The 576716-nt window shown below is 35.6% G+C and overlaps 16 protein-coding genes and 1 long non-coding RNA gene across 30 annotated transcripts; 8 read left to right on the forward strand and 9 right to left on the reverse strand.

Annotated features, from left to right (window-relative positions):
• Positions 1-328: 328 nt before the first annotated feature.
• LOC140742957 (uncharacterized) lies at positions 329-84923 on the forward strand. Its single transcript, XM_073074066.1, has 9 exons — positions 329-524; positions 5423-5495; positions 24383-24430; positions 32776-32849; positions 53375-53580; positions 67907-67934; positions 69559-69643; positions 81743-81919; positions 83068-84923. Exons 2-9 carry the CDS (start codon positions 5456-5458, stop codon positions 83277-83279), a joined length of 870 nt encoding a protein of 289 aa, XP_072930167.1. The 5' UTR covers positions 329-524; positions 5423-5455; the 3' UTR covers positions 83280-84923.
• A 6012-nt stretch (positions 84924-90935) lies between these two features.
• Positions 90936-137359, forward strand: LOC140742956 (uncharacterized). 3 transcript variants are annotated; one of them, XM_073074063.1, is made up of 12 exons: positions 90937-91340; positions 109360-109380; positions 129810-129971; positions 131215-131433; positions 132175-132264; positions 132587-132741; positions 133065-133155; positions 133792-133842; positions 134084-134104; positions 134498-134686; positions 135637-135799; positions 136191-137359. In XM_073074063.1, exons 1-12 carry the CDS (start codon positions 91302-91304, stop codon positions 136352-136354), a joined length of 1365 nt encoding a protein of 454 aa, XP_072930164.1. In that variant the 5' UTR covers positions 90937-91301; the 3' UTR covers positions 136355-137359. The 3 variants fall into 3 exon arrangements, with proteins under 3 accessions (XP_072930166.1, XP_072930164.1, XP_072930165.1); XM_073074065.1 differs by lacking the exon at positions 134084-134104 and having other exon boundaries at positions 90936-91340; XM_073074064.1 differs by lacking the exon at positions 109360-109380 and having other exon boundaries at positions 90938-91340.
• An 8922-nt stretch (positions 137360-146281) lies between these two features.
• Positions 146282-165911, reverse strand: CD98hc (CD98 heavy chain). Of its 4 annotated transcripts, XM_073074070.1 has the most exons (13): positions 156471-156783; positions 156055-156162; positions 155653-155849; positions 154379-154554; positions 152552-152752; positions 151832-152027; positions 151382-151551; positions 150874-151067; positions 150073-150227; positions 148944-149051; positions 148356-148474; positions 147370-147507; positions 146282-146501 (listed from the first exon to the last, which is right to left on the reverse strand). In XM_073074070.1, the coding sequence occupies exons 3-13, from the start codon at positions 155725-155727 to the stop codon at positions 146402-146404; spliced, it is 1632 nt and encodes a 543-aa protein (XP_072930171.1). In that variant the 5' UTR covers positions 155728-155849; positions 156055-156162; positions 156471-156783; the 3' UTR covers positions 146282-146401. The 4 variants fall into 4 exon arrangements, with proteins under 4 accessions (XP_072930171.1, XP_072930169.1, XP_072930168.1 ...); XM_073074068.1 differs by lacking the exons at positions 156055-156162; positions 156471-156783 and adding an exon at positions 165656-165911; XM_073074067.1 differs by lacking the exons at positions 156055-156162; positions 156471-156783 and adding an exon at positions 160133-160295.
• On the reverse strand, positions 163945-164750 carry LOC140742538 (uncharacterized; the record flags this gene model as incomplete). Its single annotated transcript, XM_073073439.1, has 1 exon — positions 163945-164750. A coding segment is annotated over one exon (702 nt), but the record flags the coding sequence as incomplete, so codon positions are not given.
• Positions 165912-166167: 256 nt separating the features above from the next.
• LOC140742960 (actin maturation protease) lies at positions 166168-168532 on the forward strand. Its single transcript, XM_073074071.1, has 2 exons — positions 166168-166954; positions 167742-168532. Exons 1-2 carry the CDS (start codon positions 166464-166466, stop codon positions 168061-168063), a joined length of 813 nt encoding a protein of 270 aa, XP_072930172.1. The 5' UTR covers positions 166168-166463; the 3' UTR covers positions 168064-168532.
• Positions 168533-173501: 4969 nt separating this feature from the next.
• KrT95D (phosphofurin acidic cluster sorting protein KrT95D) lies at positions 173502-328247 on the reverse strand. The gene is made up of 19 exons (XM_073074074.1): positions 327908-328247; positions 196553-196780; positions 193629-193722; positions 190095-190254; positions 189442-189572; positions 187528-187671; positions 183965-184093; positions 183385-183538; positions 181524-181598; positions 179882-180009; positions 179321-179473; positions 178626-178819; positions 177926-178062; positions 177342-177486; positions 176716-176830; positions 175885-176049; positions 175273-175402; positions 174758-174880; positions 173502-174292 (listed from the first exon to the last, which is right to left on the reverse strand). The coding sequence occupies exons 1-19, from the start codon at positions 328015-328017 to the stop codon at positions 174168-174170; spliced, it is 2640 nt and encodes an 879-aa protein (XP_072930175.1). The 5' UTR covers positions 328018-328247; the 3' UTR covers positions 173502-174167.
• Positions 208326-219796, forward strand: LOC140742961 (NADH-quinone oxidoreductase subunit B 2). Its single transcript, XM_073074073.1, has 5 exons — positions 208326-208499; positions 208891-209092; positions 214764-214891; positions 216043-216268; positions 219631-219796. The coding sequence occupies exons 1-5, from the start codon at positions 208456-208458 to the stop codon at positions 219745-219747; spliced, it is 717 nt and encodes a 238-aa protein (XP_072930174.1). The 5' UTR covers positions 208326-208455; the 3' UTR covers positions 219748-219796.
• Positions 328248-329425: 1178 nt separating the features above from the next.
• On the reverse strand, positions 329426-334024 carry GSTz1 (glutathione S-transferase zeta 1). 2 transcript variants are annotated; one of them, XM_073074076.1, is made up of 5 exons: positions 333684-334024; positions 332943-333120; positions 332545-332663; positions 331210-331421; positions 329426-330804 (listed from the first exon to the last, which is right to left on the reverse strand). In XM_073074076.1, the coding sequence occupies exons 1-5, from the start codon at positions 333690-333692 to the stop codon at positions 330678-330680; spliced, it is 645 nt and encodes a 214-aa protein (XP_072930177.1). In that variant the 5' UTR covers positions 333693-334024; the 3' UTR covers positions 329426-330677. The 2 variants fall into 2 exon arrangements, with proteins under 2 accessions (XP_072930177.1, XP_072930176.1); XM_073074075.1 differs by lacking the exon at positions 333684-334024 and adding an exon at positions 333471-333626.
• A 360-nt stretch (positions 334025-334384) lies between these two features.
• Positions 334385-335216, forward strand: LOC140742971 (uncharacterized). Its single transcript, XM_073074091.1, has 2 exons — positions 334385-334620; positions 334996-335216. Exons 1-2 carry the CDS (start codon positions 334507-334509, stop codon positions 335167-335169), a joined length of 288 nt encoding a protein of 95 aa, XP_072930192.1. The 5' UTR covers positions 334385-334506; the 3' UTR covers positions 335170-335216.
• Positions 335217-335740: 524 nt separating this feature from the next.
• LOC140742968 (uncharacterized) lies at positions 335741-360346 on the reverse strand. 4 transcript variants are annotated; one of them, XM_073074080.1, is made up of 12 exons: positions 359928-360333; positions 357172-357261; positions 345438-345632; positions 343967-344053; positions 343311-343423; positions 341435-341571; positions 341133-341294; positions 339154-339355; positions 338917-338962; positions 338372-338845; positions 338018-338130; positions 335741-336227 (listed from the first exon to the last, which is right to left on the reverse strand). In XM_073074080.1, the coding sequence occupies exons 1-12, from the start codon at positions 359994-359996 to the stop codon at positions 336092-336094; spliced, it is 1824 nt and encodes a 607-aa protein (XP_072930181.1). In that variant the 5' UTR covers positions 359997-360333; the 3' UTR covers positions 335741-336091. The 4 variants fall into 4 exon arrangements, with proteins under 4 accessions (XP_072930181.1, XP_072930183.1, XP_072930182.1 ...); XM_073074082.1 differs by lacking the exon at positions 357172-357261 and having other exon boundaries at positions 359928-360346; XM_073074081.1 differs by lacking the exon at positions 343967-344053 and having other exon boundaries at positions 359928-360311.
• A 1646-nt stretch (positions 360347-361992) lies between these two features.
• Rox8 (TIA1 cytotoxic granule associated RNA binding protein Rox8) lies at positions 361993-373426 on the reverse strand. Its single transcript, XM_073074090.1, has 4 exons — positions 372366-373426; positions 371865-371960; positions 367469-367556; positions 361993-364405 (listed from the first exon to the last, which is right to left on the reverse strand). The coding sequence occupies exons 1-4, from the start codon at positions 373227-373229 to the stop codon at positions 364287-364289; spliced, it is 1167 nt and encodes a 388-aa protein (XP_072930191.1). The 5' UTR covers positions 373230-373426; the 3' UTR covers positions 361993-364286.
• An 829-nt stretch (positions 373427-374255) lies between these two features.
• ZnT86D (solute carrier family 30 member 7) lies at positions 374256-379992 on the forward strand. The gene is made up of 3 exons (XM_073074077.1): positions 374256-374739; positions 374897-375114; positions 377915-379992. Exons 1-3 carry the CDS (start codon positions 374550-374552, stop codon positions 378545-378547), a joined length of 1041 nt encoding a protein of 346 aa, XP_072930178.1. The 5' UTR covers positions 374256-374549; the 3' UTR covers positions 378548-379992.
• A 1119-nt stretch (positions 379993-381111) lies between these two features.
• Positions 381112-386076, reverse strand: bai (Transmembrane emp24 domain-containing protein bai). The gene is made up of 5 exons (XM_073074078.1): positions 385756-386076; positions 384640-384760; positions 384286-384356; positions 382986-383112; positions 381112-382003 (listed from the first exon to the last, which is right to left on the reverse strand). The coding sequence occupies exons 1-5, from the start codon at positions 385930-385932 to the stop codon at positions 381882-381884; spliced, it is 618 nt and encodes a 205-aa protein (XP_072930179.1). The 5' UTR covers positions 385933-386076; the 3' UTR covers positions 381112-381881.
• A 605-nt stretch (positions 386077-386681) lies between these two features.
• On the forward strand, positions 386682-434952 carry ERR (estrogen-related receptor). Of its 5 annotated transcripts, XM_073074088.1 has the most exons (9): positions 386682-387010; positions 389186-389285; positions 419235-419369; positions 420560-420802; positions 421431-421652; positions 425557-425742; positions 427442-427600; positions 429070-429242; positions 430657-434952. In XM_073074088.1, exons 3-9 carry the CDS (start codon positions 419241-419243, stop codon positions 430817-430819), a joined length of 1275 nt encoding a protein of 424 aa, XP_072930189.1. In that variant the 5' UTR covers positions 386682-387010; positions 389186-389285; positions 419235-419240; the 3' UTR covers positions 430820-434952. The 5 variants fall into 5 exon arrangements, with proteins under 5 accessions (XP_072930189.1, XP_072930190.1, XP_072930188.1 ...); XM_073074089.1 differs by lacking the exons at positions 386682-387010; positions 389186-389285 and adding an exon at positions 390153-390306; XM_073074087.1 differs by lacking the exons at positions 386682-387010; positions 389186-389285 and adding an exon at positions 393757-393911.
• A 126-nt stretch (positions 434953-435078) lies between these two features.
• Positions 435079-443683, reverse strand: CPSF2 (cleavage and polyadenylation specificity factor subunit 2). Its single transcript, XM_073074079.1, has 14 exons — positions 443384-443683; positions 442686-442951; positions 441899-442040; positions 441445-441548; positions 440864-441051; positions 440271-440494; positions 439717-439866; positions 438991-439189; positions 438531-438621; positions 438034-438220; positions 437137-437227; positions 436707-436821; positions 436014-436195; positions 435079-435572 (listed from the first exon to the last, which is right to left on the reverse strand). Exons 1-14 carry the CDS (start codon positions 443530-443532, stop codon positions 435480-435482), a joined length of 2181 nt encoding a protein of 726 aa, XP_072930180.1. The 5' UTR covers positions 443533-443683; the 3' UTR covers positions 435079-435479.
• Positions 443684-444323: 640 nt separating this feature from the next.
• LOC140742521 (uncharacterized) lies at positions 444324-445413 on the reverse strand. The gene is made up of 3 exons (XR_012102292.1): positions 445285-445413; positions 445039-445132; positions 444324-444775 (listed from the first exon to the last, which is right to left on the reverse strand). It is a non-coding gene; the product is annotated as an uncharacterized LOC140742521 (long non-coding RNA).
• An 82785-nt stretch (positions 445414-528198) lies between these two features.
• On the forward strand, positions 528199-532473 carry LOC140742570 (uncharacterized). The gene is made up of 5 exons (XM_073073474.1): positions 528199-528213; positions 528435-528601; positions 529715-529908; positions 531665-531878; positions 532202-532473. Exons 1-5 carry the CDS (start codon positions 528199-528201, stop codon positions 532404-532406), a joined length of 795 nt encoding a protein of 264 aa, XP_072929575.1. The 3' UTR covers positions 532407-532473.
• The last annotated feature ends 44243 nt before the right edge of the window (positions 532474-576716 follow it).

A 576716-nucleotide genomic window follows, 5' to 3' on the forward strand; every position in this document is an offset into this window, starting at 1 on the left:
TGTTGTATTAAAATGGTGATTGATCATTTAGTTGATTTAGTTACATCCCAAAAATCCAATAAGTGACGCTTTATTTCAGTGCAAACATTTCATTCCAGTAAGAGCAGTAAAGTTTCGAGTTCAAACTATCAATTTGTAAAGCTTTCGAGCCACATAATTCGTAGCCGACCCGTCAGCACTGCATCTTTCATCAGGCAAGTAAATTCCCAACTAGCACATTACTCAAATGGACTCGCACTCACGGTCGCTACTCCTGAAAGGGCTATGGTCCCCTCCGAGTAGTTCCGAAGCGGCGCGAAGCTCACCCGACAGTCGTCGCTCTACCGCCACGGACTGCACACGTTTCACGGAATTTTCCCCGATTTCCACATGTGATAAACTTTTTTTTCAATTTGTGCAGTGGCCGCCGCCGGACCGTGCGTTCAACCGACTTTAAAAGAACTTTAAAACTCGATTAATTATTCATTTAGTTCCGACAATGGGCTCTAACGAGACGTCAGCTAGACGGAGGCTCTAAAGCTCAGGTTAGTAGATGTAGATAGGTTTTCTTTGTATTAGGCAATATTGCCGCGCGCCGAGCACGCGGCCGTTTTGGAGAAAATAGCTTGTTTGTTCCATATAAAAGTATCTTTTTATTACTTATTATGTAACTCTTTTAAGTTTCTAGTTATTTTATTAAATTATTTTAAATTTCGAATATAGTAAACAATTCTTTGGCGAATTGAATTTGACCGGCATAGTTACACATTTGTTTTTATTTTCATTTCATAATTTGTTGATTTTATTGTTTTTTTAATTTATGAATACATTTAATCTAAATAATAGTGTATGTAAAATCATTAGATTTCGGAATATTAGCATAATAATAAGCGTATATTTTTAATATTCGAAATTAGCGTAATGTAGAAGGTAAAATGAGAGTAAATATTAAATAAAAATAAATCAAACGTGTCAATTAGATTCATTATTATAATAAAGAAATATCATTCAATTACTTTAAATGTTTCGATAGATATAAATCAGAAATTTACCACTAAACGTATAAATTGACTCATATTTCAGCGTAGTAAATTGAATGATAGATTTGTCTAAGATAAAGGGCTTCGAAAAATGAGAAGACAGGTAAACGAGCAGACCATTTTTTGTTCGGTATCAGTCCTTCGACCTTTAACCAGGTGTGAAAGGTAGGCAGGCCGCCAACTCAGGCCATCGAACCTATTTGCACTGGCTTTATATATCATATGTGCTAGTGTCTATTAAAAGTTAGTCTAGCTAATAAATTACGGTTTCCCATTCACAGTGTCGCATTCAAAGGAGTTTAGTTTGGGAATATATATCGAATCCTAGCAAGCATTTTACGATGTTATATATATTGCTGAAAGCCCTGTCGGAGTGAGAGGGCTTTTGGCTTTTTTTTTTTACTCTAATACTATACTATATATTTCTTGTAGAACTGAAGTAGCAGACACACATAAATTTCCTGAATAAAGTGCTTTTACTGACGTACTTGATAATATTTCATAACAGATATCACCGCGTCATCCTTGGCAGGGACGAGGCAACTCTTACGCGGTTTCCCATCACCAGTTCTTTCCTGACACCACTATTACAGTTACATTAAGCCGAGGTCCTCTTACAGTAGGTGATATCGTTGGCGAATAATCCGATTAAACCAGGCAGATAGCTCTAGCTGCTAAGACTGATTGGCACCTCTAAATTTTCAAAGTAATGTGCGTATTAGAAATTAATTATCACTAGCTTAACACGGTCAAGGAAAACATCGTGAGGAAACCTGCATACCTGAAAGATTTATATAAAAGTAATTTCAAAGGTATGTGAAGTCTACCAATACGCACTTGGCCAGCGCGGTGGACTACGGCCTAATCCTTCTCATTCTGAGAGGAGACCCGTGCCCAGCAGTAGGACAAACATTGATGACGACAGTTTTATTTCATTTTTAATTTACTATTCTTCCTCTGTTATTTATTAACTTATTTCAAAATTGTTATGTTTGCAATAACTTAAAACACAACTATTGCATAAATATCCATCGAGATTCAAATCTAAGCTCTTAATTTGAACTCTAGGTTAATATCATACAATTTAAACAAGTTCATAATAGTACGGCATACTGACAGTAATATACGTAGGTTAATACTTTACAGGGCTTTTCACGTACGACTAATGAGTTTCGCATGCCGACATGTAGAACACACTTTAATTAAACTGATGCATTGGTGGTCAACCTTTTAGTATATTATATATCCGCAACATTTTCACGTTATTCGAGTATGAAATTTATATGAATGTATTAATTAATATATTATTACTTATGCATGTTTTATGTTTACTATAGAAGGTCACGTATTTAAAGTTATTATTTGAAATAGTTCGAGGGTTGCGGACGCACCACTGCCACACCACACTGCGCGGTGCCCCTTCTGGCTCCGCCCAGGTGAGCTCAACGCTCGCCACACCGTCAGGTGTGCACAGCGGTATGCGACCACACATACCGCCGTCCTTCTACGGGTCGCCGGGCGGGCGGTTTGAGCTACCAATCTTGCCGTCCGCAACCTCGAAAGCCCCCTTTTAGTCGCCTCTTACGACAGGCAGGAGATACCGTAGCCCTATTCTGGTCCCGGAACTACAGGGACAAAGACTTCAGTCCTACCTGGAGTTCATGACAACTAGTTACATGCTAGATTACATCTTCTATATAAAAGAAAAATCTTGCAAGCCCAAAATTACTTCGTTGTGTGAAAATTATTCAGTAATCAAAATTTTAAATTAGACAGTAAGACATGTTTTGCATTTGTAATACGTTGGTAGATGTGCCGTACTGTAGAATATACTACGGCGTAGAATTAACTACGCTCTATTATTAATTGAAATAATTTATATAGACAGACCGTAATAACTTTCTCTTATAAGATTGGAGTAACAAAGGAACGTGTAACCCTCCTACTAAAGGTAGAAGAAGAAGGTAGAACCCTTTTGGTACGTGTCCAGCGGCACAACCGTCACACCTAATTGTACCTAATAACAGCAATGGTAAGGGAGACATACTTTTCCGAGGCGTTCCAGGCGTAGTCTTCAAGGGTAGCGGCGCATCTGTGGCCAACCTTAGGTAGGAATCCAATCTTATCTGGGTTTGATGCTCGTCGATCATGCTCGTCGGTTACTTCTATATTATAAAAAAAATCCTGATGGTAGGTAAGTAAGCGGTCACTGCCCCTCATGGCCACCTGTGACCAACTCCATACAGGTGCTACCAGAAGTCAATCACAGATATAAGATGGTCGCCTCACATGTAAGTCAAAGGTAGCTACACCCTTCCAACTGAAACGTAAAAATTGCCAATTTGGAAGTAGGTGTAGCACTGGTAACTCTCCGATCGCATAATATTAGATCTACCTTTTACCCTCATCTGGGTGTACCACCAATAGGTTTTTTTTTAAATATAGAAGTAGCAGACGAGCATGCAGTCCACCTGATGGTAAGTGGCTACTGCCGCCCATGGACATTTGTAATCAACCCCCGATATGATTAGATATTCCTACCAGAGGTCGGACACAGATGCACCGCTACCCCTGAGAGGACTAAGCTGGAACGCCTCGAAAAAGTATGTCTCCCTTACCACACTTTTCAAACCGGAAAACAGCAGCGCCTAAGACTGCTGTTAATAGGCAGAAATAGGTGTGGCGGTGGTGCCGCCTGAGGCGAACTACAGAGGGCCCTACCACCTTCAAACGTATGGTGGTGGTAAAATATAAGCGCGGTTGAAATTAAACATCTCGTAAAAGATTAAACACAAAATAAATATGCATAAAATGTTGTTAAAAGATATTTATATATTGATAATATAATTTACAGCGAGTAATAAAGGGTAACTTTTGCAGCTATCATCAGAAATATCTAAATTCACTTATTATTATTATAATTATTTTGAAATATAAATATGAGAATTGAAATGTATGGTCACTAATCAAAATCAGAAATAATTATAACTGTGCTTTGCACAACTTATTATTGTCAATATTCATATATTTCAGCAATTAATAAAGTATTTTAAATAAATAGATAATATTTATTAAAACATGAGAAAAGTATTTTCAAGCTAAAATTATAAATAATATCCTTATTCGCCGTTATTGTCATTTGAAAACAGCTCTGACTTACTTTCAAGCTGCCTAAATAACTTCCACTTCTGAATATCTTAATTTAATTGAGGACGTTTATAACTCAATAAATCGTCCCCATTAATAAACGGAATAAATAAATGTTTTTGCTTTTAAACGTTACACTGACGAACGAATCTCATAGAGTTTGTAAGTCCCACTTAAAGCAATTAAAACGGTATATTTTCCTAAAGTAACTTTATGCGTGAAACGGTTTGATTCACGTTTTATTCAGTTAACTTTCATTGAGCGAACGATTCCTGGAAAACTAGAGCCTCATTCAGCGCTCTTGTTTCACTGTGAACGTGCTGTCGATAACTGATGTATTATTCTTTGCTAACAATTTTCATGTAGTTGTAATCTGCCTATTTCTTGCCTTATGAATGCCTAATAACAGCTTCATTTAACGTTCTCTGGGTTAACGTTCCAATTTATTCCAGTTCCAGTTTGTTCATCATTTATTTACATTCCAATTTATTCCTCAAAACTAGCTACGATTTTTTGTCAGACCTCAGATAAAAATATTTAAATACAATCTAAATAATTAATAGTGGCAGTAAAATTGCTAAAGTTGACAATCCACACATAGCTAATTTATTAAAAATATTATGAAATAATAAGACTATAGATACTCCATATCTACGATTACATGTCCATTTGCTACTTTAATTAATATAATAATCAATAAACTACTCAGTGATAACTTGACTAAAATTTTCCGCAATGAAGCATCCTCAAGGTTTCTATGATACTACATACTCGTAGTCAAATATATACGAGTAAAGATGGGCTGATTAGTAGAGAAATGAAACCGACACAAAAAACGGTTTTAGAATTTAATTTTACATTTTTATAATTATAGCTTATTGTCTGTTTGTTTGTGTTTTTGTTTCAGTAAGTATCAGACAGAAACAAAGGCTATGATTTTGATAATTTTAAGAGTTTTATGTTTAATAGCTGACTTAAAATAATTATAATTAAACTTGTTTATCAATAGATTTATTTTGACAAGATGTTTTTCCTTGTAAATTTGTAATAAATGGATGGCCTGTTTTCAGGTTGCAAAAAAAGTTAACGTTTTATTTGGTACAGTGTAAAATATTAGCTATCACAGAAACGAACCTACGAGCATAAGCTAGTGTTTCGTTCATAGGATATGAAATAAAATTGCCTATATTATGAAACGTTAATATTAGTTTTTCATCAAGTAGAGTGTTAGAATAACATCGTATTTTTATTTGCAGGCTCCGAGATCCCTCTCCTGACAACAAAATCACATGATGTTTTCCTTATGCCGACGATACAAAGATGAACACGGTAAGCGATATATTTCATATATTATGTAAGCATGTACTTATTGTAAGTGAATAAGCCAATATCTAAATGGAATATTTCGTGATACATAGTTGATTTTAGTGGTGTGCACTTTACAGTAAGACACTTATTTTTATTGGAACTGTAGCCGTGTTGGCAATAAAATATCAAAATATGTTACTGCTCTATTAAAGATAAAGGTAGGATCTATAGAAATAAATAAAGTTAAAGTGTCTGTTTCTAATGTATTATTGGCTTTTTATTAATTAATAAAATATAAAAGTATACACTGACCTTACACAAAAAAAGAGATTTTTAAAATATTTGTAATTCTAATATTGTGTTACAATAATATTATTTCAAAAGCATGTAGCGCCAATAAAATCGGTAAGGGGAAATTTACCTACACTCAATTGGACAACTTTAATTTTTTTAAACAGAATATTAATATTGCAAATATTTATTTATTAGTAATTGCATAAAACTAATATTTCTATTTTAGTATAATTATATGTGTATTTAAAAGATACACACACAATTTAGATATTCATGCATCGCTTAATTTTTATACCAAAAAGGTGGTAATAGTTGATTTTCATATATTTTTCTTACTTACTCGTATGTAAAAAAAACTATGTACTTTTTAAAGTCATTTTATAATTGTCTGCTTGAAATTATAATTTGTATGAATAATTTTGCAAAAACGTTATATAGTTTTTAACCTCTTAAACTTCTCGAAAAAGATGTTTTTTGCGGGCAACATGTGAAGTAGTCATATGAATTAATATTTTAATTTTCGTCAAATACGAATTCAACGGGGAAATTAAAGCACTAAATATTGACAGCGTGATACACTCTGACCTAAATTAAAATATATTAACCTACTTTTGACTCTAGCAGCTACATTTTGGATAAAATGAAAGCTCAGCGCTGATAGGACTGCGACCGCAACATTTGGGAAATTACTATGAGTAGGTAATTCCTTCATTTGCCGTAATGTAAAATTTTAATGAAATTATTTCGAATATATTCCTAAAAATCTAAAAATGTAAATGTATGTAATGTAAATCTAAATGTAACCTATGACAGTCACATAGATCTCCCCTAAAATTGAAATGGACTAAAGTAACATAGTAAGCTCAGCAAAAGACGTTAGAAACAGACTGAAACAGAAATACTCGTACACATTTTCCGGACACCGACGACCTGTTCCGGAAACAATGTATCATCTCACTTCACACTACCGTACACATGGGGTATATAAGCTTTTTACAGTATAGACATGCTCTTCTTATTTGATTATTTTTAGCTGATCTTTTTGGACCGTATTTATGTATATCTCATTATTTGTCACACCTTGTAGCCTAAACATAGACTCATTTAAATTGTGGATGACATAGGCAATTCTTAAGCACTCCAGTTTTTGTTGTTATATAAATTCTGTAATTGTTATATAGGTATAAAAGTATTAACAAACCAATAAGCGTTTCAATTTCAAAAGTACTCTTTGATCGGGCACATATTCAGGATGGAAACAGTGAGTAGACATAGGGCCGGATTTAGGGAAGCGGGGCTTCCCACCCCGGGCACTGCCCCTGGGGTCTCCATAAGACGGGTGCCACTATAGAAATCAAAACAAAAATATCTAAATTTCAACGGGTCAGCAACTTTACGTTTTTTTAATTTGTTCGCATCATTGCCGACGATACTTGCACAAAATTAATAATTCTTACTTTATTCGTTGAAAAAGAAAATTATTTGTCAGCAAATTATATTAATTTAAAGTCCTGACGGATTATTTTTATTTTAATCTGAAAATAATTAGGGGCCTCCGATTTCGTTTTGCCAGGGCCCCCAAACCAAATCCGGCCCTGGGCTGACATAAACAGATGCGTTGTGTCCGACATCGCAGCCACAACCTCACTGCGTTTGTCACGGGGACGTTCACTAAATCACCACAAACTCTGATTACGAGTACTCTACTATGTTTTAATGCACTATGTGGTAACATGTATGAAATGTATTGTACGGTGCGATTATTTGACGGTTTCAATTATTTTTAAACTGCATAATCTCCGGAATCAACCGAAGCTCAGAAAGCCGCAAAGGAAGCTTCAAAGCCGGCGATGCATTGGCGACTTCTCTGGTGTTGCAAATATCCATAGGCATTTTACTACTTTCCATCAGGTAGTGTGTACTTTAAAGATATTTATTGAACAAACATTTTATCGTTAAATATACATATAAAAACAGAGGGAGGGAGAAAGGTTCTCACCGTTACATAGACATTAAGGAAATGATATTTTTATCAAGAATTTAAGAAATGTTATTATTGTTACTATTGTATAAAATAATACAAATCACTTATGATAAAACGAAACGAACTCAAATTATTATTATCTATAATATTTGAGTCTTTGAGGTGACTTCTGCCTTGCATGCATTTTAAAAATTCAACCAAGGTGACCTGAATATTTAAAACTACATTTGTAATATTCGGCGGCTCGTTCCGCTTCGGTACTTTCCTGGGATTCATCTTAATATTAAATCATTTTGTTCTGAAATCCACAAGCTGGTATCTAATAAGTAAATGAGGTTGCAAGGGCTCCTATATTACAACTAGGGTTGCTACCTTTTTCGAAAAAAAATGTAGATAACTGTTTTAAAATATTGTAAATTTAGAAAACATTGTACATATTTTAGGTTGGTTAGAAAAACATATATCACACATTTTTACAGACGCCAACTCACTCTTATACTCTTGTAAAAAAAAATAATAAAGAAAATAAAATATTTTTTCGCCGATTATTAGTATACAAATACTATAATCTTATAGCATATTAATAATATCTAGTACACGACTAAATACAGTATGGGTCGCAACCCTAATTACATCCGTGAAGCCTTACCTTCAAAGCGGATATTTGAAAGAAGCTTTGATGCCTAAAGCCTGAGCTAATGAGTCCCATTTGCTACTTTTCGCGATGATCCATCATCTTACAGTCTTTTGCCCATTATTTATCAATATTGAACATTTTTTACCTAACCAAGCTTCAAGACAATTTTTATTATTAGAAGTTTTTATTTAACTATCTTTTTAGTTCGTATGTATATTAGGGTTAAATCTTGTAACTAAGTTGTAAATTAGGTAACCCCAATCGATTGAGCTTCAGGTCATCAGTCCACCTGGTCGGGGGGCGTCCTGTACTCCTTTTGCCGAGACGTGGTCACCATTCGAGGACCTTCCTACCCCACCGGTTATCGGTCCTACGAACTAATTGGCCAGCCCATTGCCACTTCAGCTTGCTTATTTTGAGAGCTATTTGAGATGTCGGTAACCTTCGTTCGCCTACGGATTTTCTCATTCCGAACTCTGTCGCGTAGGGAAATACCGAGTATAGCTCACTCCATAGCTTGCTGAGCGACTTTGAGTCTTCGCATAAGGCTCACAGTGAAAGATCACGTCAGGTGGACTGATGACCTGAAGCGGACGGCGGGTAACCGCTCGATGTAGACGGCTCAAGACCGGTCGGAGTGGCGCAGACTAGGGGAGGCCTATGTCCAGCAGTGGACTTTTAAAAGCTGATAGATAGATTGATAGAATCGGTTGAGCAGATACGTGTTTGTTTGGGGAATAATGCATGATGATTATCTTTGTGAAGTCATACTAAATTTATTATGGAGGACATCATAATAAATTTATTTTTTCCAGCTCCCCCGCTGGAAAAAAAAATGGTAGAGCCCTTTATGGTTCGACTCCGGCGGCACCACCGCCATACCTTTTTCTGCCTTATAACAGCAGTGTTTAGCGCTGCTGTGTTCTGGTTTGAAGGGTGTGGTAAGAGAGACATACTTTGCCAAGGCGTTCCAGTTTAGTCCTCAGGAGTAGCGGCGTATCTGTGGCCGACCTCAGGTAGAAATATCTAAACTTATCTGAGGATGATTACAGATGTCCATGGGCGGCAGTAGCCACTTACCGTCAGGTGGACTGCATGCTCGTCTGCTACTCGTATATTATAAAAAAAAAACAGACTGAAACCGGTCATCTGCCATCTTAAGAATCCTCTCATATCTAGAAAGTAATTCTGATTAAAGCAGACAGACGAAGAATTCAAGCAGTCGAATCCTAGGCTATAAAATAAATTATTTGTCCATTTGATAGCCGAAAATCGGGTCCTTTACGACCCTGTTGACCCTGTAATACAAGTTTATTGGAACATAAGTCCTCTCGGCGTTATAACGACAACCGACAAATTATAACTGTAATGTAGACGAATCAAACGTACTCGGACTACATTTTTAATATGATTACCGGTTCAGCTGCGGTGGCGTGTTTACCACCTTGTCACCATAACATGATACAACATGATACACATGATAGCATAGCCAGATTTTTTTTATAATATAGAAGTAGCAGACGAGCATGCAGTCTTACATGATGTTAAGTGGCTACTGCCGCCCATGGACATCTGTAATCAACCCCAGATAGGATTAGATATTCCTACCTGAGGTCGGCCACAGATGTGCCGCTACATCGAGGACTAAGCTGGAACGCCTCGGAAAAGTCTGTCTCCCTTACCACACCCTTCAAACCGGAACACAGCAGCGCCTAACACTGCTGTTATTAGGTAGAAATAGGTGTGGCGGTGCAGCGGTGGTGCCGCCGGAGTTGAACCACAAAGGGTTCACCACCTTCCACCTTCCACCTACCACCTTCAAAAGCCAGATAATTCAATGTTAAATTATATATTGAAGATTAAATCACGCGCAAGAAATTAAAAATCTTATGGCTCCATAATTAACTTAGATCTAAATAAGTGTAGAATCCAGGCAGTAAGCGGAGGACATGGTCTTAATGACAAAAAGATCTCGTCAGAGATAATATGCCCCTTGAACCTGTTATAGAGAACCTTAAAAATGCTCTGCTAATCACTTGAAAGATCAGCTGAGTGGAATTCGGCTAAGTACTTGGGAGGGAGGGTCGGGCGAAGGGGCCATTCATAAAACTGAGCCGGATCGATATGGAGCGTCTCAAATAACGTGCACCGACGGTAATTATACTTTCGGCGCGCATCACACTCATTGCCTCATCAGTACTCCCGCGCTAACAAAAGGACGCTCCGTAAAGAGCAGTGAACGGTGTACGTTTTGTCCGAATTGTATTGGAACGGTTTCGGAGTGTTTTCGCAAACTTAGCGCTTTCGGCATCACACGTCAGCTTGTTAGGGGGCAGGTGGGGAGTGGACGGCCCAATAAAAATAACTTTAAGGAAACCAAAGATATCCGAATCCCATATTCCCGCGCCTCCATGACACCGCCTCGCAATTTGTTTCTTATGATATCCGTGTAGGCTTTTATTGCAGTAACATCCCGGAATACCCTTTCAGGATTGGTAATTTTATGGCGGTTTTATGGTGTGGATTCGAATGGATCTATTTATTCGTATACACTATTGTTTTAAATTGATAATTTTAAAACGTCTACACTTTTCGCAATATATGTTACAATTTATTGTATTATGAATGCTAATGATAATACGCAGAGATAAATACAAAAACATCCATACCCAAAAATTTACTTTATTTCACTGTCCCAAAATAAAACTTGAAACCTTTGCGTGGAAGAGCGGTATGATTACTGAATTCCTCAGATTTCGATTAAGCAACGTATTAAATGAATATTAGATTAGATGAAGTAACAGATGTTCTCCATCTTTCTCCTTGAGAATAAAGTAAAAGAAAATAGAACCGACAGCTGGCCGGTGCCAATTAGTTTCTTTTGAGAGTTACGAGATTAATTTCAATAAAATGTAGTCATGAAAAAGTAGTTGAGGACATCGTTTTATTTTTAAGGTGGTAAGTAGAAGTAAGTAGTTATTGGCGGTAGAAATAATTACTAAGACAAATAACTTGTACAAAATATAATAAAATGTGAAATTTTAATTTCTTTCGCATGTGATAATATCGTCGCTACAACTATTAATTAGTATTTTTAAAAACATTTTTTTTTATTTTTAAGACTTGAAAAGGAATTTGAAATTTGAAAAGCAGTGGATTCGATTGGTTTGGCGTACCAATTTAGTACTCAGGGGTAGCATTTGTAATTGATCTCAGGATACTACTTATGATAAGACAAAAGTTAGTCACTCCCACAATTTAGACGAGTCAAACTATATCTGGTATATTAAGATCCGTTAAGCCGTACTCAATAAACACTACCCTCCACATTCGGATAAAAATGTATAGAAAAAATATGAATTACATATATAATGTGTCTATGAGAAATTACTTTAAACAGTGATGTATCCTATATTAGTATATTTTTGTTGCAGTCGTAAAATAATTTTAGTAAGCTTCAATTACACCTAAACGAACAAAAACAGTAGAAACACAGCAGCGACTGAATCGGGCTTTATGAAGTTCGACAACTGTTTTTATCGTTGCGCAGTTTTTAGGGTTCCCTGTATCTTTGTGTAAAAAATTTCAGTTTTTATTTTATTTTCATTGAAGAGACCATTGAAGTTCTATTCAAATTTCACGTAATTATTTTACTTTACTATAGAAAATCCTTATTATTTCTACATATTGTGGGTATTGGTATCTACCAATTCAGTGAATCTTCACTGAAGACTAGTTAAGACTTATCGTCTACTAAAACTCGAAATAGACTCCGTCTTAAATCAGAGATCATATCCGAAATGGTTTCCTCCTTTAAACTGTATTTTTCTATAGACGATATAGTTAGTTATATATTTTTTTTACAGAACCCGTTATAGATGATTGAAACTCCCTTACTGATTTTTTATCACAGCGTAATTTTTCCTCTTAGTTAGGCATTACTTTATATTTTCGCGTTTCCCTAGTTTGTTTCCTCGGAGGTTGACGGAAGTGAAATATTTCCCTATTTTATTACCGACTTTCGTTCCAACATTATGACGGCGGAATACTGAAAGGGGTTTGCATGTAAATTAATATAAAGCATAATACATTTTTGTGTGGTTAAATATTCAATGCAATTTTCACAAAATTAAACGTCACTCAGGTATATTTTGGTCATATTTTTTCCCTGTAGTTCCGGGACCAGAATAGGGCTACGGTATCACCTGCCTGTCGTAAGAGGCGACTAAAAGAGGGCTTCCGGGGTTGCGGGCGGCTAGAGTGGGAGCTCGAACCACCCAGCCAGCGACCCCGCGAAGGACGACGGTATGTGTGGTCGCGTACCGTCGTACGCACCAGATGGTGTGGCGAGTGTCAAGCTCACATGGGTGGAGCCCGACGGGGCAACGCGGTAAGAGGACTCCAGTTGCGTTCCTTTGGAGAACCCGGAGCCCTCTACGCAGCGCCGAGGACGGCCACCGGGGTGGTTTTAGTTTAGGTTTAAGAATCCCACATAACTCTGAGTCGCTCCCACGGCATCGGGTACCTTTTGAAGATTTCTCCCTCGATAACAAAAAGACAATAATATTTTTTAAATAATAGGTATAGTTTTTTTTAATTGTATTAGTAATAAACAGTACTTAATAAATATTAGTAGAAAGTATGTTCTTTGATAGTAAATGATTATATAATTCTCCGGCCAGTAAATGTTTGATTTCGTAATCTCCTATTTAATCAGCTGAATAGCTACTTAATTTTTAAAACGCCGTTTAATTAATTAATACCCTAAGTTTTGTTTCGTAAATGAATATTTTATCCACTGAATAGTAAGTGCTAGATTTGATTGGTGGATATTTAATCTACAGATACATTTCCTTAGGTAAATAAATATTGAATTCACCGGACGGTAAATGCTTGATTTATTAAATTCCTATTTTACTTCACTGGTCATCATCATCAACAACCCATTACTGTCCCACTGCTGGGCACGTGTCTCCTCTCATAATGAGAAGGATTAGGCCATAGTCCATCGCGCTGGCCGAATGCGTATTGGTAGACTTCACATACCTTTGAGATTTTTTTTTATAAATCTCTCAGGTATGCAGGTTTCCTCACGATGTTTTCCTTCACCGTTTAGCAAGTGATAATTCATTTCTAATACGCACATAACTTTGAAAATCAGAGGTGCGTGCCTGGGATTTGAACCTCGGACCCCTCGATCGAGAGGCCGCGTTTCTTAACCACTAGGCTATCACTGGTCACTAACCGCTTAATTTCGTAATTGGGTATTGTATCCACGTCCCTTTTTTTGTTATCGAGGAAAAATCTTCAAAAAGTACCTGGTGCCGTGGGAGCGATACAGAGTTATGTGGGATTCTTACCGCACTAAAACACCCCCGGTGGCCCTACTCGGCGCTGCGTAGAGGGCTCCGGGATCTCCAAAGGAACGCAACCGGAGTCCTTTTAGCGCGTTGCCCCGTCGGGCTCCGCCCAGGTGAGCTTGACGCTCGCCACACCGTCTGGTGCGTACGACGGTATGCGACCACACATACCGCCGTCCTTCCCGGCGCCGCTGGCCGGGCGGTTCGAGCTCCGACTCTTGCTGCTCGCAACCCCGGAAACCCCGTTATAGTCGCCTCTTACGACAGGCAGGGGATACCGTAGCCCTGTTCTGGTCCCGAAACTACAAGGACATTGTATCCACGACCCAGTAGGCGCTTTGGTATACGAATATTGAATCCCTTAGACAATACGCGCTCGATTTTGGTAAATGCCCATTTACTACACTAGACAGTAACTACTTAATTTGGAAGCGCTTGATTTGGTAAATGAATATTAGATCCTCCTGTACAGTAAGCGCTCGATTTGATTAATGTCTATTTACAAAACTAGTCAGTAACCACTTAATTTGCTAATTGGTTATTGAATCCACGATCCAGTATGCGCTGGATTTGGTAAACAAATATTGAGTTTACCAAATCGAACGCTTTCTGCCCACAGAAAGCGTTCGATTTGACAAATTCCTTATTGCTGAATTGGTCAGTAACAATTTAATTTGGTTATTGGTTATTGTATCCTCGAACCAGTAAGCGCCTGATTTGGCAAACTAATATTGAATTATTTGGGAAGTAACCGATTAATCTGTTAATTGGAAATTGTATTCACTGGACAGTAAGCACTTGATTTGGTAAATGTCCACTTACAAAACTGGTCAGTACCCGTTTAATTTGGTAAATTGAAATTTAGCTACAAGAATCGTTAGCGCTTGATGTGGTAAATGCCTATTTAGTCCACTGCAAAGTCAGCGGTTCTCTCGCCTCGTCTGCAATGAACGCTAATGAAACAAAGGCTTGTTACAAATTCAATTCCGTTTATTGGAGTTCAGGTATCTTTATTAGGTTACAGCTGAACTGTATCACTCCATGCCTAGTGGAACACAACTATCAATCTTCAGAGACGTAATAAATTACACCTCGGAGACAGAACATAATTATGGTAGTTTCATGATTCGACATCAGCATGTCAATTGTGCTGGTTGCTTGCTGGTTCGAAATGTCAGGCATTGTAAGCCAGATGCAGATGATCTGTACTCTGCATATCTGTTTGATATGTATATCACATAAAGCATTCACTTTAACTGTATAGCCTATAAAGCAGTGATTGCTTTTCAAACCCTCTCAATTATTTTTCAAGGTAAATGCATATTAGAAATTAATTCTCCTTTGCTTAAACCGCTAAAGAAAACATCATGAGTAAATCTGCACATCTGAAAATTCTTAAAAAACAAACTTTAAGGGTATGTGGAGTCTATTTCTATATGACCTGAATGACCACTGTTGTAAAAATACTGTTGAAGTCAAAGTTATAAAAATAAGAAATATATAGTAAAACTTGCTATTCAAACACAGATCAAATTTTATCTTTCCAGATGATGGAACCGCCCAGAAGTTTGTAAGAGCACCCGAATAAATACTTTTTCTAAGGTTTTTATCTGTTACCCTAAAAAGGTTACGAATGTTAGCAAAACATTTAAGGGGATAGTTTCAGGCATTTGTCGCACTGTTGGTGAGAAAAGATTGGATTTTCGAAAAACACTAGTGGTTATCTATTTGGCTTTCTAGATAGAAATAATATAACACGTATTTTGTCGATCGTGGTAAACTGAACCCTAAATTAATGAAACAGGGGTTGTAAGTTCGATTAAAAAATCGTATCGGCTTTTTAGTGCATTACTTTTTATATATTGTGGTTTTTTATTTTATTTCAATTTCAACTTATTTACTTTGATATAATTAATTAATAAAATCGATTAAGACCGATTTAAGTAATTAAACTAAGTAAACTAATAACAGAGAACTCGTAGCGAAAATGTCGTGTATCGTTTTTATTGGTAAGACAAGGGCCTGCAGGGTCCGTTTACCGCGACCGTCCTCAGAAGGTGACACAAATCTTTGCACATAAAGTGTAAACAAAAAGTTTTCCACCACTCCCGACTTCTGCGCTCCGGAGATAAGCACGGCTCTCCGTTATAATAACATACGTATAAATTATATTTTTAAGGTTTCATACCTAAAGGGTAATAACGGAACTCTATTACTAAACGCCCTCTGTCCGTCCATCTGTCACAGGACTCTACTATTGAACCGTAATAGATAGACACTTAAAATTTTACAGAGTATGTACCTATAGGGGTGTTTCGGCGTTTTTCGCTTTTTCTATTGAACAGTTCAAATTTTTACACTTATGGCTGTTATGATAATAAGTATTACAAATAAAAAAAAATAATGAAAATTTAGTGATATGGAACGCTTCGTGTGCGAGTTCGACTCGCACTTTGCCAATTATTTTTATAATACGACTTCCTTTCTCTTCCATCTTTGAATATATAAAACAAAGTTGTTTATTTCTGTTTGTATTTCTTAAGAAAGGTTTGAAAGGTGATAGAACCAGTACTACTCACTTATATCTATCGTGAAGCCGTCGTATAGAATTAACACTGCCCCAAATTTCTTTCGTGGAGGGGTCGTATCTTAACCATTAGGCTATGCTTCTTGACTACTACTGGACAATCTTTAAGGCCTCTAAAACTTAACTAACTGTTGTACAAGGGCAAAATCCCATTTCCACTAAGCACAACTATTTTATCGTTATAAGAGTGACAGGAGTACCTAACTTAATAAACGTCAGTGCGCTCGAGGAGGCCGCCACACTAGTAAATTGAATCTAAAAGGAAATATATCACACTGACGACCATGACGGACTATTTATTAGTAAGTATTTGAAGTTGGTTTTGATATTTATGATTTTAAGACAAATGTTAATGATCATGACAAACCGATTTTAGAGGAAGCTTTTGTAGTTTGACTCCGGGGGCACCATTATTTCTGTCTAGTAACAGCTAAGGAAAGCAGTGATAGCCTAGTGGTTAAGAAACTCGGCCTCTTGATCGAGGGGTGCGAGGTCCAAATCCCAGATACGGACCTCTGATTTTTCAAAGTCATGTGCGTATTGGAAATAAACTGTCACTTGCTTAAACGGCGAAGGAAAACATCGTGAGGAAACCTACAAACTGAAACTGAAAAAAAGTTTTCAACGGTACCTATGTAAAGTCTACAAATTCACACTCGGCCAGCGCGGTGGACTATGGCCTAATCCTTCTCATTCTGAGAGGAGACCTGAGTCTCCTCTCAGAATGAGTCAGAAGTGAGACAGTAATGGGTTGATGATAATGATGATCGGCTACGTTCCGCTTTGAAAGGTGTGTTGAGGAACCATACATAACCTCAATGTAATTTTAGCTAGAGTTGATTACAGATGTTCATAGGCAGCAATACCCATTAACCATTAGATATTTCAATTCCATAACGGTTCTACCATTTTGAAAACCACTGAAAATTCTGTTTCTATCTTCACAACCAGAAGACAATTATTCTAAAGAGAGGCCCTAACCACGAAGAGTTCGCATTTTTAAAGGTGAACAACACTTCCCCGAATACAATTCGGTTTGACATTTGACAGAAAACTCAGTCTCTGCCTGTTTTTCCTAGAAACAATAAATAAAACTACTTTTACATAACTCATAGAGGTCTGTCGCAATCGCTCTGTTTACGCTAACTTAGCGAAAAGTTGTCGAAACGTCGCTATAATTGGATTTCGGTTAGCGTCGCCGGGGCGCGAACTCGGCTCTCATGTTCGTACACAAGAGTATAATGCCATGCTTGTTGGGTTCCACATTTAAATTTTTGGGGATCCGTATAAAAACAAAAACACAACCCTTAATCATTTTAAGTTTTGCCTAATGAAATCGAATGAAAACGCTTGTTGCAGGGATCTCAAATATATTTTTGTTATAGTTCACCAATACATATTTTTAAAGTTATTCAAGAAAGAAGACGAAAATTGACTAATATCAATTATTTTTACTTGATTATTTATGAGGTCCGGGGCCTTAAAATATTTAACTCAATGCAGTGAAGTCCCTCGTTTTTGAAAACACATGATTTGTTCTAACAATCTTATACATATACACATCAAGGACGGACGGTGGTTTTGTTCCGGTCCACAACAATGGCTTCGAGTGAAAAATCTCGTTTGAAACGACTTCTAAAAGACCAAAGTTTTCTTTTTCATTCACGTACATTTCCTTTTGTATTGAATACGGTCTCCAGTAAAAGTTATGAAACTTCTAAATATTTTTTTTGGTTAGAAAATATAACAGGGTACGAGATCGTATGTTAATCAATTTATGTTCTACATATTATTGAAGAAATCTTCAATTATATTTTGTACTGGTATTGCCACCCGTGGACATCTTTAATCAACCCCATATGTAGGTGTCTTCCGTTTTGAAGGGTGTGGTAAGGGAGACATACTTTTCCGAGGCGTTCCAGCTTAGTCCTCAGGGGTAGCGGCGCATCTGTGGCCTCAGGTAGGAATATCTATCCTATCTGGGGTTGATTACAGATGTTTATGGGCGGCAGGAGCCACTTACCATCATGTGGACTGCATGCTCGTCTGCTACACTTAAAAAATAAAAAAAAAAAACCAGATAAGATTAGATCCCTACCTGAGGTCGGTACCCCAAAAGGACTAAGCTGGAATGCCTCGGAAAAGTCTCCCTTACCTCAACAATTTTGAAATTCGGCCTTCGGCCTGAGATTTGAATTCCAGGTCAGGAGAACATTTAAATGAAGTAATTAGGGAACCCTCCTGGGAAATGTCGTGTGGAGCTAAGACGAATCTTTTTATGTAACTACATTAATAGCTCGTGTGTGTCGACCCTTATCCTCAAAATAAGTGAAGATCAAAACACGGAAAAGCGTAAAGGCGATTACAATAAATCGCTGTGAAACTCCCGATATCCAACTCCCATTTCAGGAGCCTTATCGAGTCTCGATGGCTTGAGCGACTATATCCGTCACCTTTTATGGATAGCCAAACGAGCAGGATAGCGATTGTGTTTGAAGGTGCAGGGTTATCTTTTTATAAAGTGACATAGGATTTCAAGGATCTAGTGGTTCAGGTGATTTCTGTTCATAGTTTTTGTAAAATGTCGATAGTGGCGATGGTGCCTCTGGTCTCTAACTACACAGTTTTATTATCTTCAAAGTTATCATCTATGTAGTTCTCCAAAATATAAAAAACAGTTCTTCATTAAATGTTCATCCCAGCTATGAACAGTGCTAGATTAGCCCATAAACTTGGGAATCACGTCATGGGGGGTACTGTAAACCGCAAAAAAAATTGCTAGCGTACGAAGGATAGGCCGATTAAATCGTCTTAAGCCTCTGTTTATGAATAAGACAATTGTCTCACACTTATAAATTCAAATTCATGTAGGAACACATGGAAATTGTGAGACAATTATTGAAATCCGTCTTTTCTTACTGTTAGTAGCTATTTATTTCTATATATTTACTTTTTGTTGATAATTTTCTTTAAAGAATAGATTTTACACCGTTTTGATGAACGTAAATATATTATATTTCGAAATGGAAGGTCTCATTTTTGTCGCTTTGTTGTATATCTAAACCAAAGCTTTCAGTTCCTAGTTTCCTTTATATTGGGAACTGGAATGTCCCGAGGGAAGCATTACCGTGCCGACTATATCCATCATCTTCTATTGATATGCAAAGAAGGGAGATGGCCAATTGTGGTCTGACTACGTCAGGCTATTAGTATAGAGATTTGTGATATTGCTTATATGAAAATGAGTACCTGAGCAACCCAAATAAGTTGTTTTATTATCAGGTAGTCCTATTATTAGAATTAGAACCACGCTATCAGTGCGATTAACGTATCAGCGTACCTATGTTACGCTTTTTGGGAGATTGTGTCAAAATAGTAACATGATTGCACAATTGTACAAAAAATAATAACAATTGGTATGTACTAATCATATCATACCTGTCTTTAAATGGATAATAAATAAATATGATTATTTTAATATAAAACTTACGTTACGCTACAGCGTAACCATTTACGTAATAAACAATCCCTTTTCCCCTTTTCCTCTCATGACCGCCTTAAGTGGTTTCACTTTAGAAGTAAATTGGCTGGAGTTAATAAATTAACTTCATTAAATAACAGTACCTGCCCACGGCGATAAGGAAGTCTCGACAAATAAGTTATATAAATTAATTCTCCACTTGAATTCGCAATCTATCAATACGATCGGAGTCTAAGGCAAGACTTTCATAAGTTCCTTTTAGATTTTATCCGACCAAAACCCCACGGACCTCCCGTCCGAGTCAATATACATTAGCATAAAAGCAATATCGGACCCGTTGTCGTCGCCTCCACTGACACCTGACGCCATTTTTATAAAAGTATGCAAGTTACGAAAAAAGGGAAATAAAAATCTAATGGATTTATTGCAAAGCCATGAAATTATCGCACTGGGGGCCCGGAGTTCGAATCCTAGGCATTATTATTATCACTTACTTTTGAAAATATCGTAAGGAAACCTACATGTATCCTTTTTTTTTAATGAGGGGGATACCTTCAAAAGGTACCCGATGACGTGGGAGCGACGTCGAGTTATGTGGGATTTTTACCGCACTAAAACCCGCACGGTGGCCGTCCTCATCGCTTGTTGGAGAACTCCGGGATCTCCGACGGAACACAACCGGAGTCCTCCAAGCGCGATGCCCCGATCGGTCTCTGCCCTGGGAGAGCAGTTTTCGCTCCTCCCAAACCATCTGGTGTTCACGACGGTATGCGACCACACATACCGCCGTCCTTCCCGGGGTCGCTTACGGACGGTTCGAGCTCCCACTCTTGCCGCCCGCAACCCCGGAAGCCATGTATCCTAGAAAATTGTTCTCTCATTTAGGGCGTTTGAAGTTGTAATCTCGATTTTTCGAATTTATATACATCAAAACGTACTATTATTTGTTTTAATGCTGAAGGAGAATATTGTGAAAATGTATGGATAAAATGTATGTATGAAGTCTGCCACTGGACACTTAGCGTGCGATGAAGTAGGTATATTCCGCGCCAAACTGCTAGTCCGCTTTGAAGTTGTTGCGAGTAGGTGAAGTCATACAATTTGCTATGGCGACGCGATTTATTTCTATATTCAGAGCAGACTAGCAGTTTTACGCAGACTATACCTACGGCCTAAACGTTCTTATTTTTTAAATATTTAATATTAAAAGAGTAACCCCACTCATGCTCTATAGAGGAACACTAGTGGATCGAGAGACAAAAATTAATGTATTGACAAATTCAAAATTATGTTACGTACTGCTTTTAAAACTTACCCGACGAGAACTCATTGAATTTACAATAACGTTAAGATAAATGTGTTATTGGAAATCACATCTTCATATTAGTTCCTTTATGGCGTCTGTTTGTCGTGAAAAATATCACAGGTCAGGGGTATTGGTTATTTCTCGTGTCAGGGTTCCTGCAGCCATTACGCTCCTTTACTTTCTAGAACCTTCTGTTACCAGATCAAGGACTGCTTATGTTATTCTCATGGGAAAACTTTGTTAAATGTTTGCGAAATTCTTGTTATGGCCTTCATAGCCTGGCTTGGCTGTTTTCCTCTGGTAATTTGAGTTTTGAAATTCATACTAAAGTTACTCCTTTGTAACTTACTTATTTTATCTGATTTACCAGGATTAGGATTATTGGCTTAATTTGGGTCAGTTCAATAGAGTTTAGTTAGTTGTAGTTAGTGTTTATTTTTTTCTTTGGTATTTGTCTCATAGAAATAGAGTGACGAGCTGTGTTTTGGTTTTAAGCTTAACATAATTAATAACAATTACATAATTGTAATGATCTACTGCTTAAAACCAAAACTAGCCTGGCTCGTAAATATATTTTATTTTATTTATTAGGTATTGTAACTTAATCCATAGTGGTAAAGTACACAGTTTCTGATACGTACAGTTACGAGTTCTTATACATATAACTCGGTTAATAATTAAGGTAAGATCAGAACACGAATTGCATGCAATTGCGTAATACAACAAATATCTAATTCAATTTCTATATATTTTACGGATAGCCAATCTAATTTTCTTCCATAAGATACCCAATGAAATATAAAAAAGGTATTTATTATTATTTTTCCCATAAAAGCAACAATATCCTAACATCTTCATTTTAAGTCTAGATATCAAATATCAGAACTAGTTGTATCCTTTTCATTCGATTCTGTAATTTCAGATTCAGCGCATTCGTTGCCAGTTATAAGAAACTCTTGCGTTTCTCCATCCTGCTTCCTGAAAATTTTAATTTTTCAACCACTTGGTTTCAAAAACGTGTTTCTGTAACCCGTTTTAATGGTTTTATGCAATTAAAGTTAGAGCGCCTACTGCCATTTGTTTTGAAAAATGTCGTTCATTATGAAAGATCGATATTTCTAATAATATAATACATTACTTTAGCTCTTATACCTCACTGCGGAGGGTAATGTTTTGCGAGCGTTACTATTTATGTATGTCTCATTTTTTGACACGCCCTACAGCCCTAGCCCAAATGTTTCGGCCGATTTTAACACATGTGGTGTCTTAGATGTTTTGTTTCAGTTAATTATGTACTAAAAGCAGGATTTGTTTTTATGATATGTAATTATCATTAGTTGATTTTGCTGTTTCTACATATTTAAATTCCGGGTTATAATATTTATAGTATTCAGATATAAATATCAAAGCATCAGGATCCTGTTCGTTCGGTCCTGTAATTATACATTCAACGCACGTACCTCCTGTTTCTGGTGCTAGGTACTTTTGTTACTGATGTAGAAAATAATACGCCTTCAGATCTTTTTATTTTACTGAATGTATTTTATGTATGTATATGACTTTCATTTCGTAACTATAACGATGAAGTAAATTATCGTGAGAAAAACTGCATACTTGAGAGATCTTTAAAAAAACTAAAGTCTACTAATTCACCTTAGCCTGTCTTAAGACTATGACCTAATTCTTCTCATTCTGAATGGAGACCTGTGCCCAGCAGTGGGACATTAATAAGTTGATGATGATAATGAACTGTGCCATTTATATGTATAATCCATTGATGTGCACCTACCCTTAGGTTCTAATTATTATTGCTGTAGGCAGTCATTTAACCTTATTAGAGGTGATTTAAAAAGTCCTATAACCCCCTAACTACTAGAAAGTACTATATGTACTATTATAGGTGTACCATAATTCACCAATTCACATGGGTATAATGTGTTAAGGCCATCCTCATTTGAGGGATCGGATTTATCCCCAGTATTGACATATAAAAAGCCAAAAGCCCAGACTTTACGCGGGATTATAATCCAAGATTATTTAGAAAAACATAATGATTTTTATGCACCATATAATACATTGCGTCTAGACTTATGTAGTAAAGTTCTAAGTGTTAATATCGAATCCATAAGCTGTCTATGAACTACAACTACTTGAAAGTGAAGTCGTAACTTCAATTGAACTGCGATAGTTGAATTCAGTGAAGCGAGTAATGCGCTTCTACGTAAGTCCGCAGTAAAGTGTTGATGTTGCAGTCTGAAGGTAGAATTTACTTTCGATATAATGTCTGATGCTAAAATGATACAAATATTTTCAACCACATTTTTGACATTATATATTTTTGTTGCTGTTCTTGTACATATAAATGTTATAATATAAATAGAAGGCTTTTGAAGGTGGTAGAACCCTTTGTGGTTCGCCTCCGGCGGCACCACCGCCACACCTATTTCTACCTAATAAGAGCAGTGTTAGGCGCTGCTGTGTTCCGGTTTGAAGGTAAGGGAGACATACTTTTCCGAGGCGTTCCAGCTTAGTCCTCAGGGGTAGCGGCGCATCTGTGGCCGACCTCAGGTAGGAATATCTAATCCTATCTGGGGTTGATTACAGATGTCCATGGGCGGCAGTAGCCACTTACAATCAGGTGGACTGCATGCTCGTCTGCTGCTGCTACTCTTATATTATATATCAAAAAATACTAGAATAATTTTATCATTTTTAAATAAAAAAAATCATTGTATTTTTTATACGATGTTTTTAATGCATATGCTCGTGTGTCTCTCATTTGGCGGGCACCATAATCCAAACGGCGTAACAAATTTAAACACAGGTGTCGTTGAATTCGTCAAAATAGAATAGCATTTTACACTTTTAAGCACACTTTTCTAGCTTTACAACATGTTTATAGAGAAGTGGTGTAAGGAACACCAAAACGTACACCTCGGGCCAAAACCCTTTTAATTCCGGAAACCTTTCGCAGTTGTAGGAATATGGTGACCGCGGACGAGTGCTATTATCGTACCTGTGGTCCCGACAAAGGGCGTCCAGGGGAAAATAGTGGGGTATTTTATGGGAGAAATCCGACATATCCTCTCTGCTGCCCCCACTACTGAGAATAACCTACAAGGTTTCCCCACGTAAAAAAATAGGAAAACGTTGAAAAGATTGAATCTAGGTACGAGTATATAAATAGGGAATAAAATAGGGTGTAATACACAAACATTCGGCTACCTGGCATAATGTAATTGGCTCTTGTTTGTTTCAGAACACGGCGGCACACAGATCAAGGGCGGTTACATGCTGCGGTACAAACGTAAGTTGTTTTTATAGAGCTAATAACTTAATAGACTGCTAATAATAGATACCCACTTTCATGATAACCTTCAAACTATTTTTGCCGCTTTCAAACCACTAAATTGCCACTGTTTCTTGTATTCTTCTGACGTTTCATCAGACAAATACATCTGATGTAACGTCGCGCCTGTGAAATTAATTAATTTAATATAAGGTAACGTTGTCGTAGATAATCAACGAAACTTTATCACGGAAAGGTAATTAAATCGTCCTCTAAACTAAAACTAAAAAAAGTTATTACGCCCTATTCGAAATCTACTTGCATTTCATGCAGTTATCTACCGAGGTATTCCCAGAAAGATTTCGTTAAGTTTAAGTATTTAAAATATGAATTTGTCCTTAGGAGTCTATCTGTTACTTCATCCATGGTATCCTCTCATATTTATTGATCGCTTTCCTTTCGGGACGTTGTTATTCGGCCCGTACCTTTATTTGCTTTGTTTGTTTGTAGTCTTATCCTGTATGTATAGTCGAGGAAAACTCACATATTGCTCAATGTGCAGATTTGTAAGGGTTCGATTCCCAGAAGAAACCTACATAATGAAACTTGTGTTCATAGTTTATGTAGTCTTATTGTATGTGGCTCAAGTTTAATATATACTAAGTATTCCTTCTCTTCTCTTTTCTTCCCGTAGAAATCTGCAAGGTGTGATTTGTTTTCAAAATGACTCACTTTAAAAAACAATAGGTACATCCTGTATTATTACGTTATCTGAAGGTATAACTTATAAGGATCAAATTCTGTGAAATTATGATATAAGTATATCAAACTAAAGGAAAACGCTCACTTTAAGAAAATACATTTGTTTTCATATATTATCATACTAAACATTTTTTAAACTTATTATTGTGTAGCCAGGATATTTTAGTCAAGCCACTTGCCAAATATCTCTAACCATACCAACTTTAATACAAAATACGTTTCATCTATTATCTATTAACAGATGGGTGAAGGTCGCCCCTAATTTGTATGTTAGACCATACATTTTCAGTTGGTAAACATGTCCCATACATTACGCATGGAAGCACATGTTTTTCAATAGTGTTTATGTACGGAACCGTCTCTACGCGAGTGTTACTCGTACTTGTCTGATTTTCTTTAACCTATCCAAACAACCTACAATAGGTTTATTAAACTTTTTACAGTAAATTGAATTAAAGTTCACTCGGCTAACTGTAGTTAAATAAATGACAGCGGATAGAAGTTAGGTAGTAACTATTATTTAGTCTCTGACATAAGTTCTAAAGCCGCCTGGAGGGCTAGAGGCTTGCACTTATCTAATAACAAGCTTTCGCCTGCGGCTGTGTCTGCGTGTCAATATATATGTTCGTCTAATCCTATTAAATAGATGTGATTTAGCCATGATATGTATGTTCTAACAGATTATCGAAGTCTTTTAAAAACATGTAAATAGGTACTAAAAAAGGTTTTTAAAAAATTTAGACTATTGTTTTAGTATTCTTTACAGAATCATGCTTTTGTTTGACACCTATAACATGGGGATTGGAACAATAATAATAATTGATCCAGAATATTTGGGCGCAGGCGGTGCTAAGTACACTTGTACGGCGGTATTTTTTGTATGTTCACCAATGATTCCGCGATACCATAAACAATTAAGGTGATTAAGACGGCATGTATGCGGCCAGTACTTCCTAGAAAACCGGAGTATCACGATTTTCTATAAGTAATCTTGAAAATCACTGCGAGACCAAATAGAACAATATTAAGAAATTTCCACTGAAGTAGTAGACAAATAAAGTATTAAATAAAACAAGATTAACGTAAACTTTTTCCAGTTAAAAACATAAAAATATATAGTACACTTGCAACCGTTCGTACAAAAATAAAACTATTTTACATTACTCGTACGTTGCATTTTACCATATAAATATGTAGGCACTAACCTATTTCTATGCTTAGATTTCTAAACCAAAAGCTATCAACTTTTAAAAGCTTTTCTTTTGTTGACAAAGCCTGAACAAATAGTCTAAAGTTAAACCATAGAACACACTTTATTTTATCCACTTGCAAACTTTTCCGAAGTTTTCCATCAGCCGCGTCTTATCTGGGACCAACGCACTCTTTACGACTGTATTTTTGCTCGACTGCCGAGGGTAATGTTTTTCGAACAAATCTATGTATGTATATATGTATTGGCAGTGATAGCCTAGTGGTTAAGAAACTCGGCCTCTCGATCGAGAGGTCCGAGGTTCAAATCCCAGGCACGCACCTCTGATTTTACGAAATTATGTGCGTATTAGAAATTAATTATCACTTGTTAAAACGGTGAAGGAAAACATCGTGAGGAAACCTGCATTACTGAGAGATTTATAACACCAATACGCACACCAATACGCACTTGACCAGCGCGGTGGACTATGGCCTAATCCTTCTCATTCTGAGAGGAGACCCGTGCCCAGCAGTGGGACAGTAATGGGTTGATGATGATGATCATGTATGTTTCTTATATGTCTCACTCTCATCTCACGCGGACTATGGGGGGACGGAAAGAGCAGTCCGCCCTGGGCCCCCGATTCTGGGGGCCCCCAAATACAGTTGCTGACAAAAAGTTGTCAGAACCAAATATCTATAATAATTATATGACACACATGTAATTTTGTAAAATCAAATCACCTTCTTACACTGGGAGCCTCCAATCAACTTTCCGCCCCAGGGCTCCGACGACCTTAGTCCGCCACTGCATCTCACTCTTTGGCATGCACTTTAGCCCAAACGGCTTGACGGATTTGAACATATAGGTGTCGTCGCACTATAGAAGATATATTAGAAAGTGGTCCTTTGTGGTTCGTCTCCGGCGGCACCACCGCCACACCTATTTCTGCCTAATAACAGCAGTGTTAGTCGCTGCTGTGTTCCGGTTCGAAGGGTGTGGTAAGGGAGACAGACTTTTCCGAGACGTTCCAGCTTAGTCCTCAGGGGTATCGGCGCATTTGTGGTGACCTCAGGTAGGAATATTTAATCCTATCTGGGGTTGATTACAGATGTCCATGGGCGGCAGTAGCCACTTACCATCGGGTGGACTGCATGCTCGTCTGCTACTCCTATATTATAAAAAAAAATACATTTGTAAAATTACCCGAGAAAAGTTTTTACTCAAAAACAATAAGCTATCGTAATTGAATAGTGCATAATTTAGCTGTAATCAATCCGATAAATATTTGCACGCCCAGTAAATAAATATACTAGGTTATACACTACAGGTTCATAACACTAGGTTCTACGCACTGCCCGGTCGATTGGTTCTTAAACATTAAAGTGTGAATGTTATAAGATTAATATTGTTATTGTATATGGAAAACCAGTGGAAATAAAAAAAGTAAAAATAGGTCAGAAAATATCGTTTCCAACATTGTTCTTTTTTTAGACTACACAAAATCCATTCTGCCACAATGTTAGCCTTAACTTAAAGAGCAGTTAAGTAGTTAATCAATAAAAAATTGAGTATAATTTTTTTTTCATAAGATTTTGATACCAAATGAGCATGCATACCACCAGATGGTAAGTCGCTACAGCCGCTTGTAGCCATCTGTAAAATCAATCGCAGATGAGATTAGAATCCTACTTGAGGTTAGTCATAGATGCTACCCCTGAGAAGTGAGGACTGAGTTCTGAATCTGCATTAAGCAGAACACAGCGACTGCTGTAATTTAAGGAAAACGAAAATTATTTCAAAAATACGCCGTATCATATATTTTAGTAGCTGTAATAAGAACCTCCTCAAGTGGCCCGTGGTGTGTGTAGTGGTGTACCAAAGTGACTAAATATATAATTTTAGTTGAATAAATTCCGTTAAAGCTAGTAACGAAATCGGATTTCTGTTACGCAAACAGTAAACATTTGCGTTCACTTCCATTTCAGCTGTTTGTCCTGAAAATAAAGAAGTCATTTGAGAAATACATATGTTAACGACCACTTAAATTTCGGGATCGGAGGAGGGAACACCATTAGATTATCCTCTCTTGTCTAGCCCTTAGTCTTCTTGTTCCGGCTGAGGTTTTTAATCTATTCCTATCTGGGGTTGATTACAGGTGTTCCTGGGTGACAGTAGCCCCCTTACCATCATGTGGCTACATGCTCGTCTGCTACTCTCATATTATATAAAAAAAACACAAGATACCATTTACAATACATTTGTTACGTTTGTTATTTGTTACAATGTTAAGGTTTCACAGCTACCCTATGGAGTTCTGGGATTAAAACGTAACCTCAATTACTCTGAAAAATACTCAACCCTCCAATGGACGTCACGTCAAAGTCAATTTAAACGTTTAGGAGATTAGCTAAGTTTAAATATTTTTTACTGATACATAATACACATGAGAAATTACCTTGGTAATTACCTTATTAATTTCAAGTAAATTACCTAATTACTAAATTACTAGGTAAATTACCTTGGTAATTTCAAGTAAATTACCTAATTACTAGGTAAATTAGCTTGGTAATTGCAAGTAAACAGTCTACTTTACTGATATTATTAAAAATACACAAGGTGGATTTTTCAAGTGGGCCTTCTTAGACGAGTCACAAACTATAAGAAATAGCGAAAAATGCTAAAGGAGTAACAAGGATGAATATTGCATTATTATAATTTTTAAATATGTGGTAATTTCTTTCCAGGATTTGACCCTTTAAATTAAAAAAATGACGTTCCATATACCAGTTGCTCTCCCTTAGATGATCATATCAACATATATTTTCAGTTGCGGCTTCCTCTTCTTATGACTTATGTACAATTGACGAAGATCATTAATTTATTTCCCTTTGCCATCAACTCTTTATTCGAACAAAGTACTTGAAAGGAACTTGAAATGATTTAAAGGCTTCAACGTTTTTTATCTTCCTATTAAACATTTATTATGAAATAATCTTTGAAGCTCATTTTTAGGGTACCGTACCCAAAAGGCTTATCTTCCGTAAAATTACGTATAAACTTTTATCTTTATGGTTCCGTACTCAAAGAATAAAAAGGGACTCTGATATTAACACTACACTGTCTATCCGTCCGTCTGTCTGTCTGTCACAGGTTCTATCTATGACGGAAAATTGACATTATCTTTTTGAAAATCTTTTAGGAAATATTGACATTATGTAAATAGGTAACATCTAGAAAATATAGGTAGGTAAGTAGGTAAGTATGTACTAGTATTTATTTTCGAGAGCCTATGTAGAGACATAAATCTTATAATAACTTTTGTAAATAGCAGTAAAAGGTACTTTACCATTAGTACATATACATTAAATATTTATGTACATATAACAGTACATATATATTAAAAAATATAAATCCATTTACATTAATATACTTCAGCTTCGACAAATAATACAACGGCTTAGCAATACAAAACTTATTTTCTTACACTAAGAAGTGGCTCCTGAAACTGCGCGACTGAAAATAATCTTCACGTGAATCGATCATCGGAATAAGAAAGGGTCTCAGTGCCGTAAAACTCCTCAGAGGGCCATCCACACGTCACAGTTGGAGGTTACGACTGGGATATAAACTGTGCGTATTGATGGAGTTCATATCGGATAGATTTAGTAACAGTAGGTGTAGGTATTTTATGTACGAATATTTGGTGTATTTCTCTCAACGTTATTGTATTTTTTTTTTCAATATACATGAGGGATGATTTGTTTATAGAATTCTATGAACACAAAAAAAGGCTCCAAATATCTTTATTAAAGTTACAAACAAAAAATCTTCCAAATGTGATATTTAGGGGAAAAATTGTAATGATGTCTTTTAAACTACACTTGAAGAATTTAAATTTTATTATCTTAACAGTGACCAATGAACCGAAAATCGTAAAACTCTTAATTGTTAGATGTATCCTCCTACACATTTCATGTGAGAAGTACTTTTTTATTTCATTACATTTATACTGCAGCTATAAGTCAAATGTAACTAAAAATAATATACTGCAGTTATAACCCAAGTATAAGTAATGCCGCAGCTAACCCACACGGAGGTTTCTAGATTCACTCTTTATTTCCTAGTGTATTATCGTTAAGAAACACTATTATCATTATCATGACTTACATTATAATAACTGTACAATGTACATACTCGTAAGCTAATACTTAGCTAGTTCACACTTATCGATCTTTATGTGTGTATTACAACGCTGCTTATATTACAATACTGCTCATATTACAACATTGCTTATATCAGAACGTTGCTTATTACAGCTACATTACAAGGAAATGGGCTTATAACAATATTCGCCCGCGTTGTTCATTACTGTGTAAAACCATTTTACCTCCTTTGATGTTGCATCGAACAATATTCTCTTATTACAGAATGGTATTAGGGTATGTCTACACTGGCAGCGTTTCACTTTCATTTACAGTTGTTTAGTGTTGAATTTTACTCAAAAAAGCACTAAAGCATCATCAAGCACTAACTATATTATCGCAGGTAGTAACATACTCTAAGTGTTCTAGGATTGTTATTCACAATAGGAATAAGGGCCCCAGGAAACACACAAGGTTTAGTACCTACCGGCGATTAGGTTAAGCTGTTTTTTGGAAGCTAGATGTAGTGATCAAACGGTACAGCCCATATATATTTGAACGCTGTTCCCAGCCGCTATAGGATGCTCAATGCAGCAACAGAATGCGTAAAACGCGATGCAACATTAATATAAAACGCTAAAACGCGCCTTTTTGATATCCCGATCGAATCGCCAAAACGTGATGCTAAAAGTAGTGAAGTAAATAATTCTTAGGGTCATTTAAGGGCTCAATAGAGGATGAAATCTAATAAAAAAATCAGATTTCCATGAAATTGTGGTCATACTTGGAAAATTTGTTGCATAGAAAATCGTTTGAATCATCTCAATTTCGAGGCATCAAGGAATAATCGATAAACATATTATGTACATAACAAAAAACATACAGCCGAATATTGTACCTCGTCCTTTTTCGACGTCGGATAAAAATGACAAAATAATTACATCGTAATTCTGAGATTAAGGGAAATAGTTCTGTAGCGAGAGTAGAGCCACTAGTGCCTACTTAATAAAGCAGACAATAATAAACGGTTTCTGGGGAAGGGCCTCTTGTGCGTGATTGGGATTACGAAACACAATCCTTACCAGAAATAGGAGATACACGTGTCGGTATCTATTTCTTTAGTAATAATCTACTATTTGTATGTGTTACACATACATTATCTTATCCATTCTCTTATTTTTCTTCTCAATCACTTTATAATAAGGGGTTTTACACACTCAACGTGATAATTATACATCTCGCGGAGTCCTGTCCCAGGGTTCAAATCATCGGATTTTTCGATATGTTCTTATTTAAAGAATGTGTTAAGCGAGTCCAATTTAGTCTTCTGTTGTAACATCTGTGATTAATTTCAGTTGAGTAAGTCACTTATTTCAGTGGGAATGGGCTGGCTGAATTTATATCATAACAAAAATAACCTTCCTTTTCTATCTGGTAACAAACATAGAATGGAAGGTGTTGTAACATAATAAAGTAAAAAAGAATATAATTCTTACAATCTACAGTACACACTTTCATCCGTTATGAAATGGAAGAGCTACACAAAACTTCAAAAGTTGTTCTTCGGCTGTGCATGAAGAGCCAGAGAGCTGGCACTCGACACTCGACACTCAACACTCGACACTCATTGTGGCGCCGGCTGATTGCTTTAGCCTTCGCTTCACGGCAGTCGACTTCACTCAAAATTTTTGTTATATTTTAAATGTAGGTTATCGACCGAGATTCTAGAAGTAAGGCTCAGAAGATTCTCGTTATAATAACAAGAATAGGTACCGAGCTTGAAATTGAAATTTGTGAACTTTTGTAGGGTAGTAGACCTAGTATAGTTTGACTGAGATACCACCGCCACATCCAACCTTAGCATCACTCAGTTCTGAATTCTGGTGAAATTATGGAAATAATTGGTGAGTGTAGTGGATCTTAGTCTTCAGTGACAACGCAAATTGACTTCAGTTAGAACCTCTTTTTTATGGAATTGGTCACAGATGTCAATGAATGGAAGTGACAACTTAATATCAGGTGGATCGCAAGCTCGTTTGCCCATCTTATAAAAAATATTATAAAAAAACAAGTTTAAAACGTACGAGTACATTCGATCCATCATCAGTACATTAATTTATTAGTTCGATTATTTTCTTCTATCCTCCTCCTCCCATGCAACTAAAGCATTATATCATATAATTATGTTATTGTCAAGAAGTTTAACCCACTACGCATAAGTTTCGGCAGATTCCAATGTAATTTACTATTGTTATTGTTCGCAGGAAAATATCTGTGGAACTCCTGGTCCGAGGAGTGGGTGGTTTTGTACGATGATTCCACTATGGCTTGGTTCAAGGTAAGTTTTACTAATATTATAAATCCGAAAGTAACTCTGTCTGTCTGTCTGTCTGGTTGTCTCTTCTTCACGCCTAAACCACTGAACCGATTTTAATGAAATTTTGTACAAAGATAGTCTGAGACCCGAGAAAGGACATAGAATAGTTTTTATCCCGGAAATCCCACGGGAACTAAGGATGGCGATCGAAGGTCGATTAATCGGAGAATCGATCTTTTGGACCAAAAAATCGATTACTTTAATCGATATTAATAAGGATTGAATCGTAAACTTTGCATTTGCTCAAGTGATGATCTTTAGCAAAGTTTATGTCCATGAGCCGAAGACATGAGATGAAGATTTCAGAGTTGGTACGACCAATTTTCCAATGAAGGTACGAATTTTCAGTTTTATGTGTGTTAGTATGTCATATTATTTTCTTTTAAACGCGGGCAAAGCCGCGGGCAAAAACTTGTAGTAACTATAGTTTTTCAAAACGTTCAGTATCATCGTATCAGTAAAGAAACTATGAATACAAATGACTTATTTGGATGTATGAAGGTGGTTCAACCTTGATGTAGAACGGTAACGAATTTATGATATGAGGAAAACATGAGGAAAACACGCTAAACCGTTTCGTGTAGTAAACACATACTGCGTGTATGGAGCCGGAAAACTAAATTTGGCAGACGCCTAGATATGTATAGATATGTATGCCATGTGCCAGATGGTAGTAAAGTAAATTATATCTTCATGTGTTTATAAAACCTACAACCTACAAGTTTTTTTTATAATATAGGAGTAGCAGACGAGCAGCAGTCCACCTGATGGTAAGTGGCTACTGCCGTCCATGGACATCTGTAATCAACCCCAGATAGGATTAGATATCCCTACCTGAGGTCGGCTACAGATGCGCCGCTACCCCTGAGGACTAAGCTGGAACGCCTCGGAAAATATATCTCCCTTACCACACCCTTCAAAACGGAACACAGCAGCGCCTAACACTGCTGTTATTGGGTAGAAATAGGTGTGGCGGTGGTGCCGCCGGAGTCGAACCACAAAGGGTTCTACCACCTTCAAAGTGTGAAATGAAATGAAATGAAGTGAAATAAGTGGTGACACTTCAAATCTTGCTTGGATTTAACGATATTAAACCGTGTGCTTAATATGTATTCAAGTTTAATACATCGTATTTTTTAAGTATACAATAAAACCGCGTCGCGTGAATTTAATGCAAGCGTTGGCGTTTTATTTGCTTCAGTAAATATTATGTATAAAATATTGGAGCAGAGACCACTAATGGCGAGTGTTTAATCCCCCATTCATAAATTGATGTAACGCAGTGATCATAGCACACAAAATTCCGCCAGTGGGCAGTTTCGCTATACAAATTCATTGCAGAGAAAATGAGGTAAAGTTTTACTTAGAATTTGTGGGTTGAATGAAGATTGGTAGTAGTCAAGCAAACATCACGTCTTGCCCTTGCCTGTTCACGTGGAAGGTAGCTGCCGGCACTATATTAGGCTCTCCACAAAGTGGGCGGATAAAACGCACAAGCGCTTGAAACGCTCTGACTTGATGTACAATCGTTTGCTCTCGTTAAATCTATTAGGTAACTGTAAGGTAATTTCCTGCAAATTGACTTTAGTAGAATGAAAGACTGAAAAAAGTACGAAAAGCAATCGAACGTGTTGCTCTTAAATGTTGTAAAATTTTATTAACTTTTTATACGAAATTAATTTCGGCGTTTTTAAACCGCTCGCTCCATAGACAGCCTAAAGTAATTTTCTCAATGAAATTCTCTTGTGAAACTTGGCGTTGCTTGGTTAATTCATATCTAGATCGCCAATAGCAATATCGGAGGAGTCAAAGTTTGTTGAGTTTTAATAAACAGAAGTTATGAGAGCGTAGTTTTGAACTATCTGAAGTTTGTTAGCATACCTACACAATAATAAACAGTTGTTACTCTTTGAGTTTCAAAAAACTTAGACTTATAAAGTAGTTATAACAAGTTAAGTACAAAGTATGTTTATAGTATACAATAGGAGTTTATACTTGCAAATTCCTCAATGGTGGCTAATCTATACTTCTATACTAATATTATAAAGAGGAAAACTTTGTTTGTTTGTTTGTAATGAATAAGCTCAAAAACTATTGGACCGACTTTAAAAATTCTTTCACCATTCGAAAGATCTACGAGTACGAGTAGATAATGTAGATCTACGAGTAACATAGGCTATATTTTACGTGAAACATATTTATTGATAAATAGATTTTTAAGGCAGTACAAAGTTTGCTGGGTTAGCTAGTATGAGATATAATTATAGTAAGATTGAACACTACAGCCATTACTTTTTCCGCGTATTTGTTAAGTTAAGTGAAGTCTACTAATTCGCTCTGGACCAACGCGTTGGCTGTGTCCTAAGCCCCTCTCACTTAGAATCTCTTCTAAGAATCCTGTGCCCAGCTGTGTGACAATAATCGGTTGACGTCAATGCAACGTCAAAACGTATGTGCAAAATATGGAATGAACTTGCTCTTGAGGTATTCCCTGAGCACTATGACATGGGACTCTTCAAGAAGGGTGCAAAAAGAGCTCTTCTTCAAAGCCGGCAATGCATTGGTGACTCCTTTGGTGTTGAAATGTCCATAGGCGACGGTGACTGCTTTCCACCAGGTAGTCAGTCTGCCTTATCGTTAGGTTAGGGTAGATAATACCGAATTTTCATAAATCGTAATTTTCCACTTTTATTTAAAAATAGAAAATGGTCTATCTGACTTACACCCTGTACATGTAACTGTCTGACTTACACCTTGCTAATATGAATTCAGCTCTTATCTACATACGAGTACATGCATTTCGCATTCATATCGGTTGGTGCATCTGATTTCACAATTCTCCTTTACCATGCAAATGAGGACCGAGTGGAGAATTTTTGAGTAGAGCATTAGACGTTCTGGATAATGCATGACGCTTTAAAATGATATGCAGGTAGACTTTGTTCGTATAATGTTTTGTCTGAAATATTCGCGGAGCTATACGGGAGTTTAAGAATTAGTAAGCTACTCGTAAGTCTTTCGGCCTTATCACAGAGTGTTGCAATATTATGGTAGTGCAGTAAAGAAGTAGCAAACTAATATGTAGTCAACCTGACGGTAAGTGGCTACCACCGCCCGTGGAATTCTGTAATTAACCCCAGATAGGATCAGATGTTCCTACCTGAGGTCGGCCACAAATGCGCCGCTACTCCTGAGGACTACGCTGGAACGCCTCGCAAAAGTATGTCTCCCTTACCACATCCTTCAAAACGAAACACAGCAGCGCCTAATACTGCTGTTATGAGGCAGAAATAGGTGTGGCGATGGTGCCACCGGAGTCAAACGACAAAGGTTTTTACCACCTTCACATCGGGAATCGGGGCTCTATAGGGGAATTCTTACTTACTTTTGGACCTTACCACCGAATGTTGCATTATGCTCATGGGTAAAGTGCTTATATCTCGATCCTACTTGCCAAAATAAAAATAGAAAGTTGGTTATATACCTTCTATGTGTCATAACTAGGGTTAAAACTATTCTACTTCTAATAAATACAAAAATATTTCTATAAAAATAATTATAAAATTATATAGTTATAAAGGAAGAATTAAACAAGTTGGGAAACTTGTCAACATATTGCACTAAATGGTATTTCCTCTTATCGGTATTGTACTAAACTTTAGTAAACTAAACTTTCAATGGGATATGAGTTTCTATATGCAGTAAAATTAAGAGCACGTGTCGCATGCTCCACTAGTCTAGTATTTGAAAACAGGCAACTATATTAAACTGTCATTGAGAAACTTTAAAAACATATCAGTTCGATTGGTTTGTAAAATTAAATTGAAGACGCAAATGAAAATGCAATTTATTTAGAATTTTTGATATAATCAAGAGAATAAAGTTAAGATTCAGCGAATATGCAAGACAAATACATATTTCCGTGCGTGGAGCAAATAACTGTATTTGGTGATAAATACTACTTGAGTATGGCTACATGTGTATTGCTATACCTGATGGCTAAGTTCAAGCGCTTCTTTTAAAGGTCTTCCACACTACACCCTCCAAACCAGAACACAGAGTATTATTTCACATTGTTGTTATGAGGCAGAAATAGGTGTGGCAGCGGTGTTTCTAGAGTCGAACCACAAACAGTTCCTTCGACTTTTAAGCCATATTTCAAGCAATTTCCTATGAATTTACTCCCGATACCTTGACCCTTAGTCATGATTAGTTTCGTGATTAACTTCAAAGTTTAATTAAATAAGCATCAATTTATTTCTAATCATAACTTCATAACCGTAATAGTATTTATAATATTGAGATTGATTTATAAAACTAATTTCAATAGGCCAATAAATCAGCTGTCGATCTCAAAACTAAGTTCATAAACGTTATTTAAAAGATTCAAATCAGCTATAATAATTTAGTTGCCAAATCGTGAGACAGGTGTCTTGGAGGCAAAAATCTGATGGCTTCAATAATTGAAAGCAGTGACTCCATTTGTCAATGTCGACTGGAGTGTCACGTTGTCACGAGCCTGCTTATTAATCGCCCTAATCTTTGGATTGGACAGAGATAAGTTTTGGAACTACCGTTGAGCGACTGTAATCGGTGGTAGCTACTTGTTTTATTAGGAATTGCAAAACTATGGTAGATAGTTAATTGTATCAGACGTTACTTTGCGGCAATCCATGCTATTAAGTTAGGATTAAAACTACTTCACAACAATCCGTTACTAATGTATGATGGTATATATTATAAATGCAGTGTACATATTGTATACTAACTTAAAAATATGGTATTTCTATTTGCCTCTAACACAGTACTCCCAGTAGGCAGTACTTTCCGTATTTATTTTATTTTATTTATATATTGCATCTAAAAATAAATTAACAAAAGGGGGAACTTATATATGCCTGATGGCATTTTCTTCTACTCAACGCTGGGTGGATGTAGATAATCTACATTGTAGATTATCTACTGTACATACTACATCAAGTTTACTCTTAAAAAGTATGGCTCCCTTATACGAGTAAGACCTTTCGAATCGGAACACAGCATTGCAGAAATAGATGGGGCTCTACCACCTTAAAATATATACAAAACCCTCGATTAATATTTTATTTTATTTTTATCGAATTATATTTTTTTATAAAAAATATAATTTTGAACATTTTAATTTACACCGCATTAAACTACCACAATATGTATGTGTATGTATTGTATATATTGTATGGATACAACATACAGTTAAATTTAAACAATACTTAGATATACTATGCTGCGACTATATAATAATAATTGTTGTGACCTATTTATCTTATAATAAATTATAAGGCCAGGCCACCTTTTCTAAGTCTCATCATAAAGCATAATAAAATTCCTTTCATTCTTCCTCGGATAGCGGAATAATTCAAGATGAATAGTGCATAGACTCTTTGTCACTTCAGAGAAAGGCTTATCGTTTTCTATTCAAGGGACGTTTTAAAATCCAATAAACGGTTCTGAGAAGGCAAGAGTCGTATCTATAACTTTTATAAGTCTATAATCTACTGCTCGAGGACGCCGAAGGAATCGCTTTATATACACTCCTTTGCAAAAAAAACGGGCGGGTTTGATTTTTTAACATTATTGGTAATAATTTAGTTCTTCAGAGGTTTTAATAGCCAAACTATGTTACTGGCACTTAATAAAGAGTCTGGGTATGAAAAAAAGTTCATTCCAAATTCAAAACTTTTGTTTTTTAAATTATTAATCCCTTTTTCATTTTGTGACACTTTTCGCGGGTTTGCGGTTAAAAGGTTATCAAGCAACTAAAAGTAACTTTTCGTTATTTTTAGTACAACAATTTATGTTTATCGCATAATTCTGCCTTATTGTGACTTAAAACAGATATCTTTGTGTCTATCGTAATGGCAGAAAAAGCAATGAGAGCTAGTAAAATTATAGCGCTGCTGGAAGAGGGGTGTAGCCAATGTTACGTCTCACAGCGGTTAAACGTGAGTCGTTCAACCGTACAAAGAACCTGGACTCGATACCAAGAGACAGGTTCCGTTCAGAGAAGGCAAGGTTCTGGGAGAAAACGTTGCACACAGCCGCGAGACGATCGCTTTTTAGTGACTCAGGCGCTGAGGAACCGCAAATGCAGTTACATAGACCTCAAAAGAAACCTTGAAGAGGTACGAGGAGCACAAGTTAGCCTATGGACTGTGAGGAGAAGACTTTTAGCTGCTGATATACGTAGTCGACGACCAGCGCGGGCCCCCAAGTTACTCCGTGAGCACCGGATTGCGCGGTTGAGGTTCGCTAGAAATTGCCTATCTTGGACACCAGGTAACTGGAGTAGCGTACTCTTCTCCGATGAGGCTCGAATTTGTCTGCATGGTGAGGACCGACGTCGGCGAGTGTTACGAAGACCAGGGGAACGCTATGCCGATGTGTGTTTTGAAGAAATCACCCCTTATGGTGGAGGGTCCGTTATGTTTTGGGCGGGCGTAACTTCCAACTATCGTACCGAGATAGTATTCATAGAAAATGGCTCACTAAATGCGCATAGGTACATAACAGAAATCCTTTCTCAAAATGCACAACCCGCACTGACTGTAATTGGTGAAGATGCCATTTACATGGACGATAATGCTCGGGCCCACCGTTCTGGCGACGTAGATGCTTATATGCAAGAGGTCGGTATTCGTCGTTTGGATTGGCCAGCGCGGAGCCCCGACCTTAACCCCATTGAGCATGTTTGGGACCTCCTAAAAAGGCGAGTACGATCTGTCCAACCACCTCCACAAAACATCAGAGAGCTTAAACGTGTAATCTCGACTGAGTGGGAACACATTCCACAGGACACCATCAAAAGCCTGGTGGGAAGCATGCCAAGACGATTACATGCCGTAATCGCTGCAAGAGGAGGTCATACTCGTTATTAATTTTTATTTTTTAATGTCTCTTTTATTAAAATACCATAAAAATACTCGTAGTCTTAATTTCATTATACCCATAAAAATGTCCATTTTAACACGGCTCTCTGTTTACATTGACTAAAACACCGATACCAGGATAAAAGTGTTAAAAAACTAGATTCTCATTGATAATAAGAAATTTCTAGTCATCCAAGCTAATGACATACTAAAAATATAATAATATTTACCCATAGAAAAGCTAAGGTAAAGTGTGTGTGTAAGGTGCCCGTTTTTTTTGCAAAGGAGTTTATTTTATCAATGGATTTAAGGTTCCACGCAACGTGAAACGTTTCATTTTATTTAATTTGAAAATAAATAAGAAGAACCTATTTTTTATTTACACAAAATAAGGCAAAGGAACCATACTTTTGTATAATATAGGTGCAGCAGACGAGCATGCAGTCCATCTGATGGTAAGTGGCTACTGCCGCCCATGGACATCTGTAATCAACCCCGGATAGGATGTGATATTCCTATCTCAGATCGGCCACAGATACGCTACTTCCCATGAAGACTAAGCTGGAACGACTCGGAAATGTTATGTATGTATGTATGTATGTCTCCCCTACCACACCCTTCAAACCAGAACACAGAAGCTTCTTAACACTACTGTTAATAGGCAGAAATTGGTGTGGTGGTGGTGCCGCCGGAGTCGTACCACAAAGGACTATCCTATCTCTCTTTAACTTATACCTCCTTTTTGTAAATTATAATGTTTTTTGTACAGAACCGAACAAAATACATATAACATTATAGTCAAAAGGCGAATTATAATAGGTAACTAATTTAAAATATTAATATTATTTACCTGCCCTCTTTTTCTACAAATTTGTAATTTTTATATGCCAATTATTTAAAAGACTACGTGTTATATGACAAAGGTTCCTCTTTACCCAAGGCCATATTCTATTTGTATCATCTAGCCACGAGTTGACGGCATCTATCCTTGAGTATAACAGCTCCCCATATCCATATTGCACTCCAATTCATCAGTAGTTTTACGACCACCACCTGACGTAAGCACTTTGCAAATTGTACATAAAACAGACCATAAAATCAGCTTTCATTCTATCTAGGGTTGCTAGACAAACATATCCGGTTAGCTTTAGCTTTGTAACCGTTTCTGGTCAAATATTTGTGTGGCTATCTAACTTTTAGGGATTTTGCTTAGCAGAATATTGTATGAATCGGGGTTCGCAGGTGTGCGATAAGAGAGCTTAAAGTCTTAACGTTAACTAAAGAAGAACGATTTTGAAGGTTCTATTTGTGGTTCGACTCCGGCGTCACCATCATTACACTTATTTCTGCCTAATAACAGCAGTGTTAAACGCTGCTGTGTTCTGTTTCGAAGAGTGTGGTAAGGGAGACATACTTTTCTGAAGCTTTCCAGCTTTGTCCTCAGGTGTAGCACCGCATCGGACTTCGACCGCAGGTAGGAATATCTAATTCAATCTGGGGTTGAATACAGATGTCCTTGGGCGGTAGTAGCCACTTACCATAAGGTGGACTGTATGCTGGTCTCTGCACAAAAAAATATTTTGTATCTGGCCTATCTCACTTTTAGCTTTTTTGCTCCACGGAATATTTTACCAGTAGGCGTTCGCAGGTGCGCGAAATGAGAGCTAAAGTCTGAATGTTAACTAAAGAAGAAAAATTTAATGATTCAGATTCATTATAATATCTTATTTTGTTATCAGCGGTATTAGGCTGCCTTCTGGAACTAAATATCATAGAAACAAAATGCAATATTCGGCTTTTTTATTTAAGACTGGCAACCCTACCATATCACTTAAATTCTCGGTCTTCGTCCACGCAAGGCTCACATGAAACTTCTTTGTCCGTGAAAATGTAGAACGAGGCACTATGCACTTTACTCACACTTAGTGAATGCAATCCCGTAAGAGAATCTCGATATTTGCGGGATTCAGTTATTAGCTAGTAGGTTAAGCAGTAAACGCGCAATGTAACTTACAAAATCGCTCAAAACAGTTCAGTCTGCGCACTGAATAACGGCTACATATTAATTTGCCGGGATTTGAATCCCGTGCGGGATCCCGTTCAGTCCCGGGATCCCAGGATCCCGGTATCAGAATACTACGACGAAACAGCTTCAATATATCTTATTATCAGGAATGCATTTAATATTTGCTAATTTTATTGTAAGTGCGAGAAAAAGCTGTTGCAGTTTTCTCAGGATCTTATGATTACAATCCTTTGTTGCAAGGTGTCTTGATAGTGTTAGACACAGATTCAATTAGCTCTTACAAGTTTGTAAAGGTTGTTAGAAGTGCTCAGAGGATATTCTAGACAATACAGGTAGTTCACTAACAATGGGATTAGCTCACTATATTTATAATGTGAATGAAACTGAATCACTTTTTCTAAACGCGTCAAAAGAAGTTATAAACTATTACCGACCCACTGCTGGACGGATCTCTTCCTAGAGTAGGGGAGGTACTAGTCTACCGCCCTGACCAGTTTCGTTTTGATAGACTTCACAAACCTTTAAGAACTCTTAAGTGTCGTTTAGTCCCGATGTTTTCCTTCAACGTTATAGCAAGTGATAATTAATCTCTAAAACGTGCATAACTTTAGAAATTCGATCCTGGGGCCATCCTCGCCAACTCCAAAAAGAAAAACGTAGTCATAAAAGTAATTTTCAATTCACTTCAATGTCTAAACGAGTTATGGCCGGGTCGCGCATTCGGCAAGATTACGACAAAAACTTATAATAACTTCCGGAACTTCGTCGCAAGTGTTAAGAGGCTGATAAATGGGTAAAGGCCAGTAGTTCCATAGTGCTGACGCGTAGTTATGCGGACTTGACTTACGTAATGAGTACATAATCGGTCCATTTATGATAATGTGTGGTTGGTTTCTTTGGATGTTTGAAATGATTTTGTTGTGTTGTGGATTTGTAGCGGAAATTTAAAGGACTCGTCAATTATTTCCTTCTTTTTAATTTATTAGTAGAATGCAAACGAGTATAAAGTACTCCCTACGATAAACGGCCACTATTTCATTTAATACTGTATGTATATAGAGAGCTGCTGTTTTGGCTAGCTTGCAGCAATAATCCGTTTACTATCCGATGTGGGCCGACGCCAGCGCCAACAACCGAAAAGCATTTCTCTCCGCGGTCTGGTAAATACCAAAAACCTTTAAAAGTTTGCTCATCGGCTAGCTTGCAGCAATAATCCGTTTACTATTCGATGTGGGCCGACGCCAGCGCCAACAACCCAAAAACATTTCTCTTCGCAGTCTGGTAAATACCAAAAACCTTTAAAAGTTTGCCCACCGGCTAGCTTGCAGCAATAATCCGTTTACTATCCGTTGTGGGCCGACGCCAGCGCTAACAATCGGAGACAATTCGTTTACACGGAGCTTCACTCCGTTACCTATTTGGTTTCGTTTTCGTTTTTCGTTTAAACGACGTTTTTGTTTTAGGTTTAAATGTTTTTACGTTTTTAAAATCCGTATTTATAGTTAACATGTTTATTTCAAATTTTAAAAGAAATATTACGTGGAGCATTATTTTTTAATTATATTAAGCATGTTTAAAATATAATTTTTGAACTTTTGATTCTATTTTGTATGCGAAACAAGAACTTTTATCCGAAGAAATCAAAAACATCTAAATATGGAAAATTGATATAACCATATTTTTTACGTTATTACTAATTTACTTAAAATATAATACTACCTAAATAACTTACGTAGATAATAAATTAACAGATACTTTGTAGATATACAAAACGTTTTGTAAATTTTACGATAGAACAATAATTTATGAAATTGATTATACATACGTGAGGACATAAAGTGCAACAGCCCGCCATTACTGGGGTAATGGCGCGTCGAGTTACATTTTATAAGAGAAAGGGTGCCGAAAAAAAACATATTATTCGTAGATGTAACGTGAATTTGCTAAGTAACGCAGCAATAAATCATTTTAATTTTTCATCTTAATAATAAAACGTTATTTTGGATTATAGTAATACGTTAAATTGTGTTTAAGTATATATTTTTAAGGGTGCAAACTGTGTTTTAGTGCGTCTGACGAGGGTGTTGATTGCCCATGGACTTCTATAATCAATCCCAGATTAAATTAATTTCTTACGTGGGTCTCAGGTGTTTTTTCACCCCAGTATACCTTACCTCATGAAACTAGAATAGAACAGCGCTTACCACCGCTGTTATTAGACAGAAATAGGTGTAGCGGTGGTGACGCCGGAGTCGAACCACAAAGGGCTCTACCACCTTCATACTAAACTTAATATCTAAATGTCGCATGCGTTTTCCATGCATTCATAAATTAATACGTTAGTGTTACTTATGATAAGTATGCATCATTTGCGTATTGGCATTGGCATGAACACTGGCTTATGGAAACACCAGCGTCACCGCGAGGGTCCTTAGCCGCACTTGGCTAGCCACAATAACACTCGTGCTAACGAACGGTACACACCCACTAGTTGGGATTATTACGAAAATATCTTTTTATGTGAAGGAAATGGAAAACGGACAGTCCAGGATCCTTATATAGATGGCCACTGCTATGAGTCTGTCGTCAAATAATATGGTAAAATTAAATTTTCTTTGACGCGGACAAAATGTGTTGTTGATACATTAAGTGGTTGTTGAAAATGAAACTGAGACTTTTCAGAATAATATTACATACATCCTTCTAGGCATACATCCTGTCCGGGTTCGATTCTTGCAGTAAGACATCTCCAAATTTTTTTCTTTAATTTTGGCCCTTATCTTGTGTACTCGTCTTTGTGTGCGTCCAACATCATTTTAAGTAACAAAATGTTATATTCGCTTGAACTTCCCTAAGTTATTAAAAAAACAATAAGATGGAAATATAAGTGTCAAAACATTACTCAAATATTTTTTTCTTTCCAAAAACTTGAAAATTTCGGATTTGAAACTCCACGGAAAATATGAAAAATTGTATTTTGCTTCAAAACGGAAATTTTTGATTTTGAAAACAAAAATGTTTTTTAGCACTGCGGGCCGCGGATTGAGTATCTTAGCTGTTCCACAACAAGGTCGCTACATGTTTTGTAAATTGGAACGTCCAATTTTCCTAAAGCTTTCGGAATGGAGCTTTCAAACGCTTTTGTTCTCGTTGGAGCGGTTAAGTACATTACGATACGCCACAGACCAAACGAACTTCAGTTTTGTGATAAAGTAAAAATGAAGTTGAAAATTTAGAATGAAGCTGGTTAAAATCAACTATCACGTTTACCATTAACCTATATAAATGCTTTAAATCTGTATAAAGACATTGAACTATAAATATAAAATTTGAGTAATGGTAACCACCATTTTTACACTTATTTGAAGTGTGAAGCAGTTCTTAAGGTAGCATGCAGCGATGAATACCGACTAACATGGTAAGGCGAACTAGCAATGCATCTGTAATCAGCTATAGCTGATCGTACCTGTATAATACAGCTATAACTGATCCTTTTTTTATAATATAGGAGTAGCAGACGAGCATGCATTCCACCTGATGGTAAGTGGCTACTGCCGCCTAATGACATCTGTAATCAACCCCAGATAGGATTAGATATTCTTACATGAGGTCGGCCACAGATGCGCCGCTACTCCTGAGGACTAAGCTGGAACGCCTCGGAAAAGTATGTCTCCCTTACCACACCCTTCAAACCACAGCACAGCAGCGCTTAACACTGCAGTTAAAAGGCAGAAATAGGTGTGGCGGTGGTGCCGCCGGAGTCGAACCACAAAGGGTTCTACACCTTCAAAATATACCTATATTCATTATGAATTATATTCAAGAATAAATCTAGAATTATAATTAGATGGGATAAATCACACTAAGTACAGTGTGATTTATCCCACAGAAATACATGATCAATGATCATAGAATAAAAAACTTCACAACATCACGATAAAACTTTCGTTTAAATTTTATGGAAATAGTTTTTGACTTCTTTACATTCAAAACAAACATTTATATTATATTTCAGCAAACTTAAAAAATAATATAAGAAATATCCTTGAAATATTAAAAAAAAGAGAATAATATATATCGAAATCAAGCTTAAGATCCTCGAAGGCATCGTGTTTCATACTTTTTCTCACCCTCTAGAGTTTTCAGATGAAATAACAAACTTCCTTCAACTGCCAAATTATAAAATTATTTGTATTATAACTGATAGCCATCCCCGGAGCAAGCGATAGGACCCTTTCCGTCCCTTGGGTGTCGTAAGAGACAACAGCTAACTCTACTCAATAACTAGCTTCAACTCTACCTACTTTTTTAAGTAAATGATACTTGTGTTCGATAACTAAAGAATTATTATGAAAACCTGACTGTTAATAATATACTCGTAATAGCCCATGTCACTCCACAATTTAAATGAATCCAACAACACCTCATATGTCAAAGTTCGTTAAGTCATTTGGTAAATGATGTAATTTGGCATTATATGTGTTGCTACCCTCGAGGACTAAGTTGGAACGTCTCGGTTAAGTATGTCTTCCTTACATACCCTTCAAAGCAAAACATAGTAGCATTTAACACTGATGTTATTAGGCAGAAATAGGCGTGTCAGGAGTGCCTCAATTGTCGAAACTCAAATGGTTCTACACCTTCAGAGACTATATACTCTACTGCACGTCATTGACTTGAAGGACTGACGTAGTCAAATAGATCTCATTATTATTATATATCTATTAACTTTACCATTCATATCTTTGTGAACTTCGCATAACTCTTCCAAGTAAAGATGTACACGAACTCATTAACGAACAGTATTAAAATGAACGTACATATCTCATCCACACGTGTTTCATAATTTGGTCACGTTCTCTTTCAATGTATCCAAGACTAACGCGTGTAAATAATGTTTTATTTTTTTAGCAAGCTCTGCTTGCGGCTTCGTTCGCTGTGTTCAGTACCCTTACCATGACTTTTACGTTATGACAAATATGACTGTTTTGGTATTTGTTTACGTATTTACCCATACAAATTCCAATCAGCGCCCCTAGCGGATTGTATAAGAACTATAGTGTCAGTAACGTAACATTAAATGTCTAAATTGACAAAATAGCGTTTTATGTATTGTCTCTCTTTTTTGCGAACATGTGAGGCAGAAAAAAGACTTGAGCACTTACATACTGTTATGTTTACACAGTGTACTGAATCAAACGGAACAGAATAATGGATTGACTAAACGTAACGTAAAATTGTGGGATGTTTTGAAAACTCATGGTAAGGGTACAGAGTATAAGGTAAATTACACAACGCCATCTATAAAGATTACAGAGCATACCGGTAAACTGAAATTCTCCGATGGAATGTTAGAAATATTTTTTGACTTTAATTTGTTATAAGCTTTGATTAAGTGGGTCAATTAGAATGAAATAAGGACTAAATGTTAAGTCAAGATACCTGAATAGATTATGAATATATTGTTAATACATTGAATTGTAGTATTGGTGTAATTTCACCACACAGTCAAACAGATAGAAAAAAATGTAAATATGATAGAAATTGCTATTATTACTAATTTTATTGTATGTTATCCTAATGGTTGAAACTCGGCCTCTCGATCGAGGAGCGCAAGGTTCAAATTCTTTGATTTTTCGAAGTTATGTTAGAAATTAATTATCACTTGCTTTACGGTAAAAGAAACATCTTTAGGGAACATGCGTGTCAGAATTTCTTAAAAAAAAGTTTTCAAAAGTATGTGAAGTCCACCAATACGCATTTGACCAGCGCATTATGGCCTAATCCTTCTCATTCTGAGAGGAGAACCTTGCTCAGCACGGGGACAATAATGGATTGACAACGACTCATTTCCTGATTCCCTAACTACTTTTTGCTAATATAATATTCGAAGTACAAACACGCGAAGCTTACATTCTTATTATGTATATAGATTCCGCCATTCCGCCATCGCTCATCTGTTCTGTGTCAGAGCCAACCGTTTTTTCGTATTATTGATGACAATTTATTCCGAGCGACCGCCACGTCAAACTTACGTATTCAGCTGGCTACTGTAAATAATTGCGGGTTTATTCCCTAAGTAGCCTTATTGTTGGGAATTCAATGTTATTAATTACTTAGTTATATTTTGAATTTTTCAGCGGCACCACCGCTAAACATATTTCTTCCTAATAACAGTGTTAAGCGCTGCTGGGTTCTAGTTTGTAGGGTGTCATAAAAAACCTACTTTCCGAGGCATTCCTCCTTAGTCCTCAGGAGTAGCAGAGCACTTGCGGCCGACCTTAAGCAGTAATCTAATTTTATCTGAGGTCGATTATAGATGTATAGGCGGCAGTAGCCACTTACCATTAGGTAGGCTGCATGCTCGTCTGTTACTTCTATATTATAAAACAAATACAGTTTAGTGGAAATCTGTATGATGATTACAGAAGCCTGTTTTAGGTTGTCAACTTATTACTGTCCCACTGCTAGTGTCCTCTCAGGAGAATAGGTATAAGTATTTTAGCCATAATCCACCACTTCATCATTAAAGACACATTTATTTTAATTAGATGCCTCGATTTCTATTCTCAGACTCCCGATTGTAAAGAAGCCCGAAGTGACACATCGATACATAGATACATTTATTTTATTTTGCAAGCAGATGTAGCTGTAATTACGAATCCGCCCTAACATCAGATCGCACTATAATTAAGTGAAGCCAAGTGAACTTCGGATTTTCGTGAACAGTTTCCTGAAGACCACCAGACCATGTCCCGGAGGTGAATAAGTTTCTTAATCAAATCGAAACCTATCGCAACTTTGCCGAATGCTATCAGATTATTGAACGGCCTACTGATTATTATCTCGAATCGAAAGATTTATCGACCCTCCGATTGGACCTCTGATTAATTTGTGTAATATGTTTATTGTTTACTGCGCAATGTTTGTCTCTTAACGTAAGCGTGTTTCATATTGGCCTTAACCGCCATAGTTAGGCGTTGGCCTTAAAGAAAATTATGAAGAAGTCATTCGATCCTGCACTGCCACCGTGCCGTGGGTACGCTGACTCCGCACAACCGCTCCGTTTCCATCACATAGTTCCGAACGTGGGAATTCACTCTGGATGCTAACATCGCCGTAGCAAGTCACCATTTTAGGTTAGGTAGTTATAATTTAGTTTAGATTTAATGAAACCGTGTAATATTCGGTTTAAATTAAATATTATATAATAAATCATTTCGGTCTTTCTGTATCCTGGCTACGCAAAACATAACTAGAGCTTAAGCCAGAGTTTCTGTTCAATGGTCAATGGTACTCTGGTGATTCGCTTCGGCCCTATCCGCGAAGGTAGAACCCTTTGTGGTTCGACTTTTGAAGAACCACCACACACCTATTTCTGTTTAATAACAGCTGCGTTAAAAGCTACTTACTTAATTTCTGTTCTAACACAATTTTGTAAAATCTGGTTTACATGCCTGGGATCGAAACCCTGGACAGTCATGAAGCCAAATTTGAGCCCATCAACAATGGTATAATAGAGTACAACCCATGCTTTTCAAATAATTCAATATTGATTTAGGTTTACCTAATATTCAGTAAAATATGTTACAGTCAGATATCGTTATTATTTCTGCGGCATTTCTTCCGTGAATCCACCCAAGTGTCGATGTAGTTGGATGCAACGTGTCTGCGCATAAAATGAAGATCATATCCGCACGTCGCACACCCCGACTGGATTATTACGTTACACTCGATTCTTGTTAAGAAGCTTATTGGTTAGGAGATATGTATGGTAATATTTTGCTCAATTGTCTATTACAAGAATGTCTATCATTTTACTACTCCTGTTATTAATAGTCTCTTTATCTCTTTTTCGTTTGTCAGGGATCGTAGTTTAAAAATTTCTAGTAAGCACAAACTGTTGGATCGATATTTGGTCGGTGAAACACTGGATAGATTGATAATTAATAATTGGCAAAGATTATAAAAGTCTAATGAAATAATTTGGTTATAGAAATTGTATACTTGACTAATAAATGTTATTTTTATTTTATTCACTTTACACTTCGGATCCGTTTCAGAAGTTTCTTACATTACACATCTACTCGTAATTTCAACACATGCACTAAGTATTTACTGCATTAGTACATATAAAATGTAATAATCATAAAAAAATATTTTATCTAGTTCGATACATTTAGACTTGTAAAGCAAAAAAGTAAACGCAGCGCCATTAACTCCAGAACATCTAATTGGAAAACTTTAAAACTGCGAAGTCACTATCATAATACAATATCATGTGAAAATAAAAGTATTTTTCTACTATACATAAAACATTTAAGTTAAATGATCCCTCGTATTTTTAGATTAGTATAAGTTATAATACATTTTCAACCAAATATAGTAAAAAATAATTATAATTCGGTGAAAGTTATAAATTAGGTTATAGTTAGAATCTTTTGTAATATTATCTGGGGTTGATTATGGGGAAGATGTCCATGGGCCAGTAACCATTGCTCATCAGGTGGATTGCATGCTCGATATTATAAAAAAGCTGAAATAAAAAAAATCACATATTGTTTACTCATTTATCAGTAATACAATAAATATACTAATTCATCATGACGTACGACCTAAATAGTATTGATTCCGCATTTCGATCCATCAAACTCATTGTAAATTCACGAAGAACGACGGAAGCAGTTGTAAGCGCGACGCCATTAGCGGTTCTAACTGCAGAACGTATAATTTGAGAATTTTAAAATCATGAAGTAACCACGTAGAGAATGGACAAGTATCGAATACATCAGAGTAAGTTATAGGGAGCCTCGTATTCTCGCCGATTTGTCTATACTAGGCGATTATCTTGTCTTTCAAACGTAATAAATTGATTCTGCAATTTCGCGTTATAAAGTCCATCGTAAAGTTCCCGAAGATCGACCGCGTCAGGTGTAAGCGCAGCGCCATTAGCGGTTCTAACTGCAAAACGTATACTTAATTAAATAACTTTAAAATGGTGAAGCAACCATCAAGAGAATGGACGAGTATTCGTAGCGAGTACCGAATACAACCGAATACGTCATATAGTACCTTATATTCACGCCAATTTGTCTATACTGGGCGATTATCTTATCGTTCAAATGTAATAAATTTAAAAAAAAAACGCTTTCTACTCTCACAGCCCCACACTAGGATTCCCTGTATCGTGGGTGCTATGGACACACACATAGTCAAATACACAAACACCCAGACCCAGAAACAGAAGTCTAAATTAATCATTTAGAAATCTGTCTGGCCGGGAATCGAACTCGGGACCCTCTGCGCGTCAGACCGGCATGGTGACCGCTCCGCCACGCGGGTCGTCATCGTCGAATTGATTCTGCAATTTCGGTTCATCAAGTTCGTTGTAAAGTTCCCGAACATCGACCGCGTCAGGTGTAGCGTGGCGCCATTAGCGGTTCTGCAGTACGTCTAATTGGAGAACTCTAAAACGGTGAAGTCACCATATAGGGAATGGACAAGTATTCGTAGCGAATAACGAATGCACTTGAGTAACTCATTTACATACTCGAGTTCATGCCTATTCGTCTGTACTCGGCGATTATCTATTGTTGCATAAGCGTTCAAACCAAATAAATTGACTCCGCAATTTTGATTCATCAAACTCAATGCATTGCAATCTTTGGATAATATGTTACAGTATCTTAAGTGCCTCCTTACTTTTAAAAATACATGTACAATATAACAATACTCTCATATTACTGCCATTTATTTTTAACTCTAATACAAACAATTTGCCACTTCGTCTAAGCTTTCAAAGCAAATAAATCGATTGCGCAATTTCGGTTCGCAAAGCTCATTGTAAAACTCCCGCGACTCGGCCGCGGCAGATGTAAGCGCGATGTCATTAGCGGCTCCAACTGCAGAACATCTTATTGGAAAACTTTACAACTTTGCAGTCACTGTCTTTTGAAATATCAACTAAAACAATTGAATCTATATTTTTTTGCATCGTACAAATATGTAAACGTAACGCCCGAATACACATTAAAATTTGAATCGCGCTAATAAACCAACACTACGTGGAAAATGGACGAGTATTCGTAACGAGTATGGAATACACACGAATAAATTGTTTACATACCTACTAGTATTTTTGCATATTCATCAGTACTCGACGAGTATTAAAATATTGTAAAGGCTTTCAAAGCAAATAAATCGATTGCTCAATTTCGGTTCGCAAAGCTCATTGTAAAGCTCCCGCAGCTCGACCGCGGCAGGTGTAAGCGCGGTGTCATTAGCGGCTCTAACTGCAGAACATCTTATTGGAAAACTTTTGCAGTGACTGTCTTTTGAAATGTCACCTGAAACACGAACAACTTAAAATTACCATAGTATCCCAAGGGTAAATAGACATCCATAAACTTGAATATTTTGGGATGTTTTCCGAAGTTTGCAATAATCTTGCTTAATTAATATACTTGTTACAATGCAAACAAGCTTGCAGTCCACCTGATGTAAAGTGATCATAGCCGCCCGTAGACACCTGTGTTCAGCTGTATAAAACGGGTTCTTCATGAAGTCTATCACAGATGTGCTGCCACTCCAGAGGTGTAAGATGGTGTCCTCATGATGTATCATGTATGTCAATCACTGAAACGTAGAATTAATTTACGCTAGAAGAAGGTGTAACGATGGTACTCTCCCGTTCAAACCATATAACTCAAGCAACGTTAAAAGATAATTAAATGTGGAATATATAAAATACCTATTACTTATTTAACTAAAAATACTATAATAATATGGATCATCGACCTTAAAGTAGTTGAAAACCAAACGCTTCTAATTATTTCACGTATATTTAATGCAGTCTTAATAAACTGAAATATTTTCCTACAGCTGGTAGCTTTACAAATTTAATAAAATGGCCGTGGCGGCAGGTGTAAGCGAACGTTAAAATTAAAAGCCTTTAAAACTTTGCAGGCACTATCATAACGCACCATCCTCTTAAACAAATGAATATAACGCAGTAATATAATAAAATATATGCTCTTTAGTTTGAAATTATAAGGTATTTAATTTCCTTGTGAATCTTTTAGTAACTTCCAATAGAAAAATCTTTTCATTTCGCAGGCAGGTGAAATTTTAAATAAATACGTATTACTTATGAATATTTTGTAACTTGAAATAATTATAATGTTCACATGTAACCTTCCTTTAAATATAACATATTATATTATAGATTTAAGAGTAATATCGGTATTACGATGGTATGTACATTACCAACATTGGGGATCATTCATCGTGCAGTAGAAGATTATCAATCTGTTAACCAGACTTTATAAAAGTAATAAATCCTGTGTTACAGTCACATTACACTCATTAATATAATTCCAAAAATAGAAAAAATATTTAATAATGACTTTAACTTAATATTCACTCTTGCTTTTAATTATGAATATGAATAAAGGAAGTGTGATTAATTCGTGGATAAAGATGACGATTGTGGAAGAATTTATTACCTTTTTGAAATCCCTTCTGAGCGTTTAAACACCTATTATTCTTTGCCCCAGGACGCGTCCGGCAAATGCATGGCAACACAGAAGCACCTCGTGAAGGAGAGTCCGGAGATGCTGGCGATAGCTACCTGGACGGGCCAGGTGCCGCGGCGACCGCCTCTGCCGCCCGGCGCCAAGCTGTCCCAGCTCATGGCGCTGGGGTCCAGAAGAGACCCTGGTCACGTCGTGTGGATGCTCGCCAAGTCTGATGCGGAGATGAAGTAAGTTAATGTTTAACTTAACGATTAAAATTGGTTAATTCTTCATAAGTATTCGTCCTTTGCGCAACAGCACGTTGCAACCATGAGCAGCATCAATGAGGTAAATCCTAGGTGCGATCATTACTAGTTGAAAACTACTCTTCATGCGTTGATTCAGTAGGTACCGTTGTTACACCTATTTCTGCGTTACAACGCGGGTGCGTGTTCCGTGAACCTTATAAAGCTACTGATTTATTTGAAGAGTGTGATTAGATAAAAACATTTTAGGAGATATTGCAAGTTAGCGCTCAAAGATAAAAAGGCATCTAGGGCGGACCTTAGGTAGGCTAATTACGTAAGGCCATGGGCGGCAGCAACCACATACAATGAAATCGAATGTATCCTTATGGAATATTGTTTGTAGATTTTTAGTAGTCTTATATTTTATTGGAATCTACAAACAAACCCATTACGTCCCATAATAGATAACAAAAACAAATAAATGTATTAGGGGATGAAGGATTCTTATGCGCGAACATCAAATCACTTGGAATGAGAAAGCAAAATATGATAATGGTAGGGATGAGCGTGATACGAAGATTTAGGATTTAGGAAATGTTGGACCAAAACAAACTTTATATAAACATGTTACCTACACCTCTTTCTTCGTCATGCTATAATATTATGAAATATGAAAGGTGGTAGAGGCAGCTCGACCTTGGCGGTACCACCATCAGAGTTACTACAAATAACTGAAGCGATTCTGCTTTTCTGGAAGAAAACATCAGCTAATTTACATGTGAGGCGATAATCTTAGGCGCGGCAACCTCTTACGACATCTACTTCAACTAAATTCTGGCAATAAATAATTTTAATATCATTTAAAAAACCTATCAGTGATCGGCTTAATGTATAACTGTTTTATGTATGAGTTGGTGATAGATTTTGAAGGTGGTAGAACCATTTGTGATTGAACTCCGGCTGCATCACCGCCACACTTATTCCTGCTCCATAACAACAGTGTTAAACATTACTGTGTTCTGGTTTGAAGGGTGTGGTAAGGGAGAAATACTTTTCCGAGGCGTTCCAGCTTAGTCCTTAGGGGTAGCGGCGCATCTGTGGCCGACCTCAGGAAGGAATATCTAATCCTATCTAGGGTTGATTACACATGTCCATGGGCGGCAGTAGCCACTTACCATATGGTGGACTGCATGCTCCTCTGCTACTCCTATATTATAAAAAAACAAGATTTCTAACCATCCTTTCTAGCTATGCTAAGCTTATCTTTTCTAGATATTACATACATTCAAGTACTCATATATGTTTCAACATTGCTTCATCATGGATCAGTGAGGATATAAGAACGGTCACATCGATTGTCGAAAGTTTTTTGAACCATCCAAAGATAAGACAAAGTTTTCCGATTGTTTCTGCTTGAAGTGCCCTCCGGTGCGGAAATCCGGATCAACAATTAGATCGAAGACGAAAAGGTTTATGAAAATTCGCCTCCAGGGGAACAAAATCAAAGAGCCGGTCGCGCCAAGTTACCCTCAGATTTTGGTTGTATATAATGATCTTTTGTTTTTATTATGTATTTTGTTCGACTGGATACCTATTTCTACTGAGAAGCAGTTCTTGCGTTTCGGCGGAAGAGTATGAATACATATGTAGACAATTCTTTTTTATTTTTTTTATAATGTAAGAGTAGCAAACGAGCATGCAGTCCACCTGATGGTAAGTGGCTACTGCCGCCCAGGGACATCTGTAATCAACCCCTGATAGGATAAGATATTCCTACCTGAGGTTGGCCACAGATGCGCCGCTACTCCTGAGGACTAAGCTGAAACGCCTCGCAAAAGTCTGTCTCCCTTACCACACCCTTCAAAGCGAAACACAGCTTCTAACACTGCTGTTATAAGGTAGAAATCGGTGTGTGGGTAGGTAGAAATACACAAACACCCAGACCCAGAATATAAATCCAAATTCATTATTCAGATTATCTGTCTGGCCGGGGATCAAACCTAGAACCCGAACTTCTGCGTATCTGTCTGTCCGATTTGGTGACCACTCCACCACACAGGTCGTCAAATGGATGTCGCTTAAGCCATTGGCGCTGCTGTGCAGACTTTTCCGAGGCATTCCAGCTTAGTCCTCAGGGGTAGCGGCGCATCTGTGGCCGACCTTAGGTAAGAATATCTAATCCTATCTGGGGATGATTACAGATGTCCATGGGTGGCAGTAGCCACTTACCATCAGGTGGACTGCATGCTTGTCTGCTACTTCTATATTATAAAAAAAAAACTTAGTTCTCAGGGAAGTCAACATATGTAAACGGCTTCAGGTGGAACCTGTTCTATAATTAGTTGCATTATTATGTTAACGAAATCTCTGTATAGAAATTACTCGTATTATTCATGACAGTAACGTCACTTTCGGATCATTGATTTCAATTTAATACCCTAATTTTGAAATAATGTCAAGGAGCATCAATCGTTCCTAATTATTACTCAATAGTACTAACTACTACAATGCATAATTATTCGTTCAATTTTCTATAATTTCTGAAACTGATTTTGAAGAAGACTTTTATATATCCTTAACAATTAAGTGTCATATAGCTTTTTCTTATTATATGCAAGTAGTAGCATGAATTCCAGCCTTTTGGCAAGTGGTTACTGCCATTGAGAATACGGGTACACTACGAGCGAGTACCGAATACAGCCGAGTAGATTATTTACATATTCATACTCGCGTCTATTCGTCTGTACTCGGCAAGTAATCTACACATTACATTAAACAACTTGAAGTAAGTTACGTTATACTCGTATAATATACAGAGCCATGGTCCCTATTTATACAGCACAGTGTTCTCAAACAATAGTGTCAATTCTGGAACAGAGTAAACAAAAGAGTCGTTAGTATTCTTTATCTGTTATTTATAGCGAGGCGGATAAAGTTTGATAACGTTACGGAACGCTAGGTGGCGCTTTTGTAACGGCACCCGAAAAAATATAAAACTTTGAGATACAGTGTTTGTATCCGGAGTGTGAGTTATCGCTTTATATACTTTTATACAGACTACTTTTATAAACTTTCTATACTTTGTCATGTGTGAAGTTAATATACGCAGTATATTTATGTATTGGTCGCATTGAGTTGTCTTTTTATTGGAATGCTTCACTTGATTTACTTACGAATGATTTACTTAATTTTTTGCCCAGTACTAGGTAGGTTTCTCTGGCAAATGTATAAGCCTGGTGCTCGTGTCGCTTATTCCAAAAAATCCGAATCGCTGGGCTCAACATCTCTAGCGCGTTTGATTTCGTAGTCTCTAAAAAGTCACTTAAACAGATTCTTCCATCATCACATACCGAGCATGGAGTCTGGCGGCGAAAAATGGTATCTAGCCCAGACCAGAAATGCAGAATCTATCCGGTGCGGTTGAAATCCCGAAATTATAGATACAAATTGACAAAATGTATCTATTTTTGTGCTCTAAAAGTCATTACAAAAGGGTAAATTGTTTTTAGAAGCAATTTTTTGTTGCTAAGACATTATCAAAAAGTCATAGGAGTCGCTGAATTGTTTTTAACGCAAAATATTTTATTTCATTAAGACCATATCAAAAGTGAGTTCTACCGACAAAGCCGCTAAATTTGCAACACTGTCTGATGCACATTCCACCCCAAGATGTGTGTCAGTCGCCAACACATGTCGATGGTTTCAAATCGCTCGTTAAGCCTCCGAGGCTAACGACTGCTCTCCAATAACATCTACAGTATTGACGGCTAAAGCGTCTCCACGAAATACGAAACTTTTCAAAGTATAGGTACATTATATTAGCATAAAACTCAAAAACCTACATTTTGAGTGCCTATATGTTTCTTGTACTATTAGTCAAAATAGCCTTTAGCAAAAATTTATTAACGAAAAGGGTAGAATTTCCACCACGCTGGTTGGTTTTGAGAAATTTATGAAAAAAATTAGTTTTAATCACAATAATTTAATTTCTAAACCTACAAACAATCTTTGACATTGTTTGTAGGTTTGACAATTTTGTATATTTGAGGATACAAAATTTGATTTACGTAAACTGTAAGAAGGGATACCCGCCCACCGGGTAGCCAAAAGATGCTCTTTTCAAATAATATAACCCATGAAGATTACATTATGCTGAAGCAGAGCGTAGCGCATGGCGTTGCAAAAATGTAGGCTTAATTACTTGCTTTAATCATAAACCTATTAAAATTTGCATGTCATTAACGTACACTGGACACGTTGTAATCTTGTCGTTACAACGATTTTACGCTTAATTTACCGTGGAGTTATAAGGTATTGAACAAGGTATACTTATCTATAATTTATTGGAAATTCTATATATTCCGCCGAGGCACCAATAAATATTTCAGTTTCTGTAAATTCTGCGTTTTGGTGGCAGCGGCCATTTCTGTCCTCAGACTGTCCTTTTACTATTAAAGCCTATCATCATTAATTTGTAATACACATTGCTAAACTAGTGACAATTAAGCCTCGCATGTGTGTGACATTGTAAGGCCTAATTTCATGGTATTCGGCTATTTCCCTCAAAAAAAATAAAATCACATGAATACCATCAAACTATTAAGATTATCATGGAAAGTAACGTGCTTCTACATACATATTCTATCATCATCAGTTCTAATATTGCAAAAAGAACAGTTTTTCAGTATCATTCAAACAATCTCAGCCAAGCAACATTACTACTGATATCTCAACTTACTAAGAAATAACTAGAAATAACGTAATATCGAACACAACAGATAACATAACAGTTTTTGTTTGTAACTGTTATCGAAAAAGTTTTCACGCGAGGGAACGCACGATTGGACCGTGTGTAATGCGGCATTCGGATTAGTCAACTAACCTCGTCCATGATTGGTCCCTTGTATTCTCGCTTTATTGACCCTGAAGGACCCGTTCTGGAATATAGCTGACTCAAAAAAAAGTAAATAAATAATGCTTTTACACTTGAGCCTCAAACAAAGATGCTTACACAAAAAGCTCTTACCCGGGATGAATATAAAATTTAATATACTGATATTGATATGTATTGAAGCCGAAACCATTTGGTAACTTTTACTATGAGGATGATGAGAAGGATGACTAGATAATTGTGATGATTATCCTCTACCATTCACGCAAAATGATGGCTGGTCTCTTCTAAATATCGTACTCATAAAACAGGCCAGTCATCAAATACGTTATAATTTCATAAAATAGACCTTAACTTTGCTTAGAGAAAGTCCACATCTATGATCCTCTACAATCCAGCTTCGTTTTGACCACAAGCCACGTAAGGTGTTGCTAATAATTGATCTTTTCAAGAGGAGTCGACGAAACTATGGAAATTAATTAGTAATTTCAAATTCCCGTAAAGATGGTAGCCTGATATCGGAATCTTTAACATTAAGTAATTTATATTCCCAGCATCACTACTAAAATCCACTCCAATAATTCAAAGTATTTAGTCCGAACATGCCTAAAATTGCCAAAAACAGAGCTATTTAACATATTCGAGAAGACAGGGCTCAACGGATCCAAATTAGGGTTGCGGTCAGTCTCGTAAAATGTAACGATTCATCAACTTTTGTACGAGCCCTGTATTATTCAGCGTCATTTCTGAAAGGTCTGAAAGCTATCGCTGTCAAGAGTCGGATCCCTCGTCAGGGATGGGTCTTCCGGAGTTATCTGTTAAGCGTATTCTGTCGGTTTATTGTAAAACGACGGAATCCACTGCTTTACATTTGTGGTTGTTGCGGGCGATCGACCGTTAAATACGTTCACACGTGTAAGAGTTTTTATGCAATGACACAGATTTTTCTACGAAGTTAATTGAATTTATAAAAGAGGAAATATGAATTATAATGAGATAGTTTCTATTGCAATGTCGGACGCTGGGGGAAGCAAGGTGAATAATGGCTTCTGGGATTTTTTTATCAGGCGAATTATATAATTCGTTTTTCTTCTATATATTTCTGCTTTATAATATTGTTAGCAGTTGTTGTACTTTAGTGAAGGTAATGGTAAAGTAGATATTTGCACGAGGCGATGTTTTTTTTCTCAGGCACACCACGCTTCTGTAGCAGACCTCAGGAAGGACAGTTCTATTTATTTATGTATAGTCTGCGCCAAACTGCTAGTCCGCCCTGAACATAGAAGCGAGTCTCGTCGAATAGCAAATTGTAGTAATCGCTGCCCGCTCTCGCCCACGGGTACATAGCTGCGTTAGTATGCCCTTACGTTGCTACGGAACATATGCTTGTAGTTGTGCGCAACTTCAGAGCGGACTAGCAGTTTTGCGCGGACTAAACTACAATTCACGGGGTCGGATGACTTGTCTTTGAGTAGACATGCTCTTTTGTTACTTCTATTACATAAAAAAGTTTCATCGTATTTACGCTTGGTACATTTTTTTATCAATTGCAAATATTTGTAGCAAGTTGTACAGCATAATTGCTTTTACTTCAGGTATAATCCTGTGCAAATATTTGTAGCAACTGTAACAACAAAATGTTTAATGCTCGAAGTAAATTTAATTTGATGCATTAAAGAGCACAGGACGGTCCCGAGCCAGTTGAATTACGGGCATTATCCTTCAACCGTCCGCGTCATTGAAATACGATCTTATCTAATCATCTCGACTAAGCTTCGCCCGCGGTAATGTTGGCTTCGAAGGGAAATAACAAAGTTTGCAGCGTGACAGGAATGACAAAATTATTGCTGCGTTACGTCTCGGACAGCATTGGTGTCGACTCTTAAACTCTTCGCAATTTAATAGGCCCATTTTGACACATGTCATCCTAATGTCATTAATGTTTTAAACTAACTTTTTAGAAGGGAGTTTACGAACACGTGACGGCTAGAGCTTGCGACTTCAAACCATTCGGAAGAAACCATAATCGACTAACTTTCAAATAATCGAATCTTATGGCAGCCACACACGATACAGTATACTTGCGCAAGTATACTGTATCGTGTGTGGCTGCCATTAGAGCTACCAATAATTCATTATTTATCCCTTTTTCATCATAATAACAATAAAATAATCAAGACTTGGTTTATTAGTGAATGAGAAAACGAAAAAAATACAGTTTACGAGCGATGTTTTGTTTAATGTTCTAAATATGATTAAATTTTTAAATTACACTAGTAATTTATTTTCTTCTTTTTTATAAAATATTTAGATGATTTAGAAAAATACTATACAATACGATTTGGGGTTGTAATCGATTTGTATATCACATTCTTAGAGCCTAGCGATGGCATGTGTCAAAATGGGCCTATTAAATTTATATAACAATTTTTTGCTGGTGTGTCTCGAATGGCACTCTTCAATTTTTTTGTGTTGTAGAAAGTGAAAAACCAGGAGACAGACAGCAGCATCTTCATGATAACTTATTCATCTACTGTACTTGCCAATATGCAAAGTCCAGCGAGACGGCGGGCACCATCGCCACACCATTTTCTGCCTAAAAACAACAATTTTTGCTGATGTGTTCAGGGTTTAAGGGTCGACATGCTTGTCCGAGGCGTTCCATCTTAGTCCACATAATAAGCAAAGAGCGTGTGGCCAACCTCAGGCACTTTCTTATTTTGGGGTTGATTATAAAGGCTAGCCACTGAGCATCTGATAGAGTACATGCGCCTTCGCTACTTCATTACTTATTTCAAAAAAATCGGTTACGATAAACTCAAGTGTCATTATGCACGTTTCACACTCTTCCCAATATTATGCTTCAGCTTTTCCGTCATAGAAACACGATCTTATCTCATTATTTATAATAATTGGGTCGTGGAAGAGATGCGGAGTGGCGTGAGTGGGAAGTGGCTGTAATACATCACGCGAAACGCAGATGGTATCTTGTAGGCGGTAATGATATATGGATACCTGATAAGGTTCTTTTAACATTTGCATTAATATCGGAGCTGAACGTTGGTTATTTGGGTACAAACTCTGTAGAGTCAGTTTATTTGATGAGTCAAATCTTTTGAACTGGTAAGCTAAGAGATGGTGAGAAGCGCATTAAATACAAGGTGCATTTCAGTAAAAATATTTTGATTTTTTAGAGAACGTCAAACTTTTCGGAAAAGTATGATTTTCGTGATTTATAAAATCCTCTAAGATTACGTGAAAATATCTCAACAAAATCCGTTTAACTTCCAAGACTAGACTAAATCGTTAAAAATAGCTTAATTTGCAATCACAAAAGAATCAAACTCTTAAAACATTTTAATAATTATTTGAATATATTGTATCCCTTAGAGTATAGTTTCTAAGAAGAGTACTATATTATAGGTGTTCATAGCGTACTAAACATGATCCAAAAATAAAAAAAATATACATAGTTTAACTACTACTAGTACTAATAAGGACTAGATTTTCTTTATTAAATTCGTGCAACTTAAAAGTAAATGATCGTAGGTAATATTTGTGCCGGCTAGCAATTTCTATTGAAGGTCTGTAGCGACTGAAAGATGGTTCCATATCTTTTGAATACCTTATCTGTAGTTAAAGCGTGTCCTCGGGTACTTTTGTCACTCCACTTATGTATTCACGACAAGCGAACTGTATTGAACTTAACAACCTGTTATTTTCCTTTTGTTGAATAAAATATACTCATCGTATTCTTCGTCTTGTTCATATTTCTATTAAAGAAAGTACTGCATGTAAAACTGAAGTATCAAAAATATCTGTAGAAAGTAACTAAAGTTAACTAAAAAGGTTTAACAATCGTTGTCGAGTCAGTAGTGATATCGAGTCAGTAGTCATAACGTATTAACGTAACGTAACTAGTATTGTACTTTAAATATCTAGTATCTTACTTTAAATTTCATGTATATAACTTGCTCTTTGTACAAATAAATACTGATATCAGTAAGCTAAATATACAATAAAAAAAGAGTATTGTATAATCTTTTAATGCGTCTCTTTATTACATATGCAGTGCTCACCTATAATTGTGAGGACACGACCTTTTATTCTCTACTTGTTATCTTTGTGAATTGTTATTGTGTTTTCTGCGTTGGTGAGCCTTAATTAAATAAATAAATAAACAATTATTTATAATTAAACTATCCAATGCTTTGACTACCAAAGGTTGAAATTTGACAATTTCTGTCTTTGGTTTAATAAATTGGATCTTCGGTAGGCAAACATTGGATAGATTGATGTTTAACGGGGGTAAATCACCACAATCGAGTGCGAGTATGCAAATTGAATCTAATTAAATGTATTTATTAGGTATGGCCTAGGGATCAATTATCAAGAATCAAATAACAAAAACATAACAACAAAAATATTTTGGGTTCTTATCAAGATACCAATTCATCTCCGCAGTTTTACGGTGATTAACGTTTTTCCTAAGAGATGGCGCTCCCCTTATTTTGCATCACGCTTTCGAAGTTTTTAAAGCATTTTGCAAAATTTCAGTTTAAACTTAAACAAACATTATGAACAACAAAATACTTTACTCGAAAAATTCTTCAAGAACTGGAATTTTCCTCTAAACAGCACCATAGATAAAGTTCAAAGAGCGTATAAATAGACATCCTAAACGCCACAATGAAGCTCTAAACACAAATATAGCGGCACGTAGCGCGCGTAAAGTATATTTTTCAGGCACTATATCATTGGGCTTTACCTCCGTCAGGCCCGCAGGCTGTTAAGGCGCTGAGCTGAAATAAAATGGCGGTGATTCAGACGACGCGCGGCTGCACGTTCAATATATTATGATAGATACGGCAGGCTGTTGTGCATCGCATTCCGATCTGTCAAGGGTTTTGGGTTCGATTCCCGGTCTGGGTGTAGATTATATCCATTGGTAATCCTGGTGCGATTAAAGATGCTCTGAAGATTCTGATAGATAGATTTAAATACATTGTTATGTTATATGTATAATTAACTGTGATAACAATCATAACCACTATCTTATTTGAGATCGGATATAGAGATGTAAATATGCATAAAATAAACAGCATGTACATTTGATATTTCTTTGACATAGGTAAAATACTAATAATACAGACACACCCTTTAATACTAGATCAGATTGTGCTAACTGGCATCATTACTTAATTATATTAATGTGACAGCGATAAGCCTTCGTATAAACGACAAAGAATTCCTAAAACTATTTACCTTTTCATTTAATCCAACAAGAAGTTAAACAAATTAACAGAACGCGGCGTTTATTACAGTGTGAAGAACCCTCATATTCTACGAGCTTAGCGCAAGGCGTGACGTATAGACCATTTCCACGTACATCGCTAAACATTTTTTACGTTCCGCCGATTCCTTATAGTAATGACTGGTGTGCGCACCCCATATGTCACAATCAACTGCTTAATCCCTACTGGGACATTTGTGGACCCACGACAATATTTTATGAGGATACAACGACGGGGAAAGACTACCCACGACGAAAAAACAAACTGTTTTCTTTTCTTATAAGATTGGAGTAACAAAGAATCCCGTAGGCTATGTTATGGTAAGATGAAAAGTTTACAGTAATAGTGTACAGGTACACACGGGCACTGCCGCCCATAGATAAATGTATTTTTATTTAAACATTGGCTTTATATTAATTATGTATGACTATGTACATGCTTAAGATAACTATTTGAAAACGTTAATTTAGTATATAGTAGAACTGATGGCGGCTTCTGTATCTATGGAGCGCCTTGAAAATCGTGTTTGAAGTTCTTTAGAAAATCGCAAATTAACTTTAAAATGCAATATTATAACACCCATTTATTTGATATTGTAAACTTTCAAGTTATCATGCTAATACAATAATCGACAAATATTTAAATTAATTTTCGAAGACATAATACAATATTTATATTCTTAAATGTCTAGCCGTGTAACTCGTAAATTCCTAATAATATTTGCTCAAAACTGCTCAAAACTTTAAGTAAACAGGTCGCAGACTAATCCATCAAATGCATTCGTGTCGTTTTATTAAAATTACAGAACAGTTCTTTCGCTTTAAACCAAAACATGACTGCATCGTGCAGACGTCTAGATCTCCGTCATTCCATTTTGTTGAGTGGAAAATAGCACGTTGTTTTATTTTATATCTCGCTTATACTTTCTGGTGATCGTTGTGAAATTTTCTCTCCCACAGTATTTTAGTACGAATTGAGTATCATATGCAATTTTCACGGTTTTTCTTGAAGTGGATATACTTTCGGTGTATTCGTATTCATACGGTATTAAGGAAATTGTCATTGTGTACCAAATGTGAACAATGGGACCAATGATGTAATAAGGATTTTTGGAAGGTGGTAAAACCCTTTGTTTCAACTCCGGCGGCACCATCGCCACAACTACGAGAATTTCTGCCTTATAACAGCAGTGTTTAACGCTGCTGTATTCTGATTTGAAGGGAGCCATACTTTTCGGAGTCGTTCCAGCTTAGTCAGACTTTCAGACAGTCAGACTACAGAACTTAGTCTATGGACGGCAATACCCACATACCATCAGGTGGACTGCATACTTGTCTGCTTTTCCTATATTATATAAAAAGATAACTTATGTATCATTGAATAATAACCGTAAGATTTTTTTTTACTTTTATACCGACTGTGGAGGGTAATGTTTTTCGAGCGTATGTATGTTGGTAGGTGTGGAAGGTGGTAGAACCCTTTGTGGTTCGACTCCGGCGGAACCACCGCCGCACCTATTTCTACCTAATAACAGCAGTGTAAAGCTGCTGTGTTCCGTTTGAAGGGTGTGGTAAAGGAGACATAATTTTCCGAGGCGTTCCAGCTTAGTCCTCAGGGGTAGCGGCGCATCTGTGGCCGACCTCAGGTAGGAATATCTAATCCTATCTGGGGTTGATTACAGATGTCCATGGGCGGCAGTAGCCACTTAACATCAGGTGGACTGCATGCTCGTCTGCTACTCCTATATTATATAAATAGAAAAAAAGATCTGTGGTGGTTAACCTTTATTGCTCAAACACAACATATGCAACGAGAAAACATATGAAACAGCGCATGGTTAAACATAAACACGTCTTACAAAGTCTTTGTAAGATACTAGCGGATTATTTTTAGGTCTATTTTGCGCGGACCTATTTTAGTTCAAAAATAACCATTCAGCTAGAAGCAACCCCAACGTAGGGCTGCCAACTGTATTTTTAATTTGACAAGTAGCAAATGATGCAGTACACCTGATGGTAAATGGCAGTTACTATTATAATCAATCCCAGAGCTATGAGTATATGCCTATCATGGCTATGAGTATATAACCGATCATAGACAGGAAAAAATACTGAGGTTGGTCCCACATGTGTTGTTTATGTTGGGTGTGTGGGTCCACGTGTGTTGTTATCTTTTGGGCTAAGTTTGAATATTTTGTATATACTCATATGTTTCCCCCATATTACACCTTTCAAACCAAAACCCAGCACTTAACTGCTATTATTAGACCGAAATACGTATGGAGGAATCTCTGGAATGAAACCAGGAGGGATTCTACCATCTCTGATAATGTTAGTGCATTTTAATGGACCTCGTTTTTCAGTGTTAGTACATTACTAAATGTAGAGCCTATGATTAGCTAGTATTTTAAATTCTGAAAAATACTACAATCATCTCAAAAATGTTGGCAACCCTATCACAAAGTCATATATGTAGTTAATGCATAAACTATACGTACCAAGTTCGTCTAAATCAGTGTAAGTACTTTACTAAAGGTAGAACCTATGATTATCTAGTATTTTAAATTGTGAAAAATACTACAATCATCCCAAAAATGTTGGCAACCCTATCACAAAGTCACATATGTGGGTAATGCATAAATTATACGTACCGAGCTCGTCTAAATCGGCACTTCAGTTTAATATGGGTATTTGGGCTGGGTTAAGATATTTTTGTTTGAAGTGGAACTAATGGGTACCTAGTGATTACATTGCAACCTATGAGCTTATCGAGATTTCATTTTGAAGGTGGATTTTGATAACAGTAAAGTAAGTGGCAAAAAATGAATTTATAAATGAGGTACGCCATATGAAGGGACAGGACGTGAGACGTTAAACGTTTCCTTTTTATAATTTCATAATGGTTTCGGATTGCTGAATAGTTATAATAATTATCATCAAAAATATTTTCTAAGATATTGATGAAAATAAAGAAAAATCTATTATTCCGCCATTTTCAATTTCGCCTCCAATCTTTGAATCAGCTGAGCTTAGTTTTTAAGGCCCTTGGTGCCATTGATCGCTTCCTCGGAAAAAAATAAACATACAGAGCATCGTAATAATTAAACTCATTCATGCAATATATTAATGATATTGAAAGCAAAACAAACGACACCGTTGCACCGTAGGTCCGTTTAAAGTTTGTGTTAACTTTAACAATAACTTGGACAATAGCGATGCAATGTAAGAACTTTTTGTTGACCCAAGCTATTTATCGTTAACGTCATTTGTGTCACTGTCACTGCGATTTTTAGTCGACAATGACAGATATTAAAGTAGAAAAAAAAATAACTTTAACCGACCAAAATCGACGATTAACCTTAAGTGTTAGTTACGTCTTGTTAACCGTGACTAAAATGGTGCAAAATATTACTTAACCGTAGATTTGACGCCTGATTACGTTTATGTTAAAGTTACATGGTGCTACTTTGTACCTTGTACATAATAGTGGAGAAGTAGATCTTTTGTATGACATGGAAACAGCTGGACCCGTTGGGCGGTGAAGTGCCTGGACACGTGACCTAGTTAGCGCAGTCCGTACAGCTTTCGACAATAGGCCATGTAACAATATATTCTTGAATATGAAAAGGGTAAACTTACTTTCATTTACTTGTTTAAATATATAGACAGTATAAATACGAGTACAGAAACGTTTTCTGTGGAATCTGCCTTATTCTGCCGGTATTACGAAAAAACTTACATCTTATAATGAGAGATTAAAATTCTTCACAATAATTAGTCTTGAGAAGCGCAGAGACATCTGTGCTATAAATTTTATGTTCAACATCTTAAAAAATAAAATCGATTTCTCAGAATTATTATCAGAGTTTAGTTTTAGTATTAAGAATAATATAAAAATAGTATCAGATATTAAGAAGTAGGTACGCACTGGGACTTGTGTAGAATATCCACAAATTCAACGTAGTCGTGGCGCGGCTGAAAGTTGGATGGGTAACCGGTGACGGATCATAGAGAGAAATCCGTGGTCACTGTAAAATACTAAAATAATAGTAATTTAGCTATTGTACTTGAAAGTGAAGTGTTATGTTATGGCGTAAACTAATAATTACTAATTAATTTTATTTCTTTTAATGCTACATTAGAGAATGGATGGCAGCTATTTCAAAAACGGTAAGTCATCATCATCATCATCAACCCATTACTGTCCCACTGCTGGGCACGGGTCTCCTCTCAGAATGAGAAGGATTTTGCCATAGTCCACCGCGCTGGCCAAGTGCGTATTGGTAGACTTCACATACCCTTAAGATTTTTTTTTTTTTTTTTTATAAATTTCTTAGGTATGCAGGTTTCCTCACGATGTTTTCCTTCACCGTTTAAGCAAGTGATAATTAATTTCTAATACGCACATTAATTTGAAAATCAGAGGTGCGTGCCCTGGGATTTGAACCTCGGACCCCTCGATCGAGAGGCCGCGTTTCTTAACCACTAGGCTATCACTGCTTTTTAACGGTTTTAAAACGGTAAGTAAATTACACAAATCTTAATTATAAATACTTATTTTTATACCCTGTACACCAAAAATTTAAAATTCTTACATTAACCAGTACACATACATTTTTTAAATTAATATCGTGTCGATTTCTCTTAAGAAAAACAGACAACATTTTAGAAATTTTAGGAACCTTTATGACCATATAACCTTTATCATAGAATACAAGTCTACAAATGAAATATCACTGATGGAGAATAGACCATCAACTCTTACGATAATTATACTGTAACATCAAAACGTACAACATAGCTGTAATAACAGAATGCTTTCTCTTTTCCACAATAAGTTCACCCATGAGGAAATGACGACATTTCTTTGGTACATTTTCTTTACATACATCAAATGAAATTATTAGGTACATCAAAATCAACGGCACGAAATAATGTTTCAGAAAGGCATAAATCGACATCTTTTGTTATATTGAAGCGTAATTATTCCGTATTCAAATGTTAATACAGTACCCTTACCATGAGTTTTTAAAACATCCCACAATTATACGTTACGTTTACTCAATCCATTATTCTGTTCCATTTGCTTCAGTAGACAACAGTACAACAGACAACAGTAGACTGCCTCACATGTTCGCAAAAAGGGAGACAAAACATAAAGCGCAATTTTGACAATTTAGACATTTAATGTTACGTTACTGATACTATAGTTCTGATACAATCCGCTAGTGGCGCTGATTGGAAATTGTATGGGCAAATACGTAAACAAATACCAAAAAAGTCATATTTGTCAAAACATAAAAACTCATGGTAAGGGTACAGGTTTGCGATCTTGCGGCACAGATGGCCCTTATAATTATTATCCATAGACCCTTGATAACCATATACTAGCATTATTCGTTTAGAGAATTCTGTGTGAATGAATGTGTTTTACATTGCCGGCACATCGGCCCGTCAAAAACTCGGTGCCAATCTAGCGGTCAGTCGACCGGACTCAATCTAGTCGGAATATAGGCGGCCGGGATGACGCGTGACGCTGCTCGGATGACGGACGTGTGGTGGACAAGCTGCTATAGTAAATGTATGTACGCTACTTCGGCGCCGTCATTAATTATCGTTATCGGCCCGGTATCGGTGGTCGGTGGACAAACAGCATAACTCGAGGCGTTTTTAGTTCCAATTTCAGCGAAGACTCATCTTGTTATAATAAAACATGAGTCATGTTATATGCTCTTTCGTCATTGTAATAAATTATTATATTTTTAAAAATTAAATATAAATTTCTATTTTCTAGTTGCCGCCGCCGCCACACATAGAGCTGGTGATGTCCATGCCGTACCTTCGCACTGCCTTCAAACGACCTACAGTCAGAGTCCGACGTGAGTATGATACTTGCATTATAATTAAAATAATACATTAGAATAATTTTGTCAAGGAGTTTATTGCATCTTATAAATTATAGATTGTTACTAGCTAACCCGGCAAACGTTGTGTTGCCATATAAATAAAAAAAATGTTAAGAGTGAACAACCCTTATCACATAGGGGTATGAAAAATAGATAGTAGCCAATTCTCAGATCTACTGAATATGCATATAAAAGTTGATGAAAATCGGTAAAGCCGTTTCCGAGGAGTACGGTAACTGACACTGTGACACGAGAATTTTATATATATGACAGATAAATTTTTCACGCCCAGTGTTGTAGAACATGATGTAACATAACATACTCATTATATGTATGTTTAAGATCCTTGTGAAATACTATGTTCTGGCAAATAAATGATTGGATTTGATTTGAGTATATTTTATCAAAATATTGAACTCACTCAGGGATGGTGTGATGAGTTCTCCTTCCCTGGCAGCAGTCTGGCAACAGAATAGGCATGCTTAAACTTTGTCAGAGGCCTTACCAAATTTTTTGTCAGAAAACTTCCTCAAAATGGTACAAGAAGTCTTCAAAAAGGATTGTAGCTACTGCAAATAAAACGTAAGAGTCTAAATACATTTCCCTGATGATTGAATCTCAATTTAATAGAACTTAAAGAAATAACATTCTAATACAATTTGAGACAATGTGCTCGGAAGCCCTTAAACTCTTATTTGATTTCATCACAATCAGACCTCCTCGAGCGCGAAGGGCGAATTAATATATCAGTCAGAATCGTCCAAGATGTTTTATTTTATAAGGGTCTATTCGCAATTCTTATTCAGAGGAACGTAAGATTGAAAGTTGATTGAAATTCAAGTCGATAAGAAATGCAACAGATATAATACGTCAAAGCTGAAAAGGACTTGTTTCAGTGTTGGCGAGTAACTAGTTAATATCTTTTACAATTAGCAGCGATGTAAACGATATGGTCACCAACCTACTCCGCAGTTTTTTTTTATAATACTGAAGAAACGAACTAGCACACAGTCAACCTGATGCTAAGTGGCTTCTGCCGCCCATGAACACCTGTAATCATATTAAGATCTGTAAACATATAAATATGTACTATATTATCACGCTCTATATAATGAGAGAAGATCATCTTGGAAAGGATTAAAATAATGGAGGATAATGCCTCAATGTTTTTCAAAATGTTTGCAATGTCTGTGAGGACGACTTCTTCTTCGTCTCGTGGTCGTCTCGTCTTTGTATAGTAGTCTTATAACCAGCAGTGGGATAATTATAATAACGTTTAATGAAACTATCCATTGAAAGTTAATGTAGTAAAGAATAAATTATTTGTAGCTTATCGCTTAACATTTCATAGTGAGACCGGTCGCTATTTATGAATCCAATTTCGCGTTTCGAATGAGAGGCTCATTTTTTAAATCCCATAAAGCGTAAATAATGATAAGACACGGTACAGATGATTCTGCGATTCTCGACTGTGAAGACGATTTTGGGCTTAAGTAACTGAGATGATTATTAGTTACTTTTGAAAGTAAATGAAATGATTTTTAGTTACATTTGATGCTAAAACACTATATATTTTTTATAATATAGGAGTAGCAGACGATAATGCAGTCCACCTAATGGCGAGTGGCTACTGCCGCCCATGGACATCTATATCAATCTCAGATAAGATTAGACTTCTACCTGAGGTCGGCCACAGGTGCGCAGCTACCCCTGACGACTAAGCTGGAACTCCTCGAAAAAGTATGTCTCCCTTACCACACCCATCAAAACAGAACAAAGCAGCGTGCCGCCAGAGTCGAAACAAAATGGATTCTACCACCTTCTATATGTAGAAGACAAAAGTTAGCGTTCTTAATTTACCGAATGTTATAATTTTTGTCTATAATTTACAATCTAGGTAGATATGTGTATAATATTTTGTATATCAACATAGCAATAGAGAGTAAATAAGCCGCATTTAACTTTCCTCCTATTTCCACGATATTTTCGGTTGTCAGTATATTAAGTAAACAGAATGTTTCCATGAATGAAAATAAAGTAGGTGCCTCTCATCAACCTCACTCAAAAATGTTAGCCTTCGTTACATTCAGTGAAGAACTTGCCCCTTTAATACCGAAAACCTGTGGTGAAACCATTCCGATTTTATCACAAGGAAATTAAGGTCCCTTTTCACATTCGCGCTTTTCAGGGTTCCGAAATCAGAGGGTAAAACGGAACCCTATTATTAAGAGACAGATAGACATGTCTGTCTATCTGCCTGTCACAGAGCTCTATTTTTTAACGTAATATTTAGGCACTTGAAATTTACAGAGTATGTATAATAGTGGCCGCTATAACAACAAATACTAAAAATAAAAAATCTTGCAAATAAATGGGCGTCTCCACTCTTCACACAAAAAGTCGCTATTTTTGACGTTTTTCGCTTTATCTATTGAACCGTAATAGATAGGTACTTCAAATTTTACAATGCATTTACTTTTATCGCTACTATAATAAAAAACCTAAAAATTAAAAAAAATGGTGGCACGGAACACTCTGGTACGAATACGATTCGCCCCTGGCAATTTTTTTCTCCGCGTGACATCACGTTGATTAATGCTCCCTTCTAAATCGACTTGTCGTTGTTCGAAGCGTAAATTCGATTATTCGCGTTTCGACGCGATTTTATAAATGCGCACTGTTTCCTTTTTTTCTCGATAAAACCCGATTACGGCGATTAAACGACCTTATGTTACGACGAGCTTTTGCCCGCGGCTTCGCTCGCGTTACGAAGTAATATTTTCATCCCCTATTTTATCCCCTTGGGGGTAGAATGGTTCAAAATCCTTTCTTAACGGATGCCTACGTCATAACATCTACCTGTAGCATTACCATGAGTTGGCATAGAAACGCCACTATAGAAATGGTAAATAGAAAACTATTGTCATTTTGCTAGTGAGTAACATAACTACTATCGTTACGGTATTTCTTGACAACGTCTGTCAAATTAATGACTCATGGGACCGAATTTGTATGGCAATAGATCATAATGACATTCGCTAGCGATTTGATTTCGATAGGTTTTTTACGTTATGAGTGGCTCACACTACGGAATTTAGTTCTACGAGTAACCACCAGAGGCGCTGTACAATTTTTCATACATTTATTTTATGCAGTCGCTAGCGAGTAATACTTTTGTAAACTCATGGTAGTCCTACTGCATGTCAAATTTCAGCCCGATCCGTATAGTGGTTTGGGCTGTGCGTTAATAGATCACTATGTCAGTCAGTCACCTTTGAGTTTCATATATTTAGATTAATACCTTTACGTTTTCGAAGTGGAAAAACATGTAAAGATATTGGTTGAAGCTTGTAACTCTTTTATTATGTATTCCATAAAACTTATATCTCTTTTATTACAACCCGCTTGTGCTTCGCACAGGCAGAATAGAATAAATGTATATTTCTTTTCGTAGTGGACTATCAGCTTTTTTAAGGAGGTAGAACCCTTTGTGATTAGACTCCATCAGCACCACCGCCACACCTATTTCTGCCTAATAAGAATAACATCAGTATTAAGCGTTGCTGTGTTCTGGTTCGAAGGGTGAGGTAGGGGAGACATACTTTTCCGAGGCGTTTCAGCTTAGTCCTCAGGGGAGTTGCGCATCTGTGGCCGACCTCAGCTAGGAATATCTAATCCTATCTGGGAGTTACCATCAGGTGGACTGCATGATTGTCTACTACTCCTATATTATATAAAAAAGACGTAAAGGCAGAATTATGTTATTCCGACTCGATCATTCGACTTAGCCAATTATTTTAAACGCTTTTACACTCATAGACTCTGTTAGCAACATAACAAGGCGACTCCATTCATGTCGTTAGTCTGACAGGGCACGTGCTCCTGTGTCGGACACATCCAGACATTCCTGACAACGGGATGATATTCATATCTTATTTCTTATTTGTATTCCGTGTAAATAGACTGGTACTTTCAGAGTATATTATGATGTTATTGTAGGGAATAATGTAGGTAAGGTTTGAATGTGATACGTCAGCGTATATTTATAGGTGGTAGAACCGTTTAGGTTCGACTCCGGCGGCACCACCGCCACACCAATTTCTATCTAATAACAGCAGTGTTAGGCGCTGATGTGTTCCGGTTTGAAGGGTGTGGTAAGGGAGACAGACTTCTCCGAGGCGTTCCAGCTTAGTCCTCAGGGGTAGTTGCGCATCTGTGGCCGACCTCAGGAAGAAATATCTAATCCTATCTGGGATTGATTACAGATATCCATGGGCGGCAGTAGCCACTTACTATCAGGTGGACTGCTTGCTCGTCTGCTACTCCTATATTATAAAAAAAAACCCGTAGGTATATGTCGGCTTCAAGATGCAGGGTTCGAATTCTAGGCAGACCTTTTTTACCCGACTGTGGAGGGTAAAAAAAGTGGGCTAAAATATTTTTTAAACATAAATCGAAGTAACGCGTGCGTTTTGTAAGCGGTTCTTATATTTTTCGGAGAAATTATTTATTACCTATTTTAATTATCTAAAATTTCTATATTGTAAAAAAATCAATAGACCCTGATTACATTATTACTCCATGTCTACAGTTATAATTAACATTGTTACATAAAAGCGAGCAGAATTGATATCGTTTTGCGCGAAATGACCAAGTATCGTAAAATTGTACCATACAAATTGGACAATTGCTATGCAATTGGATCTGCTCAAATAATATTTACCGAAATAGAATGGATTAATATGCAACATTAATTGGCATTTAAATACGGTATTCATAAATGGCCATACGTAGTCGGGTCTCGGCATTAATATTTATAAAGTGCGTATGATCTTAACTTAGTTTACATATTAAATGAAAGTTTGTTCGCCGTCGAATTCCGAACCGTCGAACTGGCTGTAACAATTTCTGTCCCATTATTGGACAAAGAATACAGAAGTTGATTGTTTTGAAGGTGGTAGAGCCCTTTGTGGTTCGACTCCGGCGGCACCACCGCCACACTTATTTCTACCTAATAACAGCAGTGTAAGGCCCTGCTGTGTTCCGGTTTGAAGGGTGTGGTAAGGGAGACTGACTTTTCTGAGGCGTTCCAGCTTAGTCCTCAGGGGTAGCGGCGCATATGTGGCCGACCTCAGGTAGGAATATCTAATCTTATCTGGGGTTGATTACAAATGTCCATGGGCGGCAGTAGCTACTTACCATCAGGTGGACTGCATGCTCGTCTGCTACTCCTATATTATAAAAAAAAAGTAGGGCGAGTGGGGAACGGTACCTTAAACGCAGCTTCATTGGGATCGGTGGAAAGAACGTGGATAAGAACTTCGACAAAGTTTAACGACTACTGTCCAATGTATTCCGATTTTAACAAAAATTGTCCAATGTTTGACAACGAGCGTAACATTTATTGTATGTATGAAGAAAATTTTTAACGACTATGCCAAGGATTGACAACAAATTTAACGACTATGCCAATGATTGACAACAAATTTAACGACAATGCCAATGATTGACAACAAATTTAACGACTATGCCAATGATTGACAACAAATTTAACGACTATGCCAATGATTGACAACAAATTTAACGACTACGCCAATGATTGACAACAAATATAACGACTATGCCAATGATTGACAACAAATTTAACGACTTCTGTCCAATGTTTGACAACTTCAACGGAATAAGTATATTTTTTATAATTAACAGTTTATTGTCCTAAAACTTAAAATTTGTCCGACAAGACAAACAAAAAAGGTTCGTCGTTAGCTTGTGATATAATATGCTTAATCTACAAATCACAGAGGGAATTCAAACTTCAGCGTATTAATACCCACATTAATTATGCGAAAACTACCAGTTGGGTCCTGACCAATTACGATTCAAGTTTCCCGATATTTGCTCTGTGGGATAAAGATTAACCATAGAGTTGGAGGAGTCATTAATATTTATAAAGCCGGCGATAAAATGATCCCATCAGAGATTATTTCGCCCGAAGCGTCGATCCCGCGATCCCTTTAGATACGTAAGACCTTCATTTTCATTGAAGAATATACAAGAAAGTTTATTTAAATCGACAAATAAGGAGTATTGAGCTTGTTACGATGAACAGAAATCTATTTTTGTGTAAATGTTTGAAGGTAGAGTTCGAAGAATATTTGTTTTATGAAATTTCGATTTGTCTTTCATATACGATAAAATATTTAAAAACGAACAATTTTTTGAAGGTAGAAAAATCTTTGTAGTTTGATCTTGAATGAATCTTAATTACAGCGGTGTTAAGTGCTTCTTTTTGAAGGGTGCGGTAAGGGATTTTCCTTTATCCGAGGTGTTCCAGCTTAGCCTCCAACTTGGCTTAGATAGGAATCTAATCTAGAGTTGATGACGGCAATGGAGATGGGCAGCGATGTCCCCTTACCCAATGTTGCATTCTAGTTAGATTAGTCCTTAGGGTTAACTAGTTGGCGACCTCAGATAGCACTCTCATCATTTTCAATTGAGACGTGTAAGGGTTATAGTGACTTACACGTGATCTGCATGTACTTTTGTTATTTCACTAAAATATTTACCAGAATAAGAAGATTAGCTATAATTAAAAAATCATCTCTTAATATAATTTAAGCGTACAAAGTACAGGCGCGACGGTCGAAATAAAACAATTTAGCTGTAATTTTCCTAATACGTCCCTTTAATTATAACTTGAGGGATGCGTAATAGACTAAGATGGACGATACAATGTCCGTCTCGTGCCCTTATCTCTGGAGCGAGGACAACAATATTTAACGGGGATGAAATTAGACCCTCCCCCTTTTAGGGGTGGAATTAAGGGTAGTTATTCAACTCTAATAATTTAGAGATCGCTGTGTTTAAAATCTGTAGATTTTTTTTGTTATAATATAAGACTAGCAGACGAGCATGCAGTCCACCTGATGGTAAGTGGCTACTGCCGCCCATGGACATCTGTAATCAACCCAAGATAGGATTAGATATTCCTACCTGAGGTCGGCCACAGATGCGCCGCTACCCCTGAGGACTATTGAAGTAAAAAATGCGTATATAGTTCACAAGTAAGTTACAGCCGTGAATGGACATTGTCAAATTCAAATAGTACTGAATGAATTTTTACTAGAGGTCGGTTATAGATAACAAGAGAACACATACTTTTCCGAGGTATTCCAGCTTAAGCCTCAGGGGTAGTCGCATCTGTGGCCAACTGGTAAGAATAGGGTCGATCATAGATGTCTATGGGTGCCACTAGCCACTTACCATGAGGTGGACTGCAAGCTCGTCTACTAGCCCTTTATTTTATTAAAAATCTGTTAATCTTGTAGTCACCAAATTGCATTTGACCAAATTAGTAAACGTAATTCTGAAGTAAATAATCCAAACCCAAATAAAAGAAGTCAGCAGCAATTTGGCCAAATCCACGCCAGTATACCAACGCATTTAAATGACCTCCAAACGTAAAGTTTACGAGCACGTCGCCAACATATTAAACTTCTATACTATACACAAAGCGAACAAAACAGTCAGTTTGGCCAAACATGCGCCAACACCAACATACCCAACAATACAATTAGCGCCAACGTACACCAACATCCCTTCAATTATAACTTGAAGGATAATAGTTGATGTAGAGATGGACGATACGACGTCCATATTCCCTTATCTACAACAAAGTCGAGTGATATTTAACGGGGAATGAAACTTCCTTCATTTACAAGTACAACGCTTACGCAACAATCGTATTTTAGTACACCAACAGTTGGTATCTTTACTACATATCTTTATCTTTACTATATATTCTTATTTATTTAAAATTGTTATTAAAGGGTTTGTGACAAAAGAAGTACTCCACGGTATTAATTAGACTTATACAAATAAATACGCATGTAATTTAGCGTAATAGATAATAAGATTAGAAAGCTAACAGGAATTATATAAAGCTAAATCGGAAAAAGCGGATAATGTGGTTAAGAAACTTGGCCGCTGGACCGAGGGGTCCGAGGTACTTCTAAAATTTATGTCCTTATTAGAAATTAATAATCACTTTCTTGTGAAAAAAAATATCGTGAGAAATTTGCATACCCGAAATTAAAAACAAATTAAAATCAAAGTTATGTGAAGTATACCACGCACTTGGCTAGCGCGGTCGAATTCTAATCCTTATGAAATCGGAAAATGAGAATCAAAATAGTAAGATTCATTGCGGTTGTCCGTAGCGGTATAACTTGCGTATTTCTTGCGTACCAATTCTGCCGATTTGCAGCCGAGGAGCGCTGCTGTGTTCTGTCATAGTATTAAAGTCCTATACCTGGAACTTAATTGCTATGGATTGCAAAGTCTTTACGATTCATATTTCATTTTATATTACAGATGTTTGTTTGGAATTTGAGCAATTTCAGCTATAAGGAAAACAACTAAATAAAAAATATACTTGTCCAAATCCTTCCAAACTTATAAATATAATATGAAATGTCCATCGCAGTCCCGGGTCTTGACCCTTATCCTTACTATCACTTAGGATGTGTTCAGAAAATCTTACTAAAGTTTATAGAGGGTTAAAGTAATCTGTGCCTCTATACATCTTAACTGAAGTGCTATTAATTACGAATCTAATCCGTTTTGTCCAGTTAAGTGATAAATACAAGCTGAGTCCTTAAGAACCTTTAAGGGCTTTTGTCTCGTTGACCGATGTAAGGACCGTGGGATACATTTACGATTTGCAAACGGATTTCGTATCTTAAGCCTATCATGGAGATTTCTTGTTCGTAAGAACATTGATTTAATATTTTTTTATTGAAAATTTTAAGAAATAAACAGTAATGTCTATGTTATCTTCTTATATATAAAATTCTCGTGTCACAATGTTAGTTACCGTAGTCCTCCGAAACGGCTTACCGATTTTCAGTAGGTCTGAGATTCGGCTACTATCTATTTTTCGTACCCCTAAGTGATAAGTGTTGTTCACCCTTAACATTTTTTTATTTATATGGCAACACAACGTTTGCCGGGTCAGCTAGTAGTCATGTAATATTAAGTATTGCCTATGGAAACAACTTAGTTCACGGGATGCTCAGTGATCACTGGTGCCTATAAACCTTTGATTTCAATTCTAAATAAGATTGGAGTTAGTCTACGAAAGAGCGAGGCACATTGTTGGTTATGATTAATGTCTCTTGTACGTGTTTCTTCCTTTCCACATCCAAATCAGACGTTATGACGCAGAAATACATATTTATTTATTTATTTATTTAAAACATACATACATAGGCTTAAAACTAACATTACAGGTAACCCCAAGTCGTTAGTTCTCATAATTTCAAATTATACAATTAATCCAAAAAACAATTTCACAAATTCAATCAACTATAAAAACAATAATTCAATGTCATAATAACTATTAAATATATTAAATGGGTATCGTAAAAAAAATAGTTTAATTAGTATAGTTTGGACATCTCTGCGATCCACGAAGAACAACCTTGTTTACCTCCAGGCACTTTCATATTACTCTTAAAGGCACCTACGGGAAAGTTGAGCCACCTTCATACTTTAATGCGCTAAGTTAATATGTAAAACTCATTCATCACGGGAACATTAGCCCTACAGTGTATAAAGCGATGTTTTAAGTGATTTTGACGCGACACGACTTACGCATTACAAGTTACAAGTTTGGGGGCGTTTGGAACTGGGAAAAGGCTACGGACCCTTTTTGTGCTCAAATTACCGTCCTCGTCTGTGAAAAATACATTTTTTATAATATAGGAGTAGCAGACGAACATGCAGTCCACCTGATTGTAAGCTACTGCCGCCCGTGGACATCTGTAATCAACCCCAGATAGGATTAGATATTCCTACCTGAGGTCGGCCACAGATGCGCCGCTACCCCTGAGGATTAAGCCGGAACGCCTCGGAAAAGTATGTCTCCCTTACCTACAAAACGGAACACAGCAGCGCCTAACACTGCTGTTATTAGGCAGAAATAGGTGTGGTGGTGGTGCCGCCGGAGTAGAACCACAAAGGGTTCTACCACCTTCAAGTTCACATTAGGTACTGTCACTGCGGGACACGTTTCACTTCTCAGTGTGCAGGTTCAGGCTATAGTCCGGTGCTGGTTAAGTGCGGACAATACATTAATGTCCCACTGCTGGACACGGGTGACATCTCCGGATGAAAGGGGTTCAGGCCATCGTCTACAGCACAAGCCAAGTGCGGATTGGTAGACTTCATACTCCCTTGAGAACCTTCTTTTAACTCTCAGGAACTACTTCACGTTGTTATCCTTTACTGTTTAAGCAAATAATAATTAATTTGTAATATGCACAAAACTTTAAAAAATCACACGTGCTTCGAACCTCGGACTCACCTAACAGGCAGTCGATTTTTGTATAAAATCCCAGCCGGAATAAATCCCAGGTAGTACTTGTTTTTAAGAATTACGGGGTTTTTTATAGTGAAGGAAAACATCATGAGAAAATCTACATGTCTGTGAGGCGTGAGCTCTTCAAAGGGATGATTACTTTATTAGATAACTTATACCTGTAACAACAAGCTCATATGTTACACAATAGACATAATAGAATCTATTATGTTACAATATAAATACTGAAACCATAGAAAATCAATCGTGAGTAACCGCGGTATAGGCAGAGAGCGATATAATTTAGTTACTGCCATGTTGATGTAATTTTGTAATATTATGTAATGTATATTATGTATAAAATATATTGTCATTAGGGGTGGTAGAACTCAGTTGTTCAAATCAGGAGATAGCACCGCTATACCTGTTACTGCCTAATAATGACAGTCTGCTGTAGTCTACCTTTGAAGGGTTTGGCAAAGGGAGGGGCTTGTTGGAGAACTCCGGGATCTCCGACATAACACAACCGGAGCCTTCCAAGCGCGATGCCCCGATCGGGCTTTACACACATACCGCCGTCCTTCCCGGGGTCGCTTCCTGGACCTACTTATCTATGTTAACAACACGATATTTTTATTTGCTACTTTATAGATTTACTTGATATAGTAGGCGTCTACTGTAAAATACAAATTTATTACATAAAAAGATCGCTTACTAAATTTCGTATAAGTAAAAATATACCACCCTTTAAATAAGAATGAATATTCCAAATATTTCCATTTAAATATGCTTATAAAGCAAAATATCGCTCACAATAAAGTTTACTAAGCGATAAAGGGGCTTTGAAAAAATTGTATTGTGTGAGATTCTATTGTGAAGATTATATTAAGGGAAAGATATCTTCTATTACTGTTTCCAAAAATCCAAGGAAAAAGCCACAGCCTCTGACAAGTAATTTGATAGATAATCCATCATGGCGCCCGCGAACAATTACCGCCAAAAGAACGAAGAACAGGCAGCTCAATTAATTATTGGAATAGTTTCTATTCCGTAGAGATGTATGCTATTCATCAAATAAGTCAAGTCACTGTATTATACGCTTGAGAGAACTAGATATACTTATTAAACAGAAGAAGGAATTTATAGTCTAGCGAGTAGACTAGCCGATAGTCTCTTTACCAATTATGATATCGATACCTTAATTCGCAAATCAGCCAACTCCACTTTTTGTCAAAATGTTTTTTTTTATTTATTTTGATAGTAAATGTCGTTGAACGAAATCAAAATAAATAAAAAAACATTTTGACAAAAAGTGGAGTTGGCTGATTTGCGAATTAAGGTATCGATATGTCATAATATTCATACATATAGTATTATTCATTTTCTTTCAAAAAGAGAAGGTTTTAGCCTATAGTCCACTATTTAGGCCTTAAGCCACAGGAGCATTGTTGTCCTCAGGGACACTAACTTAAAACGTCTCATGTATTATCTGCGCTTTACCAAATCTTTTAAATCTGAACACATCAGCGCCTACCACTCTTATTGGAAGATAGGAAATGACGTTGGTGGTGCCGCAGTTGAAAACGAATCCCATAGGGTTGTCCCATTTTATATCAATCCTTTGTCGTGGAAAAAGGAAGATTTTTATCTCCATAAATTTACGACTTTTAGTAAAGCATCTTTTTATAGAATCGTCCCCCTGATTTCAGCAGCAACGTCTTCCGAAATGTACACGAGGAGCGCTCGCAACGCCGTGGGTGCGTTGGACGGGCGCGGGCTGGTGGCTGTAATCAAGCGCCAGGTGCCGCTGGCCGGCCAGCTGGACCACGAGCTCTCGTGGGGCCAGGGCTGGGGCTGGGTCACGCTGCCTAATGGAGTCTGGAGTGGACGTAAGTACATACCTATAAAATTTAAAATGCCCTGCTATTTTATGATGAAGCATGATATTCATTCTCGTGTTAGGGATGAAATAAAGTGACTGTTGACGTTTCCTACACTACACATCAGGACTCCACATTTAAGGAGCCGCTTGCCTGCATCTAATCCTTCTGGGTGCCCTCTCCGCTACGCACGTCATCATTCGCGTACTATATAATACTAAGCGGGCTTCTTTCCAGAATATACGAGTACACTTGAATCGAAAGTCCATCATTGCGGTCCATCAGTGCATTCAGTGCGGGGTTGTAGACCACGCACATTTTTATAAAGTCTATCAATCGAGTGTTCTAAAAATGTTTTCATTTACTGAAAAAGTATTTCAAAGTGAGCAACAAATTGTTTTTATTCTAAATATTTCTAATGTCATACTGATAAGTCCGAAAAAACAGTGACTTTTATTCTGAATTCAGAATGTAATGAAATACCAAAATTTTACCATTGGGCTACATTAAAACTGAAATTTCTGATGAACTAAACAAAGAGTTAATTATCACCCCGTGTGACTCGACTATTTATGCTCAACCGCACCGAAATTTAGGTCGCCATCGAATACAATATTTTTTGATGAAAACATTACAAGGCCGAGTGCCTCAATTAGAGGCTGCGACTACCAAATGAAACAACACGAGCTTTCCAAATTGACGAACACAAGTGGAATAGTTAAAATTGCGGCTAGTTGCGGCTGCACCATTTTATGTACCTATCTGCTGTTATTTTTTTTAGCGGTTAAATTAAAAGTGCTAGTATTATGCTTCTATTAACACAATTAGGAATAACAACATTAAAAAAAATGATTAACTTTCAAGTTGAAGCCTGTTATCGAGATATCCTAACTTATTTTTTTTATTGAAGTAGGAAAGAGTGTCGTGTCTAATGATGGGTTATCACCACAGCTAATCGATATTACTTATATAGTGCAAATAGAATCGGATTTCTATTTGAGATCGTTGAAATATCGTTGCCATCGCGAAGACAAATTTTAAAATCTCATATCAGTGACTTTGCCTTTCTATGTTCTAAGGCAGATATTTCAAGTGTTTTACCTACCGTTTTATGATACCGTATCTCATAATAATTATGTGTTTTATATTCGTTCCAGGTCTAACCTGGTCCCAAGAGGGTGAAGACTTCGCGCTCCATGCGATGCCAATCATGCATCACACTAACGTCTCCCAAGCCTGCTCCATGCTCGACGGTGTGACCGCCTACGAAGCTTCAGCCTACGAGCAGGCTCTCGCAGAGTATGATGATGCAGCCACCACTTCAGATGACTGGGACTTCGGAGTCGACTGTGGAGACTTCATGATGTAGACGTCATGACAATTCGTGTTCAGGTACAATTGTGCCAATCTTTGTGATCGTTCTGAACATTTGGAGTTTGGTACATTGTGATACAGTGGAGGAACAGGACGGACTACGGAAGAAATAATCTGTTGTCTCCTGTTGACACTGATATTTAAAATGTGCAACGGCTGTCGTCAATTACAGAACGGTCATAAAGTTTGACGATATCAATAAGATGATTGATTGTACGTTCAATTGAGCAATTGTTTTTGTATGTATTTCCTAAATGTGATAGCCATGGAAGAGTTTGTCGTAATGTTGATGAGAGTGATGAAGAACGTGATAATGATACTGATATATTTGATAGTAAAGAAGGCACTTCGTCACATGAAGACAAGTTTTTGATACTAAATGGCTTGGAGAAAAATAACGTAGACTCACGTCAATGAGTTAAGGAATAAGGATAGAGCTAAATCTCTGTATCAAATTATATCAAGTATGTTACGAGTATCGATTTGAAGTGATAGCCAATTCTTCCATTGCTATTGCATTTTTACAATCGTTCATTTATTTGCAGTTGAGTCGTATTTGCTCAAGTTAGAAGAGAAACGCTAAAGTGCTGGTCACGATAAATGAACTTATTTATGTGCCAATTATGAGGATTTCTGTGAAGTTTAAGATGAAACGTCTTATGAATTTTATATTTTCACGATATAAGAAATATATGAGAGAGTCAATCGTACCTTTCGAGCCTTAGATACCGAAACCGAGGTTCGAATTTCTTTATAGTTGCATGCTCTATAGTCGTAACTTGTAACTGTGTTTGTTAGACGATGTGTGTAGCCATGAAACACTAGGTTATTATATTATCTACGGCCTACTTTAATCAGTGGGTCACGTTCAATAACTTAGATATAGAATAAGCACTATATAGAGCTGTTCGTGAATCTTTATACTCTGTAACGAAACTGGCGTATTCTCCTTTTTCAAATTGTTTTTCGTCTTATCCTATGCATTCGTAGGTTCAAGAAGCCGACTCGTCGGATTAGTTTCGAATATATATTTAAACACAAGCAGAATTTAATGAACTTTTCGAGTATTTTACGTGACACGAATTCAGGGTAACTTTGCTATGTCTTCGTCAATATTTTCATATTCGACACCTTATGATGTAAAATCGCACAAAAATTTATCTGCATACATTTCTTTTGATCATAGTGTTAAGTGAAACGCGCTTTGTCCCCAAAAACACCAATTACGATGGTATAAATTAATTATATTTACCCAGTACATTGTGACTATTTCGTATTATAGGATAAGCTGAACTTGGTGTTAGTATGTAGTGAATGTGGTCGGTAGAGAATACATTTCCGAAAGTAAACCCTGTAGGTAGTATATTGAGATCTTCTATAAAATAATTCTTATCGCCTAATTAAAATGCAACTTCAGAATTGGGATTCGTACTTTAGGAACAAACTAACAAAAGAAGGATTTTTTTTGGGTTTGTGGAAGTTACAATTCCAATATGGAAAATTACAATATTGGAATTTTGGAAGATGGCAGCAATTACAGTCATATGTTTGTTATCACGTGAATACTAATGTCTCTTGGAGTCCTATACTAACGTTGAAATATAGATTTGCCAGTATGTATAGGTAAACTCTCTTGAGTTATATTGTGCTTATTTTTGAAGCAATAGTCAAGAAATTTATGGTCTTTATCTCTGATGTACTTTTGGAAAAAATTTACATTCCACTCTTAAATGAACCATAAAGTAAAAAATAATTTGGTAAATGAAGAATGTTCAATTATTACGACAGAAGTAAGCATAAAGAAAGTATGCCATAAAACAATTTAAACAAACAATGAATTGGAAAATATAAGAATTATTTTATAAAAGATTGCAGTCCCTAATATGCGCAAGCGTTTTGGCGTAGCATCGGTCGGTATAGAGGCGTGGTATTGTATATTAGTACAATTATTCGGAAATATTATTATGTATATCTAGTTGCTATAAATCTTCCGACCTACCCAAAGACTGCCTAACGTTATATTACCTGATACCTGTGTTGTGTGAGGTCCTAGGCATGGTAAACGCATTTTAGTTACCCTGGCCCCGCGAAGAGCTGCGTTGCAAGAATCTCAACCTTCATTTTGTGACAAATACTCAAAGAGATCTATTCTAAATGTTTCGATTCTGGTAGCATCACCTCTGTATATTACTGTTTTCTAAAGCAGTATAGCGCTTCTATATGTAGAAGCTTGATAAACGAGAGAAAAAGGTATGCGAGGCATAGCCCATAATATTCATGGCTAATTTTACTCCTTCCATTTTATCTAGACAGTAATGCGTTTATGACGAATTGATAAATGCAAAAGTAATAATTGCAATGTATAGTGAATCTGCATATCTAAATATTTGATTTACGATAATTAAAAATTCTGATGAGGATTACTAAATATTTTTTTAGAGACTTTTGTGTCCCTTACAAAATACAGAAAGAGATCCAAACTAAGAACAGATAAATAGGTAATATTGTTAATAAAATATTTTATTGAAATATCTGTCTAAACAAAAGTTCAATCAAATCCACATTACTATGACGATAATGATGTCACAAGTAAAACTCTTTAATAAAAGCATCCGTCGTATTGAGAGTCGAAAACCGTTGTAAAGTCGGTTAAAATAGAATTGAATAATGAATGAATGAATCTTGCAACGTGGCCATAGATGTTGTAGCAATTGTGTAATTACGAGTATACTAGATAATCTAGATGGTCGTTAAGAAAAATTGTAAGCGCATAAACTTTCAGGTGGTTTTGTAAAACGGTGTTCGTTCCCTTGCGTGTTTTGTTCGATTAAATGTTATTAAATGTCAAATATTATCGTCATTGGATAATGAACGAAGTGCAATTTCAATGTGGTTTATACGTATTATGTGTTGTTCGAGCAATATATTGTATAATAAATTTTATTGAATGATAGTGTTTGAAGTGACAAATTTTTGATGTAATATTTTTGTCTCGTTGGTAATATTTCAAATATTTTCTCGTTTTATAGTAAGTAGTAGTTCGAATTTAATTCATTGACGTTGAGATTATGTGTTCTCAATGCTAGCTATATACTTGATTGTAACTATTAAATATTTTAATGCAGCTATAATTTATTTACCAGCCAGTAAGGTTAACTTATTTTGAGTAAATAAGGGCTTAAACTGACATATATACATTAAGTGCCAAGATGAGTACCGGTACATGTATACATCTAAAAATGATTTGTTGAATCTTCGTTAAAAAATATGAGGTTAGAGAAATCATTTTTATTACGAAAAATATTAATTAAATTGGTCGACGGTGGTACGACAATTCAGCAAGCAATCTTATGATCTGAATTTAAGGCTTAAGGAAGGCTCAAATTTACATGAGGCATTCCCACTTAGCCTTAACAAATAGCTACGTATACTTGACTTGCAGACCTATTTTTGTAGGATTGGTTGCTTTTGCAAATGACCATAAAAATCAAGTATTAGCTAGTATTTAGATCCTCAAAGATTTAAGTAATAATAAATGTTAGGTGTGCATTTTGTCAAAAATTCGATTCGATATGAATTTTGTCATACACATAATATTTAGTGTTTTAAGTGTGTGCGTTGTTTCGTGTTTATGTGTTACTTGTGTGATGTCACTTTGAGCAGCAGAGTTTTCATTTTTATATGAATTTGTACCTATAAGATGGTTTATACTAATGTTAGCAATAACGTGGCAAGACGCTGGATTCGTCGAGAGAATGATAGAAACATATTTTTGTAAGGATGCTTGCAAACTTATTTTATGGGAAGTTCACAGTGTTCGTTTTTGTGTATTTTGTAACTTTTCATATTGTATTTAATGTAATTTCGTTCGGAATGTTCAATTGATCCGGATTTTTTGCAATATCGTAAGTATGGTTGTCAACACTGCTTTCATAGTAAACGTCCATCCATCTGTTTTTAGAGGTCTTCGACATGTGTAATTGTATTTACCTCTTAAAATTTTATCTGTACCTACCCTTAGGATCCAGCGATATTTTTTCATATTTATTACTATTAGAGTAATTTTGACGGTAAAATTTGGGAGATATTTTTGATAAATCATCAGTTTCCGTTAAGTAGTGAAGACATTAAAATTATAAGTAGTAAATTTTATATTGTGTTATCGAACGAAATACATACCTAATTAATAGATAAAATAAAATAAGAAAAGCACATTTTACTTGTGTATGAGGAATTTGTTTTATATAATCAACTAGCTGACCCGGCAAACTGTAATAATGTAGCTTTCGATTGGTGAAAGAATTTTTTAAAATCGGTCCAGTAGTTTTTGAGCCTATTTATTACAACCAAACAAACAAACAAAGTTTTCCTCTTTATAATATTAGTGTAGATGAATAAATCAAGCATTGAAATTATCAACAATTGGGTTTTTTAAATTCAAAATGGGTTCTTTACAGAGCACTTTTTGAATGTCAGTACAATTACACAATCATTTTTTTGGTGATTTACACAACTGTGTTTTATTTGTGTGTTCATGTCAAAAATAATTACTTGATGACAGCAGTGTTGACAAGTGTACGTGTAGTGTAATCACTGGTATGTATAACTAATTGTCCCTCCACGGTACAATCTCACGGTACATTAGTGTACCCATTAGTACCGAATGCGATAAGTTTCTGGTACCAGTGATTAGTCAAGTGTAGTAACATAGCGGAAAGATAGTTTAAAATGCACGTACTGCGATTATACGTATATGCGTTTTTTCGACTATAAAAAAGGCGTTCGCAAGAGTTATTTCTTCATGCGTTATTCCTTTGTCGTGATTTCTATAATGTGATAGAGCCTCGTTCATTCTGAATTACGCTGTCTTTACTCAAATTACCTATACAGCATATACTGCACAAACACTTGAAGTGACATTTCCTGAATTCTATTGCAGCCTTTCAACATACGAGTACCTATGTGAATTCGAATTTAATGCAAGAAGCGTAAACACTCAATTCCGATACTTCTACGAAACTTTAGTGTATTCTATGATGGATGTGTCCACAATTTAACATAGAGGAAGATGAGGTACCTATGCTCTATTATTATCAGCTGATGCCGAGAAATTCTTACAATTAATTAATAAGTTTCGTAGCTAAGCCATAACCATTTCTATTGAATACCGGCGGGAGATTGCTTTTCCTGTTTTCCTTCAGCAAAAATTAGTATCTGTTTAAATCAAGAAGAAATTTATTTACAATAGACTTCCATTGAAAAGTTGGGAAAAATTGGAGCATATCTTGGAGTCAAACCATGCCCTCCAGAGGGACTTCCGAAGCTATCGCTATAAAACATTCAGTACTTGTTGCTATTGTATCTACTATTATTCACTTTTAAGTAAAACACGATAAAGAATAACACGTGTCGATGAACTTTCATCGTGACGACTTTGCGACGAAAAAATCGCAGTGCGTATATGAAACGACAAATAAGCGTAAAGTGTAGCTAGGTTTGAGTGTACGTGTATTGAACATGAGTATAGACACGTTCACATTACCAATTATGAATGTTTGTATGTAACTTTTGTAAAATAAACGCCCTGTGGCTATGTGGTTTGTTTTATTTCATTCTCACTTCCTAGATCTAGTAGGAGACTGCCTTCCGACTGCGGTAATGGACTTGCATATGTAGAAGATTTTGAAAATCCTTTTCAACGATTATGCTCGACCTATTTTGTAGTGCGAAGAGCTTTTAGGGGATCAGTAAATAATATGTAATTAATATCAGCCCTTTATTATAACAACATTAGAATACCTACCAAGATACTACATCCCAATAATAGTTATTTTTTACCACGCTTTTATTAGCTTGACCTGTATGTATGTATGTAACGGAATCTTTGAACTCGATTTTTACCCACTTTGATCGGTCCAAACAATTTAAAATTTTGAACAATTATCAAGAACCGATGACAATACACGATTTATTAATTTTATCCCATTCACCTCATCGGCATCGTCAGAAATCAGGATTAACGATTTTCCTTGTGCGTTTTTGTGTGGTTTTTTAGTTTCTAAACAATAATTATTTAATAGTTTAATCGTCACCATAATTCTTTAGACATCAGGTTACATCCGTCCTTAATCGATGTATAATTCCATTAACTGCATTTTTGGATTTGGATAAAAATAATTGTTAGATTTGATGATCCTGGATAAAAATAATTGTTACTTTGGATAATATAGAACTTGATCAATATCGTTGACATCTTCATAGAGTCTTTTGAAAATATCCATCGATAAACAAAAAGTTATGAGATTTTCACTATTATAATGTAGAGTTAAAAGTTTCGGACTTTAAACATCTAATTATCGATAATAAACAAAAATTATATAAGTAGTATCGATAGTGTAGCAAAAATGATCACAGATTATTCAGTAAGGAATCGTTGGAAGACCTATTTGGGTGTGTATACGACGCAATTGTTATGGGTTATTGCCCTGTGATCGTGATAAGTTCACCTTTGGGCACGTGCTGCGGGCTATCGTATGAACTCACAGTTCACACACACATACACACTATCTCCGACAATATACACACAAGGGTGACATACTTTTCCAAGTCCTCTCTTCGTGGTACAAATTCAAGTCTAAAGGTGATAGATCCCTTCGCGATTCAACTCCGTTGACAATGAGGCACCACTGCCACACCTATCACCTCTTAACGAGTGTTAAGTGCTACAGTGTTCTGGCTTGAAGGGTGTGGTAAGGATACTTACAAGAAGCGGTTCAACAATCTTGAGGGACAGCAACACATTTGAGATCGACCACAGATAAGATCGCAATCTTAGTTGTGGAGTTACAAAACATGGCCAAAACACTGACATCGAGTGGACTGCGTGCTCAATTTTTATGGAAGAAGTATATTCTTCCATTCTCCATGCTTAGCAAAATCATACGAAAATATTTGAGGTTTTATTTACTTACTATAAATATTTGTTTTAAACAATAAACAAAACAGCCGTTTATTTATTTTTTAAAAACCAAAACCTGTTATTGCAAACATCGTCCTCTTTTACAAAAAAAAAACTCGTTATTTTAAATTAAGCGAAAGAACTCGTCTCTACAAAGTTGTATTAACTTGTAAACAAGTGTTATTTAACTCCCCACTTACCGGTATTATGTAGAGAATAAAGCCTTATCGCTGTAACCATATAAATGTCAAAACAAGTGTATTATGACACGCAACTTTCGAAGTTTGAAATATGAGCTAGTAGGTTCTTATCAACTAGTTTGAAACCATTTGAACTAGTATCGTCAATGCCCATTATTAATAATCAAAATATTAAGTTTGCTTACCAAAGTTAAGTCTACATTTTTTTAGTAGGCAGAAATTGACAAATTTGTTTTTCATAGCATAATGGCTATACCAAGCTTATCAAGTTATCTTACTAATATTCTCGATGCTACGAAACTAGTACGATACACATTGTTTTGTCTATTTTATGCATTTCTGCTAGTAAGCGAAACCATTGTGCTAAGTAAATACAGGATTAAAATTTTCCTGCCATCCTGCTATGAAATAACCCTTTTGCGGCATTTTTACAGTGATAGGTGCAGCAAGTCGATTACTCAGCGTACAGTCATGCAGGCGAGCGCCCCGCCATCTCGCGGCGGCTTGCGAACACAGCCACAACAGCTGAGTCGCGTGGCGACAGCAGACTTGTTTAATCGCTACAACTTCATTCACAAAGCGCGCGTCGCCGATATATTGCAACTTTCGTGTTTTCGACCCTGTTTTGATTATAATCTCCTTGTTGTCGCGCAAACTGACAAGTTATGAGTTAGAGAACTATTAATGACACATTACGCGTCTGTGTCAAAGTTAGTGACTTATGTGTTTTGGATAAATCGCGCGTAATATTATATCGGTTATTGCCGTTTTTGTAGATTAAATAAATTCGAACGTTCGAAATTTGTTGCATTTATTAAATAAGTCTTCCTGTTAGTGTGTTGTTTGGCTGTGATACAAGATGGAGAAGACTGGTGGCTCCCGGCTTCTGCAGATGCAGGTAAGGATGCTGTGAAGATCGTATATTCAATGTACAATCTCTGACTCATATCGTTCAGAATGAATTATAAAGTCTAACGACGTCTGTGACAAACAGCGAACTTAATGCGATAAGGAAGTTCCATATATAAAGGATTCTACAAACTTAGCTAATGTCATAATGTTATTAAGGATTCTCTCATACTATTTCTCTTTTTTATTGTTTTATAGAAAAAATACTATCAATTATATACTTTTCTTATGAACGGATGTGAATTCCCAAGTAAATACAGATATATTAAAAAGCTAATTTTAATTTCTAAAAAAATACACCATTTTGGGACATAAATATTTTCCTACTGTAATTTGATAAACTACTTTCTTAAGCACATTAGATTTACTATTATGTACCTTATTAATAAAAACTGTATTATTAATTAAAATACAAGAAATTACAACTTATGAAGATGACTCTACTTTTTCGTAATGAAGAATAATAATAATGATTCTTACAAATAGGAAAATTATTTATTTACATAACTAAATTTTAAAAGCTAGAAAACATAAATATCCTATGGTTTTTAAAAATTCAGTCCGTCCGCATCGTCCGCAAAACTACAATTATAATATCTATCGACTCTACGTTTTATTAAATGCTTTCGCGGATACTTTAGTTATTTATAGTACCTAAATAAATGCATTAATTCCATATTACATAGCAGATATAAATACACATAATTATTACATATTTATTTTCCCTACTATACTTGTCTACCTTGAATACAAATGTAGCGCTTACAATTAGGTATATGACGACTATTTTCCTCATTCAAAAACGTCACAGTTTCTGTAAGGTGTTGAATTCAAAACAAGTCATCAATACATTTGAATCAAGTAATTATTCATTGCAAGTAAAATGCACTAAGCGTACTAAGACTAAAAAAGATTAAGACGCCGCACAATATCACCGACCACAGTACAGTTATAATTTACGACTTAACACTTCAATCGCTATGGGGTACAAGATGCAAGATTTATGATCATTTGGTTCATTCATTTATAGCATTTATGTTTTATTCATGTATGAATTATTTTTTATTATTAAAAACATATATATTAATGTGATAATTATTAGAAATAGAAAATATGAATATACGTTGTTTAAACTTTAAGTTGAATAAATTATATAGATATCAATAAAAAATATTAAAATAGTGGAACTATTTGTAGTTTCACTGCCTATATATGTAATGCACATTACATAAGAAGTTAACATTGAAAGGTTTAATAACACTATTATATTATTACTTAATAATATCGGTCACTAAACTGTTGACAAAATCTTCCGTACTTTACAAAATAAGGAACATTTTATGGATATCAACGTCGCTTTTACAGTAATTGAGTACAATTTCACACCCAAACGTAATGCGGTCGCGGATCGCGTCGCCGCACCTTTGTTAATAGAAGACTGACGTCTAGTCTCGCCTGCCATTAGTTCGCCTAATGGCTCTTTATTGTTGTAGAGGTGATTTACAGAAACTAAAATGCTTTTGCAGTGCTATTCATTTTGTAAATGTATATATTTCGAAAATGGGATAATTTAAGGTTATATCCCTTTATGGTTCAACTCCGGCGGCACCACCGCCACTCCTATTTCTGCCTATTAGTAGTAGTGTCAAGCGCTGCTGTGTTCTGCTTTGAAGGGTGTGGTAAGGGAGACATACTTTTCCGAGGCGTTCCAGCTTAGTCCTCAGGAGCAGCGGCGCGTCTGTGACCAACCTCAGGTAAAAAGTTCGAATCCTATCTGGGGATGATTACAGATGTCTATTGGTGTCAGTACCCACTTATCACCAGGTGGACTGCATGCTCGTTTGCTACTCCTATATTATAAAAAGAAAGATAGTCTAATTAGTTAGGTTGTAACTCGGCCCCTCGATCGAGGGGTTCGAGCTTGACACCCCAAGGATCTCTGATTTTCAAATGTGCGTTACGACTTAATTATCGAGGTAATTATCTTAGCTTTAACAGCGAAGAAAAACATCCTAAAGAAATCTACACATCTGAGAGTTCTTTAAAAAATCTCCAAGGTATGTGAATGTGAAAATGAATCGCACATACAGTAATTGCAATCCTGTATTCTTGGCCTTATGCAATCGAATTATTATAACCCAGTCTATTATTATTATGCACATTTCTAACTGAATTTAACCCTGTATTTCCAATTTTCTATATTGGCAATAACCAACTATTACATTATCTACTGAGATATTCATATCTGAGATTTCTATCAGTGACTTCATTGATAAAATGTTTTGCGAATTAGATTGCAAAAGATTACTTTCGTAAGATACCTATATGTATTTACCTACATGTGTTAAAATATCTTAAGAAGTATGAAGAGTCGATTGTTAATATTCAAATAGTAATAAATAGTAAAGTAATATTTTATGGAATTCTTTCTAATTGAGTAAGAATTATTAAACATGGACTAGGATATCTCTCATTCACTACCACTACGCGGGGAATTTTAGGGTCATAAAATTTGATACATAAGAATAGAGAAATTCAATAGTTTTATCATATATATTTTTGTTCGCGAGGGAAAAAAATAATTCATTACGTACGAGGTGCCTCAGGAGGGACCACCGGGTTATATGTAAAGTTTACCAATAGACGCCCAGGTGGCAGTTTTGAGCGCTACGTAAAGAATCCTATCTGATCCGGGATTTCAGGATCGGAGTCCTCAGGGATGCCAGGCACTTCCCTGGGCATTTGCTCACCACACCTTTGGAATTGAGGCTTCCAACCACACATACCGTCGTCCTTTGCAGCGTCGCTGACTAGACCGTTCTGCTCGCGCAACTCTAAAAGCCCTCTTTTTGTCGCCTCGTTCGACACAAAATACCGTAGTTCTATTTTGTTCCTAAAACTGCAGAGAAAAAGTCAATCCATCTACTATTTTAAGCTTAACACAAACATATGGAAGCTGTATATTTATATAATGTTTATAAACTATGCGCCCTTAAAGTATCGCTCGTGCATGTAATTTGCATAACGAACTCCCCGTCCTCACAAAGGCAGAAAGCTAAAAGTACTTGTTTGCCCTCCCTCGTCTCCGCTTCAGCAAGCTCCTCTCGCAATGTAAACAAATATCCTTAGTACTTCACGCTAGGGTTGCCACCTGCACTGCAAAATAAAGTATAAAATTCAGGTTAAGTTACTATAAATTTTTGAAAGAAAATAAGGGAAAAAAGTAGTAGAGTAAATAAAGCTGTTAGTAAATTAAGTTACTCGTTAATATTTAGTTTTCATACACTTTACATTGTAAATATAAGTATTGTACTATTACGTAGGTTATGTAATAGTACTTTACATTATACGGACCCTATAGTACCCAGTTTTATTTTCAGTTCTTTTTTTGTTTTCGGCTTTGTATCGTGAATATAATTAATACACGTATTAAACTAATGTAACCGACAATATTTTCTTTTTATGTTTTCTTATAAAATATCTATCACACAAATTTTGTAAACAATATTTAAATACATAGCTTATTCGAAAAATGTTGGCAACCCTATCCTTAGCACTCTACCGAAATCTCTTACAGCCTTCGAAATTCAGTGCAATTTTCAACGGCACCATATAAAATCCGTATTGGAACTGGAAGCATATTAAACGTGGCATGAATTTTTCATCGATGCAGGACGCTTTAGGAATAATGTAGAAAAATCCGGAATTTCGTAAAATATCCTTAAAAGAGTAAATAACTCATCAAAAGGGAAAAAAATCTTGTTACTGACTTGATGACGTCATAAGTAGGTATAGTCCGCGCCAAACTGCTAGTCCGCTCTAAAGTTGTTGCGAGCAGGTGTAGTCATACAATTTGCTATGGCGACGCGATTCATTTCTATATTCAGAGCGGCTAGCAGTATTACGCGGACTATACCATAAAGTAACGTTTACTTGTTTTATTTTTTTTAAAGTAGGGATGTATGAGATTTGACTGGTCCATTGGTTTTATTAGCAAATTGAAATTAATTAATGTAATTAAGAGATTGGTACATTAGCAAGACATTTTCGCCTTGACTGGGGACAGGAAGACAGAGAACAGAAAAACGGGATTATCCCGCCCGAAGAAAACATATGGTCACATAAACCATATTCCACTCCGTGAATCAACGGCCGCTTTTCAAACTCACCAACTGTTCGCAATTCGAAATTAAGTGAACTTACAATTCAAGTGTCGTCTCTCTCTCGTCTATGACTTTGTTACTGTAAGAGCGGGACGTGATAAGATTACGTTTTGTTCCTTTACGCTTCGAGGAGCGAACCTTGACCTCGGCCGTTTCGAACATTATTATTATACTCAGTCAATGGAACCATCCGAATCCTAACTACGAGATGACGTCACGACTATATTTGACATGACGGAAATGGCTACATTAGTTGGTCATAACATATCAAGTTATACGGGGAGATGATAAAAATAACAAAAATATGATCGGCTTCATTTAAAATTTAAGTTTAACAAAGTTTTCACGGTGCTGGAAGCAGTATGATTCGGCCAGGAAGATACCAACATCACAGTTATTTCTTACGTGAAGCAGTTCTTACATTTCGGTGGATGATGTGGTTGTCAGATGACTTGCATATGAAGCTTACATCTAAATCCTCAACAGTGGCAACATATTTGTCATCAGTTTCAGGATTTAGATCCTAGATACAGATAATAGTATCTGTATGGAGTTTCATATAGATATTCATTGACGAGTGTCCACTTACCGTCAGGTGGACTGTATGCTTGTTTCCATCTTCAATCTTTAAATACGGAACCCTAAAAAGTAGTGACTTAAGTTTTAATTTGAAAATAAACTCTATTGTAATAAAATTCACCTATTTCTATATTAAAACGCCCGTTCCGGTCTGAAAAGTGATTCTGTTCATTGCATAAAGTGTTTTAACTCAGTTCTCGGATAAACCATGACTGACGTCTTAACCACGGTCTTTATAGGAGAAATAATGGCTTAATATTAACAGACAAAAGTATGGTACCCGAAAAATATACTTAATACGTTCTTGAAAGAATGTCTGTACCGGAAAATATCATTAGAATCCTGAAATAGACGCGACATTTTAATTTAGTTCTTGTATTTTGCTTTTTCAGCAGGATTGTGGATTTCAACTCTATGCCAAAATAAAATATACGTTGGAAAGGGAGACATGTATTTCAGAGGAATTCCAACTTGACCTCCCGTAATTATAATTTTATCTGGGGGCCACAGGTGTCATTTACATTCAGGTGGATTGCATAGTCTGCTAGTTCTATATGTATATTATAATATAGGAGTAGCAGACGAGCATGCAGTCCACCTGATGGTAAGTGCCTACTGCCGCCCATGGACATCTGTAATCAACCCCAGATAGGATTAGATATTCTTACCTGAGGTCGGTCACAAATGCGCCGCTACCCCTGAGGACTAAGGTGGAACGCCTCAGAAAAGTCTGTCTCCCTTACGACACCCTTCAAAACGGAACACAGCAGCGCCTAACACTGCTGTTATTAGGTAGAAGTGTGGCGGTAGTGCCGCCGGAGTCGAACCACAAAGGGTTCTACCACCTTTAAAATTATAAAAGAAATAAAGAAGAAATATATTATAAAAGAAAGAAATTTCAAATTTTCATGGATCATTAATGCCATTTCATAATAAAAAGATTGCCAGTCGAAGTGATGAGGTCTCCATGGTGTCATCGTTTCCCACGAAGCGACCCAGTTTAGTCGCTCGATAGCCAAAGAACACATTCGGGTCACGTGCCACGTGTTAATTTGTTTGAAATTCGATTGTCCCACATATGGTAAAAGGTGTTGGTTATGAATGGATTATTTTTATCCATTGTGTGGACATTTACGTAATATTTTCGTGGTGAAAATATGACACTGTATAAGTTTTGTATGGATTGACTCTAGTTTCTTTGTTCAACTTTTGGTCATTCTTCTAGCTGTAAATGCTCCAGTAGAGATGAATTAAAGATAATTATTGAGCATAAAATGTTTTCGAATTCAGAACCTCCTCCTTTGTTTGAAGTCGTTTTAAATTAGAAATTCTGAGGACAATGTAGAGTGTTTACAGGTTGTTTAAATATGCTCTGACATTCTTAGAGCATACTCTATGTCAATAGTAACTGTTTTAGACTATAATATGATATACTAAAATATAACTAGGAATTACTATAAGAACAAAAATCTCGGTTGCTTGAAATATTTTACTGAAAAAGAAGTAATGAAGCTTATGTTACTTTGAAGCAATTTAGACGAAACGAACGACACCTCATATGTTAAAATCTGTCAAGCTTAGAGCGTGCCAAATAATGAGAAATATAAACATATGCTTAAAAAAATACTATTCGTAGTCATGTAAAAACAAAGAAAAGATTATTGTCAATTTAATCTAAAAATAGCAGAACAGAACAGAATACAAAACTAGTTTGTAGGACACAGAAGGCATACACTCAAAACACCCTGACACGATAAGGATATTAGTTTTATGCAATGTATGAGGTGGTGTCACATTTTGCTAGTTTTATGTATTTACAATATTTTGCGTTATTTTTATCGCTACACTTATCAGAGATAATAAATTTGCACAAGTGCGTGACCTCATTGTAAGCTTTATCAGGACTTTCACCGAGTAAACGTACTGATAACAGCAGCAGCTGAAGTAGGTACTTGAAGTTACTATACAAACGCTACAGAATATTAAAATATATACAACTATGTATTATTATTATTGTCATGTTATTGTTTACGTCGTCTCATTCACTTTCTCTTCTGGGTCTGGGTGTTTGTATGCGTCTTTGTGTTTGTTCATGGTACTCACGACAGGCTATGAGTGTAGAAAGTATTATTTATTTGTACAAGACTAAACTGCGTTAGGATTAATAGCAAACTGTCCAAAACGCACATTGCCCAGGGACCAAACACTTGCGCTTTATTTTTCTATTATGTGTGTAGCAAATAGTACATGTTAAGGGAATAAATACTTTTCCTTTTAGTGTAAAGGAACTTTTGCAAATATGCAAAAAAATATACAATACTTATATACACCTAGGATATATAAATTTCACACAAATGTAACATACTTGAGTTACGAGTAGGCTCAGATAAACGCTGGAGATTACAGACACCAGCCAGACTCGTCTTACGTCATCCGACTAATTGCACTTTGTCTGATGTTTTCAAAGTTCCATTTGACGAAGGCTATATTAAAGCTTTTTGGAATATAAAACAATTTGGGAGTGATATCAAACATTGTGGAAACTTTATAAAAATTTGGAGACTTTATAATGCAATCTAACCATGGTTTTCAACGTTGTTGGATCAACCTATTTGGTGGTTCCTTACCATACTAACAAAATCTCCAGTCGATTTATCTTTCCTTTTTCCCTTACGTTAAATATAACAAATGTGTGCTACAACAAATGTGTGTGTGTGTGCAAGTTTGTGCTCAAAGTTTCAAAGTAGAGCGAAATACAATTTAACGAGGTTTAAGCTACCCTCGAAAAGAATCCTTAGAGATGACTGTGACTTAGTTAAGGAGTGATGAAAATGATGTCTCTTGTTCTAAATCAAAACAATGATGATGATTGGCTCTCGTTATGAAAACCAAAATTATTATTTTTTTATTCGAAATAAATAGAATGGCCTTAGAATATCAATACCGTATCCCTACGGGCAAGATTTTTCTCCACCAAACGTCCAGAATTTTTTATAACATAAAAAAATCACTCATACATATGCACTTCAATTCCCACATGATCGATCATTGGATCACTGATCACATCACAATCAATGACGGATTGATCGCATATTAATAATTGATCACAATCATGTTACGCGTACAGTTTTTCATTCCTCAATAAAAATACACTGCGGTATTTACTATCGATCAGGGCAATACCATAAAACCTACAAAGCAATGACGTATCTTCGATTGGACAGCGACACGCGAGGCGCCGGCCGATAATTATTTTAAATAGGCTACTAGGTTTGTACTTTAGTGCAATAAAATCAATTTAACAAACACGAGTCGTGTGTTGAAGTAGCGCGTTGCTCGTCTGCATAGTTTTCGCTGTTTTACATGCTTTTGAAAGTTTTGAATGCATCAATATTGGTACTGTGGTTGATATTAAAATGGGTGGTGTGATTTATGTTAACATTTAAATTGATATTCTTCGTTAGATTAGTATTAAGGTTCATATTGCTGTTTTAAATGTTTTGAACATGTTATATAAGTTAAGGTCTGTGATAATTATATTGTCTTTTGGTTGTTTAGGATGGTAATACTCTTAGATTTAGTTTAATTGAAAATAAATCAAATACAAAAGCCACCTTTGCTTCATCTTTATTAAGCATATTTGAGATTAGGACTTTATTAAAAGTTATTAAAAACTATCTAATTTTTAATAAACAAGTTGTTTAGATCCGCAGTCTCCATTTATGTAAGATGCCTTGAATTGTGTGTTAAAATATTGTATGACAAATTCGGTAAAATACTTTCAAAGAACACGAAAGTGGATATTATATTATCCACTTTCGTGTTCTTTAAAAGCTTGAAGTTTTAAATCATATTTTCGGTAAGTTGCAGCGAGCTTTCAAAAATATAATTCCACGTTAACCAACCGTCGTGAAAGGCAAATTATTTGCAACAAGTTTGCGCGATAAGTGGATGAAAGCACTGCGCCAACGCAAAGCTTTTAGTGCCTACTTTGAAATATTTTAAACTTTAGCATTTTTAAAAAAGAACAGTATGAACCTCTACGTAGAAGGCAAGTCCTTTCTATATTACATAAAGGATTTTTTTACAAAATGTCATGCTTATATACGGGTTAAATGGAATTTTTGTCTGCCACTTAGTCAGTATTAGAGTTTTATTAAGTACCTAGATGATAGCACAATGTAATTCTTTATTCGTTTCTTACATTATATCCTTAGTTTCAAGTCAAAAGCATTGGAGATTATCTTAAGGCATTCGCTTAAACTGGCGTCAGTTTTAGTCGCCCTTATGGGACATATGGGACAGATGTAACACAAATAAATAATCAGCTTAACTTTATAGATTACATCTTAAAGCTATTAAATATGTTACGTATTCTGCTATGCTACATCATACATCATAAACGGACTATAAAACTTAGTTGATGTTCCATAAATGTCGGTGGAAAATGTATGTCTTCCAATTCATTTGTCATGCCACGTCTCACAATTCATGCTCGTAAATAATGCGAGCGCTTAATGACCAATTTTTTGACTCTAAGATATCAAATACAAGGTCCTAGGGACCCTCAATATGGGCATGGACCTCATAATGTCCCCGATAGTGGGCGTAGATCGGGTTGGTGATACCCGATTTAGAATTGCAACTTCGCCCACATTTTCAAGTTTGGCGGACAATTTTGACAATATACACAGATTATATCGCTAAGCTTTATTGCGGATTTTATTCTGTTAAGGTTAAGTACCTTAAAAATATGATGGCAGGCCGTTTAATGTAATGTCTTATTATAAGACCATTTACTTTTATGTTGATAAAACTAATGGATTTATCTAATCAAATTGGAGTGTAACCTAAATACGACTAAGTTTGTTTTCAAATCAGGGCTCTGTCTAGGAGAGTTCCTATCTCCATACTATTCCATTCTTCTAAAATTGGACATTGCGATCCGATGAAATAACTCAGAAAGAAAATCAATATTCAATTTTAACATTTAACTTTTGGTTATAAACATGAGTTTACTATTTGTCGATTAAAACAAAAATGATATGAGTAGTTAAATCTGACACCATGTATCAAACAACAAATCCCTTCAATGTTACTTCCAGTTGTTTTTATATTAGGTTGAAGGTAATTTTGTTATTTTAAAACATACAAGTCATGTGTAAGGAAATTCAGTAAAATTCGAAAAGCCTATCTATTGTATTCCGGGATTGTAAATAAATTTGAACTCCCGACCTCTATACATTCGAAAGTTAATGCTTGTCACTAAGCTAAGCTCTCTGTTTACAAACTTATTTCTCTTATTCATTTACATAAATGAAAGTAATGACTTGGGCCGTCAAGCAACACAGTTTACAAATATTATAGCAATAAGTATTATAGTAACTGGCTTCGTCCTTATTTGGCCGTCAAAGTAATATGAGCCTTCTATTTCGCCAGAATTTATATTTATCTCTTCTTTAAGTGATCCAGTTTGATTAAATTATTTTAGCACTGAAGGCACTTCAATTCTATTTATACTTACTCTTTAATTTTTAAATTAATAATTTAGTGAGTTCCTGTAAACTGCTTTTGGAAAATCACGTGCGCAATTAATGTCAATATTTTTACTTCACTCAATTTGAAACAAATACCGTTACTACTTTTGTTGCTTTAATCCAATATTATATTGAATTAATTAATTATTATTATTATGTACAATTGTTGTGTTATTATTATTATTATGTAACTACACTAACGAATTAGGCTATAAACCTGTAATGTTAGATGTATCTAAGAATTATAAAAATAAATAAATAATAGATGGCGTTGTACTCAATAAAAAGTAATTTTGTATCATGTATGATGTACAGTGCATGTATCTATTTACTTTGCGAATATGTCATGAGTCATATGATCCTCGGAGTACGTTGTAATGTAAGTCGTGAGTGCCATGATGTATTCAAATGCATTGCAGTCTCTGATAGACGATTAGCAAGCTGACGACCGAGTGGCACTCATAATGGCACTTGCATATACTCTGAGAGATAATGAAGCGGAATTTTACGCTATTTAAGGTATATATTATCGTTCATGTTTATGTTTTGTATGGAAGGCTGTGGTAAGACTGTCATCATAAATTAATCCAATTAACCTATGATATGATAATGATAATATGATGAATAAATCTATCTTCCCTACCAAATGTGTCATCTACAAAAGATCGAAAAAAAATTTCTGCTAATTAAAAATTTACAAATTCTAGTCATTGGTATAAAAAGACTAAACTACAACTTATTATTTACTTGGTACATATTTCGTCAAGGATACAGATATAATACGAACACCTACCTACCTACCTACTATATAAGTACACCTATTTCTTACAATATGATTGAACATTTTAGGAAGAAATCCTGTTCTAAGATGAACCCGCTTTACGTCTTTTTTCTTTTTCTATGAACCCAAAGAACACAGAAACAAAGTAAATAAGACATTGTTATGTTAAAACCCAAAATAGAATATACTTGTAATATAACTTCGAAAATGCGTAGTTCTTTTTTCTTTTTTTTTTTATAATATAGGAGTAGCAGACGAGCATGCAGTCCACCTGATGGTAAGTGGCTACTGCCGCCCATGGACATCTGTAATCAACCCCAGATAGAATTAGATATACCTACCTGAGGTCGGCCACAGATGCGCTGCTACCCCTGAGGACTAAGCTGGAATGCCTCGGAAAAGTATGTCTCCCTTACCACACCCTTCAAAACGGAACACAGCAGCGCTTAACACTAATGTTATTAGGCAGAAATAGGTGTGGCGGTGGTGCCGCCGGAGTCGAACCACAAAGGGTTCTACCACGTTTGAATATAATATTCGCGGTCAAAATACTTTTTTTTAAAGTTCATGATCAAAGTAAACTGGTGGCTTAGATTTTAAAACATTATAAAAATAACTTTGTCACTTACTCAATGATTTTATGACGTTACGATTGAATGTAAATATTTTGATTATTATATAAGAGTGTTACGTCATCTCGAACACTGTGATATTCTGTGTAAAGAGAGACCAAGTACATTACAAGTCTTGTGTACTTTATTATGGCAGTAATAGATAGGTAAATAAATTTGTCATGGAAGTAGTGAACAAAAACGTAAGTCATTAGTGACAAATCAGTCATAAGACTTGTGACTATTTATTTTAGTCTTCCCTTTATCAGTTTCTTGCTAGGAACTTCACATAATCCAAAGGATTTCAAGGTGGTAGAACGGACGATGGTCTGACCACGAAGGCACTATCGTCCTAACTTCCTGTCTTATATCAGCAGTGTGAAAGAATTCTTACATAAGAGTTTTCAACTTAGGGGTAGCCGCGCCTACTGTTGAAGTAACTGTCATAAAATAATAACTATTTAACTACAGTATTGTAATGGAGAAAATGTTGGATCTGCTTCTTTCATAATATGAGACGATGAGTTGACTCAAGAAATGTCTATTGCCGATTTGTGTGATCTATAAACCAGTTTTATCTTCGCATACAGTGCTATCCGCGTTAAGTACTACAGTATGTGTAAACGACCTATAGACATGCTCAGACTAAAAAATATAAAGGTAGAGCCTTACGGAACATTACGTTGCAGCCATAGATTAGTAAAGATACTTCGGCGCCTTGAAATTGAATGAAGCCGCAAATGGCTTATTATAGTAAGTTATTTTTTTGAATTCTTGACAAATAAAAACATTTTTAGAGAAAATTTACGAATAAATAACTAATACTGCGTAATTTACATAATAAATAAATAATTTATAATAATAATTTCAAATATTTTAGGGACATTTTAGCACGGAGACGTGGCAAAACTTTTTTACGCAACTATTTCAATTCTCAAAACTGGGCACATTTTCTTGTTAGGAGTGAGTAATCTTTACTAATCTATGGTTGCAGCGTTAAAAGCACCTGGCACCTGAGGCACTTTGAAAGTTACGATATAAAATTATTTAGGACATTTTGTGTTAGATAAGGAAAGTTTTATTCTGAAACGTTTCATATAAATGTAGGTACAACGTATTTCGGCTTTGTACACATCGCAATTAATATGATTTGCATTATAATAATGTTTGGATAAATTGCGTATATTAAACGTACAAGTTGCATTTATTTTGATATGTTTAAACATTTTGTTCGAGCTGTTTATAAATGTGAACATAATTCGTAGCATACCAAAATTTTGACAATTTTGCAAAGCTTTTTAAATAATTTGTTAAAGGGGCCGAGTCTATATTTTTAGTCTGAGTGTATAGCTAATGTGGTATTCCGAGAGGGGTTCTTAACGCAGTGTTTAAACGAATAGTAACAGCGATACTGACTAATTGAGGAATGTGGTGTGATGGCCACTTGAGTCAATAAATTACTTACTGCATTTAACTGTGCAACGTGTAGTAAGAGTTCATGCCGGTTTATTGTGAGAGGCAAGTTTTATTGTTGTGAAATTTGGATTTTTAAACAGTGCAATATTTTTTTTTTGTCTGAGGCAAAAGGGTTGTACTTTTGTGTTTTTTTGGCATGAGCAAGTCATGTAGGCCGGCTTTTCGGATTTTAAAATTTGAGGTGTAGTTAGATTGGTCTTAACCACCAGAATGTCTCCACTCATTTGATATTTTTTTTCACACATTATAAAAATATAGTCTTGTTACGGAAATGAGCTGTCTTAGAGACAAACTAGAAGGTAAGGTAAGGTCAAGGTAGAAACTAGTAACATGGTACGATTTGTCACTTTTTTTATTTATTTTTTAGTAGCAGACGCGCATGCAGCCCACCTGATGGTAAGTGGCTTCTGCCGCCCACGGACATCTGTAATCAACCCCAGATAGGATTAGATATTCCTACCTGAGGTCGGACACAGATGCGCCGCTACAACTGAGGACTAAGCTGGAACGCTTCGGAAAAGTATGTCTCCCTTACCGCACCCTTTAAAACGAACAGCGCTTAACACTGCTGTTATTAGGCAGAAATAGGTGTGGCGGTGATGCCGCCGGAGTCGAACCACAAAGGGTTCTATCACCTTAATTACCATTTACGTAAACAACGCTTAAATGAAGAAACAAATAAGCGTAAAGAAATACACCCCAGTGTACAAATTCTCCACGCTTTACCTCATGATAATTAGAAATTAAATTTAAATTCCCGCGCAAATTAATGATGATGTAACCGTCCCAGTGGCGCCATCTACTTAAGTTCTATTTTAAAACAAACAGCGCCATCTATTAGTAGTTACGAAACATTAAGTGGAAATAGCTCATAATAATTTGGTAACTGCTACGCCCACATTGATTGCTTCTTTGATCTGTTTTGATTGTTGGAACTCAATTGCTATGAAAATAAACTTATTAATCGAAGTACTTAGGGACCACTTGAGTCGATACGAGTGAGTAGACGTTAATACTGAGTGCGTTTTAGTATTACGTAGTGAGTTTTATTATGGAATGACTCAAATTAATGGGATGTAGGTAATCCCGTTAATTAGTTACAAATAATAGTATATCCCCTATCAATTGAATTATGGTTCTATCAATTGAACTCATCAAAATGAGTCATTTTATTTATTTTTATTTACTCTTTATTGACCATGATAAAAACAGTGTGGTGCAAAAGGCGGACTTAATGCTAAATAGCATTTTCTCCCAGTCAACCTTAGGGATGTGCAGAAAAATTAAAGGCGGTACTATACTAAAAATAATAATAATAAATAGGAAATAAAATAAAATGATAAGATAAGAGAAAAAGGAGAACATAAAAAGAAAGAATGAGAGAAAAAAAGAAATGAGATATAAATATATACGAAGTAAATACATTTAAAATAAATTACTACATGAAAATGAAGAAAAATGGTGTAGACACCATATCTAATGATGAACTAAATTACAATACAAGACATTCTTTTGAAAAGTGTATTTGGAGCACATCTTTCTAAGTTCCTCAGGAAGAGCATTCCAAAGCCAAAGGAAGAGAATTCATTTGAGCGAATTCGAGGGTTTACTAGTAGCCATTGAAGTATTCCATTCTTTACTAGACCTATACTTGATGTAGCAAACGAGCACACAGTCCTCATGATGGTAAGTGACTGCAACCGCCCATAGAAATCTGTAATCATCTTCTTAGGGTTAAGTTGGAACGCGTTGTATAAATATGTCGCACTTACACTTACTTACACACCGTTAAAACGAAAAAACAGCAACGCTTAACACTACTGTTGTTTGACAGAAAGAGGCATGAGTGCCGCCGGAGTTGAACCACGGAGGTTTCTACCACCATGTAGGCCTGTAGATTCTACTACAATATGCTAATTGATATACTTGAATCATCTGTTTAGGATGCTGTCACGTTTATCTTTATTTTTTGGTCTTAACTTTGACTGCCGTTAAAGGGGATGTTTACATATAGACGCTCGCGTTATGCATTCATTTGTTAAATTAAAAAAACGAAGCCAGCCAGGGTTCGCAAAGCAAAGGCTTTCATCAACCCTTACCCCTCTGTTACGGCTAGACTGGACCACTAATGAAGGGCATGTATTTTATATAGGTACATGCGCATACTTTTTTCAAAACCGTAGTAAAACATTTTTTGGAACAGAGGTAAGGTTTTCGTGCTCTAAATATAAATTGTCTGTCAAGACTTTTGATACAGAGATTTATATTTCCAATCTATTTTTTTAACATACTTAGTTAGCAATTGGGACTTTATAAAACGGACGAATGGTAGATACTATTTTTAAAACACCTTTTATAAGCAAATGAACAAATAAACGTTCGAACATACAAAAGAACGAACAAAGGAGTTTACAAAAGAATGAACAAGGGGAAGAATGTATGAAGTCGCGGGACAAACTCACAATCAAATACAGTCAGTGTCAAGAGCTAACTATTATGTTATAATTTACTTCATAATATTATGCCTGTTTATATAACAAACATTCTATATTTATATTATTTACAAGGAAAACCATGCTAATTAACAATGATATTGATTATATTTAACATCATTAGAGCAGCGTTTATGTAGGTAAATGTTAACTTCTACGTATGCGTCAGAAACAATAAGATGTATTGTTATAAATGTTGTAATAGTATGTCATTTTATACATGCTTTATATGTTTAGTGGTACTAAAATGATATGATACCTATAAAAGATAGATAAGTATTATCTTGAGATTGAAATGTTATATCACCTGCATTTTTATAATATTAAAGCAGAACAAGAGCAGGCAGTCAACCTTTTGGTTAGTTGCTAGAGCCGCCCATGGAAATCTAAAATCAATCCCAGATAATATTAGATTCCTACCTTTTTACTAACGTTGACTAAGTTGAAATATTTCGGAAAGTACGAGTATATCTCCCTTACCACGCTCTTGAAAACGGAACACAGCATTGCTGTTATTAGGCAGAAAAAGGTGTGGCAGTGGTGCTTCCAGATAGATAGACTGATAGATTCTCTATTGCACATTTCAGTAGATCATAAAAATAATACACAATTATGTAGGTTAATCGTATGCAATAGGCGGCCTTATCGCTAAGCAAGGATCTCTTCCAGACAACCTATGCATGGAAAAGGTAAGGAAGATAGTGAGGAAAGTGGGATGTGTGTGTGAAGTTAGAGGAGAAACATAATATAATTAATATAGTATACCAACAGAAAAAATCGGAAAAAACCAGAGTCGAATCACAGAGGATTGTACTATGTTCACCTGCATATTTTACAGGTGGTAGAACGTTTCGACTCCAGAGCCGGCTCTACACCTAATTTTGTCTCATAAAAGCAGTGTAGCGCTGCAGTTTTGAAAAGTGAAGTAAGGCACACATAACTACTTACTACTTTCAAAATAAACAGGTATTATTAACAATGTCCTACATACAAAAAGGTGTATCCACTCGTAAAACAGTGGAACTCCATTAGGTAATTAGGTAATCGTTCTGGGAACAAAGCGAGACCATTATTTATACGTCACGCCCAAAATACACACCTACCTACAGACATAATTTTCCTTTATTAGAATTTTTGTGTCTATTGTCATCCTCGTTACTCAAAGGAAAAAACTTTTTATATTTTAGAATTTCTTCAGTACTTTAAAGAAACATACAGTCCACGTAGTTACTGGCACTAGTTTACATTTGTAATCGACCCCCAAGAATTGTAATTCTACGTGAAGCGTTGCCCCTAAGGACTAAGTCAGAACGCCTAATGTATGTAAATAACATTTTTTTCTCTCGTTACCTTACTTCAGCATTACAGCAGCAGAACACAGTAGCCCTTTACCTGCTTAAAGGCAGAAATAGAGATGACAGCGGTGACAACAATCGAACCTCAATAATCAACGATAAAACAACATTCAATTTCCTTAAACATAAAACGTTATGAAAGGATGCTTCCAAATCGTATATTCGTGTAACATACCGATAATCCGATAAAGATAGCACGCTGAAGTGATTCAATCCTTCGTTACATATCGAGTTTCAGCATGTATGTAAAGGTAAGCAGCTCGTCTAACATATGCATAAAAAAATCTTGTAAGTAAAATCAAGTATTTAAAGTACACTTTAGGAATAAGATACGAATAAAATAATTATCCCCACCGAATTACTGTTATAGTATTCTAGTATGTACAATGTACATGTGCAATAAATGTGAAGATTTTGCCGCCCCACAAGACGTGCCACGCGGGCGGCAGAAACATTACCTTTTTCGTATAACGTGTATTTCATAACGCTTAATTTCTGTATAGAAAGAATTTTTGATACCAACTTTTAGATACAGTTTTTTGCCGACTTATTCCTAGGAAGGTTGCAAATTCAGCTACGCCCCAGACAGCGCGAATCTTTGCTATGGGTTTAATCTACTGGTTTTATATCAATTCTCAATATGATGCAATTTTCCTGACGTCCTTTTCTTCCACACAGCTTATACGAGTAGATCTGAAATATTTTTGATACCGACTATAAGAAGAAATTATACGGAGTTATGTGAGTATGTCTTACATATGAACAAATCTTTCGTTAAAATAGTTACGTCAACCAAAAACAATGTATAAAAAAAAAACGCTAAAACATTTTTAAATCGCAAGTTTGAAAAGAAACATGTAAAAGCTTTAGCGGTTTAATTATGAATGTGAAATAGCTATAAAACAATATGGATGTTGAAAACAAAGACGTGTAGTGGAAACCCTTTTTTCCAGTAATTAAACCTTTCCCGTTCCCGACTCAACAATTCCTAACCACCCTTTTCTCTTTCCACAGAAAGAAAGAACAAAGCGTATGGTAAGTATTTTATTACTTGCTCGGTATTGATTAGAGAAATTAATGAGTCTATAGAGCTATAGGTTTCATATTTTTACAAAGATAATTTTTTATCACAAACTTCATATCGTATTTTCAAGTAAATAACAAATCAGTCTGATGCATGAGGAATCCTAATCTACTAAACTTAGTCATCAGAATATTGAAGCATCGGTTACAGTCACCTATAAGAACTGGAACTCCTCTTTTATACGGATGATTTAACATCAGTTAAACTGCATGACACTTGATTTATGCAGAAAAAATGCAGTTATTTTATTAAACAGCTCAATCCCTAATACTTCAGTTACATAATATACGAGTAACTCTGGGAGAGACAATAAGAGGTTTGATCTTGACGGGTAAATATTTAACTTGCATTGCATAAGCGAGCTCTGCAGTGGGTCCGAGTTGGAATCCCGCCAGACGAGAGCAGTGCAGCGATACAGCCTTTATTCAATTGCGCCCATTCAATGGGCGAGGGTTTGCTGATGAGGGACGCAGAGTAGACGGGAAATAGAAGTGGCTTTTGATATACATTTTGCGGTTATTTCATAACTTTCACGAATTTAACTATTATTACAGTACGAGGTGTGCTCTGCTGATTCATTAGTTTTTAACATGCGTCTTACGCGTTATCCCTATTTTTCCCTATTTTTCTAAAATAAAAACCTAAGTTACTAATAATAACATTAACTAACTGCCATTGAAAGTCCTAACAAAATCGGTTCAGCCATTTCGGAAATTAACCAGAGCAAACAGATGAAAAAAGCTGTTATTTTGAAATTACAAACAGACACTGCAATTTTATTTATTTCTATCGATTGTTATATAAAGGTGTTAGAAGTAGAACCCTTTGCGGTTTGATGTCGGAAACACAATCAGCATCTATTTCTGGCTCAGTTATAACTGCTGTGTTAGTGCTGCTGTAATCTGGTTTACGAGTACATTCGGTAATTACGAGTATAACAGGTAAACAACGAGATTTTCAGAAGGCAGGAAGAAGAAGAAGAAGGCAGGAAAATCTGTCTGGGGTTGATAAAAGATGTATATGGGCGACTCGGACGTTTCTATTTCATGTCAAGTTCTATGGAGTTGAAAGTCATCGTCCAATTACACAAATTGTATATCGCAAAGGCAATCAAACTTAATTGATGAGCACCAAAATAGATGTTGACCAAAATATATGTTCACCTTTTTAAGACTTTTAGGAGGAAGAAAAGTGCACTTTAACCTATAAAATATAATTAATACTCTTTTCTCCGCTTAAACTATACTCTTGAAAGTTTGTGTACAAAAGGTTTCCTTCATATGAAAGTGCTTTTAAAATTTTTCTGGCTGCTTATGAAGCGAAATAAAATTATGTCCAAAAATCTGACGTAATTGGTTGGTCCTATATGTTTAACACTGAGAGACGCCTCATGCTCAGCGGTGGAACAATTGAAGTCTATAATCAAAATGATTATTAACCGTCAATATAACATTGGCGCCTACATCGATAAAGTTCCCTAACCATATGTTTTGATGAAGCAGACTCATCCGATAGCGCCGCCCGATATCAATTTCAATTAATGCTGCCTCGTTCAGCGGCGTCCGACTGTACCACGTAATTGATTTGTCTTGTTAAACCGATCAGTAATAGTGTTACGTTAATCGTATTGTGTTTACAATGAGTTATGTAGTGAAGAAAACATTGGATGTAGTGGAAATGGTCAACAGTTTTGAAGAAAAGCCTTAGTTGTTTATCTGCGATACATCAGTCACTAGAACTTAGCAGTAATCTATTACCACTGCTTATTAATTCTTTACTAGCTTTTACCCGAGAATCGGCTCGCGGTCAGGGGTCTATCCCTCGGGAACGGTACTTTTTCTGAATAAAAGGTACCCTAAGTTATTTTCTGAACCCCTGACAAAGTGAGTTCAAAATTTCATACATTCGGTTATGTAGTTAAGATGTGCACACAAACTCACATTCACATTTATAATATTGGTTGGGATAATAAGTAATAACGGTGTTATTATAATAGATAATGTCGTGTAATTAGAAGGATGTGGCGAAGTTGACACTTACGTAAGATTCATCTGCAATGCATCACTTATCTCTCTATTAGGGCTAGGTACCTATTTTTTACATCATCAATGTATATACCTACATAATAGCTACTGTCCTTTTCATGTATGTAACAAGGTACTCATGTATGTAACCAAGGATGATGAGGAAGGAAGGATGAGGATGTAATAACCAATCTAAAAGAAACTATCTATTTTCGTGACAGTATCAATTTGGATGTCTGCTATAAACTTCCGTGTTTTAGACGATATCCATAGCATTCGCAATACTCCTAGATGGGACTGTAAAAGGCTATAAATTATTTTGTTTCTATAATGTCTCCATCCTCAATCCTTCAGATTCAACTTATTTACGATACTCCCATTTTCTATACCATTTTGATTAACCACCAACCGCCCAACAACGGCCTTCTAAACAGAGCGACCTACTTCACTTACGGAGATAAATGATATATAACACGGCATTCTATGTAAACAAGGTATTATCTGTGGAGCATTTAACGTGCAATATTCAAATAAAGCGGCCCAGTGGGCGCAAGGACGAATGTGGGCGACGTGCACTATTAGGGAGTTTTAGACGCAGAACAATAACTTTGTTGATGACAATATAATAAGGCTTTGTTTTGATGTGTAGTAACGAGCTATTAGTATTCCAATAGGATGAGGCTTTAGTAATGCCGCCGTATCTGTGACAGTCGCGTATTGTATTGTGGTTTCAAGATTTTGTCTGACAGATAATGCTTACGTTTTCGAATAGCTTGGACGAAATAAGGCGAAAATAAAAATGAATTTCTCAACAAAATGTTCAGTTGCGACAGTATTTTTGAAAATACCAAGCAATTAAGCAGAAATGTATCGTTAGTCATAACTTCATTAAAACTGTGTTCCAAAGTAACTGTTTCAACTGATGATTTACTAATTAAAGGTGATAGAACCTTCGTGGTTCAGGCAACTACTTTAAATTCTATTTCTATTTTATAATAATAGTATCAAACGGGTTGATGATGCTGATGATGGTGAAGGTAATTAGTGATCTTCATCGGCATCTCTACATTTTCACAAAGTATTTTCAATACTTCCAACTTAGTCTTTAAAGCTGTACGACCTCTGTTATGACTACACATGTCCATAGTTGCTACTATCATAAAAATACTTCCAGGACCCTTTTTCATTTAATTTCATAAAAACGTAAATGGTAAATGAACATAATTTAATGTATAATAAAATGTTAGTTTATCCTTGTCACACTACAGTTCCATTTAATCGAAAGGAATGGATGAAAACGAAAGTGTTATTATCGCATTACGCGTCTCACAAGGAAGTGATTATGAGTCAGCCTTCTGATCATTTATGGCCTGAACTTCCAAGTGTGGGTGTTAGTTGCAACCAACCTTAGAACACCGAGCTAAAGTATAATTTGCTTCGAGTTACCAATGAATACGACCACAATGCGTATGATTCTCATATCGTCGAATATAATATGTGATGGACGACTTGAAAGTTAGAAAGTGGGTGATTAATCGTTTTTGATGTCATGTTTTTGACTACGGACTTGAGCTTTAGCGAGACATGAAAAAAACAAAATGGTTGTCACATCTAAACATCTGAGAACTTGCAGAGTCTATGTAACTTCTTTATCTGGTCGCCAATGCCGTTGTCTATGGCAAACAGTAGTTACCAACATCACGTGTACTTTTTTTATACATTCTAAACCTAAAGCAAGTTTTGACATCAAGAAGTTACTTTATTCTATCAGTAACAAACCGAAACTAGTTTATCAGAATAAGGTAGCAATCTTGTTAATCACGTGATGTAATAAATGTAAATTATGCCACTAGTTAAGAAACGTCAGACGGTAGAAAAACTAATCCCAAACCGGGTCAAGTCGCGGTAACGTGGGTAATCCTGAAGGTCGTGTGTTATTCATTATACCGTGACATTGACCGCACGTGGATGGTTACTGGGCAACCGGAAAACAAACAAACATTCACCCCCAGGGGTGGTTTTGGTTCATTCAGCTTTTGTAAACTAGCGTGAAAAGACGTTGAGTTTCTCAAGAGCCTTTCAAGCCGAAAGTTTCGTGATTGGAAAAGTTTGCAGCAAGTTCTAGAAATTTGTTATTTTCTATGCAAATGACTGTGGAATTACCTATAGGATTCTCAAAATACAAACCTGCTTGTTTGCACCAAGTGACGCCATCATTAAAACAACTATAATCTGATCAAACATTTTATTGGCATTAGTGAAATGTGGACATTTGAAAATATTGACAAAATTAAGTAATTGCAAAAAAATATTATCTGATTCTTGAAGAAAATTGCTGAGGGGTGCCCATCAAAATATGCAGACACATAAATTCCATCGTTCTTTGGATCACGTGAACTGGTGGGAGCCCAGCCACTGGAAGAATAATAGACAGTTGTCCTCAATCTCGTTAGAAGATGCTGACCCTTCCGAGATTAGGAATGGATGGCTCACTTTGGGTGCATCTAGAGTAAGTATAGTTTCCTATTTATAGTGTGATAGACCCTAGTTACCCTGGTGGTACCATTTCAAGCCAATATCTTGGGGTAAATTCGTTGGTTTTCCAATAGCATAGGCATAGTAAGGACTATGGCCGAACCCTGGTCATATTGCAAAGGCTTCCTGGGTTTCCCTTATTTTGTGTACCCCTCATTGTGTGTATAAAATGAATCCACGATACAGAGAATATTATTGTGGGAATATGTAGACTATAAAAACTGCTGAATATGTCTAAATCTTTCACTAACAGGTACGCTTTAGAGGTAGCGAATATAAAAATGTGGGAACACCCCGCCCAGTACGATACTTTCATTACGTGATAATCAAATTAAGCTTTTTCGTTATTTCATCGAATGATTCGTCATATGTAAAATAATTGAGTATACCATTACCACGATTAACTGCGACAAATGTATTGATTACAGTCGTGTTAAATGAATACTTCGAAATGTATTATTCAAGTTGTTGACGAAAACTTTAACCTTGATGCTGGTGGCTTTCAAGGAAATTATAATGAAACGACTTTTATATAATAGGTAAGATGACCACAGAATGTCTTTGAAATACTGAAAGCTGAGTATGATTTATGACCGCGCGCTTCAGCTCCAACTTCTAAAGTAAGATTTCTTTACCTCTGACTTGAAATGGAACTTTGAAAGCAATTTATTTTATGAATTCTAGTGTACCCATTGAAATACTTTAGAGAGTTTTTTCGAGTGGACTTTATTTATTTGTAAGACCATCTTTTACATTTGCATTAGCAATAAAGATTTTAATATGAATTTTAAACTTGATGAAATTACTTTCTACCTCTTACAATTTAAATTTAACTACTAATTTTTAACGTATCGCAGACGTATCAAAGTTTTATGTATTAAGAAAGTTTTATCACTAGTTTTCAAGACTACTCTAAAATCAAAATACTGAAGATCAAATTACCTTTATCTGTGATGTTAAAAAAAGATGTGATATTTACTAACCCAGGCAATTCACCATCATTGTAGATTAGGTATCTTAAAGTGATATATTGTTAATAAAATTTACCATAGCAACTAATTTCAAAGTTTTGTTTTGTTTTGTTTTGAATCAAGGACGTTCGGTGTCCACTCTGAAAATAGCTTTATTACTATGGTTAATAACCTTGGTTGGTGAGACCTTGAACTGCCCAATTATATCAGTTGGACACGAACTCAATATTGTACTGGTCTTTCTTTTATTATTATTGAAGTAGCACCTGATGGCAAGTGGCTACTGCCGCCAAGGGACATTCATAATTAGAAATTAAACGAACTTACCTAAGTGAAGTTCCATTTCAATTGTACGAACTGCATAGTCTCGAAATGATAATGTTAACTTGTAGTACACCGCCAGTCGCCAGCCTTGTGTCACGTATATTCAGAGCTAAAAACCTCGAATTCAAATAATTTAAAACAATATCCAACCTACTTATAGCGCCCCCTACTGGTAAATGTCATTAAGTTTAGAGATCCTGGGGTCAAGATGTAAGTTCATTAGCTCGATTATTTTACAACATAGATGATATTATGGGTAATACTTATCGTATATAAGTATGGGTGGGTGGGTTATAATATCATTTCGAGACTATGCAGTTCGTACAATTGAAATGGAACTTCACTTAGGTAAGTTCGTTTAATTTCTAATTGTACTTCACTGCATAGTCTCTTCAATGATAATGTTAACTTGTAGATGTTTAGAGATTTGTAAAATAACGAGCGTATTAAACAAAATACAAAAACATTTAAATCCTACTATTTTTAAAATTCCTAATTTAATATATCTATTTAAATATTAATTACAGTTATCAAGTATACATTTGATGTAACGTCTCTACTACAAAATTGAACTTAGATCTGATCCATTCAGCTATCCTTCTAAGAGGGTCTTAACTGACACTCATATGTTTAGACGTCAGCGTAGCAGCGTGGTAACGCGTGCTCTCTAATGGTATGTATTGTAAAAAATGATATATCAATGCCATCATCTTCCGTGGTTGATAAAATTTAGAAACTGTCGTCTGGAAGGTCACTGTATTATAAGATTACATAAAAGAAATAACTTTATTCTTGCAATTCTCAAGTGTTACTAGGCCTATCTAGGTAATTTTATTAAGGATGTGCTGGACAAATACTATGATTACTATGAAATAATGGTAATACTAGATTGTTTGAACACTGGTTATAGTAAGGTTTAAATTAATGTGGCAATTTAATATACAATATCTTCCGACAAGCAATTTGGTTAATATACAATAATGTTATTATTATGTTTATGTATACTTTTTAGAAGTCTCGACTCAGATGTAGGCGAATCGGTAGTAATAATGGCATTCACGGGCTTACACCAAGTGAACGTCATAATATATATGATATCTATTGTTTTTATATATTACTTATATATATATATATTACTCATTCATTATTATTGTTTTTTTTTTTTCTTTTTACTATATGAGTAATTACAATAACCAAAAAAAGTAAATAGTATTTTTTCTTCATCTCCACTAAATAATATATAATATTTTACACTTAACTCGCTAAAAATATTTATACATCAGATGTAACTATCCCAAGTAATAGCATACTTGGGATATGGAGGATAGAAAACCTAAATATGCATTTTAAGAACAAAAATGATTCTAGATATATATATATCAAAATGAAAAGAATATTGTAACCAGTCTACAGATAGATCTAGTTATTTACACTGTTTAGGCCAAAATATTATAAGCACCAGCATCACGTTTTCATTATTGCGTCTAACATTGCTTGTAGAGCAACAAAATCTTGAGATTCGTGTATAGAAACGAAACGCTCCTCGAGGAAGCGAGTAACATACAGGGTAAAGCGTTGACGAAAAAACAAATGGATCTAGATCTTTTTTTTTTTTTTTTTTTTTTTAAATTCATATGAGACCCAAAATGCAACCCTTCCAAAATGAAAGGTTTATTTATTTATTTATTTTTTTGTTTTTTTTTTTTTTTTTTTAATACTATTTTTTAGGACTGTCTGGACCTACTACCAGATACTACCACAAACTCCCCAACCGTTCAGAGATAATCTTTAACAACAATTATTTTATTAGAAATAAAATGAATATTTCCATTTAAATAGTATAACCTTAGTCATGACATGTAAGTCATACTTCTTGTAGGTTTCCTAGTAAATAAATCTATTTAAAAACCTTCAAAGTGTTAATTCGCAATGTATAATCTTGATTTAGTGATAGCAAATTCATTCTGAAATTATTGAATGTATTAGGGAAATAAAAACATTTTTTGGGTATTCAATAAATCCAATATGTACCTTGATATTACGGTTAAATGTGGGTATTAAACACCATGCTGTTTCTATATGAAATAACTGTGGAGTTGCCTACACGTATTAGGGTTTCACCGTGTTGAAGATGATTATTGAAAAAATATCTTTAAGCACAAGTAACGCTGCATTTAACTTTAAATAGTTGATCGGATTTGTTATTTAAATCAAATAACAAAAATACCGAGAATAATGACCATATGTTACATAACTGATTGTGTCCCGATAATAAAAATAATATGACAACTACCACCTGTAATTATATCTATCTGTAAGAGGGATAGTATTTTGATAAACATTATTAAAATTGTTATATATATATATACCTATCTTTGCATTTATTATAATTTTTATTTTTTAATATTATTATTATATATATTTTTTTATTTTTTTCTTTTTATTTCACCCTTGTGTTGATTTTTAATCTTTTATCTAATGGTAAAGTTTGATTTTTTATTTATTTATTGCTTGTATAATACAATGAACAACCTTAACAGTTGTATTATTTCCAATTATCAAACTATCTTTTAAGTAACCAATAAATCCTAAAGAATGATATAGCTTATTATGTCTATGACCCGTAATTACTAAGTGTCGTTATTGTTCCTTGTCCATTATTATGACATTTCAAATAGGAACTATGTTATATAAATATATAACTGACACACTGTCCCTAGATCTTAATCAGTTATGTATGGTCTTGTATCTTTTAAAAGGTTAGTAAAAACATAAATATAGTGTTCTGCTCAAACCAAAGGAAAGAACTTGAAATGCATAGAATTTCCATTTAACCATAGACATGTAAACACTGTTTAAGGTAATCATGAATTAGTATCCAAATATGCATTCTTGAAAACAATAGTAAGTAGTGAGTGGAATGCCAGGCTTTATTTAAAGCTCAAGATTAAGACCAAGATATTCAATATAAACCAACATCACCATCATCAGGTGTTGGTAAAGTAAAATATTGTAAAAAATTGGTTAAGAGTAAACAATATGTTACCACTGATGTGAGAAGTCTTTCTACACACATACCGAGTATATTTTGAAAAAATCTTCATTCCTTGAGAATAATGAGTTTAAGTGTTTATACAAATAGACTCTTAAAGCTAACCACTTGCAAAGCTTGGGTCAATAGTTATTTGTTACAACTGGTCTTTAAAATTATAATTATAATCGACCACATTATTAACCACTCACCTAAAAATCTGTTGTGATTGAAGATTTATTCCAAAGGAAACTTCGATCAAGCCTTTCTGTGACACAGGTATTTGTGCATGAGGCTTGTTGTAAGTCAGATAATGACCCTATTTGGTATGAGTATCTCAAACTTTTGGATGAAGTTTATCATAGGATGAAGTGTAAATATCTTCGTTATATTTGTTATTATAAAATATTGTACTATATATATATGAATTGAACAATCATTGTTTCTTAAACCATTTTGCCGATCATTTGTTCCAGTACTTGTACTATGAAATTTCTTCTTATTATTTATTATACATAATAAATGACCAGCACCAGTAATAAGATAATTGATAGCAAATTATCTTTATAAAAGCAAATAATTTAAAATTATTAAGAAACAATCATGTCAAATGCTCGAGAGCAGTAAGCATTCGCCTGATGTGGCATGGCTTTTGACTCTTTACAGCTACAATAGTAACTGCGACTTGTGCAACTTTTAAAGTCTAATCATGTGTTATCCGTCCCACAGTTTCCTAGAGGTTCCTAGAGGTCCAGTTCTTCCTTTAAACTATTTTTTCCTTTAGTCTATCTATCACCATCTAGATAGATAGATAGTTCCTTTAGTAAATTACTCTTTAATATGCTGATCTACCTAGATACCAAATTCTTATGAATGGTTAAACCAAATTTAGGTTCTTCTAGAGTATTACAAAAGGATATAAATTGGCATCTCTATATCCTGTATCATGTACATTATTAATCTGAATGATTCTTCAATAAAATGTTCATTCATTAAAATCATTACACCCACTCGATGGTAATAGTTGTGTCTATCTACTGATTATTTATTAGTATTTTGTTATATAGGTTATTTACCCCTATGTGAAGGACATAATACCCTATTAGAATGGGTGAATATCCGTTGTATCCGTCTACTTAATAGTAGTATCTTGTTATAGTTGTTATATAGGTAAATATCCAATATGTAAGGGTCCCTTATTTGAACGGATGAATATCCATTAGGTATATTCTACTCAATAGTAGATTATTTTATGTGAGTAAATACTCAATATAAACAGGTTAGTATCCACGAACAGGGCTAAATAGCACCCTATTTCTTGTAATGTAGGTAAATATCCAATATGTAAGGGTCATAACCTTATTTGAACGGGTGAATACTTATTAGGTATATTCTACTCAATAGTAGATTCTTTTATGTGAGTAAATACTCAGTATAAACGGGTTAGTACCCATGCACGGGGCTAAATAGCACCCTACTTCTATGTTCATAGCTTTATATAAGCGAGATTTATATAAGGATTTAAATAAGCGAGATCACCTAAATAGGTGACAAGCTTAGTTAATGAACATAAGACGTCAAATTCCTTGCTACAGAACAATATGGTAATCTAAAAATCCTTTGCTTGGAAAAAAATATATGTAAAAATTTACCTTGTCATTCCTCATTAATATATAAGATTATCATCTTATCTTTAGTAAATGAAAATAATACATTTTCAATTTGCGACGGCATTCGTAATGGCCGCCTAGTACAAATCTTCAGAATAATTTCGTCAAAATTCCTTATTTTCCATTGTAACTTTTCTGCACAATATATCACACCTACGTCTTTTATAAATTATTAATTGAAATATTTGTTATAAATTAACAATTTTTACTATAAATTACTTATTTTATTTCTTATTTTGAAAAATCATAAATGTACACAGGCTGCACGAAAAACGATAATGACATTTACCAGTAGGGGGCGCTATAAGTAGGTTGGATATTGTTTTAAATTATTTGAATTCGAGGTTTTTAGCTCTGAATATACGTGACACAAGGCTGGCGACTGGCGGTGTACTACAAGTTAACATTATCATTGAAGAGACTATGCAGTGAAGTACAATCAACCTTTTACACTTTCTTACAAGTGCCTTGCCACTCCCTTAGGAATAAGTTGAGATGTCACGGACAGTATCTCTCTGAGTATTGTGGTGAGACCATGCTCTTGAAAGCGGAATACACCAGTGCTTAACATTGCTGTTATTAGGCTGTAATGTGGCGGTGGTGCTTCCGGAGTCGAATCATAAAAGTTTCTAGCATCTTCAAACCATCTGGTTTTAAGTGTAATTATCCTTCAATCAAACAATTGACAGACATTTCAAATAAAAAAGCTCTAAAGCTAAAGCTCTAAGCTAAAACCGTTTTTTTTAAATGTAGATAGAAATTATTTATATCGTGTAAAGGTTACTAAAACTTTGAATATCAATACAATACCGAAAATAAATACTTATAGCTGCTAAATATGTACCTAGCTTTATTTATTTTCCTAGACATCACGTCTAATCTAGCCCACGGCCCACAGATACCATAAACAACGCCACAGATCACGAATACCATAAAGAACATCAACAAAGGTTTTTTGCTCGCTGCTTCGTATTCGCCGCGTGCGACGCCGTGGTGAGTCACGAGGCCATGATGTAACTGGAATGCCTGTTATGTGTGTTCCACTGCCTACAGTAATGAGTAATTTGCTTGATTGTTTTGGCGTGAACACATTCGATTTTAAGCCTTCTTGGTGTGTAAACAGGAATTAAGGGTGGTAGAACTCTTAGTTTAACTTCAGTGATTTCAATAAACTCCTATTTCTGTCTGATAAACAGATTAAGCGCTCCCGTGTTATCTTTTAAGGGTATGTGAAGTCATTTATAAGCCGATGGTGATTTATAAGACTTTTCGATCTAGACCTCAAGCTCTACGCATCTATGCGTTAGACCGACAGGCAACTCTCTGATAGTATTTCAGATCTATCTAGTCTATGAGTATCTATAGTCTATAGATATCTTTTAAAATTTATAAACGGTGTGACGATATCTTACGTCCATGTTGAGTGGTCTATCACTTTTATATCAATTTTACATATTTACGAACTCCTGCGAGAGTTTGTAAATAAGTCCAATTAAGTTCATTCTACAAAACGGTCCCCTGAAAGTCCGATAATTAATATATCAATTAATTATTCAATATCAATTAAATTAAATCAAGTGGACGTATTGGAATCGAATATAAATTCAGATCTCGTTAGTTCGTATCTCAGTAACGATTCATGCATAAATAATGAAACAATGCATGAAATCGTGCTAAGAGAGGGTAGCCAACTGTCAGATAATTTCGAGGACGTCCCATTTTTGAGTAAAATTAGGTCGACTTGATTTGGTCGATTCGGTTATTTCGACATAAGTGGCGACATGCAGATAAACAAAAATATGTTATCTGACTTTATTTTACAGTGTTTAATTAGTTCACCGCCAGATAGTGCATTGCTTCTGGTCAACACTTATCAGATTTTTATAGATATCTATTTAGCGGTCACCCATCCAACACCCGACCGCGCCTGAAGTTGTCTAACTTCATATACAAGCACGGCTTTGTGTACTTATTGAAATAACATGTTTTTATAGGCAAAGCGATAAAAGTGAAAAAGGAATCGAAATTGGGTATAGGATTGACAAAAGCATAAATTATGAAAGAAAAAATAAAACTAAAGTTTGTTGTCTATCTATACTTTCATCATTTCTTACATACTTCTTTGACCATTGTCCGCAATTCCCTAATTCGCAGATTTCGCTATCGCTTTCGCATCGCTTTGAAAATTCACCCAGTATGTGTGTATCAGTCAATCGTAAGGTCGATGACTGTATGAGTCAGCGGTGCACGCATGCCATGTATGGGCATCGTGGCTCGGCTTAGACGCTCTCCTTGAATACCTGTATACGATGCAAATCATCTAATTTATTACGTTGCTGTTGATATGAGAAAACGGGTAAAGTGCGCATTGTCTCTGCATATAGATCGCATATGATCTGCCGACCCGCAGCTCGGTTGCGGTTGCCGCCTCAGCTTAGGATCAGGACCGCGGCACGTTTTCGTGGGGCGGCAAAATTTCATACATGGATGACTGGATGACTTATATTTCGTCGCCCTAGTGCGTAGGCGGCAAGTATGTTATAGCGCCGATTTTCGAGAGCAGACTGCCTTTTTGTTATGTTCTACGGCCCGCGTCTACTTACTATGTACTCCCTACGGTGTAAGACTTTGTTAATAATCTGAAAATTCATAACTGAAAAAGACTGGTCATATGGATGGTACTACATGACGATGACGAAGTCGATGGGCGATTATGTGATGGACACACAAATATGTAGAGTTTCGATTGTTGTTTTGGGTTTGTCTATCCGTATGATTGTGTGCATCGTTGTGTGTCCATGGCGCCCAATATACTTAAATAAAACAATATTGTGTCAATAGATTGCAATTCAAATTGCGGGATGTCTATTTACCTCTACGGAAAAACATACAAAATCTGCCATTTCAGAATACATTTATTATTGAAACAACTCATACATTCATTGCTAAGTATAAAATTATAATTTACGTTCAATTTCACTCCTTATGCAAAGTGAAAGGAAAAGGATTTAAACATTGGCAATGCATTATTTATTTGATAATAATATCGTGGGAGTATAGTGAGGTCTCGTGAGGCGGTGATTTTGAAATTATTTTATAATAGACGCTGAATTTTAAAAGGTCACTTATCAAAAAATAATTGGCTGTCGACATTGCGATATGACAAGATATGATACTCTTATAAGGAGTGGTAGTTTAAGGCAACTTTCTTCTCAGATTTTTGTAAATTTTTTTTATTAGCCAATCCTTGAGAACTTTCTTTTTAAATTCATGTAAATATTTTATTATTCGGGTACCATCACATGTAATCGTTTCATTTTTAAACTAGATGGCGTTGCCTACAATTAAAAACAAATAAATGATGTGTTACGTGCGCACATCACTTCCTTCTCTCGCAAAATATAATGTGTTATGGGCGCGCATCACTGCCAACCCCGACTAAAAATTATGTGTTACAGGCGTGTGTAACTACACACGCCTGTAACACATAATTCTCAAAATATAATGTGTGCGTGTGAGTGTAGTTACACACGCCTGTAACACATAATTTTTAGTTGGAAATTGGAAGTTTCCAACCCCGACTAAAAGTTATATGTTAGGACGCCCGCCACTTCTGTATCATGCTATAAATACACTCTGTTCTATTTTCCCAAACGCTAAAGAAGTATTAGTTAGGTACTTACTTTAAAATATTTCTAAATCGGAAATTCCAAAGAAATTTCTGACGAAATAACCCACCCTAATAGCGCTAGATATGTAGGCATTTGATTATTACTCAATACAACAAATCTGTATGTAAGTAGGAAACTGCAAAATATCAAAGTAACAAGTTATCGTGGGAACGGTTGGGTGGTGTCACGGACGTCTGTCGGGCGGAACGTCGAAAATCGTAAACAAAACTATCTTTTGCAACTAGGATATTGCTTAACGTGAGTATTTATACCTGCTTTACTTGGTAATTAATACAGTAGTTACAATCACACTCTATTTATTGTAATCACAAGCACTTTTGATTTAACCTAGATAGGTTAAATGTTACATTGTACATGCTTAGCAATTCGTCTTAAATGCGTTTTCTTCTTCTTCTTGAAAACATCGTGGAGAAACCTGCATACCTGAGAGATTTATATATAAAAAAAAAAACAAAATCTGACAGGTATGTAAAGTTACCAATACGCCCTTGGCCAGCGCGGTGGACTAGCCTAATCCTTCTCATTCTGAGAGGAAACCCGTGCCCAGTAGTGGAACAATAATGGGTGGTTGAGGAAGCGTCTTCTTCAAAAGTGCGCCATCGATAAAATAATAACAAAAATATAGGACGAACGAAAAGTCTCTTTTTCTACATTCTCCTCTCTAGCCCTGTTTCAATTTGAACCGACCGAATATGATTGGGTCCAAATTATAAAAATAAAGATATACTTCGCTGTTCAATTATCGCGACTAATGATTACTTATAACTATATAATACAATAGAATTGTTTTCATCTTACATTAAAATGTATCAATTATAAACAATTAATCACCACTTTGTCACAAGGCACAAAGCCTTGTACCTAAACAAACAGTGACGTTATTGCTAGACATAATCGCTTAGAATTGAGTATCTCAGTCAACTGCTATAGAATTTCACACAAAAGCAACTTCGTTGTATCCTTAATAACTCGTTTTCACCACAACAACGGCGCTTTGTCTAACATTTCACCACTTAAATTGAAATTCCCGAGCGAAGTTCCCACGAGCGATCGATCGCCCGCGGGCGTCGTTTGACCCACAATCGAGATATTCCCGGATAGGAACATTGAAACTGGTATATAAGTGCTAAAGGCTCGAAACTTCAATTTTAAATTCGCCTCCTTATTTTGCGGAGTTTACCGCTACGTTTGAAAACCTTTACGAATCTTTCGCGTGTTTTAAAATATCATACTTAACAGACAGACAGATTTTATTACAAAGTTCTAAAATCATTTTCGATAAATTCCGATACCGATAGATTCTAGCTACTGTAAATTAATTCCAAAAGCATTTATTTTAATATTGAAATAGCAAACTAGGATACAGTCCACCTGATGATTAGTACCTACTTCCGATGGACATCTGTAATCAGCCCCAGATAAGGTAAGATTCCTGACCTGAGGTCGGTCACAGATGGGCTGCTACCCCTGAGGATGCCTTTGATAATATGTCTCTCTTACCACGCCGTTCAAAGCCAAACTTAACAACGCTTAACATTGCTGTTATAAGGCGGAAATAGAGTGGCGGTGGTGCCTCCGGAGTCAACCCACAGAGGGTTCTTTGACCTTGAAATACAAATGTATGTGTACAGCCTTATTTCCTCGAACAAGTGAAGGATAAACATCCATCCCATTGTTCACGACATTCCACAAAATACCGTTAATACTGCGAAAGTTTGCAGGTTTAACTTGCAAACCGTTGTGTCAATTCAGTTTAATCGACAAGTAGATGTGATTGCAAACGACCTCAGCGTTGCGAATGCTAATTGAGGTAAATTACTTTGCTAAGCAGGGCTTGTCATTAGTCACGATTGTAACATACAAGCGTTTGTTGGGTTCCGTACACAAAAACTTCCAAATGAACCCTATTATAATGTTCCATTGATCGTCACAGACCTTAAAGAACTCTCTTGAACCCATTAGACTATTGAAGTTTTACAGTGTGTTATGGTTGCTATAAAAATAAATACTAAAAATGAGTTTAAAATAAATAAACTACGTTTTTCGGCTTATCTTTTAAACATGATTGGTTGTCTTACATTTCTACGCAAGAAATTATTACAGTGTTAAATATTGTTATATAAAAAGAAAACAAATATTACATTGTTAAATATTTCTCGATAGTACGGAATCATTCTTTTGTGAGTCCGACTCTCACTTTGCAGGTTTTTTTCTGTGCAATGGAATATCAAAGCAGTCCACCGGATGTAAAGTTGTCTCTACCAAACATGGATCTCTGATTATTATGTATCACTGTGTACTTATCATTACTTCGACATAGAAATAACGTGATATTTATCATAAATGCATAATAAACCAAGAAGTAAGTTGGAGCGCATCATGTCCAGGAAGTGAATCAAAAAATCGTTGTGAACTAAGAGTTTTATATTCTGTGATTCGTATAAGAACTAAAAAGTCGAAAGACTATTATCCGATTTAAAAATAAAAAGCTCTCAACTTGGTCATGCTCAGTTACTAGTAAAGAAAAAATCTAACATACTTCAAAAATCGACACATTAAGATTGAAATCGTCACCTCCAACGAACATATATTTCATATCATCAAAAAACAATGATTCCATTGAATAAAACGTGCCGGATATCCTCAAACAACTGGAGATAATCAATCAAAGACTGGGAAGGATCTTTGACGGCTACATCGAAACAAAGCGGCTTTTTCTTGAAGTAACAGTGATAAAGTACGTCCTTGTGGTAACGAGATCTTACGGAAGTGTAGCCAATAGAACAATGAGCGGGCGATTCACAGGTAGTCACCAGACGGCTGTGGGCGCCGACCTCCCGCCCGCGTAAGTATCTAATGGTCATAGGCGAAGCGAGAAAACATAAAACACACACACACATCTCATATCGGACAAATATAATACTTATAATTATTTTTAAGTTTCTCATTCTAAGTGATGTAACAGTCTTATGAGAAATAAAAATTCCTAAACCTATAAGATAGGGAACGTACCCAAAGGGTGGTAGAACCCTTTGTGGTTCGACTCCGGCGGCACCACCGCCACACCTATTTCTACCTAATAACTGCAGTGTTAGGTGCTGCTGTGTTCCGGTTTGAAGGGTGTGGTAAGGGAGAAAGACTTTTCCGAGGCATTCCAGCTTAGTCCTCAGGGGTAGCGGCGCATCTGTGGCCGACCTCAGGTAGGAATATCTAATCCTATCTGGGGTTGATTACAGATGTCCATGGGTGGCAGTAGCCACTTACCATCAGGTGTACTGCATGCTCGTCTGCTACTCTTATATTATAAATATATATATATATATATAGTTTAAAAATATGGTCAATATCACTGTCACAATTTAGAAGAATCCAACGACACCTTATATTGTTAAATCCGTCACTCTATTCAAACAGCGGGGCATGTCAAAAAATAATACATACATACATACTCTCCACATTTTAAAAAACAAATGGACCACTAGAAAATATCAATATAGATACCGTCGCCTGGACATTTGCAACACTATAGATCTTATCATTGCATCATAGACATTATAGGAGAGCTTTATTTACACCGTAAATAAACATAAACTATGTCAAAAACGCTTCCGCTCTTCCCATAAACCATTGGAAAACGTATATCCTGATCGGCGACCAAACTCGCCTTTTATGGAAAGCTGATTCAGTATCGAGAGCGATATGACAAGTATCGATAAATTAATTCGGTTTATAACACGTCCTTGTTACGTTTTATTAGCACACCAATCATTATGTAATACTTGATGTGCAAAATATTGTTTTATAAGCTTTTGGTTTAGTGAAATTGTTTTAAGAAATACAGAACATCAGCGCAATTTCATGACGTGCATCGTAATAAATATAATAGTTTTATTAGAAAGTTTTCGCTAGAAGATAAAAGTATTTTTACTTATTCAATATTCATTATTTTTTTAGGTATTCGTATTTCATCTTTTATGCATTTTTTTATATGTAACCTAACGATAAGGCAGACGGGCTACCTGGTGGAAGGCAGGCACCGTCGCCTATGGACATTTGCAACACCAGAGGAGTCGCCAATGCATCGCGGGCTTTGAAGGAGCTTTATACACCCCTCTTGAAGAACCCCATGTCATGGTCCTGAGGGAATACCTCAGGACTACTCAGGAGGAAGTTCATTCCACATTTTGAACGTACGCGGCAAAAATTAGTGGAGGACCGCCACGGGTCCAGTTGATGTGGATGGAACTTCATCCTTCGGCGAGTGGTGCGATGAAGGAAAGGCGACGTAGGCACCAGATCAAACAGTTCCTCAGAACACTCACCATTGTAAAGCCGGTAGACAACGCATTACACATCCCGGTACACATTTTTACTCTATATAACAAAATTAGAGACGAACTTTTCCGAAACTGGAAGGGCTGGCAGGTGGACCCTCTGCACCCCAAAAGCGACCATCAAAGTGTCGATCCCATATATCAAAAAACATTCTACTTACGCCAATGAAACGCATATCCAATATAACGTATAATCTTTGATCCTGTGCCGCGTGTTATCTTGCAATTAAACAACGTTAATGTGTTTATTTTTTATCAGTGGCCTGTGAACGTGTAATGAACATTTTCCCAAGTATCTATTTAAAGAGATATGTAAAATAAAAAGTATTCAGGTGGTTCCCACGACCGTCTCGGCTGGTGCGCGCCGGAAATAGGGTGGTACAATGTCGCTAAAGATGTTTACAAAATAAACTTAACAGTGTTAGAAGGAATGATGTGCATTTTACAGTATTCAACATGTATTAACATTGTATTGTGAATTATTTTACAGTATTTAACTTACATTTTATTGCAAATTATTTCACAGTGTTCAACCTTATATGATTTGAATGTAAATTAAAAATGTCGTTGCCTATATTTTCTTACTTAAAATTATTTTCGCTTGAAATTATATGGTGGTGGTGATTTATTCGAAATTCTTTAATACATAAATGACATTAAATTACAAGTTTGGATAATTAAGAAAAAAGCATCATATAAAATTGTATTTTATCTACACTAATATTATAATTTATTTTGAAGGTGGTAGAACCCTTTATGGTTCGACTCCGGCGGCACCACCGCCACACCTATTTCTACCTAATAACAGCTGTGCTAGGCGCTGCTGTGTTCCGGTTTGAAGGGTGTGGTAAGGGAGACAGACTTTTCCGAGGCGTTCCAGCTTAGTCCTCAGGGGTAGCGGCACATCTGTGGCCGACCTCAGGTAGGAATATCTAATTCTATCTGGGGTTGATTACGGATGTCCATGGGCGGCAGTAGCCACTTACCATCAGGTGGACTGCATGCTCGTCTGCTACTCTTATATTATAAAAAAAAAAAAATTATAAAGAGAAAAACTTTGTTTGTTTGGTTATAATTAATAGGCTCAAAAACTACTGGACCGATTTTAAAAATTCTTTCACCATTCGAAAGCTACATTATCCACGAGTAACATAGGCCATAGTTTATAAGAAATATATAGGATAGGTAAATAGATTTTGATGCGGTACAAAGTTTTCCGGGACAGCTAGTTATATATAATTTTGTACATAGGTATATTTTGCGTATAATAGACGTTACAGTTTCGTAGCGTGTCTAACAAGAAGTTAATATCGATACGTAAGTATAGTTAATTTTTTTGTGAGCTGTCTAGACAAGATGCAAAGATTATCATGTTCAGTTGGTATTTACTCGTACATGGTTGACAGGACGTTTATTCGTCGTCCTTAGTAATGATCCAAACACTCGTTCATTCCAATTGAAATAAATATATTAGCTGTATGCTTTTAAGTTATAATTGACGCTATAACTTAAAATAATATACTTAGATTTTCTTCGTACCTATTTTGTCATATTTACATCTTAAAGAACTATCGTCACACTTCAGCCAATTTACAGGAAACCATAATTAATAAATTACACACTTAAACCTTCCTAACAAACCAGTCGTTTGTAAAAATCGCATAAAAATCGCATAAAAAACATCCTCTTTATTTTCAGTAATAAATATTAAAATAGAATAAATAAAATCAAAAACAACTCAATAGAATTTGTTAATGAAAACTAAACTTAGCTTAATACTGTATATTTTTCGTTGACAGGCAAAATTTCAACAGAAGCAACTTCAGGAGCGTGAACTGAAGATAGCGTCGTTGTACGAGGCACAGCAGGCGAGGGCGCTGGACCGGGTCCGGCATTCCCCCGGGAACGGAGTGGCGGGCACCCCGCCGCCACAACCCACAGTGCCACATCAGCCAGGAAAGGTATGTTAACCTTGGAACTTTTAAATACTTTTTTTAAGTAGCCCATGGGCTTGTCCACCTAATGATAAGTTGCCACTGCCCCGGGACTTCGGTTTTGTTTTAAGTTGGATGGTCTCTGAACGGATGTGACTACTGACCATTTACTATTAAATATATAAATATTTAATATATGATATTCTTAAATTGTATTAAATAACACTGTGCTGGTCAGGTGAGATGACAATTTTACATCCAGGTTTAAATGAATAGTCTCACGTAATTTGATCTTTATGGGAATAGTACTTTCAAGTCACGAATAACATCTTAAATCTTAACCAGGAACAATGAATCTAGTAAATGTCAGGTAGCATCGACAGGATATTAATTGGACGACCTCGTGAGCTGGCAACTCGCCAGGCAGGTCCAAGAAATGCAGTCACAAACAAGGAACTAATGACTATACGACGTGAATAATGGTCCTAGTTGAAGAAGCTATTAAAGTGAGAGTAGAAACCACACTTTATCAATTCAAAGTAAAATGTAGGTAACGAACTTTGAAAGTGAATAAGTAGTATTGCGGAAATCCATGATATTAAGTGAAGATTAAAACTACTTCGCAACAATCCGCTACAAATATGTATGATGGTATATATTTTAAACCATGCAGTATGTACCACCCTCCCTCCCTCAAAGGATGCGAGCAGATGCAAAATATTAAAAATATACACCACCATACATACCACCACCACCAAAGAAGTAGGTAGTGTTGCGAAGTAGTTTTAATCCTAACTTAATAGCATGGATTTCCGCAAAGTAACGCCTGATACAATTAACTATCTATATAAGTAGTATATCTTTATACTTTTGCTGCACCTTTTTATTCCTAATCGAGTATCAGAAACGTATAAAATTAATTTGAATACAAAAACATATGCCATTCTATCATACTCATGGTAAAGTACCTAACGCCTACCTTTTTTTCCAACACAAAAGTTGCAAAGAAGCTACACTTTACACGATGGTAAGTGGCTATTGCCGCCAATGGACATCTGTAATCAACCCCACACAGTAACAAATTCCTACCAGAGGTCAGCCACAGATGCGCCGCTACCCCTGAGGACTAAGCTGTAATAAGAACAAGTATGTCTCCCTTACCATGCCCTTCAAACCACAACACAACGGCGCTCAGCATTACTATTATTATATTATTATTGATGTACCACCTTTACACAATGTGAAAGAAAACCTTTTTTAAATTTTCCAGGTCCGTCAGATGTTTGAAGAGCGGCGCACCAAAGCGGGTATAGACAAGAGCTACCCGCTTCAGCCAATACACAATACCGAGCGAACACCGCCACGGAAGCCGCTGCCCAATGGATACACTAAGGTCACCAGCACTTCGAATACTAAGGTCACTATGGAGAAGAGAACCGCGATCAAGACTCATTCTACTGTCAGTTCGCATACTGTGAAGAAGCAACAGGTACCTACTTGTGTTAAATGCTTTATTACTGTACAAACAAATTCGTATTTTGCCATGATCAACAGTAGGTAGTCGTTTTTAAGGAGGATTGAATATGTATGAATGCCTCTACGTTCAAACTCTATCTTTAAAAGCAACACAACTCAGATATAACAGAGTGCTATTAGTTGGTTCTTGGTAGTAGACATCTATAACATACAGTGTTTGCTTAATTTCATTTATAAATCCTTTGTCAACTATGCCATGAAGATTATGTCCAGAAAATTTTATTATATACCTTTTTTTATAAATGAATATAAAAAATAGGCACCGTCACCTATTATAGGTATCTACTTATAGACATCATAGATTAGTAAAGATTACTCACTCCTAACAAGAAAATGTACCCAGTTTTGAGAATTGAAATAGTTGCGTAAAAAAGTTTTGCCACGTCTCCGTGCTAAAATGTCCCTAAAATATTTGAAATTATTATTATAAATTATTTAATTATCATGTAAATTACGCAGTATTAGTTATTTATTCGTAAATTTTCTCTAAGAATGTTTTTATTTGTCAAGAATTCAAAAAAAGAACTTACTATAATAAGCCATTTGCGGCTTCATTCAATTTCAAGGCGGCGAAGTATCTTTACTAATCTATGATAGACATTAACAACACCAGGAGAATCGTCAATGCATCGTCGACTTTGAAGGATAGAACTTTTGCACCTTTATAACACTTACTGCTTTTTATACATTTCAGATACAGAAACTAGACAACAGGGTAGAAATTGTGAACGGTTCAGGTGACCTAAACCACAATCATGAGCTCGATTTGAACTCCGTGAAACTCGTAAGTAATTCATTAAGTAGGTACCTATTACGAGTAGATACCTAACTACCTACTCTTGCTCTTAAAATTAAAAGCATTTAATGTTCTGTACAAATGCCCCAAAGTATAGTTATGTAGATCGTCACGTCAATATCGACAATTTGTCGTTCATACATCCATGTATACATCATTTACATCCTATAGATGTGGCTAAACCTGATCCACGTCTAAAGCTAGAAAATAGGTACATGTGCCCTCCCATCATAATCATGAAAAAAGCGACGCTGCTTGCAATCTCGACAATTTCAAAAAATCTTATCACATTTACATAACTTTTTTCCAGCCACAAACCAACGGCGAGCTAACCTCCCCGGACGAAGTGGACAAGGCACACAATAACTACCTTCTGGAGGACGAGACGTTCCCAGAAGCCCTCGCGCCCACGCCCACCCCAAGATCTCCTGAGCCAAAAGTTGAAGCTAAAAGACCACAAAAGAGGTACAATTTTTTTTAAATAAATGTTATGGCTAAGAGTAACTTATGTTTGTATAATTTCCTTTTGAAATGTGCCACCTTTTCATAAAGACTCCTAAAAAAATTTCAATCTACACTTTTGCAATAACTTTTTGCTATCACATTAAAATCTATATGTGTATGACATTCTTTCAGTTTTTTCCAGTTTCAATTTTATTGTAAACGATAGTAGATGTTGAAGTTTTTTTAATCTTATTTTTATTGCTTTTTGGATGATGGACTAAAAAATGGATCAGAGAAATGTAAATCGAAATAACAATGTAATTTTATTATTATTTGATTAACAGGAGCCCAGTAGTCCGACAATCCAAGAGTCCCGTCAAACCAAAACCTCCTCCTGCTGCAACCCCTCCCAGAAGGGCCGTGAGTGAAAATACAGTAAGTACCTACGAACATAGATTAGTAAAGAATACTCACTCATAACAAGAAAATGTACCCAGTTTTGAGAATTGAAATAGTTGCGTAAAAGAGTTTTGCCACGTCTCTGTGAAAAAATGTCCCTAAAATATTTGAAATAATTATTTATTTATTATGTAAATTACGCAGAAATTTCGTAAATTTTCTTCTTCAAGAATTCAAAAAAATAACTTACTAATAAGCCGTCTGTGGCTTCATTCAATTTCAAGGCGGCGAAGTATCTTTACTAATCTATGCCTACGAGTGCATTAATATTATTTTAAAAATCATACATAAATGTGCAGTAGTGATGCATAAAAGTAGTTAAATACCAGTATATCTAAAAGAAGCAATATCAGCATACTACCAGGTAGCAACCACCGCTTAGCCTATTTAAAATCTGGAATAAAATTAAAATAAATATAATCTGTCACAGTAAATGACATTCTAAATTCGAATCTTACGTCATTTCTTTAAAGTCAACATGACTGACTTGATATAAATTTTTTAGTGCAACATTAATTCGATTTAAATTAATAAGTAAACTTTTTATTTAAAATTAATTAAATAAATTGAAAAACTTTATGTAAGACATAAACCAAGTAATGTTTTTATCAGGTGCCAGAGAGTAACAAGCCCCGTGGGGCCATGCAACGAGCGACTAACTCCGTAAGTATTATAGATTAAAATTGTTTGATTAATTAGCATTGTTTTATAATAAATAAAAAACAGTGTGGGAGTATCCACATCGCTAATTTATCTACGATATCTTTTAGAAGATTGCTTTAAACTCAATATCTCTATGTTGTATTTTTTTGGTTGTAATTGTATGTTAAATTGTGTTAATACTGTTGCACGTGTGGTTATTGCGGTTTTCTGTTATGCACCTAATAGGTCTATTTATTTTCAGGTGCCAAAAAGAAACGTAGTGGTGAGTACATTGGGTTATATTGTCTAACATTGAATTAAAAATCTGTCACTGCGCTTTTAAAACATGCACTAAATGTACTTAATAAAATTGTAGTTACACAGCATGATGGCGGGCCTATGAATTAAGGCAAACCGTCTTAAAGTCATTTTTAGATAACTACGATACAACAACTAAAATCTGAATCTGAAATTATCAATCCCCAAAAGTTTAAACATAGCTACGAATTTAAAGAAAGAAGTATGAACGAAACAATGTGTGGCAACAATTGCCACACATTGTTTCGTACTTTCAGAGCAGATTTTATTAAAAGAACAAACTGCCAACTGTAATCATGTTGATCGTTTTATTGTGTGGACATTGATCAAATTTTTATTGGCAACTATATCTTTCCAGCCTTCACGCACGCCGAGCAGCAACAAGCCGCGCACGAGCACTTCGGCGAACGGCAGCGCCGGCGAGGACGCGTGCACGGTGTGCGGCCGGCGGTTCGCGCCCGACCGCCTGCTGAAACACCAGGAGATCTGCAGGAAGGCGCACGCGAAGAAGCGGAAGCCCTTCGACGCTCTTAAACATAGGCTAGCGGTAAGTGCACAAGCAATTTACTGACATAGTATATCAAACATTTTGAAAAACGTTCTCGAAGCTTCCGGAAAGTTCTTTTAGCTAAAAGGCGATGGGATGACTACTCTGTCAGCAGAAAATTCAATAAACTTTACTTTCATAATACAAAATACATACCTACCAACCGCAAAAACTATCACATATGTGTAGTCCGCGCCAAACTCCTAGTCCGCTCTGAAGTTGTTGCGAGCAGGTGTAGTCATACAATTTGCTATGGCGACGCGATTCATTTCTATATTCTGAGCGGACTAGCAGTTTTACGTGAACTATACCTACCTACTTAAAAAAAATCATCTGTCCAAAAATAATATTTATCACTGATTTATTAAAATTATTTAATTTTATATTGCTTTCCTGGAATAGGGTACAGACGCTGAAGTTTATAAGGCAAGATATAACAATTAACAAATTATTGCTTTTTTTTCAAATTTCTCTCGTCGCATGATTAAACTCACTAATTTGCTGGTCACTCAAATATTCAATGAAAACTTTCATGCTTAAAAATATCTCACACAAGACTTTTATTCGTTGTAATCTGTGTCGCATGTTTCACGATAATATTCGAAATTATATAAAATACAATTTATTAAAAATTCTCCAGTACACAGGAAGAAGCTTCGTCATCACGTTTTATCAATGTTTTATTTAACCTAACTTCCGAGAGGGACAACAAAAGCCGATGATAAAAATGACAATATTAATAATAATATACATTCGTTAGAATCACAAAACTTAAACAGATTTAATTACCTACAATTCTTGAACAAAAGTATACATGACAATAACAATCAACTTGTATTGATAATAATTAATCATCATAGTTTTAGTTTACTGATTTTATTGATTGCAGTACCGTCACTATTTACTATATTTTGTTCTAACACTCAACCGTCAACCATATGAATCCCCAGGGCACAGAAGCAGAGCCGTTCATCAGCAAGCTGCGCAAGGGCGTCACCAGCTCGTCCACGAAGGTGTCCAAGGTGAACAACAGTAACTGGCGGCAGAAACACGAGGAGTTCATCCAGGCGATCCGCGCCGCCAAGCAAGTGCAGGCGCATTTGAACGCTGGTGGTAAGTGACACTACCCTATAACCTTTTGGTTCAAATATTTGACATAAAAGGAGAGTTAGTTCCGGTCAAAATCTTCGACCTATTACTGCTTTATACAGTCTAACGCTGTTGTATTTTGATTCGAAGGATTTGGTAAGGATGTGGCTCAACTATTATATATACGAGGCATTCAAAATTAATTGTGCGAAGTAGCCACGCATCTGTGGTCTAGCAAGTATTCATTTCGTAAAAAATAATAACTGTGAAATAGCCAGCCACCTCATTCGATTTAGTGGTCCAAGAGCACCTACACTATATCAAAAGTATCGTATTAGAAGTCGACTTGTTTACTTTGTCTTTAATCACTTTTGTCTATAGGCACGAAATAAAATAAATATTATGAAACTTCCAGGCAAACTCAGTGACCTACCACCACCACCGCCGTCAGAGAACCCGGACTACGTGCAGTGTCCGCACTGCAACCGGCGCTTCAACCAGGCGGCCGCCGAGCGACACATCCCCAAGTGCGCCAACTTCCAGTTCAACAAACCGAAACCGGCGACCAGGAGGCGGTAACCGAACAACCGCGGTCCTCGCGAATGGTTGTAGCGCGTGTGGTTAACATTTGTAATGGTTAAATGCAGCAAAATGTATTGTTATTTACTTAGTATTTTGTGAATATTTTAGATCCTTCACAAATGGTAACACAGCACCCGATATACAAAGTTGCGGTGTTCCAACTACAACTTTTTCATACAAATGTTGACCGGACGCTCGTCGTAATTAGGTGATTTTTGGCTGTAAAACTAATTTAGAACTCGTTTACATCTAAACGTTGTTAAATTCCAAGCTCTCTTCATGAACATAACTTAGTCGTTCCTAGAATTAAATCTTTAAAATGTCTGATGATAAAGAACTATTCGATTTCGCTTCGAACTGGTATTTCGATTCCTTAATACAGCTTGTTTTTACTTACACGCTATTTTATTTAGTTAAGGCCTTCTATGACATAATTTCTCCTAACGTGCTGTAGTAACTACGTTCCAAAATGTGGCGTTACCCAAAAAATATTAAAGGTCCGTTTTCATTAGAGAATTTTCTGATACGAATGTGTTTGGCCGCATTCGTGTATCATTTATTGTGGATGTTTGTTATTTTAATACATGACCTATCGTGTAACTGTGCACACAGTAATGTCACTTCTAACAGAAGACGGAGACGCATAAGAAATAATAGAGCTTCGAACAGATTTTTGTATCATTAAAATCCTATGTTTATTATTCTAGGTTCATAAAACGAACGTATAAGAACCTATAATTTGTGTTAACAAAAATTACTACGTTGGTATCTATAGAATGACATTCCCTAAAGCAACATGCAAATTGACTGTAGGATTAGAATAATAAAATTGTACTTATAATGTTTAATAATATGGACTCTAACCACTTAATTTCGATATAATCGTAATATCTGTAACGTAGAAACAGTCAATATTTGTACAAAAGACGAATTAAGTAAGCTTTCAAATTGTTAACATTCGAAATGTTACTGGATTTGTAAAATTATACTTATTATCTTATATTTTTCGTTGTTTTATTTATTTTTCTTATTATAAGAAGCGTGGGAAAAATAAAATGAACATACATAGGTACAGTCACGAGCATAAATATATGACTATGGGCAGATTAGCAAAAATATCTGACCCAAGAACGAGTTCAGTAATATCTGCCTACAAGAACGCAGCAAAAATATCTGATCCTAACGTTGATCAAATAATTGTGACCACCTTACGAAGCAAAAATATGTGACAATATTAATCTATTCCCTTTTGTTATTCCGGCTCAAAATACAACTCGAACGTCAAGCCGCGTTCTTTTTCTTTTTTATGCTAAATCATAGAATCGTATCAGCCAGTGACTTTATAAATAAGAACTTATTATTATAAAAATAACATCACGAAAAAAATACAAAATAATTATTAAAATAATACTATAATAAAAAGAAATTGAATAGGTTTCTAATAATACACTATCAATCAATTCCTAAACGTTACTCGGCAGCGTTGAATAAAAAGATCTACTACCCACGTTTTAACGATAAAAATATATCAAAGCGACATCATAAAGATGGAACTTATTTCTCCGATAATATTGCTAATTGAAGAACTTGGTATTGCTAATATAAATAAATAAAGTTACATGTATTAATTAACTGTTGCGGTAACTTCTTTTTATATTTTTGTCTTAGTAGAATTTTCGTAACCATTTTAGTTAAATAAAGTATAATCTATATAATATTGTAAAAGTCGTTAGGACATATAATTTCTGTTGTATACAGGGTAAAATAGAAGATTTTCCTATAATTTGTCATTTAATCCCAGAATTTAATCCGTATAAGGGACACTATCCGATAGTAGAATTATATAAGGTGTGTATTTTTTTTTTCAAAATGAACTGGTTCGATCCCCGTATATAGGGATATTTTAAATAATTCGCCAAGTACGAGTCAAACTCGCACATGGAGGCTTCCGTACCACCAGATGTTTACTATTTTATAAAAATAAGTATAATACTTATTTTCCGGTTGTCTTTTAACCCTTTGGGTACGGGTCCTTAAAAACTAAAGATGCAGTATTAGTTTTTATCAATATCGGCCTCGTAACTCCTTTTAGCATTTTTCGCTAATCCTTATAGATTCGGATTTGGAAAATTCACTCTGGTAAAATATATTTATCCTGTCTTTGTCTTTAACCCTGTTTTTTTCTTACTTAAATAAAAAAAATATGAAAAAATATTTATAACGTGTTTTTTGCTCATATTCTTTCTCCGGAAAAATACATTGGCCCCTTTGACCGGTAGGTTGATTGATATTTACATCAAAGATATTTGTAAATTATGTCAGATATTATTGCCCCTTTGACGTCACATGTCATAACACATGTCACAATTATATGATCAACGTTATCATCACATATTTTTGCTGCCTATAATTGTCAGATATTTTTGCTGCGTTCGTGCAGGCATATATTATTGAACTCGTTATTAGGTCACATATTTTTGCTGATCTGCCCATAGTCATATATTTATGCTCGTGACTGTACATCACGCTGTAATCTAATGGTCAAGAGACAACATTTAAAAGTAAATTAAATCGAACGTTAAAAAAGAAATTTACGTGTATGTATTCGATCTTATAAGGCCGTGTCCAACACTAATGCTAAATGTGTAAAAATTCGAGCTATACGATTGTGTAGATTAGACGTTAAAATGAAGAGAAGGTTATATGATATTTTTCGATTTAGCTAGGGGTTTTCTTATTCTGACGATTAGAAAAAGAATGAGAATGTATGAAGATTAATGTATTTTCCTAAAAATTAGCCTTTTCCTTTAGTTTGTGATACATCATTATTTCCCAGAGATTCATGCTAATAAGTGACACTATCAGATAGCATAATAATACAGGCTGTTTTTTTTTAATGACTATTTTTTTCACTAATTCGACGTGTGGTCGGTGTGGTGGTGTGGTAAAAAGAAAATTGGCCGCGCTCGAACATGTCCAGTGATCGATTTTTTAGACTGCAAACCCCCGACATAGAAAATTAATTTATGGTTTAGGATACTCTACATGGTGTAAGGTATCTCCCATATCTTAGTCTGACGCGTTCGAGATACTCCCGAAGAGGGGATCTCTTGGGCTCCCCAACTATAATGGAAGTTACGGGTTAGATTTTGTTCGTTGCGCCGGCTACGGCCGAGAACCCCCGAGAACACCCGAAAAGCGTGAATATGATAACTTTCTTGCCTTGCGATCGGTGTCGGTATTTTGCCCGCTTCAAAGGGTTTCTCGGGCGAGATAACAGAAAGGTATAGTATAGGTAGAGAACGTGGATGCCTTCTCAGTTCTCGCGCATTTTTCTCGGCGAGACTTCTCGCGTAAGTATAGCCGGCTTTATAATTTTTGCAGACTTGTGGAAATATAAATTAATGGTGCGCTTGTGCGGTATAGGGCGTTCGCGATTCGTTTCTTCGGAGCGGACGCGCGGGCAGGGAACATTAAACGTCAGACTTCAGGTGTTTGTCACGCATTTTCCTGTAAAAATGCTTGTAATATCTAGTCATAGATATATTACACTAATAGATTGGCAATTCGAAAGAGTCAGAGGATAGTATACGTGTGTGTTAGAGCGAGATAGACAGGAAAGACCATTCACGTATAGGCTATCAGCCTGTATCAGCCCGATGTTTTTTTTTGGTAAAAACAAATCTCGCTTATTTTTAAAGATTTCTGATTAAAAAGTGTTAAAACAGTGTTTAGTAGAAGTGTTTGATCCCGATTGTGTGTGCTGTACCTGTTTGCAACTCATTCAAGAAAGAAAACCCACAGAAATACTCATTTAACATGTAAGTACTACATGAATTGTTTAGCTATTTAAATGTAATATATTAGGCTTATTACAAAAGTGTTATATACTAAAAGATGGGACTTTTTTTCGAGTTTCATCACATAAACACTAGGAATGCACATAAATACAAATAAAAATATAAATAAATACGTAAATAGTTGCTATTTCTTATCAATTTTTTGGTGTTGCGAACTAACTTTTTATTATTGTTAGTCATAGATTAGGTTAAAGTATTATTTTTGAGTGATTTTATCTATGTAAATTTTAATAACGTCTTGTTTAACTTATTTTTATTTAAGGTTTATCATAGGCCAACAAATTCAATACATATTTATAAAACCATCCATAAACGGCCGTGTAGGGCTACCTTATTCAAACCACACTACATATAATGTAATATTTTTATAATTTTGGATTTTATGCTTTGTTTCAGATCTCCTAAAAATACACAAATATTTATTAATAAAAATATTCATTGAAACTTATTTTATTATCAAAATAAAATATGAAGCATAGGTATAGAATATAAGTAAGGAAAGCTTGCGACATTTTTTAACAAATTAATCAACTTTGGAGTAAAATAAAAATATTAGTTATGAGTAACGTTCGTAGTTTTTTTAACCCCCTTACACCTGTCAAAAGATATGAAAACTCCATAAACTCCATCAATCTATTATACAGGTAACAAGTAACTACTACAATTTGTTTCATATATAAGTATCTGGGCGCATTGATGTTTTTCTTTATTTTATTTATTGCCGGTCATCATCAGTATAATCAATCTTTAGCGATTGCATCCTCTTTAAGTCACTGAGTGAACAAAGTTATGAACAACATTGTTTTGATATCTTTATTTAATCGATATCCATACATTATTAGTAGTAAAACTAGCAATGCACACTTTGGCATTTCACACACGCATAAATAATCAGGTTTTTAGTCTCACTTGACGTTTGATGTTGCCAATCTATCTACGTCAGTAGGATAATATATCTATGTATCTAGTAATTAAAAAACTTACATAAAAATGCTTTATTCTTCATAAATTACAATTTATTAACTGAAAAATACTTTCTTCTATCACAATTCAGGAATTTTTTATTATTAAATTTTATAGTGTAAAAGATTCTCATTCTTATGAACAGCTTTTTTAAATAAACTATTGGGAAACAAGGACAAGGTACTGTGAAATTGATTTTGTCTAATTCTTTGTAAATAAATACCGCTATTTTGCAGTTTACGTGTTCTCTCTTAAAGCAACTACAAAAAATGTCATCCATTTTCTCAACATAATTAACGAAATCATCTGGTGGTACAATTAATAAGCTTTGGTTAGAATCTTTGCTGTATTCTCTGTATTTCAGGTAGTTACTTTCTGAACTAAAGTTATGGCTGGCTTGATTTGGTTTGATGTATGATTTCATAATTTGGCAATTGTTGTGACGCTCTCCGCATTTTTTCAGAAGATAACCACATACATAAAAAAGGGAGTTTGTTTCAGGAACATCCATCTTATCATTATATTCTGAACTCATAATTTGGACGCTGCTCTCTGAGTTGTCATTGCTTGTGCCGGGAGTTTCTAGTTCCTCATCATGTGACGTTTCGTCATTCAGTTCACTCAATGCACTGGTCCGAATAAGGATTTTTTCCAAATTGTCTTCACAATTACCTGCTTTTGGAGGTTTTATAATATTGGAAAAAAATAATTTTTGAAAAGCAGATATAAACTGCGAGCTAGACGGTTCAGATGCCAGACCGTTTTTGCTTCGGATTTGTCCGAAAAATTTCTCTATTACATCTTGATTGAGCCTCCTGGTAGGTAAGAAAGTATACCCTTCTAACTTAAGATTTTCAAATAACATTAAAATAGAAGTTATAGTTATTTGAAACCCATATATAAATTTTACAGATGCAGTGACATTTTTTCCGTTTTTCGGATTGATTAATTTAAGATGTTGAAAAAAAGTTAACATTTCATTAAAGAAAGTTATTTGTGATTCTTTTCCACAAAACGCTCGTCTGTATTCATAACAATCATTAAGATTTGATGAGTTTAATGAATCAAATAAATTGTTCATAATTCTAATGAGTTGAGCAGTGTCTCTCCCAGCTTCTTCAATTTGATTAAAATCTACGTAAGTGGATATACCGGCGGCAACAGAATTACTTAAAAGTTGAGTAGCATAGCGAACTTTCATTTTTTCAAATTTTGTTGGATAGATGTGGCTGTTTGACAATTTATGTGCTAGTTTAAAGGTCTTTTGTTTATCATTCTCATAAAATTTAACGATGTGCTCATATTTAGCTACACGATCCTGGAAATGAAAGTTGTAGGTAATCAAATTGTTTCGAACTAGTTTTATAAGATGGGATGCATCAAAAATATAATATATTTTTCTGTCGTTAATAAAGAAATAAGGCCGTTCGATGGTAACAAATCTATTTTTTGCAGCGTTAAGTAGATCAGACCTCATGTCGGAGACAAATAATCTAATGTTAAGTCCTATCTCAAATAGTTTTTTCAAAAGTTCGTCAATCCATTTAGCTATCTCATCATGGTTTCTACATTCTGAGAGTAATGCAAATCCCACGGGTTGCTGCCAGTTCATAAATATCCCACGAACCATCATAACTAAAGCATTTTTTGCAGGTTCTGGTGACTGTACTCCATCGACCTCATGGAAGCCAATAATTTTATCCTGCTTTAAGTTATAACATAAATTAGCCTTTAAACTCATGGCATCAATGACAACTGAGCAGTTCTTTTCCATTTCATCCATGGCATCAACTTTGATTTTCAAAATTGACATAAGTCTGTCATTCACTTTAGATGTTACTGGTATTCCATGTTTATTTAATGTTCTCGGGCTTGGAAGGCATATAACATTTTGCAGTAACCGATAAGCTTTCGGACTATTATAATATAAATTAAAGTAAAACATTTTGTAGTTTTGGTTATATTTATTTCCAGTGTAATTAAATTTTAAGTGAGTCTGTGCTTTTACCAACACAGCAAGCTCTTTCGTCAGAAATTTGTCACACGATTCATGCAATTTATCTCTTTGATATTTTCCCGCTTCTTTTTCATCTTCGTATACTTTATTTTTTTTTCTACATTGTAAAAGGTCGGATTTTAGTTTTCTTTTCCGTGACGTGTCCAATGAAAGAGATATGGAAGTACGACAAGGTTCACTGGCTGAAAGTACTACTATTTCTTCCGTCTGTGTATAAATTTCAACCAAGTTCGGAGTTTCGGTTGACGTTTCTACATCTTTTTTTTGTAAAAGTGGTAGATGAAGAGATGGTAACGAATTAGTTTTAAGATTTTTGCGATGGGTTCCCGTTACTATATCCATACCATTAAAATGTTCTTCACAAACGGCATAGTTTTGAGGCGGTTTGTTTATTAAATCTTCTCGAGATATCAAACGTAGCCATTGGGAACGTCTGAAAAAGATAACAAATATTAAAAAGATGTTGTTTTGTATAAACAAAAAGTTCAACCTTGTGTTCATTTCTTACAACTGAGAGGAAGGCGAACACAATTATTATTTCAAAATTACAGCTCTATCAGTTTCAACACCTTCAAGAATCATGAAAACGACACCCATGACCATAAAGTTGAAACCTTCATGCAGCGACCATCTTGGATTTACATTTTGACAGCACTATCGGTTTTAACGCCATCAAGAACCATGAAAACGACACCCATGACGAAAAAGTTGACAACTTCATGCAGCCGCCATCTTAGATTTACGTTTTGACAGCACTATTAGTTTCAACACCTTCAAGAACCATGAAAACGACACCCATGGCCAAAAAGTAGACAACTTAATGCAGCGACCATCTTAGATTTACGGTTTGACAGCACTATCGGTTTTAACGCCATCAAGAACCATGAAAACGACACCCATGACGAAAATGTTGACAATTTCATGAAGCCGCCATCTTAGATTTATGTTTTGACAGCACTAACGGTTTCAGCATGCAAAAGCCATGATAAACACATGTAGGCAACTATTTTTTGTCCAAGATAAATAAGAAACAACCTCGAAAATCATACCCATAAAAAATTATAATCTATTGCAGCCGTCATCTTAGTTTAGCATTTTGAATTATGTTCACAAATTTATTTCACGATCACACGAACTTTAATTCGAGTATGTATCTACAAATTATAATAATAATATTATAACAATAAATCATTCTTGCCTTTCAACAGCACCAGGAAGTTTAAAATATGATAACTCCGGTTTTGATGAAGACGAGTTCAAACAGCCGTATACCACGCAAGATGCTCGTGGCATTTTTAAAAGATCACGGAAACAAATAGCAACGTAACCACTCGTTTTGACGCGACACTCACTACTGTAACTGTAGCACTGCGACAACCGCTTAGGGTTCTGGGTTAGGGCGGGGGGGACACACTTCCACACAAAATGACTTTTTGTGCAGAAACTAGCGCCACGTAACGAATTGCTCCAGAAGCTTCAAATTAAAATGGCGACTGAGTGACAATTAACTGTCAAAATTAGAGATGGGTTGTACTAGGTAAATTTGGGACTAGGTATGCCTGTTCCTAGTATTTATAAATACGTGATCCAGAAACCTGTTCCACCTAGTCCCATAAAGTCTCATTAGTTACTACAATTTAATGTGGACTAGGTACTTATTCTTGGACTAGGAAGCTAGTTCGTTCATGCCTTGCATCAATACGTTAGGGCGGTAAGGGTTCCACGCGCACTCACTAGTAATAATGAATTGTAATCTTTCCTTCATACTTTATACAGGCTTAGGACTGTCAACGTTAGATTCATCGAAATAGTAGTTTAATTTATCATTAAAGGTTTCGTGAGCCGGCGCGGCGTCCACCTAAATTACATTTTATAGATTCGGAATAGATACACGACTGAACAATTCGGTATTTTCACATATTTGACATTTCATACTTAATTCGCATCGAGTATCTGTTTGATCCGACAGCGACTAGGTGTAGTTAAAAAGGACAAGTATATTTTTGCAAGCCCATGAGTTCATGTTTTATTAGTTTTTACTCTTATTCGCATTAAAATAAGGTTCAAATTTGAAAGATTTTTATCACCGATAGTTAAGATATAAATGAGTGCGGATTACGTTAGTTTTATTTAAAAGCTACAAAATGAGACGGAATGAGAGGGTGGATCGAATATTTATAAGTTGTAATAAGTACTACCTAGTCCGGTAACATACCTAGTCCCTGAACCTGTACCAGTATATACGCCTCACCTCTACTACCTAGTCCCTGAACCTGTACCTGTATATACGCCTCACCTCTACTACCTAGTCCCTGAACCTGTTCCAGTATATACGCCTCACCTGTACTACCTAGTCCTTGAACCTGTTCCACCTAGTCCCATAAAGTCGACATGATTATTTAAATATCATATTTTAAAAATGAAAATAATATCAAAATGTAACTTTAAAAAAACGTACACGCAATAAAATGTATTGTAAATATAGAAATATTATTTTACCGACATAAGATATTGATTTTTTTCTGTGATGGTAACACTAAGATATTAGAGCTGTACCAATAGATGGCGTTATAGTTATTCAAATTTAATTCGAGAAAATGGCGTCACAAGCCTGCTGACGTCAATTTATATTCGAAAAAAAGAAGATTAATGTATGAGCCCTATTTTCCACGACACTGTTTTTACTGCTGCTGTATTGTACTGCTTATATGAATTTCTTCAAGTGTTACGCAGCAAACGATTGCGATAACCCATCTTGAAAATATATTTTATCATTGCTTATTACGGATACAGAAAACAGGAAAGGAAAAAGTGTGGTCTAAAAAATACTCAAATCGTATATGTGGTGCATAAGGAAACGGCGCCATACCGTAATTATGCTCACCGTCAAAGGTGTTCTTATAACACTAAATGAAGTCTTTCCAAGGTGTATGAATCCAATCAACTGCAGTTTCTTACGGCAAGAAACCTATATGACAACAAACCTGAGGAATCAAGACGCAGGGTATTATTTTTTATATCTTCTCGTGGCCCGTTTTTTCAATTCTCATACAATATTTAGACATGAAAAATAAAAAGCCCAAAAAATGCTCAATTTTTAATATATTGTTCGCGTCTTTTACTGTAAAATTAAATGCAAAACAAATGTATGTCGCGTGTACAATGCGACATAAAGCATATAAAGATTCTTCATTCCGAGATTCTTCAGTTCTCCACTTCCTTCTTGGGCACATATGAGAATATGACCGTGGACCTTGCTGGGACCATCACTTCTTCACTGTTCACCATCTTGTTATTTGTGTACCTGTATAAGGAAAGAAGATCGTCATTAATTCACAGAAACGAGCCAAATGCAAGACATAAATCGATTTTTACTCGATTAGAAGGGTAATATGTTTCGAGCATATGTATTGCATTGTTTGGTATGCTCCGTAGAAAGAACAGCTTGACGGATTTCAAATGAGGTGTCGTTGAATTCGCCCAAATTGTGGGGGTGACAAATTGTGGTTTTTTAATAATATTAAAATAGCAAACGATGCAATTCACTTGATAGTGAGTGGCCATTGCTAGACTTTTATAATCAACATCTGATAAGATTAATGACTGACTGTTACTTGACTGACAAAACGGTGTGGTCTGAAGTAGTTCCAGCTCCACATATACCATTAGGTTAAGTTTAACATTATAAAAATTTTTTTTTTTTTTCAAAAAAGATGTGTGTTATGGAATTTCTTTCGCCGCTTCTTCTCCATAACGAAACACCTTGTGAAGTGGTGGTAATTGTATTGACATTCAAAAAATGCTCTGTAAAGAACCTACTTTGAATAAAAAAAATCGGTTGTCTGTAAAGTCGGTTTACCGACGATAGTTGAACATGACAACGTCATAAGAAAATACTGATGGAATGGTTGCATTTTTCAAAAGAAAATTTTAATTTTATTTGTTTGATAGATATTTTATATGGATAAAAAGGAGGCAAATACGCGGAGGCCGACTGTGCCTCTGTCGCTCGTTCCGCGCTCTCCCTTGCACTTCAAGCCTTAAATGGAACGCCTCAGAGCGAGTAACGCCACATGAGTCATGATTTTTTGGTGCGTGCAGCCGGCTCCATCGAATTATAAGACGTTGTTACGTCTCAAAATAAAAATTTGATTTGATTTGTGGCCACTGACCCCGTTTCGGCGGTGACGCGCGGCGTGGGGTGGAACGCGGTGAGGTCCGCGGGCAGCGCCAGTCCCTGCAGCCGCGCCCGCGCCGCCTCCCACTGCGGGTTGTACACCGCCAGGTAGCCCTTGTTGCCCGCTTTCCATCTGCAATCACACATACATATTAATGAATGCATTGTTAAGTGTAGATATCTCACCGCCTTGTAATTGAAGGAAGCCATTAAATGACCTAAAACTGCTGACAATTCTGTCAGCGATTCAATGGCTGTCATGGTGTAATTTACGCGGAACAATGCTGATATGCGCAGTTAAGACACGAAATCGAAGTAAAGGTGCGGAAAAATATAGTTTCATTCGTAAATGATCTAAAAACTACATTTTTTTTTTAATTTTTCAAACAGGAAAATAGTTTACAGTGACAATTATCAAAAGGTTATATTTTCTTGTTAGGAGCGAGTAATCTTTACTAATCGAAGTTGTTGCGAGCAGGTGTAGTCATACAATTTGCTATGGCGACGCGACTCATTTCTATATTCAGATCGGACTAGCAGTTTGGCGCGTACTTCCTATTTTATAGCTTCGATTGCAAACATTATAGAGATTATGGGGAGGATTCGGTCTTCGAAAGACCTCTCTTTGCCGGAACTTATTATTCAGATGATTTGATAATGATTTTATTATTCAGATTAGGATTTGAAAGTTTGTTGGAGAACTCCGGGATCTCCGACGGAACACAACCGGAGCCCTCCAAGCGCGATGCCCCGATCGGACCCTGAGGGAGCAGTTTTCGCTTCTCCCACACCATGTAGTGTTTACAATGCGACCACACATACCGTCGTCCTTCCCGGGGTCGCTTGCTGAACGGTTCGAGCTCCCACTCTTGCCGCCCGCAACCCCCCTTTTAGTCGCCTCCTACGGCAGGCAGGAGATACCGTGGCCCTATCTATTCTATTCCCGGAACTACAGGGACAGTAACTCGATCCATATCGTACCTGGCACAAGCGAGCATTTGGTCGGTGGAGTTGGCCGCGGGCACGGCCTGCACCGCGTACTCGCCGTGCTGCACGCTCGGGTCGTTGCGCAGGTCCACTAGCTGCGCGAACGTATCCAACTAGAAATAAACAAGATAAGCACAATAAGCCTAAGGATAGAATGCTTGCATACTTGTGAGTATATATTCTTTATACTCGTTGGATGTTTCTGCTAGTAACAAATTTTATCGGTTTACGTCACACGGGATCTGTATCTATCAGTGCGCCAACAACAAAAGTTTAAGCGGTTGAAAGCTCGCGAGTTTGTTTAGAAAAATTAGAAGAAGTTAGAGAAGTGCCATAGGCACGTGTAACGAGCTTCAAATGCGTGGTAGGTCGGCTACAGATACGCCGCTACCCCTGAGGACTCGGAAATGTATGTCTCCCTTACCACACCCTTCAAAACGGAACACAGCAGCGCCTAACACTGCTGTTATTAGGCAGAAATAGGTGTGATAGACTGTTAAAAACAAAATCGCCGCGAGAGAACCACGAAAAGTTCTATCACGTTTAACTTTAGGTGTACTTATATTATAAACAATGCCTCACCTCAGCGTTGCTCCTATTGCGGAATTGATCGATGTCGAGCACGGGCGCGGCCGGCAGCAACAGGGAGAATGACGCCAGCTCCAGATTAACATCATCGTCAGACGTCAGCTGTGAATACATGCATTATCATTATTATAAAAGGTTAAATAAGTTTAAATACGTTGCAGTTTCAGTCAATATTATATCGTTTTTGTTGGGATATAGGTAAATAAACCTAAGAGGTATTTGCTATTTATTTCACATTTAATTATTAGAAAATAATTTTATTCAACGAATGTAACGAACGTAATAGTTTATTCAACGAACGCAATATGCAGCTAGTCCTATATCCAATATTTCCTTTTACAGGCAAAAAATACTAAATTTTGTGCCATTTTGTCATGTAACAGTATAAAACCTTAATATTTAAAAAAAAATGAAAATTATAAAATATTACATCATCTACAGTTATTATGTTCCATTAATCTAATTCGGTTGGCAATATTGCGACTATTTATATAACAGATTTATAACATTCGTCGAATAGAGAATCTTAGTAGAGTACTATAGAGAGGTATAGTCCGCGATGTGTAAGATGAGCTTTGCATTAGTGTGAGTGAACACAAAAATAGTCAGATAAAAAACTTTCAAAAATAAATTTTATCATTTTTAGTTAGGTACATAAGTTGAAGAGGTATTCTTACCATTTTGTTACATTGTACAATTTGACTGTCATGGTGTAATTTACGCGGAACAATGCCGACATGCGCAGCTAATTGGTGCAAAAACACGAAATCGAAAAAAAAGTGCGGCGAAATAACGTTTCATTCGTAAATGCTCTAAAAACTACATTATTTTAATATTTTTCAAACACGAAAATAGATAAGGAACAATTTCAATTGTCAAAACTGGTTACATTTTCTTGTTAGGAGTGTGTAATCTATGCTTATGTATGTTAATAGCATATTAGGAGTGTATGCCTTGTCCCTGTAGTTTCGAGACCAGAATAGGGCTACGGTATCCCCTGCCAGTCGTAGGAGGCGACTAAAAGGGGGCTTCCGGGGTTACGGGCGGCAAGAGTGGGATCTCGAACCGCCCAGCCAGCGGCCCCGGGAAGGACGGCGATATATGCCTGTAAGATTATGCGTACCTGTATCGCGGGCCAGCGGGTGAGACGGCGCGCGAGGTCCGCGGCGGCGGCGGCGGCGTCGCGCACGGCGATAGCGGCGGCGGCGGGCGGCCGCAGCGACGGCGACTCGAACGCCGCGCGGCCCGGCTTCTCCGCCAACATGAACACCGTTTCACCTGGACAAACGAATACAATACAATACAATACAAAAATGCTTTATTGTACACCGACTAATAAATGACAAATATTAACATACATATAATGAAAAGTACAACAGGTGGTCTTATCACGTAAAAGCGATCTCTTCCAGACAACCATAGTTATTGAAAGAAAAATATTTCAGATACAAGAAATACAGAGGGTAACGAACACATATTCTAGTATTTTTTTCTATAGTCGAAATAGGAAAACGCAAAACATTGCGTCTCAGTAAAAATTGTCACGTAAACATGACAGTTATGGTCATCAATATTTGCCTACCCACCAACTTATTGGTTTGGTAGATTGGTTTACCTACAGTACGTTATTTGAAAATGGAGGTAGGAAAACTGACAAATTTGGTTGATAAAATCTTTAAATAATAGAAAATAGTCTTATTTACAAGAATATAATGCACAGAATTGTTGAAACGTGACACGTCTTCAAAATCAGACTGCGTACCTGGATAGTTTAAAAAGCACACCAAACGAACAACTCTAAATAGTCATAACTTATTAACTCCATAGAGACAACATCGTAATACGTAATATAGGTTAAATCTTTAAATAGTAATACATGACGACATAACAGGTCGCCGGTGTGGTTGTGACCCCCCGCACTCACCGGCGCCCGGCGCGCTGCTGGCGTTGTCGACGCGGTGCGCCCAGTGCGCGAACAGGTCGTGCAGCTCCGCGCGGTCGCTGGTGTGGTTGTGCCGCCAGTACGCGTACTGGGTGTGCACGGCGCCCTTCACGTCCGGATTCTCGAGCTCGTTCTCCATCTTCGGGTCCACGAGCAGCTCGCGGCCGTGACGTAGCCTGCCCATAAACGTAAACACGTTACGTAAAGATAGGATAATTGACAAATTGAAGTATGAGAAGTGTTAAATATAAATTTTACAGAAGAGTAGAAAAGTCAGTTAAATTGACAGTTACATAAATTTTAAATAAACCAAGTAATTAACCAGTTCGCAATAACTATTAGAAGCAAAGAATCACAGTCGATCAATAAATTAGAAAACGTTATTTAGTAACTACGTCTATGTAAAAAAAATCAAATTAGAACTCAAAATTGACAGCACATCTAAGATCCACTTCATTCGACCCAAACAGACGATAATAACACAACACACCTGACACCGTACGCGCCCGCCTTCATCCACTTGTCGAGCACGGCGTCGAAACGCTTCACCACATTGGGATTGGACATGTTCAGGTCGGGTCGGTCCGCTCCGAACTGGTGCAGGTAGAATTCACCACGCGTCGGGCTATACGTCCACGCTGGCTCGTCCCGAGTTGACACCTGAATGAAAAATGTTTGTATGTTTATCGATTTTATGTTAGTGTGCACCTAGTGAGCATAAAATTTAATTAGTTATAAGTTTCGGACCATGCATACAAGCGTGATTATGACTATCAACTCGCTGTCAATTTACAGCATCATGTAGACCAAATGCATCTCTTTTATACATTTACCCGAAAACAATAACTTTCTTTTTAAACTGTCCAAAACCGGATATAAGTCACTTGTCTTCAAACTTGACAATTTTAGAACTTTAAAAGAATTCTCATTCCATACGTACCCAGTTATTAGGTTTCTTAGGTTGTGGTTTGTCGCCGCTGGAGCCTGGATCACTGCCGGCCGAGGCCTCAAACCCTGTACCAGGCCTCCAGATGAAGTAGTCGTGGTACTCAGAGTTAGCGTCAGTTGAGTTCTCGCTCAGCTGGAACCACTTATGGGTCTTGTACACGTAGTTCGCCGTTAGGTCCACGATGACCCTTAAAAAATCAAACGATCAAAAATAAAACGAGATTGAGAATCTTTTTTATTCACAAGAATTCACTAGACGCACGTCGCCATTTTGATGCCCACGTCACGTCACAACGATAGTAATCAATTTCAAAATTATCAATAACAAGTTGTTTTTAGCCCTTTTCGATTTTAGTTATAGAATAATTTGAAAATCTTCTCATTTCAACTGTAATTTGTCCCGGCGACAAATCAAATAGCAATAACGGCATAGCAATCTACAAGAATAAAAAAAACCGCTAAACTTTTACTATTCTTATTTATAACGCCAAAGGCACATTTGTTGATTAAGGGACCACCAAAGATTTGTTTCTTTTTTTTTACTAAGACGCTCCATCTTGAATTTTCTCTAGTTGCAACTAAAACACTTATTACCAATTTCAAGAAGCAGGAGATTATTATGTTCAGCTGTATGTATCGTCTAATCCAGATTTTATTCAGACACTATTCCCAATCACTCTTTAAAATTGATATATTTTTAAGAGCCACTCACTTCAAACCATACTCCTTGGCTTTGTCCACAAACTTCTTGAACCTGTCGATCCAGGTGGGGTCGTCGAGCACCGCGTACGCCTCCCTGGTGGTGAACGCGATGATGCCGGCCACCTTCGCCCTCTGCAACTGCGGTAGGTCCACTTCAATTTCGGTGTAGTCCTCCAACGACCCCCCGTCCACCAGGGGTCCCTTTTCGTACCTATTAAAATAGGCGGTGATATTTCTTTTTCTTTTTTGTTTGTATAAAGAACCAAGTGAGTAATAAGGTACTTCATGATTATTAATTACAATCTAGCCTAATTTAAGACTATCGAGTAATTCTACGCTAACTTAAACTGCAATATAATCATATAATGTAGGTGGTGTCCTCTGATACTGCACTTCTTTGTTTTATCACATAAGGGGGTAGACACATTGTTCTTGTGCTCTATAATGTTCACTTATTACTATTTCACTAACAGTACACTGTCATGTCACTAGCTCAGGTGATAATTTAATAACAATATATATCTATAATGTTCATCCTTTCAACAAAAAAAAACGACTGGAGTTAATATTTGTAAATGCTTAACTTGTATGTTTAAAGATCTATTCATGATTAAGATATTGGAAGAGATAAGGGGAGATAGATAATACGACTCGACTCCTCGGGTAGTTCATCCGCTTTCTTGCTTGATTTATATGACGTATAAAAAAATAAAGAGCGAGGTAAAGATAGAAACAGAAAAATATAGATGTAGGATAGAGAAAATAGCAAGATTAGTCCCTGTATTGGAGAGAAAGGGAGATGCGAGAGTGCAGAAGAGTCAATGAGAACGAAAAGGGAAATAGAAAATGGAAAGGGGAATAAATGAAAGGGCGTGTTGAAGTCACAGATAATTAAAAAGTATAGCGTTTTATAAACATTAATTATTATCAATTAATTGACATAGTTTCTTCCCACTGCTTGGTATCGGGTTTCCACCCACCATGAGGGTGTAAACCATAGTCGGGGGGACTATGGTTTACACCCTCACACACACACGAACGTGGTTTGAAGGTGGTAGAACCCTTTGTGGTTCGACTCCGGCGGCACCACCGCCACACCTATTTCTACCTAATAACAGTAGTGTTAGGCGCTGCTGTGTTCCGGTTTGAAGGGTGTGGTAAGGGAGATAGACTTTTCCGAGGCGTTCCACCTTAGTCCTCAGGGGTAGCGGCGCATCTGTGGCCGACCTCAGGTAGGAATATCTAATCCTATCTGGGGTTGATTACAGATGTCCATGGGCGGCAGTTGCCACTTACCATCAGGTGGACTGCATGCTCGTCTGCTACTCTCATATTATAAAAAAAAAAAAAAAAAAAACACACACAGGTCAGCAGGTCCACAGGTCAGATTGGGGAACTTTTTTTTGCACTTATCTTATTACAAATTACACTCAGCAGTGTTAAGCGTTGCTGTGTTCTGATTTGAAGAGTGTGGAGACATACTTTTCCGAGGCGTTCCAGCTTAGTTCTCCGGAGTAGCGGCGCATGTGGGCGATCTCAGATAGGAATACCTAATCCTATCTGGGGTTGATAACGTTGATTGATAATTTTAGTTGTATTGTTCTCTTTGTTATTAATTATTATTTTTTGTTTCTTTAGAATTATGATAAATTCCACTAACATAGGTTATTAAGTACAATGTAAATACTAACAAAATATGGACTATGTCTGAGTTAAATGGAAAAAAAATAAATAAAATTAGAGATTTTCATGAGCGGCAGTAGCCATTTACCATCAGGTGAACTGCATGCTCGACCACTACTCCTATATTATATATAAAAAAAAGAAGAACACTAACCAAGTGCGCGGCGGCGGTGTGACGCACTTCGGCGCTTGCACGATGATCACGATCGCGCCGGCCAGCATGCACAGCCACAGCGCCCAGAACAGTATGAACATGAACCAGCGCAGGCGCACCCAGAACGGATCGTCCGCGTACTTCATCAACTCTTCCTTGGTCAGCCCGGTGAATTGCTGTGGAGATATTTACATGTCATTTTTTATCATTATTCCACATTTAATAGACGTCCCCATAGATTAGTACAGATATCTCACCGCCATGCAATTGAAGGAAGCCACAAATTGCTAACACATACGTAAAATGGCAGACTGTTTTCCCATTACGTCTCCGACTGTCATGGTGTAATTTACGCGGAACAATGCCCACATGTGCATTTAAGTGGAGCAAAACAGCTCAAAATCTAAGAAAAAGTGCGGAGTCATTCGTAAATGCTCTAAAAACTATTTTTTTTTAATATTTTTCAAACACGAAAATAGATGACAGGGACAATTTCAATTGTCAAAACTGGTTACATTTTCCGGTTAGGAGTAAGCAATCTTTACTAATCTATGGACGTCCCACGGTAATCTTCAGAGATAGCAATGCGCCTGTGACGAACAAGCAGAGTTAAAATTCTATTTGTTGCAACAGTGGCTAATTCATGCGTGTTTGTTACTCATAGAAACTATTGATATTTGATAAGTTATCACGTGTGATCAGTTTAACCACTAAATTTAGAATACTTAAACAGTCTTAAAATCCGAGTGGCAGATTATTCTTTCAGCATTAAGTCCACCTTTGTCCTTGTATGTAAAGCCATGTTTTTGTATACAAAGAATTACACACATTATTTACACCGCCGACCACATGCTTACATGATATCCACTTCATCCTCGAGAACAGCCTTCACCCTAAGTACCATCCGCTGATACTTTCCTCTTTTACTTCCTAACGTAACTTTACCGGAACTTTATAAAATGTACACTTGAAGGTGGTAGAACCCTTTGTGGTTCGACTCCGGCGGCACCACCGCCACACCTATTTCTACCTAATAACAGCAGTGTTAGGCGCTGCTGTGTTCCGGTTTGAAGCGTGTGGTAAGGAAGACAGACTTTTCCGAGGCGTTCCAGCTTAGTCCTCAGGGGTAGCGGCGCATCTGTGGCCGACCTCAGGTAGGAATATCTAATCCTATCTGGGGTTAATTACAGATGTCCATGGGCGGCAGTAGCCACTTACCATCAGGTGGACTGCATGCTCGTCTGCTTCTCTTATATTATAAAAAAAAAACTCACCCGTTTATTAGCGTCGAGTTCGATCTTAGCGTCGCCGTTGCGGTGGTCACCCACCACGTACTTCGCGTCGGCCATGTCGACGCGCGTGATGATCTTCGCCTCGTCCTCCTTCGACAGCAGCTTCTCCTCCGCACCGTCCGCTGACACCTTCTCCTTGGACTTGCTGAGGCTCGACTTGGACGTCCGGAACTCCGGGACTGTGTAGTCATTTAAGGATTTGAGAATAAGTTCAAAAGCAAGCGATTAATACACAAATAAATTATCAAAAATCAATTGAAGTATAAATACTCAATTATAGTTAAAATAATTCTTAAAAAAGTTGATCTTAAACGATCAGCTTGGACCAGCCTATATTAAATAAGGTAATTAGTTTTCTAATTATAAAATAATAATAATAATTACCTTTCACATTAAATATGAATTATTTATGACGATCAATAAAATATTGAATTTAAAATATCATCTTTTAAATAACATTTAAAATACGTTTAATTAATACACAGGGCTATACTACAGATGACAAATTACATTATATTTTTGATTAATAAAAGTAAAAGATTATCGAGTTTTCTTACTAGAAAACTGAAATTAAAAATACAATTTGATAATGTGAAACTACTGTTTCACATTATCAAATTTTATTCTTAGAACCCAGTAGTAAAGTTTAGTGCCCAATAAATACTTTTTCCCCATATTAGTGAGTCCCCAATTCGTATTGAACCGCGGTGTAAGGTCCACAGTTCCACTAATAACAGTTTAAAAACCCCACAAATAAAATTCCTACCTTAATATTTATAAACCTTAAATCTGGCGATTACCAATTAACAAACAACTAATATATGCAATATGTGAAAACACTCCAACACTAACTAAAGCTTCATAATTTCCGAAATGACGGTTCCCACTTTTGACTCAAGCCACGACCGCCCTCCAACTGGTGGGACAGTGAACTTGAGTTACGAGTTAAGTTCCTGTTATATAGCAGTTAAATATGTGTACGATTAACAAAAACATGACCCTAACTGGTTACTGATGTAGCGACGTTCCAGGAAATGGGAGTTCGGTATTATTAAATATGGTTTTTGCTTTGGGAAATCGGCAAATAACCGATCTATTTATTATCTACTAGCTGACCCGGCAAACCTTGTAATCTATTTATCAAATATATTTCATATAAAATATAGCCTATGTTACTTGTAGATAATGTAGCTTTCGAATGGTGAAAGAATTTTTAAAATCGGCCCAGTAGGTTTTGAGCCTATTCATTACAACCAAACAAACAAACCAAGTTTTCCTCTTTATAATATTAGCGTAGACAAAAGGTCGAAATTTGACAATTTCTAGTATGGAGAACGTCTGATTAAGATCTCATATAATGTGCCTAAAGATTAGCGAATATTATTATTTATGTTGGGTTAACCGCTTTGTATAAAATTACGTATTCGAAATTTGTTAAATTGTATTTTTAATATTCCTAGTACATTTGAATGTTTTCTCACGTATCTCGAGAGAAATAAACTGCATCATTTCTTTAATCTTAGGTACATCGACCAATGTGTTTATTCAATAAGTTAATCAAACTGAGTGAAATTAGTGAAATAATTATATTTATAGTTCAAGATGATGCTTACAATATTAGAACTGACGCAATATTTCATTTCAATTCATCACATTTCATAAAAACAGTTCGACGATAAATGAAGTATCCCAGCGGTACATCACATTCCAAAGACGCCCCACGGGTAGATACAAGATGATCAATTTTATTTAATGTTGATATGTATCATTTTATTTTATTTACTTGTACACATTGCACACACAGACAATGGCAGGGCAACTTTAAGATCTGAATTTAGTGTAAAGATAGTGCTTATCGCCAAGAAAAAAGGTTCAAGCAGACCTATGTAAAGTAGTCAATATTACATTTTTTATGTTTCATGTCATTTTTATGTTGCCTTAAAAGTAAATTGTTTCGCCAATTACACATATTAACGCGTTAACGTCATGCCTGATGAATGTCTCAAGAGGCGAAATTCTAGTTAAAACAAAAGCGTGCTAAAAATACGCCATAATTTCCGTTTTTAACATTTGAAAGAGGATTTATTAGTGAATCTAAAACGTACTAAGATGTACAAAAATGAAAAATGAAATATTTATACTGAAGTAAAACAAAAATCATTATAATATAATTGCCATCAGTCTGTAAAGTTGATCCACCCTGTATCATCCTGCAGATACTTAATACAAACGGATAATAACATGATGCAATACATCATTCGTCTTACAGGAACACGAAAAGCTTGCTTTATTTTGCTTTCTTTTGCAATTTAAGATCCCAGTTTCGATGCGCACTCCGCCGTTCCGAGAAAGGTGTTATTTTTAATTAGTTTTTTGTTCGCGGCCTACACTCCGTGATTAAAACCCGCTTATCTTCTGATTGAGCAAATAGACTATTATTGCAAGACACTTTCTTGTAATACATCTGTTATATCGATCTTACGTAAATCTACGCCTACGACATTCACTAAATTGTGTCTATATTGACTGTTAAAACAATAAAAAATATGTCGTGATATTATGATATTTCGATATAGTATTTCTTGCTATTAAAAAAATAATATAATAGTTACAATAACCTCTAATCCCAAAACAAATTCAATTAAAATTACATTATATGGCTAGTATATTTTTTGGAATTAGATAATATTTATTAATCATAATAATACAGACGTTATTAATTCATAAATACCAACTTTAAAATTGTATAACGACTAAGAGAGTTGTTAATTGAGGTAATTAACCTATTTCATTCTCATTTATTATTTGTCGTTATTTTTTTGGTTATCGGTACATTTATCGAGGTCGTATCTGCCAGAAATATATCTACATAGAGGTTAGAAATGTCCTAATTCTAGGCAATTAATGATAGTCATTATTATTACTTATACAAAGGGCTAAAAATTTAAGATTTGAGTTTGAGAAGTCGTTATCATCAAAAATAAAAACTTTACCGACAATTAATTAAAGATAAGGGAACAATTTACTTTAATTGGATGAATGAACTAAATTGAATAATGGATCCAAATTTCCTTCACCTAATACAATTAATTTATTAAAAGCGTGTAGTTTTGCGATAGTATAAAACATTGTACTTAACAAAAGATTACCTTTAATATTTGCACAATAGTTATTTTGCGTTTCTTAAGAATTAATACCGAATTTCCATACACCCAATGCCATAGCCACACCTAAATTCGTTGTTTTAACGTTACCTTCAAAAAACAAATAATTAAATATACAACACGGTAGGTACACACTGTCGAAAATAGAACACAAAATTAGCACATCAATAATCATTGACACACGACAACGTATGAAAATTAAAAATATAGGAACTGTTTACCCAAGTAGGTCTACACACTAATAGCAACAGTCATCACGTAAATTGAAATGTAGTGAACTACATATTACGCTATTTTCTGATAAACGCTCTTAGTAATTGACTTTTCATTTTTTTAACACGTGGTCGACAAAGAAAATTAGATCTGATAACAACAAGAGATAACAACCAAGAATATTGTTTTTATTTTGCGAAATGCTTCCGAAAAAAAGCATTTCGCAAAATAAAAACAATATTCTTGGTTGTTATTTTGTGAGAAAAAGACTAATTCTGTTTCTGTTTTTTTTTTTATAATCTTACTTTGTGAACCTACTACTTGTTTAAGGGACAAACTACTATGAAAAATAGATATGATTTTTATAAGTTTTGTCTCTTTTATATAAATTTACTTTGTGGACCTACTTTTAAAGGACAAACTACTATGAAAATAGATTTCTACAAGTTTGTAGTAATTTAAAGAAAGGGTTATTATAATACGAACTTTTGTATGATAATTAATCTAGATCTTTTAAGATCGCTGATCTCCAGAGTAACGGGCAGATTTTTATAGTAATACAAAGACAACCAAGTAAAAGGAAATTTAATAACTTAGTAAATGATTAAGTACAAATCTAAATAGTGATTTGATTAATAATTCAATTAAACTTGTTAAAGCCACACGCATACATATCCACAGACAATAGTTTAAAAAAATAATAACCAGTTTTATAAATAAAAAAATACTTCACATTCCCTTGCACGACAATAACAACTCATTTGACGCAACTTAAGGAATCTTGGGAGACCGGATTAATTGATTGAATATTATTAATACTGATTTTTAATTGCTTACAATTATAAAAGAAACCAATTTAAAATGCGAAATAGAGCACACTGCAACGCACAACATACATACAACACTCAACATTACGTACATAAAACACAACACGGAACCCTAAAAAATATACTAAGATCCCTCGAAAAATAAAACAAAAATGACTAACTATACCCAGTCACACACACAAATAATATGAAAAATCACAAATTTGAAAATAGTCCAATTTATTTATATAAAGGGCCAAATAAAATTATTAAACTTACTTTGCCCCTCGTATGATGGTAATCGGTCACAGAAACGCACAGTATGACTGCCGGCGATTGAATGGCAGCGTACCATCACTGGCGTCACATAAGACTGGATGGATTTCCAATACTTTCCATTAGGAACGATCATAACTTAGGGTTGTGACACGAAAGTATTTTCGAAATACTTTGTATGAACAGAAATGAAAATTACTTTCAAAGGTTGGTTCGATGTACATAATAAAGTATACTGTTCAAAAACGTTAAATGTTTTTTTTTCATAATATACCACATTATATTTCATAGAGTAACTAATGCCGCCCATGTTGAGGTCGCCTACAAATGCGCCGCTACCCCTGAGGCCAATGCTGGAATGCCTCGAATATATATGTCTTATCTTACCCTAAACCTCCCCTTTCAAACCAAAACATAGCAGCGTTTCACACTATTGTTATTAGCCAGAAAGAGGGTTTTACACGTTCAAATGGTAGTTTCTTAAAAAGTTTACAAAGATCAAATTGATACTATCACGTCTTACATAGGCGCAGCTGTCCATTAAAAGTAGTATAACAAAGTAAAATTATAAGAAACAGAATAAGATTTTATGTAATAAAATAACAACTGAAATTTATAACTCCATATTATGCCTGTCATCTACTGGTCTCCCTAGGTCCCTACAACTGGTAAAGGTCCTGTATTCTCAATCATGCTGCTCTATGTAGATTGGTAGAGGTACATCATTAATTAGTCTTCAATCTTAATTACTATCATGATGTTTATTTATTTGTTAGTAATGTAGTGTTAACATAAATACAATGTTTTAAACAATTCAATAGATTTTTAAAAATAAATAAGTCATCATATCCTATAATGTCTACATGCTCTCCTATATTTTTTTGTTTTGTGTGTACTGTGTACAGTGTAAATGTTCAAACAAATAAATAATATATATTTTATATTTATAGATTATTTTATATTTATAGATTAATTTATTTCTTTTAATTTTCTGTAAGTTTAATTATAATTGTAAATATTTTTCAGTTAATAAAAAAGAAATATCCTAATTAAAATTGATAAAATTGGATAAATCGTTTCACTAATGTATGTTATTAAAAGGGTTAATATTACAAAAGTTGTAGTATTATGTATGTAGCCGCCATTCACAACCCCTGCTAAGAAGCCCGTCAATCTAATACATTAGAGAAAAACACACATAAATACAATATAGATAAGAGCCAGCTAGGGAATGAAAGAGCAGCTCTTTATTGACGCTTTTGGCGAGATTACATGGAGAAAATCAACCACGTCTTACTTGTAACTGCTGATAGTTTTGGTAACCTAGGACATATCTAGATAGATAATACTATACAGTAATAGCCCCTTTGTGCGTATTTATATTTTGCATATGTGTACCTTTGAATAAATGGTGTTTAACTAAAGTAATCGACGTGTAACAGTGCTCCTATTAATTAGTGGTCATGGTCACTGCTCATGGACATTTTTACTCAATCCTAGATAGAATTAAATTTTTAGCAGAGTTAGGCCACAAAAGCGTTCAGACTCCCACGGCCTAAGTTCACATCTCGATAAGCGTCTTTATTCTATCGCACCACTCAACCCCAGATTACAGCAGTATTTAATACTCTACTTATTAAGCTAAGCTAAGACTACTATAATACACAACATTACTCCAAGGGTGTACACTGTATACGTAACATAATTATGCATACTTACTTCGCGCACTTGAGTAAACGCCACCCAAAATTAAAAAATAATACATAGCAAGTGATTTATTTGTAAGTATTACGTATGACAAACTTTATTTAGCTGACAAAACTTCACGTTTATCATACGTGATTCTACTATGGCGGCAACATAGACCCATCTATTTCTACCTCATAGCAGAGGTATTAAGTTACTGTCTGGTTTAGACGATGTAGGTACTTATGAGGCGTATTCATTAACGGGTACACTATCCAGGTGTTTTTTAATCTTGTTCATGAAATGACCCACTTGTACTTGAAAACATTTCGTGACCCCATACCCGAAGAGTAGAGGTTTTGTTACTAACTTTTGTTTTGTTACCCATAACAAATCCAAATATATTTTTTATTCGTTGTAATAATTTGATTAGATTCAATTAAAAATAAAGAATCTTTATATTGCTTATTTTACTGAGGCTTCCTGATAACTAGCAACCCCCCTCTCAGGGGCATCGCAAGTTGCGATTCTCGACTTTCTCTTGAGGAACACTGATCTAGTGAAACCATGTGAAGGAAGCCCCCATTTAGATCTCATAGTAAAGTGAGCAGCAAGTTCCATGTCCATACTAAATACTTCATGCATAATTCTTTGATCATTTAGTAGTTCATTCATTCATTTAGTTCTAATAAACGTAAAATATAATACTTTGTTATATGATATCGTGTATCGTATTCCCCACAAATAGAGCGAAACAATAAACATTAATCAGTAAAATTAATTGCAAAATTATAATACAAGGAGATACCAGTATAATACGAAATGTGTGCGTAGGTGTACAAATATGAATTCTGTACCATCAGCATTGGATCATTTATCACTGTATTGTCTCATGTATTGTGTGTACGTGTGTGTGTGTGTGTGCTGACTCATGTTTAATTTTCTCATTTTAGTAGTTCGACTAATAGAAATTATGGTTACAGCGAACGTAAGAAAAAAATTTTTTTTTCGATGTTTTTACAAAATAAAACACTTGTAATGAAGAAGTATCAAAATTATATTTTGTTAGTTATTACTTTTTTGTGCTAGTTCAATTTATGAACGAATACTTTACTATACTTACTTCTGCCTTATAACAGAACTTGGTGTCAAACGCTGCTGTTTTCTTATTTGAAGGATTTGGTAACAGAGATAGACATATGAGGTGTTCCCACTTAATCCTCAGGAGTAGCAAGGTATTTATGGCGGGCTTTAGGAAACCTTATTCTACCTAGGGTGATCAGACGTCCGTAGGTGGCAGTGGCCAATTACTACATAGACGTAAGGTGTATGTAATTCGTACTCGAACACCGTTGACTTTTGTCGCTTTTATTAAGTAGTTTCGAATTTTTCATTTGGCACATTGAATATAATATTATTATAATGGTGTTTTGATATCAAATGCGTTATAAGGTGCGCTGTTTCATAACCACAATAAAATGTAATAAATATAGTTCAAAAAACTAAAAACCACGCTTTTATGATAAAATCAACTAAAAAGTAGAAAAGGATTCTATTTCATTCTTTCATACACGCAGGCTAAGATAAGGATGTATGTTGATCTCTTTCTACTGAAAAACGGAGTTACTCACTGACAAACTTACAAGTGAAGCTAATATAAAGCGTGTAAAAATAGCGCCGTAGACGTGGCTTAAAATAAGTGTATTGTTTTCCGAATAGTATTAACCACCACATTTTAGTGTTTCATATAGTTCATAGAGGAAAACTAGGTACTATGTGCGGAGTAAATTGCCACGCGGGGTTTTCCTTGTAATAATTTTAATAAAGACGCCTATCAGCTTAGAAATAAGTAGTTGTTACGAAATCAAAGACAAACTGATATTTTGTACCTACAATATACGAGATAGATTGAAAAGCTTCTAATTTTATTATTACACAACTTTTATGTACTCATTTGTTGAATTTCTTAAAAATACTATTTTTTATAATGCAACAATAGACACTTAATTTATAAAAACTATAATGTTATAAAACTATATAGTTTTTCTTTACATAACACAGATTTTTTTACAATTTGAGATCACACAAGTTCATATTTATACCTTACACCTATAGGATATAAAAATAACTTTAAACATGTATTATTTGTATTTAATAAAGTTATAAATACTTAAAACTAGTACCAAATTGACAATAAAATTTTAATATCTATCACACAAATTAAAATTAACTTTCAATGACTATGATTTAACTTATCGAGAAACTGTTGGAACAGTCTATTTCGTTCTCTTTGGATGCTGTTTGATTCTTCTACTATACTAATTAGTCTATCTAACTTTCCTTCTACCACCCGTTGTCTATCCCGCATTTCTATTGTTGCTTTTCTAAACTCTGCATTACGTTTCCGTGATAACCGTCTCTTTACTTCCTCGCTCTGCGTTTGTGATGTTTCACCATTCTCCGGAACCTCTTCAAATTTAGTTGAGGCACTTAATAGTAATGCTTTTGCTATGCTATCATTTGTGCTGTCTTGTATCTTTTGTTGTATTTCTGGCTGGTATCCCCCATCAACATTATATATCTCCTCAAAAACATCAAAGTATGGCCACTTGAATGTTGCAGGTCCATCCTTATTCTTCTTTTTTAATAATCGGACATAAGTCATTTTCAGATTTCTGAACTTTTTGTCACAGCTCTCTGCTCCCTTCCCTACCGCAGTGGCTATGTCCAGCCACACATTCTTCTTCTTTATCTTAGGATTCCTAAACTTGTCGATGTTTTGTAAATACAAATTCAACATCAAGCCTGTGCTCTCCCGATCCCAATGATCATCGGAATCATCTATTGCCTCCATAACTTCCGTCTGATTCAACTGGATATATTCACTGTCTGCCTCAAAATACTCAATATCATGAGCTGAAAATAAAACCTCCAGTCATGATTCTCTTAGTCTTCAGCCACATGTCCCCTACATCCACCGCTGTGAGTACACAGATCACAATTGACCAATCTATATAATAGGGATATCGCAGAGACCGCGCGATACAATATAAATTGGTTTAACAATTTCCGGAACAAATCAAATGCATGATAGGAAGATAAGTGTTCTCAGGTCCCAATATAAGAGAAACATCACTCATTGTCATAATTAACCGATTGCTTTTGCGTTATTGTTTAGATGCCTTGCCCTTGAATATACAGGTCACAAACTTATAAAATTATTTATTCATTAACAATTTTAAAAAATGTTCTGATGTAAACGAAGCGAACATTACATCAGTCAGCGAAACTATCACAAAATGGCGCTGACTACTCCGCTGCGATCGTCCAATGAAAGCGCTTTATAACCCGACCGAATTGGAAGAACCGTTTGTCCCTTACAAAGTTATTCAAAATCATAGTACGTTGAAAAAATAGGATTATTAGCAAGTTTTGAATGAAACATAGTAGGATTGTATGAATCTCCAAAAAGATTTACATACAACTTTTTACGTTACGTGCGAGTATCGAACCGTAATAACAATCTTATGAATGTAAATGTACAGAAGTGTATGACCTCAAATTATTATCAGTATCATGTGATTTTTATGTGCCTACTTTTTGTGTAAATTGACTTTTGTTTTAAATGATAAATGTCAAATGATAAGAGTCGCTAAAATCAACAATGAGGCGCTAAGTTATGACGTAGCGTGACGGAATGTGAGCTTTTATCAATAAAGGTTACTTTAGAATGGGACAAAGAAAGTTAAATAATCTGGCTATAAAGCTTGGATACTGACTTTAAATGTACGAAACATTGTTGCAATGTATTTTTAACAGGACAATTAATTAAAGATTTACCTGTATCGGAGTCTGGTATGGGCTTGTAGGAAGCGACATGATCGTCGTCTTTCACTTGCCCACCATCTATGGAGAGATGATTTTTCCGCGGCTCTGCCATGATTGATTACTGTCTAAACCTATTTCGAATCCACGTGCCTAAACTCTCACCTAACCCAACATGTAATTATCTTAGATGGCACAAATATATTTTCCTTATTCACTTCGAGTAACCACCATCTGTCCGTGAATGTCTGAAATTCTTAGAAAGAATTGAATGAACAGATTGAATACTGAATGAAACAGTTGAATTAAGACGAACCAATTGACACGCCCTTATATAACAGATAATAAAGAGGGTATTTAAGCGCCACCTAGACAAAAAAATAATAATTGAGATCTTTTTACTTATTTTAACTTATATAATAACTTTACAACTTTACATCTGCTTCGATATTATACATATTCTACAAACAGAGCTAGATTTTTTTATAATCTAGGGACTTCATTCAATTTCAATAGATCAAAACAGCTGTTTGTCAAATGTCAGGTGTCTACTGTCTACTTCGACTGCAATCTTTCCAGATTCCTCCCACAACAAGTCAGAATATACATTATAAGATTATACTGTTTTAATCCTTTTTGAAGTTGCAGGTATAAAAATAAAATCCTATAGCTAAACTTTACTGAAACTTCGCTCAAAATTGGTGTTTGCTCAAAACTTTAGCAAAACTGATTACGCAAATGAAACTATAAATAACATTTCAACAACATCAGCAGGACTTGACTACAGGACATGAAGAACAATAAAGCGTACTGACCTTTCAAAATGTGCACGTTACCCCCGCCGCCGCCGCCACCGCCCCCTCCTCCTCAGCAGCTAGCCAGCATCAACACTGTCCAGGATACGTACAACGATCTTAACAGTATTTTCACTAAAGATGTGTGCGAGTGGGCATCTCACGAGCTCGCTCTGTGGGGCGCTTGCACGGCGAGGGAGATATGTTTGTATGAACCTCCTTTTCGGTTTAATTATACAAATTTCGAGTCCATATTACAAGTAGGTCCAACGTGTGGACTGGTGGCTCTGTCCATGTTCCTTAGAGGAGAGGTGTCTCCAGATAAATTATTGAATATTAGTAAGTTGGAGGGATATAGCCATAACGGGGAAATGCTAAGTTGTAAAAACATGTTAAAATTGGCGGAAAAGGCAATTAACTTGGTTGAGTTAGAGAATGTCACATGTACACTTAAGAGAGGAGGCCTGTACAAGATGGAAATCATACAGGAACTTTTAGATGGAGCCGTGTTGTTGGTGCCGTATCCTTAAATAATTGTGCATAAAAAATATTTTGTTTTCATTCTTTTGTACTATCAAATAAATTTTTATATTTTATTACATTTTAATATCATTAAAAATTAAAAAAATAATAATAGATTGTCATAAAAAGTAAGATAGTATTTGAGTTATCTGCATTAAACTGAAATGTTAGAGCAATGGTTGTTTGACTAAGGATTTCTTGGACTATAGACTGTACTAAAAGTTCCAGCTAAATAGGGGTGACTGTGTAGCACCCCTCATTCATCATCATCATTAACCCATTACTGTCCCACTGCTGGGCACGGGTCTCCTCTCAGAATGAGAAGGATTAGGCCATAGTCCACCGCACTGGCCAAGTGCGTATTGGTAGACTTCACATACCTTTAAGATTTTTATCTCTCAGCCCACCCCTATTTAGCTGGAACTTTTTGGTAAACCAATTAAGAAAATGGTGTGTATGAGTAAAATATGAGATTGTTTGGTTGTAATTAATAAAACAATATGTAAGACAATACTTATTAAAACATTATTGTCATTAATATGAGCATCGCAGTCCAACACGTAACCTACTAGATGTAACCAATTAGATCATAAATTGGCGAAAAATAATATCAGAATTGAAGAGACCTTTTGAGAACTTAGCTGACAAATATGTCGATAAAACATTAATATATAGAAATGAATATCTAGATATTTCAATCCACTAACTCAGCTTTTCAGAATTTTATTTGAGATATTGCTGAACTATTTTTATCTAATAGAATATAACCTTAGCAATTGAACCAGATATGATGCAGACTGCAATCATTACCCCTGTGAGAAACATGGCCACACTGCACACTGGGCTTTGGTGTCTGGTGTCATCATGGTTGATGATCCCGGAGAAGATTATGCTTCAAAGAAAAATAATGTTTATGTCCTTTGCAGACATGGAAAATCAAGATTTCTATCGTCTTGGCTTCTAGAAGACTTAGATAGGAGTAATAGAAATCTGTGGGAGTTTTCACCCAAGAAAAAGGAAGATGGTCTTCTATATGTTATCCCGGAAGACGGGATTGGGGGAGAGAATGGACTGCGAGACCAGTTTTTGTTATTTAAGGGTTTCTAAGTGTTAAGTGTAACTAAATACATTTATCTTTATATACATTTTGCGAATTTACACAAGGCAATGTGGATTTATCCTATGTTGTATTTATAGTCAATTTTATTCAATGTTGTTAGTTTGTGTAACTATTGAATGTCCAAAGTGTTCTCTACTCTTTTCTATCCAGTGATTTATAAAATACTATTGTATTGTTAATTACTTCTAGTCATAATAAATTTATATTTCATCTGTTAAAATATTTATAAAAAAATAACAATATGTGAGCTATACATATGTATATAAGATTTTCAGATTATTCTGTGGGAGATAGATATAAAGAATATAAAAGGCTATGTCTGAAAGGGCTTTAAATGTGTATTTTATCCTAAATAGTCTACTTACAAGTTCACAAAATCTGTTATGGTGTTCATAAATATGTAGTATATTTAAATATAATCTTGAAGTGGTAAAAAAATAAAAGCATTTACTTTGATGCAAAATTTTATTTGTACAATAAATACAAATCATACTTGCAAATTATGATAAAATAAAAAATCTCATCACTTCACTTAACAATTACAGGGAAATCAAAATTTATTAGACCCGAGTCTATTCCACAAGATATAGAACAAATACACAACTATTCCAATTATTGCACCTTCTCTGCATTAAACATTTGATAAAGAAATTGATTTATAAATTAGGCAAAACAGAAACATAAATGTAATATACCTTTGTACTAATGCATTAAATTAAGATTTTTTTTATTACTACAAGAGTCCATATTGGCCATTGACCAATACAATCCTTCGTTTCAATGGACTGCACTGTTAATTTGTTATCTTGAATATTCAAATAGAAAGTCCCGTGCCGATAGTTTTTATTAGCATTGAGCTAACAGGACTACATTTCGTGTTATCCTCAGAGGATAATGATTTACTTGTTGAGAGCTTTTAGAACAACCAAAATAACAATGTAACAACGGAATGGCCCATAATTTGTGATGAAAAACTTATTGTTCTTTAAGAAAAAGAAAATTGCATTGAATACAGACTTATAGTATATTTTTAACATAGCGAAACTCGCTCAGCATTGGCATTATGACACTACCGAAAATTAGGAAAATTAATAAAAATTGCCAAGTCAGTCAGCAGTTATGAGATCACATTGCATTAAAACATTAATACAAAATTAATAATAAAAATCGAATTACATATCACTATTATTAATATGAAGATTGAAATAATAAATGATATTGACAAAGCGATGAATTAGCGTTTGGACAGACAAATTAAATTAATATGCAATTACATAGAAATAGGAAGTTAATGAAGATATCTTAAAGATTTTGCACGTTATAGTTTGGTAAATTTTACACTTTTGTCTTTTAAAATAATTAATTTAGACAAAATGAAAACAAATATATTTTAACGTAGTGCAAAATTTTCATAGACAATCAAGATCTACATAACAAAACATACATTTTCATGTTACCAGCCACAATGTGGCTTAAAATTGACTCAAATTGGAAATCCGACAAAACGCTAAAACATCGTTTAATCGTGCACAATGCGTACCAGTCGGCTAGGCCTCTAAAGATAATGAAAATCTTGAGCTTCTTCATTGCCATACTAGTCATTATATATGATATATCATTAAGCCGTTATAACCACAGAAAGCAGACAAAGTAGAGGAGAACAGTTTTCCAAATGTGTGGGATCTTTGTAATACGACAAACGGCTATATAAAACAAAATTGTTTCCGACCAATTCTAAAATAAATATTATTTAGACATGGAAATATTACTCAGATATATATTTCGTAATATGTTTACTCATATTCATATTGCATTTGCATGTAGCCCTTCTTGGAAATTCTGTCGTTGTCTCTAGAAATTCTACTGTTGGCTCATGTTATATTGCCACAATATGACTACTTATATTCATATTGCATTCGTATGTAACTTGTTTCATTATTGGCCGTCAGTATATTTATAATATAATGGAATCCTGCCATAATATCATCCCAAATTAATGTCTGAACAGTGATTACAACAGGTTTAACAACACAATGGCACCTTTATGCATACATACACAACATCCATTATTTAATTATAGTTAATAATTATTAAGGACTTATTGTATTACTTGAATGACACACCTCAAATAATACATCTTGAGGATAATATTTTTATCGATTACATATTATAATAATTTAAACGTTGATTATGATATTCTTGTTGGACTTAATTATACGCATATAAATTTATAACTAAAACGGTACATGGAGTACTTTTAATATTTGGATTATACATGTCCTCAAATGAATAGTAAGAAAAAGGAAATTATTTAATTGAATCCCATTATACATTATTTCAAGTCATATACATTCTGAGAAATTACATTAGTAATATTAGTTATATAGAATAACATTAATAACATTATCATAATTCAATATGTATTGGTATTGCCGATCATAACTATGATTATCATTTTAATAATAAGAACATGGAAGATTGTTTGCGATGTAAAAAAATAATTAACAGGCTTTTCACTTGACAAACACAACCGCCACCGCGGTTTACGCGGTTCCACTTATTTATAAGAGTTACCTAACAGGTGGAATAAATCCGACACCCGAATTATCATAATATTGCCGTTGCCGCGACGATCATGAATATTGCCGTAGAGTCTATGGCAATATTTTATCTACGGCGAAGATAATTACATTTTGAACATGACAAAGCGATTGCAGTCTTGTTAAACGGCAACTTGTAAGTTTATGTCGTATATATTTACAAGTAGATCGCTCTTACAATTAAATATGTTATTCAAAATGACAAACTTAAAAGAACTTAAAGCACAGCCAAGAATATATAAAAACTATCAAATTATAAAGAAAGATATTCCACATTACAAAGTTTATAACTTCAACTAAACAATATAGATAGATGTACAAATACTGCAATACATAAAACATTGAATTTTAAAGAATTTTTGTTACTACATATATTTTATACTTTAGTAATTTCGATTATTGATTCAATATTCCACTTCACTTTACAACGTTAAGAGATTTTTCTTTTCTTTCTACTGTCGAAAAAAAATAATGATTAACAATATTTTATTTCAATTGAGATGGGCACATCTCCACGATTAAAGAAATTTCAACTCAAGTTCATTTATTTATAATATCGTTTTCTCTTAAATTGATTAAAATTTGTAAAATTCTTTTATATGTGTCGGTTAACTTTACACAATTTACCAAATTTGGCACTTTGCAATTTACAAATACGGTTCAGCTCAATTGATTCAAATGGTTTTTATTGTTGTCTGATAAATAAGATAGTAAGTAAACACCTACTTACTATATACATACATTAGAAAAGTGATATCGTTGAATTTGGACGATACTATTTGCAGCTAAAATAATAATAAAAATTGTCGTTTCATATTGGCTCGGAATGAAATTCCAATTTTTTTTATCGAATTCAATTCAGTTAACATTTAACTATACATACTTTATTAATAATAATGAATATCTTTTTCATAGTATTTTGTGTACATAACGACCCCAAAATTTTTTAGAATACTCTACTTTTTAGAAATAAACTTCAATAGGCATCAATTTTGAAATAATATGTTTCACAAATGAACTAACGATCAAATATTTTTCTTGTATTGCATATTATATAATAATAATACATAGCATTATAATTGGAAGGAAATAATTTTTCTTTTTTCATAAATTTTAATATTGATATTGAATATTAATGTAATATACCGCCAGGTTTATTAAAGTCCATTATTGATCAAAATTTATCAAAACTGGTGTGTTTACGCGTTTGGACCCCCCTTACTCCCCTCCCTCCCCTTCTATAAAGGCCCAACAGAGAAGTAAGAAAAATTGAGTAGATTTTGATAAACAATTTCGTTTACAAATCATTTGACGAACCAAAAAAAATTACACTGATAGTTATTATAGCGACGAAGACATTTTAAAGATTAGAGATACGTTCAAAGATTTAATAGCTAACACGTTGCGTATTAGGCCTAAAATACTTTACCCGCTCACCGTACCATACTATGAACGTAACCGAGTTGGCGAATACCGTCTAAACATAGATCCATGTAGATATATACAAGCTGGTATTACCAAATTATTTTTGGTTTATTCTCTCATTTCAAGATATCACACGGTGAAGTTGGCGACCTTTACTTCCAAAATAGTTCACTTTCAATTTATTTTCAGAGCGAGCGGGCTCTGAAAACAGAAGAACACTACAAGCAACTACTCGAGTGAAGTAGTTTCATAGAAGCATTTTAGCAGAATTACGTCGAACATTCGTTAAGAACACTGAGATGAATAGACATAAAGGTATATTAGATTACAAGACTGTACCAAAGCTATCTAGTAAAAATCTACGGAGACAAACCATTTGTATACTAAACCGACTCACGCTGCACATATAAAAAAATACAAAAATGTCCCGACGTTGCGTTGTGTTCGCCTTACGATAAAAAAACTGCATTCACGAATCACAGATTAAATAAAAAATAATCGTGCCTTCCGCACCCAGCCGGGTTAGCATGTGAGAAGACGAGATAACACAAACACTCACATTGGCGAATATTCGTCTTATCGCGTTTCATCACGCGAGTGATTTCGCACGATCCTACGCTGATATGTGCCGACAATACTCCATAAAATTCGGTTTATTACTCTACACCGATACATAACCTAAACTACCTACATACATACTGGAAATGTCACGAACCATTATTTCTCGATATATAATGAGTACACGAAATATCTATAATACGTTAACATTAAATACATAACTAACTACTATGAAATGACTATGATGAATAGTTAACGTTGAATATTGAGCCTTTATTATGCGGCTTGAATACACGTTGTTTATACATAGGTCTTCATGAGATGAGTGTGAAGTTGATGGCGATTGTATTCTAAATAGAGGGTAATAGTCAATAATGGAGAGGGTATTCCCATGTCGATAGTAGCGCCACCAATGCCACAGTATTGACGTCGTGTAAAATGACAGTTATCAGACTCAGACCTCATATTCCTTTGGCACATACGACGGAGGCGGCATCTACATTATTTTTAAGCACTCTCCCCATTATCACTATTTTTCTTGTAGTAATCATGCATGAGAGCCAATGCAAGGTTGAAAGCCCGAAAATGGTTGAAAGAAGTGGCAAGGAATATGTTTATTTTTATTTTCATAAACAACAACAATGACGAACTACTGTTTTTAATTTCATAGACAAATATGGTATCCCGTATTTATATAAATCGTTTCACGTCACAGTAATAGTCACACAATATTTTTGATACATTTATAGTTTTCTTCTTTATATAGTGAATGTTTGTTTTTAATTCCACTCCGATATTATTTCATTGATTAGTTAATTGTTAATTTCCATATTCCATATTTCCAAATATCAAATTTGTCAATGAAATTATAAAGTCAGTAACACAAAAATATATTATGTAAAAAATATTACACATGGTTGGCATATTTAAAATTTTATCGTACATTTACTTAGCTCTTTCATATACTCGATGTATGAAAGTTACAACAAACATTACAACGTGGCGCTAGTAGCGTACATGCTTCTAATAATCGAAAAAGGACATACATTCGTTGCCTTATTATCTAACAGTAGTAAGAGCAAAGACAGGCTACAACATCATACTAAACCACCATTCATATTCCACGCCTCATTCGCGACCAAACGTTATATAAAATGTAAAACTAACAAACCGTATACGGAGATAATAATATTGCATACGAATACACTTTGTACTACACGACAACCGCTCGGAACCACTAAAACGAACGAATATTCAAGACACATAACGAAGATCTCACTACGCTCTAATAATAATCATGGCAGCTCGATAGCGTACAAACATACATTACAATAAATATGGGTTTAAGTAAACACTACATACATTCGACTCGAGAACAACGTCAAACGAATAAAAACTGACACTATCGGATTAGAGCCTCGTTTTGCGGGCGTTTCGACGTATCGCATCGCCGGTAGGTGGCGTTGGGGCCAACGGGCCAAGCGAAGCGGGCGAGCGGGGGCGGAGCCCTAGGTCTCCGCGGGCGCGAGCGGCGCGCCGCACGTGGCCACGGGGAAAGTCTTCACGTGTGTCTGCCACTGGGTCGACAGCTGGAAGAACTTCACGCCGTTCCATTCCGTGCCGTCGATGTATACTGTTTGGGAAATTACACGTTATGTAAAAAACATAAATACATTTTGTTGCCAGTAAAATTTATATCCCATTAACATATTTCGGACAGTAATAATATTAAACCTCTCGAATAAAATATAAAAAAATGTACAATAATGCTCAAAGATTACGATTACAATTACAAATGTTTTATTGAATCCTTGAATAGGTATTGGGAAATAAGGTTTTTTAAAATATCTTTTTTCATTCGTTTTTAGCAGTACTTTCAGCTCCGCGTTGAATATTTGAAAATATTTATTTTGAAAAATAACAGCCCGAATGAAGCCAAAATAATCATAAGTCATTATCTTAAATCTTAATGATTAATTTAGATCTATTTTCCAAGTTTCATTTCTTATAATTATAACATACGACACATTGAAGTCTAACATTAGTATAGAATCCATTATTAATGAATTTCATACGAGAAGCGCCCTAGCACACGTACCCTTGAGTGGTGCGTTGTGCGAGCCCTTTGCGGAGCAGATGAGGCGCGCCACGCCCTCCACGCTCTGCGCGCGGCCCGGCTCCGCTTCGCCGCTGCGCTCCTTCTTCTTGCCCAGACGCATTACTGCACACACATGCAGAAATACATAAATAAAAATATACAAAAACACTTTCTTTTTTTATAATATACGAGTAGCAGACGAGCATGCAGTCCACCTATACATTTATATATAGATATATTTTGTACGTTTTCTGTTTCCCTTTTCTTCTTACAGATAAACGTTTTAAGCATTAATATTCGTAAATTTTAAAATTTTAACGTTTTCTGTACCTTCTTCTTTTGTACTCTCTTCTATAAGAGAGTGAATGTACCATACACGATGAAGGAATACAGAGACTGAGACAAAAGCAAGATATACGAGTAGGTGCAAAGGGAAGTACAAAGAGATAGGAGCTTAGAGAATAAAAGAAAAAAAAAACAAAGTGAACAGACAGACAAAGATAAGGTATACTGACTCTTTTGTTTCTTCTCCTTGGTGAGGTAGGTGATGGCGAGGTGGTGGTTGTGGCGCGTGACCAGCAGCGCGCGGAACGACGCCTTCACCGTCACCTTGCCGTCCGCGCCCTCCGCCGACCGCCCCGGCACCTGTACACACACATCATCAAATTGGGCAATCACGAATATATAATATATTTTAATCTCTCGCAATGAATATATCCTCTGAAGTCATTCTGTTCAAGATTTTTCAATTGACAAAAATAAGTAATAGGAATTTTCATTCTAAATAGTCGCACAAATACTGAAATACAAAAATTTTTCAGAAAAGTCGTGGTTCAGTATCTTCTTCTAAATTATCGCAAAAAAATGTTTTTGAAGTAAAAAATGGTCTCAAAATTTATTTTTCTTAAGTCTGCAAGATAAAAATATGTTAAGTATTTTTCGTTATTTCTTCGTGTGATAAAAATAAATATAGTATGCGTATATCTAAGCTAATAATTGTACTTGTACAGCGTGATGAAAAATAGTTCAAATGAAAAATGAAAAGGGTCTTGGTCATAGTCCATCGCGCCGGTTAACTACGAATTTATAGTTGTACAGATATTTTTATAGTGTGAAATTATACAAACCAGCCAGTAGTCGAGCTGCAGCTCGAGCGGCTCCTGCAGCGGCGGCGGCAGGTCCGGCGGCGCGGGCGCCGGCGTCGCGGGCGGCGACGGCCGCGCCGGCGGCGACCCGCCCTCGTCCAGCTCCAGCGACGAAGGTCCGCCCTCGCCGCAACCCACGCGCACCTCCTGTACACAACCACACACGCGCGTTATGTGACGTCAGGCGTCGCGGACGGCAAGTATGTATGCACGTATACGGGAGTAGGAAACATATCATGTGACGTCACACGTCGCGGACGGCACGTATACGTGCACGTACAGGGGAGAGGAGGGACGCGTTATGAGACGTCACACGTCGCGATAGGCACGTGTACTAGGAGATACGGGAGAAGGAGAACATATCATGTGACGTCACACGTGTACATACGGTACATATATCTTCATTCTGCTCGTACATTTGTTGCACGTTAGAATAAGTGCGTTAATAACATCGACGAAGGGAGCTCATATTATGTGACGCCACATATCGCATACGTCACGTACACCCTATGACACGCACGCGTACGTCGGAAAGGGGAATACATACGTTATCTGACGCCACACATTGTGAACATACGGCAGTTAGATTAAGTAGGTAAGTTTATAATATACGTTTTGAATCATTTACTCAATATAGAGGTATAAAAATAACCTTAATAATTATATATTGATGATTTAAAAGCATCCGACACTAACCGGATAGCCGCTAACCAGTACCTCTTTTGGCCATTCTACTTAAAGGCAGCGTAGTTAAATACACTCTGAACTTATTAATATAGACAAAATACACATAATTAGTATAGATGTACTTACAGCGATAAAGGGAACAAACGTCTGACTGGAGTCCTCATCGCCGGACTTCTCTCGGTATGCAACCATCGCTTCGCCGATCGGCACGTTGTGCACCGGTCCGATACTGTTCAAATACCTTACAAACAAAAATAAGACGACTGTAACCTACTAACAAAATAACATAATTGCTTTCTTTCTTTTTCTTAGTTTCTTTTTGTTAGTTTTTGTCAAACTGCTGTGTCAAGCTTTTCGAACTTCGTATCACATAGCACACCGTTCACATATATGTTATGATCCCGAATAGAATTACTAATACCCCTTTACACTCAAACTTCAAAAGGAACCCAGTACGACAATGGATTATGTGGGATTTTCGTCTACAAAAATTTCCTCGATGGCTTTGTTCGGCGCTACGTGAAAAACTTCAGGATCTCCAACAGAACTCACTATTACCTTAGGGTCCTTAGAATAGCCACAAACGACTTGTTATCCCGATGAGATCAACACGAATTGAACACGTCGGCTATATCACATCCTTCTTAGCCCTAAACTAGATAGTAAGCTGTTAATATCTGAATCAGTAATGCTCCTATTAAAAAAACCATCAAAGGTTTCACCAATTTTAATATGAAAGTACGTCCACCAACCTGGCGATCCTCGACGACATCTCAGCGATATCGTTCATGGGCATATCGTTCGCGCGCTCGCACAGCGCCGCCCACGACTCGCTCGCGAACAGCCCCGCGTACGCCGCGTCCGCCGCGGACAGGTACCGGGAGATCGTGCACGGACCTGCGGGTAGAGTTGCTAATATTAATTACGTAAGTAAGAGATTTGGGAGTTGACACACACATTGTATTATAATTGAGTTTAATGAGAGGTTTAATACTACAGTAGGTCAATTTTGTTTTAAGGGTGACACCTATAAAACATAATTTTGAAATTAAAAATTAAATGTATTTATTATATCCCCCTCCTCCTTGTAAACAATTGTTCCTCTTCAAGACTGAACCTATCAGAGTATAAGACAGCCGAAATACCTATTTGAGAAAGGCTGGATGGACTTCGAAAATAGTTAGGTCCGCAAACTTCCCTACCACGAGCGAAGGCGGGCCATCTAAGAATAGGCATCGGTGCACATATTTCTCCCCTCCGGTTAATAATTTTTGTCCTGCTAGAGCGTTAAACTCGTCACCAAAGTGAGTTGAAGCTATAAAAAAGCAAGATCGACCAGTGGGCACGATGTAGAAGCGCAGCGGCGGTGCGTCGTGCGGGCGACGCGCGGCCAGCTCCACGTACGCCCGCAGCGCGCTCGCCGCCGCCGCCTCGCCGCCGCACACGCACACGCGGAATGTACGCCGGCTGCCCCTATATAGAAATGTATATTTTGAAGTGTACGGTGCTTTGTTGGCAAGAAGATTTCATTGTTTATTTATAAATGAATTTACAAAATTTGATTTTTAATGCTAATTTACTTCATTTGATAGATATGTGCGTGACACATGAATGAACTTGCTACAGTATTTTAACGACATGCGTGCAGGTGGCATGCGTGTGAATGAGACATGCGTGAGACAAATTTAATAGATGTGTTCTAACGTAGGTAGTTAATATTTTTTCACACGGATTGGTCTAAATAAATATAAACTTTTTTATTCAAATTATGTACTCATTGAAAATTATTAGCTTAAAATTAACATTATTATGAATTATTATCCAATATACGTATTCATACATAACTTTAAATAATTCGTAATTAGTTATACCCCAATTTTTAACAATTAACAAAAACTTTTAGGAAAAATATTCACAATTTGAAACTGTGCAAGTTTATACCCCCATTGTTAACAATTAAAAGAGTGTTAAGGAACAAAATATTCAAAATATGAAACTATGCAATCAATCAACAAACACAACAACAGTATACTGACTGTTTGGCGGCGCGCGCGAGCAGCGTCTGCAGCAGCGCGCGCAGCGGCGGCTGGTGCGGCGCGTGCGCGAGCAGCGCGGGCACGCCCAGCGCGTGCAGCGCGCGCGCCGCGCCGCCCGCCGCCACGCCCACGCACTCCGGCGCGCCCTCCTCGCCCAGCACCGCCGACACCTGCTCCGCGACCGTGCGGCGCGGCTGCATGGGACAAATGTCTTTGTTAGTTGGGAGCTCGTCGCGTCACATATTTTTAACTCATAAGAACGGCGCACGAATAACTTAAACATCTTTAAAATTTGACGAACGTCACATGTAATCCAAAATGGCAGCATAACTAAAAGGGAAATAAATACGAGGCTGTTTCGAATTAAGTAGCATTTGAAAGCTTATCTGATGTCAGCTACCACGTAAGGCGTGTAAGAAACTAATTAATAACATGTTATATAATGCATTTGATAAATATTTTATATCACATTAAAATTATTATGAAGTAAAACTATTATCATTTAATTTATTATAACAGAAAATACTTCATAACGTTTATATAAAATATTTACTTAATTGTAATAAATAATAATTCAGTGTTAAATTGTAGTATATGGGGTAGCACGTACATTGAAGCTTGGTAAGTTTCCACTATATGAGTTTAACTTACCAAAGATAACAGATAAAGGGAAAATTAAAAGTACGGTAACACACCTCGAGCGTGGTCGGGCTCTGCGCGGGCAGGTCGTGCGCGGAGACGGGCCGCTCTGCGCATATCACGAGCGAGTTCTTCTTGCGCGCCGCCGCCGCCGGCGTTAAGTTGCCGCCGCTCGTTGCGCTTCGGAAGAGACGAGAGCGCTTGTCTTCCTGTTATGTACAATGGGAGTTTCATTATGATCCATGGAGCAGCGCCGAGTTATTGGAGTTGCGTCGAGAAATACGTCGAGCTTCCGTCAGATGCGGAAAAAATAATACTTAAATGTATGAAACAATAATGTAACTGTGCATTTTTTTTAATTTCTCAATAAAATGTATGGCCCTTTAATTTAAAAAATCAGGTACCTACTTTGTTTAATTTTCACACTCCTTCCAAAGCACTAACATTTTATTCTTTGAGAACAATATCTAACAACTACCTTCAACATTCCAATCTAACCAGAAAGAAAATTTAAAAAATCCATTTTCATTCTATTTACCTTATTTCTTAGCAGTACAGTAGTCCATAAGTAGTAGTATTCTTGTAGCATCCGTTTCTAAAATAAGGCAATTATATACCTTGATCTCGTTAGGCGGCGAACTGGACACAGAAGCGCCCGAGACCGGCGCGTCGAGCGTGGCGTCACCATCACTATTCCCCTCGCTGCCGCGCTCGTCGCCCGCCGAGCTGCGCACCGCCTCCGATTCTGCGGGTCACATCGCTCGTATAATTACGACGAGCTCACTTTGGCCAATTACGACGTCACATTGACCAATCGCGAGCTCATATTGACCAATGACGACGCCATATTGGCCAATCGCGAGCTCACATTGACCAATAACGACGTCATATTGGCTAATTACGAGCTCAATTTGTCCAATTATAGTGTCACATTGGCCAAACGTGACAGCAGAAGGTTCATGTCTGTGGATAAGATGCGGACTACGGAGAGGACTACTTTAATGTTTTTCTTATTTAACTATTTTTCCTTATTAAGATTTGTATACTATAAACTCCATAATTAAAAATTAACGGTTAAGTATTCAATTACATATTCATTATTTGTATGTCGTTGTTAACAAACCAAAAACTTGACACAATCAATTTAGGATGTACCTGGAAGAAGTGAAAAGTCAGAAAAACATTGTCATTTCAACAAAACTGTCAAACACGAATACAAATTACTTCACATGCGTATTTAATCTCTTGACACGCTATGACCTTTGGAAAGCGGTAATAATTTATTCAAAATGATTTAAATTATGTATTTCAATATGTTTGTTGTTTATCAGTGTAAAAATCTGATTGGAAAAGGGATTTCAATGACAAAATAAAAAAAAATGAAATAGAATAGAAGAAGTACCGCAGGTAAAAAATAATAGCGTGTTCGAGGGCACAGAAGCGAGAAATAGAAAGTGGAAACAAAACAAAAATACAGACAGACATAAAGCTTGCTAATAGTGTGTAATGTATTGGATAGGATGGTATAATGCAAAAGGTAAACTTGAGGCAAACATTATATCAATGTAGGTTTCTTATTAGATTATGACTATGTAGATTATGTGGTACATTGGTATTAAATGCAATGAATGCAGATATTATAATCAATATAAAGGGTGTATTGAACCTTCTGCATAATATTGTCCATAATCTCTAATTTTACGGCGGACTAGGATCGTGGCGATAGTCAACAGCAAAAAGCAATTAAATGGGTGTACTTATTAGATTCTTGTTTATTTTTTTAATGAATTTATGAACGTTTTAAAAGATTACTTTGCACTTACAACCAAAGTAACCATATGGCTTAAAACAATTTTAGATATGTGGTGTCACTGGATTAGTTTTAATTATGGGAGTAACATAGGATGTATATTTAATCAGTCAGGTTTTTAAATTTTATAATAATGTTATAAAATTTAAAGACCTGACTGATTAAATATAATTTAATCATTATAATGATTAAATATAATTTAATCAGTCAGGTTTTAAATTTTATAATAATGGTATTTTATTTTTTTGTTATAATTGAAACTGAATTTCGACCACAGTGCAAAAACTAGTAAAGAAATGAGTTCCGCGAGACCCAACAAAATCCTACTCACCATAAGGGCGATAACGTTTCACACTAGTAAAGCAACTAAATGCGAGTCCTAGACATTATGACGTCCCCTACGAGAGCTGTTCACAATCGCCACGTGTCCCCCGCGCTCGCTACGTTACCTGTGCGTGCGGTGGCGGCGGCGGCGCGGCGCGCGGCGACCTCGCCCGCGGACGCCAGGCTCGCGTGCCGCGTCACTGCGCATGCGTACGGCACGTTGCTTACGCGCGGCGGGGTGGAGCGTGATGTGCGTGCGTGACGTCACGCGCACACAGTGAGGGCGCGCACGCGTGTGCGTTTGTTACGTGTAAGTATGACCATGCGTAAGTCGTGTGAGTTTATATGTGGGAGGAATAGATTAGTAAAGATTACTCACTCCTAACAAGAAAATGTAACCAGTTTTGACAATTGAAATTGTTACTGTCATCTATTTTCGTGTTTGAAAAATATTTAAAAAAATGTCGTTTTTAGATAATTTACGAATAAAACTATATTTCTCCGCACTTTTTATTCGATTTCATGTTGCTTTTGCACCATTTAACTGCACATATCGGCATTCTGTCCATCATGACATCCATTAAATGGCTGACACATTGTCGGTCGTTTAAGCCATTTGATGGCTTCCTTCCATTACGAGGCGGTGAGATATCTATACTTATCTATGGTGGGAAGTATAAAGTGTAATGAAGTGTTAATGTGTGAGTGAGTGAAATTTTAGTGTGATAGTAAGAGGCGAGTGTAATGAGTGTCGTAGAATAGCATATTTGTGTTACTGTAGGAGTATTAATGTGCCAAATTTTGCCATTTTCTTTGATAATGGTTTAAGAATATGCGGTTAATCACTGTGCAAATGGAATAAATTATTTATGACCAACTTAATATGTACCTAGTTACTTTATAATACTTACTTAATAATAGGCATTACTTTTGTGATAAAATTATATTTCATGAATTATAAAATTAATAGTATTAAATTTATAACTCATTTTTATTAAATTTTATATAACCGCACATTCTTTCACACTTGTAATTAAATACGTATTTTTAAAATATAGTGTATTGTATGTTGGCACGTCTCCACCCCACTCACACATGCACTACACTATGCACATAGCGTTACCAAAACAAAACATAAAAATACATATTATGCAACATTATTATGATGTGTGTAATCTTCATATACTATGCATATTGTTATCGTCATTAACATTACACATTACAAAGAAGTAAGCAAGAATATCTGATTCGCCAAATAAAACAATATTGGTATATAATGAATCCCCATAAAACATCTATATACATACTACTTTTTAATACATCCGGTAAAGCCTAAAATTTTTTTAATCCACTATTCTAATGGTATTCAATCTTAATCTTTAATTCCTAACACAATTATACAAAGTATCACAAGTATACTTTACACTTCGTAGGTCGTAATGTTACTGCTTCTTTTAATATTCTTGCTTACCCCATTGCCCAGCAAAACAAAACTCAAGCCATCACACAATGCACTGTCACTCAAGTGTATCGAGTTCATCTTTATTACTATTTTCATATTAACTATTCGATAGCTACTCGATTAAATACATTATCTAATACTATAATATGCTCTCCTTTTTAATACTACACTAATTTGAATACGTCATTTATTTACTATTTTAATATATTATTCTAAGTTCTCACAAATCTGTTTTTCTTTCTATTTGACATAATATCAATATTCTTAAGATACCAGTAAAGACCATTAAGTCTTACAAAGTTTGTAATAAGTAATAGTATTTTTAAATTTCTACTCATTTTTATTTTAAATTAAACAATTATAACCAGTAAAACTAAATAAAAACAACCTTAGTCTTATTAAAAAGTATTTTATTCTAGATTTATATTTCTAACCTAACCTAACTTCAACCTAACCTCACTCTAAGCAAACCTAACCTAAATTTTACAATTTCCTACGTCCTCCTACTTTAATGTTCTTCATACCATTGGAATGCCGATGATGGTCCTGGTTGGCGAGGCTGCGAGAGCTGCTGAAGAAGGGCCTCAGCGAGGGCTTGGGCGTGGAGCCGATGCTGATTGTGTCCATCTGGTCGGGGCCAGAGTCCTCACCCTCGCCGCATGAGAGCGACTCTAGCTCCTGTAATTTTAATTGTTCATTTTTCCTTAAAAGTTAACTGAATCAATATCAAATAAATAAAAAATACACCATGCTTTGTGACGCTTTCAAATTTAGCAACGCATCCGTGATAATTTTACTTAGAACTCCAATCCTATTTAGAGGTTCATTGCAGATTAGCGGCAGTGAACAATTGCGAACAGATGGGCTGCATGGTTCACTACTTCAGATATTATATTGGTGAAGACTAACATTCCTATCTAAAATTTGCATTCCATATCGAGGATCATTATATTATTTCGCCAATACAAATATACATGCGATGCCTATAGTGGTTATTCAGGACTAAAATCGATCTAGATTCGATTCATCGATTCCACGGTTGAAAAGTAATAATACGTAGGGTAAAGTCGTAAGTTAACGATTCCGCTTCACGTTTAAACATACCTGGAATAGTTCATCGATGTCCCGTTGTGCGTGGTGCGTGTCGCGCGCGGCGCCGCGCTCGGCGAGCTCCTCCTCGGGCACGCGGAACCGCCGCAGCAGCGCCGCGAACTTCTGCTTCAGGTTGCGTTGCTGCAAACAATGTCAACACACGATCATTTATGCTATTATGTTGGTTGTGTCGTTTGATCAAGTCGATATATTATAGGGATGAACATTCATTTATGTTATTAGCCGTTTATGCCGTTTGATCTAAGTCGAAATATTATACAGATGTACAAATTCCTAATGTTGCTAGATATATACATATATACAAACAGCTATAACTAATTAGGTAATCTTCTTTTAGTTAGTGATAGATGGACGGGTCTTCACAATCTACATTTATACAGGATATATCAGTAAAATTTGTAATTTCACAATCTTTGATTAATTTGCTAAATAATGAGTTAACTATCATTAAAAACCTTTAGTAATTTCCGTTAAAAATTATGGTCTATAGTAAATGAAGACAAAACCTCAAGATACATTTGAATCAACTACTAACGACAATTAACCCATTGGAGATATTGTTGGTGAAATGAATGGCATGTATAAAATGTGTGCTAAGCCAAAAAATAACATTAAATCACACTTCAAATATATACAAATACTTATTAGGCATTTGTATTAGATATACGACAGTGATTAACAAATCACTATCGTATATCAAATACAGATGAATATTTATTGGGATAATTTATACAAAGAATACAAGTATGTAGATAATAGATAAGAATAAGCACTTGATAAAAATACTGTAAGTAATTTCAAGATAATTCTCAGCTGATCTTACGAGTACACACATTATTATTGTATTGTATCCACTATCGATTACTTTGATATATTTATGTTATTAGTATCATTTTTTGTACAAGTTCTTCTAGTGGCATTATACAAATTAAAATAGATTTTTAGATATCGAAATTTAGTTGACAGTTAATCGATTAATGAGCTGTATTAGTTGGTACCAAAAACGTTTAAAAAAAAGACAAACAAATGTTAAAGAAACATACTACACAACCATGCATATTATCCACTTTTAGTACAACACCAAAATTGTTACGTAAACTTCATACACAACACATTCACATCACATAATCAAACACGAACATTTCGATGAAAAATACGTAAAATTCGACGTTAAATTGAAACATTCACACACTTTTATGAGTATATACATAAAAGTAATCAACGACAAATCACATTCACTCAACACACACATATAATTTTTATCGATACCTCCATCGGCATTTGGGAGCGACTGACTCGACACGTAACGTTGGCTACGTAGGTAATGCAAAATTGGTGTGGCAGTCGTAAGCACACACGGCAATTTTGGAAATTACTAGATTAATGTATATTATAATAGTACAGTATTATACACTTTTTGTTCAATACATCGATGTATAGTTAGGTGTCTAACGTCTATTATTAATGCAGAATCTATCCAATTTTTTCGTACCAAATATCGAAATTGGGCAATTTTTAATAGGCAGAATTTGTCAAACATCGATCTTTACTAGGCAAAACATATAATAGAATATATAATATATAAGTACCGTACGTAAGTGGTCGAATATGTAATCTTGTTTTGTTTTAGTTGTTTTTATGACTAAATAATAAATATTTACTCATAAATGTTCAGATTCAACAGACTGTCGAAAATCCTATTTTGCTAGGTGTATTCAAACTTTTTAGTTCCCTATATAAATTCTATGAGTACCTTACTATTTACTATGCGCTCTGTTAGATACGAGTACTAATGTTCTAATTCTATTGTATGTGCGTATTATAATTCTGTAATACCTTGTTATATTTTGGTCTTTTCACATAATTTCCTACTTGAAATTAGTGGCTACTACATATTTACATATTTAATCTAATCTTGTCCAGATACGCTACTACAACAAGATACGAAAGTGAAAACACGACCTGACATCATTATCTGCTATCGTGTGGAAAATGCCTAATTTCCCATATATTTTCTACGCTATATTTTGCAAATACAAAATATTTTCCTACATTCTCAAATGAAATGGGTTTTGAATAACTATATACTGATAAATATATTATTATACGTAACTATATGTACCTACTCGTATATAAAATATGCACAAATCCCAAACTATCTCTAAAAGGGTTTTTTAATACATAAAAAATGCTCTTTAATGTTAACCACTAAAAAAAATATTTCGATTTCTGTTCGGAAATAGTACCCAGGCCTCCGAATTATTACGTGACGGGTCGTCAGGTAGGAATTGTTAACGATTGCCGGCGGCGATAGCCAATTAATTACACTTAACTATTTGGTACACAACATAAACATACATATTAGTTCACTAGACAAACAACAAAATATACATTTTAGATAGCCATCATACTAGAACTACAAGAATTGAACTAACAGACAACTACAGTTCAGGAAACTATATATACATAGCTAATGCAAGCAAGCAGTAGGGTAACCATTATCACGCTGTTTGAGAATAGGGACACGTAATATTTTAGAAAATACATACATTAATTAATGTGTGCGAATGTTCGTATTATCTGTAGTCCACTTGTATAACCTAATTATAAAAGTATATATACACTCATAGATTAGTAAAGATTACTCACTCCTAACAAGAAAAAGTGACCAGTTTTGAGAATTGAAATAGTTGCGTAAAAAAGTTTTGCCACTTCTCCGTGTTAAAATGTTCCTAAAATACTTGAAATACTTATTTATTTATTATGTGAATTACGCAGTATTAGTTATTTATTCGTAAATACTTTTTAAAAATGTTTTTATTTATCAAGAATTCAAAAAAATAACTGACAAATCAGCCTTTTTGTGGCTTCATTCAATTTCAAGGCGGTGAAGTAGGTACTACGTCACATTAGAAAAATATTAATGTGAAAATATTTATATGCAGTTAGACAAAGACAGATTAATATTCTCGTCATCTTTTTTTTAACTCGTATTATTTTATTGGTTGACACAACAACTATGATTTTCTGGGCACATACAATTATACAGGGTACAGTATCAACATGCAGTTAAGGATTCAAACAAGACACGTCTCTATTCTCACAACAGCTAGTCCACCACAGCAAACAAGATATTGATATTAACGTTAATAAATTATTTTAAATAAATTTCCAACTGTATATTATCGTCATTGTTAAAATCCTGATGACGCACATTTCCAAGACATTGTCTTTGTAACTTATGGTCATCTATTGTCTTCGAAACATATATTAGCGCACGTAAGGCGTCAGAGATGTTTGTCGCGGTCAGAATGAAAATATTTGGTACAAAAGTTTACTATGTCATTTGGTTTCTCTTTCCCGCCATCTCTACTGTGTGACTTGTAGAGACAAGAGGGAGTTACTAGCAAGTTTTTAAAACTTTCAATTAAAAGTACTTGCTTATTATTTGATGAATTTGTCATTTGTTTATTTGACTATTTTATTACTGTTCTACAAATCAATATCATGTTTGCTGTAAAGGACACGAGGTACACAATCGCGTGCCGGCTCACCGCCAGCTTGCCGCGGCTGCCTTTCCTTTTGGCAGCGGCGTGCTCCAGCTCGCTGTCGCTGTCCCTGTCGTTCGCCTTCGAGTTCATATAGCTCTGTCTCTCTCTCTCGCGCTCCATGAAGCTCAAGTTGCGCGAGCGCGACAGCTGCGTGCAAGCAACGTTCGCATGTTAAGCGGAAGCGACCTACACTTTGTGAACTTCTGATTTGGTCTTCTACTTCTACTATGGCGTTGGTTGGTATGGTGACGTCAAACTTCATGGCCCCTTGAAGGTTATTGTATAACTTTGCTCAAGATATTTGATACATCAATTGGTAAAAGGGAGAACGCGACACGATACGACAAAGGTAATGTTCATCGCTTCTTCGAAATACGCTCGAATGTTCAATGGGGTCATGAAGTTTACCAGGCTTCATATGTATAAAAATACTTATATGAGTTAATCACGACCTGTAAATAACATAATATTAAAGCATGTGTGATATGATGTCTATGAGGTCTTAAGCTTTGCTCGGGATAGGTATATGGACCCGTATGTTTTCGTCGCAGATTTTGAGCTCAACGGGCGTAGATTGTGCGAAAAGTAACATAAATAACAGAGTATTCAAGTTAATTAACTTGATTTTTAAGGTTTAAAGGAGCTATAAGATAATCTTCAAAATAATTTGTTTTAAGTTAACTTTGAATGGACCCAAAAAAAACTGTTTTGGCATACATTTAGTTTTACAAAGTTGAAATTTAGTTCCAAATATTTTTAAATTACTTTTTTGAGGAACACAACAAACATAGTGTTAAATAGCATCTCGTGGTATATCTCTCACATTACAAGAGCTCAAGATCCGTGACTATAATGCTCGCATAAGCATACACTTCTTTAACATGTGGTCATGGGAATGATAAATCTGATGTTTTCTGATAGTAAGCTGATTATGCAATTTGCTAATAAAAACTTCCTTATTATAAAAACATTACAGGATTTAATTAAAAGTAACCTAAAACCACTAAAATATAATAAGCATTTATTATTTTGCTCTCCCCAAAGAGTAATGAATTACAGAAATAGAAAGTGAAATTCAAGAATATAGATAACTAAATGAAACGTCTGAAATAATACAAAAATATTAGAATCACATACACGGAAAGGAAAAATTAAATTATGCTTCTTCGAACAAATTTGGAGTAATTAATTTTGACAAGAGATGGGTCCAATTGTAGGGAAATTGCTAACCGAAATATGTCATTACGGGATTTCTCAACTAGGGGACACGATGTCACACCCTCCCGACACCGTCGTCAAAACAATAATTAGGTATAATTAAATTTGCTTTCGTCGAAGGCATTTATTTTGATAAATTAAGTAACGATTTTAATAAATTAAATATTAAATATTACTTATTTCCAGGTGTACGTAAAAATATAAGGTTCCAAGTAACATTGAAATAATAGAACGAGTACTTATTGGTCATATCATTCTAAATAAAGTAATATATATTATATCCACGAATTTAATCCTACGTATCATTAACGCATGCAACACTACAATAACTTTAAAAAATTACCACGTAATCTACAAGATCGTTTCATATGTATCTACAATACGATAAAGACAAAAAGTGATAAAAAGTTCAAAAACTTAAGCAAAGAGTAACATTAAAACTTATGATAAAATTACGAAAGAGTACGAAATAGTAAGAGAAGAAAAGAAAATAGAAATAGGACTTAGATATTTCTCAGAATGAAGATATGATTCCCAGATGGCTATATGAAAACCGTTCATTCATTCAGTAAAAAAAAATGACCTACAAATGTAACAATTCGATCCCCGAACTATTAGTACATAATTCGTAAGCACAAAAGCGATATTTTATTTTTCCTAATAAACCCCAAATCATACTCCAGAAGGTACCAGACTAACCTTAGTGTAAGAGAGATCCGCCTTGTTGTAGGCCATCTGCCTCGTGCGCCGCCTGGCGCCGTACGTCATCTCGTCGGCTTCCTCCACTGAGCTGAACTCGCCCTCCTCCTCCTCGTCTGAATAGCCTCGCTCTGGAATAGTTCAAGCGATAAGGTATAGTAAGGTAGTTAAAAATATTAGATGAAAAAAATAGGTAGGAGAATTTTGGAGTCACATTTTGGTGGCACCACTGCCATATCTAATTCAGCCTTATAGCTTCAGTATGGAGGGTGTGGACAAGCGGCCAAAACGAAATATAATTTGAAGCGGTCAGCTTAACTCTAGCTATGGACTTTACTTTTACAATCCTTTTTTTATGAAATTGAAATTATGCAATCCACTTTGTACTAACTGGCCACTGTCGCATATATTGGTCTGAAATCATGAATCTCAAATAATATTAAACCTAATTATATACCTAAGAATGGACTCAAATGTGCCGCTTGAGGACGAAGTTGGAAAGCGTCGTAAATGTGTCTTCACTTTACCAAAGCCTTTTACTCCGTTACACCCATCAAACTAGAACCTAGCAGCGCTTAGTGTTCCTGTATTTTGCTTCTACTTCATTATTTGGATATCCGCGTCGTTCTGTAACCATTAAGAAATACACTTACCCGTGATGAGCAGCGTGTTGTTGTTCTTGGTGTCGTGGTCGACAGGCGTGGAGGCGAGCCCCGTGATGGTCAGCTTGGCCACCGGCTGGCCCGCAGCGGCGCCCATCTTGCCGCCCACGCTCGTCAGCTCCAGCTCCATGTCCATCGACCGTTGCAGGACCTGTGCACAAAATATTTACTTGAACCCATATTTTAGCAATGGTGCATAGGAAATCTATGATTAACATATAAGTATATAGTATATAAGTATTTTTTTATAATATAAGAGTAGCAGACGAGCATGATGGTAAGTGACTCCTGCCGCCCATGGACCACTCTGTAATCAACCCCAGATAGGATTAGATATTCCTGAGATCGACTACTAAGCTGGAACGCCAACTACGACCTACTAACGAGAACTTTTGTTATCTTTTTCTTCTTTCTTTTCTAAGCCATTCTAACCTAATCTTATGTAGATATTATGTTACTTTGTTAGTGTATATGTTGGTGTATAGTTATTGTATAATAGATATGCGTGCTAAGATTCTTGCCACATAATTCACAAGCTAGTCGAAATTAAATTTAGAATTATTGAGTTCAATTTTATATATCAATAATTCCCTTAAAATGTAGTTCACAACCACACAAGACCGCACCGTGTAATCGATACAGCACAATTCGCACTGTAACCGAGATGTAACGCGATCTGTTCGGATGTATAGATTACAACTTACACGCACACTGTATCTGTGACATCGGACAAGCGTATCATTGTTACACGCTCAGGAAATCATATGGTACACGTGGTTTACCAAGGCGGTGGTACCTGGTACAAATACTTCTACCTTATAACAGCGGTAAACTGTTACTGTAGGTAATTATTATGTAAGCATACTCTGCGCCCATAGGCTTAGATGTTTTGGGTTTACCAGAGACGTCTAAAGTAAGATTTTTAACTATAACGATGAAACTTTACTGACAAATTCAATTTCTCAAACAGTCAATTGACTGCGTAGTCAAAATATTCTATAGTTTACAGAGTTTAACAAAGCTGCCGAATTACTTATATCACCGCTCATTTTTCATGAAACTTAGTTTTTTCTCCACAAAAATATATCATTACACTCTTCATAGTAGTACTGTTTAGTATTAGCAATAGTAAGTCCATATTAAAAATTATTTCACCTAAGTCCTCAAAAATAGCATAGAATCTACAAACACCAAAGACTATAGAATACTATCATGGTTTAATCTCAAACGTACATTTCAAATGAAGTTATACAAACCATTTCTTTATGACACAAAAAACCCAGTTGACAATTACACAATTTACATATTTGTCGTAATGTGAATGTAAATGGACGTACTAATTACAGTTCACATACACATGATGTGGGTTGGGATGTGAATCATGTAATTAAATATTCAGACTATGCATATTACAATGAATTATTCATCGGATGGAATTTGAAGTCACGCCTTTGTCGTTTTTGTAAAATATGCGAGGACTTTATTAAACTAACCGCTTATAAATAATATCGCAATTTTAGATAAGCAATATGAAGTTTTCCGATCAAAGCAGTTTTTTTCTATATAGAAAACATACGTAGATAGAATAATTATGCCAATAATAAAGAAAACTAGTGGCATAGCATGTAGGGGCACGGATTGGGACGGACGGACGGCTAAGTTTTTATTCGTATTAGATAACGTTTATTCTTCATATGAAAATCTTTGTCACTAAATTTTCGGGCTGCAACGAATTGTAAAGACACTTTTTAGAGACTATGTGGTGGTTATAATATAATTTCGTATTATATAATACTATAATAATACATGAATATTGCATAGGATGAAATAATACGTGTATCGCGACTTATCTGGGGGAAGGCAAAAATTACAGATGTATTTTAGAGACTATACGGTGTCTTTGACACACGATTTTATTCGCCGATAAATTTCTTATTGGCATGACGAATTGAACTCCCGTCCCGAGCAGCACGCACCCACACTACGCCACTGAAGAAATCACAGACACACTGAAGAAATGTATACCAAATGATATTCTGGCCTTTTAAAGCTGTCTTACGTCCAGAACGCCCATATATTGATAATATATAGATACACATTATACTATTGGTACATTATAACAGTTGAACACCTCGTTTCAAATACCTCATCATATACCCGTTATACCATAACACAGTTGCATTTAATATCGCTATTATGAGATAGAAACAATGTAACCACACAGTATTTATTAAGACATTGTTTCAAAGTAGTTTTATCTTAACGTAATACACAGCCTTTTGTTAGACTTAATAACGAACAAGTTTCTCATGCATTTCGTATTAAAAGTTCCGCTGAGCAAGTAATAATGGAGGCATGCGGGATATTGCGAGGGAGCGAATAATCTGTATGCATTTGAGATCACTTTGCTTCACAGTTCAAGAATTATACATTTTTAGCTCCGATGGAAAAAATATGGGTGACACGATGATTTAAGACCGCTTAACTAAGATTTACGGTCCCATTTGTTTTTACAGATTTTGAACGTTGTAGATAGAGGCTGTGGCAGACAAAATCATACTTTCCTTTACAATATTCTAGGCGCGTGTTTGTGCGGCTGTGTTACGGTCAATCAATGCAAATAGGAGGATATTTTGTCTGCTACAATACACGTCTGATACGCTTTATGTCTTTAGAAGTAGATCAACCTGTACATCCCATTTACATCTAGGTAATAATATTATTTACAAACCCTATATAATAATTATATAAGTGTTACCGTTTACATATTAAGCTTACGAGTTTAATTCAAGTATTTTGGAAGTGGTGGTGCTTACAAAGTCGAACCACAAAAGGCACTTTCTAATATCCAACATAATAAAATATTTTTAGCTTTTCTTTATAAAGTTAAAATATAGTACAACAAAAGGGTTTATCGGAACCACACTTAAAACATACCTAAACGTAGAAGATAGCACAAAAGCGCAGATAATCTGTATACATAAACGTCTCGTCAGCGTCTGAGAGCGGTAGATATACGACAAAAGCTTTATTCTCAGAACTCGTTGTAGCTCCAACTACTTAAATATATAGAAAACTACGTGTAACGTGAACAGAGTATGAACATTGAGAGCTACTTTCTTTTAAATAAAAGATGATTGATGAGAATGTAGGATAATGAAAGATAATATTACCTAGTCTGTAAACTTTTAGGAATTAGTAAGTGGGTGGTATTTGACTATGGTTTTGAACTAAAATTAAAAAAAAAAACGGTTCTCATAACTTCATACTTATTTATACCAATTTGGTAATCCGTACTTATAAAAATTTGAGAAAAATAGAACAGTGAATGAGCCGCGTTGTATAGATACAAAGTAATTAACCGACTTCAAAAAAGGAGCTATGTATGTAGTATGTATGTACGTTTGTATACATGTCCGCGATTTTCTCAAAAAATACACATCCAATTTGGATGAGGCTTTGGTTATGAGAATTAGATAATCTAATTGAAAATTGCCAAACATAATGGAATTAAAAAGATCTAACCTGATCCATCCTAATTACACCCTCGGCAAGGGTTTTGTATCCGAGAATGGTACGATTCTTGTACTTCTTGCGCCTCTGCAGCATAATCTGCAACCTGAAAATAAAAAATATACTTATTTGAAAACAATAAAAAGTCGTAACAACACTTACGTAATGGATATATCGATATTTTTACCAGATGACAACAACGTACCCATATGTGCATACAGATAACCATTTAAAGGCGAAATTAGATTGGTATAGGACTCGTAATCTATACCAAGACTGAAGTCCTTCCTGAAATCTGTCACAGACGTCTATCTCCCCTCGAATTACTAAGATAGTACGTCTTGTATAATATAAACGTCAGCCTTATCATACCTATTGAACCAAAACACAGGCGCCCACAACACTGCTAATCAAATAGATTATCATCCTAAACCCTTTACCCAATTGCCTAATCAGGATTCATCTAAAACATAAAAACCGCTGTTCAAGGTAATAAAAATAAAACACAACTTAATTCCAGTCATCCGTCTGTCTAGAATCTAGATCCGTTTTTCATTTACGAGAAGCCTTCCTTGCGGCTTAGCCAAAGCCGGCTAAATCCAACGATATTAGCCGCAGAACCACTGCGGTACCCACTTCAATTCTATACGTTCGCTAGATTCGCTAGAAATGTTCTACATGACTAAATTCTGAGCTGTGGAGCTGAATTTTCAATTTATTAAGTCTACTTCATTCGAATTTATATGAGAGGAATTTAAAAGGATTAGATCCAAAATGAATGTATGTTAGTTCTCATATTTCGCTTAGAATACATAACTTTATCTGATATTAACATTAGCAAAGAAAACATTCAAGTTTTTTCTATATATTAATTTCTATGACAATATCCCTTAAGATATCATCCATCCCATTACTACGCCTCTACTCTACTGTCTACACTTGAATTTAGTACAGAGAGTGTGATGACTATAGTCTGTGACGAAGAGAGACTGTGGCCATAACACACAATACTAAAATTAAAAAAGGTCTTACGGAACCCTCCATAATATGTCCCATAATATGGCAGTTCGATTCGCACTTGGCCAATTTTATTTACTTCAGTTACATCTAAGCAACGCTGGACTGCTATCACTTCATCGGTCACATCGATGCCTTTATTCAAGTACATTGCAACACAAGGCAAGCTTTTACGAATCTGGCCTTTTCGAATTAGCTCCCCACCGAGCTTTAAAAAAGTTTTCTTAAAAACTAGCCCCATAAAACCTATCGCAAGAGGCTAAACGCTTTAGTGGTAGTAAATTAGAGTGAACAACAACTTTACGACGCCCGCACAGGTAAATGTACGTTTTAATGCCGTTAAGAATAATTTATTGTAGTTTTTTTAAATACGTGCCTGTGATAGGGATGTCGCGCGAAAGAAATTAGTGGCACGAAAAAAGAAAGTCGCTTTACATATTTACAGTTTCTGTTCGGCAGCCTATCATTTGCAGTGTAGTCTAACACAGTGATAATCCAGTTAGCCGCTTAGAAATCTACAAGTTCGGATGCTGGCCGCACAAATAAAAGTATCTATCTAATCTGACTACTTATCAGCTTTAGATAAGTCTCATAAATAAAAAATCCTTAACCATACAAACTGCTGTTAAAAGAGTTTAGAGTTGGATTTCTGGCCGCGCTGATAAAAAGTTATATGTCTAGTCTGGGTATTCTAGAGTAAAGCTATGGATAACGTAGCGTAACTTACTACAATATGTCAACCACTGTCATCCAGATGTCTGTAATATACTTGAATTATATTTTTCTAGATTATTTTTATTTCAAGTTGTAACAATTATATTTTCAATAATTTTCTTATTTAGTTATCTTGTTCAGTCGCAACCCTAAGTAGGGTGGTATTTAGTTACTTCATTACCTATATAATTCAACACGGTTCTTTATTTTTCTGGTTTATGTGGCATGTGAGTAATTCCAGCCATTTGATTTTTGTAATTGAGTACCAAAATGGTAAAAATATAATAATAATGAAAAAAATGTGTATTAATTTATACTAGTATTTCTTTTTAATCGACTCCCGAAAGGCAAAGGTTTAGTGGATTCCGCTTGGAACAACACCATTCTACCACATTAACACACTCTAAATAAGAAAATATTAAAAAAGAGATACATAAATACTATATACACGTTCGGTAGGTACTGAAAAAGGCTTTGTACTCTATAAAACGTACTCCTATACCTAAGCCATTACTCCCGGCCTCGACCTTAAAATATCATTACGCCGTTAACATTTGAACCAGATGATTCTATTGGTTACGAGTCGTAAAAATGTGAGTGCGCACATATGTACGTAACGTAATGGACTCCGTAAATATATCGTTGTTTTAGGGCGATTTTTATTGCGAAAATCCATCTTTTTTTAACTGCACATAAAAACAGTAAGAACAGAAGCATTGAACCCATCCATCACAATATAGTTATTATGTAATATCTATTTACATGAAGGAATAAAACGAATGTGCCCATTTGTAATATCTTCAACCTTAAAGCTTTTTACGCGACACCATAAATAAAACCACGACGTTATGATGATAACATACCTTCGAGCACGTTGTACTTTATTTATACTTTATATTATAGAAGTAGCGTTCCGTAAACGAGCGTTCAGTCCATCTGTCCATGTATGTGGTAATTGCTGCCATGGACATCTATAATGAACCCCAGACAGGATTTCAGTTCTACATAAGGTTGCGTAGTTGCGCTGCTACCCCTGAGTACTAAGTTGGAACACCTCATGTGTCTTTTGCTTTACCACATTCTTCACCCTAATACAACAGCGCTTAACACTGTTGTTATAAGGCAGAAATTGATTCGGTAGTGCCTCCACAATCGAACCACCGGCTTCTACCACCTTCAAAATCTCTACACTATCCATAACTCACCTGTTCCCATCGCGCTTCACGAAGTGCGGATACTGCAGCGAGAAGCAGAGGTCCAGCTCCACGTCGAGCGGCGGCACCGCGATGTCGTTGGAGCGGAGCGTGCGCTTGCTGCTGTGCATGCGAGCGGCGAGCGTCACCGCGCCCGCGCCCGCGCCGCCCGCCGCGCCGCCGCCCGCCTCGCCGAGCGCGCCGCACACGCGCAAGTGCGTTATTCGCAGTGTGCATAACCTGCAACAATTATATGGATATTAGAATAAAAGTAATCTTTGCGATATTATATTTCGCCTTAATGGAGCAGTATGGTGGTCTATACTCTATACTCCTGGACTATGTCCTTGCCACCTGGGTATGGTAACCGGTACATCTATTAAAGGCAGATTCAAGTGTGTCTAATAATTATTTTACAAAAGCTTTCTCCACCATATTTTCCGTCACTGTTAAAACATATGATAATTAATTTATAATAGGTATAATAGGTTTACGCACATAACTTACAAATATTTTCAAATACGATACGAGACTTGGATTCGAAAACCGAATCCTCAGATCAAGAGGCCGAATTTCCAACTACTAGCGTGTAATCAATTTATGTAGATGCTTAATTACAAAAATAATTGCAAATTATTTTATGTCCAATTATCATTTTGATTTATTGCTTCATAAGATTTCGCTATAATCTGCCTTAATTGGTTGCAATTATAGCTCTTATGACTCTAATTTATATAACACAAGGTTTCATCATGAGCAACGTTACAAATTTAGAGGAAAAGGCAATTTTTATTTCATACACAATTATTACGTCTAATGATAATAATGCATATTAATATACATTAATATAGGTACAGGCATGAAAGGCAAAAAACGTATTGAAAAATGTAAAAGATAAAAGAATACAAAGAGACTGCAACGAAGCAATTACATGTCTATTATAATATTCAATACCTTGATGTGCTATAATAGATAGTTGAGTTGTATTAATATTGACCCAACAATCTAGGGTAAAAACTTAAAATCGTCGACTTAGTATTCTATTCTACATGAGACTTAAAATAAACGCAGTTCAAACACTAAACATAACGTTGTAATTAAATAAAACAGCAAATAATTCTAACAAATCTTGCCCGAACCAGATAAGCTTAATCATTAAATAAATAATTTATAAGCCAAACTGCAATTTTAATTGGCACTAGTTACTAATAAAATATTTAATTGCGAATCGATTGCGGTTTCTCCAAATCGCGGCCAGTTACCACAGCGTAATCAAATTGCCCATCAGACTAATTGGTTGGCCATTTATTGCTGGATATATACTAATCATTGCAGTGTCAGTTTAATTATTGTTCTGCGGGATGAGTGTTAATGACGTGTCATGATGTGTGATGTGTGGTCGTGTGGTGCATCGGCAACGGTCTGACATGTTGAGGATTTCAGCTTTTCAGGATCGATCCCCGAACAAATTGGCTAAGCGATGAATTGCCAAGTTTGGATGTTCGTGCAATCGTTTTTGTGTACCCATGAGGTCCACTAAAATAACGATAGAGGGTCTTAGGGGGCTGTAAGTGACTTATGTGTAGGAATATTTAACGTATATAGAAAACAGTATACAGAATTAGGAGTGAAACAGTGGGTAAATTGATTTCGATTTTGATGTTCAAAGTTTACGCCACGATTCCGCCAAGAAAAAAAAAACGATAAAGAAAAATAATGCAGATAATTTGTCCAAGATTCCTCAACTCTGTATTACAGGAGATCTTTAAATTGCACTCGCTAAATATAGCCGGCACGGAAACGCAATGGCATTTTTTGCATAAGCATTGTGTGTGACAACCAATAACTTTGTGTGTGAATGTACACTTCCTCGAAAATTAATTTGTCTGACGTCAGAGCTTTATACGAAGCTTTATTCGCTTGCGTTTTTGTCGCGACACGACAAATTCATTTTTCTTTTGGCGAAAATGTGGCGACGACCTGAAGAGTTCATCGTACCGGAACAATTATGTAATCCTTTTTACATCTTTCGCTGATTCGCACTTTTTTGTGCGCGCCGCATAATGAGATAGGTAACGAGATTGTACGAGGCATGCATAGCATAGACGAAGCGTTATGTATGTTCCATGTTTTTTAATAGAACTAGATCTTTCACAAGATATTAGTGTTGCGAGTTTTTTTTCTCCCTAGAAATTTTACACATAAGTCATAATAAAGAAAAACTTCGAATGTATGTTACCGCTATATTGAGGTTACATTTTTTTAGTGTTCGAAAAATGTCTAACTGGATGGATATTCCGAAGAGATGTATTAGAAAAAAAACTTATTGCATACTGTACCTATAGGTAATGTGTATAATACTATATCTGAAGACCTACCTATCTAAGATGTTATATACTGATGACAATAAGTACCATTACCATTATTCAAAAATTATTAGGTGTTAGCCAAACTAAAATTGAAGCAGTTATAAATAATCTTGACAATTGCTTATTATGTTATTGACATCAGATAATTAGATATAATCTATTATCTATATCCTGCACATTAATTAGTGGCTCTTAATTAATAACGTCGGGATCAATAGCGACAAGTAATTAAACAATTACTCTACAGCTATAATGGCGTGTGAAATGGCGTGCGGCCTATAATTATGTAATTTGCACGCAATTATCTGTAATTGTTAATTGGGATTATGTGTACTGAGAGTCCGATAGTATAGAAAATTATGTGAACTACTATACAAGCTTCGATCATACAAAAAATCTTATATATAAAATTCTCGTGTCACAATGTTCGTTACCGTACTCCTCCGAAACAGCTTTACCGATTTTCACTAAATTTTATATGCACTTTCAGTAGGTCTGAGAATCGGCTACTATCTATTTTTCATACCCCTAAGTGATAAGGGTTGTTCACCCTTAACATTTTTTTTATTTTAATGGCAAAGCAACGTTTGCCAGGTCAGCTAGTTATTCTATATAAGCTTTGCCACCTATGTGGAATAATAGTGGCCAAAAAAGTGTTTTATAAGTATTTTTGTATAATGTATATCAGCCATGTCTTCGATTTCGTATTACTGTTATATAGTTAGTTGACCAACGGACAGGTAGCGGTGGCTTTATCATAGGCTTCCGTTTTACCCTTTGGGTACGGAACCTTAAAAAGGCGGATGTATTAGGGTATATTCCTAGCTGTCATAATAACCGCCGGTACGGGAAAGCTATTATTAATAAAGATACTACAGTGCGGATAGTTCATATGTCATAATACAAAAACGTACTATATACATTATTAGACTTAACATTTCACCAATACGTTCACCAACATTAGTCAACAAATAAGTCTTTTTTCCCTAATCCTAAACTCTAAGAGGGAACTCTAATACTATTTTCAGCCTTTAATCCCTCATTTTTAGGTATGGTTAAGGGAATTACCCGTAATCACGCTCCATAACGGTGAATCATGTGTGTAGTCTATACAACCCTCGCTTATCTAGAGTTAAATATAACGTAGAGAGGAAATCCGGTGATTAAAAAACCATATATACGCTAAATGTCTGAAAATGTTAATGCAAATTTGATGTTTAAGACAGATAATTTTAAGAATAAAGACGGTACACAAAATAATGAATAAATACAAATCATTCTGTATTACAGTGGCCACTGTATGCCTGACCCAATTTTTATCGATGATAGGAATTATTATTATATGTCGGATCGCTTATATCGATATTATATATCGGATCGGTTACGGTCTATTTGACAATACCTATTCGCGGTATTCCCGAAGGGCTATGACGTAGGGCCTACCCCAGTTATAGACAATAATATCCAGCAATGTGATATAATAATAATAATAACCCTACCTTGTTGTCTGGTAAAAAAAATCGCTCCCACATAAAAACATAATATACTGGATACCTATAGCTAAGCGTTGATATTGGAGCATTTGATCTTCCTAACAGCTTAACACACAAGCGTGACGTACACGATAAACAATTACAAACAAACATGATCTACGACAATAGTTCGTAGTCAACGCACGTGACGCGCTCTATACGCGGACAATCACACGAACACAATTAAACGTTCAATCACGTGTGTGTGGATGGATGACGAATAGCTAGAAGACGGGTCATTTGGCGAACGTCGTTTGTAATTTACTCTAACAGATGTTTAACCAAGACGTCTGCTAAATGTTATCTAATAGTTTTCAATACAAGTAATATTTATTTACTCAATAAAAAAACTTTCGAAAACAAAAATTTCCCTTTCCTGTCACTACTACGAAACTTGGTTAAAGAAAGCGTGATCAATGTTTTCGTTTTTTTATTAATCATAGATGAAACTAACTGGTAGATTCAGAATTTTGTTACGCATTAAGTTCGCTTTCGTAGTTGTTTCAACATAAATAAATTGATAAAATAACGATAAAGTTAATTCAGTGGCTTAGGTACAGGTGTTAGCGAATTAATAACGCAGTTTCCAGCAATAAATATAAAAACTAACCTACGATGTCGAAAGTATCACTTAATATTTCCTATGTAATATTACAGTAGTTTGAAGGTATTTCTGCCTCATAACAGCAGTGTTAAGCGCTGCTGTGTTCTGGTTTGAAGGGTTCTGGTGGTAAGTGAGACATACTTTTCTAGCGTTCTAGCTTAGTCCCATGGGTAGCGGCACTTCTGTGGCCGGCTCGGGTAGGAATATCTAATCCTATCTGGGGTTGATTACAGATGTCCCTGGGCGGCAGTAGCCAATTATATTATAAAAAAATCAAACCATAATAACCAACCATAAAGTTTATAATTGTTTACGTCAAAAAACTTTTCCGAAATCTAGCATCATGTCTACATTAATTACTGTGTGGCATGGCATAGTTTTAATGAGTGCGTGCCGGGGGAGCGGAGAAAACCGACCGGAACCGGCGTCGCCGTCGGGTAAGGGGGCCACTGTCTGGTCTAGCCTTTATCAAAAACGATAACGCTGAAAATGATACGCTAGTGAACTCATTTGCTTATGGCATACAGCTTTGCAATATGAATTGTTCAATATAATATACACAATACATGGTTATCCGTTTCCCTTTAAAAACCCTGAAAACCATTTTGTTGGTGTTCCGGTAAAGCTATAACGAGAACTCCGTTATCATATTTTTAATTTTAAAATAATCATTACTTTATTAAATTACATATAATTATCACAAAACGGAAAACGTTGGCTGCAAAACAATCTACATAACCCGAAAATAACCATTAATACTTATTGAAGCCGGTTATAAACATATTTTGTAAAAATAGATTTTCCTTTCATACCAAATTCATAGGAACAACGAAATCGCTACACCCCGTATTATGGAAACTATCAATCTAACATTGTGGATATCTGTGATATAAATAAGTGCTTGGGCAATAGAATCTGAAAGGCAACTAATCTTACCGATTTGCAATAGTAAGGCATAAATGAGTTACAGATAAGTATAATCCACTTCTCATTAGGAGTGTATCATTATCCAACGTATAATAAACACGATGTAGCTAAACACAATTATAACAGCAATTTCTATCAGCATTCTCATATCACAGATTCAATTACAGCGGTTTCCTTCACCGAGATACGAGACGTAATAAACTTAGCTAGTAGCTTATCAGTATTAAGCGTTTGCCTCATGAATTGGGCTAGATTGCCTTTCCCATCTTAATCTTATTTGTATGTATCTAGTCCCTCTGACGTTCTACTACTACTTATTACTACTTATACTTGTTTTCGCCGCGACCCGTGAAATAAGTATAGGTAGTGGTGAATACAAAATTCTAGCCAGCTACCGTTTAAAAAAATCAAGGGTGTATCTATCACAGTTCAAGAGCCCTTTGACAGACCTACCAGACAACGGAGGCTTAGTAGTAGGGCTCCGTTTTTACCCTTTAAAAATCATGTTTATCGGACACGTGGATCTCGAGTTATAACTCACAAACTGACAGAGAAACGTTATGTTATATAATATAATAGGTTAGTAAAATACTACCAAGACAATTTGAATTAATGTTTTTTAAATTATATATTACAGTTACGCAATTACACTATTTAATTACGTCACTGTGATAAGTCTTATTCGCTTAATCAATTAATCGCTTAAGCTTTTAGCGCCCTTTTCTACTTTCACCTACTCAGATACACCATAGGATTTCCTTGGATATAGTAAATTGGATCAGGGATGATCACACTTCACGTACCAGTACCAGGGTCCAATCCTCTTTGGATTACGTGTACTATTGATTACATGTATGTACAAGTACATATTCCTTTGTTCTTTGTTTTCGAAGTAAGTATTTTCTGGAAGCTAACACCATTTACTCAACCTATTTTTGCAACAATGTATCGTTACTGTGTCCTGATTCGAAGGGTGTGGGAAGGCATACTTCCTTATATAAGGTGTGGTGATGTACTTCTGCGAATTAATATAAAAGCAAGTGTACCACACCCTACTGTCTGGAACTAAATAGTGTTAGAGACGGAAATAAATATAGCGGCAGTTCTGCTTTATCCTTCTTCAGTTGATTGCATTTTTTAATATAAAGTTATTCATTTACATTATGATGATGGCAGTGATAGCCTAGTGGTTAAGAAACTGGGCCTCTCGATCCAGGGGTCCGAGATTCAAATCCTAGGCACGCACCTCTGATTTTTCAAAGTTATGTGGGTATTAGAAACTAATTATCACTTGCTAATCGGTGAAGGAAAACATCGTGAGGAAACGTGCATACCTGAGAGATTAATAAAAAAAAATCTCGAAGGTATGTGAAGTCTACCAATACGCACTTGGCCAGCGCGGTGGACTATGGCCTAATCCTTCTCATTATGAGAGGAGACCCGTGCCCAGCAGTGAGACAGTAATGGGTTGATGAAGATGATATACATTATAATTAATGTACTGATGTAAAGTCGCACTAAAGTAGATTGAATCTACATGTCCAATTGTTGAAATACAATTACTGATTGGATTCGTTATCAACGGTACATTTACAAACTCCGACTAAACATTTCGTCTAGTGCCTACACAAATATTTATCATTCACCGAAACCTTTTAAGTCAGAAGCTCCCTCTCGATAGAATCACTGCGGAAACTGTTTGTAGTAGTGTCGATAAACTGATGGAATCAGTCATAGGAACAGCAAAATAGAATTTAGTTCGTACATGCATGTAATAAGATGACCTTATTCAATTACAATTTGTGTACATCAAAAAGAAAAAGCAATTAAAATCGAGAGACTTAAGATCTTTCATACAAAAATCCAGAGACCTGGGAATCCTACACAAAGCTCAAAGCAATTTTATTTGATTTATAGAATAATTTAAATCGTATATCGATAATATACTGAAGCCTGAGGCACAATAGCTAAAAATATTAATCAAAATTGAAGCATCAGACGAGTCCAACAAAGTATCACATTAAGAAAATATCATGAAAAGAAGTCGATGGAAAAAAATCCCTCGAGAGCATCTCTGCAAAGTCCCTACGTTTAATTACATTTTATACAATAAAGCAAGCGCTAGGAGGCCGCAATCCCCGACGACATTACGCCATCTCGGAGCATCTTGCTAGCGTATTATCTTTTTTTGTCACGTTTCTTTGCGATAAAGGTGAACGTTATATTAAAGATGAATTCAATTTAGAAGCTCCTCTATATTACGTTTTATCGTCGTTATTTGAACGTTTTCGTATATCTCGTTTATTTAAGTATTCTTTTATGCTTTTTATTATAATTGAGCTTTAAGAATCTGCCAATCCATCCTTAACCTGCTTGGTAGACCGTGGCTTGAATACTTTACATTAAATCAGGAATACATTGGCCAGCAGTGGGCTAAAGTGCAGTTATAATTTTTCGGAAATATTTTGATTAATACAAAAAAGGCTAACATTTTTTAAACACACAAGTATGAAAATGGATGTTATTTAGACAAATTATTAAAATTTTCTATCAACCTAGCCGAGCTTACTGTACTTGTATGCTTTTATAATCGTGAACACGCTTGAATTCCACTTCTGCGTCAAAGATAATTATACACCCGTATGTAATATTCTTTTATATCATTTTCCATATTCTCAGCACATTTCTTTACAATCATTTTACTGGGAAAACGGCACACTATATGTATTATTATCAAGTCCTTATGTAAATTGAACTGAGCGCAGATGTTCGAGATTTCCAACGAAATAGAAATAATGTTCGCGTATTTCTAAAGCTTCCAAATAAAAAGAAAATAGTAAAAAGAATAAACTTCATTGTTGGTTCGAGTTTTATGATAGTCGTTGTGAATTCTGCAGTCTTAGGTCTTCTCTATAGCTTTTTATTATTCCACAGATTTGGGAACTTTCGTGAACAGAGTTCATGGGCAGAGAATATCATTAAGCATTGAAATCATACTTTGCTGAATTAAAGGCGATGCAATTTAAAAGTAACTTTTGTACGTCTCTATAATTAAAGCAACCAAAATAAATAGCTTTCACCTTCCACTGTAATACCTATCCGAATAAATATTAACAAATATAGTAACCAAATCTATCCATTGAAATTAATCAGTCAGTCAAACAGTTTAATTGCGTAGGCAGTTGCAGAAAATCCAAAACATCAAATATTTTCCTCCATTAGAGAATAAACGTTCAGTGATGACTAAAATATTTATCGGGAATGTAATGGATAAGACAGTCAGCACTGACAAACTTATTTTTTTTTTGTTTAATTTTTTTATTTTGTAATGCATATGCTACATGCATATGCATTACAAAATATTATGTTACAGATTATAGAACTCTAGACCCCACGCTAGGATTCCCTGTATCGTGGGGACTAGTCTCTTCCATCGTAATATGAATACTTAAAAAAGAAAGAAAAGATATATATTAAACTATGCATGTTAATGATGTACTAGATAAATATAAAATTAGGAACTTACAGTATCATTAATTATATCAGTGTGTGTTTTATGTGTGTGTGTGTGTGTGTATGTGTGTGTGTGTGTGTGTGTGTGTGTGTGTGTGTGTGTGTGTGTGTGTGTGTGTGTGTGTGTGTGTGTGTGTGTCCGCGCGCGTATATATGTTTGGTTGTGCGTTTTATATGAAGACGTTAAATTCTTTTTTTTTTTTTTTTTTTATAATATAGGAGTAGAAGACGAGCATGCAGTCCACCTGATGAGGTCGGTCACAGATGCGCCGCTACCCCTGAGGACTAAGCTGGAACGCCTCGGAAAAGTCTGTCTCCCTTACCACACCCTTCAAACCGGAACACAGCAGCGCCTAACACTGCTGTTATTAGGTAGAAATAGGTGTGGCGGTGGTGCCGCCGGAGTCGAACCACAAAGGGTTCTACCACCTTCAAAATTCGACAAAAGTCCACATTATCACAAAATATATATTTATACAAGGAAAATGGTCCTAACATGCGTCACTATTTACATTTTCTACAAAAAGTTACACACAGATACACCATAAAAACGTACGTTTACCAGAGCGTGAATAGAATGCATAAAGGGGGATCCCAAATTATAGTGCACGGTTGCAACGAAGGCTGTATTACACTTTATATTGATAGTTACCATGCAATTACAGGCTTTTCCTATGACGTGTGCGGTCTGCGAGACGTGTGTACCTAATGATGATTACTGAGATAGTATCTTTTTGAGTTATGATGATACGGTCTTTTTACTGACTTTATATAACATAGAGAATGTCCTCAATTTGATGTGCATTATTTATGTTTGCAAATATATTTCCATTCTTTCCCTTATCCTTTTTAGATCCCGCACTGGGGATGAGCCTCAACCCACAAAAGGAGTACTTACTAATTAACGTTCAATCCTTGGTAATTAATTAATGGACGAATAGTTCTAAAATTCCGTTAAGGTAGATTGTTCATTATTGCAATTTCAGATGGTTGTTTTACGGTCGGCGTTTAAAATGGACATTCTTCTCTTGGTTACTTCATAACTACCTAACCCGTTAAGATGAGGATTGATAATGGGGAACCCTTTCTAAAAGACCAGGACGTATAGGTACATTACAGCAGACTAAATATCGTCTCTTATTGATAAAAAAAAACAATGTGAGCCGTCACGGGACGCCTGCCAAATGTGAAACATTGACATTATTTTGTACAAGTAATACGCTGAAAAGAACATATTGTGATAGGAACTAAATATGCCATAATGATAAAATAAAATATTACGATTTTTGCGCATGGCGATGCGTCGCCACACCGTACACACTACTGCATATAGACTGTATATATATACCATCGTATAGCATCGCCACGGCATGCGTCGCCACGACAGAAATCGGTTTTACGTGCGGCTATAGATGTTTCACATCAAAAATCAGCTAAAATATAAACACAGAAAAAATTAAACTACATTACATTCATCGCCAATATTAACATCCATATTCATAAAAGCACCGGATTAGGATGCCCAGAACTTCGGACAAAGAACATTCCACACAGAAGATGATTTCCTAGATATAAAGTGAACTTCCCGAAGATAGTTCTTAAATACAAAAATACTCCGAAAAATACTCGTACAACTGTTCAAACTACAAAACATCCCTATCAAAACACCTTTAATGATACAAACTTTAATAATCACCAGTTTGATTGTACCATTACCGTTTACTTTCCTTCCCGTTGAAAACAAGCGAGTTTCGTAAACAAACCATCTGTATTCTGGCCGGGTTTCGAAACGATCAATATTCAGCGACAGAAGATACACTAGTAGACTCTACTTTGTAAGAAAAAGGTTTTATAACAATAAATTCTTAGAATATTCTACTTGCTATAATATTTTACTATTTTTAATAAATTCCAAGGTGGTACCAACATATTTCTGGACACCTGCTCTGAGACAGTCGACTGCGGACGAATATCTTTCTATAAATTGAGGCGACCTGGAGGTACTCATGTAAAATAGCATCACGAACCGGCGATCGACGTGTTTTCCGAAGCACAAAATTTAATGATTTTGTAGCTAGCGCGGTCACCCATTCCGATATTTCTGACTTATCTAATGACAAGCCCTGACCGTGGTCAAAATTGTTGACTTCGTAGATCGTAACCGATGCTATGCGCGTAGCTCTTACGTCGTTCATTTGCTACAAATCAGACTAACTTTGACTTGTAGCTAATGATTCAACATCGGAATTAGCATAACTATCCCGCTCAACTGATATTTACGTTCGTGTCTCAAACAGATTAAAACCGTCATCTTCGCATGATATGCGACCAATAAAACCGTACAGTTGACAATTATTGCACGTTAAAACGACAAAACAATGGATTTTCTTGTAAATGATGAAAGGAAGCGTTATGGGCGCTTTGCGTGATCACCGTGTTTACAAGATTATACTTGTTCTTATGTAGTTTGTTTCAGTAACATTCTTTGCGCGATTTTCTCATAAAGTAAGCAAATTATATTGTAGTCTTTATACGGCCCTAAAGTCTGTATTTTAATTGTCAATATAATAATACAATATTACATGTTTAGTGTATGTACACTACTCAATGACATAAAATATTAATAATGTATGGAATTGATAAGATTTATTGGTTTTTAACATTATGGTTCAGGTTCAGTGTTTATCACCACGAAACAGAGTGTTTAACGCACACAACTTTATGTCAATAATATTTTTGAAGAAACAGATAATTATTTCAATGATTTTCTGAACGACTAATAACTTTTCCCCGAAAACTTATTGAATGAAAATGACATATTACAATTCACATTCCGAGCTAACATCCATTAATCACTTGACAAGTGTCAAACGCACGAATTTAGTAGAAAGGGCGACTAAAATATTTATTTTGATAAATTCGGCTCTTTAATAAAGACTCCGAATACAGGCGGTCACCTTGGAACAAACAATGTTACGAATTATCGGAATTCTGTCCAAAGAGTCTATGTTCAGGTAATATTATTTTCATACTCAATCACAATTGTGTACTTAATAAACGAATATATTTCTGTAGTATTATGTTATAAAGAAACCCTTGTTACTTATGCCTACTTAAATTTCATACACCAACATCGAATAGATATTTGGAATATAGTATAGTATTCAAGTTCTACTTAAGGTCAGTTACTGTTGCGTTTTTACCTTTGACAAGTAAGTAACATCTCGTGTAACTGCTTCTGCTTTACTACATCAGCCTTTCCCCAAGACACATCGCAGCATAAGAGTACTGAGTGAAAGGGTTTAGTGATTACTACAAACTTATACAAATCTCTATACTAAACAGACAGATGTATAATGTCACTGCGTTACTCATGGGACTACCAACTATATTTATACCTTACAGAACTCGGTTCGATTCTTTGACCATCGCCAAACATCTCCCGCCCAGAAGAGCTACTCTCTCTAACCATGTAGTAAGGATGCGAAGCGACAAGGCCGATGTTTGCAGCGAAGTGAGAAGAAAACCAACAGTTCCTCTGCACGGCAACGAGGCATATGAAGTTGGGAAGAAACGACCTTATTCTCCGTTTCATGCCCCTGGCCAGGTAATTACTATGATATAAATATTATACATCGAATAAACGTTTTTATTATTAAATTGTATCTAATTGAATCAAATGATAATAGGCACTAAGGAATGATTTTTAGGCGCTGTGGAAATGAAAGATGATGTACAGTAAAAAAAATGCTCTTAAAACATTTTTCAAATATCTATATTCAGATCTTAATTATGATTTTTCTTAAGAGTTGTATGGTATAATGATAATTCAAGACTAATAAAACTAAGCTTCAGTAATTCACTCTTCAGCTACTAGTTAAAAATTATTAAAGATTTGCTTTAAGACAAGAGGAATATCATAGGACTTAAGTACAGCCAATCATATTATTCAACAATAAAATAAATCTACCATCAATACTAACATTGATCACTGAAGCGGTCATAGGATAACACATTTCATACACGTGCCACATATCCACACGAGCGGCTACAACTAAACCAATAATACTAAGCCGAGACACATTTTATTCCACATCTCGCATTTTTATTCCAATTTGCTCGTGTCATTTCAATAAAATGTTGCAAACATGAGGCTTTTATCCACGAGATACATAAAGGGAATGGTTTAGTATGAGCATAATTCATATTTTTTGCCTCGTTAAATATATATAGCGAATAATTTCCTTGAGAATAAGTTCGCATACAGTATTAATACCTAGTGGTTTCGAATGCCGCCAATCAAAGTTAAAGGTTTGAATGTTGATTTCCCAAAAAAATAGCACTTTCTTTAACAGTGAAGCAATGAGTAACTAGGGGAATCACGATTTTTTTTGTTAACGAAGGGGGAAACCTTCAAAAGCTACCCGGTGCCGTGGGGTTAGGAATGCTCTAACAAGAAGTTCTCAAAAGTGTGTTAAGTCTTATAATCCGCACTTGGAGATTCACTACGTTGCTGACTTGTCGATGGTACAAAAATGAAATAATTCTCCAAAAATCCTACATAAGACCCACCACATCGCCGTTAACATATTTATTCTTAAACACTGTTTTCCTTTTTGTCTACAAAAACCCCGACTAGTTAATACAATTTAGGGGCAACGTTTTACCAAATTTCCAGTCTGATTTTACGTCGAAGTACGTAAACCCCGGCTCCATTACGTTCAAGCACATTACTTACTAAACCAGTTACGTACTAAGCTCTCGTACTATATAGAAGTTCGAGTGTCTATGCTATCTGCGGGCCCGTGTAATCCTGGATTCCGGACTCAATCCGGACGCGCGGCGAACCGGACGAAAACGGGAATTACCGTTCGAGATCTATGTCTGATTGGAAATAAGTTTTCTAAGGATAAGCCGTTCTGGCTCGCAAGAATAGTTTTGATACCGTTGTTACATCGGAACTATCGGAACATCGGTTTTTCTAGTGGAGTGGAGACAGAGATTCCTTTCAGATCTTAATGAATATAACAAATGTTGCCTTTTTAGGAATACATAAGTGTCTTAAAAAAATACGAGTTTTCAAAAGTGCGAGTGGCACTTCTGAAAGTAAAGGTGCCACCGCAAAATAGATATCTATTATTTTTTACTTATAACTTCCCGTTAAAGTATGCCGGATAATCAGACTTAAAAATACCATTCGATTCTCAAAGCGTGGGTGAAATGAATTAAAGGGGTTGAATTTAAAGAACCAATTATATTATTCCTTGTTATTAGTACACACCAGCTCGGCCTAGTTATTATTAAATAAGATATCGGAGTTTCTAAAAAAAAAACTAAGACTACATTGACGCCGACTTTATATACTTGTGTTAGGTAATAACCAATTACCTATCTAATAAGATTGAGAAAAAGTTATTTATTTTGCTATTTACTTGAATAGCAAAGTTGATTGTTGCGGAGATGATTCTAAAGAAAAAAAAGAAAATATAACAATTTGCCGCAAGAAAATAATGTCTTCATTTCATCTATAATGTGCCTCAAAGAAAACTAGACCGGAGATTGGAAATTCGCCCATCCGTTAGACAATACGGCGTCCCCTCGATAGACCTAGAGTTTAGATTTTAGAATTTTATTTTCAAACTAAAATTTTTTATTTAGAATAAGTTTGTAGGTAGTTTTAGTGTTAAGTGGTGTGCTCTGGTTTGAACTATATAGTAAGGTAGAGACGTAACGTTGTTCCAACGTAATCCTCAGGAATTCTCAGGAATATTAATGCATATGTGGCCGTTCGCAATTAGAGTTTTTAATTTTATCTGAGATTAATTACTATATCCTTGGACTATAATGGCCATTTACTATCACGTTTGGAATACTTCAACAAAATGAAAGAAAAAATTCTTATAAATATTATATGGATGGGCTGGATACCTAAACATACATAACGCAATCAACGAAACGAAATTAAAGAAAACCAAGAATCAAACGTAACCCACGCGCTACATACAATTATATAACCTTACCCTAAACCTCACCCTCCGATTATCACGAGAGTAGGTGTATTAGAGGGCGAAAGATAGGGTAAAATCACAAATAAACAAGACTTCCGCCGTCAACCCTATTCGAATCCAATTACGTGAGAATTGGGCGGAATTCCAACATTTCGGCAAAAGCCGTACGAACAAGACGGGGTACGAGATTAGGGTTGCACCCCTCAAGGTCAATCCTTGGGGATGAACAGACAAGTTTGGTTAATCGCTCGGTGATGGCTTCCAACGATAATGAGACAAGGGATAAGAGGAAAACTTGGAATTGGAGTGTCGGAAGTCAATATCGTGCTTAAATACAAATCCAAAACGTGTTTTAGGGGGAAACCTTCAAATATCGTAAGGAAACCTACATGTATCCTTTTTTTTTAATGAGGGGGATACCTTCAAAAGGTACCCGATGACGTGGGAGCGACGCCGGGTTATGTGGGATTTTTACCGCACTAAAACCCCCCCGGTGGCCGTCCTCAATGCTTGTTGGAGAACTCCGGGATCTCCAGTGCGATGCCCAACGGGCTCTACCCTGGGGGAGCAGTTTTCGCTCCTCCCACACCATGTAGTGTTTACGACGGTATGCGACCACACATACCGCCGTCCTTCCCGGGGTCGCTTGCTGGACGGTTCGAGCTCCTACTCTTGCCGTCCGCAACCCCGGAAGCCCCCTTTTAGTCGCCTCCTACGACAGGCAGGGGATACCGTAGCCCTATTCTAGTCCCGGAACTACAGAAACAAAATGTAGTAGATGTCTTATGACAATTTATTACCTATAGAATCCTTGACACTGATCAACTGACATTTAGAAAGTCTTTAATTAATTCAGACTTCCTGTATTTGTTCATATAAATTGCCTTACGATATTTTTCTACTCGTTAAAATTTATAATTATGTAAGCGTAGTAAAAAGCTACGAAACCCATCCATTCCTCTACCTCTAGAGTGAAATAATTTTCTTTTATAACTTGCAATATTGTCTAATGAAGGTATAAACGGTAAAAATAAGTTCAGCAAAAACGGTTTTAAAGACCGAAAAGTATAAAGTAAAATTAAGCGTTGTACGTGTAGACATTATTCATCCTGAAATAGTACATTACAATACGAGGACGAAAAATTTTTTTCGTCCTCGTATTGTAATGCAGGCCGAGCCGCAGGCGAGGACTGCAATCACACGAGTCAGAAAAACATTTTTCGTCCGCGTGTTGTATAAAATTTTATATTACGGGGTCGGAAATTGGGGTTTTGCGCACGCGAAGCGTGCGTAAAACGTCAATTTACGCACGCCGTGATATAAATATATTTTCTGCTTTATTTCACAGGTATCGCAATCTATTATCTTCTTCGCCTTTCAGCTCCTGTGTTACTGGACAGGTAACAATAGAGGAGATTAATTGTGGAGTTTAATCTGTCTACAATGTATAAAGTAAAATTAACTTTGCTAACAAAAGAAAAATCATCCAGCTACGAGGCACTTTAGAACAATTTTATAGAAACGTTTTCTTAACCTTTCGATAAATGTATCGCTATGATTGCGATATAAATATCAACAATTTACGTCTTCTTGTTGCATTTATATGTCAACGATGACGACGGTAGTAACGCCGATTAACATCCCTTGAAATCCTTGTCTTTTTTTTGTCAAACTCAGTATTGGCCAAATTTCATCCAAAAAAGAAGTTTAAGCCAAAGTTGGGTATCGGGTGAAAAACCACTTTCCGTTGGCCACCTTTTTTTTGATTTATCTAAAAAAAGGAAACTTTATACATCTAATTATAACTCAGCTACCATGCCATTAAGGATTAAAAACAAAAGACCCATTATCCGAACCGCTGCACACGACAGAATTTATCTCAGAAAGCACAATTTGTTGGAAAATTCGAATTATTCGTCTCATTGCGGTTTTGATGGAGGTGTTAGGGACGATTTGCCTTTATAATTGTGAATGGGTCCGCCGCCTCCACGACCTTTGTATTTTATTCTATGTCACTCGATTATTACCTTTGAAATATTTGAGGTAATGAAAATTTTCCACCTTTTCCAGTATGTTTGCTGAAATTGCCTTCTCGATATTTATTTAGATTTATGTGTTTGGTTAAAATTTCATCTATATATAGCGTTACACATTTATATTTGAAGAATATATATTTGTTATATTAATAAGCTTAATTGATAATCGATTTAAATCGAGGTACTTCTTATTATGGTATCGATTTGATGCCTTACGTTTTATATTTTAAGCGAGAATTGTTACGTTCATTCAAAAATCTATTTCTGGTCGCCCAATAATGATGCCGCTTCCAAGCAAAATGAGAAGATCACAACACCGGCGCTTGTTATCTACGACCAAGTAAAATTATATCAGGAATCCTAAAGCCACTACTAATGCGTTGCTACTGTTATGGACTAAACTGGAACAATTTAATTAATTCATCATCCTCATGTACTACACTTAATGATATTACAGAGCAAAGATCATTGCTATTGGAGGAAAAATATACAGTTGTATTGTCGATCCACAAAAAAATCTATCAACAGTTGAATTCTTTTAACTTATTCACAACCTGCATCCTATCTCGGCTTAAACAAATACGTAATTCAATCATCCTATCCACCTTCATCAAACTTTCATAAACGCGACGTGGTGGCAATAAATTTTAATACTTAGGACGTTCAAATAGAGGCCGGGCTGAGTTTTTTTCGCTAGGGGATGCAAATTTATTCGGAATGTAATTTGCGACGTTATTAGATACCGGAGACCGACGCTATCTGCGTCTCGGATCGAGTATTTCCACCACACCTACCTCGCTAACTTGATTTAGCACCAACTCTCGGGAATTTCATTTAGATAAAGAATGGCAGCGAAGATTGCTATAAACATGAATAACATAAAAATTGCGACGCATCTGATTAATCTAAGAAGAAGGAATTTATAATCAACTGGAATGAATTATGTATTGTTATTATTTGTCGTTACTTCTTTGCTTACTTTCGGATTTTATTTGAGTTTTTCTACAGAATTTTCCAGATTTACCGACCATTTAACACGTTAAGCATAGGGCTCTTCCACGCGTTCCATACGTTCCAAAACTAGTATAACATACTTGATGTAAAAATATCAGCAAAATATTGGTTGTATTTTTTTTACAATATTATAGTAGAAAGCCGTAGCACGTGAACTACTTCATAGAAATAGATATGGCCGTAGAGGATATTGATTTTTTAACAATATTTCTATTCGCAGACACGAGGAGAATGGGTTGTAGCGCGAGCTGATGACATCCTCAACTGGGGACGGAAAAACTCCCTCTGGCCTCTTACGTTTGGACTCGCGTGCTGTGCCCTTGAGATGATGCACTATGCCGCGCCCAGGTTGGTTTAGTCAACAAAATTGGTATGATGATTTCTCTAAACTTATCTCAATGAGTTTTCTATATAGATAACGTGATATCAGATGATCATGTAATACAACGCAGAGTCAATCGGAAGACAATAAAAATACCAACTATTGTATCTGCATTAACATTTTTCAGAAACAGCACTGGATCTATCTTATAACAAAAACCAAAAGTTAATAAACCCTTAAATAAAAAGCGAAAGCTCTAGCTCTAGCATTACAGCATTACACGCAAAGCCAGCAATCTAGACAGAACACGTCAGCTCCATTCAAAATTAAGAACGGATACGCTTTGTTCGGAGCCAATCGTGAAGGAATGATTGGCACTTTGCGAGCGGCAAAGGTTACACGGCGACATTTGGAATTTATTGTGCAATGGGGTTAGAGATCGGGTGTTTCCACCGGATTACTACCTAATGGAGTTATAAGTCTGTTGATAACAGATCGTTCGTTGAATGCTATGAACGAGATTGTTCAGTGCTTAAAGTTTACGTGATGCACGTTTTAAGATAAAATAAGACTTTTGAAATATTATCAAACGGATAGATAAAAATATCTACATAAGCAGTACATAATAGTACCTAAATAGTGTTGAAAAATGTTAAAAAAAATACTCTTCCAAAAAGTTTTAAATAGTTGTTACCAAATGATTATAACCAATACTGACTGCTCAACTTGTAGTTCAAAGCACGATTACTTACGATAATTCACTACTAAAGGTTACCCATGTTAACATCGATCGTGAACGTTGTTGTATAATGTTTAACATGTCGTAAGCAAAACGCCATCACCACAAATATATCTAAAACACAATTTTAATCCAAACCTTCTATGCAACAACATCCGTCAAACTTTTACTACACGTAGCAAGCAAACACGCAATCCACCTGATCTTCAATCAACTCCAGATTGGATGACATTTCTATCTAAGGTCAGTTACAGACGACAGACCTGAGGACTAAGTTGGAACACCTTGGAAAAGCATATCTTCCTTATCAGATCTTTCAAATCAGAACACATCAGCGCTTAAAACTGCTATTATTAGCCAGAAATAAGTGTGGCGATAGTGATTTCCAAATGGACTTAAAAAAGATCCACAACCTTCAACATGTTTAACATGTTACAGATACGATATGGATCGTTTCGGGATGGTCTTCCGTGGAACACCGCGGCAGACTGACGTGATCATCGTGGCTGGAACTGTCACTAACAAGATGGCGCCCGTCCTTCGCAAGACGTACGACCTGATGCCGGAGCCCAGATGGGTGGTGTCCATGGGCAGCTGCGCCAACGGTGGTGGATATTACCACTACACTTACTCTACTGTTCGAGGTTGTGATAGGATTGTTCCGGTAAATATTTTTATTCAAGAGTCAGTTTCTTGACGTCATACTTACAATCTTGGCTGCCACTCTATACACATCCCATAGTGCACTGGTTTGTCCTCATAGCTGGGGAAAGCCTGGAGTTTTTCCACTTCACTGCATCAATAGGAAATAAACGAATTCACAACTTATTTCGACAGATTTTGTTAAGAAGTTGAGGATAGTAATCTTTTAGAACTACATTGGACGGTTGCAGATTTGTTAGTCACTGAGCAATTTTCGTAACTCCAGCAAATATAATCATCGTTGTCATCGTGGCACAAAACAATGAGATTGCGCTGATTTCCCGCGAAACATGCAATCCGATATCAAAGCACAAATCGACTTGTCATGTAAATTCCACTTTTTACAACATTGTTTTTGTATTTTTATTGTTTCTGTGTTTATGTTTGATGAATAATTTACAAAGTATAAAGCGGTGGTGACGGGTTTATTGGCGTGCCACTTTTTATTTGATATTTTCATGCAAGTATTTTGTTATGTAGCGTATGTTTTAAACGGTTAAGATACGATTGTACATGACAGAAAGTCTCTGCATACTATTTAACATTTTCAACTTAAATGTTTGGCTTCCTGACATATTATTTATATTCTAACGTCAGAGCACACTGTTTCTAGCTTTATTTTTAATTTTACATCCCCGTTACAGCTCCCTAAGGAAAATTAATTTTCAAAGGTCTTTTCCTATCCAAGGTGCTCCGAAGTTAAAGCTTTTACATTGTCTGGTAGTCTGACAGTTAGAGTTTTACGGCCGTCATTTTTAATCAATCTATGTGTTTTGCCTACCAAAGGTAGGTAATTTAATAATACTAGAAATTTACACCTTTCGAGAGGCCAAATTTTGAAACATGGATATATAATATGGATATAAATAATAGCAGCTATTGAGATAAAGTCAGTTTAGTTTAGTTTAGTTCTAGAACAAAAGTAATTCAATCATTCTGAAGAAACTTTATACGCAAAATGTTTCACGTCATTACCTGTAAGTTGATCGCGACGGAGCTAAGATTTCTGTTACCTAAGGGACGTACCTAATAGACCGTGACTTAACACGTGCTTTTATTCCTTAGACGAGTGTTGTAGGAACATAAACCACTCATTCTTTACTATTGTGAATTACTTTATGAATACAACGAACGGAGTTTTAAGGGAATTTAGTTAACTTAAAGCAATTGCTGGTAAGAACAAGCAGAAACAAAACTCATTACCATTGCTTTTAAAATCGCACGAGAGGGCGCCACTGCACTTAATGAGGATACGATAATTGTATGAAAAAACCTTTATTATAATTTGAGATACCCTTCTCCACTAGATCTTTCAAATGCGTAGTAAGACAGATTGTAGGGCACAGTGGTTACCACTAGCCCTATCATACTTAAATTTTTCATATCAATACGTTTAAATTAGAGCGGCAGTAACAACCCAGCTGTTTTTATTACATAAAAACCCTACCCACCTGGTACGGCAAACAAAGACCCAGATTTCGTCTGATTACTGGCACACATTCCACTACCAGCGGCCCAATTCTGGAGATTGCAAGTACAACCCGCCTCCCCCTTTTAGCTTTTCATTTTCATAGCACTTTGTCTTGCTATTATCTGCGCTCACTCGCATGACCGAGTTTCACTCTGAATGTAATCTCGACTGAAGTTCTTGTTGATTCTTTTTTTATAACCAAAGAAAAATACTGTAGGTACCGAACAAACGTCGAAAGATACACAAACCGTTTGAGTATGCAAATTAAATGTTGGATCATTTTTCTCTGAAGTGAAATTAGCTAGTATTTACATGTCTATGTATTTCTGGGGAATAGTGTGGAGGATAACTAATAACATACCATTAACTCCCTTCTCACGTATTCGCTAAATACTCGCTACTACATATTTGCGCACACGCATACTCGTAGTAACATTGGTATATTCAACATGAAGTACAAAAACGCCTCGTTTTAAATCGTCCACGAGAATGACTGGTGTGGTGTTGTAAATTGCCTAACGTCTATTAGGCTAATTAATTAATATTATTCTAATTTATAAACAATATGTGGGAGAATCGTCATTTTATATACAAATATTTCGTTTTTAAAATCACGTGATATTAATTTTATTAATTAGCTTACCTGAATCATGGTATAAAAAAGGGGCGTGCAACTGTCAACAGATCAGAAGTTGTCCAATAGTGGGCATGGCACGGTGGTGCTCTGAACTGTTTGGTATTTTGCTTAGGTGGTATTGTTACTATGGCATTAACACTTATTCATTTAATTCTTTTAACTATATTTTTATCAATATTAGTTAAATTAGTTAAATCGAAGTACCATTGTAGATCTATCTACCGGCGCGCCCACAAATATATTCAATTTTGGCTACTAAAGATCGAAATATGACAATTTCAAGCAGGGTCATGTGTAGGGTCAAAAATGGTTGATTTTGACCTTTAGATAATATAATTCACTACTTTTAGCATACTTTAACAATAGTATATAAAGAAATAATAAACGCCTAAACAGTTTTAAAAGTCCGTAACGTCACTTGAGACTAATTAAAATTCTGGGCTGCCAATTTTTAAGTTCGAGGACAATGCGTGCTACATCATTACATGTGCTATATCATAATTTATAATACAACTGTATAAACAAATATATTCAAATTACTTGAATTAACGATAAGCTGCTCAGTACAACTTGACATTCGTGAATAATTCTGTCTAGTAGCAGATTAATAACAAAGAAACAACAACAACAGACATTCAGACGTATTCATTATTATGTCAAGATGTCAAAATAAACGACTAAAGCCTCGCACTTGATAGAATTTTGATTACCCCAGCCTTTGATATTGAAATAATTCGGAACACAGCTAAGAAAACATTTTCAATTTAATCGTTAGTGAAATTGTACGGGCAATTTCCTTCCACTCTTAATTGGATTTTATTTTCCGGAGGGCTATTTCTTTTTATTTTCGCCTAGTGTTTTTGGTTAACGTCGAGCTGTTTGTTGTGCGAAAACTAAAGCTTCCCAGATTTGCTTTTTGTTTGGTAGCGAAAACAAATTGAGATTTTGCAATGTTTACGCGAATACTCATTTTATTTACCTCAGTTTTTTGAGAAAAATGCAGATCGGCGAATTATTTGACTTATACTGCTACGGAGAATTTCTGTTCTTTGTTAAATTTTCTATTAAAGAACCGTATCTCTCTTTCTAAATACGTATTATGTACTATGTAAATTTATCGTCTAATATTATCTAATAACATACCGTTTTATATGGTTTCTGCTACTTAATACAAAAAAATAATTCTGAATTTAAGATGTTGAACCCATGTCGTCAGGTCGACATATACGTGCCTGGGTGTCCACCGACAGCGGAGGCGCTGCTGTACGGAATGCTGCAGTTGCAGAGGAAGGTGAAGCGCATGCGAGTGGTCCAGGTTTGGTACCGGCATTGACGGATCCATTTTCAAAATACTTAATAAATTTCATTTCAATATAGAATAATGATTTTTATTAACATTATTGCTTTCTATTTTTTATTTATTTAACAAAATCCCGTTTATACATGTATTACTACATACATAGTTTACTTAAGTAATCATTATATAGGTATACTACAATTGTTTATGTATGGGTTTATTCCCATAAATGGAAGTTTACTACGCTGTACTAATGGGAGTTGTTGTAGGACAAGAACAAATGTTTCGGCATTGATAAAAGAAAATTCGTTAACCATTAAACCATCAGATAATTAGATATAACGATCGATAAGGAATAAACTCGGCTTTATAGAATAACAATACAAGTATAAACAGGTGTTATCTGAAGTGAGGGACAAAAGGATATAGAGTGCCCTTTAGGGAACTTTTGGAAAGAGGAGAAAGAGCCGTCCAAACTTTGCGTTTGTAAGCGATGTTGGAAAGCAGACCTTTTTCATTGTTTTAACTTTAAGTGCCACTACGTTACTCAAACTTTTATACTGTCGCGTACAAATCCTTGAAACTCGCAGTTTTAGTTGTTCCCAAATGTCAAGGTGTTTTAAAGTACTATAAATCTGGGAGAGTTAGAATAGATTACTTAAATTGTAGCTAGAATAGTTATAATGTAGGTACTAGGGAATTTTAATCCGTTTTAAAAGCGGGTAAAAGTTATAGTTTGTATAATTTAATTTCTTAAGAAAATTTAGTCAATAAGTTCATAATTAAGTTTGTTTTCATATGTGTATTTTTGGATTTCATTGTTTATTATGTGTTAAAATTTGTTGTTGTTGCTTAAGTTCTTGAAATAAATAATCTATCTATGTATCTATCCATCAAATATAATGTATGTTTATTTTTTTTGTGAAGGCAAATCCAAGAACCTCAAAATTATTTAAGAATTTCTTATTCTTATTAATATAGGTGTTTACAATCATAATAGTATTATAATATTGCAGATTGCAGTGTCACCTAAGTCTTAGCTAAGTTAAAGTGTCAAGTCTCTACCTGATTCAGAATTATCTTAACCCCCGCCAATCCACCTCACATAAAAAAACACATAATGTAGCTGAAATCTAATTGTAAATTGTTCCAGTTTAGATTTTCGGCACCATCGCCGGATGTCGTTTAAACCCGGTCACGTCCAGCCCCGGGGACTGGCCCAGTTTGCACTGTACGTGGGCTTGTGACAAGATTGGAAGTTACACCGAGTAACTTAAGCGAAATATCGCCAATTATTTATAATAACAGTAGATGTTTGTTTCATGTTGTTGTGAACGAGCTTCGTTTTAGATCGAGCTGTAGTCCGTGCTTTCACGTTTAAAGTTTAAATACTATGGAGATTTTATGTATTTTGGCGCGGATCTTTAATTGCTAACTGCTACTAACCCTGTCAAAGTAGGTTCACTCGTTTCGGACATAAGTCAAAACAAACAAGACAGACAGACAGACGGATGTGCAAAAAATCACATGAAACTGGGTTTAAATGTCGGTAAAATAGAAACCGCGTAGCGTGAGTACTCGTGTCATATTACGATATTCCAATTAGCGAAATCTACCACTAAAATATACCTGTCTAGATCGACGGATAACACCTTTATGTGGGTATTCCAGGGGATTCAGTGACATTTGAACATCAAACAGTTATTTGGCAAAATTTATTCTGATATGATTCCGGAGAAACCCTTATAAGATGTGTGGTACGTTAAACCCAATCACGTTCGAAGCCCCTAACCTCTTCGAGTTGCCCCTTCAAAGTTCGAGTTTGCGCTCGTTAGAACCATAGTACCTAGACAAGTTTTAATCGATAATTATAAGTAAGTATTGCCTTAAGGAGTTTTTGTAGATGTAGAGTATGTGGAGTAATATTTTAGGAAAAAATCTTATATGTTATCATCGTTAATAAGAAGCTTGGATATTAACGATATCACATTTTTATAACGTTACATTAAAGTAATAAGTGACGCATTTGATACTACAGTTTAAAAACAGATGCGGGTAGGTGAAGTGGGGACGACACCTTAAAGGCGCTCGAATTAACAGAGAGCGACATTCTGGTCGGAGACTTCAGCAAGAACAGTCGAATAACGGAGATACTTGTGTAGTTATAATACTTCTAATCACTAGTGTGAACTTACTTACGTATAGTTATTATATCGTTACTCTGTACCTTTTATGTGACTATAAGATTACACGCCTTCAAGACCTTCAAGATGACTTTTATTTAATATCAGAAGTGCTCGTGAAGAATCCAGCTCGCAATCATGAACGGCGATTCGTAAGTACGAACATCCTTGACACAGGACTAAAAACCGTGAGTTAAAACATTATTTTGTCATATGTGAGTTCAATCTCGGTAATAAGTAAAAATGAAGGTAGATAAATGTCTTTGATGTAAGGGCAAAGTATTTGAATGGATAGATTGAGACTAGTATGTTGAAAACAAGATATAATTGATTAATATAATTATTGTTACTATTATAATTGGAGGCTCAATTTAAAAATATATATATATAGTACAATTGTGCATACCGATAATTCTTAATTCTGGAACGAATTGTCCTAATTGTTACATAAATTAACTAATAATTAAATGATATGTTAATACCCTCTGAAAACAACTTTAATCTTCTCAAATTACTTGTTAACATTATAAACTGAAGAGTTTACTTCAAAATAAGTTCATTTTCTGTGAGTGTCTAAAAAAAATTTTTTGCAAAGCAGTTCTTGTGGTAACTCTGATCATTTGGCTATAGTCTGTGGTGTGAAAAGTAAATCCTAATTGGTCTAAAGGTACAACTACTTATGAAATATATATAAATACACCAACTTATGAAAATATTTTAAGGGTCTTTATTCTTAAATGTCAGGCTGTATAGATATAGAGAGGCATATATGGGAACCTAATGGTTGTTAATATAGGCTAATGTACGCCATAAATTGCATACAGATTAGACTTGTATTTCTTTTTGATAACTTTTAATGTTGAATCAACTAGATTTACGTATATGCGTTTGTTATTATTGTATGGAAGGGACTATGCGGTAACAACAAGTGCAGTTACAGAGTACAGTATACCTACTTGATATAACTGACACGTTTATTAGGTTGCAAAATTTTGATTATTCATAATTGTACAGAAATATATAATATCTACGTGGTAAATATTTAACTGGCTGCAAATAAGTATCACGACCACCGTATTGAGTGGCTGATTGTACCCACGAGGGAAATGGTCAATGAGTTTAAGGTTTTATGTTTATATGGATATAAATTGGCTTTATTTAAAAATAAACTGGCATTCACATCTACATTGTTCACATTTTCATTTTATAGATCAATGAAAGTTTCCTTTTGATTTCATATACTTGATACGTATTTGTTATGAAAGAAGCAAGGAGTACGTCGCCAAATTTGAGCTTTCCATCAATTCTAGGCGATCTCGCGCAGTACTGTGTACTACTGTGTTTTGACACCCATAAAGTATAAATGCACATCAGTTAATGATCTATAAGAAAACTGAGAAACTTATACGCTGCGGTCTTTGGAATATAATATTTAAAAAAAAAAGAGTCTCCCATTCTACTTCTGACTGACTCACTTATACAGAATATTAGATGTCTATTTTAAATTAATTATGCAACGCTTCGTTTTGTATTAATATTTCATTACATCTCTTAATTTGAAAACTTTAAATTTGAATTTGAAACATTACACGTCCTTTTTGTTTGAAAATTGGGCACTATCAAATACTGGTAAATGAAGTTTTGTACCTTAAACGTTGAGACGCTTAGACTATCGATATTATCAATTATGTGAGCCACTTACGAAATGATAAACGGGATCCACTTTGTATGGGATTCAGAATAAATAATTTTAAATAAAATAATAATAATAATAATAAATTGATGCTTTTATAACTTGCGCTTAGTTCTATTTACAAGTAACAGAAATTAAGTTATTATACGTATTAAGTGAGAAACGGTCACTGAAGTAGACATAAATTTAGATAGTCTCTTGTATACCATATTTAAAATGAGTCTTGCCTGCGACCTTGTTCATGTGGATTCAGAATATAATTTGAATTGCATTTTTAAAACGAGTCTTGCCTGCGACTGTGTTCATGTGGATTCAAAATATAATGTGAATTATACAATGCCGTCTGTCAAGATCACGGAGTACGTTGGTAATTTGGAATGCTCCATTACCTGGTCATATAATGTTTTAAAAAATGTAGGTATACTTTTGATATCAACTTCGTAGTTTCGGTTTTAATGCATTTCCAAACATACAAACCGACAGAAAAAAATCTTTTTCAAATATATTCGATGTAAACACGTGAAGATTTCATTCTTATTATAGGTATATCATAGCCAAATGAATAATAATGTTGTTTAATAATATAATCAAATAAAAGCATAGGTACATTTCGATGGGATTTTCTTATACAATAATTTACTTTTCATATGGATTTCATACGGTTCACAATTGCGTCATGACTAGGTTTTCTCTATAGAAACATCGAGCGTCTCCTTGAGAGTGTTGGTTGTAAATGATAAATATTATATTAATATAATATATACAGATATTACGCACTAATATAATTTTTATTACAAACTATATAAAAGTCAGGTGAAGCCGAGGCGTTTGAAATATATATAATAAGTATGAATTGTTCGGTAATAAGGTGCATCATAAGATAGTTTGACACTGTTTGTTTGGCTGGCTGGTATAAAATCATGATCAACTTTAAAGTACCTTTTTCAGGTCATAGAAATTTTAGGTTGTGATTGATAAGGAGCCACATGTTATGTAAAACAGTTATAGTTTTAAATCTGACGATCCTGATGAGACAAAATTAGAATTGGACAAGATTATTAAAATCATGTCATGTCATAAGTATTCAAAAATTTTAAATTAATCAGACCGTTCAAAGTAGGTAAAAATCGGATTCAAATATTCCGTTACATACATACAGGTCAAGTTAATAAAAGCGTGGCAAAAATAAAAGCATGTTTAAAAAAATATTTTATCAGTTGTAGACACAAATAAGTATAGTTAAATAATGGCCGGTTTCTGAAGTCATTTTTCTTGGTAGGTAGTTTACGAGTATGTATTCAATAACACTATCCGTTTGATAACTACGGAAAAAAAATCCGCTTCCGAGGAACTCAATGTAAGACAAGCTCTGTTTAAACTCCGTTTAGATTAACGAACCATTTTAATGTGTTTATTCTTTCCATAACATAATTTGATATTTTAAAAAAAAAAAAAACGACGTTTACGTAAAGTCTAGCAAATCTTTCTTAGTATAATGCATAACTTTTACAATAAAATAGCCCCCAAACCATATTTCCTTATGGGAATATTAATTTAAAACTTTTGGTGAAATAAAAAAAAAAAGTTAAGTAGTTAAGATTATTGCACAATTGACAAGTATGTCGCTGACGTGAACGCATGGGTCCGTTAAGCTTTGTTAATTAAATTTTGAAATTCATGTAATAGTATGTATTATTATAACCGAATATAAATTCAATTTAATGTATTGAATTTTCTTTCTGACTTTCAAGTGGGTTATGTAGCCCTACTTTGAAAGAAATAATTTGAATTTGTGATAAATAACGAAAAAAAAAAATGGGTTCATACAACTTATTACGTGTTATATTGTGTGAAATTCATGGTTTACCATTATTTAGTCTTTAACTTTAATATAATTCATTTCAAATATAAACGATATATTATTATTTTGATACTGCTTCATCAGTTGATAAAAGACGTACGTTGGAAAGGCAACTATTTGTATAAAATAACATTGTAATAATTAAAAGAAGTACTAAGTAGTAATATAATAATGTTATAATAGTATTTTGAGTCGCACAGATTCATTTAGTGGCCAACTATATATCTATCTATCTATCAGTATAACAGTTATTGAACAGGTTGTTGAGCATTCCGAAATGCACTAATAAGATAAACGTCGTTATTCTGATGCGTAACTTTATCGAATCAATAGTTGTTAGAGATTTAACTATTGGACTTAGAATCCAGGCATAAATAAAGTGGGCAGCTAGATGTTGTCATTACTGTAGGTGTAGGAAACTTTGTGGTTTGATTTTTATTTATCTGGAGTTAAGATGGATTAGTGCAGATGCCTCGAGCAGTGTGATGTTCACGGGTGTCTCTTGGTGATGCATATGGTTGGGTTGACCCAAGGCATCGAGTACCTTGAAGACACTAAGTGAATATTGCATTTTTGGAGTAAATTTGAGTTGAGCACTGGCCGAATGTTATCGTAAACAAGGTACAAAAACTGCGGTGATACATGACTAGAGTGATCCTATATGAACATCACCTAGTTATAACCGTGTTTTTTATTATTTAACAATGGTCTAATGCATTCGCTTCAATACCTGTCGCGCATATGACATTCATGTAAAGAGTCCTTATGAACTATGCCTGCAACAGAAATCCGTGGTGAACACTGTTGGGGCAGATTTATAACCTAGGTAATATACAACTAGTGTGATTCTATATGAACATCACCTAGTTTAAGCCTTGGTTCGGATCAACAGTTCGGGCCTTTTGCATGCGAGTCGGTATTGCAAGAAAATGCGTATAGTTTAAGCCATGTTTTTGATAAACAGTTCGGGCCTCTTACGTGCGAGTCGGTATTACAAGAAAATGTGTAACTCTTCTGGACTTAGGCATTAAACAACTGGTTTTCTTTTGCAGCTCTTGCATCAGACCATACACGATCGAGGACGAACGTGTGAGCAGGACGGCCGAATGTTATCATCGTTAATAAGAAGCTTGGATATTAACGATATCACATTTTTATAACGTTACATTAAAGTAATAAGTGACGCATTTGATACTACAGTTTAAAAACAGATGCGGGTAGGTGAAGTGGGGACGACACCTTAAAGGCGCTCGAATTAACAGAGAGCGACATTCTGGTCGGAGACTTCAGCAAGAACAGTCGAATAACGGAGATACTTGTGTAGTTATAATACTTCTAATCACTAGTGTGAACTTACTTACGTATAGTTATTATATCGTTACTCTGTACCTTTTATGTGACTATAAGATTACACGCCTTCAAGACCTTCAAGATGACTTTTATTTAATATATAGTTTTGTACTTTTATTTAAGACATTGAAATTGCTTCAATAATAGGTACTAACAATCGGTGTCAGGCAAACAATGTTTTTTTTATTCTATTTTATTTGAGAAATCCCCATTCGCACAATAATTGCTACCATATTTTAGATACCTTCGAAGATGGGAGTTACTTTATTTGCATAAATAGAAAATAAAGAGCATCGAGGCGAAGCTTTTGCAATTCAGTTACATTTAGTCTTAGTTAAGGTATTGAGAAATGTAATTAAGTGAGTTTATAATATAATTCTGGTGACAATGAAGCCCATTTAAGAAGTTCTCTTTTGCATAAATCCATAAGCTTTTTCTTATTTCAAACGAAATTGCCCGAAAATTTCTCCAGACGATCGCTTGAATGTTAATTAGAACACATTCAACATTTAAATATTTGATCTTGAACTTATACTTCAAGTTTTAAAAATACTTATTAGGTTTATTTTAAATGATTTCTTTACTGCTCAATTTAACGTAACGTAACGTATTGTATCAGAACTCACTAACTATAATAAGAATTCACAAAATTTCAGTCGACAGAACATATATCTTCATAATTTACATGTAGAATCAGGGAAAATTATCATTACTTTCCCACTGTTGAGCATAAGCTGTTTCCTCTCAGGATTAGAAGGCTTGAAGTCTTGAGGTCATAGATTACCTCGTTCCTCAAGTGTGGATTAGGAATCTTCACATACCTCTGACCAAACTTGGTTGAACTTTCAGGCACTTTCAGACATCTAATCTTACTATATAATTAATTTCTAATACGCACATAAATACGACAGAGTAGTGATGAATGACTTCGATCCGTGTGCGAGTCGTAGCAGATTGTATTTCAATATAGAACGTTACTTCTGCGTAGATATACCTACGCTTACTGCTATAGAACATAGGTATATCCTTACACACATCAAAGTCACGGAACATACGAAGCAAAGCCCCTTGTGCCGGATGTATTAAACCCGATCACGTGCAAATCCTCACGATTGCTCCAGTTTGTACGTTGGGACGTCATTATTGAATCGCCATTTCAATTGAGACAAAGACAATGATGACGAACGGTCTAGCAATATTTGACTGACGGGTCTGAACAAAGGCGGATTAAATGGGAACATTAATTAAACCCCGACACATGGTTCTAAATTGCTAACTTGGAGCGTGCTTCTTTTACACGTTTGAGGAAATTTAGTAATTCAAATCAAATTCATGAAACGGATAATTTTCAACGAAATTTACGTGTTGTGTACACGTACATAATTAAATCTATTGGTTGAGAATAATTAGTACAATTACTCTGAAAGACAAGACCTTCAAGTATGGAGTGATTACGAACTCCAGAATGCGGCTACAATTGTAGAAAGTTGTAATAACAAAATACCAAGTTGTATTACAAAAACCTCAGTCACGTACAAGTACCGAAGCAATTTCCGTTCAAATGGTTCCGATTTGCTATTTAATCCGGTCACTATCGGATTATTGAAACGAATAAGTAACTATAATAATGTACCTATAGTTTACTGTTAAATATTGTAACCCTTATTTCAAAAGATTTTCTGAGCGAAGCCTATGACAGATTTGTTGCTATCTTGAGGAACCAATAGGAATACGCCGCATGGTAAAGCTACCTTTAAACAGAAAATCACGTCACTTTTTTGTAAAGTCTATCATAGATTCCTTGCTACCTTGCTTCCCAAGGATCCAGTTGGATTACACCACATGAGTCTAAGTGAAACTTTAACAAGAATATCCAAACACAATTACTATTGTAAGCCAGTAGTTATTACCTAAACATGAACCTATCCCACGGCGTTACACTCGCTCCGACGGCAAGCATACGAAAGCATAATGTATGTACGATGTGCATACACACGACTGAACGCTTACAAGTTGATCAATGGAACGGGGCTGCGGGAATATTGATTCGCCTGTGTAACATGCTGCGTCACGTCTCCCAGACGTTGCAGACTGTTCTAGAGTAACTGAAACTTTGCTCAGCGAATTTCGCATATATTAAGCGTTCTTGAATAGTTTTGGGCTCAATCTCCACCTAAGTAAACATCAGGGGCACACTTCGGGAGTTCAAACTTTAAATCCCAAGTCTTAAACCTCTAATTAATCCCATTCATTCTACCCTATCGCTGATTTCCCAAAGTTACAATTGCATCTTTATGAATTATCATAAATGTTTTAAACAGAGAAAATATATATAGCTGAATAGTTCTTTATAAAAGTTATCAGAGCCCTATGAAGTTTACCGATTCACACCTGAAACGGTTAACTTGGCAGCCAGGTGGTCTATGACCTAAACCCTTCTCACTCTGAAACGAGAAGGGTTTTGGTCAAAGAACCGTTCCATTATTGGAACGAAGAATCTCACAACGAAATTCGCCGTTCTAATCCAGAGACCTCACATACTCAAATATACGCGTATAGTATGAATGGGCGCGTATGATATGCACACACGTACACGCGAGTAAACTCACAAGTGGATCAATGGAATGGGGTTGACGGAAATATTGATCACGTCCGTAACAACGGACGCTATTTGAATTTAATGCCATAACGCTTCTAGCCGGCTCGTAGGTTTAACGACCTGGGAGTATGGGTTGTACGATGAATTTGTACGATAGTTGAAACATCGAATGGGACTACCAATGAAATGTAGAATTCTCTTAAGGTTTCAACTATAGGTTTCAACTAAAGGTTAGTCTTTGGTTAGAGTTGTACATAATTGTAATACAGAGAGTACCACTGGATAAGCGTACTCCCACACTACCAGACACTACCAGATGCCTAGATAAGATACTCAGGGATAATAACGGATCTGGAACTGTATTCAGATAAGACTTTTCTTGAATTCGGAGTCTATTGTAATCGCCAGTAGTGGAGTTCAGGGATTCATGGGAAGAAATGAACAAATAACCTTACATTAAGTACAAACTAATAGTTTGCTGCTCGCTATCAATTTCAAAAGCAACCTTTAGCCAGGCTTTAATACAAGAACTCTTACCTTACACAATGATTTATACCTGTAGTTCCAAAACATTTTAGCCCAAAATATTTCCAATCGAGTCAAGTTTCGTAAAGCAGTTTGATCCCCTAAATTCATACATAAAGGAGCCGGCTCCAACAATATGATCGTAACTTTTTATGAGTTTCAGCAACGCCCCAAAACGCGGTGTATCAATAAAATACAGCTCCATTAATTTACATCAAGTTACTTATCAGACGTCTGCATTATAGTCTGCTGCTTACAATAAATCGAGCGTCTCAGATGTAATAGCCGTGTTTACGACATAATAATTAAAAGTTTACAATAAATAGTAATTATGTTTGAATAAGTTTTGACGACTACGTTTTAATGAAAGCAATATGAAGCTTAAAGTGTCCACCGAAGGGAAGAAGGACGCAAGAAGTTTATCCTATAGCAGTCACTCATCCAACTCTAAAACTAAATTATCTTCCTAATCTAAATCCTAACCAAACTTTGCATTGCATGGCTATTTAAAACCATTAATGGTGCAAAATTTTCAAATAGTACTAAAGTTGTAGTAATTATAACTGAAATATGAAATTAAAAGCAACAAATATTAGTCTTCACAAATATTGAAAAGTACCTAGGCATAATCAGTACCAATTACGAAAATAATTATTACGAAAAGAGGTATGCAACAAAAATGCGCCGTTTATTAACGTTAAGAAGAACAATGACATCTTGTTCAGTAATTACTGAGTGCAATTACTCTTGTTACCGTGCGAATGGCACTCGATGACGTAATTTGTTCAGACCGATTCCGTTTTATTTTATTTCCCGAGTTTCTGCTCGCAAGGAAACTGTTTTCCTATTTCTAAGAAACTTTCTAAGGATTTTTAAAGAGCAGAATTTCGTAGAAGACACAAATGTTAATTGGCTCTTGTTTATGTACGTTTATACTCAACTGTATGATACCGATACGAACCCTAGTTGTTTTATTAAGGGATATACCATCGCAAGAGATGTTTCTAATGTGAAGCAGTTTTAGCATTTCGGTGGAAGAATGTTAATGTCGGTAGACTTATGGATGAGGCGACAGTCTTCGTCCTTAGGAATAGCAACTCCTGAAGACTATACAGACAAAGACTCCAGTCTACCTGAGGGCGGGCACAGGACCGACCTCAGGTCCTATATATTGAACTCTGATCCTACATGGTGTTTCCGAATGTTCATGGGCGCCAATAGTCATTAAACATCAGGTGAACTGCATGATCATTTGATAAAAACAGATTCATGGCCAGCAGTGACCACTTACATTTAGGTGGTCTACATGCTCATTCGCAATACTAATTAAATAAACTAAGTTAATCAACGGAACCTTAATGTAATCGTAACAAATGATTACGTAGAGCAAAGAACAGCTGTTCTCTCCGCTCTCAACAATCGATGCCGTAATAACGAAGATTACTTTACTTCACACGTTACCGGTTATAATTCCTCTTATTATACAACAAACGACATTGTTATCGATCCGTAACAACTCGTCGTCTCCATAAGATAAAATATTTTTTTCTTGTATCTTGGACTTTTTGAAAATGTTTCGCAACTGGCAACTTTGTACGACGTATTTTTTAATTTATTGGAGTACCTTGATATTGACATTTTAGTTTGAAGTGTTTTTTTTAATAAAAAATGTAATATGTATATCTATCGCCTACTTTTACTTACTCCATATGTGTGAAGCATCGATAAATTTTATGTAGTAAGGTTTACCTGAAAACAAAAAAAAAGATTATTATTAACATATAGATGTGATTATTCATACTTCAAAATGCGAAAAAAAAATTTGAAGTCCTTTTGAAGTAAATACATTATTTTCAGATAAAAGATAATAACGCATTAGACATTCTATGACAAACAGACGCGGCGGTGGACCCTAAAACGGGTAAACCCACATTCGAAAACGATCTTACCGAAACAATACATCCACTATTAAACTAACTAACCAAATCGGAAGTAGAAGCGCCAGGTTACCAATCGACCATCACTGTGAGGTCATAGGACGCTCCACGGACGTCGGTCGCAGTGACTCACCGCGTCACTGTGAATGAAGCCAACGCAACGCATCCGTCAAACGGTTATCTAATTGTTGCGAAATTATAACTTTTACGCCCGTTCAATCCTAATCAATTTTGTGTATCTAAGTTTGAAATTTGACCATTTTTGTTGAAAGTTGTAGCAGTTGTGTAGCAATGTTTTCGACCGTTTAGTTGAAATGTCCTGGCACCGATCTTACCAGGGAGATTTTAGTACGTGATGGTTGAAAAGGAAAGGTCACGTCACTTACACTAGGTACAGTATAGAACAATATACATTGCTTGATATAGGAGTTTGAAAGGTAAGAGAAACGTACTTAATAGATCCGGTCTGTATATAATATGATTTAACTTGAGATACAGCGTCTGTTTATCATAAACTCTGACAATCCAAAGAAGCAATCGACAAACAGAAAATGACAAACAAGCCGAGATTCATTCAGCTTCCACCATTCGCCGTATCAATGTCGATCATTTCCTCCGGGGTCACGGCTACGGCAACAAACGCAGACAGTTTGGCAGACGCGCCGGCACCGGGGTGACTCACTGTGGAAAGTGGGTCGACGCACCGGTGCAATCGCAGGTGGCCACTATGACTTTAGAGATCACAGATAATTGTATGACAAGAAAGTTGTCTTCACAGGCTTCGTAAATTGATCTCATTTCGTATTATGACATTTGAAAAAAAGTCGAGGTTCAACGAAACCTGAAAAGTTAATTATATTTTCTCTATATTTTTTATTCAAGAGAAAATTTGAAATGCCTCTTGTAAGCGTCTTCCTCTGCCATATCCTTCACACCAGAAAATGAAAATTAAATAAATATACTGGTACGAAAGCCAAACCACGAAGTATTTAATAGAAAATGGTAAGTAATAGAATGTAAAGTCACCGCATCTCAATTTATCGCCGACGTATACTGCAGGGTCACGGTTACGGGCAAAAGCACCAGACGCCGTGACTCACCCGACGAGGAAAGTGGAACAGGGGACTCAAGCCTTTATAGGAGTCATTCATCTCTGCATCGGGCGAATCCTTACAAAACGGCTGAGCGAATTAAACTTTCCTCCCAAGGTAAAGAATCCTGTATTTATTTTTTGTCTGAAAATGAATTCATCATAAATCGACTGTCAGTGTAATTTATCATTCATCGACATATTATATCATTCATCATTTATTGTTCGACCAAGTTCCCTGACAGAAAAGTTCAAATGGGACAGACTTTTTCAAATGGGCTTGGCATGTTGACCTTAGGGACACTTAAATGGGGACCATGATGTAACCTGGACCTCTTTTGCACGACTCATGATGCGAAGCATCAGAGAGTGCTTTACGATCGAAAAATTTTTTTCGCTTCATTTTGTCGGCTATTTTTATTATTATAGCCTTGATAGTTCACGGAATCAAGATATTTTGCATACTATTGTCGAGATAATTTAATGGAGATTAATTCCATACTTTTTAAAAATTGATTTACTGCAATAGAATTGGAAAAAAAACACCAAAATAGGTCAAAAAATTTTCCTGTCCGTCATGTGTGAAACCTGAAAACAGTGTAACTTGTGAAAAAATCCATCATTTGAGTTAATTTTTTTTTTTTAAAAAATCTAATCGACGATTGTAGGTCACTGAATGCGAATGATTAATTAATTCAGTGTCGTTTAATTGCAATTAATAAAAAACGAAAACTACAAGACTGTATATCTATAGATATTATGTACATTTATTCCACCAGGGGCGCTTGTGCAGTACCTTCTTCCTACTACAGCTGTTTTTTCGGCAATTAATTTTGAACGACTTAAGTTATTTTTTTTTTTTTTATATATTTCATAATTAAATGAGCATTATGAGTCGTGCACTTTTGGATTTTCCAAACTTTTGGTTTTCGTTGCTATTGTATATTTTGTTTCGCACCTATTGGACCTTAACAAAAGCTATATTATAAGCCTAGCCTAGAAAGCCTAGAAAGTGGAACAGCATATATACTCAAGTCATCGCAGGAAAGTCGCTCATAACTTGATCGGTAGTTACATTTAAATACCAACTTGTTTGACGACACATATTCACCAACCTGCTCTAGACCATGTTTTCTTTTATCTGAAAGTATGGTAACATTTGTAACCGACTTCATCTTATCGACGATAAATCCTGCACATACAAGAAAAGCATAAGACAAGTCGGTAGCATAGTGATTCACTCAGAAAAGTGGAACAGAAAATTCACTTTTGACTTAACTTGAACTTATTTTCAATTTAGCTATGCAACCTTATAATGTGTTTTATTTATATCATCTTAAAGACAGTGAAAGACTTGGCTAAACAGAGATAACCTCTTAATTTACAGAAGTAAATCTATTCATAATTATGTTAATTACTTTGAAATCAGCTTCATAGTGAATCCGATTTTCCCCTACATAATACTACTAAGCACCTCACCGCTACCCATACTGCCCTCAAACGTCTACACAAGTCAGTTCGTTACCGACTGCGGTGGGTGTTTCCAATCTGCGGCGAGCACCCGCCGTGCGTCCTAACCATTACTTAGACTAACAGATACACGCCCATCCAAATAGAATAAAGATAAGCCTAAGTTTAGCTGGTTTACTTCAAGCGACGTATATATTTTGACAGTCTGCAATTTGGGTAAAAGGTATGAGATTGAGTAAAAGGTTTTTATTGTAACATTACTAAAGTTTCAGTGAGTTAAGTGAACCTAATCAATCCATATATATAGGCTTGGAATCCATATATATAGGCTTTTTACATAATCTACATGTTTTTTGGAGATTATGACAACAAATTGCGATATTTAAACATTCCGATTTAGATGATCTAAATGATCGCTGTTGACCAAAAAGTGATGAACTTTAAGAGACCCTTTTATTTTAAACCAGAACGACCCTTAGAGATCAAGTAAATAAGATATAGTAAATAGGTCGAGATCAACTCAATATACGAGTAAAACGAGCTCAAATAATTTACTTCCAACTTGATCGTTAGCCGCAAATCCGAAATTAGGTCGAAGTACCTCCGGGTGGCCCATACATCCGGGATCGGTACACGGGAAAATGTTAGGCCTCGTGTAAATTTCAGGGGAAGCCGTGAAAACCGACGCGCGTAACTCAATTCGCTCGAAAATAATTTCCGCGCCCCGAATTTAATTACGCGCCCGTCGAGCCTCGCGACGTGGGGAATTTTGTTAATTTACCTTAAACATCTGTTTCACACGTCATTTTTCTGGTGGATAAAATTGCGTGCAGCCCACCTGTCATTAAGAGACCACCGTATAATGCTTTGGGTAGCTATAGCAAACTCTAAGTGGAAATACATTATTAACCAGCTACACGACGCTCAGAAACAATTCTGACTGAATTAATTTCGGAAATATTTGATCTAAATTATTGAAGTTTTTTTAATGTAACTATTTCAGAAAACTTGTCTATACAGAAGATTACAAAGCAGTCTACAATGCAAGCATCAATAATGAATATTTAGGTATATAGTGGAGATAATGGTTCCACACATGCTCTTTGCGCAGAGAATATAAGAGTCCAACAACTTTTACATTGATTTATTTATTAATACACTATTGAATGCTATCATATTTATCGAAAGTACTCATCTCTCAATGTTAACTCAAAAGTTAATCACAAATTCCAGAGATAAATATTTCCTGGCATTTCTTAGCTCCTGACGAAAATCACTAGCTGCTCTTATTAAGACAATTAAATAGGATAGTTTGCAAAGTTACAGATAACTAAAACGTGATATATCTATAAACTAAATAAAATGAAATATCTATAGCACGTCAAATATCATTCATACACGACAACGACGTAATCTGCTTTTTGTTCGCACTCCCTTTGTTCCACTTCGAGCGAAATTTATTTTCAACCAGTTTTTTTCGTGGGAGCTTTTGAAAAGCAATAGGGTGCATATTTGTTAATCCGACGCTCGCTGAACTCAGCAATCCGTTACCGACTCTATTCAAAAATCGACAACAGTCCTCATTGGACTGTCCGTCCGAATATACCGTTAGCAAAAAAATGCTAGTAACCTTCTTGGATTGCCCTTTGTTTGAAACAACGCAATATCAAAAAAATTAATGTTTCAAATTATTTTTTTATATAGCCTACATGGTTTTTGCCGATGTTTTCGTATTTGTCAACTTTCATATAAGAATAAAGAATTATGTAACTTTCGTGTTGTTATCCACACTTTTGTTAATTTGTAAATTGGTACTCTATTAACGTTAAAATCTTTTAAAGAACTCTTAAGATTACCTTACGATATTTTCCTTCGCCTTTAAAGCAAATGATACCTCATTAATTTCCAATACGCACATAACTTTGATAAGAGGTCCCCTGGGATCCCTCGGACGTGTAGCATTAAAATATAAAAAAATATTAACACGCCATTACGGACGCGGCAGTTTTAGATTCAATTAGAGCTATTTACACCACACCATACTAAATTTTCACAACACACGACACTGAAAAAGAAAAACAAATAAAAAGAAAACACATGTAAAATACATTTTTGCTGACCGTACAGCCCGAAAAACGGAAAAGCAGAGCGCAGCAACCAATTAGAACTGCGAAATTGCCGCTTGTATACAACGTTCCTCGTATATACACAGTGCTACGTTATAACCGAGCTGAGTTGCAAACTTGGTCCTCCACCCACACTTAAATATGCAATTACACCCTTAGTACCTTTGTAGTTTCGACGTAGTATTTTCTTGCAACAAAGAAGTTACTGTTTTATGTTTAAAATGCCATTATTAGTTTTTCTTGGTGCAATTTTAAAAATTGTTGAACATAAACGCGATGTAATTACGATACGGCAGATTTGTGTTGTAATGATCCTGTACTCAGTGCATTTACACATTAAGCTCAAAAATATGCATCGTTGTACTATTTTTTTTATTATTTCTGTTGCAAGTTTACTTATTTAAAAATGACAAGTGTGTCAGAAGCGGCGGCACCACCGCGACACCTACTCGTATTTCTGCCTAATAACAACAGTGTGCTGTGTTCTGGTTTGATGGGTGTGGTAAGGAAGACATACATTTCCGAGGCGATCCAACTCAGTCCTCAGGGGTAACGGTGCATCTGTGGACGACGTCGTGAAGGAATATAAGCTTATTTGGGATTGAATACAGATATCCATGGGGGTAGTAGCGACTAACTATATGTAGACTGCATGTTCGTCTGTTACTCCTCTATTATAAAAAAAAAAAACATACAAATCTGTCAGGCTCCAGATGACACCAATAGAGGGCATAGATACCTGATAGGCAATTTTACACAACTGACCCTATGTAAGGTTTTGTGGCGGCTGTATATAACCCTTATTATTCCAGCCAACGCACGGCGTTCGGCAACACGTGCCGCTAAGCTGGTCCCACGTCCCGTGTTACCGACGCCCGAAAATTCATTACAAATAACATGTGTATGATATGTTACATGGTAACGTCCTTTAGTTAGCGTTAAATAAGTTTTTAGTTTTAAGGGTTCCACTATGCATATACTGACTATACAGCATGCCAAAAAGTACACAATGCCCGAGACCTACAGAAGATGACAGGAATCTTGGACGACAAAAGCATAAAACTGTTTCGAATAGCGCCAACCACGTACGGTAATGAACCTCTGAAAATTCTTAGAACAATTTATTGTAACTGCTGACTCTATCAAAATATTGAAAAAAATCGCCGAAAAAAAAAAGATCGAAGAGAATAAATAATATTTGTCAAAATTTTCCCAAAGGGCACTATTATTCCGAGGATATTTTACGCGCCTATGCTAAAGAGGGGTCAAGTAACCCATTCGTCAGATATAATATAAGTGAGCAATCCAATTATTTTATACTGAATACGTTCGCTACTTGTAACACCATTTCAATAGACATTCAATTTTCACCTCTCCATAAACCTCATTAGCGGTTTAATTACAGCGTTTCAAGCGACCGGCGGTGTATTGAAGGCGTGTTAAAACGCGCAGTTGGTTTTCATAGCGAATAGCCTAGCTCGACGCACTTGACCCTTTTCCAAAAAGAACTTGGTCCATTAGCGTCGCACACGGAGCAATTAAGCCTGTCATAGGGTTGCCAGCCGCAGTATTAATACAAAGATTTTATTTTTTGCACATAATAGCGAAAATGTTATTATTTATTTCATTAAATAAATATTCTCTAACCGATTCCGTGCGGATGGCACCACAGTTGTGCCACATCCGCACGGAATCGGTTAAACACCTTTTTTAAACATAAATGTTTCTACATGAAGCACGAAGTCAAAAATATATACTTAAACTACTTAAAGTATATAAAAACGTAATTCTTATTTTCTTTCTTTTCTTTGGAACGCCGCATAATAATTTTATAGTTTAATTTTTTCTTATAATATACTCGTATTATATATTTCATTGTTCTATATTTAACTAGCTGACCCGGCAATTGTTGTGTTGCCATAAATAAAAAGTGTTAAGGGTGAACAACCCTTATCACTTAGGGGTATGAAAAATAGATCGTAACCGATTCTCAGACCTACCGAACATGCATATAAAATTTGGTGAGTCTCCTCTCAGAATGAGAAGGATTAGGCCATAGTCCACCGCGCTAGCCAAGTGCGTATTGGTAGACTTCACATACCTTTGAGATTTTTTTTATTAATCTCTGAGGTACGCAGGTTTCCTCACGATGTTTTCCTTCACCGTTTAAGCAAGTGATAATAATATTTTTTTTTTTCAACTAATATTGTGATACGAGAATTTTATATATAAGATATAGTTTATTTCTAAAATATTCTTGCAAAATGTTGGCAACCCTACCTGCGGCGGCTGCGCTTCGCACTGCCCCTTGTGAGCCTAACGTCGCATACCTACATTCGTAGAATCAAGTGTGGCACGCCTTTTTCTAACGCGGCTCTGAAGATTTTCTTTAATGAAAAGTGGTTCAAGAAATCTTGGTTTCACTTTGTGTGTGACTGTATTCGCAGCTAAATTAATGTGCCAAGAGTTTGTGGTCTCACTTATAATTATTTCTCATATGTTTAATTAGAATTTAGTTGTCCGTAGTCACCAATGACACCTTACGCACTTCTGTAACTTATCTGATTATCATTTATCATAATCATAATGTTATTTTATTACGATGATGATAATGATAAATAATGTATGGCCACTTACCATCTGATTAATTGTTTGCTCATTTGCTTTTATACTACATATTATCCTACTTCTAAATTACATAACCGCTTACGACACCACAAAATGTAAGCTACTACAAGCGCACAAAGTAATCCTTATTAATCATGTATTATAATAGTACATTTTACAGCCTCGTGCCTCAAACTGTACAGAATCAAAGCTTTGTACAACAACAACAAAGGCACGGCACGTGTGGCAGCCATCGTTGTTTAATTACGAGAATATTCAGCTCGCACACGACAGAGTTATCGGCAGGTGAAAGGAAAATTAATAGCACTTTCCAGGTATTCGGGTAAAATGTTGGTTAAAGCTTTCAAAGATAAAAGGTTTATGTATGTGTAGGCGTGAATATTATAATGCGAGCGGTTGGGATTTACGAGGCCTGTTTTATTTAATTACAAGTTTTGCTTGTAGGGGTTATGTGTGGATTTTGTGCGAATATAAATAGGTATGTTGTTTTAAGGCATGCGTGATTACATGCAGGCACCTAATGTGTTTGTCTATGCATTATATGAATAATGTCCAAAGTCTGTCAATAACAATTCTGATTTTTTTTTTTCAAATTTAATAGTCCTGCCATTATTATCATTCAATCGAGAAAAGAATCGAAATCCTACTACATAATAATAAATATATTTATTTATTTATAGATGTAGAAAGTTAGTGATACTACCACAGTAAAAGATCACAATCTAAGGCAACGCTATCTACCACAACTTGAGACAATGTCAGTAGGTGGCAACTCACAAGAGATACCTATGTGAATAGGTACTATTTATATTAATTCCAAGGTTTTTATAGAATGTTTCGTACTATCACTCATCCGGCAAACACGTTGTCATTTATAACCGCTGTGTGCGCCGTGACATAGGTCGGAAAAACGATTAACTACAGGTTTTCGTGAGTATGACAAATCGAACCAGCAAACTACCTATTTTTTATACCTACGGGGAATTGTGATGCGTATTAAATGTCATGTTCCCTTGAATTGGTTTTATTCTTTAACACATTTGTTTCCTTTGTATAATGAAAGCACGTTGCTGCTTTCATTACACGACAAGTTTGTAACATAACAGATTTGAAGTGGTAACTGCCGCTCATGGACGAAGACAAAGCTGATAGTCATCATGTCTTTCTTACCCTACACACCCTTCAAACTAGAATTAAGCAGAAAAATACGCGTAAAGTTTTGGCTGGTAAAACTACGAAGTAAAAGCTGGTAAAACTACTGGTCGAACTACGAAGATTTCTCCCATCGTCAAATATACTTTCAAACACTAACCGATTACAATCAATATCAGTAGTATAAATATTTCTGAAGGATAAATTGGGCAATGTATTTTCAATAAATAAACTGAATAAAAATCATACACTTTCTGTATCGAAACTTCAAACAATATAGAGTTGTGGCACACGCAGCTAAATATACCACTAGTGTGGGCAACGCCCGTCGGCGTAACTAGTGTATTCTTAGATTGCGTGAAGATGTAGGGTCACGGTCTAGGACGTAGGCCGGGGGCCGAGACCGAGGGGCATGTCACTAACCGATGTTACGTGAAATTTCATTAATAATGCAAGTTTTGCAAGGTTTAATAATGCAAGTGTCGGAGTATCAACAGCGCTTATGTGTCATACATTTGCAATATGCTTCATACTGTATACACACAGATATTTGAAGGCGTTAGAATTTCTCGAAATTTTGCTTGCAGAGATATCACCTTTTGCATTGTAACATAAAATAAAATAATGTTTTCTACGGTCTATGTTTGTCTAACACCTTATGATTTTCTCGATCGTGGATGGCATGGACGCATGAATACGAGTACAAAACACCCAGATCCAGAGACGAAGGAAAGTCTTACATATTTTCTAGTATGTATGAAGTCTCGTCTCAAAATCTTATTTAATATTCAAAGATAACAACGTATCTGTTAACGATTAAGCAGGCACTTAACGAGCAAGTAGGATTCTTGGTCAATTTGTTACTATAGTCCATAAACGACCGTTACCATTTAAACCGACTTGATAGGTTTTCTACCTATCAAATCTATCAATCAAATAAAAATCGATGTAAACAAAGAAACACCAATTCAAAATACACTGACCAACGAAGCTACACCGCTCTGTCCCAAATTTCATCCGTCGTGTCGTCCATCAAAAGCAACTCGAAACAATCGTAATTAATCATGATACGAAAACCCGGTGAAAATATTATTTTTTCACGGAGTAGATGTCATGAATGATGCAGTGAGTGAACGATACAATGTTGTGCGTACGGCTAATTTAGGTTTAGTGTATTTTTGATTTCAGTTTTGAAAAATTCTGAATAAAAATTCTATTTGGAAGTTAGTATCTCGTTTTTTATTTAATTGTTAGTTCATACGCTGGGGGCGTTTATGATAATTGGTAAAATATAATGGCTTTTAATTGAACACCCAACTGTGCCATTTTAATATCCGAAATGTTATGAAGAATATTTGTTTAATATGTAATATAGGAGTAGCAGACGAGCATGAAGTCCACCTGATGGTAAGTGGCTACTGCCGCCGATGAACATCTCTAATCAACCCCACAAAGGATTAGATAGGAATATCTGATATCTATATGTAGGAATACCTGAGAAAAATAAATAGTAGCCGAATCTCAAACCTACTGGATATACATATAAAATTTTCTGAAAATCGGTAAGGCCGTTTCGGAAGAGTACAGTAACTAACATTGTGGCACGAGAATTTTATATATAAGAACCTTATTTCACGGTCTAAATTGTGAATCTAAACCATTCTCAAGTCCAAGTTAAATAATAATACACGCAAAAATCCCTTTCACGTATTGAAGAAACAAGTAACATGTAGGTTATTATTAAAAAAACTATTTGCGTGGCCATCAATAAAAATCCCTACCGATAATACCAGTAACATTTATATTTATTACTTTATGCAATACACGAATACAAATAACCACTCGTAACATCAATTATAATTCAACACTAATTTACTGCCTAAATAGCACATTAGGTGATGTACCGGGAAATATAAACTGACCATGAAACCATTTCTCGTAATAATTCTTTTAGAACGTTACTAATGAATGAATGAATGAATAATATTGAATGATATGTTTCGAAAGACTTATTTAGATCGCCATCAATCCATTTCAGTCTCGATACTCTCGATGCTGGGCACTGTTCTTCTTTATTACCTTCACAATGCGGGCTAATGCCACTTATTAATATGATAATTAATCTATCCCCTGTTTTTTCATACCAAAGGTCGGCATTTGACAATTTCATACTAGACAATGTTAAATTTTGGTAGGTAGCAATTTAATAACATTCATACCTTAGTAGACTGGCAAACTTCGCATACCACCGAGAACTTTTTAAAGATCTCGCAGAATTGCATTAAAATTCCGTGAATTAGTTGGGATACACGCAAGTGTGTTAATCTTATTGACAGCTCATATAATGGCTACTTAGAACATTTATTTAGATATATGAGTAATATTAATTAAGGAATAAATCTAGCGGTAAGATCACAGCAGCACGAGTCACAAAACTACTTTAGCTATTTCAACTTCAGAGCTATTTCCAAAAGCATCTTTGTGTAGCAACGAAGAGGATAACAAACTTTTCAAGCCTAAACAAGTTCTCGTTACCATAACATCGTTTGTGTGAACTTCGTTTGGCGGTTCCGTCAAAGCCTACAAGCGTTAGCCCGTCTGCGGAAAACGTGAACAGAATCGCGTGACGATGTTTTAATCACGTTCGGGTACACGAGACACACAGCCGAATACAGAACCACCATAGAGCAGAGTTTCAGTAGAAAGGCTTAACACGACACACGCTTTACGCACTGTATCTGCAGTGTTGCCAAATTCCTTAACTGTAATAAAGTACTTTATTGTGAGTAGATATAAATATGACCATTTAGAAATAAATAATGTATGTAGATACGAATAGAATATGATTTTTTTTCTATTGGTGAGCAAGTTGTGGCACCTATATGATGATAGGGACAATTTCACGCGGGGAATAGTTGCCGCAATTATCTACTCTGCAAAAAGCCGCTGGGTATTAAACCACAATATTCTTGGGCACATGTAATGTTTTAGGTTAAGCCTGTAAATTACATGTTATGTTATTAATAAATAAATAAATAAATAACTTGCAATGTTATAAAAATTATATTTCATTTTTTATTAGAATCTGACCTATTTATTTCGATGTGTGAGTTTAATTCCTCAAATCCCACCGCGTGTCATACCGTGTCAATCAAAATTAACTAAGTTGCTTTTAGTGCGGTAGTTTTAGTAATGGGTTTTTACTAACCATTAAGAATCCTTTTTTTATTACAATGCACGATTACATTTTTGTTCGTCCTTAAGCATAAAAAAATCACATAGACTACTTACTTATTAATGGACACTTATTGATTCCAAAATATTGCACGAATTTTACCGGAAAAATAGAGGAAAAGGGTTTAGTACGGAGAGGCGTGTTATCGCGGGCCACATCTACAACTGTCCTGCATTAAATCTATGGAATCTGCTCAAAAAAGATATCACACGAGTGTTTGGAACGTCTCCAAAACATTATTGCTAAGCACGGTTAGATAAGATTTTGGCATGCCCGTCTGTTTGTATTGTCATATGCCGCTGCCAAATAATATCCGCCGCTTATTACAAAGTAGGTACTAAAGTTGTTTGTAAAGCATACGATAGACTAGCGACAGGTAGTTTGTTGTTGACAGAATTGTTGTTTGTTGTGTGCTAATAGGGGCCGAAATTCAATATAGTGATTGTTTTACACCTCGTACTAAAGCTGCCGTATTGTTTGACTTTGTTTGCCATTGCAGTATATTCAATATTACAGAGATAAATACGATAGACGATACATACAAGATAGTGCGCTGACGTTACACTTAAAGCTCTAGCCAACCTTTGTCATATTCGTTGATGTCAATTATATGTTAAAAATTCGTAAAAATCGAAACCTGCTACCAATTTCATTAGAATGTAAATCCTTGAATCTGGATATCAATAGATTGATAGTAGATGCGTTTTTGCTACAGTGATTCCGCTTTGCCACTATTTAAAGCTTAGCAAACCAAATTATATAGCTTCATACTAATGTTAAAATACAGAAATATAGGCAGTCGCAGTCAATAAAGAAACAGTTCTTTAACTCCGTCTTCAAACGAATACAACATACAACAACCAATATGAAAATGTAGAATTAAGTGTAGTATTCGAAAGTTGTCCGTATGCGAGCCGCCTAAACGATATTTTCGCTTCAAATTGTTCCGGCATCACAGCTGTTCCCGACACACTATGTACCTATCCATTACATGACGACAATGTTTTAGTACACTTGCCCACTTTGCTCAGTAAGTGTTCCGTGACGTGATATTTACTATCGCACATAATGGCTCATTTATATTTACAACTAGATAGTTTATTTATATACTCCCTTTATCTTGATTACTCCTAAAAGTTCGAAGGAGGAAATTCTCATGGTCAATTCAGTATTTTTTTTGTGATGCACCAAATAAATAAATTCATGAAAAATTATAAAATTTTTATAAATTCACATTTTCGCCGACACTCCGATACTGTCCCACTGCCGGGCAAAATCTCTTGTAGTAATGAACACGATTAGAGTCATAATCACTAATTTTACATGCTACCACACAGTAAATTTCAAACATATTGTCATTTTTTTATAGATTTCTTAGGCTCTTAGTCTTCCTTACTACTACGACTAGGAAATTTTTTTAACAAAAAATACAACCGACTTCTATGTCACTACAAAGTAGAAAATAATTGAAATAAATGTTGGTTTAGTACATATTTCTGAAGTCGGCGCTCCACCACCTCCTTTTTGAAGTTGGGTAAAAACTTAGTTAAGTCAGTGATAATCAGTTTCTTATACGCAAATATCTTAGAACAAGCAATGGTGCATGAGGTGCATGAACAATACCGAAGTTCAAACCGCTGGGCTTTCACTGCTACATACTTTTCGTATACATAATTGCATGATAGTAACACATTAACATGCTCCGATATAAATAATATTTCGCTTGGCGCACAACCTGCTTCTAATCAGTCAACAACAATTTGTTTTGTCTACACTCTTCTCTTCTGTAAACTACCTATTATGTTTCTTGCCAATTTAGGTGCACTAGTACTAATAAACTATATTTATATTCGAGTTAACACTATAATAAGAGCTGCATCAAATTCTTAGGCGACTTGTTAAGCAAGATAATGTAACGTATGAAGGTAAACACCAAAATGATTAAGTCTATTTCATCATCACCTTGATTACAGTACCATCTTCATTAACACATTAACTGACTACTACTACGCAGGTATCTCCTCTCATAATGTGAAGGATTTAGACCATACTCGCAACACGCTGGCCGAGTGTACATTAGTATACTTATTAAACCCTAAAGCATTATTTAGAAAACTTTGAAGCTTGTAAGATACCGTAAGATGTTTTCCCGCGCTAATAAAGCAAGTTATGATACATTTTAATGTGCAGTTAATTTAGAGAAATTAGACGTGTAGATTTGAAGTTCAGTATAAGCAGCGAAAACTTATATCACTAGGCTGTATAACACAGCTGGTAATGGTAACATTACATCAATCGTACATAAAGTTGTTATTCCTCGACACCTACAACAACAACTAACTTTACAACTATCGACAGGAATAGTTACCGCAACTTCCCGTGGCAATTCAACAGGCAGTTCTACAATCAGATAAACTACATAAATCACGGAAGTTCGTCTAATAAAGCTCAATGATCCAACGAAACTATTTCCACCGACCGCAAATATCTTTAACATCTCAGCGAATTGTATAAATTGTTGGAACATTAGCCGACCGGATGGGAATAGATTCAGATGTGACGTCAGTACCGGGTGGAGAACCAGATCTGTGTTTGTATGGACGTAAGATACAACTGATTATGTGTTTATTTATACATGATGAAATTTCGAAAGGTTGAGTCAGTAGATAAATCTACCACTGGCCCTTAAAAGTTGCTTCGGGCGTTAGAAATAGGGAATAGTATATGCTAGAAAGATAGCGCTGACTTTTAATAAGATTGAATATTCCAGTCTGCTCCAACGATATCCATATGAAACGTAGCATATGAGTGAGTAAATGTACACCAACACGGCAAGAGCGACATTACAGAATGGATGATCGAATTTCAATATTTGCAAACTTTTACTGTACCTTGGTCAAAAGATAATGGCTAGACTTTAAATGGTTAGAACTTAAATTTTAGAACGCTCAAGCGACTAAGTTTCCCTACAATTTTTTTCTTTGCCATATAAAAATATGATAATTAAATAATACTGTCATAATACCGTTTACAAGTAACGTTACATGCGTGTCGAACATGAATTCATCAAACCCGACTAACCGAATCACACAAACATATGTTTTGTATACATTAGCATATATTCATATGTGCATAATAATCTTGTGCAAGAGAAAGTAATCGTAACGTTCCATAACTGGATCAAGTAATTCTATACTTTATTACATTCCTAAAGGGCTTTCAATATATTGTAAATCAATGTCCTCTTCGTAAATATTTGATTCTTTCGATATTATATTTGTACAGATCAAACTGCTAAAAGCTCTTTCCAATGAAATGACAAATTAAATCCTATCCTACATAATTTAAGTAGTTATAGGTATGATAAGGATACATTTCAACAACTGGACACTAATAGGGTATCTTGTTTTGTCTTGTCCGTAAGACTTCCTATTCCCTACCTTTGTCATTCGAATGTTTCCACTGCCAAACGGTGCCTTCATCTGTACTCAACGTCAGACATGCCGAACAATTGCTTACCTGAAAAGGGAAAAAACAAAATTACTCCCCATCCCTTTTTATGTACAAGGTTATTAATATTTCATTTACAATTGTCTCCTTTATCGCAATGTGACAGATTTGTTCCCCCGTCGACGATAAATTGAGTGGCGCGATGCCTCCGGCGGAAAACAGACAAATGATTCGGTAAACAAAGAAATTAATTTCCTCTGGGCATATTGTGTTGGCAATCATAACAAAAACAAAGCAAGTCAAACAACTTGGATGGTTCTAGAAAAGAATGATTGACCTTAAAAGAACACAAATCCTACTAAATGAAATGTAAATAGTATCTTCTTTGCGACACATTTTACTTTAACAATCATTATTTTAGATACTTTCTTTTTACGAACAGTTTACGTTTTTAGTTTATTTTCCATTAAGTAACTTAATATTTAAACAAAAGATATTCTCATAATCCCTTAAAAAAAGAAAAGGTAATCCTGCATTTTCTTTAGTACTTAAAAAAAAGAATTATTAAAACTTTATAAGAACACGAATGCTATCATTAATGCGACAGCGCCAAATAGACCATTTACATCAGATAAACTGCGTTTGTCTGTCAAAGTATCAATTTCATAAAAAGACTGAATTTCAAAAGTAGATTACCAAGTGTAGAAATGTTATTTTGAATACAATTAAACAATATTTAAAGTGAAAATACTAAGATTAACACGAAAAAAATTATAAATAAAATAAATGAGCCAAATCGCTGCCCCGAGGAAGTGTACCCAAGATACTGGCAGCATTACCTCGCTGAATTGACAAACTAATTTACTAAAAAGACTTATATTCTATCTCGGTATATTCCCAAATTCGATCATTTCCATTCGGTGCTCAACTCGTTTGAGGGATTCCCGGTAAAGCGAGCCATTCATCAGTCGTGTCTAATAACGACCTGCATTAATCTTGGAAACTGCGTGGGGTTTCGGATTAGGGTGTCACAGGAAGCCGCACACAAATATACTAACGTTCAAACCCTCGGTAATTAAACGTGACTGATCATTGCTAAGGTACCTAAATATTACATATAATTGTAGGTCTTTAGACAGTTCGAATGAAATCAGCTTTTAGGCACAGATTAATAATGTTTTAGGTTTGATCATTACGTTGTTTCTAATCATTTTAATGTCCACACAATTACTTTATTTGACGACTCGCGTGGCGGAGCGGCCACCATACCGGTCTGACGCGCAAAGGGTCCCGGGTTCGATCCACGACCAGACGGATGTCTAAATGATGAATTTAGATTTGTTTCAGGGTCTGGGTGTTTGTGTATTTATCTATGTGTGTGTCCATGGCACCCACGACACAGGGGATCCTAGTGTGGGCTGTGAGTGTAGAAAGCGTATATTTTATTAAAGCGTTTATTTATGCTTTTAATTTGTATCATTAACGAGAAAAAATCCCGTTTGTCCACATGCCAAAAGTCGTCGTGAACCCTAGATAGGGACCGCCCATAGCTGTACGAGCTTACTAAGAAATGTTAATTAAGAAAAATTAAAAACTTACACAAAATAAAACACAACTTTACGTCAGCTTGCGCTTAGTTAGGGTAGCGCCTAAAATAATCTCAGACAGTAAGTACCATAACTTAGCGTTGGGTGCCTAAATACGACGCTTGTAACTCTTTATTTTTAGGATAACAAAATAGCCCATCTTACTCCTAGTAAAGTAATTTAAAGTTGATATAAATATCCAGACAAAAAGTTAGAAAAGAGGTAAAAAAACTTTGTAAGATTCAAATAGAAAAATGTTTAAGGAAAAAGAATTTTAAAATCACAATATAATACTCAAATTGCCTTTACTTCTAAAGATGTACATTGGTACTTAAGAGCAAAGATTCCTATGGCAGTTAATCAAAGCAATCAGATGCCCAACCGCCCAGACGCATGCGCAGCACTAAGTTATGTGAGAACCTAGTTAACAATTCCCATTAGGTTCTATCAGATTCAATTCCGCGTCAACCGCAGCCAATTTCCTATTCATCAATGTCAAATTGCCGCAAACTGCTCGCCGCACACAATGTTAAGTCGTTTAGCATTAAATTTGCATACATCGCACCCATTACGGTTTTCTATTCGTGCACGAGGCTTATTATTGTTAATGTCAAGGCTGCATCAGATATGGTTTGGTAGACATCGCAAATGTTAAGAATTTCTCCATTCTCATGCTGTGATTTTCCTATGTACTAAACTACTAAACTGTCGCAATTTACAGATACTAAATTGCGACAACTTTCTTAATTAACATATTTTTTAGACAAATTATTAACAGAGAAACATGATTATACCAGTATATGATTGTGATTATCCTTGTAAATTAAAATTATTAACTTTTTTGTTATTTTAATTAATCTTTAAAACTACTAAAAATATTCCCTATTGTTTGCCTTCAAAACAATTATGAAGAAAAAATATAATTAATATTAATTTTATCTTCAAACTTAATTATTTTAATTGACAAAATTGAAAACTAAAACAATTTAAACCATAGCTGATTTAAATCCTTTTCGCAGATAAATTATAAAATATTCTCTATAATTTGAAATAAAAAAAATACAATGTTTGTATTAAAATTATGGGCTGTTCACGTGACATAATATATGTTTACATCCAAACTCGTTATACGGTTTCCACGTGACACACTGAGATGCGTCGTAGCTACCGGTATTGGGATTCAGTGCGTGGGCCACGTATCCTTGATACGTCGATAGCATCGCCTCGGTCGTACTAAGGTCAGACGATATCCTTAATGGTAATTTAAATAATCTCATTAATTGTTAAGATAGGTCTTCCGGTGGAGGAAGTAGACGACACTTGGAATTGCTATTGTCTAGGCCTACGTGTGTTGTAGTTTTCCTTTATCTTGTTTAATACTGGCTATTACGACTCTTTTATGGGCAGCGAGAGTCCTGTCTGAAGTTTATAGTTATAGAATTCTTATAGCGTGACTACTCTGGTTTAAACAGTGTATAAGGTAGAACTTAAACGATATATTTAAACATGTTAGTTTAGGGGTGGCAATGCACTTGTGGCTGAACTCTGAAACATCGGATTCCAATCGTAACAGGTGAGCTCAATTCTCGACGGTTGCCGAATAAAAATAACCGAAAATTATTCGATTGTTATTACACGCTTTTTATTAGCTTCACCTGTATGTTTGTATGTTTGTTTGTATGTTTGTTTGTATGTTTGTAACCGACTTCTTTGGACGCGATTTTGACCCACTTTAAACGGCCAGATTTCGTTCAAACTTTGTAGATTTATTTCACAATTATACTATTTACTGTTCCTTAATTGATTCCTAGATTCATTTAGATTTTCTACTTTTTAGTTAATTTTATCATAAAAGCGTGTTTTTTAGTTTTTTGAACTATATTTATTTTTAGGTAATATGTATACCACATAAAGATTGAACTACGTTATCAGAAATTCTTGCCACAACATTCCTTTTAGATTCAAGTAGTAAGGACAACTTTATTGCTATTATATCACATCTGAAGTTTTTAAAGTATGCTGTCCACCACTCTCAACATACCAATTCGTAAAAGCTTTCAAGTTTCATAAAAAAATATTAAAATTTACATTATAAAATGTAAATACATATTGGATCACAAATGGTTTCCAAACCCATTTATGTAATTTATGGCCAATATGATCGCTCGACACTGTTTGATCGCAATTAATGACAATCATTGATTATGTAACAGATTATCATTAATTGATAATATTGATATAACCTTGTTAGCGTTGCCGGCGCCGAATGCACAGTAGTATATCGCAGTTCTAATTTACATTAATGTGCCATGGTTATACAAACGTATATTAGAAAACCGTAGTTCTTCTGTTTGTTTGTTTATTTGGGCCTTCAAATAACAATTACTGAACCAACTTTAAAGCTTTTGTATCTAAAAGCTTACATTCGTTACAATAACGAAAGCTGGAGTTGTGATAATAAAATCTCAATTTATAAGCATCATATCTAAAAAAAAAGTTAAATACATAGAACAATGATATAGAAAAACACGACATTTATGTATTTTTATAAGTATATATTTACACTGACTCAATAAAATTATTGAGCAATCACAAATGCGTCACATCAAATCGAAATAAATGTTTCCGGGTAGGTAAATCCAATAACTTCTAGTGAACCCACCCTTCAGATTCACCCCCAATCGGTATATATAAAATTCTCGTGTCACAATGTTAGTTACCGTACTCCTCCGAAACGGCTTTACCGATTTGCACCAAATTTTATATGCATATTCAGTAGGTCTGAGAATCGGCTACTATCTATTTTTCATACCCCTAAGTGATAAGGGTTGTTCACCCTTAACATTTTTTTATTTATATGGCAACACAATATTTGCCGGGTCAGCTAATAGTACATGAGATTCATAGGATGAAGTAGTTTATTTATTATTGAAAATTTCTTAGTCGACGTTTCGAGAACTGAGTGAAAATTTTAGAACACGTCGTGTTGTATGACGTCATGGCCTACGGAACTAGAACATAAAAGAACGACGTATACCAATAAGTATTAGCATAATTTGTACGTATACTTTTAAAGTACTACTCGTAATACACTTAATCCGTGCATATCGATTATCGACATACGATTACGGTCTTTAGGAGGACTTTAACGTGTTGTCCTGCTTCCTATTTCCCTTAGCAAAACCTTAACTTAACGCTTAACGCTTTCTACACTCACAACTCCACACTAGGATTCCCTGTGTCGTGCGTGCCATGGACACACACATAAACAAATACACGAACACCCAGACCCAAAAACCGAAATCTAAATTCATCATTTAGATATCTGTCTGGCTGGGGATCGAACCCGGGACTCTTTGCGCGTCAGACCGGTATGGTGACCGCTCCGCCACGCGGGTCGTCAGACTCAGACGTCAGTCAACTACAGAAATATGTTGAAGTAAACACATGTATACAATAAAATAAGTACCTATATATTAGTAAAACCCGAACGTTTGCGTTATTGTATAGGTATACAAAATATACTGTATAGCTGACCATATAACATCTGTCGACAGTTTGCGGCTTACGGCCCGGCGTCCGCTTTCACCGGCGTCGGATATCGCCGAGCCTGTTACTGTTATCGCTCTATTGATACAGCCGGTGCAAATATACGCGATATTCGCGTTGACTATTCTTGCATATTTGCTAAGTATTCATGGACGTTTGAAGTTTTCACGAATGTTTGCATTTTTGCATTTTATTGGTCATGGGTTGTGTACTACGTAAGTATTCATTGATTTATGCAGAAAGCAAATAGGATCAATTTCGCATTAAGAATTCAGATATACACTGAGTGTAACAATTATGTACACCAACCATGCTTATGATCAAAGATTTCAAAGATTTATTCATCATCATATACCTATATACTTATACATACAAGATCAAGTTTTAGGGACACTTTCTCTTTAAGCAATTAGAAATGTGTTAATACGTAGATTACTCTAGTGACCTTCCCCATTAACCTACCCAACATGTTCTTATCGTTACGTTATTTAGAGCAAGTAATAAAACAACAACTTTCTACGTTATTTTGTAACTAACTTTATAGTGTAACAAAGTTGTAATTAAGTCTAGTTAAACGGGTCTAAAGAAAGTTAAAAGCTCGGTGCTAAACTGTTAGCGGATTAGATATATCGAAACAACTAATTAGTAGCTACAATTAAACAGGGTTCCATTAAAATAGTGGCAAATCCAAAAATATTACTAATTACAATGTCCGAAGACATTAATATAATAATTGATAGTTGTTTCATATGGTACACTTCTACTATGCAAGCATTAAAATAAGACAATTTGCTTCGGCTGAGGCGGCAACACCTATCTAAACTGGGTTGTATTACAAGACATCAGACAAGACATCACCGCCACACCTATTTCTGCCTAATAACAGTAGTGTTAAGCGCTGCTGTGTTCTGGTGCGTAAGTTGTGGTAAGGGAGACATACTTTTCCGAGGCGTTTCAGCTTAGTCCTCAGGGGTAGCGGCGCATCTGTGGCCGACCTCAGGTAGGAATATCTAATCCTATCTGGGGTTGATTACAGATGTCCATGGGCGGCAATAGCTACTTAATACTTACCATCTGCCATACTGCATGCTCGTCTGCTACTCCTTTATTATAAAAACACTTACTTTTAGATGCGCTGCATATTTATTTCACAATTAAATAACAATATTTAAGTTCTGATTCATAACAGGACAAGATTGCGTTCAAAGTTCAGACAATAGAATCTTGAAACATGTAACTAAACGTCTACACAATATTCTATATCTGGTTGGAAACCGCGAACCGCAAGTTAAATGTCAACTCACATAGAGTTCTGCAAATGAAACCAACGGAACACACACTAGACAATTAACTTGCTTAAGCTCATACGCTGAATATCAAAGAGACTCGTTATAACTGTGTTTCTGCCTTAAATGTTCATATAATTTAATGTTCAAATGTGTGTGATTTAGACATGAGTGTGTGTGGGTGATAGATATGATGAGTGTGATTTAGATATGAGTGGATTATTATCGTCATTTATTAATAAATCATTAGTCTAACCTACTGATAATGATTTGCCTACTAAGATCTAATAGGCAGAACTTGTCAAATTTTCGATCTTCAGTAGGCGAAACCCGATTAGAACTTTTTTGTTAACAGGCGTGTGTATATAATCATTTTGTTTTCTGTGAAAATCTCACAAAAATCGATCCACCAACAACTTTGATTATTTCGTAGAGATGAACAAAATTTAATTAATCAGTTTTTCTCTCGTTTTACTAAACGCTCGTTTTACTCTAGTTTAACTAAAATAAATAATTCGAAAATATGAGCACATTGAAAATATATGCTTAATAAATAAAATAAATATAAAGTTTTGTTTAACTTCAAAATTACGTGTATTATATTTTTATTAACTTCTTTACAGTTTCTTTATAAAGTACATAAATATAACAATTTAAAATAGTATTGCGTGATTCTGTCAGCTTTAAACGCTGCAGTGACCGAATGGTGCAAATCCAATTTTGTGAATACATAAAAGTGTTTAATAGATTTACAAATCAGACATATAAAACTGCGATCGCAGTGCAACAGACGGCATGAGTGGCAAAATGTATAGCCATAGTATGTTTGGTTCCTGCTTTGATTTAGGTACACGATGTTTAAAAAAATAATATGTTTTTTTTTTATTATTTAATTATCCACTTAAGAATAAAAGAAGAGAAAATTCCTTAGTTATAATTCAAATGGGCCAGTCCGAACCAGTTTTTAAGATCATCTGGAATTTAAGCTTGTTGAAGTATGTTCTGTAAATCCCCATCTAAGGGATGAAAGCTGTTCCCAATGGTGCGATATTCAAATTACAGCAATTGAATAATGATGACAGAATATTCCACCAACACGTAAAACCAGTTAAATTATTCGTCCAACTCGATCAATCTATTCCATGAATCCATTATTTTCATTTAAAAGTAACAGTTAATAACACTCTAGGGGAACCTGCACGTTACATGACTATGACAGTTAATCAACGTCATTGATTAATGAATTATTTATTCTATACAGGTATTAAGTACCTATCTTTGGTCGCGTTCTATCACGCTTGCCCTATGTATTCGAAACTGGGCCATCGATTCATTATGACTCGGTCAAATCTAAATTTACTTCTAATCAATGTAATATTCAAGAACGCTTCTAAAAGACTACACTACACAATTTGTTGAATTTTGAAGATATATTTTGTGGACTTTGTGTTCCTATGTTTGTGTTTATGTTTCGAATCTTAGTAAGAGCATATGTAGATACGTAGGCGTTAATTGTGTAACAGTGACTTACTAGTGATTGAAAATTGGCTTTTCATTTTTCAATCGAGGTTTCGAGGTTTCATCAGCACTTCTGATTTTCGAAAATTATATGCGTACGAATTTATGTATCACTTGTAAAGGAAAACAGCGTAAGAGTCCAAGAGTCTGAGGGTTCTTTAAAAATAAGTTCTCAAATGCGTGTGAAATTTATTAATTTGTATTTTCCTGGCGAGTGCTTAAACACTTAAATTGAACCAATTATACTAAATTTGTAATTAGTTAATCGTATAATACAAATAAGTATGTGTAGTACCATGATTTATTCCAAACGTATTATTTTATACCCAAATTCAATTAATTAAATATTGGCTATAAAATAATCGATATCGTTAATTATACTATTTTGGAGCACAATTTCCTGAACAATTCAAAACAATGCGTCATCAATATCCACAATAAACAACATTTCGGATATTAATTAAGAGTTCTGAACTTATCTGAACTTAATACCGATATGAAAACAATACACACCATTAATACGAGTACGATATTCAGAATTCGGAATTCGTTGAAAATTTTAACTATTGTTCAGATTCTCGAGAAGTAAATAAATACTACAAAAATGTTTGTTATTTTCAGATGTTTATCCTTAATAGTACAATTAATGCAAATGCGAGTTTGTTTATTACACTTTCACACTACATAACTGATTGTCATGAAACCTCTGTCAACGTATGTACACATTGCCAGAGGTTCAGAAAAGGTCACAAGGCACCTTTTAACCCAAAACCAATTACCGTCCCCGATTATACACGAAAGCTTTTATCTGCGACTGAGGCAGCGGGTAAAAGAACTAGCAAGATATAAAAGTATTATACAAAATACCTAATACACATTTTGTATCGTTTTCGAAATTACGAATTACGAACCGCCAAAGAAATTCTTCATATACATCTTTTATACCTGAAATACAGATGATTGATTGAACACTCGATTACAGATGTCCATGGGCGGGAGCAGCCATTTACCATCAGATGGGCTGCAAGCTCTTCTGCTCCTTTTATGTTATATAAAAAAAAATATATTAGAAAAATCGTATCGTTAATAGCGCTGTATCCACCAGAGCTTAAATCAATACCCCGACAAATGAATGCCATCTGATTTCATCTCGCAATAAATCAAGTACAGCACAGTGACAGAGCCATGTATAAAGTTACGATTGTAACGTACACCAGCGGCTGCGGAGAGCAATGGAACAGTATTTAGGTTATCGCGGATACGATTACAAGAGCTGTTGTACTGAGTATCGGTAACAACCAGTACGTTATTGTCATTCGGAACGATTGTCACTTGTCACTACCGATTTGTCATCAGGGGGGCTAGCCAAGTTGACATTATACAATCGCTTGCACTGTAGAAACGCTAAAATGTATGAAATTATCGATGATCACGTGGTCAAAATAGCGATGTACAAAAGTCGTAGCCAAGTTTACCCGATAGAATGGAACGCTAGCGATTCTACTATGCCCGTGTCATTGTTTCCATATAAATGACAACCTTTTGACAATTTTTTGAGCTTTTTGTCAAATGTGTTAGAGAAGCGTATTCTAACCTCGTTATACTGTAAGTTGCCAATATCATCACTGGATAGGTTGGCAATGAACACGCCCTAACCTCTACTCTGTATATTAAAGCCTACCCCGATTGTAGAGAAGAGATCAATGTTCAGCAATGGAGGTAAAAGACATGGTGTAGGTAGAGTATTTAAAATGTTTATAAGATATATTTTAAATAAGAAAATACGAGTAACATTCTGTATCTGTAGTTATCAAACATTTACAACGTTTATCCGTTAGAAGTGATATAGAAGAATCCTTTCAAAGATTTTCAGTTTACAAAACATCTTCCGGTAATACACTCTGAATATCTTTGAACTACAAACTAAACTCGTTCTATTAAAATCCTTAAGCGGAAATGTACGAGTATGTTATACGCAGATTGTTTACATTACTATCTCTGTTTATCTCTGCCCTGCACCACACGGGTGGTGAACGACCGCTCAGTATATTATTATATGTGGACTCTAAACAGACGGATCTATTACTCACAAAATATTATTATGAAATAGAAAGGTACATTGAAACACAAACTAAATTTAGTTTCATGTAAAAGATCAATTGCCTTTCTTCTTCTGAAGCATCAATAGTAAAGTAAGTAAATTGGAGATTAAAAAATATTAAGAACGTGACCGAAATGCTTTATATTAAATTGTTGTTAACATACAAACCAATGCACAACTGGTGGGAAAGTTAACTTGAATCACGTTTTCCATTTTCACTTTTACGCAACTCCTTCAGACTTCAAGGTACGCGTTTAAGAAACACCATGCACGAGTGCCTAATTGGTATGACCATTTCCACGCTTCGGAGATCACTTATCAAATGCGGTCACAGTTATAAGTTATTATTTGGCAAATATTGTATTTAATATGTCGTTTATCTTATTGTCTTGTAGATCTCTTAGTTGATGCGTTATATAAATATCAAATTATTGTAGTATCCACTATCCACCGCCGCCACTACGTTATCTGGAGTCGTTCTGGAGTAGTCGTATATTGCAGGATGATTCGTAATTGCAATGAAGGACCAATGCGCAGTTGCAGGATATTACATGGTTGAAATAAATAGCTGATTGTTACACATTAATCATATCATAAGTTCAACCACAGACGTGATACATGTCTGAGACACTAAGGATTTCATAAATACCTCATAAATGGGCAGGTAGGTACTATTATAAGTTTAGCAATAACGAAGAGTACATAACTAAACCACATCGAAATCCTCATGTAGTAAGAACCTTAGCTACATCGTCGGATTATTCAAATGGAATCTGTAAAATCTCTATAACTACTTACTACTGAGTGCTACTTAAAAGGTTAAACACCTTTAAACATCAGATGTGATTCTGCAAACAAAAGGTTAATTGCCTATCTTCGTACAGGTTGGAGGTTAACTAGCTACATCATTGCCAAAAGTATACTCCTTTAAATTTACACCTACGTCGTCATCAACCCATTATTGTCCCACTGCTGGGCAGGGGTCTCCTCTCAGAATGAGAAGGATTAGGCCATAGTCCACCGCGCTGGCCAAGTGCGTATTGGTAGACTTCACATATCTTTGAGATTTTTTTTTATATAAATCCCTCAGGTATGTACTGCGAAGGTATGTACGGCTTAATACGGCGAAGGAAAACATCGTGAGGAAATCACGATGTTTTCCTTCACCGTTTTAAACAAGTGATACTTAATTTCTAATACGCACATAACTTTGAAAAATCAGAGGTGCATGCCTAGGATTTCAACTTCGGAGCTCTCGTTCGAAAGGCCGAGTTTCTAAACCATTAGGCTATCACTGTTTTTTACACCTACGAGTACCGCTAATATACCACAAAAAACCTAGTATCTGCTTTTTTCTCTCGGATACCTTAAGAATTCGAAAATATAATTCTTTTTTGCAACACGTTACGGAATTCTTCGATTAGATTGTGACGGCACTATCGCCACATCTTTTTAAACACAAAGCTGGTGTGATCTGTTTTGAAGTATTCGTAAGACAGATTCACATTTTGGAGGCAAGATTTTCACATAACATGGACTTGATTAAGAAATATTCGATTAAAGGAGAGTATAGTAAGGACTATGCTTTCCTACACACACAACCATACTTAATTTGCAATGCGCACAATAGTATAGCTATTTAACCAACTTCATTTGTACTACACGACTTTACGTTATAATTACTTTCATCAAAAAAGACAAATATAAAAAAGTTAATCTTAAATTCTAAAGTAAACAATAAAAATATCGAGGTAACCCTCGACGATAACTAATCAATTTCAACGTTTTCAAAGACAAGCACTGACCTATCACGAACACAGATACAATACGTTTTTATCGTAATTAACATGCAAATTGAATAATGTAATTACCGAGAACGGATGTTTTGTAATGCAAATATATATGCCCAGTTATATGATCTTGATGTAATTCTATAATCGTAATAAGTTTAGTAACTGTTTTTTATTTATTTTCTTGCCCATTTATTTGGCTTAGGTAAAATATTTTTTCTGGCGAATAATATCTGCAAATTTTGCTAAATTATTTATGAATATGACGATGACTATATGCAAAACTACTTGTTAAATATAATTATACAATGTGTAAAATTATTATCGAAATACGAGAAGGATATTCCTCAGTTTGTTTGTTGTGTATTATTATAGCATTCGTAATATTTGTGATATTTTAATTTAAAATAATGTTAATTAAACATTTAAAATATATGTGGTACTTTAATTAAAATACAACAGATATTACGAGTACTTAAATTATTTTATGTTATTGTTGTAAATGCGTCGACCCATTACTGTCCGTAAGGCAACCGGTCCAAATGAGGGATTTATGATATATAATAAATGCAAGGGAATGTGGATTTCACAAACTATTGGGATTTTTTTAACTCTTTGGCGTAATCGATTTTAACAACAAAGAAAACAACATAGAAGTAAGCAATTCCATCCTTGACCGTAGTCTGAAACAATTTCGAAGGTGGTAGAACCCTTTGTGGTTGTACCACCTTCGAAAACAGCAGTGTTAGGCGCTGCTGTGTTCCGGTTTGAAGGGTGTGGTAAGGGAGACAGACTTTTCCGAGGCGTTCCAGCTTAGTCCTCAGGGGTTGCTACCCCCCGCACGCACAAAGATGTGCTGCTAGCACATCTGTGGCTGACCTCAGGTAGGAATATCTAATCCTATCTGGGGTTGATTACAGATGTCCACGGGCGGCAGTAGCCACTTACCATCAGGTGGACTGCATGCGCATCTGCTACTCCTATAATATAAAAAAAAAAATCGGCCACACGATATCAGCAACAATGATCACGTGTGTCAAGAGTAATTTGTTTGTAAAGTACACTTATTGCATTGCGATAGGTTATCGCCATTTCTGTCGATAAAACATTAAACCTTTGTTTGTGACTAAAATGGCTGTAATGTGTATCACGTGACAAACATAAGCTCATACTTGGAACACCTATCCGGTTCGATCTGTACTGTAAAAATGACTGCTTTTGTATTTGTTAACGTATTTGCCCATACATTTCCAATCAGCACCCCTAGCAGACTGTTTCTGAACTGATTGTAAATATATGGGAAATACGTAAACAAAAACGAAAACAGTATTTTTGTAAAAAAACGAAAAAGCTCATACTAAGGGTATGGTACTGGTATTAAACAAAGACAAATTTAGATCAAATATTACCAGATTTCCGTAACTACCTATTTCGGACTCACAAAACATAAAAATACTAATAAATTGCAGATATTTTCAAAATATATTAATTAACTATCATTATTTTGACATAGCAATCAAAAGCACGTATATAGGGAGGAACGAGCGTATTTTCTCAGGGTGGTTCATGGACTACAAACAGTATATACTACTTAGAACGCCAGTATGAAAGGCCAAGTCTGACACTTATACTTATTTATGAAATCAATATTAATTTGTATTACCCGCATTGGACAATATAAAAGTGAATAAGCTTTAGGTTGCAACAATTTATTGATGTCATCGACGAATGTGGCGCCCACAAAGCGTTGCGCTATGGAATGCGCATCGGTAATGAGGACCACGTATTACACACTAGCTTTTGACACCAACTTGTGGTATGCAGCACCACCCGTAGATATTTGGCGAAGGTTTCTTGTCGTACGTATTCTTGTCTGGGGTTATCACTTTGGCAAAGGGAGATTTCCCTCTGGGTTAGGTGATCATGTCTAGGGAACGGCCGTACTTCGACAGTCTCAGTTCGGAGCTTGTCTACGGTGTTGAGAAAACAGGCACAGCGTTTCAGAAACATGTGGCGTCTTTTTTTGTTTAGAAGTACAAGTATTTCTGCCTTACAACAGCAATGCTAAGTGCTGCTTTGTATTGACTTGAAGGGTAATACGAAAATTCTTACCCCCTACTGTAAGTTAGTTTTCAAGCAAGCTTAGTTTTCAAGGGCATTTGGAGCTTCAATCGCATTTGGAGTTCATTACAGATGTGTATGGCCGGCAGCTACTTTCTATCAGGTTTTCTGTATTCTGCTTTGCTACATTGAAATATTTTTTTCATTGAAAAATGAATGGATATAGTTGTTGCATGTGGTTTAAAACGCGAGCAAACCGCGGGCGATATGTTAGCGCTAAAATATTGATAAACAAAGCCAACTGCGCGTCAGTGCTCGCAACACAAAGGGATTCTTTTAAGGGCAACGCATCAATATTAATACGATATCGTTGGGAAAGATGATAATACTCATACGCACCATAAGTCCAACTAAGAAAACATCTTTTTACATAGCTTTTTTATTAATAATTTCATATGAGGTTTCTTTTACTTTTACTGGAGAATAGTATAATTCTCTTTATTGGATTGATTAGAGAATCATAGGATCGCCATTTGCTTACTCTACCATATCGTACCGTGGTGCATACTCTACCGCACTGGTCTGTTGTAAATTCATGGATGAAGATACAAAATAATGGCTAACTCGTGTCAGATATTTATATATCACCCGTAGAGCCATCGGAAAAAGATGGACTCCGAATCAATGATAATTGATAAGATAACAACCGAGCACAACGATTTAGTGCTGAAACGCGTATGAAATTTAACCACTACCATAACTCATAACATCGTGAGGAAACCTGCATATCTGAGAGATATATAAAAAAATCTCAAAGGTATGTGAAGTCTACCAATACGCACTTGGCCAGCGCGGTGGACTATGGCCTAATCCTTCTCATTATGAGAGGAGACTCGTGCCCAGCAGTGGGACGTTAATGGGTTGACGATGATGATGACGATGATGATAACTCATTGAACTCTTGACTGCCCAAGCACGCATACAAAAGCATAAACACACACATATCATTACAGACGAAAGAAGCGTTATCAGGCGTACATAAAGATAAACAACATATTTAGACCATAAAGGTATTATGTTACTCGTTCATTATGAACAACACACTTGCAATTAATTATTAACAACAAAGCAAATTGCGCGTTGGCCAGAGACAAAGGGATTCGTTTAAGGGCATCGCCCATCAATATTTATGCTATACCTTCCCAAGGTCGGTACACGCGTGACCCGACTGAGAGGTGGACCTAATTGAATCTAATAGAGCCTTTACCTTTAAGGTATCTTAGGGACGGTTAGCACGAGTTAAGTTTATTCTAGAAACTAATTCAGTTAATTGGGAAAGCTGAGAACGCTAGATTAAATATTTGCAATATAAATCTGTGCGCAGTTAAAAATAAGAGGAATTATCTTTGAAATTTTCGCAGGTCTTTATTCTTCGTGACTTCATCTGCGTGGGATACGGTAACATAACTGTTATTTGCTTCTCAGCTTAATAAAACTAACAATGACTGACAGACAAAGAACAGCTTGTATTAGAGAACATACATATATGATTTTTGTACAGTTCATTACACAACACGAAGTTGGTATCTTAGTAGGTACTCAGCTACCAAGAAAATATTGATGATTTTTTATTCCCTAATGAGGTGGCCAAATGGAGAATGAAATCTTGTTTAATGTACAACCCTACCTACCTTTAGGTGCTCTATTTTACAACATGACAAATACAATGTACTTCAAATTATGGAATAATGAAGGAATATGATTACGATCGACCAAAAACATTATGTCAATTGTAAAGCATGTTTTGTCAAAGTTTAAAAAAAGCCATTAGCAAATGATCTAGATAGAACACGCTCCGTAGATAAACACAATCTCTGCCAAAATATTAATCTGCAAAGAATCACAAAACCAATATTATTCTAATGGAAAGCAAATTAGATATTGATTGAAATTCAATAGCGCTTCTGAAACTGAAACACCGAAGTCTACAAAGAAAGTTTATAAATATTAGAGAGATTGGTTTACATAATATGAATTAATGGCCCTCTTCAACCAACATCGAATAACGGTTAAACATTTTTCGCGTAAAATTTCTTTCTTATCAATACATTGGAGGGATTATAATGAGCAACTGCTAGCTACAATGTTCTTTGGATAATACTAATCCATTAAAACCAATTAAAATATATTTCAGAAAGCTTTATCTGTACATCTGGTATTTCGTGTACTTTACTAGGAGCCATATTAGCTACATATATTACACTTGATATCATGAACGGACGAGTATTAAGCAAGAGCCTCCGAGTAAAATCTCTAAAAAATATGTCCGAATATTTTACTCCAAAAACCTTTGAGCGAACAGTCCGACTGCATAGATAGTCCGAACAGATTTAAAATCCCTTCATCCTTTTTTAAAAACCACTCAACCTTTCACAGATCATTCGAATAAGTGGCACTATCCTAGATAAGGCTGTCATATGAAACGAAGGTCGGCTATGACCTTGACGCGTAAGGTTCCATCTATCACACGAGGGCGTGATAAGTGGAACCTTTTCAAAGCAAGTCGAGCGCGAATTCGACTAATATCAAGATTAATGTCTTCGGTTATTTGGTATTGCCTCTCGGTGTGTCGTTAACTTTGACGGATTAAGGTTAGATGGAACTCAACGACGGTCTTGTCTATTTACTTTGCACTTGTAGAGGAACTTAATCTTTAGAAATGTTCGCCTCTTATAGATAAAATCGATGCGCATTACAGAAGTTTTGAGCAAACGATTCAAACTTAGTCTTCGAATGGAGCGACGCATAGATACGTATATTATACAAGTGCCATCTCCAAATTCTTAAAATAAAGTCAACATAACAAATTCTTACATTTTTTAAATAATGTTTACATACAGTAAGTCTAAAAATCCGAATACATTAGCGCAAATCAAAGATACAATTTTCGTTAAGCCGCAAAAAAAAACCTTACCGAAAAAAAAGATAACTTTGAAATTCTAAAACTTTTAATTAAAATAAACACATTCGTACTCTCCCTTGTTTCGTATCTTTTATCCCTTGGAGCATCGATTATCATGGAATAAAGGTCTGAGGAGACACTCCAGACTGTGTTATCTATTTACTTGAGAGTTACTTTTGTTACAGACGTAATGTTTAGCTCTTATAGATAAAGTCAATGAACGTTGAAAAACTTTTCAGCAAGATAAACACACGGGCAGACCTACTTAGATGAATAAATAATTTGTCAGAGTTAATCTAAGGATAAAGAAAAGGTTTAAGTGAAATACTAATCATTCTTAATCTGAAGACTTATGCTAACATAATAATATTATTTTTTTTATAACAGGAGTAGCAGACGAGCATGCAGTCCACCTAATGGTAAGTGGCTAGTGCCGCCCATGGACATCTGTAATCAACCCCAGATAGAATTAGATATTCCTACCTGAGGTTGGCCACAGATGCGCCGCTACCCCTGAGGACTAGACTGGAACGCCTCGGCAAAGTCTGTCTCCCTTACCACACCCTTCAAAACGGAACACAGCAGCGCCTAACACTGCTGTTATAAGGCAGAAATAGGTGTGGCGGTGATGCCGCCGGAGTCGAACCACAAAGGGTTCTACCACCTTCAAGATATATAAAAATATGTCACAAAAGTGATTCAATAAACCACAAAGAAAGAAGTCCTAAATATATAATTGCATAGCATAATTTTCCAGTTGCAATATGAAGTAAGGTTAAAGAAATTACCTTAAGAGGTATTTTTTTTATTTTCGGCAAACGGCAAACAACTATGCTATTAGCTTTTAGTACTACATTTATAAAATACTTACTAAAGATTATGAGATTATGACTAAAAGTAGTTATCAAAGTATATTGTAAGAACAAATGACAAACACTCAACTTTTGTATCTTATTTATGTTTATCGATACTCGGCACTTGTATCGCTAAATTCGACGGATTCTGATGAGACTCTTATAAAGTTCGGTCTTATCGGATTAGTTCGTATTTACAAAGAAACTTTTTCGATAGGGATAAAATGTCGAGCTCTTACTGATAAACTTGAAGTACGGATAAGATAATTAAACTACTTGCCAAAGTATTCTGGTAAGGAAGTAAGAAGCAAATTACATTAATCGTGGATAATATATTAAAGCTTTTAATTTAGAAAACCGCTTTTGTATTTGCCAGCCGCGAAGAGTTATAATAGACTGGCAAACAAACATCGGCTTGAAACATCGCAGTCGCGAATGTTGCAGTCATTTAGTAAATTAAAAAAGTTGCTGATCCATTGGCGTGATTTAGGGATTCGAAGCGTTACGCCTGGCAATTTAAAAGTCGAATGAGAGCTGCTTCGCATTAAGCTGAATTTATTCCGCACCAAAATGGACCTTGAAATTATGCAAGAAATTATAACAAAAGTTGAAGTTATGCTACAACAGAAAAACTTTTATTCAACATTTTACACAATTTACTGCTGGTTAGCAAAAGAAAAGGTCAAATTAAGAAATACCGTCAGATTTAATTTGATGATAATGATGATTCTTGATATTGTAGTAGACTCAAGTTATTACTATGATTTCGTAAGTCTAAGTCACTGCACTTCACTTGCATCAATAAAGCGGGTGTCTACTCTGAAACCGAAAAAAAGGCTCATATGTCGGAGGACTACAATGGAACCACGCCCTTTAAAGAAGGACATAAATCTAAAATATAAAGTATATATGTTGCAATAAAGGCAATAATTGATTGACATCAGCGGTTGAAGGCATAATAATAGGATTTTAGGACTAGGTTATTATACAGTAAAAACCTAATTACTGGGAAACAAGCAGTTGGAGCGATCACATTTAGAAAGAAGACAGTAAGACAAATAATGTAAGACATAAAGACACAGGTCTGTATACAAGTCGCGCTACTCCCTTCTGATTAGCAGACCCAGACGGATATAGAGACGATATACTTCATGATGAACTTCATGGATACAAGGTCAAAGAATGTAATGTTTTGACGGCACGCCAATCTGCAAAGTCAGGTTGATGATTGCGGGCAAAAAGTGTTCAAGTTTAAAACGTTTGCGAACAATAATAAAATATTGTATTGGAATAATAAAAACCATGTTGATATTCAAATTTATTCTTGAACTTGAAGGGTACAAGGGTGAAACACATTACTCTAACGACACGCACGTGCACAGTGTGAGGGTTAAGTTTACGATTAAATGGAGAAATGATTTACAATTATTTTTTCATTGTAGACGACAATTATTTTAAAATAATTGGATCAGATGGAATCACTGTAACACAAGCAATATTGGCTCCTGACTCTAATGTGAAGACACTTATAGATATTAAGTTTGGAAAAACAGGTCTCTTAATTTGGAGTTGGAGAGAGGACTTTATGGACTGAAGCCATCACATAACTTAAGATAGATTGCATGTCTGATTCTATTTTCCCTACATAAAAATACACACACACGTAATATCTGCAGTTATGCTTGAACTTGAAGAAAGCTAGTACAAAGAATGTAACGTTCTAAAGACACGCACATCTGCAGTGTGGTTTATGTATGTATGAAAAGAAGTGACGTAAGAGAAATTTGCATAGATATGAAAAAGAAATGTCACTTGAATTATTAGCCTCATTATGCAGCTTGTGCTAGCAAATCAACGTGCAGTCGGAACTAAACGGCGTGGAGTCTGAGGAAATCATTATTCAGTCTCTGTTGAAAGTTGAGTTCACACATTCTTCATTACTTGTCAATTCGTATTCGCTTATGTGTCATACGCACCTAATACGACCTAAATAAGGGTGAACACAAACTTCAGCAGATTAACATTTGATTTTCATACCTTATCATACCACCAGAACACCAAATCAAAATACCATGCCTTTCGATACGCCTTAATTGGTGGTTAACTCACTTAAAATATATGAAGTGTGAAATAGAGCAGCTATTTTTATGCTAATCAGATGTATTTTTAGATTTACGAGTAAATGTCGTGTTACTAATTATAACCCGTAATCTAGTCTAGGAATAGCATCGCGTGTTACAACACTAAAGACAACCAAAAATAACCTCGTACGTCCCTAAAATATTAGCAGGTACTTACGTAAGTCTACTTACCGTTATTTTTATGTGGTAATTAATGTTGTTTACGTCCTCCATACCAATTCATTAAACAGTAATCAGTTTATATGAACGCCACTATAAAATTGTTAGTGTTGCTTAACTAAAAATAAATTTTGATATAGAAATGGTGTATTTAAAGTTTTATTCTTAAAAACATTTGTCGTAGTGCATGAAAATATTTGTTTTCCACGGGAAATGATACAGTAACCACTAACACGAAAACAGATAGAATATTAAAAATAAAAATTAACTATTTTTATTTGTAACGATAACAATTTTATGTAACTCTATTAGAGTTTAACACTTTTCAATGATATAAAATAAATTCAGCGAAACGATACAACGCTTCCGCAGAATAAATAAAATCCAGATTTGTATATTCAGTTTGTACCTTAGATTTCGAATATTCGTAACATATTCCACAAATTGTAGGACTTCAACAACAGTCGACTCGGAGCGCTACAATATTCACAGTAAGCTATGAAAACTTAAGCAGATTTTTCCAACAACTTTGAGAATCGTTATAACTTGTTCAACAAAAGAAATGTTGACGGTAAAAACTTTTACAGTTATTATAATAAGACTACTAGAATAGTATTAAAGGATACCAAGTTTGCAGTTTTACATGCCATTTTATTTGTAAAAGAAGTTAAATACTCGTATAACTTACTTTTATACAGAACTCTAAAACGAATTGTTACAATTTGTAACTTATAAAACAATATGTACATATGTCAGCGATGATACAAAGCAATTAACATTTGATGTAGTCGTTAAGGAAGAATACACAGTGAAACAAAAACGACAACTCGAGAAAGAGGCTAAAACAACAGGAGCTGAAGATCAACAAAAGCACGATGCAAGCGAAAAGCAAAGCCTAAGCGACCCATTTGAAACAAAACTGGCACGACGGCAGTTAAGCGCCAAGAACTAATTAAACTGATTATGACGAAGGTAATTCATATCATTTACGCTAATAACAAGTTAATTGTTGCCAACGTTGCGTACATCCGGAGGGAAAGAGTGATAATGAACGAGTATAATAAACTTGACCTCAAAAACAACTGCATTGTCCTTACAACAAAATAGCAATTCATTTCTTGCGGCATTTTCTACCATGGAGTGTATTAAATAAAAGATTTCAAAGACATTTGCACTATCCGCGTAGGACGTAATAAATTCAGTGTAGATCAAAGCCTGTTGAATAATGGAAACGAGGTTCTGGAAAATGTTCATACAGTAGACAGTGGAGGTCGCGTGTCTCTCAATTAGGGTCGGAGGGTAAGAAATAACTTGAGAAAAAGAAGCTAAGCACGTGTATTTGAACATTGTAAATCTTTATGAACTTAGTAATAGTGAACGAGTTTTGTTTAAGTGGCCGTTCTAAATGCTCTAATGCGGCCGTCTCAGATTCGTCGAAATCACCTGCTTTTATTGATCTAACGATCTATTTTCTTCAATCTGTAAATATAGTCTACAACAATTCAATTTTAAACCAACGCAACTCAATTTGCCTATTACTAGATTCCTAACAAGAACGCCAATCTTTGTGATAACAGCCCGCTGGTTCCATTTCACGGTCTTGGCACGTGAATGCGTTGTTTTCGCTTTCGTTTTATTACAAACAAACATTCGTTGTGCTACTAACAAACGTTATGAATGCACGAGAGTGATTATGTGGTCAAGTGCACTCGGCCGGCGTCGTAGACGACGCGGAGAATTTTAATGAGCTTAAAATTGAATATGGGTCATAGCATCGCGACCATTGCTCAGTTTGAGAATCATTCGGCTTTTTCTCTTTGATTGTTTTTTTAGAATAAATTTAGTATATCCTACCGCAGATATCATCAATATTTATAAAATGAATCGACTACCTGTATAAAGTGTATTTAAATGTAAACTTACTGCGAACTGTAAATGAATAAGCAAAGCGTTTTGCAAAAATTTGAAAAAGTAAAAAATCGTTAGCAATCTAAAGTCATTTGATTTGATAAACGTAGTAAACACACATCCAAGCATATAAAATACGCAAGTCAGAACCTAAACCTAAAGTTATATCTAACCCGCGCTATACTGCTAGTCCGCTCTGAAGTTGTTGTTATGGATACAATTGCTATGGCTATGCTATGGCGACGCGACTCATTTCTATATTCAGAGCGGACTAGCAGTTTGGCGCGGACTATACCTAATGTATTGTGTGATATTATACGGGGCATTTTTTGCGTCTACAGTGTAGAATATGCTGACAATGTCGAATGTCAGTTTCCTGACAGTGACGAGTTGTAATAACCGTGAACTTTTCGAGACAATAGTGAATACTGTTATTGTTACCGTATCTAATCTCAACATTACCTATACTTTTACTACCTATATCTATTAGCATTATTACCTTTAGCTACAACAAAAATATATTTCTATTCAGAATATTGCTTATTGCCTAAAGCATCGACCTGGATCTTCCACTACTCCGTTTCTTCGTAGAATTAAAATATACAACAACTTTTCGATATCGAACGCAATAACTACATTTTAATATAAAGGCTCTTTAAACCTATATATACATGTACAGTGGAGAAGGATCAATTTCAAAGCATTTAATCGATATATTTTCCGTGGACCGACCCCGTAACGGCAGGGATCGTATAATTAAGGATCTTATAGGTCTAAAGTTTCCAAGTTTAGTGTAGTCTGCTCTATATTCTGTCTCCGTCTCCACCTCCTTGGGGACCTCATAAACTAATTAAAGAGCTCGAAGTACAATCAGACCAACAATTCGGTTGTTTTGTCGAGTTAGTTATAGTTCCACTGCGGCTGCGGTACTGTATCAATTTCTGACTTCGACACAAATAGTGTAATACTATGCTCTAGATTTAACAATGTTTTACAACGTAAAGATTAACATGAATCCATGTAACTTGAGAAAACTACGAACTATGAGAAAAAGGTTTGACTGCGGCGGCACCACCGCCACACCTATTTCTGCCTCATAACAGTGTTAAACGCTGCTGTGTTCTGGTTTGAATGGTTTGATAAGGGAGACTTACTTTCCCGTTCCAGCTTAGTCTTCAGGGGTAGCGGCGCATTAGTGGCCGATCTCAGCTAGGAATATCTAATCCTATCTGGGGTTGATTACAGATGTCCATGGGCGGCAGTAACCACTGGTAAGTGGTAATCAGGTGGGCTCCTATATTATAAAAAAAACGCTTTACATATTTAGCATAAAAAAACAAAAGTCAAAAAAAAATGGTTGCCTGTAAAGTCGGTTTTACGGGCGAAGATTTTACGTGACAACGTCTTTTTCTCGGTAGAATATTTATTGATATGAATATAATTAAATTGCACAATAGGAACAAGGAATTGAATGAAAATAAGAATTGCACAAATTTTAACTATAGAAATATATTTTGTTTAGTCTCTAGTGCTGCGCGCGCGGCAGACCGATCATAGTTGAGTGGGAGAGAGACGCAAGGCATTCGGCGGGCCTCTCTCTCGTTCGGTGACTCATCGTAACGTTACCGGGCGTTACACTTTTTCATAAGTGACTCCCAGCCGCAACCTAATTTAAGACGTTGTCACGTCAATAACAGAACAGCATGAATAACGTGAGTATTACCCATCAGTCATTCTACATATACCTACTTTCAAAACATTGTACGCCCAAGGAAACTTATTGGAAGTTGAAGACCCATCGAAATATCGTTCGCTTTCGTAACTAATGGGATGTCACATTCTTCAAGAGCGCCGTCAAAGCCAAGTAGACGTTATTTTTCAACATCTGGCAAGAGCTAATGTATTTATGTTACGAGCCAACACCGATATCCATTAGATGTAAAGGCTTTCTCACATTTACGAGTCACGGTACTGGTACCAGTGCTACGAAGTAAGTTTACATGAGTTCATGGAAATCTGAAACCTTCTTTAAATGCGAGCTTACATAATCGATTACAAATGCCTTGCAGATCCTTAGGTAAAAGTTGGCAGTTGCCAGTTGCAGTGGCAATTTACCAGAAATAATGGTACTATTATTTCAGCTACAGTCCATTAATTTGAAATAGGTCATTTTCATGCAAACGACAGATTTTGTATCATTTTAATGGTTTACTGCTGTATGTCATCTATACGAACTATCCGATTTTATGAAGAGCACAAACCTTACTTCATAAGTAATTTATTTATTCAATAATCAATTGACATCACTGGATATGCTACGTATTACTCATCTTGACTCACCTCTCCGTAGACACTTATTATTTTGTATTATGTACTACTACGAGTAGGTACTTATAAGTAAAATTTATTGAAACCTACAATTGTGTATTGCCTAATACATCTGAAATCGGTTAATATACATATCACGGTTCTATGCATGTCCACGTGACTATCATATAGTCCCATTCGATCCTAGTTGCAAATCTCCAGGCCACTCTGGCATTTATCATCCGTTCTTGTAATCCGCTGCCACCGAGATCACGTTCCATTCCACCGAACAGCGCAAACGTGCGCCAAGTAGGGCGTATTGCAAAATTGTAGCTGAATTCTCATAAAATTGCGGTGAAACTAAATTCTAACGAATAGTAAGTATTTGAACTTCGGAATTTTCTGACAAAACGTATAATTCTAGACATTTCGCAGGTTTACATATTTCTACCATTTTACTATCACTAATTCTAGCAGACACTAAAATCACAGAATAATAGGGGTATTTTATTTGTGCTAAAATGTAGCAATCGTACAGATAACGAAAATGGTGATAATTATTCATACAGTTAAGAAGCAAGAAAGTCGAATCTACAATTTAGCGGAGCATCGATCACTGTTTCGACAAGTACTTGTCGAAACTGTAATCGATGGAATCGAATAATGGAACTGAGACTGTACAGTCTACTTAATTTATGATTAACACAACAATGTGTAGTTGTAGTTGTTGCTATTTTATCTAAGCAAATACGTGTTAGTGCTCTTGATGATCTGCGTAACGCAGTGATCATCATAACTGAATTCCGGTCTGACACGTAAAAAGCTTGGGGATCAATCGATATCTAGATCGTTAATGACTTTACATTTCTTTTTCATCATATATCCATAATACTTAAGACACCGGAATGCCTAGTGTGAAGTTATAAACGTAGAAAATATTACACTAAAATAGTAAACGTAGCGTTTATATCGTTGGAATCGTATCTTGGAAAAGTATAAAACGTTCAAAACACTTTGAAATACGGCATAGAAAGTCGCGGCGAAACAAGTAAGGATATAAATATTAAATTCAATATACGAAAGAACGAAGATAAAGGTAAATAAGAGAATGAACAACACTATGAGCTCATGCGAAGTTTTGAGCTTATTCAGAAATTACTATGAAATGGCGCATAACATTTTATTTATAAGTTTGTCATATGACTATTGTCTGTTACTTATAACGTAAAATTGCTTTTTATTGAGCAATGAAAATGTATATAGGTTTATATTATGTTCTTAATAGCATAAACGTGTATCCGGAAATGTGTATGGGCTATTTATAAGCATATAAAACGGAATAAAATAAAATGAAACTTTTATAATAAAGTCCAATGTCATCATTTTAATTTTTTTGATCTTTCAAGCAGTTTAGATGTTAGTCGTTTTTCACAAAGTTAATATGGAAGTTGCATAACTTGCTCGTTAATTTAATTATTCCTGTTTCACATGGTTACCGGAATCCTACACTGGATAGCGCACTATGAATAGAGTCAAGTTTCGTCATAATATGGAAATGCTTGCGATTATATTAGCTTACCTAACAACATTAGCATATGTGTAATGTGTATACCTGATACATATATGCACTTATATTTGTTTTCAAAGATATTCATTCCCCTGCTCATATCTCTATAATTCCCCGCGCAAGTCTAGAAAGTTTTTGGGTAAAGCAAACAAAGAGATCCAGTTTGCAAATTAGATTTAGTCTGAATGAAGCTTACAAATCAGTTTATATCGACACACATAAGACCCTATTTACATCCTACTACAGATATACGAGTACAGTCTAAAAGTGGTAGAACTCTCAGTGATTCGACTCCGGCCGCACCACCGCTACACCTATTGCTGCTTAATAACAGCAGTCTTAAATGCTGCTCTGTTGTGGTTTGAAGGGTGTGATAAGGTAGACATATTTTCTCCAGGCATTCCAGCTTAGTCTTCAGGGATATCGGCGCATCTGTGGTCGACTGTAAATCTATAATCTTGTCTGAGATTGATTACAGATGCCAATGGACGCCAGAAGCCACTGAACATCAGGTGGACTGCATGCTCATTTGCTGCTCTAATACTTAAAAAAAGTCAGTGAATGTGTCGTATCAGATTTCATTCGGACAGATTTCATTTTTTCTATACAATATTTTGACAGGCACGACCCATGTCAGCACGGTCGTGTTACGAAAGATATAGAGACGTTCATACACATCGTATATAACGATATTATTTTATTCTGTCACAGACCGTATCTAATACGTACGATATCTGTAGATATGCTTTAAGGTAGTAGAACCCTTCGTGCTTCGACTCCGGCGGCACCACTGCCGCATTTATTTCTACCTATTAACAGCAATGTTGAGCGCTGCTGCGTTCTAATTTGAATGTTGTGGCAAGGGAGACATACTATTCCGAGGAAGGAATATCTATTAATCAACCCCAGATAGAATTAGTAGGAATATCTAATTCTATCTGGGGTTGATTAAAAATATCCATGGGCGGCAGTGGCTACTTACCATCAGATGGACTGCATGCTCGTCTGTTACTCCTATATTTAAAAAAATATATGATATATGCACCAAAAGCCAAACAATAAGGTACCTACGTTGCAGTTATTAATTAAAGTACCAACCAACTAGCTACATTCCGCCACACGGTACACGCTACAAGTATCATTGCAGGAATAATTTTCACGTTAGGCATCTCGCAAACGAACGCACTAACGAGAAAATAAATCTCGTCCCGCCGTTATTTATATAACTACGGAGTTTTTGTTTTTGCCTCGCTTTCATTTGATGAATGGCACGGATATGAGCGTTTACTATACAACTTGTACGTTGTTAGGGTGAGGCCAGATGAGCTTCATTTAAAAATTGCTACAGACAGACGGCTGTAACACGCCGAGAGATTTTACAGTTTGTATAAAGTTGCATTGGAGCAAAAGGATGAAACCTTTACTTTTTTGACTGAACACAGGTCTCTTGTCAGAGTAAGAGAAGTTTAATCTATAGTTCCTATAGTTCACCTCGCAGGCCAAGTACGAATTAGTATTTTTGCTTAAAAAACTTTTTAAACTACTTTGAAGGTTCCTCACAAAGTTTTATTTTGCCGTTATTGCAATAATTAATGATTAATACGCACACAACTGAAAAATCAGAGGTGGTGCCAGGGGTATAAACTTCAGCTTCCCAATCGAGAATCAGAGTTTCAACAACTAGTATATCACGATATAAAGTGGACTGTATCCCGTTCGATATTCCCGCCTGAAAAAGGATAAGCTTGTACGTTAACACACCACGTACGACACCGACGCCTCTGTGCAACGATGCGACACATCCCCCATGCTCAGGTGGAACCAACTCTAAAAATACCTACAGCGATACTACATATGCATGAGTACACATTATTCATTGCTTACAAGAAACGAACAATACATTATTACCGTTATCTCGCAAAATTACTACAAAACCGATTCCGTTAAGCTGAACGGTTATCTTGAGTTCCTTGATAACATTGTTTTCTCGGTTGTTTGGTAAAATGTTATCGATTGAATTGAGATCTAGAGAAACGGCCTTATCTTATCGCCTGTTATCAATACTATCATTGATTACTAAGAATACAAATATTTTGAATGGTTTTCTTATGTGATTACCTATTTATCAGTTACACAATAATGTATATAAATTATATAATACGTTAATAAACCTATTCCCACGCTTGCATACGAGTTCATAAATATTTTGAGTGTATATTTTGCTATCAACCTGATGATATTATTGTTATCACTTCGTCGTATAATGCGTTCGTGGATATTTCCAGAAAAGATAACATATTCTCAGATTAACGGATTCTTATTTAACGGATACGATTAACGTTAAGTACTGATTAAGAAAAATATATAATCATGTGACTGCAATAAGTACCTACTTACTGATTACCTATTTACTATGGACATGTTGTGCGGGAGTGGTGTACGAGGGGTTCCAACTTAGTTTTCAGGGGTAGTGGCAACATATGTCTATAACCGACCTCTTGTAGGAGTCTAAACCTATTCGGGATTGATTAAAATATCCATCTACGATAATGGTCACTTATTCATCAATTGGACAACATAATCTTACATCCAATTTACAATCTAGTTAAAAATATAATTATATTTCTCCTTAATTATTTAGCACAAAATATTCCTTATCAAGATTCGCAATTTAAATCAGTAAATAATGCAATTTAGAGAAAAGAAAATTATTGAAAACCGGTCGGTATTTTCCACGGCTGTGAATTTGTTCGACCTCAAGTTAATTGGAGTGCCACTAGAAAATATCGTTGAATCGGAGAAAATAATGGCTTCGGGTCTAAGATACCTATTGAGGTTCGAGTTACTTTCTGTAGGTATTTGATTAACAAAACGGAAACTTTACAGACTGAACCAATCAATGTACAATTAAAATGTCTGCCTGTATTTTAGAACTATCAATTTTAATAGGATACCAAAATATTAAGCCTAATTTGTATTTCTATATATTCAAATTTTTAATACAACACCAAAATATTAAGACGATTTTTTTCTTCAGGGAGTTTCCAGACGGTCTTATTTAGTTTCATACAGACGTGCAGTCATTCGACATCATCACCTTTAGACAACTGGAATGAACCCTAACAATTGCAGTTTGTTGCAAAAGGCAATTGCTTCAGGATATTCACAAATACGTTGCAAATTGCTACCCTTGTGGTATTAACCAAGTATATTATCTTTGCCTTCATCAATTTTTGCCTCTCAAAAATCCAAATTTTTATTCCAGCTTCTAACTTTGGTTGGCTAGAATTGCTTATTATTTTATTGTCTTACGTAACGGGCATTAAATTTTCAATGTCAAACCAGAGACCTATTACAAGATAGAATTACGCGTTGCGGTGGTACTGCTGTCGAACAAACTTTATTTTAACTTACATTCATCATTCTCTATACCATAAACGAAATCGTGGTGCCGCATCGGCACGTTTGGCGTTTGGCGCATACTCTAAACATCTATAAACGCTTGATCAAAGCTATGCAAGAATTTGTGACCGCTCGGTAAACGTGCGACCGCGGCATTATGTATTCCTATCCGCACTTCCTTCCCGCACGACAAGCTCTACGCATGGAATGCCTCGTTGACTCACCGTGGCGTCGCGGTGCAATTGGGTTATTTTAAGACCACAAACGCATGTTGACTCATCACTTGCCATTTCTATTAGTTTAACTAATTCTATTATCATCAAGGCTACTTTGAGACCGTTTTCGAATTGTTCCTAACTCCCTAGTTAAAGTAGTAGGGACGTTAACTAGACTAGAATTTTAAATGGACGTTAACGTTCATTTAAAATTTTGCTTATTTAAAATAAATCGATCTTATCCAAGAACGAAAACAATGTTTAATCGATCAGCTCCGATGAATCAACAAATGGTTTGTAAATCCATATAATGAACAACGACCGTTCTTATTATTTCTTAAATGGTGTTGTATTATGAAGTAAACAACACCATTTAAGAAATAATAAGAACTTATTATTTCTTAAATGGTGTTGTATTATGAAGTAAACAACACCATTTAAGAAATAATAAGAACTCTGTTAAAATTCAGCTCTTTTATTTTTCGGAAAAAGTTTCCATATATAATTTTGTTGGATTGTTATGATTTGCTTTTTATACACCAGAGAAAAATTATAGATTTTTAGAAGAAGTAAAATTGTAGGTTTAATGTTAAAAAAACATCGCATTTATCGAAAGATATTTTACGGTATCCAAAAATGTTTGTTCGAAAAATATACATATAAAATGAAGTGTAAATTTTTATCAGTGTCTCAAAATTTTACAATTCACTAAGCCATAATACACTAAGACAATAAAGGAGAATGCAATGGATGAAATGTCCATCAATAATTCCACCAGCTACGAACACACAAACCATTACTCATAAATCAAATTAGCGCACGGCCATCAAACATCGATGCTTATTGTTCTATACATCAATCAATCATAGCGACACATTGACACCACAATCAAACTGTTGTATACATACGTGGTACTACGCAGTTACTTTAATGTAATCTATGTATGCCCCAACAGACGTCGCTGCGTTGTTATGAAGATGTCCGTGTGTATTGAGTAGGATATCATCATGCTTTATCAGCTAGGCATGGGTACAAAATACTTTTTATTGTCTCCCCCAGAAAGAAAAGGCTTTATACCTCCACCAAGTGTGGTGGCCAGTGGGCCAAGTTAATGTGGTGAAACACGTTTCTGAACTTTTTTTCTACAAATCTCTCAGGTAAGTTTCCTTGCGCTGTTTTAAGAGTACTTTACTGTTAAAGCATATTATAGTAAATCCAATGCGCACATAACTTTAAAACCATAGCCTTTAACATGAGCTGGACTTCATACTCGTTTACCACTTCAAAATTATATAAAAAAGAACCACAAAGGATTCCACTCCGGCGGCACTACCGCCACACCTATTTCTGCCTAATAACAGCAGTGTTAAGCGCTACTTTTCCGAGGCGTTCCAGCTTAGTCCTCAGGTGTGGCAACGCATCTGTGGCCGACCTCAAGTAGGAATATCTAATCTTATATGGGATTGATTGCAGATGTCTATGGACGGCAGTAGCCACTTACCACCAGATGGACCGCATGCTCGTTTGCTACTTCAGTATTATATAAAAGTGAACCAACAGAACTACGGACTTTTTAAAATAATAACACCGTATTCTACTTTATATTTTCGGTAATTTAAACGGTAATTAAATCTCTGAGTATACTTCAAAACAACCCCAATTCCGCTCTGTAATAGGCATTTGAGATTAATGTTCAGCGAAATTATTAAGCTCTGTACATACACATAGTAATATTAACGTCTCCAAAGTTTGGCAAATTCAATTAATACAGAAATCTAATTAAAACAGAGGAACCGGCCTTGATTGAAGTAGGCTTTTACGCGATATTGAAAAACTTAATAATGGTTTTGTACTTAACAAGTTTCCATTCCCTGCTCCCACCGCTTACACCCGTGTATAGTATTTCATATATTTACAGATGCGTTCGTGTAACCATTATAAAAAAGTTGCCTATTCTTGTACTTGAAAATTCTTCCAAAATATGTTCTACATTAACATTCGGTATATAAAACTCGTAGATACTACCGTCGTGGAACGATCACCATTATAGCCCTAACATTCACAGGGTACTGCGTCCAAATCATAACTGAGTGACATATATAAATGACACATTTACATGTCTGTCGGACCCTCCATTCCGGGTCTGGTACTGTACATCCTTTATGAGTCCAAAGCACCCACGACATAGAAAATATTAGCGTGTCGATAGGAGAATAAATGGAATTCCAAAAAAGTTATTTTTCCCAGAAAAATAACACAGAATCCATTAAACATTTCGACAAACTCATTACCGATACAGCGAAAACATAATTATGTTACGAGTAGGAGTGCTAACAGTTTCAAGTACAATTAATTAATTAGTTGTAAAAGTAATATTTTATCTTCTGTAGAGGTCGAACGTAGGGATGACAACCTGAGATCGATTAATCGATCTTTTCGTCCAAAAAAAATAATATCATTAATCGATCTCCAGTAATAGATAGATTCAGTGAATCGATATTTCATCCTAAAAAGTCGAATTTGGTTTTTGGAAGTCTTTTTTCGAAGTAGTAGTTGAACACATTTTTTGCTAACGGATACGTATTTTAGTGATTTCAGGGGCAAACATCCAGACGACCTTTTTTTTCTAGCTTGGACAGATCGAGAATCTTTAGGCCTTGATTATTTTATGAATCGAACACACTTAATTCGAATCGATCGGAAAAGATCGCCATCCCTAGTCGAACGTTGGAGTAACGTAGGTCGGGGGAAAGTTAGCGCTCCTGTGAAATATCTTTATTGAAGATACGCCTGATTGCTTGCCGATTTATTGCCGAGGTAAAATCGACGAAAGCTTCAATGACGACCTTTTGACGAAAGTTTATTACGCGAAAAGGGATTTAAGCGAAGTAAATTGGTAGATAAATTTGTGTATTTGGTCAGAAATTGGGCGAATAGACTCGTAAATATAAAATCTTTCTATTTTACAAGCTTTTATTTATTAGAAGTTTTATTCACCTTACCTTGTTCGTACTTATTTATGTGAGGAACAATTTACTGAAAAACTGTATCTGTCATTTACTACTAAATAATTACTTACTTAGATTTACCTATACTCTGCTTCGGCGTTTAGAAAACCTTTTGTTCCATTTGGAGTTGGTAAATAGAAATTACCCCTCAGCATCAGCACGGCGAAATTGCAAAATTCACGAATTGAAACTTTGCTCTTTGCCAAAGCAAAAATAATTAGAAAGTTTTAGCACAAAAACGATAGCAGTCATGCTGTGAACTTGAAAGTGGGTAATACCTATTCTTCCAAGACGCGTTAATTGTCAAAAAGAATCAATGCCACTTGGTAACCGTTAACCCCGCGGTCGTTTACCGCTCGCGCCAGTGTCTGCCGGCACGGTCACATCGCACATCCGTCATCGCCTGATCCTTGAACTTGCAGCCTGAACTTTGAATAGTGATTTGTTAGTCTTATTCATTTATGAGCTTCCGTTTTGGAGACACACATCGTAAGAAAACCTACACTTCTGAGAGTGCTACAAAAAAAGTACTCAACCTCTACCAATACGGATTCTGCAAACGCGGTGGACTATAGCGTACCCTCACTCTGGAAGCAGATCCGTGCCCAGCAGTGGGACATTAATGGGTTGACGACAAACAGTACATAGGTATTATATTTTTGATGTGTGTTACAATTACAATAGGGTGCCTTAGCTCCACACTACAACGAACGGCTGTGCGATTTCTTTGATAAAAGTACGATTAAAATAGAATCGTCACTATTATGTTATACCATGTCAATGTAGTCGTGAAAATAATTTCACTTACCTATAGATTTGATACCTCCTAATACAAATCGTAGTATAAAAATACAATATGAATATTCGCATAAGTAACATATTTCAGAGCAAAACACAATCGGTTTTGGTTTGGTCGGTTGGCTACTAGTGACGGGCGATCGACACTTCAAGGACGGCCGCGAGACGTGTCTGGTTACCGTATAAATTAAATGCGATAGTAACGTGCAAAGCAGATTATGCATGAAAACGTTGTTTTATGAATTGTTGCAACCGGCATGGCGAAAGGACTAATGTACACCGGTGCAAAAACATCTAAATTTACGCAACAGGACGTTAATTCAATTTCTTCCTAGAATACCCGTATTCAAGTCTAAGCATATCAATAATTCTGTAATTCGGTGAGTTTTTTTCAGCAAGAGACAGATACTTTAAACGGAAGATAAAATTACAGTTTAGTGTCACGGACCTATGATACACCTCTTAACGAGTATTAAAAAAATCTCACAATCAAAAGCTACAATTACTATTACTAGCACGTAATAAAATAAAACAACAATTTACATAAACATAAAAATACGCATGGATCAATTGTTTTGCCCTTTACCATCAATAAAAGAACGTAAAATGACTTACATAAATTTACATGTGATTCGTGTGTAAAATTGAACAAATCACGCACCGGCCAGAGCGTTGACATTTGACCTTAAATTAAGAGTGCAGTGTCACATTGATTGATTCGGTACACGGTATGTGGCCACGCCTTTTATCGCTTTTGAATTACAAAAGAAAAAAAGTTAGGCGATGGTTGGTAAAAGTCTCCAAATTACCTATATAATTTATTTATAAGAGTTTCAATGTTCGTTGATGAATTATTTCCGAAATGTATGGAAAATATCGAAGTATGTACGAACTAGCTTTCAGTAGCTGTCAGAAGTGTTATCTATTCTTAAGGAACGGTACTTATTTCGTGATAAAAGATACGCTGTCCTTTTTTGAACACCTGAGAACATGCATACAAAATTTCATAACAATCGATTATGTACTTAAGGCGTGAAAGGCAAACAAATAAATAAACAAACGAATGTACATTCATATTTATAATATTAGTTAGGATCATTTCAAAGAGATTAAACGTTCGAAGATGAACACTGATTTGCGAAATCTAAAAGTTCGAAAAAGTATTATAAACGTACGATCGAAAACTCAACTGACACTATCCAAGTTTGCACTTTCATTTTTACCAGCCCCGTACCAAGTTTCTCTGTTTATCGTGTAAATATCGCCGTCAAAACACACTCAGGATGATTAAATTCGGTAGACGCGGTGTCAGATGATCGCTCGCTTAGCACGATTTAATGGAAATTGCTCCCCTTAATTTTCCAAAAGCGGTTGATAGATGGGGTTCCAGGCTGTCGAGTTTAAGTAATGACTTCGTGTTATATGTAAAGATAGTTAAAGGATGTAGAAAATTATTTGAAAGATCTATTATACAAATTAACGCGGGGCTAAGCGATTGAAATAATATGACATGTAGAGTTACTGGTTCCATTCCCGGTGAAGCAGATTTATTAGTGTAGAATTAAATGTTCTGTTCTACTTTTGATGTTACTATAGGTAGATATGCTTTCTTGTTTGTTCCTGTAATCCACGACACAAGAATCCTTGTAAGGAGGTATGAGTGAACAGAGCTCTACTTTCACTTAAGACACCTAACCTAATAATCATAACACGTTATGTCACATCAAATATGTCACTTTTCATTAGACAAAGCACCAAAAATGCGACTAAATGAGGATAAGTTTCCACGTGACGCGATGACGTAGTAGATTAACAGCGGTGGACGCAATCCGATGTACTTATCGCCAAACCCAGAAGATAGTCTGGCCATTAGCGCTAAAAGCTTTATTGATTCCGCAGACACCCGGAGCGGGCCGTTGGAGAACTAGTCGTTAATTAAAGTTGTCCTTATTAGTTTTACATAAGCCTATAGGTACATCTGGGTAAAAGACTTCCTTAACTCTTTTTGCTTTCTTTTACGTCCTTTAATAATCCTTCGGTGATCCATTTAGTAGGTTATTTATGACGGCTGGAACTTTTTCTCCTAGTTACTACTTCTTAACTCTAATAATCTTCAAATGATAATATGGGAAATATTTAGAGCTCTAATAGAGGACATCGTGATTATACTATGCTACCAACGCCATATATTTAGAAGACCGTTGTAGTAGAACAAAAGAAACATTCAATCCGAATCAACATTGGTCCTATCTGGATGTTAGTATGCTACTGTTTGCAGTGAATTCTTCGCATCAGGTGGACTGAACCACTGCTACTCAATCAAAACATGGACAATAACAGCCCGTCCGGTCATTAGAGTTAAAATCTATATTGATTCCGCGGTCAGTCGACAGTCGACACCCGGAGCGGACGTGGTCACCGGCACGGTGGCACGGCAGGGGGCACGGAAGTATCCATCAGCGTACGAGGGTCCGATGTAATGCGTCACGGTGTCTCTTCAATTGCGAGTAATACTAGCTACTAAGGCGCAAAATTGACGCGAAAACCCCAAAGATCGGACAAGTTGTCTTCTTAATCTTACGAGCGGTATACTACTATCAGTATCCTATCGTGCTTCTTCAGCTTTAGGTTGAAAAACGTTCTAAACAGATCCAATGTTATCGATACGTATGTAAAAATTACTATAATATTCGTTGAAGACACAAATGTATTGGAACCAGTTGCTAATGAAACAACAATTAGAAATTTAGACCTTTCTGCAGCTACCCTGGTCCCTGGGGTTTGTTACAGAGTACGCACGGAATTGGTACTTTCGTTCTAAGTTTAGGAAGTTTAGAATGAAGGATATTAAGCTATAGAAACTAAGATATAGAAACTTGTCTAACAATATTTTAGCAATTGTTTCATCCAATCATAACATTTTTTCACCGGAGACTTCGTTGATGAATGTACAGAAACCCTATTAGGAACAGTTATTAATTTAAACTGTTTTGTGAAAATCGCAAATCCCTAAAACAAAATCTTGCCTTGATGTTTCAAGAAAAGCAGCTACAGCAAAAATATTTTCATCTCAAGCTTGTAATCAAATCAAGCGTGTTTAGCAACATTGTGACGTTTTCTGAATCGATTTACAAACCCATCAACATATTCGTAGTAGGAATAGCTAAGAATAAACTAGAATGAATCACAGTTCAGTTCCCCGAGCGGTAACGACTATTGAATGCGAGTATAACCGTTAGCTTTATAAACCTTACATTAGTTTCAGTTCTCGTGTATTGGCATTCATTATTATGTATTGGCCATTCGCTACTCGCTTTTCGCTGATTTTAGGATGTGTGAAGAAAAATGGATCAATGGAAATGGGTACTGGTAAATTAAATAGAATGTGTAACGATGTATACATGTTAAGAATACATAACAAGATAAAAAGTAACGATAAACTGACATACAAATACAAGTTTGGACATACTTAAAAACTTTATCTCTACTGACTCTTACTGAATCCTGTTGGTTTTCTTTATTAGTAATTATATTTATAATTCACTTCACAATCTATTACGTTATATCATACTTACAGTACTTATAGAATTTAGACTCATTCGTAATAAAAATGGACATACGAATATGGCTGATCTAGTATCGAATTTCTTAGCCGGATGTGTTGGAAGACACTATTACGAGGTCGCAAAACAAACTGAAGGTTTGGCTGGCGCTAACTGACAGAACGTGCCAAATAAATATAAGAGCCCTTGAAGACCACAACTAAATCAACTCATTTAGTTCGACTCCGACTCATTAGTCTAAAAGTTAATACAAAAAATATCATTAACTACAGCTGGACCTTGCCGAAGGCATTTGACGAAACACCTGACCTTTACTTTTCTCTATATTCTAATTTTACATAAACCTTAGGTAGGTACTATACACAGTAGTAGAACATAAAATGGGTTGCAGCTATGAAAGCAAAAAAACGATCTGGCTCTCCACGCAAACTATTTCAAAATCTGAAGTTCTACATAAAAGCGATCCTTTAGACTCATAAGGACTAGTGTCCAAAACGACCACTTCTCAAAAGGTCGACTTTCCAAAACGTCCACATCCCATAAGGCCGACGTCCTAAAATGCCCACTTCCCAAAATGACCACTTTCTTTACTGTAGCGTTCCTTCTAAGGAATAAGAAATAAGAAGACTAAGTGAAAAATATCATCGTATTTACCAAATTGCAAAAATAAAATCTAGGACAATACTAAACTAGCCGACGCGATGCTAAGTGGTCAGTTAATTAGGTAATTGACCAACTGCTCATCATCTATCATGATCTAAAAACCAGTTTATTGTATAATCTGATTGTAAAGTTACTGAACAGATCAGGCGAAGACTACGCTATATTGGGTCATCTTAGGCCAAAATAATCTTTACGACCACGGTATAAGGGCTAGGCGGAGTGTAGGATTACAGGCAATTAGGTTTGTTTTGATAGGGCACACAGCGGGTCGGCGAACCTGTGTAGGCGAAAGTGAATTCCGTCACTTGTTGCTACGTCACTACTTTGCTAAGCTCTACAACTCTAGGGGTGTCAAAAGCAAAAAAAGAATAGTACTAAAAACAAAATTTAATCGACCATGATTTCGAAGTGTTCCAAGTTCATGATAACTCATCGTGCTTATTATAAACCTCACCACACTCTTTAAAAATTTAGTACTTTATTTTTGCGTCAACCGAAAGCCTACGTTTCGAATTAAAACAATGCACAAAGTCAAAAGAACATTCGGTCTCTCGTTATATTAAAAATGAGGAGCAAAACAGATTTAACTTTCAATAATTTTCTCAAGTAATATTTTTTTGAAAAAGCCAGTTAAAATTTATCTGAAGTAGGCAATAATAATAACAGAAAATATTCCGTACACATGTGAACAAAAGTAACGTGTGACAACCCTAGATACGATAAGCGTTGGAAGCGGACCTTGTTTGCACAGCCGCCGTCTGCGGAGTTGTTTTATATTTAAGAAATACGAGCAGCTTATTAGTAGCCCGTAAGAATAAAATTAACTCCAATATCATTATTTACATCTTGCGTATAATATTAATGGCTAAGCCCTATCCTTATTCCTTGTGTCAGTCAGATATTACTTATTTATAAGAGAAGTAAATACAAGTAGTCTAATGAACATAAAAAACGTCATTGGAGTACTTAAATAACAATTTTTTACAATAAAATGTAGGGTTGTGCAAAAATTGAAGTCAATGTTTTGACTAGTTCCGAAATTTTAGAACACATACGTACCGAATGACTTATTCAGATGTTTATTATAAATATTCATAATTGACATCTAAACGATGAAGTCAATTCTAGTTTAGGTTTGCCTACAATATGTTACTTATTCTACTACCGTATCGGAATACAATCTTATGTGAGAACTCACAGCGTTATTTAACACCCACTTGTGCAATACTGAAAGCTTTTAATTCATTAATTACATTCGAACGGCCATGTGCTTAGTGTTAAGTGCAGCACTTAACCCCATCAAAATGTATACCAACACATTCTCAGCAACATAGCATTTAACTTAATGAACGCAAGTGGTTAAAGGTAGAACGCTTCGCGGTACGAATGCGGAAGCACAAATGCCACATCTATTTCTGACTTGAAACACTAGTTTTAGAAGCTTTTGTAGCCTGACTTAAAGAGCGTATTAAGGCACTAACATAAACCGTTCCAACTTAGTCTTTATAGATAACAAGGCATCTGTAATCCTCTTAATCAACCCCAAATGGTATTAGATATTCCTACCTGAGGTCGATTGAGGACTAAGCTGCAACGCCTAAAAAAGTATGTGTCCCTTACCACACCTTTCAAACCAGAACACAGCAGCGCTTAACGCTGCTGTTATGAGGCAGAAATAGGTGTGGCGGTGGTGCCGGAGTGCCGGAGTTGAACCACAAAGGGTTCTACCACCTTCAATTTGAAAATGAAAGGTGCTTAGGTTTTATAACTCGGATCCCCTGAGTGAAAGCCCGAGATTCACCGACAGCTTTTTGCCTAGGTCTCCATGAGCGGCAAAACTACTTACATCAGGTGGATTGCATGCTCGCTCGCTACTTCATAGCTCGTTCGTTAATTAAAATTCAACAGCAAATCCAGTGAGCAAACTTGGTCGCAAATATGAAACCACCGTTACGTTACAGCGCCAAATACAATTAACATTAAACTATGTACGAATATCTACCAACAAACACGAGTCGACGACAATCGCATAATAACGCTCCTCGGGTATAATGCAAATTATTCTGAATAGCAAACAAGTACACAGACCTTAATATCACCTATTATACCGAATTGGTTAAATTTTAATATAAACGGTATTTAGGTAATGTCTTCATTTAACGACGGTTTTACTAGTAAGAAATAAGAGTTTTTGAAGAATTAAGAAAGTTTTATAAGTACTTTTACGTTACGTAAATGTTTCTTTTATGAGTACCGGTAATCTTGAAGTTTATCCATTTATACTCTTGATAACTAACAAACCCATTTTGCGAAAGTTTCTTCCATTAAATAGCGGAAAGTGAAGGAGGTTTAAGTAAGCCGCACATACCTGAAACAAACAAAAGGATTTATTAATATTTGCTATTACTACCTACATACCAATTGATTAACCATTTTTATAGAATTATAAATATAAATTGCTAAATCCACAGAATTGCTTGATATAAATGCATATTATTAATAACAGTGTCCTTTAATGGATAATGGATAATGTGAACTAATTATATGAAAAAAATACGCAGCAACAATTGAACCCGATCCAATCGGTAACACAGCCAATCAATATAAACAATAAACGTTTATAAATACAAATACACAGAGACACCCGATAAGAAAGCACCGGGTATTGTTTACGCTAAACATAAAGACAGGAATACTAAAACGTCCGGGCCATTGAACCAATGCAACCATATCGAGACTAGCCTGCGCGCGCGCATACACTTGTACGACTATTATGTTTACCAGGGATGTAATGAAGCTCCGAAACCATCGGATATACGAATTAAACAATATATATCCGAAACCATGACCGTATCCGATGTAAAAGTTTCGAATAATTTCGGATAAGGGCTGAGTCTAAAGGGTACACTATGAAAAGTTTTCTTCCGAGCAAATCGACGCTGTTCAGTTACTTTACAAATAAAATAAAATCATTACATCATCATTGCATTGTACCAAACATTGTAAATTATTATTAAATAATTTGTCAAATTATACAGGTCTAAATTGGCTCAAAAATTACCAATTTGTATTTTCTTACAAAAATCTCGTATCCGTAATCGAAATACGAAACTATCGGATATTCCGAAACAATTCCATATTCGTAATAGCATATATTTTTTTAATAGATCCGTATCGAGATCCGAAATATCATATCCCTAGCATCCTTAATGTTTACTTTGTTACGCCACGGTTAGTGTAAGCTGTTAGTGTTAACCATGTAACTTAAACCCGATCTATTCTGGTATTGTACAGTGTAACATTTTCTTGGTAGAGATAAATGGTGGTGTGAACGGTAAATTTCGACAACTCTACTATGATTAAACCCAGGTTGTCTCGAAGTTTTCTCGACACAGATTCTCCTCTTAGGTGTAAATTTGTAAGAATTTTATTTGAAACTATATAATTCAAATCCATATACAACTTTTTTTGAACATCAACAAACTACCACTGTTTCGGAAGGTGTTTCGCAAAGGAGAAGAAGCGAAGAAAGAAACGCCACAGTCCACACGTCCAACTTCCATCCAACATCTTTAAATCCATCCAGAAAAAGTTTTATGTATATTTTGAGTCATCATGATTGTTTTTATTCAAAATGATGTTATAACAAAAAGAAACAGGAAAATTATACTATTTTTATACAAGTAAAACAACTCCATTACATAATTAAAACTTCACTATATACTCTACATTATTCCAAATTGCTGTATTTCAAGTATTATTTTCACGATGTACATCTAAATAATGCACCGTATCGCATACCATTATAATAGATAAACAGACCACGTGTTTGTATATAATTGCATATTATTATATCAGGCACAGAGATAACACACAATGTGTCCGTTGTTTATACAAGTGAACTATGTGGAGTATACAGTTTATAATTTATGTTCATATATGAACATTTTAATGTACAAAAATTATTCTTGATATATCTAACTGTGGCACCCCTACTTCACAAATGTTTGCTTAAGTTCTGGTTTAAACGTTAGGGCTCTTTCAATTTAGACGTTTCGTGTCGGACCGCTGCCGCACGTTTAACGTGCCGCTGGTTATAACCCGCTCCATGCCGCTGCAGTACGTTAGCCGTCCGACACCAAACGTGCGTTTGTATGCTAGTGATGTTATAAATTTATTCGACCGCAGTTAAGCCATGGACTCTGACGAAGAAACATTACTGTTAGTGCTCTTGTTGAAAAATATCAAACGGAAACAAAAACGACGCCCCCGTAAAAGAGCATCACCGATGTTTTCGTTAACATGTAATTTTGGTGATTTTCATAATCTTTACCCTAGGTTAAAACAAGATCCAAGCATTTTTTTTAATTATTTAAGAATGTCAAGAACGCAAGAAACTATATTAAGACATACTATATCACCGCACTATTCAATAGGGAAATGAACACTAGGAGTTTGCGACGTTGCCGTCTTGTCGTCGGGCGTTCGCGGTACCGATGCCGCACTGTTGCCGCACCGCTTCGGCACTACAGCGGTCCGACACAAAACGTTTCAATTGAAAGAGCCCTTATACTAAGACATGTTATTATCTAATTTGGTATGCCTTTACCTGATACAAATAGTACACTCATGGCAGCAAATACTTTGTATATAATCGCATTCTCACTCTCATTGTTCTGTACTAAGGTGCAGGTTGGATAGGATAGGATGTCGTCTCCGCTGCCCCCGCAGTTGAGAAACTCACGTAGAGTTTCTCGACGAAAAAACAAGGCTATCACTGTATAGTGGTTGAAAGTGATAGTGAAAAAGAAACACTAAACTCGTAAAAATACACTCTTACTCTAGTATAGTAGACTCTTACACTAGTATATACGATGGCAACTGCACAGTATACAATAAACACGTGCGTGACATTAATCGCTGGAACATAATTCCAAATCACGTGCGGCTAATTGTTTCACATCAAAGCTGAATTAAAACGACATGAAACTCGACACCTGCCAGTGTACACAACATGTTTTGAAGCTATCCATTACAAAATAATGCCAGTGCGTATTAAGTTCCTTCTTATAATCATTCTCCTAGTAAAAGAGGATTTAGCTTATGAACATGCAATAAACTGTTAAGTCTTGAATGCAAACCGTAGAAATGAGCAATTAAAATAAGTTAGTCGAAGAGTTCTAACCAATAAATATTGGTGACCTATTTATTGCATTCTGATAGAACGCTGTATATTAATACAGCGTTGAATATGTTGAGCGTCATAATATGTCTCTTCTATCCAAGTGTGTAATTGACATATCGGATAAATAGAGATGTACTCGATGACCAGGGTTCATCTGATTTTGAAGACATACCCGTGCCTAATAGTCGAAGGTTTTTTTATATATTAATCAGTGTTATTACATAAATCAAGTATATAGAACTTTCCAAGATAACACAATTCGTATAGACAAACGGACATAAATACAAAAACATTTCTGTTCACTTGCCCACAATTAACATGTAAATAAACATATGAGCTGAGAAAGTGGCAGTTATTTACAAATAATCGACGCTTCAACTTTATTTTTATTTGTACCTACTGACAAAGATAAAGTTAATTTATTTATTACAAGTTCAATAATAATGTAAAGTGAGTAAGGTCAGCTTATCGTGGGCAGCGGTCGTGTTAATACACAAATAATGAATTATCAGGCTTCATGTTAGTCAGAAAGGTAAGAAGCAATGTTTATGTATATCGTTACTAATTACAATATTACGAAAGTTTTGTTGATAAGAAAAATAAATTTCGAATACATACATAATTAACCAAAAAATAGAATGGCTTTATTTAATAATTATGTAGATACAAAAAAAGAATGCTATACTACCATAATCATATGGTAACCTACCACAGTTACGGGAAGAGACCGGCGCCGATCAGTGGATATGGTAGCAGGCGAAAAGACTATAGATTTTATAAAAACCAAAAGGAATCATTCGGTATTATGTGATCATTAAAATTAATAACCAAACTAAACAAAAAATGTCCTTCAAAGAAAGCTTGGCCGTAACCTTGGCCTTAGTTAATACTGTCATATGAAACTATATTTATACGAGATTCTATAAATATACTTCTTACCTTATTGCTTTGAATTATTTAACCTTTATTGCAATATTTTAAACTTAATTATCATGATGGAATATTCCCATAAACTTAATATATCATCATCACCTGGTTGACTAATAAAGACTGCCACTAGACATTACAAGTTCAGCCATTTTATGTGTAGTTTTAGGTCTTAACTTAATTTAATATTACACTATTTATATTTAAACAACGTATGATATACACAATTAAGTAATAATGACATCCAGGAATATTAAAGTCATCACAAGACATGACACATACAAATAATATGAAAAGAGACGTCTAAGAAGGCTGCAAAAATCATTATGACACATCAATTATAATGAATATGAATTAATCCGAACTCGAATACCTCATAAAGCACTTGAAACTAATGTGGAGTGTTATACGCGAAAACAAGGCGTTTCGTATTTAATTTGCTACCTACTTCGATTCAATAACATGATACATATTTAGAAGATTAAACATTGTGGCGGATCGAATAGCACCCGCTCGCCCTTCCCGTTAATATTGCAGGCCATAGTTATTAACTCGAGGAGATGGACAGTTAGGTCTTTCCGAGAACTTGGAGGCCTTTATTCAACAGACGAACGTTATAATTAGCGATTATTTGTCGATGATTTGACAATACCCAGGCGTTGGCATTTTGCGAGCTGGTTTAGGTTTATCTACATTTTTTTCTCACTGGCCAGCCATAAAAGCCCGGCACGGAAAATTATAACTCGTTACAGTCACACTTGAAAAATTGGAAACTTCGAAAAAGGCTCAGCCGGCTAAATAAGTCGCGATGAGGAACCTTTACCGATCCGTTCCAATATGGATCAGTTTACAGGTAAATGACATACCCGTTTAAGTTTTAACGACTATTCCTAATGAAAATGTATTCCGTACCCTCCAGTCTCTTATCAGGCAAAGGCAGCGCGACCTTTCTTATCACTAACCCAAATGTTACGTCCCCGTGTAAGTAGGTTCGATTTCCTGATGACGTTAAGATTAACGACCGCGATTGCCTGAATACCTAGTTATATCTTAACTAGACATCATCATAAAGATTTGCTCGCATATTTTCATGCCACATATCTTCCGGGTTCATGAGGCATTATATTTAAGGTCAATTCATTCTATTACTGCGAGCTCTTAAGATATCTGCCATGTGGCAATGCTTGGCACGGATCTCTCGTCACATCGTCATATGTAGGGGAATTTGCTCTAATTTTCCGACATTTAATGATTGCTTCAATATTTCATTAATGTGAACAAAGATTTTTTTCTTCGAAACACTGAAGTAATCTGAGACTTGTTGGTGGAAAGTCTCAGGGGCCACTAGAGGATTGATCCAGATAATGAGTAAGGCATCCTGCGCTAATACAACCAACACGAGGACTTCTAAAGACCAATAAACAGACTAAAATACTAAATCTACGTCAAAAAGTAATACAGACATTTGAACTTTTGCTCTTTAGCAACAGCACTACACTTTAGTATAAACTTGAACGGCTACATAATATTTACGTTACCTGTAATGTGACGTAACATATGTGTTCACGTGCGGGCCGCGAATGGCTAATTGAATAAACTCCATTAATCCCCGCATTATACCTTCCGGCGCACGTTGGTATAAAATATGCAAATTCCGTGCTTTGCTTTAGCCCGGCTCTTGCTATTGCTTTATCTGGCTTATTTATCTTACTAGTTATGGTAGTGACTTCGTCTTTTCGACTTTTGGTTTTATTGTCGGCTTTGGAACTAATGTCGTTCTAAAAGAGTTATCTATAAATTAACTTTAATTTTTCCGTTCATTTTTACTTTAAGTGCAAAGTGCTTTCTTACTTTCTCAATATTAATTCAATCTAATTTTATTGATGAAAAAAAGACTTAGCTCGACCTACCTATAAAGATAAACTATTGACGATACATTTTATTCAAAATTTATTGCGAAGTAAATAATATTTCCACTTAAAATCCACATCCGGAATATAACATAATCTAAGCACAAGTCGTTAGAAACAGACATAAAACTGTGAATGAGAAATCGTTTCCCACACGCAGCTATCTGCAGGCAAATCTAATCGAGCGAAATTATCAATCAGCAAAACTAATGACATTCTAACACGTTGTAATGTTCGTCCACATGCATTACCGCGAAACCGGCTTCGTTGCACTCCTCTCGTGTTCCCACGCCCATAATGGCTACTCGTTGTCGACCGATCTACGCTGGGGACTGCACAGGATGGGCATTAAATGGATCAATATAAACAAGTACGAAACGATGTTAGAGGAGTTTTGAGGATTAAGAAATACATAATATATATATATATATATATATGTTTATGGATGAGGTAAGTGAATTTATGTACTTACTTAGTCTTAAGCGATATCAAAGCATTAATACTAAATATGACACCTATTCGCATTGAAGAGAGAAATCAACAAAGACAAATCTCCAAGTGCGGCGAATTTCACTTGTAACTAAATGAACTTAAGGCGGCTTGGTATCTATATCTTAGAAACTACAAAGAAATTGCCTAGCACAAGAACGCCCGTATAACTTTTCCCACCTAGCAACCATACAAGCTACAATCAGCAGATTCCCAGGCCAATAACTAACTAAACAAAATATAATTTATAACGTTTACGTTATACATTATATTTATTAGTTACATTACGCTATTTAACTACATCCACATGCATTACCGGGAACCGGCTTCGCGTAACATTGCAGATCGCGTTTTCCCACGCTTAGGCACTACTATTAAAGTAATGGGCAGCTTTGTCTGTTGTACTTGAAGACCTAGTAATTTACTCTTTAAAGGGAATACAATGAATGTTTCATTTCAACAATGTAACCGATAGTTCGATACAGTAAACAAAACAGAATAAATATTTACACTCAATTTTATATGTAATTAGGTTTTCAAATGTTGTTTTCGTCTTTTAGTTACGTTACTTAAATATTACTTATCAAAAATAAATATTTTATCATAAAATATGAAATATGAAATGCGATGCGAATTATCTTGCGATAAAATTAAAAATATAAATTTTATAGGTTCTTACAAAAAATCACTATTTAATACTTGTTTCTATCAAAATTTTAAAGTTTGCAACACAGTTTGTTTTAAACATTGCAATACAACAAAGTAACCGTAAAGTAGAAACCGCAGTAAGTGGTATGAACGACTGCACAATAACGGTTAGCGATCCGAGATACTCATATCTGACCCATTGTCATAGTCGCGTGTCGCCAACTGTAGCATTACCATGAGTTGGCATAGAAACGCCACTATAGAAATGGTAAATAGAAAACTATTGTCATTTTGCTAGTGAATAACATAACTACTATCGTTACGGTATTTCTTGACAACGTCTGTCAAATTAATGACTCATGGGACCGAATTTGTATGGCAATAGATCATAATGACATTCGCTAGCGATTTGATTTCGATAGGTTTTTTACGTATCGAGTTACGTCACTACGGATTTTAGTTCTACAAGTAACCACCAGAGGCGCTGTACAATTTTTCATACATTTATTTTACGCAGTCGCTAGCGAGTAATACTTTTGTAAACTCATGGTAGTCCTACTGGAGCAATGAACGGGAAGAATCGTGCAGTCCATTGAGATTACGACAGAGAAAATTAGTCGGGCTTAACATAATAAGCAATTGATATAGATGTATCACATGTAACTGTGTTCAAAATAGGTGATCATGCCTAAGAAGCGGTCTATCGAATCGGATAGACTTTTGGTAATGAGAAGTCCCTTATGGTCTAAGATCCGAAGCTAAATCAAACTGGACCGAGCTGATAATAGAATGAAACTCATTTTATAATGAAATTAGTACATTGGGTAATACATTAAAAATGGGTTTGCTAAAAAAATCCTGGACAGGATAATTTTAATTATTTTTTGAAAAATTAAAATTTAATTGAAAATTAAATTTTGCAACATCAAGATAATAAGAAAATTCTATTCTGAGTGAATGTTAAAAACATACAGAATGTGCAGGCTTTGGGTTGCCTATTATTTACGTGGACGAACTACTGGGTTGTCAGGTATAAACAGGTATTTCGCTGGCAAGTACTTTCAATCATGATGATAATAGATAAAATTTTATATCAGTAGAAGCGCTGTTTTATTGTGAACACGTTGATATAGGGTTGTCTGCAAAATGAAAATTAATTTTTCAAAAAAAAAATTAAAATTATCCTGTCCAGGATTTTTTTAGCAAACCCATTTTTAATGTATTACCCAATGTACTAATTTCGTTATAAAATGAGTTTCATTCTATTATCAGCTCGGTCCAGTTCGACTTAGCTTCTGATCTTCTACTATTATAGGAATATCTTTCATTCGTAACCTTTTTAATCAAATAGATGCTGGCATAAAAAATGGACGAGAAAAATTGTTTTCAGAAGACATTTTATTGACGAAATATCTTTGACTCTATATTTGCATGAAAGGCAAAATCAGCTTAGTTACAATTATCAGGTACAGTATGGACAAAGTGAACAAAAAATCAGTTCCTTAAAATAACTTTATGAAGTACTGTCTTAAATTTCTAAACAAGATCTTCAATTAGGCAAATCACAGTCTATTTGTTACCTGCTGAACAAGATATTAAAGGTGAAAGCTGTCATCTACCGAGTCGATCAAGACGAGTAGGCGGGAGATGAAGTGAAAAGTGTTTGTGCGACGTGCGAAATCGGAAATGATAGGGAATGAGTGGCAAATCGACCGTGGACTGTCGCATGCTTCGGTGAGCAAACTGTATTCTAAATATAAACATCATTACAGATTGTTACTATACTTTTAAGGCAAGTGAAATTTATTTTTCCTAAGCAATGTTCCTATCTCGTAAAACGCAGAAAAGGAATGCAAGTGAAAAGTTTGTATTGCGCGAAATCGGTAATGACAGGGAATCATCTCGGATTGATAAGCTTTCTATAAGCTTCTGTACTGTTTCTATTGACTATTACGTATAAGGTGTAAATGAAGAAAGTAAAATATCTATGACATAATTCCGCTGCATGAGGATATATTGATATAGATCATGAACTTTCTAATGACAGTAGTTACAAAATATATTTTTAATTATTTATTAGGTATGCAGCAAAGTATAAAAAAATACGCTTACCAGATTAAAATATTCATACATTACATTACATTAAAGTAATATAAATGTCACCGTCTTTTACTACAAGACTAAGTACCTCTCCATATATAGAGTTGCATTCAATCATTCGATCATTGTCGTGGCTCAATTCCACGACAGAACTTTCTAACTTGAACATGCACCAAGGGAATCCGAGATACGTTACAAATGGTCCGTTTAGTCACAGTTCGGCTCCTCGCCGGTCGATTAGACGGCGGTCGACCGCGAAAGGAGAAAGTGTCTTGTTGCTTGCCTCTATCGGGAGTAGTCCAGGATGTACGGTAAATGTCAGGAGGAACTGTACTGAATTCTTAATAGGTGATATAATATACGCTATTTACTCTATGCGTAGTGTTATTTTCAGCCCTTTATACCACAACTATCGTCGCTAGAAGAAATTCAAGACGTAATCTGAAAGCGGTAATTTGTTGTACGACAAGTCGAATAATATTGTTAATATTTTCATTAGTTATATTACGACGACCCGTGCGGCGCAGCGGTCGCCATACAGGTCTGACGCGCAGAGGGTCATGGGTTCGATGAATTTAGGTTTCTGTTTCTGGGTGTTTGTGTATTTGTCTCTATGTGTGTCCACAGCAGCCACGATAGAGGGAATCCTAGTGTGAGGCTGTGAGAGTAAAAAGTATTTGTTTTATTTCTATAGCATTATTTTGTCCACACATATAAATAACTTCAGAATAATTCTTTAAGATATATTACAAATGGTCCGTTTTGTTACAGTTCGCTTCGTCGCCGGCCGATTAAGTAGCGGCCGGCTGCAACGGAGAAAGTGACATTTGTCGCTTGACATTATCTTCAGGAGAAATCCAGGATGTCAGTGAAACTAGGCGTCAAGCTAAAGTATACAAATCTGATAATCGATGCTTTGCCAATTTTATATTTCTTATACAACTATTACTGTCATGGCCATTACTAAATTAATATTAAATATATTCAATGTTTTGCCAAGTTAACGTTTCATTTAAATAACAAGTCAATGTTGACTTGTTATTCAGGCGCAATCAATTCCATCTCCCATAATCGCATATATATCTAATACTTTATCTATAATAATGTCTATGCACATTAAAATTTTAACGAGAATCCTTTAAGATAGGTTCCAAATAACCCGTCTCGTCACAGTTCGGTCGCCGGTCGATTGGTCAGCGGCCGAGCGCGACGATGAGTTCGTACAGACTGCTCGACTTTATCAAGCACAACGGAAAAGATTATTATCCATTATTATATCCTCTTTGTTGAATAGCTTAACGAGAATCTTTTATGACAAGTTCCAAATGGCCCGTCTCGTCACAATTCGGTCGCCGGTCGATTGGACGGCGGCCGAGCGCGACGGAGAAAGTGTCGTGCCGACTGCTCGACTTTATCGGGAGAAACGCAGGATGTTGGCCCGGCGCTGCGCCGAATGCTAAGGCGCGGAAACAAAGTACGGAAGTACATTAAACTTGTGCACTGTAAGTTTTATGGCGAAAAGAAAGTAAGGAAATGAACACGAAACTAATGCATTTTATATATACCTTAGCAAAAACAACTAATGGGATATATTTTATTTGAGTACTAACTTCTTATATGCGCCAATGTCTTCAGCCCCGTTTAAATCTACCAATCATATCAGCATTGATCGAGCGTGTCAGAGTGGCTATCGCAGATTAAATTATATTTTCCTATACAATGTGCACTAATGTATCGCATTTATATCAATCGTAGCAGTCGAGAATATATTGTTTAAAAAAAATCATAAGTCTACCCGTAATAAAAAAATATCATATACCAGGCCCGTGTCTTGACGTGTACATGAACCTTTATTCATCTTAACGAACAAATTATTACAGTAGGTAGAAACAAAACAAAGCAAATAAGTTACGGTCACTTAACATTTATTAATAAGTCCGTAAGACTTTCAAGATTATAATAGCTTAAATTACAATTCCAACGTGGCGCCCGCGTAAACTCTCTTTACTTAAAACTAAGACCCTTATTAATATTTAAATGGCATGAATACATTTGAAGTTCGATGACTCAGATGCCACTCGACTTACTTTTGTCCCATTATCAATCGCTACAAAGATAACGTATGTACTTCATTGTGTAATGTCAGAGACCTACATACTGACCGCGTTAGTACACCGCTTGATAAGCTATCGATAGATAGTTCTATTGCTTATATGCTGGTACTGGAAATCTATTTATATTGTTACTAAGAGCTAATCATATGATTTAAAGGTTGAATCCTTACTTTACTTGTGGTGAAACTACAATAAATTGAATTACGTATGGGTATGATTATAAATAATTAAAGGAAATGTCTTCATATTCGTCATTGTTACTTAATGTTCATTCTAGAGATCATAAACAAATAATTATTGAATAATAGCTGTCAAAGAAATTAATAAAATAATATTCCAAACAATTTATGTACAAAATGTACTAAGTAATCTCACTTTATCAAATTCCCTTCAACACACATTATACAAGCCCGAGATGTTTGTCATAAGTGTCATAATAGATCCCTTGGGTGACCAAACAACTTTAGATTTATGCGACGTATCCTTCAAGTACAGACTCATAACACTGTTATGTAAACGGCGTTAATACCATTCGATCTATCGTGTCATCTAAAATTTATCGTATTATTTTCATGAAGTAATAAAATTAGAACATTTTTAAATAAAACTTGAATAGAAATTTCGCCTCTCTATTTTTGTCTTAAATTTATCAATCGTTTTTTTATCCACTAACGTTATATTTTTGATTTTTCTGATTTTTATATATTATCTTAATAATATTTTATTTTTATAGTAAAATCGTAAAATGGTACAAAAATACATATAATTGATAGTGATTGCGTGTCAATTAAAGACAACACAAAGTCCTGGCCCTACATCTTCAAATGACTTTCGTCTCTAGTTAATTGAAAATTCTCTCATACGCACTTCTTACATAATAGTCATAGTTCTTCTTACATATAGTCTCTTCCCCCTTTCTCCTCTATCACTCAAAATTACTCTATAATGTGACCATCAACGCCCGCTCTCCTCCTGTCCGGTCAAGAGGTCGAGTAATATTTGCAACATTCCCGGTTTGTTTGTCCCATAACTGACCCTCCGGGCGACCAAACAGCTAGAGGGTGAGACGATGGCCCTTAGCCCTTCATGTGTATCTTACAGTGTTTACTTTGCTTTATAACTTAAGTGCTCGGGTTACGTTTACTTTAGGGATAAAGTGGCAACACTTATTATTGTATGGTAAAATAAATTTTAAACGATTATTAACGTATTCTATTTTTATATATTATTAGTAACGTTATTCTATTTTTTTAATGCAATTGGAATGGCGAATTAGCATGCAGGCTAATCGTGGTCACTGCCGACCATTGACAATTGTAATTAGCCCCAAATAGTATTAGTCATATGAATTCTGAAGGTGGTAGAACCCTTTGTGGTTCGACTCCGGCGGCACCACCGCCACACCTATTTTCACCTAATAACAGCAGTGTTAGGCGCTGCTGTGTTTCGGTTTGAAGGGTGTGGTAAGGGAGACAGATTTTTCCGAGGCGTTCCAGCTTAGTCCTCAGGGGTAGCGCATCTGTGGCCGACCTTAGGTGGGAATATCTAATCCTATCTGGGGTTGATTACAGATGTCCATAGGCGGCAGTAGCCACTTATCATCAGGTGGACTGCATGCTCGTCTGCTACTCCAATATTATAAAAAAAAAAAAAATATTTGTTTTAATTTTATAAACGATACATAAAAATACAGTTGCACACAATTATTTCCTGGTCAAGAGCAAGACACATAGAGGTAATCCCTCAGGTCTATGACATGGGGCTCTTCAAGGGGGTGTAAATAGAACTCTCCTTCAAAGCTGGCGATGCATTGGCAACTCCTCTGGTGTTGCAAATGTCCATAGGCGACGGTGACTGCTTTCCATCAGGATATTATCAACCAAAACTAACAAAGGTTTATAAATCTATACATTATATTACGAATACGGGTTAGTACCATGCAAATAATCACCTCCCTGCTTGATATAGCCCACGCAGCGTTACAAGCAGACACAGGTGAGATGTTTATATTAAAATCGCCTAACGCAACTGGAGCACTCCGCCGTGTTTATACTGGCGAGCTTTATAAACATACGATGATAAATAATATAATAAGTTTACCCTGTGCCTATAATGTTCTGCTTTGAAGCGGTTAAAATAGGTATTAGGCATGCAGGGAGAAAATTGCTAAATGAAAATTATGTTACTATGTTTTTAAATCCAAAACTTGTTAGTAAAAATAATAGTTAGTGTCTTTCGTAATAATTTATTTACTTTTGACAATATCTGCATGTATCCCAAATATGTATCTGCATGTATCCCAAATGTGAAAGTTACCTAAACAAACGCATTATAGCATCATCATCATCAACCCATTACTCCCACTGCTGGGCACGGGTCTCTTCTCAGAATGAGTAGGATTAGGCCATTTTTTTTATAAATCTCTCACGATGTTTTATTTTTTCTAATTAATTTCTAATACTTGATGATACGGGATTTGAACCTCGGGCCCCACGATCGAGAGGACGAGTTTCTTAACCACTAGGATGTCACGGCCATTTTTAGCATTAGCATATCATTATTATTTTTATATCCGTTACCATTGCTACCTTACTACATCGCAGGGTCAGTTAGAAAATACGAAAGCCACATAATTCAACGTTTCGCAAAAATAAAGAAAGATTAAACTATACTTACAACTTATACTTTTACAACATTAATTAACCACAACATATACGATAAACATAAGCTCCATAATAAGCTCAACGTTACACACATAAGCGCAGCTCTAACAAGATGAAACATAAAGTTCCAAAGCTCGTTTGCAGGCACAGCCCTGCTTCCCACTAAACGTGTATGGTAATGCCTTAAGCACCTTAACGAGGCACTACGAAGTTTTAATTGCACACAACGTGACCGTTAAAGCAGCTTTATGCCCTACGATAAGCGGCGTGGAGCTTAATAAGTTTACAAGGATCGTGGTGTGGACATAGCTAATGAATTTCTGAGATAATCCCACTAGCCGCTGCTCGCTTTCGCTCATCACGCTAAGGAACTTGGTGCTACGAAAGACTACGTAAAATTTAATGATTAGCTAATTTTATAGGGAGGCACGCAGATTTAATGATGTATCCATTCAAATGTATGCCAGGCCGAGAATTGAAGGCAAAAACTGCGTGTCGAGCGATATAGAGAACACTTCGTTATGCAGAGTCCATAGCACGTTTGATAAATAACACAAAGTTTGTCCGGTTTGTCATTGCAGGCCGGATAAACCGCATACAATTTGTCCGGGGCGTCATTGCAGGTCGGATAAATTGCATAGTGTCATGTCACAAATTAAGATTCATCAACGCTTTACGAGTATCTGGTGTCCTCGAATCAGTTCAGCATGATGTATCTCATAAACTGAACAATTTACGATCGAACGCCCACTTGATCGCGACGCTCGATGGCCGTACATAAAATACGCACATCAAATAAACCAGCTTATCTCGTTAATCTATATTGCCGCAGATTTGAGTGAAAGCCTCGTGGAAATCGCCGAATAGTTCGCTATATAGCGTAAGTGAAATGGATTGGTTAATATAGTGATGAATAAATGTAATTGAAGCATTTAGGTATACGAAACAAATATTGAAACTGGTACAATATCAAAGAAATATCAAGAATGGTAATATATCTAGGGTTAATTACTATAGTCATCAATAACCTAAGTTGCATAAAGCTGCTTTGCAACAATCCGTGACAAAATATTCTAATATTTGAAGATTGGATCCCATAAAGTACCAAATATAACAAATATAGGTAGAACCTATAATTAAGTGAAATGGAACCAATATTTGAATTGGATATAGTCGATGTACACAAAGATTAGATATCGGATAAACTAAAAGTAAACGAAACTTCAGAACTTTGTACTCAATACGAAGTCATCGAGAACGCTTTACCAATTTCGCTCGTCCCCTGAGAGCTAAACGCGATCGTGTTTGTGGTTTAGTTGTTCGAATATTCGCAAATATTTGTGTTTCATATGAAATTGACTGTATTTGTATTTATCATAGTTGTACTGTAAATAGACCAGGTATCCAATTACGAATAAGTCACAGTATTATTGGTGGTAACAAATTGAATTATTAAGTAACAGTAATGTAAAAGCATATTATAAGAAAATATCCCACATTAAAATGTATGTTCCGTCAACTTAACAAAACTTGTTGAATAAATGCTTGCAGATTATCTTGAGTTCGCAAAAAACTACAAACTTACAATGTAAACATGCGAATTGTGCAAACACTCTTACATCACAATGTAGGTACATGATTTTATAAATTATTATTTTCAGCGCGGATCTGGTAGAAAGCGAGTCCGTAGCTGGCGTCGTCCATCAAAGGAGACAGGGGAAAGTAGATCCTGCATGCGAGAGATCGATGACGTCATGTCCGAATACCGTTTTAGTTGGCTTACGTCAATGTAAGGATGAAAGTGGAAGCAATGCAAGCAGTTATAGCCTAGCGGCGGAAACAATTCGATTTGGATGCAAGGTTCAAATTCAAGGCACGAACCGCTTAAATACAAAAAAAGGATGTCAAAGGTATGTAAAGGCTACTAATGGGCTAGCACGACGGAACAAACGATCCATCGACGTCCAATTCATTAAGATTTAAATCACACTATGTACAGACATAATGAAAGCTCAATTCATAATTATTAATGATTTTGCAAATGTCATCACTTAGAAACTCGGGTCGAGCGCACGAGCTTCAGACATAATGATCATTGCAAGATTTCACTTTTCTAATGCAATAGTAAAAGTACTTATTTAATACACCGACACTGTGTTTACGGAATAATTTTCAATCAGACTTAAGTTGAAAAGCAATTCCGTACTCATTTCTACAGTAATAAACATAAAAACGGTAAGAGTACTTCTATATTATACAAGTATCACTAAGAAGTGATGAAATACTGTAATTCTGTAGCGGGGGAATTGTTAGACAGCATTTTCTACTCTAGCATAGATTTACTTTATTAAACTCTAACGCTGACTGGCAGACAGATCTAGAAAAAAGAAATTTAATTTAAATAACTTAGATAGGTGGTTTTAAGACTTTAAGATAGAATTTTGAATATTTTCTAAGTAGAAGTTGATAGGTTGTGCAATTGTAGATACATAAATTAAAGGAAACTGTAGCTATAGGCAGCTATAGGTTAACTTTTTTTTTTTTTTTTTATATAATATATGAGTAGCGGACGGGCTTGCAGTCCACCTGATGGTAAGTGGCTACTGCCGCCCATGGACATCTGTAATCAACTCCTGATAGGATTAGATATTCCCACCTGAGGTCGGCCACAGATGCGCCGCTACCCCTGAGGACTAAGCTGGAACGCCTCGGAAAAGTCTGTCTCCCTTACCACACCCTTCAAACCGGAACACAGCAGCGCTTAACACTGCTGTTATTAGGTAGAAATAGGTGTGGCGGTGGTGCCGCCGGAGTCGAACCACAAAGGGTTCTACCACCTTCAAACAACCACTACCAAAACTACCACTTTCAAACTTTACTTGAATTCCATTTAAGAGGCTTTAAAGGAAACCTATTTCTTGTTTAAATCTTGGAGTACCTTATAAAGTTAATAAAATACTAAATAACTTGGCTGAACATAATATAGATTTTAAATTTTTTGCGAAATGTCACTTATAAATTATACCCGTAATAAAATTTCGTCACACAACATACTCGGTACTTTAAAATTATGATTTTTTTCAAATCAAAAGTTGAACCGTCAACTTTAAAACGTAGTACAAAATCCTAACAAATTGAACGAGCACACAGTGGAGCGTGACAAGGGCGCTCTAAGCCGCGCTAATGTTAAAAGTAAATATTTGGCGTACTCAAAGAGATCCGATGCTTATGTAAGCGTGATAACAAGGTTTTGAACTAATTTACGAGTGGCCACCAAAGTCGAAAGGTCAATCACGATAGCGCGGGAATGGTAGGATTGAGAATTGTTCAACTTGCTAACTTTTCTACGCAATTTCATAGTACTATATTTCAAAACTCTTCATTGGTAAAGTGGTATCACTTAAGGCTGAAAATATAGTATTTGTATAGGATAACATTGTAGATATCTATATATCTATGTATATCTACCGAGCCTATTTCGCTTTTAAACAAGATTATTTCAAAGAATTCCATAAATTCCCGAAAAACGATACAAAAGATACAGTCAGAGCAAAAGAACAATTAACCGGTCTGAGTTCTCGCTAAAATTACCAAGAAACAGGAAAATACAACTGATATACTAAAAGTCAAAGGGTGTTACGCAGTTACAACAAACATAAAGGAGGGATACAGCATTTTCACATATGTAGGGAAAACATCAACCTTCACCAAATTACACTGACAATACCTCAAGAGGAATTTCAAATTTACACATCACGACATTGAGGAAATAACGTACTCAAAGTAAGTAACATGCACAATGGGACAATTTAAACTGTTAAATAACATATATTCACCGCGTTTGGACTCGGAATGGCTTGCACGATCACTATGAACTATGTGCACTTTAGAGTAATGGAGGCTATTGTTCGTTTTACAAAACATTTCAACACAGTTCGGGATGTCCAACATGTAATTACCTCGAATAATAACAGTGTTGGGACACATTTGACATCGGTGGCAATGTGAGGTTAATATCGTTGAAATCCATACAAAATTGTTAGACTTCCGTCCGACTCGCACTTAACCGATTTTTTTTAACTTATAGGGAAAGAACACCTCACCAGATATAAAATGAAAATATATTATATTTCACAAAATTAATTTATAATTAAATCTTTGCGGTTTTGCCTTTATAATATGATAAATAATAATGCTATAAAATCTAATTATCTCTAACATAGCAAATAATTAAATAATTTGCATAATTTAATTAGGAAAATTAAATTTAATTAGTCATGGGGAAATACTTAGTTTTTACTACTGTATTTGTATATTTTTTAGTATCTGAAGTTAAGTATTAAAATTAAACTAATGTTCTGTAAAAAATTAAATTACTTGGCAAATAACTTAAACGTATTTTTACGCAATATTTTGTACTTCAGGTAAAAGCTAAACGATACCTAAATCAAACTTAAATCCCCAAAGCTACCTTCATTAATAATTGAGCTCTGGAACTGCTCAACTTAAATCTTTTAAACCCTTAAGCTGTGAACAATGATTTATTACAGAACTTTGCGTAAATACATTAAATTACTTTAATTGACTATAAACGCATGATTGTAACCAGTGATTTAATAGGTTTGTATTAATAACAAGTTTAAGTGAAAATTCTAGAGATTTACCGCAATACCAGTCAGGTATTTCTTATTTCAATATAGGACAGGCGTTCGGGTTTAATTTTAAATTTCCGTAATTTTATATTTCCGCATGAAATAAAAATTATAAAGGTTATTACGTTTAGTCGTTGCAAATGAGGATAAATTACCTAAAAAAATACATTATATATTTGATTTCAAATTTATAATTACCTAAGCTACGCATCGCCATCAGTACCTATACGACTAACCTAACCTACGCGGTAATCGTTACTCATTAGTCATTAGTCATCACACACAAGCACAATCCATAAACATCGTATTAAAATTTAATTAGCGTGTCATAAATCAATAAATGTCCAAACGAAACATTAAAACAACGCGCATTAGTACTAATACGTAAAGAATATATTTGACTATTTGTTCAAACACAAACATTCCATTACGAACGTAGTAAAACTACGGACTATATTACGAAATTGTGGAAAGTGTTTTCGTTGCAAATATAAATAACTAACGAATAAGTCAAACAAGACAAATTTTAGACAATACCAACAAATATTGAGAATAAGATATTTCATGAACTAACAATGCACATACGATCCAAAGACAAACTGGTCCAATTATGACGTAAATTTCAAAAAGTTTAACTCTACTAAAAACAATATTCGATTTACTTCCTAACAATCACAAGATTTGCTAATTTAAATTGTGAACAATATTTATTAGAAACCTACCGATAAACAATCAGAGGAACTAATGACTCAATCGACTCCGTGAATCTTACGTGGATGAGTCGAACAAACGATTGTCTGATTCATCAAGGCAGGGCCGGATTTAGAGGTAGGGAACCCTTGAGTAGCGATGGAGTAGAGGCACTGGGGTGACGAAGAAATTTAGGCCCCAAATTTATTTCCGATTTAGAAAGAACAAGTTTTTTTCGTCAGGTCCTTCAAATAGTTACTGACTACAAATAAAATTATCTTAACACTGTTTGGAAAAATACTGTTGGAATAAAACATTTTATTATAAGTTACTAACCGCTAAGCTAACCTGTCGAAATTTGTATATTTACGTATTTATTACGGGGACCGTACTCTTGTGGAGGGCCCAGGGCAGCAGCCCCGCTCTCCCAACCCTAAATCCGGCCCTGCATCAAGGTGACATCGTATCATAGCGGATATACCACTACACTACACCATTTTAAAGGTAACAAACAATACAATCTTTCGTTGCAGACATATAAGACTCAAACTCGATAGCGCGAGTCTTACGGAAACCGACTCACCGGCTCCACACTGAAATACAATCATGCATTCGTAACACGTAGTCGATGCACTCCAATGCACACTCATTTACGACCATTTCAAGGGACACTTAAAGAACAATATATATTTTATTGCCTTGTATTGAACTGATGACTCAGAGTTGAACGAGCTGAACTCTCTTAATATTGAAATCACAGCTGAAGCAATAAATTTGTATAGTGTACTGTAAAAGCAATGCAATAAATTTAAAGAGTATGTATGTAAGCAGCTGCTAATGATTCACTAGTACTGAAGGAGTTCTCTTTTTTTGCAATATCTTTACACAGTTGATTTTGACGGAAGTTTAACATGAGTAAGAAGTGAATATACAGGGAAAGTCAAAGAATACTTATTATCCCCCAAAATGATTATGGTTCTCGCGTATAAACTGGCAGGCGAAGCAGTGACAGCCCAGTGGTTAAGAAACTCGGCCTCTCGATCGAGGGGTCCGAGGTTCAAATCCCAGGCACGCACGCATCTCTGAATTTTCAAAGTTATGTGCGTATTAGAAATTAATTATCACTTGCTAAACGGTGAAGAAAAACATCGTGAGGAAACCTGCATATCTGAGAGATTTAAAAAAAAAATCTCTAAGGTATGTGCAGTCTACCAATACGCACTTGGCCAGCGCGGTGGACTATGGCCTAATCCTTCTCATTCTGAGAGGAGACCCGTGCCCAGCAGTAGGACAGTAATGGGTTGTTGATAATGTATTAAATTAGAGAATCGTGCACCGCATAGAAATGCCGAGCGGAAGTTCTTAGCACAATAACTTGTAACACCGCGTATAATCTTGGCATCTTAATCGGATGTCACGAAATGCCTTTAGTAACTAACATAGTCTGTAAGATAAATAGCTCCATTGTTTAGTCAAAATAGACAATAGCCCAAATAGACCTCAGCACAACAATGTCGTTGACTTGAACACGGCACAAAACAACTGGAAAGCCGAAACGTTGACATCGATACCCTTGAAGATCTTTAACCCGTGTTGAACTTCTTCTAGGTCAAAATAGGGGTACAATAGGTCGATGGATGCTAGTAGGCCGTCGACCGGAGGTCTTAAACTTTTCTTTAAATACCCGTAGTAGCTTTTAAACCAACTTTTTAGCCTTTCAATTTTTTGTTATATTAATTGCCTACAATCATTTTTTGTGTTTATGTTCTAATGCTGGTGGCTCGCTTCTATTAGCAGTGACTTGGACACTTTACCGTTCATAATAGAATTTATAAAGATTAATGGCTTATTTTTTTTTTCTTTTTGGTTCAATCAGAGATCCTCCGAAAGACATAGATATCTATTTAGATATCCATATAAAATGGTTTAATTTATTAATGCTTTGAAATTTATGAAACACTATACTACCGAATACAACTGCGTAAAATAGTAAGAAATATACACAGGTTCTCAAACTGAGCGTCATATTTATCTGGGTTCATCCTGGTATTAGCCTATTTTAAATTAAAGAATAGTAAGCGCAGCTGAACAGTACTCCGTCTCAAAGAACCTTGACGGATTTGAAAAGCTGATAGCCGATCTTCACTAGTTGGAGAAGCACTACAAAAAGAAGGATAACATAAGGATAAATGCGAAAGACTACATCTCTTCTCCTTCAGAAGCCTAGATATAGGGTACCTAGTAACGTGTTTATCTACTTGTAAACGTAGAGTATCTATTTAACACTGGTAGTTAGGCAGTTAGGGGTCGTCGACCAGCCACAAAAACTGGACCGATCCGTCAGCGTCAGCGGTAACGGTACCGAGATGAGGCGAAACGACGGTTAATTTCACTGATCTAGTTTGCACACGACACTGTACGCCAGCGGTGCTGAAAATTGTACTTAATAACAATAAAAATATTAACGCTTCGCAATCGCCGCGCTATATTATGACGAAGGAAAGGTTCAGAATCAGAACACATATCAATAAAGTTTGTACGTCTGTTTGTGATTGTGAAACTTTTGTAGGGCTCCACTGATTGACGGCATATTCACATAATATTAGTTTTATCGAGATGACTTTTTATGCCTACGCTAAGACACAACAGGTAGCGTTGTAGTAGAATTATTAATTAACCTCAATTATTGTGTTGATAATCTGAAGCAACCTAAATTGGCGGCTTACGTGGACGTTTGTCGAATAACCTTTCATCTTATTTCGGATACGCAGCATCAAATAAATAATGTTGAAAATGCATGCATTTTAGGTCAATATTTTACACCATTAATTTAAATTGGAAATAGTTTGAGAACCACTGGCCTTAACCAATCGCATCCAATTACTTTTGATCGACCATCTACGGTAATAAGCTTCAACGTCATGTGTCGGCCAAGTGATTTAGAACCAGTTTAAAATAAGTGATTTTTGATTATTTGTTAATATGGCTTTATTGTCTCGCGTAGTAGTTAGATGATAACTGCTCAAAAATTTCGTTAAGTACAAATGTACAGGTACCTATTTCAGATGCGCGTGGGTACATGTATTGTTGATATTGCAATCATTGGCACATCATTCTATAGATGATTGATGATTTTTTATGATTTCTACAGATTTTATATAAAAAAACGTACGTGTGACTATTTACCCCTGACGAAGAAGTAAACTCCATGCAGACGAAGTACGAGCTAAGCCTTCCATACAAGTACATTCATACAAGGTTCTCTCTTTTGTGTAATCAACTGAAATATCGCATTGAAATACGATTTACATTTATTTGCACATTATTCTTCAGCTCATAAATGTCAGTTTGGTATTTAAATTCGAAAATCCACTTTCACTTTCACGAAACAAAAAAAGCTTTCGTCCGCGAAAGTCCATGACAAGGCATTTACGACAGATAATGTTCGGTAATTGATGTAACATTGATCGGTTAACTCACAACTAATAGGTACACGTTGTGTAATGATCTGTCAATTTTCGAAAGCCTTTAAAAGTTTTATTACTTTACCATTACAATAAATATTTATAAGACCAAAAATTATTATCTATATTATCCTATCGTGCTTAACCTTCTTATTGTTAACATCAAAACCAACAATCAAATTTAAGCGACTTCGTGCGCAGTCAAGAGCTGGTTAGGTGACCAGTAGTACCTAAATTAACTCATAGGGTTTTCATTGACTATCATTCAGCAGTTAAAAACTCAGAAGGTACTGTACCTTTAATTGGTCCTAAAGGCTCCCCTGGTATTAGGCACAGTTTCTTATATCGGTAACAGCGTTTGGTTGTTTGTAAAACAATATACTGAATCTCGTATCGACCGCAGCTAGTATTGTACATACATGGAAGTATAGCACAATTTCTTGGAAAGCTGTCCAATTTAAAATTCTTGAACGGAGCCGGCGACCGTCCTAGCACCACACTATTTATGTGAATTGGTTCCAGTATTTTATAGTAAATATATTTCTCATTTATTTGTAAAGCTAAGTACAAAATCAATGTCAACAAACACTAGAAATCCCTTATAAACAATACATAAATGTAACGTAACGTAAACTCATATACCATCAAACGCAACGAAACAACTTGTGCAAAACTTGCGTTGCATTTCAAAGATCACAATTTAGTAAATTGTATAGAATGCACCTACTGCAACTACGAACCGAGTGGCTGTTTAAAGCTATCTATAAACAATTCCTTAAGTCCACTGTCACAGCAAATACGTATTGTCCACGTTCAGTACTACATAGGTACAATTTTCAGAAAGTCCTATTTGAAATTCCTGAGAGCAACCGGCGAGCCCGACCCGAGCGGTGTTTATGCAGATTCTGTTCCAATAGGAATCCATCTGTCCAATTGAGCTTTGTGTTAGTATTTCAAATCAAATCAAATGGTATTCAAAAGGACCATCAGGGCGTGGGTGGGTTCGTATAAGGCTTTTTATAACTTTCTTTCGGGTAACGAGTAGTCTATGTCCGTTGCATGTAGTTCATGTATTTTTGTCAATATTTTATCAAAATCAACAGTGCAAACATAATGAGCGAATCTCCTATATTTTGAAATCGTAGATAGACAATTGTTCAAAATAATTTTCAACATGTCAACAAGCTAACACTTTTCTTAAGGCGTTCCCACTACGAACAAGAAACGGTGTAATCTATCTAATATCTATTTTACCAATTTAAGAGTAATGAACATAATGATCAAGCAATATAATGAAGTTTTTGTAATGTCTGCTAAGCATTACAATTTGAAGTTCAAGCAAAAATACAATTTTGTTGAACATGCTACGTCACAGCCTAACATTACAGTTCTAATTATTCAAGTCACGATACGACTTTCAAATAAGAAAAACAACCTAAATCTGACAAGCGCTAGAGCAACCGAAAAAATCGTAAACATGAATATTGAATTTGGACAATTCGTATGACTATGTCGATAAATTATACTGAAGCAAAAGACAGGTACGCTATTCTTTTTCTTTGTTCAAGTCAAAGAGTTGTTGGTTATAATAACTATGGTGGAAATGTTTCAATGCCTGATGCTCTTGTGGTGCGATAGTCACCATACCGGTCTGATACACAGGATTCCAGGGTTGCAGCTACGCAATCAATAAACTGTTGAATTCACGTTTCCGTTCGAGTATTTGTGTGTTCGTCTTTGTGTGTTAATGGCAACCAGGGAATCTTGGATTTTTTTTTCGTAAAACAACTGGTAACCAAGTAAACAGTCGAAAAGTGGTCGCTGCCGCTGATAGGCATGTGTCAACGGATTCGTTGCTATCCCCTGAGGACTAAATTGGAACCCCGAATAAGTATGTCTCTCTTACCGCAGCCTTCAAACAACACAGTAGCGCTTAACACTGACTTAATTTAACTGATATTAAGCAGACAAAGAGATCGAGGTCATGCGTCCGGAATCGAACCACAGAGGATTCATATCAGCGACACATACAACGTTGATAAAATACATACAACATATCTTTCTGTCTATAAACACCAGCAACAAGAGTCTTATCACTTGAAACTAACCTTACAATCTCGAACAAGCTCCTAATGCCTCCATAAATTGACCTGTTTACGATAAAGCTGACCAGATGCAGTGGATGGAACGTGTCTGTAATGAGCTGGGTTTATCGCACCACTCATTGTTACATCTTAGGGCTGTAATAACATATCGCTGTTACCGGCATTAAACGGCGAAAGGTAGAACCATTTTGTAATACACGAATTCGAATCTTAAACAGCAATCTCTGTTTTGAATGGTTATTAACTTATTAGTGAAGTTAGAACAACTGAATATGTGAATATAATGATACTCAACATTCGAGACGCTATCCCCTTTACAGAAAACCGTATACACAGAGTTAAACATGTAATGTCATTAATTCCTCACACACAAGCCTTCACCTCCTCTCTACACTCGGAAGTGTGGCGCCTCGGGAACTTGTAAAGAATACCAATTTGATATTTCACCGAGGATTTAACTTTCGAGGTATATAAATATCTTACAGGTCTTATTTCTGTGCCAATATTGTTTTCATTGAGACTTTCTCCACTACTGGACCACAACATAAAACTGAGTCAGACTGCCCGCCTAACATGCACTCCAAAGCACGGTCGCTCGCTTGATTTAGCTACTAGCGGTCACCCATCCAACAGCCGACCGGAGCTTGTGTTGCTTAACTCTGTAGATCTAAAAAGCCTGCAGGGACGCGATGCAATTGCACGTTTTGAATATCTTTGCTGCCAGATACCGGAGTAAACTTAAAATTGTAAAAAAATCTAGAGCATATCTGATGCGATTATCAAATCTCCAGCCTAAAGTGGGTCAAATCCCATTGGCCTATACGTTTGACGTTATCAGAACTGGGGCAAATACTTATATCGGCTATACGGCAGCCCTGCCTGCATTCAACTGTTATCAGTTTTAGCCGGCTAACAAACTAACAATTATCCGATGCACTTATTAAACAACAGATTTTCTAATATGAACCCTATACTAAGCGAATACTACATTGAGAATGCTTCAAATTCACCATCTATTCATGATATGATCATATAGGAATGCGCTGTACAACACCAATCCCTATTTCAACCAACATAAGGTGGATATGATAGCAGATTGCACAGGTGCATTGCATTTTCGTGGCTAATTAAGCGGTTTTCATTCGAAAATATCTTACGTCCTGATAGAGATCGGCAACTGAATAATAAACAACAGATAACCTCTCCACTACACGTACGAATACTTAGTACCTATTACGATAACATGTTTTTGACTCACTGCAATATAATGTGTTTAACATAATATTATTTCAATAGAATTTATCTCTACAAGGAAGAAAGAGGACTGAATATGTTTCGTTCAAATTAAACATCGATTTTTTTTATAATACAGAGGTAACAAACGGGCCACAAAAGTCCACGATGCCGAGTCTTAATGGTAAATGCCTTAAAAGCTTACTTCAATAGGTATCATTTAAGTTGAGCGCTTTAGATAAATGTAAACTCGATTCCTAACACCTCTAACAACAAAACTGTGCTTAAATTAAATTAAGCACAGTTTGATGTTGATGTTTAATTAATAAAATTAAATGTCATAACAAATCTATTTCGTATATCAAAAATGGCATAATTTCTATTTCCCTCTCGCTCGTTCTCTAACGTGAGAGCAAAAAACATATACAAAAGCTACCATTTTCCACTACATTCTTTATAGAAACAGTTTATAACTGACTAATTAGTGCATGATGAATGCGATAATGGCGAGGTGACGTTCAGAATTAGACGCTAATGAGCCGTCGACTGACGTGAGAATTTTACACATCTTTTTTTGTTGGATTTGCTCTTTTTACTTCACGTGACACTTGCCATTGCCATCTGCCCACACTATCGGAGTTTTGGTTCCTGGTTTCGTACCTGAAAATAATAAAAACATAATTATATTAAATATTACACTTATAAAGAAAAAATAATAGGAACGTATTAAAAAATATATACTATTCAAATATTACTAACTAAATGTAAATGTCAAGTAAGTTTACGAATTCGCTCATTCAGCGCCCACGTGGACCGTGTCGAACTAAAATTTTGCATTATGAGTTTTAAAAACTGAAACAACATTTAATTTTACAAATATAAATAAAATGAATTCATTATTATATTTCAATTCAATTTTTATAGCGTTTTTGTTCCGTTTTTGAAGCTGCGGAATTTTAATTCCGATATGGTCCACGGGAGTGCTGTATGCGGGAATTCATAAACATTAAACGTTTTCGGCGAAACGTTAAAACTCGTACTAAGGGTACAGATAACAGAGAAAGATATTCATAGGCGGCAGTGACCACATAATATCAGGCGAACGCTATGTTAGTTCAATGCAAAAAAACTCTATGACTATTATAGCATTCCTATAAAGGGTCTATTAAGTGTTGCTCCTGTATCCAACGTTCGTGTTCTTCGTTCACGCGAAGCCGCAGACAAAAACTAGTCACGATATAAAAAAAGCTAAATCCAGATCAGGATTATCTAAGAAACCATTTATACTTTATCGAGGCCGTTGCCCAGCTGTTCTCGACGTTATTTACAATAATTGACTACGAAACATCAACAAATTTTAAATATAACATTAATATAAACATAAAACAGAATTTTATACGCAACAAATTAATTACTTAAATTATTACTTAAAACAAGGTTGTTATGTTAGATAGTGTTACTAATTCGCATAATATTATATACCTACTATTATAGGTATCATACGAAATAAAAATATATTACGTTTATTTTTTATCTTTGCTTTAGTTATATACTCAGCATATAACTGTACAATCTACTGTTATTTTTCTTATTTCTTACTGTTATTATGAGTTCTTGTATGCGTGTGTGTGAGTGTACGTGCATACAGTTAAGAGATAAGTTATATCAATTCCGTTACACAATTTGTCATTTTACAATTTATTATTATTTATGTATTTCTTGTCCCACATATGGCATCATTCTCAAATCAGAACTGTCCTATTGCTGGGCAGGAGTATCTTATTTATAGAAAGGAAAATTATTTAGGCCACAGTTCACCACGTTGCCCAAGACCGTGTTGGTAGATTTTGAGACTCTTAAGAACTCTAATGTATGTCACTACACATTTTTCTTTTTATAATATAGGAGTAGCAGACGAGCATACAGTCCACGTGATGGTAAGTGGCTACTGCCGCCCATGGACATCTGTAATCAACCCCAGATAGGATTAGATATTCCTACCTGAGGAAGGCCACAAATGCGCCGCTACCCCTGAGGACTAAGTTGGAACGCCTCGGAAAAGACTGTCTCCCTTACCACACCCTTCAAACTGGAACACAGCAGCGCCTAACATTGCTGTTATTAAGTAGAAATAGGTGAGGCGGTGGTGCCGCCAGAGTCGAACCACAAAGGGTTCTACCTCCTTCAGTGGGAGCCACCACTGGTGCCTCATCTATTCAAATCCAAAACTTTTATTGCCCACATAACACCTAAAATAAAATGTTCACGTGTGAACATAGCCGTAGCCTTGCTTACAACGCGTAAGCAAGAAAACGTCATTGTGTAATGTAATACGAGTATCTTACGCGGAAACATTACATGTATTGTGCAATCTTGTATGTCTCCCGTTTACTTAATAAATAATGTAAGCGACATTGACATGTGGTTTGTTTCCTTGTCTTGTAGAAATTGTTGCTTATTCGTCGTGGAATTTTGTAGGTATGCGGCAACGTGTTATAATTTAAAACTGTAATTTTATCGTTGAAATACTATATCATGAAAAAAAGATTATAAAAGGTAGAGTTGCCTCCTCTTGTTGTAGCGAAATAGTATTTCTTTCAAACATTGCAAAAATATTGTACCTACATTTCAGTAAACATTCTGTTTTTTGCCGTCCTATTTCAATATATTGGAAGAGACTGCTCATGAAGCAATTTCGGGGGAGACATCTGTATAATCAATGATAATAGAATACTTTTCGTACTCTATTATTTTTCTTTAATATATTAAATAATTTTTAATTTAATATATTAAAGATCTTTGATTGATCTACAGGTCAGTGTGAATGGTTTTGGCAACAATATCAAATTTTAATTACCTAGATATTGATTAAGAGGAGATAGACGTAAAGTCAAGTGTTAGTTAATAAATATACGATGTCGACCTAGTACATCAATATTAACATAAAATTAATGATACCAGTCCGTTGCATATTAAAATGAACTTGATTAATTCTGTCCTTGGCCTTGTGAGCGACAGAAATATTAACATCTGTGGATACCTAATCCTGTATTCAATTTTATTTTACATATTGTACATAATTTTATTGGAAGGTGATAGAACCCCTTGTGGTTCGAATCAGACGGCACCACCGCCACACCTATTTCTGAATAACAACAGCAGTGTTAAGCGCTGCTGTGTTCTGGTTTGAAAGGTGTGATAAGGGAGATATAAAATTCCGAGGCATTCCAGCTTAGTCCTCAGAGGTAGCGGCGCATCAGTGGCCAACCTCAGATAGGAATTTCGAATACTATCAGGGGTTGATTACAAATGGAAGGCAGCTACTTACCATCAGGTAGAGTGCATGCTCGTCAGCTACTCCTATATCATAAATAATATATAAAACAAAATATTATAAACTAAACTGAGATTCCGCAAAAAATCGCAGAACCACAGAAACCATTAACCTATTTGTGGCACAAAAACTACAAGAAGCAATATCATGACTATTGTTATGGTCATCGACCGCAATTACTCAGGGACGAGTTACAACAAACTGTGTCATCTCAGGGATGTTTCTATATGGTTTGCTTCATTGTATTTGTGCATTATAGAAAATGCTGCGACCACAAAATCAGTATGTATTTTTGTTTTAACTTACCGCTAAGAATGCGAATTTCTGCGAAATATCCTCATAATATTTGCTATTTACGAGACATGGTAATGTCTCTGAAATAATACTTAAGTTTATTAAATTTTGGTTAAATGTTCGTCAAATGTTATTAACTTCGCAGGAATCCGCTGCTATCTATGTATAATAATGTATATTTTAGTCACCTCCAACGTATTAAAAAATATCTACTACTTCGACCGTACAATGACAAAAAGTCACATAAAAATGTAGATAAATCATATGAGACACGTAAAATGTACTTAAAACCACAGCAATAAACGAAGCCGTGGACAACGAGCTTGAAAAATAAGGACCATATAACGCCATGGCGCTACACAACAATCAAATACCCTTCGGCTTAACGACTAAAACAAAACGTTCTAAAAGAGTTTGTTGTTTTTATTTTTTATCAGCCGTGAATCAGCTCGCCGCTGAGCAATGTGTAATCCCAGACAAAGCCGACCTTGCGGTCACCATCGAGCTCGAACCGACGCATCTGTTAAATACGATATTTCTGAACTTGGCTTCACAAAGTATAAACTTACGCTGAAATAAGAATATCCTAAATTGGAAGTTCTGAATGATTTTACTGCAAGCCTCATTGCCTCATTGCCACGTGGGCACAGGTTTGGTCTAACTAAAAATAACATTCGGAAATAATTATTTAAGATTACAGCCCTAAATCATTTAAAATATAATATGGAAAATTTTATAGCTAACAAAGCTTATTATTGCTACCGTAATCTTACAGAAATGTATTAAGAGAAAACAGAGTAATGTATAAGAAAACAAATCTTCCATTAATCTTTCTTAAAAACATAAAGATGATGTTTCAAATGCCTTAGATCATTTACATAATATTCAGGCCAGGTGCAATAGCCAATTGCCAATTTTTGCCAATTATCGGTTGCTATATAAATATATTCATTAAACCGCTCCTCGTTTAAGGCACAGTCAAGTGAGGCATAGTCAATTAGCGGTCCACACATGAAAACACATGGCAGATTGCACGCTACATAATCCACTCTAAATATGCATTGCATGCACAGACATGTATCTAAAGTTGCATGACTCTCTTACAGAACTTTATTTTTGACATTATTTAAATAAGTACAACAATTGTACATGACTCTCTTTTACGAAATAAGGATTTGTCGTTAGCAATACGCATGGTTATGCGTATCGATGATCGCAATAGGTGATAAACTTCACAAAAGTCCAGTTTCCTATCGCTATACTCTTCACTTCTGTGACATGCATCCAGATAGAGAGAGAGAGAGAGAGAGAGTGGAGTGGTGGTGGTTGGGGCCGACAGTTTATTATTAATCTTTAATTTAACGTTACTTAATTGGACCGCTTAATGCAACGTTACGTATTTGCATAAACCGGCTCGCAACGCGTGACTCAGCCGTGTGTTTTTATTCACAAATCGCCACAGCGTTTCATCGGCTTACTTCCTTGACGAAAACAATACGATACAAAATGCGGAAGAGCTCTTCGAAAATAGACATTGTTAAAAACGTGTTTTGGAAGGCATTTAATCTAAATGCACGGAAGTGTTCGTAGGTTAATATAAATTCGGTTGAACTTACGACGAAGACAAAAGATACTACACGACATCAGTTTCAATCTTGACATTCAGAGGAATATCATCAACAACTGTTTCTTACATATCGCTAAGGTCCATGGATAGATAAGTATAGATATCTCACCGCCTTGTAATTGAAGGAAGCCATTAAATTACTTAAACGGCTGACAATTCTGTAAGCCATTTAATGGCTGCCATGGCGTAATTTACGCGGAACAATGACGACACGAAATCGAAGAAAAAGTGCGGAGAAATATCGTTTCATTCGTAAATGATCTAAAAACCATTTTTTTAATATTTTTCAACCAAGAAAATACATGACAGTGACAATTTCAATTGACAAAACTGGTTACATTTTCTTGTTAGGAGTGTGTAATCTTTACTAATCTATGTTGTTAGCAATTATTCTAGTCTTATTTTATGTGCATTATAAAAAAATAAGTTAAGGCATGTATAAAGTACATATTATGTTCCTTGAAACTATTTTTCTTTTATCGCTCTACGATATGCAAATTTGATTAAAACAACAACTTTTCGTGAAGGCCAACCTTCCAAGGAAACTTGAAATTTTATTAATTACCAAGCATTGATTACCCTTTATGTGCCACTTTTATTGTTTTTTATTTATTATAACAAAGTAGTTGCTTAAATACAATCCACGGTGTTGAGTCGTGAAACTCGTGACTGCAGATTTGCTCCAATTAAACTCAAGCAACACTGCTCCTATATACACAACTGGTCAAAGTGGTGATATCAATGAATAATCATATTTCGTGTCTCAATACAGGAGATATCTCAATACAAACGGAGACCAACCTTTCAAAAAAAAACTGATAAATACGTATTAATGAGCACCAACCTAAAAACCACCACTATTGAGATCGGTTGAATCTTTTTTCCAAATATGTAGCAAAGGCAGATGCGGATATCATCGAAGAATTACATCCCTACTCTCTAATTTGAAACAGATTTTCTTGGCATGGTTCCAATGTTTTTTTATTTTTCTGTGACCTAAATTATTGAATATCATGCCTTTTGCTAAAGTTAAAGGTTACAGATGTCAAGGGCAATATAATTATTATCCTTGAACATAAGAATATGAAATAGCTTTCTTGTATGATTTTTCTTTTTACAACACATTCCATTTCCATTTTTTACACAGAAACTCTAGAGATATCTAGATATCTTGGCAGAAAATCAAATTGTCATTTTATGTACTCTTTTACATGAATTAGACAGTAAGTAAATGATAGACAAACATTTTAAAATGTTGGTGTCGTGCAAAATTAAATAGACGTCTGTTTTCCTCTAATGACAATTGCGTGGTCCCATTTATCTAGAGGCATTGGACGTGTCGTGTCAGAATCATATTTTTTTATGCAACATTTTGACGGGCAGGGTTAGCATCTGCACAACTATGATATGGTATATATAAATAATAGGAGTATATATAAAGGTGGCAGAACCCTTTGTGGTTCCACTCCGGCGGCACCACCGCCACACATGTTTCTCCCTTATAACAGCTGTGTCAAGTGCTACTGTGTTCTGGTTTGAAGGGTGTGCTAAGGGAGACATACTTTTCCGAGGCGTTCCAGCTTAATTTTCAGGGATAGCGGCGCATCTGTGGCCGACCTCAGGTAGGAATATCTAATCCTATCTGGGGTCGAACATAGCATGCGTCTAACATACAATGTCTCCAAATGACAACAAGTCTCACGTAACAATAACGTTGAACCCAAAATCTAGCATCTTCCGAGAGCGTCGCAAAGACAGCGGAGCATAAATTGAATTGAATAATTCCTTAAGCGACCTTGCGATAAACACATTGTCAAACAGTGACAATTTATAGTTAATCAAGCGCATCCTGAGCGACACCCACGGCGCTGCCGGTCGTCAACGGCCAGCCAGCGCCCGGACTGGTCTTCCAGTAATTGTTCTTCGACCCCTCCGTATCCCCTACGAAGACCCTCGCTATCCGTCTGTCCACTTATCTTATGAGTGTTTCACAAACGATCATTGTTTGAGAACATCCGCATTCCTAGCAATACAAGTTTTGTAGATAACAAAACAAATGTATTTAAATTATATCCAAACCATTCGTTTCCGTTACCAACAGAATTCGTTACGAAATATTCTACACTTGTGACCGTTATGACGTTATATCAGAATTACAGTAATGTCATTTAATTATATGTGTACACACATAGAAATAATATATGTAATAATTTTCAAATAATTCACATAATTAATTATAAATACATTTTTATAATGAGTAAACTTTATCCTACTTTGTCATATTATCACATTACCTTACTTTGAAATCAGTATGTTAAATCTTAAACAAACTGAAAATTTAACAGAAAGCCCTTTTAATATAAGCCCTTTTAATAAGACGCAGTCACGAAATGTCCCGACATGTCACGAGACGTGTCATATCATAACAGCATTCTACACGAATGATATGCAACAATGTTAATAGACGGCTTTGTATATCTTCATATAAATAATCTATAAATAATTCGCCTAGTCTCTGTTACGGTTCAAGAGATAGAACCCTGTGACAGACGGACAGACAGCGTAGCTACAGTAATAGGATTCCTTTTTACCCTTTGGGTATGGAACCATAAAAACAAACATTAAAAATTATAACTTTATTTTTTACTGTAAGTATTCCCTAGCTAAGCGTGAATGTCCCCTAATTGGTAATTCCTGTAGCATACTTTACCCTCCTTCTCCAATGCGAATTAATAGTTATCTAACTCATATACTTTTATACCTAAAGGACTTATATTTTCAACTTAATTGAGTCAACAAGATTAACAAAATAAAACCAATTAACTCCGAATTCTTTCGTACAATCCGACCGCCATCAGAAATCATAACGGCCTTGGATTAATTACGAGCAATTATTTAACGCACTCAAACGTTTAACAAACAAACACATAATAATTAGTTGAGTCTTTGCTCGAGGCGAATATAAAGGGAATTAAATACTCTGCTTACAGAAGGGGTATTTAATAGACTATTCTACTTAAGATTATGTAGAACTATCTTTTGTCTATTTTATAGTAATAGTATTAATGATGTTCCCGTAATTAAAGAGCAGGGCGAAGTTACTTCATGAGATATTTCAATTTAATCTCGTATTCTCATCGACTACCCATTACCTAGTGTCGTACTATTTCACCCGAGGACTTGGGCCTCAATATCAAAATGACAATCAGAAGTTTTAGATCAAAACCATATCAGAATGAGAAGATTAAGAATGATGTTCGAGACGTTAGCCAAATACCCTATGAAAAATCGTATGAAGAACTTTAAGTCTCCTCACAATATTCTCCTTTATCGTAAATGGTTAATTTGTAGCGTAGTGAAGTAAAATCTTTGATATTTTTCATGCTCGTTTGACACACTTCAATTTAAGCAAGACCAAGGACAGAAAAGGGTCACATAAGCACGCTCCTGGGTGCAGCTAAGCTGTCAGCGCTGATAACAACCATTCACATTCCTTCCACCTCGTCTTACATTAGAGTGATCGGCCGGCCAGCTTTAAACATTAACGCGATAACCCGACAAACACCTGACCTAAATGTGTATCGCCGCAGGTGTGTTACGCGAGCTATTGTAAAAAACAGGGCATGTGCGTGTCGGACCACAAGTTATGTTTTATGAAGGAAGACAGCTGATACATTTTACTTCGTGTGAAGTGGTCACTGTTGCCAATGGACAGATAGCTAACCTCAAATAGGATTCTTGCCTAAGCTCGATTACAGTTAAATGCATGCAGATTAATGAGATGACACTTGGCGGCAAAAATTGCCTTGCCACATAAACGAACTATGAAGACTCCTAGTATTTTTGAAATAGACGATGATTAAGATAAATAAAGATGGCCTTCCCAGTAAGCCTGGGGACTAAATCTGACAACTGAGCACGATCCTATAATATATTACTTGAACTTTTATATCAGTGAAATTATATTATGTTCAACATATCATAATTTAAGATTCCTCAAATCTCCATATAGTTTGTATTGCGTATGTACAAGTATTATAAAATCCGTATTTCGCTCTGGGCATCTTTTTTGACCTTTTGTTGTTTATCGAGACTTCAATATATTTTCCAATAAAAGTACCGTCGAGATCAGAACAGAGAGGTTTCATAAAATTGGGCTCACAACAACAGGCTCACGATCCAATTTTCGTTCACGTACTATTTTACGAAATGTGTTCGTTTCTACTCATGTCTAAAGCATCAAGCAAAGAATATATCATGCTTTGCTGTTGTAATATTCTACACATTGTGTCGAATTCGTATTAAAAAGCAACTATAAGATATGTTTCAAGTGAGAATATTTGAAATATAAAATTGGTAAAAAATGTCTCTCTAATTTTAAAACCTTGATACCTTTGTTAGGCACAGGTTTCATGCTTTAATGACAAAAGTTTCAAGCGAGTATTTCTAAAAAGAAACATTAAATTTCTAACCAGTAACGGTATTTTAAAATTTCAGGGGGTATTTTAGGAAGTCACATATTTTTCTACAGCTGGGAAATGTCTGCATAATACATTAGAATTCAACCAGGAATACGTGAAAAACGGATTGAAAGTTTATATACCAAAATTCAGACCAACATTTCACAGACATCCAATTAATATGCCTTCACTCTTAGTGCTGAATTAAAATGAAAATACATGTTTTATAAACAATGATTGAATGAGACAGTTATGCTGTTGACAGGCTTTGGCGCGGCACCGCCCACGTACACGGTTTTTCATTTTCGCAAGTACGTCAGAAAAAATTAGGTGTCACTTCCAGTAACGTCCGTTTTATGAAATCCATGTATATTTGCATTTTACTTCTCCTAGTCCACTTTCGTGATTGCATTAACTCATCATATAATTCACTTATTGGATGCTTCCTACAAGTGAATCCTCCGGTCTACAAAATAAGTGAATTTGCAAGCAATTTTTCGAAATAAAACACAAGTACTGGTTCTGATAGATCCACGCTATTTGCAGTTAATAAAATATTTTTCAATCGAACTCCTATAATCAAAAGTACTGAACAATGTCCTCTCTGTCTGTCAGACACGATACAAATTGCACATCAGCACTGCAGCGCTGCATAGAACCAACCCTTGGGAAATTTCAGAGATAACTTACATTCGCCTCATCATTTGCTAGCTCCGCAGCCGCAACATTTTAGACGATATTTTATACCAATATTAAAATATATAACTGCTACAAGCTCGTTAGGATTAAACAGCCTCGTTAGATTAATTACCGCTAATTAAAAACCTACTTCAATGTTACTTTAGGATGGAATATTAAAAACAGAGGTACTTCTGGATGATTATCTCTTAACCTTAATTTACCTGTTAAATGGTTACAGGAAGTTTATTTGATAGATAATATATAAATTACTAAGTTTTCTTCGCCGAGAAGTTACCGCTGTTGCCGCAGTTAGTTAACGCTAAATTACGTTACGCTAATAACCTTTTTTTACGCGTACCTACCTTTTTTTGTTTTGTTCACGAGGGGGAAACCATCAAAAGGTACCCGACGCCGTGGGAGCGACGCCGGGTTATGTGGGATTTACAATTTGAACTTCTAATCTCCAGGAACGCTAAAATCATATAACGGGAGTACGAATTTTTGGGATTACGAGGGATCTACTGCAATAATCGTTTATACGGATAAGCGTAGAATATTGCCACTTCAACTTAATCCTATTAACGAAATCGGTTGTGCTTGTTGTGGTCTAACCATCTCAAAACAACCGGATTACACTAATCCCACTAATTGCGCTTCTAGTTCACATGATCAATGTTTTTAAATGAAGATGTATGTATATACTGCAGAGTTTTATGACTCATAAAAGCAACACAGATTAAAGGTATACAGTAACGGTATTTTTAACTCTTATCATTTCGAGTTCAGAATAATTAGCATACAAATTAATAATTAGATAACTGTCACGCGTGACGTCATCAATACAAGTTGTTACAAAAAATATATTTAAAACAAACAAGAATTGTAATGACTGTTGTTTCAATAGTTTTATTCGAATTAACCAAATGCCGATTGATATTTACTTATTATTAGTCCGCTATCTGGTATTCTAATTTTAATTGTCGGTTAATAACCTCTAATTGACTCGTGCCACTGTGTAAAGTTAACAGGATAATGAGGGCAGCAAATAACATGTATTTATTTGTAATGGATTTATTACACTCATTTCTTCCGTAAACAATTCTGTCTCTATTGTTTTAATCGACTTCAAAAAAGAAGGTTCTGCTTCCGATCGTAATGTATGTATGTATATTTGTATCCAATTTGGATGGAGTTTTGGTTATTATCGACATTCTTATATGTAGCCAATGGGTATGAGGCCTACCTGATTTTATGATCACATCTTATCCTGTATCAAGCTCCTTACTTGTCAACATTACTGTCCCATTGCTGGGAAGGTATAAGTCGCCTCTCTGAGTGCGGAGTATTTAGCCAGGGTCCACGTGCAATGCGGATAGGTACAATTTGAGACTGGCTTGGATTTTTTCGGAGAAGAGGAGAACCAACTGATAATGGATCGATAGTATTTATATAAAAAATACCTTTTGTGTTATTCTGTTACATACGCCAACAGTGTACGTACGCAGGTTACTAATAAACAACAATTGTAGAGCGCTCGGATGACGCAAAGAGTTTATCGCTTGCATTGTGTGTCAATCCGGCACCTAGCTCACCTATCCGTGTATGGGATACCTACGAGTTGGCTACGATTGATAAAGCGGCATGCATACAAACCAACACCACTAATCGAAAAAAATCCTTGCTGAGGGCTTTCGGAATCCTATGACATGGGGTAGATCAAAAGCAGAAAAATCTTTAAATTAATATTGTAAACTAGAGAAATCAAAAAAATACGATTAAAAAAAAAACCTTAATTATATTATTAAACCATTACAGAAGCATTAGATTTGTAACTTAATCCGAAAAATCTTGGGATTTACAATGTAAAACTCTTACAGATGTTTATTACTAGTATAGTACTATTTAATATGTATTTTTATGTACTTTATGGATCATTAAATTAAGTATTGTGCAAGTACATAATAATGTAAAACAACAAAACCGATACAACGATGAATTATTTCTTAGTATTAAATACAAGTAGCTTAAAACCCTTTGTTGAAAAAAATTCGTGAAGTGCTGGCCATGACACTTTGTTTTTAAGGTTGTCGCAAACAAAGGGAAATTCTGCGCAAAAATCATGATAAATGTATAGTGCGTAGACCACATAATTGCAATTCATGCACCCACGCGGGGCACGACACGAAGTTGGTTGTTACGGAGATCGATTTATGAAGATTCATCTGCTGTCGAGCTAATAGACCGTTTTATTCTTGATTTTTTGATTCGGGACTAAACGGCTGTCTAGAACTAATTGTATAGTTAGGCCTCTACAATAGACTTCTAAAGGCTAATAGATTAGTTAACTTAGCGTTTTATCTTTAAGCACATATATACGTAGTTTTTGTGCGTCAACGTATATATAAAATTGCAGCCCGAGTGTGATTTCGAACAATAAGTCCCGTAAAATTCTGTTCTTTTACTAACAGATGATTCAAATTATATAAGACCTTACGCAAATCGGTCTTTCTCTCTTGTCTAGGATGCTTTTCGAAGGTATAGGATACATGTTTGAATATTTCTAGGCATCTAATGTAAAAACTAAGAAAAAGGTGCACGCAAGCGTGAAGCAATAACGAGCGGTCTGTTGTTTGGTGTTATGGAAATTTTTAATAAACGATCCCGCGCTTCAGGCGTGTTAGGCAGTTGAAGTGGTAATCCGTAGTCAAATTTAAGATTTCTAACTTGACGTATTGTATAGTCTAAAATAGAGATTCTAAACCAATGGCCCGCGGGCCGTTTGTGATCCGCAGCGGCAATACCAGAGATCCTGTGAGGTTTACAAATTGTCCGCGATGTTTAGAAATGATCGCGAAAATTTAAATGATATATAATATCTAATTTAATTTTACATTTAATTGATTAAATATTTACTCCTAAAATTTCATCCTAATGTGGATGTCGTCGTAATTGTCACCAACTGCAAAAAGATTTTTTTGCGCAGACTTGCAGATACAGATTATAGGAACAGCTTTTTAGAATTGTCGCGGCTAAATTATTAGCTGATTTGTAGACCATGGTAAGACAAAAATGTGTTAAGCAGTCCATTATGATGATAAGGTTACAAATCTCAGGTCTTTTGGCATGAAGTTTTGATAGAGGATTTTCCAAAATTCAAGGGTACAGATACACCAATGAACTCTTTTTCTTCTGGGCCAACCCTTAAAAGGTCTAAATTTCAGATATTCCAACCTTTCAATGAATTTAACGATATAGAAAAACGCAACTTGAAACTTTTATTGTACTTCTAACCAACTTTATACTGGATGGACTAATACTGAATTCTAATTGACACTGAGCAAAGAATCATGTATTCACAAGTCAGTGAAAATCTCTTATTCCCTGGTTTGCAATTCCACTAAGTCAGACCACAATGTGGTGTTTTGAAGAGCAATTTTCTATATTATTCAAATAAGGATAAATTATATTACGTCCATAGACGGGAAATACTTACATTACTAACATACAGACAAGACACAATGCCCAAGACGGCCCATTGGATCTCTACTTTGGAATTCAAGTTTTATAGACAAGTTTAACTTATTTTAAACAAATGCTTCATTTATAGTCTAGTTAAAATAAGTTATTGCAGCCATGAAACCTAAGAACAAATGAACCTAACAAATTTGAGCAGTACTTGTGGAAGAGATATATGTCATCCGAGGGTGGTGTACGGGATCTAAATGTTTATATTTAAACAGCAATTCCATTTATCCAATAGAGAAATCTATTGTCTAACCTAGGAGGAAAAGGTTGTCTGTTATTGATTGTGTCATTCTCTATTTAATTCTTTCACCATATTCCATTTGTAATGTACTAATATGTAATACATAAATGGATGGATTTTATCAACTTATTAGTGTCAAGTTTGATGGACATAAAATTAGTAAGTTTTGATAACCTTTTTAGTTAATACCCACAGAATCAGAACATGTAATTATTACTAACATATTGAAATGTACATATACATTTTTTTTATTACACTTATTCAAATATGAACAGATATTATGATCCTTTTCACACCTTAATTGGCACATCAGCTAACTACACTCTTTTTTTTTATTTATTTTGATATTGTTCAACACCATTTACTATCAAAATTAATAAAAAAAACATTTTGACAAAAAGTAGAGTTGGCGGATTTGTGAATTAAGGTATCGATATATATTTCACATATAGCTTACAAAGTTCATATGTACTAATTGACTAATGTACATGAGCCATAATTATGCAGTAACAGATTACAAAAATCTATAGAAACTAGGATATATTTGTTGATAAAATTCTGTTTTAATAATATTGATTAATTGATAAACTGAAACATCATTATTACAAAGCAAGCTCACTAAACAATCATCACCTTGAGCATGAACAATTATCTAAATGGATTATAATTATAAATAAATATTAGCATTGATGATCAAATGATAATTTTGTTGTATTGAAAGCAGGTCATAAACATCCTCTATTGCTATCAACATAAATGATAACTTACAACAAACTACATAAAAATATTTCTGTTGAAACTACAAACTGTTAGGTTGATAACAATAATACCCCTATACAATAATAGGAACGTAGATTACACCGTTTCTTAATTAAGTCGGCGATAGTTTTAATGAAGCCGGCAATCAGTACAATTCTGATAGGAAGCGCATGTGAACTGCAACGAGCGACGATAGCACGAAAACATTTCTCACGAAACGATAAATATGTAGAAAACCAGTGAATATTCAACCGACAGCATCGAACTCACCACGCGTATACACGCATATCACGACAAATTCCTAACTTAAACATTGTGATGCGACATCTAATAAACACGTAGAAGTCACTAATCTCACCTTGGGATGCAGTTGGAAGGCGTCCTGTCCACTTCCCAGGCGGCAAAAAGTTTCATGGGAACAGGTTTCGAGGCATTAGTCATCTTTTCGGATTTATTTTTCTCGGTCATTTTAAATCAGCACCAAACACACTGGTCACAACTTCACTGCACTGCACTAGGGACAGTTTCAACTCGCATTGTTATTTCATCACTAAACATAACACTGGATTCATTTTTATTGTGCCGTAACACGAAAACGATACCGACCCGAGGCGAATACAACAATACTCAGCTCAGTACAGCTTCACATCGCGATGGAAATATCGGCCGCGGCAGAAAGGCGTTCGATACATTTGACAGATAGCAAACCAATGTTGCAATACCCAAAGTTACAATTGCCCACATCGTTTGTCAATTTTATTGAACCAATTAATACATTTTATTACTCGTTTTTTGTTTCTATCAATCCTGAGTTTTATATAGTCTTCTTTTATTTAAGTTACTTTTTTTAAATTACGCATATCAACTTTATTAATAAAAATAAAAATAGAAGACAAATATTTCAATTTCAATGTTTAAATTTTTGTTTTCTTACATAAACATAGTTTGAAAGTTAGTTATATGTTTAATTATTATAGAATTTTCAAAGATTTGAATTGATTTGATTTGGATTTGGAATTTTCAAAGATTGGAAAGATTTTCCCCAAAGATTTTGAGTATATTAACAGAAACATATTACGTGATAAAACAAATTTTGTTTAAGTTATAAATTAATCAATAACATTTTACTTGTACTTCAAAAATCTAATATCAGAGGAAAAATTATGTTATAGCAACACCATAACTATAACCTGTTAAATTGACAGTTCGCGTTGTTATTGTTCATAGAGAAACGTTCAAAAATAAATTTCTGATCGGAATAGTACATTACAATACGAGGACGAAAAATTTTTTTCTGACAAGTGTGAGTTTGCAGGCCGAGCCGCAGGCGAGGACTGCAATCACACGAGTCAGAAAAACATTTTTCGTCCGCGTGTTGTATAAAATTTTATATTACGGGGTCGGAAATGGGGGTTTTGCGCACGCGAAGCGTGCGTAAAACGTCAATTTACGCACGCCGTGATATAAAATAATTTTATATATGTAAGCAAATTTAAATTAATTAATTACAATAACAAGGAAGCTGCGGTATATATTTATATTAAGTAGTTAATTAAAGTCCAATTGTACGTTTCCCGCGGGCTAATTTGTTTTATATTATTTTTATAGCGGATAATACGAGGCTCAAGAGATGACTTGAATTTTAATTATAATTAAGTTCTACAATATTAAAGACGTTCATAGCAGGACTTACATAAATGCGAGACGTTTAACATATTAAAATACACATACATTTCATACAGAAAATATTTCTTAAAAAGTCATGTATAAATAATTATAAATTTTTGCAGATGGAGAATGATGTTCATATACTATCTTTATTAATTAAAACTTAACACACCAATGTCCTAGATGGGATACTACTAAAACAAACATATGAATTACAAAACTCTTTATTTTCTAAACATGAAACATTACATTTTGTAAATTTTATTACATTACTCTCTAACATGAGAATTTAAACACAGTGTACAGCAAATGGCACTGAAGAAAAGAAATAATACAAATATTAAACTACCAAATGCATTTATTTATTAAAAAATATTTTTATTATATAGTAAAATTCTTGTATAATTTGTGCCTGAGTTACATTCCTCTAAATTACAGTCTAAAAACAGATGCGAAACCAAATAAAATATATGTAAAACACTTTGTTATACAGTCTGCAATTTATGAACTAGGTATTTGTAATTATTGCTGCATATATATGCATTCATTAACATAGTCCAACTAGTCTTAAGCCTTTTGAATCCAGTGGCTTAAGCTATTTCCCAAGGTACAGCAATTCCATCTAAATGCAGAAGCCATATTGACACAATACATAACCAAGCTTACACATAATCCACATATTTTGAGCCCCAATTTTCCACCACTATTTATTCATAAAATTTTCTAACCAATTTGTTATTAAACATATATGAAGTATAAAAAATAACAATAAACATAATATTTCACACCTAAAAATGTGAGTACAGTGTACAATCTCATTTTTTTGGGTCTAAACAATATTCTTAGACTACCTAACTTTTAAAAAGGATTAACGGAATTTCAACATATAAAAGATTTAAAAATAATAATAATATATACATGTTATCAAAACAGAACAATTTAGAATCAAATCCCACAAAAATAACAACAGATAATAAAAGGCTCCAAATCCTACGACTAGAGTCACGAAATCATAAAAAAAAATTAATAATGTAGGTCCTAAATTATTTCATAACACAAATTAGAATACTCCTAGTTTCCAACTCTTGCCTGCTATATGACCACTAACCGATATCTTCAAAATAACTTCTAAATATAGGTGTAGGAAGTACTCTTACACCCAATAGTAACAATATTAAGTGTAATAAACAATTTTTTGCCACGAATACAAGAATCACGAATACATCCACCATACACCATAGTTTTTGAAATAGAATTTAGCACTTTTTATTAAGACTTCCTTAGTAGAAAAAGCAAAAACTTAAGATGAATGTGCGAATAGTATGGCAATCAGGACTTATATATAACAGCAAATGGCTTAACTTTTCATAGGTTGTCACTTGGTCTTTCATAGATTTCCATGTTTGGTTATACATATATCTTTTGGTAATCCGTGTTCTTTCTAAAAGTCAATCGGGGGTTCACTTGGCGACCTCTTGAGGGCAATCGGGCTGCGAGGAAGGGTGTGCGGCGCGGAACGCGGGGTGGTTTTCCAGCTCGCGATCGATACGTAAGATTATCGGGAATGGGCGTAGGTCCACGTGGAATCTGTAAGACGAATAAAGTACATTTGAAAAGTTCCTTTTGTTTAGATGTTTTTATTTAGCTAACACATGCAATCTTGACCTGACAACCTGAAGTATAACGAGTACAACCAACAACAGAAATTCGTAAATGGAACTAAAGGAAAAACCTACAAAGCTTTTCTTATTAAAATTGATTTAATGAAACTAGCTTAAAATCCCTCTGCAATTTGTAATCACTGAGTAAATATAGGATTAAAGCTATAGATGCATTACTACCCTTGAAGACTAAAGTAAGACCACTTATTATAAATGTCTCTTTTACTCATCACATACTTCACACAAAAACACAGCAGCTCTCGATAGCTGCTGTGTTTTAAGAGGTGATACTATTAGAATTGAAAATAATTATTAAGTAATGGATTGTTACCTTCTAGCATTAAAAACTTGGGGAATCAAACAGCAATCGGCCAGCGTGATCTCGTCACCGACGCAGTACTTCCCAGCGCATCCAGACAGAAGCTTTTCCACAGCACGGAATCCCCTCATGATCCAGTGCTGCGCCCATTCTTTCTTCTTTTCTTCTCCTACATAGATCAGCACAATCAGGTTCTGGAGAGGTTGAATGCCTGATGATATGACCTGGAATTTGATCACAGTTTCTTTGTAATGTAGAGAAAAAAGCAGAAAATTTGGTACAAAGTGTGAAATCACTTGAGAACCAAAATGTTAACTTTATGTGTGTGTTTGTAATGTGTCTAAATTGGCAAATGCCTATTTAACCCAAATAGCAACCTAAATAGGTTTTACGCCTGCTAATAATCCATAGCAGCATCTTCCCTACCACTAAACTAATTAGCGCCTGCAAAAAGTCTGTTAGCTTTTAATTAAATCATGTTCCTTTCACTTGTCCTTGTTGTCTCGTAGCATCCACATTAAATTAAAGTCATCCTCGAAAATCAAGTTTTTAAATTTTTTGACCTCTGGAGCCTTAACAATAGGTTTGCAAACATAAAAGATACAGGTAATATTTTAGTATTCAATATACATAGATTGATACCAGTGTTGTTACACACATATATTATATATTTGTGTGCTGTGCACAACACTGTCGATTTTGACGCCAATTTTTTAGGTGATAATGGTGGGTAAATAAAATAAAGTTTAGTTAATAAAATACATGAATCTGTTAATCTACAACAAAACTTTTATCACATTATTTTCAATAACATTTCTTTGTAGTAAGCTTGTAGTTATAAGATAAAAAATATATCAATTCACAAACAAGCTCCAGTCTGGTCTAACCAGATAAGCAACATAAGGCCAAACTTGTTTTGAACGAAAACAAGTACTAGTGGCTATTTTTAGTTCTAATTAGAATATTGTACACCTATGGCATTTATCTGTTACAAGACTAAACAAAACCTATGCATAGTATTTAATTAATATCTAGAACATTACAAAAATATAAAACATGTTATGAACAAAATTAAAGCTCAAAAATAACTTTAAACTTAAAGAATACAATCAAAATCAAATGCTTTAAAATTACAATTAAAATTGGTATAATTGAAGGTGTAATATACCCATAGTAGTTCGCATATTGCGGTAACACTGCCTATTTCTGCCTAATAACAAGTGTTAAGTACTGCTATTATTGCTCCCATTAATAGACCTCCCAGTAATTGACATTATTCAGAGTACAATAGTACCCTTACTGACTGTTGACTATTCTTATGTATTAGCATTAAGTAACACACCTTACCTCACAAATCTCGCGAACCTTAGCCCTTTTGAAGCAGTCTTGGGGCATAAGTGGTCTTTGTGGTCTAGTTTCTTCTAAGTAATGCATGATGCTCAGAGATTCAACAAATGTATGGCCATCTGGAAATATTAATGAATTAGTTGTAAGAGATTAAAGTATAATATGTTTCTCCTACAAAATATAAAATATAATGTTTATAAATATGTAAATTATAAATATTGCATGAATTTTGGAGATTCATATTCTACAAAAAATTATTAGCTCTTTATCATATATTGTTCACCTTTTATTTTTAATACTTCAATATGGGCAGCCACACTATATTAAAACTAAACTTTAATATAAAAACAATATTATATTTTTTAATGAACTTAAATTTAAAATATGTAATAAATTACCAATACAAAGTGAAGGGACTTGCTCCATGGGATTAACATCTCGGTACTCATTGCAGTGTTGTTCCCCTCCTCCTTTAATTAGGCTGACAGCCTTGATGTCGTATGGAATCTCCTTGAGATTCAGGGCAATGCGCACCCTCCAGGAGCATGAGCTTCGCCAGTAAGAATATAAAACTGGCTGTAAAGAAGAAAGAATATCATGTTTAAGTGACATTGATAAAAAAATAATTTTGTTTTTGGCCATATACAAAATAAAAGTTTTAGAATATAAATCTTTTTTCTAGATGTTCAATAGATTGCTTCAACATTTTAGTGGTAGGCACTATTTATCATTTACAGCAGTGTAATAAATATTTTATGGAGCCAAGCCTTAATCTTATTGTTTTTGAATCTAATAAAACCTTAATTCATAACATAAATTTTCTTTGAATACATGAACTTTTATAACTTCATTTATTGAATATCTATTCAGAAAAGTATTCACAGTGATTAAATAGACAATAATTTAAAAACCTTAAGGTAAATTACCTTTTCCTCAATAATGTCACCCATTTTTAAAAAGATATAGTTATTTGATTATGGAATAACCAAGAAATCGTCCGAAGCACTAAATAACACTGTTATGAACTAGAACCACTGCGGCAACGAATGATTATCGAATGGAGTATTTACGAAAAGTATAATCTTATCAGGTTTAACCAGTATGCAAAATAAGTTTAATACGATACATTTATCGCTCACCTTACCCATGCCGGAACAATTCCCGTTGTATTTCGAGTAGTAAGTAATTTTGACGGCGTTTATCTACGTCTCCCACAATTAAACGGTTGTACTTGATTTGTTATCAAGTATCTAAATCTTAACGCCAATGTTAGTAAACAAAAATTAAAACTATTCTTTCCACAGTTTATGAAAATAGGTATTTTTATTACATAGAAGATCAGCACTATATGTATTTTATGTACTAAATAGACAAAGTACAAACTGTTATATCTTTGCGATAAGATAAGCCTCTTTCTCTTTTATTTATATATAAGCAAAGGGTTGCCGTTGGGGCAGTTTATTGGGGATGATTTGCCGGTGTTCCCATAACAATCACGGTTCCGACTCTTAGTGTTGGCAATAATTTTGACTTACAAATTTTCATTGTATTTCTTCATGTCGATTATGTAATAAAAATAATGTTTATCATGTAATCCAAAATTATTTTAGTATTTCATCTTCATTTGTACACAATCTTTTACGAATATTAAGGCAGAATACTGTTAAAGCAACAGTCCTGTAAAAAATATTTTGATAATTGAAAACAATGACATGACAGTGACATTGCCCATATCTACGCTATACTATGTCGTACATACAATTTTGAGCCCTATCTAACTAACAACAATAGTTGTAATGATTTGCTCTACGGTTTGAAAAATTGACAGCTTTCAAAATTTAATAATATGGTATTTAAGGTTATGTTGTGAATTGTTATGTTATAAGATATTCGTGATTGCGTAGTCAATAACCACCCAGTAATCTATTTATAACTGTTAAAAAGTTAGAATTAACCAATTGGATGATGGGGAAAGACAAGAAGAAAAAAGGTGCTAAGGCGAACGTTTTCAAGGTGGCTGGAGCTAAAAGTTTGAAGAAAACTAAAGCTAAGGCAGTTAATCTAGGACTGAAAAATGTAAGTTCTAACGATATTACACTGCTTACTCAATGTACCAGTGAAACCGTCTAAGAGACATTGGAAATAATATAAGTAATATAACTATGGTTAAGTCCTAAGATATCTCTCTATGTCGTGGGATTCTTTACATGTGGCATTGAGCCTCGTTGCAGATCGTGCCAGGTTCAATTTCGATGTCAATTGCACAACCGAATGAAAAAACCTAAATTTCTATTCATGATGTGCATGTTTCTATTACACCTACAATATAGGGAAAATTAGTTTATTGGTAGATTTTATAAATCTGAACAAGATTTATTAAGCCATTACTACTTGGAAATATCTATAAAATCTATGAAATCTATAATAACACATAACGTTTCCTTATTGTAGATTAAGCAAAAGGTAGCAGACATAGACAAGCAGCTTAAAGAAATAAAAAAGGATCTTAAAACGAGCACCCCGTCGAAACAACCAGTAAAGCCTCCAGAGAAAAGACCCGAGAAGAAAGTAACCAAGGAAGATGTAGCCAAAACTGCTGAAGATATGGTTAAAATGGATTTATAACATCTAATTTATATAGTTATTAATAAATATATAATATTTTTACAGAATGTGGATTTTATTGATTACTTCAGCATAGGAACACCTCAACTGTTATAATTATACATTATAAATATTTTTCTCCGACTTAAAAATGGAGATTCTGTAGTAAGTACTGCTGTATGTATGTATGTAATCTTGTATGTCTGTGATATTTTTTACATTTTACTAACCTGTTTAGTATTTGATACAAGAGAGAGTCCACAACCCAGTCAAGAATAACTCTACTGAACTTCATTTATCCACTTTGGCAAAAGAATATTCCCTGCTAAGTGAAGTGATCATATCTGGTCTTGCCTCATTAATATTAGCTCAAAGTTTGTATATTGTTTGTACATTCAACTTGACCTATGTATATATTTTTTAAAAACTTTGATAGTGTGATTCAGAATACTAGCTGTGGCGCCATCTCTCGAAGAGATATAAAATAACAAAATCATTAAATGGTTCCCTAAATTCTAGAAGGATGGAATAAGGAGGTAATAAAATAATAAAATTCGATTTGTTGAGGCTCATTTATAAATAAGTGACAACGTTTGTTAATTTGTCTTTTTATTGTTAAATTTAACAAAATATAACATTATCGAAAACTTAATATTAATTAATAAAAAATTAACAATGTTAACGGTGGTAGCGCTGTCATATCCAATTTTAGTAAAGTATTAATTATACCCATTCTCTCGTTGTTACGTAATTTTATTACGCAAATGAAAGTACTAGGGAGACAGAAAAATAAAAACAACAAAAACCACCAAAATTCCATTGCATCATTCACATATTAAAATACGCGAAAAATGAATAGTTAAACCCGAAACACCTATTAAAACATGAAAAGAAAATGCATTAATATAAAAATATGTTCAGCATTTTATTGATTTTTATTGTTTTATTCCTCGTCCGTGACGTCTGGTTCCGCTTGCTCGTCATCGCTGACTTCCGCAGCGTCGTCGGGATCAGCGGCATCCACTTGAGGGCTTTCTGGTTCCTCCACAATGGGTTCTGCTTCTTCCGCTGGTACTTCGCTGCAATTAAAATCGTCACATGAATTTATAATTTCAACCCATGTGCCGTCACGACATATTATTCCGGAATATCTATGTCCGGCATTCAGCAATGGACGTCTGCAGTAGACGAATTTTTTTTTTTTTTTATAATATAGGAGTAGCAGACGAGCATGCAGTCCAGGGGTCGTTCAAGTATTACGTAACGCAATTTGGGGGGGAGGGGGGGTCTTGTGAAACGTTACGATGCGTTACAGGGGCGGGAGGGGGTCTTCCGTAATACACGTTACGTAACATTTTTTTAATCAAAAAATAGGGTATCAAACCTCCTAAATTGGCAACCCTTTTCATTTACGTTTTACGGGAAATCCCTTGAATGAGCTGGTTCAGCCGAACTAAGTCCTGAGTATTCTGAGTTAGACTAAGTATAGTACAGTATAGCAGTATGTATGCTTTGACTATACTTAAACTAACTTAGAAAACTCAGCAGACCTAGTTCGGCTGAACACGCTCTTTGTATAGTATGGTTGTCATTTTTAATTTGTTCTCGCAAGTTGGAAAATCTTTTCGTTCATATTTCACGGGGAAGAGAACTAGATTGTATTGTACGTCATTTAATGTTGTTTCCGTTGTCAGTATTCGTTCGTAGTGTTTATAGACAAGTAGAGATGGGTTGTACTAGGTAAATTTGGGAAATACTAGGTATGCCTGTTCCTAGTATTTAAAAATACGTGATCCAGAAACCTGTTCCACCTAGTCCCATAAAGTCTCATTAGTTAGTACAATTTGGTGTGGACTTGGTACTTATTCTTGGACTAAGAAGCTAGTTTGTTCATGCCTTGCATCAATACGTAAGGGCGGTAAGGTTTGCACGCGCACTCACTAGTAATAATGAATTGTAATCTTTCCTTCATACTTTATACAGGCTTAGGACTATCAACGTTAGATTTATCGAAATAGTAGTTTGATTTATCATTAAAGGTTTCGTGAGCCGACGCGGCGTCCACCTAAATGACATTCGTATAGATTCGGAATAGATGCACGACTGAACAAATCCGAATTTTCACACATTTGACATTTCATACTTAATTCGACAGTGACTAGGTGTAGTTAAAAAGGACAAGTATATTTTTGCCTGCCAACTCATGGTTGATGTTTTATTAGTTTTTACTCTTTTTCGCATTAAAAATCTCTTGTTTTATTTCTTAGTATTATAAAGTAAATATGTAAGTAAAAGTATCCCAAGGATAAAAACTATAACATAACTTTTTAGCGAGTTTAGGGTAAAAATTGACACTTGAGTGTTACGTAACGTTAGGGGGGGGGGGTATAGAAAAACGTTACGGTGCGTTACAAGGGGGGGAGGGGGGGTCAAAAATCTTCAAAAATTGCGTTACGTAATACTTGAACGGCCCCCCACCTGATGGTAAGTGGTTACTGCCGCCCATGGACATCTGTAATCAACCCCAGATAGGATTAGATATTCCTACCTGAGGTCGGCCACAGATGCGCCGTTACCCCTGAGGACTAAGCTGGAACGCCTCGGAAAAGTCTGTCTCCCTTACCACACCCTTCAAACCGGAACACAGCTGCGCTTAACACCGCTGTTATTAGGTAGAAATAGGTGTGGCGGTGGTGCCGCCGGAGTCGAACCACAAAGGGTTCTACCACCTTCAAATGAACATAATCTAATAACATGAAATTTACGATTGAGATAGATATGACGTAATAGTTATAAGTAAAATGGAATAGTATTAGTTCTGTCTTCTGAAAGTACCTTGTGCAATAACAACACATTGTATCAAACTTGCCTAGATTCTCCATCAGCTACGTTGTCCGCAGCAGAACCGCTGTGTGAAAGCTCTTCAAGACGAGCAGCGGCTAATTCTGATTCTTGTCTGGCGATTTCTGCCAATTCTGCAGCCTGTGAATATCATTTGTTTGTCAATGTGATGTTTACAATAAGTGTTTTCGTTTCTACACAAAAATCAAACAGCTGTCAAATGAATTCGTCGTATCCATGGTCGTATCACAAGGAGTTGTCAAGTCCGATTATGTTTTAAGCCTAAAATATCCTATATCTACATGTTAGGTGACATTTAAGCTTATGTAAATACATTTATTTACTACTTTTACGATTTAGAACAAAATATTAGTATTTTTACCTGTCGTGCTAGTTCAGCTTCCCGCTCTTCTTGGGCTTGTCTCTCTAATTCTTCCAATTTAGCGAGTTCTTCTTGTCTTATCTGTTCTGCAAGCCTTTCTTCTTCCAAGCGAGCCTCTTCAGCTAGCCTTGCTTCCTCGGCTATTCTCGCTTCTTCAGCCAATTTAGCTTCCTCAGCTAATCTTGCTTCTTCAGCTAATCTTGCTTCTTCAGCTAATCTCGCCTCTTCAGCTAATCTCGCCTCTTCAGCCAATCGGGCCTCTTCTGCGAGTCTTGCTTCTTCTGCCAATCTTGCCTCTTCGTCTAGCCTGGCTTGCTCAGCTTTGCGAGCTTCCTCAGCAAGCCTTGCTTCTTCCTCGGCTAGTCTTGCCTCTTCCTCAGCTCTTCTTGCTTCTTCTTCAGCCTTACGCTTGGCTTCTTCTGCTTTGCGTGCTTCTTCTTCGGCTCTCCTCTTTTCTGCGGCTTCACGTTCGGCCTACGAGAGAAATCATGATTACTTTATGCAACAAGATTAAAGAAACGGCTTTTGTAAAATTCCGTACCTACCTGAGCCTTGCGTTCTGCTTCACGTTTAGCCTCCTCCTTGAGGGCCCTGTAATATTATATAATGCTGTCAAGTTAATGATTTTTACACATTTATGAAATGTACATACATTACATAATTTTGATTGTTTATTTTTCTTATCTAACGATTCTTCTTATAATAAAAAATAACACAAAGTATGTAAATAACAGACTCTATGACTCTACTCTCAGTTTACTTATTGACGCAACAAGACTCACTTCTCTTCTGCAGCACGAGCTTCCGCTTGCCTCTTCTTCTTGATTTCAGCCAAGTCCGTAGCTGGAGCCAGCACTGGCTCAGCGGTAGTAGCACGGAATCTTGCCGCACGTTCAGCCTTCGCGGCCTTGAGCTCCAACGCTGGGTCTTCCATTATCTGAGGCGCCTGGAACTTGCGGCTGGGTCTCCACGGCAGTAGTTTCACTGCACCGCGGCCAATGAAACGGTCGCGTAGTACCAATGATCATTGGTGAAATGTTAGCTGATGTTTAGTTTGCTCAGATCTATGATGCGAGCTAGACATTTCGATGATGGGTACCAATGGTCATTGATGGGTAATAGTTAGAATACAGCAGCATCCTCGTGAAGTCGTGCTCGTTTATGAATGTTATTGACTATGACCCCAGTCCTAAGCTCAGTGAAGCTAAATGAACATTTTGCTGCGTTGTCTTGTTCTTGCAGTTAGGCGTGTGGAAGCTGCGTGTCTGGGCTGTGTGCACGTGTAAGAGCAATATTGCACGACTTCAATGAAATATGATTTCATGCTGTCCTTTATTGTGTTTGTAAATAGTGTATACATGGAACCTTTATTCCTGATATATCCCCAAAACTATTTGTAACTATTATGTATTTTTGACTACCCTTAAGTAATTAAATATCTGCTTATTTTCTAAATATATACTAGCTAAATCAAAATATTATTATATTTAATAGTTTAACTAAGCTAATTATCTATCGTAATTAATTTAATCTTTTACACGTAAATACATTTCTAAACTTAAAATTAGGTACAATATTTTATTACAAATATATTAGATGTCAATATTTTAAGTACTTTCACCAAGGTAACTACATTACGATTGTTTGTTTTTAGTCGAGAAGGCGAAGCGTTAAAAAGCTTGGATCTTATAAGCGTGACGGGAATCTACCATGCAGTCTAATTAAAACAACGAAAAGTGTGATAAAAATATTTTTATTGTTAAACAAAATCAGTTCTGTTAAGTGAAAACGAGACGTCTCGATCACCGACAATCCGCGGCGAGCTCACCGCGCTATCACGACATTGACTAGAAATTGTGTATATCATTCGTTCGTTGTAAATATAATAATAAAATAGTGTTTGATTCGGGTAAAACTTTCAAAAATATATTTTTAATGATATGATTTCGGTTAGTCGGAGAGTGTTATACCGAGATCAGAGAGACGGGCGCGGCGCGGGCGCCGGTAGGAGCCGGGCGCCCGCGCCGGCCGGCGGAGCTACGCGCACTGCGCCGCCGTCGGCTGTTCCGGCGCGTCGCCCGCTGCAAGAGACACCACACCCAGGGTTAGACACGGAATTTATACTCCATTTTAAGCTGCTCGTTTATACGCCGACTACGTCGGAGTGGAAGCACGTTTTATAACTTGCCGTCCGGTGAGCCAACCTCGCCACTGTATTTCAGCGGAAAAGCCGGGAAGAAAATGTATTAACGCTAGATTGTTAGATTGCATATCGTTATTTTATTACACGAATATGAAATATTCCGAAGTTGAATAGAATTTTAATGGAGTCGGACAAATTTTGGTCTCAGTGAAACTGAGAGATCTTAGGATGACTTAGGTAAATTATTTATTAATATTCATCTCTCTTAGGTTTGTGCTGACTTTATTCAACATCCTCCATTAGGTTAAGGAACTAGGTATTTTTTTTTTCATATTATATGTTCGCAATAAGTTTATCCAGCTGAGGTTCAGCGGATTGCAAGTGATTTTCAAGGTTACTAGCTCTGTGGAATATGGAACGACTCAAATAAGAAAGCAAACATAAGTATGATCAGATTTTTCTAAAAAATATTTTAGAGGGTGATTTATACAGAGATAATGTGGTAACCTAACGGTTAGAAGCGACGAGGTTCGTCACTGGCGCGGCGTTTAACTGTCGTCATTTAATACATTATGCGGAGGGGAAGCGAGCGCTAGCGTTGCGACTATTTCTCGATACCTGCGGCCTTCTCGACGGCCAGCCCGGCGGCCGCGAGCCGGTTCTTCGCGTAAAACGATAGGAGGTTCACGTCGTCTCTGATGCTAAGTTCCTTGTAGAGAGGCCTGCGATTGGAGAAGGCCTTGTTACCGGAGAAGTGCACGCACGCGAGGCGACCGCGTCCTGGCGAAACACCCCAAGGTTAACACGAGGGTCACACTGGATCTAGCTGTTAGTCAGGCTCCAAGTAAAGGAAGGGTCTGACGCCACATTATTGTTATTATAGTTATCATATTGTCCTCTTACGCATCAGTCAGGGATACCTGTTAACTTCTTGACAGGTTCAGAGTAGAAGGAAAGGCTGTGGATGTTGTCGGCCACGCTGCGCAGAGGCAGAAGCAGCTTAGCGACGTACGCGTCACTGCTGTAGCGGTACGGTATCGGCTCTCCGTAAGAGTAACTGGAAAGGTGAATAAAACGCAATTTTCATAGTGCAAAAGATTGTGCATTAAAGAAATTTGCAACTCCACTTCCACCATAGTGAAAAACAGTCCACTTAAAATTAAATATTGGTTTACACGTAGGAAAAATACTAGGAGATTTAAAAAATGTGCATATTTAAAAGAACATGCAAAGAGTTACATAAAATTTAGATTAGATTACCATAATACAGGATAAGCGAAAAATTGAAATAGTTCTGCTATAATTAGCTATCTATACTAACTTGGGTATAGCAATAAACGAACTACTATATGATACCTATACGTATCATTTATTGGTCTAGCACATACAACAAGTACAATATTTGAACTTATGTATAAAGAATGTATGAAGCAGGCATAGGTAAATAAGGACACTTTTCAGTAACCTTGTTTATGTTTGCAAATTCGTGATGAATAAGCGTCATTGTGACCGGACGGTACAGCAATTACAGCAGCATTGCATGTGCATACTCCTACGTGCTCCAAATAAACATCGCGAGGATATTTTCAATGAAAATAAACCATAAAAAACATTTATACGAACTACACTGCAAACATTGGCTGGCATTTAACCAGTCTATAATTAAACGGTTGGTCAGCGCAACGTCACGGAACACACGAGTACTTTTGGCTGGGTAATCGACACCCACGCTGGAAATATCTCCGCCAAATTTCAGAGAAGCCGTGAAAGTCAAACCTTCAACTACTATATCCGGTCATTTCTGTTTTGTTTACAATCTATCCTGCCCCATGTCGCACTTGATGCCAAATAATCGACGGATGCACGATGCCGTCAATGTCAGTGCCAGGGCGGTCTGATAGACACATCAATGAGCTATTTTTGCACGGTTACATCAGATGATGCCAAGAAAAACTTGACCCGTCATTAACAAGTGGCTAGCAAGGTCTAATGAGCATTGAACGATACTTTCAGAGCAAGAAGACCTGATCAGCAGACCAGTATCAGTTTTGTAAAATATGTGTAGGTATGATACTGGCAATTCATGCAGATAGCACATCAAAATTAATATGTGAGTACTTCAGATGCTTTAAGAACGAAATTGAAAACTGTTCGTAATGTTGGAGAGCTGCCATTAAATTTGAAAGACTTTTGATATCTTACTCACATCAAGTACGTACTTTTGGTAAAGCAAGATCAGAAATTATCCGAAAAGACCCGAACTGTATTTATATTTTCTTACATCAAATTACCAATGTGCTTTAGTAGGTACATGAATAAACAAGTCTACTTACAAATAATGAAAAATCCAAAACAACTTTGATTTATACTCGAATCAGAATTTACCAATCATAGGTACCAATGGGGAAAATTAGAATAACTACGACCGTTATAAATAATCGATTTATCAAATTTTTACCCACCAACAACTTAAAACTTGACAATTTCTGCCTCTATCCTTGGCTATCATTGGCTAGATAGATAATTAATAACGGGCTTTAATGAGTAGTTTTAGTTTTAGTAAAATTTTAATTAAGGGTAAATAGTAATACTATAGAACGAAAGATACTCTTTACTACGAGTAAATGGTATGATGGTGAGCATTATCTGCAAGCCACCGTTGTTGGCAACAAGTTGCAAAAATAAAAGTATCGTAAGTTAAAATTAAATTTCTTTGTTGGTAAGCATCATCAGAGTATTAGGAAAAGAGCTAGTAGGTAGGAAAGGAGATAGTAGGTATAATGTGTAATAACTCACGAGTAGATAGTTTCTAGAGGAGCGAGGCTCTTGGCGCGAGGGACCACGGAGCGCGCGCGGTGCAGCAGCGAGGCCGTGTCGGCGCGGATGCGACGAGCCTCATCTTCGAATGCCTGAAATTTACAAATTAAATCTAGATAATGTCAAAATAATGTTTTTTTTATTATTATTATTTTATTTATCTCGCAGTAAAATGTAAGTATGTAAAATTTTCCACCCACCACTTCCCGTTATCCGATTGAGCTGAAATATTGCATGCGTATGTATATTTCATAACAATGAAATATTATTATGATATGGAGATATAACAGTGTAATAAAACAACGTAATCCGCTAGAGTTTGGGCTCGTTTGATCGTATTGACCCTCGTATCGTATCGTATCGTATTAGCTATCAATGATATCTAGGATCTGATAATGGAGTTGAAAGTGACTAAGGGAACTCAGTAGTTAAACGACCTCATCGAGTTCTATATTTCTGGTCCCATATGATATCTAAGACCTGATGATGGAGTTGGAAGGTGGCCGTAGGCACTCTGTAATAAAATGACGCAACGACAATGACGTTTCGACAATGACTCAAAATCTAGATGATATGTAGGGTCTAATAATGATGACACCGGAAGGTGGCCATGAGAACTCTTTAATTTAACTTACTCGAGTATCCATTTGTATAACTCGTATTGGCAAGATTCCCCGATGATATCCAATGTCATCATCAGACCAAAGGCGGCTATGGGAACTCTGTAATTAAACAACGTAACCCGATCGAGTTTGGGTTCGTTTGATTCGTTTTACCAAGGACTCGAGTCCTAGATGATAGCCCTAGTCTGATGATAGGGGTCCAAGGTAGCCATGGGAACGTGTTATTAAACGATGTTTGCTTTACACTATTCGGACTGATTCGGAATTATGTAAAACAAGTTGTTAATGACGGTTTTAAGTGGAATTTTTCGCGGTGTGAAGGAGAAATAAAGCAAGGAAAACTAATAATAGACACCTTCACTAATTTTCAAGGAAGTACTTATTTTAAAGAAAATTAAAAATAAACATGTACACATATTACAGATTTTTCTCGTCAAATCACGTCAACAACGTCGCCCTCGCAGAACGGAATGTATCACCAGCTTATGTTTCAGCATATTTTTACACACAGCCATTCACAAAATGAATTCATAGGTGAGGTTTTCTTCAAAAATTACTACTTAATCATGTATTTTGGTAGGTGTGATTTATGGATGAGGAAACCATCATCATGGTAAAAAAGTCACAATTTTCGACAATTTCGATGTTTTCTTTTAATTGAAATTTAAAATAATATTCTGTACCTACTAATCACAATAAAAAAGAAAGAAAGATGAGTACCTGACTGCTGCCAGATTAATACATAGGTACATCGGGTAGGTAGGTACAAATTTAATAGCTGAATAAAACAAAGAATGCAGAATTATTGGGATCGGTGCCAGGGACGCTGGTACAACGTAATACGTCTTTCACTACGGGACGTTAGCAACTTCTCGGGATATTTCTGTTTATCCAAGTGATTTTAGGAGCCATTAAAAATTTCAACGATCGATATCAACAAGATACCGGATCTAAACATGACGAACAGACATGTTTACATTTCGTGGTATCGCCTGCTTCTTTATTTACAATTACAACATATATCTACAACTCATATCATCACTTAAACCTAAATAAGTACTTTACCTAAATATTGTATTTACCGTTGATCTTAACTCGTTTGATCTTGTTTTAAGATAACGTACTAAAGTTCTTCTACTATAAACCTTTAGTATATTATGGATTGTAATATATAAATCAGTTCTGTGTTGTTTGATTGAATTTCATAATATCTGTATTTTGAAGTGTGAAATATTTGTAGCGCCATCTCTGTTGCCATCTAAGCTACGGAGCTTACATAGCAACACTGAAGGTTTGATCTTGGATATCTAATTTGACTGGTTTGTGTGCTTTGAAAGGCCGAACTTTATAAATTAAATGATCCCAGTTGTTGTTAGATTATCCCATAGTCTGTGGCCATCTGTGTCATCAATTCCGATTGATGAATTTTGTCAATATCTCCACCATATCCCACCACGAAAAATGGTAGGACAAGTACACTTACCTTAGTAGATTCAGATCGGTAGAAGTCGTCAACAGCGGAGATGGACAACGCTGGGCGGCGGCGGTAGTTGATGCGGTCGAGCTCCCTCAGGATGACGGAGGGGCGGACACGCACGCGCACCACGTGGTGTGGCACCTCTGGGTACGTGGTGAGTCGAGTGATCGTACGAGCACTTGGGCGGTATATCAGCTCAGCCTGCAATGTATAGCGATCTGATGTAGTTCATATAGAAAAACAAGCGATTCGTGCATCTACTGATGATCTGATATGATTTGCTCGTGCAACGCGTGGATCAATAACGCACGCTAAAATGTTTGCAATTATGGTATGTAATACTTAGTAGCTGTGTGCTGCTACACAATATGATAAGCTAAAATTTCGTTCTATGTACATTTCGTCAGATATATCCACAGGGTTGATAAGCCATTTGTGCAGTGTTTTATATTTGCATGTGCAAATAACATGAGATGTTGTGTATCGAAATGATGAGAAATCATAATTAGGTAAAAAATGTTTATTTTATCAATCAGCACAAATATTAACAAACCATGTAACATTGTAGTTCCAAAATGCCAACAATATAATTTTGGCGTGGGTACTGGATGAATTATGTATTATGTATAATGAATGGAATGTAGGCACCTATAATGTATGAGCGATAGCCAACTGACGACATTGGAAATTGTTCTATTGAACGCCATTATTATGTCTATAGAATAGTTGCATACTTCGCTATGACATTAATTATGAGGTATATATATATATATAATTATGTACATAGGTACGTGTGATATATGCTAGGGAATATATAACAAATGGGCTTACAACTTTGTATGTATCTATAGATTCCATAGATTAGTAGGTAAAGATACTTCGCCGCCTTGAAATTGAATGAAGCCACAAACGGCTTATTAGCAGGTAAGTTCTTTTTTTGAATTCTTGACATATAAAAATATTTTTAGAGAAAATTTACGAATAAATAACTAATACTGCGGAATTTACATAATAAATAAATAATTATTTCAAATATTTTAGGGACATTTTAGCACGGAGACGTGGCAAAACTTTTTTACGCAACTATTTCAATTCTCAAAACTGTTTACTTTTTCTTGTTAGGAGTGAGTAATCTTTACTAATCTATGGTATCAACAATAAATGAAACATTTCATTTTGTTCTATAGTAATGATAATATTTCAAAACTAACTCCACAAAAGCGTGTTAAGATAATGCTTAATTTAAGAAAAAATAAAAATAAGAATATGCGAGTTCCAGTGTATTTAGCTATAAGCTAAGTGATAGAATAGAAAACCATAAAGCAAAATTACTTCAACCTACCTGTATACCAAGACTCTATGTTAGTTTAAATACAATTATTTATGTATATTTCTTAAGTTATTTTTCTACTTATTTACAAAAAAAACTAATGTGTAATAAGGTTCTTATAAAAGAAAAACTTTCAGCCCCATTGTAGATTTGTGGTCAATGTACTATGTGTTTTAAACTTTGACATGACTATGAATGAATATAAATACAATGCTTAATATACAGACTATTTTACATAAATAGTCGACTTATGGAGAAAATGCGTAGACGTAACCACATCGTTAACTATCGGTTAAATTCCTAAATAGATCCGAATTATTTGTGACTTTTAAAGTATAAACCACCTCAAGACGTAAGTACAGACACAAAACATCAAGCGCCTATGTGTATGTATCTATACTTATTTATAGGATTTCTGTATGAATATTTTTTCCTTGATATGTCCTATTGTTACTAAGGAAAGAATTAAACAAGCCCTGCTGTACCAACAATTTTTGTCCCACATAAATGATAATTGTATCAGAAACTGAACCAGAGCAGTTCCTCGTAGCTTTTACGATTTGTCTTCAATATAAACCTGTCAGAATCATTTAAATGATTGATGCAACAACTGCTTGAAAGATAAATGGTTTAAATAAAAAGTTTGAGATTATATTACTCGTATCTTATATCAATAGAGCGTGAGTCAGTTTTGATTCGCCTCGTGGTGCTAAAATTAGCGGGAGATGACGCGGCCAGCGCTACGCCGCCCGCCGCCCGCCCAAACCATTTGCGTAGCTAGAGGATGTAGCGTTGTTTTTCTTGTAAATATTACTGGTAATATGACTTTCCGCTTTATTGCGTAGTAAGTATTTAGTATTTTATTTTAATTTAAGATGCTAATATTATCAAGTTACAAATATATTCATAGAGATAATTGTATTGAATTTCTATCAAATTAAATGTGTTTGAGAAATAAACAAAACGTAATTTAAGTAGTATATTTAAAATAAATAATCTAACCTGTCCCGAAAATTAAACGTTTTGTTCGCTAAATACAAAATTCATTTTTTTCGTGTCCAAAGTTTACATCTTAGTCGAAATCATATTGTGTACCTCAATATCTAAGATTTTGGTACTTACCAGTTTTATTATGTTTATAGCTTAAATACGCACGTCATATGCATATAACTGATAACTAACTACCAACTAACCTAACCCCAATTTATTTCCATCAAGATCGTTTATAACGTTAAGATTTGCATCAGCTTAAATTTATATCTTTGCATCATTTGAGAGCAGCAAATGATAGCAATTAGCATATCAGACACAAGGAGAAATAATTCACGCATAATGTTATGAATGGGTTTCACGCCCATTGTGAGACATGGCCTCATTATTTGCCAGGTGTTGATCAGGTGTACGATCGTCAATTGACTTCAGATTTAAATGTACATTCCAATTAGTCTGTGAGTTAAGAGCATTGTCAGCTGCGTCCAATGATCTTGTCAAGGCATTAAAACGCCGAAGATTTTACTACTTAGTATAATTATAATTTATTATCTTATATATACAATTATCGTGTCACAATGTTAGTTACCGTATTCCTCCGAAACTACTCTACCGATTTTCACCAAATTTTACATGCATATTCAGAAAGTCTGAGAATCGGCTACGATCTATTTTTCATACGTATACGACGTTTGCCGGGTCAGCTAGTGTTTGTATAAAAATATTCAACACCTATCAGATTTTTAAGAAATACTAAATCCTCTGTGATAAAGTGTAGTGCCATGAAGAATAAGGCAGAACTTCTAACTTTGCCACTAGGGTAGAGACGACGACCGCTTAAACTTGCTACGTCTATTGTGATTTCCATTTCATAAGAGTTATACTCGGAATTGGAGATTACTTACTGAGATAATCCCCAAAAAGAACAGCAATGTATTAAATTTCAATATTCAAATGAAATAGTGGTTACTAATATAAACTCTACATTGCCTCGTTTCGACGATGCCAATCTTAAACACATAAGAAAACAAGCAATGGATGTGGAAATCGTAAAAAAATATGTTAGCGTCCACAGCAGACAAGAGGCAAATGTTTGGCCTTTGGTCGTTTGCCAAAATCCTATTCCCTTGATCCGTTGTAGCCTTGCCTTTGTTTTCTCTCGGGATTTTAGACATCCGGTTTGTTTGAAGAAACTAATGATATATTTTAATTGTTGAAATACTTTCAGGATATTATTACAAAGTAAATTCTACTTAAGAGTATTTATTTTAAAATAAAAATAATATCATTTTTTATCAACAGATAATTTGCGTATGCTTAAATTTTGGATCTATCCAATGATTTTAGTATCTATCATAAAATCCAAAATTAAAAATTATTTTTTTGAACTATATTTATTTTATTACTAAAAAACTCGCTTTTATGATAAAATCAACTAAAAAGTAGAACATAATTTTCAATCTAGGAATCAATTAAGGAACAGTAAATAATATAATTGTGAAAAAAGTGTAGGGTGCTCCATTTATCAGTTTTCGAAAAGCAGTCCACACTTTTTCCACAATTCTTGTCTCTGTAAGTAGATATTATTATTTTTTAAACATTACTTATGACATTTATCGAAAAATAAACCTACACGCAACGGCACAGTTGTTTGTGTATGTCTAAGCTCAAAAGCTACGGTTTTTAAGAAACCACGTAGCTATAACAATATAAACAGATATATAGATCAATATATTCAATACATATTTTATAAAGAACTGTAACAGTAGGTAATTAACAGGCGCTGAATATTTGGAAACAAACCAGTCCCGATGGTGTTTGGCAAGGCGCCATAACTTTTATGTTTTAGTGTTCAATGTTTTCGTAGCACAACAGTCACATAGCATTTGAGAAACATAATGAGTAGCGCTCGTAATATTTCCAACTATTTTGATCCATGTTTACTTGTTAGAAAATGAACATTTTATTGCAATACAAGTTTCTAGAACAAAACAAGAACTGCTTTCAAATTTTAATTTGTAAAATGGTTAACATGAACAACTTATAGGTACTTACTCTATCTTATTTAAACATTGAACTTTATTTAAAGACGCAAATTATAGGGGCGGTGCGGCGTATCACGACCCGCTCGGCGGCGTGTACGGCAGAAATTATTGTAATTATTATATAGTAGATTTCACTAACAGATACTACTTGATACCCTAAAAAGTACGTATAATAGTTAAGACACGATGCCCTTGAAATGAATGAAATTAGAGTAGATAAAGAACCTCAAGAAACGAGGGTAGGTACCTACCTCATTAAGCAAAAGTGCGTACAGTAACTATGATATGCTACTTTTAGATTTAGAATTGATATTTTAATTAATATCCACATATGTATTAGTGAAGATCATCTTTATAAGATTTAAGTATGAAATTTAATTTATTAAAAAAAAGTTTTTTTATAATCTTGTTACTTACTGTTACATTTACATTTACATTTACTTTTACATTTACATATTATAATAAGAAATAAAGAAATAACTAATTATGAATTACTCTACAATAACCTACGTAGGTCAAGGTAGATAATTATATATTATGGTTTATTTGAAAGATAATTTATGTTTTCCTCAACTTCTATCCTAAGCTCCTGTATTAAGTATCTTGAATAAAATTAATAAATGTCTACGTATAGGTAAGTAGTGTCAAGCGTTTACGGAAATTTCTAGATACTTTTATAGTAAGTAAAAGAGTGTTGAGGTATGCAAATAAACTACTACAGGGTGCAAATAAACTTACTTCTCTGCTATGTCGTTGTGTTGGCATCGTAGTTATATCACAAGAACAAAGCTAAACTATTCGTTTAATTTCGTTTCGTATGACGCGTAATGAAACACGCTGCTAAATCGTGTCGAGGTGAAACATTAATCTCGTCTTATTATAACGCAAATCGCAGGTGAAATTGCTTAGGAAGTCTAGATTTAACTAATTTGATTTGATTTGATTTGATTTGATTTGATTTGATTTGATGGACTGTACGACGTAACGGTCATCACGGCGGTACGTCAAGAGTTCCAGGTTCGTTGCTCAGCTGGGCAAACGACGACGACATACTAAAAGAAATCTAAATTGTAAGGACGAGTTTAAATTCATACTTAACCCAAGTATGAAATTTGTGTGTGTTCTAAGGCAGGGCATAGAACAGTAAAGAGCTTTGAGTTCAGTGTATTTTCAAAAATACCAGTTTAGGGAGTCATAAATAATTGTTTTAAGCCGTGCTTTTAAGAACTATTAGGAAATGACTTTATATATGTACCTATAATCGATTACGTACGCTATTGTTCCTTTTAATATTCGTATTTCTGTGTAATAAAGTGTATCTATGAATTGACGAAGAATACACAATTCTGAATTTGAATATGTACAATTGAATCATGACATGTCGAGTGCAGATGGGCAAAGCTGTGCATTGTGTATCATGTTGCTACATATTATCTGTGCATCACCAAAGAGAATGTAATCACTATGTGCATCACAAACATGACCTATGACTTACAAAATTGAAAATTAGACGAGCTTACCTGTAAGCGAAGTCTGATTATAATTTTATGAATGGTGATCTGAAATATAATTGAGAATTACAATGTAGTATCCTTCTTCCCACTCGTCGGCATCGCGATTGTTTAGCCTTTAAAAACAAAAAAAGTTTAAAGACCACTGACACTGCGTATGACAGTGACAGCTCCGGATTCCTCACTTAATTTAGAGTCTATCATTTCCAACTTAGTCTCCTTGATAATATGCATGCTGTCTATATCTAGGAGACTCTTGTTCTTATTGTTGCAGTATGGGTTTTGATTTTGGGAGGGTGGGTAATTATATTTCAGATCACCATTCATAAAATTATAATCAGACTTCGCTTACAGGTAAGCTCGTCTAATTTTCAATTTTATTTCATGGTGATCTGAAATATAATTGAGAATTACAATGTAGATGTTTAGAGACAACTGCAACAATGGGACATGTAATTAAATTAAAGATTTATTACCATACATATAAATTATTATATGGATTTAATTACATTGCTGAATATTTATTTGTTCTGCATCATATGGATGAGATGTTGTAAAATCCATAGTGCTTAGTGAGATTTATTCTCAATAATAAAATATATATATATATATATAAATACAATATGAAAATATCATATTAATAAGAGTTTTTTCTCTTAATAATTAGGTATAATTATAAAATATACATAATTATTAGGATTGCTAACTGAATATTTACTCTTACTGTATAATATGGATGAAATGTTCTGAAACACATAGTACTAAGTGAGATTCCCTCTGAATTAGATGAAATAATATTCAGTGCAATAATAATGCAATATTTTTCTCTAAATATATTATTACTAAAATTGGTCAATAATAATAATAATAATAGTAATATTGTAATTTAGTCAGTGTTAATAATTATTCAATTCAAGCTTTTGCACCTTGCAAAAAATAAATACATACAAGGTCGAAAATATGTTTTCTACCCTCCATAGTATGTCATAATTATGTGTAGAATGAATTACTTGGTCAATTTTATTGACACAAATAATACTATTTCCTTTGCTATATAGCAATATGTGTATAAATATGTTTCATATGTGATGTGCATTATATAATTATGTACTTTTATATAATACTATACTTAAATGTACCAGTAGGTACATTGTATGTATTCCAATATTATTAAAAGGAAGGAAGCCATCCCATGTTGAATATTAAGGAATTAATACCATTATTTATTGACAAATTATGATTGGGTATTTGATTTGATCTTGGGATGATATATGCCCCATGTGAGATAAATTTATATTTTATGTTGTAGGTATACCCGGTATAATATTGGGTGTTATACCTACTTTGTTTCTTTATATTAGTGTGCATGTTCAGGAGGGACATGATCATTCTTAGATCAATGAAACATTTTAGTTTTATATGACTTCCTGTTTTTGTAGGTATATATCAGATTTGCAAAAGTTACTTATACTTTTTGCTGTACCATGCTTATGCATGCCCTCTGTAAAGTTACATATCTATATGGTTGGTTGGAAAGCTTATGATGTGTTTCCTTTTGAAATCCAATCTGACTTTCCATCTAACATCTTTTCCTAAAAATGTGTGTAACTATCAGTTATGTGTATGTAAAAGTTGATATCAGTTTTCATAGCAGTATTTATGTATATGATTATTTCAAACCCCATTCATGACTAGACCAGAAAAGCTTATCTTTACTCAAAACATGACATGACTAGACCAGAAAAGCTTATCTTTACTCAAAAGTATTTATGCTGAGCATTCCCAGGATTAATTCAGTTTTAATAAGTCAAATATTTTATAACTTCCATGGGGTTCTGGCTTACTTAGCCTGTAATGATTACTAACACAACTGGTTCTAGTTACAGCTCTGCCAGTGATAAATTATACAGTTATTACCCACATTTTTCTCCATCTTAATTATTTAAGAAAATGAAATTAGATAAATCTTCTATATATAATAATTATAATAATAATTTATATATATAATATAGTTTTCTTTGTTCTAGGCAAGATGTCTGCCATGTGTGTCCTATATAGTAATGTTAGAGTCCTATATAGTAACGTTCATCACACATACCCCTAAGGAATTCCTATTAATTCTAGGGATGCTAGATTTACATTTGAAAATTGATTGGACATGCAGCTTACTTTCTTTGTTTTATGTTTTATAAGAGCATCTAGGTATACACACTAGGCATAAAAGACCCAAAGAAGATATCATATTAATGGCTGGCCATTCACATGATATAATAATGTTGTTATTACTTTTATATCATTAATGTGTCACATATTACCATGGTGGACATTATTTACCCTTAGCCTAAGCTTCATTATGAAATGATAACAATTTCAGTATTAGTGTAACTAACATAGACATTATGAAGACTTAAGTGCAATAGCAATTCTCATATTATGCTTGTCTTTATTCCAGGATTAATGGACTGCTGTGTTATTTGTTGACCTGATGACTGGTGTATAAATGTATGATGCATGTTTCTATATAAACCTGGTGTTGCTAAAGGAAATGTTTAAGCAACAATATGAGTAGTATATTAATATTTGATTGCTTTTTGTAATGTTGGGAGTACCAGGCTTCTGTTGTAGAGCATTACATAGGCACCAATAATCTTTAGTCAATTTTTTCATGATGATCAGCCTCATATTTTAAGCAGTTTTACTGTACATGTAAAAGTGAAAAATATGTGCAGATATTTAATAATTACCCATATGTTTGTGGACTGAACTTCCAAACCTTTAATTATTACTGTATTTATTCCTATTGAGTCACTGAAAGATAAGTGTAACGAAATCCAAAATGTTAATTTTGTATAAATTCTCACATTTTTACATAAAGTTCACTCTTGACATTCACATATTTGCATTTATGTCACATATGCCACATAAATAAGTAATACTAAACAAGGTTTTTGAATTATTTACAAGTATGGACATTTATTATTTAGCACATTTGTATTGTTATAGTATTGCAGGTATTGTTATAGTACCTGGCCTTAGAATAAATCATAAAGGTATTTGTGTCCAAAGACAACTCCAGACTTCTGGATTGATTTTATCACTGTAACCCAGTGTATTAAATAGATAATTTAAAAACTTCAATTCAAGTTACATCTGTATATAATAGAGTTATATATATTATGTAAGCTCAATGACTTTAAGTAGGTACTCTGTACCAGTAGTTAAGTGGTGCATTATAGTTCTGATTGTACTCCTTGATACAAATCTCCTTAGAGTTATACCTTAATAATACGAGTATTTCCTGAAATCCGCAATATCTTGACATACACCTAATCTGGATGTTAGGATATTCATATATACCTAGCCCAAAAGATATCAAATCAAACAGCTTTATATAGCTGGTAACTGATTAACTTTTATTATACATAATTTGTATATATGTGAGTAAGAGGTACTACAATATAACCCATGTAATATTGTTTACTTTGAGCCATGTATAGGTACCTGTTATTTGCTTATAAAACAACTGAAATTGAGTAGGAACTATAGAGTATCCATAACAAATCAATGAACTCTGCTCAATTGTGTTGAGGTATTAACTCAGAATGCTACTATCAAAGCTAGGACTTCAGACGCTGGTTCCAATATATGAGATACTTATAGTATTCTTTCTTCATGTGACTAAAAATATATTGGATAGATATGTGTCAGTATCAATAAGCCGGAGTCTTGTTTGCTTAATCATTGTCCTCCTGAGGTGGTTCTTTTGAGAGAGCATGCCTTCTGTTCTATTTCAGGTTAACATGAAACAGTTGTCATGTATATACACCAGTGTGTATGTGATAATGTGAGGAGCACATCTATTACCATTTGAGATCGAGCATTGGATTAACTAGTATACAAAGATAATTTTGTCATCAATGTTGTAAGATTTTTATCTTGACGCCATATATTAAATTTTAATATCATATAACACAATTGATTTGTGTGGAACGACCAATCTCAACCAATTTCAAATTGGCAACGGGGTGCTGCATAAAACATTTATGTCACAAATGTCTATTTTAGACATTGTTTTCTGATAAGATAGTTAGTCTTCTATCATTTGTAATTCAGCTAAGTGAGTTTCAATGTCTTCAGTATGATTCCGTTACATGAGCTCATGAGCATCATGCTGTGCGGTGAATCCTGATAAGATTCTTATATGCACGGGGTTATATTTGTTATAGGTTAGCGCACCAGCAATGTGATGATTCCTATTTTCTGTTCTCCACCATGTATTGCACATATTTTTATCGTGTGTATTGTGGTGGAGCATAAATTACCTATTATGACCTTTATAGGTAGCACTAGTTAAAGTGTTATTCTGAGAAGAGCATCAAAATGTACCAGGTTGATTTCCTCAGTTCTCATTGGAATATGTTATTCATCCAGTTGCTTCACACATACCTCCCAATTTTAGAGAACTCTGATGATATTATTGTATTCACTCGTTGTCCCAGTATGTTGACATAATATTTTCCATTTCTGTTAGGACACTGTTTTGTCATAAAGTTACAAATATGTTTTGCTATTTGCAATAACTCCATGAATGATTCCTGAAATTATAGCTGGTTCTGAAAATTATTTTGTCAGAGTTGGTATAACAGGGTTGGCATAACCTTGTGTTGTAGCAGCTCTAGCTTGGTGCTTATAAATCATTCATGCTTTATACTGTGTATTGTTAGTGCAATAGCTAGTGATGGAAGCATTCAAGCCATTTGCCACATATAAGTATTAGCGCAGGTATCTCGTACTCAATGGCGAATGAGTGAAATGTTTAGTGTCAACAAAGTAACACTTGGAGTATCTCGTACTCGACGATTCTGATGCTTTGTATATTCGACCACTTGCCACATAGAAATGTTAGCGCGAGTATCTCGTACTCAATGGCGAATGAGTGAACCGTTTAGTGTCAACAAAGTGACACTAGGAGTATCTCGTACTCGACGGTTGTGACTCTTTGAATATTTGAACATTTGCCACATATAAATGTTAGGGCCAGCATCTCGTGCTTAATGGTGAACATGGGAAACATTTAGTGTCGACAAAGCGACGCAACGAGTATCTCGTACTCAATGGCTCGGGTGCATTTTATATTTGGACCATTAATTGCTAAATTATATGCATAAAAATGCAAGCATCTTACGGTTAATGGCGAATATGAGCACCGTTTGGTGTCTGTAATGTGCAACAGCGAGATTGGCGTGCATGAATAGTTTTGAAGTTGTAGATACGAGAAAGTTTTTCGAACAATATAGTTTCTTTCTGAGAATATGTTAGTTATTTAGGCATTTTTATTGTCGTGCACACATACTGTAAAAGGTGAATAATGCATTATTTTCTTACATACCTGGTAAGTAATTTGTACATAACCTCTGAACCGGTGATCCAATCCGAAGAATTGCTTCGTAAATTCCTGCTACTGCGACTACAACTACGCGGACGTGATTCTTCATTCCTAGTTTCCATTTTCTTCATTTTTTCACTAGCTTTGCTTCACTATACACGTTTAACAAAACTTTGAAAAAATAGTATCACGATGCCTTGGAAGCGCGAAAAAGAAGTGAGGAATCCGGAGCTGTCACTGTCATACGCAGTGTCAGTGGTCTTTAAACTTTTTTTGTTTTTAAAGGCTAAACAATCGCGATGCCGACGAGTGGGAAGAAGGATACTACATTGTAATTCTCAATTATATTTCAGATCACCATGAAATAAAATAGCGTTTTGCGGTGGGTACACTGCCATTGCCATTCCCAATCACCATACAGAATGAGTGAGTATATACAATATACATAAGTTCGTGATGATTTAAATCAAAAACTCACCTGTGACAGCTTGGGTATGTAGGTGACGTAGGGAATATGGTACGAGTAAAACGGTAGAAGGGACGAAAGGTAGTAGGCTGAAGTCAGCGGCTGTCGGCGTAACGGAAACACTGCTGTTATTTACCCGAAGTAACTAAAATATTACGCCATAATGTAGCACTTCAAAGCATAAGAAGAGAAAGATAAATTGTTTTTGGAAATGCATGTCGCCTAGTAAATTATAACTAAATGTAGGTAGTTTGAAAACTGCTATGTTTTCGTGATCAAAAATTCAACACAAATAAGCAGATTCCATTGCTCATGGTGTTTTTAGATACCTACGATGAAAAGGTAGTTGTGTTACCTGTTTCCTTTTAGTATTAATTAAATCAATAATTTAACTGTTTGTCCTACTGTTGTATTTATGTAGTGTGTAGTGTGTTTATTAATGTTTATCTTTCCCTTCTTGTGGCTTCCGTATACTTCATTATGGAGTAAGAGTGAATGTTTTACTACATCATTACATCTACAGGTAAGGACTAAGACATATAATTTCATTTGATTTTACATTACTTTATTACAAACTTGCTTCTTTCATGCTTTGCATAAAGATTATGTATGAAAATTGCCATAGAATTGTGTTACGGTTGGATACGCATACTTATTCGATTTATTTTATTATTTACCCAACTTATAAAAAAGTAAAAGTTGATGTGTGTTGCTGTATGTCGATTTTGCAGTATAGATAGGAGGAACATGTTTAGTACCTACATACTGATATGATTTTAATTATTGTATTATTCTTGTTATAAACGTAATAAGTAATCCAAAAATGTAGGAACCTATTTAGTGAAAATTGGATCATATCTATAAAATGATTTTTATTCAGTATTCTATACCTAATCAACTATTTATTGAAGAAGGAACATAATTATTCCGGCTCCTTTAAAAATCAACTGCAAGCAAAGAAATCTGTTTAAAAAATGTTACTATGCAGTTTATTCAATTTTAATAATTAGGATAATTATTATTTATCCTCGCAGTATTAGAAATTGAAGTAAACATTGATGTTACTAGGTACGTATAATTTATATTCTATTTCAAATAATGCAACCGTACCTCATTAGCAATGGCCAATTTTAACAAATACTTAAAAAAAATATATTATGTATTAATTTTTACCTATGCTAAATGTATTTTGATTAAATATGGATGTACAAATTACACAGTCGGGTCTTTTTTAAATTTACTTAGATTGCTTTTACTTACTTTTTTTACTTTTAAAAAATCTTATGAATAATTTCAGTTTAAAATTTTGTTAGTACAGTATATCGAGCTCATCATCGATGTGTGTAGGAACACGAAAAGAAAGTAGGTAGTATAAAAATTGCAAGCTTTATTAAAAATTTCAGTCTAAATCACAGAAAATAATACATTGTTTAAAGTATAAATAAAAAAAACATCAAAAAGCTAAAAGATACACTTCCACTTGTTACGATAAAGTAGAGCGATCGTCACATTAGTAAATACTGATTAGGTGGGGGAAGCGGGGTGGAAGTTAAGGGTACAGTGAGGAAGGGACGGGTCGGGAGCCGGGGCGCTACACGCGGTATGAGTAGTGGCGGTATTTGGTGCCGTAGGGCAGGCGGCCGCTCGTCGTGGACGAGTAGGAGTAGCCCCCGGGGCCGCCCAGGCTGCTCGAGCGCTCGCTGGAGTACGAGTACCCGCCGGGCCCGCTGCCCGTGCGGCGCTCCACCGTGTTGCTGTACGAAGTGCGCTGCGGCAGGCCGCTACCCGTCGACCGCTGCGACGTACTCGAGTACGAGTACGAGTACTGCTCCTCCGCGCGGCGCGGCAACGGCTCGCGGTCCACCACCACGTAGTGACGCGGCGTCTGCAACAACCGCGCCCTTAGCACCGCGCTCGCCCCCGCGCACCCTCGCACCGACTCGACCGACCCGACTAGCGAAAGCGACACACGACTCGACCCGCGACGCGACTAGTAAGTGGCGTAGTTGCTGTAGTAGACGTGGCGGTGCACCGCGCGCATCGGCAGGCCGTGCGCCTGCGCCAGCGCCACGTCCATGTGGTCGCGCGGCGTGGCCAGCGGGTCCGCGTCGAACGCGCGCTCGCGCTGCCCCACCGCCGCCAGCACGCGCTCCCGCGTCCGCTCGCGCGGCGACACGTACGGCGCCAGCGGCGCGAGCTTCGCCTCCGACATGGGCGGGATGTTCTGCTTCGTGACGGGCTCCAGGACCGAGGCGCGCATGCCGGGCCGCGTGCGCCGCCCGAACGCCGTCACGGGGTCCGGCACGAGGCTCGGCCGCGGCACGAACGGCACCTTGTCCCAGTCGCCCGCCCGCTGCAAGCGGAGAAGTCGCCGTTAGTCGGACGGCCGGCTCCAGCCGCGTCTATATTTGGCTCGCTCGGTGGCTCCGCTTTCCGACACTCCGTTTCTCGATACGATGTGACCCACTTGCGGATCGCTACTGTGACGTCCTATCGAGCCCTAGTCTTCCGAACTAAACTGAATCCCTAGACGGCTGGACATCTATTCTTACTAAGCAACATGTTTACAAGCATTACCGCGACGCTGGCCGGTGTCACTGGGGCAAGTCGGATATTGCCATTGTACGACCGCTACACTAAGACACTCGAAATATAAACGAGAGACATGGAAGTGGCGAGGGTCGACTTGGTGCGAGGGGCTTCCGGCTCCCGGGAATAGAGTGGAGCGAGGTGCACGCTCAATAGGTGTTAGAAGGCTGCGTACTCACCGTCACGCTGTAGCTGGAAGCGGGCCTATATGGGCGGCGCGTAGTGTAATAATCACTCTCGTACACCATGGTTGCTGCTGTGATCGTTCGACTGTAACTCGCGACGGTTGATCCTCGACTGAGGAGCGCGCGCGCAGCCGCCTCGGCGCGACGCCGACGACCTTATTTTTAGATCACTGTCATTGCAATTTTCACGTCATATCTTCTCGGCTTTTACTCAGAATTTTAAAACTCCTCAGTATGATGTCACAATTGGGTTAAGGATAAGAATGCTGCGAACCAGATGCAAAGGGAATCTTATGAAATATGCTGATATAATTAGGACATTCTTGTCTTACGATGCATCGCGTACATGTTTTGTGTGGGATTATGGCGAGGGTTGAAAATAACTAGGCGTTAAAAAGCTACGAGTAGGTACTTCGTTTATTATTTTACAATCATGAATGATGACTGAGTTGGCACACGTCAGCGCAACCTACAAACATTGCCTTGTAGACGTTTGAGTCGAGAAATTGCGATTTAATCGTTACTTGTTTATATTTATAAATCAACGGTAACTTGAAATGGAAGAACAGTTGGTATGTAGTTAATCGGAACTAGTATAATCCTATAGCCACATCACAGCTTCTAGTAATATCTTCCTTGATATAGTACCTATCAACGTAGATATAGTAATATTATAATAATGTATATCCACGACCAGAGTCAGCCTTCATTGTAACATGTTACGGTGTTCAGCGCTGCTGTTTTGCTTAGATAGAAAGGGAAATAGACGGAGAGCGATCCAAGGGTAGTCCTCGCGAAGTATCTGTGGGTAACGTCAGGTAGGGCTTTGAGGAAGGCTCGCCACTGATATGAAGCTTTAGCTCTACTCAATGAGTAGGTAACTGCCACCCGAAGCAGATTGTCGCGCCATCTAGTGAGTGGAATCAAACGCTACTCAGACAATGTTCGCTCTTTAAGCCTTTGACGACCCGCGTGGCGGAGCGCTTACCATAGCGGTCTGACGCGCAGAGGGTCCCGGGTTCGATCTCCGGTCATACACGTATCTAAATGATGAATTTAGATGTGTGTTTCTGGGTCTGGGTTTTTGTGTATTTGTCTGTGTGTGTCCATGGCACCCACGATACAGGGAATCCTAGTGTAGGGCTGAGAGTGTAGAAAGCGTTTGTTGTTGTTGATAAACAGTCTTCTACAACTAATCTCAGCTCTTTAGCACATAATCTAGACTAAATGGTAATTAAACTATTGCCATTTCACCTAGCTTACATAGTTATGAAATATGGTTTTGTCATAGTTTTCAAATTTCCCATAAGCGACAGAAAGGACATCGAATTAGAGAAGAAATTTATATTACTCTACTATGGCAGTATTATTTTCTACCATCGCCAATAATGCTTCATTGTTTAGTTCAGTGTGATATGTCTTCCATCCTGCATTGGTCAGTCCTCAACTGCACCTTTTGCAGAAAAGAATCTCTTGCAGAGGTTCTCAGTCATAGCATCCTCAAAACGTAACGCCAAATAATTAGAAACTACTTTGAAGGTGTAAATTTTAATAGGCGTTGTTCATCACTTGCCTGGTAGCTCGTAGACTTTCAATACAAATAAAAACCTCTGAAAAATGTATGACATCTGCCTTGTTGTGTTCAAGATAATGTCTTTACTGCTTTTAAAGAAATTATTTAAGTCATAATTTTGAGTGTCTGGGTGCAGGTAGCGTGTAATCAATTTTATATTTAAGATTTTCTAATAATAAATAGAATGTTGTGTGAATAATATGAGGCATGATGATTCTCATATCCAAATATTATGCTTTCTATTGTTTTTTGTATATTGTTGTGATGGCTGTGTATGGATCAAGGTTCTTTGGTCTAGGTTTAGGCTTAAAGGAGGTGAAAATAAACAAGCAACATAAATAAAAAAAAAAAAACTATCTTTCATTCTAGTTCTAGGGTTTTGTATGAATTTAGGTGCATCAGATGTGATGTGATATTAAATTGAGTAAATATTTCAGATATTTGGGGTATCGTAATGGACCTCTCTAATAATACAACAATCAAAAGTATTATTCAACTTAAACTATTTATTTTTCCTTTTACAAAGTGACGTTAGAATTTACAATAATTTTTCACCATCTGACTGTATACGCAGTCTTCAATCACAGAAGAGTGCACTGCCGACGTTCAAATTTGGACCCAGAAATAAACACGATACAGTGTATTATAATCGACGGCAAATCAAACACCCGGTGTCCCAGACCCACTGCTTTATTGACTCACCAGTGTTTCCATACAATAAATCATAACAATTCAGGTCAAACAAAACAACACGTGCCGAACTTATAATAATTATAAATACGTCAAACGGTCTGGCGCGTCGATCGAGGAGTGATCGGGAACGGCTCGGTCTGCCGCGCGGGGCGCTAATAAATATCGACTTATGTACACGAGGCCACTCGCGAGCTCGCGACACTACTCCCCCTATATATTTATAACGTTTTTTAAAAATTTATAATTTATTTCGTTACGTCCTATCTATGTAGATCGACTAACAACACCGGGGCTGCGCCCGCCCTGCCCGTGACAGACAACATGCAAGCTGCGACTCGCTGCGACACTTTACTCTATCCACTAACGAAATAGTAGCTAAGTTACTCCTATGGTTCACTTACGTCTACAACATAAATTCGCTGTATAAGTAATACTTGTACCATAGTAATGAAGGCAGTCAATAAGGCTGTATATTATTATGTAGATATACACAGAATACGTTTGCATGCTGTCTGTTCATTTAAATGATTCCGATACAATGCTATACTTAGAAAACGAGTGGAAGATTTACAAAATGAATTTATCGTTCACGTGAAATATCTCTGAATCTGTATTTGTTTTGGAATTATTCGCTGTATGTATATTTTTCTATAGATATAACAAAGTACAGAGAGTAGAAAAAAATTGAAACGGTACTATAATTGTGTATTCTGAGTAAATAAACATTTTATGACAGAAAATCTATCAAGTCAATGTAAGTTACACTAAGGCTTAACTAAGAGCTCAATTACACTAGGTCGTTGGGTGCCAACACCTTAGTTCGCAGTCGAAAGCAGACTGTCGACTATTGGGGCGCCGATGATAAGTGACGGTTCGCACCTTCCCAGTAGGCGGCAGTTCACAGTGCTTTCGGAAAGATGTCGGTGGCAGTCTACTTCTGTAAACAACGCTCAGTCAGCCACCTTTAGCACGACGAAATAGTGTTACGAAGGCAGCGGAATACCCGGTGTAAAAGAGCTCAAGATCAGTTATTGTCGCGTTGAGATATGTTACATGCGAAAAGCAACATATACAAAACAGATGTTCATATAATAACTAGATCAAAATAGAAAATAACGTCAATACATATATATATTTTAAGGCCGGTTCCTAAATGAGTACAACATAGAACCTAACCAATAACAAGTGTAAAGTGTGTAGCAGGGAAGAGTGAACAACAGTACAGAATAACCAATTTTATGTATTACAAACTTATGCACATACTTTAGTGTACTAAATAGAGATGTGTCGAAAAAATAAAAAATGCTATTGTTTATTACAAAATCTTTGAATTCTCGTTTCTATTATAATCATCCATTTTGCTCGTTTCTATTATGGACTTAAATTTCGTTTAAATATAGTCACTTACTTATGTCGTAACGTATTATAAAATTTTATTATGATTAATTTTAGGTATGAATATAGAAAAACAATTTTACGCATTGCACCTGCGAAACTATAACCTATGTCAGTTCTATTTTTGAGTCTGGCCTACATATAAAGGTACATATGTTCCATAAGTCGTGCGCATTATTACATTATCGTGTGGTAGTTGACACTATTGTATAAACTTTAGCCTTATCGGTATAGCTTGTCGCAATAAAAATATAGTTTACAACGGCACTACCGTTCGCTTTCTGCTCCTTTTGCAGACTCCAACAAATGCAGAAATACAAAAAAGTCGCCATATTTAATTCTATTCTTTATCGAGACAAGATATACAACATTACACAGTAAGATTAGTCGATGTAATATCGGAGCTGGGATACAACTGTACGTTTGAAATTGTAGGCTAATTTAGTAAATTTAAATTGACAACATCATGTATATTCACCATTTACAGTATGTAGCCAAAACAAAAACAAATGTAGCCTACAATTTCATCAGGTGTTATCTCAGCTCCGACATCAGAGCAACCAACCTCAACATTAATCATAATCATAACAGTCGTAACTTGTAAGTTTGAGCCGGGTGCCGTGACTGTGATGTTCGGATACAGATTCAGAGATAGGGGTCGCGGTGGGCGGGGCGGCGGCGGGGCGGGGGCGCTACTGCGAGGGGTACTGCGCGGACGGCACGGACGCGTACATGACGGGCTGCGGCGCGCCGCCCCACGACGCGCCGCCCGCCGAGCCCGCGCCGCCCGGCATGCTCATGCGGTAGCCCGCTGGAACAACACAAATAATTATTAGTTTTTTTTTTTATTTTTTATTATTATAATATAGGAGTAGCAGACGAGCATGCAGTCCATCTGATGATAAGTCGCTACTGCCGCCCATGGACATCTGTAATCAACCTCAGATAGGATTAGATATTTCTACCTGATGCGCTGCTACCCCTGAGTACTAAGCTGGAACATCTCGGAAAAATATGTCTCCCTTACCACACCCTTCAAAACGTAACACAGCAGCGCCTAAGTTACACGAGGGCAATAATTGGAATGAGTGTAAGTAATCCCTCATCAAGTATTAAAAATATTGCATAAGACAAGTAAAAACTGATATTAACTAGCAATTATTATAAAATACAATAACCCAGTTGCATAAACATATAGCCTATGCGTACTCCCACACTGAACAAATCCAAAGAACTCTTTTCAAGTTTCGACACTTAAGAGTAGGCGATAACGCACGCCGCCTTGGAAGCGTTTAAGGCTTCCTCATTGTTGTAGAACACTTTGTGGTCCAATTCAAAAGGCGCCATCACCGCTCCGCTATTTTTTTTAATAACAGCAGTAAGAAGGGCTGCTATATTCCGGTGTGATAAGGGAGACATACTAATCCAAGGCATGCCAACTTCGTTTTCAGGGGTAGGAAGACATCTGTGGATAACCTCAAGGATCAATCTGATCGTATTTGGAGTTGATTACATATCGCGTGCTTAAAGGTAAAAGGGCCTATAGCTAAGGGTTAATAGGGATTTATGCTGAAAGGACACATAAAAATTTTTTTTTTTGCCATTCGGTTTGAAATTATCTGATACGTAAAAATTTTTTACGTTTCAGATAATTTCAAACCAAACTAAAAATTTTTTACGTTTCAGATAATTTCAAACCGAATGGCAAAAAAAAATTTTTTTATGTGCCCTTTCAGCATAAATCCCTATTAACCCTTAGCTATAGGCCCTTTTACCTTTAAGCACGCGATATGTCTATGAGCAGCAGTAGCCCCTTACCGTCAGAAGAAGTACATGCTCACTTGTTATTTCAATATCAATGAAAAACGAGGCAAAAGTGAAAAAAGTGAGTGAAAGTGAAAAAAATCATATGACCTATTTTGTAGGCAGATTTTCTTTATTTCGCCTTTGGGAGTGTTAAAACTAATAGACTCAAATGAAAGAAATTTATAAACCTACTGGTCTAAATCGATTCCTATCTTGTACAACACTCAATTTTAATTAGTAATATGATTTAAACTTTCGTACATAAAGTAATCTTAAAACCAAAAAGTCGTATTTTACATTTCATAATGTCATTTCTTGATATAGAAATAAGATATTAAAACTGTACAAATCATCTGATAAGCAGACAAGAACATACCTCCAAAATTTTAAAACCACATGATACAACTACTTCCCGATACATACATAACATTGAGCATTAAGAGCGCCCTATCTATGCACTGCTATCCAGCACGTTTCGCCCATGATAACACACGCGATAACGTATGATACAGTGTGATAACGAAACTATATGGATGCATATTTTTTATCACAACCGCAATTTATCATAATGATGTACATTGTATGCAGTTATCTTGTTTTTAATTGCAACAAAAAATACGGAAGAGAGTATGTATGTGTATATATTTTTTGCATTGTAATTACCATGATAATTTTGTTTTGATATTTCACATAGAATAATAAACTTTATTGTAATGTTTTGCCCGTGACTGTGTTTGATGATATAATCTCTTGTTAAAAAAATAAAATCTTAAAGGAACGTCTAAATGGTTAACACTGTTCATAATTATTGTACTCGTATTTCGATTTCGGTCTTATCAAAAATGCACAGAGGTTACACTGCAGAACATGAGAGATAACTATGTAACAAAATTATGCTTTCTTTACTAAGACCTTATCTTGGTAAATAATATTATTCGTGTCTCTTTGCAACTATGTTCGTCATTTCTTTCAATTTTATTAACTACTGGCAAGATAAGAGGAAAACTGGTCGTGAACTAAATTTTAAATTCAATTTTAATGTTAATAATGCTAAAGTTAGTTAGTTAGTTTAAGGTTAAAGAAATACATAATTTAAGTCAGATCAAATCAAATCAATGTTTATATTCAAAATAAATTCTTTACAGAGCACTTTTTGGATGTCAATACAACTACCACCACTTCACAAAGTGTTTCGTTATGGAGAAGAAGCGGCGAAAGAAACTCCATAACTCACATTTTTTTTTAATTATGACAAAATTAAAATGAATAGATATTAAGTTTATTATGCACGTTTAATAATTGACTAAAGTTCACAAGTCCCACTTGGCGAGTGATGCGTACAGCCTTAACCCTCGTTATTTCGAGAGCATCCAGTGTCACAACATTGTTAAAGGCCGTTAATTTGTGTTCTTGAAGGAACTAATTTGGCAACTTGTGCTCATTTAAACGGCTCGTAATATATACACGACAATGACATCATAATGTGTAGGACAAAGCTAGTAATTAATACATAACAGATGGATTTTTGCCAAACACTAAAGTAATGGAACAACAAAACATGAAGCATATTACAAATTAGTAATATTTATCTCTACCTACTTACTTCTAAGAACTAAGTTGGAATTAGTTAGATGAATAATGTTGAATACATGAATATTTTTTGTCGCTTAAAATTTTTTTGAAGAGGTGCGCTCTTGATGTCTCTGTCTATTGCCTAATCTTTTATCAATTTATTTTTGTTTCAGCATTTTACAAAGTTTGGAATTTAAAAAAAATGTGGTTTCTAAAAGAAATACCTTCTCGTCTGCTACCTATGTAGGTTCCATTGTATTACAGTTGTAACTTCGATCTTATATATAAAATTCTTGTGTCAAAATGTTAGTTACCGTACTCTTCCAAAACGGCTTTACCGATTTTCACCAAATTTTATATGCATATTCAATAGGTCTGAGAATCGGCTACTATTTTTCATGCCCCTAAGTGATAAGGGTTGTTCACCCTTAACATTTTTTTATATGGCACCCCTATTACATTATATACTATTATATTATATACCCCTAATACTGACCTGCTGCTGCTGCCTGTGGGCTGCTGTAGGCGGCCGCGTACTGCTGGTAGTAGCCGGGCGCCATGTAGCCTTGTAACGCTGGATAACCCTGAAACCAGAAAATGGTAAAATATTATTATCAAATGGTAAAATCTCTTGATGTCTCACGTCTCTTATAAATGTAATTAAAATTTTTAAAGTTTTGCCTACTAAAGATAGACATTCGACATTTTCTACTAGAAATTGTTACATTTTGTTCTTCTTACGAAAAAAATTGGATAGTTTCATTAGAAATAATGAGCGTAAGCAGCAATTGCTGTAATTTTCATAGTGTAATAGTTATACTTATCTATGGTCATAAATTCAAAGTGAATCGCTTTTATTGTCTCTATATTTTTTTCTTTGGTACATTAATTTTTATACTAACTTTTAAATGGCAGCAATTGTAATTTTGATGGCGTATTAGATATACTTAGCTGGGGCATCCCAACTTATCTTGCAAGGTATCGAATATATAATCGACTGGATAACTCTTTGTTTTACTTTTGAGTTTGACAAAGACTGCAGAGTATGTATTATATGAATCTTTTAGCAATATAAAACCTGAATACTGCTTTAGTGTTGGTCTCTTAGGATGCGTACAAAAAAGTTAGTATATTCAAAATAACTCACGTTTCTAGCTCATTTAATTATTTGAACATTCCCAAAACAAAAATCACTTAAATTATGATTAACTTGGCGCTTTATGAAAATTAGACGAGATAATTATTCCGAATGAAACAAAAGTTTTGCGCGAAGACCTAACACAGCAATAAGTTGTCTCCAATAAGAATTGTTATTGATACTATATTAAACCATAAGGCATTTTCAAATAGATGGCGTTACAAAACGTACATATACATTCACATTTTAAGAAAATATATTTTTAATACCTTTTCCTGTTATTGTTTTTTGTAATGGATCTTCATAAATTTACAAATTTATCACTTCCGATATTTTTCAAACATAAATAGATGATGTTCCTAATTTCAGTAAAACAGGCAATATGTTGATGAGAGTTTAAAATCTTTAATACAAGAGCGACAGCCCGCGTCGGCGACCCTCGAAGGATGCTATATCATTTAATCCCAAAAATGACAATTAAATCATTGATCAATGAATGTATGATTTGGGTAACATTTTTGTTTCCAATTATACCAATTTGTAGCAATGATTTTAAGAGGTCAATTTATGCAATACCTTATCATATTAAGTTTTCCTTGTTTAGTTTTACATTTTATATTTTTTATAAAGCTTAAATAATTTACATTAATACAATAAAGAGAATACTTTTGTAATTAGTAAGTGGCCCAGTTGTAGAGATTTTTTTATAGCACAAGAAAGTCTGGTTGGGACTACTAATGTATACCAATCATTTTAGTGTTTCCAATGCAACACCAAAATAAAAATTACGATAACATTTCAAATGAACTTTCACTTAACTTTTACACAATTATACCCACCTATGGTCAAAAGTATCCAAATAAATCGCTTTTATTATTTTACGTAAAATTTAACAATAACTTTTAAATGCAACTTTACAAATATATGTCGCACATTATTAGCTGGTTAAAAAGCAAACTAGAATGAATTTTATTGAAAGTTTTGGCCTCAATTTACTCAGGTTGTGGTAATAATGGCAGACAAAGGACACATTGTCTACGCGTCGCATACAAAAGTGTTTTGGATTTTGAAAAATGGGGATAAGTTAAAATTTAGTGTAGCTTCAAATTTAATGCTCAATTGTTACAGTAGCATATATTTAATATGTGTATAAACCAAAATGATCTGTGTCGAAAATAATTTCAGGTTCGATTCTCAAAAAATAAACTATTTGGATGCCTGGGCCTTAGATTTTATGAAGCTATAAACTATTACTTAATAAGAAATTGATGTCAAGTACTAAAATCACTAAATCTTTGAAAAAAACACGTACTAATATGAGGTTGCTAGGCAACACAACAGTTGTTAGGCATCTTGATTTGATATTGAAATTATTCACTTAACTAAATAAGAAGTGATGTTCCATCACCTTAAATTGAATAAGATTTGTATTTAATGTACCTTTGGTAATTAACTTTTGCATTATTTATCGCACAAAATTGTTACTTAATTGTTAATTGATTTATCATTTTAGAACATTTACATATGACCTTTTTTTGAGTGCAGACTCGAATGCTATTAGTCAATACTTTAAAATTCTTGAAAAAACTAGTACATCACTTTGTAAATAGGTCACTTAATTTACCTTGTTCATGTCAATTTATAAAAACCTGTTAAATACATGTAATTAAATACCGGTCTTTCTCATTGTACACACCTAATGGGTCAAGAGGCATTCACACAAATTATTTATACATTTGATTTACTAATTTGTTAAACTTCCAAGTCATATTCACAATACTATTTACTTTTTATACACTTATGTTTTATAGTAGTATTGTCAGTTTATCACTATTAGAAGTGGCATTTTATACTCAAACAAAAATTAGCAACACCTTGGTTGCAGCAAATATTAGGGTACTACTATTATGCTTATTACTGGCCTATAAATAGAATAAATAAAATTAAAACAGGGCTATTACATTATAAGAGATATTAGAAGCAATGTATCATTTTTGGTAGGCCATTGATTTGTTTGCTATTGTTTACAGACTGTGGCAGCACTTATTTCTATCCCATAGAAGGAAAGGCCCCATAAGGCCCCACGAAATTTTGTTTTGACTCCTATTTTGAATTGATAAAGTATAAGTCCATTATCTGCTAAAAATGTTTAACATTAAATTGAATTATTGCCCATTTCCTACTTATCAGATATCTGGGTTCCAACAATTAGGTTGACTTTTAAATATTTAGTGATTTTTATTCTATTAATTGACATTTTATTATGTATGAACAAAATTGCTGTTGTTATGTATAAATGTTTACTACATACTAATTTTATCAACACCTAATTTTTATACCCACATCCTATGTGATAATTATCTCTATTATAAATAACTATTAAATCTTGTTTTACTGTATAACATTGTTTTAATTTTAAATATACAAAGATTGTATACAGTATGTACAGTTTATAAAAATGTTAACAAAAAGTTTAAGTGATGAAATGTTCAAATACAACTATAATCAAATATATTGTTTTTTAAACTTTTTTATTATGAACTAGCCTTACAAAATATTTAATAAGACGTGAAAAGAAATTTCCAACAAATAAATAAAACATAAAAATAGATACATCTACACTAATATTATAAAGAGGAAACCTATGTTTGTTTGTAATGAATAGGCTCAAAAACTACTGGACCAATTTTAATAATTCTTTCACCATTCGAAAGCTACATTATCCACGAGTCACATAGGCTATATTTTATATGAAATATATTTGATAAATAGATTTTGAGGCAGTACAAAGTTTGCTGGGTCAGCTAGTCATTTAATATAATAAAATTAATATATGTATGAAGATTTGCTCATAATTTTAATTTTTAGACAGGAAATACCCAATATCTCTATAATAATTTAGCTATTAAATCAACCGAATGAACTAAGAATTCTAATAAAAAAAAATACAAGATCTATGAAATAAATCTTCAATGCTACTTTTAATAAAGTTTTGACTTTTTTACATATCTGAATAAATCATGTCAAAAGAAAAGATCACATAAATCATCAAAATCACAAAGACAATTATGATTAAGGAATATTAATCCACTAGTACTATTCATTTATCAATAGGCTCCTTAAAATCCTGCTAAAAGAATCAAGAAGGATTTGGATCAGTTTTTTGTTATATACAAAAAACTGTTATGAGATAAAGTAGACACAATAAGAATGTGTTATTGTTCAACTAATTTCAAGTACAACATGCAATTCTATGCTGTGTATATTGGTGTACATACAGTGCTAATTGTCAATATAATCAGTAATACACCTGTTCATAATTGAATCATATCTAGAAAGAATAAAACAAGTCAAACACCAGTTTTCTTGGGATATCATAATTTAGCATAATTTATTTATAAAACTGTTTTATACCCTTGCCATGAATTCTGTAATATATATTTTTCCTTATAGACAAATGTAACATTGGCTTAATATTTTCCAAGAATTTAATGAGAACTTTCACACAGCTCACAGAATCCACTGGATTTTTTGTGCCAATTAGACCACATCTACTGCCAAATGCGCAACAACTCTCTAAGGCCTAAGCATCTGTTATTAAACTTTTTGTTATTATTTATATTTAAACAATATTTTTAACATTGCAATGAAAGATATAAAAAAAATACTTTATGCTTACCAGTTTGGTTAAGCGGAATATTTCCAATAGTGCATCATATTTCTTTAGCATGCTTACCACATTGGGTATATTTACCTGAGGATACCAGTATCCCATTCCTTGTTGATACGGGTATGGGTATTGCGTTTGTGCCCCCATTGCGGCAGGCGCGGCTGGCGCACTGTTCGTGGTCTGAAATATGTAAATAACGTAAACATAGCTGTGTGATGTTGCTATAAGAGATAGCTTCAAACTCATATTTAAATCAGAATTTTATATACATTTTTGAGATAAGCAGTATTCCTGCTAACTCCCCATAATGTTGATTAACTTCAAAGTCCTATTAAAATCAGTTTGGTCCTATCGGAGGTTTTCAAATTGGGATTTGGTTTTAGTATACAAATAATCAAATGAGCTTAGAAGATGACAGATATTTTGATATAATATTTAGTATTTGTATTTTAATTATTGCATGAATTTAAATATTGTGTACCATAGGTTTTTTATGACTAATAACTACAAAACCCACAATTCTTTGTACTATTTGTTTCATTATTATCTTTAGACTCTTTAGTTGTTGATGAAAGCTACACCCACCTGATTTTCACCACCTCCATTCTCTTTTCCCCAGAAACATTTGACTGTGTGCCCGCTAATTTCTGTGTTATGTGTCGCTTCGATTGCATGGGCCGCAGCCTCCTTTGTTGTAAACCTAATGAATGCATAGCCTTTATCCCTGAATACTCTAATGTCCTGTATCTGACCAAATTGTGAAAATGTGTTTTGCATCAATTCTTCAGTAATAACATTGCTTGTGAAACCGCCACAGTAAACAGTCGTGTTTGTCGGGGAGCTCTGGTTGTATACCTCGTCGAACGTCGGCTGCTTGGCTCGCTTGCTGCTCGGCGCTCCTTCGTTGGGTCTGTTGGTCGGCGGCTTACGTGTCGACCAATTGGTACGTATGGAACGCGAGCCTAACCACTGACCGTTCATTGCTTGGATAGCTGCTTCGGCATCAGCCTTTTTTACGAATGAAACGAAAGCGTAACCCTTAGATTTGAGCGTTTGGGGGTCCCGCACTATCCGACAGTTTGAAATCTCGCCGAACGGTGCGAAAGCTTCTCGTAATATGTGAGTTTCGATCTCCGGCGACAAATCGCCGACGAATATGTGGTGATGGTTGCTCGTGTCCGTCTTCGGCTGATTCCCAGGACTCGTAGCCCAGTTAACCTTCATTTCCTTGTCGAGGAATACTCGCTTGTTCATGGCGGCCAGGGCCGTAGCCGCCGCCGTGTGACTTGTAAACTCGAGAAAGGCATATGGGTCATTACCGGGCTCGCGAATTATTTTACAGCCTTTTACTTCGCCTATTTGTCCGAACAACGCGCATAGAAATTCTTCTGTCACACTCGCGTCTAAATTACCGACGTAGAGAGTTTTCGGGTGGCTTTCGTCTCCCATATTAGCTTATATCGTAATCTAGCAGTTACTTTATTACGACTATGAACACTAATATCGAAAATACTCGCTAAACAACGTGTTATTTCATCACATAAAACATTGAATGACGGATAAAAGAAAGAAAAATGTCGCAAACAGCGCCTAGAACTTCTCGAAAGACGTTGCTGTTGACTCGTGAAACGTTCACTTTTCGGAAACAAACGCATCTATAGACGAATTTCCGGTGGAATAATTTTGAAATCTTGGCGGGAAGGAATTTAAAACTTAAAAAGAAATTGATATGAGCTCCAAAATAAATCCGTTTTATAAAATTTGAATGGAATATCTTTTAATATGTATGTTTATGTTCCATGAAACAATTTTTGTACAAAATTACCTTACTAAATTCTTAAAAACCATAACCAATTTAAATTGTTAAACATAGACAATGTCTTAAACTTTTCCGGAAACGAGTGTCGTTTGAAAGTTTATGAATCATCATGGATGCTATTTCAATTACACATTCTTTTCTTAAGTTCTGAAATTTCATTGGTTAATATGTTATCAAAGTTAATATTAACCAATACGACATTGTTTAGTGTTTAGATTACCACCAATAGACGATAGAGTAAATAACAATAATTATCTATTCGCTATGGTATCAAATTAGGAAGTGTTTATTATTGTTCCATATATGTATTGAATAAAAATTAAAATGAAAACTATTTTTTCTATCTTTCGAAGGTATGATAATTATGACATTGGAATAGGTATTTGACATTGTATTTTACTAACCGGTGCTAATTTCATAATGAATTCTATTCGATTTCTTTTATCGATTATTGAGAATAATGTTAAATGATTTACCAGAATTATAATCAATATTATTTATCTTATTCATTAATAAAACGTTGTATTAATGCAATATAATTATATATTTAGTAGCAATGACAATAAAGCGCGTTTATAAACATAAACCGTATTTTTCTGTTTACATATAAGTAATCTGTGGCTCTGTGCCAGACAGCGAGACAGCCAGTTTTTGATTATATTATATGACAGATCGACAGGCTGAGTTGTCATGTCACACGATGTAATAAGTTTTGAATTTGTTTAAAAATCCTTATCTTGGGATGAGCAATTGACACAAATTATGCTTCTAATAGTTAAAACATAGCTTGGCCTGTGATCTCTCTGTTATCCTTTTGTTAAAAGTTTCGAGCGTATGAGGTTATAAACCGCTACTGCAGTACACGTATGCAGTGATTCTGGTGTAAATACGTGATTTTTGTGAATTTGAGTGTGAAATGACGTGAAACGAGCCCTTGGACAAGAGATACAATGCTACCGCTCACGCAGAAGGACACTCGGCTCCCGCGCAGCACGGTTACGGGAATCCGGGAGAAATTTCAAAATTGGCTAAGACTGATATATTCTGATAAAAATTCCAGGAATCTGTTCCTTTTCCTTATATTAAATTTGTCCTTCGCGTTTGTTGAACTTTTCTATGGAGTATGGACGAATAGTTTAGGTAAGCAATATGTTCAGAAGCTGTATAAAGTGTTCACCATTTATAAAAAAATACCTACTATAAATTCAGTTGGATTTTTTTAAACTTCTGCATATGTTGATTAAGAAAAGGTGACTTAATTAATTATTTATATTTATCAATTTCTATTAACTTGCAGGTCTAATATCCGATGCATTCCATATGTTCTTCGACTGCACGGGGCTGGTGGCGGGTCTGGCAGCCTCCCTAGTGTCCAAATGGCGAGCAAACGAGCGCTTCTCATATGGATATGCCAGAGCTGAAGTGCTGGCTGGATTTGTGAATGGACTATTTCTGTTATTCATTGCCTTCTTTATTATGAGTGAAGCTGTTGAAAGAGCAATTGAACCTCCAGAGGTAAGAATTTAAAAATAAAATTACCATGGGTACCATGGAAATAAAGATACCATTATGCATATCAGCACCCTGAGCTAATGTAGTGTTGAGTGAATGAGCTGACCTAAATGTAGTGATGAGTATTTATTTAGCCAGGGAGTGAACTCAGAACCTTGCATATTTGCTCAGCATACTTATGTGAATAATAGCAGTACAGTCAATATTATAATAAAACCAGTACCCATACCAGTCAAAATCCTCATTATTAGTGGTCTAGGCCACATACCACCATAATATCAGTACCACACGTGAATAAGTTAATAAGTTAAAAATGCACAATGTTCATTGCAGCTACTTGTACTCTTTGGTGAGAGGGTTATTTTAAAATTTGACAAGTTGTATATGTACGGTAATTAAGGACGGTTAACTTACTTATTGACCCTATAAATTAAAATTATTAAACAATCCTAATGTTTATTATGTCTAAAACAAAATAATGTACATAAGTATATTTACAGTAGATCGACATATCAACATATTCACATGTGGTACGGATATATAAACAATGTATAACAATTTATTATAGTGGCATGTGGTCAAGTCACCGTCGAGTATCTGTAATGAATGTGAACCTTTGCAATAAATGTCTTTATACCCTGAGTGTTACATTAGAGTGATTTCTGTGAGCATCTCTTTTAAATCAGAATCAGAATAGACCACAGTGTTCTACCTTTAATTTACTAACATTACACATCAACAAATAGTATCACACTAAGAATACACATTATAAGTTCATCATATATGAGATGCATATATTTTGGCTACATTTTTCAAAACAAATTATATACATGTGGACTGTGTCCAATAAGAAACAGCCAAGCAATTAATTCGAACACAATCAATAATTATCAATTTTCTTATTTCCTTACCTTAGTGATTTTAAGTAGTAACTTGCTTATCTCCTTTGCTTAGTGATAAGGTTTTGCAAGTTATAACTTATGCATTGGACCAAAATGAATAATGCCTATTATTTTTATCTTTACTGTGCTAATGTAATTTTGTGATAAGAATATAATATGCCTATATACTCTTTAAGCCAAATGCGGAACAATTTTCATCTTTAATCTATATAAATAAGTGTAGACATTGCCTCCACTTATCCCTAGTCGTAGAACTCATGCCCAGTATTGTCAATCTTATATATAAAATTCTCGTGTCACAATGTTACTTACCGTACTCCTCTAAAATGGCTTTACCGATTTTAACACCAAATTGCATATGCATATTCAGTAGGTCTGAGAATCGGCTACTATCTATTTTTCATACCCCTAAGTGATAAGGGTTGTTCACCCTTAACATTTTTTTATTTATATGACAACAGAATGTTTGCCGGGTCAGCTAGTTTAATATATTTACTATTTACTTTGTTATTCATGCAATATGAAATTATTTTGCATGAATAACAAAGTAAACATTGCACAATTTCCATCCATATGTACAAAATAAATTTACAGAATTTTCGAAACAGAAAGGATTGTATGCCTCTTATGTAGAAATTGAGAACATGTCACTTTTATTCTGGGACCCTGACCAATATCCTTGAGTAACATTAATAGTATTCGTATATTGAAGGCACTGTCCCAGAGTATGGCCTGGATAATAGTCGTTCTAATTGATTCATAATATTATACACTAGTGACTAGACGACCCGCATGGCGAAGTGGTCACCTTACCAGTGTGACGCGCAGAGGGTCCCGGTTTCGATCCTCGTCCGGATACATATACATCTAATATAAAAAATATAGCCTATGTTACTCGTGGATAACGTAGCTTTCGAATGGTGAAAGAATTTTTTAAATCAGTCCAGTAGTTTTTGAGCCTATTCATTAAATTTCTCAAATAGAATGTATAGAATTTTATACTTCGTTTTAGCAAAACATTTAAACAAGAAATAATCAGCTATCGATATATTTCGATAGGGAATTACGTAACCGATTTTACTAAAGAAAATTATGTAAAAATAAAAGTATAGTACAGAGAGAACGTAACGGACGATTAGAAAAACTCTTTCAACATAGCGTCTCGTAAGATGTGTCGAAACCGTTTCCATTGCTCAATTTGTTGTGAATATTAAAGCACGTATTGTATTCGATATTTGTCGCCCGACGGTCATTATGTCGTAGGCTTATTGTTCAGTAAATAGGGGACACGTTTCGAGTTGAGGAAATAAAACAAGAATGTTCTGAGCGAAATTATGGAATCATTGCTAAATGGCGTTAAGATTATAATTTTTTTTTATTCCCTAACATCAATAGGTACATGACTTAGACATGATTTACAAATTATGTATGCGTTACATATCCCACTGCTGGGCATGGATCCGCAAGTATGGTGGTTCCATAGTCTATACCCCGGACCAGTGAACGCAATGCAAACGTGTTACACGTGTTTACATAAAATACAGTCGACATAGTAGTTATTTTTATGTCTATGATGTATCTTATCTTATTAGAATGAATCCAAAATTTGATAATTTTATTCTATATAGTAGATAATGATAATATTTACGATAGTTTATCTCATTTCTTTTTTCAGTAACTTTCAAAACTCTTTTAAAAACCTGATTTTGCCATCCTAGAAACTGTGGCTCTCTGAGCGGACCGCCCCATTTATCTCCGACATGCTAAAGCTCTTGATTTAATGCATCTGATGGATCAAGAAGTCATTTTGACTTTGGCACCAGCGTGCATGATTATTTATCTTATATGCAGAAAAATATTAAAGGTGCAATTTTAAATAATACACATGAAATAAATTTCAGGTAAAACATGAACGCCTCCTCCTAGTATCAATCATGGGTTTCCTCGTCAACATGGTGGGCATATACGCGTTCCACCACGGCCACGCGCACGGGCACGGCGGCCACGGCCACTCGCACGGTGGTCACGGCCACTCGCACAACCACGACCACGGCCACTCGCACGACGACCTCGACGCGCCCACCGGCGCCGGCTCCGCCATCATGCGCGGGGTCTTCCTCCACGTCCTGGCCGACACCCTAGGCTCGGTCGGCGTCATCATATCCGCGATACTCATGAGGATGTTCGGCTGGATGCGGGCGGACCCCATCTGCTCGATGGCGATAGCGCTGCTCATCGCCGGCAGTGTGTTACCTTTAGTGCGCGACTCGGCCGGTGTGCTCATGCAACGGACTCCAACGGCAATCGAGCGGTTGTTGCCCAACCTGTACACGCGGGTGGTCGGGCTGGCGGGCGTGCACGCCGTCCAAGAGCCCCACTTTTGGACTCTGTGCAGTGACGTTCACGTCGGTGCTATCAAGCTGGAGGTGGCGAAGGGCGTCGACCCCCGCTACGTGACGGAGCAGACGGCGCGGATATTCCGGGAAGCGGGCGTCAAACACTTAACGGTGCAGTTGGACTACTCTCCACTTTGATCCTTACCTGTGTATCACAAATGTACATAAACCACAAAGTGGACCCTATTGTACTGTATATAAGGCATGTAATTTAATTTTGTATTGCAATAGAACCGGGTAGATTGAAAAGTAGCAATATTGTAGCTGAATAGCTATCAGAAATTCCGATTGTACATTTTCATTTGCGCCTTAACTTAATGTTAAGATTTTTTAACTGGTATTTATTTTTTTGTTTCATGTTTCGGTGTTGTCAGATTTTCAGAAGTAATGGTAGATAACTGTGATATTGAACGGATGTATTTTCAGAATAATAAACACAAATTTTGTTACAAATTATTACAATTTAAAGTTTTGGCTGTAACTGAAAACAATGACGTTACTTATTGTTTGACCCTTTATAGATAAGTAAGAGTGAAAACTAAAATATTCCCTGATATGAATTTTCTTTGAGATTATAAACTGCCAGCATTATTTGATACAAAATGGTATTAGAAAAAGTAAAAAGAAATATAGAACACGCTAAACTGCCAAGGAAGTAAGTAAATATAACTAAATCACAATTTTCCACATAATGTAGAAAACATTGTAATTAAATAAAAATAACCCCAGAATAGAATAACACAGCAAAAAATAATCTACATTCTTTTTTTTATAAAATTTATTTCTCTAATTAATGTTGAATTATAATTCTGCGTAATGTTTTTTTTTTGTCGCCTTCACTTTTAGTGTTCCTATTTACCTTTATGTTTTAGCGTGGTCGTCAAATCCAAAATGAAGTATACCGGAAATATTTTAAACCAAATAACTAAGACTTGTGATTAACACAAGAATGAAGCATATTCCACCACGCGTTTCAGTGCAGTAGTAGGAGTGTTCCCGTGGTGACGTTTAGCAAATTGAAACTGCGTATTTATTTGCGCAGTTAAGAATTTAGATAATTCTCTCTAAAACTTTAACAATTCTTCTATCTTTGAAATTATGAAGTTGAAAATTTATTTAAGTATTCCAAAATTATTTTTAGTGTACTTGTAATATAAAAAATGTAGAATACGTGTCACACGAGTATTGTGTTACAAAAGTGTAAATGTTTAGGGGATAAAAATAACAATCATATTTTATTACAGTTTATGTGCTTGATATAAAGAATATGAATTTGGCGCATTCTTCATTTTATATATTCCAAGTACGTTTATTATTTCATGAGTTTTTATAGGTGATTTTTTATTCTTTATACGAAAGTTTTTAATTCTTAAACCGCATTACTACAGTGTGGTAGTTTTATTGCTAATATAAGTATTATGTTGTATTTAAGTTAAAACTGCATTCCAAATCTTACGATTACACTATCGAAATAGCATGCAACTTCTACTGTAAACAAATACCGAAAATTGATGAACGACTTAAATTGGTGCATTATTGTATTATAAAAAAGGATATGCAAATTATATATTACGTACAAAACATGTTTAAGTTTTATTACTCTAATTTATAAGATTCAAAGCGAAAAACCTACCATCACTCGACAAGTGTTGCCAGATCCATGAAATAAATATAGTTCAAAAAAACTAAAAAACACGCTTTTATGATAAAATCAACTAAAAAGTAGAAAATAATTTTTAATCTAGGAATCAATTAAGGGATAGTAAATTGCATAATTGTGAAAAAGCGTGGAGTGCTCCACTTATCATTTTCGAAAAGCACACATTTTTTTAGTTTTTTTAACTATATTTATTTTATTCATTTTTAGTATTTGTTGTTATAGCGACCATCATTATGCATCGTCTATAAAAAAATCAAATGTCTATCTATTACGGTTTAAGAGATAAAGCCCTGTGACTCACGAGACAGACAGCGGAGGGTTTCGTTTTATCCTTTGAATCCTAAAAATCATTCTACAAGATGGCATTATAGATATGTTTCAGTACATTTGAGTTATAGGGAAATAACATTATTATTTTTCAAAACTAAAAATCAATCTAGCAACTTTGCCTGAACGCTCCATAAGGCGCTTTCTCTCGCCTCGAAAATCGTTAATCCTGAGGATGTTGTACAATGGTACCAAACTATTAAAATCGTGTATTTTCATCGGTTTTTGATAATTTTTCAAAACTTTGAATTAAACTGAACGTTCAAAGTGGATAGAAATTGGGTTCAAAGATTCCGCTACTGTTACGTACATACAAACATACAACCCAAGCTAATAAAAGCGTGTTAAAAATAAACAGATGGAAAGCCCGACTAAACTAATATTTTTTAATTTTTAGCGGTAAGCGACAGAATATTTCTATAAGGTCCGCAGAATAAACCAATTACAAAGATAGTCCAATTGCGACAGCCTCATCGCCACGAGTTCTTCATAATAATCACTGTTGGGGTATTGAAGAGGTTTGAAGGGTGTGATTATATTACAAAGAGTTCTGTTCTAACTTTGTTAAGACTCACATTTGATAATTACGTACAGGTCTGTGTTAATTCTTTGGTGGTAGTGATCACGTACCATTAGGTAGAATGGATGCTCGTTTGTTAAAATTTCTTAAATTCTACATCTGCTTTTCTTAACATAATAAAATAAAACAACACCATATTTTACACGGGTTTTCTTTAATTCTTAAGACACGAAATGAACCATATACAACAAAAATTAAATAATAAATCAGTATTAAGTATTCAAAACATGTATTGTTTGTTACACCGTGACAGCGCCACGAGATCTTTATATTTATGTAAATAAATGGATATAGATACACGCGATTTAAAACGAGAAGAGAAAAAGAACGTACAAGAAATACAAATTACAATCATTCAATTGCACACATTCATTTAAAGAAGTATTGACTAAATAAAAATTTAAGTCACATATAGGTAAATGTCACTGTGTGTTTTTAGGGTTATTTTGTCACAAGAATGTAAACATTTGTTCAAGAGAGCCGTCGCAACATAACTTCTAAAATTTTAAAAATTATCAAGATTTGGCGTAATCGTATCCATTTTGTACAGTTTGTAAAATTTCAATTTTATTTTTAGTTAATGACAACCCCATTTATATCCATTAGCCCTTGTACATTAGTTTTAAACGAAAATTTCACTTTAAAATTGTTGTCATCCCCTGGATTAAGTGATTGATCAATCCACCCAGTATTGAATGTATCCAACGGCTGAATAAATAAGGTTTCTTAGTAAAAGTAGGTAAAGTAAATTGGTACTGCTTATATAGATGTATGGATACTTATTGTCTTATCGTCATATACCGGCGTTTACATTCATAGTTTAACAAAAGTAACCCAACATACAATGTTTACAGTAACAATATCTCGCGTATCGCTATATCCGTAGTATAAAAAAAAATATTTTACTATTCAATGAGTTTCTTGGCTTTGAAATATCTGCGAAGATACAGCACTTGCCACGTAGCGAGACCCATTAGGCAGACCATGGAGAATACGCTGAAGAATAGCACGCGATTGTTCGTAGACTCTGAAATATTAAGGTATAATCACATTAGTGTTCTATCTTCTTAGTTGGGGTTGTAGTCCTGTAGTAGTGTAAGAATATCGAATAATGTAACTGATTAATGAATTCAGCATTAAGCTGTCAAAATATCTACCCGCATGGCGGAGTGGCCTCCATGCCGGTCTGACTCGCAAGGGGTTTCGGATTCGACACCGGGTAGAAAGTGTTATTTTTATAAAATGCGGGTATTGATAGCGTTTGATGTCGGACTTTACCACGAGACACAATAGATATAATATACCCGTAGGTACATAGATACTCTCTAAAAGTATTAGCTACATTCACAAGCATAACTTAAATCAAGTAAAAAATTTTAAGAACCCATAATAGCTCTAAATAGATGTCACAAGTTTAAGTGATGTCTCAGTATTTCAGTATAGTTTTTTTATTATTCGATTTTTTTTATTATATATTACTCATATCAATATAACTATATAAGTTTTTATGGCTTACACCTAGATTTCAGTGGCTTTTATTTCAATCATACTTATTATGATACCTACGTAAATGTTTGTAAGGCAAACTATTGAAAAACAGATTATTTTATTTTGCATTACTGAATAGCTACTTCTATTTACACAAATGTTCACGCTTATTCAGGTGACAAAAGAAACTGGGAAAACTGTAAATCCAGCAATATTGTTATGTTGGAAAACATTAAAATTTATAAATTCAAAGTATTCATTTTAAAAAGAGTTTAGGGACAAAAGAAATTAGACTCAGTTGCAAATAGAATCGACAGACTTTTTAGCGCCCATCAAGCCATCGTTTTTGTTATAAATTATATAACTAAAATTGTTACTATTATAATACCTTAGCTATGTTATCTAACATAATTAAAAGCTAAGAAAGAATTGTGAAAATGACTTCTAGTACAAGCAGACAAACCAACAGAGACAGAGAAACATTGTATTTTAAATAGATATGTCTATTAAGTTATTGTTACCATTAGTGTCTCTCATTTCTTCCTCTCGCTTCCTCATCATTGTGAAGTCTTGGACGATGGCTTCCGACAGATCTTCTAGCCTCTTTAATTCTAACTCCATGGGCTTCAACTTTGCAGCTTCACCAATCTGTTATGAATAAAATGAATTAGTATTTATTAACAACACTTTGCAAAAGCATTTTACAAAGTTATTTGTATGTCAGGGATATAAAGGCAGTCTTTTTCATGTCTGGAGTCTAATTTTGAAAACCAGTTACAACTATTTTGATATTCAATTTAAATTAAGTCTAGCTAAAGCTGTCTCTTTGTTGTAGCCCCATGGTAGAAAATATATTAAAAAAAACCTATACAGAAATGGAATATTGTGAAATAATTTAAGTTAATTGACTTTTTGGGTTTTGTGGAAAATAATATACAGAACCTAAAATTTTATATTATAGAACTTTACTTTGATCAAAAACAATGTTGATATTACTTTACCCATTAAATTTACATAATCATTTTTTTACCATACATGTATAATTGTTAAGCAAATGAAGGAAAAACATTATTAGCCTTAGCAGATAGATATAAGTCATGCATATAGTTAATAATGAAAAGAATGCTGGAAGAAACACTAAATGGTTAATTGATATTTATGCAATTAATCAAGATAAAAGATAAGGAAAAATATCTACAGGTTTATTTTTAACAATCTTTCAATGGTGTTGAACAAATTTTGTTATTTGTTCAGTTTTATCTTTTCAAACGATTTTTGATTCTTGCAAAAAATTTCAGGAGATAACTCCATATGGTATCTTTTTTGTGGTAATATTAGAATAACTCAAAACCCACTCTTAAATACATTTCTTATGTGCATGCAATGTTACTTTCAAAACCACACATATATTACCCATGTGTTCTGAAGATTGCAGAATGCGATAGAAAGACCACCAATAACAAATAAATACATAATGATTAGCATGTTGGTATGGCATATATAAGTAATATTTAGCATAAATGATAAATACATACTAAAATTACAAATATTAAGTGTTTTCCTAATTTGCACTAGTAATATTTGTCAGAATGCAGTGCCTCGGCTGATACATAATTTTTAATAACAGTATAGTTTTTCATATTGCACTGTTTCTCATTATAGTGATAGATTATTATCATTTCCAATAAGTAAATGTTGCCATATTAAAAAGACAAAAACTGCTTGTCTTAATTTAAGCAGGTCTAAATATCATTTTCAAAATAACTCAATAATGAATTATAAATTTGAAGATACAAAGTAAAATAATAATGTTCAACTTACCCCTTCATAATTCTTTGCTTCTATGCCAATTTTGATGTCCAACATGATATCTTGAGTGACACCACGGCGTTCTGAAATAAACAATTAAGAATACTATAAGATACCAATAAGAGTACTACATACGTATGAATATATGGTATGTACACCAAAATGACATTTTTTACAATTTTTGTCGGTCTGTTTGTTCTGGCTAATTTCTGAAATGGGTCGACCGATTTTGATGGGACTTTTATTGGCAGGTAGCTCATGTAATAAGGAGTAACTTAGGCTACTTATATTTTAAAACAAGCTGTGCCCCTGCTTCTTTTTAACGTGGGTGAAACCGCGGGACATAGCTAGTAAGTCATAAATTACCTGGTGGTACTTTTGAAATGAAACAGACTTCAAAAGTGTCATATGTTTCAGTCACAAATGTGAATTTTCCTTTACTAATTCCATCTTTTTGTGCCAGGATATGTCCTTTTGAATCACGAACCTGTAAAAACATATTAAAACCTCAAAAACAATAATCTTAATTAGATAATTCTAATCAATTGGGAGTATTTTGGGATTACATCTAATAAAGTAACACATCTATGAGGGAACAAGAAGAAAACTATATTAAATACTTTATTGATTTGAGACACACAATTTTGGGTTCAATCTTCAGTTAGGCAAACATCTGCAACAAATTTAGATGTGTTTCAGATCTGTGCTTTTATGTACTGTTATGTACTTTATATACATAGCATCCACAGCATGTGGAACCCTATTGAATGGCTAAACAGTAATACCTCGGACTTACACGATTGGTGGGACCGAGTGATAACCACATAAGTCAAATTCGCATAAGTTGGGGTATGCATATACATACCATCGTATGGTATGATTTCGAATGTGTTGACTTCGCGCAACAAACACAAATGTTTGCATGAATAATTGTATGGTTAGTAAGCTTATTTTTTATAATTGGGAATTGCGGGACACTCAAACTATAGGAGAATTGACAAGATTTAAAAATCGCGTAACTCCGTATTCGTGTAAGTCGGAGTATTACTGTATATTAATTTACCTAAAAAAATAAACTATTATACATCCAAAGATAATAAACAGGTTGGTATCATAAGCTCAGTACAATTTATCGTTGCTTAAGTTAATTATCTGCAGATATCAATCCACACAGCAAAGCCTGTTAAAAATCCCCTACAGGAGGCTATTAAATAAGCTCAGACAAATTTAATAGACTCATGAATAAATCAGTTAATTCATTCATTTTTAAGAAACAAATAATAGGTTACATTTTTTAACATCAAGGTAACTAGATATTGTGCAATATAGCAATATATGGTGTTAAATCTCTATTTCACAAAATAAAAAGTGATAATATCTCAAATGTTAAATGGATATACAGTTTAAAGGGGGGCGGGAATGTGCACCGACATTATAACCAAGTGGAAACATTTTTGGTTTTCTATAATTAAAAATACTTACAACATAGTCGACTCTTTGACCGGCGGCTTCTGTAACATCGTATTCTCCTGCCACCAGCACGTTGGCATGCAATTCCTCTTTCAAACACTTCTGCGTGTTTGGTGACATTCTCCACATAATCGCGTCGCACCCGTGCCATATTACACTCAAAATTAAACAGAGATAATACACCTCCATTCTTAATTGTTTATTAGTTCGTATTATCGTATAATAAATAAGTCAGAATTCATTACTTCTTGTACTGAAAACAAACATTCCGTGTCAAAAAGACCGATGAGTTGGCCCGAAACGAGAAACGTCGGCGCTTTCTTTCATAAAAGAGGTTGACAATTTTATGTTGCCATTGTGACGTTAGCAAAAATGACAATTTAGTTATTATAAATTCATGAAATGAACTTAATAAGGTATAATATAATTAAATAGTATATTTCTACTAAGATAAGCTATCACACATTAATTAATATGAATGGAATATTGATATAACTGCAATTTAATATGTGATTATTTTTTATGAGTTGCGTGAAAAGTAACGTTGCATAAAGACCATAGACAAATAACATATTTTATTATGTTTTATAGATTAAATGAAAGGATATAACCGTAAAAGGGAGCCATTATAGTTAATGTCTATTTAAGTAGTAAAAAATTGTTGCTGTTTATCCATTAATAAATTGCGTACAAAGTTACAGAGAATAACTTGGAGCTGATCAAAAGTAATTTAATGTTTGTTTTTATTACAACTCAGCAATATTTATAATTCTATGTTTTATATTTCCCAGAGTCTAAGTCCAAACGTTATAGAATAATAATGTATAAAGGTAGGGACATATAATATTAACAAAAAAAAACCCTGTACAAAATTTTGAACCAATTTAGGGCAACAATGTATTTGTCTATGGCTGTATGCAACCAAAGCAACTTCAAGTGCACTTTTGTAAAAAAAATATGTCAAGTGTCAATTTCATAACCTTGTTTCTTATTTTTGGGAAGTAAAAAAATTGTCTAATTTTTCCAAAAATATCCACTTGTGTTTGTTGAATGACGACTTTGTCAGCAACACATAGTTTTCGGACATTTATGAAAATTGAGGAGTTTAAAACTATGTTTGTAGTAGTTTCTAGAAATTGTATGCAGAAGATTTGACAGTTCGAATACTCAATATTTATTGAAGATATCATAGTTTTTAATTAATTGTAAAGTAGTTATAAGTTGTTCGTGTTGTCTATTTATGGTGTTTGTCGTATGTAGTGTCTAAGTAAGTTTCTTCAGCTGCATTTATGTCATAATATTTGTGTATGTTTACATAATACTTTACTTTGTAAGTCCTGTCTTGCACATCTTCTATGCACTTTTTGCCAATAACACACTCTTTGCTTATTTTCCTTAGCACTTATTACTAAAAACATTGGTCCTGTTAACTGTTATATTTTGGTACTTTTAAAACTTATTGACTTACAGTAAATAGTGTAGTTATGCTTCAAGTAGGATGAAAACTTGCCTTCTAAGTTATTTTTTAACGAAAATTCGTTCTATAAAGCTTAGAAGTATAAACGCTAATCTTATATATGTTTTAATTTTTCATTTAAATACATTATAACACTGCTTTTAACAATATAAAATACTGATCACAATCTTAGTCACCAGTTATCATATGGTGACTGCATGTTTGCTTGTTGATAAAAAGGGTGGTTTAATTACTGGGTTGGGGTTTCTGAGCTAACTCCTATTTACTACTCATTTTTAAACTACCCTTTAAAATAGCCTTATGTACTTACACAATTAGATTAGTGAATGCAGATGAATCATAAAATTATTGTTTAACTCTATCAACTTATAAGTTTTAGTTATTTTCTCATTGAATATGAAATATTAGTCTTGAGGAAATTATTCAGTATTGCATAAATTAGTTAAGTTTATGTTCTGTACCTGAATAGTGTAGACTGCTATAACACATGAAGCCTTCCAATTGGATGTCATAGTTGGTGGATCTAATTAGTCCACATACTATTTGGTATTGGTCTATAGATTGCAATGACATCTGGTAGATAAAAAGTAAAAAAATAATCACATATTAACCAATACTAACACAATTTTCGTTTACAAGATTTTTTTATTGTAATTAAAGTAACAAATGAGTGTTTCTTCTGAAGTATTCTCTGAGCGCTATCCCATGGGGCTCTTCAAGAGGGGTGCATAAAGACCTCCTACAAAGCCGGCGATGCATTGGCATCTCTGGTGATGCAAATGTCCATAGGAGATGGTGACTGCTTTCCACCAGGTAGCCTGTCTGCCTCATCGTTAGGTATAAATATAAAAAAAAAATGCATAACACCATTGCTCAGTTGTCATTGCCAATCGTGGATACTTGTTGCCAACTATGTCATTCAAGGGTGATATTTCAATTTTATTTAGAACTGCAGCTACCCTCAAACACTAAAATAAAACATCTTAAAAATCACTTTGGTATACAGCATTACACTGCTTTTACTGTGAATAAAATAGGTGTGACGGTGATGCTTCTACTGGTGAATGTCAAAGAGTTCCAGCACCTGTTAAATGAATATAGTTGCAAGTCTACCCAATCATAAAGTTTTAACTATAAGCATGATTGACTATAAAATCATTTGTTTTTTATATGATACTAAATTTGACTCGCTATGCTTACTAATGTGCATGTTTTCATGTCACAATATGCTTATGCTTATGTGTGCTTTGCATGCGTGCTTATAAATAACATTTAATGAAACATCATAATAACTTAACTTTCATTTTAATATTCCAGGTTATTATTGCATGAATTGTGTTTGTTTTTCTGCATGAATTTTATGTGTGTTAATGTACAAACCTGCTTCAGAGTATCCAAGAAAGAAATAAGGGTTGAGATCAATGGTGTTTTTTATTTTTTGACATACATTTTCTATTATATTTTAAAATTCTTCTTGTGTTTGTCTACTTGAAAAAATATCATCGATTTCTCTTATATACTCATACGTAAACATCTTATACTGTTTCTTATAAATGTATATTGTATAGAGGCAATTATTTATCTACAATGTACATATGTAGCAAATATGTAAGGACTATGTTGCATTATTATTGACTTGACAACAGTCAATTTAATGAATTGCATATGTGTTATGCACAGAGCAGTATTAAACATAACAAAAAGGCTAAAACATTTGGTCATTTAGCTTCTATTTGTTTACATGTTGAAGTACATATTATTATATACATACAAACACATATAATATATAAATATGACATCACCAATGTACACACCTTTACATTTACGGATCACTCACTCACTCATAGAGATTTTTTTAAAACATGAAAATCATAATTTTCTATAAGATGAATAACTTTATATCTTTATTCAACTTCTAATTTTAATTTATTGATTAAATGTTTAAAAGCCATTCTTCATTTTTAGGATCCAACTATCAAAAAACATATTTTTGGTTTGCTGCTGGCCAGACAAGATGTATTCCAGTAAAGAATTCAACAAGTCATCTAAATTTGGCTGACATTGGGTAAGTTATTTTATACGCTTAAATTAGATATAAAAATCAATACATACATTTTTTACAAAAAAAATTTTTAATTGTATTACTTATTATACTTTTTCCATGTTTGCGGTATATGTTTTTCGGGAGTATGTTACAGTCTTTGGCATGCCCTACAGCCCAAATGACTTGTAAAATTTTAACGTACGAGGCATCGTTGGATTTTCTAAATTTTGTGGTATAGTTTTATGCAGTCTGGTTTTCAGTTTTTGTAATAATTATTATTTTTTAATTAAAATTAATGAAAAGGATAAAGCTAGCTATCCTTATTAAGGATTCTGGGTCAAATGTCCCGAAAAACAGTCTTATCAAAATGTGTAATCACCAATTTTGACCTACTGACATAATAACCTAATTAAAATATCAACATTATGTGTAAAATATGTGGAGTTATTTTATTTTTAAATATTTTAAATGTATATCAAGTTATGTGTACATTGAAAAAACCCTCTTTTGTTATATTTTTGGATAGGGTCATGGGCTTTCCTTGGAAAATTTTATATCTCTGCAGTTATGTACAAACTTTAGAACTTTGAAGGCAGCGATTTAGGCCATTTACCATGAGAATATTTTGGAGTCAAGAGAAAATGAAAACCGTATTTAGGATTGTAAATGAGTGGAGTCTTATTATAATTAAAAAAAAAACAGAATGTGAACCAATAATGTTTTGTCGAATCTATGGCAAGTGTGATCTCATTAGCTAGGCGACGTTGTAAATAATATTTTATAACATTATTTCCTCATCATGACCTGAAATCAGAAATTATTTATAGTTACCGTTATTGATAGTTGGTTATTATTTAGTCGCATATAGGTCATGCATAGGTTTTGTAGTGGTAACATGCTGTGTTGTGATATAAAAATATTTCTGTTACATATAATAAAAATAAACTTACCTATATAAACTTCAGTGGTTTGCAAGTATCGGTTAAAATGGTGGTTAAATATCAGCATCAGTGTGGAGGCGTATTTTTATGGGAATGTTTGTGTGCGTAAATTATTATATTTTTCTAAATCTAAATAAATAATCAGTGTTGAATGTCGTTCCATCTTGGCCCGTGATAGCAAAAACTGTTCAGTAATTTTTTAATGGAATAATTATAAATAAGGATTATATGTACTTCACAATTTATTAAAAAAGTGAATGCAAATTGAATTAAGTTGTAAGATATCACCTATCACAAAAAAGTAACTAGAAATACTGTACCATGTAACCTTTTATACGAGTGGTCAATTTTTTTTTAATTTCAAACAGTGTTAATTCATGCACCTTTACGGAAAAAAAATCCTGCATCCCCTTCAATCCGGGGGAACAGAAGGGGTATGTCTCTTAATGATTAAAACCCGCGACGTTCCTCTGGACACTCGATACCGGGTGACGGGAACGCAACGTCGGCTAGTGTTAACATCTCGTCTAGAGAGGTATCCTCATACTTCTCAGTGTTGTCCCAAATGGGAATCACGTTCAGAATGCACACCGGAAAACTCGATCCCTGAAAACTAGAATTTGATTCCCGGGGTCGGACGGGACGGAAAAAGGGTGGCTTTCAACTAAGGCGCCACGACATTCAGTGCGCCTGCGAAGAAATGGCTGGTAAGACAAATCATCCTCCCTGGCCCTTCGCGAGTTTCGCAGAAGGATCGCACCGCTTGCTACGACCTATCACTTTGGACCATGGTGCAAACCACGTTCCGGACCGAGAGGTCGGCCCCATTACAGAGCTGAGCTACCGTAATGTCTCAACGTTCGTAAGATTTTAATTATATATATAGTCAGTTATTTGAAAATTGGTCTTATACAAAAGTATTAAAATTTATTTAAATCCACAATTTTCGTAGTTTAGCGGATGCAAGCTTGTTTTTTCTGACCTATCTCAACGTTATCATAAAGTGGCTAATACTATATTATAACTCGTCGATATTAATTTGAGCCTCTGACTTCTAATGCCTAAATTCAGGACCTAATATACTGCGGATTTCAGACCTTTCTCTGACCTATCTCAACGTCCTACCTCACTACACTTGTAAATTTACCCACAATTGCGTAATAATAGTGAATTGCGAATCTCGGCCCGAGATTCTCGGGTTAATTTGTAGAGATCCATTGGGGTCTTCTTTTTTTTTCGTGGGGAAAGCCTTCATGGGTTCCTCTCAGCTGCGGCGGTAGCGGAGAGGATATGCCGGACTCCTACCGGCTAAAACCCCACGGTGTTCCTCTGGACGCCGGTGTTTGTTGGGACCACGGGTACGCTAATAGCACTCGTTCGCGATCCCGATGGCGTTTGCCCACGTCCGGGCCCGTCTCGGTTCGGGATGGAGCTGGAGCTACTCCATCCGCTCATCTTTGAGGTGCACGCGGGAACACCGCGCGCGCCACCTCGAGGCTTAATGGTGTTTTTGACGTAGGACACCCCCGTGTCCTACGCCAATGCCTCCGTTATGGAAAGAACCACAACTACCTAATGAGATAGCGCTGCCGCCCGATACGGGACAGACGCAGCGTATCCCAACCGCCACTGGAGCGCTTTAGCTTCACCCGCTGCTAGATTGCAACGGACTACTAAGCCCCCCCCCCCACCATGACAAGGCGCACTCCAACTTGGGGGGAGATCCATTGGGGTCTATCCTAACCTCAATTAATTTATCCTATCTTTCAAATATTGCCTTAGATCAATGGCGGCGTAGTCTTGACGTTTTCTTTGACCTATCCGACTTCTAATAGCAACAGTTATTTTTTAAAATAATTTTATATATGTATTTAAATATTCATTTAGTCTTTTTTATAGTTCATTACATCTATTGGGTCCTAACCTATATTTCAAATATTGGGTAACATAAGTATCTGCGTAGTCCCTATCTAGGCCAATCAGCTCCTAACAGCCCTGCATCAATAGTTTGTTGCTTGTTTCCGAAACAAATGATAATTCGATGAGGTCTATTAGTGCCTAACCTAAGCTAAGAATAGTAGGTTTCGTGCCCGCGTGGTCCCGACCTTTCCTATGACCTACACCAATGTCCTACCTCACTACGCTCCGAAACGTACCGACAATTGTTCATCAATATTGATTTGTGAATCTCATGAGAATTTGATGACTAATAAGACATCGTGGTTTACGACGAAAACAGTCTTTAGCATTATTATGCTTGATGTACACTGTCTTTACAATTGTAAAATATTTAAAACCTCATTTTTTGTTTGATATCTAGAATCGTGTTTTATATCTTTATGTCGTTTAAGTCGTATTTACAAAATAAACGGATTTCGTAATAGAATCTAGTTGGTTAAATTTGACCTGTAATTTTCGAATGATGTTGACATCATTTTTTGTGTAATAATTGTCTGGTGACTGTGCCATATATGTGCTTAATTGCAAGTTCTAAATATTGTTTAATAGTGTAGAAAGGCATATATACGTCTTAGAAAAATGTATAAAGCGCGTATGCGGGCATGTTTGCGCGGAGATTTTGGCTACATAGTACAGACAATTAAGAAGCCCCTGATGTCTTTACATAGCAATTATAAAAACGAATATATTGTAATTGCCCTGAGATAAGTAAATTATGCGCGATGGTATCAATCTGGGTCACAGGAAGCACGTCTGTGTCGATGGTCATTGATGTCGTTATCCTGTTACACGGCTATTTTGTGTTTTAATTGTCTTCTAAATTTATTAATATGTACTGTGTTGACCTAGGTCAGAGCATCAGATATCTTATTCAAATGTGTCTAAAATGTTTCATCTATTAACAGTCGTGATAAAAATATAAATTAAGTACATACATTAACAAGTGACTTTTCAAGGCTGAGGTAAACTAGTCTTTTGGACAGGACGTAAAAAATGTAACAATCGTTTTTTTGTTGTTAGATAAAGTCGAGACGCACCCAAACAAAGATTATATATGTTCACCAAAACGACAGGAAATCAACCAGACTAATAGTGTTTTTGTTATTTGTTTTATACCGTACGTGCATACGGAGATACCGTTCATATTACAGATGGTATCTCTTGTCCTCAGTCATAAAATGCTTGTAAAATGACTCCAGTTTCTTATGATATAACACGCGCATAAAGGGGCCAATTTACTGTAGCGCCGGCCGACAGCAAGTACGTGCATGTTAATCAACCGATGTAAATACGTTTGCGCAAGTCAGTGATGTAATATTATACAATGAAAACGAGAGTTGCAGTCGCGCGGCGCAAAAATGCTCCTTATGCTGCACTCGGTCCCATTCAGCTGACGCGGCCGTGACAGTGCGCGCGACTGGCACGCGGGGGCGGGGACTCGCCGCAAAACTGGGTCGCTCGCGATGTGTAGTCAAGTTCAAGGCCACGCCGAGGGGCAGGGTGAGGGAGGGGGTTTCCGATCGTCCATAGATGGCGTTGCGCGATTCGAAAAATTTTGCGAGCGGGGACGGGACGCGGGGCAAGGGGGACAATTGGGAACGAATTTTCGGTGCAACACGCGACACGACGCTGCACTCGTGTGTCGAACGTCGCGACGCGCAGTACTCTACCTAGACAGTACACCCGAATATCCGAGAGCTAACCTAATTCAGCGAGCGACATGGACTGGATGGAGATGGACGAGGTGGTGCGTACGAACGTTTTGAATTAGATTCTTATAAAAATAACCTTCCGCACGCTCCTCGCCTTGATTTTTCAGTAAAAACAAATCGCCGTGACCTATCCTAACATTTTATCAAAACTCCGACTTATCGGATGTTTTTGTTCATGTAAAATATGGAAGAAGTTATTATTTTTATTCTATTTAAATGAGTTGTAGACATTTAACTATTTTAGTCTAATATTAGATGTTTTTCTAGCCAATTAACGCCGCTTTACAAAGTTTATATAAAACCTATTTATGACATCAGCTTAGGTTTATTTTCTAGTCGTTGTATGTTTGATTGTATTTGAACGTAAGTGGTTAACAATGCGACATTCAGTTGGCCAAAAAATTCCTACAACATCTACCACCTAATTGTATGAAGGATCAAGAATAATTCTGTAATAAGAATAAAGTACTTCTGTGATAATAACTCGCTCATAAAATAATTAATTCTCATTAATAACCGAACTAAAATAAGTGAAAATAATTTGATATATTCTAACAATGCTATAATACATTATTTTTTCGTTTATTTTCTAGACAAATGCATTAGAGAACAAAATAGGTGTTCAGTTCATTATGTACAAATGTATAAAGCCTTGCCATCTAGTGTTTTTAAATGACCTTAAATGTTATTACAAATAGTTCCATAAATTGAAATAATTAATATTTGTTAAAAAGTAACTTCGATTCGACATAAAAACTACTTTTTACAGCAGTAGCAACATATACATTACATATATCATTAACATTTTCGAACTTTTATTACCTCTACAATATCATTAATTCCATAAATTACGGCATAATCATCAAAACTAACTCCGCCATAAATGTAAACGCCAGTGGCGCACGTGAGCGGCGCGAGCCCGACCTGCCCCAACGCTGATCGATCGCCGCCATCGCTGTCTAGCTGAGCCTAACGGTTCAACTCGACTATTACTACACGCTTTATAAGCCTGCCATATTATCTGTCGATTTGCCGTATAACTTCATTTTTTGAAGTATTTTTTGTACTTTATGTAATTTTATGAGTGTTATTTAATGTTATCTTGTTCGAAAGACCAAGTTCCGTTTTTTAAGATTTTATTTTTTAAATTTCGTTATAATGATTACAACTTATTTGATGTGAATTTTATTGTTCATTATAATATTATTGATATACTTTTTGAAATTAATTGTTAATAAAGACTTAATGAAGATACTAATAAAAATACATTTATATTCTGTATTCCGGTTTCTAAAAACAAATTAATTGGACGTCCAATTGGCACTAAAGAAACTTAACTATAAAAATTCGATCAATACTTACTTGATTAAGTGTATAAAACAATTCTCGCACAAAAATCTGAGACGTATAAGACAATGTAACAAAAAATATATAGTAACAAAAATAGTTTCTATTTAGTTACGCCGGTCTGATAATTTTGTTACGCGTTTTTGCACGGGGAGCATTAAATGTAACATTTTAATAACAGTAATTTATTTCAAATAATAATATATTAGCAGTAGATTTAACTGTTATTAAATAAAAGCTATCAACTTTTTGATTAATCAAGAGTAAATGGAGGCCAGCTAGTATGAATTATAATAGTGGAATATTTGCATCTGATAGATGCTGCCTAATTTTTAAATGCTATTATGCTGTTTATCTAATAATATGACACCCTGTATTGTAATGTTCTTCTACATTCTTACAATCTTTGTAATTAGTTTTATATTATATTAGCTGACCCGGCAAACGTTGTGTTGCCATATAAATAAAAAAAGAATGTTAAGGGTAAACAACCCTTATCGCTTAGGGATATGAAAAATAGGTAGTAGCCGATTTTCAGACCTACTGAATATGCATATAAAATATGGTGTATATCGGCAAAGCCGTTTCGGAGGAGTACGGTAGCTAACATTGTGACAAGAGAATTTTATATATAAGATTACAATGTTATTTACTTTCGTTTTCATTGAATTCTAAGCTTTAATAATTGTATTTCAATATTTTTCGCTTTTGTCTGGAAACTTTCCGTAGGCATTTTATAATTTGAAAAGAGTCTGTAGACTCTGTAGACGTAGAATGTATCTTATTAAACTTTGTACGTACCGCTGAAAGGTTTATTGCCACAGGATAATTAGAAATTAATTATATTACCTATGCCATAAAATAGGAAATGGCGATTTGAATTAATCCTTTGAATACAATTTCATTTCATATCACTCTTTTTTAATTACACTCTTTAAGTTTGGAGTTTTCGGCCTCTTCCAGTAATGGTTTTTTTTAAATTTTGTGCCAAAATTTGAAGAATAACCAATTACTGACTGTTGCGGTATTTCCATACCATCTTGAACTCTATTATAAAATGATCTGAGTGGTACACATAGTTCAATTGAGACACTACGGCATATTTAGGTCAAATAAAGCTGACGTCATCTTCTTTAGCAAACTTACTTAACTTACATTTGTGTTGCAGTTGCTATTTTATTTTTTGGATGTTAAGGGGAGGTTAGTGTAAAGCTAAATCCTAGTTTGTAGGGTTGCAACTTTTGTCCCTCGGTCGTCATCTTGAAAAAGGAGTGCATCGTTTTCACGCTCCATCAGGCAAACTATTCGTAGCACAGAAAAATTGTGATAACAATTACGGCCTCAAATATATTGTCTACAACTTTGGTTTTATAAGTTTTTGTCGTAAAACCAAAGGTAATAAAAGGTTATAAACAAATCAGGATCATATATTATAATAATCTAGGATTGTATGTTATAATTAGATCAAAATTTTGGAACAAATTTTCATTTATAACTTTTTATAGTCATTTTACAGAAAAAATACATTAGAGTATGCGATAGAAAGTTTATTATCGTAATCATAGGAATAAATTTCAAATTAAAATATATGGTTAAAAATAGAATAGTTTACAGGTTACCTCCAATTTATTTTAAGTTTTGAGAAGTATGTATATAATATATTTTACCCGTAACTCATTGATGACGTATTCATTAAAAATCGATATGTACATTCATTTTATTTCTTCAGAAATAACTTCTCGTCTTTGTTGTATATATGAATATTTTCTCTAATAGTTTTATTCATATGATGTAATCAAGATCACGTTAATGCCTAAATTGACGTCCGCGTAGATAAAAGATAGTGTTGGCACAATTTCGCTTGGTTCACTTTTCTATCTAATCTTTAATGCCTCGAGCTGCATATAATAGCGATAGTGGTCGCCCTTGACTTTTTTATCAAACAGCTAATAAAATTCGTGTTGCATTGTCTATGTTTAAGTTGTCTTCGTTTCTTATCCTATGCACGTCAATACCAATGTCTTACATTATTTGATTCTTGTCCCTATGCCTATGATACGAGACTTTGTGAAAGTAAAATTGCCTATAAAAATGGTTTGCTATACATTTTAAGCATTTTAAATTATTTTGGTTTAGTCATTAGTATGCAAACGTACACGCTGTTTGTGTATATTGTTATGTTATTCGTTATCACGTCTATAACATGCCTCAGCGTCTGGCACCTTTACCGTATATAGTGATTCTCTTTCCTCTCAGTCTGTCAGTTGTAGTTAATAATTGTCTTTAATGAACGATGGCTTTTTTAATGTCTTTTACTTATTTTAATTTATCTTCTTACTCTTATTGTATCCCATGTGATTTAGAAGTTATCAGTATTTCTTCCTAATTTTACGACGTAGTAATATTATTATATTTCACGGTTCATTAGGCGTTTATTTAAGGTTTTATAATGATGTTCGTTCATCGTAAATATTGATTTATGCGAACGATGTGTAAAAAGAGCTCAAATTTTAATACCCAAAATGTCACGACAAGCTAATTTTATGTTTGTTTTTTATTTTTATGCTCACCTAGTAATGATATTATTCATGAAAAATAAATTACACAGTTGGTGCTTCAACAATGGTATTCGAGGTTTCTGAGTGTAGTTCATAGGTAGTTCATGAGTTGTATATTTCACGTTGCGTCGGCTCCTCGGTTTGCGTACGGATACCTTAGAATACCTCCTTGTAATCTTAAAAGGAAGGGCGTACTTATTGAAATATGATTTCTTTTAAAGCATTTATTTTGATGGCAGTGGAAAATTACTTGAAGGATCGACAAATATTTAATCAGTGTTATCCGTGAGGATAGGGATTTCGATTAGCAAACTTCGAGCGATGAAAATTCATAAATACAGCAATATTTGGTGTTTTTATGCAAACATCTAGTAAAGTCCAATTTATAGAACTTGATTATAAGATTTAAATGTTTTAAACCATCGGTAGTTTCTTAGATAATACAGTTTAATAGTTTTGTGATTGATTTATTGTGTCAATCAAGTTCACGCCTCTTATCTTATAACAAATACAGTATCGGCATATAGGTCAAATCGTACAGCCATGGTCACGGCCCCACAACAGATAAATATTGAATTAGAACTATGTACATCATATACTGCACTTCCGTACCTCTCCTGAAATTCCTTATCATTTCTTCAGTTATATTTTGAAATAAAAAATGAAAATTAAAATAATTTCATTACTAGGTACAGTCCACAGCCGTAATATGTTTGTAACTATTATTATGAGTAGATAGTTTTCGTGACTAGATTGCAATATTATTGTTACTCAGTTATTTGTTTGAATACATGGATAAAAAAACAGTTCGATTGCGATATACATTTGCAAATACACGATTATCAGCTCAAAGCAACCTACCAATATCGGTGAATAATTACGTAGCGATAAAAATGTTCGATTGTGCGCAGTGTATTGCTGCTTCTGTGGGGTCCAACGTCGAGGTGGTTCCACTGCCGGCCGAGTGTATACCGGGCAAGTCGACGTGTTCTCCGAATTCGTGTAATTGACGATGGAGTGGAGTGGGAGTGAGGGGGGCTCGAGCGGGAGATTTGGCAGTTGGCCTTGACAATGAACCGGCGGCGGCGCGCACACAGCCGCATCCGCGTCGGCACACGTCACGCACACACGCACCAATAGAAGTTATTCCACGAATGGCCTCTCCCACACGATAATTGCGAGGGTTGTCTTAGAATTAGGTTTCTTATTAGATTTTGTATCAAGGCCCCATTGAGTCATAATCTCACGATTCTCATATCGGAGCAAAACGGAGAATTCATTTTGTTACGGTACCTACGTCCTTATCTATATTTCGTTTGGAATATTCTGAAACGTGAATATTATTTGATTTCCTCCGAAATTTGTTGTTCGACCTTGACGGCTTTTACCAGCATGAAATATTTTTAGTGAAATCTATTACCAAGTCGTATGTATATCACACCTACCTACAAAATAATTATAAGCTAAGTTATAATGATTTTAGCTACGTTTACGAAATCGACTGTTATGATCTCTGTTGGAAAGTTGTATTATTCGCACCGCTCGCCGGGGCGTTAAAACGCAGTTATTCACACTAACATTACGTGGTAATTGTATAATGTTTCCGCGTATTTCATTGTAATACCAGTTGTGCCGATATATGTCCTTGGCGTCTGGCAGCCCTATCGCCAAAAAAACCGATCGAGTCTGGTCGCGCAGCCGTCGCGCCGCGTGCCTGCCCTAACACAACATAATATAGCCAATAGCCATGTTAGAGATTGATTATGCGTTTTTATGTATGATGTATGTGTATTTTGTGTATGGATGGATGTGTTTTAATAATAGGTATAAGAATTATTTTGTTCATAGTAGATTCGAGTTGGGTTTCTAGTAAGTTTACCATCAGCCTTTGTTCTTGTTGTCACCATGGGTTGAAAGACGGAGAATGCCATTAGGTATTAAATAAAGCTATTGTACCGTATGTTTACATTATATAATAAATAATAAATTAATTTTGTCAACAGAAGTAATGTCTTGTGAATTTTGATTTCCAATACTGATACCCGGTGGAAATCCTTCAACGTAATTTCGGTTCCGTCCGAAAAATTTGCGTTGTTCGACACTCAGTCTCTTAAAATTACAATACACAACCGATAAATTATTTTTTTAAGACTAACTTGAAGCTTAAGAAGGTTTAGCTGTGACTAATACATCATTTGTCAAGCCCGCATCCGCAAGTGTAGCGGATGAGGAAATGACCGAAACTGCGGATTTCATACAAACTGAGTTTGGTAACGTTATCATTGATAACTTATTATTATTATTGAGTTCTGAAACCACTTTAACAATGAATAAAAATATGAGAATCCTAAATATCTAGAAATTACCTGTAATGTTGTCAAATGTGTGTTAACTTCCTTAGACAGCATAATTGAATGTAGCCTGAACCCCTTAGGTATAAGTGATCAGAAGACAAGAATAGATAATTTTTTTTTTAATTGTCGTCTTTCCTCATATACAATGAATACTCCGTTGATCCATTATACATTTTTGCGTAGTATACGCAATCGTATATCTTATTCCATTTTCAACCTTCATAATTTTGTGTGTGTTTGTATTGTTTAATTCAGGGTAGGTTTTGTTCTTTCTCTGTCTATAGATTTCTTTGTACCATATTTGAAAGCGTCATTTTTATTCATTTTTTCCGCTTTCCGTGTATTATTATTGAAATATTGTTACTTCAGTATTTGAAATATTAATTTTTGGCACAAGTTAGATCGAGCGCGCAACTACCCTTACACAACACGACGTATATTGGTATGATACTTGTCCAAGGTCATGTTGCTTACTATTTTGGCATTTTGTTGCTTACTATGTTCGTTTACTTGAATTTTATTTGCATATTTTAATATGCCAATTATACATATAACGTGTTAATTTGTGACTGAATTAAATATACACGTCGGAATTTTCTGCATGTCAATATAAATAATATGTGATACTGATTTAATAATACGATAGTAATAATTTAATAAAATTTTAATATTATGTCTTTATGTTGTTATTTTTATATGTTTCAAATCTGAAGAATAATTTTTATATAACTATCCCTCATTTTACTTCACTGCTGAAAAAATGGTCATTCGAGCCGTATTATGTGATATATTGGATTATACATGGATACACGATGTCTGGCAAAACTTGGTCCCTGCGGTACTGTTTTTCGGTTACCTAATGTAACAGACAACGTAATTACAATATATTTACAGTTTCATTTCAAATGAAGCTTTGCGTCAAGTAAACTATCGTTTTTTCGTAAAAGTAGCTTGTGTTACTAGTTTTCTTTCATTTGAAATTGATTAGTAATTCAGAAGATTTACCTACACCATTTTCCTCTTCAATTTTAGCTGTACGTATAAGTAGCTTAAACTATTTGGTTGCTTTATAAGGTTCATGAGTGGTTGCGTAATAGTTTAATTGTTAAAAGTGAGTCAGACCGAGTTCCCTTTATACTTAATGATGTTAGTTCCTTTAAAACATAATATAAGCACGCTTATAATTTCACTGAATGTTGAGACGGCAGCTCTATTGATAGATCTATTGATTGGTAATAGTTACAGTTTCAGGTACCTTTCACACTTATTATTCATCTATCATTTGTTAAGATGAAACCTGATAGTGTCTGTGGTGATTCGGCTTTAAGACACCTATCTACTTCTGTTTCCTAATTGCAGAGATAATTTTCGCCTGGTTCAAGGGTTTGCTAGATAAAGACATTTAAACGAATCGTAACAAATCAGTGCTCAGTAGTAGTAGCGACGCTTATGTGGCTCATCTCAGGTCGGAATTCAATCTTATTTCACATTCGCATTTACAAATAAATAACTTTGATCAGTTCTAACCACTTAGATACATTCAGGTGGATTGTATGCTTATTAGTGGTTATTACACCACTGCAGTTTCATTTAAAAAATATAATATAGTTTAAAAAATATAATAACTTAATATTTTTTCCTCTGTCATAAAATGAATAATAGACATTTGCCGTATTTTATAATATTATGCCTTGGTGTATTAACTTAATTTATCAAAATTTAATATGCTAAAATATATTTATGATTTAAATTCAAATTTGATTATATTATTTTGTTTGATAGAACTAGGATTTTACAGTTTGTTGCTTAAAGTTAGGCATTAGAAATGTACCCTCAAGCACTTTGAACAAACTCACATTTAAATCATTTTTACCTACGTATTACCTATCCTCTTATTATGACGCACGGGCTGAGGACGCCATTTATGTACAGTTGGTGATTCAAAATAAATTTACGGCTTTAGTCCTAAGATATTGATTATTGGTGTCTTAAGTATACTTTGTTGAATCGCCTAAAATGTTCAACTTTCTGCAAATAAGTTAGGTGCCAGATTTTTCGTTTTAAGAACTTTTAGACCTATACATGCCCGAAATTTTGCAATATACTTTGTTTGTAATTAAGGTATAATATTATGTCTCTTATTTACATTAATTGTTGTTTCAAATACAACATTTAGGTATATTTTCGCTAGGTTCACAGGGACGAAACATCTTAATTAATTTATCAAGATCTATGTAGTTTAGCAACTTAATAAAAACATGTACCTACGTAAACCTAATCAGCATATTTTATTTTGATTGATGAAGACAAAGACGTGGTAATTTTCCAAAAACATCTATCTGTAAGATGCGGTCGATGCAACATAGAAGATCTTGTCAGATATATGTAATCCTCGTCGGGTGGAATAATGGGCTATTAAACCGTTTTTTTATCCAGCTTTAGTCATATGCATTAAGTTCAGACGGATTTCCTATTAACTAGACATCAGATTGAATGTCAGATTGCAGCCTTCATTCTTTTGGAGATAATTATTAGACAGCTTGCATCTATGATTAATAGTCTTTTCGAAATATTACCACTGATCCTGCTGCGAAACAGGGCAAATATGCATTAACAAAAACCGAGTAGACTTATTCACGAAATTTTATAATGCAATAGGACTTTATAAATCTTGATATTTTTTTGGATTAAACAATTAATCCTGGTTCATCATTAGACGTCAGTAATTTTGTGGGATTTTTTTAGGTATCTCAAGAATTACCGATTTTCCTTTTATATCCGTATGTATTGGTTGGATTTCCATTTGCATGGTGCTTGGTGTTTTCTTCAAATCTCCTTTTGTTGTGGGGCGAGATTTGAACTTAGACATGTATGGTAGCAACTCGTTAGTAGTGCTCTGAATATATCTTAAAGTATAAACTTGCTTTATCGCCACTGATGTTAGAGTGGATTAGAAACTTGATGCTCTGAGACAGTATCTGATTACGCAGAGATACAGTAATCGAAGTAGACAAGACGGTCACGATTCTAAAAAAGGATTTCAAAAACTCATTTAAGAATTGCACTTATATAAGTGAAAAGCCAAAAATATATTTTCATTAATCCCATCTTGTTTAATAATATTATACTTTTTAGGATAAGGTCCAGAAGTAGATTTCAGCGTGTGATAGTTATTAATTACAGTAGTTAGAATATTGAGATGCTGATTTTTTAACGTTAACGTGAGTATCAAAATCAAATTAGAAGATAGACTCTAAGTTGTGTAGGCGGGTTAATATTAAAGTTAGATTAAATTTGATCTATACCCGTAAGGACCGCTTAAACATATCTGTTTCTATGTGTCAATATTTTTCTGTATGTAAAGGTTTCTTACCGAAATTACATGTTTTATTTGAATTACTTCAGAAAGATGGATTGAAAGTTTCTTATATTGCTTTTTTTGTAAACTAAACCTGCCATAGGTACTTATTTCATACCAATTTATGTGGAATTTATACGGAACTACCTTAATGGACTTCATTCTTTTTTGTTATTATAAAATTAAAGATGATTTTTTAATTCATGAATGGGAACGCACTATAAGTTTGTAAAAATATATGTCGTTGTATCGTTGTTGTTGTAAGTACCTATATACTATATAAAATAATTATTTTAACTATAAAGCAAATATTCTTTATATATCAACACTGCGCTCATAATTCATAGGCCAGAATAGACAGTGTAATTATAATGACCTTCCCGGATAGTTTGTTACGAACAGCAGTTCTGTTTTGACGATATAATAATAGGTTACATTGGTTCGGCACGTTATAAGTACGTGTCTAACGGGAAGTTTAAATGTTAACAGATTTTGCTTTTGATTTTTGTTTCTTAGTATTTTATACGGCGTGCGTTTGCGTTTTTAAGTTTAATTTGAGAGCACACCGAGGGAAGTTTCAATTCGAAAGAACAAAAAGAAACGTTGTATTTTTTGAACTTACTTAGGGTTCTTTGTAAATTTAGCATATGCAAAATTCTTGCTAACATCGATTGTAATATTTCTAGAATAAAAAGAACTGTAATAAGGCGTCTATGTTTCGTAGGTTTTATAAATTTTAACCACGTTTTCAAAGAACATTTTCTTTGTAAATAATGCGTTTAATATTCTCAGATGTCTACGAAATGTACGTACTACGAAATTTATATGTTACATACTTAAAATGCTTATTTACTTTGCAAATAACAAGTTGGCATCAAGGCATTGGTGAACGTAGCAACATTGTTCCAGCCAATCGCAATGGTCGGCCCTTGGCGCCGCTTCAGGAAAATTAACCGCTGCGCCCATTCGACGGGCAGTAGTAAATGTGGCCAAGCTGAAAGGCATCTTATTCGTTACGGTGCGGTCGAAGGGACCAATCTGTATTGGGTCGAGCACGTGGCGAAGCGTGGGGCGGCGCGTGCGCCGTGCTCGCTGGTGGGGCAAGGCGTGGTTTGCGCGTACGCAATGCGTGACAGTGCGTAACTGTCGCTCCATTCGCGTGCACTCGTGTGTGTCACTGCGCGCTCGTTGGCGTAAACAACAGTACTTAGTATACTGCCCTTCGTTCTACGTAGTTTGCCATTCATACATACCTTTAGACTGGGAAGTCATCATCAGCGGTACAATTTTCCGCCTAAAATAGATTTGGGCATGTATGAAACATTCTGATGTTAGTCTTGAACGGTCATGTTCCCCGATCGTCCGAACATCATGTGCAAAAGTCGAAGTAGTTTGTTGAACCTTAATTACAAGTCGGTCTCGAAAGTGCAGTGATTTGTCTCAAAACAAACAATAATGTGCGCGGTGGAGGAAACATGGATGTTTGTTAATATAGCCAACAGGCTGGAGGCGATCGAATCTGAATATGTAAGTACATACATGCCAAATATAATAAATCTTCATCAGTTACGGAACGAAGTAAACTTGTGGATTTGGTTGAGTTTCAGGAATTTGAGCGGCTGCCATATAATAAGGAATTTGGAATTTAGTAATGAATTTCATTGAGAAACAGATGTCAAAACAAATGTCTTGGCATGTGTTTAATAAATTGGCGATGTCCACTAAGATCCATTGTAAAAATCCATGGATCTTTTTGCAGTTTTTTGTCCACATTGATCCACGATACAGGATTTTATTCAAAGTGGATCAAATCTGCAGTTCGCATTCGCATGTCACACTTGAAATGTATCACGCCACTTTTTTTAATTAGGCCCGAGTTCTTCTATAACGTTATGTACCTACCTATATCTATTTCAACGTTTTAAGGAAACAATTCCATTATTTTTACTACCTACATAGTTAAAGTACAAAGCGAATCTTACGCGATCCATACAGATGTATAAGGAAAGAAGTTTTCTAGTAGTCCATGTAACCATATAGGAAAGATTCCAAATAACTAAACATTTCATCCTTATTTTTCTTTCCATCCTATAATAAAAATAATAATCAATTGTTTATTCATAAATTCAGTGATCATTCAGTTGTTGTTTTCATTGTTCGAACGCTTACTATATTTAGGAGATAACTCATTTCCAGCATTAATTCCCTAAAAAGCTTTACACGACTTACATTACGGTCTCAAATTTACCAGGGGTTTTATTCTGTTTGGTTATGTAACACGGTTACGCCGATATTATACAGTTATAATCCTTATAGTAAAAAGGAATGAAACAAATTAATATCATCTCGTTCCTACATTGTACGTCAAACTAGATAGATCAACAAGTTATCTGTGTAGGTTACTGAAAAGTTTTCCACTCCCTCCGATCGTGATAAATACCCATTTGTCGAACTCGCGTCTGATTAGATTTAACCTTGTTAAGTAATCATATTGTATGATTATTTACTACATAACTACTCTACTGACATATTGTTTTCTAGTAAAAGTGAAATCTATCACTTTATCTCTGGCTGAGGCTATAAATAGGCACTTATGTGTACATATGTGACGAACATAAATACAAACGGCCTTAAATAAAAATGGAAAAGTTACTATTTATGTTATAGAACTCCTAAACGATCATGTACTCGATATCAGCATATCGATGTAAGCAATTACATATAGAACAAGAGTTCTAACCGTTATAGGAGTTAATTAATCAGTCAAGATAAATTAATTTTCTCCACAACTAAGTTGAATGTCAAACTGATTTTCCATACCCTTTAAAGCAAAACTATAGCTCAACAGCTGAAATAATTCTGACAGCGATGCATGCGCCTTGGGTCACACCTCTGACTACTGGACAAGTATTCTCTATTTGCCTACTAAAAATCAAAATTTGTCAATTTCGAATACGCAGAAATTTCGATCTGTGGTGGAAACACGTTGGATAGATTGCTTTATTAATTACGAGCGATAATCTTGTGGCATCGCAATGTAGATGTAGAACCAAAATAATATCTTAGTATATCTTATTGTAGTATTGAGGTTGTGATGAAATTTTCCGGGAATTACCGAGAATTTCCATACTGGAAATTTGCAGGAGCAATCCTTATGCAGTACCTAGCTGCGTAAGGATCACTATGGTCCAGTGTTATTCATAACCAATGTGAATAGCAATCTAAAGTTCAAAATTGAATTTTATGATTTAACATATTGTATCAATAGTCATTATTAGTTTTATATTTATACACGGAATGCAGGTTTTTATTATCCTGTCAAACTTGATAAAATTTTGTTGTTTTCCTGTCTTGACGAATTTATGAGTTTATAATTAGTCTGGACCATCTGTGATTAGAATTGTAAATGTTATTGCGTACCTAGTTGGCTAGATTACTATGTATTTGACGGATTGGTTAGTAATGTTCAACTTGCAATACAAAGATTATCGGCATATTTCTAGTACCAGTAATATTATTTTTTTATGAATAGGCGTAAATATTACATTCATACAGCTGCATATGTTCTTGCTTCTAATGAATATCTAGAATTTATGTATAATTTTAAGAAATCATACATACTAATTGGGTACTAAATGTTGGTTAGTAGTTCTAAGGAATTCTATTTAAAGCGATGTGTTTTGTTTGCTTCTATCAATTTCTTCTATACCTACCAGTCATCTGTTTACATCTAAAATTAATAGTAATAAATAGTAAGTACATATCGTAGATAATACATACTAATATAAAATAGTATATAGTGAATAGGCAACTTCTAGGCAAGCGTGTTTTACCCAAGGCTGCATCTCACTTAACATGAGGTAACGTTGCAGCCAAACGCAAGCCTATATGTCAATCTAATAGTATCGATTAATGTATATGAACTTTTATTAAACATCCAGTATGATTTGTACCTGGCTTAGAATTCGTTTGGAATTTTTCATGATGGAATTTTAAATGATTACTTGTATTTGATAAAGGAGAGGTTAAAGATTTTAGATTTTTAAGCAACTTCGATGCAAGAGATGACAGCCGTTGAGATGTCTGTGTAGTATAGATTAGTTTATACGAGGGGTGTTATATACCTGAGAGTTTAGGTATTATTAATTTTATATGATTAAGATTAACATTTTTAACTTCTCAAAGGTTTAAGACGCAATTATGTCTGTCTGCAACACGAAATAAACAAGTAAATTTATGAGGCAACGAACTGCACTCATCTTTTTTGCCTATCAATTTGTTTATGCACTTCGTGTATAACTGCAGGTCAATGTAACAGTGGCCTTGTCAGAAACAAATTTAGAAGTCATTTTGTTAACATTGCTGAGAATTTGTGAATAATGCAAATTAACTTTGATTGTTGAAGTTTATATCTCGGTTGGTACCATCGGATCGTAAACATAAGAAGGGAAGACCTTTCGTGGTTTGACTCCGGAGGTCCCATTGCAATATCTAATTCTGCCTTATAACAACTGTGTTCTATAACCAATTAAAATATTTAATTAATAATTATCCATAGTGATTCTTTTTGAGCGCTGATGACAACATAACATTATGCAACAAACATCTTAGCAAACCTGCAGTAAGAACTTTTATAAAACAGAAAATGTATACAGGGGTACTATTAACATAACCTATAACTTTTACCATCTTTTTTAGTTTAATTTCGTTGGTAGTAGGTACATATTGGGCACTATTCCGACCATGAGCATCACCATAAGTTCCATTGTCAACGCATATAAAGTTTTTATTGGAGTCTCCTTCGTTATAGGTTGTATTTAATATCAGATCATTGGATTTAGTACTCAGACTACTCTAGGCTGCTCTATATAATACCTAGTGCCCACATTATCCACATATATAATACCCAGTGCCCACATTAACCACAGCACCACCAGTACAATAGTTGCAACCGCACGTACTATGCCATGTTTTAATATGCATTGATACAAAGTTATATTTAGTAGTTATTGTAGGAGTCTGCGTATGTAGCTACCTCGCTCATAGTCTCCACCCCAAAGTAATGTGCAGTTTATTATGTTACTATTTACTATGTAACTATCAGTATATTATGTACAGTTTATTATGTAAATATTATGTATATGTGAAAGTTATTGTAGGCGTCTGCGTAAGTAGCTGCCTACTTGATAGTCTCCACACCATTCACGTAATATGCAGTCTATTCTGTAAGACTTTAAAAGCTGAGTCTAGATTGAAATATCAAATATGTATTCCATAAATGTCATCAGTAGGTACCGGCATCGTCGCTCTTTCCGATATGGAAATGGGAAAGAAAGCAATTTTTTCGTATAGTAGCTCTATTACAGTATTTTTGGAACTCAATACAACACAAAAAATAATTACATTACATGTATGTCTGTATATTTTGTAAAACGCTTTTCCTATCGGGCATGTTCACTAATGCACTTATATCCTACTTCTACTCCCTACTTATATAATATCGTTTCATAGGAATACACACTGTCACGAAGAAGTTGCAACGAGTTAATTCAAATGTACGAACGGGATCCGTGTACGAATGTGACAAGAAGTGTGACAAGAAAAGTGCCATAAGAGCCCTATTAGTGTCCCTGAAGTCTAGTTTGATTACTTTTTTAACATAAAATCAATTCTAATATTAGTCAGTGAGATTTTAATGCAACAAAATTTGAATTTGTAATAGAGAATAGCATTAAGAGTCTTCAATCATAAAAATCTATGTCTATGGTTTCGGCATTTATTTATTTCACCTTACACTCGCGCCATATGGCGGTGATACGAGCGTCAAATAAGTTACAACAATGTCACTATCGTTGCGTATACAAAGTAATATAATTTATAATTGTATAATTACAATTGACCTGCGCCACTGATAAATCTGCAGTCGAGTTACATTGAACGATATTTTCTATATTGGTTGCGATCGGCTCCTGGTACTAAATGATTTTTTATATGTTTGTCTGTCTGTGAATATCTTAAAATTTTGATTTATTACATAGTTTGTATTTGCACTTAATTTGATAGATACTAAATTATTGAATTAATTATCTTATTAATTAATTAAGGTATACCTGTCCTGTTAAATACCAACATAGATACAGCTAAGTCTGAATTTGCATTGACAGAACAATCAAATAAAAAATGTGAGCCGTCACGGGACGCCTGGCAGATGTGAAACATCGACATTATTTTGTAAAAGTAATATGCAGAAAAGAACATATTGTGATAGGAACTAAATATGTCATAATGATAAAATAAAATATTACGATTTTTTCCAGATAACGATGACTATTTATTGAATAAACATTTATTTTCATTAAAATCAAAAATTTACGAATTTATTTCAAATCGTGACTACTTAATTCGTTTAATCAGTGACTTCGGTAATAGTTATTGCGCATGGCGACGCGTCGCCACACCGTACACACTACTGCATATAGACTGTATATATATACCATCGTATAGCGTGGCGACGCGTCGCCACGGCATGCGTCGCCAGCCAGAAATCGGTTTTACGTGCGGCTATAGATGTTTCACATCAAAAATATGTTTAAAATTTAATATCTGGTGTCTGATAATGTCACGACTCGTGTTTCCATTGTCAGACGTATGAAAGCGAAACATGTTAGACATATCCTAGCACAAGGTATATTTAGATACAGAGCAAGAAATCACGGTAATAGCAATACTGCAAGGAATATATCGATACTCCTTCATTATATTATGAGATTTATAACTTTTGTATGAAATAGGCTGAAGACGGTATATTGTTTTCTTATTCAATTGCAGTACAAAACCGCCGTGATTAACCTAAAAGTTACATATTCTTAAATATTTTAAAGATAATTTAAAACAATTGCTTTATTCGTCTTTAATCATAATGCTTTGGAAATAACAGTAGGTAAATAAAATACATTTGAAAGCAAGTACCTTAGTTATAATAACAGTCTACGTAGGTAAGTAAGAGATTTGGGGGCTTTGCGCTGCTCCGGTGAGCGAGAAAGACATCCATCGATTATTCAGAATAAGATTATTCATGGTGAAATATTATAATCAAATCTGTGTTACTAAAACATAGTGCTTATTGAATAATATCTATATTTCAAAGAAGAATACAGCGTTCATTCTTTGCGTCATTGCGGTATATAGAAGAAATGAAATAATTCTTATAGTTACCCATGCCTGTTATGTATTGACAATTTCTGCCTACTATAAAGCTTAATGCCAAAAATCGATATGCGGTTAATAAAAAATGTTTCATATTATTAACGAGCGTCTACGAATAACTTTTAAATTCAACTTTAGAAAGTAAATAAAGTGAATTGATAGTCGTAATAAATATATCACCGATTCAGTTACCTAATGAAGAGTTAAAAATATGGGTGGGATTTAAAGCATGATGCTTTTATTCTAGTAGAAAGTTGTGTAAATGGATCATAACACAGTAAGTATCTAGTCTCATGGGTGAACGTACTGATATTGGGTTAATCGATTTACTTGCGGCAAAGTCACAAGAACAGAACAGAACAGACCTAATGTAAGTGAATCACGTAATCTGAATCAGTAGGTATCATTACTGCCTCAGGTAAAGTAAATAAATCCACAAAGAGTTTATTAGGGCAGTAGATTTGTCTTGCGTTGAAGTTCTAAGAGTAGAATTAGTTTTTACTGTTTCTAGGACGAATCACGTAACCCTACGTCACTTACGAGAAGGTCATTGGTGCAATATTTTTTCTAGTATTCATGACTAACTAGAGTAAATCAAGCTACATACCATCTTAATTATTCATTCACATAGCCCGGAATATTGTCTCGAAACGATCAATTATTAGTCTATTAGAGACGTCTTTTTCTTGTGGAGTGTAGAAAATGTTAATTGTCGTTGGGTAGTGAAAGTGAATCTCGCAATAATTTCATAAGCTTTGTATTCTTTGTTACAATTTTATTGCGTCATTATACGATCATATAAAAATGAATTAACATTACAGCATTTCAGTAAACGAAAATATTTAAGAATCATTAAGTTATAGTCTGTGAAAATCGTTATAGCCTAGAAAAGACATTGTTAAGAAAATAAGTGGATTGGGGTAGTGGGGCTTTCACGAGTGTAAATGGATATTAAAGTCTTCAGTTCCATCCTCGGTAAACGGCTCAACAGTTCTGACTTTTCAATTCCTATTTTAAACCGTAGTCCTATAAAGTCTCGATCTCGTCGTAGGTGGAAGATACTAACGATAGACCGAACCCAACATAAGTTGGAGTCGGTGAGGCGTAGTTTTCCGCGCCAACCGTCGTGTCGTGGCGTAGGTCGGGCGCGGTGTCGACGTCCGCGCAATGTCACCCGACGCCGCCCCCCGCACCCCTCGCCCGGCGTCTGCGTGAATCAACCAACCTAGCTTCAGATCATTTCCGAATGGTAAATTCGCGGCGCCTTTGATTTTGGGCGGGCCGGGGTACCGAGAATGTCGATGTTGAGCGTCAAAAAACAGATATCAACCAGTTCTTTTTTAATGGCACCGAACTACCGGTGTCGAGTGTTCAAGTTTAATTTGTAAATATATAACAAAATATTGGTTTTGGTAATGTTTGTAAAGCAATTTAACAAATGTAAATAAGCTTTTTGTCTAGTCTAAAACTTCATTTTCCAAGGTTATTAAAATAGGAATTGTTGTCTGTATTGAATGTCGTTTTTCGATAAATATGTAGTCTCATGCTGTTTCTGTTCATTCGGTACTAATATTTATATAGAGTAGCTATTTAGGTAGTTAAGCCACGTGCCAAAAAATAAGTGCCATTTTCGAATAAGAATGTTAGTATTACAATTATTAACGATATTAAAACAAGAACTAAGCCATTTGCCACTTTACATAAGTCGTGGCAATAAACGGCGACGTTACCAAGAAAAATATAATTCAGTCTATTGGATAATTAGATCAGGCTGGGAGACCCTTAAGAAATTCGTTCAATAGCGGCGAAGAGGAGGTGAAAATCGTGTGTCACGCATGATATCCGTTTGAAAAGTATGTTAATGATGGTCGATGCTCCACGCAATTGGGGTAGGTCGATGTGGCAGTGCGTTTGGTTATATAACGCGGCGTCACGCGCGTTCGGCAGGTGCTCGAGAATGTTACGATCGTCCGCGTGGTGATATTGGGCGCTGTCGGTCGTTAACCCTTCGCTATCTGCATTATTTAGCTCGGCTCAATGTCGGCACAATGTCGAATCGTTCGAGTTCACAGACCCAGCCGCCAGCCGCGACGCCGCGCGCCTTACTCGACCGCCTTGTTCTAGCTAATTTTTATTGCCGGCTCCTTGCTTACATTTTGATGGAAGCGTTCGTTTATTTTATCTTTTATCGCGTACCTTTGGATCTTAACAGGACGCTTAATACCACTTTATAAGCTTTAGGGAGAATGTGATATTAAATTAAATTCGAGATGGGAGATTGGGAGTCCAATAAGTTTTATGTAATACTCATATACGTTATCATACCAAATATTTGGGTTCATTCCTTCATGGGTATCAATTTTCAATATTTGTATCATCGTGTCTACAGCGATAATGTTAGATTAAAACTTATTTGAGCATTAAAAAAACATGTCGAAATAGTGTCAATCATATGTATCTCCTCTACAGTCGGTCTGTAGGGTGCGGGGCGAGTCGACCTCGCTTGCGCGGAAACCACGCCACGGTCAAGGCCGTAGTCTAGACGCACCCCGCCCGCACCGCCCCTCGCACGACACCACCCCCGGCCCTTCCCCAAGCTGTTCCTCGCTGCCTCCCCCACCATTTATTTTTACCTCGGCAGCCGCCGCCGAATTTGCCTGGGCAAAGCTTTTTGTGCCTACGCAAACCTGACCTACCCGTACATAGAACTATGTACGACTAGTCGCTTCAGGTTTATTCAGTGTGTTATTATAAAATATAAACTGACAGAAATTATGCACCACACACTTTGATGTTAATGCCTCAGGCGGTACACCAGACGTTTATAATTTATTATAGAAACCAATAATTATTGCAATCATTGGTTTGGCCAGACATAATTTATTCTAAGATTACTTGCACAATAAGTGACCTTAGACAATCGGTTTTATTTATGCCTCTTTATTTATTTAGACATTAGATAAAAGTAAATGGCGGAATATTTTTGGAATTGATACCGCGATTATTTGTTTAATTATATTTAATTTGCATTTAATAGCTTTTGGTTTGTATTATTTTCAGTCTTTCAGAATTCGAAGTACATATATTAAAATTTTCACAGATATCATTTTTATAGTTTGTGCTATTAAAGATGGATTGAGCAGCTGGTAGCTGAAGCTGAGATATTGCGCGTCGACAAAAATGTGGCAGTGAAGTCATCGGCGAACGGCGCCGAATAGCTAATGCGCCGGCCTTGGCCATCGGACCACACGCAAATGTTGCACATTATTATATGCTAGTTAATGTTTATCTCGTCGACCATCAAATTTAATTCGGTCTTAGAACTAACTGTGTCTGACAGTGACGGTGTGTATTCCGGGTTATTGGTTTTGTGGCCCTGTAACTCTACACTGGTATGAATAATGTTATCGATGTTAAATATAAGAACAATCTATATACAATAAGGCCTTGAAGTTCAATTTTGATGTCTTTCTTCTTGGATTGGTTAGGCAAATATGAATGTTTTAATTTAAATACGAGACTGCATTGAAATTTACTCAACATAGAGAAAACTTATAACTGTCATTACTTATACTGTCGCTTTAACACAAGTATTAATGTATTTGCAAATGTTAATTTAGAATAACGTGGTCGTATATTTTTTGTTAGTCGCCGATAAAGATTGTTTGGTACCAAGCTTGTTTAGTAGTTGTGGCGGCGAATTCATTATAAAAAGTATCACGCTTATCAAACGTGAAACTTAACGTTCACATTTGAGATAAAGGTGTTAAATTTGACGACCACCAACTTAATGTGTCGTAATGGTCTTCGTATGCGTATTCTAAACATTTACCCAAAATTATCTTTATGACAATTTGCAAACAGTGTATAAATCCTAACATTACATATGTATACATATGACGTAGGTATTCAACAAAAATTTCGACATTATCTGGGAACGGATGCTCTTCCCAGATTCTCGTACCGTATGATGTGCCTACTTGCGTTTTTTTGGCAATGTACCAAGATTGGCGAAGTATCGTTTTCTTCTATTCGTAATTTTCATCTCTTTAAAAATAAAATTAAAAAAAACAATGCAGTAGTCAAGGTCTACTGTTGTGCATATTCAAGATACGTTGAACTCAATGAAGTTTGCGTGACTCAAATAAACCGAGCACTTGAGCAAACTTCTGATGCTGCTGCTTGTGAGACGGTCATGCGATTAATCGACTAAATGCGAACAATGTGTAACATGTTAGCAATTCTTTTATCGCTACAAAAATATCAGACATGATAACGCATGGAAAAATACCGTCGGCCTGTGCCTACTATAATCATGTTGAGGTAGGTCCAGGGGTTTCATAAATAATGCGATTTCCGTGACGCTGTCTTTGTTTGCGGTTCTAATTCTGGTAGACAGTGTGACGTCACCCCCGATTAGATACTTCGCTATCTTTTGACACAGTTCTTTTTATTATTGTCTAAATGTTACACTTTACTGTGATCGTGGCCGATAACCTGCTACAAAGTTGCAAATAATACTTTACTAGATTTTCTCATTTGTTGTTGGTGCAATGTGTCAGTGATTCAAGTGTGACATTATTTCAGCTTCACTTCTGAGATATTTTAATATGAGCTTCAATGTTTTTATGTTAGTATAAAATATTGTTTTACATAACAACATATTGGGATGATGATAACCTGATAGCAAATATAAGTTAACGACCTGCTAGCATTGACGAAGGTGACTTGTTTATGGTATATGCATTTTATCTTTGAATGATTAATTCGAGGACAAATACATCCGGGTTGAAGGGCCAAAAGTTACTTATGTATGATTAAGTAGATCCAAGTATACAGTATCTTGTTTTGGATGATGATTTTCCTTCTCGTTCAAATACTCGATAAGTCAGCGTTATAATTATGTATGTACATATTAATATGGGTCAGTGGATAAAGCTATAAAAACGACATAATATACCTATATTTGTTCGATAATTGATATCGACGTCGAGATAAAGTTATGAATCAGGAACAGTTTAGGGACTTTCCTAATTCTGAATTTAGTTCAGAGCTATGAAAGTCCCTAAAATTATGAGATTTATCAGAAAATTAAGTCATAAAGATCAAGTATTAATCAACGCTACATTTTAAAATTAGTGAAAATAGTATCAATAACGTATTGTCGTATTCAAGTTATTCTTTATTGCATTCACCCCTTCTAAAGAGACCAGCGTCTCACCGATTGACCTTCTGGCACATATTTATAGGTAAGTACATTACCTATAGTAGGACTTTCTAACCAACCTTATCTCGATGTCTTATGCTATCAATAAAACATGAGGGCCTCTGAATCGATAGCTATAGAACTTTATTGTTTTTGCTTCACCTGATTATTCAAATATCGTGACAAAGGAAATTTGAAACGTGACGTTTTGTTATTCTTTCAGAACAATTGCACCGAAATAAAACCACTCATAAAGTGAGAATAGAGATATAGGTAACTAAATTATATGAAAAGTAGAATATCGCATTTTATTTCACTAATGTAAATTCGAGGACAACAGCGACGCATAACGTAACGTTATTCTGTAGTTGTGAACAGTTAATTTATTTTTGATATTAAATTGGGCAAATAGTTATAAAACGTTAGGACCTTGAAGTCGATAAAATCATAAGCATAAGAGAGTTTCGGCAGCGGCGTGTTGTGGCGCAAAATAGATATTCATAATAACAAGCGCGCCAGTTCATCGGCCGCACGTCCGCGGGCTCACCTTCGGGCCTCGTAGATAAATGGCAATTCGGCTAAGCCCCGAATGTTCGGGGCTCGGGCCGACGCGACGCAATAGCTCCACTGTTGGGATAGGCTCGACAGCCGGGGACTATGCTACGCGAGACATCATTGCCGCTTTTTTTAATGTAGCGGGTTTTTTTGCTACTTAAAACTTTTTGCTAGGTCAACGTCATGCGCCAACCCATTTTGATTGCTAGCGGTTTTTATTTTTAGATGCGACGCTTTTGTTTCATGATCTAGTTTGGGTGTACATGTTACCTTAAAGTATTGATTTTGATTGACTATTGTTTATGTTTTCTTAATATAGGTATTATATTTATTCGTCGAACCTCTGATTGTTTTGTTATGTTATGCGATCCTAAATACATTATATTAAATTGAGGAAAGAAAACTCTTAACTTAAATCAACCCTGAAGATCCGTCCACATTGCTTTGCAGTAGTTGTTAAAGGGGGAAAGAATGCGAGATGGTTTAAAAATATTAATAACTCCACGTGGCATAACAAACAATAATTGAAAAATCCTTATTTTTATAATCGAAGTGTGCGTGATTTGAGCGCGCCAACGCGGTATTCATACACTTAACACACCCATGTGTGCGAGAAATTCGTGTGGAGACTAATGTTAGAGAAAGTGATGTTTTAAGTATGTTTTCGAAACCCAACTCTGTCTCAGCATTACACAATATTTTTCAGTTTATTGTACGATTTTAACATGCCATTGTATCGTAACAAAGTTGCGTGTAGTAACTGTATTGTCGAATAAGTATTGATCGGTGAGTTCCACGTTATTTTAACATGTAATCGTAATGTTTCGTGGACCCATACATCTTACTTACAGAACTTGAAGTGTTATTACGCAATATTTTTTTCCTACCTTGTATTAATCTAGCCACTTATTTCGAGAATATTTTTATCTTCTTTGTTTTGTGGCTACATTTGTACATAGGTAGTTGTAGATTATAGAATTGTATATAAATCACGTTACTGCTTAAAAAAGAGAATACATATAAATACTGGAGGTACCTAAGATACTAATTAATCTCACAAATATACGAGTACCTAGATATTTTCTAAAAGACCGAAATCACAAACGATGTTGCGCCCTTATGGCCACTGCCGCGCATGGGCATCTGTGACCAACATATAACAGGTTATACTTGAAATCTACCACAGGATGATGCGTCGCCACTCCTGAGGGTTAAGATTATATCAGTAGATGACTCAACTATGATTTAAAAGCTGCTATTTCTTGATTGTCTCGTAGAATTTATTACAGTTGACTAAAAAACGAGAATTTAAATCGTCTAAGTTGATCGTGTTTTGCTACATGTATTTCTATTGACCTACACACATAAAACGTGAAAGTAATAAAATAAAATACGTTCGAAATAGCCGTTAATCGTGGCATATGCATAACAAACAAAGTGATAGGTAACCACGTTTGTTGTATTATAAAATAAAAACTTACTCGGGTTGCGTCACAGAATATTTTTATCGGAACCACGACAATGTCAAGAGGGCATTGAACTGCTATCCTTGAAGCTTGTAGATGGGTTGATAATAATTTTATTTTCGCTATCCGTGTCGTTAATAATTCGATACGCATTCGAATTTTTATTTGACGAATGCAAGATTGTGGTAATCAGGGCATCCGAGCACGTTCTCCGATATATTATTAAGTACTTATTTATACGACAATATTCGTTTTGTAGCACTCGTCGGTACAAAACATAAGGCGCGTTGAATTCACATTTCAATTATGTGAAAAGAAAATATGTGTTATTGTTTTATGAGTCATGAAATACTAACACACATTTTTATTTACATCTGTCTTCTGTAGGTCAATTTTATTCTAAGGTACCTATTTTACTAATGTGTTACAATTTTTACTACATATAATACATAAGGTACATATTTATATAGGTATATATAAATGTTTGGCAACCTTAAAATAATTTATTTCAATAAAAATATGTACTTAGCAATCAATATTGAAGTAGTGTATGTAAGGCATATTTTGTTAGTCGAAATACTAGGTAGGTATAGGTATTTGTAGCGACGGTTTTTCTGTTTGTCTGACTTATCGCAGCATTTAAACATGTTAAATAAACACACTACTGCCTACTGAGTTTTTATGTAAAGTTATTGTAGCATAATTAGATAATGGTTATATTTAGGATCGAATAAGGTTTACTTACTGAGATATTACTAGTTATTTACGGTCACGCGTTGGTTTGTGGAGAAGCGAATGGGGCGAACAAAATTCAGAAATATTTTAAGGATTTTATATGAATTTCAAACAATAGCGGTTGGTGCTGTATAAGATAAAAAATGAGACTCTTCAATGAAAAGACCTATACGTTTATGTATTTTTTAATTTAATTTTCATACAGTACCCTAAATGTTTATTGGCGTTTCAGTTTAATTTTACGATAGAGGGTCTGTTGCCGGACTAAGTGATTATGCCCGCCTCAGTTCGGAGCTAGTATGCAAGATGTTGAGAAAGCTTTAATAGCGTGTTTCTGAAGCGCCATCTTTTGACGAGTTTCGGAAAGTCATCACATTGCCCGTTCAAATATATGTGGCGCCATCTATTGACGAGTTGCGGGAAGTCGCTACAATTTAAATGATGCAAATTTTCCGTTATATAATTTTTCATAATAATGTAGATGGACTTTATGCTTATATGTCGATCCGATCACTTAAAAAGTAAAAACATATATTGACATAATAGGTTTATGACGTCGTGCGGTTGTTCCAGGTGCAAATGATGATACCAGCTGTTAGCAGCGATCCAATGCTGCGTCGTGTCAAGCAGGAGGTGGAGCCACCGCCGCAGTACTCGCCGCCCGAACAAGCGCTCTCACGGCCCATGCAGATGATGCAACCAGCTGAGGTAAGCCATGGTGGTAACTGGTTTATATACGGCATTGTTCACTTACGCGTAGTTCAGGATTGGAAAATTTGATGGGGGACGGATTATTAGAGTTATTTAAACAAGGTTTCTAATGACTCCTAAAGAATATGAAGTAAAGATGTTTTTAAGAGGTAGAGCGGAGTAGGTCAAGTGATTTCCTGATGCAAAAACACATGATTTGCATGTAGTAATGATCCTGATTAGTGTTACATAATGTGGCATTACTTATTTTATATTAAGATTAAGAGCACGAACTTTACGGGTAGTTCACCTAAATTTCCAACTTAAATTGAGCCATTCATATGGGTACACCAATTGCACTATTTATTAATTACATTTCAAATAAAGAAATAAATAAAAATAAATAAATTTCGTCCAAAATTAAAAACCGAAACAATACCAGTCGTCGGTATCTACAAATATCTCATTAACGCCTCTTATTAATTATAATAATTATTTACAATGTTTGCCTACCTAACCTAAAGGTCAAGATTTGACTAGACAATGTAATATTTCCATCTTTTGTAGGTAAAAATTCGATACATTGATAACTTATATAATAATTGAATAACGGTGGTTATTAATAACTGAAGGTGTTGTTAGAACCCTTTATGGTTCTACTCCGGCGGTACCACCGCCATACCAATTCTGCCTATTAACAGTAGTGTTACGCGCTGCTGTGTTTCGGTTTGAACGTTATGATAAGGGCACTTTTTCGAGGCATTCCAGCTTAGTCCTCAGGGTAGCGGCGCATTTGTGGTCGACCTATTTAGGACCTAGGAATATCTAATCCTATCTGGGGTTAATTACAGATGTCCATGGGCCGCAGTAGGCACTTACCATTAGGTGGATTGCATGCTCGTCTGCTACTCCTATATTAATTAAAGAAACTGGTGTAAATAATTTGACGACCCGCGTGGCGGAGCGGTCACCATATCGGTCTGGCGCGTAGAGGGTCCCGGGTTCGATCCTCGGCCAGACAGATATCTAATAAATTTAGATTTCTGGGTCCGGGTGTTTGTGTGTGTCCATAGATCCCACGATACACGGAATCCTAGTGTTGGGCTGTGAGTGTAGAAAGCGTTAGAAATACCATCAGGTGGACTGCATGCTCGTCTGCTACTCCATATTATATTAAAAAAAAATTGAAAAAAATATTGTATTCACAGCTGGAACTAGAGCCAAAAGAGGAGGTAAAGTTTTGCGTGTCGCCCGGTGAGGGCAGTGTGGTGGGCAACACTAGCCCCGAGCAGCAACACTGCTCGTCGACGACCGCGGCGGCGGCGAGCGGCGCGCGCGACGAGGAGGCGCCGCGGCGGCTCTGCCTCGTCTGCGGCGACGTCGCCTCGGGCTTTCACTACGGTGTCGCCAGCTGCGAGGCGTGCAAGGCGTTCTTTAAACGGACTATACAGGTAGGTTCTTCTTTTAGTATATGACTATATGTGCTCTGACTTTCAAAAAGTGGTTTAGTGGTTAGTGGCCCGGCCCTACTTTGAAATAAATAATTTGAATTTGACTGGTACATTGTAGGTACTGGTGTGATATCTAAGTCCCGGGTTCGATCTCCGGCGAGACAAAGATATGAAAGGGAATTTGGAAAATTGTTCTGAGTCTGATTTTTTGTACTCGTTGCTAAGTATTTATGACATGTAGTCATGATGTTCTCTGAGGATATGATGATGTTATTGGTGAAAGAAATAAGCAGTGACATTTCGATAAATAATAAAAAAAATTAAAGGATTACTGTGTATTTTCATTAGTATTAAAAGAAAACATTAAGTTATTAATGTAACCATATTATTTTGGAAAACCATGCTGAAGCCATTTATATGTAGATTTGTGTTTTTTCTGTTATATTATATGTACGTCACATTTGTATTTTATAGATGTAGTTACTAAAATTAAGGAAACTATTGATAAGAAACAAATAGCAGTTGGTATATTTGATATTAAAAAAGCCTTTAGAAAGATAGCGTACATGTCATTATAGCTGTGAAATGAAAATACAACCGTAAATCTATCACACGGTCAATTAACCAGCAGGGCAACATAGACTACACGTGTCCCGGTTCGAACGAGTGCGAGATAAACAAGCGGCGGCGCAAGGCGTGCCAGGCGTGCCGGTTCCGCAAGTGCCTGCGCACGGGCATGCTGCGCGAGGGCGTGCGGCTGGACCGCGTGCGCGGCGGCCGCCAGAAGTACCGCCGCGCGCCCGACGCCGCGCCGCCCGCGCACCCCCGCCCGCATCTCGATGACATCAAGGTACGTGTGTGTGTGACGCCATGACGAGCGGGGCGCGAGGTGTGCCAGGCGTGCCGGATGCGCACCTCGACTACATCAAGGTACGTGTGTGTGACGCCATGACGAGCGGGGCGCGAGGTGTGCCAGGCGTGCCGGATGCGCACCTCGACTACATCAAGGTACGTGTGTGTGACGCCATGACGAGCGGGGCGCGAGGTGTGCCAGGCGTGCCGGATGCGCACCTCGACTACATCAAGGTACGTGTGTGTGACGCCATGACGAGCGGGGCGCGAGGCGTGCCGGTTCTGCACCTCGACGACATTAAAATACGTGTGTCTGTGTGTGTGTGTCACGCTATAGCGAGCGGGACGCGAGGCGTGCCAGGCGCACCATTGCGCACCTCGACTACATCGAGGTACGTGTGTGTGTGTGTGTGTGACGATATGACGAGCGGGGCGTGAGGCGTGACAGGCGTGCCGGTTGCGCACTTTGATGACATCGAGGTATGTGTATGACACTTGCCCCGTTCCGACGAGCGGTAGCGCCAGGCGTGCCGGTTCCGCACCTCATCGACATCAAGGTAAGTGGTACTCACGATATGCGTTTTTTATTGCCGATATTTCGACCCAGTTGCATGGATCGTGGTCACGGCGAAACTGAGGTGGAGGGGAGAAACCGTTGACAAGTACTAGTGGTAGATTAATCTATCTACCCTACGTCTAGTTCGTTTTTCTTTTCTAGGTTTCATATCACGACACACAACACTGACAATATCCTTACGCTCCGTACTTTGCACTATTTGTGACTTGCACAAACTAACCACTGGATTCCACGTTTGGGCTAACTTAAAACCATCTTCTCTATTGAAGTTCCTAGGATGTTTCTTGATCTCTATTGCTTCTCTTACTAAACGAGGAAAGTAATGACGCTCAGTGGAGATCACCTGAGGTTTGTGTAATTCAATCCAGTGGTTACAACCTGAACTGAGGATGTGTTCGGCTACCGCAGATTTTTTAGGGTCATTATTTTTTTTTGACTGCGCTGATATGTTCCTTAATGCGTTGTGATATGGCTCGTTTTGTCTGCCCAATATACGAGCTACCACAACTACAGTCAACCTTATAGACCCCTGGGCACTGGTATGGAATAGTATCCTTGGGGGAACGAAGATAGGCCGCGAGCTTTTTAAAAGGCGTAAATATACTTTTTATGTTATATTTTCGATCTAAAATCCTCCCTATCTTATCCGTGACACCTTTCACATACGGGAAATATGCGGAATGCCTTTCTACTACGCTGGTGGTGTTATGATTCCGTTCAGTTCGTTTGGCTATAGTTACGTGGCCATTGAGACGCAGGACCTTCTCCAGGTGTTCCAACTCCTGCGCCAAATGATCATTGTCACATAATTCATAGGCCCGGTTCGTGAGGGACTTTGCAACCGAAGCTAAGTGTCTGGGGTGGTGGTGTGAAGTGCCGTGTAAGTATCTATCCGTGTGAGTAGGTTTCCGGTAAACTGCGTGACTAAATGTACCATCAGGGCGGGCCTCTAATGCGACATCCAAGAATGCCAACTTCCCATTGTCCTCCATTTCGCAAGTGAATTTTATACTGGCATGTACCGAGTTCAGATAATCTAAATAACTTTCTACCTGTCCCCGTCCTCCTGTTATGATGGCAAAGATGTCATCTACATATCTTCTCCAAACTCTAACGCAATTGGGCCCAGTAGCAATGGCTATCCCCTCGAAATATTCCATCCATATGTTTGCGACTACTGGAGCGACTGGACTACCCATGGCTACACCATTTATTTGAAGAAAATATTTACCGTTATACATAGATACATATAGGAACTTCAATAGAGAAGATGGTTTTAAGTTAGCCCAAACGTGGAATCCAGTGGTTAGTTTGTGCAAGTCACAAATAGTGCAAAGTACGGAGCGTAAGGATATTGTCAGTGTTGTGTGTCGTGATATGAAACCTAGAAAAGAAAAACGAACTAGACGTAGGGTAGATAGATTAATCTACCACTAGTACTTGTCAACGGTTTCTCCCCTCCACCTCAGTTTCGCCGTGACCACGATCCATGCAACTGGGTCGAAATATCGGCAATAAAAAACGCATATCGTGAGTACCCGTTACATAATAAAATGTCTCAATTCCGCGATAATTTTAGTCTAAAATCATATATCAAGGTAAGTGTTTTGAAGGTGGTATAGCCCGCGCCAAACTTCTAACGCTCTGAAGATTTGCGCGCAGGTACACTCCGTAGCAACAATAAGGGCTCACTAATGCAGCTATGTACCGTGGTCGAGAGCGGACAGCGGACGGGTACCGGAATCGCACTGGTTTCGTCCCGCTAATATCTACAATTTACTGTTTAGAACTTTGGCGCGGACTCTAGAACCCATTCTGGTTTGACTCCGCCGGCACCATCGCCGCACCTATTTCTGCCTAATAACAGCATGAATAGAATAAGTCAGGCATATAACGTCTCTAACAATATTCATACTCAAAGTAAGTTAAGAATTCGTAACACGCACGTAAAAATCGATTGGCTTAAAGTTAGTTAAAAATAGTTGTACCCAAGTTCCATACAATGTTACAAAATTCATTGTACCTACAGAATATTTATTAATATTTCATTTGTACCTACAGAAAATATGTGAATACATTTTGAATTAATTTCGATTTTTTGCTCTATGACTATTTATTTTCAATGTAAAATTAATGTCAGCCGGTTATTCCTCTCATTTTTTTAATGTCCTCATTCGACCTAGCCATGTAAATGCACAATTTGAATTTAATACAATTTTACATAATTATAATTACGAGAAACTTTAATTAGGTAAGGGTTAATGATCTTAGGTACATTATGTAAATGCTATGCAAACTACAAAACTGCATGGGAGTTAAAATTTTAAATAGAGTAAATAAGCTAGCTCCATATAGGAACGTATACTGATAGCAGCGTAGATGTAAGAATTTCAGTTTCTTATTCCCGGAATCCAGTTTTCGGATAATCATTCAGTTTTTTCTTCAGTAGTTCAGTAATCTTTATATTCACTTTTTAACTTACCATTGAAGGAATATATTATAAGGTAATCTTTATTTCTGAGAGGTCATTAGAATTTTCTCAAAGACATATTTTGTTACCACTTAGCCAACGTGGTTGAATATGGCTTAAATATTTCTCATTCTGAGAGCAGAAATATTTCTTATTCAATACTTATAACATTTTCCAACTTATTTTTTTTTTATATCGACGCAGTTATTAAATGAAATATAACTTAAAAAATAATATGATTATGCAACGAAGCAACTTCATAGTCAATACATCTATGAAAATATAATGCATGTAAGAAAACACATTGATATGTTTCAAAAAAAATAGTACCCACCATAACTTTAATACCAGAAATAAAGCGAAAGAAAAAACTATCAATAACTAAATATAGATTTTGTAAGGTGGCTAGATTTTACATGGGTATTCGGTACTACAATAAAATACCCGACCACATCTTGAATCTCACAGAAAAAAAGTTTAAACTTGTCGTTAAACATGCTATGTAAAAAAGCGTACTATAGGCTGAATGACTATTTGACTGATAAAACGGTGTGGTCTGAAGTAGTTCCAGCTCCACATGTACCATTAAGTTAAGTTTGCCAAAGTATAAAATATTTATTTAAAAAGAAAATGTGTGTTTTGGAGTTTCTTTCGCCGCTTCTTCTCCATAATGAAACAGCTTGTGAAGTGGTGGTAGATGTAATGACATTCAAAAAGTGCTCTGTAAAGAACCTATTTTGAAAAAAGAATTTTTATATTATTTTTGGGTATATTTTTATGGGTATTTTTCTAAAGTACATTTTATTAAATAAGTTTTGAATGTTTCTTTATTTATATAAATATACCTGTTTCCAGGTGTTAGAAGTTCTATCATCGTACGAGCCGGAGCTGCTGACGTGTGGCGCTCCCCCCGCAGGTGTTACAGAGCCCACAGCGAGGACTCTGGCGCTGCTCGCCGACCTCTACGACAGAGAGCTGGTCGGGGTTATCAGCTGGGCCAAACTCATACCCGGCTTCACGGATTTGACGCTTAATGACCAGGTTAGTAAGGCTACAGTTGTTACAGTATACAGTATAGTGGTAGTATAGTTATACTAACAATTATATAGTTTTACTTTATTAATGTAGGAAATTTGAGGTATATAGGGCCAAATGGAAAGTTCATTTATACCTAGAAGGTGGAGAACCCTTTGTGGTTCGACACCTATTTCCTATTTCTGCTTAATAACAGCAGTGTTAGGTGCTGCTGTGTTCCGTTTTGAAGGGTGTGGTAAGGGAGACATACTTTTCTAAGGCGTTCCAGCTTATTCCTCAGAAGTAGCAGCGCTTCTGTGGCGGACCTCAGGTAGGAACATCTAATCCTATCCGGAGTTGATTACAGATGTCTATGAGCGGCAGTTGGCACTTATCATCAGGTGGACTGCATGCTTGTCTGCTACTCCTATATTTTGAAGAAAATACTAATTATGTTAAATTTCATTTAGTAGTTTTAGTGCCTACTAAAAATTCGACCGTTATTATGAATCTTTAAATACATATTTTAAAATCTTTATTGATGGACACAATGAAGTCGGTTAAATACTCTATAATAACAAAAAGAAAGAAAATTTGTTGATAAAAAAAAGAGAAAAATGTTCATAACTGTTTTGGCTTACTCTATTTATATGTATTATGATATTATAAATTACTGATGAGATTATCAAAGTATTATCATACGTTTATCATTTGTTAATCGATTTTTGCGATAGGGAACTATGAGTTTTAGTTTGGATGAAATAGATCCTGTATGTTACTGTATACATGTTTTATGTCTATAAGAGGTATAGTCGTGCCTTCTAGAGTTGAATGTATTAGTCATAATATTGCGAAAGTCCCAGTGCCCCGATAACATATGTCAAGTTGCACTTGATGTATGTACTGAATGTACGTTACGCACCTATTGCACGTAATGCACGTAACGTGGTATCGTATGTATAATAAGTGTAAACTTTTAAAGTGTGTAAAGTGTAGTTTTGGGACTAATTTACACCAGCATTCAGCGGAATTCGCTTGCAACTCGTCAACAGTAACCCGGTATAAATATTTAGTCGTCGATTTCCCAGTCATCGACCGTCGACTATTCGAGTGTCTTTGTTAACAACTCCACCGGTCCACCGAACTTCCCTAAAGGCCACAGTCAACAGTATTTTCAGCAAGTCGAATTTGCTCGTCAAATTCGTAAATATTTCTATCCAAGATCGAAATTACTCAGTTTCTAGTATGATGTAATTATCAAGAATCTATCTTTGGTTAAATAACATTGAATAGATTGATTATTAATATCGGGCTTTAAAGAAAAAAAGAAAAATAATTGATTCAGCAAAATATACAATGAAACACGCAAAATATAAAAAAAATATAACAAAAATATTATAACATTTTTAACCGAAAAGGTCTCCACTCAGCTTTCATGTTTCAGGCGACCGTAGTCACCTGCAACCCTGGTATTCTGTGGAGCCTATATGTAGTCAATGCTCAAACTCAGTCGCCTTTCGCGTTTGATATAGGAATTAAACAAAATAAAGATTTGTACACCGGATCAACCGGTAGAGTATGCCGAATGCAATTACTATGTATGAACAACTTCATAAACGCATTCTTTTACAAATAAATAAATTCATTCAAATTCAGTCATTCATTCATTCATTTGACTACCCTAGTAAATGTGCCGTAAAATCTTATTGTGCCCTCGTGCCCCCAGATGCGGCTGCTGCAGAGCACGTGGGCGGAGATGCTGAGCCTGATGCTGGCGTACCGCTCGATGTCGGCGGCGGGCGCGCTGCGGCTGCGGTTCGCGCAGGACTTCGCGCTCGACGAGCAACAGGCGCGGGATATCGGCGCGCACGATCTCTTCGTACAGGTGATATACGTTTACTTGTTGCTATTCGATCGTCCGAAATTGGTCTGTCGGTCAGTCTGCGACAGTTTTTATATTGTCGGAGATGTCGACTATTACAATATTTTTGCTAACATGTTTCAATTCCATGATAAATAATAAATAGTTCCATTCAAAATCGAAATTTTTATAATATTTATTTAATAAAATTAACACAATTCCAATGACAAGTTAGCTCTATTTCTTGTGATTCTCCTTTATAGAATAAAAAAAATCAGTAACTGACGTGCACATATATCGGTAACAAACACTATGTAGATCCTGAAGAAGAGATAGATCTACCTGAAGTCAATTGCAGATGCGTTGCCATTTTTGAGGATGAAATATCTTCTAGAATATGTAAATTATCTAGCAAGCACCCTCTTCTAACGAAGGGGATATAGAGAGATATATATTTATCCGAGGCATTATAATTTAGTCCTCAAGTTTAGCAACACATCTTTGGTCAACCTGAAATAGAAATCTATTCACCATCAAGTGGACTATATGCTCGAAAAAATACGTCAAAAGTAACTTGAAGGTTCGAATCCGGCGGCACCACCGCCACACCTATTTCTGCCTAATAACAGCAGTTTTATGAGCTGCTGTGTTCCGGTTTGAAGGGTGTGGTAAAGAAGACATACTTTTCCGAGGCGTTCCAGCTTAGTCCTCAGGGGTAGCGGCGCATCTGGGGCCGACCTCAGGTAGGAATATCTAATCCTATCTGGGGTTGATTACGGATGCCTATGGGCGGCAGGAGCCACTTACCATTAGGTGGACTGCATGCTCGACTGCTACTCCTATTTTATATTTAAAAAAACATAAGTGATAGGTTAATCCCTGCTCCTAAATAATGCATACAGCATGTGTATAAAAATTTATAATAGACTGTGTACGGGCTAATACCGTACATATAATAATTAGTGTTTTGTCAGCATTTTGGGTCCCGCGCGCGGTCGTCATAAGCAATTTACCTCAGTACGCAATTAACTGTCTACCGCGACGCGTGTACTCAATCTATCTCTATTTTGTATTGTCATAATCTCATTGAATGTGGATAAATAAATCATAGCATGTAACTAGCCTTTTCATCATAGCAACTAGCTTTTACATGGTCCTTCGAGCCGGATACTTTTAAAAATGTACCGGAAAAATTGTTTAAGTTAAAACTTAAAAAAATCTTATTACAACATAATTTTTATGACATTCGTGAATTTATGACATTTAATATAAATTAGTTAACGTTTAATATAGTGATAATATATAATGTAATGTTAAATCTTTGTTGAATTAATTGTATTTAATTGTATTGAAATTGAATTGTAATATTTGCATGCTATTAAATTAATATAGCTGAATATGATACAAATGTATATATTGTAAGACCTGTAATGACTAATATTCATGGCAAATAAATGATTAAATGATAATGATTCGTCTGTTTTGATCCCCAGATCTCGGGCGTGACGCGTCGGCTGGAGCGCGCGGCGGCGCTGCGCGAGGAGTGCTACCTGCTGAAGGCGCTGGCGCTGGCCAACTCGGAGGCGCGCATCGACGAGCACGCCGCGCTGCGACGCTTCCGCGACGCCATCCTCGCCGCGCTCAACGACGCCGTCTCCGCGCTCAGGTGGGTGCTGATCACCGTTTTAGGGTCCGTTCACGCAGACCGGCTCGGAGAGGAGAGCAGATTTTTATCATATTGGAAACAGATTTAAGGTTTATTTTTGCATGTGCACTTCTTTTGTCATTAACAATACTTGAACGTGTTTCGTGTGAAATAATAAAAGGAGCCGATCGGCTCTAGCTGCGTGCTCATTCTTCCTCGCGCAGCCGATCGACTTGTATTGCGAGCGCATCCGCTTTTAGATCTTTACCAGCCGGTCTATGTGATATAGTTGGCGCTCCGTTCCGGCCAATTCCAAGCGTATACGATCCGGGCTGTGTGAAAAGAAAAATGCGGGCCGATGTTCTCCGAGCCGGTCTGTGTGAACGGACCCTTACCATTTGCACGTCTGTGTTTTATTTGTAAAGGAAATGAGTGATTTTAAAGGTGGTAGAATCCGCGCCAAACTTCTAGTCCCAAAAACCCGCGTTTCAACTTTCAGAACACTCTTCCATATAGGAAATATAAATAGAGATAGAAATGCCCGTAACTGTACAAATATAAAGATTTGGAGATGAGAGAATATTTAAATTAAAAAAACGTAGTTATAGCTTAATGATCGTTTACTAAAATTCGACCGTCTATCCTAACGGTTCAAAATTGAAATCCTAGATGTAAAAATTTATAAGTATCTCTGCCTAACCACAACTTTAAAATAGAAACAAATGTTTCACACTATGATTATAACTCAAATACAAGTGTGGTTCTGGTTTGCGGCATCAAAACGTGCATAGTTTTACCACTTTATATTTTTCTTTAGCTTAAAATTTGGATCCAGTTTAAGCTAAAATTTTATTTACCATCACACTGAGACAAGGCCTGTATCCAGTAGTGAGATAACAATGGGTCGATGAAGAAAAACGAACTATTAAAATAGTTACGGACTTTTTTATATATTTACAGTAGCGAACTTGTTAATGAATGTTTATTACTTGGACATTTGTCCAAGAGTGATAATGATGCACGATGTTTCAGATAAAATCAACTGCATATAGAACAGGTTCTATCTGAAGTCAATCACAGATGGGTTAACATTATTGAGCTGGCATTCTAGCCACTGAAACGCAAGTATTATGGTTAACGTGTTATCGATGGTACTTTCCCAGCGAGCCATATCGTTCTTTGCATTTTTTTATATAACGTAGGAGTAGCAGACGAGCATGTAGTCCACCTGATGGAATGTGGCTACTGCCGTCCATGGACATCTGTAATCGGAAAAGAATCCTTTAGCCGCCACACCCTTCAAACCATAACACAGCAGCGCTTAACATTTCTGTTATAAACAGAAATAGGTGTGGCGGTGTTGCAGCCGGAGTCGAACCACAACGGTTTCTTCTACCACCTTTAAAGTGTATTACAACAGTTGTGTACGTTCCAGGCCGTACAACGCGAACGCGGCGCTGCAGCAGCTGCTGCTGGTGCTGCCGGCGCTGCGGCTGGCCGACGTGGCCGTGCGCCGCTTCTGGGCCGCCGTGCACCGCGACCGCCGCGCGCCCATGAACAAGCTGTTCGTAGAGATGCTCGAGGCCTGTCTGCGGTAGACCCGCACCACACCGCCTCGATGTATTGTCTCGTACCAACGTTGTCGAGAGAGATGGCGCCACTTTCTTCACGAATAAGCTGTACGCTCTAGAGATGCTCGAGGCCTGTCTGCGGTAGGCATTACTGTCTGGTAACAACGTTGTCCGCGCTGGAAGTGATGGCGCCACTTTCTTCACGAATAAGCTCTTCGTCAAGATGCTCGAGGTATATCTGCGGTAGGTACGTACCACCTCGATGTACTGTGAGCTGTGAGAGATGGCGCCACTTTCTTCAGGAATAAGCTCTACGCTCTAGAGATGCTCGAGGCCTGTCTGCGGTAGGCCGCACTGTCCGGTTGCAACGTTGTCTACTCGCTAAGAGATGGCGCCACTTTCTTCACGAATAAGCTCTACACCCATGAACAAATTCTTCGTAGAGATGCTCGAGACCTGTTTGCGGTAGGCCATACTGTCTGGTAGCGACGTTGTCGACGCTGGTAGACATGGCGCCACTGTCTGGTAGCAACATTATCTACTCGCAAAGAGATAGCGCCACATCCTTCAGAATCAAACTACGTAGACATGCTCGAGTTAGGTTGATTTCGAAGATTTCCCGGCCGTCTTTAGTACGTCAAAGACATTATCTCTTGGGAACGCGCTGAATCGCAACGTTTTCGCAACCTCGCTGTCGACGGGACGAAGAAACTGTATAAGGTAAAAGCTATTCACGTCATCACACTAGGCCTACCGTCGACTGAATATTGAAGATACTGTCTCTTAGTTGCCGCTAACATCTTGAATTCGATAAGAGATGGCGCCACTTCTCAATATCTACGTCGAGATGCTCAAGGCCTATCGCAACCACATGCTACGTACGTTAAATATACTATGTTCTCAACTCGTTAAGAGATGGCGCCACTTTATTCAGCAAACGGACGGTACGGAACCGCTACTGTCTCGTCTATCAACAGCGGTCCGCAAATCTTCAAGTCCCTACCTTCATTAAGCTGTTATGCCTTTGTTTCTCCTTATCAAAGCTTGTTGCAGCGCCAACTCTGTTCTTTCAGCGACGACTATATGCATCAAACCTGTCTCCATCAACTACATGCATGTTTAATAGTTGATAGCAGTCACACCTTGTAAACGCGTACTGGCGTCCAATGCCTTTGGAGAGACAGAGAGACAAAATGGAAATACGTTGTTCTGCAGGACACATCACATTATATCATAAGTATGAAGATGAATGATCTCCTTAAATCAAGATAAACAACCATCAGAAATGATGATACCTGATATGTTGTATATAAATAAAGTAGAGGGGCTTCTATCATATCTTCGATGGATCTCCGGGGGTCAATAGCTGAGGGCCGCTGCAGACGAGACTACAACAAGCTTCCACGTATTTGCAAAGTACGTTTTGAAGTTTGTGGCGTAATGTGTAGTGACAAGACTTACGTGGGGCCGCGACTGTTCAGTGAGTCGGAGTGGACATATCAATCAGCTTAGCTCGGATGCGATATGTTAATGCATTTACCGTTTCGGTTTACAATTGTTAGGTGTGTGTGTGTTTGTTCAGGTCAACGATCTGCGGTTTATGGCTGTGAAGTGTTTTCAACCGTGTACGTTGGAGTTGAGCGTATACCACGTAATTTTAATAAGTAACACATAAGTAACATCATTTTCTTTCAGTTTCCTATTTTCTTATTATATTGGAACTAAACACATAATAGGTCTGTTTTTTTAACTGCAATATTACTGTATTGAAGCTGAATATGAGTTTTAAAAATTGGAATTTAATAATACATTTTTATTTGAATTTATTATTTATCTTTTATATTATTCACTGGAGGCTATTGCGTCACAGAGGAGAGAATTGAATATCTAAATAATGTTTTGAGGTAAAGACTTGTCTTTATTTTATCTTGAGAGGAGAGAATATCGTGTTGTGTGGAGAAGATTAATAACTAGATTGTTAATAAAAGTGGTTTACATCAACTCCGACGTGTCTCGGGCGGGTGAAGTCGCGCCCCCGCGCCATTAATGTACAAAACATGGACGGATTTAGTACAAAACTTGTTACTATTTTTGTATAATATTAAAGGTATATTCTAGTTTTACTGTGTGATAAGGTTCGGACATAACTCATGGTCGAGGAAACAATCCAGGGAGATTAATTGTAAAACTTGTTTAATGAAAAATAATGTTTTGTGACGTTTGTAATAAAAAATAATACATTATTTATTTTTAAATATCTTAAAATAGATATATATAGAAATAGCTCTTAAAATATTACCTCAAAAATGCGCCGAATCACAGGATCAGTTTGATTTACAGTCTCGATAAGTTTTGTGATGGTCAGACACATGGTTGTTTATTTTGGGTACTACATTTAAGAAATTGGCTGATATATGCTGCCTGCATTTTCATTTGTTTTGCATTTACAGTTAATTTCATGTTTTTAAAGAGAGTGGTTCATATTTTTACATAGATGGCGCCAGCATTTTATATTTCAAAGTATTGATTACGAAATTACCATATATGGCATGAATAATTAAGGTGAAAAAATTTTGAACATAGTTATCAGATCAGGAACTCCAAAATTTGCATTGATTAGCCACAATAAGAGAGTGTCTGATTATTCCCCTTTGATAACTTATTATGTATTGATGAAGTAATTCTCCCAAGTCATTGTTTCCTCGACTGTCCCTATATCGTAGTAGTCGGTGAAGCGGGCGCCGTTTTCGGCTCTTATGTATATGTTAAACAAATGTTATATATGTCTAGATATTGTTCCGGAACAAACTTTAAACTTTACTGCTTCCTAAAAATTGTCTCCTGTCTTGACCTTACGATACAACTACAAATGTTGAATTTACAGCATTTTTTGACGATTTTCTGAACTCAACTCTTAATCTAGACATGTATAATATATATGACGTTAAAGTGTTATTTTGTCAGTTTGTACGCGCGTATACTGGACGTTTGTGGCTCACGCAATTTTTAGCTACCGGGTGCTTCGACCGTACATAAATAACATATTATTAATGACACACATAGTTATACATATTTTCTAACAATGTAATCTATCTATTTATAGACTGTTCCACTAAAAGTGTATATATTATTCATATACAACACATAGACTTTTATATCCTGAATCGTTATGTGTGGAAATGAATTTTAATAATCGTGACGTTATTCGATCGAAATGTAATTAATGCATATTATATTGTACGTACATGTATAATCGTTATATATTTGAATAGATTTAATAAAAGTGGAACAGTATTATGGAACAAATACCTCATTGACCTGTTACCATTCACTGAAAGTGATCTATACGTGGAATATATTAACAAATATATTGTAATATTTATGTACCTACCGACAACGATCAGAAGAGTTGCTGTGACATGTTTATACAATTTGTACCGATTTTCACGCGAATAGAGTAGTTTACATTGTAATGTAATAATAGAATTTGTAAAAGAAATTTTGTATACCGTTTGTATACATATTACATCGTCAATTTTGCAATTACTTTCTGATCGTACATATAACGTGTGCTGGTTTTGTGAAGGGTACCCCGATATTTGAAGAGTCTTAAGCAATATTTAATAGTTGTTATAAAAGTTCCCAATAAAAGTAAGGTTGTTATCGGGATACAATCATAAAAGCAGCGTTCCCCCAGTTATAGCATCTATCAAAAGGGCATATTGTTAAATTAGATTAGATATAGTACATCACACGCGAGCTGGGCGCGCGGTAGTGCGCGGCGCCAAGTTCGGCTGCCACACGCCGTATGTAATATTTTGATGGATCTTGTAACTGGCCGTGACTAACGTGGAAGCGATCAATGACTGTGTATATAATATAATTTCCAGTGATTTAATTTAAAGTGTCCTGTTGTAGTTATTCTTATGTTAAGAATATTCAGCTATTTATAGGTTTTAATGTTTTAGATGTAGTGTGGTGATAGTCTCAGGGTGTGAGAGTTGTACAAAAGTGAGATGTGCCAGAATAGTTAAGTTTATTGATTAAAAAAATATTTGTTTAGTATTTGATCTGCTATTACTGCGAGATGTGCGCGGGCGTGTGACGCCTGCGTTCGGGTAAAATGTTTTATTTCTACAAATAAAGGAAGTTGTAAATTATGTGTATGTTTATTGGCCTTTCAGCATTTCATTTCATACATGTCATAATGTTCTATGTTAATATTATGAAACTGTAAACTTCTAGTTAACACGAAGTTACTCATATTGATAATGAAAAAAAAAACCTTTATTTAAACATATTTATTTATCCATCTATTTACATTATTGAATCTTAACATTAACCTTAAATACGTGACAATACTTTTAACTAAAACAATCGAGATAACATTAATATGTAAAAGAAACAGAACTACGTAAAAATATAGTGATTTGATGAAACAAAATGTTAAAGATTCAGTTGTAATTTGTTTATTCTTTATTCAAAACATTTCTTTTGGCTGCTTATTATTATTTCGAACAAACATTCCATTCAACTTGCTTGCCGTTGCTGCCGTACCATTTTTCTTGCAGCCATTTCATTTCTTTAGGTGTTTTCAAATACGTGGTGGCGGTGGCGAGGTTCGATAATTAATAGCGTGTATAAAACAATCTTTATCGTCACGGTATTCTTAACAGTCTTACAGAGATCAGACAATAGCAAATTGGTCGTACAAGAGTTCTCGCACTTTGTAATACTCTTCCGATAGCACGCCCTCTAGCGCCACGCGGCCGTTCTCCAACTGAAATAAATAGAAAATTTGAATACATATTTAACATTTGAAATTTGTTTCTAAAAAAAACAAGTGCTTGTATGAAGAAATTGTTAACTGTCAATCTTTTCACCTTACTGATTCCTAAAAGCATTGTCTCCTGATACAACTACAAATGTTGAATTTACATCAATTTTTGATGAATTTCTGATTTCAACTCCTAATCCAAAACATTTCTTGTGCGACGGCATTTTTAAGTTTCATAGCTGATATTATTCATTTCTGTGATTGTGATCAAACTCGAATATTTTCTCGTTATCATAGCGCGTTTGTTCAATTGTGTATAGTTGTTATAGTTTTCGTTTTTTGTTAAGTTTGGTAAAGTTTTTGTCTTGTGAATTTTGACAGTGACATTTCTTTGTTTACAATTTGGACACCTAATTATGAATCAGACTATAGATGTCAACCCACCCGTCGTATCGCGATGGTACCATTGCAGCATTCTAGAGCTCCGGCCACGAACTCCGCCGCGAGCCCGTGCCGCGCGATGGCGGCGCGAAGCTCCGACAGCCGCAGGGCGTTCACGAACGTCGCCGCGTGTGCCGTGCCCCGCGCCGCCTCGAGCGACATCACGGTGTCTAGTGCGGTCTCGTCTGTAAATAGTATTTACTTTTTAACAAACTTCGAAAATGAGGTTGTGTATTCGGATTTATATTTTTTTAAAGTAATGTGACGGAATAGTCACTACCGGTTTGACGCACAAAGGGTTCAGGTTCTATCTCTGCCCAGACAGAACATTGAGATGACGTACGCCAACACGATATACTTTACACTACCTCAATGATATATAATTTTAATGGTGGTAAAAAACCTTTGAGGTTCAACTTCGGTGGCACCACCCACACATATTTCTGTCTAATAACAACACTGTTAAGCGCTGTTTTGGTTTGAAGAGTGTGGTAAGTGTCTTTCTTCACTTTTCACGTTTCAACTTAGCCCACATGTTTACGATGCGTCAGTGGCCGGACCTCAGGCAGGTAATTGATTCTATCTATAATTGAATACGGATGTCCATGGGCGGCACTAGCCACTTATGGCTGGACTTCATGTTCGTCTGCCACTAGTATATTATATAAAAAAAGAAACCAAAAGATTTATGCGTACCGTGTCCAGCGTCTCTTGCCCTGGGCGCGGCCACACGCGCGGAGAGCCAGGCCAGCTCGGTGTCGCCGGCCGACCGCCACGCCACGCCACTCATCAGGCTGTCCGTCAGTTTCACCTGGAAAACACACAAAATATTTATATATTATACTACTAAAAAAGTATTAATTTAAAAGTTCAATTCAACGTGGTTCAACATGAATTATATTTTAACCTAAAAATAACAGAACTGTGCTACGTTGCATTTCGGTAAACATGCAACCTAGATGCTAAAATTTCGATTAGTTTGTGAGAGGAAGTTGATTCAGTAATTTTTTACAATTTTCTTAAAGTTACTATATATACTTCATGTCTCATGACTGTGATGATCCCAAATTTATATTATATATTATTATTTATCTTATTAAATTATATTACAGAAAACAATATTTACCTGATAAATGTGTGACTCTGTAGTAGCATCGACGGTATCACCTCTGTTTGGCGTAAAAATCTTCTCTATACCTTCAGTTTCGCAGTGTTTACTGAAATATAAAATTATTTTTTATAAATATTGTTTATGTAATATAATTTGTAAAACAGTTGTAAAGACAGGCGACGATAGTTGTCGGCGAGTGTCGTAGTTGTTGACGATCGCCTTGCGACGGTTGATAGGGATAGCGGGCGACTTCCAACGAATGTCTCCATCTCCTAAAGAACTGTCGGCGTTCGTCGGCAATAGTCGGCAGGTACTGTCGCTCATATAATTGGTAGAGCCCAACACGAAGCAAAGTCAAACAACTTACAACAACAAGTACAACAACCCTAGTGTTTCTATACCACAGCAGCACACGTGCACTTTCTCAATTCTTCTCGTCCGCCTTTACTAGACCGCAAAACGACCAATAGAAGACTAGAAGCAATACGACCTACAACGCCACGCCCTTGCTCCTGACTACCAGGTATAGTCCGCGCCAAACTTTAAGTCCGCTTGGAAGTTGTTGCGCGCAGGTGTAGTCACAATGGGGTTGAACACAACGCCCGCGCTGTCTTCGACAAGCTGTTGCGACAAGACTCATTTCTATATTCAGAGCGGACTATCAGTTTGGTGTGGACTTTACTCAGCAGACCCGTCACCTGAGCGTGAGCAGCGCGCGCGCGGCGGCCCGCAGCCCGACGACGGCGCGCGGCTTGGCGTGCGCGACCAGCTCGCTGTACTGCACGCTCACCCCCCGCCCCGTCACCTGAGCGTGAGCAGCGCGCGCGCGGCGGCCCGCAGCCCGACGACGGCGCGCGGCTTGGCGTGCGCGACCAGCTCGCTGTACTGCACGCTCACCCCCCGCCCCGTCACCTGAGCGTGAGCAGCGCGCGCGCGGCGGCCCGCAGCCCGACGACGGCGCGCGGCTTGGCGTGCGCGACGACGCGCAGCAGCGACTCGCCGTCGCAGCGGCCCTCCAGCTCGATGTACTGCACGTTCGCCTTCACCGCCACTTGACGCACCGACGACACGCACTTGCTCGGGATCTCCGCCATCTCCTCTGGAAATAACGCGAATTTTAAATTATAGGGACTCTTATTAAAGAGGTTTATGATAGCCGTCATAACCTAGTGGTCAGAAACTTGGCAAGTACTACGTATTTATCTTAAATACGCACCTCTGTACGCACTTCTAAAAAAAAGTTCTCAAAAATGTGTGAAGTCTACCATCAACTTACACTTAGCCAGCACAGATGACTAAAGCTTTAATTCACTTTAAGTTCAGATCCGTACCCAGAAGTGGAACTGCAATAGGTTTATAATATAATATGAACATACAGGAATTTTATAGGTTACAGTCAGATTACTCACCATCAGGGTCTTCCTTGACCGGCGGCAGGGGGGGTACATCTCTAATTTCGCCTTCGGCATCTACAATTTCAGCTAACCTGTAATCTTCTGGCTGTAAATAATAATACAGGGCCAATGAATGATTGCAAGGTAAAATGTACGTATGTGTGGTGTGTGCGTTTGTACGTGCATGTAGTAGCGGATTTGTTAATATGTTTGCACCTGTGTAGATGAACTCGTGTAAATGCATGTCCGTGTAGCATCACTGACCCGTATAAGCTCCCCGTAGTCATCCGCTCTAGTCCGCTCCTCGGGGCAGGGGTACATGGCGTGGGGTCGCTTGTCAGCATTGTTATAGGGTTTTAATCGGGCGTGTCTAAATCAGTTAGCATAAAATGTGCATACGTATAGTGGCTTGTACGTTTGTATGTCTGTGCACATGTATGCTCGTGTACGTGCATGACCGTGTAGCATCACTGACCCGTATTAGCTCCCCGTAGTCATCCGCCCTGGTCCGCTCCTCGGGGCAGGGGTACATGGCGTGGTGCCGCTTGTTGGCCTTGAAGCAGCCGCCGGGCCGCGCGCCGCCCCGCGCCGGGATGTCGTGCCGCCCCGTCACCACCCACATCTCCAGCTCGCCCTCGGACTCCGAGTCCGAGGATATGCCACCTGCCTCCTCCCTGGTGAATCACGTTTTTGAAATGAGAGACTAAATATCATCTGCCTCCTCCCTGTTTTTGATGTGGAAACTTGTGAATTGAAACTAGATGAAACGATAATAATAAAAAGATACAAAGCACTTATATCTATAAAATTCAGCCTGCAAGTGAATGAGTTCTTAGCACTGCAATTTAAAACTCGATGACACAATACTAACAAGCAATTATTATAAAAATAGATGTTAAAATACAACATATGAACTCCACTCATTATTTTCAGAATACACATTGCAAGTTCTTTAAACACACGACAATTTTATATTTCTTTAAAATGCTAATGCTAATGATATAAGGTGTGGCCCTGATGGAGACAGAGTGTCCCACAGAAAATCTTAAATTGTTTGCTGCCTTTTTGATATCCAATTTGTTCATTGAGTGTCTGACGAGTGGTACATATTTCATACCTAAATAGATAGAGATTTTTCCATGAGGTAGCCTGCCTACAGTATAGTTATAATTAAAATGATATAAAATGCTACGTAACATACTTGACAGAGCTATTAATCTTTATCCGCTGTTGCTGTAGGAATTCCTCAAGTTCCTCCCCCTCGAGCCGCACTCGCTTGCTCACCGTCAGTTCTATGGTGCGGTCGCCGCCCTTCTCGATGAGGTCCCGCGCTAGAGTGCCGGGGGAGGTCCTGTAAATATTAAAGAAAACATTTATAAAGTATGAGCATGAAAAAGTGGTCGTTTGTACTTATGTTGGATATTTTAAATTATTTTGAGGCGCGACAGAAAAGTCGTTACATTTATAAAAACCGAAAGTTACTGATATTTTTATATTGTTATTTTTGGGTGACCCATCATAGTGTGACTTTTTGGGTGACATGCATGTTCATTGTAAATGCATCAATTTGTATGTTTACCTTTAGTTCTTATTATTTGAGCATGAAGTATGCTCCAGGAATTCTCCATTTAACCACTCAGTCTCATTTCATAATACACTAGTTAACAAAAAACTTTCTCACAGTGTGCTACTGATTCCTATCTTGGCTCTTCACATCCATTTGTAAAATTACTTACATAATAGTTGCAAACATACCTGGCAGTGAGCACAATAGAGTTCTGAGGATACGGAGCCCATAGCAGGAAGAGATCCCTCGCGAACCCAGTTTCTAGGTCAGGGAAGGAGGCCAGGACCACTTTAGGCCCCGGCGTGCGCGTGACCTCGATGACGGAGTGGCACAGCTGCAGGTGGCGTAGCGCGAATGGGTTAGACCGAGCACCTTCAAACGCGCGGGTTAACTTGTCGCTCATCCATTCGATCTGGAATATATTTTAAATGATAATTGATTGCTTTGTTACATCAGTAACATTGTCATAGTGTTTTCGTAAAGTATGAGTTACGTAGGTAGTTTAGGTAGTATATAGTATGAGTGTAAGAAGAGTGCCAACAAGCATGTTTTAATAGAAAACATTCAACTGCCGTGATATTTTAACTTATGTTATAATGATGATACCAACCTTCTGTATTCTGGTTAGAAGAGTATGCAAAGACACAAATTGTAATGGGTGGCAAACTTTGTGGTTGAATGCAGGTATGACTCCAATTACTCTCCTTTTATTATTTTTTCTAAAATTTCAAAGATTCCAACACTTCCATAGATTGCATTTATAAATTATTTTTATGCTCACCTGAGACTTAGCAAACTCCACAACATTGTAGCTAACATTGGAGAGCAGTAACAGCGAGTAGGCAACCAGCCCAGAGTCCTTGTTCCTCCACAGCTGATCCAGCATGTGTGCTAGCTCCAGTACCCTCCCTGCCGTGTCTGTACACACTAGGACCGAGCCACCCCCTCGAAGGGTGCTTAGGATTGTTGCTGGAATATTAGTAAAAAGTATAACATTATATACCTACAAAATATTATAAAGGTACACAAAGATAATCTTAAATAGATACACCATTCAGAGCTATTGGACTTTTTATACTGTAATGTCTACCTGTTGGTAAGTGGCTACTGCTGCTCATGGACATCTGTAATCAACCCCTGATAACATTAGTTTTCTACATGAGGTCGGCCACAAATGCGCCATTACCCCTTTGGTGGGTTGATAGTTTCTTTATTTAAGGTGAAATTAAATTAATTTTTAGGATGACGATAAAAGACAAAACAGGATGATTAATCATAAAGATATTTTAAATTGTCGAACCAAAACTCAAGTATGTTCATGTAATAGATGTGCCAATTAATTGTTATTTTTAAAACACTTACTCATAAGTTTTTCATCTCTCAACCTTCTTCTCTGCTGGACATAGTCTGCATTCATGGCTCCAAGAAGTAATAGGGATGGCCTCATTATTCTCTCAATCTCACATCTGTACAGAATGATTTTCAAATAAACATTTTTGAAAATAGCTTGTTTCTTAATAATCTATAGAGGTATTTTAGCTAACAACAAATTTAAATAATTAATCTGTATAGTGATGATCATAAAATCAATTTTATACATGTAAGATTGTGGTTTGATAATACCTAGAGTCTTAGACTATACTATAAATAAGGAAAAATTCTGAAAGGAGTTTTAATAATAACTAAAACTGCATAATTGGACTTGGAAATATTTTTTTTTAGCAAGGAATCCAGTTTGTTTCCAAAGAAGCCTATCTGAAGCAACTAGTAATTATTACAAAACTACTTAAAATAGCTAGCATGCTACTTTACCCACCCATTGAGATGTCTCTCTTTCTTGTGGTTGAAATCTGGTGCATACACTATATCTTCCTCACCAGGAGCTGCAATTCTCCACACAGTGCCACCAAGAGAGTGGCCCGCTGGCAATGGTGTTATGCGGATACCTAAACCTTTACCTGAAATCAGAAAACAAACCAGTTTCATTTGGATATTCAAATAATACATTTTTTTTGTTAATGCTTATTTGCAAATTAAAAATTTTAGTTGCACAATGGACATCTAATATAATCTGTAATACAGTTTTTGGAATAAATTAAGATTTCACCTAGGTTGTTATGAGGCAGATGACATATGTGGAAATATAGTCTAAGTTTTCTCATATTACCATGGGTTGGATATAAGCTCTATTTAGAGTTATTATACAATAATTTACAGGAAAATGCCATCAAAATTTACTCTGTTGTATGTTGTATGAAATAAACATTTTAAGTTAGTATTGGTACATTTTAATTTTTTTTTTTTATTTTTTTTTTTTATAATATAAGAGTAGCAGACGAGCATGCAGTCCACCTGATGGTAAGTGGCTACTGCCGCCCATGGACATCTGTAATCAACCCCAGATAGGATTAGATATTCCTACCTGAGGTCGGCCACAGATGCGCCGCTACCCCTGAGGACTAAGCTGGAACGCCTCGGAAAAGTCTGTCTCCCTTACCACACCCTTCAAACCGGAACACAGCAGCGCTTAACACTGCTGTTATTAGGTAGAAATAAATTATATGTATACAAATACGTAGCTGAAGATATTTAACTCTTTTTACCTTTCATATCAACGCTCTGGTTATACTTCAACTGCGTAATCTTGTCAAAAGCAGAGTCCACATCATCCAAAGTGAACAGTTCAAAATCTGACACATTTCTATGAGACTGGTAGAGGTCGTACATGAACATCTGACCCATCTTGTAGATAGGTAGCGTGGCATATATGGGACAGCTGAGGCCAAGCTGGCCCACTGCGTAGGGCAGAGCTCCAAGGTGCAGTGGATCTGAATGAGACAGGAGTACTGCATCTATGCTGTTTATGTGCCTGGAAAGTAAAGAATGTCATATTTTACAATTGTTTTCCTATTGCCATTGTTAATCAAAAACTTGTTATTTTTTTAACTGATGAAATTGAACTATCTTGTGATTATGCAGCTCTTTTAAGATTAAAGATAGGCACAACTGTCTGTCAATATTAACCCTTTATTGTAAGCCACTGGTATCTTCCTATAATGGAAATGCTTTAGACTAAATCCGACATGTTGGTCAGTTGCAAACTGGTAGATGTTATACACTTTGAAAGTTTTCTTAGAGAACACACAGCTGTGTTTTATGGCCGAAGAAGACATTTTCAATATTATTTTCTTGCTAGTAGGACTAATCCAGGACAATGTATAAAATAAAAACCCTCGAATTACAATACAAAAATAAGATAGTGATGTGTTGGAACTGTACCAAAATATAACCTCAAACTAACCTCTTAAGCTGATTTATAAACTCCATATCGAATTTCTCATCCCAGCCACAATCCAGAAGGAACCTGAACTCGTCCACTTGTAGCACATAGCACGGCGGAGTCTCATCTCCGGCACCCGAGAGACAGTGCAACTTTATAATCGAAGTCATTCTGTATTATTTCAAAAAATAACAGTAATATATTGCGTTTAAATACAGTATATGCTCATTTCTTATTGCTTTTGTTTTAAAGAAAATATAACAAACGTATTCTATGAAAAAACAATATTTAAAATTTATTCCCGGCAAATACAAATAAATCTACAAATATTTACCTATAACTTCATGTCTACAAACGAAACGAACGAAGAACAACTTTATTGTGCGTAGCGTCACTGTCATGTCAATGTCAACGTCACTATCATATTGCCATTTATGAGCATGTCAATAATCATTTTAAAGTAGATTTTTTACACTTGGATTCTAATGTTTTGCCACGTTATTCCCGAGCTTTATTCAAAGTTTAATTTATTAGTCGTAAGGATAATTCTTATCAACACTGATGTAATCGGAAACAAATTACTTTTTTAACTATTTCTGGGCACATACGATTTAAATGTAGTAAAGCTAATATGAAAAATTGCATCGAAATCTGTTCATTGATTTAGAGATTAGCATGTTGAAAATATTCATAAGCAAACGGACGCGAGTCGAGAACTTTATATCATTCATATTATTTATTGATAATGCTACAAGTTCACCAAAAGACGAAAATTGCAGATATTTTAATTTTTTTTGCATTATTGTATAACAATATTGTGTGAGCAAGGGGTCCCGCCATATTTATCTTTAATTAAACAAATTACCACGAAATAGAAGAACACAATTCTATTCCGCCTGGATTAATTATATACTTATACCTTTTTTCTAAAGCACTTTATTTAAATAAAAGATTCTCATAGCAATTTATTTTTATTTAAATCGAACCTTATTTAATTCGTAGGTTTACTCTCATACTTATAGGCCAATTTCATGTCCGTAATTTCCTTAAAAATCTTGTTACTACCGTTATCACAAATTTGAATCGGTTCGGTCTTATCGTTAACTTCTTTAGGAGGCAGCAAGTCAGTATAAATAGCCCCAAGAAAATTGAGTTTGGAATTAGCCGCATCTATTTTTGATTGTGATGCCGAATTAGATTCGTTGGGTAGATTAGCTCCTGATTTGCCGTGCGCATTGTTAAGATTATCTTCTTTATTATAAACGAAGGATATTCCGTCGGGAATACAGTCGGGAGGTTGTTTATTGATCTCTGTTGGGGATGATTCAATTGGTACAGGCTCTTGAACCTGCGTGCTACAATTTTTAGAGGATTTTTCTTGTAGTCTGAGAAACCTTTCGTTTATACGAGCCTCTGCAAAATATATAAGAGTTATATTAGGATGTCATGGAAATTTAGGGACATTTATCTACTTTATATGACTAGAAATAGAAAGTTATTGAAATGAATCTATTTATTATGTAAATTAAATCTATTTTTAATGTTTTCAAAGATTCTAAAACTAAACAAAGTACCTACTAATAAAGCCTAGAATGCCTATTATTCCTATGGTGAGTTTTAATTTATATTCTTAATAAAAGAAGATATAGAGAAGTAGAAATAATAGATTGAATTACCATTTATTTTTTTCACTACGAAGTTTAAGAAGAGACATAGGACAAACATGCTTAATACCATTAGCATATATGCCCACCATTCTATCCTTGTTGTCTGAAATGGTTATCTTTGTTCAAAACAAGATCTTGGTGTGAACTAAAAAATGTACCTAGTTGTGGATTACAATATCAATTTCCATATACAAATCTTACAGCACATAGTATAACTACATCTCGGAATTTAATTTATTTAGTAAAGTGACTAACCATATTATAACCGACCCGTCAAATATTCCTAGAGCTAGGGTATAATCAAATTCTAATTTAATTCTCTTAACTACTTTATACTTCTTAACTTCATCGAGAAAGATGTCATAAACTTCAAATTTAATTTATTTTTCACAACCATAGAAGAACAATATTACATATTACTTACTCTGAGTTCACAACTGAGAAAAATGTGGGCATTATGGCATTATCACTCCGAATCTGATTAAATATTATTAATATTTAATTTGAGATTGTAATAATTGCGTTCTGCCACCAAATTCTGATTGGTCTGTGCCAAATCAGTGTATTATAATTTTCCTGTAAACAAAAAAACAAAAAAGATACAGAGTGCTTCAATAAAACATATGGCAGGGGCGCCACAATACCAACTTAACCCACTTGACTCCGTGCAGAAACGCGCGGTCCGAATCGTCAACGACCCCACGATCTCCGACTCGGTTAGAACCTTTAAGTTTGCGGAGGGACATAGGTTCCCTCTGTGTGTTCTACCTGATTTACAGTGGTGAATGTTCCGAGGAACTATTTGACCTGGTGCCTATGTCACCATTCCTCCATGGCACCACTCGCCGAAGGATGAAGTTCCATCCACACCAACTGGACTCGTGGCGGTCCTCCACGGTTCGGTTTGCACGGACGTTCTTGCTACGAACGTGTAAGATCTGGAATGAACTTCCTCCTGAGGTATTCTCAGAGCGCTATGACATGGGGCTCTTCAAAAAAGGGGCAAAAATAGGCTCTCATACAAAACGGCAATGCATTGACGACTCCTCTGGTGTTGCAAACGTCCAGTGGAGTCCAGTCCAATAGTTAACGCCGCCTGTTAACTACTTTCCATCAGGTAGTACGTCTGCCTAATCGTTACGTTAAACAATAAATATATATATATATATATATATATATATATATATATATATACATTATATATATATATATATATCTCAAAATGGCGTTTCTGTTGGCTTGCTTATTCTCCATATAGTGTGAGCGAGATACAAATTTAAAGTCATACTTGTCATACAAGATAACTCACTTGAATACCGTAGTTGGCAGCCAATAGCGTAGTTCGCGAAGCAAATTAACCGATATTGACAACGTAGGGCGTCTCGCGACGTGTCAGTCCGACTGAGAGCTACAAATGTAGTAAACACCGATAGATATATTTTACATATTTGCAGAGAAACGTCTGCGGTACTAAATAAGTTAGAACTCTTAGAAGTTCGGTTTCTGGAAAAGCACCGCCGCACCTTTTCCGTCTAATAAAAAGATTGTTAAATTCAGCAGTATTTTGATTTGAAGAGTGTAGTAATATGCGACGCGATCTAACTTAGTTTTCAGGTAGCACTACCAATGAATTTTGGATCACCTCACGTGGGACTAATCTGAATTTGATTACGGATGGGCGGCAGGGGCCACATACCATCGAGTTGATTGCATGTCATTTTTCACTTGTATATTACAAAAATACATATTTTTACAATCCAATAATAGGCTATTTCAGAAAAGGTCTGAAATGTAATGAAACGTTGTTAGTATTTTTTGGATTGGTATTCGATATACTATACTTACATAAAAAAACTTACTACTTGTCCATTTTACACTGTGGTCAAAATGAAATTAATTTCAAAGAATTTATACACTAAATTTATTACCTTGAAAATAATAACCCGAGAAATTTTCGTCCTTGGAAAGTGTGTTGATAGTATTAAGCAAATTATGAAAGTTCCGGAAGTCTCTGTACGTGCCTGGATTCTAAACAGCCCTAACAAATGTAATCATAGGTGTAGGCGTGTGTTTGATAAATAAGTTGAATTATGTGTTATGCCTCAATAGAAAATGTGCCTAAAAGTACGTTTTTTTTATATGTTTCTCGTTCACACATTAAGGACAGAGAGGTAATGTTCTTTTAGATTGGAATCTATAATGAAACAAGTAGGTTTAACATCGTAACAAGTGGTCAAATGGAAAACTGTGGTTCTACCTACTACCAGTTGCATTGCTTCCAGTTGTATCCTTAAAGACAAGTTGCGTCGTGCCTTATAAGCAGAACGTTTTGGTTGTTATGTTTCACTTCTGTTATAAGATAGAAAGTTGTGGCAGTGGTGTCACCGGAGATGAACCATGGAGGGCTCTACTATCTTCACAAAACATTCAGGTACAGGTACGCATTTATTTATTTTCTCCACCAGTACTTAGGTATTAATAGAAAGTGTACAAACATTTTCAATAAGTCTGAAAATGCGTTGAGTTCGTACTTCGGACCTTGGTACAACACGACTTCACGTATTTATTCACGTTTTTGAATACTAAACTTTATGTAAAATATTTGCAGCTCTAAGTATTCTTAGCTCGACGTTCTAACTTGGAGCAACTCGATCGGAAGTTTAGTGTTGCGTGTTGCCCATAACTTACCGACGTGTCTATCCACATGCAAAAACGTTGATCACCAACTTTAACTTGGTAGGTACACGTGTTTTGTGTACAGGCAAGTATGTTTGCCTTCGAACTTTGTGATTTATCGACCTTAGTACATGATATGCTTATACGTACCTATTTGTGAGCTATGCCCCGCGGTTTCACTCGCATTTGTAAATCGTGACATTTCATGGGTTTACTTTTCAGCGGAGTCCTATTTTTATTTAAAATCAAATTAACCTACGCTAGATTTTAATTGCCATAAAATATATACGAGTACCATCATATATATTGGTATCAGGTTGTTGCGAAGTAGTTTTAATCCTAACTTAATAGTGGAAGTCTCGTTGAAATCGGTGCAGCTGTTTTGGAGATTAGCCTGGTATAAGTATGTTTTCTTTACGACAGCCTTCAAACCGTTCTGGATTACCTGGTACACCTATTTCTGCCTATTAAGAGCAGCGCTGCTGTTATTAGGCAGAAATAGGCAGTGGTACCTCTAGTCGAACTACAAAGGGTTCTACACTAAAGGGATGCAAAAATAAGTGTGGTGTGGCGCACCCAGAGTTGAACCTCAAAGGATTGTACATCTTATTGAGATTTGTTATAATGTAGATGTGGTTTAGATAGCTGTCTGCCGGAAATCAAACCCACAGCCCAATTATCGCAAGTGACAAGTCCATTACCATTGTAGTTATGTGCAAAGTTTTAATAGAACAGTCCAGAACATTCTCACAATCACGAGACACCGAATAAATTCCGAGAACGTCGTAAATATTTTCGCAGATGGAATTACGAGTCTTCTTTATTATATGAACGGAGATAAATCAGATAGGCTTTTCTGTTTCGTAAAACAGGTCAGCAGACGAAAGACGGAATGAGATACAGTGGGCCGCGAAAGTTTTGATGAGGTTTATTGAAAGACATAAAATGAATCACTTATCAGTCCACTGCTTCATTACTGGGCATGGGTCCTCTAAGATTGAGGAGCAATTCTTTGTCTATCACGCTGGCCTACGCGGGATGTCACTTGTCACGTGGCTGTCACGTGGGTGTGCCCTCGTACGTGGGTCCTACACGCACATCTTTTTTAAATACTTTTTAAACGCGCGTAGCTTCAAAAAATATATTGATTTAAATGTGGTTAGGTATAGCATGGAAAGCGAAATTCATAAAGCAAGGCCATCACGCTCTGAACACTTAAATGGAGCACTCAGTTGTCTTAAATTAGTTCTACTACTTCTTTGAAGACTTTAGACTTGAGATAATAACTTGTGTGTTAGTAAAATGGCGGCGGAGCGCGTCTAATTACAAGAAACTTCCGACTCATTACTGTGAAACTGAAACAAAGAGCCATGCATAAAGAACGTAAAGCAAGAAAGTTCGGTGAAGGATGGTGTACCCGACCATTGTAAATGGACACCACGAGTCGTAAGCGAAACTCCGCTGCGAGTTTTAATCAGTAAGCAGACAGGGAGGAGGGGAGGTCTATTTATTTTGGAAGGATAGACTGCACGTTCGGTTCGCGCGCAAATGCATGGCGCGTTCGCAATCAAGGTAATGTTGCCAGAAGCGTCAGGTGCGTTCCGTGGCGGCGGCCCGCGAATTTATAACGGCAACACTGACAAGTTGATTTATGCGCGGGAAACATTTTCGTTGCGTTCCAATTGTGAAATATTCCGTTACACGCAGGCAAATGTTGTAGATGGGCCACTATTTTTCAAGTTTTATTGGTTTCGGGATATTTTCTACTGAACAGTTTCATTGTTTATTATTGAGGCCGGTGTTTCCGCTTCATAAATGGAATGTTCGTGCTTTTATATTTTATTCATATTTTGTAGTAGTACGAGATCCAACCGTGTAATTTATATATCAATCTGGTTTTAAATTAAAATATTTTTCTCACATAAAAAATGGTTACATAATACATATTAATATAATTATGCAGAGTCTTCTCAAAGTAAAACTTAAAGTAGGCATGTATATTGTATTTTCTATTTTATTCATCAAATAAATAGGTATTGTTATTTCTTTGATAAATTAGAGGTATAAACATAGATTAGTAAAGATTACTCACTCCTAACAAGAAAATGTATCCAGTTTTGAGAATTGAAATAGTTGCGTAAAAAAGTTTTGCCACGTCTCCGCTAAAATGCTAAAATGTCCCTAAAATATTTGAAATAATTATTTATTTATTACGTAAATTACCCAGTATTAGTTATTTATTCATAAATTTTCTCTAAAAATGTTTTTATTTGTCAAGTCAAAAAACGACTTTACTAATAAGCCGTTTGTGGCTTCAAAGATACTTCGCCGCATCTTTCCGTATCATCCGTATCTTTACTAATCTATGAGGTATAAAAGAGATAATAAAAAATTGTTACTTGCGACCATATTTCCATCTGTAAATCGATAGATTCTATCTAGGACACTAATCTGTTTACCTTATAAAATTAGTATATAACGATTGTAATATAAAATATCTTTGTTAGAGCAGACGAAGATAGAAATCATGCCGCCGGATCCCGGATTACAAATATAAAGGCTTTTTTGATTGGTCTTTTCTTCCGACGCAATACATTGTTATTTACTGCATTTAAACTGACTGTCAAAATAGGAAGTGTTATATTCAATAACAGCAACTCCCCAGTTAACTTTTTATTTTTTTACATTTGTTTTTTACACCCGGTATATGTTTTGGGTTAAAATATTATTTCCTGTTTAGTCGTTTGCTTGAAAATCACTTCATAATATTAACTACTCCGTGCAAAACAAACAATTTATGAAACTTAAAACGATTTTATATTTTGGTCTTTTATTTCATTACATTGAACTGTTTATTACATTCCATTATCATATTCAAAAAAATAATTGTAACACAAGGTATTCGATAACCAGTAGATAACATAAATGACAATTTTAAATAGGTCATGCAAATATAGACGGAATTTTTCAAAGAAAATTCATATAAAAGTCCACTTTTCTTCTTAAACAAAACTGTCTATTCAGCTTTAAAAATCGTTGCCGTAAAGTTTTAAAATCGATTCGTAAGTAGATGAAAGTTTTTGAATTAAGGCGCTCGCCGTCAGCGCCGGCGTTTGTCAGACTATTAAAATATGGTGACGGCTTTAGAGGGTGTTACACTTATACGTAATAGTTCGAGTTTTATAAGATGTATAATTTAACTTTTCAGAAGTTAATTTTATAAGGTGGTAGAACCCTTTGTGTTTCAACTCCTGCGGCACTACCGTTACACCTGTATCTGCCTTATAACAGCAGTGTTAAGCGCTGCTGTGTTTTGGTTTAAAGGGTGTGGTAAGGGAGACATACTTTTCCGAGGCGTTCCAGGTTAGTCCTCAGGGGTAGCGGCGCATCTGTGGCTGACCTCCAGTACGAATATCTAATCCTATCTGGAGTCTATTACAGATGTCCATGGGCGGCAGTGGCCACTTACCATCAGGTGGACTGCATGCTCTTCTACTACTCCATATTATAAAATAATGTATGGGTAAACAAACTACATTATACGCCGTATTATACGCCTATCATAAGTTAAATAATACTTACACCGTGGTAAACTTGTGCGTTACGCCACAGCCATACTATTCCTGATTTAAAGTGTGCGGTTAAGTGCGAGACTGTTATGTGAGGCGTTCCAAACTTAGCTTTCAATGGTAGTAATGTATTAAAAATATGCATAATTTGGCAAGAAAACAGAAATTACTTAAATTCATGTCGCTTATGACATCCTTTATTTCATTTTGCTAACATTTTATTTTAGCTTGTAAACGTTATCGTTTATCCTTAGAAAACACAGAATTAGCTGCAACTGCGTTTTAAATTTTTCGGAATAAAATCATACATAAGTGTAGATATCTCACCGCCTTGTAATTGAAGGAAGCCATTAAATGGCTTAAACGTCTGACAAATGTATCAGCCATTTAATGGCTGTCATGGTGTAATTTATGCGGAACAATGCCGACATATGCAGTTGAGTAGTGCTAAAACACGAAATCGAAGAAAAAGTGCGGAGAAATATCGTTTCATTCGTAAATGATCTAAAAACATTTTTTTTTAATATTTTTCATACACAAAAATAGGTGACAGCGACAATTTCAATTGTTAAAATTGGTAACACTTCCTTGTTAGGAGTGAATAATCTTTACTAATCTATGAATAAAATAAACCTTTAAACGCGGCTAGGTACCACGCAGAAACAGATATCGAAGCCACAGAGTTATAATGGATTATGTGAAATTCATAACGAACCGGGAGATATAAAATATAAAACTTTTCTATTTCAGGACTGGTAGGTATTCCTTGGTCGGATTGATGTAGAAACTCCCTCAGTCAATAGTTCGAAAACAGTTTTGTCATTATAATTGGCGAGGCCATTCATTTAAGCGTTTGTTTCGCGATATCCTTTGTCGAGAGATTGATTATCTTGTTTTAGGTTTCAAGATTACTCTTTAAATAGGTCTTATATTGAAGCAGTTATAGTCTAGTCGATCGAGAATTCCGAGGTTAAAATTTCTGGCCCGCACTTTTCTAATTATTAAATTTTATGTGCATATTAGAAATTATCATTTGCGGAAATGGTGAAGGAAAACACCGCGAGGAAACCTGTCTATATGTGGTATCTTAAAAAAAGTTCTCCAAGGTAGGTTTTTTTTATAATACGGAGTAGCAGACGAGCATGCAGTCCACCTGATGGTAAGTGACTACTGCCACCCATGGACATCTGTAATCGACTCCAGATAGGATTAGATATTCGTACCGGAGGTCGGCCCAGATGCGCCGCTACCCCTGAGGACTAAGCTGGAACGCCTCGGAAAAGTATGTCTCCCTTACCACACCCTTCAAACCAGAACACAGCAGCGCTTAAGACTGCTGTTATAAGGTAGAAATAGGTGTGGCAGTGGTGCCGCCGGAGTCGAACCACAAAGGGTTCTACCACCTTCAAATGCACTTGGCCAGTGCAGTAGACTATGGCCTAATCCTTTTCATTCTGACAGGAGACCTGTGCGCAGCAGTGGGACAGTCGTAACATAATACAGTCTCGCAGAGAAGTAATTTATTTTAATATTTTCATAATAATGTCGTACAGTCGTTCAGTAAAAAAAGTTTTGTCATTAAATCTGCGAAGACTATACTTTCAGAACTTTAGACTTTGTTCGTAATCCCTTTGTCGTGAGTTTGATTGTTATAGGTGTCAAGATTCTGTTACACTTATATCCTTGTTGGCGATAAATTAAGTCGCTAGCAAAGATAAGTACAAAGGGTTCTTCAGTCAATGGAAAACCGTTTCTTTTTTATTATATAGGAGTAGCAGACGAGCATGCAGTTCACCTGATGGTAAGTGGCTACTGCCGCCCATGGACACTGTTATATGACCTGAGATATGATAAGTTTCCTATTGATGAAGGTCGGCCACAGATGCGTCAATACCCCCCCCTGAGCACCCAGCTGGAATGTCTCGGAAAAGTATGTACCCCTTACCACAACCTGCGCACCAGAACATAGCAGCGCTTAACACTACTGTTATTAGGCAGGAATAGGCATGGCGGTGATGCTACGGGAGTCGAATCATAGTGGGTTCTACCACCTTCAACCATTTTAAGTATTTTATTTAGAAAACAGGACTACATAGCTTGCAATTAAATTTAAGCGTTAAAGTGTCCAATTAATCAAAGAAAAATCTAACCAAAATTTTAGACAAATTCAAATTTGCCTAAAAATTCAGTCGATAGGTCAAAAACAGTTTTGTCATCAAAAACGGGGCCATTCGTTCAGGCGTTTGTTCCGCGATATCCCTTTGTCGTGAGATTGATAGTCGTGAATAAACTTCACCCTGTTGTTTTAGGTTCCAGGATTATGCCTCGGTTGCGTCATATAAATCCTGTGACGTAGATTCGTGTAGTTGGCTGACGGCACGACAATAAATTGTAAAAAGTGTCGGGATAAACGGCCCTGTTTGAAATAGTAATACATAATATTATGTATTTGTACTGTATATATTTACGTTATTTATAATATACTGTATCTATAGTTTAGGCAAAATCTTAAAGTTTTTTATTGAAGTCTTTATGATCAAATAGTCACGTGATCATCTGTAATGAACTCTAAATAGGGTTGGAGTCCTATATGGAGTCGGCGACAGATTTTTCTTCGCTCTTACACACTTCAAGTTAGAAAATAAAAGTATAGGTAACACTGTTGTTATAAGACAGAATTAGGAATGACATTATCTTTGCAACTAAGGCACGAAGGGTTCTACCATATCTAGAGCATTTACCTCATTTTTCCTTGATCAAATCAAATCACCGACTATGAACGTTTGCAATTGAACGCGCTCGCCTTGCACTCCGCATAATTAATCAATCAACGTTAAATAGTCGTGTCGTGCCCATGTCGTGGCTGTCGTAACCACTAAACGGCGTCTTTTCATCGTTAATTAATTCGTATTTCGTAGTCAAGCCTCTATTGATGAATCGCGAGGAACTTTTGTTTGAATGATGAATAGTCGTTTCGGTGTTTTGTGTCGGCCGCCTAAATGACGTATCACTCGTTCTGTTGGGGACACGCCGTTTATATATGTATAGCTTATACAATTTTACCGCCTAAGTATGTTTCAATGGGGTTGGTTTTACTAATGTTATTTTATTTTGTATTTGAGTGCATGTTATGAAATATTGTAAATTTAAATATGGAACTCTTCGTGGTGCTTCAGAGGTAAGACTATCCTGCCACATCTTCCATCGAAACGGATTCACGCTACACATGTGTGTGTAGCGAAAATACATAATGAAATAATGAATCCGAATAAATACGAGTACATAATGAATCAGTGAGTGGGTGAGTTACCACCGAGGTAACTCCGTGGTCGAAGTATACTAGCTCTACCATTTTTCTTTAGTTTAGAGAGTGCAGTTCTACTCACAAAAATAACTATATGTGAAACTCAATGTTTAAGTTTCACGGATTTTCATTTTTCATTAATCCTTATGAATTTCAGTACCAAATTAGGAACTTATTTTAATACAAGCGAGAAACATTATTGTTATAAAGGAATGACTGAGAAAAAAGTGGTAAATTAAACTTTAGAAACGGCTGAGAGAGGAAGTAGTAAATTGTCCAGAAACATTTGCAGTTTAAGTTAGCGACGTTTGAGTAGAGCTTTAAAGCTTGCAGTGTGTGGTAAGGGAGACAGACTTTTCCGAGGCGTTCCAGCTTAGTCCTCAGGGGTAGCGGCGCATCCGTGACCGACCTCAAGTAGGAATATCTAATCCTGTCTGGGGTTGATTACAGATGTCCATGGGCGGCAGCAGCCACTTACCATCTGGTGGACTGCATGATCGTCTGCTACTTTTTTATTTAATGAAAAAAAAATTGAATCAGACCTTAAATAAGCCATATTCCTTAAATATCAATAACCATAAAATATCAATTACTATATCATACATGGTCATAGGATACGAAAGTGTCGCTTATTACCCAATTACAAAAGAAAACGTATTTCTGAAAATGGATAAAAAAGTGGTATTCTGTGACCAATTGAGTGTAATCAAAGCATTACTTTATTATTTTTTTACAATCTTTTATTCTTTTCGTGATACAAGCCTTCTTGCAATGAGCAAATTGCCTTATTACAGCGTAAAAAACGGATACCTACGGAGAAATTGTGTAAAAAAGCACTCCATTAAATTGGGTCGTTACGGCCAACGGCGTAATGAAACGCTTCGATCTGAATGTATTTTATGTTAATGCTCATCGAACTACGTATATGAATGTAGCTGGTTGATTTTCAATCCTCTGTATATCCCACTGCTGGGCTACCGTTTATTGACCCCGAGAAGCTGAGGAGTCTTCATACCGGCTTGACGCGCAGCGGATTCGGGTTCGGTTCTCAGTCATACTCAGTCTCAGAATCTTGATGATAAATTTAGATTAAGTTAAAAAAAAATTGAATTTTAGTTTCAAGGTGGTAGAACCCTTTGTGATTCGACTGCGGTGGCACCACCGCCACACTTATTTCTGCCTAATAACAGCAGTGTTCAGCGCTGCTGTGTTCCGTTTCGAAGGGTGTGGTAAGGGAGACAGACTTTTCCGAGGCGTTCCAGCTTAGTCCTCAGGGGTAGCGGCGTATCTGTGACCGGCCTCAGGTAGGAATATCTAATCCTATCTGGGGATGATTACAGATGTCCATGGGCGGCAGTAGCTACTTACCATCAGGTGGACTGCATGCTCGTCTGCTACTCCTATATAATAAAAAGAAATAGATTTTTCTTGGTCTGGGTGTTTGTGTATTCTATTTAATCATAGCACCCATGTAGCTAGTGTGGGGCTATGTCCGTTTTACAAAAATAGACCTAGATTGCACTTTATCACGCTGTTTCAGTGTGGATGGGTAGAGGGAGGTACGGATTAGTGGCCGATTCCAGTCGCATATTTTTCAAACCGACTATAAGGTCTCTTACTCTGGTAGACTGGTATCCAATAATAGGTAGTATGAATAGTCTAATGGATTTAAAAAAAAATCACTGGATGATTAAATACATTGTCTATGGAGGTTTGTAATACGATATTTACCGGATTATATAAAACACGTTAATTGAGGAACTTTTTGTACATAATAATATGAAAATAGATTGAATGCACGGAACTGGAATGTAAACAAATAACTTGCCTATATTTAAGCAGACATTAACATCATGATTAAATTTCATTATCAATTTCAGTACAATCGCGATTGACGGAACTTTACAATTTTACATAATGGAAATAAAATGACGTCATAACTTCGATTTAAACAATTACGATTATTTGACAGCAAAGAGCTTAATATTTGTATTAATGAAATAAAGTGCATGTTTTAATATATATTTTTAATCGGTTTTGTGATTACGATATCAACTTCTAAAAACAAGTTATCACCTAACATGTAGCGAACTTTGGGGGTCTTCCTACCTCAAAAATTCCTAGGGTTGTTTCGTAAAACCAAAAAGCTTCTTCCTTTGCGGGTCACATTTTTTTACCTTGAAAATGTTTAAGGTTGTTTCGTAAAACCGAAAATCGGCGTCACTCAAAACCCAAGATGCTAGTTATTAATTTCACCATCACACGAACTCCATCACAATCGTTCGTGAGCGCACCGCCTAAGTTCGCAAGTAGTAATTCGAACATAGATTACATTGTTCCGATTAATTTGGCGAACATTTTGCTTTAGCGTCTGTTCCGCAATGAACTGTGGAGTGGGGCAAGCACGAAGACGTATCGACTGCGTTTCGAAAGTGTAAATCTTGAACGCGTATCGATGTGTAAGTGGTATAAAACATGTATAGGTCGAATGACGTACACATGTATTATAACACTCATACGTAAGAGAACGAAGTGAGTTCTTATTCTTTTAAGGACCCAAAAACAAGAGGCATAAGCCGCAAAGTAAGAAATATCTTCATGATTTTTTAAATTTTTAAAGAGATTTTATAAGCATAATTTGTTGAAATGAAACGTATCCACTAGCGTACAAAAATATCCAGTTGGTTAGTTAATGACTGCGGTATCTGTTGCACACAACATTGTACATCGTTTATAATATATATATCGTTGAGTAATACGTGTTTCTATGCGTACTGAAATATTAAATGAACACAACATAAACATATTAACGAGGTCGATAACGTAACGATACGTTAGTTACATGCTTGCCTTAAAATATCGGTTCGACTTGCGAGAATTAGTACAACTATCTTGGCGCTACGTTCAGAAGTCTGGATTAAGCTGGGCTTATTCAGGATATAGATACATACGCTTAGAACGTGAAATATTCTCTCAAAGCCTTAAACTGCCCTTTGGTTTTAAGGATTGTGGTTTTTGTAATTAAAAAGCATTTTGCTAGGACCGAAAGTTCTTTATAGGAGTATTTGGTTCAGTAAGATGCACTTGAAATGTACGGTGGCATTAATTAATTTTTAAATGAGGGGTGCTTCAATAGTAGGAAGTAAATCAATGTGGCCTATGATTTTTTTTTTTTATAATATAAGAGTAGCAGACGAGCATGCAGTCCACCTGATGGTAAGTGGCTACTGCCGCCCATGGACATCTGTAATCAACCCCAGATAGGATTACATATTCCTACCTGAGGTCGGCCACAGATGCGCCGCTACCCCTGAAGACTAAGCTGGAACGCCACGGAAAAGTCTGTCTCCCTTACCACACCCTTCAAACCGGAACACAGCAGCGCCTAACACTGCTATTATTAGGCAGAAATAGGTGGCGGTGGTGCCGCCGGAGTCGAACCACAAAGGGTTCTACCACTTTCTATAACTAATAGTAGTCGTGCTTAAGATTTGTTTCCAATTAAGATGGAATGTTTTACGTACGGATATTTGTCTTGTTTCAATCCAGAACAGAACACAATTAGCGTAAATATGTTAAGTTCGAATATAATTTCGGAAATACTTAAGTTGTGCCAATAACAATTCTTAGTAAATGTATGATAAATATTCCTTAGCTTTTAGTATGTAGGTTTTATTGACAAAAAAATCTTTATTGCTTTCTTTTCTAAATGGCTTTACTAATTTCTTTGTTTATAAGAGTTTTAGTTATAAGTACTCCATTTATTAGTAAGCAAACATACGAAAGTAACTTGAAAACATAGAAAATAATCAATAGAAACACATTTTAATCTCCTGTCCCTGGAATAGGGTCAACAAATAATAATTTATTCGTAGAAACGTCCACGTTTAACTTGTCCGAACGTAATCCGGACATTCTGGGAGCAGCGGAGGAAATTTAACGTAAAACGGAGCGCATTCGCGACTTTAAGTGACGTTAAGAAAATATATTTTGTACATTTAAACTCAAAATTATGGGATTTAAAACGCACGTTCTAGGTCCGACTTTGTTTAAAGTACCCACTTTACACATTAAAAGAAATGCAGACTGTTTTTGTATGGCTGAGAAATTGCGTTTTGTTATTACGATTTGCTGGTTATTTCTGTTATAAAACCGTTGCTTTATTATGATTGCGTTATTTTGTTTTAATTAAATTTCGAAATAAAGTAAAACCCCCACAATACATGAACATGAACACAAATCAAAGTAAATAAATAAATAATTATTTAAGATTCACAGAGTGGTTGCCATGTTGGTTTGATATGTAGTCTTTTAAGAATTTTTCGTCGTACATAACGTACAATACGAATAATAACGGTACGTAACATAATATTACATGAATTCAAAGACTCAAGTGTTGCAATTGAGATATCGTAGCATTCGTAGCAACGTAGCAACATGTCTACATGGTCCATCTACGAGAAGTTTAAAATGGTATGATGATGTATAGGTTTATATGCGAAGCGTTTCTATTTAGTCTTTAGGAATAGGAATGCATCTGTAAATCAAAGAGTTCTAGTAATTATCAAATTGTTCACGACAGCCTACAGCAGTCGTCAGCAACGTATTTGTCACTTGAGCTGCAGTGATCATTCAATTTAAAGTAAACTAACCCGTCCGCTACTACGAAGGCATAAAAAATAGTTATTTGCATTTCCAGAATATCACCCATACAATTTGACAGCCTGGAAAAACATTTTCGGTTTTATTTATGCCTGCAACAGAACTGAATATTAAGCGTGTTTCAGTAATACGGTTGAAATATTGGAGTTTCGTTGGAATTTTCCATACATTTCCACGTCCGATTCGGATGAATCGGCGTCGGGCTGAATCAACGCGTTTCCCTGTTTTTATCAGTGGGAGTGCGTCCAGACCAATTCCGGAATTAACATAATGTTCGCTCTACATTCACACGCATATTCACACACAAGCTTGGTTGTGTGAGTTTACTAGTCATTGTTATTAAAACAAAAACTGGACTACTGAAAAATAACTGCTTGATTGCTACTGAAAATTTAGCCGAATTCAACAACACCTCATGTGTTAAAATTCTATAAACCGTTTGTGTCATAGGGTGTGCCAAAGGATGAGACATATATATGTTCGTACGCTCGAAGAACATGGCTCTCCGCAGGTCTGTAAAAATGTGTCTATGATCTTTTCGAAGGTGGTAGAACCCTTTGTGGTTCGACTCCGGCGGCACCACCGCCACACCTATTTCTCGCCTAATAACAGTAGTGTTAAGCGCTGCTGTGTCCCGTTTTGAAGGATGTGGTATAAATACTTTTCCGAGGCGTTCCAGCTTAGTCCTCAGGGGTAGCGGCGCATCTGTGGCTGACCTCAGGTAGGAATATTTAATCCTATCTGGGGTTGATTACAGATGTCCATGGGCGGCAGTAGCCACTTACCATCAGGTAGACTGTATGCTCGTCTGCTACTCCAATATTATTAAGAAAAATACAAATATGTTAATCGACGGCGGTAGACCATTTTGTGGATTGCTTATAATTTGGAAGTGGTTACGATATTGAACCTTTTAGTTTTCATTGCCATGGCAGCGACACTTACGATTAGATTTAAGAAGTAAAACCAATACTTTTTATATTGACTGCTACAAAAAGCAGAGCTTTTTGTCTATGAAAATGAGTAATAATAAAATATTTTTAAACATGAATCCCCAAATACATACTGAATATAATTGTACATAACACGACGTAAAGGTAAATTGAACGTCAATATCTTACCTCAATTTAGCTTCCACTCTCCTAAGGGTATTATCAAAGTTTTATCTAGATCGAGGAGGTTCATAAAGTAGTGTTTAGGCTTGCGGTATTTATCAGGTAACCTAGGCTATTAAGGAAGGCTGCTCACCCATTTCTTAGCCCCATAAATCTATTACGTAAGTGGCTGAGGTGAGGCGTTGATAGCGTAGGAATTAACGACCCATTATTATCCCACAGCTGGGCAACTGTAATGGAGTAATGTGCTATATCTGCCTGACGGTGTTGATGCTTTAATACTGGATGTGTGGTGTGCAACCACAGAGGTATAAGCGGTCAGCCGTTTACGTCACAACTAAGGAGGGTTCTATAATATTACATGGTGTAATGGTGTATGGTCATAAGTTGAATGACGTCACATTAAAAGAAAAAAATGTTATTTACTTATTTATTTTAAACTCTTCAAACCTGGACTCACGTAGCTATTTCTAGCATGACGCAGGTTTGCGTTTCATGGAGTTACACAAAAGGCGATCATCTTAGTCCTCAGGAGTAGTAACGCACTTATGATTATTACTGATTATCTTCAGTTGGATCCACTGGTATACATGGCGTCGGTCACATATCCATGCGGTGCAGTCACTAGTTACCATCAGATGGACTGCATGCTTATTTGCTATTTTAATCTTATAAAAACACAGCAATGATTAACAACGCTTTTATTGGGCAGATATAGGTGTGTGTGGTTCAGCTCTAGTCAACTTAGAAAAGTTCCTTATCTTCTTTATTTTCATCTATCACAGTTTGTATTCCAATACAGACGGTGTTTGTAAGGGAAATTCATCCCGTTTAAAAATAAACTAAGCGTACTACTAGATTAATAGGCGAAGTAATTAGGAGCGAATTAAAATACACTGTAGAACTTAAACGCGGCGGGCGGCGGGCTACGAGAGTAATAAAAGTGTTTGAGTTAGTTAGGCGGCGGTTGGACTGGAGCTGTCTTTAGATGCGACTGGGGACTATTTATAAAGGTTTTTTAATGAATTTTACGTGTCAAGAAGCAAGCGTGAATTTGATGATAAACCATATATTTAATGCTACATAGATTGGGGACGTCACTCGACGACAAAAGACGACGACGATATTGCTTTCTATGGCGACGAATAAAGAAAGGTTCATGTGTAGTGCTGGCAATGCAATGCGCATGCTTTACAATTTCTTATAGCAAATCGCAGCAAAGTTTAACATACACATCAGCCACACATGTTAGGTTATGTACTTAATAAAATTTAATAATTGTGATTAAATCGGTGGGCTTTTGAAAATTAATCCCTAATAGGGGGCTAAAACGGGATTCATGCTGTTAATAATGTACAGGTAAGTATACTTAATTTATTTATGCATAAGTTTATATAAGATATTATATTTGGAGAAAATTCATAGAACAATAATTTATACGATCATATTAATGAAAATATTTATACTCGAACCCGGTATTAGGCAAATTCGCGCAACGTCTATGCTCATGTGTGACTTGTATCTTACACAACTTTCTAGAATCTAATTTTAAGCATTTACTATGCGTTTAATTCTAGCTCTGAATATATAAAATAACTTGTGGAATATGTAAGCTTAAACGTGGGGTTTAATTCTCATATTGAAGATACTTTAAAAAGCTATGAAATATTTTCTAATTTTGGCCATGAAATTTTGAGATGAAGACATAAATTATATTTTGCGACAGGTATTTTTTAATATACACGTCTTGTTCTAAATTTTAGTTTTAAAATAATAGAGGGCAACTAATAAATTCAGCCCTTTTTTAAAGACGGTTAAAAAAATTAAGAAGACAATAAAAGTCATGATTAGAATTAATGTCTTCTATGTGTAATCAAATTCAAATTTCTAAAAGCAAAATCGGGTTGAACTAAACTTTGTTACTAGGCACTTTACCGATGTGACTACAACTTTATGCAAATAAGCCCCCGCTTGTTTGCCGACAGGCGACAGTTTTCTTTTAAAGTTAAACTTAAAATTTTTAATTACTTTCAAATAAACATTGTACATCTCATCAGCGTACTGTTGTTTACTGATTAGATTTTTTACTACTTCGATATCATTAGTTGTTAGACTTTGTATGAAGATGTTAGAATCCTTTACAGTTTCAGGCGGTGCGATTACCACACCTATATCTATCTATTCCACTGCTTTTATGTGTTTTGCGCTAATGTGTTTTGATTTCAAAGGCGTGGAATACATTTACGAGGCGTTTAACTCAGTTCTCATGAAAATACATGTAAGATTTATCCGCGCATTTCAGGCTCGACTTCAGTTTGAGGTTGATTGCAATTGTTCATTCTTGATAGTGCGTTGTTCATTCACCGCCATTCATCGTTTCGTTCTACATTTTCGCTTTGTTCATTTGTTCCTTGTCCTACCAAGGATAAGAGTTTTAGTTGAAGTCTGTGTATGTGTAGCAACTTTCCAGAGAGTTCCAGAGAGATTTATTTATTTATTTTATGGCGCTACATGTTTCTGAATCACGCCATAGAAGTTTTCTTAATATCTTATATGTAAAGCTCCGATCTTGCATGAACACCTAGCCCGCCGAGAGAGGGGTGGCGGTGGTGCCTCTAGAGCCAACCCGTAAAACTGTTTATACGTAATTTATGCTAATCTAGTATGAATTGAAAGATCTGAGTTGCTCTCAAAATTAAATGGAGAAACAACATTTATTGCTCAACATTTATTAATGTCACATTGACATTTTATTATAATTTATTATTAAAACAACACAATTGTGTTGGAAAAAGAAACATTAACATTATATAAAACTTTTATGGATAAAAGTTAAGCGAAGTTACTTTACATACATATAAAGAAGAATACCCAAAAAGTTTCGCAATAACCGCGGTTTCATTTGCGGTTTTTAATTAAGCACACTTCGAGGACGCCATTAATCCAATGTTTCCCGAAATGAAGGGGAACAAAAGTACAAATTAATAAGAATCACCTAAAGGCTCGTCCCGTTTTGTTTAAGAAGACCGTATTTTTGTCCCCCTGGTTCGGGTGACCATATTTCCAATTTGCTAGGATAATCTCAATTTTCATTTGGTTTTTAATATCTTCGTATAATCAGTTTAAAATGATACTTTTGTATAATTTAAATCATTAAATGTAGAAAATGTATCCTCGTGTTTAGGAAGGTGTGACAAGTGATTTGATAGCGATGACACTATGGTCATGCCGATTTCTGTCTTATCGTTAATTAACATCCAGTCGTTATTCGTTGCTGTTCGGAGCAAAAGTGTTTAATACTGCTGTTATTAAGCAGAATTAGGTGTGGTGGTGTGGTGGTGCCGCCGGAGTGGAACCACTGAGAGTTTCACCGCCTTTTATTCTTTTCCTTTCAATTTACTTTTCATGAGCAGCATTGCGTGTGTGGTCGGCCGTAATTTAGGTTAGCTCAATCCAACTTGCGGTTGATTGCAAGAGACGTCTTATTATCAGTGGATTGCGTGCCCGTTTTAATCAATAATACATTTTATGTCAGTCTAAGACTTTCTAAACTCTCCGAAACTTCACAGGTTTAAGTACGAAAACTTAGTGAGACTTCCCGTATTTTCGATGGACGTGGCAACCCTACATAGCTTGGATTTGCTTTCCGTTTTTCCGTAAATTGTTCTTTGGTTAGGAAATTTCACTTGAGAAGAGTTTTTACGGTTTGCTTCTCTCTGAGATAACATCGAGGTAAATTAGCAATTTTGTATTTTGTGATGTTTCTACTAATTAATGTACAATGTAAATAATGAACTGAAGCGGTGAGAAATGTTATTTTATTAAACAATTAATTTGTACAAGGAAACCCTTTCGATGTTGGAATGATACTATGAAACAGTATTTAATATAAGCTCAATGATATTGATATAGCAATTCAAAGATTGATGCTGCCAGGATTCTCGAAACCTTGTCTAAAGATAGCGATGGCAATAATTTTCATGGTAATGTTTTCTTTTCACAACTGTATATTTCTGTATATATGTAGTTTTTCTAGCTTCATCAGTAATTAATTCAGTGTTTAATCGAAGTTTATGTAATATGAATTAAGCGTAACCGATCTACAGAGTTATATCGGATGTACATGTGGGAGAATGCTTAATTTCATATATAAATATTCCGTTTTTAAAGTCACAATATATTAATTTCGAACTACCGCTCCGTATTAACAATTGGCTACCTGTATCATGGTATAAAAAAGGGGTGCGCAACTGTCAACAGATCAGAAGTTGTCCAATAGTGGGCACGGCACGGTGGTGCTCTGAACTGTTTGGTATTTTGTGGCATTAACGCTTATTCGTTCGTTAATTAGTTGAATCGAGATACCATTGTAGATCTACCTACCGGCGCGCCCACATCAGAATCGGGATAGGATACGCCCTTTTATTACGTAATAGTTTTAAAGTAACGGTAACAGAAGATAATCAACCGCGTGTATAGGAAGTGTTCAACTGAAGAATTTATCGTGGCTATACTCCTGACGACAGTTTGGGACGCGCAATGGAGGCGATATTGACAAGGCCTTCGACATTGGAGGAGCTGTGTGTGAAACACATGACGAAACCGGTTGCGTGAGTAACGTGTACGATTTGTCTAAATATTGTAATAATTTTATGTGCATTATTTTAGCAAGCGTGTGAAAGCAACCGCAAGCTTGGGTACCGCAAGCTTGGGTATGAAAATTGAGGAGGTGGAAGGTGGTTAGCATCGTCCATGTTAACCGTCCACGTAATTAAGACTCATTGGCGCCGAGACTCATTGGCGAACGATTGGCGCTCCGGTATGATAAAACCAATGGTTTTTATATTTTCGATTTTGCTACTTGAAAGTTGTTAAAGATTGTAAGAATCACTAATATGAAAATATTTGGTTATGCGCGAAAAATTTAACAATCACTCTCGTAGGTACCGACATTTTTTTAGAAATGTTTTGGGTTTTTGAAATCTTCGAGTAATTTCAACTATGCTTTTCACAGTTTCGTTGCTTATATCAACTCTTTAAGAGTCTATGCTTGCTTATGCTAAATAAGTAAATGAATAACGATCATATTGTTTTAAATTATTGCGTTGCAAAAAATATTTTACGATTGTGAATACAAGTTCTGATATCTACCCTTTTGTATGTACCTATTCGTTGTAATGCATTTAACATTCTTAATAAACTCCCAGTCTTAAAATAAAACTAGTCACAACGAAGATTATTATTGAAGTAAAAAGTTTGATAAATCAGGTAGCATACTTTTTGCCATCGCAATTCCATGGCCCGTGAATTTCGTAAGTTATATTTCTAGTTTCACCTGGAACACCGTGATAGTGAGATATGTATTGTGCTCATTGAAAGGTGTACTCTCAACCAGCGCTTGTCATTTTTAGTAGGATGCTATCTAATAATATTTACTTAGCGCTTGTTCGCAGAATCTGTAACTAAAATGAAAACTGCTTATTGGGGGTTTTGTAACAACACTTGACTTGTGATGGCCGTAGACGTGGACCAAAATTGAATGAAAATGTAACATTTAGATTCTGGTGGTGAGTCAGTTACAAGTTGCGAAGGATACATTAAGGTAAAGCTGAAGAAAAGGAGTTTGGTAACGTTCGCATCACCCCAAATGGTGTATTGGACTAGGCAAAAAAAAAAAAGGTGAATTAAGTTATAACTTATTAATAAACATTTAGTCTTCTGTGTTTTTAACGTTGTTTTGTGACATAATGTGTAACTATTACTTGCTATTCACTTTAAAAATTGCAGAAGTAAAGAGAATCGAAGCTTAGCTGACTGTAGAAAAAAAAAACAGTTACTATAATGGTGCAAAGCTGTAAGCATTTTGATCGGTCAAATGTGTTTAAAGGTTTAATTTAATAAAGACAATTCATTAGCCTCGCTCGGAGTCGATCAAGTATTTTTAATAATAACTTAAAGTTTGAACTTGTTTTACAGTAGTTTAAATTGTTATTGGATCTTATTTCTTATTTTGTGTCATAGTAAATAATACCTTTCGAGATGACGTACATCACGATCCTAGACTTTACGTGTGAAATTATATTATGTTGGTACCTTTAGTGAATACTTTAACAGTGATTTATAAGTCAAAGTCAGGTTCGGACGAGCAATTATATACCTACTGCAAGTTCTGATAAAATTCGAAAAAATCGAATACTGCAAAAAGAAAAAGAGACAAGAGTACATACACTACTGTCAAATTGGACTCTGCAATGTGTGATCATTATTGTGTGGTAAAGAGTTGTTTGCAGCAATGCCTATCGCACAAACGAAGGTAATTGTAATAATCAAGGTAAAAGTAAAATGATATAAGGTAAATAATATAATGAAGGTAGGATGACTCCAATAACTTTTTACGTTTAATGACCTGGTTTTCGTTGTAATGTAACTGTGGACTTCAGAGTGTTATTTCGTTGGCATTTGACGTCATCACATGAACGGTACGAACTATACTCGTAGCTCATGTTATGGTAAGGCAATAGTATTTTAATTATTTTATTAAGAATAACGACCACGGAGTACTTGCTGCTCTGATATTTTCTTTACTGTATGTAAAGTTGACATTAAAACTGTTTTGAACGTGACAATTCACTTTATTATTATTTTCACACATTTGTGTTGTAGACATCAGGTTTTTCGGTTTGAAATTAACTTTTACTTTTTTATTTTTATGCTTGTTACAGCTTATTTGTTTACAGTTCTAAATAAGAAAAGCACTCGTGCATGGTTTTGAGCAGGTCTCGAATAGTTTCTTATAAAATTCTGTCATAGTCAAATGAGCTGACTTAAAAGGCATTAATGATTTTCAAGAAATCCTGTCTGAGATAGTCCGACACATTATAACAAATTCGGTAAAGGAAGACATCGTGAAGAACTACACATCGGGAAATATATTCTCAAGGGTATCTGGAGTCTACCCAGTGTACGTTTGGCGATGCAGAAGACTATGCCATAGATTTAAGCGAGCCAAACGAAAAGATATGTAGATTTTACTCTCAAACCATGAACGAAACGCGGAGCTCTCTCGTTATTTCGTATATAATTATTGACTATACATATAATGTAATGTGTTTTCAGACTACGAGAACATGTGCTATGGAAAGTAAACTATTTGAACATGTCAGATGACTGTGAACCCTGTGAAGCAATGACAGTATCGACAGTCAAAAATCTGGTAAAAACTTTGTGTTTCTCTTGAGTACCTGCGAACTTTGGAACGGTATGTGGATTGTAAGTTCTGTGTTATCGGGATTGTCTTGCATATCGATGATTGTCTGGCCAACAGTCACGTTTATGTTTGATAATAACCCGAGTGCCATGTGATTTGGCAATTCTTTTCAGGAAATAATCAATTATGTACGTACGCTATGTGACTTAGCGAATTTATGATGTCATGTGACTTGACATTAGCCATGTGATTTGGCAATTCTTTTCAGATAATAATCAATTACGTACGTACGCTATGTGACTTAGCGAATTTATGATGTCATGTGACTTGACATCAGCCATGTGATTTGGCAATTCTTTTCAGATAATAATCAATTACGTACGTACGCTTTGTGACTTAGCGAATTTATGATGTCATGTGACTTGACATTAGCCATGTGATTTGGCAATTCTTTTCAGATAATAATCAATTACGTACGTACGCTATGTGACTTAGCGAATTTATGATGTCATGTGACTTGACATTAGCCATGTGATTTGGCAATTCTTTTCAGGAAATAATCAATTATGTACGTACGCTATGTGACTTAGCGAATTTATGATGTCATGTGACTTGACATCAGCCATGTGATTTGGCAATTATTTTCAGATAATAATCAATTACGTACGTAAGCTATGTGACTTAGCGAATTTATGATGTCATATGACTTGACATCAGCCATGTGATTTGGCAGTTCTTTTCATGTGACACGACCATTTATTTACACTATTAGACACCGGTTATGGGGTTAACCAATTAAAGTTACGTGTTTTGTGTACCATGAGATTTGGCTTCTGTGGTTAAAATTGAGACTATATTATCCGCGAATCTAAAGTAGTTTATCCACTTCTTTAATATTATTGAATTGATATTTTTTAAACTTTTGTTCGCGAGCCGTAACGGCTGCTCGTCAGAATGGCCGTGTGGGAGAATGCTTAATTTCATATATAAATATTCCGTTTTTAAAGTCACAATATATTAATTTCGAACTACCGCTCCGTATTAACAATTGGCTACCTGTATCATGGTATAAAAAAGGGGTGCGCAACTGTCAACAGATCAGAAGTTGTCCAATAGTGGGCACGGCACGGTGGTGCTCTGAACTGTTTGGTATTTTGTGGCATTAACGCTTATTCGTTCGTTAATTAGTTGAATCGAGATACCATTGTAGATCTACCTACCGGCGCGCCCACATACATTTCTGTGTTTCAGAAAACACGTTATTTGTTATCATTAAACAGTAATATTTAAGTTTTGATAACCTTATACAATTTGAAAATATCTAACACAGGTTGTTCAACTCATTAGCTACTAGAAATATTGTATATACAACTAGCTGACCCGGCAAACGTTGTGTTGCTATATAAATAAAAAAATGTTAAGTAAACTCTTATCACTTAGGTGTATGAAAAATAGATAGTAGCCGATTCTCAGACCTATTGAATATGCATATAAAATTTGGTGAAAATCGGTAAAAACGTGTCGGAGGAGTACGGTAACTAACATTGTGACACGAGAATTTTATATGTAAGATTATAAATCATACGGCGTCATCATGTACGGCGGCCTTATCACTGGAGTCGAACAACGAAGGCCTCTATCACCTGTAAATAAATGCAGGTATAACAGGGTAATCGTATGGAGGACTAAACAACAAAACCGAAATCTATGAAAACATCTACCTTTCAATTTATATAAATATCTTTACAGACGTTTTTTGCATACTTTGGCAATGTTAAAATTGGAATTCCCGTCCTCGGCCCTCCCGATCAGCTAAAGGTCCGAAAAGCTCGATTATCAAAGAGGTAATCTGACCTTCATCGACATACAAAGGGCCAAGTTTGCTTCGTGTCCTAAATTTCTACTTTTGGAACAAAATGGAATTTTCATGAACAATCGGGTCAATTAATGGGTATTCAAAAATTTCGTGGAACTTTTTTAGTAATTCGTTTTCATAGTTTGCAAAATTTACGTTTAAATTGTGACAGATATACATTTGATTTTTTTAGTTACCTTTATTATAAGTTTTATCCAAATCTCTTTCTTATGACTGCTTGGTGTTGGTTTCGTTTCAGATTTTTCGGGATTTGCCAGGTCAGTATGACTTGAACTATCACTATTTATTAGTTTCTTTACTACCTTTACCTCCAAATTTTAAAAAATAATTTTGAAAATTTGGAGATACCGGGTACGGAATCCTCCGTGTGCGAGTTGAAGTTGCACGTGGCTAATGATTTTATAACAGCTACATTACTACAGATTTTTACACTGACATACCGTATAATGTTTAGTGGATTTCTCTGTTCAATGTGTTTAAAAATGACCCTTTAAACGATACAGTTTACCATCAAATCATTATGATTTATTCTAGTCAATGCATAGCAATGAAAGGATCAATGTAATAGCTATATACATAAATTTAGATTAATTAAACCAAAAGACTCACAATTAAGATGACAAAGAAAATGACTGATTTAAAAAGTTAGTTCAAATAAGAAGAAGCATCTGATAAAAATTCAAATAGCGGAAGAGTTCATTCCAAAGCGATAAGTAAAAAGAAATTCAAATTGTTCTCAAACTAACTCCCCAAAGAAGTAAGAAAGAGGTACGGAGCAATTAGTGAGATTTAGGTGAATTTGCAATTCAATGCTCCCTATCTATGGTTTTATTATAATCATCTACGTACTATGGCGAAACTTTAGATATAACTCAAATTTGATATACATTGCTACTTTAGTGACCCAATAATGTTTAACAGGTTAAGAAAAACAGCAATGGAAACTAAAACGTATGTAAAATTAGTTAACTAAACAAAACGGCTTGAAAAGTAGTTTGCTCCTGCACGAGATACGGTTTGTCCTTGGAGACAAGGTCTTTTTTAAGTTATTTAAGAGATCTTTTAAGTAAGGTTTAAGTAGCAATAACGAAGCGTACAGGAGTATTACGATCGTACAGTTAACATATTCTTTGTAGAATGTATTTTATTTTTAATTCAGTTCGAAAAAGGGAGAGGTTCTATGTTCGAAGTACGTACAGGACACACTACGCTGTCATCCAGCGAAATATGTCATGTGAAGTACCGATTTCAGAACTAATTACTAAATCAATATTTATTTAAATATTTTTACCTTTAATAACATAGAAGTCCCTTGATTTTTTGCTTAAGAAACGACACAATGTGTAGATGTACCTACACAGTGTGTCGTCTGTAGTTTTTCTGTTACTTCCAGAGTATATTTATAATGAGAAGGAGGTAGAGTATACTCTACAACGATACTTTAATATGGGTTGGTTTAGCAGAATAAGGTATGTATGGGACCTGTCGGACATTTTCAAGCTGCACAAATGGTCTCTGACAAGATTTTGTAATTTCTATTTAATGATAACAACCGGGACTGAGTTCTCGACATCCCCTCCGAAGTATGGAAACGTTTATGAATTTTTTTTCCATAAATCCAAATGTAGTTGACATTACTTAAATTTATAAAACTATCTACAAATTCCGCCGGTACTTTGGGCAAATCCATCTTTCAAAAAATTTTTTGTAAAAAGCATATAACGTCGTAGAAAAATCATCATGTCTGATGAAATCAGATTAAATGGTCCATCGCTTATAGTTAATCTTTCCACGGTGAGACATCTTTGCAACTTGAAGGACTTAGAACCCATATCCCTTTGTCGTGAGCCCTCTGCCGAGCGTTTTAGCGAAAGAAAGGCATCAAACGAATGTTACATGTCACTTTTGTTAACATGTTCCGATCGGCACGTATTGCATTCCCGTTTGATTCTGAGTAACGACTTTACGATCGCGAATGTTATCTGGGATTTCGTGTTACTCATAATATAGATATGTGAAGATCTATGTGCCACAATGGTTGCTGTACGGGTCGGACAAGGTTCAGTATTCAATCCCCGGACAGGTAGAGTTCCAAATAAGAGATCTATAGCATTTTTATAGTTATGTTTTAGGTCTTATTATATGTATGTGTCCGTGATAGGATTTAATCAAGATAAATTTAATATTGAATGTATTAAGTTTTATTGTTAGTTTATAACCTCATTTGTAAATTTTAGGTTTGATACAAAATAATTATATTAATAGGAACAAAACTGTCCTGTACCTATTTCCACGAAGTAATCTCAGTAAGATTTCTTAACGATAATATTAGGAGCTATGCAATGTGTTAAAAACATATTTGGTATATAAATAAATAAATAAATAAACATTTTATATTTTGAATGTGGCGGTAAGTATACCTATTCACTATTTGCCTTCTAGCACCATAGCATATTTGGATGATTTCCATTCTATATTGTGATATTAACTTATTCATAGGTAGTGACTACTTCACGGGACCTGCTTTCATTAAATAAAAATAAATGTCATCCTTGCACTGCATATTATGTGTATCACATGCCAGATTAAAAAAAAAAATTTTTAAAAAGAGAGCATTTCGTCGAATCATTTACTTATGCGACAAATGTGCCATATATTTCATAAAAGGGCCGAGATCAAAGGGAACGCGATACGTTCCTTTGTTACGCTTCCACTCAATCTCTGTAAAGAGCTTCCGTATTGGATTGTTCCACCAAAACATTAATGTAAAAAATGGCGAAGCACTTAAAATAAGTAAAGTTGTAATATTGCATGCACTGCGTTTGTAGTGTACTTGGCGACTTAAACTGCTTTTGAAATATATGTATAATGGACATCGTAAACCGGTAAGCAGGCCCTATAAGTTCACAAAGCTAACTAGCTGTATGTCCACCTGTTGGTAAGCGGTCACCGCCATCCATGAAGTTGATCACATATAGGTTATAACTCCTGAAGACAAGTCAATCAGCCGTTATCCACACTTCTCCACGGAAACAGAACTGTTTTATACTTGGTTGTACATACTGCTGTCGAACTATACTGACTATGCTACCTACTAATAATCCTAGTGGTAAGTGGGTATTAACTGTCTCCATTATTGTCCCACTGCTAGGAACGGGTCTCATCTGATGACGACAGGAGTCCCGTGTTTTTCTTCTTGTACCTTTGAAACCGAAAAATAATACTTAACACTGCTGTTATAACATAGAAATAAGTGTGAGGGGCCTTTGTAGTCAACATTACAAAGGCCTCTTTAAAATTTGGTAAATAATGTATTACATATACACTGTACATTTATAAGGTATAACAGACTAACTACTTATGAACAAATTACTTTACTTTTCAAAATATTTAAAGTCATTTATAGTTACTTCTTTCGCCGCGCTAAATTTAAATCTAAGCATAGGAAGTACGTGACTTAATTAAAAAAATAAATTACGCGGCACTAGACTTTGAATTCCACCCTAACCTAACCCTTTAATTAGGAAAGAAGCTTACACCTTAGTGCTAGGGTGGATACGTTATATCTTGAAACGGGACATTTTTGGAGAAAATATAATGTTTATTTTGACATAATCTGTTTTGAGTGATTTCAAATAATGTATGTGTTTAAAAACCGACTTAAAGTTTATTCTTGACCTCTCAATAAAATTGTCCATATGTTATGGTATGACTACATAATCATATTGTCTGGTTTCTGAGCTTCTAATAATGTAATGTTTCATAATAAGTAAATTGACATACAAATTAATTTTGATAGAAATAGTTGGAAAGAAAACATCGTAAGAACACGTTTACTGTATTATTCTGTAAAATTCTTAAATTGCTCGATCTAAACACTTCGAAAGTAGAACACTACGAGGTATGAGGCGTGCAATATATGTATGTAAAGTATACCAACCAACAACACTTGTCGGACTTCGGATAAAGTTTCCTCAGTTTGAGGACAAATCCGTATCCAGCAATGAGACAGCAATAATTAATGATAATTTATTGTGACACCAAACAAAACTGTCCCAAAAAATCAGAAATCATAGACAACCACATACGGGTGGTTGCGAAAATAAAAATCCACGCAACACGGGCCAAATCGAGTCAATTACACCAAGAAAGGCGCAATACAGAACTCATTACACGGAATATATCCCTGGTGAAATTCAACTGTGCCATTTCACATTCGCACCCTACAGTTTAAAGGCCAGCACTTGACGTTTATTCCCTTTTTTATATTTCGTAATCTACGAATTTAATATAGCCAGACGTAAAAATGTTGCGTGAGGAAGACGACGCGTTTTAATTTGAACGCGAAAGGCGGGATTATTCAAATTTCGAACGTTTTTGGTTCGAATTTCACAATGTATGAGTCAATTTTGAATTCAGATTGGTTGTATTTTCGCTTATCGCTTATGTTGTGCGGGTATGGTTGTTTTTCATGCTTAAATTCTACATATAGCTTTCCTCACTCCATAAATCAATAATTTACATTGAACTTGCATTTGAATTTGAAGTTGAATTTACGTTGTTGAAGACGCTCGGTAACGTTTACACAATAACACCACCGCCATATTATGTGTATTACATTAATAGTAGTAAAGCGCTGCTGTATTTTAGTTTGAAGGTTGCAGTAAGGCAGTGTTAGGTATGGAGGCATTCCATTTTAGTCTTTACGCGTAACAAAACACCTGTGATCGATTTTTGATAGGACTCTTACTATTATTAAATTATTACAAACGTCCATGGGCACTGGCCATTTAAAATCGGTTCGTTTGTCACTTCCATGACATAAAAAAATATATTAAACTTATCGTTCCGTTCATTTGGGCGCGTCAGCCGTCAAGCGACTGTCATCATCACCAGACCATTTAAGTTAGACCTCTATCTCCTTCTCTCTTTCCGTTTCACCGAGTTTATTTAACACTGGTGGAGTAGGATTATAATTTTTGATCCTGCGAGTGCACTAAACCATATACGTGGCTCATTAGTTCTCGATCTCGGCTTAACGAGGCGAGCCTAATTGCGGGAGCGCCGCGCCGCAAAAATGGCGGAAGGAATATATTAGGGTAATTTGAAATTAATGTTTTACACTCTTTTAAACTTTTAGCATCGGCAGGCGCTGATGTGTTGTTTAAGCTTGCCAAGACGTTTAGATTTAGGTATTTAGGTGGAAATGTGGGAGGATAGAGGGAGGATAGAGAAGGCCTACGTCGTAGAGGCAAACTAAAAGTATACGAGATACTAATGAGTTTTTAAAGAAGTAGGTTGCTTATATACAGTTTGTATATCGATATTGTAGTATAATTATGTCAATTTTTTTTTATTTTATTAAATGTATGTTTAATGGATAGTCAGACGTTATAACTGACTGATTTGAAAATTGTAGCTAAAATTGGGCCGTCATATTTTCACGCCAATTCATGTTAAGAAAGTATTACTTATTTGAAAAAAAAATGGCCTCATACAGAAGAAGTTCTTGTTAATACCGCCATCTTTTGTGCGTTTAATGATTAGTTTTATGAACGTCTCAAAAGATGGTGTTGGTACTAGTAAAACTATTATAAGTAACTTTGTATTAACATGTAGTAGACATTTCACTTTTAAGTGTCAATAAATTAAAATTTAAATAATGTGTCACAGGAATCAAAGTCGAAAGTTCTTAAGTTATTTACAAGGAATCGCGCAGCAAAAGAAAACAATTTGGTACATTTAACGAAGCGGGTTCGAGCGCTTTAACAAGGGGAAGAAAGAAATAGTATTGCGTTTGATGTGGGCTGGCCTTTGTGTCGTGTAATGGAGTTACGTGGCAGTACTTGCAACGCGGCACACGAACAGTAGTTCTGTGGCTACGTGTTGGAAATTATTTACAATGCGTTATGTGTATTCGGCGTCGTAGGGGCTGGCCTAATGGGCAAAGACCTTCAGGGAATATTAAATTAATTAATGTAATAATAATTAATAAATTAATGTATATTGCTGAACTGTATAAGAAAAATTAATCATGTTATATGATGAAGCGTCGAAAAAAGTACATCGTCGTACATAAAACCAAAAAGACAGCACATATAAATTATAGTAGTCTTTTAAATATACTGACGAAAAAAATTCTAAAAATTCTAATGTATATATAATCTATTCTAATCTATTTAAGTCTTTCTAAATGTAGTAAAGGCTTTTCTGAAAATTTCTAGAAAAAGTCTGGGTTCGCAAACTCCAAACTGTGCCTGGGCAGCTGATGGCTCTACCAAGCTCTATGTACTCGTATTAACCTAATATTACAGTGTATATAATTTGTTGGATCACGAATAAATTTCGTCTAATATTAGCGGCGATTTCAGGTACACGAAGGCAGGACATGATGTCTCTCTGATATGAGAGAAGACCTATATAAACATAGCTGAGAATTCTATAAAAAACATCTCTTAAATGTGTGTGAAACGTCAAACCTTAGTTATTATAAAACTGAAATAAGTGTATCGGGGGTGCTACCACGAATAGATCTACCACCTTTAACTCCGTATTTTTCGCTGGATAGACTCAAACTTTATATACATAATCCAAACGGAATTTAGGCGTTGTTTAGACGCTATAAGCAGTACGTTTGAGGCAGTTCTACCCCTTTGTATCGTAATGGAGTCACGCGCGAACCGTACTCGATCTGCGTATATCCGCTCATATTGGACGCACGTGGGATGTCTTTATAATGGCCGGGACGGGTCCGACACGATTTGAACACGATTTGGATTAATAAAATTGAAGTTTATATGCGACTGAAGTTTAGTTTTACATATTTTCATAAGCTGAATTGTGATACTATTTTTATGTTTGTTGGCAGCTAGTTTTTTTTGGCTTTAACAGGCATGGTAGCGCTGCTATATTATAGTTTAAACGATTTTTTGTTATTTCACAGGCTTGGGTTCTTTATTGATCATAAGTGGATTGAGTAGGTTTATCAGCTTATTATGCTTTCAATCTTAAGTTCCTCAGAATTATCCATGAGATACATGTAAGTTGATTGGATATTAATGACAAAAATTGTTCTGAATCTCAAATAGATCAATTTTGTTAGGTGTTGATAGAAGTGCAGTACCAGTAATCCATGGGTACCACTCATAGGGTGGAACTTGGTAGTGATAAAAAAAATCTCGTGGCTTCCATAATTTCATAACAAAGTAAATATAAACTACTTTTCCGTTGCTAAGCCAATTTCATAAAAATATTTTTGTTAAATTTGCGAGACGTGATATATAAAGGTAGCGAGAGGGTGGGTCGCGAGACAAGGATGATGATAAGATGGAAATCCACTTATGAAGGGCCGTCTTAGCCGCGTATGCAAACAATCTGCAATTAACAAAGGGTTTGAGTGTGCGATATTATACCGATACCTCTATACCTATGTTAAGTTTATCGTTAAACGGTTATTAGTAATCTTAAGTATTAGGGAGGTAACAAACGGGCGATAGTATGTTTATGTACGATCCCGCGCTTTCGATCATCGCGCCTTCTTAGGCCGAGAACGCACTGCGGTTAAACACAGACTGAATAAAAATAGCTGAAACGCCAAAACGCATACGAACACGCACTCTGATTTCCTTTTGGCTTAATTTTATTTCAGTCTCATCATGGATTTCAGGCAAACAGCACGTGTTGTGGGGTTAGTTTCATCGCTCGTCCATCGAGACTGAATAAAAAACCAATGATATTTAGAACTATAGATGTGTTACCTGCCCACTAAACAACACAAATAACTGAGCGAACCGCGAGCGCATTGACACACAAATGCACGTTTTTATTTTGCTTACTTAATATTTTATAAGTGACAGAGCTATTGGAACAATGTGATTAAAAAGACAACTAGTGTTTGCTATTGCGTTTCAAGATTCATTCATACGTAAATATCTACGTAAATTTTGCTTCTCTATAACTACTTGTGGAAGGAATACGTTATCTCTTTTTTCTCAGTTTGTTGTCCTCAATTATTTGCGACAGTCGCCAACGACAATTAACGACAGTCTGTGGCGGTTAGCGGCCGCGAATAACTTTGAGAAATCAGTGGTGCATGGGAATCAAACCTTGGATCCCTCAATTAAGAGATCGAGTTCGTAACAAAGTTCGTAAATAGTCTGTAATATATGCTGAATGCTGAATTAATGTATAATGCTGAATTCAGCAGTGACTCTTTACTTTTGATGTGAAACATCTATAGCCGCACGTAAAACCGATTTCTGGCGTGGCGACGCATGCCGCACGCTATACGATGGTATATATATACAGTCTATATGCAGTAGTGTGTACGGTGTGGCGACGCGTCGCCATGCGCAAAAATCGTAATATTTTATTTTATCATTATGACATATTTAGTTCCTATCACAATATGTTCTTTTCTGCATCTTACTTTTACAAAATAATGTCGATGTTTCACATCTGCCAGGCGTCCCGTGACGGCTCACATTGTTTTTTTCTAAAAGTTTTGATCACGCACTTTTTTAAACTTTATTCTTCAAACTTCAAATTTTATTCGACCACCTTTAAATTACAAAACGTTAGTATTCCAAATACACGTATGTCAAAACTCGTAAACTAGTCAAGTCTAGACTGAAAATAAAAAGAAAATACAAAGTTCATTCCAGAGTTTCTCATGTAAAGCTAATAAAAGTAATACATGTCCAATCGGGGGAAAGTTTTTTCGTCTAAACTCCGCCTTTTATGTACACTGATTAAAACTTCGACGACCCATCTATATTTATTTAGTCTGTTTGTGTTTCGGGCGTGGTAACGTGTTTTTAAAGTCTTTGACATTTGCCTGTAGTTTGAAATAAAGTACCACCGTCACACATAATTTCACATCTGAAGGTGGTAGAACCCTTTGTGGTTTGACTCCGGCGGCACCACCGCCACACCTATTTTTGCCTAATAACAACAGTGTTAGGCGCTGCTGCGTTCCGGTTTGAAGGGTGTGGTAAGGGAGACAGACTTTTCCGAGGCGTTCCAGCTCAATCCTCAGGGGTAGCGGCGCATCTGTGGCCGACCTCAGGTAGGAATATCTAATCCTATCTCGGGTTGATTACAGATGTCCATGGGTAGCAGTAGCTACTTACCATCAGGTGGACTGCATGCTCATCTGCTACTCCTATATTATAAAAAATTGCTTCATAGTAATAGTGTGATGGGTTAATAATGTCACGCGTAGTTTATAGGTTGATGCGAGATTTTTCTGTTTGAGAGGTGTGGCAAGGTGGATTTAGATTGTAAGGCGTTCTATTAGTTTCAATAGTTTAATTCTTTAATGTCTCAATGCAGGGGATGGGTCTTCTTTAAAGTCGAGATTTTTAGGACATAGTTCTCTTTTGACAGGCTTTCTACCTACTTCTGTCCGTACATATTAGACGAAGTTGCGGCAAGATTTTAAAAGAGAAAGAGAAGACATTTTCAAAAGCGTTCCATCAGAATCTTTACGAGTATCGACGATTAACTACGTAAAGTTAAAATCGGTAATTTAGAAGCACTTCATTGCCTAGACAATATTAATCTTTATTATCGCTGTAAAGACTTACAATAACAATATGTTTAAAAATGTATAATTAATATATAGAAAAAAATATATGTTTCATATTGTATAAAAAACATCTTGTGCTTCGGCAAAAGCATTCAGGCTAGAGTTTACCTGCTGTTATTCGTCAAAATTAGGTGTAAAGCAGGATCGCTGCCCTGCATCTGACCTCTAACACCTTATAACATTAACCGCATTAGACAACAAAACAACAATAAAAATCTCTCGTCAATCGCGTGTCAGCTAATGTACTCCTGATCGAGTCGAGCGGGGAATATTAATCAATGCGATGATTGATCGGTGCCGACAATGTGTGATGCGGGAACTGCATTAATCAGCGAGCAGACATGCCGAAACATCGTTATACGCGATGCGGTCATGCGTTGTATTTCAACGTGTAGTGATTTATCAGGAGTGTGGGGTTGCTACGAGTTGAGTACCGTTTGAGTAAAGAAGAAGGGTTCTTGAAAACTATAGTTCCTGTTATATAAATGAAATATTTGTGTGAAATTCTCAGATCAAGTATTTTCTGAGGTAGTCCTTGGAGCTGTGGTGAAGTACTGTGTAGGCCTTCTACTATCTGATTATATTTTTGTAGACATAGCGCTCACGACTTTATACATACATATAAATAGTACATTACGATACGAGGACGAAAAATTTTTTTCTGACAAGTGTGAGTTTGCAGGCCGAGCCGCAGGCGAGGACTGCAATCACACGAGTCAGAAAAACATTTTTCGTCCGCGTGTTGTATAAAATTTTATATTACGGGGTCGGAAATGGGGGTTTTGCGCACGCGAAGCGTGCGTAAAACGTCCATTTACGCACGCCGTGATATAAAATATGTTTTAGATGTATGCTTTAGCAAAAACATTTAGGCCGAAGTTTAACTGCTGTTATTAGTCAAAATGAGGTGTAAAGCGCAACCGCTGCCCTGCACCTGACCCCTGAAATGGCACTAAAAACACAACAACAATAAAAATCTCTCGTCAATCGCGTCAGCTAATGTACTCCTGATCGAGTCGAGCGGGGAATATTAATCAGTGGCATGATTGATCGGCGCCGACAATGTGTGATGCGGGAACTGCATTAATCAGCGACCAGACATGCCGAAACATCGTTATACGCGATGCGGTCATGCGTTGTATTTTAACGTTTAGTGATTTATCAGGAGTGTCGTATTATTTTGGTTTGAGCATCGATAAGTTTAAGAAGAGGGGTTTGTGAAAACTATAGCCTCTGTAAACGAAATATTTATTTACATAAAGTTATTCTTAGGCCAAGATTTTACTGAGGTAGTCCTTGGAGCGAGGTGGTGGAGTACTGTCCAGGCCTTTTCTAGTTGTGGGGCATAAAAAGGTTGCTGTCAGATAAGTATATTTTTTTAATCAATCTGTAAACTTTTCGAAAAATCAACAGACATTGGGATACACAAATGATCACACACATGTACACGCATACGCATATACACACACACGAACATGAACTTCTACACAGACTTCTTGTTAAAATTTATTTTATTTAAAGTTGCTTAAATTCTTTTGTCCATTTGTTTTGCGCGCATTAAAATCTCTTAATTTAAAAACTCTTTTTCTAGTACAAAATTCAAAGCAGTGCTTAATATGCAAGTGAGTAAAGTAAGCTCGTAGAAAATATTTCAAGACATACATGTGTTCACGTCGTGTCGAGCACGTGACAACAATATCTTATGACACGGACACCCTAATTAGACCCAACTAATATAGTTATTTCTTTCAAAGGTAGTAGCTTCGTGCTCGAACTGTGGGAACAAGGTCTCACAGTTCCCGAAAATTGCCACGCAATTGTGATGTGATACTTTCGATTAATACGAACGTTATGTGTGTGTGTGTGTTTTTGTGTTGGTGTGAGTGTCGAAGCGTTTCTTAATTGGTTTAGACTTCAGGATATGATTAATTATATCATTATTTATTAGATAAAATTGGCATCGTGCTACGCATTCTCCGGCGTTTGCTTAAAAAATCCTTGGCAGTGGCATGTATGTATATAGGCCTGTACAGTGTACGGAACTTAGGTTAGCATGAAAAATTTCTGAAATTCTGTTCGACTCTGATGATCTTTAATCTTTTTGATGACCACTATTATGTTATTGTTGTTCACCATTTTTAAGTGTTGTTACACAGTTTGAGTTCAAATAAATTCGTAATTTTGAATTGCACATTTACATAAGGTTCTTTAAATCAACAGTAATTCATTTCATTTAAGTTATTTGAACCCTAACAAAAATACCTCGTACGGCCCTTAAACTCGCCACGTATACAAGAACAAGTGGATAACTCGTATATGAAACAGGACCTTAAACATAGGAAATATCTCAAATCGGATACACACGTTTACACGTCATCCCGGAGTGGCTACGTGACACGAATGTTCAGTAGTGTAATTTGGGAGTGGACTAATTCTGGCTTTGCATGTGCCAGTGGTTCTCAAAGTAGCAGCAATGAAGCAGTGTTAGCCTAATTGAAACTCAGTCTTGATCGAGAGGTCCGTGGTTCGAATTCCACGTACCTCTAATTTTTCAAAGTTATGTGCTATTACATAATAATTATCAGTTATATTAAAACGCTCAGACTGGATTCCAGAAATACAATTTATTTTTCCATAATCTCAATATTCCAAAAATATAAAAATAGAAAAGTATTTATTAAGTGACGCAAATTATTAATAACCAGCAATATAAATTAATCAATGTGATGTGTCTGTAACCCTTGCTTTAATATTTCCACATTACAAGAAATGTCACTACACGATTTGAGTCCAAATAAATGGTAATTTGGAATTGCAATTTATATTTATACATATAAAGGTTTTTAATCAATCCATTTCATTTAAGTTTTATCAACCAGAAAGAAACCAGGTACATTGTACAGCCGTTAAATTTGCCACTTATACAAGAACAAGTGGATAACTCGTATATGAAACAGGACATTAAACATAGGAAATATCTCAAAACGGATACACACGTTTACACGTCTTTCCGGAGCGGTTACGTGACACGAATGTTCGCTACTATAATTTGGGAGTGGACTAATTCTGGCTTTGCATGTGGCAGTGGTTCTCAATAATTTTATATCGTTAAAAGAAGTAAACGAACGTGCAGTCCATCTGATTCGGACAGTTCAGCTCATGCAGTTTGAAATCAACTCTAAGTATGATAAAAGTTGGAATGACTCTGAACTTAGTAGGACTCTCTTAACACTTTAATCTTACCACAGCAGCGCATAACATTGTTGTCAAAAGCTAGTGCTTCCACAATCAAACTACAAAGGATAATACACATTTGCGGGCGTTGGAGGTTAGGGCGGTATTGAGAGGGATTGAGTGTAAAGGGCTTAGGTATTTGAGGGTGGTGCAGGAGTTTTAGGGACGTGTATTTCTAATTTCTAAAAAACATATAACTAACTCGAATATTACATTTCCATTCGTGACCTGTTTAGGAGCCTGTTTGAAATGGTCTGATTTTTTAAATAATTTCGTAGACAGTAGATGGTATAAGTTTGAGAAACTCTGACATAGAGGGCTTTGTAAGTTTCTAACGATGTTTAACTGGTTGCGGAAACATGTCATTTTCACATTTATATTCTAGATTCCGGGGGCGGTTGTTACGCGGGTGTGGGCTTAATTACAATATTACTGAGAACGTACGACTAAAAGTTGGTTGCCTTTAAGAACTTGATGCTAATTAATAAGGCTTAATAATATGTATTTTATAATATAGAGGTAGCAACGATTATGTCCACTTGATGGCAAATGGCTACCACTCACGGGCATTTGTAATCAACATTAGACACGACAAGATTCCTACCTGTGGTCGATCACAGATGCGCCGCTACTTCTGAAGACTAAGCTGGAATTCATCGGAAAAGTCTCCTTACCTTACCACACCCTCGAACCAGAACATAGCGTGGTACCACTGGAGTCGAACCACATTCTACCATCTATTAATAACGCTTTCTATACTTAAAACTTCACTCTATTTTTCGTATGTCGTAGGTCCCATGGATACATAAAGACGAATACATAAACATCCTTATAACGTGCATTCCGCTATAAATAAACAATAATCTGAAGGTGAGAAACCCTTAATCGTTTAACCCGCAAGACACGCCCATAATTCTTAGTCTAAGAAATTTACACACACTATAATAAATCATACAAAAAGGACACACATTCACAGCCGTGCCGGCCCGTTACGTGACCAGAATGTTCCGTGAGAGCCTTAATGTTGTAGTTGACTAATTCAATGAGTTTGTCGTTTTCAAATGTAAGTAGTTATAAAATTATAATGACGACGCGCGTGGCGGAGCGGTCACTATACCGGTCTGATGTATTTAGGGTCCCGGGTTCGATCCCCGGCCAGACAGATCTAAATGATGAATTTAGTTTTCTCACCTAGGGCTTGGTGTTTGTGGATTCGTGTATGTGTCCATAGCACTGAAGACAGGGAATTCTAGTGTAGAAAACGGCCTTTTTTATGTAGAATCTCTTATTATTATTATAATTATACCTAAACGATGAGGCAGACGGGCTACCTGATGGAAAGTAGTCACCGTCGCCTATGGATATTTGCAACACCAGAGGAATCGCCAATGCATCGCCGGCTTTGGAGGAGAGCTCTTTTTACACCTTTTTTGAAGAGCCCCATGTCATAGCGCTCCGGGAATACCTCGTAACCTCGATTTTTTTAAAGTTATTTGCGTATTAATAGTTAATTATACTCGCTTTAACGTTGAAGGAACACATCGTTAGCGCGGTGGACTATGGCCATCTCATTCTGAGAGGAGAGTGCCCAGCCGTGGGACAGTGGTTTGATGACGACAGATGAACATATAGTTACAATTTTTTATACAATATCTTCAAACAATTCTATTTAGAAGCTAGATTCGGTAAGTTTACTTTATATTACTCTCAAGGCGACCTTTAGGTAATTGTTGATTTAATTACCTACAATCAGCTTTAGATTGTTTTGTCAATTTTCTTTCCGAAAACACTCGCTGTCCATTAATTTTGACAAACATTGGACTGTCATGAAATTAAAGACGTAGTTTTATTACTTTTTTGTAGACATATTGTAAAACAAATTTAGATTTTTTTATTTTTATAATATTAGAGTAGCAAATGAACATGCAGTCCACTTAAAGATAAGAGGCTACTGCCATCCATGGGCTTCTATAATCAATCTCAGATAAGATTAGATTCCAACTTGAGGTTGGCCACTGATGTGTTGCCACCCCTGAGGACTAAGTTAGAAAGCTTCGGATAATTATGTCTCCCTTACCACACCCTTCAAACTAGAACACAGCAGTACATAACACTGCTGTTATTAAGAAGAAATAGGTGTGGCGGTGATGCTACTGGAGCCGCACTACAGAGGGTTATACTACCTTCAAAAAGTTGGCTGTGAGGACTAAAATGGTTCATGTGTAACTCAGTCGACATTGAAATATAAGAAATCCTTCATTACTAAGTGTAGCTGTGGTACCTTCACGATCGAATTATACTGATTCTACCATCTTGTAATGGAATGCCATATACAATATCATATTACTCAAAAAATCAGATTTATCTTATAAAATCCGTCGTAAATATCCTAAATAAATACGATGTTTATTAATTCGCAGAAAAGCCTTAGCAATATTGTAAACAGGTCAAAACAAATCAGCCAATCACCTATTTAACGCCGCCGTCAAAGCGCTTCTACATAAAAACAAGAATCATTAAGAATAATTTAGGGATTCAGACAAAAAAACAAAGACAAAGCCTTGAATGAGATAGTAAATAAATATACAATATTCTTGGTTGGACCATACACATACGATGCAAATATTATATTGTCACTGGAAAGGCTAAAAGTCTAAAACGCAAAAAGGTCAGTGACGATATGATTTAACTCTATGTATATAGAAACGCAGACCTAGTCAATGTAGACAAGTTTTCTAAATGAAGCCGACCACAGGTGCTTTTCTACGCCAAAAGCCTGAGATGATCACCTTATTCACCTCATATCATCATCATCATCATCTTTACTCCTAAACGTATGAGCTGATAGAAATAGGTGTGGCGGTACATTTCCCGTCAACACACTATTGCTCTACCACTTTTCACATACTACCTTTCATTTAGATATACAAGTACAAGTTATGCGTCAATTTTTATTTTCCGAAGGCTTTATGTACCTTTTTGATCTGAGTTAGCGATAACCTAAATTTGCTGATAAATGCCTCTCAATATTACACGTCACGTACAACTAAAATTATTTGAGAGCCGCCGCGATTTATCCACTTCTTGTTTACATATTTTTTTCTTTTATACCTTGCGATACGATTAAAATTTATAAGCGATCTTATATAGCGGCAGCTTTAGCTTTAAATGTATTGATTTTATGGTATTAAAGATGATTAAAGTTACGAAAATATGGGTTCACTACAACACCTTTTGTGTCTCACAGCAACAGTTCAGTAGTGTCATGTGGTTTGAAGGACGTTCGTGAAGGAAATATTTCACATGCAAACGGGATCGAATTTAGTTCTCCGAAATACCAACTTGACTTTGCTTATTGTATCAGGTTAACACCCAGAGTGTAGCGGCTTCGATGACTGGTAGACATTTAATGATTAATTTATATTATTACTAGTTTTTGCCTGCGGCTTCGCCCGCGTTTAAAAGAAAAGAATATGACATACTAACATACATAAAAATGAAAATTCGTACCTTCATTGGCATGACAGTGGGGTCATCTGGCGAAAATTGGTCCTACCAACTCTGAAACCTTCGTGGGCTCATGGACAACAACTTTGCTATAGATCATCACTTGATCAAATGCATAGTTTACGATTCAATCCTTACTAAATTTGATTAAAATAATCGACTTTTTGGTCCAACAGATCGATTTTCCGATTAATCCATCTTAGATCGCCATCCCTAGTTCCCGTGGGATTTCCGAGATAAAAAACTATCCTATGTCCTTTCTCGGGGTTTAGACTATCTTTATACAAAAATTCATTAAAATCGGTTCAGTGGTTTAGGCGTGAAGAATAGACAACCAGACAGACAGACAGACAGATAGAGTTACTTTCGGATTTATAATATTAGTAAGGAATAAGGATTTTAAAGGCTTTTTTCTTTGTATGTGTTTAATGTAGACACGGTTTTTTAGTATTGTCCTATTAGTATAGAAAGACTAGCTATTGAACCTAATGCACGTTACTTACCAAACATGTTAATTATTTCGCCATTTTTCATAGCGTTGTCGAAAAAATATTTAATCGCCCACGACACGACAAATCGTCTCAACTAACTAACATCGTACCGCCCGCTATTCATACACTCCCGTTTACATTTTACAGCGAAACGGCAAATAAATAACGAATCAGACAGATTTACGGGCGCTTAAAGCAAATTACGGATGGCAATTATGCTTAAACACGAAAATTAAAAGTTGTCGCGGTTAATGCGAGAATTAAAATCGTGACATTAAATGGGGGTACAATAACTGGGGTACGAGGGGACAGGGGTACGATAAATTTAGTTGACAGCAAGATGGCGATAATTGGAACCCCAAGTCGAAACAAGCTAATAGACGAAGATTAGTTCGGTTTCGGCAACTGCGCCTAAATTGATTATAATCGTGTAGTTTAAATTAAGATTTCAGTATTATTGTTTACTTCGCGGTATTTACACTTATATAAAAATGTGTTTACTTCCAAGAAAGTTACAGAAGTGCATGGCTTGAGTAGATAGATGGTGATTGGTTCACAAAGTGAGGCAAAGTTGTGTGTGGTTGGGAGTTGGATGTGTGACCGATAGTGATAAAACATGTTCGTTTCGTTACGCCGTCAATTTCCCGGTGATTATTATGATTGTTATCCTGATTGTTATCAAACGTTTAATGTGTATCTTCTCTGGCTAAAACTGAAGCTAAGGAGGACGCTTAGGGTAGGACCTACATCATCATCGACCCATTACAGTCCCACTGCTGGGCACGGGTCTCCTCTTAGAATGAAAAGGATTAGGCCATAGTCCACCGCGCTGGCCAAGTGCAAATTGGTACACTTCACATATCTTTGAAAACTTTTTTTTTAATATTTCTTATGTATGTATGTTTTCTCACGATGTTTTCCTTCATCGTTTAAGCAAGTGATAATTAATTTCTAATACGCACATAACTTTGATAAATCAGAGGTGCGTGTCTGGGATTTGAAATTTGGACCCCTCGATCAAGAGGCCGAGTTTCTTAACCACGAGGCTATCAATGCTCGTTATTCCACAGTTGTGGTGATACGTGCCCAGCACGGGGACGTAAAGAATGTTGCTACTTTATCCCTTTTAATTTTGTCTTCTCTACATTTTATTTATTTATTATCTCGGTGTTGTCATTTCCTTACTTTCTCTCTCACACATTATAAAGAAGGGATGAGAGGCAAATAGAGTGCAGTAGATTTAGTTTCAAATCTTTATGGGAACAAGTTATACGTACAACTTGGAGAAGTTAGTTTAGTCTGAGAAGGCATCTATTTTAGCAAAGGTTGCGTCCAGTCCTCCCCACGCCGATTTGTGGTTTTGCTGAAACTTTCTTTAATTAGTTTCTAGTATTTAGGAAGATTCATAATGGGCGTTAGTTCTAAATGATTTTGAGTTAGTATAGGGAAAAGTATGTTTTGTTTATTTATGGAAAACAATAGTTTAACGTGGATGGTTCATACTTTTTAGTATTGAATTCCCTGTCAAAGCAATATTGTCTTATTATTGGCCGTCTCTATACGCGATGGTTTTTGGCCAAGATACACCATCCTGTCCATATTTATAATGTACCGAAGTCTTGCGATTTTTTTATAATAAGATTCACTTTTATGCGATTATTTTAAAAAGCTTAACTAGCGTTGAATTATTTATTTTTTGTAAAACAACCTTACGTCTGTGAATCAAAGGGCGTGGACCGTATGGCTTTGTGACACGTATTGATGATACGAATACAGTACTTATTTACCATCACCACATCGATACGATACGCATGGGGTTCCGGATTCGTTCCTGGCAGGTCTAATTCTAAATAATAAATTGACATTTCGGTTCTGGGTCTGCGTGTTATTATTGTTTGTGTGCGTCATCTTTCTCATGACACACGAAATTGTAGTATGGGTAGCAATTTTTTAATTCATGGTATTCAGTATTCTATTTTTTTTTATAATATAGGAGTAGCAAACGAGCGTGCAGTCCACCTGATGGTAAGTGGCTACTGCCGCCCACGGACATATGATCATACCCCCATGATGATCAACCCCAGATAGGATAGATATTCCTGAGGACTAAGCTGGAACGCCTCGGAAAAGTATGTCTCCCTTACCACACCCTTCAAAACGGAACACAGCAGCGCGTAACACTGCTGTTATTAGGCAGAAATAGGTGCCACCGGAGTCGAGCCACAAAGGGTTCTACCACCGTTAAATCTATCTATATTGTTATTTATTATTAAGTACATTCTTAGTACTTCCTTACAAAGAAACATTTACTTAGACGGTATCGTTAGCGAGAACTCATCCATAAAGCCTACGCCTCACCCGCGACCAATTTGTGGTTTCGCCAAAACTTGCTTTAATTAGTTTCTAGTATTTAGGAAGATTCATATCACGGAGCTTGTCCTTAGGCGGCATAGTTTCAAGAAGTAATAGCGACCTTAGAGCTGCTAGGGCGTGGGTTAAACTGTTTTAAGTAATACATGTAAAGACCATGTTTTGAGGTAATTAATTTTAGTATAAATAATAATAAAAATTGAAAAACGGTTGTATGTAACCCTATGTGTGCAAGTTCGATTCCCACTTGGCCAATTATTATTAGATATAGAAAAAGAAACATACATATTAATACCCGTTATCATTAATAATCAATTATTTAATGTTTTGTCTATCAAAGATAACCTTAGTATGACATTTTACGTTATTTTAAAAATACTGCTTTTGTATTTGTTTACGTATTTGCCCATACATTTTCAATCAGGCCCCTAGCGGACTGTATCAGAACTGATTGGAAATATATGGGAAATACGTAAACAAATACAAAAATAGTCATTTTTGTAAAATCTCGTACGTATGAGATACGACACTTTCTGCCTAATACTATTTCCTCAATTTCAATTTTTAATAAGCAAAAATTTAATAAATTGTATAATAACCGGCTTATTAATTGTATTATTATTTTAACAACGATTATTTGGGCATACGTGTTACCTGACTCAGTATCACCTCTATCATTCTCATCTTTAGAGCGAGTGAAATGAATAATTAATTCCCCCCGTGGGAATCTGTTGGGAATAGAATACGGATGTTCATTAAGATCGCAAGGCGCCGGAAAAGTCGTATATCGTACGTTCATGTACTACCAGTTTAATTATTCGCAGTAGGTTAATTGGAGATAAATTCGCGTTATTATAAGGCAACAATCCACTGCTTTGAGATGTATATTATTAGATATTTTGTACGGATATAATAACATAAAATAGCTTCGTGATTTTCTGTGAGAGATTATATTTGTACGGGAATAATAAAATAAAATATGTTAAAGATTTTCTGTGAGATTATTTTTTTAGGATAATGAGTTTTGTTAAAGTGTTTTGTTTGTGTAGAGAACTATATCATATACAGATCAAATATAGAGTATTAAATACTAGATTATACAGACCGTGTAGAGCACGGAGTATATAAAGTTGGAGGGTATATTATTATATTGATATTCTTTATTTCATATACGTTTTTGGAAACAGTATAAGAGTTAACTAAATGTATCAAATTGAGGGGATAATGAGAGAGTTGTGATGGAGGTGTGGTTAGGGAGACATACTCATTCGAGATATTATAAGTTAAGTGTGCGGCTGTGAGTGGGTGTGAAAGTTACTCGTAGTCTTCAGGAGTTATTGCTGTTATGGCCTGAATTTTGCTTTCGAATAGGGATCTATTTCTATTAGGGATTAATTACATATGTCCATGGATAGCAGCGACTACTTACCGTCACATAATTATGCACATTCGCTACTTTATATTTTAATACTAGCTGACCCGGCAAACTTTGTACAGCCTCAAAATCTCATCAAATATATTTCATATAAAATATAGCCTATGTTACTCGTGGATAATGTAGCTTTCGAATGGTGAATGAATTTTAAAAATCGGTCTAGTAGTTTTTGAGCCTATTCATTACAAACAAACAAACAAACAAAGTTTTCCTCTTTATGATATTAGTGTAGAAAAGAACTACTTCAAAGATGACAAAACACAGCCGACTCCTAAAGTATTGCAAAAACCTGACACACATTTGCAGCAATATTAAAATCAGCGTATATCATGTAAAAAACAAATCTTATGTTAAGCTACCGAGCCTTTCTTCACTGTGGCCGGGTAATACTTACCCGGGTAATCGCTGGAAGGAGCTGCGCGAGACGGCCCGGTTATTAATGACGCGCCGCCCGCTCCTATTTACAACTCATTAACCGGATCCGCCGCCGCCATCTTGTACGCAAATATCGCTACTGACTGTTTGATTTATCTGGTATTGTTGTGCTTGGATATTGTAGTTACGTTGTACCAAAATTTGTGCACAAACATTTATCCAGATGTTAAGAAAAACAGTATTTTATAAAGTGTCATTTGTAAGTTGGCGTGGCAAAAGACTTGAACAATGTTTACATTATTTTTTTAACAGATTTAAGACAAAATGTATTGTGCGTGATGACAAATAATAAACATGGTTTTATTAACAACTCTTCGAATAGATGGATGTACTTCGAATGGATGTACTACTGTTCTACTATTCCCGGGTTAACCGTAACTGGTTATAGGCACCCGGGTAATCACTGGAAGACGCACTGTGAGACGGTGTAGTTATTAATGTTACCCGTTCCACAACTCATTAACCGGACCATCATTAACCGGACCATCGCCACCTTTTACACAAATTCGATGTTGTTTTGTTTTCAATTATACGTGATACGAATGTAATAATGAATAATGATCGGTAAGAGTGATTATTTCATTCTGATGCAAAAGTATATCGAAATTAAATGACTATATGTATGTAAGTATGTGTGCATGTGCGTGTGTTTCCATATACGTCGTGTTATTAGTCTTCACAGTAAAGCACCGGCGAGTGATTTCAGGTTGGGCTCGAAAACTATCTAAGATAGTTTACAGATAACCATAGGCGGCAGGGATCATTTACTGCAAGATGTTTGCTACTGAAATTCCATTCCTTTCCGAATAATTTATTTTTATGATTGTATATGATTTTTGACTTTATTAACTTTTACTAGCAATTCAATTTTTATGCCTCACAATGCAATACGGAAGTTATGACAGTAGTCAAGGAACTTAAAGGGCGTACATATTTTCCGGTAAAACGCAGAAAATTTTAAATTAAAAAACTTTTATAACCATCACATGAGTATCCCGGGTTTACCCAAAGCTTGCGCTATTAAAAACTATTCAAAGAGCTTTAACTTCCAGTGCAAGTGCGACCAAAGTTTAAAGTTAAAACTTAGCCAGGTGCTCGCCATACGAGTATCATGCTGTGTTCTAAGCCGCGACAACGCCCGCGGTGACGCTAGCGTTGGATGCGGTTTTCATAAATTATATTTTTTCTGCCAGTAACCCTCGTTAAAAATGCCAAAATATACAACCGAATTTTATATCACTACTATAAAAATAAAAAAATAAAATGTTGGTTTAGTTCGTATTTCTTAAGTCTGCGCTCAGTATTACTTCTGATCACAACGTAAACATCGTGTATAAGCGCCGATTTCCGAAAAAAATATATACCTGATATTTCATAATCATATGCGTATTGGAAATGAATAATAATTTGTTAAAAGATAACTAGCGATGAAGGAAAACATCGTAAGGAAATCACGGCTGAGAGTTCTTAAAAAATGTGTCAAAGTTGTGTGATGTGTACCAATTCGCACTTGCTCAGCGCGGAGGACTATGACATAAATCCCACTCACTAAAGAAGATCGAGCCCAGCAGTGGGACGGTAACGGAGTGGGCAGGGGAAGCTGGTCTAAAATATGATAAAAAAAATGTTTATGTAGGTATAAAAAGCTAAAGTTTAATGTTACCAACTTTAAATTGATGACTGGTGCTTTAAAACTCGCAAGCTCTAGAATTAATGCGACAAAGTTTCCAATTTCGTGATAATGAGGAAATATGAAATATGATAAAAGGACTTTGTGGAAAACAGTACATTAACAATTTGCTACATTCAAAATTGTGTAATATCGATTTTATGTACATCAATACATTTGAATATAACTTTTATCACTTTATTTATTTATTGTATAATATAGGAGAATCAGACGTAGCACGCAGTCCATCTGTTCATAAATGGCTACTGTTGCCCATAGACATCTGTAATCAACCCCCGATAAGATTAGATTCCTACCTGACTAAGCTGGAATGCTTCGGAAAAGTATGTCTCCCTTACCACATTCTTCAAACTGGAACATAGCCATGCTTATCACCGCTGTTATTAGGCAGAAATACGTTTAATAACATCACTATGGTCTTATAAACTCTTTCTGGTTGGTGTTTGGAGGTATATCAACTTAGTAACCTTATTTTACTACCATTACAGATGTTTATGGGCGTCAGAGACAACTTGGGATTAGGTGAAATATATTGTTGAGTTATTTATTCTACTTATGGAAAAATAGTAAAGGTGAGAAAATGCATTTTCAAAATCTGATACAAACGGCTAAAACTATTGGACTTTAAATATACTTCATATTTTGTAAAAGTAATAATATCACAAAATCATTAGTTATATTGAACTCAACAATTTTGGTAATAGCCGACCTAAAAAAAGTGACGTGACGTAAGTGAAGAATAATGCGTGATGTGAGGGCTAGTGAAGTCCTGATGTATCAGGGTCTGGGCATCGCATTACATTTATTACCGTGATATATACTTAAAATTGACTGTGTTGTGTGGAGCTAAGACGCCCTAATATAGGATAGGTCTACTATAATATTAAGTTAGTTATACACTTATACAGCTCTACTCAAGACAAGACGCCTGTCTATCAAACTATCTATCACTGATTTTTATATAATATAGGAGTAGTCGAGCATGCAGTCCACCTGATGGTAAGTAGGTACAGCCGCTCATGGACATCTGTAATCAACCCCAGATAGGATTAAATATTCCTACCTGAGGTCAGTCGCACATGCGCCGCTACCCCGGAGGACTAAGCTGGCACGCCTCGGAACAGTATGTCTCCCCTACCACATCATATATCACTACAACTGACATAGAGTAGAACATTCATATTAATTTAAAACTAAATGCTCTGATTGCAAACTACTATTAAATAAAAGATATAGTTAAGGAATATATAAAGTGTTTCCAAAGCATTACCCAAGTTATTTCTATGGCTAAATTCAATTTTCTTTACACGGCCCATACACGACTACACTTGTTCGGGCGGAGTTATTTCAACGCGGGAACTTTCGGGATTTTTTCTCCCGAGGCGCGGCTGGACCACGTTCCCGAAAATCCCGAAGTTACATAAACAGGCGAAGTTGAGATTAATGACTTGTGAATAAACTTCCTCGGAGAATTCACCATTGTGGCTCTGAGCCTGATTTTTGCCGGAATACACCACATTCTAACACATTCACATTCTGTGTGAAGAAGTTTGCAAAGGATGCTTTTCATGTTTATTATCAAGAAAGATATTTTAATTCAACCATTGAATAGTTCAAGCAGTGGTAGCCTCGTGGTTAAGAACTCGGCCTCTCGATCAAGGGGTCCAGGGTTCAAGTCCTGCCTCTGATTTTTCGAAATTATGTGCGTATTAGAAATTAATTATCACTTGCTAAAAATGGTAAAGAAAACATCGTGAGGAAACCTGTATACCTGAGAGATTTATAAAAAAAATCTTAAAGGTATGTGAAGTCTACCAATACGCACTTGGCCAGCCCGGTAGACTATGGCCTAATCCTTCTTATTCTGAGAGGAGACCCGTGCCCAGCAGTGGGACAATAATGGGTTGATGATGATGATGATGATTGAATAGTAATGATGTAAGCCAATGTTCTGGGTTCAAGGGTATTCGAATTAAAACTTATACTAAATGAAAGAGTGCTACAATTTGCAAATTATGATAACGATTAGAGCATCGCGCTCGTGATTTCAAAATATTTAGCTATCCGTTAACCTTCTTTGTGAGAAATGTAGAGTGAGCGAGAAATCGTTATTCATTTGTTAATAATAATAAAACTATAATAGTGTCTGTTCAATAGTGTTTGATAGTGGTAGACCCTTTGTGGTTCGACTCCGGCGGCATCACCACCACACTTACTTCTGCTTCATAACAGCAGTTTTAAGCGCTTCTGTCTTCTGGTTTGAAGGGTGTGGTAAAGGAGACATATTTTTCTGAGGCGTTTCAGCCTAGTGCTCAGGGGTAGCGGTGCATCTGTGGCTAAACTCAGGTAAGACAATGTAATTCTATCTGGGGACGATTACAGAAGTTAATGGGCGGCAGCCACTTACCATCAGGTGGGCTGTATGCTCGTCTGCTACTCCTATATTATAAAAACAAAACTCATCATTCAAAAACTACTCGAAAAGGCACACGACATACTTTTTATCTCAAAGTATATAAAGTATCTCACGGGCATTTATATATTTACAATTTGGACATGGACCACTTAATTTAAGTAACGTTACGTTACGATATTAGGGACCTGAAGTGTTCTAAATTAGAAAACTCGATAAAAACTGGATTGTAAAAAGGTTACGTAATCCGTATTTTAAACTCAAAAGCAAGCCTAAATTGTAACGAACATAGGTATACATGTAATATGTTGAATATCAAGCCTAAAGGTGCGTTTTACTGGCAACAGTAACAAGACTGTAATATATCAAGGTGGTATTAACTACTTATACGAATTGTGATATTTTCGAACTGAATTACACATTTACTACTTTTTAATGAGGATAACTGCCAGCGTAGGTACATTGGGCACACCCAGGTAGAGTATAAATCTAAATATATATCAGACACCTGCTTTGCCGACAACCAATGACGGGCCGCGATAAATGTTGCCCATCGACGATGGTCGTAAGTATCGATCGGATATTGTTGTTTGCGTGTGACCAACCTATGGAAACTCTCTGCGTACTGCATGTCTTCGGGCACTGTGACTAGTTTACCAATTAGGTTCTCATTTAGAATTTTATATTAACAGTATGGTATGCTAATAATATAATGTTAACACCACAATAGCGTACCTACGTCCTTGCAAACTCTCCGACGAATTCGAAACCCTTATGCTACTTCAATGTCGCCACACCGTCCTACAAAGCCTCCGTTGTATCACCACCCTAATAAGTTTCTAATTCATCTCAAATCACCTTTGTTGTTGATACTGCGCCAAAAAATACAAGTATTTTTAAGAAATAATCCAGCTTCATGATGTAAAAGTGCCTCAAAATGATTGATGTACCTTTTCTGCTTGAAGAAAAATGAGCTCGGGGCACAAGCCGTAATTTACCTCATGTTTTATGCTAGCTCTGTTGAGAAATTAATTTTGTAGTCTAGTAATACCGTAGCCGTAGACAGGTAAGAAAGGTCTTATGTAGCTATTTTTGGTAAATAAACCACATTTATATAGGCTTTTGCTATTTTTCTTGGAAGGTAAAAACATTACTATAATTTTCATTCTGTCTGGCTGTTTTTACACTTGTAATCTAAGAAATACTGTTTGATTTATATGATAGTTTTTTTGTTAAGAACGGCGTTTTTAGGTAAAATCACGTCATTGCAGAAGCTAATGAGTTTCGAGCCTATTTACTAAACTTATAGATACTTATAGAGTGTATAATTTTAAGCGTGAGAGAGCTTTTTGTACAATAGTTATTGCATTACAATACACGACAACACACACTACAACCGCGAACGAAGCCGCTAGTATAAGCTAGTGACATTATAATTGGGATAAAAGGTCATCCGCAGTCTAGTATAGTTCACTTAAGCACTATCATTATTTTCTTTATTAAGTACCGTTCGTAAAATAGCGATTATATTAATTGCGTCTAAGGGCGTTCGTCGAAACTAAATTAAACTTTAAACAGGCGTAAGTATGTACTTGCAAAATTAATTTTGCCGTGTAGCGACACTTATCGACCATTGTCAGCAAGTGGCGCGCCAAATTTTAATTTTCTCATGATTTATGGGCTCATATTGTGCGCTGTACTTGGTGTATCGCGCCAGTGTCTTGGAGGTGAAAGAAAATGTTAAATTAAAATAAATTGAATGTATAAGCGAGTATGTAGCGCGCCAGATGTGTTGTTACCGCTGTTAACCGATTTCTATACTTACTCGTATAGCCTCGTGGTAGGATTATTTGTGACGTGGAAGGCGTGGTATGACATAAAGACGACGACCTTTTTTGTTGATAAGGGGAACTTAAAAAGGTACCCGACGTGCGAACGACAACGGGTAATGTGGGACTTTTACCGCAGGAAACCCCAAGGTTAAGACCGTCCTCGGCGCTACGTAGAGGATTTCGGGATTTTCAAAGGAACCCAACCGGACTCCTCCACCCAGACTATGAAGCTTGCCACTCCTTGTGGAGCGTACGACGGTATGCGGTCACACATACCATCGTTTTTCCCAGGGTCGCTAGCTGGGCGGTTGGAGCTTCCACTCTTGCCGCCCGCATCCCCGAAGCCCCTTTTTAGTCGCCTCTTACGATAGGCAGAGGATACTGTAGTCCTATTTTGGTCCCGAAATACAGGGACAACACACCTACAACCTACATGAATGTACAGCAGTGTGGTAAGGAAGACTTGTTATGGAAGGTTATTTGACGCGTTTTAACTTAGTTTCTATGGGTAGCAATGAATGTGGCTCAAGCTTAGATAGGAATACATTGTTATCTGGATTTGATTGCAGTAGCACATGGGCGACAATAGCTACTTACCATCAGGATTGCATGCTAGTTAGAAGAATTGAAGATTGAAGCTTTTCTTGATATAGTAATATTGATATAGTATCTATATTATAAAGAAAAGTTCCAATCTTCACTTGTCTGTTCAACCATAAGTAAAGACATACGTACAGGGAGACATCCGTGCCCATGGGGACATAAGTGGGTCGCTGTGAGCACTAACTTAGTTACAAAATTAATTTCGAAGTCCAGCTGCAATGGCGCTTTGTCAGCAGGTGCACTACAATGTCTTTTTGTTGTAAGCGTGATTTACGAGCTCATACTATGAGCTGTTACTTGTTTCAAAGTTTTGGCTTCTAGAATAAAATAAACACACTGAAAATGTTGTTATTTATTATGCAGCTCTATCCACGCACTGCTTGGTTTTAAATAAACCTAAATATAATCGGTGAAAAGTTATCTTGTGTATCTTCATTTCAAATTTGCGTAAAAGTTGCATCAGAATTGGTTTGGCTCGGCTTTGGTTTTGGGTGGAGGGCGAGTCAAAAAAGGAGCTACATATACACAAGTACATACCATGGAAGACAAGGCTGTACTTGATGGTCAGGAACCTCAGACGTGAGGAACTGCCTAAGGAGACATACGGTTGAAATACCTATCCTCAGTACTTTTTACTTTTTACAAAAAACGAATACTCCATATCTACTGAACACATCTCTTATGTGATATTCTACAAAATATGCTATTCTGTTCAGGTTCATCCATCAAGCATTTCAAGATTCTCTATCGTCATTTCGTAGTGCAGACGATTGACTTCGATTTACAAAGAATACGTCTTCACAGCACTACTCCAGCAAAATAGCAGCGTGAATTCTGCAACACGGTCCTTTGCTTGTTTCTTAGACGGCAAAGTGAATAAATAGTAAGACTAGCAGAACACTTATCGAATGCGAATCGCTAGCGATAATCGTTTAGATTTCACGGAGATGTTTCGTAACACGAAATTCTGAATCTGGCTAATTCTAACAGAAAAGCGTAATATTCATTATGTAAGTAAGTTCATAATCACTGTTTAAATTAGATAATTAAAGAAAATCTGAAAAATACTTTTTATATATATTATAAAAATACATACTGTAACGTATTGTGTACTGACAGTCATACATATAATATTTTTTTTTAGTAAAACGAATGACCACAAGTATTGGTTTACATTTTGAAAACGATTTTTAGAATGATAAAATCAAACCTCATCAAAATATCTATTAGACAATGGCTCAGTCGGATTCGCATGAGTAAGATATGGGCTCAGTCTGTCCCATTCTGAGGCAATACTGTATCCAAGAATGGTAAAATAATGAGTTTATAATAATTATCGCTTTTCAATATAGCCGAAGCGTAAAAGCTTTTGTTATTTATTTTAAGGGCATTTATTCCAGTAATGTTATAGATGGCGCTGATCGTATCGCCATACAATATTTCTCGACACGAACATTCGACCCACCTAACCGTTCAGGTATTCGGCACATCAAAGGCTACTGCACCGCCCCTTCTGACATTCCTCCAAGTGTCTGGACGTAAGCGACGAATAGTGAATTCTAAAGTGCATAAAATTCCACTCAAAGAGCAGCAATTCATTGAATTGTCAGACAGACATTCGAATAAGTATGCGCTTTATTTTGTACTAAATAAAATACGTGTGAATTGCTCTTTATTTGTAAAACGGTCTGTTTATTGGAAGTCGACTGCAATCCTAATTTTGCGATTAGTGACTTACTAGTATTGCATGGGTTGGGAATCACTATGGTTCCTTTATTAGTGACTGATCTCAAATAATACAAAATTAATTAAATTTAGAATTTACCTAACTGGTCAAAGGTCATAGGACTATGGAGGATTAAGATCACAGAAAAGTGGATCTGCATTAAAACAATCTTCAAAACTATATTAATTTAAGTTACAAATAAATGTTATGGTGGTGTTATCGCAAGCGAGTTTAAGAGTTCTACTATCGGTAGATTAAAGAGAGGCACCGTGCATAGTGCACCGTGCTCGTCAAATGTGGATTAAAATACTTTAGACCTCTCAAAAAATCAAATCAAAAAACATCTTTATTTGCCAAATAAGGTACAAAACTCTGGTTAAATCTATCCTAAGATACAAAAATCCTCTTATTTTACCATTTCGGCGTGCAAATATGGTTATAAACTTAATTTTATGTTAACTTACTTTGTTTTGATCGTACAACACAATTAGTCACATTGGCGTAATTATACAATAATATCACATGTCAGTAAAAAATCAAAATAATAAAATAAAAATAATAATGAAATAGTTGCAATTTTTTATTTTTCATGTCCGTTTACAATTAAATTTAGATTATTATCAATTTATTTCTAAATATTCATTTATAGAGTAGAAGCATTTTCTCTAAACACTTAAGAACTTTTTATCCCATCATTTAGCCTTCAAGTGTCATGTATTACAATTGTATACCTTTAATTAAACCTAAACATAATCTAAATCACACATAGCACATAGTAAGACAGCTGTGGTTATTCATTTTGACAACATTTATTTATGGGCCCCAACAAGACAGAGATTGCAAGATAACAAAGAGATTTTAATTAAGTTGGCAACGAATGAGTCGCGCTTAGCTCGGGATAACAGTGACTTTGTGTCCTTGACATTAGGGTGTCCACACGCTCGTAGTTACAGGGATAAAGGATAATCTTGCTAACGTTATAAAGGTACACTTGAAGAGATAAATTTGTCTATTATATTTAAAAGTAAGGTACAATTTTATTTGTGTAATTAAGTAAATCGTATGGAAATTCTGACAATACATTAAAACAGATATTTTCAGAGATATGCAAGTATGTTAGAGGTATATATAACTATGTTAACTGTTATTTTTAAACAATGTCTTTCTTATCTGATAAGGGACTTATAAAACGGAGCTGAAAAATATTTTATTTATTTAATGGCAAGATTTATTAAAAAACGAAGTATATGCCTTGGGTTCAATTTAGATCCTGAAAGGACGAAATTTACAAATAAGTATAACGCCTTATATATTACAAATAATAAGTAAACGTAAACCGTCGTATAAAAGCAATATGTTTTTACAATTTTCTTAATCCAACATCTAATTACTTAGAACAACATCTAAGTACTTAGATTGTTGAAAAATAATCGACACCGTATCTTAACGTATCTAGATAATTGCTTCTAAAGTTGCGATCGTTAACAGTAGCGAAGTGTGCAATAAATTGGAACCTGTCTTGCGTCACGCGCACCCGACTTTACATTTAAATGAACCAACCGTACCACTATAATTTACTTTCATAACAGCGTAAGCAACTAAACTTAGTAATATTATGTTATACCGAGCTAGACGCAACTATCTTTTCCTCAAGCATAGAGTTTACATTTTTGAAAACATTTTTTTGTAACGTGAGACTTCTAGCGACGTGAGATTTCAATTATAATTATACTTAAATTATTAGATCGTACGATCAAACTATTTTACTAGTTAATACAACATCTTAAACTTAAGTACTTAGAATGTTAAAAAATAATCGACACCGTATCTTAACGTATCTAGTTAATTGCTTCTAAAGTTGCGATCGTTAACAGTAGCGAAGTGTGAAATAAATTGGAACCTGTCTTGCGTCACGCGCACCCGACTTTATATTTAAATGAACCAACTGTACCACTATAATTTACTTTCAAAACAAAACTACTCAACACAGATTATATGTTATGCCGAACTATTTTTAATACGCTTTTATTAGCTTCAGACGTATGTATGTTGGTATGTTTGTATGTTAGTATGTAACGGAATCTTTGAACATGATTTTAACCCCCTTCAAAACGTCGGATTAACTTGAAATTTGGCATACTTAATAAGGACCGATGACAATTCAATATTTTAAACATTCTGACCCGTTATCCTTACTAGGATAATCAGGATCAGCGATTTTTGTTTTCCTGAGACCCGGAAGGTCTGCGTTATGACCAATAAAGGAATCTACCAGGCGCGCCGATCACCTAACCTAACCTGACCTGACCTGACCTGACCTGACCTGACATCAACTTCGACGCGTCCATTGTTAATAGCATCATGAAGCGGTGTCTCATCATCCTTATTCATTCAGCACTTCAACATCTGCACCTTCCTTTAACAAGATTTCCACTATTTCATTGTTCCCATTTCTTGCTGCCAAATGTAAAGGCATATATGATTTCAGCTCATCGTCATAGTCACAACTTATATTATTAACTCGAGCTGTAAAATTAATTAAACTACTAACAGTTTTAAAATCTCTGCAGGCAGCAGCAACACAAAGAGAAGAAATTCTAGAATTATTTTTGATATTAACATCATCATGCTGTAATATTAAATCGATGATTGGACGACGTCCTTTTGAAATGGCTAGATGTAAAGCAGTTGACCGTTTTTCTCTTGAGTATTGCCATCAGCGCCTGTTTTTAAAAGATGCTCTATCATCCTTTTTCCGTGATTACTTTTATCCAAGATAGAGGACCTGGGATATGGTATAAATTATGAAAGAAAGCAGTTAGCATTGGCAATTCGGATGTCATTCAACAACTCCTCTGGGATTTTCACGTTAACAATAAAAATAAACACCAATGTAAAACACCACTTCATACAGCTGTGTTAAACAATGACCCAATATTCATTTTTGCACTGCTAAGCAAAGGTGCTGATGCTGATTCGAAAGATAAACTTGATTATACGCTACGTAATAATCGTTAAAATAATCGCTAAAATAATCACTAAAAAATGAAAAATAAATAATAGTTAAAAAAAACTAAAAAATACGCTTTTATAAAAAATTCGACCAAAAAATGAAAAATAAATAATAGTTTAAAAAAACTAAAAAAATACACTTTTTATAGAAAATCCAACTAAAAAATAGAAAATATTTTTTTTTTTATTTGAATTAAGAATAGTGTAAATAAGATAAAAATATTTTTTATTGTAAAAAAAGCGTGGGGTGCTTTTTAAGATATTATCAAAATGATAATCCTTCTACTCAATATCTATCAATAAAATATTTATAACTATTGACACCATGCACCCCACGCTTTTTTTACAATAAAAAATATTTTTATCTTATTTACACTATTCTTAATTCAAATTTTAAAAAAAATATTTTCTATTTTTTAGTTGGATTTTCTATAAAAAGTGTATTTTTTTAGTTTTTTTAAACTATTATTTATTTTTCATTTTTTGGTCGAATTTTTTATAAAAGCGTATTTTTTAGTTTTTTTTAACTATTATTTATTTTCTCCTACCAAAAGGTTTATATTTCACACAATATTTTATATACAACATACTCGTATTATATAATTTCTAATGGTGTAATTTTATTTTAATTAAACACATAATTATAATAAGCTAGAATTGTTTAAAAGATCTAGCTGCTTAAAATATGTAATAAACAGTAGAGGGCAGTCATGTAACCTATGTCACATGCATTGAAGTGATCCACTGAAGGGACCAAAGATTAAAATATGAATACGTGTGTCTATGTTGGCATGTACAAACACTCGAAGAATATTACCCCCCGCTGTAATAAAAAATCGATATTTTTTTTTAATATAGGAGTAGCAGACAAGCATACAGTCCACCTAATGTTAAGTGACTACTGCCGCCCATGGACATCTGTAATCAATCCCAAATGAGATTAGATATTCCTACCTGAGGTCGACTACAGATGCGCCGCTACTCCAGAGAACGAAGCTATAACGTCTCGGAAAAGTATGTCTCCCTTACCACACCCTTCAAACCAGAACACAGCAGCGCTTAACATTGCTGTTATGAGCCAGAAATAGTTGTGGCGGTGGTGCGGCCGGTATCGAACCACAAAGGATTCTACCATCTTCAAATGGTATATAATATATAAATATAGCCATTTATAAATGATTACTGATAATTCTTAAATCTAGTATTTTATTGTTTCATCAATATATCACACTGAACTATTTTAATCAAGACGTTACTAAACACTAAACACAGACGATTAAGTTTTCGAGAACGCAGTGTCTCAATTAATTGTGTTTCTATTGTGATGCTGAGCGCTCTCCCATTTTCTTCAGGACTTTATGTTGCTGTACTTAGTAGTTTGTAGGTTAATTTCGTTCTACGAGTTTAGGGGTTAAGTTAGCGTGATGTAGTTGTTTCGAGTTACCACAGTCGCAATATATAAGTTGGATCCGTCAGCGAGGTTGCGAGTGCGTTGCGTTTACGCTGCCTTTTTAACCGACTTCGAAAAAGGAGGAGGTTACTCAATTCGACCGTATATGTATATATTTTTTTTTTTTTATGTTTGTTCGGCGATTTTTTCGCGATGCCGCGACCGATCGATATGATTCTTACACCATTGTATGCGGCTAGTTTCACAAGGGGTCCCATTTCGAGGAAATTTGAAAATTTCCTCCAGTTTTCCCGGAAAATTGGAAAAACCAGATTTCATATAAACTTCAATAAGTCGAGTATTTCTTAACCAATTTCAATTTTCTTTTTTTCATATGAAAGGGTGTTTCGTTGCGGTACTTTCCTACCTTAACGTTAGTATACTCTGATGATTAGAATTTAAGTTATGGGGTGGAACTCATCATCACTACCCCTGCTTTTTACATATTTTATGACAACTTACCTTCTGCCCACTCAATTCTCATGTAACTTAAAATGAACATTGAGTATCTAGGTTAACATGATATGATGGAAAATTTGACCTTCAACTCTTTAACCCTGGTAATGCAGAAGTGCCTCCTGCCTCAACCGCATCAGTTAGGCATTTGGAACTTATGGATATTTAATAAAGTCGATAAGCTGAGATATATGATGAAAAAAATGACCTTCTACTCTTCAACTCTGATGATGCAGAGGTGCCTCCTGCCTCAACCATACAAGTTAGGCATTTGATGCTTATGAATATTCAATAAGGTTGATAGGTAGAGGTATATGATGGAAAATTTTCCCTTCAACTCTTCAACCCTGATAATGCAGAAGTGCCTCCTGCATCAACCATAAAAGTTAGGCATTTGGAGCTTACGAATATATGATAAGGTCTTTAAGTAGAGACATATGATGGAAGATATGACCTTCAATTCTTCAATCCTGATGATGCAGATGTGCCTCCTATGTAAAGTATATAGAATAGACATTTGTTGTAATGAAGTTGCTAGACAGAGATATATGATGAAAAATTTGACCTTCAACTCCTTAGATCTGGTGATGCAGAGGTACCTCCAGCCTAAACCACATGAATAAGCCATTTAGTGCTTTCACACATATTTTACAGGTCCTAACCAGGTACATGTAATGAAATAAATGACCTCAACTCTTCAACTTGACAATTACTTCTTACAAATATAAAATATGATTAATGAATACGTTGTAGTTTTTCTTAACTATTAATTTAAGGTAAATTTGACCGACTCACTCGCAGAGTTTTACCACCTAGTTTGATTTATTTACTTTTCTGTTCCAACCTAATCTAGCCAATAATATAGTAGTATATAGTATCTCATATAGCCTCGCCTATAGTGTTTCGTATTGAGTTGGTTAGGTTAGGTTGAAACATATAAGACAATGTAAAACTAAGCGAGAAGGGCGCGGTAGCGCCCTGCGAGCGGGTGGGTCCAATCCGTATGAATTCAGACCTTACCATTATTCATGATCACCTTTATACAATTTTACATAATATTAATACAAACGTTAGCATATCATCACTAAAAAGGGTGAAAAAAAAAAATTTAACAAAAAAATAAAACCGACTTCTATGTCACTACAAAGTAAAAAATAATTGAAATAAATGTTGCTTTATTTTAGTACATATTTCTGAAGTCGGCGCTCATATTGGACACGCTGTTTACGCCGTTATCAAACGAAATATATTGAGCGCCAACTTCAGAAATATGTACTAAAATAAACCAACATTTATTTCAATTATTTTTTTACTTTGTAGTGACATAGAGTCGGTTTTATTTTTTTGTTAAAATTTTTTAACTGAGAAGTCTAATGCACGTTATTGTAAGGTGACGAATGAGCTCGCAAGCGACATGTTGCGTTTACGCAGAGTTTATAGCGAAAGGTGAAGTGTACACGTTTTTGTAATTGCAGGAACGTAATTGTTACGTCCCGTCGTCTAAAAAGTTACTTGCGTTAACGCTAAGTACACGCTGAGGGTATGGGAGATGAAAATTACAATTGTAATATACGTCTTATCCAATTGACGTTGCTTAATAAATCTTTCAACATAGATACACCAGATCCATGTACAAAGATTACACAAGCATCCATACAAAAAATAAATACAAATTAATTAATTAATTTTGAAGTTTTTATGGCCGGGGATAAAACTTAAAAGTTTCTGCGTACACCAGGGTAGCAGACACCGTTAATCGTTATGTGGATCGCTTTATTCATGCTTAACTTTTTGGGATCACGAAATTATAACAATTCTTTTATATGAAAATCCTAACGTAATGTTTAGTTTTCAGGAATAAAGGAATATTTGCTGAAATTTATTTAGCGACCTATTTCACAGTTGCAGTGGATATTAAATCTCGCTGCCCGCCGCAGTGCATTCTGATAAAAGCATGGGATTCTAGTTGTACCTCCGGACACGCCAATCTATATATCCGGGTTCTAATCCTTTGATAATTCTACGTCATGTGGGGGTTAAATTAATCTTAATTAATTAAAAGAAGAACCTGTATAACTACACACTGGGACTAGGGAGGTACCACTGCCTTATTAGGGTTCCGTACCCAAAGGGTAAAAACGGAACCCTGTTACTAAGACTTCGCTGTCTGTCCGTCTGTCACAGGGCTGTATCTCCGGAACCGTACTAGGTACACACATGAATTTTTTACAGAGGATGCATAACGGTGGCCGTTATAACAACAAATACTAAAAATAAAATAAAGTTGAATATTAAAGGGGGTCTTTATACAACAAACCGGTATTTTTCGAACTAATTCTTAAACCGTACTAAGAAGATGGTTGAAATTTTTACAATCCGTTTACTACTATAACTGGTATTATAATAAATACAAATAAGAACCATAAAACATATTTTAATATAGTTATTTTACTTTTATTATATGTTGTTTACGTATTATTCATCATCACCCCAATGCCATCTATTGTTGTATCATATAACTAAGTATTGTTGAAAATAATAAAATGAATAAAAGTAAGTAAAAAATAATGAATGAATGAACGGAAGCCTCCATGTGTGAGTTCAACTCGTACTTGGCGAATTATTTAAGCATCAAACAATTCTTGAATATCAATGGATGGGTGTAATTGCCGACGAGTATACATATGACAGGAAAATTCTATTTATTTGGGTCCCGGTATTCTTTATAGAATTGGTTCATGCTCGGTGGGACGGTGGTCGTTATATCTGTCAGATAGCTGTTCAAGGTTCGATCAGTGGTCAAGCAAACATCATAAATACTAAATTTCCATTTTTGATCTGACTGCTTGATTGTTTATGTAAGCTCATTGAACCGTCAACACATATCCTATTCTACAAACATATTACAGGTTTAATGTATAATGCATATTAGGAAATGTAGAGAACGTCTTTGTAAAGAGAGAGTATTTCTAAAGAACTTTACCCAAAACACTGTATACTACAAAATAAGCTAATTCACTTACATCATTTAATTAGACGTAATTAATTTGCAAATTACTAAGCAAGTAGTAAACTAAGTTTATTTCAGTCCGTATTTCTTGATTCTCTGCATATTACAGTTGCGTGCTCTACGGACGGGAAGTATGGGCAGCGTCGCTCGTTACTTCAATGAATTTACTTAGCTCGCTAGTGTAGAAGCTTATTTATTCAACTATTTTTTACGTAGGGGAAGTTTTCTGTATAGGTACAAAGAAGGTGGATGTAGATATAAGTTACGTCTTCACATCAGCTTCAGGTCGAACATTGGTTCTGTATGGAGTTGGTTATAGATGTCATTGTGCGACCACGAACTTCTTACCATCAGGTGAATTGCATGTTGGTTTGTCACTTTAATCTCAAAAAAATGATTTCGTGCTGCAATCGTTATTACGAATTGAGAGCATCGTCTCAGATGTGTTTTTCCACTACAGTGGTGGTCTGGGTATCCCAATTGTAGCGATAATACATAAATCCTAGTCTACAAACATATGCAATATGCATATACGTAAATGTAGAATATTTCTAAAGTTTACTCAATAATGGTGTACTATAGAATAAGTTTCTAATCCAATTACAATATCTATTTAGAAAAAAATAATTTACAACTGACTAAAGTAAGTTTATTTCAGTCCGTGTCTTTTAATTCTCTGCATATTACAGTCGCGTGCTCTGCTACGAACAGGAAGTATGGGCAGCGTCGCTCGTTACTTCAATGAAGTTACTTAGCTCGCTAGTGTAGAAGCTTATTTATTCAACCGGCTGATACTGGAGGCATAGCCTGATTTGGTAAATTTGGCTTTTTACGTCAAGCCTCGAAAGTTGCGTATCAATGGGCGACACGAACTACTCATTTACGAGTGGACTGCATGTTAATTTTCTACTTCAATCCTATGAAAAGTCAAATTCTTCGTGGCATGGTGGTCGCTATGACTATAAGTAAATGTTAAGTTTACCTAAAGAACTTTACTCAAATTAGACGAAATCAATTTACACATGACTGAAGCAAGTATATTTCAGTCCGTATCTCTTAATTCTCACATATTACACTGGCGTGCTCTGCTACGACCAGGAAGTATGGGCAGCGTCGCTCGTTACTTCCATGAACTTACTTAGCTCGCTAGTGTACAAGCTTATTTATTCAGCGGTCTTTTTCCACTGATAGTGAATAGCCTGATTTTGTAAATTTGGTTTTTTATGTGAAGCCTGGGAAGTTTCCTATGTAGGTACAGAATAGAAAGAACGAAAAATACTTTATTTAGGGAAATTGCGACACGCAGTACAAAGTAAACGATTAAAATGCAAATAAATAAAACAACGCAATACAGAAAAGTGGAAAAAGAAGAAGTGGAGGTAGATTACAAACGTTTTTACTACTTAACCAACAGAGCTGGCTCAATTGCAAATTCGGTATCTATTTACTACATACCTAGCTCAAATATAAAATCGGTATCTAAATTGGTAAATATCTGCCTTTTAGTAAAGTGTAGATTGTAAGTATATAAGTAGTTTTTCAATAGTTTAAAGGGCCAAATAAAAGAAAATGCAAAAAAGGTGATTCTTAAGGTAAGTGGTCATTGTATATTTATTTTTTTTACTTAAAGAAATACATTAAATAATTAGTACACACAATGCACTCCCTTTTATTGTAAGGCTTTCTTTTAACAGTGAATGTCTATTTAAGTTTGATACCTTATCAGGCATATTATTATATTATTGATGACCTCGTCATTTTTCTTCTAATGTAAGTTTAGGCCAATTACTTAACAATAATTATTAAACATGTAATTTTAGGACACTGTCAATCATGAAGGAAGAAGGTGCACGAAGTCTACCAAACTTCGTGCACCTTTAAGAACTTAATGTGTGTGCTCGTCCTTACGATGTTTTTTACTATTATGTTTCATTAGTTATCATAAGTATGAACAATTTAACTTAGGTTTTCAAACCCAATACAAATCGATCATTCACAGCACTTAAGCTGCTAAATAAACGGCTGCCCAATATAGCATAGCTGATAAATAGCACTACTTCTATCGAACGCTTAGATAATACGACCTTTTGACGAAAAATTGTTTCCACGAGTGAATTATCATCGGATAAAGAGGCCGACGGACCGTGAAACTTAAAGGGCGTTGGAACAAAGCGTATTTCTTTCGGTGCCAAATTTCAAATTATCGCCCCATGTTCCTTTGAGACCGACATTTGAATAAGCTATTGTTCGTAGCTGTTTAAGCGTAACGGTTAGAATAGCGCTTGTTGATTGGTGTTAATATTGTAGCTGTTATTCTTAAATATATATAACTCAAAGGTGACTGACTGACATTTTTTTTATATTATAAGAGTAGCAGACGAGCATGCAGTCCACCTAAGTAAGTAGTAAGTAGTAAGTAGTAAGTGGCTACTGCCGCCCATGGACATCTGTAATCAACCCCAGATAGGATTAGATATTTCTACCTGAGATCGACCACAGATGCGCCGCTACCTCTGAGGACTAAGCTGGAACGCCTCGGAAAAGTCTGTCTCCCTTACCACACCCTTCAAAGCGGAACACAGCAGCGCCTTACACTGCTGTTATTACGTAGATATACATAGTGATCTATCAACGCACAGCCCAAACCACTGGACGGATCGGGCTGAAATTTGGCAGGCAGGTATAAAATAGGGGATGAAAATATTACTTCGTAACGCGAGCGAAGCCGCGGCAAAAGCTCGTTTTGTACATATATTTGAAGGTAGTAGAACCTTTTGGGTTCGATCCGCACCAACAACTATTACTGTTTAAAAACAGCAGTTTTGCTGTGTTCCGACTACAATTTACTATAAATAATAAAACACAGTTATTTCCGAAATCCGTCCGACCTAAAAATATTTTGACTTCGTACCCAGTCTGATTTGAAAAATGGCACGTCAAAAATAAATTATCTATGGCGGCATAAAATAGCTACATGGGAGGCACAAGACTTAATTGTAGCTAGATCCAAAGTACCTGTGTTGTTAATATTATTCTCCACAACCAAGTCATCTCGGCGCTAACGAGGTTTTGCGATTGGCTTAATATCTATGCAAGCACGTACTAAAGGGTAACAGTCAAAGATTTCCACCTCTTCAAATATATACAAATAGATGTTATAAAGGTTAATCTTATAGGTTAGTTTATTTTTCGACAGGGAAGACGAAAACTGTTTTAAGCTATTGCATAGCTTTTATCGCGGGCTTTGAGCGCGGCGACCGAATCGAGAAATTCCGTAACGAAAATTAATAACACCTTTGTTGGATATCAAGTCTCCAGGCAACCGATTTGTTGACTGTCAATAGAAAAATATGGATATAATTTAATAAAGTATTATTTTACATTCCTTATTATTTTATTTGATATTGGCGACGAGATGTCGAAGGAACTAAAAAACAATAAGAAAATACGAGCCACATTACGTGGGTTAATGAAACGAACCGAAAATTACATTTCGGGAATAGAAAAAATTGACAATGAAGAAATAAATATACGAATGAATTCTTTACAAGAAAATTTGAACAAATTCTACGCGATTCAAGAAAAAATTGAATGGCTTACAGAAGAAGAAAATTTAGAAGAGGAAATAAAATACAGGTACGAATTTGAAGAAATATATACAAAGCTAAAATTTAAATTTTTGAATGTACAAAAAGAAAATAATCGGCTAATACCTGTATGTTCTTTTATATCGGCAAGAGCGGAAGTTTATTTGATAAACTGTTAACTGTCAAGGCACGCTTGAGACGTACACCTAATACAAAAGGGTTATCACCTTATCAGTTAATGTTCGGCAGAGAGGTAAGAACCTATATGCATGCCTTATTTAAGAAATCCGCCCCACTATCCAGATTACATTACAATGCACCGCCAACGAAGGAGTTCGGACAAGGTGATAAGGTACAAGTCCGCAGTTACACCAACCCAAGAGTTAAATGGGAGTTCGGAGTCGTCATCCGAAGATTAGGTAGACTCCATTATGAAGTCAGAACTGAAAATGGCATACTGGTGCGCCGTCGCCTTGACCAAATGCTGCCGGCGCCCCTGGTGGTGTAAGTGAAAATAGCGGTGGAGGACTGTTGGATATCAAGTCTCCAGGCAACCGAGTTGTTGACTGTCAATAGGAAAATATGAATATAATTGAATAAAGTATTATTTTACATTCCTTATTATTTTATTTGATAACCTTAATTCGTCAACTTGAACACAGAGGGCAGTAATACACATTTTGATGTGAAACATCTATAGCCGCACGTAAAAAAGATTTCTGGCGTGGCGACGATTACCTTTAACTACATAGACAAATGTTCTATAAGGGACAGAGCTATTAGAACAATGTGATAAAAAAAGACAACTAGTGTTTGACCTTGCGTTTCAAGTGTACGCAAACGTAAATATTGACCATGGAATATAGTGACCAATGATTACTTCAGTCAAAACGGGACATCGATTTTTTTATGTCAAATACTTTTTACTTGAAAAAATATAGTTAGAAATAATAAAAAACACGCTTTTATGATAAAATTAACTAAAAAGTAGAAAATAATTTTCAATCTAGGAATCATTTAAGGAAAAGTAAATAGTATAATTGTGCAAAAAATGTGGGGCGCTTTATGAAAACTGATAAATGGAGCACCCCATGTTTTTTTCACAATTATAATATTTACTGTTACTTAATTGACAGGGCAACGGTTCATTTCGGAGACAACGGCACGAAGCATCGAAAAAAGGGACTGTCCCGTTAAAAACGGGACGTATGGACGTATATTTCTCATTGATACTCATGCTTGTCAAAGACAATGAAATAATGGAACAGAAGGTAAAAAATGTCCAGAACTGTCGATAATAGTTTTAGTACATCGTTTACGTAGAAATGTTATAGTACAGTTTAACTAAATAAATTATTATTATATAAATATATAATTTGATGAAAGAATGTATCTATACAGATGTATCGACTGGTTTAAAATATACGATTTAAAAATTGTTTATATTTATTATCGTATATTAGTAAAGATTACTCACTCCTAACAAGAAAATGTACCCAGTTTTGAGAATTGAAATAGTTGCGTAAAAAAGTTTTGCCACGTCTCCGTGCTAAAATGTCCCTAAAATATTTGAAATAATTATTTATCTATTATGTAAATTACGCAGTATTAGTTATTTATTTGTAAATTTTCTCTAAAAATGTTTTTATTTGTCAAGAATTCAAAAAAAACTTACTAATAAGCCGTTTGTGGCTTCATTCAATTTCAAGGCGGCGAAGTATCTTTACTAATTTATGTTTATTATTTTCAGTTTTATTTTACACACGACCATTAATTGCAAAGTTGTGTACATTTTATAAATGTACTAGCTGACCCAGCAAACATTGTGTTGCCATATAAATAAAAAAAATGTTAAGGGTGAACAACCCTTATCACTTAAGAGATATGAAAAATAGATAGATAGTAGCCAATTCTCAGACTTACTGAATATGCATATAAATTTTGATGAAAATCAGTAAGAGCGTTTCGCAGGAGTACAGTAACTAACATCGTGACATGCGAATTTTATATAATCTTACCGTGGTCTTTTTGAGGATTAATTTCTGGCTATACAAAGATTGTTTATTAAATTATGTTTAGGTTAATTTATTCAATTAAAGAAATTTTAAAATACCGTATACTATCCTATATAAATTTTATGGTAATATTTTTTATTATTTACCACAGATATCGACGAAAATTTAGAGATTAGGATACAGAATTTCCCATATATCGATTTTATTTTATTAAAATAAACTATAAAAAGTTATATTTTGACTAAAACACACTAATATAAAAATTAAGCAGTGGGATCTTAAACTATAACATACACGTATGAACATCGTGAGCTTCAATAAAATGTCACTTCTGTTCTGTTGATCTATGGTCATAGATCAATGAAAATTTTTTCATTGATCTATGACAGTTCAATTCAATCAATGAAAGTTTTTGTCAATGAAAGTGATAAAGACGCAAAATGCATGGTCATGCATTTTGCGTCTTTATCACTTTCATTGACAAAAACATACTTTGTCTCTTTCTGGTTACTCATGTAATCATGGCGGATCGAACACGAAAAATAAACAAAATTTAATAATTTCTCTTCATTTACGTGTGATAGGTGATTCCATGAATCTTGTTTCTTTTTCGAGCATAATTTTTGCATTTATGTATTGCACAAGAAGGCATTTTGAGGCTTAAAATTCAAAATAATGACGTTTAACGTGTTCAGTGACATTCGTGTGTATTACTACGCCGCGCGAGAGCGACTGGAGTCGTTTTAACTCGTTTTACACCACTTGACGTATTTTGTATGTTTTAAGTATTGCCCGCTTATTTTTCTGATAATAAAATGTCTGACCGTGATAATTTAGAGAGTGAAAGTGATCAGCCTTCTGCAAAGAAAGCAAAATCACACTATGACACACCATCAAGTCATCAGTAAGTTAATTATTTTTTTATAATTAAAGTATGCATTTATCTGTGCATTAAGCACGCGTATATTTGGTGTGTTTTGAGCGCCAGCAAATGTAAAATCTACTATCTTGGTAGATTAAAATTCACATAAAAATCATTGCATACAATGTTTTTAAATTATTAATTAATTTTAATTTCATTCTTCTCAGAGAATAAATTTATTAAGACTGACAGAATTGTATTTCAAAATCAGCTGATGGCGTGCAGCGCACGAAAGTTTTTTCTTATTTGTTATAAATATGAACATTAAAAAATTAATATGTTTTTTTCTGCATATTACCTACTTTTACAAAATAATGTCGATGTTTCACATCTGCCAGGCGTCCCGTGACGGCTCACATTTTTTTTTTTATAATCCGTGCGGAAATCTTAAAATTGCGTGAAGTATATTTTATATTCCCATTATAAAATTTAAAATTATATTACCAAATTATCCAAATAATATGTTTTATCAACATTAGCTATGTTGAATTCTGGATTAATAAAATAACGTAAAACACTGTTTGTAATTTTTAAACGTACAATTGCAACTGATAGACTTGACAGTACAAAATCAAAACGCCATTATGATTTATGGTACAAATAATTTGTGTACAAAGTGTTTCAAATATGAATAAACAAAGTGCATTTATTAATGAAGAAAGTCACGAAAAAATAGTAAAAGAAAATGAGTTAGTACTCTATATACATTCATTTTATTATTATTATCACAAATGCAGTATTATTTTTTGTTTTGTTAATTTATATACAATGTCGCCCATCGACAAGTGACCGCCCGAAATATTCTGAATATTCATGAAAAATGATGGAAAATAAACTTCAAAAGGGGGGGTCTATCTTTAATATTTTTGAAGTTATTCAATTTTTTACTTTTTAAGTAGCGTTTGTGACCTTGGTTTACATTTTTTACCATATCTCCTACGTTTTTGGCTCGATTTGGATTTTGTTTATTGTTTCTAAAAGCTGATGAGTTACTTTAACGGATTTAGTAACATTTCTTTCAAAACTTTATAGACTATGAAAAAAAAGGGACGTTTAGCCTTTTTTTTTCAAAAAAAATATGTTGATTTTTTTTTTAAATCAAGTGGAACTCCATAAAATGTCCCCATAAGAGTACTTTTATAACCATTATTTATAATTTACTACATAACAGCTACAAATTCACAAAACATTATTAATACCTATCTATTAAAAAAAATTAACAAATAACTTCTTGAACATTTGGCATGATTCAAATAAAAACGGTTCCTAGAAACAGTTTTTTAACAATGGGTCCACACCACGTGCGCATTGTTGTCGACTTATCGGCTAGCGTTACTTCATTTAGTTGCTTGTTAACTGTTCCTGTGACGCTACGTATTTTTTTATTTGTGCCCTATTTAATTTAGTGAAGAAAAGTTAATTTTAAGCTATTGCATAGCTTTTATCGCGGGCTTTAATTTTGGCTTATAATCCGTTCGGAAATCTTAAAATTGTGTGAAGTACATTTTATATTCCCATTATAAAATTCAAAATTATATTCCCACATTATCCAAATAGTATGTTCTATCAACATAAGCTATATTGAATTCTGGATTAATAAAATAACGTAAAAGAATGTTTGTAATTTTTAAACGTATAATTACAACTGACAGACTTGACAGTACAAAATCAAAACGCCAGTATGATTTTTGGCGCCATTTTTGTTTGTTTGATAAAAAATGCTATGCAATAGCTTTACCGCGGCAGTCTCCGAGTGCCACACGTATTTTTTTATCTCTACAATGGTTCGATTGTGTGATCTACAGCCATCTCATGTGGCAGATATGCATTTTATTTACGGTGTTTGTAATGGGAATGCACGCGCAGCTGTCAAAGAGTACAGACGACGCTATCCAGATAGACCAGCACTTGGGTACAGATCTTTCATTGCCGTACATCGTAATTTTTGCGAAAGAGGATTATTTCCACAACAAAATGAGCCCGGCGTGATTATTGATGTAGGCGTGGAAGAGGAAGTGTTACGTTTAATACGCGCTAACCCTATGCTAAGCATTCGTCTCCTATCGATAAGAGTCGGTATACCGAGAGTAAGAGTATGGAGAATTCTCAAAAAAGAAGGCCTGCACCCTTATCATTTCCGACGAGCACAACGTTTGGAAGGTATCGATTACGGTCCGAGATCTGTTTTTTGTAATTGGATACTTGCACAGCAAAGAACTTACATCAATTTTATGAGGAAGATTTTGTGGACAGATGAGGCCACTTTCACAAGGGCGGGTATAACAAATCACCGCAACCTCCACGTATGGGCCACTGAAAATCCACATGCCATTCGGGAAACCACTTTCCAGTCACAGTTTTCCATAAATGTATGGGCTGGAATGATAGACGATCACCTAATTGGCCCATTCGTATTACCAAACAGGCTGGATCAACACGCGTATTTGGATTTTTTAAAAAATACGTTACCAATGCTTTTGGAGGATGTACCGCTGGAAACAAGAAGGCGGATGCAGCTGCAATTAGATGGAGCTCCAGCACACTTTGCGCGTCTAGTTCGTAGTTATTTAAATGAAAATTATCCGCGGTGGATTGGCCGAGGAGGTCCCATTGCTTGGCCGCCGCGATCTCCCGACCTTACGCCCCTAGATTTTTATCTTTGGGGCTACATGAAACAGAAAGTTTATGCCATGCCCATTGAAAACCGCGAGCAATTATCAACCAGAATTTTTGCTGCTGCTGCGGAAATAAAAGAAAAACGTGCAGAATTGCGTCGTACTACCACAAGTGTAGCCATAAGGGCTTTAGTTTGTTTACAGGAGGGTGGGGGACATTTTGAACATCTAATCAACTAAATTTTTTTTTTTTATGTTCGTGTGTTTTTTTATGTTTATGTTATAAAGATATTTTTATTGATTGATTGTTTTTAATTATCATCCTCATAATTATTTTAAGCTTTTAGTACTCACTGCTAAGAGCAGGGATATTAAATTGACTTTCCTATTTTTTTCGTAAATTTTACTATTGACAGTAAACTGACAATAAACTCTAATAGTTTATCATTGGATTTTGTTACAGGTAGGTATTAATGATGTTCTGTGAATTTGTAGCTGTTATGTAGTAGATTATAAATAATTATTTAAAAAGTGCTATTATGGGGACATTTTTTGGAATTACACTTGATTTTCAAAAAAAAACAACATATTTTTTTTAAAAAAAAAAGGCTAAACGTCCCTTTTTTTTCATAGTCTATAAAGTTTTGAAAGAAATGTTACTAAATCAGTTAAAGTAACTCATCAGCTTTTAGAAACAATAAACAAAATCCAAATCGAGCCAAAAACGTAGGAGATATGGTAAAAAATGTAAACCAAGGTCACAAACGCTACTTAAAAAGTAAAAAATTGAATAACTTCAAAAATATTAAAGATAGACCCCCCCTTTTGAAGTTTATTTTCCATCATTTTTCATGAATATTCAGAAAATTTCGGGCGGTCACTTGCCGATGGGCCACACTGTATAATACTGCTATAAAAATGACCAAAATTTTTGATATTAAAATAAGCGATATTAAAAGTAGCCCTCTTTTATATATATATATATACACACACACACACACACATATAGTTTAAATTCTCAATATGTATGTATATATTTATATGTGTAAATAGTGGATAAAGATGTATTAATGTAAATGTTGATGATTATGGAAGAATATATTGTATTTCTGGAATTCCTTCTGAGCTTTTTCATAGCATAAAAAAAGCTATGCAATAGCTTTACCGCGGCAGTCTCCGTGTGCCACACGTATTTTTTTTAAATATATTTTTTATATATCGAAATTACTAAAAAGCCGGAGTCGGTCGAAGGGTCCGAGTTTCAAATCCCAGGCACGCACCATGTACTTGAACACATAACTGAAAAATTAGAATTTTTTAAAGTCATGTACGAATTAGAAATTAATTATCATCAGAACAAGAAAATCATTTCAAAAGGGGAAACCTGCATACCTGAGAAATGTTTAAAAAAGTTTTCAAAGGTATGTGAAGTCTACCAAATGGCACTTGGCCAGCACGGTGGACTATGGCCTAATCCTTCTCATTCTGAGTGGAGATCCGTGTCCAGCGGTGGAACAGTAATAGGTTGATGATGATGATGGAAATTACTGTACCGACCTGAAGGAAAATTTTAGGTAGATAATTAATAAGCGTCCCTGGCTTTTACAGATCTTATTCGACCTAGGCAGGCTGACTATTAGTTACGTGACTACGGGATTACTTCGTCATTGCCACTTACGTTACCCACTGCTGGGCATGGATCTCAGAGTGAATGGGTCTTAGGCCATAGTATACAGGCGTAAGCGCAGTGAATATATCAAGAATTGATAGACTTCACACACTTTAAAAATGTTTTGTTTGAAGAACTTGCAGGCTTTCTCACGTTTTTTTCTATCGATTCACAATATTCTCCGGAGGTTATTGTAGAAGAAAGGTAGTTCGTTTGCTTCCACAAAATCTCTGTTGCCGTTCTAATCTATGCAGGGACCCTTTGTACTAATTCTAATTATTCAAAAGATCCCTCTCCGCTATTAAGGTAACGAGTCATTCACTTCCCAATTAATTTGTCGGCGTCTTAAAAATTGTTGATGAGAAAAATTGGACCCTACCCAGTAACTCATTTCACTCTAAGCTTCGAGGTAATTTCGAAGATAATCTATACATATAATAAGTGTAAGCTTTACGTGTTTGTACATCGAATATATTTACAAAAACGTAGTAAGGAGAAGCGAGAATAAGTAATAATAGCAATCTTTAGATTTTTTTTAAACTTTTGTCTGTGTGTTTGAAATGGCCTTAAACTAAATGTGAATTTAATAATATAAATTAAAAATACATTATAGTCATATCATTATCTTAGCGAAACATAAAGTCTTTAATTCTTACTTTTTCAATAGTTATTCAAATTTAAAGTCACAAATATTTTTTCTAACTCTATGCCGTGTATGTGGAGCGAAGAATTTTAGTATTCTAATATGCTCTGTGGACTTGATAGATGGCGTTGTACAATATTGTTGTTATATTCTGAATCCACGCGAACGACGTCGCAGGTATAGCTCGTATTACTTTATTCAAATTGATTGTCACGGTGATGTTTGATGTTTGACGAATACTCAGAATATAATGTTTTCATCCAGAGTTCCAAGAACGTTAACTTCTTATTAACTTGTTAAAATCCTTCAAGTATTAGAGGACACTTTATTTAATATCCTGCGAAGATTAAATGTACTATGTTTCCGAAACGTTGATAAATATCATCTGTTGATAAATATCTGAATAGGTAATTTATCCAAAGTATGTGATATTTTACACGCTTTTTATTAGCTTCACCTGTATGTTTGTCTGTATGTTTGTTTGTAACCGACTTCTTTGGGCGCGATTTTGACCCACTTTAAACGGCCAGATTTCGTTCAAACTTTGCAGATTTATTGAGGACCGATGACAATTTTAATAATTTTGTACCATTGTCCTTATCAATATCCTCAGGATTAACGATTTTCGAGGCGAAAGAAAGCGCCTTATAGAGCGTTCAGGCAAAGTTACTAGATTGATTTTTAGCTTTGGAAAATAATAATATTATTTCCCTATAACTCAAATGTACTGAAACATATCTATAATGCCATGTTGTAGAATGATTTTTAGGATTCCGTACTCAAAGGATAAAACGAAACCCTCCGCTGTCTGTTCGTGAGTCACAGGGCTTTATCTCTTAAACCGTAATAGATAGACACTTGATTTTTTTACAAACGATGCATGATGGTGGTCGCTATAACAACAAATACTAAAAATAATAAAATAAATATAGCTTAAAAAACTAAAAAACACGCTTTTATGTTAAAATCAACTAAAAAGCAAAAAATAATCTTCAATCTAGGAAAAAGTGTGGGGCGCTTTTCGAACCTGATAAATGGAGCACCCCACACTTTTTCAACAATTATACTATTTACTGTTCCTTAATTGATTCCTAGATTGAAGATTATTTATTGCTTTTTAGTTGATTTTAACATAAAAGCGTGTTTTTTAGTTTTTTAAACTATATTTATTTATAAGGATTATCTAATAATGAAAATGCAGTAATTATACTAAGTAATGATTGAGTAATTTGTCAAATTACTTGTGTCAAAATTTTCGTATACCAATAAAAAATAATATCTGTATTGAATCTAACACTTACCATTTGTTGATTTTTTTGTTAATAATATTTTTGTCAAATGTTTATTGCCTTCAAATTGGACTTTTAAGTTTTAACTGTAAACTAATTCCAATTAATAACTTAATAAATCAGTAAGTTTCTATTTATTTCTATATTTTAAATAACAGTATATATTGTAAATAACAGTAAAGTATGTTTCACCAAACACAATTCCCAAAACCACTAAGGCTGAGACAATTTTAAAATGTTCAAAACACGGAACTGAACAATTTAATCGTGACAGTATCAGAAACTTTATTGTTGTGTTGCAATAAACATCACATAAGAGGTTAGGTTTAGATATCTTTATCTTTAAATAGGTTTATTTGAAGTTTAGACATAATAACTTAAATTTGGTTAATTTTGTACAAGTAGCAGATTTTTTTTATAATATAGGAGTAACAAACGAGCATGCAGTCCAGCTGAAGGTAAGTGGCTACTGCCGCCTATGGACATCTGTAATCAACCCCAGATAGGATAAGATATTCCTACCTGAGGTCGGCCACAGATGCGCCGCTAGGTAGCGGCGGGTAGGTCCGCTGAGGCCTAAGCTGGAACGCCTCGGAAAAGTTTGTCTTTCTTACCACTCCCTTCAAACCAGAACACAGCAGCGCCTAACACTGCTGTTATTAGGTAGAAATAGGTGTGGCGGTGGTGTCGCCGGAGTCGATCCACAAAGGGTTCTACCACCTTCAAATTATAAACGGATTGTGCCTATTGGTGGCTACTGATGACTCCACCCATCAGACATCCCATTACTGGGCATAAGGTTCTCCTAGATCTCTCTCTCTAAAGGTCTCTTGCATATTAATTGCTGGCGACCGTAAAAGATAAGTTTGTAAATAATAGTCTTTTGTATCCTTAGTATGAGTTTTTACGTTTTTACAAAGAAGACGGTTTTTTTATTTGTTTCCGTATTTCCTATAAATTCCAATCGGCGCCCCTAGCGGACTGTATCAGAACTGATTGACATAGGTTTAAATCAAGTCTACAAAAGTTTCTCTTAAATCTTGTTAACCTATGTTATCTTATATAAGATATATAAGTTATATAAGATAACATAGGTTAACAAGATTTAAGAAAAACTTTTGTAGACTCCTCTGAGAATTAAGTTTTAATCATCAGACAGGCCCCTACCACATGCTACAATACTTAATAATTAATCCATCCATCACATCCCTCAATGCTTATATTTTATCAAAATTATTAATATCTTATTAAATGCGTTTTCTTACAAATTGTTCAAATTACAAATGTCTCTATAAACTGAAGCAGCATTACAAATTATGCGTCAGGTCTTCCCTAGTTATGGGGAGAAACTCATGTCCAACTGTGGTTCATAAATAGAGCGCTTTTTATAAATATAGCGCGGTACATAAATTTATCCGTACATTTTGTCAACATTTACATTGGCAGTTAGCGGCGTCGCGTCCATTGATATTCGAAAATTAAAAATAAAAAACCAGTAAACCGTGTCTGGAACTGCAGAGCGCACATAAAATTAAATATCCGGAAAGAATCAAGGCTTTATCTGTAATAGAAATCTTGTAGATTTATCGGGCTGCGGCGAGGGTAGAGCCAGTTCGAATGAAATATAGGCTGAATGGTGAGCGGGCGTTGCTTATTTTTTTCAAAGACAACACTACACGCTGTATTGGCGCGCTTTTCGAGTTTTATTTTTTTGTGGCGTGCCTTTTGTTGTTTGCGGCCACGCCACGTTTTGAATCCGTAATTGATTTTCTTTGTACCAATGAAATTCCGTTCGTGTTTTTTCTAAATCGGGTTTATTGTCAGGACTTATTGCTGCAAAAATTGGTTCGGTTTTAGCCGGAGTTGAAGCGAGTTTTCCTTTTTTGTAACGCGATGTTACTGCAGTGTCATGTGTCATTTTTGTTGCTATTATTTGGAAGACATGTATGTGCGTGCAGGCGCTGAAAGCTATCGGCTTTTTTGGAATTTCACTACACCATTGTACAGCAGTTCGTGGAACGTAAATGGACAGAATGAAATTTTAAAGAGATCAACTTTTTCCTCTTTAACAAATTTCAGGAAATTATATGTTATTGTTAGTTTTTAACTAATTATTTGATGTTATTTGAATGATAATATTTTTTTATAATAATCAATCACACTTATGACATACTGGCTGGTAAGATTTTATAGACTCACAAAAAAAATGTAAAAATGTAAAGTATTTAATTTCGAAGTTTCGAAGGCATGCTAGAATAAAAGTTATTATCTTTTTGAACCAAAAGTGCAGCTGCATAAAGAGTTAATCGATTTGACTTTACATTATTCAGTTCATTTAAATCCGACTGAAGTAACAAAAATACCTATATCGTGTTTTACAAATAAATATTTCTTTCTTTCTTTCTATGTTATTGCACCAATAACATTTTTATAAAAGTGAAAATGTGTTATTGTCCTAGTTACATTTTGAACAATTCTGCAGTAACCGCGGTTGTTATTCCTTTTATATTTTTTGTCTTCTGCAATGAATCAGTCGTCTGCCTAGACCGTCTCGGGAATTGGAACAATCATTTAATGGTAACGACAACGACCACGACCAAGTCGTGACGACCACGGAGGGCCACAGGTAATTCTATTTTTATTTTCATGGTATTTATATTTATTGTTTTTAATTAAAAATGTGTGTTGTTTGTATATAATTTCTTGTTGCTGTGAGTGTAAACTTAGTGTTAATTAATTCATGCAATCATAGACTTAAATTGTAATGAGAGTAAAAAGTACTTTTATGAACGCACTCGAGGACAGTCTGATAATTATATCTTTGCTTAATGGTCACAACTTTGGCATACAGCTTGAAAATGTTTTTATTTGTAATATTAACGAGAACAGTCATGTTTAATTTACGAATTTGTTACAAAATTTAATTTCGTCGTCGTTACAGTCGTCGTGTCGTATAGCGTAAGAGTACTTTTTACCAGTAAATTGCAATGGAATTTTTAAATGAACGTTATTGAATTATTCAGTTTAGTTCGAGTTTCTCTATTTTTAGTCCTGAATGGCTAATGGCGGAAAATTACGGTTGGTTAACGTTATTTGATTGTGATTTGATTTTTTATATTCACCTTATAATTATGTTTTATTTTTTAAATTACTTTTTCTTTAAATATTCACAGTAAAGTTAGCATCACAGACTTGTATCGAATATACTCGTATGGAATATACGAGATCTAGGTTGTATCATTATGTAATATTTTTTATGATATTATGCAAGTAACAAACATAGCCGTAAGTGCCTCTTCGCCTGTTTGATAACAACAACGTTAATCGCTGTGTTTAGCTTCGAAGGGTGTGGATAAGGGAGACATACTTATCCGACGCGCTCTTAATTAATTCTCACGAGTAGCAACACATCTGTTTGGAATTTAAATTTAAATATATCTGAGGTGCATTATGACTGAAAAGATTTGACAGTTGCCTCTCACTCTCAGTTTATTTTAATAATATACAAGTAGCAGACGAGCATGCAGTCCACCTGATGGTAAGTGGCTACTGCCACCCATGAACATCTGCAATCAACCCCAGATAAGGTTAGATATTCCTACCTGAGGTCGGCCACAGATGAGCCGCTACCCCTGAGGACTAAGCTGGAACGCCTCGGAAAAGTATGTCTCCCTTACCACACCTTTCAAAACGGATCACAGCAGCGCCTAACAGTGCTGCTATTAGGCAGAAATAGGTGTGGCGGTGGTGTCGCCAGAGTCGAACTACAAAGGGTTTTACCACCTTTTCAAATGGACTGCATGATAGTTTTCCATATTCAATATCATAAAACAAAGAATATTACAAGTAATTTGTAATCCCGCAAACTTATTTCAAATATCATAGCAACTAAGTGTTCAATAACGTTACGGCGATACACCGTCAGCATCAAAGCAGTGAAGCCAAAGAGAAAACCCCAGGAAAAATAATAATTCCCGTTTTATTGGAAAAGTCCTTCAACAAGATTTTTCCATACGAAGAAAGCAATTTATGTGATAACGTTCCAAGAAAATTGCTTTCTGGCCTTTTCTTGCGTTTATTGAATTTATTGCCTGATTCAAACTGAGTGATATTTATTATACAACTACAGCATGCTCCATGATGTATGCGATCGACCGAAAATCGCTTTTTACGGGATTTACTGTATTTATAGCTACAGGGTGTTTGTTTTCCGTAATACTAGGGAACGTTGGTAGTAAGTAGTTTGTATAAATTTGTGTAATTTTTATTTAAATTCGAGTAAAGCACTTTTAAACTAGGAAGGTTACATTACTTTACAGTAAAGTAGGTTAAATTTTTAACTCGGAATTAAATTTTTGCATTCGAAAGTAAATAGTATAAAGTTAAAGTATAAAAATATTAAAAGGTTTCATTTTAAAAAATATCACAAATTAAGCAATAACTATTTTCATGTTATACACGATTTTTTAACAAAAAGTATAGTCGGTGGCGGAGATATTGTATAAAACACACAACTAAAAAATATAGTATGAATACAAATACAGTCGGGTGACTGCCGAAAATAAAGCCTATGTCACTCCCAATACCTATAGACGAATCCAATGACACCTCAATGAGCTCGCAAAAATAGCTTCTGCAATCACGTAAAACAAAATCAGTTAAATTGATTAAGTTATTGAGTTAATTTTCCTAAAGCTGGTTTAAATAATCTCAGCATACTACAAAATGCACTTCCATCCGTAAAGTTGACTCCGAAAGTTACGAAAACGTATTAGCATGATAAACACATTTTCCCTCATTCACACATATCTCAGACTAGAGTAGACTAGACTAGAACATTCCCGCGAATCGTACATACCCAACGCAATGGAAATATTCTTCCAGTGTAGAAATACCCTAATTTTTGGTTTAGAAGGATCAGTCCGTATAAGTGAAGTTGTTGAAATAATGTCTAGTATTATATTTGTTACACTTACAGAACAGACTTAAAAATTTAATGATTTGACTTAAATTATTGTTACAAATTTTATAACATTGTTTGTTAATCCGTATGTACATATATGAGGGTCATATCTTCTAACCGAATTACAGACCAGTTTTTGCTCAAATTTTGAATTCTTTCACATTTTTGCGTTTGGTGTGGTGTGTTCTGGGGTCGCGGGTGGCAAGAGTGGGAGCTCAAACCGCCCGGATAGCGGCCCCGGGAAGGACGGCGGTACGTGCGGTCGTACGCACCAGACGGTGTGGCGAGCGTCAAACTCACCTGGGCGGAGCCCGACGGGGCAACGCGCCAAGAGGACTCCAGTTGCGTTCCTTTGAAAAAAAAGGTGTGAATGATATTGTATGATTAGTTTAGTGATTTATATTTTATGCACATCATAACAAAGGGTTTTCCGATAAAAATAAGAAAATAACATATTTTAAAATACTTTTGTAGTATAAGTTTATTGTATCTTTTTATAAACATAGAAATGAAAAGCAATATCCATTAAAATACGCTATTATATTTATATTAAAATATCACAAAATATTTCTGGAATAGTCCTGAAATAGCAGCAACGCGCTGGACACATTATTCCACGTAGTGTGACGCGTTTTGCATACTGGCACGCGAAGACAGGTGGCAGGTGCAATCGCGGTGGAACTTGCGATCATGCGTTACTTCTGAGTTATTTGTACAAGTTTCTAGCCTTGTTAACATCTAGATAGAAGAACATATTTATGAATATAGTTTAAAGTGTATTTGAGATTAATAATGTAGAAGTAGGAAACGAGCATGCAGTTCATTTGAAGATAAGTCGGTACTACTGCCCATGGATATGTCGACGACCCCAGATAAGATTTTTTTTATAATATAGGAGGCAGACGAGCTTGCAGTTACTGATAGTAAGTGTCTACTGCCACTCATGGACCTCTGTAATCAAGCCCAGATAGGATATTAGATTAGATATTCCTATCTGAGGTCGGCCTTGGAAAAATATGTCACCCCTACCACACCCCTCAAACCTGAATACAGCAGTGCTTAACGCTGCTGTTATGAGGTAGAAATAGCTGTGGCACTGGTGCCTCCAGAGTCACAAAGGGTAGCACCCATTTTCATAACTGTTTTCCTGATCAATTTTCTAGAGTAACTGTACCCTTAACATGAGTTCCTTTGCACCCGCTTCAAAATACAAACAAACATTTTGAATTTACGGAAAATATGCGAATGGAAATATCGATACCGCACCCTCATTCAAATATAGCACAAACTTTATTATTCCATGGGAAAATACTTCATCTCGTGTCGTAGGGGAATCCAGATGACATCGTGCAATGAGGCGGCGCGGGGCCCACCTGATCTCTCTCTTTACTGCCGTACGTGCAACGTGGAATATTCTCGAAAATAGAGCACACTAAACTGGTACGGGTGGAGTTAAATTGCTGGATATGACTGAAATGGATTGGCGATGCGATGCTGTTTTGTGAAGCCTACGCCCGGGACTGACTATTTAGGGCTCGAACACAAAACTGCGATGCGACGCGATGCGAATTTGCAACGCAGAAAATTGCGATGCGAATTGCTGCGATGCGATATCGTGCGGCGTAGCGTCTCTCAGGGTGACGAACAACAACAACCACTGTGCGATGCGAATCAATTCGCAAGGTCTTGCGATGCGTCGAGGGAGCTCGCAGATTTTTGCGATGCGACGTCGCATCGCAGTTTTGTGTACGAACCCTTATGCAGCTTTGACAGCCATGCTCGGTACTATATTGTTTAAATAATTGGACTTATAGAAAATTGATAAAACATAATTTCAAATTAATTGATTTTTTGAAATAATTAATATTTTTTTAACAGACATCGGAGTATCCCCAGATACACATAATAACTATAACCAATGTTTATTGTATTCGTCGATTATTTTCTTTAGTCTACGATTTTATAATTGAATTTCTTCATTAATTATTTTTAGTTTATTTATGAACTAAATAATTAATTACTCAGACACTTCAACTTATTTTGGAAAAATAATCCTTAAAAAATTGGTTTTCAATTTTCGAATATTTTTTTAGTTCACATATTTAATCTTACTGAACTCACTTTTAATTACCTTCCATGCAAAAATAAGTAAGCTCACTTGTCAATCAATGGAGTGTGGCATATCGTTCGATTTAAATCTTTGATTGTAATGTAGACACACGTGTTTGTGTTGACAGGTGCTAGACTGGCTGACTAGGCTAAATATAATAAAACATATGCTTTTGAGGCATAATTTTAGGCGATATTAGTAGAAAATTGTCTGTTTGTCTACTCGTAATTGTCAAATTCTTTAGTGTCCAACTACCGAGTCGGCAATTACACATTAAAAATCACAGTGACATGAGTGCCATGATATAAAGACAAGTAAATTTAATATTAATCAATCAATATTTGCTTGGCCAAGGATTAACCTGGAATCCTTTGTGGGTCAGACTCGTGTGGTAGGTAAGTACTCGAATCACAGGTGATGGTCGGTATAACCCGTATACGTATTTTAGTGCTCAATAGGAATAGTTTTATCACTATACTTTGTTCAACATGTCACAACCAATGACATTTTTACTATGGTCACAACAAAGATTAATTGAATACTTAATGAAAATTTGTTAAACGAAAAATATACCAAGTTTTTTTTTCACAATACATTCCTGTAATAGTGTTTTAGATTTTATTATTTTTACATCATTTTACAAAACATACACACAAACATACATTACAAAATTAATAGTAACTAAATTGGTATTAAAAGTATAAAGAAAGTTTAGATAAACCGAATTTTTTATCTCACCCGTCTTGTATTTTTATGTAGGTCGCTCACTCATAATGTATTTTATGTAGCCGCTCACTCATAATGTATTTTGCAGCGCTAAGTGCCGGAGCTGTCTTACCTGGCACGAAACCTGAATTAATTACATGGTTAATTATTTTTTTTCCAACTCGTAGTGAAATTTACAGAGCTTCTCTTACTTTTATTTCAGTTCTTTAATGGCCGTGCTAATGAGTGGTTCGTTTATAAGCATGTTGTTTTCGGAAACATTAACTGACCAGTTTCAGTGGCCACCTTAGGTGTCTTATTAAAGTATTTTTATAGTTTTATTAAAGTTCTTAACTTAAGCTCTCGTCCTTCAGTATCTTCTAACATCGCTATTCCCGGTTTTCATGGATTGTATTGGAGATGCTATTGTTCTTTATATTATTTATAATAACCAAAATATTCGATGTGATTACCCGCATGAAGTAATTAATGGCTACCATCTCTGGTCAGACAATTTACATTTCTGATGTGTTCTGTCTTTATATAACCATGAAGGAATTGAAAAAAGCTCTATGTAACACACTAAAAACTGCGGTTTAAAGAACGACAGGAAAAGTAAGTAAAGTGCTTGCCAAAAGTAGTACAAAATTTGGTGTCATCAACTTATTTTTGTCCCGCAGCTGAGCACAGGTTTCCTTTCAGAGTGTCCATCGCGTTTTTTGGTAAACTTCACACACATGACGTCACAAATCCCGTGTTTTCTTTATCTCAAAGAGTAATTATAAACCGTACTAATCTGAATGTCTGTATAGCTGGTTTATGCAAATATTCATAACCGTGTAATTTCATGTGACCGTAAAAAGGCGTGATTACTTGCAATGATTTTACAATACTTCGTATCGGTTGTATTGTTTGTAGTTTATGGAAAGACTGCGGAGCACCCATTAACTTGTCGGGTAAGGTCTTTTATAACATTCAAGTACCAAACGATGTCCATGATGATGGTAAGTGACAACTCGAGCATATGTAAATATGTATGTAGGTATTTACGCAAATGCGTGTGTATATATTATCACCCTTTGGCAGGCCCTCAAGCCCTAACGGCTTCATGGATTATGGATCACATATGAGTAGTCCTTGGATTCTTGTAAATTGTCGGGGTGATATAGGCTATATAGGCAGTCCGTTCTTTTTACAATCATTTTATAGTCGAATTTTGTAACAGGAGCGCAGCAACCATTTCCGGCAAGATGGCGGCCTCTGTTTCGAGATCCCACCCTGGCAGCACCAGCCCGTGGAGGTGGAGCAGCACATCAGGAAGCTCAAGGAAATCTGGGGACACCACCAGACCCGACGGGTGGTCAGAGGACCTAAGTTGGCGTTAGTTAACAGGTATTTCAAAGTTTAGATAGAACTGCCAAATTAATGTAGATTTAATAACTCTTTGTTAGAAACGTCTCGGTTTTGACTTAAGCAAATTGTCAATTTGGAATCAGTAGTGAATTAAACTCTGCTTATAGCAACTTGGCTTTATTATTTAATTTACTTGAAAATTTACAAAAAATACGGCGAACGAAAATTCTGGGAAAAGTAAACGATTTTTATCGAGTCATTTAAACATTAGGCTACATTTGATAACCTAAATAATTAAATTTAAAAATGGCTGGAACTTAGTTGCCAACAAAATAATTCTGTAATCAGATATATCAACAAACCAATCGTTGTTAACATTAGGTAATTGTCTCCGATAGTTTAAGTTACAATTACACTTAGCTAAAGGCCCTCCTAATGGTATTAAGTACTTACTGGATCGTAAATAACAAAACTTGGACTCAATTCTAAGAAAATTTCATTAGTGACGAAGTTAGGTCCCAATTTAGTAGGACTTGTTGTGCTTAAGTTTGGAATTAATCAAACGGTTCCCTATTTTGATCGTGGTCCAGCTGGGACAAGGTTTGCTTAGAATTAATTTGGTAATGATGTTTGTTACATTACAAAATTATTGTTAAAGGCCATACACGATGGATTGGATTTAAGTGTTTAGCTCTTAATTAATAGCTGGAAAATTATCTGTCCGGAATTTATTTTATAGAGCAACGGCACCTGGAATCTGGAATTGTTTCAGACGAGAGTAAATAGGCTTTTATTGGCAAGCGTGCTCTATTTTGAGCTGCATCCCACTTAACGTCAGATAAGATAGCCAAACGTAGCCAAACGTAAGCCTGTTGTAAGATTGATCATCAACTCATTACTGTCCCATTGTTGGTGCACCGCGCTAGCCAAGTGCGAATTGGTAGACTTCACATACCGTTGACATTTTTTTATATGATATCTTAGGTATGCAGGTTTCCTCAAGATCATTCTTTCTCCGTTTAAGCAAGTGATAATTAATTTCTAATAGACATTCAGATCTTTGTGGTTTGATAACGTTCGTTGTAAAATGAAAAATACAACCCCCCTTTTCTTTTACTGATGGATGACCAACAATCTTTCCTTAATCCTCAGTGAGGTCACCCGTTACATGGACACGGTGATCGCGCCATTCCTCGACACCTATCATCGGAACATCCAGACCTCATACCAGCAGTTCACCAGCAAGATACTACGGCGGATCAAGGATGACATCAGCGCCGCTCTCAAAAAGAAACTGCAGGTTTACGACGAGCTCACTGAACTGGCTGACAGCTTGAACGTACCAGGTAATTATATGTTCTGTATTGGATTATGAAGGTGGTAGAGTCAGTACCCTTCAGTACAAAAATACCACTTTTAGTGGTGTTCATGTCTAAGCCAGAAAATGCAAAATCTATTTATGAACGTATGTCTATTTCCTTCTTTGTGCTGCAGGTCGCCCAAATGTCTTGATAAACAATATATGCCCAACCATATGAGGGGTCGTTGGATAAATTGTGCGAATGATATAACCTATATTTTTGAGCAATCGAGGTTATGTTTTTATTATAATTTTGTAACCAATTTTAAAATCATCGCTAAGGATGAAATACAGAGCCTTTTGCTTTATGTAATCTCCAAAGTACACCCAAAAATTATAGCTTTGAGCTAACTTTTATCCACGCAATATAATAAATATAATAAATTCGCATTAAGCTTAATCTTATTATATTTTGCCCTCAAAATTTATGTCTAATTACGACGGAACAAAGATCTCCCAAGGTGACTATCTATTCCGGCTTTGTTTTGAGTTTTGTGTGAAAAATGTTTACTTCCAGCAATTCATTAATTACTGTCATCTTTAATTTTTATGAGTAAAGTTGAACTTGGTTACATTATTCTTATTATTAAGTAGGTGCTTATATTTATGGTCAATGGTATCTTGTATGCCTAGCCCATAGATTAGTAAAGATTACTCACTCCTAACAAGAAAATGTACCCAGTTTTGAGAATTGAAATAGTTGCGTAAAAAAGTTTTGCCACGTCTCCGTGCTAAAATGTCACTAAAATATTTGAAATAATTATTTATTTATTACGTAAATTACGCAGTATTAGTTATTTATTCGTAAATTTTCTCTAAAAATGTTTTTATTTGTCAAGAATTCAAAATAAGAACTTACTAAAATAAGCTGTTTGTGGCTTCATTCAATTTCAAGGCGGCGAAGTATCTTTACTAATCTATGGCCTAGCCTTGGAATATCGGCATACAAAATAGGGTGTTTTCATATACAGTAGGACTTTTCTTGATGTAAATCCGGCTTGAAGGACCATTTTTAGTGACTATATATTTATGGTAATTATCATTGGAATTAATAAAAAATCGATAAAACGTCATATACGATTGATTAACAATCATCATAATGCAGCTATAACATACACACTTAATTTGGTCCAAATTATTGCCCGTTTAAGACCATTATGCAGTTTCGCGGTTAATCCGTGAATATCTGTGGTTTAGTTTAACTAATCGATACATCTCGTCGAGTATGTAATTGCATAGCTTCCTCAATTTGCATAGCTAGTAAAATACGATATAGGAGATGGGTTCGAGCGATCTAATTGCATTGCTTCGAGCTGGCTATAGCAATAGTTGGTAGTTGCTATCGAGCAGCTATTGGGATCAAGATTCAGTAATTTGACGCTAAGGCCATTATGTTCGTATATACAATAGATGACGTTTGTAAATCATACAGTTCGTGATTTGATTTTATAAATACTGTATTATTTACTTAAGTTGTAGGCATTAACTTGTTTGGCAATACCTTTTCTTTAAGCTAGAAAAGTTTCTTTAATATTTGTACTCAAGATTTTCTGTTATAAAAACGAATTGTTTTTGATTATAAAGCTTTTGATAAATGGAGATTTTCGATCAAGATATTTTGCTATCGTTAGGGAGTATTCCTGCACCACACATTTTAGTTTGGAAAGCTTTCATAGCGTGATTCAGGATACATATAGCGCCCTCTATTATCAAACTGTAAGTTAAATTTTATATAATTTTAGCAATGTGTGACGAGGAACGTCGAGCGGCTCGCACAGTTGCAAGTCGGCACGTGGCTCAAACCTACCGATGTACTGAAGAAGCGCGGGCATCGATGGCGAAGATGGCCAAGTATGCTGATGAGATGATCAGTATCACCAGAAGCCACATGCAAGCATCGTTGACAGATGCGACGAGATCTTTGAACACTAGCGGTGTTAGCGTGGAAAGTCAAAAGTGAGTTCAGAAAATCTGATTGAATTTGAAAATTTTATTTTTAATTATTTAAGATTGGTACGTGAAAGCATCAGTTATTTTTTTATTTATAAGGCTACGGCAGCTGTGTATAGATCTAAGGACATACACACACTCTTATGATACTTTTAAAAAGTCTTATGTCAGACATAAAGGATATGAATCTCTGACCTTAATGAGAGGCCAAGTTTCTAACCATTTGAATATCACTACTTTGAAATGTAATACAGATATTAACACACAAAGAGACATCCAAAAAACTTCCTTTATTAGCGATTCTACCTTCATTTTTTAAGACTTTTCAGAGCAAACGTGACAGCTTGTCTAAAAGAGCTGTCCAAGGCAGCTGTAGCTCTTGGCTACGAGCTAGACCTGAGCTTGACGAATGCTAGACGCCACAACGAGCAGTCCTGTGAGAAGCTCACCAACTGCAACACAAGGGTGAGGAAGAATACTGAAGAATCCGTTTCCTTGTTGCGAGATCATCTATATCAATGTGTTTACGCATAATTGTTGTAATTGGGAAAACGAGAAAACGCTGTCTCCATACATTGTCTTGGGTACAAAGGTCACTAACTACAGACGAATACACTTTAATATATTGACGGTGATGATTTTGAATAATTATTATATTAATGTTAATATTTTTGACGTTAAGATGGTGTTTTGATTATGATGATGTTAATGTTTTTGATGTTAAATATTACTTTGTATCATCAAAATAAAATCTCCAAGAAACATACCTTTTGTTCTAAGAAAATGTTGCTACTAATCCTTCTTGGAGTGGCAACATTTTCTTTTTTTGTTTTACTTCTCTTTAATTTAAATATTTGTAGTCAGTTACGTTATTCTATTAATTGATGCTTACGAGCTGGCTAAGTTAGTTACTTTAATATAAGGGCATTTAAACACATGACAACACATAACCGTTAACGCAATGACGCTGTTGACAGCTCGCTGACGTAGCTGTCACCTGGTTGACAGCGTGACGTCAACAACTTTACATGCATAATTAATCTGTTGTTGATTGACGCAGACGCAGGGCTGTGGGCATGCAACCATTGTTACATCATGAGATACTAGGATTCCTATTTTACTATGAGTTGATTATATTATAGGTATCTATTACGTCTAAAATACCCGCTAGCTATATTATAATACATAAAGTATATTATGATATACTTATAACATATAACCAGAAATCATTCTGCGTATGACTATAAATGGCAGTTTTTATTGAAAACATAGATTTTATAAATACTGCATTATTTATTTAAGTTGTAGGCATTTACAGATACTTTCTCTTTAAGCAAGAAAAGTTTCTTTAATATTTGTACTCGAGATTTTCTGTTATAAATACGCATTGCTTTTGATTATAAAGCTATAATATATTATAATATATAACATATAACCAGAATTAATTCTGCGTATGACTATAAATGACAGTTTTTATTGAAAACATAGATTAGTAAAGATTACTCACTCCTAATAAGAAAATGTAATCAGTTTTGACAATTGAAATTGTTACTGTCATCTATTTTCGTGTTTGAAAAATATTAAAAAAATGTGGTTTTTAGATAATTTGCGAATGAGAAATATCGTTTTCTCCGCACCTTTTCTTCGATTTAGTGTTTTTGTTCCACTTAACTGCGCATTTCGGCATTGTTCCGCGTAAATTATACTATGACAACCATTGAATGGCTGACAGAATCGTCAGCCGTTTAGGCAATTTAATGGCTTCCTTCAATTACGAGGCGGTGAGATAACCATACTTATCTGTTATTGAAAATAATACATTAAAAAGTTTATCGATTGACGATGGATCAACCATCGCTCGTCATTTTATCAATCTGCTGTATAGTCAAAGTTACTACAAGTGATCTATGTTGATCAAGGGCCGCCGCCGGAGTCGAACCACAACGGGTTCTACCACCTTCAAAACATAACATCACATTGGTCGTTGGTTACTTTTTTACATCTTAAGACAAAACAACTTATCGATATCTTAAGATACGTATCGCAAAGCGTACTTGACAAGCAGCGAACGAATGGAAAGAACGATTGAACCTGTTATTCTAGTTTAAAAGCACTTTTATTGTCTCATTGCTAGGCAATGATCCTCGGAGCGGGCGAATGAAGCGTGACTTTCAATTCCCACGTGACTTTATTTTCTTAATGTTTTCTTTATAATACAAGTTGTAAATACTTTAATTTCAAACCATAATTGTTCTTAAAGAAATCAGTGCGCCGAATAATTTTCCTAATAGAGCGTGAAAATGATTTACACGCATTTTCCAAAATGGCGGCCGAGGGACAAGACTTGCGACCCCACAAGCTTGGATTTAACTCCATACAAATTTACTTGACACCCATGAAATAAAATTGTGTCCTCTGACTTTTACACGCTATGAACTAAAAATTGTAACATTTCAATGAACTACGCACATTGTAATAGACAAACAGCGAGCGAATGGAAGAACGAGTGAACTTGTTATTCTAGTTTAAAAGCACTTTTATTGTCTCATTGCTAGGCAATGATCCTCGGAGCGGGCGTATGAAGCGTGACTTTCAATTCCCACGTGACTTTGTTTTCTTAATGTTTTCTTTATAGCACGATCGCTCGGAAACTCTTTGACGATACGTTTGGGTTTTAAATACGCCTGCAATGTTCCGGGTTTGAATCCTGTAGACAATTCTAGGATTTGGTATAATTTTCCGTTAATGATAAAACATGTGATGGATTAATTTCTATAAACGCTTTATTTTTCTAATAGTGTAAGGAAAATAATAAAAAGGTGCCAGGTTTGATTCCGGTCGAATCATCAAGCATGAAGGATTTAGTATAATATTTCCCTTCACTCTTTAAACAAGTAATAATTTATTTATAAAATGTTTGTTGCTCACAAAAATAGACTCTACTATGCGCTGCAAAAAACATTCCACCGTGTCTATTAAAAATAGCAACGTTGGGAGTAATAAAAAGCTTGTAACATATAAAATACTGTAAAAGCAGGCTACGGTCGCTGACCCTTGCCATCACACGTTAGTTTTTGTCTAACAAAATTGAAATTCAAAAACGGGCAACACGAAATAATATTACATCGTCGGGGCTAAACGATTTTTAATTTGTTTTAAATTTCCCGCACCACGGCCAAGTCCTCCAAATTCGCAATTAAGCCGTCAGAAAATTGCACATTTCCACAAAATGTGTCGTCTGACCCTTCACAATCTGAAACATTGTATCAACAATAAACTTTTGCGGGTCCTCTGATGAATAGATTGGGCGAGGAGCTAAGAATACATAGATGCCTAATACATTTCAGAATAAAAGTATTTTTCATGTAAGAACTTTGCATGATAAGTTCGTATGAGAACAATGGAAAAATACACCAAACGATTACCACAAAATGTATATACGCGTACCTATATGAAGGTACATAATGAGAGTAAACTTTTTATCCTGAGAACATGAAAGAAATTACATGAGCCCTGAAATACTCCGAGAATTGTTTACCTGACTTTCCATATGAAAGAGGTCATCTATTCAACGTGTCTCATATATTTTTACAAATATATGAGACTGAAAAGTAACACCAGAAAAGTCACTAACATCGCCGTTTTTTTTTCTTTTTTTTTTACCAAGAGCTCATTTTGCAGTATTGCATTTTGAAAATTCTAACGAGAACGGTTAGCGTAGACTACCAAAATTGCTTATAAAACCCTTCCAAATTGCTCAATCTTCAAAAAGTACAGCTATGATTATATTACACACAATATTTTACACCCAATAATATCATTCGTACATTCGTAAAAGCGTGATATTGAACAGCACTGACACTACATCACTAGCAACGTAAATTCCATCAACCCTCCACGTCAATCGTTAGTAGCTCAACAACAACCCTTGTCGTAACGTCCCTTCTAATTATGGCCGGTCCAACCCCAGTAATTTACAGTTATTCGAATCCGACATAGCGAAATCAAATTATTCAAATATTTAGACGTGGTTCAACCTAATGAATTTAGATTAGTTGGCCCTATATACAACGCTAGTTAGGGCCACGGATCTCGGCTGACCAGTATTTATGGTTGGAATTGGAACTATTGTGTCTGTTAGACCTAAGACTCTCAAAGTTAGAGCCCCGCGTCATAGTGTAATTTAGATTTTTAATCAACGGCGAACATCTTAAAAACTGGCTAGAGATAAAACAAAATAAGATTAAAAAAGAAATATAGTTACAAGGAGCATTAGATTATTCTATTTAAAATATCATGGATGAATTCATTTCTTATTGCAAATGAGTCGATTATAGGGAATGGCTTGAATTGGTTAGCTAAGAAGCCGCCGTAACGTGAACGTTTGACCAGTGTATCATTTGGGGTACGCATACCCAACTTTGAGAAACACTGTGTTAGAGAGATTAGTTCAAATTAGTCTGCGCTTGTTAATGGTTAGGTTTTAAATAGATTAAACCACGAGAGGGATGTCTGATATTGAATTATACTGTATATATGCTAGTTAACGCTCACAAATGGAATTCGTGTAAGTTTCTCTCAAAAGCATTAATGTAGGTTTGCTTAGTTGACTTGTATTATTTTATTAAAGTGCTAATGTACACAAAGTCAAAGATTTTAACATTACTTTGTGTAAACAAATTGATTTTAACAATTAAATATCTGTCAGAGTTACGCCATAATAATTATTATACCCACAATTATACCAAACAATAAAAAAACATTCTTGCGTCTTACGTCTGAAAATGTTACAGATTATATTCATTATAGTATAACCATTCTTTCCTTTCTTTCATTCAGTAGCTTACCCATTCTTTCTGTTATTAAGTATATACAGGGTGAAATTTTCGAATAGGCCTTCAGGGCCATATCCGAAATTATAAGGATCAGCGGAAAATGCCGAAAGGAGTTACGAGGCCGATTTTGATAAAGCCGAAAAATAAAACTGAATCATTACTTTTTTAAATATCTTTTTCCCTAGCCGAGAATCGAACGAGATCATTTTGATAAATACGACTACGTCATTATTTAGTATATACGAGTATCACAAGGCATCAATAATTAAAATGTTATAAACTTGCATACCTACTTACCGCGTACCAGAAGTAGTAATAGCGACATAAGTGTTGTTGCAGTGTCAATAGTCAGTAGCTAAACGTTCAGCGTGCATCGAGACGGTCCAAGCGGATCCTGTAGCACTACCATGAGTTGGCATAGAAACGCCACTATAGAAATGGTAAATAGAAAACTATTGTCATTTTGCTAGTGAATAACATAACTACTATCGTTACGGTATTTCTTGACAACGTCTGTCAAATTAATGACTCATGGGACCGAATTTGTATGGCAATAGATCATAATGACATTCGCTAGCGATTTGATTTCGATAGGTTTTTTACGTATCGAGTTACGTCACTACGGATTTTAGTTCTACGAGTAACCACCAGAGGCGCTGTACAATTTTTCATACATTTATTTTACGCAGTCGCTAGCGAGTAATACTTTTGTAAACTCATGGTAGTCCTACTGGTCTGCCGACAGTGTATTAATACTCTCACTCAATTACACTTATAAAATCACTAGCAGAACCCGCGGCTTCGCCCGCGTAAAACAATATTATATGACATACAAATAACTGTAATCGTAAATTTGTACCTAACAATTTTAACGATAAAGAAGCATTAATATTTAATTAATAAAAGGTTTTTTTTTCGTCACTGTGTACCTAAATTGGTCAAGCTTTCTTCAGAAACATACACTAAAACTCTAATTAGTGGACTGTAATGAAACTTTCTTTAAAATATAAGTTTCATGTAGGATACAATAATTATTATTATTTACACTATTCCATAGGAACCGTCCATGTTATATGGGGCCTTACATACAACGGTTCTTTCCAGGGTCTCTGGCTGGGCGGTTAGAGCTCCCATTCTTGCCGCCCGCAATTCCAGAAGTCCCCCTTTAGTCTCGTACGACAGGCAGGGGATACTGTAACCCTGTTCTAACCCAAAATTTTAGTCCAAGGTCTATTGTATCTACCACATCACCATCACTAATCCACGCATACCCACCACAACCATACCCCACGGCAGGACAAAATGATGGCACGCAGTGTGTCCAAAGTAGTTGCGATGTACCTAATCAGTATACCAAAATGTAGGCTAAATTGAATAAACTTACGCATTATCATATATGAAATTTGCACCCCTTCAACGTTGTCGTGTATTTGTCTGAATAGACGTTATCTGAAATTTCACGTTTTTAACTTCGAACCTAAAAGATTCTCGTATACATACATATAACACTTCTTTTACCTCCTTAGTAGAATTTCAAAAACATTCCTATGTACATATGCATCAATAGATACTTTATCAGCAAATTTCTGAAAGATAATATTCAACACCAACGGTCGGCAACCCGATACCCACGGGTGGTGTGTGGCCCGCGACTTTCCCTTGTGGCCCGCGGGTCTGCGCGTTACTAATAATTGGCCAAGTGCAAGTCAAACCCGCACCTGGAGGGTTCCGTACAACTAAAATTTTCATTTTGTTTTTAATTTCTAGTATTTAATATTGCAGCAGCCATTAAAGTACACACATTGTGAAAATTTTAACTGTCTACCTTTAACGGTTCAAAAGTTAGTTGGAAAAATTTCGAATAGCAGTTTGTATTGTATGGGGACCCCTTTTTGTTTTCAACTTTTTTATTTTTATTATTTGTTGTTATAGTGGCCACAGTTATGCATCCTCTGTAAGAATTTCAAATGTCTATCTATTACAGTTCCAGAGCTAGAGCCCTGTGACACACGGACAGAAGGACAGACAGCGAAGTCTTAGTAATAGGTATCTATATCTTTAGGTACGGAACCTTAAAAAACCGCTGTTCTGCACTTCAGCACGCGCAATATATTCCCATGTTAAAAATATATGTTACGTCGGCCCGTGGAATTTCGCCCTACACTAAACTTCTCTGCTTTTTTCTTGTATGTTCTTTTTTCAGACACGCCAAAGGAAGTAACTTCAATAACGGTTTTTAAAGAAACTTTCTTTACTAATAGTACCCTAATGGGGTTGATTGTTGAGTTGCTAAAAATGCTGAAACAGATGTGTAAACAGAAAGGCATAATGCATACACCCTTTTATAACCGTCTTAAGGGTTGATCTAAAAAAACAGTGACTCAGATGCTTTATTGAGTCTAATGATAATTTTTCATAGTGGTTGCTACCAAATTAACGGATTATAAAATAAAGTTCCAACCTATTTAACGACCTATTTAACGACCTTAAGGGTTGATTTTCAAAAAATGGAAAAATAAGTGATATATTATTTACAACCAGAAAGCAAAATACCAATTTTCAAAGACTTTGTTTCAAAATCTGCGGACTTCCCAACAAACTTTCAACCCCTATTTAACCCACATTAGGGTTGATTTTCCAAAGACTGTAGAATTAAAGTTCCACTATATCTAACCAGTAAGGCAATGACTAACTTTCGTAGTGCTAGCTTTCAAATTGGCAAATTTTAAAATAAGCTGTCAACCCTTATTTTACCAACTTAAGGGTTGATTTTCCAAAAATGATGAAATAGGTGTTTAATTATTTTATATCGAAAACCCAAATACTGATTTTCATACAGTTTACACAAAACTGGGGGACTTTCATACAAACTTACAACCCTTATTTAACCCACATAAGGGTTTTTAATTTTCAACGCCCCCGCACTCCCCCCTCTGGGGGTAGAATATCATAAAATTAGTTTTTAGTAAATTCAAACATGTCAAAAAGAATATCCTGACTAAGTTTCATACCTATAAGAGCTGTAGTTTTAAAATGTGATTTTTTTTATATAACACCCCCGCAACCCCTCTTGGGGGTGGAATTTCGTAAAATCCGTTCTTAGCTGACCTCTACTCGGTGAAAAGAATATTCCTACCAAATTTCAAGTCTTTAGCTCTAATGGTTCCAGAGATATCGTGATGAGTGACTATATACGTGGAAATCTCTTATATATATAGATAGATTGCTATGATTGCAGTCATACGAATAAACCTGACGTTCCCATTGTGGGGTTATAAGCTAAAATGTGGATGGGAAGAATGTTTATAATTATACTTATTTTTCAGGATATACAATTATAAATATTATATTTTAAATGTTTATAACAAAATAAATTGAAAACATTGAATTTTGCCAATCATTATTAGTATCCTAATCACTACATGAATGTCATTGAAACGTCAAAAGCCGAGAGCCTTGCGACTAAACGTACAGCGTGCTCTGAAACACATCCCGAGTGATCCCGCACTGTCGACAATGTGCTGCAGTCGTGTTACTGCGGTCACACTACGAATGGACTTGACGTTCCCAATATATGGTTGGCTCGACTGTGGTTGAAGATTATATTGATTTCTCAGTTACGATGTACGTGTAGAACATAAATGTTCTACTAAGTATATTTTAGGAAAATAGATATATGTCATAATATAATATTCATGAAAAAGAAAAAAAATACATTATCATTACTCAGCATTCTAATCATATAGTTATCATTGAAACATCAATAGCCAAGAGCCTTGCGGCTAAACGTTCAGCATGCTTGGAAATACATCCCACTGATCCCGGACTGTCGACAATGTGCTACGGTCGTGTGACTGCGGTCACACTACGAACGGACTTGACGTTCCCGTTGTATGGTTTAGGCTAATGTGGTTAGATGCGTTCTAGTTCAATAATAATACAATTTTGTACAAAGTTTAAATTTTGAGTCAAATATTGTTTTAATAAGAGTTATTGTTCGAAATAATTTCGAATAATAATAAAATATAAAAAAAACATATCATTAGTGACTTACAAACTTTAAAAAAATTAGAAAAAAACAGTACAGAAACAAAGAATTAAAAATAGCATACAGATATTGACAGTCCGAAAAGAAAAGGCGCTCTAACTCATTCTCATACAAAATCCCTATTATATTGTGCAAACAGGTACTATTAGTGAAATGGCCTCCCGAGTGTATATTTAAGTTTTATGCTAAAGGTTGGCAGCACGTACGAGTGACCGAGCATAGTTCACCGCATACATACATCACCTTTATACCTTCCGGGAGACGTGCAACGACGTTGAAAAGCTTAGAAATAGGATTTTAAAAGGAAATTTTGGTTTAAAGACCGAGAAGAACCTCTTTTACATTTTATATAAGTTAGGGAAATTATTCACAAAATTATTCGGTTGCTGTTAGAGTGAATGTTTGTAATTTATGAAGAAGGTAATAAATAGTAATAACACGTTTATAACATAAGTAAACTTATTCTGATTAGAATATAAATAACACTTTGGACCTCACACAAAAAAGCCTGCCTTTAACACACATACAGTTTACTTGAAAAAAGTCGACACTCGCAGCCCCCATACTAGGATTCCCTATAACGTGGGTGCTATAGACACACACATAGACGAATACACAAACAACCAGACTCAGAAAAGAAATCGATTTATTATTTAGACTTATAGTAGTTTTGAAGGTGGTAGAACCCTTTGTGGTTTGACTCTGGCGGCACCACCGCCACAGCTATTTCTGCCTAATAACAGCAGTGTTAGGCGCTGCTGTGCTCCGTTTTGAAGGGTGTGGTAAAGGAGACATACTTTTCCGAGGCGTTCCAGCTTAGCCTTCAGGGGTAGCGGCGAATCTGTGGCCGACCCCAGGTAGGAATATCTAATCCTATCTGGGGTTGATTTAAGATGTCCATGGGCGGCAGTAGCCATTTACCTTCAGGTGGACTACATACTCGTCTGCTACTCTTATATAATAAAATATAATTAAATCGAACCCGAAACCCACGACGTGTCAGATCGGCAAGGCACCCGCCCAGATACGCGGTTCATCAATTTGTACCACTGAAATGTATTAAGATAACATTTCCATTAATATATTTATTTAGAAAGTTTCCATATTGAGGTGAATATAACAAGGTAAAAATACCCTCGAAATCCCGAAGGATGTCCGTATTACCGGAGATACGAAAGATAGATGTGTTGAATCTCGGCGCGTTGGAAAAATATTATCCGAACCCTGTTGCTGTTTTTGTGACATACTGCGGTATCGGTTCTGAGAGCACATAGAGCACATAGGTTGTTGAAGGTACGGGATTTTGATGTTTCTTAATATTGTGGGAAGATTTCGAACGTAGAGGTTTTAATAAGACTATTTAAGGTATAGGTTGTTTTTAAAAGAGGATAGTGTAGTTCATATCTTTGCGGAAAGATTTTGATTACAGAGATTTTAAAGCAGTTTTTTTTGTCGACTGGAATGGACAGTCTGGTGAAGAGCACTTTTTACGTTATTACGAGTATTATAACAAAGAATTAAAATAATTATGTAATTACGCAAAATGTTTTTACGTCATTATAGCTCTAAAGTATTGATATTAATTTAAGCTTAATGGATCATTTATACTACAGAAATAGAGCGTGTCAGACGCGTTATGTGACAGACAAAAAGTATACTTATTTATAAGGTGTATTAAGTATTAATATCTACCATAACCCAGCCGCGTAGACACGGGACATGCTCATGAAAATACTGTACAGAAATATACGACTTTGTCTGTAACGGTCCGTGCCTGACACGTTTATTGTCTGTGGATATACAGGGCCTAAAACGCCATTCAATCACAAAAGCTCCAAATTTGTAATCACTCCCTTCATGAACAAACTTTTACATTTATTTGTTTGTTTCAAAAGTAATATTATTAACAAAGCGTACACGAGTTCCATATATTCGAACCGTGAACATTTTAATGTAGTCGTAAATTAGTTTCAACTAATTCTGTATTGGTTTTCCATTCAATTCGATAATGAATATGGGTGCTTAAAGTTTGTGCAACTTTATTCGATTCTATACACATTTGGTGTAATAATCGAGACTGTGTATTTTGAATATTCTGATTTAAGGCGTAACATATGAGCGACGATTAGGTAAAACAAGGTAATATCGACGACAGTCGATGATTGTCGCCGCCTGTCGTCATTGCTTGTTGTCGACTGTCGTTGTCTTTGTTGACGACCCGCGTGGCGGAGCGGTCACCATGCCGGACTGACGCGCAGAGGGTCCCGGGTTCGATCCCCGGCCAGACAGATTTATAAATGATGAATTTAGATTTCTGTTTCTGGGTCTGGGTGTTTGTGTATTTGTCTCTGTGTGTGTCCATAGCACCCACGATACAGGGAATCCTAGTGTGGGGCTGTGAGTGTAGAAAGCGTTTTTTTTTGCTTGTCGTCAGCGGCTAATGATGACTGTCCGTAACTGTTGCCGTATGTCGTTAGCGGTCGGTGCCGTCTGTCACTGTAGTAACGACGTTCGACGTCAATAGTTCGCTGTTTATCATGAAAAGCTGATTGCGACTGTTGTTGACTGTCTCCGTCTATCTTCTCTGATGCTGAATGTAGTTGTCTCTGTTTGTAGTCAGCGGCTGAAGCCGACTGTCGTTGACTCTTATTGTCTGTTGTTGGAGGCCGTCGACTACGTTTGTCGACAAAAGACCGCGACAATGAGTGTCGGTCGGAAGGTTGGAAATTATGGAGTAACAATTATTTTGTCACGTTTTCTGCCATTTACAGGTAAAAACTAACACAGTTTACGTGTCTAGACTATTCCGTAACAATATCATTAAAAACAAATAATTTGACATAGGTACAACTTTGTCCCGTTATTAGACACTTGGGGCGGATCAAAGTCGAGTTGTAGGACTAGAGATTAGATTACGTGACGTGATGTCTGCTTTACTGAGTGACATTGAAATTACGGGGCCTTAAGTAAGGCTACATTAGAAACAAATTAAATAAATTAAGTCATGTACTTAAGGCAAGGCAAGAGCAAATGGAATTAAGTATAATGTATGGATTTTTATCTCATCATCTTCATCAACCCATTACTGTCTCACTGCTAGGGACGGGCACCTTCTCATTCTGAGAGGATATCTCAGAATGAAAAGGATTAGGACATAGTCCACAGGGCTGGCCAAGCGCGTATTGGTAGGTTCACATACTTTTGAGATTTCTTTTTCTAAATCTCTCAAGTATGCAGATTTCCTCACGATGTTTTCCTTTACCGTTTTTAGCAAGTGATACCTGACCTTGAGCAGCGTGAGTACCTGGGACCGCTCGATCGAGGCCGAGTTTCTTAACCACTACGCTATCACTGTTCTTTACTACATGCATATAAATATACATACGGAACATACACAAAAATATATATTTTTTTAATTTTTGTGTCTGTCTGTTTGTTCTGGGTAATCTCTGAAATGGCTAAATCGATTTTGATGGGACTTTTATTGGCAGGATAATAAGGAGTAACTTAGGCCACTCGCATCATTCTTTTTAACGCGGGTGAAACCGCGGGGCACAGCTAGTTATACATATATTAATAACCTATACGATACTAAAATATGTATATATTTCATTATCGTACATATGTACATATTTGTATACCTACAAATAGATTATACATCTATGCCTACAAATATACAGTTTAAAACTCAATTTATTTACCTACTATACTTTATTACGTCCCAAGTTTGTTTACCTAAGTATAGATTACAAAGTTATTAATGAAAATAATATGTGTTCAAACCACGCGAAATTACCACAGTTTGATGAACTTAGGTACCCTAAAGTTTTACAAAGACAAAGTATAGATAGCGGTTTGTTGAATATCATATTATTTTTGTATGTAAATTAAGATTTATTCAACGGTTTTCTGTTAAACTGTTATTGAACTTAAATCATAATAAGAGTTTATTTGCGTTCATATTTTTAGAATTGGAAATTGGTTTAGGTTTAAAGAATCTTTATTTTCTCATAAGACATATTTGTCTCTTAAAATGAGAAATTTAAATTAATAATAATGTATGGTAATGCTCGGTAGGTATATGTTTTGTTATCTATGCACCTGTTTGTGTATATCGGTGCGTACGTTCGTGTGTGTGGTGCATGTGTGTGTGTGTGTGTGTGTGTGTGTGTGTGTGTGTGTGTGTGTGTGTGTGTGTGTGCGCATGTGTGTGTGCGTGTGTCTGAATGTGTGTGTAATTTTTATGTGGGCGTTCTTGACATAGTATTATTTATGTATTTGTGATTTTAGTATTTTTGAGTGCTTGTTATATTATATGTTAATATTGTATTGTATGCTTATTCGATGTTGTTCAGAATGTAATTTTTTGACAGTGTTTTGAATTTGGCAAAGGTTTCTAAAATGTATTATTAGTGTAAGAATAAATATACACATAAGTAATTAGTTATAGACTTTAAACGTTGTAATTATTGGCGGTGGTGCGACATCTATGATGTCATTCCACTAAGTAAAAGCAGTAAGCGCAGCTGAGTTTTTGTTTGAAAGATTTCGTAAAAACAAAGACCCATTTACGTATGATTGCAACTTAGTTTTCTATACCCTTACCATGAGTTTTTACCTTTTCACAAATATGACTGTTTTGGTATTTGTTTACGTATTTGCCCATACAAATACCAATCAGCGCCCCTAGCGGTTTGTATCAGAACTATAGTGTCAGTAACGTAACATTAAATGTCTAAATAGACAAAATGGCGCTTTATGTTTTATCTCTCTTTTTTGCGAACATGTGTGGCAGACAAAAAGACTTGAGCACTTACTTATTGTTACGTTTACGCAGTCTACTGAAGCAAACGGAACAGAATAATGGATTGAGTAAGGGTAATTCGTTTGTTTTCTAGCAAAAAATTATAACACCCTATTACTATGTTTCACACTTGCGTGTATTTCTTTTCTGTCCGGTGTAACAAAATGTATGTCTACCTCACATGTTCGCAAAAAAGAGAGACAAAACATAAACCGCCATTTTGTCAATTTAGACATTTAATGTAACGTTACTGCCTATATAGTTCTGATACAATTCGCTAGGGGCGCTGATTGGTATTTGTATGGGCAAATACGTAAACAAATATCAAAACAGTCTTATTTGGGTCATACACATTTGAGTGTTATGTTAAGATAACATTATTAATAAAAGTAAACACAACCATATTTCATTTTATTTTTACCATGTCAACTGCTTAATAATAAATAAATGATTCGTACATAAAAATATTTAATGGTAGAAAAGAAAAAAAAAATACATAATTTTGTCCCCTTCTGTGGACTGTTCAGATTCGTAGTCGGTAGATTTAAGCATGTATATTTTATTTTACTATTCAGTTATCGGTATAAATATTCGCAATATCAATATAGAATATTCTTAAGACAATTTTTATTCGATAATTTCAATAACGTCCTTGTGACTTTCTTCCACAATTTCGAATAAACAAACCGTTACAGGTATTTGCAACTTTTCTGTGGTCCAAAAAATTAATACGTTTAAAATTCCTACCAAACGTACCATAACAGAAATATTTTTTACGTGGGCAACCTTCGACAGCTATCGTTCTCCTGCGCCTGTTACATAAGATGGACGTTAAATGTCGTATTCCAGTAATGTAAATTTGTACATACTCTTCATTTTGTAAAAGATCAGTGATACTTTTCTGTTCCAAGTATGTTTTGGGAAGTACACGTTTATTATATTTATGATTATACGGACAGAACGCGTTTTAGGGAGAGTTTTTGAAATCTCGTTTGCCAGTTTTGTAACCATGTAAACTAAATAGTAATCTTGACTTTGGGTAGGTATATCTTTTCTGTGGACATCTTTTCTGTTACCTTGACTGTCCACAGGAAAGTAATATGTCCACATAAAATACTATTATTAAGATTTTTATTTGTTTACTAACCCAAAAAAGGTGCTTTGTGAATTCTAATTATTTATTGCATGTTACCGTAATCTAAATTTTTTTGATCAATAGATTAAAATCTCATTTTGTCCGTAAACTAACTCGTAAAGGTGAAAGATGTCTTTTGAAGGAATTTAGCAGATTGTTTCGAAAAAAATCCATGGAAGCAAGTAGCTTGAATAACAAAATTATTTAGCTTGCTTGGTATGACTTGTTGCAGTTATAATGCCTCGTTCAAGTAGATCTAAGGTACAACTCAGCGATGATGATAAGAAAAAAGAAGATGCAAACAGAAGAAAATGAGTATGCGAAGAGCTAGAGCTAAATTGGACACTATTTCTATAGAAGAAAGACGCAAAAAGGATAGAGAAAGATATCATCGTAAGAAACAAGACGGTTTATTAAAGTCAATTAAAGATTTTACATCAGAGACAAATACGAAAAATGTGGCGTGAAAAAGCAAAGTTAAGTCCCGAGAAGGAAAAAAAAGAAAACGTACCATAGATATTTTAGATGACATAAACACACCACCTTCTTCCACTTGCGCATCTCCGGTGTCATTTGTGGCGAATGGGAGGGATGTGTCTAACATTGATAATTTTATTAGTAGCTTGAAAGATAAATGTAAAGGAATAGATATAATACATATAGAAGAAGCCCAGATTCTTAAAATACAAAGGATAGCAGATGCAAACACATGTCGTCCGTTTAAAGGGACATTTCAAATTCATCAGCTAGCATGGAGCTCAGTGGATCCTAACGTTCTTCACGTTAGAAGACTAAGCTGTATTTCGTGCGTAGCTTAACATCAACTGTCCACATTTCAAGATTGGTCAAATTCAGATTGCGTATATCTCAGATTCTTCAGATCATCAGAAGCTAATTCAAGTGCATCATTAGAAGACATTCTGCCAAGCCCGTCTTCGTCACATAGAACAGAATCGGCATCTACTGTTTCTGGACTAGGAACAGAACACACACCGTCACTATATTTTTCAGAGTATGCAGCGTCTCAGCCACCTACTCCAAGAAAACAGATTATTTTAGACAGTAACTTTTCCGATGACTCAATTACGCCACATAAGAAGCCTAAAGTGAAATCAATGTTTTTTGTTTTTAGCGATGAAAACATATGTTAATAAGTTATAAAACATAATATTTGATTTTTTCCCATTATTTTAAAAGACTAGTATTTTTTGTTGTTATAATAATGTTGCTTTATCATTACATTCATTGTTCTTTAATCCATTAATTTTATGAATAAATCTTTTGAGTTTTTAGTTGTGAAATACTATTATAATATAAAAATACAGTTATACAAAGATTACTCAGTAAGCATTTATTTTTAAGAAGCTATATCTTTTATAAGTTTTTAATACTGTTACATTTTCGAATATGTTAGAAAATGTTGTTATATTGTAATCAACGATGTCGTTAAGCAATACGATAATTATGAATGATAACAGCCAAATATATTAAGGTAGGTTTTGATACTTTCTACTTTTCTGTAGAATTGTGTCTTTTCTGTGGTCGTAAAAAAAATAAAATGTCGAATATCTTGTCTATAAACAAAAAACGATCTGTTTTGAATCTTTTTCTATATTATGTTGATTTGTAAAAAATAAATGAGACTGATTTTGAAGAAATAAAACACTTTTTTATTTCAAGATTTTTTTGGTCCCGATTTGTGTATGACCCATTTGTCAAAACGTAAAAACTCATGGTAAGGGTACAGATCACGCGTTTGTCTACACACAGGATAGTCTAACCACAAGAATGTTTGGCTTATAAGCATCATATTCGTTACCTTATATTTTGATTAGCCCTAAAGTTCATTGAACCGTGGCCAATTCCCACGGAGGCCGGAAACTTGCGCACCTCATTAACGTTTAATTCATTAAGCTCAAGGGCATTGTCCTTTCCTAACTTGCCCGTAAGACCCTACATATCTAATAGGGCGGGATATTAATACGTGGTACTTACCTGACCATCGTCCGTGAAAGTTGAATAATGAGTTTCTAAGCCTAAGGGGTGAACATCATTTCATCTTCTATAAAGACGGTATTTCTGTCCCGCTTTTTGGGTTATCAGAGTGAGAAAGATGTTGGGCATAGTCTACAAAGCTGGTTACGGAATTGGTTTAACATCTTAACTACTTCTCAACTGGGCTTGGGTTCTGTAATGAGGGGGGCTTAGCCCATAGTCCATCACGCTTATCAAGTGTTTTAGACGCAATTTTGACAACTTTTTGCAAAACCCAAGTATAACATATTCTACATGTTGTTTTACCCGACCGTTGAGGGTAGGTAATGTTTTTCAAGTGTATAGATACATGGTGTCTCGCACATCGTCGATGTCCTTGTAATCTCATGTAAATGTTGATATTCTGATAGGCCATTGTGTGCCCTACGAGGTTACAAAGTTATCGACGATTTGCGGGACACCATGTACATATGTATGTCTCTTTCTTTGTCTCGACCCGTAGTCCCAACTGCTTGACGAATTGACTTGTTTGTTTCGTATAAACTGTGGAATTGACGTAGCTATGTTTAAGCCAGTTTAATTTTTATATTAATCCTTTAGCTACTTTATTCGTCCTTTAAATGCAATGTTTATGCCAAAGTAATATTTAATTCTGAGTCTAATGACATTAACATCTACAAACATCGAGCTAACTATCATTAATAATTCCAGCCCTCAAGTTAGGGTAACCGAAAGCTAAGACGTGCTTAAGTATTCAACCCTATTACGAAACAGGGATATAAAGATATTGCTATGCTTAGATAGGCTAATGTTCATGATCATAGTTACAGTTTGGAAGACGGATGATAGGAAATTTGATGAACTCCAGACACAAATGACGGGAAAGAGGAATTTCTTCTTTATTCAGATGGATTTCTCTTGCTCTTAAGCATCGGTAGAGTCATGTAAGATTTACATTTTATATTATATTTTTTATATTTTTGGAGGTGGTAGAACCCTTTGTGGTTCGACTCCGGCGGCACCACCGCCACACCTATTTCTGCCTATAATAACAGCAGTGTTAAGCGCTGCTGTGTTCCGTTTTGAAGGGTGTGGTAAGGGAGACATACTTTTCCGAGGCGTTCCAGCTTAGTCCTCAGGGGTAGCGGCGCATCTGTAGCCGACCTCAAGTAGGAATATCTAAACCCATCTGGGGTTGATTACAGATGTCCATGGGCGGCAGTAGCCACTTACCATCAGGTGGACTGCATGCTCGTCTGCTACTCCTATAAAAAAAAAAACCTAAAATCGATGATGAATGTCTTGCTTTTCTGACGTTGTAGTTATAACCTCTCACATTTTTTGAAATAGAAATAACTAATGAACACGTAGTCTACCTCATGGTACGAGTAAGTGGGGATTACCATTAGATTGAGACTTTTTATTAGAAAAATCTCCCTAGTTTAGTTCGATCTAATGCAACCATAATCGATGTGTATTAGTTCGATTTAATGCGATCGTAACTGATGTGTATTTATTCTGATTGATACTATGAAGCTATAGACTTCATTCACGTCTCTTTAAAAAAATCTCCCTAGTTTTGTTAGTTTGGTTTATTATAAACATAACTGGGGGGCTAGCCAAGTTGACATTCTATAGTCGCTTGCGCTGTAGAAACGCTATAGAAACGCTAAAATGTATGAAATTATCAATGATAACGTGATCAAAATAGCGAAGTAGAAAAGTCGTAGCCAAGTTACACTATAGAATAGAACGCTAGCGATTCTACAATGCCCATGTCATTGCTTTTTTCCATACAAATGACAACCTTTGTCAACCTTTTGACTTTTTTGTCAAATTTGTTAGCGAAGCGTATTCTAAGATAAATGTCATAATGAGCGATCGCGCCGACCCTGTAGAAAAATGCTAATAAAATAGCGGATATTGTATCAGCTGTTTGTCACTACACTACGCGCTATCACTGCATTATAGACTTTAATTACTTTTGATCATTTGAAAATGTATTCTTTAAATGTGTTGAAATTTGAATATGGCTTTCTATAACTAGGTGTATCCTAAAATATTATAGAAATGAATTGCACAGCCGTTTCTATTTTAAATCAATATGAGCATATAATATAATAGATAGATATAGGATAGAACTTAGAGTTATTCCAGTGCTTAAATAAAAATATTGTCTCAGTTTAACTGTTTTATTGAATCACTATTAATCCTTCTCATATTAGCTTTATTTGTAACTAAACAATATATTTAAACCTTAAAATAACAATATAATATTAATATCCGTATCCTTTTTTTCATTATTATCTCCTGTTTCCCTGCAATCTCCCTGTCTAGGCATAAAGCTGGTGGTTATGAGGTTTAATTTGTTGGCATGGCATGTGTGGTATACCCCCAGTGGCATACCCATTTATAATTATTGCCTCCTCGGAACCCGCTCCTACGATGGAAGAAGATCCTGAGTAGCTCTCCTTTTGATGAGCTTAAAAGTGCGGGTGGATTTCATACGCTCACTAGCAAGCTCATTGGGGTGTCTTTATATGACGAGTATAGTATATGATTTTAGTTTATTTGTCACTCCCTCATTCCCTGTTGTCTCTGCGGCATCAGCTATCATGCGAAGCATTTTCGATTGGAAGCGTTGTGTGATGTCCAAGTTTGAGTTGGAAGCGGTTACCCAAAACTTAGATCCATATGACCATATTGGTTTTAGTATGACTTTGTAGAAGTCAAATTTGTTGCTGAGAGACATTCGTGCCACGAGCCAGTAAATTTTACGAAGTTGGACGTCCAGATATTTTCTTTTGGTCATACGTATCCTAAGTTAAAATAGGTAATTTTATACAAATTACATGCAATCGCTGTTACTGTCATTAGTGACATCGCTATAAACATTGTAAACAATCACCAATCACCATAGTTACCCTTCATAGACACATTATTAAGTTTAGTGTTTGCAAATAGTTTTAATTAATAAAATACATGTACTATAAAATATGGTATATTTTTTATGTAAATTATTATGTTATATTGTAATATTACTATTAAATAATTAATCATTACCATGTAGGTATTTTGACTGGTGTAGAAACCAGACGATATTGTATTTGACGGCTTATTGATATTAAATGTGATCGCTAACCATAGACTTATCGTGTATGTAGAATCACATTTGCTAACGAATAAAATAGAAAACGAATAGAATGCAAAGTATGTAACATGGCTAGCCCCCCTGATGTGTATTGATTGTAATCTAAATATACATAACTCAAAGGTGACTGACTGACATAGAGAAATCAACGCACAGCCCAAACCACTGGACGGATCGGCCTGAAATTTGGCATGCAGGTAGATGTTATGACGTAGGCATCCGCTAAGAAAGGATTTTGATCAATTCTACCCCCAAGGGGATAAAATAGGGCATGAAAATACTACTTCGTAACGCGAGCGAAGCCGCGGGCTTCAAAAAGCTCGTTGGTACTATGAAACCATAGATTTTATTCACGTATTTAAAAAAAAACTCTCTAGTTTAGTTAAATCGTTTTAATAACTGTATATTGAATGTGATTGGTACGCAGAAGCGATAGACTTCATTCACGTCTCTTTAAAAAATCTCCCTAGTTTAGTTCGATTTATTTATTTATTAATAAATGCGATCGTAACCGATGTGTATTGATTGTGATTGGCCGTTTGGAGTCATAGACTACGTTTACGTCTCTTAGAAAAATCTCCCTAATTTAGTTCGGTTTAATTAAACATTACTTAAATGTCAGAATATGCACACAATAAACTAAACCAACATATTTAATTTGTTCGACCCGATTTGTGTGTGTGACACATAGAATTGAGTCGGGAAACTAATTTCGAGTTTCGTATGTACAGTCCGAAATATCAGCGTTGACTTCTGCCTCGTTAAAACTTCTTTTCTGGATATAGTGGGCACTGGAAGTGGCTTCGTGGTCACACTTTTACAAATGTGAAATGAATACTTATGTTTAAAAAATCAGTCAGGCAACTAAATTTTTTGGTAAATCAAATATATAGTTAAATTATCTTATATGATAGAGCCATTGTAGACTCTAATGTACACTTTAATAGGTACATTTTAAGTTGCCTAAAACGAATCGACGTGAATTTTTAAAGGTACATAGATTTTTTTATTGCCAATAAAGAGACATCAACATCATTGTATACAGAATATTAATATTATTAAAAATTTAATTCACAATTTAGTTCCATGTCCTTCCAACAAGATTATGATTTATATACAGTATAAAAAATGCACTAGTTAATTACAAATTTATTTGTAAGTGTTTTTATTTCACTGAAGAAACACACAGTCACTTTCAGGCACAAAAGTAGGGCGCTACATCCACGTTTATGCAAATACAGCAACGTGTAGGCATCTTGTCAAAAGACTAGTGAAATATTTTGCGACACCCCGAGATTTGACTTATGTTCTCCATCTGGAAGTAATGCTCGTGCGGAGATATAAACTGGCTTTAGCTTTATAAGCTTCGGAAATAGGGTTGCCACACGGTAATATATAATAGAAATATGCGCGTACTAGAAAATGTCCGGAGACACTTATATTTTTAGTTCGACATAGTTATCTCAAATACCTATACGTTTTTTATTTCAAAGACTTTTATGTATTTTAATTTGTTTTGCAGACTAGATGTGCTTGTACATTAGCCTACAAAATGTAGATAGATAGAGTATGTACATTATTAGAATATTTGCAAAACGTCAAAGATAAAAAAATTGTAATCTTCAGCGAAATGTCTGGACACCCTAGTCGTAAGTACAGTTTGCGATGCGTATAAATAGTGTTTGTGGTGTAACTTGAACTTACATTGTATTCAAAATGTTAATACGAATATTTTAAGATATTATTATTTGAAGACATACGTGTACTTCAGTATAACGGTCTGATGCGCAGAGATTTTCGGCTTCAATCACAGTTAACTAAGCATCTGATTGGTTGGTTTCGATTTTTGTTCTAGTTATGGCTATTTGTGTTGTGGTCTTTGTGTGTATCTACGATAACCCACTACGGAGCTACGTGCTATCTATGCCACCTACTATATAGGGTTTCCGAGCGTGAGGTTATGAGAATGGATAGAAAGCATCTATTGAGAACTGGAACGTCCCGGCAATATAATATTACCTTCAAATGGCTTCAAAGTACAATACTATTGCGCTATACAACTATAAGTCAGAAATATGAAGTATATGACGACCCGCGTGACGGAGCGGACACAATCGCGATATGACGCACAGAGAGTCCCAGGTTCGATTACCGGCCAGACAGATATCTAAATGTTGAATTTAGGTAATATTGGGTTTAGGTGTTTGTGTATGGGAAATTATAAAACGATCGAATAAAAAAAAACTTAGCGACTGATAATGACATAGTGTTTTAATAACTTGTACGACTACATTACTACGTGAGCGATTACATTACTAAGTGAGCGACTGGAATTATAGAGAGGCAATTTTACTATTAAGATAGATTAGGCTTTTCTAATTGAATTGGTTAGGATAGGTTGGGACATGTAAGACAATATAAAACTAAGCGAGCAGGGCGCGGCAGCGCCCTGCGAGCAGGTGGGCCAATCTGTATGAATTCAGACCTTACCTTTATTCATGATCAATGACATGAGCACACAATATTCTACTTATTATAGTATTTTTCAAAGTGGTTTTTGTATTCGAAACACTTCATTTAAAATAAAATGCTGCTCAGTATTAAAAAAAAAAAAAACATTTGCTAAATATTGAATAAAACGCAGGACGTAATGTTTACACTTAGACAAATATTAGGTCGCTCAAATATAATGAAGCTTCTCATTTCGTATTTTAAGTAACTCACATTAATGTTTGTAAGTTGCTGTTCTGTTGATTTCTCGTCACTCGCAGGCAGTCGCTCACTTAATAATACTCATAGATATACGAGTATAATACTAATAGATTGGCAATCCGAAAGAGTCTGAAAAACGAATAAACAAATTTGTTATTGATATCTTTATTTAATCGATATCGATACATTATTAGCAGTAACACTAGCGATGCACACTTTGGCATTTCACACACACATAAACAATCAGTTTTTAGTCTCGCTTGACGTTTCATATTGCCAATCTACCCTACGTCAGTAGGATAATATATCTATGGTAATACTATAACCAAAATTCATTATTTTTGTCATTCAAAACTTTTATTTGCAGTCACTCGTTTAAATACTACCCTTTGTGTATTTGTCTATGTATGTGTCCATGTGGGCTGTGAGTGTAGAAAGCTTCTTTTATAAATAAGCGTGGTAATATTGCAGATAAACATCAGAGTTTTATGTATTTTAAGGAAAGAAATTGTATGTAAATCAATAGGAAACAACCCGAAGATTTGTTGACTCGTTCTGATTGATCGCGAAGTTCCCAAACGTATCGAAATTTCCCATCTCACCGGCTCATGTTTCTTTTTGGGGAGTTTGCAACTGAAAATCTCATTAGTGAACCGAATTGAACTTTGGTGTTCGCTGATGGTATATTTTGCTGAAGGATTATGTTCATCCAGTGCATATGGTATTGTAATTTGGACTGTTTTTGCTGTTCAGATACAATAGATCGAATTTGAAAGAATAATTTAGTTAAAAGTTATTTATTTACAAACTAAAAAATAGTATTTAGTATTTAGTTTTTTTGTGAAAAAGAAATAACTATGAGCATTTCATTCATACACATCCACTATATTCATATAGTGCGCGTAAAACTGCTAGTCCGCTCTGAATCTAGAAATGAATCGCGTCGCCATAGCAAATTGTATGTATGACTACACCTGCTCGCAACAATTTCAGAGCGGTCGAGCAGTTTGGCACGGACTATAATATTTTAATACATTTTTTGGATAATGGAAATGGCAAAGAGCACGCAGTCCACATGATGATAAGTGGTAAATGCTGCCTATGGACATCTGTAATTAATTCCAAATAAGATTTTTCAAACCAGAACTTGATGCTGGTTTAAGAGGTGTATAAATCGAATTCGAATTGAAGTTGGTAGAACCCTTTGTGGTTCGACTCCGGCGGCACCACCGCCACACCTATTTCTACCTAATAACAGCAGTGTTAGGCGGTGCTGTGTTCCGTTTTAAAGGGTGTGGTAAGGGAGACAGACTTTTCCGAGACGTTGCTATATTATAAAAAAGGATCTGTAGTCGGTGAATGACGATTTCGAAAATAAAAGTCTAATTAACCTTTAAAATATATTTTTAAGAATGATTTGAAACATTATTTAAAGTAAAGACAAATATATGAAACCAGGAATGTGTAGTAAATAATATAATAGAAATTATTGCAAGCTGTGTTGAACACGACTAGTGTACAGTCATAGAAAACAGTTTGACCATTACATCCAGTCAAGTACACTCGGACACAAAACGTATAGCTCGTTTTATTCCAGATATATTATAGTTTATACAGAACCACAAATCATTTTAAAAACCTAGCTCTCGCAAAGCTAAGGCCGTGGTTTCTCCTAAATTCCTAGTTGCTTTGCCGCTTGGACTTCTAATTTTGATATTGCCAGAAATTTGTCGACTACGAACGTATATTAGTGTAACTGCAGACTTGCGATTATTTTCTATGCTTGTAATTAGCAAAGATAATGTTTAATTGGTCCATTATGTTTTTCTTCGATACAATGAAAAATGTTTAATAAATAATACATATCGAGACTGTTCCACTGATAAAGTTGTCAGTGTCTTTTTAAAGGCAGGTATTCCCATGTTTTGTAAAAAAAATCACAAAAAGTTACACACCGGTTATATGTAACTTGACTCATTAATAAAATGAAAGCTATTATGAAAATTTGATCCAAAACATTTTCTTAGTAATGAAATGACGTCTTCATCGTGAGTCGAGAATAGTCGTGAAATGAAATTATGTCTTAAGAGCATAAATATTTATGAAACAAAATCTTGTTTTTGATTTACATTCATCACAGTGTCCAGAAGATCCACATTAACGAAAAGCGTCGTGTAGAAAATCCTTCAATATATTTAAAACTCAAGCAAATGTTTCGTAAACAGAGGACGCTGAAAATGTATCTAGCAGATACTTTGTTAAAAATCCGTGTAACCGTACCAAAAATGTCGCGCAAAACCGGAAAGTTGCAGTTATTACAAACAGCGTGTTTCGTGAGTTTTATAGCGAAGCTTTAAAAACTGCGGCTTGCATCTGACGCTGTATCAAAGCGGAGTTCGTGTGTAACCAAGCATTGTCGCGGGGTAAAGTTAGCGCGCTTTGTATGTGCTAGGGAAATTTTAAAACAACTTAGTCTTTATGCAGTCGTAAAATCGCAGTAAAGATGCCATAAAATGAAGTTTTGTTGAGGGTGATGTTAAACATTTACTAACAATAGGATTTAATTTACGTACAGCTCTGAAAATTTACTTTTTTGTGGATGCCCCCTAATAAAGGCTGGGGTCCAAACATCCGTAAACTTATGCGTTTCTAATTGAATTTTCTTCTGAGTACCACCATGACATGAGGCCATGACATGAGGCTGTTATAAAGAGAGCTCTCTTTTTAACAGTACCTTGTCAACTCCTCTGGTATTGCAAGTATCCATAAATCAAGATGGCTAGTGTTTATTAGGATACCTGTACCTGGGCTAGGTTCTAAATAGTTAATTATAAAACAGAAATCGCAGGTCTGTGCAACCAGAATGGTCGTATGCACAGACCCTAATGCGCCGCTGCTTGCCGCAAAATGCCGACGTACAATATGTCAGTGCGACCGCAACATTCTGCTGAAATTAAGGGAATTAATGCTGCAATTTTCCACTTTGGAACATGTTAGAAATTATATTGGACGTGCTACCGTTGGAATCGAGAGGTTTTTGTATAACCGCTTTGAAGATTACGTTGAATTGTGGTCATCGTTAGTCCTCATGTCACTAGCTCCGACCTTTGTTGGGTTCTAGAATATATAATTCCACCTCAAATATTCGGCCGTTTCAATGTAACCTAAACTAACAATTCAAATATTCATACAAGAACAAATTTTCGTATACGGCTTAGAAATTATCTGTTAGGGCTTACTATTGAAAGTTAGAAGTTTTCTGAAGTGAATAAATTGTTATCGAAACTAAAAGGACCCTTAGTTATTCGACTTCGATGGCACGTACACCTATAGTATAACAAGTGTAAAGTGCTACTTTACTTCGGTTGAAGGGAAAGACGAGACATTGCTACCGAGTCCTCAGAGGTTGCTACTCATCCATTTAATACTCGAGGTATAAAGTTAAACCTATTTAGTTTTTTACAGGTTACTGATGTAATTGAAGATGGTAAAACTCTTTGTGGTTCGATTCCGGCAGCACCACCGACATTCTTATTTCTGCCTAATAATAGAAGTTTCTTACCAGCGCTTACGCTGCTGTATCCCGCTTTTTGTAATCGAGAGTAGCAGCGCTTCTGTAACAAAACTCAGGTAGAAAGTTAATCTTATCTTAAGTTGATTACAGATGTTCATGGGCGCCTGTAGTCACTTAACATCAGGTCGACTGTATTCTCGTTGTTTTTTATTTTCATATTATAAAATAACATGGGCTTGGCTGTATGCTATGTTGCTACTAAGTTCTTAAAAACACACACACAAATGTAAATAAGTAGAAAAACAGAATGACGTGAATAAAGCACCAGAAAATGTGCTCAGAAGATGGATCATCTCAAAGTTTCGAGATGTAATTCATGCACGAACTGGAGAGTATTTCAAAGTTTTCTATAAGAGGGAATATCGGATGTGGATGTCTTTTAAGTTCGTCGTATATTGAGGGAGTTAAATGCTTTTTATTTATGGTTGGACACTTTGTTGTATAATGCGGTAATTGTTTCTGGCTTTTACTCGAATGCGTTTTTTCAGCGTAGTGACATACTTAGAATGTCGTAAGCTATTAATTATTTTTTACTATGCATCACTATAATTTTTACAAATAAATTATTTAGATAAAAATAATAATACCGAAAAAAACAGATCAATAACATATTGAGCAAAAAATGTAGAGCACGGTGTATCACATGGTAGTGCATTAGGGCCACTTCTTTTAATACTTTATACTACCTAATGTCCTATTATCTTATACCTTAAATATATAGATTCCAAGATGATTTTTTCGGACGATTATATTCGCATAGTTAAGGAAAATAACATTAAAATATTTGAAAATACGATACATAATATATTTTTAAGACAAACTTCAATAATATGATAGCTTGAAGCTCAAGCTATCATATTATTGAAGGGGTGAGAACCCTTTGTGATACAACCCCGAATATACTATCGCTACACCTACTGATTCTGCCTAATACCTAACAGTGGAAGGTATTAGACAAACTTAATATTCATTGTCTGTAGTATAATCCTTTCCTTATATATAAGTCTACATCAAATAAAATTAAAAAACGATATTTTATTTAATAAAAATCTCATGATTTTTAGTTTTAGTATACGTTCTCTCTAAGATGGACGTGAAAATATTTTCCTTGTAGCCCCTGACGGACATTGGCTTCATGTTTTATTAAAGCGAGTTTAAGAATCTTCTGCTGTAGAAATTTCTGGAATAGCAACGAAATAGTCACCTGCCAATAACGACGTTTACATTTATAACGTGGGAGAATTTCAACGGTACAGACAGATCTTTATTGCATACTAAAGCAAGAGAAGCCACGTGGAAAGATGCATTGTAACATTGCGCACATGCATATGTTATGAATTTGAACGTGTAAGACTTTGTTACAAATTTGAACTTTTTATGGGACATCAAATTACGCAGACTAAATACCACGCAATGACATTTAAAATCGAATTTTGTTTTAGAAGCTGAGTATATATATAAGTTCTTTTTATAATATTGACGAGCAATTAGCAAACGAGCATGCCCATCTAATTGGTAAGTGGCCAATGCCGTCCTGGAACTTTTGTAACAACTCATAATATAGAAAAGGACCTCTACCTGTAGCCCATTCAATCGTCCGATGCGTAAGTAACTAAGTATAGATTTACTCCTGTTGTTAATAATGAATCTATCCAAATGTTTGCTTCCCAAACATCAAAAATTGTCGATTTCTAGTAAACAGACATGAACGGGCATTTATAATTACAGGCGTTAAATATTTTTGTCATAAATGATGTTACATCAATAACATTAATTATCTTTAAAAGATCAAACATTTAAAGGGCATTTTAAAATAGTTTTCCGTCTTAAATTGAAATTTCCTCAACTTGAAATACAGCTGTATTTTATTTCCTTTCCCTGTAGACGTCGATACAGAAGTCCAGTTCGTAAGACACCTCGCAAGGCAGGAGTTTTCACAAATTGGGACGCATTTCGTAAAGTTCAGCAATTTAGCGCTGTCGGGCAACACAGCTTACTTCAAACGAGCAACGCTTGAGTGTTCACATCGGCTGGATTTGCTTGATTATATAGTTTTATTTTTATTGAGTTATGGAATATCCAATAATTTTTTCTATATTATAAAACTGCATAGGTTTAAGTTAAGTAAGCAAAGTATTAATTGCTTTTTTCAAAGAAGAGCTATTCAGAGCATTTTGAATAAACAAGAAAGTTTTATAAAAAGTTGCATGGATATATACTAGGATGTTATACGTTCACTGGATGATTGTGGTGCTAAAATTAAAAGTTCCCTTAACTTGAAGTAGAACTGTCTTTTTCCGCCAAGCTAATTTAATGCGGAAATCAGATAATTCAAATATTATTTTCCCTAAAGAGGTATTTGTATAAATGTTGTTGTGTCAATTTCACATTTTTATAAAACTCAAGTGCAAATATGAAAAAAGTTTAAATAACGCATATTAAACATACTACGTCAAGCTTTTTGGTACACGTTATACGTACAAATGTTATAATTCAACATTAAGCATACTTGTATTTTATTTTACATTTCAGTACTCGGCTCAATTTAAGACATCTCGTGGGGCAGGGGTTTCCACAAATTGGACCGCACTTCAGCGTGCAATTTGCCGTTCAGCGATTTAGCGCTGTAGATGTAACGAGCGAGCGTAGCGCGATCATTTGCCAAACGAGCGCTCGAATGCTTCAGACAGCGGCTAGGTTTGCTTATTTGTAAAATACCGAATTTATGTTCCGTTTTTGAAATCTTTGCTTATTGGTTACGTGCAATCAGATGCAATTTTGCAGGCGATAGAGCTGTGTGGCTCGAAGGTGGTATTGGTGCTTATGGTGTAATTATAGTGGCAAAGTTGGCTAAATGCCAAGAGCTAATGGACCTAAGGGCCTCAGACTGTGTTCAGTGCCCTTACCAGGAGTTTTTACGTTTCTACAAATATGACTGTTTTGGTATTTGTTTACGTATTTGCCCATACAAATTCCAATCAGCGCCCCTAGCGGATTGTGTCAGAACTAGGAAATCGTATGGGCCAAAACGTAAACAAATACCAAAACAGTCATATTTGTCAAAACGTAAAAACTCATGGTAAGGGTACAGTAGAAGTTTAAACTTTTAAACTAAGTTATTGAACTTACAGTAAAATCAAAATGGAAACTTGGAAACGAAGTTCATCGGCGTCGACCCATTACTGTTGGACTGCTGAGCAGGAGTCTCCTATCACAGTGAGAAGGGTTTAGCCCATGACTAATCGCGCTAAAGTTGGTAAGAGTAGGTACATGTCAAGAATATCAATATTTTAGTAACATTTCAGGCCCCACAGTCCTATTATTTAAACTGTTAAGCACCAGTGTATTGTATATTGATGTAAAGTGTATAGTAAAGTAGTCAAATTAAAGATATATCTTCCTCTACCCATATTGGGGAAGCAAGGTGTAGTTTTTATAAATCCTTCCTCTGTTGAGAAAAGACATACCCAACGGAGGATGTAAAAAAGTTCGTAGCCAATATATATCAACAAAAAATAATAAAGCGGGATTATACAAAACGCCCAAAGTGTATTAAATTACTTCAAGTAGACACAAAACATAAAAGGCGTTTTGCGAAGCGGTATAAATGTTTCTCAGTGACATCAATTTGACAGAAATCTCCCATTTAGTTTCTTTATTGTCCGCCGCGAGCGCTGTTCACGTTACGTTGTCTTTTTCAAAACTAGCTGAATGTTTAAGGATATTATTATTATGACTACTTTTTAGTAAAGTCACTTTTTATGGGGACACTTTGCTTATCTCTTCCTGCTTATTGGCAGTTGTTGCCGTTTGAAGGCCATGATAAAACAGATTTGCTATTAATATCATGTATTGTAGCTTACTGAAGGGTGATGCATTTGCGATTTACACATTTGTTATACTTGTCGTTCATTGCAGGTAACGTGACCACATAATTTATAAAAAAGAAGCATATATATACAGTTAATAGAAAACCTCCTTTGTGAAATAGGTTAAAATTGTAGATGGAATAGAGCATGCACCACCTTTTATGAGGTGACTGTCTTAGCCTTCAGGAATGCTAACGCATCCATGGTTTGCTTCAGGTAGAACTTGTTTGATATGGATTGTCTAATAGCTGACTACTTACCATCAGTTGGATTGCGAGCTCATTTGCTACACTTATGAAAAGTTAAAAAATACTTTGCAATCAAAAAACCTGATCGTAAATGCTTATTACTTCTCATCGTCAACCGTGATCAATCTCATTTATGATTAGAATATTAACTGAAGTCTGCAATTTATGTTTTTCTTTCCTTGAGTTAAAATTCTTTGAGATTTTCTGTTTTACAACACTCATCAAACCAAAACAAGCAAAGCAGCATTTAACTTTTATAAGGCAGAAATACTTGTGGCGTGAAAGTCGAATCATTACACGACTCTACAAAAAAATTTTCGTTCTTTGTCCTAAAGTTTATACTATTATTTTCCAGTTAGTTATGCACAAAAACGAAAAGAAAATACCTTTTTTCGGTATAAAGTTTGCTTTTGTGACATCATGAATTTTGAACAACGCTATCAAGGCCAATACAATGAAAACATGATGGGCTACTATATTTGGGGTTTATTGAGAGAAAGTAGCTATGAACATAAAAGAAAAAGTAAAAGTGTGCACTTTTAAGTTATTTTCCACTTTTCTGTAAGCTAATTTGATAGTAAAACTTAATAAAAATAATAAACATTTTTATTTCAATAGTTTTATTTTCAATCAAAAATTAAAATCCGAGATTTTTAAAAATTTCGTTCAATCAGTCTTCTAAGCACAAAAGCAAAGTTTATCATGCCATATATTTTTTTTCCGTCTTATTACGACCTAAACTACCGAAATTTAATGCGTTGCAATCAAAGTCAAATTTCATGTTGACCCGTGTTATTTAACGTCTAAAATCTATTACTTACATTACACCAGCTAAAATATTTTAAATAAATTCTTGAATTTAAATTGCGAGCTGCATTAAATTTATATTCTTATTTTTATTTTCTTTCTACAAATTAATAGCAAAATATTTTACATTCGACATTTAAAATATTCTGCTAAACTTTTATTCCTCTTTGCGTCATTCGTGTTCCAATATAGGCACTTAGGAATTAGCGTTTCATTCCTTTCTCGTTGTATTTTAATAAAAATATTTACTGAATTGCTGTTATGAACGGCATTACAAAGGTCACTGCCCCCGTCTGTTGCTACAAGTAACGAAATCCCTAATTAGTGTCTACGTTAAGGATTATTCAAATTTTGAATATTTTTAGCTGTTTTTGCAAGTTTGTGTTGACTTATGAGTTGTGAAGTTAGGATTGTGTAGTACATAATGTAGTTAGTGGGAACGTTTTTAATGAATGTTCGTTTCTTAAAGTTTTGAGAAAACTGTATTTGGTAGTGAAGATTAAATTAATATTAATTTATTTTTATAGCGGAGAATACATTTTTTAAATTCTCATAATAATATTTCAAACATTTTCATAAATTGCTGTATTATATATTTATATAAAGTATCTACTTATAGGAATGAAGTACGTCTAGTTATTTATGCAAGTCTTGTTAAGCTGGACTCGAAAGCTTTGGCGCTTCGATGATCGTGAAGCAGCCGATTCCGTTTATCATAAGATTCGGCGTCGTCAACTCATTATCCCACTGGTGGGCACAGGTCTTCTTTTAAAGTGAGATGCATCTGGCCAAATGCGAATTCTAAACACATTTGAGAACGTTTTTCATTCATTATTTAATACGATTCAATTTTATCAAATCGAAAATTGCCTATTTATTGTGGAAAAGACCATTAAACTATTAAGTAGCTATTCACTACCAGTTAACCAGTTTAATTTACTTCCAAACTCCCAACGGAATATCGAACATAGTTATTTTCTTTTAAGATTTAGCCAATTATAACTGAATCGTAAAAACTAACTATTGAAGGTACGAAGCGGGTCACGGCGGTTCGAGTGGATTGATATCGAGACTAATTACTTCCGAAGCTTCTTGGGCTGGAAGTTAGAAAGATATTGAGAAGTATCGGGTTACTTGTGTTTGTTCGGGGGATGTTTTTATGAGTAGTACCAAATAGAAGGACTGTTGGAGGCACCTGTGTTCTGGTTTTAAGGTGGTAAGAACAGTAGTGTTAAGCGTTGATGTGTCTGGTTTGAAGGTAGGAATGATAATCTGGGGTTGATTACAGATGTCCATGGGTGGCAGTAGCCACTTACCATCAGGTGGACTGCATGCTCGTGTGCTACTTCTACTTTTAAAAAAGACTTATCTGAGGCGTTCCAACTTAGTCGTCAGTAGTAGGTGCAGCCTACCTCCAACGAAAAAAAAGACATTTTCTTTAATAAGAAAAGAAAACGTGAGAAAACCTACATGCCTGAGAGATCTTTTACAAAATTACAATAATATAGACATTAACCAAACATACAAATATTTGTTGTAAATATCCATCAATTACTTTAAGTTTGCTTAGGGGCGCATTTGCTCCAGAAATGATTTCATAGTCCCATGATCCTATGTCAATAAGAATGATTAATCATATAAGCCGCTTATACCCTGCTGGGGGTGTGAAATCACTGTGAAGGGTTGGAGGGTAACCGGGTAAATAGGACAAATGGGGTTAGTAGGTTTGTTATTGTCATTCTGAGATGACGAATCTTATATAAGATTGTATGCAAAACACTTATGCTATAATACTAGGTACTTGTGTAGTAAATATATTTAAATGACAAAATTTGCCGTTTGTTATTTTCATTGATACACGTTGGTACGTAAACCATATAAATGTATGTTATTAAACAAATATACAAGATTCAAGATTATGTAGAGTTGGAAATGAGCCAATAATCAGAAAAAGTCAATAGCTACGAATATAATAACTAGTAAATAAAGTAATTAAAGTAATTAACTGAAAAAGGAAAGTAATATAGTCTTAGTGACACCCACCACTTAAACTAAAACAACGACACCTATGGTATGGTACGAATAAAATCCGTCACACCGCTCGAATTGCATGGCGTGCCAAAGAATCACATACCCTCCAAATACCTTGTGCAGTCGGAAAAAAAAGGTTGACAAGTTTATTCAACTGTTGTCTTGCCTATTACATATCAATTAATAAAATCATCTGCTAAAAACTTTATACAATTTAGATATACATGTAAGCTACAGTATGTACTAAAAAATAGCTCATATATATGTCAGTTATTCTAAACTCAAAGACAACTTCAATTTCATTTATTTGTACAGTTACCGAGCTTAGTGATGCAAGACGTACGAGGGAACTGAATTTAGTATGGAAATTTTAGGAGGCGCCAAAGACCACAAGTGTAGTGATGCGTACAAAGCAGTGAACCGAAACTCTACGTGCAAAATGGTTTGGCTTCCAATCAGTTTTGATGGAAACAAAATATTAATAATAAATAAAAGTATTCTAAAGGTACATCCTACTAGTGGGATAGGATTCGTGCCCAGTAGTGGGATACAAAATATGTTATTGTACGGTGGTAGAACCCTTTGTGGTTCGACTCCGGCGGCAACACCGCCATACCTGTTTCTGCCTATTACCAGTAGAGTCAAGCGCTGCTGTGTACTAGTTTGAAGGGTGTGGTAAGGGAGTCATACAGTTCCAAGGCGTTACAGCTAAGTCCTCAGGGGCAGCGGCGCATCTGCGGTCGATCTCAGGTAGGAATATCTAATCCTATCTGGGGTTGATTATCTGGGGAGATGTCCATGGGCGGCAGTAGCCACTTACCATCAGATGGACTGCGTGCTCGTCTGCTACTCCTATATTATATAAAAAAAATGGTTATATACATATAACTAACGATGATGGGTGGTACACGTTAGTCTCTGATACCGCTCAAGTTACTCGTAAGTGGGATTCAAAGAATAATTTTTATAAGATTGAAATAACAAAAAAATATGTGGTTACGCTATTTATCAGTGTATTGATTAATATTGTTTTTAAGAATATAAAATGATAACTATTTGAATCAGAGTAAATTATTTGACTAATTTTATCAAGTACCTATTAGTATAGTTTAATATGAAGATTTAATGTTATTATTGTATGCTTTGTCCTGTTTTAATTTAAATAATTTAGGTTAATTTTAATTAGAATTTATGTAATTTATATACTTATGACATATTTGCATACCCTTTGGGTTAGGATAGGAGCACAAAACTTATGTATTTCACGCATGTATACCACCTTATCCTGCAATAAATGAATTGAATTTGAATCTGAATTTGAATTTTATTTTTCGATATTATCATATTTCCGATACCCTTCATTTTTAAGGGTTCCGCGGGAAACAATCCCATTCCGTATTTCACTCGGCAGCCCATTGTTGAAATGATAAAAGAGCCCTTGAGCTGCGCCCTTTAATACGATGCCTGCTTACCTGTATATAGATTAAGAATCGCAGACGAGTTAAATGTTTATAGGACAAAATAGGTTTCTGACTAATAACAGATTCAAGTGCTGTCGTGTTATGGTTTGAAGGGTGTGGCAAGAGAGAGATACGATACGATACAGTATCTTATACGACGTATGATAGGTATTTCATTTTAGTCCTCACAAGACAACAATGGAATAGTCGACCTCAATCTTCTGGGGTTGAAAGATGTCATAGGCGGCATTCTATCTAATGTAAGTTTCACTTAACATTAGATTGATCTAATGTAATTTTCAGTTTACATTATTTTAACTGCACGCTCATTTGTCACGTGGTAAATGGTCCTTTTTTATCAGATTGTTCCGTTCATAGAGCTATGTGGTTTGTGTATAAGTTTGTGTAAGCTTTTATGTAATATAAATGCAGAATTTGTTAGTTTTGTTAAAACATACTAAATCTTATATATAAAATTCTCGTGTCACAATGTTAGTTACCGTACTCCTCCGAAACGGCTTTACCGATTTTCACCAAATTTTATATGCATATTCAGTAGGTCTGAAAATCGGCTACTGCCTATTTTTCATACCCCTAAGTGATAAGGGTTGTTCACCCTTAACATTTTTTTATTTATATGGAAACACAACGTTTGCCGGGTCAGCTAGTATACAATATAAAGTACAATACGAAAAAAAAATAATTAAAAAAAAACCTAAGTGTGTATGAAAAAATATAAAATAAAAAAAATCCTTACAGAAATCTCCCATTCAACTACAAAACCAAGTTACAATAAGCAGGTGTAAAATAAAAGTAGAGATGTAACTGCATTTCTGGACAAAGAATAATAACTATAAACTTACAGTAAGTAGAATGTAAGTTCTTTTAGCCTTAATACTAATTACGTATTGTTCTCACTTACCCCATTGTTCTCAAAGACTTGGCACCTCTGCGCAACACAATCTAGGAAATTTCTTCGAAAATAATGTACGCCGTGAAAGATAATACTTCTCTTTGGATGAAACAAAATTAAAATTCATAAATCTGCGGTACCTTGAGCGCGATATTAATATCAGAATAAGGCGTTTTATAATTTAAATTGCGTGTGATGTGAACCCTGAGTTTAAGGGTCGGTGCACATTGTATTTCGGTGTCTATGCTAATCATTGACAAATATGATTTGTAATGTTACTATTTGACTGATCTTTGACTGATCTGCAAATCACGTACCTTTTTCTCTTCCTTTAGTTAGTCTCAGTTCATTATGACATCTAATAGTTGGTGACAATACTACCGATCTGCGGGCTGGATCCGGCGGATCTGGCCCGCGGTATATTTTACGGGCAGCAAAATTCCAGAATGGAAGATTGTAAGACCTTTTCGTATTTTGGGTGGTTTAGCTGTGCATCTTTAAAAGGTACATGCACTTGGTATAAAGAACGGCTGTGAAGTGTTTTACGGGAAATTCACAGTTCGTTATCAGCGAATTCCCTGCCACATTTATTTAAACCTTCTTTCAACTGAGTAATACCAAGTAATTCAAAGAAAATGCATTTACGATCTCAGGTAGGAATCTCGTATTTGCAACGGTACAAATAACGCTTCATTGATTTCATTCATTCCATTCAATTAGTTTATTTAATTGATATCTACCTGTTTATTCAGTTTCAATTAATTTACATTCATAATGTTGTTTCTATTAAAACAGTTGCTTTAGAAGAAGATATATTATTTATTTCAAGAACTAAAGCAAGAAATTATTTTATTAAATTAACAATGAAATCCAAAACATACATACAAAAACACAAATACGACATGCTATTGGACGTTAGTGGGATAAGACCCTAATTTTCACTGATTAATGATGTTCTGTCTCAATGGTAATCTGTGATTTAATATTTCTACCGGTTACGTCTCCTGGATTTAATTGTTTGGTCGATTTTCTTATAGCCTGGTTTAGCAGTCACTATACCGGTTGTGTTCAAGTTTCAGGTTCGATGCTTGGCCTAGTAGGACCTGTATGGATGAAGATGATGATGATGAAGATGAAGGACACCTTTAAAAGGTGTCGTACTCGGTGTCGTGTGAGCGACACCCACCTTTACTCACAATAAAACTCCTGGTGGCCGTCCTTAGCGTTTCGTGGAGGACTTTAGTGAAACCTCAAACGGTACACAACCGGAGTCCTCTGAGTGGGATCCCTAGTCGGACTCGGCCCTGGTAAGCATAAATACACACCACACCTCAGGTGATTGCGGCTATATGCAGCCACACATACTATCGTCCTTACCTGGGTCGCTAAACGGTTTGAGCTGCCGCTTATCTTAACTATCTTCCGTTAATAAAAAGAAAAAAACGATTGATCTTAACACAGTCACATTTACAAATCGCAAGAGTACTGGTACTGTACTTGGTTCTATACTCTGATTCATAATTAGGTGTCCAAAATGTAAACAAAGGTGTTGACCTATCAAGAAAATACGTTAGAAATGGTAGTTTTTATTTTTGTCGATATTTAAGTAATACAACAATAATAAAATAATAATCTAAATAAATTAAGGTTAATTCACATTTTTTAATATTTATATCACCTCAATTTCATTCCATACAGTAATAATAATAAAAAACAAAGTTTATGGTAGAAATTTAAAATGTGATAATGGTAACACAATCGGAACCCAAGGCATTTCTTGTGCTGTCATTTTTAAGTTTCGTGACTGATATTATTCATTTTCGTGATTGTGATCAAACTCTAATATTTTCTCGTTTACATAATGCGTTTGTTAAATTGTATATATTTGTTAAATATTCGTATTTTGTTGAGTTTGTTAAAGTTTGTGTTTCTTGTTAATTTTGACAGTGACATTTCTTTGTTTACATTTTGGACACCTAATTATGAATCAGACTATAGACGTGTGTTACAGGTATCCAGCATTTTTGTAGAACTTACCGATTGTCGTTAAACAAAAGATGAACATTTAAAAACCGAATTAACTTTGTGTTACTATTTGTTGAGCAACATAGTCGTGCAATATTCGCGCGCAATTAATTGTGTCTGCATAAGACATAGCAATCTGCTTGTAATTATTAATTATCTCGTGTTACAAGTGCAGTATCGCGTTAATGCAAAGTAAGTTCGAGTAACACAAGCGGGACACACGGATTTGTACTGCAGCGTATCTATATTTTAACGTTTAAATCTTTGGTTACCTCGGAAACCACGTTAAAAGTCCTCTTATGTGTATTTATATGGTTGTCCGGACGGATCAATAGGGGAATTAAATTGGCCCTTAATATTTCTCGCTCCGGATAATCTACTCAATTTAAGAAATCATAGTAATCGTTACATATTTTGGCTTGATTTGATAGCTAACATTCTGTTAAAGAGGTCAATTTTGATCCGCAATTGTAACTCTTCTTTACCATCGCTTTTTAGGCCAGTACACATCAGCGCTTGAAATTATAGTTAAGGCGAAAAGACGTCGCCCATCTACCTTATCGTTAGGTTAAATATAAAAATCATCGGTAGTTAAATGACGTGTCATTTCGAAGTTCGATAGGTACACGTGTCAACAAAAAAGGGTTCAATAAATCTTTGAAAAAATTATAAAAAATTTGCTACACTTGTTGTCTGTGTGTCAGCTAAGCCGGTCTCATATGCTAATCCATGCTTTAATCCATACAATTAAAAATAAGAAATCCCAAACGCTTAACGCTCGCACGCTTATTTTTAATAGGTATGTATGTGTAGTCTACTTAACGGTAGGTGGTTACAACCATCCACATACATCTTTAGTTAACGATAATAGGGATTGAAGTCCTACGTGAGATCCTTCACAAATGTGTTGCTATTCCTGAGACCTACTCATATATCGGGAATGCTATGTGCATCTCTCCTTTACTGCGCTTTTGGGAGCAGAACACGTCAACGGTTGAAATTGTTATAAAATAAAAAATACGGGTAGCGTTGATACTCGTGCAGTCGAACAAAACAAGTTTCGACCGATCATTGAAAAAAACAAAAAAATATATTACAAAAATTGGCTATTCTTGTTATCCGTATGTCACCTAAGCCGGTCTCATGCTAAGCGTGTTAGCGCGCATCTTAATACGTTCAGTCTGTTCTACGGGCGCTCGATCAAGCGTCTATCCGACGTAATTTCCAATCTCGCTCTAATCCATACAATAACCGAACGATGCTATAATTCCCAAACGCTTAACGCTCGCACGCTTATTTTTAGATTATATACTGAAAGTATGACGCAGAATTTAATTTTCGAACGATATAATTTTAACGTAAGCCTAGACTTTGATATTTGGATATAACACCGTACAAAATTTTGAAACGTACAATTTTATGTTAAGAGCCATTTAGATGGAGAGTGTTTCTCATTTCGGGTCGAGAAATCGTAAGCAACTATCACAAGCAATAACCGTATCAAAATGTTTACACACAGGCAATAACAAAAACACATAAAAGAACAGAAAAATAAGACATCATTAAAAATTAAAACAGTCCTTTCCACTGCACTCATTGTAGCAACTGGCATAAAATCTCGAAATACGATTATTGCTTTGAAATTCTGTTTACACGGAAGCAATAAAATATTCTATGCGAGGCAATTATCGCCCAAGGCAACGAGCAAGAAGAGCGAATGTTTAGACGAACAAAATATTTCATATTCCTTCGATAATCGTATCTCCGAGACGAGAAACTCTCCATGTAAATGGGGCATTAGGAAGCTTAGATTTTGGTGATAGAAAAATTTCACTTATTAGTTTGTCCGTCAATGAAGTTGCCTAGAATTGGCCTAGATTTTATTCCCGGTGAAAAAGGGGGTTATACCTAAGTTTGATACCTCCCTGTGTCTAGGGTATGTTCTAAGACAAAAACAAAGTCTCTTGTACTAGGTCTTACATCATAATTAGAAAATTAGCAGAATATAAATGTTTATTTCATTCCTTAAACATGTAGAAAATTACCCTAACATTAGAATCGTTTTAAATGTCAACGCAAATGACAACAAAGGTTTGTTGTCAAGTCGCTCGACTCCAAAACGCCGGCGGCATGTGTCATATTACTCGTATTGTGACCATTTCCCCACCGGAAAATTCATATAAGGCTATTTTAGTGAAATTGAGAAGCAAATGTTCCGTACGGGGTAATGAGGCATTCCCTCTTAGCCCTTAGTGATAGATAAGTTAGACCACCATTAAGTTTGTTATATGTGACTGATTTGACTTCCCCACAGGAAGGTTGGTTGTAAAGGTTGTAGAACCCTATGTAGTTGGACTCCGGCGGCACCACACCTATTTCTGTTAACAACAGCAGTGTTATGCGCTGCTGTATTCTGGTTTAAGGGTGTGGTAAGGGATACTTTTCCGAGGCATTCCAGCTTAGACCTCAGGTGTCAATTTAATCTTATCAGGGGTTGATTATAGACGTCCATGTGTGGCAGTAGCCTCTTACCATCAAGTAGACTGCATGCTCGTTTGCAACTTCAATTAAAATAATCTGTGATAAAATTTCAAGCGTCAGTAGCCATCACTTCCATTATAGCCCGCACCGAACTGCTTGTCCGCTCTGAAGTTGTTGCGAGCTGTAGGACTACCATGAGTTTACAAAAGTATTACTCGCTAGCGACTGCGTAAAATAAATGTATGAAAAATTGTACAGCGCCTCTGGTGGTTACTCGTAGAACTAAAATCCGTAGTGACGTAACTCGATACGTAAAAAACCTATCGAAATCAAATCGCTAGCGAATGTCATTATGATCTATTGCCATACAAATTCGGTCCCATGAGTCATTAATTTGACAGACGTTGTCAAGAAATACCGTAACGATAGTAGTTATGTTATTCACTAGCAAAATGACAATAGTTTTCTATTTACCATTTCTATAGTGGCGTTTCTATGCCAACTCATGGTAATGCTACAGGTATAGCCATACAATTTACTGTGGCGACGATTCATTTCTATATTCACAGCGGACTAGCAGTTTTACGCAGACTGTACATAAACTATAATAGGCTCGTTTACGTCATAAGAAATACGTGATCGGCGAATCGTGATCAATAACATAGCGATATAGATTTCTAAACAATAAGTAAGTATACTCAGCAACTTCTGAGAGCAATTGAACAAATTATGATACGTCGAAGATTGAGCCCTAGATTTTATTAGCAACGAAGCCGGCGAGAATTTCTCTGTTACGTGACCGAAATTATATATTAACGCACTTCGAATTCTTTGCGTCACTTGTTCTAATACACAATAGACTATATCTTACATATAAAATTCTCGTGTCACAATGTTAGTTACCGTACTCCTCCGAAACTGCTATACCGATTTTCACCAAATTTTATATGCATAATAATGCATATTCAGCAGGTCTGAGAATCGGTTATGATCTATTTTTCATACCACCTTCCTTTATTACGTTATGTGGGATTTTTACCGCACTAAAACCGCCCCGGTGGCGCTTGGTGGGGAACTCCGGGATCTCCGATGGAACACAACCGGAGTCTTCCGAGCGCGATGTTCCGGTCGGGCTCTGCCTTGGGGAGAGCAGTTCACGCTCCTCCCGCACACCTGGTTACGACGGCACGCGACCACACATGCCGCCGTCCTTCCCGGGTTTGCTTGTCGGACGGTTTGAGCTCCCACTCTTGCCGCCGGCAACCCCTTCGTCCTTTACCTACTGACGGCAATGGGCAGCAATAGCCAGTTATAAAATAGACAGCATACCTGCTTGCTACTTCTATATTACAAACAGCTCGTTAGAGTGTCGCATTAGTCACACAAAAATAACGTTACATTCAACCCAGGGTCAACACACATTTCAGGTCACAATGAACGAAATAATTCGCTAATTATGTTCCATATACAATACATGAGCAATCTAATTTCGCAATAATTACGCCCAAAGCCCGGGACAAAGGCTAACGTAAATTTCCCACATAATGGGGATTACGCATTATTTTCGTAAATGACACGATTATAACGTCTTTGTTTGCAACAGTTTGTGGCTTGTACGGCGTATTACGGTCGGTGCAAAGTAATTTAAGAGAGGAATATGTTTGGTCGTTAGTTATGGGGTTTTCTCGATTTTTAGGGTCCATATGGAACCTAAAGCGGTGATGTTATAAAAGTAAAGCGTACTCTGTTTTATTTTTACGGAATGTTTTAACTATAGATGAGACTGTACTGGTTGTAACACTTTTCGAACTATGTTAATATGATGGATAGTTTAGTTTATAAAAATTCCCAGTTTTTAACTGGAAAGTTTTTTTTTATATAAAACTATCTACACTCTATTAAAATTGTTTTAAAAGTGGTTGGATGATAGAAACAATGTATGATGTAATAAGACTTAAAGGTATCATTTACGCATATATGTGGCCGACCTTCAGGTAGGACTAATTCTTATCTGGAGTTGATTTTAGATATCCATATGCGGCAGTAGCAACTTGCCAACAATCACTATGGTGCGAGTTCAGCAGCACCACCGCCACACCTATTTCTGCCAGCAACACAGCAGTGTTGAGCGCTGATGTGTTTCGCTTTGAAGAGTAAGGGAGATTTCGATAAAATAAAGTTGTTTTCTTAGCTCACTTATCTATGGAAGTGTTTTAAAACAAGACTATGTTTCATCCCTTTGTCTCTCGTGCAGCCTTTGGGAAATCTCATAGATAAATTATTCCAAGTCTCCCGGCGGCCGACACAGATGCGTCAAAAAGAATGTCAAATTACATGAAGAGTGAAGAATGTGAGAATGGAAGTTTGTTATCTTTCATAATCTTTATTGCATCATGCAATTATCACATACATATAAAGGTGTTACAAATTTTGATAGTGGCATGAAACCCTGTAAGGGTGTAGCAATTTAAATTAATTATAAGTAAACATACTAAGCTAATGTAACAATAATTTAAAATTTTCAATTAGGATCCGTTAATAATACAGTTTACATTTTCGTATGGTGATACCTAGCTATAGTTACAATTTTAAATGCATTAAAATGATAAAGAATACAATGTTAAAAGCAATAAAATAATAAAGTATACATGTTAGTGGCGCTTAATCAAATCAAATCAAATCAAATCAATTTTTTTTATTCAAAATAGGTTCTTTACAGATCACTTTTTGAATGTCAAAGCAACTACCACCACTTCACAAGGTGTTTCGTTATGGAGAAGAAGCGGCGAAAGAAACTCCATAACACACATCTTTTAAAAAAAATGTTTTTGACAATGTTAACTTAACGTAATGGTACATGTGGAGCTGGAGCTAATTCAGACCACACCGTTTTGTCAGTCAAATAATCACTTACTTAAAATGCTTAATAATGTTTTCGTGGAATATCCTTTTATGAATAGAAAACTCTTGATACCTTTTCTTGATGGTTCAGAGCAACGATTCTGAAAGTATTAAAGATAGCAATATACACCAATTGATCGTACACATGAAGAAAAATTTTCACCCACGAGTTATTACCAAATGGTAGTAAGTTAGTCGCTCTAAAGTATATGTTTAATGTCGAATAACTTCGAACGGTAATAATCCCCGATACTCGCATATAATGATCTTGAACTAAATAAAAGAATAATAAAATGACAAATATTCAACAGATTCATTTGATTCACGTTAATTTCATGTTTAGACACCTAACATTCTTTTTAAACGGTTTTTGACAGTAAATTTCATAGATTAGTAAAGATTACTCACTCCTAACAAGAAAATGTAACCAATTTTGACAAATGAAATTGTCACTGTACGTTTTTAGAGCATTTACGAATGAAACGATATATCACCCCATTTTTTCTTCGATTTCGTGTTTCCTGCACATCTTAACTGTACGTCTTAACTGCACATGTCGGCATTGTTCCGCGTAAATTACACGTTGACAGCCATCATACGGCTGACACATTTGTCAGCCGTTTAAACCATTCAACGGCTTTCTTCAATTACAAGGCGGTGAGATATCTATACTTATCTATGGTAAAAGTACTCGTATTTAAATTAAAAATCGTATCTGATCAATCTGTCAAACAAAATATTACCGCACGGAGTATAAATCGTAAAAGTATTATTTTAACTTTAAAATACCTTTACCGTGCAAAGATAAACGAGACAGAAATTGAAAAATCAAACAGCTATCATAGAAACTGTCTGGTTAACGTTTCAGTTCTAAGAGTGTCACTATTCCTTACGTTACCTTTGAAATACGACGTGCCATGGGGTACTCCCGGTATGCACTTTTGTTTCAACGCTAACAGTGACTGAGACCCTACTGTGACCCTTACTGTGAGTAACCCTTACTGTGAGTTTTCAAAACATCCCATAATTTTACGTTACGTTTACTCAATCCATTATTCTGTTCGGTTTGCTTCAGTAGACTGGGTAAACGTAACAATAGTAAGTGCTCAAGTCTTTTTGTCTCATGGTCGTAAAAAAGAAAGATAAAACATAAAGCGCCATTTTGTCAATTTAGACATTTAATTTTACGATACTGACCCTATAGTTTTCATACAATCCGCTAGGGGCGCTGATTGGAATTTGTATGGGTAAATACGTAAACAAATACCAAAACAGTCATATTTGTCAAAACGTAAAAACTCATGGTAAAGGTTAACTAGCTAACTGGTTAGCTTTAAGCAACTGTGGTAAGACTGTACGGTTTGACTGCGAAGACATATATATTTGTGTATATGGGAACTGTTCTTATGTACATATGTTTGATTTAATGTTTACAAGGAATTAATAAATTTACATGGACCGTATTTGTAACTTTTTACTAACCAACCTAAGTATATAATAAATCTTCAACACTGAAGGATAATGTGGTACTTAAACTAGTATGCACGAAATTGCACACGAGTTTCTTATGCATATTATGCACATGGGCACAAAGAAAGAATTTTTTAAACGCATCCCCTGTGGGCTAAATTGGGAACGAGTGCCTGCAGTTTCGAAAATGTACGAACATTATTTTACATAACGTTTATATCGTTGTAGTAAAAATTAAATTAAGCTTTTAAAATTAATTATTATTATTTCATCCATATGATAATGTGGTTTTAATTTTTTATAGTAATCTTGGCTATTTGTTTTTTATTGATATCTTTGGATTTTAACACCGTAGTATCAAATGCAGTTACCATAACAGGAATGT

Source organism: Epargyreus clarus, unplaced genomic scaffold, assembly GCF_041222505.1.
Source record: "Epargyreus clarus isolate Ecla_fem2 unplaced genomic scaffold, WU_Ecla_fem_2.2 ptg000006l, whole genome shotgun sequence".
Lineage (NCBI taxonomy): Eukaryota > Metazoa > Arthropoda > Insecta > Lepidoptera > Hesperiidae > Epargyreus > Epargyreus clarus.

Excerpts from the sequence above, each read along its gene's own strand:
- LOC140742957 (XM_073074066.1), top strand. The coding sequence starts at position 5,456 with ATGATGTTTTCCTTATGCCGACGATACAAAGATGAACACG. Across the intron at positions 53,581-67,906 it reads AAGTCTGATGCGGAGATGAA|AGAATGGATGGCAGCTATTT; the intron begins GTAAGTTAATGT and ends ATGCTACATTAG. Across the intron at positions 67,935-69,558 it reads TGGCAGCTATTTCAAAAACG|TTGCCGCCGCCGCCACACAT; the intron begins GTAAGTCATCAT and ends TCTATTTTCTAG.
- LOC140742956 (XM_073074063.1), top strand. The coding sequence starts at position 91,302 with ATGGAGAAGACTGGTGGCTCCCGGCTTCTGCAGATGCAG. Across the intron at positions 91,341-109,359 it reads CCCGGCTTCTGCAGATGCAG|AAAGAAAGAACAAAGCGTAT; the intron begins GTAAGGATGCTG and ends CTCTTTCCACAG. Across the intron at positions 131,434-132,174 it reads ATACTGTGAAGAAGCAACAG|ATACAGAAACTAGACAACAG; the intron begins GTACCTACTTGT and ends TATACATTTCAG.
- CD98hc (XM_073074067.1), bottom strand. The coding sequence starts at position 160,265 with ATGATCGTTCCTAATGGAAAGTATTGGAAATCCATCCAGTCTTATGTG. Across the intron at positions 152,028-152,551 it reads GCCAAGGAGTATGGTTTGAA|GGTCATCGTGGACCTAACGG; the intron begins GTGAGTGGCTCT and ends TGATTTTTTAAG. Across the intron at positions 151,552-151,831 it reads CTAAGAAACCTAATAACTGG|GTGTCAACTCGGGACGAGCC; the intron begins GTACGTATGGAA and ends TTTTTCATTCAG.
- LOC140742960 (XM_073074071.1), top strand. The coding sequence starts at position 166,464 with ATGTGCACGTTACCCCCGCCGCCGCCGCCACCGCCCCCTCCTCCTCAG. Across the intron at positions 166,955-167,741 it reads GGAGCCGTGTTGTTGGTGCC|ATATGATGCAGACTGCAATC; the intron begins GTATCCTTAAAT and ends CAATTGAACCAG.
- LOC140742961 (XM_073074073.1), top strand. The coding sequence starts at position 208,456 with ATGTTACGAATTATCGGAATTCTGTCCAAAGAGTCTATGTTCAG. Across the intron at positions 209,093-214,763 it reads CGTTTCATGCCCCTGGCCAG|ACACGAGGAGAATGGGTTGT; the intron begins GTAATTACTATG and ends TTCTATTCGCAG. Across the intron at positions 216,269-219,630 it reads GTTGTGATAGGATTGTTCCG|GTCGACATATACGTGCCTGG; the intron begins GTAAATATTTTT and ends CCATGTCGTCAG.
- KrT95D (XM_073074074.1), bottom strand. The coding sequence starts at position 328,017 with ATGACCGAGAAAAATAAATCCGAAAAGATGACTAATGCCTCGAAACCT. Across the intron at positions 178,820-179,320 it reads AGAGCCCGACCACGCTCGAG|CCGCGCCGCACGGTCGCGGA; the intron begins GTGTGTTACCGT and ends TGTCCCATGCAG. Across the intron at positions 174,293-174,757 it reads GCACAACGCACCACTCAAGG|TATACATCGACGGCACGGAA; the intron begins GTACGTGTGCTA and ends TTTCCCAAACAG.
- GSTz1 (XM_073074075.1), bottom strand. The coding sequence starts at position 333,494 with ATGGGTGACATTATTGAGGAAAAG. Across the intron at positions 333,121-333,470 it reads GTGACATTATTGAGGAAAAG|CCAGTTTTATATTCTTACTG; the intron begins GTAATTTACCTT and ends TCTTCTTTACAG. Across the intron at positions 332,664-332,942 it reads AGTCCCTTCACTTTGTATTG|ATGGCCATACATTTGTTGAA; the intron begins GTAATTTATTAC and ends TAATATTTCCAG.
- LOC140742971 (XM_073074091.1), top strand. The coding sequence starts at position 334,507 with ATGATGGGGAAAGACAAGAAGAAAAAAGGTGCTAAGGCGAACGTTTTC. Across the intron at positions 334,621-334,995 it reads TTAATCTAGGACTGAAAAAT|ATTAAGCAAAAGGTAGCAGA; the intron begins GTAAGTTCTAAC and ends TCCTTATTGTAG.
- LOC140742968 (XM_073074080.1), bottom strand. The coding sequence starts at position 359,996 with ATGGTGTACGAGAGTGATTATTACACTACGCGCCGCCCATATAGGCCC. Across the intron at positions 341,572-343,310 it reads CCTCTAGAAACTATCTACTC|TTACTCTTACGGAGAGCCGA; the intron begins GTGAGTTATTAC and ends TCACCTTTCCAG. Across the intron at positions 338,131-338,371 it reads AAGCTGAACTAGCACGACAG|GCTGCAGAATTGGCAGAAAT; the intron begins GTAAAAATACTA and ends TGATATTCACAG.
- Rox8 (XM_073074090.1), bottom strand. The coding sequence starts at position 373,229 with ATGGGAGACGAAAGCCACCCGAAAACTCTCTACGTCGGTAATTTAGAC. Across the intron at positions 371,961-372,365 it reads ATGGAGGTGGTGAAAATCAG|ACCACGAACAGTGCGCCAGC; the intron begins GTGGGTGTAGCT and ends TACATATTTCAG. Across the intron at positions 367,557-371,864 it reads TGGGATACTGGTATCCTCAG|GGTTATCCAGCGTTACAAGG; the intron begins GTAAATATACCC and ends TTCTGGTTTCAG.
- ZnT86D (XM_073074077.1), top strand. The coding sequence starts at position 374,550 with ATGCTACCGCTCACGCAGAAGGACACTCGGCTCCCGCGCAGCACGGTT. Across the intron at positions 374,740-374,896 it reads AGTATGGACGAATAGTTTAG|GTCTAATATCCGATGCATTC; the intron begins GTAAGCAATATG and ends ATTAACTTGCAG. Across the intron at positions 375,115-377,914 it reads GAGCAATTGAACCTCCAGAG|GTAAAACATGAACGCCTCCT; the intron begins GTAAGAATTTAA and ends AATAAATTTCAG.
- bai (XM_073074078.1), bottom strand. The coding sequence starts at position 385,932 with ATGGAGGTGTATTATCTCTGTTTAATTTTGAGTGTAATATGGCACGGG. Across the intron at positions 384,761-385,755 it reads GTCAAAGAGTCGACTATGTT|GTTCGTGATTCAAAAGGACA; the intron begins GTAAGTATTTTT and ends ATGTTTTTACAG. Across the intron at positions 383,113-384,285 it reads AAGCAAAGAATTATGAAGGG|ATTGGTGAAGCTGCAAAGTT; the intron begins GTAAGTTGAACA and ends TATTCATAACAG.
- ERR (XM_073074085.1), top strand. The coding sequence starts at position 404,949 with ATGTGCGCGGTGGAGGAAACATGGATGTTTGTTAATATAGCCAACAGG. Across the intron at positions 420,803-421,430 it reads TCTTTAAACGGACTATACAG|CAGGGCAACATAGACTACAC; the intron begins GTAGGTTCTTCT and ends TCAATTAACCAG. Across the intron at positions 429,243-430,656 it reads GACGCCGTCTCCGCGCTCAG|GCCGTACAACGCGAACGCGG; the intron begins GTGGGTGCTGAT and ends TGTACGTTCCAG.
- CPSF2 (XM_073074079.1), bottom strand. The coding sequence starts at position 443,532 with ATGACTTCGATTATAAAGTTGCACTGTCTCTCGGGTGCCGGAGATGAG. Across the intron at positions 441,052-441,444 it reads GAGAGATGAAAAACTTATGA|CAACAATCCTAAGCACCCTT; the intron begins GTAAGTGTTTTA and ends CTAATATTCCAG. Across the intron at positions 436,196-436,706 it reads GGCAAGAGACGCTGGACACG|ACGAGACCGCACTAGACACC; the intron begins GTACGCATAAAT and ends TACTATTTACAG.
- LOC140742570 (XM_073073474.1), top strand. Across the intron at positions 528,602-529,714 it reads AAGTTGGCGTTAGTTAACAG|TGAGGTCACCCGTTACATGG; the intron begins GTATTTCAAAGT and ends CTTAATCCTCAG. Across the intron at positions 529,909-531,664 it reads TGACAGCTTGAACGTACCAG|CAATGTGTGACGAGGAACGT; the intron begins GTAATTATATGT and ends ATATAATTTTAG.